General features: G+C 44.2%; 2 protein-coding genes and 2 long non-coding RNA genes across 7 annotated transcripts; 2 read left to right on the top strand and 2 right to left on the bottom strand.

Annotated features, from left to right (window-relative positions):
* Nucleotides 1-140,183: 140,183 nt before the first annotated feature.
* Nucleotides 140,184-215,231, bottom strand: LOC148534618 (uncharacterized). Its single transcript, XR_015877016.1, has 3 exons — nucleotides 215,067-215,231; nucleotides 163,068-163,241; nucleotides 140,184-140,885 (listed from the first exon to the last, which is right to left on the bottom strand). It is a non-coding gene; the product is annotated as an uncharacterized LOC148534618 (long non-coding RNA).
* ARHGAP9 (Rho GTPase activating protein 9) lies at nucleotides 140,795-301,321 on the top strand. 4 transcript variants are annotated; one of them, XM_088465894.1, is made up of 19 exons: nucleotides 140,795-140,873; nucleotides 163,082-163,392; nucleotides 170,162-170,418; nucleotides 218,037-218,264; nucleotides 221,926-221,997; nucleotides 248,697-248,861; nucleotides 250,852-250,962; nucleotides 251,695-251,756; nucleotides 252,631-252,718; nucleotides 254,899-254,994; nucleotides 255,908-256,006; nucleotides 259,890-260,010; nucleotides 264,074-264,193; nucleotides 265,807-265,905; nucleotides 267,303-267,380; nucleotides 268,380-268,433; nucleotides 269,966-270,100; nucleotides 273,620-273,725; nucleotides 300,693-301,321. In XM_088465894.1, exons 2-19 carry the CDS (start codon nucleotides 163,092-163,094, stop codon nucleotides 300,880-300,882), a joined length of 2,382 nt encoding a protein of 793 aa, XP_088322020.1. In that variant the 5' UTR covers nucleotides 140,795-140,873; nucleotides 163,082-163,091; the 3' UTR covers nucleotides 300,883-301,321. The 4 variants fall into 4 exon arrangements, with proteins under 4 accessions (XP_088322020.1, XP_088322018.1, XP_088322021.1 ...); XM_088465892.1 differs by having other exon boundaries at nucleotides 221,923-221,997; XM_088465895.1 differs by lacking the exon at nucleotides 268,380-268,433 and having other exon boundaries at nucleotides 221,923-221,997.
* Nucleotides 301,322-335,387: 34,066 nt separating this feature from the next.
* On the bottom strand, nucleotides 335,388-445,134 carry LOC148534615 (zinc finger E-box-binding homeobox protein zag-1-like). Its single transcript, XM_088466114.1, has 7 exons — nucleotides 445,059-445,134; nucleotides 358,111-358,260; nucleotides 353,813-353,934; nucleotides 346,284-346,389; nucleotides 342,597-343,675; nucleotides 339,396-339,540; nucleotides 335,388-335,686 (listed from the first exon to the last, which is right to left on the bottom strand). Exons 1-7 carry the CDS (start codon nucleotides 445,114-445,116, stop codon nucleotides 335,388-335,390), a joined length of 1,959 nt encoding a protein of 652 aa, XP_088322240.1. The 5' UTR covers nucleotides 445,117-445,134.
* LOC148534616 (uncharacterized) lies at nucleotides 379,605-391,388 on the top strand. The gene is made up of 3 exons (XR_015877222.1): nucleotides 379,605-379,972; nucleotides 384,583-384,658; nucleotides 390,170-391,388. It is a non-coding gene; the product is annotated as an uncharacterized LOC148534616 (long non-coding RNA).
* Nucleotides 445,135-576,716: the final 131,582 nt, after the last annotated feature.

Below are 576,716 nucleotides of genomic sequence, written 5' to 3'. Positions count from 1 at the left end.
ATTCAAATGATCTCCCTAATCTTTAATGCTCATGCGATAAAGGGATATATAGGGAAGCTCAGATGCACTAGATATTTGGGAGGGGAGAAAAGCCTGCAATAAACAGGCAAGCTGACCAAGAGAGCCCCATTACATCAAAGCAGCAGTCAGCTCATAAAATAAAAGTAAAATTCAAGTATGTCATACCATTGTATACTCTCCATATATGAATACATCATCCAATACAAATCATATAAAAACAGTGTAAATAACTCCCAGTTGCCTAGAAAACATTGACAATGATCACCTTAAAAGCCAATTGCCTGGCAACAGCGCTAATGGCTACAAGTTCCCTGGCATCCAATTGCTTGGCAATCGCAATAATGCCTAGCACCCGTCGCCATAGCAACAATCGTCATGGCAACCATCGCCATGACAATGGTCACCATGTTGCCTGGTAACCATCACCATAATAATGGTTGCCATGGCATCCATCGCCATGACAACAATCGCATGGGAAAATGTCGCCATAGTAAACATCGCCATGCCAACCAGTTACCTAGCAACCATCGCCATGGCAACCATTGCCAAGACAACCCATCGCATTGGCAACCAGTTGCCTAGCACCCATCTCTGTGGCAACCATCGCCACCACAATGGTCGCCATGGAAACCAGATGCCTAGCAACTATCGCCATGACAATGGTCACCATGGCAATCATCGTCATGACGACTATCGCATTGGCAACCAGTTGCCTAGCAACCATCACCATTCGCCATGATGACCATCGTCACTGCAACCAGATATGCAGGCATCACCGCCATGACAACCATCACAGCAGCTGCCCATTAATTACGCATTCACCTGCACCTTTAATTTACACTCTAAATAGAGAAAGAATCTTTCTTCTTACAACATAATGCACTATGACACTTCCCAAAAGGGAATAACATCAGTGACTTAGCTACAGAGCAGCCCAAAAGGATCAAACTCACAACCTGACATTGTTTCAAACACCAATACACAACTCTGGGGGGTAGTTTAAACCACACACCAGTACTATTAGGGAGACCCATATTTTTATTTTTTTATGTGTGCATTTCCTCTTTTATATGCTTTTGTTTCCTCTTGCTATGTGCTGATCCTTATTTCTTGGTTCCTGAATATCAGCTGCACAGTGCGAAGTGCAAACATTGCATAAATTGTAACATTGGTGCTTTGTGGGCAAATCATTTCCATATATGCAAATTACCTTGTCATTTGTCCAAAGGGATCATGATTGATATGGTGTTTGTGGTGTATCGTGCATGGTTAAAATATGGCAATCAGTGAATGTAATTTTCATGAGGTGGGTATTGTAGGGGAAGAAATATATTAGAGGGGGGGGGACAAAAAAAAAAAATACAAGCAAAATTCAAATGATCTCCCTAATCTTTAATGCTCATGCGATAAAGGGATATATAGGGAAGCTCAGATGCACTAGATATTTGGGAGGGGAGAAAAGCCTGCAATAAACAGGCAAGCTGACCAAGAGAGCCCCATTACATCAAAGCAGCAGTCAGCTCATAAAATAAAAGTGAAATTCAAGTATGTCATACCATTGTATACTCTCCATATATGAATACATCATCCAATACAAATCATATAAAAACAGTGTAAATAACTCCCAGTTGCCTAGAAAACATTGACAATGATCACCTTAAAAGCCAATTGCCTGGCAACAGCGCTAATGGCTACAAGTTCCCTGGCATCCAATTGCTTGGCAATCGCAATAATGCCTAGCACCCGTCGCCATAGCAACAATCGTCATGGCAACCATCGCCATGACAATGGTCACCATGTTGCCTGGTAACCATCACCATAATAATGGTTGCCATGGCATCCATCGCCATGACAACAATCGCATGGGAAAATGTCGCCATAGTAAACATCGCCATGCCAACCAGTTACCTAGCAACCATCGCCATGGCAACCATTGCCAAGACAACCCATCGCATTGGCAACCAGTTGCCTAGCACCCATCTCTGTGGCAACCATCGCCACCACAATGGTCGCCATGGAAACCAGATGCCTAGCAACTATCGCCATGACAATGGTCACCATGGCAATCATCGTCATGACGACTATCGCATTGGCAACCAGTTGCCTAGCAACCATCACCATTCGCCATGATGACCATCGTCACTGCAACCAGATATGCAGGCATCACCGCCATGACAACCATCACAGCAGCTGCCCATTAATTACGCATTCACCTGCACCTTTAATTTACACTCTAAATAGAGAAAGAATCTTTCTTCTTACAACATAATGCACTATGACACTTCCCAAAAGGGAATAACATCAGTGACTTAGCTACAGAGCAGCCCAAAAGGATCAAACTCACAACCTGACATTGTTTCAAACACCAATACACAACTCTGGGGGGTAGTTTAAACCACACACCAGTACTATTAGGGAGACCCATATTTTTATTTTTTTATGTGTGCATTTCCTCTTTTATATGCTTTTGTTTCCTCTTGCTATGTGCTGATCCTTATTTCTTGGTTCCTGAATATCAGCTGCACAGTGCGAAGTGCAAACATTGCATAAATTGTAACATTGGTGCTTTGTGGGCAAATCATTTCCATATATGCAAATTACCTTGTCATTTGTCCAAAGGGATCATGATTGATATGGTGTTTGTGGTGTATCGTGCATGGTTAAAATATGGCAATCAGTGAATGTAATTTTCATGAGGTGGGTATTGTAGGGGAAGAAATATATTAGAGGGGGGGGGACAAAAAAAAAAAATACAAGCAAAATTCAAATGATCTCCCTAATCTTTAATGCTCATGCGATAAAGGGATATATAGGGAAGCTCAGATGCACTAGATATTTGGGAGGGGAGAAAAGCCTGCAATAAACAGGCAAGCTGACCAAGAGAGCCCCATTACATCAAAGCAGCAGTCAGCTCATAAAATAAAAGTGAAATTCAAGTATGTCATACCATTGTATACTCTCCATATATGAATACATCATCCAATACAAATCATATAAAAACAGTGTAAATAACTCCCAGTTGCCTAGAAAACATTGACAATGATCACCTTAAAAGCCAATTGCCTGGCAACAGCGCTAATGGCTACAAGTTCCCTGGCATCCAATTGCTTGGCAATCGCAATAATGCCTAGCACCCGTCGCCATAGCAACAATCGTCATGGCAACCATCGCCATGACAATGGTCACCATGTTGCCTGGTAACCATCACCATAATAATGGTTGCCATGGCATCCATCGCCATGACAACAATCGCATGGGAAAATGTCGCCATAGTAAACATCGCCATGCCAACCAGTTACCTAGCAACCATCGCCATGGCAACCATTGCCAAGACAACCCATCGCATTGGCAACCAGTTGCCTAGCACCCATCTCTGTGGCAACCATCGCCACCACAATGGTCGCCATGGAAACCAGATGCCTAGCAACTATCGCCATGACAATGGTCACCATGGCAATCATCGTCATGACGACTATCGCATTGGCAACCAGTTGCCTAGCAACCATCACCATTCGCCATGATGACCATCGTCACTGCAACCAGATATGCAGGCATCACCGCCATGACAACCATCACAGCAGCTGCCCATTAATTACGCATTCACCTGCACCTTTAATTTACACTCTAAATAGAGAAAGAATCTTTCTTCTTACAACATAATGCACTATGACACTTTCCAAAAGGGAATAACATCAGTGACTTAGCTACAGAGCAGCCCAAAAGGATCAAACTCACAACCTGACATTGTTTCAAACACCAATACACAACTCTGGGGGGTAGTTTAAACCACACACCAGTACTATTAGGGAGACCCATATTTTTATTTTTTTATGTGTGCATTTCCTCTTTTATATGCTTTTGTTTCCTCTTGCTATGTGCTGATCCTTATTTCTTGGTTCCTGAATATCAGCTGCACAGTGCGAAGTGCAAACATTGCATAAATTGTAACATTGGTGCTTTGTGGGCAAATCATTTCCATATATGCAAATTACCTTGTCATTTGTCCAAAGGGATCATGATTGATATGGTGTTTGTGGTGTATCGTGCATGGTTAAAATATGGCAATCAGTGAATGTAATTTTCATGAGGTGGGTATTGTAGGGGAAGAAATATATTAGAGGGGGGGGGACAAAAAAAAAAAATACAAGCAAAATTCAAATGATCTCCCTAATCTTTAATGCTCATGCGATAAAGGGATATATAGGGAAGCTCAGATGCACTAGATATTTGGGAGGGGAGAAAAGCCTGCAATAAACAGGCAAGCTGACCAAGAGAGCCCCATTACATCAAAGCAGCAGTCAGCTCATAAAATAAAAGTGAAATTCAAGTATGTCATACCATTGTATACTCTCCATATATGAATACATCATCCAATACAAATCATATAAAAACAGTGTAAATAACTCCCAGTTGCCTAGAAAACATTGACAATGATCACCTTAAAAGCCAATTGCCTGGCAACAGCGCTAATGGCTACAAGTTCCCTGGCATCCAATTGCTTGGCAATCGCAATAATGCCTAGCACCCGTCGCCATAGCAACAATCGTCATGGCAACCATCGCCATGACAATGGTCACCATGTTGCCTGGTAACCATCACCATAATAATGGTTGCCATGGCATCCATCGCCATGACAACAATCGCATGGGAAAATGTCGCCATAGTAAACATCGCCATGCCAACCAGTTACCTAGCAACCATCGCCATGGCAACCATTGCCAAGACAACCCATCGCATTGGCAACCAGTTGCCTAGCACCCATCTCTGTGGCAACCATCGCCACCACAATGGTCGCCATGGAAACCAGATGCCTAGCAACTATCGCCATGACAATGGTCACCATGGCAATCATCGTCATGACGACTATCGCATTGGCAACCAGTTGCCTAGCAACCATCACCATTCGCCATGATGACCATCGTCACTGCAACCAGATATGCAGGCATCACCGCCATGACAACCATCACAGCAGCTGCCCATTAATTACGCATTCACCTGCACCTTTAATTTACACTCTAAATAGAGAAAGAATCTTTCTTCTTACAACATAATGCACTATGACACTTCCCAAAAGGGAATAACATCAGTGACTTAGCTACAGAGCAGCCCAAAAGGATCAAACTCACAACCTGACATTGTTTCAAACACCAATACACAACTCTGGGGGGTAGTTTAAACCACACACCAGTACTATTAGGGAGACCCATATTTTTATTTTTTTATGTGTGCATTTCCTCTTTTATATGCTTTTGTTTCCTCTTGCTATGTGCTGATCCTTATTTCTTGGTTCCTGAATATCAGCTGCACAGTGCGAAGTGCAAACATTGCATAAATTGTAACATTGGTGCTTTGTGGGCAAATCATTTCCATATATGCAAATTACCTTGTCATTTGTCCAAAGGGATCATGATTGATATGGTGTTTGTGGTGTATCGTGCATGGTTAAAATATGGCAATCAGTGAATGTAATTTTCATGAGGTGGGTATTGTAGGGGAAGAAATATATTAGAGGGGGGGGACAAAAAAAAAAAATACAAGCAAAATTCAAATGATCTCCCTAATCTTTAATGCTCATGCGATAAAGGGATATATAGGGAAGCTCAGATGCACTAGATATTTGGGAGGGGAGAAAAGCCTGCAATAAACAGGCAAGCTGACCAAGAGAGCCCCATTACATCAAAGCAGCAGTCAGCTCATAAAATAAAAGTAAAATTCAAGTATGTCATACCATTGTATACTCTCCATATATGAATACATCATCCAATACAAATCATATAAAAACAGTGTAAATAACTCCCAGTTGCCTAGAAAACATTGACAATGATCACCTTAAAAGCCAATTGCCTGGCAACAGCGCTAATGGCTACAAGTTCCCTGGCATCCAATTGCTTGGCAATCGCAATAATGCCTAGCACCCGTCGCCATAGCAACAATCGTCATGGCAACCATCGCCATGACAATGGTCACCATGTTGCCTGGTAACCATCACCATAATAATGGTTGCCATGGCATCCATCGCCATGACAACAATCGCATGGGAAAATGTCGCCATAGTAAACATCGCCATGCCAACCAGTTACCTAGCAACCATCGCCATGGCAACCATTGCCAAGACAACCCATCGCATTGGCAACCAGTTGCCTAGCACCCATCTCTGTGGCAACCATCGCCACCACAATGGTCGCCATGGAAACCAGATGCCTAGCAACTATCGCCATGACAATGGTCACCATGGCAATCATCGTCATGACGACTATCGCATTGGCAACCAGTTGCCTAGCAACCATCACCATTCGCCATGATGACCATCGTCACTGCAACCAGATATGCAGGCATCACCGCCATGACAACCATCACAGCAGCTGCCCATTAATTACGCATTCACCTGCACCTTTAATTTACACTCTAAATAGAGAAAGAATCTTTCTTCTTACAACATAATGCACTATGACACTTCCCAAAAGGGAATAACATCAGTGACTTAGCTACAGAGCAGCCCAAAAGGATCAAACTCACAACCTGACATTGTTTCAAACACCAATACACAACTCTGGGGGGTAGTTTAAACCACACACCAGTACTATTAGGGAGACCCATATTTTTATTTTTTTATGTGTGCATTTCCTCTTTTATATGCTTTTGTTTCCTCTTGCTATGTGCTGATCCTTATTTCTTGGTTCCTGAATATCAGCTGCACAGTGCGAAGTGCAAACATTGCATAAATTGTAACATTGGTGCTTTGTGGGCAAATCATTTCCATATATGCAAATTACCTTGTCATTTGTCCAAAGGGATCATGATTGATATGGTGTTTGTGGTGTATCGTGCATGGTTAAAATATGGCAATCAGTGAATGTAATTTTCATGAGGTGGGTATTGTAGGGGAAGAAATATATTAGAGGGGGGGGGACAAAAAAAAAAAATACAAGCAAAATTCAAATGATCTCCCTAATCTTTAATGCTCATGCGATAAAGGGATATATAGGGAAGCTCAGATGCACTAGATATTTGGGAGGGGAGAAAAGCCTGCAATAAACAGGCAAGCTGACCAAGAGAGCCCCATTACATCAAAGCAGCAGTCAGCTCATAAAATAAAAGTGAAATTCAAGTATGTCATACCATTGTATACTCTCCATATATGAATACATCATCCAATACAAATCATATAAAAACAGTGTAAATAACTCCCAGTTGCCTAGAAAACATTGACAATGATCACCTTAAAAGCCAATTGCCTGGCAACAGCGCTAATGGCTACAAGTTCCCTGGCATCCAATTGCTTGGCAATCGCAATAATGCCTAGCACCCGTCGCCATAGCAACAATCGTCATGGCAACCATCGCCATGACAATGGTCACCATGTTGCCTGGTAACCATCACCATAATAATGGTTGCCATGGCATCCATCGCCATGACAACAATCGCATGGGAAAATGTCGCCATAGTAAACATCGCCATGCCAACCAGTTACCTAGCAACCATCGCCATGGCAACCATTGCCAAGACAACCCATCGCATTGGCAACCAGTTGCCTAGCACCCATCTCTGTGGCAACCATCGCCACCACAATGGTCGCCATGGAAACCAGATGCCTAGCAACTATCGCCATGACAATGGTCACCATGGCAATCATCGTCATGACGACTATCGCATTGGCAACCAGTTGCCTAGCAACCATCACCATTCGCCATGATGACCATCGTCACTGCAACCAGATATGCAGGCATCACTGCCATGACAACCATCACAGCAGCTGCCCATTAATTACGCATTCACCTGCACCTTTAATTTACACTCTAAATAGAGAAAGAATCTTTCTTCTTACAACATAATGCACTATGACACTTCCCAAAAGGGAATAACATCAGTGACTTAGCTACAGAGCAGCCCAAAAGGATCAAACTCACAACCTGACATTGTTTCAAACACCAATACACAACTCTGGGGGGTAGTTTAAACCACACACCAGTACTATTAGGGAGACCCATATTTTTATTTTTTTATGTGTGCATTTCCTCTTTTATATGCTTTTGTTTCCTCTTGCTATGTGCTGATCCTTATTTCTTGGTTCCTGAATATCAGCTGCACAGTGCGAAGTGCAAACATTGCATAAATTGTAACATTGGTGCTTTGTGGGCAAATCATTTCCATATATGCAAATTACCTTGTCATTTGTCCAAAGGGATCATGATTGATATGGTGTTTGTGGTGTATCGTGCATGGTTAAAATATGGCAATCAGTGAATGTAATTTTCATGAGGTGGGTATTGTAGGGGAAGAAATATATTAGAGGGGGGGGACAAAAAAAAAAAATACAAGCAAAATTCAAATGATCTCCCTAATCTTTAATGCTCATGCGATAAAGGGATATATAGGGAAGCTCAGATGCACTAGATATTTGGGAGGGGAGAAAAGCCTGCAATAAACAGGCAAGCTGACCAAGAGAGCCCCATTACATCAAAGCAGCAGTCAGCTCATAAAATAAAAGTAAAATTCAAGTATGTCATACCATTGTATACTCTCCATATATGAATACATCATCCAATACAAATCATATAAAAACAGTGTAAATAACTCCCAGTTGCCTAGAAAACATTGACAATGATCACCTTAAAAGCCAATTGCCTGGCAACAGCGCTAATGGCTACAAGTTCCCTGGCATCCAATTGCTTGGCAATCGCAATAATGCCTAGCACCCGTCGCCATAGCAACAATCGTCATGGCAACCATCGCCATGACAATGGTCACCATGTTGCCTGGTAACCATCACCATAATAATGGTTGCCATGGCATCCATCGCCATGACAACAATCGCATGGGAAAATGTCGCCATAGTAAACATCGCCATGCCAACCAGTTACCTAGCAACCATCGCCATGGCAACCATTGCCAAGACAACCCATCGCATTGGCAACCAGTTGCCTAGCACCCATCTCTGTGGCAACCATCGCCACCACAATGGTCGCCATGGAAACCAGATGCCTAGCAACTATCGCCATGACAATGGTCACCATGGCAATCATCGTCATGACGACTATCGCATTGGCAACCAGTTGCCTAGCAACCATCACCATTCGCCATGATGACCATCGTCACTGCAACCAGATATGCAGGCATCACCGCCATGACAACCATCACAGCAGCTGCCCATTAATTACGCATTCACCTGCACCTTTAATTTACACTCTAAATAGAGAAAGAATCTTTCTTCTTACAACATAATGCACTATGACACTTCCCAAAAGGGAATAACATCAGTGACTTAGCTACAGAGCAGCCCAAAAGGATCAAACTCACAACCTGACATTGTTTCAAACACCAATACACAACTCTGGGGGGTAGTTTAAACCACACACCAGTACTATTAGGGAGACCCATATTTTTATTTTTTTATGTGTGCATTTCCTCTTTTATATGCTTTTGTTTCCTCTTGCTATGTGCTGATCCTTATTTCTTGGTTCCTGAATATCAGCTGCACAGTGCGAAGTGCAAACATTGCATAAATTGTAACATTGGTGCTTTGTGGGCAAATCATTTCCATATATGCAAATTACCTTGTCATTTGTCCAAAGGGATCATGATTGATATGGTGTTTGTGGTGTATCGTGCATGGTTAAAATATGGCAATCAGTGAATGTAATTTTCATGAGGTGGGTATTGTAGGGGAAGAAATATATTAGAGGGGGGGGGACAAAAAAAAAAAATACAAGCAAAATTCAAATGATCTCCCTAATCTTTAATGCTCATGCGATAAAGGGATATATAGGGAAGCTCAGATGCACTAGATATTTGGGAGGGGAGAAAAGCCTGCAATAAACAGGCAAGCTGACCAAGAGAGCCCCATTACATCAAAGCAGCAGTCAGCTCATAAAATAAAAGTGAAATTCAAGTATGTCATACCATTGTATACTCTCCATATATGAATACATCATCCAATACAAATCATATAAAAACAGTGTAAATAACTCCCAGTTGCCTAGAAAACATTGACAATGATCACCTTAAAAGCCAATTGCCTGGCAACAGCGCTAATGGCTACAAGTTCCCTGGCATCCAATTGCTTGGCAATCGCAATAATGCCTAGCACCCGTCGCCATAGCAACAATCGTCATGGCAACCATCGCCATGACAATGGTCACCATGTTGCCTGGTAACCATCACCATAATAATGGTTGCCATGGCATCCATCGCCATGACAACAATCGCATGGGAAAATGTCGCCATAGTAAACATCGCCATGCCAACCAGTTACCTAGCAACCATCGCCATGGCAACCATTGCCAAGACAACCCATCGCATTGGCAACCAGTTGCCTAGCACCCATCTCTGTGGCAACCATCGCCACCACAATGGTCGCCATGGAAACCAGATGCCTAGCAACTATCGCCATGACAATGGTCACCATGGCAATCATCGTCATGACGACTATCGCATTGGCAACCAGTTGCCTAGCAACCATCACCATTCGCCATGATGACCATCGTCACTGCAACCAGATATGCAGGCATCACTGCCATGACAACCATCACAGCAGCTGCCCATTAATTACGCATTCACCTGCACCTTTAATTTACACTCTAAATAGAGAAAGAATCTTTCTTCTTACAACATAATGCACTATGACACTTCCCAAAAGGGAATAACATCAGTGACTTAGCTACAGAGCAGCCCAAAAGGATCAAACTCACAACCTGACATTGTTTCAAACACCAATACACAACTCTGGGGGGTAGTTTAAACCACACACCAGTACTATTAGGGAGACCCATATTTTTATTTTTTTATGTGTGCATTTCCTCTTTTATATGCTTTTGTTTCCTCTTGCTATGTGCTGATCCTTATTTCTTGGTTCCTGAATATCAGCTGCACAGTGCGAAGTGCAAACATTGCATAAATTGTAACATTGGTGCTTTGTGGGCAAATCATTTCCATATATGCAAATTACCTTGTCATTTGTCCAAAGGGATCATGATTGATATGGTGTTTGTGGTGTATCGTGCATGGTTAAAATATGGCAATCAGTGAATGTAATTTTCATGAGGTGGGTATTGTAGGGGAAGAAATATATTAGAGGGGGGGGGACAAAAAAAAAAAATACAAGCAAAATTCAAATGATCTCCCTAATCTTTAATGCTCATGCGATAAAGGGATATATAGGGAAGCTCAGATGCACTAGATATTTGGGAGGGGAGAAAAGCCTGCAATAAACAGGCAAGCTGACCAAGAGAGCCCCATTACATCAAAGCAGCAGTCAGCTCATAAAATAAAAGTGAAATTCAAGTATGTCATACCATTGTATACTCTCCATATATGAATACATCATCCAATACAAATCATATAAAAACAGTGTAAATAACTCCCAGTTGCCTAGAAAACATTGACAATGATCACCTTAAAAGCCAATTGCCTGGCAACAGCGCTAATGGCTACAAGTTCCCTGGCATCCAATTGCTTGGCAATCGCAATAATGCCTAGCACCCGTCGCCATAGCAACAATGGTCACCATGTTGCCTGGTAACCATCACCATAATAATGGTTGCCATGGCATCCATCGCCATGACAACAATCGCATGGGAAAATGTCGCCATAGTAAACATCGCCATGCCAACCAGTTACCTAGCAACCATCGCCATGGCAACCATTGCCAAGACAACCCATCGCATTGGCAACCAGTTGCCTAGCACCCATCTCTGTGGCAACCATCGCCACCACAATGGTCGCCATGGAAACCAGATGCCTAGCAACTATCGCCATGACAATGGTCACCATGGCAATCATCGTCATGACGACTATCGCATTGGCAACCAGTTGCCTAGCAACCATCACCATTCGCCATGATGACCATCGTCACTGCAACCAGATATGCAGGCATCACTGCCATGACAACCATCACAGCAGCTGCCCATTAATTACGCATTCACCTGCACCTTTAATTTACACTCTAAATAGAGAAAGAATCTTTCTTCTTACAACATAATGCACTATGACACTTCCCAAAAGGGAATAACATCAGTGACTTAGCTACAGAGCAGCCCAAAAGGATCAAACTCACAACCTGACATTGTTTCAAACACCAATACACAACTCTGGGGGGTAGTTTAAACCACACACCAGTACTATTAGGGAGACCCATATTTTTATTTTTTTATGTGTGCATTTCCTCTTTTATATGCTTTTGTTTCCTCTTGCTATGTGCTGATCCTTATTTCTTGGTTCCTGAATATCAGCTGCACAGTGCGAAGTGCAAACATTGCATAAATTGTAACATTGGTGCTTTGTGGGCAAATCATTTCCATATATGCAAATTACCTTGTCATTTGTCCAAAGGGATCATGATTGATATGGTGTTTGTGGTGTATCGTGCATGGTTAAAATATGGCAATCAGTGAATGTAATTTTCATGAGGTGGGTATTGTAGGGGAAGAAATATATTAGAGGGGGGGGGACAAAAAAAAAAATACAAGCAAAATTCAAATGATCTCCCTAATCTTTAATGCTCATGCGATAAAGGGATATATAGGGAAGCTCAGATGCACTAGATATTTGGGAGGGGAGAAAAGCCTGCAATAAACAGGCAAGCTGACCAAGAGAGCCCCATTACATCAAAGCAGCAGTCAGCTCATAAAATAAAAGTGAAATTCAAGTATGTCATACCATTGTATACTCTCCATATATGAATACATCATCCAATACAAATCATATAAAAACAGTGTAAATAACTCCCAGTTGCCTAGAAAACATTGACAATGATCACCTTAAAAGCCAATTGCCTGGCAACAGCGCTAATGGCTACAAGTTCCCTGGCATCCAATTGCTTGGCAATCGCAATAATGCCTAGCACCCGTCGCCATAGCAACAATCGTCATGGCAACCATCGCCATGACAATGGTCACCATGTTGCCTGGTAACCATCACCATAATAATGGTTGCCATGGCATCCATCGCCATGACAACAATCGCATGGGAAAATGTCGCCATAGTAAACATCGCCATGCCAACCAGTTACCTAGCAACCATCGCCATGGCAACCATTGCCAAGACAACCCATCGCATTGGCAACCAGTTGCCTAGCACCCATCTCTGTGGCAACCATCGCCACCACAATGGTCGCCATGGAAACCAGATGCCTAGCAACTATCGCCATGACAATGGTCACCATGGCAATCATCGTCATGACGACTATCGCATTGGCAACCAGTTGCCTAGCAACCATCACCATTCGCCATGATGACCATCGTCACTGCAACCAGATATGCAGGCATCACCGCCATGACAACCATCACAGCAGCTGCCCATTAATTACGCATTCACCTGCACCTTTAATTTACACTCTAAATAGAGAAAGAATCTTTCTTCTTACAACATAATGCACTATGACACTTCCCAAAAGGGAATAACATCAGTGACTTAGCTACAGAGCAGCCCAAAAGGATCAAACTCACAACCTGACATTGTTTCAAACACCAATACACAACTCTGGGGGGTAGTTTAAACCACACACCAGTACTATTAGGGAGACCCATATTTTTATTTTTTTATGTGTGCATTTCCTCTTTTATATGCTTTTGTTTCCTCTTGCTATGTGCTGATCCTTATTTCTTGGTTCCTGAATATCAGCTGCACAGTGCGAAGTGCAAACATTGCATAAATTGTAACATTGGTGCTTTGTGGGCAAATCATTTCCATATATGCAAATTACCTTGTCATTTGTCCAAAGGGATCATGATTGATATGGTGTTTGTGGTGTATCGTGCATGGTTAAAATATGGCAATCAGTGAATGTAATTTTCATGAGGTGGGTATTGTAGGGGAAGAAATATATTAGAGGGGGGGGGACAAAAAAAAAAAATACAAGCAAAATTCAAATGATCTCCCTAATCTTTAATGCTCATGCGATAAAGGGATATATAGGGAAGCTCAGATGCACTAGATATTTGGGAGGGGAGAAAAGCCTGCAATAAACAGGCAAGCTGACCAAGAGAGCCCCATTACATCAAAGCAGCAGTCAGCTCATAAAATAAAAGTGAAATTCAAGTATGTCATACCATTGTATACTCTCCATATATGAATACATCATCCAATACAAATCATATAAAAACAGTGTAAATAACTCCCAGTTGCCTAGAAAACATTGACAATGATCACCTTAAAAGCCAATTGCCTGGCAACAGCGCTAATGGCTACAAGTTCCCTGGCATCCAATTGCTTGGCAATCGCAATAATGCCTAGCACCCGTCGCCATAGCAACAATCGTCATGGCAACCATCGCCATGACAATGGTCACCATGTTGCCTGGTAACCATCACCATAATAATGGTTGCCATGGCATCCATCGCCATGACAACAATCGCATGGGAAAATGTCGCCATAGTAAACATCGCCATGCCAACCAGTTACCTAGCAACCATCGCCATGGCAACCATTGCCAAGACAACCCATCGCATTGGCAACCAGTTGCCTAGCACCCATCTCTGTGGCAACCATCGCCACCACAATGGTCGCCATGGAAACCAGATGCCTAGCAACTATCGCCATGACAATGGTCACCATGGCAATCATCGTCATGACGACTATCGCATTGGCAACCAGTTGCCTAGCAACCATCACCATTCGCCATGATGACCATCGTCACTGCAACCAGATATGCAGGCATCACCGCCATGACAACCATCACAGCAGCTGCCCATTAATTACGCATTCACCTGCACCTTTAATTTACACTCTAAATAGAGAAAGAATCTTTCTTCTTACAACATAATGCACTATGACACTTTCCAAAAGGGAATAACATCAGTGACTTAGCTACAGAGCAGCCCAAAAGGATCAAACTCACAACCTGACATTGTTTCAAACACCAATACACAACTCTGGGGGGTAGTTTAAACCACACACCAGTACTATTAGGGAGACCCATATTTTTATTTTTTTATGTGTGCATTTCCTCTTTTATATGCTTTTGTTTCCTCTTGCTATGTGCTGATCCTTATTTCTTGGTTCCTGAATATCAGCTGCACAGTGCGAAGTGCAAACATTGCATAAATTGTAACATTGGTGCTTTGTGGGCAAATCATTTCCATATATGCAAATTACCTTGTCATTTGTCCAAAGGGATCATGATTGATATGGTGTTTGTGGTGTATCGTGCATGGTTAAAATATGGCAATCAGTGAATGTAATTTTCATGAGGTGGGTATTGTAGGGGAAGAAATATATTAGAGGGGGGGGGACAAAAAAAAAAAATACAAGCAAAATTCAAATGATCTCCCTAATCTTTAATGCTCATGCGATAAAGGGATATATAGGGAAGCTCAGATGCACTAGATATTTGGGAGGGGAGAAAAGCCTGCAATAAACAGGCAAGCTGACCAAGAGAGCCCCATTACATCAAAGCAGCAGTCAGCTCATAAAATAAAAGTGAAATTCAAGTATGTCATACCATTGTATACTCTCCATATATGAATACATCATCCAATACAAATCATATAAAAACAGTGTAAATAACTCCCAGTTGCCTAGAAAACATTGACAATGATCACCTTAAAAGCCAATTGCCTGGCAACAGCGCTAATGGCTACAAGTTCCCTGGCATCCAATTGCTTGGCAATCGCAATAATGCCTAGCACCCGTCGCCATAGCAACAATCGTCATGGCAACCATCGCCATGACAATGGTCACCATGTTGCCTGGTAACCATCACCATAATAATGGTTGCCATGGCATCCATCGCCATGACAACAATCGCATGGGAAAATGTCGCCATAGTAAACATCGCCATGCCAACCAGTTACCTAGCAACCATCGCCATGGCAACCATTGCCAAGACAACCCATCGCATTGGCAACCAGTTGCCTAGCACCCATCTCTGTGGCAACCATCGCCACCACAATGGTCGCCATGGAAACCAGATGCCTAGCAACTATCGCCATGACAATGGTCACCATGGCAATCATCGTCATGACGACTATCGCATTGGCAACCAGTTGCCTAGCAACCATCACCATTCGCCATGATGACCATCGTCACTGCAACCAGATATGCAGGCATCACCGCCATGACAACCATCACAGCAGCTGCCCATTAATTACGCATTCACCTGCACCTTTAATTTACACTCTAAATAGAGAAAGAATCTTTCTTCTTACAACATAATGCACTATGACACTTTCCAAAAGGGAATAACATCAGTGACTTAGCTACAGAGCAGCCCAAAAGGATCAAACTCACAACCTGACATTGTTTCAAACACCAATACACAACTCTGGGGGGTAGTTTAAACCACACACCAGTACTATTAGGGAGACCCATATTTTTATTTTTTTATGTGTGCATTTCCTCTTTTATATGCTTTTGTTTCCTCTTGCTATGTGCTGATCCTTATTTCTTGGTTCCTGAATATCAGCTGCACAGTGCGAAGTGCAAACATTGCATAAATTGTAACATTGGTGCTTTGTGGGCAAATCATTTCCATATATGCAAATTACCTTGTCATTTGTCCAAAGGGATCATGATTGATATGGTGTTTGTGGTGTATCGTGCATGGTTAAAATATGGCAATCAGTGAATGTAATTTTCATGAGGTGGGTATTGTAGGGGAAGAAATATATTAGAGGGGGGGGACAAAAAAAAAAAATACAAGCAAAATTCAAATGATCTCCCTAATCTTTAATGCTCATGCGATAAAGGGATATATAGGGAAGCTCAGATGCACTAGATATTTGGGAGGGGAGAAAAGCCTGCAATAAACAGGCAAGCTGACCAAGAGAGCCCCATTACATCAAAGCAGCAGTCAGCTCATAAAATAAAAGTAAAATTCAAGTATGTCATACCATTGTATACTCTCCATATATGAATACATCATCCAATACAAATCATATAAAAACAGTGTAAATAACTCCCAGTTGCCTAGAAAACATTGACAATGATCACCTTAAAAGCCAATTGCCTGGCAACAGCGCTAATGGCTACAAGTTCCCTGGCATCTAATTGCTTGGCAATCGCAATAATGCCTAGCACCCGTCGCCATAGCAACAATCGTCATGGCAACCATCGCCATGACAATGGTCACCATGTTGCCTGGTAACCATCACCATAATAATGGTTGCCATGGCATCCATCGCCATGACAACAATCGCATGGGAAAATGTCGCCATAGTAAACATCGCCATGCCAACCAGTTACCTAGCAACCATCGCCATGGCAACCATTGCCAAGACAACCCATCGCATTGGCAACCAGTTGCCTAGCACCCATCTCTGTGGCAACCATCGCCACCACAATGGTCGCCATGGAAACCAGATGCCTAGCAACTATCGCCATGATAATGGTCACCATGGCAATCATCGTCATGACGACTATCGCATTGGCAACCAGTTGCCTAGCAACCATCACCATTCGCCATGATGACCATCGTCACTGCAACCAGATATGCAGGCATCACCGCCATGACAACCATCACAGCAGCTGCCCATTAATTACGCATTCACCTGCACCTTTAATTTACACTCTAAATAGAGAAAGAATCTTTCTTCTTACAACATAATGCACTATGACACTTCCCAAAAGGGAATAACATCAGTGACTTAGCTACAGAGCAGCCCAAAAGGATCAAACTCACAACCTGACATTGTTTCAAACACCAATACACAACTCTGGGGGGTAGTTTAAACCACACACCAGTACTATTAGGGAGACCCTTATTTTTATTTTTATGTGTGCATTTCCTCTGTTATATGCTTTTGTTTCCTCTTGCTATGTGCTGATCCTTATTTCTTGGTTCCTGAATATCAGCTGCACAGTGCGAAGTGCAAACATTGCATAAATTGTAACATTGGTGCTTTGTGGGCAAATCATTTCCATATATGCAAATTACCTTGTCATTTGTCCAAAGGGATCATGATTGATATGGTGTTTGTGGTGTATCGTGCATGGTTAAAATATGGCAATCAGTGAATGTAATTTTCATGAGGTGGGTATTGTAGGGGAAGAAATATATTAGAGGGGGGGGGACAAAAAAAAAAAATACAAGCAAAATTCAAATGATCTCCCTAATCTTTAATGCTCATGCGATAAAGGGATATATAGGGAAGCTCAGATGCACTAGATATTTGGGAGGGGAGAAAAGCCTGCAATAAACAGGCAAGCTGACCAAGAGAGCCCCATTACATCAAAGCAGCAGTCAGCTCATAAAATAAAAGTGAAATTCAAGTATGTCATACCATTGTATACTCTCCATATATGAATACATCATCCAATACAAATCATATAAAAACAGTGTAAATAACTCCCAGTTGCCTAGAAAACATTGACAATGATCACCTTAAAAGCCAATTGCCTGGCAACAGCGCTAATGGCTACAAGTTCCCTGGCATCCAATTGCTTGGCAATCGCAATAATGCCTAGCACCCGTCGCCATAGCAACAATCGTCATGGCAACCATCGCCATGACAATGGTCACCATGTTGCCTGGTAACCATCACCATAATAATGGTTGCCATGGCATCCATCGCCATGACAACAATCGCATGGGAAAATGTCGCCATAGTAAACATCGCCATGCCAACCAGTTACCTAGCAACCATCGCCATGGCAACCATTGCCAAGACAACCCATCGCATTGGCAACCAGTTGCCTAGCACCCATCTCTGTGGCAACCATCGCCACCACAATGGTCGCCATGGAAACCAGATGCCTAGCAACTATCGCCATGACAATGGTCACCATGGCAATCATCGTCATGACGACTATCGCATTGGCAACCAGTTGCCTAGCAACCATCACCATTCGCCATGATGACCATCGTCACTGCAACCAGATATGCAGGCATCACTGCCATGACAACCATCACAGCAGCTGCCCATTAATTACGCATTCACCTGCACCTTTAATTTACACTCTAAATAGAGAAAGAATCTTTCTTCTTACAACATAATGCACTATGACACTTCCCAAAAGGGAATAACATCAGTGACTTAGCTACAGAGCAGCCCAAAAGGATCAAACTCACAACCTGACATTGTTTCAAACACCAATACACAACTCTGGGGGGTAGTTTAAACCACACACCAGTACTATTAGGGAGACCCATATTTTTATTTTTTTATGTGTGCATTTCCTCTTTTATATGCTTTTGTTTCCTCTTGCTATGTGCTGATCCTTATTTCTTGGTTCCTGAATATCAGCTGCACAGTGCGAAGTGCAAACATTGCATAAATTGTAACATTGGTGCTTTGTGGGCAAATCATTTCCATATATGCAAATTACCTTGTCATTTGTCCAAAGGGATCATGATTGATATGGTGTTTGTGGTGTATCGTGCATGGTTAAAATATGGCAATCAGTGAATGTAATTTTCATGAGGTGGGTATTGTAGGGGAAGAAATATATTAGAGGGGGGGGGACAAAAAAAAAAAATACAAGCAAAATTCAAATGATCTCCCTAATCTTTAATGCTCATGCGATAAAGGGATATATAGGGAAGCTCAGATGCACTAGATATTTGGGAGGGGAGAAAAGCCTGCAATAAACAGGCAAGCTGACCAAGAGAGCCCCATTACATCAAAGCAGCAGTCAGCTCATAAAATAAAAGTGAAATTCAAGTATGTCATACCATTGTATACTCTCCATATATGAATACATCATCCAATACAAATCATATAAAAACAGTGTAAATAACTCCCAGTTGCCTAGAAAACATTGACAATGATCACCTTAAAAGCCAATTGCCTGGCAACAGCGCTAATGGCTACAAGTTCCCTGGCATCCAATTGCTTGGCAATCGCAATAATGCCTAGCACCCGTCGCCATAGCAACAATGGTCACCATGTTGCCTGGTAACCATCACCATAATAATGGTTGCCATGGCATCCATCGCCATGACAACAATCGCATGGGAAAATGTCGCCATAGTAAACATCGCCATGCCAACCAGTTACCTAGCAACCATCGCCATGGCAACCATTGCCAAGACAACCCATCGCATTGGCAACCAGTTGCCTAGCACCCATCTCTGTGGCAACCATCGCCACCACAATGGTCGCCATGGAAACCAGATGCCTAGCAACTATCGCCATGACAATGGTCACCATGGCAATCATCGTCATGACGACTATCGCATTGGCAACCAGTTGCCTAGCAACCATCACCATTCGCCATGATGACCATCGTCACTGCAACCAGATATGCAGGCATCACTGCCATGACAACCATCACAGCAGCTGCCCATTAATTACGCATTCACCTGCACCTTTAATTTACACTCTAAATAGAGAAAGAATCTTTCTTCTTACAACATAATGCACTATGACACTTCCCAAAAGGGAATAACATCAGTGACTTAGCTACAGAGCAGCCCAAAAGGATCAAACTCACAACCTGACATTGTTTCAAACACCAATACACAACTCTGGGGGGTAGTTTAAACCACACACCAGTACTATTAGGGAGACCCATATTTTTATTTTTTTATGTGTGCATTTCCTCTTTTATATGCTTTTGTTTCCTCTTGCTATGTGCTGATCCTTATTTCTTGGTTCCTGAATATCAGCTGCACAGTGCGAAGTGCAAACATTGCATAAATTGTAACATTGGTGCTTTGTGGGCAAATCATTTCCATATATGCAAATTACCTTGTCATTTGTCCAAAGGGATCATGATTGATATGGTGTTTGTGGTGTATCGTGCATGGTTAAAATATGGCAATCAGTGAATGTAATTTTCATGAGGTGGGTATTGTAGGGGAAGAAATATATTAGAGGGGGGGGGACAAAAAAAAAAATACAAGCAAAATTCAAATGATCTCCCTAATCTTTAATGCTCATGCGATAAAGGGATATATAGGGAAGCTCAGATGCACTAGATATTTGGGAGGGGAGAAAAGCCTGCAATAAACAGGCAAGCTGACCAAGAGAGCCCCATTACATCAAAGCAGCAGTCAGCTCATAAAATAAAAGTGAAATTCAAGTATGTCATACCATTGTATACTCTCCATATATGAATACATCATCCAATACAAATCATATAAAAACAGTGTAAATAACTCCCAGTTGCCTAGAAAACATTGACAATGATCACCTTAAAAGCCAATTGCCTGGCAACAGCGCTAATGGCTACAAGTTCCCTGGCATCCAATTGCTTGGCAATCGCAATAATGCCTAGCACCCGTCGCCATAGCAACAATCGTCATGGCAACCATCGCCATGACAATGGTCACCATGTTGCCTGGTAACCATCACCATAATAATGGTTGCCATGGCATCCATCGCCATGACAACAATCGCATGGGAAAATGTCGCCATAGTAAACATCGCCATGCCAACCAGTTACCTAGCAACCATCGCCATGGCAACCATTGCCAAGACAACCCATCGCATTGGCAACCAGTTGCCTAGCACCCATCTCTGTGGCAACCATCGCCACCACAATGGTCGCCATGGAAACCAGATGCCTAGCAACTATCGCCATGACAATGGTCACCATGGCAATCATCGTCATGACGACTATCGCATTGGCAACCAGTTGCCTAGCAACCATCACCATTCGCCATGATGACCATCGTCACTGCAACCAGATATGCAGGCATCACCGCCATGACAACCATCACAGCAGCTGCCCATTAATTACGCATTCACCTGCACCTTTAATTTACACTCTAAATAGAGAAAGAATCTTTCTTCTTACAACATAATGCACTATGACACTTCCCAAAAGGGAATAACATCAGTGACTTAGCTACAGAGCAGCCCAAAAGGATCAAACTCACAACCTGACATTGTTTCAAACACCAATACACAACTCTGGGGGGTAGTTTAAACCACACACCAGTACTATTAGGGAGACCCATATTTTTATTTTTTTATGTGTGCATTTCCTCTTTTATATGCTTTTGTTTCCTCTTGCTATGTGCTGATCCTTATTTCTTGGTTCCTGAATATCAGCTGCACAGTGCGAAGTGCAAACATTGCATAAATTGTAACATTGGTGCTTTGTGGGCAAATCATTTCCATATATGCAAATTACCTTGTCATTTGTCCAAAGGGATCATGATTGATATGGTGTTTGTGGTGTATCGTGCATGGTTAAAATATGGCAATCAGTGAATGTAATTTTCATGAGGTGGGTATTGTAGGGGAAGAAATATATTAGAGGGGGGGGGACAAAAAAAAAAAATACAAGCAAAATTCAAATGATCTCCCTAATCTTTAATGCTCATGCGATAAAGGGATATATAGGGAAGCTCAGATGCACTAGATATTTGGGAGGGGAGAAAAGCCTGCAATAAACAGGCAAGCTGACCAAGAGAGCCCCATTACATCAAAGCAGCAGTCAGCTCATAAAATAAAAGTGAAATTCAAGTATGTCATACCATTGTATACTCTCCATATATGAATACATCATCCAATACAAATCATATAAAAACAGTGTAAATAACTCCCAGTTGCCTAGAAAACATTGACAATGATCACCTTAAAAGCCAATTGCCTGGCAACAGCGCTAATGGCTACAAGTTCCCTGGCATCCAATTGCTTGGCAATCGCAATAATGCCTAGCACCCGTCGCCATAGCAACAATCGTCATGGCAACCATCGCCATGACAATGGTCACCATGTTGCCTGGTAACCATCACCATAATAATGGTTGCCATGGCATCCATCGCCATGACAACAATCGCATGGGAAAATGTCGCCATAGTAAACATCGCCATGCCAACCAGTTACCTAGCAACCATCGCCATGGCAACCATTGCCAAGACAACCCATCGCATTGGCAACCAGTTGCCTAGCACCCATCTCTGTGGCAACCATCGCCACCACAATGGTCGCCATGGAAACCAGATGCCTAGCAACTATCGCCATGACAATGGTCACCATGGCAATCATCGTCATGACGACTATCGCATTGGCAACCAGTTGCCTAGCAACCATCACCATTCGCCATGATGACCATCGTCACTGCAACCAGATATGCAGGCATCACCGCCATGACAACCATCACAGCAGCTGCCCATTAATTACGCATTCACCTGCACCTTTAATTTACACTCTAAATAGAGAAAGAATCTTTCTTCTTACAACATAATGCACTATGACACTTTCCAAAAGGGAATAACATCAGTGACTTAGCTACAGAGCAGCCCAAAAGGATCAAACTCACAACCTGACATTGTTTCAAACACCAATACACAACTCTGGGGGGTAGTTTAAACCACACACCAGTACTATTAGGGAGACCCATATTTTTATTTTTTTATGTGTGCATTTCCTCTTTTATATGCTTTTGTTTCCTCTTGCTATGTGCTGATCCTTATTTCTTGGTTCCTGAATATCAGCTGCACAGTGCGAAGTGCAAACATTGCATAAATTGTAACATTGGTGCTTTGTGGGCAAATCATTTCCATATATGCAAATTACCTTGTCATTTGTCCAAAGGGATCATGATTGATATGGTGTTTGTGGTGTATCGTGCATGGTTAAAATATGGCAATCAGTGAATGTAATTTTCATGAGGTGGGTATTGTAGGGGAAGAAATATATTAGAGGGGGGGGGACAAAAAAAAAAAATACAAGCAAAATTCAAATGATCTCCCTAATCTTTAATGCTCATGCGATAAAGGGATATATAGGGAAGCTCAGATGCACTAGATATTTGGGAGGGGAGAAAAGCCTGCAATAAACAGGCAAGCTGACCAAGAGAGCCCCATTACATCAAAGCAGCAGTCAGCTCATAAAATAAAAGTGAAATTCAAGTATGTCATACCATTGTATACTCTCCATATATGAATACATCATCCAATACAAATCATATAAAAACAGTGTAAATAACTCCCAGTTGCCTAGAAAACATTGACAATGATCACCTTAAAAGCCAATTGCCTGGCAACAGCGCTAATGGCTACAAGTTCCCTGGCATCCAATTGCTTGGCAATCGCAATAATGCCTAGCACCCGTCGCCATAGCAACAATCGTCATGGCAACCATCGCCATGACAATGGTCACCATGTTGCCTGGTAACCATCACCATAATAATGGTTGCCATGGCATCCATCGCCATGACAACAATCGCATGGGAAAATGTCGCCATAGTAAACATCGCCATGCCAACCAGTTACCTAGCAACCATCGCCATGGCAACCATTGCCAAGACAACCCATCGCATTGGCAACCAGTTGCCTAGCACCCATCTCTGTGGCAACCATCGCCACCACAATGGTCGCCATGGAAACCAGATGCCTAGCAACTATCGCCATGACAATGGTCACCATGGCAATCATCGTCATGACGACTATCGCATTGGCAACCAGTTGCCTAGCAACCATCACCATTCGCCATGATGACCATCGTCACTGCAACCAGATATGCAGGCATCACCGCCATGACAACCATCACAGCAGCTGCCCATTAATTACGCATTCACCTGCACCTTTAATTTACACTCTAAATAGAGAAAGAATCTTTCTTCTTACAACATAATGCACTATGACACTTTCCAAAAGGGAATAACATCAGTGACTTAGCTACAGAGCAGCCCAAAAGGATCAAACTCACAACCTGACATTGTTTCAAACACCAATACACAACTCTGGGGGGTAGTTTAAACCACACACCAGTACTATTAGGGAGACCCATATTTTTATTTTTTTATGTGTGCATTTCCTCTTTTATATGCTTTTGTTTCCTCTTGCTATGTGCTGATCCTTATTTCTTGGTTCCTGAATATCAGCTGCACAGTGCGAAGTGCAAACATTGCATAAATTGTAACATTGGTGCTTTGTGGGCAAATCATTTCCATATATGCAAATTACCTTGTCATTTGTCCAAAGGGATCATGATTGATATGGTGTTTGTGGTGTATCGTGCATGGTTAAAATATGGCAATCAGTGAATGTAATTTTCATGAGGTGGGTATTGTAGGGGAAGAAATATATTAGAGGGGGGGGACAAAAAAAAAAAATACAAGCAAAATTCAAATGATCTCCCTAATCTTTAATGCTCATGCGATAAAGGGATATATAGGGAAGCTCAGATGCACTAGATATTTGGGAGGGGAGAAAAGCCTGCAATAAACAGGCAAGCTGACCAAGAGAGCCCCATTACATCAAAGCAGCAGTCAGCTCATAAAATAAAAGTAAAATTCAAGTATGTCATACCATTGTATACTCTCCATATATGAATACATCATCCAATACAAATCATATAAAAACAGTGTAAATAACTCCCAGTTGCCTAGAAAACATTGACAATGATCACCTTAAAAGCCAATTGCCTGGCAACAGCGCTAATGGCTACAAGTTCCCTGGCATCTAATTGCTTGGCAATCGCAATAATGCCTAGCACCCGTCGCCATAGCAACAATCGTCATGGCAACCATCGCCATGACAATGGTCACCATGTTGCCTGGTAACCATCACCATAATAATGGTTGCCATGGCATCCATCGCCATGACAACAATCGCATGGGAAAATGTCGCCATAGTAAACATCGCCATGCCAACCAGTTACCTAGCAACCATCGCCATGGCAACCATTGCCAAGACAACCCATCGCATTGGCAACCAGTTGCCTAGCACCCATCTCTGTGGCAACCATCGCCACCACAATGGTCGCCATGGAAACCAGATGCCTAGCAACTATCGCCATGATAATGGTCACCATGGCAATCATCGTCATGACGACTATCGCATTGGCAACCAGTTGCCTAGCAACCATCACCATTCGCCATGATGACCATCGTCACTGCAACCAGATATGCAGGCATCACCGCCATGACAACCATCACAGCAGCTGCCCATTAATTACGCATTCACCTGCACCTTTAATTTACACTCTAAATAGAGAAAGAATCTTTCTTCTTACAACATAATGCACTATGACACTTCCCAAAAGGGAATAACATCAGTGACTTAGCTACAGAGCAGCCCAAAAGGATCAAACTCACAACCTGACATTGTTTCAAACACCAATACACAACTCTGGGGGGTAGTTTAAACCACACACCAGTACTATTAGGGAGACCCTTATTTTTATTTTTATGTGTGCATTTCCTCTGTTATATGCTTTTGTTTCCTCTTGCTATGTGCTGATCCTTATTTCTTGGTTCCTGAATATCAGCTGCACAGTGCGAAGTGCAAACATTGCATAAATTGTAACATTGGTGCTTTCTGGGCAAATCATTTCCATATATGCAAATTACCTTGTCATTTGTCCAAAGGGATCATGATTGATATGGTGTTTGTGGTGTATCGTGCATGGTTAAAATATGGCAATCAGTGAATGTAATTTTCATGAGGTGGGTATTGTAGGGGAAGAAATATATTAGAGGGGGGGGGACAAAAAAAAAAAATACAAGCAAAATTCAAATGATCTCCCTAATCTTTAATGCTCATGCGATAAAGGGATATATAGGGAAGCTCAGATGCACTAGATATTTGGGAGGGGAGAAAAGCCTGCAATAAACAGGCAAGCTGACCAAGAGAGCCCCATTACATCAAAGCAGCAGTCAGCTCATAAAATAAAAGTGAAATTCAAGTATGTCATACCATTGTATACTCTCCATATATGAATACATCATCCAATACAAATCATATAAAAACAGTGTAAATAACTCCCAGTTGCCTAGAAAACATTGACAATGATCACCTTAAAAGCCAATTGCCTGGCAACAGCGCTAATGGCTACAAGTTCCCTGGCATCCAATTGCTTGGCAATCGCAATAATGCCTAGCACCCGTCGCCATAGCAACAATCGTCATGGCAACCATCGCCATGACAATGGTCACCATGTTGCCTGGTAACCATCACCATAATAATGGTTGCCATGGCATCCATCGCCATGACAACAATCGCATGGGAAAATGTCGCCATAGTAAACATCGCCATGCCAACCAGTTACCTAGCAACCATCGCCATGGCAACCATTGCCAAGACAACCCATCGCATTGGCAACCAGTTGCCTAGCACCCATCTCTGTGGCAACCATCGCCACCACAATGGTCGCCATGGAAACCAGATGCCTAGCAACTATCGCCATGACAATGGTCACCATGGCAATCATCGTCATGACGACTATCGCATTGGCAACCAGTTGCCTAGCAACCATCACCATTCGCCATGATGACCATCGTCACTGCAACCAGATATGCAGGCATCACCGCCATGACAACCATCACAGCAGCTGCCCATTAATTACGCATTCACCTGCACCTTTAATTTACACTCTAAATAGAGAAAGAATCTTTCTTCTTACAACATAATGCACTATGACACTTCCCAAAAGGGAATAACATCAGTGACTTAGCTACAGAGCAGCCCAAAAGGATCAAACTCACAACCTGACATTGTTTCAAACAACAATACACAACTCTGGGGGGTAGTTTAAACCACACACCAGTACTATTAGGGAGACCCATATTTTTATTTTTTTATGTGTGCATTTCCTCTTTTATATGCTTTTGTTTCCTCTTGCTATGTGCTGATCCTTATTTCTTGGTTCCTGAATATCAGCTGCACAGTGCGAAGTGCAAACATTGCATAAATTGTAACATTGGTGCTTTGTGGGCAAATCATTTCCATATATGCAAATTACCTTGTCATTTGTCCAAAGGGATCATGATTGATATGGTGTTTGTGGTGTATCGTGCATGGTTAAAATATGGCAATCAGTGAATGTAATTTTCATGAGGTGGGTATTGTAGGGGAAGAAATATATTAGAGGGGGGGGGACAAAAAAAAAAAATACAAGCAAAATTCAAATGATCTCCCTAATCTTTAATGCTCATGCGATAAAGGGATATATAGGGAAGCTCAGATGCACTAGATATTTGGGAGGGGAGAAAAGCCTGCAATAAACAGGCAAGCTGACCAAGAGAGCCCCATTACATCAAAGCAGCAGTCAGCTCATAAAATAAAAGTGAAATTCAAGTATGTCATACCATTGTATACTCTCCATATATGAATACATCATCCAATACAAATCATATAAAAACAGTGTAAATAACTCCCAGTTGCCTAGAAAACATTGACAATGATCACCTTAAAAGCCAATTGCCTGGCAACAGCGCTAATGGCTACAAGTTCCCTGGCATCCAATTGCTTGGCAATCGCAATAATGCCTAGCACCCGTCGCCATAGCAACAATCGTCATGGCAACCATCGCCATGACAATGGTCACCATGTTGCCTGGTAACCATCACCATAATAATGGTTGCCATGGCATCCATCGCCATGACAACAATCGCATGGGAAAATGTCGCCATAGTAAACATCGCCATGCCAACCAGTTACCTAGCAACCATCGCCATGGCAACCATTGCCAAGACAACCCATCGCATTGGCAACCAGTTGCCTAGCACCCATCTCTGTGGCAACCATCGCCACCACAATGGTCGCCATGGAAACCAGATGCCTAGCAACTATCGCCATGACAATGGTCACCATGGCAATCATCGTCATGACGACTATCGCATTGGCAACCAGTTGCCTAGCAACCATCACCATTCGCCATGATGACCATCGTCACTGCAACCAGATATGCAGGCATCACCGCCATGACAACCATCACAGCAGCTGCCCATTAATTACGCATTCACCTGCACCTTTAATTTACACTCTAAATAGAGAAAGAATCTTTCTTCTTACAACATAATGCACTATGACACTTTCCAAAAGGGAATAACATCAGTGACTTAGCTACAGAGCAGCCCAAAAGGATCAAACTCACAACCTGACATTGTTTCAAACACCAATACACAACTCTGGGGGGTAGTTTAAACCACACACCAGTACTATTAGGGAGACCCATATTTTTATTTTTTTATGTGTGCATTTCCTCTTTTATATGCTTTTGTTTCCTCTTGCTATGTGCTGATCCTTATTTCTTGGTTCCTGAATATCAGCTGCACAGTGCGAAGTGCAAACATTGCATAAATTGTAACATTGGTGCTTTGTGGGCAAATCATTTCCATATATGCAAATTACCTTGTCATTTGTCCAAAGGGATCATGATTGATATGGTGTTTGTGGTGTATCGTGCATGGTTAAAATATGGCAATCAGTGAATGTAATTTTCATGAGGTGGGTATTGTAGGGGAAGAAATATATTAGAGGGGGGGGACAAAAAAAAAAAATACAAGCAAAATTCAAATGATCTCCCTAATCTTTAATGCTCATGCGATAAAGGGATATATAGGGAAGCTCAGATGCACTAGATATTTGGGAGGGGAGAAAAGCCTGCAATAAACAGGCAAGCTGACCAAGAGAGCCCCATTACATCAAAGCAGCAGTCAGCTCATAAAATAAAAGTAAAATTCAAGTATGTCATACCATTGTATACTCTCCATATATGAATACATCATCCAATACAAATCATATAAAAACAGTGTAAATAACTCCCAGTTGCCTAGAAAACATTGACAATGATCACCTTAAAAGCCAATTGCCTGGCAACAGCGCTAATGGCTACAAGTTCCCTGGCATCCAATTGCTTGGCAATCGCAATAATGCCTAGCACCCGTCGCCATAGCAACAATCGTCATGGCAACCATCGCCATGACAATGGTCACCATGTTGCCTGGTAACCATCACCATAATAATGGTTGCCATGGCATCCATCGCCATGACAACAATCGCATGGGAAAATGTCGCCATAGTAAACATCGCCATGCCAACCAGTTACCTAGCAACCATCGCCATGGCAACCATTGCCAAGACAACCCATCGCATTGGCAACCAGTTGCCTAGCACCCATCTCTGTGGCAACCATCGCCACCACAATGGTCGCCATGGAAACCAGATGCCTAGCAACTATCGCCATGATAATGGTCACCATGGCAATCATCGTCATGACGACTATCGCATTGGCAACCAGTTGCCTAGCAACCATCACCATTCGCCATGATGACCATCGTCACTGCAACCAGATATGCAGGCATCACCGCCATGACAACCATCACAGCAGCTGCCCATTAATTACGCATTCACCTGCACCTTTAATTTACACTCTAAATAGAGAAAGAATCTTTCTTCTTACAACATAATGCACTATGACACTTCCCAAAAGGGAATAACATCAGTGACTTAGCTACAGAGCAGCCCAAAAGGATCAAACTCACAACCTGACATTGTTTCAAACACCAATACACAACTCTGGGGGGTAGTTTAAACCACACACCAGTACTATTAGGGAGACCCTTATTTTTATTTTTATGTGTGCATTTCCTCTGTTATATGCTTTTGTTTCCTCTTGCTATGTGCTGATCCTTATTTCTTGGTTCCTGAATATCAGCTGCACAGTGCGAAGTGCAAACATTGCATAAATTGTAACATTGGTGCTTTGTGGGCAAATCATTTCCATATATGCAAATTACCTTGTCATTTGTCCAAAGGGATCATGATTGATATGGTGTTTGTGGTGTATCGTGCATGGTTAAAATATGGCAATCAGTGAATGTAATTTTCATGAGGTGGGTATTGTAGGGGAAGAAATATATTAGAGGGGGGGGGACAAAAAAAAAAAATACAAGCAAAATTCAAATGATCTCCCTAATCTTTAATGCTCATGCGATAAAGGGATATATAGGGAAGCTCAGATGCACTAGATATTTGGGAGGGGAGAAAAGCCTGCAATAAACAGGCAAGCTGACCAAGAGAGCCCCATTACATCAAAGCAGCAGTCAGCTCATAAAATAAAAGTGAAATTCAAGTATGTCATACCATTGTATACTCTCCATATATGAATACATCATCCAATACAAATCATATAAAAACAGTGTAAATAACTCCCAGTTGCCTAGAAAACATTGACAATGATCACCTTAAAAGCCAATTGCCTGGCAACAGCGCTAATGGCTACAAGTTCCCTGGCATCCAATTGCTTGGCAATCGCAATAATGCCTAGCACCCGTCGCCATAGCAACAATCGTCATGGCAACCATCGCCATGACAATGGTCACCATGTTGCCTGGTAACCATCACCATAATAATGGTTGCCATGGCATCCATCGCCATGACAACAATCGCATGGGAAAATGTCGCCATAGTAAACATCGCCATGCCAACCAGTTACCTAGCAACCATCGCCATGGCAACCATTGCCAAGACAACCCATCGCATTGGCAACCAGTTGCCTAGCACCCATCTCTGTGGCAACCATCGCCACCACAATGGTCGCCATGGAAACCAGATGCCTAGCAACTATCGCCATGACAATGGTCACCATGGCAATCATCGTCATGACGACTATCGCATTGGCAACCAGTTGCCTAGCAACCATCACCATTCGCCATGATGACCATCGTCACTGCAACCAGATATGCAGGCATCACCGCCATGACAACCATCACAGCAGCTGCCCATTAATTACGCATTCACCTGCACCTTTAATTTACACTCTAAATAGAGAAAGAATCTTTCTTCTTACAACATAATGCACTATGACACTTTCCAAAAGGGAATAACATCAGTGACTTAGCTACAGAGCAGCCCAAAAGGATCAAACTCACAACCTGACATTGTTTCAAACACCAATACACAACTCTGGGGGGTAGTTTAAACCACACACCAGTACTATTAGGGAGACCCATATTTTTATTTTTTTATGTGTGCATTTCCTCTTTTATATGCTTTTGTTTCCTCTTGCTATGTGCTGATCCTTATTTCTTGGTTCCTGAATATCAGCTGCACAGTGCGAAGTGCAAACATTGCATAAATTGTAACATTGGTGCTTTGTGGGCAAATCATTTCCATATATGCAAATTACCTTGTCATTTGTCCAAAGGGATCATGATTGATATGGTGTTTGTGGTGTATCGTGCATGGTTAAAATATGGCAATCAGTGAATGTAATTTTCATGAGGTGGGTATTGTAGGGGAAGAAATATATTAGAGGGGGGGGACAAAAAAAAAAAATACAAGCAAAATTCAAATGATCTCCCTAATCTTTAATGCTCATGCGATAAAGGGATATATAGGGAAGCTCAGATGCACTAGATATTTGGGAGGGGAGAAAAGCCTGCAATAAACAGGCAAGCTGACCAAGAGAGCCCCATTACATCAAAGCAGCAGTCAGCTCATAAAATAAAAGTAAAATTCAAGTATGTCATACCATTGTATACTCTCCATATATGAATACATCATCCAATACAAATCATATAAAAACAGTGTAAATAACTCCCAGTTGCCTAGAAAACATTGACAATGATCACCTTAAAAGCCAATTGCCTGGCAACAGCGCTAATGGCTACAAGTTCCCTGGCATCCAATTGCTTGGCAATCGCAATAATGCCTAGCACCCGTCGCCATAGCAACAATCGTCATGGCAACCATCGCCATGACAATGGTCACCATGTTGCCTGGTAACCATCACCATAATAATGGTTGCCATGGCATCCATCGCCATGACAACAATCGCATGGGAAAATGTCGCCATAGTAAACATCGCCATGCCAACCAGTTACCTAGCAACCATCGCCATGGCAACCATTGCCAAGACAACCCATCGCATTGGCAACCAGTTGCCTAGCACCCATCTCTGTGGCAACCATCGCCACCACAATGGTCGCCATGGAAACCAGATGCCTAGCAACTATCGCCATGATAATGGTCACCATGGCAATCATCGTCATGACGACTATCGCATTGGCAACCAGTTGCCTAGCAACCATCACCATTCGCCATGATGACCATCGTCACTGCAACCAGATATGCAGGCATCACCGCCATGACAACCATCACAGCAGCTGCCCATTAATTACGCATTCACCTGCACCTTTAATTTACACTCTAAATAGAGAAAGAATCTTTCTTCTTACAACATAATGCACTATGACACTTCCCAAAAGGGAATAACATCAGTGACTTAGCTACAGAGCAGCCCAAAAGGATCAAACTCACAACCTGACATTGTTTCAAACACCAATACACAACTCTGGGGGGTAGTTTAAACCACACACCAGTACTATTAGGGAGACCCTTATTTTTATTTTTATGTGTGCATTTCCTCTGTTATATGCTTTTGTTTCCTCTTGCTATGTGCTGATCCTTATTTCTTGGTTCCTGAATATCAGCTGCACAGTGCGAAGTGCAAACATTGCATAAATTGTAACATTGGTGCTTTGTGGGCAAATCATTTCCATATATGCAAATTACCTTGTCATTTGTCCAAAGGGATCATGATTGATATGGTGTTTGTGGTGTATCGTGCATGGTTAAAATATGGCAATCAGTGAATGTAATTTTCATGAGGTGGGTATTGTAGGGGAAGAAATATATTAGAGGGGGGGGGACAAAAAAAAAAAATACAAGCAAAATTCAAATGATCTCCCTAATCTTTAATGCTCATGCGATAAAGGGATATATAGGGAAGCTCAGATGCACTAGATATTTGGGAGGGGAGAAAAGCCTGCAATAAACAGGCAAGCTGACCAAGAGAGCCCCATTACATCAAAGCAGCAGTCAGCTCATAAAATAAAAGTGAAATTCAAGTATGTCATACCATTGTATACTCTCCATATATGAATACATCATCCAATACAAATCATATAAAAACAGTGTAAATAACTCCCAGTTGCCTAGAAAACATTGACAATGATCACCTTAAAAGCCAATTGCCTGGCAACAGCGCTAATGGCTACAAGTTCCCTGGCATCCAATTGCTTGGCAATCGCAATAATGCCTAGCACCCGTCGCCATAGCAACAATCGTCATGGCAACCATCGCCATGACAATGGTCACCATGTTGCCTGGTAACCATCACCATAATAATGGTTGCCATGGCATCCATCGCCATGACAACAATCGCATGGGAAAATGTCGCCATAGTAAACATCGCCATGCCAACCAGTTACCTAGCAACCATCGCCATGGCAACCATTGCCAAGACAACCCATCGCATTGGCAACCAGTTGCCTAGCACCCATCTCTGTGGCAACCATCGCCACCACAATGGTCGCCATGGAAACCAGATGCCTAGCAACTATCGCCATGACAATGGTCACCATGGCAATCATCGTCATGACGACTATCGCATTGGCAACCAGTTGCCTAGCAACCATCACCATTCGCCATGATGACCATCGTCACTGCAACCAGATATGCAGGCATCACCGCCATGACAACCATCACAGCAGCTGCCCATTAATTACGCATTCACCTGCACCTTTAATTTACACTCTAAATAGAGAAAGAATCTTTCTTCTTACAACATAATGCACTATGACACTTCCCAAAAGGGAATAACATCAGTGACTTAGCTACAGAGCAGCCCAAAAGGATCAAACTCACAACCTGACATTGTTTCAAACACCAATACACAACTCTGGGGGGTAGTTTAAACCACACACCAGTACTATTAGGGAGACCCATATTTTTATTTTTTTATGTGTGCATTTCCTCTTTTATATGCTTTTGTTTCCTCTTGCTATGTGCTGATCCTTATTTCTTGGTTCCTGAATATCAGCTGCACAGTGCGAAGTGCAAACATTGCATAAATTGTAACATTGGTGCTTTGTGGGCAAATCATTTCCATATATGCAAATTACCTTGTCATTTGTCCAAAGGGATCATGATTGATATGGTGTTTGTGGTGTATCGTGCATGGTTAAAATATGGCAATCAGTGAATGTAATTTTCATGAGGTGGGTATTGTAGGGGAAGAAATATATTAGAGGGGGGGGGACAAAAAAAAAAAATACAAGCAAAATTCAAATGATCTCCCTAATCTTTAATGCTCATGCGATAAAGGGATATATAGGGAAGCTCAGATGCACTAGATATTTGGGAGGGGAGAAAAGCCTGCAATAAACAGGCAAGCTGACCAAGAGAGCCCCATTACATCAAAGCAGCAGTCAGCTCATAAAATAAAAGTGAAATTCAAGTATGTCATACCATTGTATACTCTCCATATATGAATACATCATCCAATACAAATCATATAAAAACAGTGTAAATAACTCCCAGTTGCCTAGAAAACATTGACAATGATCACCTTAAAAGCCAATTGCCTGGCAACAGCGCTAATGGCTACAAGTTCCCTGGCATCCAATTGCTTGGCAATCGCAATAATGCCTAGCACCCGTCGCCATAGCAACAATCGTCATGGCAACCATCGCCATGACAATGGTCACCATGTTGCCTGGTAACCATCACCATAATAATGGTTGCCATGGCATCCATCGCCATGACAACAATCGCATGGGAAAATGTCGCCATAGTAAACATCACCATGCCAACCAGTTACCTAGCAACCATCGCCATGGCAACCATTGCCAAGACAACCCATCGCATTGGCAACCAGTTGCCTAGCACCCATCTCTGTGGCAACCATCGCCACCACAATGGTCGCCATGGAAACCAGATGCCTAGCAACTATCGCCATGACAATGGTCACCATGGCAATCATCGTCATGACGACTATCGCATTGGCAACCAGTTGCCTAGCAACCATCACCATTCGCCATGATGACCATCGTCACTGCAACCAGATATGCAGGCATCACCGCCATGACAACCATCACAGCAGCTGCCCATTAATTACGCATTCACCTGCACCTTTAATTTACACTCTAAATAGAGAAAGAATCTTTCTTCTTACAACATAATGCACTATGACACTTCCCAAAAGGGAATAACATCAGTGACTTAGCTACAGAGCAGCCCAAAAGGATCAAACTCACAACCTGACATTGTTTCAAACACCAATACACAACTCTGGGGGGTAGTTTAAACCACACACCAGTACTATTAGGGAGACCCATATTTTTATTTTTTTATGTGTGCATTTCCTCTTTTATATGCTTTTGTTTCCTCTTGCTATGTGCTGATCCTTATTTCTTGGTTCCTGAATATCAGCTGCACAGTGCGAAGTGCAAACATTGCATAAATTGTAACATTGGTGCTTTGTGGGCAAATCATTTCCATATATGCAAATTACCTTGTCATTTGTCCAAAGGGATCATGATTGATATGGTGTTTGTGGTGTATCGTGCATGGTTAAAATATGGCAATCAGTGAATGTAATTTTCATGAGGTGGGTATTGTAGGGGAAGAAATATATTAGAGGGGGGGGGACAAAAAAAAAAAATACAAGCAAAATTCAAATGATCTCCCTAATCTTTAATGCTCATGCGATAAAGGGATATATAGGGAAGCTCAGATGCACTAGATATTTGGGAGGGGAGAAAAGCCTGCAATAAACAGGCAAGCTGACCAAGAGAGCCCCATTACATCAAAGCAGCAGTCAGCTCATAAAATAAAAGTGAAATTCAAGTATGTCATACCATTGTATACTCTCCATATATGAATACATCATCCAATACAAATCATATAAAAACAGTGTAAATAACTCCCAGTTGCCTAGAAAACATTGACAATGATCACCTTAAAAGCCAATTGCCTGGCAACAGCGCTAATGGCTACAAGTTCCCTGGCATCCAATTGCTTGGCAATCGCAATAATGCCTAGCACCCGTCGCCATAGCAACAATCGTCATGGCAACCATCGCCATGACAATGGTCACCATGTTGCCTGGTAACCATCACCATAATAATGGTTGCCATGGCATCCATCGCCATGACAACAATCGCATGGGAAAATGTCGCCATAGTAAACATCGCCATGCCAACCAGTTACCTAGCAACCATCGCCATGGCAACCATTGCCAAGACAACCCATCGCATTGGCAACCAGTTGCCTAGCACCCATCTCTGTGGCAACCATCGCCACCACAATGGTCGCCATGGAAACCAGATGCCTAGCAACTATCGCCATGACAATGGTCACCATGGCAATCATCGTCATGACGACTATCGCATTGGCAACCAGTTGCCTAGCAACCATCACCATTCGCCATGATGACCATCGTCACTGCAACCAGATATGCAGGCATCACCGCCATGACAACCATCACAGCAGCTGCCCATTAATTACGCATTCACCTGCACCTTTAATTTACACTCTAAATAGAGAAAGAATCTTTCTTCTTACAACATAATGCACTATGACACTTTCCAAAAGGGAATAACATCAGTGACTTAGCTACAGAGCAGCCCAAAAGGATCAAACTCACAACCTGACATTGTTTCAAACACCAATACACAACTCTGGGGGGTAGTTTAAACCACACACCAGTACTATTAGGGAGACCCATATTTTTATTTTTTTATGTGTGCATTTCCTCTTTTATATGCTTTTGTTTCCTCTTGCTATGTGCTGATCCTTATTTCTTGGTTCCTGAATATCAGCTGCACAGTGCGAAGTGCAAACATTGCATAAATTGTAACATTGGTGCTTTGTGGGCAAATCATTTCCATATATGCAAATTACCTTGTCATTTGTCCAAAGGGATCATGATTGATATGGTGTTTGTGGTGTATCGTGCATGGTTAAAATATGGCAATCAGTGAATGTAATTTTCATGAGGTGGGTATTGTAGGGGAAGAAATATATTAGAGGGGGGGGACAAAAAAAAAAAATACAAGCAAAATTCAAATGATCTCCCTAATCTTTAATGCTCATGCGATAAAGGGATATATAGGGAAGCTCAGATGCACTAGATATTTGGGAGGGGAGAAAAGCCTGCAATAAACAGGCAAGCTGACCAAGAGAGCCCCATTACATCAAAGCAGCAGTCAGCTCATAAAATAAAAGTAAAATTCAAGTATGTCATACCATTGTATACTCTCCATATATGAATACATCATCCAATACAAATCATATAAAAACAGTGTAAATAACTCCCAGTTGCCTAGAAAACATTGACAATGATCACCTTAAAAGCCAATTGCCTGGCAACAGCGCTAATGGCTACAAGTTCCCTGGCATCCAATTGCTTGGCAATCGCAATAATGCCTAGCACCCGTCGCCATAGCAACAATCGTCATGGCAACCATCGCCATGACAATGGTCACCATGTTGCCTGGTAACCATCACCATAATAATGGTTGCCATGGCATCCATCGCCATGACAACAATCGCATGGGAAAATGTCGCCATAGTAAACATCGCCATGCCAACCAGTTACCTAGCAACCATCGCCATGGCAACCATTGCCAAGACAACCCATCGCATTGGCAACCAGTTGCCTAGCACCCATCTCTGTGGCAACCATCGCCACCACAATGGTCGCCATGGAAACCAGATGCCTAGCAACTATCGCCATGATAATGGTCACCATGGCAATCATCGTCATGACGACTATCGCATTGGCAACCAGTTGCCTAGCAACCATCACCATTCGCCATGATGACCATCGTCACTGCAACCAGATATGCAGGCATCACCGCCATGACAACCATCACAGCAGCTGCCCATTAATTACGCATTCACCTGCACCTTTAATTTACACTCTAAATAGAGAAAGAATCTTTCTTCTTACAACATAATGCACTATGACACTTCCCAAAAGGGAATAACATCAGTGACTTAGCTACAGAGCAGCCCAAAAGGATCAAACTCACAACCTGACATTGTTTCAAACACCAATACACAACTCTGGGGGGTAGTTTAAACCACACACCAGTACTATTAGGGAGACCCTTATTTTTATTTTTATGTGTGCATTTCCTCTGTTATATGCTTTTGTTTCCTCTTGCTATGTGCTGATCCTTATTTCTTGGTTCCTGAATATCAGCTGCACAGTGCGAAGTGCAAACATTGCATAAATTGTAACATTGGTGCTTTGTGGGCAAATCATTTCCATATATGCAAATTACCTTGTCATTTGTCCAAAGGGATCATGATTGATATGGTGTTTGTGGTGTATCGTGCATGGTTAAAATATGGCAATCAGTGAATGTAATTTTCATGAGGTGGGTATTGTAGGGGAAGAAATATATTAGAGGGGGGGGGACAAAAAAAAAAAATACAAGCAAAATTCAAATGATCTCCCTAATCTTTAATGCTCATGCGATAAAGGGATATATAGGGAAGCTCAGATGCACTAGATATTTGGGAGGGGAGAAAAGCCTGCAATAAACAGGCAAGCTGACCAAGAGAGCCCCATTACATCAAAGCAGCAGTCAGCTCATAAAATAAAAGTGAAATTCAAGTATGTCATACCATTGTATACTCTCCATATATGAATACATCATCCAATACAAATCATATAAAAACAGTGTAAATAACTCCCAGTTGCCTAGAAAACATTGACAATGATCACCTTAAAAGCCAATTGCCTGGCAACAGCGCTAATGGCTACAAGTTCCCTGGCATCCAATTGCTTGGCAATCGCAATAATGCCTAGCACCCGTCGCCATAGCAACAATCGTCATGGCAACCATCGCCATGACAATGGTCACCATGTTGCCTGGTAACCATCACCATAATAATGGTTGCCATGGCATCCATCGCCATGACAACAATCGCATGGGAAAATGTCGCCATAGTAAACATCGCCATGCCAACCAGTTACCTAGCAACCATCGCCATGGCAACCATTGCCAAGACAACCCATCGCATTGGCAACCAGTTGCCTAGCACCCATCTCTGTGGCAACCATCGCCACCACAATGGTCGCCATGGAAACCAGATGCCTAGCAACTATCGCCATGACAATGGTCACCATGGCAATCATCGTCATGACGACTATCGCATTGGCAACCAGTTGCCTAGCAACCATCACCATTCGCCATGATGACCATCGTCACTGCAACCAGATATGCAGGCATCACCGCCATGACAACCATCACAGCAGCTGCCCATTAATTACGCATTCACCTGCACCTTTAATTTACACTCTAAATAGAGAAAGAATCTTTCTTCTTACAACATAATGCACTATGACACTTCCCAAAAGGGAATAACATCAGTGACTTAGCTACAGAGCAGCCCAAAAGGATCAAACTCACAACCTGACATTGTTTCAAACACCAATACACAACTCTGGGGGGTAGTTTAAACCACACACCAGTACTATTAGGGAGACCCATATTTTTATTTTTTTATGTGTGCATTTCCTCTTTTATATGCTTTTGTTTCCTCTTGCTATGTGCTGATCCTTATTTCTTGGTTCCTGAATATCAGCTGCACAGTGCGAAGTGCAAACATTGCATAAATTGTAACATTGGTGCTTTGTGGGCAAATCATTTCCATATATGCAAATTACCTTGTCATTTGTCCAAAGGGATCATGATTGATATGGTGTTTGTGGTGTATCGTGCATGGTTAAAATATGGCAATCAGTGAATGTAATTTTCATGAGGTGGGTATTGTAGGGGAAGAAATATATTAGAGGGGGGGGGACAAAAAAAAAAAATACAAGCAAAATTCAAATGATCTCCCTAATCTTTAATGCTCATGCGATAAAGGGATATATAGGGAAGCTCAGATGCACTAGATATTTGGGAGGGGAGAAAAGCCTGCAATAAACAGGCAAGCTGACCAAGAGAGCCCCATTACATCAAAGCAGCAGTCAGCTCATAAAATAAAAGTGAAATTCAAGTATGTCATACCATTGTATACTCTCCATATATGAATACATCATCCAATACAAATCATATAAAAACAGTGTAAATAACTCCCAGTTGCCTAGAAAACATTGACAATGATCACCTTAAAAGCCAATTGCCTGGCAACAGCGCTAATGGCTACAAGTTCCCTGGCATCCAATTGCTTGGCAATCGCAATAATGCCTAGCACCCGTCGCCATAGCAACAATCGTCATGGCAACCATCGCCATGACAATGGTCACCATGTTGCCTGGTAACCATCACCATAATAATGGTTGCCATGGCATCCATCGCCATGACAACAATCGCATGGGAAAATGTCGCCATAGTAAACATCACCATGCCAACCAGTTACCTAGCAACCATCGCCATGGCAACCATTGCCAAGACAACCCATCGCATTGGCAACCAGTTGCCTAGCACCCATCTCTGTGGCAACCATCGCCACCACAATGGTCGCCATGGAAACCAGATGCCTAGCAACTATCGCCATGACAATGGTCACCATGGCAATCATCGTCATGACGACTATCGCATTGGCAACCAGTTGCCTAGCAACCATCACCATTCGCCATGATGACCATCGTCACTGCAACCAGATATGCAGGCATCACCGCCATGACAACCATCACAGCAGCTGCCCATTAATTACGCATTCACCTGCACCTTTAATTTACACTCTAAATAGAGAAAGAATCTTTCTTCTTACAACATAATGCACTATGACACTTCCCAAAAGGGAATAACATCAGTGACTTAGCTACAGAGCAGCCCAAAAGGATCAAACTCACAACCTGACATTGTTTCAAACACCAATACACAACTCTGGGGGGTAGTTTAAACCACACACCAGTACTATTAGGGAGACCCATATTTTTATTTTTTTATGTGTGCATTTCCTCTTTTATATGCTTTTGTTTCCTCTTGCTATGTGCTGATCCTTATTTCTTGGTTCCTGAATATCAGCTGCACAGTGCGAAGTGCAAACATTGCATAAATTGTAACATTGGTGCTTTGTGGGCAAATCATTTCCATATATGCAAATTACCTTGTCATTTGTCCAAAGGGATCATGATTGATATGGTGTTTGTGGTGTATCGTGCATGGTTAAAATATGGCAATCAGTGAATGTAATTTTCATGAGGTGGGTATTGTAGGGGAAGAAATATATTAGAGGGGGGGGGACAAAAAAAAAAAATACAAGCAAAATTCAAATGATCTCCCTAATCTTTAATGCTCATGCGATAAAGGGATATATAGGGAAGCTCAGATGCACTAGATATTTGGGAGGGGAGAAAAGCCTGCAATAAACAGGCAAGCTGACCAAGAGAGCCCCATTACATCAAAGCAGCAGTCAGCTCATAAAATAAAAGTGAAATTCAAGTATGTCATACCATTGTATACTCTCCATATATGAATACATCATCCAATACAAATCATATAAAAACAGTGTAAATAACTCCCAGTTGCCTAGAAAACATTGACAATGATCACCTTAAAAGCCAATTGCCTGGCAACAGCGCTAATGGCTACAAGTTCCCTGGCATCCAATTGCTTGGCAATCGCAATAATGCCTAGCACCCGTCGCCATAGCAACAATCGTCATGGCAACCATCGCCATGACAATGGTCACCATGTTGCCTGGTAACCATCACCATAATAATGGTTGCCATGGCATCCATCGCCATGACAACAATCGCATGGGAAAATGTCGCCATAGTAAACATCGCCATGCCAACCAGTTACCTAGCAACCATCGCCATGGCAACCATTGCCAAGACAACCCATCGCATTGGCAACCAGTTGCCTAGCACCCATCTCTGTGGCAACCATCGCCACCACAATGGTCGCCATGGAAACCAGATGCCTAGCAACTATCGCCATGACAATGGTCACCATGGCAATCATCGTCATGACGACTATCGCATTGGCAACCAGTTGCCTAGCAACCATCACCATTCGCCATGATGACCATCGTCACTGCAACCAGATATGCAGGCATCACCGCCATGACAACCATCACAGCAGCTGCCCATTAATTACGCATTCACCTGCACCTTTAATTTACACTCTAAATAGAGAAAGAATCTTTCTTCTTACAACATAATGCACTATGACACTTCCCAAAAGGGAATAACATCAGTGACTTAGCTACAGAGCAGCCCAAAAGGATCAAACTCACAACCTGACATTGTTTCAAACACCAATACACAACTCTGGGGGGTAGTTTAAACCACACACCAGTACTATTAGGGAGACCCATATTTTTATTTTTTTATGTGTGCATTTCCTCTTTTATATGCTTTTGTTTCCTCTTGCTATGTGCTGATCCTTATTTCTTGGTTCCTGAATATCAGCTGCACAGTGCGAAGTGCAAACATTGCATAAATTGTAACATTGGTGCTTTGTGGGCAAATCATTTCCATATATGCAAATTACCTTGTCATTTGTCCAAAGGGATCATGATTGATATGGTGTTTGTGGTGTATCGTGCATGGTTAAAATATGGCAATCAGTGAATGTAATTTTCATGAGGTGGGTATTGTAGGGGAAGAAATATATTAGAGGGGGGGGGACAAAAAAAAAAAATACAAGCAAAATTCAAATGATCTCCCTAATCTTTAATGCTCATGCGATAAAGGGATATATAGGGAAGCTCAGATGCACTAGATATTTGGGAGGGGAGAAAAGCCTGCAATAAACAAGCAAGCTGACCAAGAGAGCCCCATTACATCAAAGCAGCAGTCAGCTCATAAAATAAAAGTGAAATTCAAGTATGTCATACCATTGTATACTCTCCATATATGAATACATCATCCAATACAAATCATATAAAAACAGTGTAAATAACTCCCAGTTGCCTAGAAAACATTGACAATGATCACCTTAAAAGCCAATTGCCTGGCAACAGCGCTAATGGCTACAAGTTCCCTGGCATCCAATTGCTTGGCAATCGCAATAATGCCTAGCACCCGTCGCCATAGCAACAATCGTCATGGCAACCATCGCCATGACAATGGTCACCATGTTGCCTGGTAACCATCACCATAATAATGGTTGCCATGGCATCCATCGCCATGACAACAATCGCATGGGAAAATGTCGCCATAGTAAACATCGCCATGCCAACCAGTTACCTAGCAACCATCGCCATGGCAACCATTGCCAAGACAACCCATCGCATTGGCAACCAGTTGCCTAGCACCCATCTCTGTGGCAACCATCGCCACCACAATGGTCGCCATGGAAACCAGATGCCTAGCAACTATCGCCATGACAATGGTCACCATGGCAATCATCGTCATGACGACTATCGCATTGGCAACCAGTTGCCTAGCAACCATCACCGCCATGACAACCATCACAGCAGCTGCCCATTAATTACGCATTCACCTGCACCTTTTATTTACACTCTAAATAGAGAAAGAATCTTTTTTTTTTTACAACATAATGCACTATGACACTTCCCAAAAGGGAATAATATCAGTGACTTAGGTACAGAGCAGCCCAAAAGGATCAAACTCACAACCTGACATTGTTTCAAACACCAATACACAACTCTGGGGGGTAGTTTAAACCACACACCAGTACTATTAGGGAGACCCATATTTTTATTTTTTTATGTGTGCATTTCCTCTTTTATATGCTTTTGTTTCCTCTTGCTATGTGCTGATCCTTATTTCTTGGTTCCTGAATATCAGCTGCACAGTGCGAAGTGCAAACATTGCATAAATTGTAACATTGGTGCTTTGTGGGCAAATCATTTCCATATATGCAAATTACCTTGTCATTTGTCCAAAGGGATCATGATTGATATGGTGTTTGTGGTGTATCGTGCATGGTTAAAATATGGCAATCAGTGAATGTAATTTTCATGAGGTGGGTATTGTAGGGGAAGAAATATATTAGAGGGGGGGACAAAAAAAAAAAAATACAAGCAAAATTCAAATGATCTCCCTAATCTTTAATGCTCATGCGATAAAGGGATATATAGGGAAGCTCAGATGCACTAGATATTTGGGAGGGGAGAAAAGCCTGCAATAAACAGGCAAGCTGACCAAGAGAGCCCCATTACATCAAAGCAGCAGTCAGCTCATAAAATAAAAGTGAAATTCAAGTATGTCATACCATTGTATACTCTCCATATATGAATACATCATCCAATACAAATCATATAAAAACAGTGTAAATAACTCCCAGTTGCCTAGAAAACATTGACAATGATCACCTTAAAAGCCAATTGCCTGGCAACAGCGCTAATGGCTACAAGTTCCCTGGCATCCAATTGCTTGGCAATCGCAATAATGCCTAGCACCCGTCGCCATAGCAACAATCGTCATGGCAACCATCGCCATGACAATGGTCACCATGTTGCCTGGTAACCATCACCATAATAATGGTTGCCATGGCATCCATCGCCATGACAACAATCGCATGGGAAAATGTCGCCATAGTAAACATCGCCATGCCAACCAGTTACCTAGCAACCATCGCCATGGCAACCATTGCCAAGACAACCCATCGCATTGGCAACCAGTTGCCTAGCACCCATCTCTGTGGCAACCATCGCCACCACAATGGTCGCCATGGAAACCAGATGCCTAGCAACTATCGCCATGACAATGGTCACCATGGCAATCATCGTCATGACGACTATCGCATTGGCAACCAGTTGCCTAGCAACCATCACCATTCGCCATGATGACCATCGTCACTGCAACCAGATATGCAGGCATCACCGCCATGACAACCATCACAGCAGCTGCCCATTAATTACGCATTCACCTGCACCTTTAATTTACACTCTAAATAGAGAAAGAATCTTTCTTCTTACAACATAATGCACTATGACACTTCCCAAAAGGGAATAACATCAGTGACTTAGCTACAGAGCAGCCCAAAAGGATCAAACTCACAACCTGACATTGTTTCAAACACCAATACACAACTCTGGGGGGTAGTTTAAACCACACACCAGTACTATTAGGGAGACCCATATTTTTAATTTTTTATGTGTGCATTTCCTCTTTTATATGCTTTTGTTTCCTCTTGCTATGTGCTGATCCTTATTTCTTGGTTCCTGAATATCAGCTGCACAGTGCGAAGTGCAAACATTGCATAAATTGTAACATTGGTGCTTTGTGGGCAAATCATTTCCATATATGCAAATTACCTTGTCATTTGTCCAAAGGGATCATGATTGATATGGTGTTTGTGGTGTATCGTGCATGGTTAAAATATGGCAATCAGTGAATGTAATTTTCATGAGGTGGGTATTGTAGGGGAAGAAATATATTAGAGGGGGGGGGACAAAAAAAAAAAATACAAGCAAAATTCAAATGATCTCCCTAATCTTTAATGCTCATGCGATAAAGGGATATATAGGGAAGCTCAGATGCACTAGATATTTGGGAGGGGAGAAAAGCCTGCAATAAACAAGCAAGCTGACCAAGAGAGCCCCATTACATCAAAGCAGCAGTCAGCTCATAAAATAAAAGTGAAATTCAAGTATGTCATACCATTGTATACTCTCCATATATGAATACATCATCCAATACAAATCATATAAAAACAGTGTAAATAACTCCCAGTTGCCTAGAAAACATTGACAATGATCACCTTAAAAGCCAATTGCCTGGCAACAGCGCTAATGGCTACAAGTTCCCTGGCATCCAATTGCTTGGCAATCGCAATAATGCCTAGCACCCGTCGCCATAGCAACAATCGTCATGGCAACCATCGCCATGACAATGGTCACCATGTTGCCTGGTAACCATCACCATAATAATGGTTGCCATGGCATCCATCGCCATGACAACAATCGCATGGGAAAATGTCGCCATAGTAAACATCGCCATGCCAACCAGTTACCTAGCAACCATCGCCATGGCAACCATTGCCAAGACAACCCATCGCATTGGCAACCAGTTGCCTAGCACCCATCTCTGTGGCAACCATCGCCACCACAATGGTCGCCATGGAAACCAGATGCCTAGCAACTATCGCCATGACAATGGTCACCATGGCAATCATCGTCATGACGACTATCGCATTGGCAACCAGTTGCCTAGCAACCATCACCATTCGCCATGATGACCATCGTCACTGCAACCAGATATGCAGGCATCACCGCCATGACAACCATCACAGCAGCTGCCCATTAATTACGCATTCACCTGCACCTTTTATTTACACTCTAAATAGAGAAAGAATCTTTTTTTTTTTACAACATAATGCACTATGACACTTCCCAAAAGGGAATAATATCAGTGACTTAGGTACAGAGCAGCCCAAAAGGATCAAACTCACAACCTGACATTGTTTCAAACACCAATACACAACTCTGGGGGGTAGTTTAAACCACACACCAGTACTATTAGGGAGACCCTTATTTTTATTTTTATGTGTGCATTTCCTCTTTTATATGCTTTTGTTTCCTCTTGCTATGTGCTGATCCTTATTTCTTGGTTCCTGAATATCAGCTGCACAGTGCGAAGTGCAAACATTGCATAAATTGTAACATTGGTGCTTTGTGGGCAAATCATTTCCATATATGCAAATTACCTTGTCATTTGTCCAAAGGGATCATGATTGATATGGTGTTTGTGGTGTATCGTGCATGGTTAAAATATGGCAATCAGTGAATGTAATTTTCATGAGGTGGGTATTGTAGGGGAAGAAATATATTAGAGGGGGGGGGACAAAAAAAAAAAATACAAGCAAAATTCAAATGATCTCCCTAATCTTTAATGCTCATGCGATAAAGGGATATATAGGGAAGCTCAGATGCACTAGATATTTGGGAGGGGAGAAAAGCCTGCAATAAACAGGCAAGCTGACCAAGAGAGCCCCATTACATCAAAGCAGCAGTCAGCTCATAAAATAAAAGTGAAATTCAAGTATGTCATACCATTGTATACTCTCCATATATGAATACATCATCCAATACAAATCATATAAAAACAGTGTAAATAACTCCCAGTTGCCTAGAAAACATTGACAATGATCACCTTAAAAGCCAATTGCCTGGCAACAGCGCTAATGGCTACAAGTTCCCTGGCATCCAATTGCTTGGCAATCGCAATAATGCCTAGCACCCGTCGCCATAGCAACAATCGTCATGGCAACCATCGCCATGACAATGGTCACCATGTTGCCTGGTAACCATCACCATAATAATGGTTGCCATGGCATCCATCGCCATGACAACAATCGCATGGGAAAATGTCGCCATAGTAAACATCGCCATGCCAACCAGTTACCTAGCAACCATCGCCATGGCAACCATTGCCAAGACAACCCATCGCATTGGCAACCAGTTGCCTAGCACCCATCTCTGTGGCAACCATCGCCACCACAATGGTCGCCATGGAAACCAGATGCCTAGCAACTATCGCCATGACAATGGTCACCATGGCAATCATCGTCATGACGACTATCGCATTGGCAACCAGTTGCCTAGCAACCATCACCATTCGCCATGATGACCATCGTCACTGCAACCAGATATGCAGGCATCACCGCCATGACAACCATCACAGCAGCTGCCCATTAATTACGCATTCACCTGCACCTTTAATTTACACTCTAAATAGAGAAAGAATCTTTCTTCTTACAACATAATGCACTATGACACTTCCCAAAAGGGAATAACATCAGTGACTTAGCTACAGAGCAGCCCAAAAGGATCAAACTCACAACCTGACATTGTTTCAAACACCAATACACAACTCTGGGGGGTAGTTTAAACCACACACCAGTACTATTAGGGAGACCCTTATTTTTATTTTTATGTGTGCATTTCCTCTTTTATATGCTTTTGTTTCCTCTTGCTATGTGCTGATCCTTATTTCTTGGTTCCTGAATATCAGCTGCACAGTGCGAAGTGCAAACATTGCATAAATTGTAACATTGGTGCTTGTGGGCAAATCATTTCCATATATGCAAATTACCTTGTCATTTGTCCAAAGGGATCATGATTGATATGGTGTTTGTGGTGTATCGTGCATGGTTAAAATATGGCAATCAGTGAATGTAATTTTCATGAGGTGGGTATTGTAGGGGAAGAAATATATTAGAGGGGGGGGGACAAAAAAAAAAAATACAAGCAAAATTCAAATGATCTCCCTAATCTTTAATGCTCATGCGATAAAGGGATATATAGGGAAGCTCAGATGCACTAGATATTTGGGAGGGGAGAAAAGCCTGCAATAAACAGGCAAGCTGACCAAGAGAGCCCCATTACATCAAAGCAGCAGTCAGCTCATAAAATAAAAGTGAAATTCAAGTATGTCATACCATTGTATACTCTCCATATATGAATACATCATCCAATACAAATCATATAAAAACAGTGTAAATAACTCCCAGTTGCCTAGAAAACATTGACAATGATCACCTTAAAAGCCAATTGCCTGGCAACAGCGCTAATGGCTACAAGTTCCCTGGCATCCAATTGCTTGGCAATCGCAATAATGCCTAGCACCCGTCGCCATAGCAACAATCGTCATGGCAACCATCGCCATGACAATGGTCACCATGTTGCCTGGTAACCATCACCATAATAATGGTTGCCATGGCATCCATCGCCATGACAACAATCGCATGGGAAAATGTCGCCATAGTAAACATCGCCATGCCAACCAGTTACCTAGCAACCATCGCCATGGCAACCATTGCCAAGACAACCCATCGCATTGGCAACCAGTTGCCTAGCACCCATCTCTGTGGCAACCATCGCCACCACAATGGTCGCCATGGAAACCAGATGCCTAGCAACTATCGCCATGACAATGGTCACCATGGCAATCATCGTCATGACGACTATCGCATTGGCAACCAGTTGCCTAGCAACCATCACCATTCGCCATGATGACCATCGTCACTGCAACCAGATATGCAGGCATCACCGCCATGACAACCATCACAGCAGCTGCCCATTAATTACGCATTCACCTGCACCTTTAATTTACACTCTAAATAGAGAAAGAATCTTTCTTCTTACAACATAATGCACTATGACACTTCCCAAAAGGGAATAACATCAGTGACTTAGCTACAGAGCAGCCCAAAAGGATCAAACTCACAACCTGACATTGTTTCAAACACCAATACACAACTCTGGGGGGTAGTTTAAACCACACACCAGTACTATTAGGGAGACCCATATTTTTATTTTTTTATGTGTGCATTTCCTCTTTTATATGCTTTTGTTTCCTCTTGCTATGTGCTGATCCTTATTTCTTGGTTCCTGAATATCAGCTGCACAGTGCGAAGTGCAAACATTGCATAAATTGTAACATTGGTGCTTTGTGGGCAAATCATTTCCATATATGCAAATTACCTTGTCATTTGTCCAAAGGGATCATGATTGATATGGTGTTTGTGGTGTATCGTGCATGGTTAAAATATGGCAATCAGTGAATGTAATTTTCATGAGGTGGGTATTGTAGGGGAAGAAATATATTAGAGGGGGGGGGACAAAAAAAAAAAATACAAGCAAAATTCAAATGATCTCCCTAATCTTTAATGCTCATGCGATAAAGGGATATATAGGGAAGCTCAGATGCACTAGATATTTGGGAGGGGAGAAAAGCCTGCAATAAACAGGCAAGCTGACCAAGAGAGCCCCATTACATCAAAGCAGCAGTCAGCTCATAAAATAAAAGTGAAATTCAAGTATGTCATACCATTGTATACTCTCCATATATGAATACATCATCCAATACAAATCATATAAAAACAGTGTAAATAACTCCCAGTTGCCTAGAAAACATTGACAATGATCACCTTAAAAGCCAATTGCCTGGCAACAGCGCTAATGGCTACAAGTTCCCTGGCATCCAATTGCTTGGCAATCGCAATAATGCCTAGCACCCGTCGCCATAGCAACAATCGTCATGGCAACCATCGCCATGACAATGGTCACCATGTTGCCTGGTAACCATCACCATAATAATGGTTGCCATGGCATCCATCGCCATGACAACAATCGCATGGGAAAATGTCGCCATAGTAAACATCGCCATGCCAACCAGTTACCTAGCAACCATCGCCATGGCAACCATTGCCAAGACAACCCATCGCATTGGCAACCAGTTGCCTAGCACCCATCTCTGTGGCAACCATCGCCACCACAATGGTCGCCATGGAAACCAGATGCCTAGCAACTATCGCCATGACAATGGTCACCATGGCAATCATCGTCATGACGACTATCGCATTGGCAACCAGTTGCCTAGCAACCATCACCATTCGCCATGATGACCATCGTCACTGCAACCAGATATGCAGGCATCACCGCCATGACAACCATCACAGCAGCTGCCCATTAATTACGCATTCACCTGCACCTTTTATTTACACTCTAAATAGAGAAAGAATCTTTTTTTTTTTACAACATAATGCACTATGACACTTCCCAAAAGGGAATAATATCAGTGACTTAGGTACAGAGCAGCCCAAAAGGATCAAACTCACAACCTGACATTGTTTCAAACACCAATACACAACTCTGGGGGGTAGTTTAAACCACACACCAGTACTATTAGGGAGACCCTTATTTTTATTTTTATGTGTGCATTTCCTCTTTTATATGCTTTTGTTTCCTCTTGCTATGTGCTGATCCTTATTTCTTGGTTCCTGAATATCAGCTGCACAGTGCGAAGTGCAAACATTGCATAAATTGTAACATTGGTGCTTTGTGGGCAAATCATTTCCATATATGCAAATTACCTTGTCATTTGTCCAAAGGGATCATGATTGATATGGTGTTTGTGGTGTATCGTGCATGGTTAAAATATGGCAATCAGTGAATGTAATTTTCATGAGGTGGGTATTGTAGGGGAAGAAATATATTAGAGGGGGGGGGACAAAAAAAAAAAATACAAGCAAAATTCAAATGATCTCCCTAATCTTTAATGCTCATGCGATAAAGGGATATATAGGGAAGCTCAGATGCACTAGATATTTGGGAGGGGAGAAAAGCCTGCAATAAACAGGCAAGCTGACCAAGAGAGCCCCATTACATCAAAGCAGCAGTCAGCTCATAAAATAAAAGTGAAATTCAAGTATGTCATACCATTGTATACTCTCCATATATGAATACATCATCCAATACAAATCATATAAAAACAGTGTAAATAACTCCCAGTTGCCTAGAAAACATTGACAATGATCACCTTAAAAGCCAATTGCCTGGCAACAGCGCTAATGGCTACAAGTTCCCTGGCATCCAATTGCTTGGCAATCGCAATAATGCCTAGCACCCGTCGCCATAGCAACAATCGTCATGGCAACCATCGCCATGACAATGGTCACCATGTTGCCTGGTAACCATCACCATAATAATGGTTGCCATGGCATCCATCGCCATGACAACAATCGCATGGGAAAATGTCGCCATAGTAAACATCGCCATGCCAACCAGTTACCTAGCAACCATCGCCATGGCAACCATTGCCAAGACAACCCATCGCATTGGCAACCAGTTGCCTAGCACCCATCTCTGTGGCAACCATCGCCACCACAATGGTCGCCATGGAAACCAGATGCCTAGCAACTATCGCCATGACAATGGTCACCATGGCAATCATCGTCATGACGACTATCGCATTGGCAACCAGTTGCCTAGCAACCATCACCATTCGCCATGATGACCATCGTCACTGCAACCAGATATGCAGGCATCACCGCCATGACAACCATCACAGCAGCTGCCCATTAATTACGCATTCACCTGCACCTTTTATTTACACTCTAAATAGAGAAAGAATCTTTTTTTTTTTACAACATAATGCACTATGACACTTCCCAAAAGGGAATAATATCAGTGACTTAGGTACAGAGCAGCCCAAAAGGATCAAACTCACAACCTGACATTGTTTCAAACACCAATACACAACTCTGGGGGGTAGTTTAAACCACACACCAGTACTATTAGGGAGACCCTTATTTTTATTTTTATGTGTGCATTTCCTCTTTTATATGCTTTTGTTTCCTCTTGCTATGTGCTGATCCTTATTTCTTGGTTCCTGAATATCAGCTGCACAGTGCGAAGTGCAAACATTGCATAAATTGTAACATTGGTGCTTTGTGGGCAAATCATTTCCATATATGCAAATTACCTTGTCATTTGTCCAAAGGGATCATGATTGATATGGTGTTTGTGGTGTATCGTGCATGGTTAAAATATGGCAATCAGTGAATGTAATTTTCATGAGGTGGGTATTGTAGGGGAAGAAATATATTAGAGGGGGGGGGACAAAAAAAAAAAATACAAGCAAAATTCAAATGATCTCCCTAATCTTTAATGCTCATGCGATAAAGGGATATATAGGGAAGCTCAGATGCACTAGATATTTGGGAGGGGAGAAAAGCCTGCAATAAACAGGCAAGCTGACCAAGAGAGCCCCATTACATCAAAGCAGCAGTCAGCTCATAAAATAAAAGTGAAATTCAAGTATGTCATACCATTGTATACTCTCCATATATGAATACATCATCCAATACAAATCATATAAAAACAGTGTAAATAACTCCCAGTTGCCTAGAAAACATTGACAATGATCACCTTAAAAGCCAATTGCCTGGCAACAGCGCTAATGGCTACAAGTTCCCTGGCATCCAATTGCTTGGCAATCGCAATAATGCCTAGCACCCGTCGCCATAGCAACAATCGTCATGGCAACCATCGCCATGACAATGGTCACCATGTTGCCTGGTAACCATCACCATAATAATGGTTGCCATGGCATCCATCGCCATGACAACAATCGCATGGGAAAATGTCGCCATAGTAAACATCGCCATGCCAACCAGTTACCTAGCAACCATCGCCATGGCAACCATTGCCAAGACAACCCATCGCATTGGCAACCAGTTGCCTAGCACCCATCTCTGTGGCAACCATCGCCACCACAATGGTCGCCATGGAAACCAGATGCCTAGCAACTATCGCCATGACAATGGTCACCATGGCAATCATCGTCATGACGACTATCGCATTGGCAACCAGTTGCCTAGCAACCATCACCATTCGCCATGATGACCATCGTCACTGCAACCAGATATGCAGGCATCACCGCCATGACAACCATCACAGCAGCTGCCCATTAATTACGCATTCACCTGCACCTTTAATTTACACTCTAAATAGAGAAAGAATCTTTCTTCTTACAACATAATGCACTATGACACTTCCCAAAAGGGAATAACATCAGTGACTTAGCTACAGAGCAGCCCAAAAGGATCAAACTCACAACCTGACATTGTTTCAAACACCAATACACAACTCTGGGGGGTAGTTTAAACCACACACCAGTACTATTAGGGAGACCCTTATTTTTATTTTTATGTGTGCATTTCCTCTTTTATATGCTTTTGTTTCCTCTTGCTATGTGCTGATCCTTATTTCTTGGTTCCTGAATATCAGCTGCACAGTGCGAAGTGCAAACATTGCATAAATTGTAACATTGGTGCTTGTGGGCAAATCATTTCCATATATGCAAATTACCTTGTCATTTGTCCAAAGGGATCATGATTGATATGGTGTTTGTGGTGTATCGTGCATGGTTAAAATATGGCAATCAGTGAATGTAATTTTCATGAGGTGGGTATTGTAGGGGAAGAAATATATTAGAGGGGGGGGGACAAAAAAAAAAAATACAAGCAAAATTCAAATGATCTCCCTAATCTTTAATGCTCATGCGATAAAGGGATATATAGGGAAGCTCAGATGCACTAGATATTTGGGAGGGGAGAAAAGCCTGCAATAAACAGGCAAGCTGACCAAGAGAGCCCCATTACATCAAAGCAGCAGTCAGCTCATAAAATAAAAGTGAAATTCAAGTATGTCATACCATTGTATACTCTCCATATATGAATACATCATCCAATACAAATCATATAAAAACAGTGTAAATAACTCCCAGTTGCCTAGAAAACATTGACAATGATCACCTTAAAAGCCAATTGCCTGGCAACAGCGCTAATGGCTACAAGTTCCCTGGCATCCAATTGCTTGGCAATCGCAATAATGCCTAGCACCCGTCGCCATAGCAACAATCGTCATGGCAACCATCGCCATGACAATGGTCACCATGTTGCCTGGTAACCATCACCATAATAATGGTTGCCATGGCATCCATCGCCATGACAACAATCGCATGGGAAAATGTCGCCATAGTAAACATCGCCATGCCAACCAGTTACCTAGCAACCATCGCCATGGCAACCATTGCCAAGACAACCCATCGCATTGGCAACCAGTTGCCTAGCACCCATCTCTGTGGCAACCATCGCCACCACAATGGTCGCCATGGAAACCAGATGCCTAGCAACTATCGCCATGACAATGGTCACCATGGCAATCATCGTCATGACGACTATCGCATTGGCAACCAGTTGCCTAGCAACCATCACCATTCGCCATGATGACCATCGTCACTGCAACCAGATATGCAGGCATCACCGCCATGACAACCATCACAGCAGCTGCCCATTAATTACGCATTCACCTGCACCTTTAATTTACACTCTAAATAGAGAAAGAATCTTTCTTCTTACAACATAATGCACTATGACACTTCCCAAAAGGGAATAACATCAGTGACTTAGCTACAGAGCAGCCCAAAAGGATCAAACTCACAACCTGACATTGTTTCAAACACCAATACACAACTCTGGGGGGTAGTTTAAACCACACACCAGTACTATTAGGGAGACCCATATTTTTATTTTTTTATGTGTGCATTTCCTCTTTTATATGCTTTTGTTTCCTCTTGCTATGTGCTGATCCTTATTTCTTGGTTCCTGAATATCAGCTGCACAGTGCGAAGTGCAAACATTGCATAAATTGTAACATTGGTGCTTTGTGGGCAAATCATTTCCATATATGCAAATTACCTTGTCATTTGTCCAAAGGGATCATGATTGATATGGTGTTTGTGGTGTATCGTGCATGGTTAAAATATGGCAATCAGTGAATGTAATTTTCATGAGGTGGGTATTGTAGGGGAAGAAATATATTAGAGGGGGGGGGACAAAAAAAAAAAATACAAGCAAAATTCAAATGATCTCCCTAATCTTTAATGCTCATGCGATAAAGGGATATATAGGGAAGCTCAGATGCACTAGATATTTGGGAGGGGAGAAAAGCCTGCAATAAACAGGCAAGCTGACCAAGAGAGCCCCATTACATCAAAGCAGCAGTCAGCTCATAAAATAAAAGTGAAATTCAAGTATGTCATACCATTGTATACTCTCCATATATGAATACATCATCCAATACAAATCATATAAAAACAGTGTAAATAACTCCCAGTTGCCTAGAAAACATTGACAATGATCACCTTAAAAGCCAATTGCCTGGCAACAGCGCTAATGGCTACAAGTTCCCTGGCATCCAATTGCTTGGCAATCGCAATAATGCCTAGCACCCGTCGCCATAGCAACAATCGTCATGGCAACCATCGCCATGACAATGGTCACCATGTTGCCTGGTAACCATCACCATAATAATGGTTGCCATGGCATCCATCGCCATGACAACAATCGCATGGGAAAATGTCGCCATAGTAAACATCGCCATGCCAACCAGTTACCTAGCAACCATCGCCATGGCAACCATTGCCAAGACAACCCATCGCATTGGCAACCAGTTGCCTAGCACCCATCTCTGTGGCAACCATCGCCACCACAATGGTCGCCATGGAAACCAGATGCCTAGCAACTATCGCCATGACAATGGTCACCATGGCAATCATCGTCATGACGACTATCGCATTGGCAACCAGTTGCCTAGCAACCATCACCATTCGCCATGATGACCATCGTCACTGCAACCAGATATGCAGGCATCACCGCCATGACAACCATCACAGCAGCTGCCCATTAATTACGCATTCACCTGCACCTTTAATTTACACTCTAAATAGAGAAAGAATCTTTCTTCTTACAACATAATGCACTATGACACTTCCCAAAAGGGAATAACATCAGTGACTTAGCTACAGAGCAGCCCAAAAGGATCAAACTCACAACCTGACATTGTTTCAAACACCAATACACAACTCTGGGGGGTAGTTTAAACCACACACCAGTACTATTAGGGAGACCCTTATTTTTATTTTTATGTGTGCATTTCCTCTTTTATATGCTTTTGTTTCCTCTTGCTATGTGCTGATCCTTATTTCTTGGTTCCTGAATATCAGCTGCACAGTGCGAAGTGCAAACATTGCATAAATTGTAACATTGGTGCTTGTGGGCAAATCATTTCCATATATGCAAATTACCTTGTCATTTGTCCAAAGGGATCATGATTGATATGGTGTTTGTGGTGTATCGTGCATGGTTAAAATATGGCAATCAGTGAATGTAATTTTCATGAGGTGGGTATTGTAGGGGAAGAAATATATTAGAGGGGGGGGGACAAAAAAAAAAAATACAAGCAAAATTCAAATGATCTCCCTAATCTTTAATGCTCATGCGATAAAGGGATATATAGGGAAGCTCAGATGCACTAGATATTTGGGAGGGGAGAAAAGCCTGCAATAAACAGGCAAGCTGACCAAGAGAGCCCCATTACATCAAAGCAGCAGTCAGCTCATAAAATAAAAGTGAAATTCAAGTATGTCATACCATTGTATACTCTCCATATATGAATACATCATCCAATACAAATCATATAAAAACAGTGTAAATAACTCCCAGTTGCCTAGAAAACATTGACAATGATCACCTTAAAAGCCAATTGCCTGGCAACAGCGCTAATGGCTACAAGTTCCCTGGCATCCAATTGCTTGGCAATCGCAATAATGCCTAGCACCCGTCGCCATAGCAACAATCGTCATGGCAACCATCGCCATGACAATGGTCACCATGTTGCCTGGTAACCATCACCATAATAATGGTTGCCATGGCATCCATCGCCATGACAACAATCGCATGGGAAAATGTCGCCATAGTAAACATCGCCATGCCAACCAGTTACCTAGCAACCATCGCCATGGCAACCATTGCCAAGACAACCCATCGCATTGGCAACCAGTTGCCTAGCACCCATCTCTGTGGCAACCATCGCCACCACAATGGTCGCCATGGAAACCAGATGCCTAGCAACTATCGCCATGACAATGGTCACCATGGCAATCATCGTCATGACGACTATCGCATTGGCAACCAGTTGCCTAGCAACCATCACCATTCGCCATGATGACCATCGTCACTGCAACCAGATATGCAGGCATCACCGCCATGACAACCATCACAGCAGCTGCCCATTAATTACGCATTCACCTGCACCTTTAATTTACACTCTAAATAGAGAAAGAATCTTTCTTCTTACAACATAATGCACTATGACACTTCCCAAAAGGGAATAACATCAGTGACTTAGCTACAGAGCAGCCCAAAAGGATCAAACTCACAACCTGACATTGTTTCAAACACCAATACACAACTCTGGGGGGTAGTTTAAACCACACACCAGTACTATTAGGGAGACCCATATTTTTATTTTTTTATGTGTGCATTTCCTCTTTTATATGCTTTTGTTTCCTCTTGCTATGTGCTGATCCTTATTTCTTGGTTCCTGAATATCAGCTGCACAGTGCGAAGTGCAAACATTGCATAAATTGTAACATTGGTGCTTTGTGGGCAAATCATTTCCATATATGCAAATTACCTTGTCATTTGTCCAAAGGGATCATGATTGATATGGTGTTTGTGGTGTATCGTGCATGGTTAAAATATGGCAATCAGTGAATGTAATTTTCATGAGGTGGGTATTGTAGGGGAAGAAATATATTAGAGGGGGGGGGACAAAAAAAAAAAATACAAGCAAAATTCAAATGATCTCCCTAATCTTTAATGCTCATGCGATAAAGGGATATATAGGGAAGCTCAGATGCACTAGATATTTGGGAGGGGAGAAAAGCCTGCAATAAACAGGCAAGCTGACCAAGAGAGCCCCATTACATCAAAGCAGCAGTCAGCTCATAAAATAAAAGTGAAATTCAAGTATGTCATACCATTGTATACTCTCCATATATGAATACATCATCCAATACAAATCATATAAAAACAGTGTAAATAACTCCCAGTTGCCTAGAAAACATTGACAATGATCACCTTAAAAGCCAATTGCCTGGCAACAGCGCTAATGGCTACAAGTTCCCTGGCATCCAATTGCTTGGCAATCGCAATAATGCCTAGCACCCGTCGCCATAGCAACAATCGTCATGGCAACCATCGCCATGACAATGGTCACCATGTTGCCTGGTAACCATCACCATAATAATGGTTGCCATGGCATCCATCGCCATGACAACAATCGCATGGGAAAATGTCGCCATAGTAAACATCGCCATGCCAACCAGTTACCTAGCAACCATCGCCATGGCAACCATTGCCAAGACAACCCATCGCATTGGCAACCAGTTGCCTAGCACCCATCTCTGTGGCAACCATCGCCACCACAATGGTCGCCATGGAAACCAGATGCCTAGCAACTATCGCCATGACAATGGTCACCATGGCAATCATCGTCATGACGACTATCGCATTGGCAACCAGTTGCCTAGCAACCATCACCATTCGCCATGATGACCATCGTCACTGCAACCAGATATGCAGGCATCACCGCCATGACAACCATCACAGCAGCTGCCCATTAATTACGCATTCACCTGCACCTTTAATTTACACTCTAAATAGAGAAAGAATCTTTCTTCTTACAACATAATGCACTATGACACTTCCCAAAAGGGAATAACATCAGTGACTTAGCTACAGAGCAGCCCAAAAGGATCAAACTCACAACCTGACATTGTTTCAAACACCAATACACAACTCTGGGGGGTAGTTTAAACCACACACCAGTACTATTAGGGAGACCCATATTTTTATTTTTTTATGTGTGCATTTCCTCTTTTATATGCTTTTGTTTCCTCTTGCTATGTGCTGATCCTTATTTCTTGGTTCCTGAATATCAGCTGCACAGTGCGAAGTGCAAACATTGCATAAATTGTAACATTGGTGCTTTGTGGGCAAATCATTTCCATATATGCAAATTACCTTGTCATTTGTCCAAAGGGATCATGATTGATATGGTGTTTGTGGTGTATCGTGCATGGTTAAAATATGGCAATCAGTGAATGTAATTTTCATGAGGTGGGTATTGTAGGGGAAGAAATATATTAGAGGGGGGGGGACAAAAAAAAAAAATACAAGCAAAATTCAAATGATCTCCCTAATCTTTAATGCTCATGCGATAAAGGGATATATAGGGAAGCTCAGATGCACTAGATATTTGGGAGGGGAGAAAAGCCTGCAATAAACAGGCAAGCTGACCAAGAGAGCCCCATTACATCAAAGCAGCAGTCAGCTCATAAAATAAAAGTGAAATTCAAGTATGTCATACCATTGTATACTCTCCATATATGAATACATCATCCAATACAAATCATATAAAAACAGTGTAAATAACTCCCAGTTGCCTAGAAAACATTGACAATGATCACCTTAAAAGCCAATTGCCTGGCAACAGCGCTAATGGCTACAAGTTCCCTGGCATCCAATTGCTTGGCAATCGCAATAATGCCTAGCACCCGTCGCCATAGCAACAATCGTCATGGCAACCATCGCCATGACAATGGTCACCATGTTGCCTGGTAACCATCACCATAATAATGGTTGCCATGGCATCCATCGCCATGACAACAATCGCATGGGAAAATGTCGCCATAGTAAACATCACCATGCCAACCAGTTACCTAGCAACCATCGCCATGGCAACCATTGCCAAGACAACCCATCGCATTGGCAACCAGTTGCCTAGCACCCATCTCTGTGGCAACCATCGCCACCACAATGGTCGCCATGGAAACCAGATGCCTAGCAACTATCGCCATGACAATGGTCACCATGGCAATCATCGTCATGACGACTATCGCATTGGCAACCAGTTGCCTAGCAACCATCACCATTCGCCATGATGACCATCGTCACTGCAACCAGATATGCAGGCATCACCGCCATGACAACCATCACAGCAGCTGCCCATTAATTACGCATTCACCTGCACCTTTAATTTACACTCTAAATAGAGAAAGAATCTTTCTTCTTACAACATAATGCACTATGACACTTCCCAAAAGGGAATAACATCAGTGACTTAGCTACAGAGCAGCCCAAAAGGATCAAACTCACAACCTGACATTGTTTCAAACACCAATACACAACTCTGGGGGGTAGTTTAAACCACACACCAGTACTATTAGGGAGACCCATATTTTTATTTTTTTATGTGTGCATTTCCTCTTTTATATGCTTTTGTTTCCTCTTGCTATGTGCTGATCCTTATTTCTTGGTTCCTGAATATCAGCTGCACAGTGCGAAGTGCAAACATTGCATAAATTGTAACATTGGTGCTTTGTGGGCAAATCATTTCCATATATGCAAATTACCTTGTCATTTGTCCAAAGGGATCATGATTGATATGGTGTTTGTGGTGTATCGTGCATGGTTAAAATATGGCAATCAGTGAATGTAATTTTCATGAGGTGGGTATTGTAGGGGAAGAAATATATTAGAGGGGGGGGGACAAAAAAAAAAAATACAAGCAAAATTCAAATGATCTCCCTAATCTTTAATGCTCATGCGATAAAGGGATATATAGGGAAGCTCAGATGCACTAGATATTTGGGAGGGGAGAAAAGCCTGCAATAAACAGGCAAGCTGACCAAGAGAGCCCCATTACATCAAAGCAGCAGTCAGCTCATAAAATAAAAGTGAAATTCAAGTATGTCATACCATTGTATACTCTCCATATATGAATACATCATCCAATACAAATCATATAAAAACAGTGTAAATAACTCCCAGTTGCCTAGAAAACATTGACAATGATCACCTTAAAAGCCAATTGCCTGGCAACAGCGCTAATGGCTACAAGTTCCCTGGCATCCAATTGCTTGGCAATCGCAATAATGCCTAGCACCCGTCGCCATAGCAACAATCGTCATGGCAACCATCGCCATGACAATGGTCACCATGTTGCCTGGTAACCATCACCATAATAATGGTTGCCATGGCATCCATCGCCATGACAACAATCGCATGGGAAAATGTCGCCATAGTAAACATCGCCATGCCAACCAGTTACCTAGCAACCATCGCCATGGCAACCATTGCCAAGACAACCCATCGCATTGGCAACCAGTTGCCTAGCACCCATCTCTGTGGCAACCATCGCCACCACAATGGTCGCCATGGAAACCAGATGCCTAGCAACTATCGCCATGACAATGGTCACCATGGCAATCATCGTCATGACGACTATCGCATTGGCAACCAGTTGCCTAGCAACCATCACCATTCGCCATGATGACCATCGTCACTGCAACCAGATATGCAGGCATCACCGCCATGACAACCATCACAGCAGCTGCCCATTAATTACGCATTCACCTGCACCTTTAATTTACACTCTAAATAGAGAAAGAATCTTTCTTCTTACAACATAATGCACTATGACACTTCCCAAAAGGGAATAACATCAGTGACTTAGCTACAGAGCAGCCCAAAAGGATCAAACTCACAACCTGACATTGTTTCAAACACCAATACACAACTCTGGGGGGTAGTTTAAACCACACACCAGTACTATTAGGGAGACCCATATTTTTATTTTTTTATGTGTGCATTTCCTCTTTTATATGCTTTTGTTTCCTCTTGCTATGTGCTGATCCTTATTTCTTGGTTCCTGAATATCAGCTGCACAGTGCGAAGTGCAAACATTGCATAAATTGTAACATTGGTGCTTTGTGGGCAAATCATTTCCATATATGCAAATTACCTTGTCATTTGTCCAAAGGGATCATGATTGATATGGTGTTTGTGGTGTATCGTGCATGGTTAAAATATGGCAATCAGTGAATGTAATTTTCATGAGGTGGGTATTGTAGGGGAAGAAATATATTAGAGGGGGGGGGACAAAAAAAAAAAATACAAGCAAAATTCAAATGATCTCCCTAATCTTTAATGCTCATGCGATAAAGGGATATATAGGGAAGCTCAGATGCACTAGATATTTGGGAGGGGAGAAAAGCCTGCAATAAACAAGCAAGCTGACCAAGAGAGCCCCATTACATCAAAGCAGCAGTCAGCTCATAAAATAAAAGTGAAATTCAAGTATGTCATACCATTGTATACTCTCCATATATGAATACATCATCCAATACAAATCATATAAAAACAGTGTAAATAACTCCCAGTTGCCTAGAAAACATTGACAATGATCACCTTAAAAGCCAATTGCCTGGCAACAGCGCTAATGGCTACAAGTTCCCTGGCATCCAATTGCTTGGCAATCGCAATAATGCCTAGCACCCGTCGCCATAGCAACAATCGTCATGGCAACCATCGCCATGACAATGGTCACCATGTTGCCTGGTAACCATCACCATAATAATGGTTGCCATGGCATCCATCGCCATGACAACAATCGCATGGGAAAATGTCGCCATAGTAAACATCGCCATGCCAACCAGTTACCTAGCAACCATCGCCATGGCAACCATTGCCAAGACAACCCATCGCATTGGCAACCAGTTGCCTAGCACCCATCTCTGTGGCAACCATCGCCACCACAATGGTCGCCATGGAAACCAGATGCCTAGCAACTATCGCCATGACAATGGTCACCATGGCAATCATCGTCATGACGACTATCGCATTGGCAACCAGTTGCCTAGCAACCATCACCATTCGCCATGATGACCATCGTCACTGCAACCAGATATGCAGGCATCACCGCCATGACAACCATCACAGCAGCTGCCCATTAATTACGCATTCACCTGCACCTTTAATTTACACTCTAAATAGAGAAAGAATCTTTCTTCTTACAACATAATGCACTATGACACTTCCCAAAAGGGAATAACATCAGTGACTTAGCTACAGAGCAGCCCAAAAGGATCAAACTCACAACCTGACATTGTTTCAAACACCAATACACAACTCTGGGGGGTAGTTTAAACCACACACCAGTACTATTAGGGAGACCCATATTTTTAATTTTTTATGTGTGCATTTCCTCTTTTATATGCTTTTGTTTCCTCTTGCTATGTGCTGATCCTTATTTCTTGGTTCCTGAATATCAGCTGCACAGTGCGAAGTGCAAACATTGCATAAATTGTAACATTGGTGCTTTGTGGGCAAATCATTTCCATATATGCAAATTACCTTGTCATTTGTCCAAAGGGATCATGATTGATATGGTGTTTGTGGTGTATCGTGCATGGTTAAAATATGGCAATCAGTGAATGTAATTTTCATGAGGTGGGTATTGTAGGGGAAGAAATATATTAGAGGGGGGGGGACAAAAAAAAAAAATACAAGCAAAATTCAAATGATCTCCCTAATCTTTAATGCTCATGCGATAAAGGGATATATAGGGAAGCTCAGATGCACTAGATATTTGGGAGGGGAGAAAAGCCTGCAATAAACAAGCAAGCTGACCAAGAGAGCCCCATTACATCAAAGCAGCAGTCAGCTCATAAAATAAAAGTGAAATTCAAGTATGTCATACCATTGTATACTCTCCATATATGAATACATCATCCAATACAAATCATATAAAAACAGTGTAAATAACTCCCAGTTGCCTAGAAAACATTGACAATGATCACCTTAAAAGCCAATTGCCTGGCAACAGCGCTAATGGCTACAAGTTCCCTGGCATCCAATTGCTTGGCAATCGCAATAATGCCTAGCACCCGTCGCCATAGCAACAATCGTCATGGCAACCATCGCCATGACAATGGTCACCATGTTGCCTGGTAACCATCACCATAATAATGGTTGCCATGGCATCCATCGCCATGACAACAATCGCATGGGAAAATGTCGCCATAGTAAACATCGCCATGCCAACCAGTTACCTAGCAACCATCGCCATGGCAACCATTGCCAAGACAACCCATCGCATTGGCAACCAGTTGCCTAGCACCCATCTCTGTGGCAACCATCGCCACCACAATGGTCGCCATGGAAACCAGATGCCTAGCAACTATCGCCATGACAATGGTCACCATGGCAATCATCGTCATGACGACTATCGCATTGGCAACCAGTTGCCTAGCAACCATCACCATTCGCCATGATGACCATCGTCACTGCAACCAGATATGCAGGCATCACCGCCATGACAACCATCACAGCAGCTGCCCATTAATTACGCATTCACCTGCACCTTTAATTTACACTCTAAATAGAGAAAGAATCTTTCTTCTTACAACATAATGCACTATGACACTTCCCAAAAGGGAATAACATCAGTGACTTAGCTACAGAGCAGCCCAAAAGGATCAAACTCACAACCTGACATTGTTTCAAACACCAATACACAACTCTGGGGGGTAGTTTAAACCACACACCAGTACTATTAGGGAGACCCATATTTTTAATTTTTTATGTGTGCATTTCCTCTTTTATATGCTTTTGTTTCCTCTTGCTATGTGCTGATCCTTATTTCTTGGTTCCTGAATATCAGCTGCACAGTGCGAAGTGCAAACATTGCATAAATTGTAACATTGGTGCTTTGTGGGCAAATCATTTCCATATATGCAAATTACCTTGTCATTTGTCCAAAGGGATCATGATTGATATGGTGTTTGTGGTGTATCGTGCATGGTTAAAATATGGCAATCAGTGAATGTAATTTTCATGAGGTGGGTATTGTAGGGGAAGAAATATATTAGAGGGGGGGGGACAAAAAAAAAAAATACAAGCAAAATTCAAATGATCTCCCTAATCTTTAATGCTCATGCGATAAAGGGATATATAGGGAAGCTCAGATGCACTAGATATTTGGGAGGGGAGAAAAGCCTGCAATAAACAAGCAAGCTGACCAAGAGAGCCCCATTACATCAAAGCAGCAGTCAGCTCATAAAATAAAAGTGAAATTCAAGTATGTCATACCATTGTATACTCTCCATATATGAATACATCATCCAATACAAATCATATAAAAACAGTGTAAATAACTCCCAGTTGCCTAGAAAACATTGACAATGATCACCTTAAAAGCCAATTGCCTGGCAACAGCGCTAATGGCTACAAGTTCCCTGGCATCCAATTGCTTGGCAATCGCAATAATGCCTAGCACCCGTCGCCATAGCAACAATCGTCATGGCAACCATCGCCATGACAATGGTCACCATGTTGCCTGGTAACCATCACCATAATAATGGTTGCCATGGCATCCATCGCCATGACAACAATCGCATGGGAAAATGTCGCCATAGTAAACATCGCCATGCCAACCAGTTACCTAGCAACCATCGCCATGGCAACCATTGCCAAGACAACCCATCGCATTGGCAACCAGTTGCCTAGCACCCATCTCTGTGGCAACCATCGCCACCACAATGGTCGCCATGGAAACCAGATGCCTAGCAACTATCGCCATGACAATGGTCACCATGGCAATCATCGTCATGACGACTATCGCATTGGCAACCAGTTGCCTAGCAACCATCACCATTCGCCATGATGACCATCGTCACTGCAACCAGATATGCAGGCATCACCGCCATGACAACCATCACAGCAGCTGCCCATTAATTACGCATTCACCTGCACCTTTTATTTACACTCTAAATAGAGAAAGAATCTTTTTTTTTTTACAACATAATGCACTATGACACTTCCCAAAAGGGAATAATATCAGTGACTTAGGTACAGAGCAGCCCAAAAGGATCAAACTCACAACCTGACATTGTTTCAAACACCAATACACAACTCTGGGGGGTAGTTTAAACCACACACCAGTACTATTAGGGAGACCCTTATTTTTATTTTTATGTGTGCATTTCCTCTTTTATATGCTTTTGTTTCCTCTTGCTATGTGCTGATCCTTATTTCTTGGTTCCTGAATATCAGCTGCACAGTGCGAAGTGCAAACATTGCATAAATTGTAACATTGGTGCTTTGTGGGCAAATCATTTCCATATATGCAAATTACCTTGTCATTTGTCCAAAGGGATCATGATTGATATGGTGTTTGTGGTGTATCGTGCATGGTTAAAATATGGCAATCAGTGAATGTAATTTTCATGAGGTGGGTATTGTAGGGGAAGAAATATATTAGAGGGGGGGGGACAAAAAAAAAAAATACAAGCAAAATTCAAATGATCTCCCTAATCTTTAATGCTCATGCGATAAAGGGATATATAGGGAAGCTCAGATGCACTAGATATTTGGGAGGGGAGAAAAGCCTGCAATAAACAGGCAAGCTGACCAAGAGAGCCCCATTACATCAAAGCAGCAGTCAGCTCATAAAATAAAAGTGAAATTCAAGTATGTCATACCATTGTATACTCTCCATATATGAATACATCATCCAATACAAATCATATAAAAACAGTGTAAATAACTCCCAGTTGCCTAGAAAACATTGACAATGATCACCTTAAAAGCCAATTGCCTGGCAACAGCGCTAATGGCTACAAGTTCCCTGGCATCCAATTGCTTGGCAATCGCAATAATGCCTAGCACCCGTCGCCATAGCAACAATCGTCATGGCAACCATCGCCATGACAATGGTCACCATGTTGCCTGGTAACCATCACCATAATAATGGTTGCCATGGCATCCATCGCCATGACAACAATCGCATGGGAAAATGTCGCCATAGTAAACATCACCATGCCAACCAGTTACCTAGCAACCATCGCCATGGCAACCATTGCCAAGACAACCCATCGCATTGGCAACCAGTTGCCTAGCACCCATCTCTGTGGCAACCATCGCCACCACAATGGTCGCCATGGAAACCAGATGCCTAGCAACTATCGCCATGACAATGGTCACCATGGCAATCATCGTCATGACGACTATCGCATTGGCAACCAGTTGCCTAGCAACCATCACCATTCGCCATGATGACCATCGTCACTGCAACCAGATATGCAGGCATCACCGCCATGACAACCATCACAGCAGCTGCCCATTAATTACGCATTCACCTGCACCTTTAATTTACACTCTAAATAGAGAAAGAATCTTTCTTCTTACAACATAATGCACTATGACACTTCCCAAAAGGGAATAACATCAGTGACTTAGCTACAGAGCAGCCCAAAAGGATCAAACTCACAACCTGACATTGTTTCAAACACCAATACACAACTCTGGGGGGTAGTTTAAACCACACACCAGTACTATTAGGGAGACCCTTATTTTTATTTTTATGTGTGCATTTCCTCTTTTATATGCTTTTGTTTCCTCTTGCTATGTGCTGATCCTTATTTCTTGGTTCCTGAATATCAGCTGCACAGTGCGAAGTGCAAACATTGCATAAATTGTAACATTGGTGCTTGTGGGCAAATCATTTCCATATATGCAAATTACCTTGTCATTTGTCCAAAGGGATCATGATTGATATGGTGTTTGTGGTGTATCGTGCATGGTTAAAATATGGCAATCAGTGAATGTAATTTTCATGAGGTGGGTATTGTAGGGGAAGAAATATATTAGAGGGGGGGGGACAAAAAAAAAAAATACAAGCAAAATTCAAATGATCTCCCTAATCTTTAATGCTCATGCGATAAAGGGATATATAGGGAAGCTCAGATGCACTAGATATTTGGGAGGGGAGAAAAGCCTGCAATAAACAGGCAAGCTGACCAAGAGAGCCCCATTACATCAAAGCAGCAGTCAGCTCATAAAATAAAAGTGAAATTCAAGTATGTCATACCATTGTATACTCTCCATATATGAATACATCATCCAATACAAATCATATAAAAACAGTGTAAATAACTCCCAGTTGCCTAGAAAACATTGACAATGATCACCTTAAAAGCCAATTGCCTGGCAACAGCGCTAATGGCTACAAGTTCCCTGGCATCCAATTGCTTGGCAATCGCAATAATGCCTAGCACCCGTCGCCATAGCAACAATCGTCATGGCAACCATCGCCATGACAATGGTCACCATGTTGCCTGGTAACCATCACCATAATAATGGTTGCCATGGCATCCATCGCCATGACAACAATCGCATGGGAAAATGTCGCCATAGTAAACATCGCCATGCCAACCAGTTACCTAGCAACCATCGCCATGGCAACCATTGCCAAGACAACCCATCGCATTGGCAACCAGTTGCCTAGCACCCATCTCTGTGGCAACCATCGCCACCACAATGGTCGCCATGGAAACCAGATGCCTAGCAACTATCGCCATGACAATGGTCACCATGGCAATCATCGTCATGACGACTATCGCATTGGCAACCAGTTGCCTAGCAACCATCACCATTCGCCATGATGACCATCGTCACTGCAACCAGATATGCAGGCATCACCGCCATGACAACCATCACAGCAGCTGCCCATTAATTACGCATTCACCTGCACCTTTAATTTACACTCTAAATAGAGAAAGAATCTTTCTTCTTACAACATAATGCACTATGACACTTCCCAAAAGGGAATAACATCAGTGACTTAGCTACAGAGCAGCCCAAAAGGATCAAACTCACAACCTGACATTGTTTCAAACACCAATACACAACTCTGGGGGGTAGTTTAAACCACACACCAGTACTATTAGGGAGACCCATATTTTTATTTTTTTATGTGTGCATTTCCTCTTTTATATGCTTTTGTTTCCTCTTGCTATGTGCTGATCCTTATTTCTTGGTTCCTGAATATCAGCTGCACAGTGCGAAGTGCAAACATTGCATAAATTGTAACATTGGTGCTTTGTGGGCAAATCATTTCCATATATGCAAATTACCTTGTCATTTGTCCAAAGGGATCATGATTGATATGGTGTTTGTGGTGTATCGTGCATGGTTAAAATATGGCAATCAGTGAATGTAATTTTCATGAGGTGGGTATTGTAGGGGAAGAAATATATTAGAGGGGGGGGGACAAAAAAAAAAAATACAAGCAAAATTCAAATGATCTCCCTAATCTTTAATGCTCATGCGATAAAGGGATATATAGGGAAGCTCAGATGCACTAGATATTTGGGAGGGGAGAAAAGCCTGCAATAAACAGGCAAGCTGACCAAGAGAGCCCCATTACATCAAAGCAGCAGTCAGCTCATAAAATAAAAGTGAAATTCAAGTATGTCATACCATTGTATACTCTCCATATATGAATACATCATCCAATACAAATCATATAAAAACAGTGTAAATAACTCCCAGTTGCCTAGAAAACATTGACAATGATCACCTTAAAAGCCAATTGCCTGGCAACAGCGCTAATGGCTACAAGTTCCCTGGCATCCAATTGCTTGGCAATCGCAATAATGCCTAGCACCCGTCGCCATAGCAACAATCGTCATGGCAACCATCGCCATGACAATGGTCACCATGTTGCCTGGTAACCATCACCATAATAATGGTTGCCATGGCATCCATCGCCATGACAACAATCGCATGGGAAAATGTCGCCATAGTAAACATCGCCATGCCAACCAGTTACCTAGCAACCATCGCCATGGCAACCATTGCCAAGACAACCCATCGCATTGGCAACCAGTTGCCTAGCACCCATCTCTGTGGCAACCATCGCCACCACAATGGTCGCCATGGAAACCAGATGCCTAGCAACTATCGCCATGACAATGGTCACCATGGCAATCATCGTCATGACGACTATCGCATTGGCAACCAGTTGCCTAGCAACCATCACCATTCGCCATGATGACCATCGTCACTGCAACCAGATATGCAGGCATCACCGCCATGACAACCATCACAGCAGCTGCCCATTAATTACGCATTCACCTGCACCTTTTATTTACACTCTAAATAGAGAAAGAATCTTTTTTTTTTTACAACATAATGCACTATGACACTTCCCAAAAGGGAATAATATCAGTGACTTAGGTACAGAGCAGCCCAAAAGGATCAAACTCACAACCTGACATTGTTTCAAACACCAATACACAACTCTGGGGGGTAGTTTAAACCACACACCAGTACTATTAGGGAGACCCTTATTTTTATTTTTATGTGTGCATTTCCTCTTTTATATGCTTTTGTTTCCTCTTGCTATGTGCTGATCCTTATTTCTTGGTTCCTGAATATCAGCTGCACAGTGCGAAGTGCAAACATTGCATAAATTGTAACATTGGTGCTTTGTGGGCAATCATTTCCATATATGCAAATTACCTTGTCATTTGTCCAAAGGGATCATGATTGATATGGTGTTTGTGGTGTATCGTGCATGGTTAAAATATGGCAATCAGTGAATGTAATTTTCATGAGGTGGGTATTGTAGGGGAAGAAATATATTAGAGGGGGGGGGACAAAAAAAAAAAATACAAGCAAAATTCAAATGATCTCCCTAATCTTTAATGCTCATGCGATAAAGGGATATATAGGGAAGCTCAGATGCACTAGATATTTGGGAGGGGAGAAAAGCCTGCAATAAACAGGCAAGCTGACCAAGAGAGCCCCATTACATCAAAGCAGCAGTCAGCTCATAAAATAAAAGTGAAATTCAAGTATGTCATACCATTGTATACTCTCCATATATGAATACATCATCCAATACAAATCATATAAAAACAGTGTAAATAACTCCCAGTTGCCTAGAAAACATTGACAATGATCACCTTAAAAGCCAATTGCCTGGCAACAGCGCTAATGGCTACAAGTTCCCTGGCATCCAATTGCTTGGCAATCGCAATAATGCCTAGCACCCGTCGCCATAGCAACAATCGTCATGGCAACCATCGCCATGACAATGGTCACCATGTTGCCTGGTAACCATCACCATAATAATGGTTGCCATGGCATCCATCGCCATGACAACAATCGCATGGGAAAATGTCGCCATAGTAAACATCGCCATGCCAACCAGTTACCTAGCAACCATCGCCATGGCAACCATTGCCAAGACAACCCATCGCATTGGCAACCAGTTGCCTAGCACCCATCTCTGTGGCAACCATCGCCACCACAATGGTCGCCATGGAAACCAGATGCCTAGCAACTATCGCCATGACAATGGTCACCATGGCAATCATCGTCATGACGACTATCGCATTGGCAACCAGTTGCCTAGCAACCATCACCATTCGCCATGATGACCATCGTCACTGCAACCAGATATGCAGGCATCACCGCCATGACAACCATCACAGCAGCTGCCCATTAATTACGCATTCACCTGCACCTTTAATTTACACTCTAAATAGAGAAAGAATCTTTCTTCTTACAACATAATGCACTATGACACTTCCCAAAAGGGAATAACATCAGTGACTTAGCTACAGAGCAGCCCAAAAGGATCAAACTCACAACCTGACATTGTTTCAAACACCAATACACAACTCTGGGGGGTAGTTTAAACCACACACCAGTACTATTAGGGAGACCCTTATTTTTATTTTTATGTGTGCATTTCCTCTTTTATATGCTTTTGTTTCCTCTTGCTATGTGCTGATCCTTATTTCTTGGTTCCTGAATATCAGCTGCACAGTGCGAAGTGCAAACATTGCATAAATTGTAACATTGGTGCTTGTGGGCAAATCATTTCCATATATGCAAATTACCTTGTCATTTGTCCAAAGGGATCATGATTGATATGGTGTTTGTGGTGTATCGTGCATGGTTAAAATATGGCAATCAGTGAATGTAATTTTCATGAGGTGGGTATTGTAGGGGAAGAAATATATTAGAGGGGGGGGGACAAAAAAAAAAAATACAAGCAAAATTCAAATGATCTCCCTAATCTTTAATGCTCATGCGATAAAGGGATATATAGGGAAGCTCAGATGCACTAGATATTTGGGAGGGGAGAAAAGCCTGCAATAAACAGGCAAGCTGACCAAGAGAGCCCCATTACATCAAAGCAGCAGTCAGCTCATAAAATAAAAGTGAAATTCAAGTATGTCATACCATTGTATACTCTCCATATATGAATACATCATCCAATACAAATCATATAAAAACAGTGTAAATAACTCCCAGTTGCCTAGAAAACATTGACAATGATCACCTTAAAAGCCAATTGCCTGGCAACAGCGCTAATGGCTACAAGTTCCCTGGCATCCAATTGCTTGGCAATCGCAATAATGCCTAGCACCCGTCGCCATAGCAACAATCGTCATGGCAACCATCGCCATGACAATGGTCACCATGTTGCCTGGTAACCATCACCATAATAATGGTTGCCATGGCATCCATCGCCATGACAACAATCGCATGGGAAAATGTCGCCATAGTAAACATCGCCATGCCAACCAGTTACCTAGCAACCATCGCCATGGCAACCATTGCCAAGACAACCCATCGCATTGGCAACCAGTTGCCTAGCACCCATCTCTGTGGCAACCATCGCCACCACAATGGTCGCCATGGAAACCAGATGCCTAGCAACTATCGCCATGACAATGGTCACCATGGCAATCATCGTCATGACGACTATCGCATTGGCAACCAGTTGCCTAGCAACCATCACCATTCGCCATGATGACCATCGTCACTGCAACCAGATATGCAGGCATCACCGCCATGACAACCATCACAGCAGCTGCCCATTAATTACGCATTCACCTGCACCTTTAATTTACACTCTAAATAGAGAAAGAATCTTTCTTCTTACAACATAATGCACTATGACACTTCCCAAAAGGGAATAACATCAGTGACTTAGCTACAGAGCAGCCCAAAAGGATCAAACTCACAACCTGACATTGTTTCAAACACCAATACACAACTCTGGGGGGTAGTTTAAACCACACACCAGTACTATTAGGGAGACCCATATTTTTATTTTTTTATGTGTGCATTTCCTCTTTTATATGCTTTTGTTTCCTCTTGCTATGTGCTGATCCTTATTTCTTGGTTCCTGAATATCAGCTGCACAGTGCGAAGTGCAAACATTGCATAAATTGTAACATTGGTGCTTTGTGGGCAAATCATTTCCATATATGCAAATTACCTTGTCATTTGTCCAAAGGGATCATGATTGATATGGTGTTTGTGGTGTATCGTGCATGGTTAAAATATGGCAATCAGTGAATGTAATTTTCATGAGGTGGGTATTGTAGGGGAAGAAATATATTAGAGGGGGGGGGACAAAAAAAAAAAATACAAGCAAAATTCAAATGATCTCCCTAATCTTTAATGCTCATGCGATAAAGGGATATATAGGGAAGCTCAGATGCACTAGATATTTGGGAGGGGAGAAAAGCCTGCAATAAACAGGCAAGCTGACCAAGAGAGCCCCATTACATCAAAGCAGCAGTCAGCTCATAAAATAAAAGTGAAATTCAAGTATGTCATACCATTGTATACTCTCCATATATGAATACATCATCCAATACAAATCATATAAAAACAGTGTAAATAACTCCCAGTTGCCTAGAAAACATTGACAATGATCACCTTAAAAGCCAATTGCCTGGCAACAGCGCTAATGGCTACAAGTTCCCTGGCATCCAATTGCTTGGCAATCGCAATAATGCCTAGCACCCGTCGCCATAGCAACAATCGTCATGGCAACCATCGCCATGACAATGGTCACCATGTTGCCTGGTAACCATCACCATAATAATGGTTGCCATGGCATCCATCGCCATGACAACAATCGCATGGGAAAATGTCGCCATAGTAAACATCGCCATGCCAACCAGTTACCTAGCAACCATCGCCATGGCAACCATTGCCAAGACAACCCATCGCATTGGCAACCAGTTGCCTAGCACCCATCTCTGTGGCAACCATCGCCACCACAATGGTCGCCATGGAAACCAGATGCCTAGCAACTATCGCCATGACAATGGTCACCATGGCAATCATCGTCATGACGACTATCGCATTGGCAACCAGTTGCCTAGCAACCATCACCATTCGCCATGATGACCATCGTCACTGCAACCAGATATGCAGGCATCACCGCCATGACAACCATCACAGCAGCTGCCCATTAATTACGCATTCACCTGCACCTTTAATTTACACTCTAAATAGAGAAAGAATCTTTCTTCTTACAACATAATGCACTATGACACTTCCCAAAAGGGAATAACATCAGTGACTTAGCTACAGAGCAGCCCAAAAGGATCAAACTCACAACCTGACATTGTTTCAAACACCAATACACAACTCTGGGGGGTAGTTTAAACCACACACCAGTACTATTAGGGAGACCCTTATTTTTATTTTTATGTGTGCATTTCCTCTTTTATATGCTTTTGTTTCCTCTTGCTATGTGCTGATCCTTATTTCTTGGTTCCTGAATATCAGCTGCACAGTGCGAAGTGCAAACATTGCATAAATTGTAACATTGGTGCTTGTGGGCAAATCATTTCCATATATGCAAATTACCTTGTCATTTGTCCAAAGGGATCATGATTGATATGGTGTTTGTGGTGTATCGTGCATGGTTAAAATATGGCAATCAGTGAATGTAATTTTCATGAGGTGGGTATTGTAGGGGAAGAAATATATTAGAGGGGGGGGGACAAAAAAAAAAAATACAAGCAAAATTCAAATGATCTCCCTAATCTTTAATGCTCATGCGATAAAGGGATATATAGGGAAGCTCAGATGCACTAGATATTTGGGAGGGGAGAAAAGCCTGCAATAAACAGGCAAGCTGACCAAGAGAGCCCCATTACATCAAAGCAGCAGTCAGCTCATAAAATAAAAGTGAAATTCAAGTATGTCATACCATTGTATACTCTCCATATATGAATACATCATCCAATACAAATCATATAAAAACAGTGTAAATAACTCCCAGTTGCCTAGAAAACATTGACAATGATCACCTTAAAAGCCAATTGCCTGGCAACAGCGCTAATGGCTACAAGTTCCCTGGCATCCAATTGCTTGGCAATCGCAATAATGCCTAGCACCCGTCGCCATAGCAACAATCGTCATGGCAACCATCGCCATGACAATGGTCACCATGTTGCCTGGTAACCATCACCATAATAATGGTTGCCATGGCATCCATCGCCATGACAACAATCGCATGGGAAAATGTCGCCATAGTAAACATCGCCATGCCAACCAGTTACCTAGCAACCATCGCCATGGCAACCATTGCCAAGACAACCCATCGCATTGGCAACCAGTTGCCTAGCACCCATCTCTGTGGCAACCATCGCCACCACAATGGTCGCCATGGAAACCAGATGCCTAGCAACTATCGCCATGACAATGGTCACCATGGCAATCATCGTCATGACGACTATCGCATTGGCAACCAGTTGCCTAGCAACCATCACCATTCGCCATGATGACCATCGTCACTGCAACCAGATATGCAGGCATCACCGCCATGACAACCATCACAGCAGCTGCCCATTAATTACGCATTCACCTGCACCTTTAATTTACACTCTAAATAGAGAAAGAATCTTTCTTCTTACAACATAATGCACTATGACACTTCCCAAAAGGGAATAACATCAGTGACTTAGCTACAGAGCAGCCCAAAAGGATCAAACTCACAACCTGACATTGTTTCAAACACCAATACACAACTCTGGGGGGTAGTTTAAACCACACACCAGTACTATTAGGGAGACCCATATTTTTATTTTTTTATGTGTGCATTTCCTCTTTTATATGCTTTTGTTTCCTCTTGCTATGTGCTGATCCTTATTTCTTGGTTCCTGAATATCAGCTGCACAGTGCGAAGTGCAAACATTGCATAAATTGTAACATTGGTGCTTTGTGGGCAAATCATTTCCATATATGCAAATTACCTTGTCATTTGTCCAAAGGGATCATGATTGATATGGTGTTTGTGGTGTATCGTGCATGGTTAAAATATGGCAATCAGTGAATGTAATTTTCATGAGGTGGGTATTGTAGGGGAAGAAATATATTAGAGGGGGGGGGACAAAAAAAAAAAATACAAGCAAAATTCAAATGATCTCCCTAATCTTTAATGCTCATGCGATAAAGGGATATATAGGGAAGCTCAGATGCACTAGATATTTGGGAGGGGAGAAAAGCCTGCAATAAACGGGCAAGCTGACCAAGAGAGCCCCATTACATCAAAGCAGCAGTCAGCTCATAAAATAAAAGTGAAATTCAAGTATGTCATACCATTGTATACTCTCCATATATGAATACATCATCCAATACAAATCATATAAAAACAGTGTAAATAACTCCCAGTTGCCTAGAAAACATTGACAATGATCACCTTAAAAGCCAATTGCCTGGCAACAGCGCTAATGGCTACAAGTTCCCTGGCATCCAATTGCTTGGCAATCGCAATAATGCCTAGCACCCGTCGCCATAGCAACAATCGTCATGGCAACCATCGCCATGACAATGGTCACCATGTTGCCTGGTAACCATCACCATAATAATGGTTGCCATGGCATCCATCGCCATGACAACAATCGCATGGGAAAATGTCGCCATAGTAAACATCGCCATGCCAACCAGTTACCTAGCAACCATCGCCATGGCAACCATTGCCAAGACAACCCATCGCATTGGCAACCAGTTGCCTAGCACCCATCTCTGTGGCAACCATCGCCACCACAATGGTCGCCATGGAAACCAGATGCCTAGCAACTATCGCCATGACAATGGTCACCATGGCAATCATCGTCATGACGACTATCGCATTGGCAACCAGTTGCCTAGCAACCATCACCATTCGCCATGATGACCATCGTCACTGCAACCAGATATGCAGGCATCACCGCCATGACAACCATCACAGCAGCTGCCCATTAATTACGCATTCACCTGCACCTTTAATTTACACTCTAAATAGAGAAAGAATCTTTCTTCTTACAACATAATGCACTATGACACTTCCCAAAAGGGAATAACATCAGTGACTTAGCTACAGAGCAGCCCAAAAGGATCAAACTCACAACCTGACATTGTTTCAAACACCAACACACAACTCTGGGGGGTAGTTTAAACCACACACCAGTACTATTAGGGAGACCCATATTTTTATTTTTTTATGTGTGCATTTCCTCTTTTATATGCTTTTGTTTCCTCTTGCTATGTGCTGATCCTTATTTCTTGGTTCCTGAATATCAGCTGCACAGTGCGAAGTGCAAACATTGCATAAATTGTAACATTGGTGCTTTGTGGGCAAATCATTTCCATATATGCAAATTACCTTGTCATTTGTCCAAAGGGATCATGATTGATATGGTGTTTGTGGTGTATCGTGCATGGTTAAAATATGGCAATCAGTGAATGTAATTTTCATGAGGTGGGTATTGTAGGGGAAGAAATATATTAGAGGGGGGGGGACAAAAAAAAAAAATACAAGCAAAATTCAAATGATCTCCCTAATCTTTAATGCTCATGCGATAAAGGGATATATAGGGAAGCTCAGATGCACTAGATATTTGGGAGGGGAGAAAAGCCTGCAATAAACAGGCAAGCTGACCAAGAGAGCCCCATTACATCAAAGCAGCAGTCAGCTCATAAAATAAAAGTGAAATTCAAGTATGTCATACCATTGTATACTCTCCATATATGAATACATCATCCAATACAAATCATATAAAAACAGTGTAAATAACTCCCAGTTGCCTAGAAAACATTGACAATGATCACCTTAAAAGCCAATTGCCTGGCAACAGCGCTAATGGCTACAAGTTCCCTGGCATCCAATTGCTTGGCAATCGCAATAATGCCTAGCACCCGTCGCCATGTCAACCCGTCGCCATAGCAACAATCGTCATGGCAACCATCGCCATGACAATGGCCACCATGTTGCCTGGTAACCATCACCATAGCAATGGTTGCCATGGCATCCATCGCCATGACAACAATCGCATGGGAAAATGTCGCCATAGTAAACATCGCCATGGCAACCAGTTACCTAGCAACCATCGCCATGGCAACCATTGCCAAGACAACCCATCGCATTGGCAACCAGTTGCCTAGCACCCATCTCTGTGGCAACCATCGCCACCACAATGGTCACCATGGAAACCAGATGCCTAGCACCCATCGTCATGACAATGGTCGCCATGTCAACCCGTCGCCATAGCAACAATCGTCATAGCAACCATCGCCATGACAATGGTCACCATGTTGCCTGGTAACCATCACCATAGCAATGGTTGCCATGGCATCCATCGCCATGACAACAATCGCATGGGAAAATGTCACCATAGTAAACATCGCCATGGCAACCAGTTACCTAGCAACCATCGCCATGGCAACCAGTTGCCTAGCATCCATCTCTGTGGCAACCATCGCCACCACAATGGTCCCCATGGAAACCAGATGCCTAGCAACTATCGCCATGACAACGGTCACCATGGCAATCATCGTCATGACGACTATCGCATTGGCAACCAGTTGCTTAGCAACCATCACCATTCGCCATGATGACCATCATCACTGCAACCACATATGCAGGCATCACTGCCATGGCAACCATCACCATGACAGCAGCTGCCCAATAATTACACATTCACCTGCACCTTTTATTTACAGTCTAAATAGAGAAAGAGTCTTTTTTTTTACAACATAATGCACTATGACACTTCCCAAAAGGGAATAACATCAGTGACTTAGGTACAGAGCAACCCAAAAGGATCAAACTCACAACCTGACATTGTTTCAAATACCAATACACAACTCTGGGGGGTAGTTTAAACCACACACCAGTACTATTAGGGAGACCCATATTTTTATTTTTTATGTGTGCATTTCCTCTTTTATATGCTTTTGTTTCCTCTTGCTATGTGCTGATCCTTATTTCTTGGTTCCTGAATATCAGCTGCACAGTGCGAAGTGCAAACATTGCATAAATTGTAACATTGGTGCTTTGTGGGCAAATCATTTCCATATATACAAATTACCTTGTCATTTGTCCAATGGGATCATGATTGATATGGTGTTTGTGGTGTATCGTGCATGGTTAAAATATGGTAATCAGTGAATGTAATTTTCATGAGGTGGGTATTGTAGGGGAAGAAATATATTAGAGGGGGGGGACAAAAAAAAAAAATACAAGCAAAATTCAAATGATCTCCCTAATCTTTAATGCTCATGCGATAAAGGGATATATAGGGAAGCTCAGATGCACTAGATATTTGGGAGGGGAGAAAAGCCTGCAATAAACAGGCAAGCTGACCAAGAGAGCCCCATTACATCAACATTAAATAAAAGTGAAATTCAAGTATGTCATACCATTGTATACTCTCCATATATGAATACATCATCCAATACAAATCATATAAAAACAGTGTAAATAACTCCCAGTTGCCTAGAAAACATTGACAATGATCACCTTAAAAGCCAATTGCCTGGCAACAGCGCTAATGGCTACAAGTTCCCTGGCATCCAATTGCTTGGCAATCGCAATAATGCCTAGCACCCGTCGCCATAGCAACAATCGTCATGGCAACCATCGCCATGACAATGGTCACCATGTTGCCTGGTAACCATCACCATAGCAATGGTTGCCATGGCATCCATCGTCATGACAACAATCGCATGGGAAAATGTCGCCATAGTAAACATCGCCATGGCAACCAGTTACCTAGCAACCATCGCCATGGCAACCCATCTCTGTGGCAACCAGTTGCCTAGCACCCATCTCTGTGGCAACCATCGCCACCACAATGGTCGCCATGTAAACCAGATGCCTAGCACCCATCGCCATGACAATGGTCGCCATGTCAACCCGTCGCCATAGCAACAATCGTCATGGCAACCATCGCCATGACAATGGTCACCATGTTGCCTGGTAACCATCACCATAGCAATGGTTGCCATGGCATCCATCGCCATGACAACAATCGCATGGGAAAATGTCGCCATAGTAAACATCGCCATGGCAACCAGTTGCCTAGCACCCATCTCTGTGGCAACCATCGCCACCACAATGGTCGCCATGGAAACCAGAGGCCTAGCAACTATCGCCATGTCAACGGTCACCATGGCAATCATCGTCATGACGACTATCGCATTGGCAACCAGTTGCCTAGCAACCATCACCATTCGCCATGATGACCATCGTCACTGCAACCACATATGCAGGCATCACTGCCATGGCAACCATCACCATGACAGCAGCTGCCCATTAATTACACATTCACCTGCACCTTTTATTTACAGTCTAAATAGAGAAAGAGTCTTTTTTTTTACAACATAATGCACTATGACACTTCCCAAAAGGGAATAACATCAGTGACTTAGGTACAGAACAGCCCAAAAGGATCAAACTCACAACCTGACATTGTTTCAAATACCAATACACAACTCTGGGGGGTAGTTTAAACCACACACCAGTACTATTATGGAGACCCATATTTTTATTTTTTATGTGTGCATTTCCTCTTTTATATGCTTTTGTTTCCTCTTGCTATGTGCTGATCCTTATTTCTTGGTTCCTGAATATCAGCTGCACAGTGCGAAGTGCAAACATTGCATAAATTGTAACATTGGTGCTTTGTGGGCAAATCATTTCCATATATACAAATTACCTTGTCATTTGTCCAAAGGGTTCATGATTGATATGGTGTTTGTGGTGTATCGTGCATGGTTAAAATATGGTAATCAGTGAATGTAATTTTCATGAGGTGGGTATTGTAGGGGAAGAAATATATTAGAGGGGGGGGACAAAAAAAAAAATACAAGCAAAATTCAAATGATCTCTCTAATCTTAAATGCTCATGCGATAAAGGGATATATAAGGAAGCTCAGATGCACTAGATATTTGGGAGGGGAGAAAAGCCTGCAATAAACAGGCAAACAGACCATTACATCAAAGCAGCAGTCAGCTCATTCAATAAAAGTGAAATTCAGGTATGTCATACCATTGTATACTCTCCATATATAAATACATCATCCCAATACAAATCACATAAAAACAGTGTAAATAACTGCCAGTTGCCTAGAAAACATTGCCATGACAATGATCACCTTAAAAGCCAATTGCCTGGCAACAGTGCTAATGTCTACAAGTTCCCTGGCAACCAATTGCTTGGCAATCGCAATAATGCCTAGCACCCATCGCCATGTCAACCAGTTGCCTAGCAACCTAGGCATCTGGTTTCCATGGCGACCATTGTTGTGGTGATGGTTGCCATGGTGACGGTTGCCACACAGATGGGTGCGAGGCAACTGGTTGCCAATGCGATGGGTTGTCTTGGCAATGGTTGCCATGGTGATGTTTACTATGGTAACTAGTTGCCATGGCAATGTTTACTATGGTGACGTTTGTCAATGCTATTGTTGTCATGGCGATGGTCGCAATGATGATGGTTGCCAGGCAACATGGTGACCATTGTCATGGCGATGGTTGCTAGGCAATTGGTTGCCATGGCTATGGTCATCATGGCGATGGTTGCTAGGCAACTGGTTGCCATGGTGATGGTTGCTAGGTAACTGGTTGCCATGACGACGGTCGGCATGGTGATGGGTTGTCATGGCAATGTTTGCTATGTAACTGGTTGCCATGGTGACAGTCAGCATGGTGATGGGTTGTCATGGCGATGTTTGCTATGTAACTGGTTGCCATGGCGACAGTCAGCATGGTGATGGGTTGTCATGGCAATGTTTGCTATGTAACTGGTTGCCATGGCAATGGTCGTAATGCCGATGGTTGCTAGGTAACTGGTTGCCATAGTGATAGTTGCTAGCCAACTGGTTGCCATGGCGATGGTCAAATCGCGGCAGCCATTTTCCGGTGTTCTGTAGACTCTGGGCACTAGAGTGTGCCCAGAGTCTACTGCGCATCCACAGAACACCGGAAAAATGTCCGCAGCGGCCATTTTCCAGTGTTCTGAGCAGCGGTGACACACGATGCGAGACCACGGACAGGTAAGTTTAAAGTAATATGGGTGCAGGGTGTGCGGTGCAGGGCATTATAGATACACCACTGACCCTGAGTGATACTGCCTGCATCATCAGTGACAGTGTATATGTGTGTGTCCAATGAAACCCACACAGAGGCTAAAAGGCTTCTCTGCACTTTTCTTAATAGTAAATTATAGTGAAAGAATGTGTAAGGCTTTCAGTCTGTTTTAAGTTTAACAATTAGACCCCTTTGTATGTATGAATGTATGCATGATTATATATGAATATATATTTTGTGTGTATATATATATATATATATATATATATATATAGTGCCTTGCAAAAGTATTCACCCCCTTTGCATTTTTCATGTTTTGTTGCCGCCTCACAACTTGGAATTAAAATGGATTGTTTGAAGGTGATCATCATTTAATTCACAGAACATGCCTACAACTGTGAAGTTGTGTTTTTTTATATTGTGAATCAAACAACATTTAGGACAACGTAACAGATAACTTCAGTGTGCATAACTATTCACCCCCTGAAAGTCAGTACTTTGTCGAGCCACCTTTTGCCGCAATTGCAGCTGCAAGTCGCTTTGGATAAGTCTCTATGAGTTTGCCACATCTTTACCCTGGGATTTCTTCCCATTCCTCAAGGCAAAAACTGCTCCAGCTCCTTCATGTTGGATGGTTTCCACTTGTGAACAGAATCTTCAAGTCTGACCACAGATTCTCAATTGGATTGAGATGTGGGCTTTGACTAAGCCATTCCAACACATTTAAATTTTTCCCCTTAAACCACTCGAGTGTTGCTTTAGCAGTATGCTTCGGGTCATTGTCCTGCTGGAAGGTGAACCTCCGTCCCAGTCTCAAATCACAGGCAGACTGAACCAGGTTTTCCTCAAGAATATCCCTGTATTTAGCACCATCCATCTTTCCCTCGACTCAAATCAGTTTCCCAGTCCCTGCTGCTGAAAAACATCCCCACAGCATGGTGCTACAACCACCATGTTTCACTGTGGGGATGGTGTTTTTGGGGTGATGGGATGTGTTGGGTTTGCGCCAGACATAGTGTTTTCCTTGGTGGCCGAAAATTTACATTTTAGTCTCATCTGACCAGAGCACCTTCCTCCATACATTTGGGGAGTCGCCCACATGCCTTTTGGCAAACTCAAATCATGTCTTCTTATTTTTATCACTAAGTAATGGCTGTTTTCTGGCCACTCTTTCATAAAGCCCAGCTCTATGGAGTGTACAGCTTATTGTGGTCACATGCACAGATACACCAGTCTCTGCTGTGGAACTCTGCAGCTCCTTCAGGGTTACCTTTGGTCTTTTTTTATAACCCAACCCAGAATTGTACTTCTCAAAAACTTTGTCCCTGACTTGTTTGGAGAGCTCATTGGTCTTCATGGTGTGATGCCTCTTGCTTAGTGGTGTTGCAGCCTCTGGGGCCTTTCAGAAAAGGTGTGTTTATACTGACCGATCATGTGACACTTAGATTTCACACAGGTGGACTTCATTTCACTAATTATGTGACTTCTGAAGGTAATTGGTTGCACAAGAACTTTTGAGGGGCTTCATAGCAAAGGGGGTGATTACATATGCACATGCCAATTTTCAGAATTTTATTTATAACGATTCTTTTTTATATATATTTTTCTCATTTTACATCACCAAATTAGACTATTTTGTGCTGATCCATCAAGTAAAATTCAGATTAAAAAAGTAACTAAATTACATGTTGTAATGTAACAAAAAAGGTAAAAAGCCAAGGGGGTGAATACTTTTGCAAGGCACTGTATATATATATATATATATATATATTCACAGGTGGTTGGTTTTTTATAGAAAGCCTGGGCCACTTGCTTGTGTTGTCCCTCAGGCTGAAAGTTGCCAGCCAGCCCCTGGCAATTGCGGTGTGTATTTAGATGCCCACCAGCCTGTGTTAAGACGCCCACTTTTTCTTAGTAATACACATCATCTCCAGGAAGTCTATTCAACAATCGGTAAAATCGAGTAACATCGGACCTATACACAGCACTTGTGGCTGACCATACCCTACCGCAAGCACTGCGAGTGCTGCTGTGTGTAATTCAGCCATGTGACATGTATTATGATGCTGTGTCTTAATTATGCATGACTCTGAAATGGCATTAAGATGCACAGACACGCCTGCGTTCACACCACCACACCCCCCTTTCCATCGACCACCCCCTGTCACCACCCACAAACGGCACGTCCTGTCACTCATGCTAGCTAGACATCTATGAACAGGGTGCGAACACTTCCCGATCTCATGGACTAGTTTGTGTACTGCATCTTATACGCATGCGCACATTGCAAACATCGGCAGGCTACGTGCGAATGCAGCCTAGTGAGCTGGTCTGAATCGGGCCCCAAGATCTAACCTGAGAAGGAAAAAAAAAAACATAGGCTTCCTCTCATCCATTGATGGCAGAGAACCATTAGAACCAATTAGTTAACAGTTAGCCACCATCGATGTTTTGAAAACATTGATGGTCAATGGCCATCCCTACCTGGGATAATTTGAATGGCAGCAAACTATAAGTTATACAATAGGTGAGACAGACTAATTTACACAGTAAAGCAGACTAAATTATACTATATAAGACAGTAAGTGGTGGAACTAGAGAGAAGGCTAAGTAGTAGTAAGAGCAGGGACAGACTGGCCCCCGGGTACAGGGGAAATCCCCGGTGGGCCCCACTCTCTGAGGACCCCTCCTCCTCTAGGGGTCAGTAACTTGGTGGAGCAGGATCATGGATGAACTTAGCCATCCTGCTAATCAATGTAGTTATCCTGACACACCCTGCCCCCTACTATATAAAGGGCCCCTGTTCTTTGCATGTGTGGATGGCCACACCCGTTAAGCTTGGGCCCCTACCACTGCATTTCCCGGTGGGCCCTTCATGCTCCAGTCCGACACTGAGTAAGAGGCAGAAGCATAAATGTAACAATAAAAAGTGCAGTGCATGTGAGGGCATTGACAACAGTGGTGTGTAGCCCAGGGATGACAAGAAGAGACTGTGAAGCTTAACCAGTAGTGGTGACTCCAAAATTGTATTACACAGGATTAGCAGTAATAACCATAGAGATGACAGAAATCACAATAATCACAGTGATAAGATGGCAGTAAAAAGCAGAAAAGCAAAATAGTAATTAGACTGGAGAGGCTGGATTGCTATATCCAAGCAAAGAGCTCAATATAGAGTGTCCAGGCTGTGCACAAAGCAGGCGTATGAGGTGGAGGGGAACCAAATTCACAGATTTCAATATCAGATAACAATTTTCACGTAAGTCATGTCATGTTCATATATGAAGATTTATTACATTTATTTTTTAATAAAATAAATTATAACCCCACAACTACAAGTTGGAGTGGTCCATCCAGTGGTGTAACTAGGGTCTTCGGAGCCCAGGGCAAGATTAAGATTGGCGCCTCCCCCACAATATGGCAAAACATTTTGCATGCCAAAACATGGGCGTGGTCACATACTGGAAGGGGCATGGCTACTGAAAATGGGGCATGCCAACATGACACGCCACCCATTTCTTGTCACTCTGGGAACATTACTTTCCATTCCATATGCACCTTACCTATACAGTTGTTTCTCACAATGTAGAACCTCCTCCCTGGGATGACGGCGTCTTCAGTCGGTATTCAATATTCATGTAGCTCACATCGTTCGGAAGCTGCCTGTTTGTGTAGGAATATTAACAAGGTCATCATCATATGACAGCGCTTCAACCAGACTCGTGCCCCCTGCGTCTCGCAGTCACACCATCATCTCAGTGCATCGTCTTAGCCACACCATCATCTCCATCCCTGCGCCGTCTCTCAGCCACACCATTGCCTCCCCCCCGCATCATCTCTCAGCACACCATCACTGCCCACCCCATCATCTCTCAGCATACCATCATCTCCCTCCCTGCGTTGTCTCTCAGCCACACCATCCTCATCTCTCAGCACACCATCACCACCCCCCCTGCGTCAACTCTCAGCCACACCATCATCTCTCCTCTGCGTTAACTTCAGCCTTTTCATAAAACCCCTGTGAGGGGGGAGAAATACGTCAAAGGAGAATAGAGACCTGCATTTGTTCCTGAGACTTGCTATCCCTCCAGCCGCGATTCACTCACCCACCGCAATACATCCCGTCTGATATAATCAGAGCCAAGAATCTGCCAGAGCGTCCAGATCTCCCGAGGATTATACTTACGGTGAGCGGCTACACAGCTTGAGGATTTGGTTCCCTTACTGCATGGGCTATTGCTGTGCCTTCATCGCCTCAGCCAGCATAGGAAATACACCATACATACTCCACGCTGCGCTATTGTCCTCCTGGTCTATATAAGAGGCATTTGGTATTCACGCTAATACCTATTCATTGCATGAGCACTCTGGGTTCTCTGGATAACTGACCAACAGGGGAGCGGTGAGTGATCTGTGCCTATTAGACATTTTTTGCTGGTTTCCCTCTTGAGAATGGGGAAGTGGGACATTCATTGTACACACATCAACTTGTGACATTCTCCAACAGGAGTTTTTTCAGGCATCTGTTTTTTTTAATAGGAAGGAATTCAATCATCTGTGTACTCACTTCATTTATAAACTCCTTTTTTTGAATCGGGACTATGAATATATTCCTTTTTTTCTACAGTATACATTGGTGAATTGATTTAATATTTTACATTTCGATTGTATATTCACTAATATAGGAACTGCAGTTCTATTTTTATATGTATTTTTTATGAATAAATAATTGGAATTAATACATTTCTGAATATTGAATTGTGTCTTCAGTGAATAATAGTGCAGACATACCTTTTTCTACTTGTGCTATTCTTAGAGAGGATTTGTGGAAGTTTCCTCTGAATGTCAGCTGCTGTGGATTCACTTAAGTTCCCTGATTGAATAAGCCCACCACTGAGTTTTGATTTCCTTACACCATCACCTCCACCTTGCGTCAACTCTCAAAACATCATCATCTCCCCACTGTGTCGTCTCTCAGCACACCATCATCTTCCCACCGTGTCATCTCTCAGCACACCATCTTCTACCCCTGCGTCAACTCTCAGCACACTATCATCTCCCCCTGCCTCAACTCTCAGCACACCATCATGTCCCCCTGTGTTAACTGTCAGCATACCATCTTCTCCCCCCTGCATCAACTCTCAGCACGCCATCACCTTCCCACCGCGTCATCTCTCAGCACACCATCACCTCCCCCCTATGTCAACTCTCAGCACACCATCATCTCCCTACTGCGTTGTCTCTCAGCACACCATCACCTCCCCGCTTGCGTCAACTCTCAGCACACCATCATCTCCCCCTGCGTCAACTCTCAGCACACCATCATCTCCCCCCAAGTCATCTCTCAGCACACTGTCACCTCCCCCCTGCTTCATCTCTCAGTCACACAATCAGCTCCCCCCCTGCTTCCCCCCGTCATGCGCTCAACTCTCCCCTGCGCCGTCTCAGTCATGCGATCCGCCCCCCCCTGCGTCATCTCTCAGTTACCCCATCATCTCCCCCCATGTTGTCTCTCTGCACACAGACACACACTGACATAGATACACATGCACACTGACATATATACACACACACTGACACATACACACTGACACATATATACACACACTGACACATACACAGACACACACTGACACACACACACTGACACATACACACTGACACATATATACACAGACACTGACACATACATTGACATAGATACACACTGACAAATATACACACACTGACACATATACACACACTGACACACACACACTGACACATATACACACTGAAAGCCCATACAGACACACACACTTCTTTCACACAAATGCAGTCAGCAGCCCCCTTCCATCCCTCCTCCCCCTGCACCACACATGAAAAATTAACACATCCCCCTCCCCCCAATAACCCACCTGCAGTGAGCGGCGACAGAGAGTGCCGGGGAAGGAAGAATCACTCTTCACCCGGCGCAGATGGCAGCTCTAGTCTCAGGTCAGAATAGAGCTTTGTAAGAAGACTGCCTGGGAGGGGCTGCGCGCTTGCGCTGCAGCTCCCCCTACTGGCAGCCCAGCCAGCACCAGGCTAACAGGCACACTTGCCTGCTCGTTAAAGAAGTTAGACTCAGGACAAAATGGTGGCGGGGGAGGGCAGGCTTGCCATGGTGCCCAGTGCATGAGCCCCGCTCGACCCCCCGTAGTTACGCCACTGGGTCCATCTCCTTGTATGTGGTACATTCTTCTGCCTATTTGTCACATGCATAGACACCTGTATGTAAATATGTGTGCTGATTATATATTTTCCCTCTACAGTTGGACCACATTGAGTTGGATCCTATTAAAAATAAGTTAGAGGATTGTTAGAAAATGACTCACCCATTGCTGAAGAAACGCCCTCCCAAGTATAAATCTAATGAGAGTGCAGGTATCCACAAGTACAGTAAGTGTCACTGGGCCTTACTCAGAGGTGCATGCAAATCAAACGCAATGCCGATGTTCCTGAGGTTAAGCAATTATTTGCCACAGCGCAGGCGCAAAAAGTTCATAAACCCCTACGAGGCGTGTATTACACAGAGTTTACGCACAAAGATGTAGTTGAGATCGGGACAGACGGTATCAGATATGGAGTGGCAAAGTTATTGGTGTTCCTGGGTGGTGGCCTGAAGTGATCGCAAAAAAAAGTCAGTCTTATGGGCGTGTTATGGAAGTGTCACGGGCATATCAGTGCGTTCTCAGGCGCAGTGCCGCAGCCACAGAGGCCATGTTCAAATGGAGAACCTGTACCTGCCATAGGGCTGGGGCAAGTGTTGATGGTGCACGCTATGGTGTGCCGATGTTGGCGTGTCAAGAATCACCAGCGGTGTTACAGCATGCAGAGACGTTAAAAGTGAGCGTTTCAGTGCTTGCTCATGCAGATGCAGGCTACCCCAGGGGAGGATTGAAACTAGCTGTTGCAAATTATCACAGCTGCGACTCTGGCAACAGATGCAAGATCAGATACAGCAGCGGCCACCTCTGAATCAGGCCTCCGTGTATATGTCTAAGAGGGAATTTGTATTATAAATAAAGCTTTACAGGTAACAGCTACAGTAAAATGCCTTATTAATGTAAATGCTATATTTAACATGTAGTACTCGTAATGTGGATCCTATGTGCTTTCCAGAGCTAGATACAATTAGTTTGTCAGTGAAGCTATATCTGTCCAAAGGTTATAAAATGTAATTTTGGGTAAATTAGCCAGTGGTAGGGAGCCAGCTAGTGTGTGGTCATTCTGCTCTGCCTTAGATGAATTGCATCCTTTCAATTTCTTGCAGAAATTACCATTTGTACAAATATTGCACATAAAAAAAATAGTTGTCACATTACATCCATCACTATAATAGAATCCACTGACCTGCACCTTTGCTTTAAAAAGGTATGTTTGCACTGGTCAACAACATTATGCTGTCCTCGAAAGCCTGTTGTCTGATAGAAACGTCAGTTTGCCACATTAGAATACTGCACATGTGCCCTACATAATTAACTATTTATTTCTATCTATCTATCTATCTATCTATCTATCTATCACAAAAGTCTTAAATAATCTGAATCTGAATCCTGCAAACCTTTTTGCTTGCAGGCATCACAAGTCAAGAACAGAATCCTGAGTAGAACCAGGGACAGCTAGAGACTCAAATATTTGCTGAAAAGACTTGAGATGATGTCTGAAATGTGATTTGACTATTTTGAGACTCTGTTAATGGCAAATCACTAGGTATTACATAATCATGGGGAATTGTTTCTCTGTTTAGCTATTGCTAGGCTGATCGGTCTGAAGGAAACTCATCAAGTGTGATCCATTGTGGCTAAAATAAGACAACCCAAAAAGAGTGACACTAACAGCAGTTACCAGAACACTCTTACATCACTAAGAGCATGAAAAAGTCTCTATCCTGTGTAGATGTGCAAAGCTTCACAATTGACTTACAAGACACTGTTGCTAAGAACCCTACACCCTCTATCAATGAGTCAGCTACTGAGCAGCAAGCGTACTCATCTACAAAGTGCATGGTGAGGTAGAGCTTCTGAACTGTCTTGGAGAGTTCTCCTGTGGACAGTTTTACACTTTGAAGAATCTATCACCTACAGTTATTATTTTATGGCTTACAGGTATAGACCGGTCTTTTTATGGATGCTGGCAGGATGTAGGGTTCATCAACTCAGCCAATGTGGTATTTCTCAGAACCAGCCAGTGAGCAGTAACTACAAGTATATTTGTCAAGCTGCCTATATTTATACATACATACACTTATTTGGGCATGAGACCTCTTACCCACTGAAGCCTTTACTTGTGGAAAGCCTTTGGAACCATTGCCTCTGTGTCACTGAAATCTTTGCTGTTCTCAAAGCTGAGGATGGAGAAGAGGACATAAAATGGCTTATGAAATTGTTGGACAAGTAAACGACATGATCTGAATGAAGATAACAGCATGTTTTGTTGGTTTCTTATAAAAATGGTATTTGTACTGAAAATGCTCATTGGATTTACAATAAAATGTTCTTTACTAGAAAATCGCCTGTCATATTGTAATGATTGGCAGGTCTCAAGCATGCAATGGTCTGCGATTCTTGTAGCAATGCCCTAAAGAGCTCTGAAACAAAAGTGCATTTAGATCTGTTGCTTAGAGAGGTCTTGTGGAATATGATTCCCAAGATAATTCCACATTTTCCATTTTTTTTCTTAATACAAATACTTTGAACACTATTAAAGTGCACATTTCCTCTATCCTACTGTGAGTTTGGGGAAATTACTAAACATGTAACTACAAAAGCTACTTAGCCTTGTTAGCACATCATTGTCAATTCTAATTTATGTAAAAGATTTGTTTTAAAGGGGGCAGCAATTGCAGATCTGCTGATACAGAGAGGAATCAAAATTCTAAAGAGAAACAGTGAAGAAGTTGCCCATAGCAACCAAGCAGCTTTTACTGTAGCTATCTTTTATTGAGTACATTCTAAAAAATTATAGCTAGAAACTGATTGATAGCTATTGGGTCTCTACCCTGTGCCATTTTCTCACAATCTCAGCCCTCCTTTTGAGGTCCAGGATTCAGAATTGTGTTTATGTAACTGGGATTGTTATAACATATGGCAGGCCTTGTCTTGTCTCTGACTTATACCCCTTTTACACCAAAATCCCGGGTCCAACCCTGGAATTTGAACACTGGTCACTCCCGGGTCGAACTCTGCTTCAGACCCCGTTTACACTGCAACTCGACCCGGGTTATTCCCGGGTTTGCCCCGTTTACACTGAACCCGGGTTATCCCTGCTTTTCTCTATAGAAGTCATTAAAAATGTTCTGTTTTAAGGTCTGACAAAGATGGTCACAAAAGGCAACAAAAGAGAGGGGTGGGGACTGCTTACAGTATTGCTACAGGTTGCTGTTCTGGCTGTGGCAGGCTGTGTATCAGCATGCATTTGTGGTTGCTGGTCAGGCTGCAGTTCTGGCTGTGTGCCTGCCTGCTTTTGTGGCTGCTGGTCAGGTTGCTGTGGTGCAGGAGGTTAGGCAGGCAAGCGATGGCTTCATGTGCGTCTCTCTCTGCAAGGCACTGACAAATGACATCATCTGCCGGTGCCCCAGAAGCTCCAATCAGCATCTTTCGGAGCTAGCCGGGTCAAATAATCAGGGTAGCACCCGTTTACACTGTCTCATGATCCGGGAGCAACCCGTTTTCAACCCTGCTCTCAACCCGAGTAAGATTGCCTGGTAAATCGACCAGGGTTATTTTTTTGGGAGCCATTCACATAGAGCCTCAACCCTTATCGACCTGGCAATAACCCGGGTTATTTGGTGTAAAAGGGGTATTAGAGGTCTGGAGAAAGCACAAGAGACATGTAAACACTACCCAACTCGCCAATGCGACGCCGGATGGTACGAAGGCACAATATATCTGGCGGTCTGTACACACTGCACAATCTGGTGTCCGACCACCTGATATATGGTTCACCTGCACCATTCACCCTCCTAGCTTCAGCAGCTGGGTCGCTCCATCTGCCGTACATGCACGGCCAAATGAATAATCCTGATGTCGCCGTGCATACACACTAGACGATCCAGACGATATGCCAGGCCAATTTGTCATTTCACCTTGAAAAAGACATCAGGAGGACGTTGAAACGTGTTGGTGCAAGCTACTCTGATTATGTCCTAGGATATCCTTTGGAAGCTGTCTCTCACGCATGCCAGGGAGGCTGGAAAATACACCTTTTACCAGCCATTGTTACTTCCAGTAATTACAGCAGGAGGAAAAGCAGACACACAATCCCTGCACGAGCACGTTATTTGGGACTGATCGGCATCTCTCGGAACTCTGGAGCGGCTACTTCACACATCTATTGCAGCTCCCCGCTAGTCGGGTCGAGCGTAAGCAGCCATCCATCCGTGAATACGGCCAATTACATCGCCACAGCCGGACCCCTATTCCGTGCTGCACGGGTTAGTTCCCTCGATTAGCAGGTAAAAACATCTATGCTGCTATACAGTGACTCCTTTATTAGGTCTTTTTACCAAACTTATAAAGACTTTTATTGCTGCTAATTAATTGACTTTTCATCTATATTCAGACACTTCCATAAGGACTTATTATTTGCTGTTAATTATTTCAGTGATATGATCCCGGGACTTTGGAAGAAATATATACCTTTTTATTTGTCCCAATCTATTGGGACTTTCTGCCTAATACTATTCAACTATCATGTATAAATGTTTTATTGTGTTCTTTATTATCATTGCCTTTTATTAAATCATTTATTTTTAGTGTAACTGTTCTGAGTGAATTATACTTTAACCTTCAGATACTGCGGTTGCTATTGCCCAATTTGTCATATCGAGTATCCATGGTCCAGCAGGGGTACAAGCAGAGTAATCTCTACATTTAGAGGTCACATTTGACACCAGAAATAGGAGATTGGACATAGGGACAGTTTAAGACCCTTCACAATTTTTGCCCGGTAACTAAAATCTATTTTGGCCATTATTTACATGTATAAGAGGATAGGGGCTATATACCATTTATGCCAGGACAGCTACTGTGATAAGCAGCTGTCCTGGCAAATAATAAAAACTACTCTTTCACTGCTAATCACAGCAAAGTTAATACACAATAGTATGAAATCTTTCATTGTGAACTAGTGGAACTGGATTGATTCCGTGTCTTCTTAGTAATAAGTGAAAGCATTCTTAACTGAAGTAATTATGACTATAGGTTAATCTCCCTGAGCTGCCATGGCAATCACACACTGAATGTCACCCCCTGGTGGTATATGTAGCTGCTGAGCATCACCGCACATACCCCACAGAAGTAAAAAAGCCTGGTGGGTGGCATGAAGGTAATACCCATTTCTTCTTCAGGGTCCATAGGGCTCCACAGGGAGACCTTGGGGTGTAGGTGGTGGTTGAGGACCAGGCACCACACAGTTAAAGCTTTCAGCTCCTAGGATGCACTGGTCCAACCCCGTATACCCCGCCCCCGAGCCAGAGGCGCCTCAGTTTCGTCACTGCCCGGCTTAGGCAGCCCAGAAAGCTTTCATTTAATGATTTATATTTTTTTATGTTTCCTGCTGAGCGCCCTCCAGGTGCCACAACGCCAGCTTCGGCTGGGGATTTTGGCGGGCATCCCGAGATCCTCGCTAGCCGGCCCCATGGAAGGACCTAGACTGCAGCACGGATGAAAGGGGACATGTAATGCGGGTCATCGCTTGCGGTTACCCGTGGATGGCAGTCATACCTCCGGTCTCAAGACAGAGAGCGAACACAGGCTTTGTCCAAAGTGATCCACTAGAACACCAGGGTACCATTCCTCTGAGGTCTCGCTTCCCTGAACTGCTCTCCTCCGACCATGCCCCCTCAGAGGTCTCCAGCGGCCATTTTCTCCAGGCTCAGCCACAGCTCTCTCAGGAAAATGCAGGGTCTAGTCCCCCTACATACCTCTCCCTGGAGTCAGGTTATGTAGTGCTATAGCCGACCAGATGTTGAGTCACTGACCACAGCATCTGTGTAGTTGATTGTAGTACCATTCTGCAGTTATATTGTATTTCTGCATTGTAATTGACTTATGCTAGTGCTGCCTGTCTATTTATTTCTCTATGCTGTCAGTATATATCTTTCCCTTTTTTTCTGACTTTGCCCTAACATACAGGTGTATTCAGGTTTTTTTCCAGTACCTCACATCTCTACAATAAATGTATTGGTGATGGTGGGGACATACAGTTGGTTACTGCACAGTGCCATATTTGTGCTGTGCGCTCCTGCAGCTTGCCCAAGCCTAAGACAGGATCAGTATATTGCATTCCTACTTGTATCCTACATACCCAGTGGTTGCATTATACCCAGTGCCATATTGTGTGCTTCAGCAGAATTCCCTCTATTCTATCGGATCAATTAGCTGAACAAATGGTGGCAGCCTGGCAGTCGCCTGGTAGAGGTTTCAGCCCAAAAATGTTGGGTAGATCTTGTTTGGCCCAGACCTTGACAAGATTGTAACCACATTGGCGGCATCAAAAACTGCATTTCTGTCTTCAGCAACTACTACTGCAAAGCCTCGGACTACATCTTTTAGGTCCTTTTCATCCTCAAGGAAAACCGAAAGGTCAGTCCTTTCCTAGGTTTCCACTAGGGCCGCCCAGCCCAGGACTAAGCAGGCCTGGACCACCCGGGGCCCTGCTTCAAATTCTGAGGATTAGCCCTCAGCATAATGGGACGGGCCTCCCTCTGGGGGATCCCAGAGTGTGAGGCCGACTTCTTCATTTTGCCCATTGCTGGTGTCAAACCACCACGGATGCTTGGGTAAGAGAAGTGGTCTGTCACGGGTGCGCCCTCTCATTTCTTCGATGGCCACCCCACCAGTTTTTCTAGACAGGCCCTCCTTCAGACCCAAGCAAGACCTTACAAATCCAGGAAGCCATAAAGTCCTTGCTGCAAGTAGGGGTAATTGTGCCAGTCCCACTATCTCAGCGGGGGACTGGTTACTATTCTATCTGGTTCAAAAGCCGAATGGGTCTCATCGGCCTATCCTCAACCTCAAATCCCTGAACAAATTCCTCAGGGTACCCAGGTTCAGGATGGAAACCCTACACTCTATCATCCTAGCTATGGAGCCTGGGGACTTTATGGTATCTCTGGATATTCAGGACGCATACCTACATGTACCTATAGTGCCCTCACATCAGCGTTATCTCCGGTTTGCTATACTACAGCAACACTTCCAATTTCAGGCTGTGCCCTTTTTGACTATCCACAGCTCCACGGGTGTTTACCAAAATTACAGACATCTCATCTAACCAAGGGTTGCCCCTTTTGGATCTTGGACTGGGTACTCCTAACAACAGATGCCAGTCTCCGAGGCTGGGGCGAAGTGACCGGTCCACACTTCTTTCAGGGTCGCTGGACATTGGACGAATCAACCCTGCCAATCAACTTCGAGTTGTCTACAGGGCCCTCATACTGGCCAAGAACATACTTCACGGAATACCTGTACAGGTACAGTCCGACAAATGCCACAACAGTGACTTACATCAACCATCAAGGAGACACTCGAAGTTGGGCAGCGATGACAGAAGTGTCACGCATTCTGACATGGGCCGAGGGTCACCTCCCGGCCATCTCTGCGGTGTTCATTCCGGTAGTTCTCTATTGGTTAGCAGACTTCCTCAGCTGTCATGACATGCATCCCGGGGAATGGTCTCTTCACCAAGAGGTTTTTCAACTCCTAGTGAGCAAATGGGGCCACCCAGAGGTGGACCTCATGGCCTCCTGACACAATCACAAACTGCCAGTGTACGGGTCCAGAACAAGAGATGCAGAGGCAACCTTTGTAGATGCATTATCAGTGAAGTGGACCTTCCAGTTTGCATACCTATTCCCTCCAGTCCCCCTTCTTCCTTGAGTTCTTTGGAAGTTCAAACAAGATGGAGGCACTGTCCTGCTGGTGGCTCCAGCTTGGCCCAGACGTCATTGGTACTCAAATCTTCGGAGTCTCTCCATCGACACTCCATTCCTGCTGCCTCAACGTCCGGACATATTGTCTAAGGGTCCTTGCCTTTACCCGGATCTGGGTCATCTGTCTTTCACAGTGTGGCTCTTGAGACATTCCTCCTGAGGTCCAAAGGATTCTCTTGCTCTGTAGTCAAAACTTTGCTCAGAGTGCGCAATCCAGCCTCTGCTCGGATCTACCACAAAGTATGGCATACATATTTCCAATGGTGTCAGAAGCTATGACCCCTAAGTGTTTAGGATATCCAGAGTCCTGGCCTTCCTTCAAGCTGGATTGGACCTTGGACTCTGCCTGGCCTCACTGAAAGTGCATGTCTCTGCTCTATCCATTTGGTTCCAGCGTAGACTTGCTCCACTTCCGGATGTCCACACCTTCCTCCAGGGTGTCCTATACAACCTCCCTTTGTCCCTCCAGTGGATCCATGGGATTTGACAGTAGTGCTTCATGCCCTCCAGGGTCCTCCGTTTGAACCCCTAGATTCTGTGGAACTCAAGTGGCTCACAGTGAAGACTACTTTTCTCCTGGCTGTGGTGCCTGCCAGAAGGGTGTCAGATTTAGGGGTGCTCTCCTATCACTCTCCATTTCTGATATTCCATCAGGAAAGGGCTGTGCTTCAGGCTCGCCCTGGTTTCCTTCCTAAAGTAGTTACTAGTTTCCACATTAATGAGGAAATTGTAGTCCCAGCCTTTCAATCACCAGATCTATCGGCAGGTGAGGCCTCCTTGGATGTGGTCCATACCCTCAGGATTATACGTGGACCGTACCAGTTCCCTTTGAAGATCAGACTCCTTATTTGTGCTGTATGGATTTCACAAGAAGGGATGGCCAGAAAACAAACAGACATTGGCTTGATGGCTTCGCATGACTATCTCACAGGTTTACACGCAGGCAGGCCTTCCTGTACCGGCTACTGTTACTGCTTACTCTACTTGCTCTGTTGGTCCTTCGTGGGCAGCTCGCCTTGGTGCCTCAGCTGAACAGCTTTGTAAGGCGGCCACGTGGTCCTCTGTCCATACATTTTTGAGGTTTTATGCCTTTGATACATTTGCCTCTTAGGATGCTTCATTTGGGCGCCAGATTCTCCTCTCAGCACAGGAGCGTCTCCTCCTTTAAATGACTGCTTTGGGACATCCCCAAGGTCTCCCTGTGGAGCCCTATGGACCCTGAAGAAGAAAATGAGAGTTATGGTAAAACTTGTAATATAATTAATATAAATATTTTAATTGATACATGAACCTTTGTAAAAACACAAAATAACAAATTCAAATATAGGGATAACCTCAACATGAGGGAAAGAGTAGCCTTGAGGAAATTGTCTGACGATCCCTCCATCATGGAACAGATACCAAATACTATCTTTTAATGGATGGGGGAGTCACTGCTAGTCAGAGAAAATTCATTTTGGATGCTATAACTTTTATACTTACACATAATTATTTTATATTTGATCATGTTTTTTATTTGCAGACACTTGGGACAGTGATGGGCACGAGGTTCGCACCGAGCTTCGCCAATGTGTATATGGGGACCTTCGAGGAGGCGCTTGTTTGGGGGGTGGGGCTCGATGCAAACCCCATGCTCTATGGACCCTACATAGATAATTTGTTTTTTATATGGGATGGTGATGCACATTCACTTGAAACCTTCACGGCACAGTTAAATCTCAATAATTATAATTTAACATTCACTAGCACTTATCACCCGTCCACTATTTCTTTCATTGATATAACCCTCTATGTAGAGAGCATGAGTATTCTCTTCAGAAAAGATGTTGATACATACAATTTTCTACATTATAATAGCTTGTACCATAAACCATGGATACAAAATATTCCCTATGGGCAGCTTAGGAGGTTACGTCACAACTGTACAAACTATACCACATTTGAGAGTCAAGCCACAGAAATCCTTGAATCATTTAAAGAAAGGGAGTATCCTGATACCCTCTTAGAGAGAGCACTGGAGAAAACCAGACTACTCGATAAAAAGATTTGTTAGTAGGCAAAGTAAGAGATTCTAACAATTTTTTCTCGGAACATACAAAGTGTATATCCAAATACAACAACTATATAGTATTAAACAACATTAATGAGGTAGATTTTGGCTATCAGTCATCTTTTTAGCTGCCTTTATGACAGAAAATAGTTCTAAATTTGATCTATACACTCTTGTCATACCTCTTCCCCAAACATCCCTATCTATTTCTAATATGTCTCATATTCAAACCATTCTTGATCATAGTGTCCTATTGGTGTTAGATTAGTCTCAACAAGCTCCAGTTGATGGACACTTGGGAACAACAATTTGGGATAAGCTTATGCACATGCACATTCTCATTTGAAGCTATCAAGTATGATGAATGAGAATGGACAATTGTTCAATAGCAGGCTAAAGTGTCGTGAATATATGCCCGTAAGTTTATGACATATTAGCAAACTACACTACCTCCTTATATTAGTTTCATTGATAATGGATTCAAACCTCTAAATGTATAGATATATAGGTTTTTCCATAAAATGTTTAATATACCGATTAGCAGTCTGGTGAAGTATTATATATGTTTTTCTATAGATGACACATCAGGTATAACAACAATGTCTATCCTATATTTATATTGGTACTCTTACTTTCAGCCTATGACAGGGTGATATGAGAGACAAGATAATAAATATTTATATTTATATACAATAAAATAAATATAAAAATAAAAAAACATATGGAAACATTTCTATGTAAATATATTGAATAAGGCTTAACATTGGTTTCCATAAGGTTCAACATTGATAAATGAGATGTGGCATTCTGCCTCTATAATGTTCAACATCGATAAATATTGATTTTAATATATAAGGTCTTAAAGATGAGCCTCATTAGTATATAGTATATATTTTTCACATATGCAATACTGTTACTTTTAAAGGTTCTGGTTTGTCTGGTTTTTGTTCTAATTCACTATAAAATTTTCACTTAGAGATCTAGAGCGATAGAAACTTCTGAAAGCACTATGGTTAAAATGGTATTATATATATATATCTTGTCTGAGACAAATATGCATTTATGTATAAATTCTCTTAGAGTAATTACCAATTATATTGAGTGCATTTAAATTAGTCTGAACGCAATCTAAACATAAAGGACATCACTATAAAAACAAAGAATTATTATAAACCCAACTGCTTTTAAGTCTTATTTTTTGGTTTATTATATATATATATATATATATATATATATGATCCCAATATTCAGCGGCACTCAAGGTCTTAAAACATCACTTCATTTATTGCTCCACCAACGTTTCAGGGCTTCTATGCCCTTTTGTCAAGGTATCAAAAGTTAAACAAACAAACATCTTACCTTTATAGCACCCGTGTGTGTCACTGCTTCCCCGGAGTCGCCCGCGTCTGCACGTTGCATAGCGCGTCTCCCTCAGATGACGTAGTACCAGTCTGCCGGCTACTGCTCCCATGGTAACGGGACGCAGCCCGACTGAACCTCATCGCTGGGGCATACAAAGTTACATCTAAAAATAAGTGTCAAAAACCACCACCAATGAAAACAAATATGCGCTACAGTCAATATGCTCAATGCTAGATACACTATTTAAAGAATACCTACTAACGTTACTGTACATAGTTATACCAACTGCATCCACATCTCTCCCACTACTAAAGGTCACATAACTATACCTTAAATGCTTAAATCAGCATAACTCTTGACTGTAGCAATTCAATGATATCTTATAGAAAAATCTTTTAAAAAGGAACAGAAGAACTAAGAGAACCTAGAACATATAATATAATACATAAGGGATAGTTCCTATTAATGCACCCTCTACCAGGATCATAACGCATTCCAACATATTTTATCATTAAGACCTTTAGGATGGATTGTATTTAATTTCATGATCCATTTCACTTCCATTCGTAATAACTGTCCAGCTCTATCTCCTCTTCTCAATGTGAGCGGGATGTGGTCAATTATTTTATGTTGAAATTGTGCCAAGCTGTGGTGCCTTTCCGCATAATGCCTTGCTACCGGCTGGTCCGTTGAGTTGCCTGCCAATGCCGATCTTATGGCTGAGCGATGCAGGGCCATTCTTTCCCGCATCGTCCTCACCGTTTTCCCCACGTAATAGAATCCGCATGGACAGATTATAATATATATAAATTAAGAGGTGCACGTAAGGATATAATTAATTTTGTATTCTTCACCACTGTGTGGGTTCTTAAACGTTGCACCTGTTATCATATTTCTACAAGTGGTGCATTTCAGGCACTTGTAACATCCAGGAGGTTTTTGAAGAAACCCTATTTTGTGTGACTTCATCTGGTTCAGTCCCGTGATGTCCGTACGGACTACTAGGTCCTTAATGCTTCGGCCTCTCAAATAACATGCCATCGGTCGTTGGCCTTTAAAGCATGTAAGTTCTTTGTCCGATGCAACAATGGGCCAAAGGGCTTTACTAGCATGCTGAATCACTGGACTGGATGTTGAAAATCACTGTATCCCTCTTTCTGGATGTTTTCTGTAGCAAGGATGCTCGTGGTAGTGCCAAGACTTCCTCTTTTTGTTGTTTCAGTAATTTAAGACAATAGCCCCTCTCTCCAAATCTGGCGATTATTTGGTCAATGGCATGTTCAACCTCTGAACGCTCACTCGTTATTCGAGCCACTCTCATCATCTGCGATTTTGGCAGCCCCCGTTTTAAGGACGGAGGATGGTGGCTGTTAGCATGTAAAAGATTATTCTTGTCTGTCGGTTTTGTATAAACATTTGTGATAATCCTGCCACTATGTATTTTAATCTTCACATCCAAATAATTGAGGCTGTCTGAACTGCATTGGTAGGTAAGCCTAATTGGCGACACTCTTAAATTAATGGATGACATTAAGTCCATAAAGGCTTGTTCCCCTCCTGTCCACAGCATAAATAGGTCGTCTATGTATCGGCAGAAGAATAGTATATGTTTCGCTACGTCTGGATCCCCAAAAAACATCTCTTTCTCCTCTTTCAGCATGTATATGTTGGCATATGTCGGAGCCACATTACTGCCCATAGCGCAACCTGTCTGTTGAATATAATATGCACCATCATACAAAAAGTAATTACGATTTAATATTAACTTCAGAAGAGTCAGTAACAAGGTCAAATCCAAGTCCTGTATATCCTCTCTAAGTGCAAAATCCTCTACCGCTTTTATACCCTCACTATGGGATAACGGTATACAGGTTACACACATCCATTACGCATATAATTGTGTTATCAGGAACACTCTTAATGCGTTCAAGACACAGTAAAAACGAGGTAGTATCTTTGAGAAATGTCTCTTGTTTCATTACATAAGGTTGTAAAATACTGTCTAAGAACTGGGAGATAGGTTGGTAAATAGAGTTGCGTGCCGAAATTATAGAGCGACCGGGTGGTTTTACTATGGACTTCTGTACTTTCGGAACGGTGTATAAAATCGGTACTGCCGGGTTGACTTCGGTCAGTGCTATCTTAAGTTTTTCCGATAAGAACCCTTGTTGGTGAGCTGTTAAGAGGATATCTTCCAACTCCCTCTTATAAATATGTTGGATCATAATCCAATTTCCTATAGGTCTAATTGTCCGATAGTTGGCGTGTGATTTCAGCCTTGTACTCGGCGAGGTCTTGTATCACTATAGCGCCCCCTTTGTCAGCCGCTCGTATAATGACATCCTCGTATTTGCTCAGATCCTTAAGTGCCATTCTTTCTGCTTTTGACAAGTTATAATGTGGCACTGGTGCTGCTTCATTGTATTTTTTAACCGCATCATCCATAAGCCTAACGAATGTCTTGATGGATGGATTATTCGATTGTGGATCAAATTTGGAAGTAGATCTTTTTTGAAGAAAATTACTGAATTTATTTTGTGTTTCTGGTTCCTCTGATTTATTGGCAAAAAATTCTTTCAAACATAATTTCCATGAAAATTGATGCAATTCCATCTGCCACTGGAACTCATTATGTGTGTTGGTGGGTACGAATGACAACCCTCTGTTTAACACTTCAATTTCGCTCTCACTAAAATTTCTAGATGACAGGTTATAAATCAATTCTTTTTTCTGCCTCCCCGACCTTTGTTGCCTTTGATTTTGGCCCCCCCTACGCGAGGGCGTCCTATTGGTTCTGTTACGCTGTCGGTATTCTCGCCTAAAGGGAGTGCCGATGTTATATTCCGGCCCTCTACTTCTAGAGCTGGATAATCACTGTCACTGTTGGATGTCGGAAAGTCACTATTACTAGCTTCCCTCCTCCTTCTCCAACTCTGTTTTTGTCTAAAGAAAGGTTGTTTACATCCTTCGCCTCCCATCAACCATCTGTAGACTATATTTTCCTCATAATCTGCCTTCACTGTATGGTATTTGTTTTGCTTAAACTTTGTCAACTCCTTGCGATAGTTATCACATTGATTTTTTAATTTCTGGTGCAATTCCTGGGCTGATGTCTGCTCCAGGATTTGTTTATTCGCCTCTTCAAAAATCATAATTTTTTCTTTCACCAGCTTAAGCTCCCTACCAGCCTCTTCTATCACAAGTAACATTAAGTCCATTCCACATTTGTTCAAAATCCCTATCCAGCGACGACAAAATTCTGGATTATAGCATCCTATTGTAGAGGTGTTCTTCACCCTAAACCCACGTGGTATAAATTTCTCACGATAGTAATTAGACAAGGTGATGCCATGAAGCTGGAAATCTATTTCCCTTTTTTTTTACTTTAACAACTGCCTGAATGCTTCCTCATTCGTATCAAAGATATCTCCCATTCCAGGTTGATCTTTGAATAATATGTTCTCGGCCTCCTCCTCTGTATAGCTGAAATTTTCTCAGTGAACATAGTCCATGCCTCTACACCCCCTTGCATCCCTGGAGGTGGAGGCCGTACCATGTTGTTCCATGATGGTAAAGATAGCGGTAGTTCCACTGCAAATATATTCCGAATTAGTGTTAATCCACACTCAGACACCTCCAATATTCGAGTGTGCCTTGACCCTTCAGGGGCACTACAAGAGTCCCCAAATGTATTACCAATCCCACCTGGTCTGGCACTACTCCATATAAAAACACGCTGCCTCCATGCCCTCTGCAAAAGTTAGTACATGATCCCAATATTCAGCGCACTCAAGGTCTTAAAACATCACTTCATTTATTGCTCCACCAACGTTTCAGGGCTTCTATGCCCTTTTGTCAAGGTATCAAAAGTTAAACAAACAAACATCTTACCTTTATAGCACCCGTGTGTGTCACTGCTTCCCCGGAGTCGCCCGCCCGACTCCGGTTTCTGGAGAACTTGAGGGGGCCCCCAAATTGGATTCCTAATATCTTTGAGTACTCACTAATTTAAATCAAGATCACAGTCTGGCAAAGCAGTAACGGCTTGCTACATATGACCGGTATTTCTCCGCTGAGCTTAGTGGAACTGCTATTTATTTGCACGCATTCAGATATTGTGCATACAATTTATTCAATGGATTGAGAATATAATACAGAAGCAAAAAGCCTGAAGGATCAGCCTGCTTAACGGTTTTGATATCAGCTTGAGGCTAATCCAGCACAAACCTTAATTAGCCACAGTATGTGATCAGATGCAGTGTGAGCACTATTTTTTGCTATTGACCATTTAAAACAACGTTCCAGTACCAAAAATTTTATGTGGCTCTTTTTTAACTTGTGGAGAACCATTATTGATTTGTTATGACATGCCCTCAAACCATCACACGATTTTCAATATATATAGAGCGGTTAATGAGAATTTATCTGTGTGTGAACAGCTGCACACTCAGATAAGATAACAAGTATATCTGCATTGTTAAGTGATTATAGTGACTGGTATTTTACAGGTTGAAGTGTATCAGTGCGACATGTATTGTATTGATATTTGCCTTGATTTTTATCCCATTCCTGTTAAATCATTGAATTATTTTTATCTGTATTTATATTGATTATATTTTAGTATCCATGTATTAATTAAAATATTTATATTAATTATTCCAAACTATATTTGTATGTAGAGGTAGCGCAAACCATTGGGTTTCTTTTGGGTGTCACGAACTGAGGTGGCTCTGTCTCGGGGGTGGGGTATAGGGGGCTGGACCAGTGCATCCTGGAAGCTGAAAGCTTTAACTGTGTGGTGTCTGGTCCTCAACCACCGCCTACACCCCAACCAAGGTAACCCTGTGGACCCTATGGACTTCGCAGAAAGAGTTAACAAAGGTAAGTTTTACCATAACTCTAATTTTTCCCACCAAAAACCCGGGTCTGACCTGGGTTTTCAGACATGGTCCCAACCCAGGTCAGACACCGTTTACACTGCACCTTCAATCCGGGTTATTCCTGGGCAGTGGCGTAACTAGGGGGCAGGGCGAGCGGGGTGAGTGCCCTGGGCGCCGTGGAACCGGTGGCGTGGGGGGGCGCCGCTGGCCACGGTACTGGCCCGCCCTAGCTAGCCAGTGTAGTGCCGACCGCAGTGAGTGCGGTCAGCGCTACACATTTACGCAACACCGGCGCTAGGCTTCCAGTGCCGGTCCTGTGCTGCACAGCTGAGCCCCTTCCCTCCCCCTGAGCGCTTGCCCAATAGTGCCAGGAGGAGGGTGGCAGGCGGGCTCAGACTGTGCATAACACACACATCGCCGCCAGCACTGGCGGTGATGTGTGTGTTAATCAGCAGCCAATGAGAGTCAGACAGACTCTCATTGGCTGCTGCTGCACACACATCACTGCCAAGCGGCAGTGATGTGTGTGTGAATCAGCAGCCAATGAGAGTCAGATAGACTCTCATTGACTGCTGCGCACCCACTGCAAGAGCCGGGCTTCCGTCCGGCTCCTGCAGTGGTAATGGGAGAAACGTCATGATGTCATGACGTCTCTCCCATAATGAAGAGCGGCCCGGCCGGATGGAGGTGCGGACGGCGGCAGGAGCAGGAGTGTGGATACAGGTAAGTATTTTTCTTTTGTTTCATTTTAGTGTGTATTTCGGGGGGGGCGCTCTATTACAAAGAAGGGGACTACTACTGGGGGCACTACTGGGGGGGATACTACTGTGGGCACTGCTTCAGGTGGGGGGGACCAGTACTGGGGACTACTACTGAGTGGGGGATACTACTGGGGGCACTGCTTCGGAGGGGGGACCACCACTGGGTACAACTACTGGCTGTGGAGCAGTGACCTTCCACTTTTTATGCAGACCTGGGTTCAGTGTGAATGTGGCTGACCCAGGAATAGTGGCGTAACTAGGGTATTTGGAGCCCAGGGCAAATTTGAAAATGGAGCCCCCCCCATGTGCGCGCGAGAAATGGGCGAGGCCACTGAAAAATGGGCGTGTCAACATGACACACCCCTTTCTTGTCACTGGGAACATTTCTTTCCATTTGCACCTTAATGCAGGGTCCCTTATACAGTCCCCCCCTATGCAGTGCCCCTAGTAGTGGACCCCCTTATGCACAGACCTATATATATTAGGGATGTGCACCGGCCACTTTTCGTGTTTTGTGTTTTGGATCTGGATCTTTGTTCGTGTTTTGGATCTGGATTGGTTTTGCCAAAACCACCCTTCCGTGTTTTGGGTTCTGGATCTGTATTTTTTTGAAAAAAGCATAAAAACAGCTAAAATCACAGAATTTGTGGGTTTTTCTGCTCCTATGCTATTATTAACCTCAATTAATCTGTCCCTGCACAAACTGGCTCTACATGTGAGGTTCTGGTTTTGTTGTGGACCCGAGGTGGTGACAGGAGCAGACACTGAAGCAGATTTAAATGAAAATGAGGAACTTTTAATAAGTGGCTTAGAAGACATGGGAATGGCAAATGAAAAAGTCCAGTGATAGCACTAAAGTGCACTTGATAACTGTAGTGGGGGTTAATGGGAGAATGTCCAGATAGTGACAGGCAGGAACAGTCCAGTATACAAATATGGTGAGCTGTAACAGAATGCAGGTATGATGACCTATAACTGAATGCAGGTATGGTGAGCTGTAACAAATTTAGGCAGAGGTAATGAAGTCCAGCTGGAAGAGAAGGGAGGCAAGGTGCAGGGAAACAGCAGACACAGGTACAGGCAATGGGAGAGGTAATTGGAGGAGGCAGGGGAATCCAGCAGGGTAAGGAGCAGGTTAGGTGAAACAGGCTTAGGTAGCTTTTCCAAGGAGGCAGGTAACGAGCTCAGGAACTCTCTCTCAGCTGCTGCTGAGAAACATGTTGCACTGGTAATGCAAGGGAGCACTGAACTCCCTTAAATCCCCAGTGCTCAGCCGTGACTGGTCAGAGAGGAGCATGTGACACACCAGGATAGGGCAACTAGGTCACATGATCGGAGGCAAGATGGCGGCGACCATGCCAGCAAGAAACGGAAGCACCACCAGGCCTAACCAGACCAGTATGCCTGCACAAGACTAAGCACAGCCAATGCAACCTGCCAGGCACCAGCGCAACCAACAGACGCCCCTCGCCATAGCATCCTCAGAGGTATCACCCACCGACTGCCATGCTGGGAAACCCTGGTCGTGACACTACAGAGGCAAGATGTCGTCCTCATCCTCCTCATCCTCTTCAGTGTTGTGTACATTCTCATGCCCGCTGGAATCCACCACCACAGGTCCCTCTGTACATTCTGGAGGCTGGACTCCCTGGATGAGTTGATAATTAATTTTTATGAACATCATCTTCTCCACATTTTGTTGAAGCAACCTCCTACACCTTTCGCTGACAAGGTTCCCGGTTGCACTAAACACTCTTTCGGAGTACACACTGGAGGGGGGGCAACTCAGGTAAAATAGAGCCAGTTTGTACAAGGGCCTCCAAATTGCCTCTTTTCCCTGCCAGTACAGGTACAGACTGTCTGACATGCCTACTTGGATGCTGTCACCGATGTAATCCTCCACCATTCTGTCAATGGTGACAGTATCATATGCAGTGACAGTAGACATTGTTGCCAGGTCCTTCAGTCCGGACCATATGTCCAAACTTGGTCCTGCCTGCCCTGCATCACCGTTAGCGGGTTGCTTAGGATACCTAAGTTGTTTACGGGCAGCCCCAGTTGCGGGAGAAAATGAAGAAGGAGCTGTTGATGTGTCACGTTCCGCTTCAGCTGACAGTGTTTTCACCAGCAGGTCTTTACACCTCTGCAGGCTTGTGTCGGCCGGAAAGAGAGACACCACATAGGCTTTAAACCTAAGATCGAGCACGGTGGCCAAAATGTAGTGGTCTGATTTCAACAGATTGACCACCCTGGAATCCTGGCAAAACAAATGAAGGGCTTCATCCACAAGTCCCACATGCCGAGCGGCATCACTGTCTTAGCTCCTCCTTCACTTTCTCCAGCTGCTTCTGCAAAAGCCTGATGAGGGGAATGACCTGACTCAAGCTGGCAGTGTCTGAACTGACTTCACGTGTGGCAAGTTCGAAGGGCTGGAGAACCTTGCACAACATGGAAATCATTCTCCACTGCGCTCGAGTCAGGTGCATACCCCCTCCTTTGCCTATGTCATAGGTGGATGTATAGGCTAGAATGGCCTTTTGCTGCTGCTCCATCCTCTGAAGTATATAGAGGGTTGAGTTCCACCACGTCAAAACCTCTTGCTTCAGGTAATGGCGGGGCCGGTTCAAGAGTGTTTGCTGGCGCTCCAGTCTTCGGCACGCAGTCGCTGAATGGCGAAAGTGGCCAGAAATTTTTCGGGCCACCCAAAGCGTCTCCTGCATGCCCCTGTCGCTTTTCAGAAAATTCTGCACCACCAAATTTATTGTGTGAGCAAAACATGGGACGTGCTGGAATTTGCCCAGATGTAATGCCCGCACAATATTGGTGGCATTGTCAGATATCACAAATCCCCAGGAGAGTCTAAGTGGGGTAAGCCACTGGGCAATGATTTCCCTCAGTTTCTCTAAGAGGTTGTCGGCAGTGTGCCTCTTACTGAAACCAGTGATACACAGCGTAACCTGCCTTGGAACGAGCTGGTGTAGTTTCTGAGATGCTGCTACTGGTGGCGCTGCTGTTGTTGCTGTGTAAGGTGATAAATCTACCCAGTGGGCTGTCACAGTCATATAGTCCTTAGTCTGCCCTGTTCCACTTGTCCACATGTCCGTGGTTAAGTGGAAATTGGGTACAACCGCATTTTTCAGGACACTGAGGACACTTTTTCTGATGTTTCTGTACAGTCTCGGTATTGCCTGCCTAGTGAAGTGGAATCTAGATGGAATTTGGAACCGGGGAGACACTACCTCCATCAATTGTTTAAATCCCATGGCACTAATGGCGGATACCGGACACACGTCTAACACCAACATAGCAGTCAAGGCCTCAATTATCCGTTTTGCTTCAGGATGATTGCTGTCGTACTTCATCCTCCTCGCTAAGGACTGTTGGAGGGTCAATTGTTTAGTAAGAGTAGTGGTGTCCTACTTCCTCTCTGGGATGATGAATGACTCCCAGCAGCAACAGCAGCAGGTGTAGCAATGCAGGATCCTCCGGAGGAATCCCAGATAGGAGACTCAGTCATGCCAGTGACATGGCCTGCAGGACTACTTCCGATCCTGACTAAGGAGGAAATTGACGAGGAGGGAGTTGACGGTGTGGTTTGCAGCCGCTTGGATAAAACAGGAAAAAAGGGATTTAGGTGTCCCTGGACTGCTTACGGTCTTACCCAAAGTTTCTGAACTTGACAGTAACTTTTTATGAACGCGCTGCAGGTGATATATAAGGGAGGATGTTCCTAGGTGGTTATTGTCCCAACCCCTACTTATTTCACCTTTACATATGGTACATATGGCAAGACAGATGTTGTCCGGATTTGGATAGACCAAAGAGACCAAAACCAGACCAAAGAGGTGGAATGTTTGGTTTTCTGCCCAGGCATGACCATGATGGGCTTTTTCATCCCACGGAAAAACAACTGTCTCCCCCGGAGCCTGATTTAAACAAACCACATCACCATCAGAATCCTCCTCGTCAACTTCCTCCTCAGTGCCAGCTACACCAATATCCTTATCCTGTTGTACTTCAACAGTGACATCTTCAATTTGCATATCAGCAAGTGGACTGTGGGTGCTCCTTCCAGCACTTGCAGAGGGCGTGAAAATGGTGGAGCCGCAACCGCCGCCACACTTGGACTCTCCTTGGGGATTTGTGATATCTTCTTAGAATGCACAGTTCTTCGCTGTGCTTTTGCCAGTTTAACTCATTCGATTTTTGTAGCGGGAGGAGGGCTTCCATCATCATGTGAAGCTGAACCACTAGTCATGAACATAGGGGAAGACCTTAGTCGTTCCATGCCACTCCATGTCGTAAATGGCATATTGGCAAGTTTACGTTTCTCCTCAGATGATTTAAATGTTTTTTTTAAGGTCATTTTCCTGAACTTTGTCATTTCGGATTTTATATGCCCTCTACTATGACATTGGGCATCGGCCTTGGCAGACGACGTTGATGGCATGTTATCGTTTATGTCATAACTAGTGGCAGCAGCTTCAGCACTAGGAGGAAGTGGTTCTTGATCTTTCCCTATTTTATTTTTATCAGAGAAAGTTTGGTCCTCCATTTATGTTATATTGATACATATGTGCGCTAAGGCGCACACAGAGAAAATCATTTTTTATTTTTGTTGGATTGCACTTAAGGGGTTACACCACCCTTTAAGAGATGAGCCAGCCGGCCCTTTACTTATGGGACACAGGTGCACGCTTGGCGCTGCTCCTTTGTTGATGCACGTACACCACCCTTTAACACGTGCAGGCCGACCCTTGATTTATGACAAGCGCACACTGATGCACGTGCGGCTACTGCGCACTCAATTCACAAAGACAGAAAATATTTTATTATATTTTTTTGGCGTGCACTATGTTGTTTTTTTTTGCACTTGGGGGGAGCACCCCTGATGGACAGGTCACCTCCTGGACAACACTACAGCACCCCTTTAGGACTGCAGCCTTTATGGGACACTGCACAACACAGCCCAGCCAGCCCCTATAGACTTTTTAGTGGACACAGCCCCTATGGACAACTGACTGCACAACAGAGCCCAGCCAGCCCCTATGGACAACACACTGCACAACACAGCCAGCCCCTATGGACTTTGGAGGAGTGGACACTGCCCCTATGGATAACAGCAGCACAACACAACACAGCCAGCCCCTATGGACTTTGGAGGAGTGGACACAGCCCCTATGGACAACAGCAGCACAGCACAACACAGCCAGCCCCTATGGACTTTGGAGGAGTGGACACAGCCCCTATGGACAACAGCAGCACAGCGCAGCACAGCACAACACTATACAGCCCAGCCAGCCCTAACTCCCATCCTCCCTCTTCACTGTCCACAGCCGAGTGAGAAAATGACGCCGACGTGGGTACCTTTTATAGAATCCAAGACCCGCGAGATCCGACAGCGGGATGATGACATTTTGCCTTGATTTCAGATCCGAGTCAGGCGGGAAAACTCGAGCCTGACTCGGATTGGACTCGAATCGGGAGGGCTCGGGGGGGGTTCGGATTTCAGAACCTGCTCATCCCTAATATAAATACAATGTATCCTATTAGGTGTATGGCTTATGCACTCATAACACTGCTCACCAGAAGATAACCAGTCAGATCTCCATAGATATTGTCCACAGAGCAATGAATATGCTGGATCAGTAGTAATAGGATGTCACTTGAGTAGTATAAAATCACAGCAATTCATGAGATTAGTTAGTGTGATTCTCCACTGAAATATTCCCCAGTGGACAGATTCTGGTGCCGGGCTGTATTCAAATTAAAGGTGTAGTCAATGCATACACAGTTGCTCATATAACAGTTGTAATAAATAAATAATGTGCAGCACTGATGGTTCCGGGCCGGGTCTCACTGTGCCCGATCTTACAGCGCTTCAACCGCAGAAGTAGCGAAGCAGCCGTGGACGGCAGATATCAGCTAGTATGAATGGCAAGCCTGCTTGTACGTCCTATGTGTAGCAAGGACCTCAGCTAACAGCCACACACCCTCCACTGATGCTTGTTTACAGGGAGGGGGGAGCCACCAATCTGCTATAAATTTGAATGATGGCAAGTCTACACCCGGGCAAACAGGAGATCAAGACTGGTGAGCAGTGAGGTGGATGCAGGAGTAGTACAGAAAGGCCCCATGGTCCTGCATGCAGCTTTCATCCCCCAATGCCCTGGTCACATCCTCCATCCCCTGGTGCCCAGCTCCTGGCCGTAGCCTCCATCCCTCAGTGCCCATCTCCTACATGCATCCACCATCCCCTGGCTGCTGTATACAGAATTGAAAATGTCACTCCACAACCTCCACCTGGTTGGGACACAGCATCTCCCCGCCGGGCCACTACCACATCTATGTCCTGCAACCCCAGCTCGTACATGCCTGACTGCTCATAATACCGGCGGCCGCCTCTCAGCACACAAGTGTGGTGTGGAGTCGCTGAGATCCCGGAGAAGCATTCTCTGCTCCAACTCCATCCCTCCAAGTGTCTGTAGGGAGCAGTGCCTCCTAGAAGTCAGCGTGGATGGAGGATCCACTTTGCGGGTCCTGGCATTCCCTGTCCAGTCTGGTCACACTGGACAGGGAATGCCAGGACCCGCAAAGTGGATCCTCCATCCACGCAGCATCTCCTGGTGCCCTCCCTTCACCTCAGGCAGCGCTAGTCAACTAGATTCTGGGTTGCTGGGGTTTAGATAACTGGAGCCCCCGAACACAGCGTGCAGTGTAGACTCCGCACCGAGAAGCAGTCGCAACCAGGTGCCTGGACAAACTCCATACACAACATTCAGGAGTAAGTGGCCGGGCAGGTAGCCAAGCACCCCAGGGTGCACTGTGGGCAGTGAAACAGACCTCACCATCACCTGCACATAAAAGGAGCCGCTCCTTGTGGAGAACCCATAAGGTGTATATAGGAAAGGTTCCTGGACTGCACACCCTGAAAATATATAATGGGAGGTGCTCCCTGATGAGACTAATTGCAGGCACAAAAACAGACAAATCTCAGGTGCACAACTCCAAATTACTGTCATGAGACCATTCATGTGTGGGGTTGCTTCTCAGCCAAGGGAGTGGGAGCATTCACAATTTTGCCTAAGAACACAGCCATGAATAAAGAATGGTACCAAAACATCCTCCAAGAGCAACTTTTCCCAACCATCCAAGAACAGTTTGGTGACAAACAATTCCTTTTCCAGCATGATGGAGCACCTTGCCATAAGGTAAAAGTGATAACTAAGTGGCTCGAGAAACAAAACATCAAAATTTTGAGTCCATGGCCAGGAAAGTCCCCAGACCTTAATCCCATTGAGAACTTGTAGTCAATCCTCAAGAGGCGGGTGGACAAACAAAAACCCACAAATTCTGACAAAGTCCAAGTATTGATTAGGCAAGAATCAGTGGCCCAGAAGTTGATTGACAGCTTGCCAGGGCGAAGTGCAGAAGTCTTGAAAAAGAAGGGTCAACACTGCAATTATTTACTATTTGCATAAACTTAATGTAATTGTCAATAAAAGCCTTTGACACTTATGAAATGCTTGTAATTTTACTTCAGTATACCATAGTAACATCTGACAAAAGGTCTAAACACACTGAAGCAGCAAACTTTGTGAAAACCAATACTTGTGTCATTCTCAAAACTTTTGGTCATCGCTGTACTATCTTATGTCTCTATTTGAAAAATGGGGAAGGGGAGGAGCGCCAATGCTCTTTCTGGCATTGGCACCAAAAAGTCTAGTTACAGCTCTAGTGAACGCTGTCATCATAGTCGGACTGTTTGAATTGTGCTTTCCCATATAAGATCCATGCTGGGTGCAGATGGCTGCTGGAGTATTAGGCTCACCACCTAGTTTCTGTATTCTGAGATACCCACTGTGTTTGTTCCTGTGTACTGTATGATCTCTGGCTTTCTCCTCTGCATAACCCCTGTGGCATATCTGTAAAACTCCTGTGTGCCAGACACTCAGCTTGCTATTAGCGTTATCTACCATCACCTATCGCACTTCTACACAGTGACCTGTGTACTGGGTAAAGCAAACTTCCTGCGGATCCCTCTCCCAGTAACTCTTGCGGAAAATAGCCTATAGGCTACATTGGCTAATGCCATTTTCAGATGGCTTTAGGCGTTAGCTACAGAGGCCAAGTTCCAGAATGCACTACATTCCAGGGTTTGGTAAAATCGTCAAGAAAACAGCTCACATAGGTTTCTATGGGTTCTATGGGGGCTGCTTTTTCCATAAAAAATGGTAGACATCCCCCATACATACATTTGAGGGCTACTTTTTATTTGTGGGTATCCCCCAAAAACTGATGTTTTCAGGGATATCCGGCAAATAATAATTGATTAATAGGACTCTTTGACTTTGCACCCTTGTTACTAGTTGAGAGTGTAGAATCCATAAACTTACTAAAGAACCGTGACTCTGGTAAGCTGCTTAGAGCTGATATATTAGGAAAACACCATATATGAACTTGAGGTTTAGGTTTCTCGGCTGAATCTGCAATCCATGCTGTGACATTAGTGTTACCTGTGGAAGAACACTTTAGAGAAAAATTTAAGAAATGCTCTAAAGCTTATTATTTTTTCTTTTAATAAGCACTCATATATAACTATGCAGCTCTCTGTAGATCTTAGGGGATCTACAATTAAGAAATCTGTTAATTACATTGACATGAAACGGAAGGTAAAGATGTTACTGCCCAAATAGAATCACAAACAAGATATAATAATTACTCTCACCAAGCTCATCAGACCTTATAAAGCACGGGCTCCAACTGATGCAGATGTATTCCTTTGTAAATACCTAAATCTCAGGGAGCCACATACAAAGTATGCCTCAGTGTGAATTGTAGTCTTGCTAATCCCAGAAATGTGTTCCTACTCCTAGGATAGATGGAGAGTGAGTTACATCACCCATAGCTGAATGGGTTTACCAGATTAGGATACAAACAGTAAGACTGACTATCCTGAACTCTGATGGCCACCTCATTTTTTTTATCTCATTGCTTTACCTCTGCTGCCCCCATCTGGCAGTCACTGCACTGGCTGCCTTTCTTATTTAGAATAAAATGATTTCACTCATCTAGAACACCCTCAACAACTCTGCTCCCCCTACATCTCCCGCCTCATATACACTCAAACTGCCTTCCGTTCCCTTCACTCTGCCAATGATTACCACTTCTGCTCCTCCGCTATGCGCTCGCGAGCGGGTCGATGTTTGGCCACTGCGCATGCGGACGCCGGAGCTGGCTCCGACGTGCGCATGAGCGAGACCCGGCTAGCAACGGGTGCTCTGTCGCTACGGGTCTTGCACCAAAGTGGGGCAGCTGTCGATTTTGATTGACAGCTTGCACCCTTTTGGAGGATGGCTAGGGGGGTGGCTGGCCAAACGGAGGCGTTCCCGAAGGAACGCCTGCCGTTTGGGGGTGGCCCCACTGACATCACGAGTAATGTCAGTGGGTGAGCTTCCGGCTCTAATAGAGCCGAAAGCTCACTGGGGCTTGCGGGAACGAGACCCTACCACAAGGGTCTCGTCGCAAGCCCCGATGGTCGAGACCATCACGACCATCACCTGGCCGCTCGCAATAGCTGTGGGTGGTCACCCACAGCTAAGCGAGCGGCCAAGAAGCCACACAAAAAAAAAAAACACCCTGATTCAGAGTGAGCGATCTTTCAGAGCGTCCGGCTCTGAATCAGGCCCTCTGTGTGCAATTTTGCAATCTGAGTCCTGCTATTATGTAGTTTCTATATATGTATATGGTTGTGTTCTTATCTTTGCAATTTTGTACTTAATAACTGTGATGTACCTTATAAACGGTGCCATTGTGATGCTTTATAAACAAAAGATGATAATAATAATAAGTCACAGTGTTTTGTGCATTTGGTAATGTATGTGAGATGGATGATAGAAGAGCAGCTGTTATTAATAAAATATGATTTGTTTTTCTGTAGGCAAAGAAAGTGCTCTGAAATCTCAGCTATTGCCTTAAGAAATTATTTGGATTTAATTAATTTATTTTGACTTAAATATTACTTCTTCAAAATATATCAGTTCTCACCTTTAAATAGGCTTCTATGTTTCAGACAACTGTTCTTCTGAAATTCGTTTTGGATAGTTTAACAGATATTTGTCAATATTATTAATTTAACATTTTTGCTAACTATCTTTATTTCAATTACATAGGAAATTCAAAATCCCATCTGAAACTCACTCAAGGATCTGAGAAATCTCTCCCTTTATTGTATAACATTACTCTGCTCTACTCTCCTCAGGGTGCCAAGTCCACTGGATACATATCAGGTATTGTACTTATGGACATATTTTGTGGAGACATGGAGGTATGAAAGTAGCGGCAATGGCTGTGAGGCAGTAGCATCACTAGGGTGGTGTGTGCCTTACCGGGTGACACCATCCGAGGGGGCGACACTAAAATAGCAGAGCTGCTCTGCTCTTTTGGTATTACCCCCTCGGATGGTGTCACAGAGAGGCTGGGGGCTTTCTAGAAGCTCCCGGAGTGCTGGGCAAGCCCCCAGCATGATGCCAACAGGGGTGTGAAACAGGACAAAACGGGGTGTGGCCTTGCAGGCATGAGGCCACGCAATACTGCCCATTTATGATTATGCCCCACATATATCAGATGTGACCCCACCTACATGAGGCCACTTAATAATTTTTGCTACCTGCAAAGGAAACGAGAAGCTGCTGGGACAGTGGGGTGGGGAAGGTGGGAGACTCAGGCACCTCTATGACAGAGGATGGACTTCAGGCCAGGTGAGGAGCAGGAAGGGGAGGGCTGCCCCTGATCTGCAGTTAGCTGTTTGCAAAAACAAACAAACAAAAACAGGACTCAATCTGTGCAGCAGAGATGTTGTCCTCTTCTGCCAGTATATTAGTTGGCGACAACAATGGTGGCTCTCCAGGCCCTGTCTCCTCATGGTAGTGGGAGGGGCTCTGCGGCAGTGGGGCCCACTGGGGTTCACACTCGGCCCCCTGCCTGGCCAGTCCGACCATGACCAAGTCCGATGGGGAGATTCATAAATATAAATCATGAAAGCATTGGCAGAGTCTCCCATAATGAAGGGATAGTGGACCTCATTCAGAGTCGGTCGTAAGCGACCGCTTGGTAGTACGCCTAACGATCGAGAATCAGAAAAAAAACAATCGCACAGCCGGGCAATCGCAACCAAAGTGACGCCCATACATGAACAAAGCACCTCCTCTAGCTAGCGAGTGATAGCAGTTAGCGATCGAGTCAATCGTTGTCAGTCCTTGTCAGTCGCTGTATGTTAATTTTCTTCTGATGGTTGCGGCCGCTTGTGTTGTGTGCAAATTATACCAAAAATTAACAAAAAACTGCATAGAATAAGCCATCCCCATGAAATTTATTTATTCTTATTATTCGCTAATGCTAATGCAACTGAATCAATTACAAGCCAATTAACAGTGTTATTAGCAACAACAAACGATTATTAGCTGCTTGCATTGTGTGGCACAAAATAGAAACATCAAACATAACATCAGTCACATTCCATAGTATCGATTGTACTCTGGGGCTTGAGAGAGCACATACCCAACCTCAAGCTGTACGATCAGCCAGGCCTCTAACCTGCTCGCAGAGTGACGTTTTACTACTTCCGGCCTTCTATGTCGGTCGTAGCAGGAAATTTATGTACGCCCCTGAAAACGGTGAGGAACGCCTGCGTTTTTAGACCATCGACAGCATTTTGGATCGCAAGGTCTCGTACGCACATGCGCACAACTAACCATACGCATGCGTGGTTTGGAAACATCGGATGCGTACGACCGAGCGGCCGCTTACGACCGACTCTGAATGAGGTCCTGTGTGTGAGTCAAAGTCAGAATTGTTACAGCTTGTACTTCATTTGTGTATTGCATAAAGAGTTGCTGTAGAATAGAGCAGGTTTACACATTCGTTCCCTCTGTGGGGTTCCCACAATCTGCGAGATAAAGAAGTGCATTCAGAAGTCCCAGGGTCTTGCTCTCAGCTTCTGGAAGATCGCACAGAGTGCACCAATCAATAGTTGAGGTCTGAACCAGGCTGTCTAGATGATCCGGGTCTCCTCATATACCTACAGTAGTGCAATAGCAGTCACAGTAGGTTGATACTGAAAACACAAATTCTAATACCCACTTTATGTGCGTCAGTGGTGCGGGAGGAGGATTGGGCCAGCGAAGCATCCCCAGCATCCTTGGTCCTAATGGGAGAGGGGGACATGGGGCATGTACCCCCATTTATTCCAACTCTAAGTCTACAACCTCTCAGTAGCGTCCAGTTGGTGGTGTGAGCTGGGTGCCAATCCATGCCCCATAGCAACAGCACCCCTTGCACCCACTGTGGTTACTTACAACCCTGTGTGATTTATATATATATTAAATAATACTTTGTGTACTTTTTAATTATTTCTACCCCCTTCCCCCCAAACAGCCTTAGGCTCTCCCATATTTTGAAGCTTTGGTCTAAAGTAGCTCGGGGGTGTGTTATGGTGGGTGATGGTTTATTAATGTTATTTAAGGGGTGTGCTGTGTATTGTTAAGTGGGGATGTATCATGTGGGAAGGTGGTTATTAATGTTATTTGAGGGGTGTGCTGTGTATTATTATGTGGGGTGGGGGTGTATTATGTTTCCCACAAGATCACGTCCCTTAATTTTTTTCTGGGCACGTGCATCCGGCTCGTGCATCGGTACCCCTTGGGCGAGGAAAAAAATATTTGCTTACCTAAAAAATTTGCCTCGGGCCGTTCCTGGTTATCCCATAGAGGCAAATATGTTGTGAAATTAGAACTTGCGCCAAGGTGCCTACTAATCAACACCCAAGCTGCATGTGTGTCCTTCAAAAGAAGATTACCATGTGGAAAATGTGGGTGATGTGATTAAGACAGATGCAGAAAGAGCAGATGGGGGTAAAAAATGCTAATTATAAACATTAACTTATGAGATGTTCCTGTTCTGAACACGGTGGCCTGATAGAAGACCAATATGTCAGGTAAAGCCAAGCCGCTTCCAGCTTTAGGTGGAACCAAACAGCTGCAGGCAATTTTATTTTTTTGCCATCCCCAAAGAAATCTGGAGAATGAGGTCATACATAGAAGAGCATTTGATTCCTTAATGTGAAAAGCTAACATTGCCTTGAGTAGGGTAGTTTAAAAAAGATAACACTTTTTATATTAAAATGTGGCCAAGTATGGGAAGGGGAAAATCTTTCCAGTTCTAAAGTTAGGTAATTATTTTGTTAACAGTCAGGTTAAAAGTGAGTTTATAAAGATTTTTAAGGGTGTAGGGACCTGGAACGGATATGAAAGTACCCCTAAGCAATTGAAAGGGGGAGGATTCTGACTTGTTAATATCAATTTTGTATCTTGTGTGATAGGAACACTGGTAAAGTGGTCAGTGGTAGATACATTTGTCCTAGGTTTTTGACCTATGTGTTCTAAAAAACCCCATGAGAAAGGTCTGCAGTGAAGCAGATTTGAGTGTCGGCATTTTGAAAAGCCGGTATGGGTCTTGGGGGTGTGGATGAGAGGAGCGGGAGGGCTCCATCCACAGGCCACTCCAGGTTTTGGCCATTTTGGCCTGTTAGCAGGCTCATTAGGGTCTGCACTTGGAACTGGCTGATATAGGCTGTGTGTGATTGTAAGCTAGGGTCTCATACCTGGGAGAGCAAGCAGACTGGCTGGCTCAGAGACACTTGGTGAAAACTACCTGTAAGTCTTGTGCATACGCTTGTGTTGATGGTGGAGGCAGTAGGCCCCACTATTTCTTTAGAGAGGGAACCTCTTGTCTAGTTAGCGCCCAGATGGGCTAGCGTTTACTTTTATGGTTTGTTTTCCTTTTACGTTGAACAATAAAGACTGGTACCGACCAGCTAGTACGAGACCCCAGACTGGTGTACTATTTTTCCGGCTGCTGTGTGTGTGAAGAGGGAGTCCATCTACCCCAGGAGGGGGACCCCTAATCCGGTCATGTTACAATTGGCGGAGAATGCGGGCAAGCACAAACTGAAAAGTGCAGCAATGAAAATTTGTCCTTTAAAATTTAAAGGGGCAGACACGTGATTATTGAATCCCTGAAGGTGGCGTCAGCCAATGCTCAGAGAGGCAAGGTTCAGCTTCCAACCAGCACCTGGAGGTAAAATGGAGGACTTTGTAAAAGCCCTGCTACAGGCTACGGCAGCTCAGCAGGAGACTAATAAAATTCAGCAGGAAGCTACCCGAGTACAGCAGGAAGCTATCCGGGCTCAGCAGGAAGCTACCAATGTGCAACTGATGGCCTTGAAGGCAGCAACAAGTCACCCTTGAGGAAACCCGCCAGGCTATTAAGGAGGTGGTACAGCACCTGGTCGCCCGGCCTGGAGATGCTAATACTGGTCCTCCCACCACCAGTCACTCCATACGAGCCAGTCACTTCCTACAAAAGATGACTTCGGGTGATGATGTGGAGGCATATCTCACCGCATTTGAGAGAACAGCCGAAAGGGAGAGTTGGCCCAATCAGCAATGGGCAAGTCTGGTGGCACCTTTCCTGTCTGGGGAGCCACAAAAGGTCTATTACGATTTATGCCTGGCCGATGCTAAGGACTGTGCCATACGAGTCCACCGCTGGGAGTTCCAAATGGACAGACCTCCATGCTCACAGATGCACGACCGTGTCCATCTATCCACCAAGTGGCTACTGCCCGAGATGCTGACAGGACCAAAAATCGTCGAACGAGTCGTGATGGACCGGTATCTGCGATCCCTACCTGCATCCTTGCGCAAGTGGGTGAGCCATGCCGACCCTAAGTCCGCAGACCAGTTAGTCGAACTGGTGGAGAGGTACGTGACGGCTGAGGAGCTGATGAGTCTGCCCCACTGAGCCCCGATGGCGCACCGGCGAACTCCCATCAACAATGGTAAGTGTTCCTGGGGAAAAGGGTGCTGGGTGGTGGAATGTGCCTAAGACTGATGGTGGGGAACCTGAAGACAGGCCTGCCAGGCCAGGAAGGTTCCTACCCCGCAAAAGACTAGACATTAATGTGACTCAATGTTTCCGATGTGGTGGCTTCGGCCATATAGCAGCTAATTGTTCACTTACCTCTGAGCCCATGCAATGTGATACTGCTTCTGTCAACCGCAGGGGGTCTTTCTTTGCACAGCCAGCCTGTACTGCTGACCGGCAGGCTGAGACAGATAAACACATGTGTGTATTTACTTTGGAAGGCAACTCAGTAGAGGCTCTGTTAGACTCTGGTAGCCTGGTTACACTTTTGAGAACTGAGCTGGTGAACCCTTTGAAGCATAAGGAAAAAACTATTGGTGTGACATGCATACATGGGGATACTCGGTATTATATTACTGCCGAAGTGAACATCGAGACGCCATGTGGTTCTGCGGTAGTCTCTGTGGGGTTGGTACCGGGCTTAATGTATGATGTGATATTGGGAAGAGACTTTGCTCACATCTGGAAGTTGTGGGAAAGCCGATTTTGCACAGTGGTAAATCACCCTGACTCATCTGAAAGGGTGACTGATGTAGTGGCAGAGTCAGAGATGTTCCCATTGTCAGGACTGCAACTATTTCAGTACATAAAGATAGATTACTTTTTCCAAAGTTCCTTTGTGGTCGTTGGAGGAGCAATCCTGCTTGTTGGTGTTCTTCACATACAGGGAATAGAGAGTTAAAGTGATCATGTTTCCAAGGTGTTTTCAGGTTGTGGGGTTCCTAGAGTGCTCATTATTTCAAACCTGATTCCATTTGGGTCACATGTTCTGAACTTCTTATGGATCACAGACCTCTAGTATAAAGCCTGTTACTAACTGTGTCTCAGTGTCTGTGCAACGTTACTTTCAGGTCTTTCTTGGACTCCTGCCAGATCCCTGCTGTGCCTGTGGGTTGCTGTGGACTTTGCTATATCTCCGCTCATGTTCCAGCTTAACTTCTGATGCCAGTTACCAGCCGCACTACAGAGCTCAGCATAGCCATTGCCTAAGTATTGCCTTCTGCTTTACTGCTGTGGTTTCACCTTTTGCTGCACTATTTACTTTGCCTGTTGCCTCTCACTCCTGTGGACCTCGAACCCATCTTTGTTACAGTTGTCAACTGCACCGTTACAGTTATTATCACCGCAATGTGGGGTTCAACCCCGTTCCGGATTCTAGTCACACCGCAGGGCTCAACCCTGTTCTGGAACCACACCACTTCACAGGGCTCAACCCTGCTTCAGCCTTCATTGCATCGCGGGGCTCAACCCTGCTCCAGATTCTAGTTACATCGCAGGGCTCAGCCCTGTACTGGAACTACACCGCTTCACAGGGCTCAACCCTGCTTCAACCTTCATCGCATCACAGGGCTCAACCCTGCTCCGATATCACTGCATCACAGGGCTCAACCCTGCTCCGACCTCACCGCATCACAGACCTCAACCCTGCTCCAACCTCATCGCATCACAGGGCTCAACCCTGCTCTGACCTCACCGCATCACAGGGCTCAACCCTGCTTCAACCTCACAGCATCACAGGGCTCAACCCTGCTCCATCTTTCACCACATCACAGGGCTCACTCTGCTCCGGATCTCCATCACTACAGGGTTCCACCCAGGTGAAGCTCCTCTATACCATCCTGAGGTGTTAGCCTCATACTGGACTCGGGGTTCCCTACCATATTAACTTTTCTGTGTTAAAGACTATATGGTAGGTTTTCTCCTATACTCGTTATTGCTTATGTGAACCTTAGTGTTATTGAGACTTTATGCGAGACGTTGATATTATATTTCTCCTGTGAATAAATTATATTTACTTTTATTCTGTGCTATCAAGATTTCATGAAAAGGTCATTCCTAAAGCCACCCCAGTTTATTGTGCCTAGTAGGCCTGCCTCTTCCCAGGAGTCTTAAGTGTCGGCAGCCGTGACACCTATTTTCTAGCATGATTGGCGAACTAGAGAATGCAGAGCGTGATGGTGGCTCGCCAAGTGTTGTAGAGCCCGTTGATCATCAGCCAGATTTAGAGGTCAGAAGAGAGGTGTTTGCCGTAGAGCAGTTAAATGACCCTACTCTGGTGAAAGCCAGGCAGAATGTCAAGGTGGTCAATGGTAAACCCATAGATCCCGATAATCCCTAGAAGTATCCTCACATGGTAATATGTCAGGATCTGTTGTATCAGATGACTAAGAAAGGGTAGGAGGTTGTGGAACAATTAATAGTCCCCAAAGCTTACAGGAGAATGGTGTTAGATCTGGCCCATGGTCATATAACGGCAGGCCACCTAGGGGTAGAGAAAACCACTGAGTGAATCATTCAGAGGTGTTTTTGGCCCGGTGTCCATAAAGACGTATCTGACTTATGCGCCTCCTGCCCTGAATGCCAGTATCATGCTCCCAGACCACATTTCAAAAGTCCTCTAGTCCCACTCCCAATTATAGAGGTACCATTTGAAAGAATAGCTATGGATTTGGTGGGACCCTTGTTGAAGTCTGCCCGGGGACATCAATATATTCTGGTAATTCTGGATTACGCTACCAGATACCCGGAAGCGATACCGCTACGCAATACGTCAACCAAGTTCATTGCTAGAGCGCTGGGTCATGTCTTTAGCAGGTTGGGAATACCTAAGGAGATACTAACTGACCAGGGTACCCCGTTCATGTCAAAAGTTATGAAGGAGTTGTGCCGCCTGTTGAAGATTAACCAGTTAAGGACGTCAGTTTATCACCCCCAAACCGATGGTTTGGTCGAGAGGTTTAACAAGACCTTAAAACATATGTTAAGGAAAGTAATCGACAAAGATGGTAAAGATTGGGATTATTTGTTGCCCTATCTGCTGTTGGCCATAATAGAGGTTCCCCAATCCTCCACCGGGTTTTCACCTTTCGACTTGTTATATGGGAGACATCCAAGAGGGTTACTAGATGTTGCCAAGGAGACGTGGGAAGGGCAGTCCAGTCCTTATAAAACAGTGATTGAACATGTTTCCCAGATGCAAGAGAGAATTGTGGCTGTAGTGCCGATAGTTAAGGAGCACTTGGAACAGGCCGAACTAGCACAGCAGAGGGTATATAACTGCAATTCATGGTTAAGAAACTTTGCTCCTGGGGACAGAGTGTTGGTGTTGGTTCCCATGGTAGAAAGTAAACTGTTGGCTAAGTGGCAAGGGCCCTTTGAGATCTTAGAAAGAGTGGGACAGGTCAACTATAAAGTTTGCCAGCCGGGGAAAAGAAAACCAGAACAGATATATCATGTGAACCTGATAAAACCCTGGAAGGATAGAGCAGCACTGTCAGCCGTCCAAGCCCCTCCAGTAAATCCAGGTCCTGTGGTACCCAAAGTGACAGTGGCAAAAACCCTGTCAGCCAGTCAACAGCAGGAGGTCAAGGAATTTTTGATCAGAAATAGGGTACTGTTTTCTGACCTGCCAGGAAAAACCATGGTCATCAAACATGACATAGTCACTGACCCGGGGGTTAAAGTTAACCTAAAGCCCTATAGGTTGCCCGAAGCCCAAAGAGAGTCTGTGTCAAAGGAAATTAAAAAAATTTTTAGAATTGGGGGTAATTGAATTCCAAAGCCCGATGGGAGTGTGCGTTTTTGTAATGACTTCCGAGAAAGCTGAACAGTGTTTCAAAATTCAATGCCTACCCGATGCCAAGGGTGGGTGAACAAATTGAAAGGCTGGGGACAGCAAGATATTTAACCACTCTGGACCTAACCAAAGGGTATTGGCAAGTGCCATTAACCAAAAACGCCAAAGAAAAAACAGCTTTTGCTGCAGGGTTGTTTCATTACAAGATGTTACCCTTTGGGCTACATGGAGCGCCTGCTACCTTTCAAAGAATGATGGACAGGATTCTAAGACCCCATAGACGATATGCTGTGGCTTATCTGGATGATGTGGTCATACATAGTCCTGATTGGCAGTCTCATTTACCCAGAGTACAAGCAGGGTTAGACTCCATCTTTAAGGCAGGTTTGACAGCCAACCCGAAAAAGTGTTGTCTAGGGATGGAGGAAGTAAAATATCTGTGCTACACCATTGGCAGAGGTTTGATAAAACCACAGCTCAATAAGATTGAGGCAATACAGAACTGGCCACGACCCCTCAATAAGAAGCAGATGAGAGCCTTCTTAGGGATCACTTGATACTATAGGAGGTTCATACCCAGTTTTGCCACCATTGCGGTCCCACTTACTGACCTTACTAAAGGCAAACAAAAAATCATGGTGAAATGGGGTCCTGAAGCGGAGAAAGCTTCCAAGACTTAAAAATAGCCTTATGTACCCAACCTGTTCTGGTGACCCCTGATTTTGACAAAGAGTTTGTGGTACAAACCAATGTGTCCGGTGTAGGCATCAGAGCGGTCCTGTCCCAAAGCAAAGAGGGTGAGGAACACCCTATTTTTTACCTAAGCAGGAAATTGAATATACATGAGAAACTATGCCACAGTGGAGTAGGAAGCTTTGGCCATAAAATGGGCATTAGAAACTCTCAGGTACTATTTGGTAGGAAAAAAGTTCAAACTGATTACTGACCATGCCCCTCTGAAATGGATGTCTGAAAACAAGGACAGTAACGCAAGAATAACTAGATGGTTCTTGGCGCTACAAACCTTTACATTTTTGGTAGAACACAGGCCAGGAAGCCAGCTGGCCAATGCAGACGTGTTGTCATGCGTTCATTTCTTGGGGGCTTCAGTTGTTCCACCCCACAGGTTGAAACAAAGAGAGGGGGATATGTGATAGAAACACTGGTAAAGTGGTCAGTGGTAGATACATTTGTCCTAGGTTTTTGACCTATGTGTTCTAAAAAACCCCAGGAAAAGTCTGCAGTGAAGCAGATTTGAGTGTCAGCTTTTTGAAAAGCCGGTTTGGGTCTTGGAACTGGCTGATATAGGCTGTGTGTGAATGTAAGCTAGGGTCTCATACCTGGGAGAGCAAGCAGACTGGCTGGCTCAGAGACACTTGGTGAAAACTACCTGCAAGTCTTGTGCATACGCTTGTGTTGATGGTGGAGGCAGTAGGCCCCACTATTTCTTTAGAGAGGGAACCTCTTGTGTAGTTAGCTCCCAGACAGGAAAGCGTTTACTTTTATGTTTTGTTTTCCTTTTACGTTGCACAATAAAGATTGGTACCGACCAGCTAGTACGAGACCCCAGACTGGTGTACTATTTTTCCGGCTGCTGTGTGTGTGAAGAGGGAGTCCATCTACCCCAGGAGAGGGACCCTTAATCCGGTCATGTTACACTTGCAAATCAACCAATTTTTGTGATATCCAAGAGTATTACGGGCAGGGAGATAGATGGGCGTGACACAAAAGAATATTGTCTATGAACATTGACGACTTTAGGGTCTGCAACCCAATGTGAATGCCAAAGTAAGAAGATATACTCCAGAGAGAAACATCTAAAGGCTTCAAAACTATAGCAAATGACAGTTATGATAGCAGGTAACCCTGTCTATGATCCCTCTGTATACAAAATGGATCAAATACAAAGTCATTGGTCAAAATATGGGAGGGAGGAAGGGTGAGTATATTATTATTATCCTTTATTTATATGGCGCCACAAAGGTTCCGCAGCGCCTTACACAGTACATAAATCAGCACACAAGAAAAACATTAATAGTATTATAATAGTAATATAAAACAATACAGGGCAAGGACATGGTTTATACACATAGCTGCATAACACAAGTAGCAAGGCCTCAGCAACCAAATGTTAGGTGCCAATTGGGGAGTTAGGAGTAAATGATAACATAATTAGGGGGGGAGAAGCATGTGAAGGATGAGGGCCCTGCTCGTGAGAGCTTACATTCTAAAGGGGAGGGGGGACAGACAGGGCGACACATATGGGGTAGATAGTGAGGAAGGAGCATGGAGCAGTGGGTTAGGATATGTGCTGCAGAATGTGTGAGTATAAGATGACCTGATGTTATGTCAAACTTAAATTTTAAAAACTGTAATTTTTGTGTGTTCCATTTTAGCATCTAAATACATCCTGCTAAAAATGCAGCTATAATGGGACTGTCCCACCATCCTAATACATTAGTGAATACTTTAGTCCCAGCTGCTGGGTGCTATGCCATGCTCCTGTAAGTGGGTGCATCTCACATGCTAGACCCACCCAAAAATGGGTGCAGCCATGCCCAACATGCTGTGGTCCCACAGGATGTTGCTGTATCTGGGCCCAGAATTTCTCTTGGCAGCCCTAGAGGTGACAGGCAGAACCAGGAGGGAATGGTGGGGTAGCAAGGCCATGGAGAGTGAGAGAAAGTTGAGACTGGAGGAACAGGAAAGGCAGGGGAAAGAAGCAGAGGGTTGGAAAGCAGACTGATGAGAGAATATAGGGGGAACAGCAAGTGGAGGAGACAAGAGGGGGAGGATAGGGATGGATAAAGTAGAGGATTATGTTGACACTGAATAAGGGGGTGTTTGAATAAAGGGCGTTCATGCTGTGAATGAGGTAATAGGCAAGATGAAAACTGGAGTGGAAGCTGTGTGATGTAGAGACAGTGTGGATAAAAGTTGTGAAATGTTCAAAAATACAGGTAAAAGAACAGTGCTGCTAATGTATGAGCGCAGCTCCAAAAGTGAAATATAAAGAGAGATTTGTTAGTGGGTGCAGGAATTAGTTATTAAAATAAAGAATGTTTAAATGCGATGCGATGCAATGGAAAAAGGCAATACAGTACAAACAGGATGTTCAGTAGTATGAAGGCAAAAATTACAATGTATAGAGCCGATCCAGTCAGAAATGTTTTGAACAACAAAGATCCATCAAAAAGAGCAGCACACAGATAGGAGAGTACTTGCAATGTCCAAGCAGTGAGTGCAGTAAGGAGTTTCCTGGATATGCATACAGCAGCTAATGGTGAATTTTGTAATTCACATAAGTATGTTGCTTGTTCAAAAAGTGTTCTGGATTTGAGGATGTTTTCCCTCAGTTTTCCTCCAGTTTAACTCCTGCGCAACTCCGTCTTAGTTATCAAATTGTAATTACACTTATAATCTAACACTTTGAATCTAATGCAGCCTAAATCTATGCAGCCTTACTGATCACTAATAACTAAGGTTACCAACATGTCTCTGTGTGCTTACTTATTGGGACTCCACCCCCTGTTCTCAACACACACTAAATGGGGATGCAATAAAGTCTAACATAAACAAATTGTGAGAAGGGGGTAGAACACAGATTCACAGTAAATTCCAAACTTCCTTTATAGAAAATGCTCCTAATATAAAAGTGGAGACAATTTACCTAAATCATTTTTTAAAGCTGTGATTATGCATTCAATATAACAGCATCTGATGGGAACAGTGGTGTAATTTACCTAAAATAATTTTTCAAAGCTGTGATTATGCATTCAATATAACAGCATCTGATGGGAGCAGTGGTGCAATTTACCTGCAATGTAGAGAAAGAGAGAAGTCACATCAGTCTTTGCATGGTGTACATATGGCTAATAATATCTCCGGCATAACTCTGTCTTAGTTATCAAATTGTAATTACACTTATAGTCTAACACTTTGAATCTAACATGGACTAATGTAGCCTATGTCTTTGCAGCCTTACTGAGCACTAATAACTAAGGTTTTTATAAATCTAATAATTTTTTATTAAATTCTCCAGAGTACAAAATCAAAACAGTACAGAAACAAAAACCATTACATTTGTTAATAAACACAATCGTATGTAATAAAAGATATTAATATAAATATCAATAAAGGCGTGGACTTATTTTTAGCTACACAAATATCCAACATATCCATCTTACACTACTGTAAATTGGAATATATCAAAAAAAGACAGAGAAAAATAAAGTGTGGCATATATATATATATATATATATACACAGTATATATATATATATATATATATATATATATATATATATTACCATAAAGGGACAGGTATCTGGAAAAATAGTAAATAATATTTCCAGGACAAAAGCATAGACAAGTATATCCTATTCCACTAATAGTATATAGATTATGGTCAGAGATCCCTCTCCCTTGACAATAAGTTGAATCTAACCACCGTGCCCATATGTGAAGACATTTTTTCTCTGATTTCCTAGCCACATATATATACTTCTCATGAGAAGTGACTGCATTAACCAATGAAATCCGCATCGCTAAGTCTGGGCCATTTGTCGTCATCCACAGTCGTGCTATACACACTTTGGCAAGCATGCAGAGATTAATAATGTAACGTTTGGTACATATATCTACTATTTCATCATCTATTACAGCCAGCATACATGTTAGGGGGGTAAATATATCCTGAGGTATGCCTGTGGAAACAGTGATACGGAATACATCTTTCCAAAAAGAATTAACTAAAGGGTAAGTCCATAATAAATGCCAAAAAGTTCCTTCAGATGCATTGCATTTAGGGCAGTTCGAATCCACCCTTCCCCCTATTTTTAGCAACCGTTCAGGTGTCATATATACCCTATGGACTAAAAATAATTAGAATCTGCTGGTATCTGACACAGCTGGTGGCTAACCTGGGACATGCTAAGGCTTCTTTCCATACATCTTCAGCAAACCCCTATATCAGCTTCCCATTTCAACTTAATAGTAAGCAAATCAGTAGAATGATGCGTATTCAACAAATTAGAATAAATCCCTGAAATCAAATGTCTAGAACCAGCAGATTGTAGTAGACCTTTAACAGGGGATTCCGATATAACCAGAGAGGCATCTGCGAATTGGGCACCAATAGCGTGTCTAAGTTGGAGATAGCTATTAAAAAATGTTTTGGGTATATCGAACTCTTACTGGAGATGCTGGAAGGACTTCAGGATCCCTGTATGATACAATTGTCCGAGCGACACCACCCACCTACCCCAAACCTCTCTAACTTGAAGCAAAGAAAGTTCCTTAAGTCCGCGAGCATGAGAAAGGGGAGTATCTGGGTCAAGGCCCTCTGCTTGCATTATACACGAAACCTGCCTCTAAATAAGAATGGCCTGTCTAACCACTGGGATATTAACTACCTGTAAATTATCACTAAACAGTATGTCAAAGAATGCCGGACTCCGGGGTGCACTTACCGGGTCCGGCGACACTGGTCTGTCAGGCAGCGGGCGAGGAGTCCAGGGAGCCCGCTGTCGATGCTTCCGGCTCCCCCCAGCGGCTGTGACAGGTGGCCGCGGCTCTCCTAGGAGCGCGCGCCATCCTGTTCTAGATTTAAAGGGACAGGCGCGCCAAACGCCAATCACGTTTGACGTGAGATTTCAAGTCCTCCCTATAAGAGGGAGTCTCTGGCAGCACATAGGTGCCAGAGTATAGGCACATTTCCCATACTCCAGTGTTCCTGTGATATTCCGTGACCTGTTTCTGACCTTGGCTTCATTTTGTGACCCTGATTTCACCTGACCCCTGGTACTGCATCTGATATCTGGTTTTGACTTTGGCTATTCCCTGTGACCTGTTTACGCCTGCTCCCTAGTCCGTTTGGTTCTGACCCAGCCTGTCAACTAAGCAATACGTCTCCTCCACTGCATCCAGAGTTTACCAGCACCTGTATAAGGGAACCTATCATGAGAGCCGCGACCTGTGTGTCGGACGCAGCGAGGTCCATACCTTCTTGCGAGGGTCCCTGGTGAATACCGCCGGCACATTAGACTCTGTGCCTCAGGCATAGGTCTAGCCAACTCCCCAAATATGGGCCACATCCATAATCCATCCGAGAGTTGTGACAGAATACTCTGGCCTAAAAAATGGATGCTACTAGTAATCTGTCACCACGAGACCTGCTTGAGAACTTAATTGCTAGAGTCGAGAAGCAAGAACAAGACCAGGCTCAGATTATGCAGTGTTTGCAGACCCTGATGCAGCAAGTCAGTGACGCTCAAGCACCTCCTGTACAACCGGGTCCATCTACTACGGCACCAGCCGCAGGGCTTTCCGCACCAATACGGATTACGAATCCAAAAAGTATGATGGGGTTCCAACTGGCTGTCGTGGATACCTGAACCAGTGCTCGATCCAGTTTGAAGTCCATACAGCAAGTTTACCTTCAGATAGGACAAAAGTGGCTTATATGATCTCGCTGTTGTCAGGTCAAGCATTGGCTTGGGCCTCTCCATTGTGGGAAAGGAATGATCCACTCGTCAACAACAGTGCCGAATTTCTGAGAGCCTTCCAGAAGGTTTTCGATGAGCCTGGATGAGTATCCTCCACAGGCTCGCCCATCTTGCAGCTGAAGCAGGGAAACCAATCTGTGGGACAGTATGCTGTGCAGTTTCGAACCCTTGCTTCAGAGTTGGGGTGGAACAAAGAAGCCTTGGTTGCCACATTTATGCAGGGACTGTCGGATCAATGTCCTTGCATCTAGAGAGTTGCCAACTTCCTTGGATGACTTGATCTCCTTGTGTATCCGAGTAGACCTTCGCCGCAGAGAGAGGGCATGAGAAAGGTAACAGTCTCGTCGCTTCACTTTTAAGCTGGCTCCACGATTCACGGCACCTACTGAGTCTCCAGAAGAACCCATGCAGATTGGGAAATCTCGACTCCCTGCCGCAGAAAGAGAAAGGAATTCAAAAATAAGCTTTGTCTGTACTGTGGTGAATCAGGCCATCTTCTCTCTGGCTGTCCAAAGTGTCCAGCAATTGAGAAGGCCTAAACGATCAAGTGGTGGTCAGTTTAGGTGCGTTGAAATACACCCCAAAAAACAAAGTTATTTCTCAGTAACCCTGGCCGTGGGAAACTCCTTTGAAGTAGTCAAGGCCTTCTTCGATTCGGGTGCCGATGGCTATTTCATTATGGCAAAAAAGGTCCAAGAGTTGGGTATTTCCAGTATGCCTCTGGAAAAACTCCTTTGCATCATCGGAGTGGATGGGAACAAACTTCCTATGGCTACCATTCACTCTCATATGACGGAAGTCACCATGCAAATAGGGGCTCTTCATCGAGAGTTGATAACATTTTACATTCTTCCGTCAGCCGAGAGTCCAGTCATTCTAGGTCTCCCCTGGCTCCGCAAGCATGCTCCCGTTTTACATTGGAATGAACCTCAAATACTGTTGTGGGGTTCTCAATGCCGTAGGTTGTTTATCATCGGTTAAGTCGCCTCATCGTGCCGTTCACAGCTCAGTTGTCTCTCCAGAAGACCAACTTCCAGTTCCTTATCAATCCTCTAGAGACGTGTTCAGTAAAAAAGCAGCAAAGATGCTACCCTCTCACCGAGAATGGGATTGTACTATAGACTTACTGCCTGGGAAGGTACCACCCCGTGGAAGAATTTTTCCTCTTTCGCTTCCCGAGTCCCAGGTGGTGACTAAATACGTGAAGAAAAATCGGGAGCGAGGGTTTATCAGAGAGTCTAAATCACCCGCTGGAGCTGGTTTGTTCTTCGTTAAGAAGAAAGACAGAGGTTTGAGGCCATGCGTCGACTACCGGGGCCTGAATGCAATCACCATTAAGGACCTGTATCCCCTACCACGATTTTCTGAACTTTTTGATTGGAAAGAAGGGGCAAATATTTTTACCAAACTGCATCTCTGTGGGGCCTACAACCTAATCAGAATCCGGTCTGGGGACGAATGGATGACGGCATTTAATACTCGTGATGGCCACTACAAGTACTTAGTCATGTCCTTTGGATTAAGCAATGCTCCAGCTGTTTTCCAAAAGTGCATGAACTATATCTTCCGGCATCTGTTATACAAGTATGTGGTGGTACATCTGGTTGATATCTTGATATTTTCAGCGGATCTTGCAAGTCACCGTCAACATGTTTGTGAAGTGCTGTCACGACTCCGGGCTCATCAGCTTTTTTGCAAGCTTGAGAAATGCTCCTTCGAGCAAAGGAACTAACATTTTTAGGATACATCATTTTGGGTTCCTGCCTTAGAATGGATTCAGAAAAGCTTGCCGCCATTGTAAACTAGCCTCATCCAGTCGGCTTGAAGGCTATACAACGCTTCCTGGGGTTTTGCAATTTCTACCGCCAGTTCATCAGGAGCTATTCATCCATCAAAGCCCCCATCACTGCTCTTACCAAAAAGGGTCAAGACACTCGTGTATGGTTGTCTGAGGCAGAGGAAGCATTCACCCAATTGAAACAGTGTTTCCTTTCAGCACCTATTCTGAGGCAACCAAATTGTGATTTACCTTTTTTATTGGAGGTGGACACTTCCACGGTTGGAGTGGGGGCAGTGCTGTCACAGAAAGATAGGGAAAACAAGTGGTACTCCTGTGGGTTCTTCTCGCGAAAGTTCTCTGCGCCAGAAAGGAACTACACGGTCGGAGATAAGGAACTACTGGTAATCAAGTTGGCTCTTCAGGAATGGCGATACTTGTTAGAGGGAGCTACATTTCCGATGACAGTATTTACCGATCATAAGAACTTGACGTATCTCAAGACAGCCCATTGTTTAAATTACCGCCAGTCTAGATGGTTGTTATTTTTTGATCAGTTTAATCTTGTGATTACTTATCGGCTGGGTAATAAGAATGTGAAGGCTGATGCACTATTGCGAGCATTTAGTTCTGATGAGATAGAGGAATTAAAGGAGGACAAGTCCATTCTAAATACTGCTTGCTTCGTGGCTGTTACCAACAAGGTCAAGATTCCACCAGGGAAGACATTTGTAGCACCTGAATCCCGATCCAAGTTGCTGCAATGGGCACAGTATTCACATTTTAGTGGGCATGCAGGAGTCAATAGCACTCTGGAATTAATACTCAGGGGTATTGGTGGCCAGCAGTTCATCAAGATGTTAAGGATTTTGTGGCAGCCTGTGAAATTTGTGCTCAGCACAAGAGTCCTCCGCACTCTCCACCTGGTCCTCTGTTGCCACTACTAGTGCCTGATTGTCCTTGGACTCACATTTCCATGGACTTCGTGACGGATCTACCTTCATGACAAGGGTTCAATACTATCCCGGTGGTAGTGGACAGATTCTCCAAGGCTGCTCACTTTGTGCCATTAAAAGGGCTACCCTCAGCACCTAAGTTAACGGAAGTATTTGAGGAAATCTTTAGATTGCATGGGTTTCCTAAAGATATTGTTTCTGACCGAGGGGTACAATGTACCTCTAGATCCTGGAGAACTTTATGCAGGTGCTTTGGCATCAAGTTAAACTTCTCTTCGGCCTACCATTCACAGAGCAATGGCCAGACGGAACGAATAAACCAAGAATTAGAGAAATTTATTCAAATGTATGTTTCTGCCAATCAAGATGACTGGGTTTCTCTGCTGCCTTGGGCTGAGTTTGCCCACAACAATTTGTATCATGAAGCATCAGGACATTCCCCATTTTTTACTCAGTATGGTCTGCACCCACTATTACCAGGCCTGCAGTCAGTACCACTTCCAGCTGTGCGTGGTACAGTGAATCGGTTTTGTAATATCTGGAAAGAGGTAAAAAAGAATTTGTGCAAAGCCTCTTCAAGGTATAAACTTTTTGCAGACCGGAAAAGAAGGCGGGGTCCGTTGTTAAATCCTGGTGATAAAGTTTGGCTGTCAACCAAGCATCTGAGATTAAAAGTTCCCACTATGAAGTTTGCTCCCAGGTACATCTGTCCTTTCCAGATTCTTCAGGTGATTAATCCAGTGGCATTTCGTTTAAAGTTACCTGGTACACTTAGAATACTTAACGTATTTCATGTATCCCTTCTAAAAACCCTGGTGCTTAATCGTTTCTCAGTGCCTCGCAGTTCCCCTTCAGCAATTTCGGTGGACCATCAGGAGGAGTATGAGGTAAAACTTAGACTCCAGACTGTCAAGGGGATCTGTTCAGTCCTTGGTTGAATGGAAGGGGTATGGTCCTGAGGAATGTTGTTGGGTCAAGGCTTCAGACATTCATGCACCTCAATTACTTCAGACATTTCATCAGAAGTTTCCTGATAAACCATTTGTGGGGTGTTCAGTGCCCACCCCTAGAGGAGGGGGGTAATGTCACAGTGCCCCAGACTCCGGGGTGCACTTACTGGGTCTGGCGACACATCTGTCAGGCAGTGTGCGAGGAGTCCAGGGTGCCCGCTGCTGATGCTTCCAGATCTCCCCAGCGGCTGTGACAGGCAGCCGCGGCTCTCCTAGGAACGCACGCACCATCCTGTTCTAGATTTAATGGGGCAGGAATGCCAAACGCAATTGGGCACCAATAGTGTGTCTAAGTTGGAGATAGCTATTAAAAAATATTTTCGGTATATCGAACCCTTACTGGAGATGCTGGAAGGACTTCAGGATCCCTGTATGATACAATTGTCCAAGCGACACCACCCACCTACCCCAAACCTCTCTAACTTGCAGCAAAGAAAGTTCCTTAAGTCCGCGAGCATGAGAAAGGGGAGTATCTGGGTCAAGGCCCTCTGCTTGCATTATACACGAAACCTGCCTCTAAATAAGAATGGCCTGTCTAACCACTGGGATATTAACCACCTGTAAATTATCACTTAACAGTATGCCACAGAATGCCGGACTCCGGGGTGCACTTACTGGGTCCGGCGACACTGGTCTGTCAGGCAGCGGGCGAAGAGTCCAGGGCGCCCGCTGCCGATGCTTCCGACTCCCCCCAGCAGCTGTGACAGGTGGCCGCGGCTCTCCTAGGAGCGCGCGTGCCATCCTGCTCTACATTTAAAGGGTTAGGCGCGCCAAACGCCAATCATGTTTGGCGTGAAATTTCAAGTCCTCCCTATAAGAGGGAGTCTCTGGCAGCACATAGGTGCCAGAGTATAGGCACATTTCCCATACTCCAGCGTTCCTGTGATATTCCGTGACTTGTTTCTGACCTTGGCTTCATTTTGTGACCCTGATTTTGCCTGACCCCTGGTACTGCATCTGATATCTGGTTTTGACTTCGGCTATTCCCTGTGACCTGTTTACGCCTGCTCCCTGATACCGTCTAGTCCATTTGGTTCTGACCCGGCCTGTCGACTAAGCAATAGTCCTGGGGGCCGCGACCTGTGTGCAGACACAGCCAAGTCCATACCTTCTTGCGAGGGTCCCTGGTGAATACTGCCGGCACATTAGTCTCCGAACCTCAGGCATAGGTCTAGCCAACTCCCTAAATACGGGCCGCATCCATAATCCATCCGAGAGTTGTGACACAGTAATTGACAAGGCGAGAGCCCTGATGAAGATTGCACCAACAAGAGAGCAGGTAATGAATCAGGTGTATTATCACTGACCCATTCCCATAGATGCGCTAATTGTGCAGCATAGTAATAAAACTTGAATAGGGGACGCACCATACCTCCTAAATCACGACACCATGTGAGAGTGTCCAACTTGATTCTAATCCTTTTATTAACCCAGAGCAATGATGACTGTAGTTCATCTATCTGTTTAAATACCTCCTGAGGAATATATACTGGAGAGTGCTGAAGCATATACAAAAGCTTGGGCTGAAAAACCATTTTGACAAGATTAATTTGGCCCGATAAGGACAAAGGTAATTTACCCCATACAGCAACACGAGATCTGAGATAGTCTACCTGTGGAGTAATATTATGCACTATATAATGTTGGGGAGCAATGGATATCCAAACCCCCAAATATTTAAATGAATCCACCCATTTCAACAGAAGAGCCACAAGGGGATTAATAGGGCAGGCTCCTGATGGGAAGAATACACGATTTATCCCAATTGATCAATAATCCTGAATACTGGCCAAATAAATCAATAATATCCAGGACCTTAGTCATAGAGATGTCATATTTTGTAATAAAAAGTAATATGTCGTCAGCATATAGTGCAATTTTATGAATTTGAGAACCCAACCGGAATTAAAAAATATCAGGACTAGATCTAATAAGACACATTAGAGGCTCTAGCAAATAGAATGGGCGAGAGTGGGCAGCCCTGCCGGGTTCCTCTAAATAATGGGAAAGATGAGGAGATAAAGCCATTCACAGCTACCCTTGCCACCGGAGTTGAATATAATAATTTGACCCACTTGACAAAGCTTGGAACAATGCCAAAGCAGTCCATAGTATCCCACAAGAACGCCCATTCCACAGAATCAAACGCCTTGGCGGCATCTAGCGTTACAATAATAGAGGTCTGAGTATCCTCATGGGAGACCTGCAACTGAGTAAACAAACGACGGTGGACTTATCCGGCATGACGCCCGTCTGATCAGTGAATCAACTGGGTTATATGCAGATTAATTCTAGATGCCAGGACTTTTGCAAGTATTTTAATGTCCATGGGAAGAAGGGATATGGGGCGACAAGATTCAGTCCGTGTAGCATCTTTACCTGGTTTCATTAAAACAACTATTAGTGCCTCTGACATGGAACTCGGAAGGGTGTTACTGTCATAAATTTTGTTAAACAGCTCAAGCAGTCGGGGCCCATAAAAGGTTTTATGCTTTTTATGCAACTCCAGAGGAATCCCGTCAACCCCCGGAGCCGTTCCATTGCTTCTCCGAAGCAGAAACTTACAGCAAAAGAACCCACAGGAGTACCATTTGCCTCACTCATCCTTTTGTGGCAGTACAGCCCCAACTCCAACCATGGAGGCGTCTACCTCCAAGAAGAAAGGCAGATCACAGTCAGGTTGTCTTAGAATAGGAGCTGACGTAAAGCACTGTTTTAAAAGAACAAAGGCCTCTTCAGCTGCAGGAGACCATCTCCGGGTATCTTGTCCTTTTTTGGTGAGCGCAGTGATTGGAGCTGCTATGGTCGAGTAGTTTTTGATGACCTGGTGATAGAAATTGCAGAATCCCAGGAAGCGTTGTATTGCTTTTAACCCAACAGGGCAAGGCCAGTTAGTAATGGCAGCTAGTTTTGCCGGATCCATCTGAAGGTAGGTACCAGAAACAATGTATCCCAGAAACATTAGCTCTTTTTGCTCGAATGAACATTTTTTAAGTTTGCAAAACAGCTGGTTGGCCCGAAGTCAAGTCAGCACTTCACATACATGCAGGCGATGACTTATTACATCCTCTGAGAATATCAGGATGTCATCTAGATATACCACAACGTATTTAAAGAGCAAATCCCTGAAGATGTGATTCATATATTTTTGGAAGACAGCCGGAGCATTGCTTAACCCAAAAGGCATGACTAGGTACTCGAAGTGACCATCACGAGTATTGAAGGCTATCTTCCACTCATCTCCAGCCCGAATCCTCATCAAATTATAGGCCCCGTAAAGATCTTGCTTGGTAAAAATCTTGGCACCATTAATTCGGTCAAAAAGTTCAGATATCAGAGGTAATGGAAACCGGTCTTTCATGGTAATAGCATTCAGGCCCCGGTAATCTATGCATGGTCTCAGACCACCGTCCTTCTTTTTGACAAAGAATAGACCGGCACCCGCGGGTGATTTGGACTCCCTGATGAAACCATGCTCCAGATTCTAATGAATATAGTCAGACACTGATTGGGACTCAGGAAGTGAAAGAGGGAAAATTCTCCCACAAGGTGGCTCTTTCCCAGGTAATAGGTCAATAGCGCAATCCCAGTCCCTATGAGTAGGAAGTGTCTCAGCGGCTTTCTTACTAAAGACATCTCGGAAGGACTGGTATGAAGCTGGAAGCTGAACTTCTGAAGAAACGACCGAACTCCGAATGGCTCGCTGGTGAGGTTTGACGGATGACAAACAGGAACCATGGCATTGAGGACCCCACGACTGAATTTGAGGTTCCTCCCAATCTAGCAAAGGAGAATGCTTGCGACAAGATTCAGTCCCAGACCAAGAATAACAGGGCTCTCGGCTGATGGAAGTATATAGAATGCTATCGATTCCTGATGGAGGGCCCCTACTTGCATGATAATCTCTTACGTCCGATAGTGGATGGTCGCTGTAGGAAGTTTATTCCCATCCACTCAAATAACACTGAGGGGTGTTTGAAGTGGCATAATTGGAATTCCTAGCTCTTGAAGTTTCTTAGCCATAATGAAGTTGCCATCGGCACCTGAGTCCAGGAAAGCCCTAATGACTTCAGAGGACTTTCCCAGAACCAGGGTCACATCAATGGAGAACTGGGGCACTACACGGTGTTATGGGGTGTGTTGAATATGTACCTATTCTGACCACCCCTTGATCAATTAGGCCTTCCCGGTTCCCAGATGCTTTGGACAGCTGGAGAGAAGATGACCTGGTTCAGCACAGTTTAAGCAAAGTCTGTTTTTAAACCTCCTTTCTCTCTCTGCGATAGGAAGGCGATATTTCCCAACCTGCATGGGCTCTTCTTCACGTTCCACTGGTGCCATGAAATGTGGAGCGAGCTTGAAGGTAAACCGACGAGACTGTTCCTTTTCTCTTGCTCTCTCCCTATGGCAAAGATCCACCCGAATACACAGGGAGATCAAAGAAGTTGGCAATTCCCTGGATGCGAGTACATCTTTGATCTGATCGGACAGGCCCTGCATGAATGCGGCAACTATGGCTTCGTTGTTCCACCCCAATTCTGAAGCAAGGGTTCGGAACTGCACAGCATGCTGTCCTGCAGACTGATTGCCTTGTTTCAGCTGTAGAATAGCTGATCCCGCAGAGGGTACTCGACCAGGCTCTTCGAATACCCTTCGGAAAACCTTCAGGAACTCTGCGCTATTATTAACCAGAGGATCATTCCTCTCCCATAATGGAGAAGCCCAAGCCAAAGCCTGGCCGGACAGCAACGAGATCACGTAAGCCACCTTTGTCCTTTCTGACGGGAAATTTGCTGCTTGGACCTAAGTTTGAATTGAGCACTGGTTCAGGAATCCTTGACAGTCCTTTGAGTCCCCATCATACTTCGCAGGATTCGGGATGTGTAATGGTGCAGAAGCACTTGCAGCTTGCATAGTCACCGTAGGAGGTGGGACTGATTGTACCGGTGCCGGCTGAGCGGTACTGCCTTGTTGCATTAAGGTCTGCAGACACTGCATAATCTGAGCTTGATCCTGTTCTTGTTTCTCGACTCTAGCAAGTAGGTTCTCGAGCAAGTCTCGGGGTGATTGGTTACCAGCAGCATCCATGTTTTTAAGCCAGAGTATTCTGTCACAAACTCTTGCACGAATAATGGATGCAACCTGTATTCAGGGAATTGGCTAGACCTATTCCTGAGGCGCGGAGTCTAATGTTCCGGCGGTATTCACCAGGGACCCTCGCAAGAAGGTATGGACTTGGCTACGTCCGACACACAGGTCGCGGCCCTCAGGATACAGATGCTGGTGAACTTAGTTGGAGTGCAGGGGACTTTAGAATAGTCGACAAACTGGGTCATAACCAAACGAGACAGTACCAGGGAGCAGGCATAAACGGGTCATAGGGTATAACTGAGGTCAGAAACAGATAGGGGTCAGGCAGAATCGGAGTCACGAACAAGCCAAGATCAGAACCAATAATCAGGATATGCACAGGAACTCTGGAGTATGGTAATGGAGCCTATACTCTGGCACTGAAGTGCTCCCAGGAACTTCCTTATATACTGTAGGTCGGGGTTCAACTCAGCCCCAATCAGCACTCCCTAACCTGTCTCTTTAAATTTACAAGCAGTATGGCACGTGCTCCTAGGGGAGCCGTGGCCGAAAGCACACATCCAACAGTTGGAGCCCGCCGTGGAGATCCCGGCGCCCGCTGCCCGTCAGGGAGCCAGTGCTGCCAGACCTGGCAAGTGATGACCGGTGTCCGGCGCACTGTGACAGGAAGCAAAGAAAGGGGAAGCCTGAGACAAAGCATTTGGTGAGTTCCAGTGGCTAGGGGAACATCTGTGAAATAGCCTGCAGATAGGAGGAAAGGGGCTCAAGATCCAGTACATGGCACAGTGGAAGGCCTGACTCAGACATAATGTATGGTACAGTCAGGATCTGGCAGTAAAAATCACTTACATGAATAAAAACAATCAGCCCTGAAGATCAGGATACAGATGCAGGGGTCCACAAAGTAACGGGATCACCAGTGCTGGAAGAACGGATCCAAGACTTGTTTGAAGGATTTCAGCCTTTTTATTGTCATCTGGACCTTTGAGACAGTCAGTGTCACATTCTCTGGTTTTGGCTACTCCTTATTTAAATCTCCTCTATTCTATTTGCTAGCAAATACAAATGTGTTAAAAAAAAACAGTTTCCCCAGTTAATATGTATAGATGATAAACTTATCAGGCCCCTCTTACCTCTTGTCTGTTTTTTTACTGTTATGGTCCCAATTGTAAAGCGCAATGGAATATGCTGGCGCTATATAAGTGAATGTTAATAAATAAATACATTTTTGCCACTTTTTAAACAAAAGTTAAAACCTGCGCAGCAGTTATTTCTACTTGAGCTTCCGTCACCTATCACACACATAAAGCTGCTTTACAAGATGTAACACTGGGCCTGTAATCACAAGCCATATAGAGGATGCAGGTGAACTGTGCGCAGGGTGTGGATGATGAACTTAAAAGCACATGAAAAGCATAGAGACAATATTACAGACAGGAAGTGGTTATGATTGTCATTTCACAGAACCCTATCGGTCTAACACACAGAGTGTTCTTTCCCCTTCGTGCCTGGTGGTGAGATCTGCTGTGGAAACGCCAGAGACACACAGGCAGTACTGTTCCTCTGCTGCATTTGTGTGGAGTTCTCCAGAAAGGCTGACCATGAGGGCCATCCGTTGTGCTGACAAGTAATATTTCCTCTGTACCCGGCTTTATTTGGTAAGTGATAAACTGCAAGATATAAATAAATACGATGAGGAGGGTATCTTAAGAGCCAGGATCCTATTAATTGACTGTTTACTGTTGCTTCAAAGCAGAACTCAATGTGTCTTTAGATTTATAGGATCAGTATTCTAGAACCCATTGAACATTTATTACACCCCATATTGGTGATTTATTCTATATGCAAGATACCATAGTGTGATTATGCAGCTCTTATTTACAGCACTCTTTTGTTTCCTTCTTTCAAAAGATTTTTAAACTACTATGTATTATGTCATGTTACAGCTGATAACATATTTAGTTATTTAGGGACTAGAGAGATCTTTAAACGGTTATCTAAGAACACAGGAAAAAGAAAGCTTAGCATCTCTATTAATAATGTATTTACTAACAATTCTAATGGCTTGCATGTTTTACTGACATATTTTTATGCTTTAACAAAATGTTTCCAGAACTGAAACTGCTAGCAGCTTCTACAGGAAAGACACATTCAGACATTACCAGCAAGGTTGTTCACACACACAGCCTTACTAAAGCTAAAGTTCTTGGTGTGATACATGTGTGTGTAGAGTGGTAAGGAAAAATGTACTAAGCGGCGCTTTCTGCTGCCGCATCTTCAGATGCTGAATTTAAAGGGGCAATAATGTTAAAAATAAAAACAAGCCTGGTTTTGTGTTTAATATCATTACCCCTTTAAACCTAGCTTTCAATAACCGCAGAAGACACATTAGCTTTGAAAATGTAGACAAATGTGTCAGAAAGGAGACTTTTTTATTTACGTGTTTTTACTTATTATCAGTAAAATGACAATCAATTGTCAATCATCCAGATCAGACATTATCACTGCATTAGATGGAATATTCAGTCAAAGAGTTAACTCAGTGGTATTTTCACATAGCAGTCAACAATGATCTCTATCTCAGTATAAGATTTCATGCTTGAGTCTAGTGTGACACTGCTGTATATAACTATATGCTGTATTCTGGGCTATTTGATGTGAAGGCCTTTGTTGCGCCACAGTTAGAAGTGTGGGAAGTTACTACCATATTTAACACTAAAATGAATCTGGCATTCATAACTAAAACTTTCTATGAACTTAAACCAAATCTAAAATATGAAACTAATTCTAAGAACTGTCCATTTAAAATTTGTAACTAAATACTTTGCTATTATCCAAAAGATCTGAACTAAATATTGTTTAAAGAAAATTCCATATTTATATGTACCCAAGCCTGTGCTTTCCTTGCCTCAGGCAATAAAACATAGTGGACACCCATTAGTGATACCTTTTCATGTTTGTATATAAAGATATGACTGAGAAGTTCAATACTGTTTATCTCATTTTAACAAACTGTTTCAGATTTTCATTGATAGTGTAACTGCAAATTGCCCATACATGCAGCAATTTTGGAAGCATGGAGAAAGACATAATTATAAATACACAGTACTTAATAAAAATAAAATATTTTTTATTCTACTAACAGTTTCTTATATAGCGCAGCATATTCCGTTGCGCTTTACAATTGTAAGCATTAATAGAACAAAACTGGGTAATAACAGACAGATATATAGGTAGAGATCAGTGATAGAGAGATCAGGTTGGTAACTGTTATTGGCCGGTGGAAATATAATTAATTCTGTTTTAGAAATATTAAGTTTCAGGTGGCGAGATGACATCCAAGATGAAATGGCAGAAAGACATTCAGTGACACGGACCAATACAGATGGTGATAAATCTGGGGAGGATAGGTAGATTTGAGTATCATCTGCATACAGATGGTACTGAAATCCAAAAGAGCTGATTAGTTTGCCAAGAGAGGTGGTATAGATTGAGAATAACAGAGGCCCTAAGACAGAGGCTTGCGGTACTCCAACTGATAGAGGTAGCGAAGAGGAGGCAGAGTCAGAAAAACGAACAGTAAAAGAGCGATCAGATAGGTAGGAAGAAAACCAAGAAAGAGCCTGCACCCCTAAACCCCAATTCTGCACTTTTTTTCGACACCTATTCAATGGTGAAAAGTTATCCCCGTTTTTTATTAAAGATTTTTCAAAACTGTGATAAGTCTTTGTAATTGAATACGGTGTAAAAGTCAAACCTGCGATAATGACGTCAAAAGTGCGATATTAACGCAAAAACGATGTTATCGCTCCCATATTGAATACCCCTAATAATGTAGTAAAATAGATATGGCTAGTATAGTATTATGCAGTAGTTCAGACAGGATTTAACTACAGAAAATTAAGTTTTTGATTTAACCCTCTTTTAATAATGTAATATATTCTTAGAACTCTGTTTTCTGGCTTACTTATGGATGTTTAATAAATTAGAATTGCACAAAAAGGTCCTTCTTAATGACTCACTCCGTGTAATCAGGAAGCTGGGAGAGGAACAGTTCGTTAATCATATGGTTTAATAGGGAAGTGCACTAAGACTGGATTTAGTGATTACATTTATATGTTTGAAGTAACCGATCACATGTGGTAATTTAGTTTTGCTACAATGATCGTGGGGGGAAATTGGAATATCTGCTGTGTTTGCCTCTGTAGAAACCATCAGTCTTAAACCTAATTTCAGCTGTTGGGAGTACTCTGATCATGGCATTCCTACTTTCTGTGTAAAATGTTCATATATGACTTTAATGCTTTACAACTACATACTGCTCATGTGTACTGCAGCCCATGGTAGTAATGCATTAATTTACTTGTATTAGTCTAGCTTGCCAATTTGACATTAATTGAATGCTATTGGAGGAATTCATTTACATGTGGTACTTTACCGCCATTAGGTAGTCTCGGGCTATAATTCCCAGTGCTATTCAATTAGCCTTCCTAATTTGCCTGATAGCTGTGTTAACACCCGTTACAAGAACGTGTTAACGGGTGTTAAGACTTATTTTTGGGCGTTAACACACTGAATTCGTGAAAAGTATCACCCGATAACAGCACAGTTATCGGGGATTTCTATTCGGGTCTCATGAGACCCGAAAATAAATTCCTGTTAAGTGGGGCTAATGAAAAGCCCTCAGCGATCTATAACCCTGCAGTAACTTACCGCAGCTAATTGAATCTCCCCCTATGTGTTGCAGCACATACATAATACTACAATTTTTTATGGCCCTATTGGTCCTCAGAGAGGATATCTATTGAAGTAGATATTATAATATAATATTTGGTCATTTTCCTGATTTAGACCAAATGATCATGATTATTGTATTAGTATTGAGCAGAACATGAGTGGTATAGATCAGCGTTTTTCAACCACTGTGCCGTGGCACACCAGTGTGCCGCCGGAGGTTGTTTAGTGTGCCGCCGCCGAAGCCCGCTGTCAGAGGCTCTCAGAGCCGCCGATCAGATTATTCTTGTGTGAGCCAATGTGACTTGTGGTTTTTTATTTTTTTGGGGGGGGGGGGCAATGTGGGTTTTTTTCTGTAGTGGTCAGCCAGTGTTTTTTATGTGTGGGGAGCGATGTGGTTTATAATTATTCTGTGTGGCCAGCCAATGTAATTGTTTTTCTTGTGGGGGCATGTTTTTATTTTTTCTGTGGGGGCCTACCAATGTTATATTTTTCTGTGGGGGGCAATGTATGTGTTTTATTCCTGAGGGGGCCAATGTATGTGTGTTTTTTCTTATGTGGGAGCCAATGTGCATATTTTTTCATCGGTCGCGAACGCCGCATCGCCGGATGGTGTGCCTTGGCAATTTTAAAATCTTGCGCTGTGCAGTAGAAATGTGATTATGTAGGCTGCGCTAAGTATGAGGAGCAGCTCTTATGGATTTTGATAAGTTTAAGTATAAAAAAGAGCGCTTGTATAATGAGTAAAATGTAACGACTATGGATCTGAGAAAATAAAAAATAAGAAAATGATAAAATAGAGTAAAAGTAATAAAAAGTTAAATTAAGATAAAAAGTAAAGGATAAAAATAATAACAATAATAAAATAATATGATCTCCGGGCAATGCTGTGAAGAAAAAATAAAATTAGAGATTGTGGTATTAACCACTATGTCTTTATAGCTTTTTTGCGGGTATTTGTGTGGAGCCGGGCTGTGGGGGTTGTTGATGTTGCGGGCTTTGAGGGTGGTGTCACTTGCTCAATGTTTTGGAGACACTGGCAGGTTCTAACTCCTACCTTTGCCTCCTGGCAACAGTCACCTCTTCCTCCTCGCAGCAATGTGGCAATGTCCGGGTCCCAGTCAGCGTCTTACGTCCATCGGAAATGGTCACGTTCGCACTTCCGGTTTGGCATCTTTCGGCTATCCCACCATCCAACACGTTTCATGCAGTAATGCACTTTGTCAAGGATGGTTTATCTTGTGGGTAGTCCCTTTTAATACCAGGGAGATTGGGTCTGTTTAAAAAAAGGAAGTCCTCTGCCAGGTCTTCTGTTTAAAGAAGTGGCAAGCACATGTTTGGGTGCTTGTATTCTAGATATCCAGCTGTGTTCCTCAAGTTGAAAAAGGTTGAAAATCACTGGTATAGATTAAAGAATGCTTTTACTGCTGCATTTTAAGAATTGTATGGGTCCCACTGGTTGGATCATGTTCCCCTATTCTACCAGCCAGAGATAAAAGTGATATGAAAATCAGGATTTAGCTTGTCTATTTTTCTACTAACACTAAAGTATATCAGTTTTGAGGTGGCATGGAATTGACAAAATTGTATACAGAGTATAGCTGTTACCTTTATCTCCTGATTACATGATGTAGTTGTACTTGATAAGTTCTGAGGTTTTCTTCACATTTTGTAAATGTAAAACAATTCCAACAAAATAAAGAATTGAAATTGCACAGCAATGACCAAGAGGTCTCAGCCTTCACTGTGATCCCAGTGGAATGCAATAGGACACAGGTTCTCAAACTCGGTCCTCAGGACCCCACACATTGCATATTTTCCAGGTCTCTTCACAGAATCAAAAGTGAAATAATTATAACCACATGTGCATCTTTTAAAATGTGTCAGTAAGTAATGAACACACCTGTGCACCTGCTGAGTGACCTGGAAAACGTGACCCGCGTGGGGTCCTGAGAACCGAGTTTGAGAACCACTGCAATAGGGCAAAAAAAGGTAGTTGTACCAAATTTAAATCTATGGGCCTGATTCAACATGGGACAGTAATGCAACCGCAACTGCGATTTTGCACGAAAATATGCTAATGCCTGCCAAAGCTCAACTGGCATAAAGACGCCCACTGCTGCTTTCTCATATCCGTCCAATGTCGCTCTTCTGCGCAAACATTGGTACCATCGATGCACATTGTTACAAGCATGGGTGCCAAGAGGGGGGGGATGGGGCGGGTACAGTTTATCCGGGCCTGGGCTTGCTAGAGGGACCCATCGGGGCCCGGATACGGCATCGCCCCCCCCTTCCCTACAGCAGCTCAGAACACAGCTTGTGCTGGGCTGCAGTGCGAGACTGCTCGAGCAGTCTCCTAAGGCTGTAGGGGGGAGCGACCACACTCATCGCGCCCCCCCCGCTTATCGCCAGGCTGGGGGGCTTACAGTGCCCCCTCCCCAGCGCAGTGCTGCAAAACAGATTAAAAAAAAAATTGTCAAGTGGACGTGGCCATGCCTCCCGCGATTAGGCCACGCACCCCCCTGTACCTGGGCCCGGACGGGCTCTCTACGGCCATGGTTACAAGAAGTCTGACCAGCCACATACACTTCAAATGGACAGACGACATTGCAGTGGGCACTTCTGGGGTCTAATTACAGGGGGCACTACTGGGGGTTTACTACTGGGGCATTACAGGGGGCTAACTGCAGGGGGCCCTTACTACTGGGGCATCATATAGGTGCATTACAGGGGCCTTACTACTGGGGGCATCATATAGGGGCACTATGGGGTCCCTTACTACTGGGGGCACTACAGGGGCCTTACTATTGGGGGCAATATTGAGAGCACTACAACAGGGGGCATTGCAGGGAGCATTACTACTGGGGGCACTACAAGGGCATTACAACTGGGGGCACTGCATAGGGGGACCACTACTGGAGGTACTGCATAGTGGGACCACTACTGGAGGCACTGCAAAGGGGGACCATTACTGGGGGGCACTACATAGGCGGGCACTGCCTACGGGGACCTCTACTGTGGGAACTGTATAAAAGGAACTGCATAGGGGGGCGGCGGCAGCTGGGGCTGGCATAGGTGCTGGGGGAGTGGTAAATTTAAATTTGGGGGGTGGGAGGGGAGGAGGCACCAACATTTATCTTGCCTCCTGGCACCTGGGATGAAGTTGCGCCACTGGTAATCGCAATGTGATAGCTGCACACGCGCAATGCAGCTTATATGCATTCGCGTTGGCAGACAATCGCTCGATCTGCGTCTGTAATCGCTATTGCGTACAATGCTGAATCAGGCCCTATGTTCTATGTGAACAGCAGAAGCTGCTAGGCATTGTGGCCCTGATTCAGAGGCGCTCGCTATTTGCGAGCACTCGCTCTGAATCATGGCGGGACTTTTTTTTTTTACCCCAGCCTCCAGGCTAGAGCAGGAAGTTCACTACTGACATCACGTGTGATGTCAGTAGGGCCGCCCACAAACGGCAGGCGATCCTTCGGGAACACTTCCGTTTGTGCAGCCATCCCCCCGACCAGCCAACAAAACGGGGCGAGCTGTCGATCAACATCGACAGCCACCCTGTCTTGTAGCGAGCCCCGGAGCGAGTGATTTCTCACTCGCTCTGGGGCTCGCGTGTGCACACTGCCCGGCCATCGACCCGCTTGCGAGCACTATGCGCTCGCGAGCGGGTCTGACTCAGGCCCTGTGATCACTAGTTTGCTCAAGTTTTCTCTTGCACCATCCCATATAACAAATGCATGGGGAGAAACCTCCTGTTCGTTAGATCACGGTGTGCCTTAGGAGACTTTTTGCTGCATAAATATGCTGCAGAAAAATTTGGATCAAGTCTTATAGATTCAGTGATAGTCCTTTAGAAAACGCAAAGTTTGGATCCGTAAGAGTACATCGTTGTTAGAGCATTTCTAGGTGTTTAGTGATTTACCGGTTTGCAGATACAACTAAATATCTGCATAGTGGAAACAGTAAAACGTTACATCAAAGCAGAGCCGGATTTAGATCTCATCCCTATGCAAGATACCAGTTTTGGGGCCCTCCTCCCTCAAACATTCCAAAGCACTATATTTTAATTTCTGATTCTCAGCACAAGACCCCCCTCCTCTTCTCACAGCACAAACCCGCTCTTTCACTGACCCCTCTCCCATCTCAGCATAGACCCCCCCTCATGCAATGCCCCTGTACTAGTGCCCCTTATGCAATGCCCCCTGTAGCAGTGCCCTTTATGCAATGCCCCCTGTAGCATTGCCCGTTATGCAATGCCCCCTGTAGCAGCGCCCCTTATGCAATGCCCCCTGTGGCAGTGCCCTTTATGCAATGCCCCCTGTAGCACTGCCCATTATGCAATGCCCCCTGTAGCAGTGCCCATTAAGAAGGGCCCCTTATGCAATGCCCCCTGTAGCAGTGCCCATTATGTAATGCCCCCTGTAGCAGCACCCCCATGCAGGGCCCATATGCAGTGCCCCCTGTCGTTGGGCCCATATGTATTGCCCCTGTAGTAGTAGTGCCCCTGTAGTTGTGCCCATATGTATTGCCCCTGTAGTAGTAGTAGTGCCCCTGTAGTTGTGCCCTTTAAGGTTGTACCCCTGTAGTAGTAGTAGTGCCCCTTTAGTTGTGCCCTTTGCCCCTGTAGTAGTGGTCCCCCACCCCCCATCCCCTACTTACCTGACTCCACGTGGCCGTCGTCCGGGCTGATGCTCCCACCGCCGATCTAACTTGATCCAGCAATCGCAGCCGCACAGGCTCCTCACGTCGCGGGCGACGTCATGACGTCTCCCGCGCAGTGCATCACTGGGAACGCTAGCTCTGAAGCAATCGGAGGCTTCCTTATCCTCCGATCACTTCAGAGGCCAGCGTTCACTGACCCTGTACTGAAACTCCACCTCCTCCTTCCCTGTCCTGGTAGGAGCAGGGCTCTGGACATGGTGCTGCTGCCTCCGGCCGGTGAGAGGAGACACAACAGCAGCACGTCCAGAGCCCTGCTCCTACCAGGACAGGGAAGGAGGAGGTGGGGTTAAAATGCAAGCTCTCTCTAGGGCCGGATTCCGGGAGGGCCCTTTGTCGGGCCCTAGGCATCCACCTAGGATGGCTAGCAGTAAATCCGGCTCTGCATCAAAGTCTGATGCCGTCCATGATAATTATATTGTTGATACCCGGGGATGGAATGGGGCTGTAGTAAAGCTCTGGCATCCCTCTGTGCACTAAAGGGGCATGGCCATGCCTCACGGAAGTGTATCACGAGTCACAGGGCATGGCCTTGCTGCACGCCCTGTTTCTCTGCATGCTGGCTGCGCAGAGAGCCTGAAAGCGGAGCTACTCGGCCAGGCTTTCGGGTTGGACCGGCCCATCAGGCCATCTGCCCTTCTCATAGGCAAACGCAGGGGGGGTTTCCGGTTGCCTGGAAACCCCCTCCCTAGCCCACATCATGATACCCACAATTGAAATAGCATATAATACAAAAGTTGCATGTTTTTAAGATGCCCTCAGTGTCACAAATGAAATTATTAGCTCGACCTGTTGATCTTTTAAAATATGTCAGTAAGTAATGAATATACTTGAGCACCAACTAGGAGATCTGGAAAACATGCACTGTTAAGGGTGCACGGATATAAACCATCTATAGGATCAATTATTAATACTGTATAATAACACACTATCCAGTACATAAGGAGACCAATCTGTACATATATGTCCAGGGCAGTGCAAGGTTCTTTTTCTGCCCCTCCAGATTCCCAAACTTGCTCAAATGATCTGCAATGGAGCCCATGTCTGAAATAAAAACATTTAGCTCAGACAGGATGGGCCTACCTCCGCATATAATGGCTTAATGTTATTGCTGGTCCTGTATATGTCAGAATTATTACATACTGTACACTACTGTAAACTGTACTTCATATGCCGTATATTATAGCTGGTTAAGCGCTGATTATGCCCTTTTCGTGGACTGGCCACACTTGCTTTAAAATCAAGCATTTGGAAACCCCTCTCTAGAAATCCTGCATTTGCCACTGCTTCTGCCATTTGTCAGAAGTGCCAGATAGCCAGTCCAGCCCTGATGATACCTGATTTCCAACCTATGTCATTTTGAGGTTAAAAAAGGGCTGTATAGCATATTGCAAAACAGGGAACACCATACTTACTAAGTTAATTTTCCTCCTTCCGGGATTGTTCACAGAGGGGAGATGTAGATGGTGACTGTGGGGAGCGGGGCACTTTATGACTTTCGGCACCACCGCCTGGAGCACAATGTTGCGCTCAAAGGATTACAATAAGAGGACGGAGCTATCTATTTAACAGTATTTATATCTGCTGGTTTGACCAGTACTTAATGACAATTGTAACAACTATTTTCTAATTAACTAATAATAGGAATTAGTATTTTGTGCCCATGTGTGCTTAACCTGTGGAAAATATCTATTGTATTAGATAATAGGCTCAACACAATCTGAATTAGACAGTCATTTAGGTTTAACAATTTGCCGGTTAAAATAAAGTTTGCATGTACAAACACACACATGTAATAGAGGTAATATATATATATTGTGACACAGTTAGGTTAGGGGGTCCCTCTCCTGGGTAGAGGACTCCTTCCTTACACACACACACAGCAGCAGGGAAGCAGCACACCAGTCTGGATGCAAGTACAAGCTGGTCGGCGCCAGTCTTTATTGTACAATGTCAGAAATATAAAGAAAACATAAACATAAATCCTAGCCCTGTCGGGGCACTAACTTCACAGATAGTTCCCTCACTACCAGAACCTGGCAGGGCCTAATGCCCTCGCCAGCAACAAAGCACAGCACAGTACTTACAGATAGGTTTTCCAAGTGTCTCTGAGCAAACTCCCTGTCTGCTCTCCCAGGTGAGACAATCAGCCCTCAACACACTAGGCTTATATTGGCCACTCTCAGGTGGAAACCCTAACAACCTGTTACCAGGCTGCGAGAACCAAAACCTGGAGTGGCCGTGGGTGGAGCCCTCCCTCTCCTCTTACCCACAACCCCCAGGTCCCAAACCGGCTTTTCAAAAAGCCGAAACTCAAGCCTGCTACACTGCAGACTTTCTCCTGGGGATTTTAAACACATAGGACAGGAATCAGGGATAAATGTCCCTGCCACAGACCACTTTACCAGTGATCCTATCACATATCCCCCCCCTTTGTTTCGACCTATGGGGCGGAACAACTGAAGCCCCCAAACAATGAACGCGTGACAACGCGTCTGCTTTAAACAACAGGCCCCCTGGCCTGTGTTCCACTGAAAATTTAAAAGTTTGTAACACCAAGAACCATCTCGTAATTCTCGCATTACTGTCCTTATTTTCGGACATCCACTTCAAAGGGGCATGGTCAGTGATCAATTTGAACTTTCTACCAACCAAGTAGTACCTGAGAGCCTCTAACGCCCACTTTATGGCCAACGCCTCCTTCTCCACTGTGGCATCGGGTAGGCATCGAATTTTGAAACACTGTTCAACTTTCGGAAATCATTGCAGAAACGCACACTCCCGTCGGGCTTTGGAATCAACCCAATGGGACTTGACCATTCCCTATGTGATTCTTCAATAACCCTTAACTCTAGCATATTTTTAATTTCTTTCGACACCGATTCTCTTTCTGCGACTGGTAACCTATAGGGCTTTAGATTTACTGGAGGGGCTCGGTCGGCCGACAGTACCGTTCTATCTTTCCAGGGCTTTAACAGATTTATATGGTATATCTGTTCCGGCTTTCTTTTCCCCGGCTGGTAAACTTTGTAATTGACCTGTCCCACTCTTTCTAAGATTTCAAAGGGCCCTTGCCATTTAGCCAAAAGTTTATTTTCCACAGTAGGAACCAACACTAACACTCTGTCCCCAGGAGCAAAGCTGCGTAACCGAGCATTGCGGTTGTATACCCTCTGCTGTGCCTGTTGAGCCTGTTCCAGGTGCTCTCTCACTATCAGCACCTCTATAATAGGCAATGGAACTAGTGGACCCTTAAAATGTGGTCTGGGAGCATGATACGGACACTCAGGGCAGGATGCGCAGAAGTCAGACACCTCTTTATGAAGCCTGGGCCAGAAAAACCTCTGCATTATTCGCCCAGTGGTTTTCTCTACCCCTAGATGGCCTGCCGTTATATGACCATGGGCCAGATCCAACACTGTTCTTCTGTAGGCTTTGGGAACTATTAGTTGTTCCCCAATATCTTCCCCCTTCTTAGTCACCTGATATAACAAACCCTGACACATTGCCATGTGGGGATAGGACAAAGGACTATCAGGGTCTACGGGTTTACCATCAACTACTTTTACATTCTCCCTGGCTTTTACCAAAGTAGGGTCTTTCAACTGCTCCACGGCAAAGACCTCTCTTCTGACCTCTAAATCAGGCAGATGATCAACTGACCCAACAACACTTCCCACCTCAATGGGAGGCACATCAGTTGGCGGGCCATCATCACGCTCCGCATTCTCTAGTTCGCCAGTCATAGTAGAAAAAAGGGAATAACTCTGACTCAGAAGAAACTCCCTCCTCCACTACATTGACAACCTTCTCATAAGGATCGGGGTTGTTCACTTCTGGAACAAAGCGGCTTTCCCACAACTTCCAGAAGTGAGCAAAGTCTCTCCCCAATATTGCATCGTACATCAGACCATGCACCAAACCCACAGAAACTATAGCAGAACCACATGGTGTCTCGATGTTCACCTCGGCAGTAACATAATATCGAGTATCCCCATGTATGCAGGTCACACCAACAGTTTTCCCTGTATCCCTCAAGGGGTTCACCAGCTCAGCTTTTATAAGTGTCACCAAGCTACCAGAGTCTAACAGTGCCTTTACTCGGTTGCCACCTACAGTGAGTACACACATGTGCTTATCAGTCTCAGCCTGCCGGTCAGCCGTACAGGCTGTCTGTGCAAAGAAAGACCCCCTGCGGTAGACATGAGCAGTATCACATTGCATAGGTTCAGTTGTAAGTGAACAATTAGCGGAAATATGGCCGAAGTCACCACACCGGAAACACTGAATCATATTAATGTCTAGTTGTTTACGGGGCAAGAACCTTCCTGGCCTGGCAGGCCTGTCTCCAGGTTCTACACCCTCAGTCTTAGGTACATCCCACTGCCCAGCACCCTTCTCCCCTGGAACAGTCTTACCGGTGTCTGTGGGAGTTCGCCGGTGTGCCATCGGGGCTCGCTGGGGCATACTCCTCAGCTCCTCAGCCGCCACGTACCTCTCCACCAGCTCGACCAACTGGTCCGCGGACTTAGGGTCTGCATGGCTCACCCACTTGCGCAGAGTCGCGGGTAACGATCGCAGGTACCGGTCCATCACGACGCTTTCCACGATCTGTGGTCCCGTCAGCATCTCGGGCTGCAGCCATTTTGAGGACATATGGACGAGGTCATGCATCTGTGAACGTGGAGGCTTGTCCATATGGAACTCCCAGCGGTGGACCCGTTGGGCACGAACAAAGGTGGTGACTCCCAAGCGAGTTAGGATCTCCTGTTTTAGTTTTTTATAGTCCTTGGCATCAGCCAGGCATAAGTCGAAATAGGCCTTTTGTGGCTCCCCAGACAAAAAAGGTGCCACCAGACTTGCCCACTGCTCCTGGGGCCAACTCTCCCTTTCGGCCGTTATTTCAAATGCGGCGAGATAGGCCTCCACATCATCGCCCGAAGTCATCTTTTGGAGGAAGTGACTGGCTCGTACGGAGTGAGTGGTGGTGGGAGGACCAGTAGTAACATCTCTGGGCCGGGCGACCAGGTGCTGTACCACCTCTCTTAAGGACTGGCGGGTTTCCTCGATGGCGACCTGTTGTTGCCTCTGGGCTGTCTCCAAGGCCAACAGTTGCACCCTGGTGGATTCCTGCTGAGCCCTGGTAGATTCCTGCTGAGCCCTGGTAGATTCCAGCTGAAGTTGGTTCGTCTCCTGCTGAAGTTTGTTCGTCTTCTGCTGAGCTCCTGTAGCTTGGAGCAAGGCCTTAATAATTTCCTCCATTTTGTTCTGGAGTGTAGGTTGGAAGCTGAACCTTGCCTCTCTGAGCATTGGCTGACGCCTCCTCTATGGGACTCCAAGGACACAGTGTTATTTCGACACTCACAAATTGGGCGTCTGTCCCTTTAATTTTTAATGGAAAGTTTTCCTCTCGCTGCAACTTCAGTGTGTGTGGCTGCCCGCATTCTCCACCATATTGTGACACAGTTAGGTTAGGGGGTCCCTCTCCTGGGTAGAGGACTCCTTACACACACACACACACACACACACACACACACACACACACACACACACACACACACACACACACACAGCAGCGAAGCAGCACACCAGTCTGGATGCAAGTACAAGCTGGTCGGTGCCAGTCTTTATTGTACAATGTCAGATATATTAAGAAAACATAAACATAAATCCTAGCCCTGTCGGGGCACTAACTTCACAGGTAGTTCCCTCACTACCAGAACCTGGCAGGGCCTAATGCCCTCGCCAGCAACAAAGCACAGCACAGTACTTACAGATAGGTTTTCCAAGTGTCTCTGAGCAAACTCCCTGTCTGCTCTCCCAGGTGAGACAATCAGCCCTCAACACACTAGGCTTATATTGGCCACTCTCAGGTGGAAACCCTAACAACCTGTTACCAGGCTGCGAGAACCAAAACCTGGAGTGGCCGTGGGTGGAGCCCTCCCTCTCCTCTCACCCACAACCCCCAGGTCCCAAACCGGCTTTTCAAAAAGCCGAAACTCAAGCCTGCTACACTGCAGACTTTCTCCTGGGGATTTTAAACACATAGGACAGGAATCTGGGATAAATGTCCCTGCCACAGACCACTTTACCAGTGATCCTATCACAATATATACATATAGAATTGACCTTGTTTTTATATATATTTTTAATTCTTTTCACATTAATAATATTTTCTTGTCTATCACTCTGTACTTGTTTGTAATAAGAAAATAAAAATATTTTTATTTATATTTCGCTTTAGAAGGCCCTATTTCAGAGCATGCTGATAAAAATGGTGTACTATTGAAATTTTTTGCGCAATAGTCAGCACTTTATATAGTCTATTAACTGACAACTTGAAGAGGCAATATATAACCTCCTTCATTATATACCTACCAGCCAGAGTATTAAAAACAATTTTTTTTAAAAGCATATCCAATAAAAATTAATATATTTTATTTATCAGAAGGGGTTTGAGTGCACCCTTATTTAAATTGATTTAGCCCTGATGATACCTGATTTCCAACCTATGTCCTTTTGAGGTAAAAAAATGGCTGTATGGCATATTGCAAAACAGGGAACACCATACTTACTAAGTTCATTTTCCTCTTTCCGGGATTGTTCACAGAGGGGATGTGAGGTTCTGATTTTGTTGTGGACCCGGGGTGGTGATAAGAGCAGACACAGAAGCAGATTTAAATGAAAGAGTGGAGTTTTTAATAAGTGACTTAGAGGACATGGGAATGGCAAACGAAAAAGTCCAGGTATAGCAGTAAAGTGCACTTGATAACTGTAGTGGGGTAAATGGGAGAATGTCCAGATAGTGACAGGCATGAACAGTCCAGTATGCAAGTATGGTGAGCTGTAACAGAATGCAGGCAGACGTAATGAAGTCCAGCTGGGTGTAAGTGGAAGCAAGGTGCAGGGAAACAGCAGGTTCAGGTACTCAGGCAGGGGAAAAGGTAAATGGAGGGTGCAGGGTAAGTCTAGCTGACACAGGTGCTCAGGCAATAGGGAAGGTAATTGGAGGAGGCAGGGGAATCCAGCAGGGTTGGAGCAGGTCAGCTGAAACAGGCTTAGGCAATTAATCCAACAGACAGGTGAAAGCACAGGAACTCTCTCTCTCAGCTCTCGCTGAGTAACACAATGCACTGGCAATGCAAGGGAGCTCTGAACTCCCTTAAATCCCAGTGCTCAGCCGTGACTGGTCAGAGAAAAGCACGTGACACACCAGGATAGGGCAACCAGGTCACATGTCCGGAGGCAAGATGGCGGCGCCCATGCCAGAACAGAACGGAAGCACCACCAGGCCTAACCAGACCAGAGTGACAGCGCCACCGCCAGATGCCCCTCGCTATAGCGTGCTCACAGGTATCACCCGCCAACCGCCATGCCGAGAAACCCTGGTCGTGACAGTAACCCCCCCCCCCTTTATGGGTGGCCTCAGGACACCTTCTAAGCTTTTCAGGGTGAGCCAAGTGGACTTTGTTGACAGGACTGGAAGCGTGGACATCCTCAGCTTGGGCCCAACAGGAACAGGAACTGGAAACCGAAAACCCCTCCTGGGGAACGAGACCTGAAATCCCCTCCTGGGGTACGAGACTTGAGATATCCTCTCGAGGTATGGGGCAGAAAATCCCATCCTGGGGCTGGACATTCAGAAATCCCCTATGGGGCTGAGGCTCTGGAGTCGCCCCTCCTGGGGCTACCAAAGACTTCCCAACAGGCGGTTGCATCGCTGTCAAAACTTTTGCCCCAAGCACGGGTGTATTCCGTAGTGTTTCTAGACCACTAACAGGGGATAATGACCGTGATAAGGCATCAGTCTTCGGAAAGGCAAGACACTTGACATTCACCACTCCATGACTGAACCTGCATAGTGTTCCAATCAATTCTGGGGTTGTGCTTACACAGCCACGGGTATCCGAGTATGACTTCATGGGAAGTCTTGGGTATGATGAAAAAACTGGAATGTTGTACATGGAGGGCTCCAACACAAACTAAAACAGGTTGAGTTTTCTTAGACGCAGTTCCATTACAAAGAGATTTACCATCAATAGAGGTTCAGGAGACAGTATGATCCAAGGTGCTGCAGGGAATTTGAAATTTATCTGCCAACCGAGACGACATGAAATTCCCTGCTGCCCCTGAATCCAAAAGGACAGAAACAAACACAGGGCTAGAATTAATGTCTAAGGCTATGGATAAGACAGAGTCAATACATTTAGAGGATGGAAGAATTGCTCCTAACCGAGTGCACCCAGAACTAGCTAGAAACGGGATGCTCCCCGGCTTGCACCGGAAGCCACCAGGTGACCCGCGTCTCCACAGTATAGACAAAGGTTCTCTTTAATGCGTCTCTGTCGTTCTTCGTTAGAGAGACGGGTATGATTTACCTGCATGGGTTCTTCCTCGGAAACGGAGGGAGTGGGACGGGTAGGGGAAGGGAAACGCTTAGCTCTGTGCTTTTCATCTTGGCGCTCTCTAAAACGTATATCAACTTTATTACAAAGGGAAATGAGATCACTAAGACTAGAGGGTAAATCATGAGTCACCAGGTCATCCTTTAAATGATCTGATAGACCTTGCCAAAAGGCCAATGTTAAAGCTTCTTCGTTCCACTTGAGTTCAGATGCCAACATCTGAAACTGAATGACGTACTGGCTGACAAGACGGGTCCCTTGTTTTAACTTCATAATACTGGAGGAAGCAGAGGAAGTTCTTCCAGGCTCGTCAAAAATCCTCCTGAATGTTGCTAGAAACTCTGGGTAATTATCCAGAAGCGGATCTGAATGCTCCCAGAGCAGAGAAACCCATTCCAGGGCAGAGCCGGATAACAAGGACACAATGTAAGCCACGTTGGTTTTAGGAGCAGGGAAATTAGAGGGTTGCAAAGTAAAGTGCACATCGCACTGACTGAGAAATCCACGACACAGTTTTGGAGTACCATCAAACTTATCAGGTGTGGGAAGATACAAACGAGGAGTAGATCCATAGGAAGAAATCACAGGGGTGGAGATAGGAGTAGCTGCAAGCACACTAGGATCCGTTGAAGTAGCTTGTACAGTATCCAGACGGTGTGCAATGTCTTGCACAAACTGTGCCATCTGCCGCTGTATAGTTTCCACACTCTCCATGCGAGTTGCTATGCTTTGAATTAAGGGGCTGATTCAGACCCGCTCGCAAGCGCAGGACGCTCGCAAGCGGGTCGATGGTGCCGAATTGCGCATGCGCACGACGGAGGGAGCTCCGTCGTGCGCATGCGTGAGACCCGAATAACGACGGCCAAGCCGTCGTTATGGGTCTCGCACCAAAGGGGGCATGCTGTCGATGGTGACTGACAGCACGCCCCGTTTGGTGGGCGTGCCGGGGGAGTGGCTGCCAGACGGAGGCGTTCCCATGGGAACGCCTACCGTCTGAGTCCGGCCCCACTGACATCACTAGTGATGTCAGTGGGAGTGATTTTGGCTCTGATAGAGCCAAAATCACTCCAGGGCTTGCAGTCACCGAGACCCTACTGCAGGGTCTCGTCGCAAGCCCGATGGTCGCGACGGTCTTGACCATCGCGACCATCATCATGGACGCTCGCTATAGCTGTGAGTGGTAACCCACAGCTATGTGAGCGTCCATGAGGCCACTCCAAGTTGAGGGAGGAGGGCCCTGATTCAGAGCTAGCGCTCTGGTCAGAGCGTTCGGCTCTGAATCAGGACCTAAATTCTGTTGTTTAGTTATTTCTTGCATGAACTGAGCCACTTGGTGCTGCATAGCTTCCAGGCTTTCCAAACGGCCTGCAATACTTCGGAAAAAATCCGCTCCAGACTCCTGTCCCGTGGCCGGATCCATGGGGCCAGTGCAAACTGTGAGGTTCTGATTTTGTTGTGGACCTGGGGTGGTGATAAGAGCAGACACAGAAGCAGATTTAAATGAAAAAGTGAAGTTTTTAATAAGTGACTTAGAGGACATGGCAATGGCAAACGAAAAAGTCCAGGTATAGCAGTAAAGTGCACTTGATAACTGTAGTGGGGTAAATGGGAGAATGTCCAGATAGTGACAGGCAGGAACAGTCCAGTGTGCAAGTATGGTGAGCTGTAACAGAATGCAGGCAGACGTAATGAAGTCCAGCTGGGTGTAAGTGGAAGCAAGGTGCAGGGAAACAGCAGGTTCAGTTACTCAGGCAGGGGAAAAGGTAAATGGAGGGTGCAGGGTAAGTCTAGCTGACACAGGTGCTCAGGCAAAAGGGAAGGTAATTGGAGGAGGCAGGGGAATCCAGCAGGGTTGGAGCAGGTCAGGTGAAGAAGGCTTAGGCAATGAATCCAACAGACAGGTGAAAGCACAGGAACTCACTCTCTCAGCTCTCGCTGAGTAACACAATGCACTGGCAATGCAAGGGAGCTCTGAACTCCCTTAAATCCCCAGTGCTCAGCCATGACTGGTCAGAGAGGAGCACGTGACAGACCAGGATAGGGCAACTAGGTCACATGTCCGGAAGCAAGATGGCGGCGCCCATGCCAGAACGTAACGGAAGCACCACCAGGCCTAACCAGACCAGAGTGACAGTATGCCCACACAGAACCACGCACAGCCAATGCTCCCCGCCAGGCACCAGCGCCACCGCCAGATGCCCCTCGCCATAGCGTCCTCACCGGTATCACCCGCCGACCGCCATGCCGAGAAACCCTGGTCGTGACAGGGGAGATGTAGATGGTGATTGTGGGGGGCGGGGCACTTTATGACTTTAGGCACCACCGCCTGGAGCACAATGTTGCGCTCAAAGGATTACAATAAAGAGGACGGAGCTAAGTTGAAACAATTATCTGAAAATCTTGTTACGTCCATTTTACTAGGAAGTAGGCAGGATGAAGGAGGGTGATATACTCTTCTTTGAGTCCAAGGGGAGTCCCCAAATTTATGGAGTCCCCCAGATATCCAGGAGAGCAAACAAGTATAGGGAAAACCCTTTCAAATTTGCCCTCCCCACATCTTTTCATCGTCTATCTCATTTAAAACCATGTCATTGTGACCATGGGTAGGTACATGATGTCACAAAAGAAGCAGTAGCACAGTTTTTTCCTTGTTTGTGCTTTTTAAATGCCACTTACGCTATCTGGTCCTGATTTCATTATGAAAAAAGGTGATGAGTACTTATATTGCGCCTATATAGAGTAGTACACTATGTAGTTATAATGAATCTCCATAGAAATGTACTATATAATGAAAAACGTAGCAACTATATTCCTTCTGTAGCTATATATTATATTGCTGTTAGTAACAAGTATCTTCACTTATAAGAATCTTATTTACCTATTAATACAAGTCAAAGGCACCATTAATAGTGCAAGATCAAAACTGATTTTATTCTGCCCCCAAAAAATCATGCAGTATAAAAGTACCTTATCTATCACCCTTTAAAGTCTTTACATGATTGGTACTTCTGTGGGCTGAAGTGGGCATTGACCACTGCTCAACTGGCAGGTAGTGGGAACTTTTTCAGTAGAGTCCCAGCAGTTGTATGAAATGGGAATACAATTTCTATTAAGTCTCCAACATGTTCCGTCTGAGTGACTTTGTCAGGGGCAAATTACTCTTTCAGGTTATATGGGGTGATTCAGCAAGGATCGCAATTGCAAAGCTGCACGCAGGCTATAGATATATATGATGTATGCACGCAGGCAGCTTTGCAATTACGTCCTTGCTATTATGCAAATGCAGCAGGAGGTGTAAGACACCCCCTGCTGCGTTTGCGATCCCAGCACTGCGACAGAGGTCGCATGCTGGGATCACCATCGCGACCATCGGTGGTCGATGGTCACGATGGTGGACAGTGCCGGGCCGCCAGCCAGCTGAGTAAGCCTCAGCTTACTCAGGCTGGCTGGTTTGCAAGACCAAGACAATACGTTGATCGACACAGTCCCTGGGCTTGCCACTCCTGGAAAACAAGGCAGATGCCCCGTTTCCAGGAACGCCGGCCACACCCGCACCACCCCTTAAATGTCTCTGCATGTCAATCAGGCAGAGGCATAGAGGCGAACTACGCAGGACCTATTCTGCACAATCACACTTGTGTGCATTGCTGAATCAGGCCCATAGTACTTCAAAATTCTGGGTATATGGACTACTGACTCGGCATGTCCTGGAGACTCCTGAATTTCAGCTAGTTCCCCCAGGTCACCTAGAGATTAGCCCACCTTCCAAAGTGGATGGGATGGAGGAATGACACCATTTGCAGAAAACTGTGGGCCCCATTCAGACCTGCTCGCTAGGCTGCGTTTGCACGTATTTGCCGATGTTTTGCAATGTGTGCATGCGTATGCATCACAGTGCGCGTGCACGAACTAGTCCATGCAATCTGGAAGCATTCACTCGCTGCGCATAGCCAGCTCTCTAGAGTGAGTAACAGCACAAGCCGTTTATGGGTGGTGACGGGATGGTCCATGAAAACGGGGGTGTGGTGGTGCGAACGCAGGAGTGTCTGAACGTCTTAACACCGTTTCAGAGGCGTGCATAATTAAGACGCAGCGTCATAGTACACATCACATGGTTGTTTTACACAGTGAAGCACTCGTAGTGCTTGCGGTAGGGTATGGTAGACTACAAGTGCTGTGTTCGCTTCCGATGGTATTCGATGGTACCGATTGTTGCATACATTTCCAGGAGATGACGTGGGACAGTGGGCGTCTTATAACAGGCTGGTGGGTGTCTAAATACACACGATCGCACGCTAAGACATATTAGGCGTGCTAATGCCTTTCCGTGCGATCGCGGGATTTGCATACTTTGGCTGCGTGCGAACGAATCTAGCGAGCGGGCCTTAATCAAGCCCTGTGTTCAAATAGCCCTTGCTGCTTGATGCCACAATCATATCTCCACATCCACAAAATCTGCTAACTGGACTTTTTGTGCCAGGATCTCCTGGAGGTGAGCAGTAAGAAGTAGGTAAATATCATGCATGGAAAGGCAATTGTGCCCATACAAAATTGAAAAAAAAACGTATATATGTATTTATATTTATTTACTTATTTCTGTGCATGTCTGTGCATGTCTGTGGATTGAATGCCTTCACTTGTTAAAATGTGTTTGTTAACACTGATTTAAGGTATGAGAAGGTATTCTTCTTGCAGTATTAAAGGTAATCTTATGGGGGGTATCCACTTAGCGATTTAGCCAAGCGATTGCACGATAACGACATTGTTATCATGCAATCGCTTGCAAATCGCGCATGCATCGTGCATGTTTTGGTTGGAAGCGACCAGCGATGCGTGTACCCGCTGGTCGCTTCTGACATCCGACATCGCCCATACATCCTGGTCAACCTGACGATCTCGTCAGGTTCAGCATGTGCGGGGATGAGGGATGTGCCGGGACTGAACGAGTGAACGTTCAGTCTAGGCACATCACAAGCTATACAAACGAGAGCACGATTGCAATGTCGTAATCGTGCTCTTGTTTGTATATCTACAAGTGGATACCCGCCTTTAGTTCTGAATACATACTATCACTTTATTTCACCTAGATTCATTATGATTTTTTTAAAGGGACAGTATGTCTTTCATTTTCTAATCCAATAATCCTTTGAAGTATTAGGTGGCAATACTGATGTCATATAGCACTTTGGACCTCATTCAGACCCGTTGGCTAGCGATGTGCACTCGCAAGCGGGCCGATGATTTGCGAACGCGCACGCTTGGTTCTGCACGTGCAGAACTACTCTGTGCGATCGCAGCCCGCTCGCCCAGCAAAGACAGCCCAGTGAAATGAGTGACAGGAGAGGCCGTTTGTGGGTGGTAACAGGAGCAGGACACTAATAACTGGGGTGTGGAGGTGCGAACGCAGGCGTGCCTCGGTGTTCAATGCCGTTTTTAAGGTATGCAAAATTAACCTGCAGCGTCATAGTACACGTCACATGCCTGTTTTTTACACTGAAGTCCTCGCAGTGCTTGCGGCAGGGTAAGGCAACCACAAGCGCTGCGATTGCTACCAATGGTGCTCGATGTACCAATGTTTTAATACACTTCCTGGAGATGACGTGTGCTAGTGGGCATCTCAAAATACGCTAATGGGTGTCTGCGTACACAGAGCGATCGCTCACACAGCCAAAGTGGGTGTGCTTATGCCTTGGCGAGCGATCGCTTCCCATGCCGTCACTTTGACAAATATGCATACGCTGGATGCGATCGATCGCATCTACCAAGCGGGTCTGAATGAGTTCCTTTGTGTGGCCTTCTTTTACAGTTTAAGAAATATAGTGTTCGCAGTCTTTAAAGTGCAAGTACTTTGTTGTTGAAGTGCCTGATGCCTCAGTGATGTCATGAATATTGAGTCAGCTCACAAAATTACTTACTCGGTAACAGTAATGTGTTTTTTTTAACCAACCAATCAGATTGTGCAAATTAACTAAATATTGACTTTACCTGATCTTTGCTAGGTTGCCTGAGATGTTCTCTGGGCTTTGGACACTGGATGGACGCAGCTGGAAAAGGTTGCACCCAACAACAAAGCCAGTGATCTTGAAAGTTCTCAGTAGCCATATGTTCAAGGTTCCTGATGGGAGCAGTGTTTGTCTGAGAGAAGGCGACATCCTTCTGCTGTTGAACAAGGTTGACAAAGATTGGTGGCAGGTCAGAAAAATCGGAGATTGTGAAAGCACCAAACCATTCCATGTGCCCACCTCTTATATCAATGACCTTATCACTCACAGAAATGTGGGATACAGAAGCGGAGACAAGAAGAGTTTAGGTAATGCACTGGTTTTGTTACATAGTACAAGCTTTTATCAATGTTTTTTATTTTATAGTAATCTTTCTGTATCCCTTAACTTTCCACTTATCATTATTATTATACTTTATATGGTACCACATGGGATCCACAGTGCCTTACAACATACAAGAACACAGAAACAGTATGAACAAAACAAGGAAAAAGCATCTTACATTACAGAACATTGCAGGACATGGTTTATAAACATTGCTGTATTGGCAGCCAAAATGCTCAAATACGCAGTAGGGCCGTAGAACCCAAAGATTTGTTGGAATTGTAGGAAGTGGGGGGGAGATGATGGTAAAAGCGAGGGAAGGAAAACACATGAGGGAAGAGAGCCCTGCTGGTTAAAGCTTACAGTCTAAAGGGGAAAGGCAGTCAGACAGGGGTGACACAGAGGAAAGAGACATGCGCAAGGAGCATGTAGTAGTGAGGGAGTTAGGGTGAGAGCTGAATAGCTTTGGTAAAGAAGTGGGTCTTGAGGGTCCGTTTGAAGTTTTGGAGAATCTGATAGGGAAGGGGAAGAGTTCCAGAGGTAAGGAGCAGCATGTGCAAAATTTTGGAGGTAGGAGTGGGAGGAAGTAATCAGTTGGGAGGAGGGGTGGTATTCATGTGTGGAGCAAAGTGGGCAGACAGGAGGGAGATATGGTCAGAGATGTAAATAGGAGGGGATTGGGTGAAGGCTTTGTAAGTGAGTGTGGGACTGGAAACAGGCAGCAGGAGAGAGAGCGCAGAGGAGGCGGGAGGGGATAGGGTCAATGGGAGAGGTGGAAGGGGGGTGGGGGCAGATTAGGGCCATGACTTCATCTCCAGATACTTTAGATAAATAAGTCAGTGATGGTAAAATGGATGGGAACAGGCAGTGTGGGGAAAAAGGGGGTGGGGTGCTGAGGGCCTGGTGGGATTTGATGTCCTGACTTATGGATTCAATTTCAGATGTGAAGTGGGTTAAAAAGTCAAGTGCAGAGAGTTAAAAGAGGAGATTAGGATGGGGGGCAGAGAAGGGAGTTGAAAGTGGTGAAGAAACGACAGGGGTTGGAGGACATAGAGGAGATAATGGTCTTGAAATAAGACTGTTTAGAGAGGAAAAGAGCAGCACTGTAGGTTGAGAGCATACATTTGAAATATAGGAAGTCTGCATATGAGTGCGATTTACTCCAACTGAATAATTATGGAGGTGCATTTGGAATGCCAAGGTTTAGGCGTGGATCTGTGATGGTAGTGACTGCCAGAGCAACAGAGACAAGAGCAAAAGTAAGGGAATCATTGTATAGGCAAACTGCTTGGTCCGGACAGGAGGGAGAGTCAATGGTGGAGAGAAATAAGTCAATCAGGGAGGATAAGGATACGGTGTCAATAGCTTCAAGGTTGTGCTTAGTGATGGTAGCCTTGGGAGGCAGAGGTGGAGAGAGATGAGGGATAAGTTAATGTGAGTAGGACAAAAGTGAAAGTCAAAAGCTTAAGACAAATGGCTGTGAATAGCAACTCGGTGAAGTTCACAGTGGCTAATCTGACTAACCAGAGCTACCAGTCAAGGCATTTTAAAGTGATGATGCTACTAATAAAGGAAGTTACTATATTTTATTATTAGAAGGTTAATGCAGACATGCGCCAGCGGGTACAGAGTGCCTTGCCTGTGAGAGCTTACAGTCTAGAGGGAGGGGGTACTGCTGATAGTGCACCCAGAGAGAGTGGTATCAGGTGGGGTAAGTGAATGTACCGTAGATAGATGGGTGAGGGGAATGCCAGATAGAATGTGTTTGCAGCACTTAAGGTGAATGAATGACCCAGAAGTAGAGACACTGCAGGAAAGTTTAGAAAGCTAAGGGTTGAAATGTGGGAGGTATGAGAGAATTGTGCCTCTATGGCAAAAGGAGAAGAGGATAGTCAGCTGAATAGAAAGCAGCAGAGAGGTAATGAAAGATGAGTAGGAAGAATTAAGCCTTGGAGTTAAATGTGATTAGGTTGTTAGGTCACTTTAATGGAGTTAGTATCAGTGGGGTGTAGAGGGTGGAAGCCGAACTGCGGAGAGTTGAGGAGGGAATATTAGTTGGTTGTATATAAGGTGCTCAAGTAGTTTGGAAGCAAAAGAGTAGAGAAACAGGATTGAGAACTGGTTTCTTAAGGATAAGAGAAATGAGTACATTTTTGAAAAAGAAGAAAAAGTGAAAGTGGAGAGAAACTGGGTGCAGCCAAGTATTAGGAATAGGGAGCAGAAAGTTGGGAGTGAACAAGACCAAGGGGAGAGGTTGAAGGGAAAGAAAGGAGTGGAAGATGATCTTATTCTTGGTAGGCTAGTGTAGGGAAATGGAGAAAAAGTTGTGTATGGGATACTGTGTCTGATGAGCGGCGATTTCACTGATAGTGTAGATTTTGCCTTTAGCTGGAGATGAATTTGTGAAAAGTGAGGGAAGAAAGGGTTGTGGGGGTGATCAGCAAACTCATGGCTAATGGACTTGGCAGATGTTAGGTACTTTAAAGCAGGTTTCCTTCATGTTGAATGTCACCAGCAGCTAGGAGGAGGAGGTGGTTTACGATTACCAGGGAGAGTGTTATGCAGATATAGGGGCAACTCCAGTTTGTGTAAGCTGGGGAGTGAATTGGGTGTGAAGCATTTTGAAGATGCAGGCAAGCAAAAAGGGACTAATGTAAAGTAATGAAGGGAAGGTTAGACCCATGATGTTAGAGTAGTAGAAGAGTGGAGGGAAGAAGAAAGTGCATACATTGAAGGTGGTTTGAAGAAACAACACATATGTTATGGTAAAGGATAGTTGAATTAAGCAGTACAGGAAAGTGGAGAGCAAAGGAAGACCTCCGCTAATGAGGAGTGACAGAAGTTGTACATAGAAATTCACTAGAAAGCGCAAGGGTTCTAAGAGATCCATATGTAAACAGAAAGTACACCCCTGGGAGATGGAGTTTGAGGTATGGAGCTACAATAGGATGAAAGTGATGTCACAACTGCATATTCCATCCCCAGATGATTGGAGTAAGAAAGAGCAAAATGGCCAAAGTACTGTCTCCCTTTTTATATCAGATGGCCAAATGTGTACAATGTGAAACTGCAGAAGAAATGAGGATGGCATACGGAAAGCACATTAAATAAATGTATTGTTATAATTTAAATATATGTATTTAATCAGATCATATACTGTATATCGAAATAGCCTAATAAAAGGTCTCCATATGCAACACCACATAAGAACCTCTCCTACACTCATCAGAAAGATACCAGTAAAGAAAGCTCACAAAGCAATGTAATGGTGAGACATTCACGGATGACAACTGCTTCATCACAGCAGGGAGTCACGCTCTTACAGAAATAATATCATTATGAATTTCATTAGCTGAAGTGCAAAGAATTGGTTATAAATAACAAGCAGGACTGACATACAAACTGCACCCATATGTAGCACCATAGGATAATACAGGATCCACACAGCAGAAAAGAAGGCTAGCAGAATAGCAGTTCACAAACACGTGTGAACCAATGAGCATTGAAACTCCAGAAAGGAAGAAAGAATCTCTCTCCTTCAATTAACAGTTTAGATACACAATAGTCTACCTGCTTCACGTGAAGGATATAGAACCATATAGAAACTAAAAGTATTATCTTGCTCACATAAGCAACAACTTTAGCAAGATGTACATGCAGATAATGTATACAGCCAGCCTGGAGTGGCAAGATGATTTTTTTCCTAACAAGATGTACAGATAAGCAATGTTTGCATTGTTGTACAGTATGTGGCAACAACTACGTCTGGATGTTGTAGTTACAATGTGAATTATCTGTAGACATGTGAGAGAGCCTCACCAAAGGCATTTAAATGAAGTCACATTAGTCATGCAATACCTTAAACAGCCACCAGACATGAATATGACGGTATCAGCAAAATATGACCTTAAATGTATAGCTATGTGAATATGGTTTGGGCTGAAGATACCTGTGATTGCAGGTCAACAAGTGGCTAGTCGATTAAATTAGGGCAAAAATATATCTCCAGGTCCAGCAGAAAGCTAGTATTAGTTGAGCTATCACCAATAGAGGAAGAATATGTTTTAGGGGTCTATTTACTAAGCAGTGTTAGGAGACAGAGTGAAAAGTGATAAAAAGTGATAAGGTGCCAGCCAATGAGCTCACAACTGTCATTTTTCAAACACAGCCTGTGAGATGACAGTTGGGAGCTGATTGGCTGGCACCTTATCACTTTCTTATAACTTTTCACTCTGTCTCCTAACACTGCTTAGTAAAGAGACCTCTTAGGCACTTGTACAAGACAAGAGATGATTTGGTTGTAGCAGGGTGGAAATGCAACCTGGTCTGGCCCTCGTCTCTTGCACAGGTAATGAAATAAGAGGGGACCAGCAATCTGAGCTCCTGATACATCCTAAGGTCAGACAGAGTGGCTTCCTGCTGGGTCTTCAAGCCAACTACAGGTGCCAGTGGGCAGCAGCACCACTTACACATAATTAATTACAGGTCTGGATAAGAGTACCAAAATTTCAGCAAGCTGTGAAATATAAAGACTACAAAGGTATATTAAACTTGCATGTGATTGTGTTTGTATACTGTGAAAATGCCACAATGATAACTGAAGCTTAAAGCCGTTATCAATCAAGACCCAATCAGAGGATCTCAGAGCAAAGATGGGGCTAACATGATAAGTAGTTGAAAAGTGAGGGTGCTAGAAAAATTATTATTATCGTGACATCTACTGTACTCTATTGCTTTCTGTTGCATTGGTAATAAAGGGAACTGGAAACTGACAGTTGGCTGAGATGTGTATTACACAGTTTAAGAAGCAGCATAGAAAATTATTAAATAAAAATATATTCTAGAACTTCAACATGCCTAGACAATGCTGGAATTATCTGTTTCGCATACATGAGGGCAGTATAATTGTACTGGTGGAAGCAGTTTAAGTAGGCTGTGCATCTGTTATATTATTAAAGTGTCATAAATCCTTTGGACGGGTAATATGATTTTTTTTAGTTTATACTGTATGTTTTAATCTCAGCAAATTGAGAGCAACTTGAATTTCACAAATGATGGTGTGAGTATATTTTCTTTTGTTGTGTTAATGAAATATGCTTAATAGTTTATTCATGTTATATTTAACATTTAGACTTTGATAAAGTAACCTCTTGGTCCTATTTAAATACTTTTAAATATCAGCATCTTATATATAAAATTCATTGGTCAGTTTGTTTGTGTCTGTCCGGTTATGCATTTGGACACCCCTACACCAATTGGGATTAAACTAATGCGAAGTGGTCCCGTTGGAATCTGGACAGGTTTTAGGGGGGTTAGAGTGCTGGTCAGACTTCTCATTGATGTGTACTGGCCAGAACTATTACCCGGGTAGCCTATTCTGGGCTTTCTACTGGACGGATTTGGACAAAAACTTCACAAAGTGGTAACATTTGATCCCAGGAGACATACTAGGGTGTTGAGGTCCCGATTGGACCTGCCGTTGGTGTACGCTGGGCAGAGCTTTGACCCGGGAATGCTGGGGAGCCTGTTTGGGTCTTCCACTGGATGGATTTGGATGAAAACTTTACAGAGGGGTGGAAATTGGAATGTTTCATTTATTTAATGAAAGTGATCTATCTAACGGGCATTTTTATTAGTTATTATGTCCTAGACCCTATAATTATAATTTATTATTGCCGCTATGCGCAGCAATAAGAAAATTAGATTCGTGCTTACCTATTAAATGCACACGTAGGGACAGGGGCTCTAAAAGAAGCCTGTCCCTGCAGTGTGTAAGAAGCAAAGGGACTGCATTAGCAATCCCTTTACTTCTTCTTCAGGAGCGTGAACTACTGCAGAGAGTGCTGGGGCGGGATCCTACGGACTGTGATCTGTAGTCTATAGGCTAGAATGACTAACACCATCTTCAGATGGCTTTAGCTATCGGGGCCCAAGCTCTGGAATGCAAAAAAGCAGAATTAATAGAAACCTATGGGGGCGGCTTTTGTATCCAAAAACGGGAGACTGCAGCATATATCTCCTATTTCTGCTGCAGTTTCCTATGCATACATTCGGGGGATACTTATAATTTGTGGGTTCCTCTGAAAACAGCATAATGTGCTGATCAATGTAATGTACTAAATGTTTTTATCGTTCCATTTAAATACATACTGCATGTAATACATTTCATTTCCGCTATATAAATTGGGCACTAAATAAATTTTTGGAAAAACCTGCTTCCATTATACGAGTTGTTTAAAAAGACATAGGGCCAAATTAGCGGGAACCAGTGCGATTTTAGAGAGATAGTCACTAGATTTAAAGTGGAAATTACTTTAAAGGCAAAACCAACCTGGTCACTTTAAATCTAATGACCAGGGCCGTAGCTAGGGTAGTGCGGCCGGTGCCATCGCACAGGGCACCACAGGGCAGGGCGCACTGTTTGGGCCTGTTAAATTTCTGTTTATTATCATTCTCACTTATAACTTCCTCTTATTTCATCCCCAGCATCTCCTGGCCTCTCCTATCTCTTCCCTGGCCCTTCCACATGAAGCCATTCCCCTTTTTTGGGTGCATCATGTCCCTTTGAAAAATGAGGGGGGCGCCAATGCTCTTTCTGGCACAGGGCACCAAAAAGTCTAGCTATGGCTCTGCTAATGACTATCTAACCAGATTCACACTGGTTCCTGCATATCGTGGACTACTACATTTGGCCCTTGATCTGTTCTGTTTTCCAGATATTTAATAGTTATTTTGTCTTCTATTCTTAAACAGGATCCAAACTGTTTCATAGATCCCAGGATAACCTGCTGGCTTCCCCTATTGCCCCCTCTATTATGGAACAACAATACTTAATGAGCCGGAATGGTGAAGATTCTCCACAGAAAGAATCTGACAGGAAGATTTTAGCAGCAAGTATGACAAGAGCACATAAAAAGTCTGCCAGCTTCTCCCTCAGTTCTTCTTGGCACGGACAGTTCCCTAAAAGTGAAAAACAGAAAAGCACATTCCAAAAGTGTGTTTCTGAAAAGGTGAGTGTGGAACATCCTTAATTATTGTTTTTATTTTATCTCTTTGCAATTATTGTATATTTGACTAAATAGCATTTGATATATATTAATGTGAAATGGTAGCTTTATTTGCTCTTTAAGGGCCTGATGCAGAGTAGACTCAAATTTCTCCGCAACTGTGACTTTTTGAGTTAGTATGCATATGCTAGTTTCAACTTCCCCTTGTGTACTAGCGTGCACCAGAATGTGCAAGTCTTGAGACGCCCACTTTGAATGCCAGTGAATAGTGAAACACTGTTGGTGGTTCCAAACACTCCTCCATCGGCGCATCATTGCGTTCACCGTCAACACTTGCACCAGTCTATGGCAGACACAGTGTCTCCTTCTGAGATTCTGAACATGGCATCTGTGGCTGTGGCTCTGTGTCTGGGAACACAGCTGCATTCACTGACACACCCGTGACACTCCATAACACGCCCCCGAGAAAGTTTTTTTTGCGTTCACTTCAGGCCACCTCCCAGCCACCGTACAGGAATGCCCATGGTATTGCCCAGCTGTGTCTGATGCCTGCGACTCCAGATGCAACAGTGTACGGAGCTGCACACTCAGGGTGACGAACATGCCATAGGAATTTTCAGGACTTTTTGCGCATGCACAGTAGCAAATAATGCCTCAACTGTGCACGCTTTGACACTACATCACCTCTGAATCAGGCCTTAGAAGTCTTAGGAGTAGGACCATATAAAATGTACTTTGACTGTACAACAGGCATCACATGGAAATAATATATGGTATCTCCCATTGCTGCCACCTCAGAGGAATTTTTTTGATCAAGTCAAAAGCTTTTGCACATACCTGCAAAACTAGGACCCTTTTCCACAATGCACCTTGAAGTTGATTAAAATGTTAGAGATGAGCGGGTTCGGATCTCAGAGATCCAAACCCACCCGAATTTTGCATATCCGAGTCGGATCCAAGCCGGCTCAGGTTTTCCCGCCTGACTCAGATCTCAAAGCGAGGCAAAACGTAATCATCCCGCTGTCAGATTCTCGCAGTTTTTGGATTGTATAAAAGGTTCCGTGCTCACCACCATTTTCATTCCGTCTGTGAACAGTGAAGAGGAAGCAAGGGAGAGACTGTGCTCTTGTTGTCCATAGCGGCTGTGCTGTTGCTGACTTGCTGTGCATAGGGGCTGGCTGCTGTTGTCACTTGTCATAGGGGCTGGCTGTATTCCATAGGGGCTGGCTGGCTGTATTCCATAGGGGCTGGCTGTTGTCCAGGGCTGTGCTGTGCTGTTGTCATTAAGGGCTGTATTGTTGTCCACTCTATACTCTATAGGAGCTGTGCTGCAGACAGAAGAGGGGGGCTCCAGTGGTTCCTGTGTCACTGCAGTCCATAAAGGGGTGCTGCTGTGTTGTCCAGGGGTGCTCTGTCCATCAGGGGTGCTCTCCCCCCCAGTGTAAAAAAAAAATTTCAAAATTAATCAAAGTGTTTTTTTTTGTGTGTGTGTGTTTGTGTGTGTGTTTGTGTGTGTGTGTGTGCGCGTTAGCTGCACTTATCAACGTAACTGTAAAAAAAAATAAGAAAATATGAATCAAAGTGTTTTTGTTCTGTGTGTGTGTGCGCATTAGCCGAACTTATCAACAACTTAGCTGCGCAGGGGTGCTGCCTGTGTCGTTTAGCAAGGGGCTGCTGCCTCATTCAGGGATGCTCTCCCCCCAGTGTAAAAAAAAACCCCAAAAATTAATCTAAGTGTTTTTTTCTGTGTGTATGCGCATTAGCCGCAATTATCAACAACATAGCTGCAAAGGGGTGCTGCCTGTGTCATTTATCAAGGGGCTGCTGCCTCATTCAGGGGTGCTCTCCCCCCCCCCAAAAAAAATTATCAAAGTGTTTTTTTTCTGTGTGCGCGTTAGCCGCACTTATCAACAACGTAGCTGCGAAGGGGTGCTCTCCCCCCAGTGTAAGCCCCCAACCAAAACTTAATCAAAGTGTTTTTTTTCTGTGTGTGCGCGTTAGCCGCACTTAACAACGTAGCTGCGAAGGGGTGCTGCCTGTGTCATTTATCAAGGGGCTGCTGCCTCGTTCAGGGGTGCTCTCCCCCCAGTGTAAAAAAAAAATAAAAAAATAATTAATTAATCAAAGTGTGTTTTTTTCTTTGTGTGTGTTTGTGTGCGCGTTAGCCGCACTAATCAACAACGTAGTTGCGCAGGGGTGCTGACTGTGGCTGCACCAAAGATCAAGTATCAACTCTTCTTACTTCAGCCAGTGGCTTCACCAATTATCAACTAGCAATTCTTACTCAAGCCAGTGGCTGCACCAATTATCAACTATCAACTATTCTTTCTTCAGTCAGTGGCTGCGCCAACTATTAATTCTTACTTCAGCCAGTGGCTGCACCAATTATCAACTACCAACTATTTTTTCTTCAGTCAGTGGCTGCGCCAACTATCAACTATCAATTTTTACTTCAGCCAGTGGCTGCACCAATTATCATGTGTCAACTATTCTTACTTCAGCCAGTGGCTGTGCCAACTATCAATTCTTACTTCAGCCAGTGGCTGCATCAATTATTTTCTGTGTGTGTACACGTTAGCCGCACTTATCAAATACGTAGCTGTGCAGGGGTGCTGCCTGTGTCGTTTATCAAGGGACTGCTGCCTCGTTCAGGGGTGCTCTCCCCCTCAGTGTAAAAAAAAAAAATTAATCAAAGTGTTTTTATTTTCTGTGTGTGTGTGCGTTAGCCGCACTTATCAACAACGTAGTTGCGCTGGTGTGCTGTCTGTGGCTGCACCAATTATCAAGTATCAACTATTGTTAATTCAGCCAGTGGCTGCGCCAACTATCAATTCTTACTTCAGCCAGTGGCTGCACCAATTTTCAACTATCAACTATTCTTTCTTCAGCCATGGCTGCGCCAACTATCAATGTTTACTTCAGTCAGTGGCTGCACCAATTATCATGTGTCAACTATTCTTACTTCAGCCAGTGGCTGCGCTAACTATCAACTATCATTTCTTACTTCAGCCAGTGGCTGCACCAATTATCAAGTGTCAACTATTTTTACTTCAGCCAGTGGCTGCGCTAACTATCAATTTTTACTTCAGCCAGTGGCTGCACCAATTATCATGTGTCAACTATACTTACTTCAGCCAGTGGCTGCGCCAACTATCAACTATCAATTCTTACTTCAGCCAGTGGCTGCATCAATTATTTTCTGTGTGTGTGTACGCGTTAGCCGCACTTATCAACAACGTAGCTGTGCAGGGGTGCTGCCTGTGTCGTTTATCAAGGGGCTGCTGCCTCGTTCAAGGGTGCTCTCCCCCCCAGTGTAAAAAAAAAAAATTCATCAAAGTGTTTTTTTTTTCTGTGTGTATGTGCACATTCGTCACACTTATCAACAACGTAGTTGTGCAGGGGTGCTGCCTGTGGCTGCAACAATTATCAAGTATCAACTATTCTTACTTCAGTCAGTGGCTGCGCCAACTATCAATTCTTACTTCAGCCAGTGGCTGCACCAATTATCAAGTGTCAACTATTCTTACTTTAGGCAGTGACTGCGCCAACTATTAACTATCAGTTCTTACTTCAGCCAGTGGCTGCACCAATTATCAAGTTATCAACTATTCTTACTTCAGCCAGTAGCTGCGCCAACTATCAATTCTTACTTCCGCCAGTGGCTGCACCAATTATCAAGTGTCAACTATTCTTACTTCAGCCAGTGGCTGCACCAATTATCAAGTATCAACTATTCTTACTTTAGGCAGTGACTGCGCCAACTATTAACTATCAGTTCTTACTTCAGCCAGTGGCTGCACCAATTATCAAGTTATCAACTATTCTTACTTCAGCCAGTAGCTGCGCCAACTATCAATTCTTACTTCCGCCAGTGGCTGCACCAATTATCAAGTGTCAACTATTCTTAATTTAGCCAGTGGCTGCGCAAACTATAAATGATCAATTCTTACTTCAGCCAGTGGCTGCACCAATTATCATGTGTCAACTATTCTTACGTCAGCCAGTTACTGCGCCAACTATCAATTCTTACTTCAGCCAGTGGCTGCACCAATTATCAACTATCAATTCCTCCTTCAGTCAGTGACTGTATCAATTATCGACTATCAATTTTTCAATCCTCAAGGGGTACCACACCCAACATCTTTGCACAGTCCTCAACTCTATCACTCAGTTTTGATTCCACCTAGGAATCGTGAAAGCCAGCTAGCTGGATGCAACCTTTTGGCCCTTAACTAGATGAAAAGATCAATATTGTGAGCTGTGAGGTGGTCAAAATTGACTGGAAATAAATGTTATTGAGGTTAATAATACTGTAGGAACAAAAACAGGACAATTTTATGTGATTTTAGCTGTTTTTATGATTTTTTTAGAAAAAAAATCCAGATCCAAAACCAAAAAAACAAAACACGGAAGGGTGGTTTTGGCAAAAGCAATCCAGATCCAAAACCAGAGGAGATACAGATCCAAAACCAAAACACGGGGGTCGGCACACATCTATAAAATATATCTTCCTGTGAAATTAAAACTAATATTGCACTTGGATGTAGTATCACGGGGGACAAATTGGCCACTTTTATATAATGTACACATTTTGTAAAAGAAGAAGAAAGCAGTTGTTCTTATTGGCTCCCACCCTGACCTACTGTATATAAGTGGCTCCAGTGGTGAGAATGCAATGACAAGCAGCCTCACAGCAAATCAGAATGAGAAAGCTGCATTGTGATTAGCTGTTGGGCTGTTTCACTGTTTAGTCCTGGCTGTGGGGCTCTAAGGGGTGTGTGTGTGTGTGGGGGGGGGGGGATTTCTCAAACAGTTTAAAGAGGACAAAGGGATGTGTTGCCAATACAGCCACTTACATTCTAGCTATCAATTATCTAGTACATTCTATAAAGTGATAGCAAGACGCTAATTAGTAGCTATGGGCAACACCTCCACCGGTCCTCTTTAGAATGTTTAATAAATCTCCCCTTAGTGAGGCTAACAGAGGCATAAGCCACATGTATAGTATGGGCAGTATCAATTCAGGGAGGCGTGATATAGGGAGATTTTATACAGTTGGCTCGAGGTGGGAAGCCTCAATACAGGTGGGACCTGATATGGGGGAGCATTATTACGGACAGGGACAGTTTAAGAGAGAAGAGGGTTAGTGTGCAGCCTCTGTGTGGGCTCCCTCCTCTCTAGCAGTGCAGTAGACTCTGATTTGGTGCCAGAGTCTACTGCGCATGTGCACCCATTATAGATTACGAGGGTTCATGATTTAGGGAGAATCACTAAATGGGAAGATCATCATCAAAGCTGGGGGTTGGGGAAATCAATATATAAGGAGCTTTGCTGTTATAGATAAAAATATGGGGATTATAATATGGGGAGAAACAATGTTGGGATTACATGGCAGCATCAATTCAGGCTGTTATTTGGGAGAGATATAAGGGAGAAATAATGTAGCTTTGTAATTAGATAATGAGAAACAATAGAGAGAACCATGATGTGACAGAGAATAAATACAGAGGTAGCCATGATTTGGGGGAAATAATTATGAGGGGAAAATATATGGGACAGAATCAATACATATCAGGAGGTTTGATATAAAGAAGTAGTAATGCATGGAGGCTTCATGGGGCTATTCAAATGATCTCTGTGCACGGATGCAACCAGCAAGTGTTTGCATACAGCACATGTGCAGATGTCCATTCTATTGTGAGTTCAGCGGATCTTGGCCGGATCTGTCTTTCCATAAAATTTTACATCTCAGGGTGGAAACTAATATGATCACTCCAAACCGCCCTGTCTTGTGGTTGTGTTAGCTAGTGTTGTTGGCGTGTATCTAAAGCTCTATGGGGTCTATTTACTAAGCAGTGTTAGGAGACAGAGTGAAAAGTGATAAGAAAGTGATAAGGTGCCAGCCAATCAGCTCCCAACTGTCATCTCAGAGGCTGTGTTTGAAAAATGACAGTTGGGAGCTGATTGGCTGGCACCTTACCACTTTCTTATCACTTTTCACTCTGTCTCCTAACACTGCTTAGTAAATAGACCCCTAATAGATTAATATATTGCCAGGTTACAGTTCAGGGCAGAATGAAAGGATAGGGGGACGCAAGCAGGAGAATCCCCATTCAGACATGCAGCCACTGTTTGCCTAATGGGGCACAGCTCTTCCTGTGCTTAAGCTGCGGAGATTCAGGGGTTATGGTTGGTATGCACTTGCAGCCTAAGGAGATATAAGGGTTTCCCCAGCCCTTGGGGTACAAATTCAATACAAGAGGACTCTCCGATGCTGGGAAGGTAAAAACATAAAACATGTATCTATGAGACAGATCTGTAAAGGCCTCTACACACAGAACGATATTGCGAATAATCCAACGCATCAGAGCGACCAAACTGCAATATTGTTCCCTGTGTATACACGATATAGTGCAGTGCGCGCTCCCGTGGGTTGTCAGTTGCTTCGCCTGAGCTTTTTGCATGTTCAAAAGATCAGGCGAAGTGTCAGACGATTCAATGCATCGCTGCGCAGAGGGGGGCGGCAGCATATCGGGTGGTCAGGCACTGGTTTGTCCCGTGTGTAGGGACTGCCCAATATGTTGGTCGCATAGGTGCCTACACATCGTGCCTTACTCACCCATCCATGGAGAGCACATATGCATGTATCTGGGAGGAGCCCCAAGGATGTCACAGATTAGCAATTGGAATAAATAACTAGATGTTTATAGCATAGGAATAACCCAAACAGGTTTAAAAATTAATTAATTATTTATTTATAAATGTCATTGTACATTACTGATCTGTCCTGGACAAACGTGTTAATATAATAAAACCTAGTTTTCACTATAACAGTCAGTATTTAGCTAAGTATAAAAATGGGGTGTGACCACTGAAAAATGGGAGTGTGTCAACATGACACGCCACCCTTTTCTCATCACTCTGGGAACATTCTTTTCCATTCCATATACACTCCAGCCCCATCCTCTCCTCCAACACCCTACTCTTTCCCTCATACTCAAGCCCCATCTTCTCCTCCAACACCCTGCTCCTTCCCTTACACTCCAGCCCCATCCTCTCCTCCAACACCCTGCTTCTTCCCTCATACTCCAGCTCCATCCACTCCTCCAACATCCTGCTTCTTCCCTCATACTCCTTCCCCATCCTCTCCTCCAACACCCTGCTTCTTCCCTCATACTCCAGCCCCATCCTCTCCTCCAACACCCTGCTCCTTCCCTCATACTCAAGCCAATCTTCTCCTCCAACACCCTGCTCCATCCCTACCCTCCAGCCCCATCCTCTCCTAAAACACCCTACTCCTTCCCTTACACTCCAGCCCCATCCTCTCCTCCAACATCCTGCTTCTTCCCTCATACTTCAGCCCCATTCTCTCCTCCAACACCCTGCTCCTTCCCTTACACTCCAGCCCCTTCCTCTCCTCCAAAACCCTGCTCCTTCCCTTACACTCCAACCCCATCCTCTCCTCCAACACCCTGCTTATTCCCTCACACTCCAGCCCCATCCTCTCCTCCAACACCCTGCACCTTCCCTCATACTCAAGCCCAATCTTCTCCTCCAACACCATGCTCCTTCCCTTACACTCCAGCCCCATCCTCTCCTCCAACACCCTGATTCTTCCCTCATACTCCAGCCCCATTCTCTTCTCCAACACCCTGCTTCTTCCCTTACACTCCAGCCCCATCCTCTTCTCCAAAACCCTGCTCCTTCCCTTACACTCCTGCCCAATCCTCTCCTCCAACACCCTGCTCCTTCCCTTACACTCCTGCCCCATCCTCTCCTCCAACACCCTGCTTCTTCCCTCATACTCCAGCCCTATTCACTCCTCCAACACCCTGCTCCTTCCCTTACACTCCAGCCCCATCCTCTTCTCCAACACCCTGCTCCTTCCCTCTCACTCCAGCCCCATCCTCTCCTCCAACACCCTGCTCCTTCCCTTACACTCCAGCCCCATCCTCTCCTCCAACACCCGGCTCCTTCCCTTAAACTCCAGCCCCATCCTCTCCTCCAACACCCTGCTCCTTCCCTTAAACTCCAGCCCCATCCTCTCCTCCAACACCTTGCTCCTTCCCTTGCACTCTAGCTCCATCCTCTCCTCCAACACCCTGCTTCTTCCCTCATACTCCAGCCCTATTCACTCCTCCAACACCCTGCTCCTTCCCTTGCACTCTAGCCCCATCCTCTCCTCCAACACCCTGCTCCTTCCCTTACACTCCAGCCCCATCCTCTCCTCCAACACCCTGCTCCTTCCCTTAAACTCCAGCCCCATCCTGTCCTCCAACACCCTGCTCCTTCCCTTAAACTCCAGCCCCATCCTCTCCTCCAACACCCTGCTCCTTCCCTTGCACTCTAGCCCCATCCTCTCCTCCAACACCCTGCTTCTTCCCTCATACTCCAGCCCTATTCACTCCTCCAACACCCTGCTCCTTCCCTTACACTCCAACCCCATCCTCTCCTCCAACACCTTGCTTCTTCCCTCATACTCCAGCCCCATCCTCTCCTCCAACACCCTGCTCCTTCCCTCATACTCAAGCTCAATCTTCTCCTCCAACACCCTGCTCCTTCCCTTACACTCCAGCCCCATCCTCTCCTCCAACACCCTGCTCCTTCCCTCTCACTCCAGCCCCATCCTCTCCTCCAACACCCTGCTCCTTCCCTTACACTCCAGCCCCATCCTCTCCTCTAACACCCTGATTCTTCCCTCATACTCCAGGCCATCCTCTCCTCCAACACCCTGATTCTTCACTCATACTCCAGCCCCATTAACTCCTCCAACACCCTGCTCCTTCCCTTACACTCCAGCCCCATCCTCTTCTCCAAAACCCTGCTCCTTCCCTTACACTCCTGCCCAATCCTCTCCTCCAACACCCTTCTCCTTCCCTTACACTCCTGCCCCATCCTCTCCTCGAACACCCTGCTTCTTCCCCTACACTCTAGCCCCATTCTCTCCTCCAACACACTGCTCCTTCCCTCACACTCCAGCCCCATCCTCTCCTCCAACACCCTGCTCCTTCCCTCACACTCCAGCCCAGTGCTCGAAGTGTGCCGGTACACAATGGTATGGCATACCGGCACTTTTTTTTTTACTTGAAAGGACGGCAGAACTTGGAGGCGTGGCTTCAGCGCTGAACTGGAAAGCTACATGCCTCCACTATACTGACACTGCTCACAGGTTGTCAGTGTAGGACAGTTCCTAAAGCTGATGTGTGGGAAGTTCGGTCAGGGAACTATTAGTAAGTGCTCTTTCATGGTTGCCTACCCTTCCGGTACAATGGGACATCTCACGATACTAGAGATGGCTACTGAGTGAGTGTCTCAACACAATGACTTGAATCATTCACATGTTCGAATGATTCGAGTCACTCAACGATTGGTGTGTTGAGACAACCACCTCTCTAGCCTCTGAGTCAATGGCAGCTCCGCCCCCTACAATGCTGATCCGACCTGATCCTACTTCTGCGCTGAGTCAATGCAGAAGTAGGTCAGATCAGCAGTGTAGAGGGCGGAGCTGTCAGCGACTCACTCGGAGTCAACCTGTTACTGCCAAGGTTCGGGGGTGTGCTGTGCACTGACTCAGGAAAGTCAGTGCAGAAGCATGATCTGCACTGCTGGGCAGTGGGGGGTGGAGCTGTCAGTGACTCACTCAGAGTCACCAACACCTCTGCTTCCTACAGCTCTAAAGAGCCGTGTCCTGAGACACTCCACTGAGTTGAGCTGAGTTGAGTTGAGAATTCGCTCTGAATTAGGGCGGGCGCTGTTTTTTTTAGGAGCGGCCTCCTGGCCGCTTGCATAGCTGTGGGTGACCACCCACAGCTATAGTGAGTGGCCATGATGATGGTCGCGATGGTCAAGACCATCGCGACCATCGGGCTTGCGACGAGACCATTGTGGTAGGGTCTCGTTCATCGCAAGCCCCAGAGAGCTTTCGGCTCTAACAGAGCCGGAAGCTCTCCACTGACATCAATCGTGATGTCAATGGGGCCACCCCCAAACGGCAAGCGTTCCCTCGGGAACGCCTCTGTTTGGGCAGCCACCCCCCGACCCGCCCACCAAATGGGGCGAGCTGTCACTCAACATCGACAGCTCACCCCCTTTGGTGCGAGACCCGGAGCGACGGATTGCCCATCGTTAGCCGAGTCCGTCGTGCGCATGCGCTGTGGGCCACCATCGACCCAGTTGCGAGCTCCCTCAACATGTTAAGGTTTTTTTTTTCAGACTTCGACCACTACTCCAGCTCCATCCTCTCCTTTAACACCCTGCTCCTTCCCTCACACTCCAGCCGCGGGATGTAGTCAACCCTGACAGCAGAATGCTGGCTAGGGAGTTATGATAATTGTCAAAATACAGACGCCTATCATAATCCCGAAGCCAGAACGCAGAGAACGACATCCTGAATGAAGTTAAGTCCAGGGCGCCCTTAGCGTTAGCCGCAGGGAGGGAGGGTTAGGATTAGGGAGTTTAGCGGGGTTTGGGGGGGGGGGATTAGGGTTAGGCACTAGGGCGGAGGTAAGAGTTAGGCACCACTAAGAGAGGGTTAGGGTGGGACAGGGGAGGTTAGGGTACTTACCTGCCTCTGTCAGGATCTTGATCCTGCTGGGAAGCCACTGTCGGGATTTGAACCGGCGGCATTTCAATCCAATTCCCAAGCCACATCTTCTACTTAAACACCCTGCTCCTTCCCTCACACTGGTCCCTCCTCTCCATTCTCATTACTTTAGTCACCGCACTCAGTAAACATCAGAGAGAGTGGGTCTGCAATGTTGCAGCCTGCTCCTGTGAGTCAGTAATATCCTGACACTGGTGATCAGGGCTGCAACAGGTTTGAGGGAAGACTGGTGGCCAGACAATAAATGCATGGGCTCATCTGCAGACTGGCCACACATGGCTGCTACTAAGCTCCCTTTATTATACCTATTTGGAGGATCTGCAGCATCTGAGAGTCCTATAGACCCTATTGATACCTAATTAAAACCTCTATGCAATCCTGCCTATAACCTCTATGGAATCCTGCCTATAACCTCTAAACCATAGATGACGCCAATTAGCGTTATGAACAGTCGCACACAGCAATAAATACTTTGAGACCTTGGTTGTGGTTCCAACAAACAAAATGTTATTATTTAGCATAAAAGAAAAAGGTACTTTACGCACTATGATCTAGACAATTGAGTGCAAAGGTTACAATCAATATGGTACAGTCAATATACATACGCCAGCGCACCGGTCCCAGTTACAGCCATCAATCCAGAAGCCTGCGGTCATCCAAGAAGAAGAAGAAGAATGGCCCCTAACTGGGGTCGGGACGAGGCTATATACCTTACAGATCATGATAACAACAATGTAGACAGACAAACATAATTTCATTGGTTCTTGCTCGTGGGTGATTTTCTTATTGGGCAGTTCTAGGGGTATGTCCAATCTTCTCCAGATTGCATTGTCTTTCATTAATTGATTTAAATTAACCACAGGCTCAGCATACAGAGTTTTATATTTCAACCAATAATTCACTATGGTCCATAACTCCCGAACGCATGATCCGATTCCCTTGCCGATATAACCAGAGATCTGCAAATAAACAGCGGATCAGAATGGCGCCAAAACATGGTCTGCTTATAATGTATTAAACCATAGATATCATATAAAATGCACTTCACAACATTGCTGATATAAATAAAACCTTGATTAACCTAAAATACTGCGGAACCTTTTAATGTAATTGTGTGTATATTTATGATTATATGTAAGTATGCGTTGTGTGTCTGAGCACAAAAAAGTGCGCTGTGTGTATGTTTACATCTGAAATAGCAACTGTATATATATATATATATATATATATATATATACACGCACGCATTGTGGATACACATGCGATTGTCTATGTGCATGCATGTATTTATCATGAAAAAGAGATGTATATATATATATACACACCTCTCTCTGCATTACTTGGTTTTGATATTACTGGGCTACAACAATTACAGGCAATGTATTTACACATGTGATCAAACGAGGCTTGATGAGATCACACAGGTAAGGCTAATTTGTTTAAGCATCAGACTCAAAGACAATGGCTTACCCAGAATACAATTCATTTCTCCTTAACCACATGACATTAGATACAAGGCCTACAATGGCTAACGATAGCTTAAATGCCTAACAATTGTTTTCAAATTCATTCTGTCTGAGTATATCAGTGTTTTTGTGTATTCTCAATTTTCATAGGCATACTGTTCTGTGTGCAGAGCAAACGATCACCATACCTTTGTGTATTCTTAATTATTTATTACAGACAAATCTAAAAAAACCTGTCATCACTGAATATTTAATGTAAGGAGTATTTTAGTTGTAGCTAAAATGGCGTTTTGCGACCAGTCGCAAAATGGCGTCTTGCAGATCTTGATTTTAAACAGATTCTGTCTTAGCCAATCATCCGGCTTCGACAACCCAGAACATGTAACATCAGCAATACAGTCTGTTGTGTGCAACACATGCATGGTGCCAGAGTAATTACCAGTTCTGCAAGCCAACCAGCCCCAGGGTGATCACATGGGGTACATCCAGCTGCATGAGCCAGGTCCACGATGCATCAACATCACTCCTCCCGGATACCCAGCTCCATGCTGCAGACATGTGAGGTCCAGGTGGTGGCAGCAGCACTTCCAGGGCGAGGGGAGGACTAGGTCAGGCCCAGGGGGAGCCGCGCCCTGTGCAGGACGGTACCTTGTCGCCCTTTAACCACACGCGATCGGAAATGGAGGTGTGGCCTAATTACCATAGTCCACACCCCCTAAATGACGTTATTTGGGGGCATGCCGTTAACGTCAAGCTGGGGGCGAGCCCAGCACTTCGTCAGTAGCTGGGCTTCCCCCAGCCCTCTTCCTGCACTGTATGAATGCCGTACACATGCACGGGGCATCCATTCCTCTTCTCCGGGGCCGGAAACAGCAGGGTAGTGCCCGAAAAACGGGACTGTCCCGCTGAAATCAGGAATGGTTGGGAGGGGTGCAGCCTCTATGGGGCGGCGCCCCTGGTTCGACGGCACTGGTCGAACATGCCTTGAGCCGGCCCTGGGCCCAGCTAGAGTAGAGGGCATATATATAATCTCAAAAAGCTTGTACTATATTCATGTGTCATAGTGTAAGGTGCACATATAATGTTGCTGTGTGTTTGTATCAAAATTTAAAATTCTCTGAGGTAATTAAGAAATATAATTTTTTACAAATGAGGGGGAAAAAAAGAAAGAAAAAGTGGTATAAAATACATTCCTAATTATGTAGACGTGATGCCAAATCAATATTCCAAGTAATAAACACAGCCGTGGAACATTTGCAAAACTGATACAAAGAAACCAATATTTGCTTTAATTTTCCTAAATGCTGAAATCTTGATAGGTTGATACAGATTAGAGCACCTGTTAGTGGGGGAGATGTATTAACCAGTGATATGGGGGAGAAATGGTTTCAGCGCACGTTATGTGCGCTGATACCTCTTCTCCCCGTGCATTATTGAGAGGTCTAGTGTTCAATGACAGGCCTGTAGATAGGGCAATGTATGAACGGTCAGTGGCTTTGACCATCCGACAGCTGCAGCTATCGATATTGACAGCTGCAGCTGTCGTTGCCCTATCACCACAGCAGGGACTGCACTGTCCTTGCTGTGGCTAATACCGACCTGCACGCAAGATCTCGCTTGCAGGATCCCATGCACAGCCATTGCAATCGGCCGGGAGGTGAGACACAGCGCATCAGCACTAGGCTGATGCACTGTGTGCTAAGACAGGGATCGCCTAAGGGGTTGTTTTCACTCCCCCACTCTGGCAGATGAGATGTTTATACATCTCATAGGTAGTGCTTCCTGCTTCGCCTCTTTACCGATCTGTGCCGCTATAATACATCTTTCTCTGTATCAAATAGTTTTCATAATAGTTTTGACAGTGGTGTCACCGGGTCTGGCGACACTGACTATCCCAGTGTACCTGCACGCCAGAGGCCCGCCCATACCCGAAAAGGTAACATGGCCTCAAATAAAGTGGGCGTGGCCTCACAGGAACCCCAATGACGTCACTCCGGGGGCAGCCCAGCATCGCTGGAGAAGCTGGGCTGCCCCCGGAGACTGGGTTGTTGGCTCCTCTTCTGTGACAAGAGCCGGGTGCTGCAGGAGAATGTCACACTGCAGCACCCGGCTCCTGTCACTGCAGAGGAGCCGGCATTTTGGTGTCACCCCCTCCAAGGGCCCTGTGACCGGACGCCTTTTGCCTAGGCCGTCCCTGGTCACGGGTTAGCGCTTTTGGACTCCCACTCACCGTCAGTGACCGCCTGTCACTGACTCCGCCCACTGCGCGTGGGCGTTTAACGATGCTGCCACCACCAAACTCTACCATCGGCGTTTGGAACCGCTTATTAGGTACACTCAGGCTCCTGTCTCGGAACCTGGAACCTCTTCTGCTGCGTATGCATTTGACTAACTGCGGACACACCTCCTGTTTGGTGTCGGCTGTTCCCACCTGATCCCTCGCAATGGACCAGGTCTGCACTGTAGCTTGGCAGAGAGCTTGAACTTGGAGACACGGAGCTCTTACCCAGAATAGCAGGAGAACGGAATAGCGTTTTGGCGCAATTCTGTTGGTCGCAGGATTGAGTCAATTGGTAAAGGCAAACGGTGTTTATTTGCTCAATGTCTTAAAGAAGACCTTCCCTTCCGACTGAATATCACATAGAAATCAAACAGCAATTCTCCACAAAGGATTTTCAAAGATGTACCACATACAGGAATCTTATCAGCAGCTCTTCTCCTCACAGAAGTTACAGGGTTGTACACATACAGGGCTCACAGTCCCTCTTTTTATGTCATTCTAACACACACTTCCACAGGGAGCAAGTCTGCCCTGTGGTTTCCAACCAATCACCTTAAGTGCATGACCTGTGCATGTGCTGGCCACATGCACATTTAACATTGTCCCCTATGGACAGTGGGGAGTGGTCACTCCCCTGAGCCTGAGACTACCTGGTGTTTTGGTCACCACCCAGGAATCAGCTCGTCTAGGGCCGGGGGAGGTTTTCCCAAAAAACCATACTTCCAGGAATCTGCTAAGGGATCAGCCCAGCCACCTTTGCCTGAATCTGAGCTCCAGAGGTGGGAAAGCTGGGTCCCCGGGCACGCTTTCCTGGCCATGGAAGGGAAGCTATTTTGAAGCTCCCTGAAATGGTTAGCTGGCTGCCTTAGCCACCTCCCTATGCACCCCCTCATACCACTTCCAGGCATGAGGCTGCATAGGGGAACATTTTATTTCCTCTGGAAGGGGCTGGGGGTTCCAGCAGCCCACCGAGGACTCTGGATCCCCTGGCTTTCCAGAGCATCACAGTTAAGTGCACTTTACTTAAATTATACATTTAAACACTTTAAATACATTCACCGTTTGTGCCTGTGCCCAGCATCAGCCCAGGACCTCCTGTTCTGGCTCAGTGCTGCACATACATTTTAAATACATTTTGTGTTATAACCACATGTACAGCTGTGCTATTTATACTGTGCCCAGCGCACAGCGCTGGGCTCCCTTATTCCTGCAGTCCTGGACTGCTGGGGCTCCACCAGGGGTTAATCCTCCTGAGCGCCGCAGCACAGAACTCTGGCTGCGAGTGTTCCATACTGCCCTCTCTCAGCACTGCGCACCAGGGGTTAAAACCTGCCATCGCCGCTCGGCCGGAGCTCAACTCCGGCAGCATGCAGTGCTTCAGACAGTCCCCCCACACACCTGGCGCCTAGCGCCGGTAATACATTTTAACATGGCGCCTAGCGCCCCTTTGTCCATTTAAAAATGGCGCTGCAGCACAGGGGTTAACCCCTTCCGTGTCGCGGCAGCCATTACCCCTGTGTGGCTGGCCTCCGGCCACAGGCCCGCACCCCTCTTATGATGTCACTGAGTTAACATTAGACACCCTGAAATATCTTACTAATGTGCAAATTAAACTTGCTATAATTTTCAACTTTTGCAAGTGTTTATACAGTATCACTCCTTCATGATCCATATTTACAAAAGTCAAAGAGAAAAACTTAAAACTATTCTTCTTTAGAACAGGTAGACAGGATTCTTAAAAAAAAAAAAAGAGCTGGTTTAGAGTACATGGCCAGGGAGGGTAGAGGCCAGGCCAGGGAGGGGGGGAAGTGAGCCGGTGATCCAGGCCAGGCATACAGGATGCAGAGGCTGCAAGCGTTGCAGTGCAGGCCGGAAGCTCCTCCTCACATCACGTGAATCTATGCCAGGCTGCGGCCTCCAGTGTGTTTATGTGTGTAGTACACACACTGAGCCGGCGCAAACTGCCTGTCACTGTAGCGCAGCCGCAACGCTGTCACTGTGACAGGCTGACAGCAGCTGACAATCATATATGTGGCAGGGAGTCCCAGGGCACTGATGATTGAAGACCGAGATGGTCCGGCCCAATCCACCCTGGCCGATGGCGCCCCCCTCTGCTGGGCCTGCCACGGTGCTCAGGGCACGTGCCCTGCTCTGCCCACCCACATTACGCCACTGGTGCTCAGTTCTCCTCCACCTGCCCCCCACATTCTGCAACTGTTTAATTAAATGTAGCCTTTCATTGCCGACAATGCTGCATGCTTCCATTACTTCCAACATGTCTTTCTGTCTTCTCTTTATGGCCCTGATTCCGAGCCGGACGCTCTGACAGAGCGCTCGCTCTGAATCAGGGCCGTCCCTCTGAATTTAAGAGCGGCCTCCTGGCTGCTCGCATAGCTGTGGGTAACCACCCACAGCTATAGCAAGCGGCCAAAATGATGGTCGCGATGGTCAAGACCATCATGATCATTGGGCTTGCGACAAGACCCTTGCGGTAGGGTCTGGTTGCCGCAAGCCCTGGAGTGCTTTCGGCTCTATCAGAGCCAAAAGCACTCCCACTGACATCACTTGTGATGTCAGTGGGGCCGGCCCCAGATGGTAGGCGTTCCCATGGGAACGCCTCCGTCTGGGCAGCCACACCCCCGGCACGCCCACCAAAGGGGGCGTGCTGTCACTCACCATCGACAGCACGCCCCCTTTGGTGCGAGACCCATAACGACGGCTTGGCCGTCGCTATTCGGGTCTCGCGCATGCGCACGACGAAGCCGCCTCCGACGTGCGCATGCGCACTTGGCCAACATCGAAGAGAAGACTGAGGGGCCTATTCATCATCGGAGGCCGTATGGCCCCTGATGATTAAGTAATGGTCTCGCTGCAAAGGACACTTAAGTATCCAACTCGCAGCAGGGGAAACTTGACACCAGAGCAATTCATCATCGCTTCGGTGCGGGGACAGCTGCTCTGAAAAAAGCATCTGTCCCCTCAGTTAGTATTGCAGCTACAGAAGTAGCTGTGTTACTTACCTCCTCGCCGTCAGCGCGGCTCTGAATGCGTGACCTGAGGTAACGCATGCGCAAAGTCGCAGGGTGGTAGTGAGGAGGCGGCGGAGGGATCCCTCTTCGCATCTCCGGAACTCCTTCCCATAGGAAGGAACGGGGATCCGAGAAGTGCCGTCTGAAGATGGCGCTTGTTCTCACAAGCAAACTCCGAAAACATTCAATTTTTAGAGTTTGTTGAATGTCAGGTGGTCCATTTGGGACCCCTGATGATGAATGGCCCTGTGACTAAAATATGCGGAAACTAGTGTTGCCGCATGGTTAAAGGGCCAATTATCGATGATGAATAGGCCCCTAAGAGACATGATTGGCACTAAAGAGCCAACAAACAGGTTTGCCTGCATTGATTGTAATATTAATGTAAATTAACCAATGTCTGTGTTTGTTTTATGCCATTCCAGCAGCAGGAAACAAGATATACCCTATGCTCTCCCCCTTTCTCTCATAGACAATAGTGCATAATTTATATTTGCGTGTTTCTGTAACTGAAGCTCCTGTTTGTTTGTCTTTATCCATAAGAATGTCACATCAGTGCCAATGCCATGCAGCACCACACCGATATTCAGTGAATAGTCTAAAGCTATGGTTAGGAGAGGCAGATAACAGACTCTGGGGCCTATTAATCAAAACATAGTTATCACAAGTTCAAACACAGTTTAGGAGGCATTCATCGTGTCTCCTGTTCTAAACTATCACCTCCGAAAAACTGCTGTTTCCACAAAGCAGTTTTTCATAAGTGAGAAACTTTTCACTGCCTATCTTCCGGCAATTTACCAAGATTGCTGACATTTGGTCTTCTGCACATACATCCTGTCACTGTGCTAGAGCGCCACAGTGGAACACGGACTTGTTCCACTTAGCTCCGGGGACCCTGCATATTCCTGCACCGCTATCATCATTCAGTACATGACCCGCTCAAGCTCCATCAAGATCCACTGAGTGTGTAACTGTGCGTGCGGCTGTACAAAAACCTCTACTACACTTCTATAAACCAAACACTTGGTGAAGCACTAGGATGACAATCAGGTGACCAAGCCGCTGAGACGAAACACGCGTCCACTCGTTGGGTCTGCTTGTGATAGCAGCCCAGCTGACATGCTACCCACAGCCTACTATTAGAATTCTACTGACCGGAGGTATATTTCCTTTTATTTACTTTCCTTAGTGCTCTCTCATCCCAGCGTGACTGATGCTCTCCACCTGCAATGCCAGCAGGTAACAAGGGAGAGAATAAGTCTTGAGCAGGGACAGCAGAAGCGTTCGATCTGTTGTTTCCCTGGGGTATAGTGGGGACCACTCTCTCATCACTGGTTCAATGTTTGCAGACCAGAGAAAGCAGAAGTGGTGAGACATAACTCACTCCCTGGGCTATTCTACATTTCCTTTACATACAAACGTCTGTGGTTATGCATACAAGGGGTTCTCTATACAATTGCTTATTTGAACTCCAGGATCTATCCTTTTATTTTTAATTAATAGAAGCAAGAGAAGAGAATCAAGGCTTAATATATACTAAATATATTTTGATAGACCCTGTTTTTGGTTAGAAATTGAGAACCTTTGTAGTGATTATGCCATGATTTATGTTGTAGACTGCTCAGGTCTCTGAGGAGATAATTATCAGAGAATAACCATTTAGAGTACTGTTAATTAAATTTTACTTAATTATTGTGTGTCAGATTACACAGATATATAACTTGTCGCAATTTTAAGACTATATTGGTTTTTCGGAAACTTAAAACTAAATGTCTTTGTGAATACTCTGTGTGCTGGCTACTAATTGTTATATTGTATTTGTCTAACTTTACCTCTGAAACTTAATTACACATGTAATATTGAACATGTTTAAAGGCTGTTTAATGATTTGCATACTTATGAGATATTGTAGCACATCCCTAATGCTGGCCATACGCTCTACAATTATCGAGGCGATCCGCCCGATATCTGCGGATCACCCCGATGATTGTAGCATGTGTGCGGGCGACCGAGGGTTAAATATTGCTCGGTTGGGCATGCCGGATTGTCCAGCATGCCCGTCCGATGCAATGTTTAACAGGTAAACTGTCGGCTGCAATGGGCAATTCATGCCCAGCCGTGGCTGTCAGACAGACATTTGCTGTGTTCCTTCTCATGGAAGGAACAGGGAAATGTCTCCTCCCCCGGGGGGCGGGGCGCAGATGTTGGGCTAATACACTGTGAGAAATCTCACAGTGTATGCCGCGGATATCTGCGGCTGGCAGGCTGCCAGATAAAATGTATGTCGGCTTGACAGGCATTTTATCTGAACGTGTATGCCCAGCTTAACAGATGTATTTTGGAAATTGCATACATTATGAATTGAATTTAGGTGGATTTCAAGCTTTTTCTCCCTTCTTTTCATTAAAATAATATTGAAATTGATTAATTAGGGAATATTATTATTGTTTACATTTTCGCCGCAACTATATTGTTATACAAATTTATTCTGTGATTTTATATTTATCTTGATTTTGTCTTTTTAAGTGTGTACTTCTATGACACTCTTGTTTTATGGGTTGTCTTATTAAAAGTTAAGTTTATTTTTTCATAAATTTACATACACAAATAATTTCAGGAAGCACCACCAACCGAGTGTCAGGTTAATTTATCCAATAATAGACCTTAATGTTGTTGTTTTTTATATATACTATATATATTTTTTCTAATCTTATATTATGTGAAAACTAGTGCGGACTCCATCTACCTTTCAAATGAAGCACTAAGGCTGCCTGCTGTATCTGGATTCTGCTGGTGTCTACTATTATCACCTGCATTCCACCACAAATAGTACATACATAACAGTAATGGGGAGTGCTACTGTAGGCTTTTTGTATGAAGGGTGCGTAAAAAATTGCAAGCCATGTACAGACGGATGTCTTACAGAGGGGATAGGGCTGTTACAAGTCTGCACTGATAATGGTGACTGCTAGGAAACCAAATATATGGATAGGGTAGTGTGGTTGCACATATACGTACAATTATGCGTTCTGGCAAACAGGGCCAGCAACAGAAATCTTGGGGCCCAGTGCACTCTTATTTTTGGGTCTCCGTCATCCCTTAGTGGTAGAGAGGATAAACAATGAGGGAAGCATGATACATTGTAGATGCTTTTTTAAACACTCCTGCCACCAGCTGAGACTCAAATGTAAGGCATACTTGCCTACTTTTACATTTCTGTTCCCGGGAGATGCCCGGGTAACCAATCAGGAGGGTGTGGACAGGGGGCGGGACCTGACGATTCACATAATAAAGCCCCGCCCCCTCGCTGCAAAGTGCCGCGATTGGATCAAATTTAAATATGGGGAGGGGCCAAATGACGTGAACCATGAAGATTTGCGTCATTAAGCCCCACCCCCTGAACGGAGACCCGCGATCGCCGCGGAAATTCTCCCCATTCTGCTCACTTCACTAGGAATTGGGCAGAATGTGTGAGAAGTGCCTATCCTTCCGGGAGTGTGTGTGTGTGTGGGGGGGGGGGTTACCTGAAAAATCGGGAGCCTCCTGCGAAAACCGGAAGGGTAGGCAAGTATGATGTAAGGCCCCTTAAAATGTTTACATTGTATTCCCCAAAGTGCCCCCAATTCACATGATATGCCTAACAAAGCCCCCATTTTAACTTACATGCTGCATTGTGCCCTCACATCACATGCTGCACATTACCCCCAATTCACATTATATGGACCACTGAACCTCCAATTCAGATTATATGCCTCACTGTGCCCCCAAATCACTTTATGTGCAGCACTGTGCCCCCAAATCACTTTATGTGCAGCACTGTGCCCCCAAATCACATCATATGCTGCACTGTGCCCCTAAACACATCGTATGCCCCACTGTGACCCCAGATTACATCACATGAAACCAGGGCCAGCTCGAGCCCAAGTTTTAGGTAAGCAAAGATTTTTTCGGCACCCCCAGGGATACTATTGCGCGCCTCGGAGTAGAGTGGCCGAAAAAAAGGGGGGCGTGGGACCTCATGGGAAAAGCAGTATATATATTTTGTACAAATATGCTAATGTTACCATGGGTATGACGTTTCTATCAATTGAATATCAATGTATATTGATTTGTTATTATGGAATCATGTTTTGTTAATACTGTATGGTGATGGTGTACACGGGTAACTATGATTACCAGGTCCTTTACCCCCCCCGTGGGCCGCCGGGACGCATGACGTCACTGTGGTGCGCCCCTTGGCGTGCGTGGGGTGGACAGAGCTTTTGGACTTCCCTGGGTTCTATATATGAAGTAAGTTGTGTATGTAATCTTGTGATTAAAGAAGGCATCTGAAATGTTGACTTAGTTAATACTAACAAGTGTAGGAGTGTTTTGTTGAAAGCAGCGGAGTGCCGCCTACTTGCTGCAAATATATATATATCTCAGAAACAAATAATTCTGTCAAGGTTTTGGCTAAAGAGAGACCAGTCTAACCGCATATTGGCCCTGATTCAGAGCCGGACGCTCTGACCAGAGCGCTCGCTCTGAATCAGGGCCCTCCTCCATTAATATGGAGCGTCCTCCTGGACGCTCGTATAGCTGTGGGTCACCACCCACAGCATATACGAGCGTGCAAAATGATGGTCGCGATGGTCTTGACCATCGCGACCATCGGAACTGCGAGTAAAAGCCTGCTGTTGAGTTTCTCAACCGCAAGGCCAGGAGTGATTTTGGCTCCATCAGAGCCAAAATCACTCCCACTGACATCACTTGTGATGTCAGTGGGTCCGGCTTCAGACGGTAGGCGTTCCCTTGGGTACGCCTCCGTCTGGCAGGCACGCCCCCAGTACGCCCACCAAAGGGGGCGTGCTGTCAGTCACCATCGACAGCACGCCCCCTTTGATGAGACACTCCGAGCGAAGGAAAGTCCTTCGCTCGTCGGGTCTCGCGCATGCGCACGACTTAGCTCCCTCCGTCGTGCGCATGCGCAGTGGGGAACATCGACCCACTTGCGAGCGTACTGCCGCTCGCGAGTGGGTCTGAATGACTCCCATTCTGAGGTGTTGCAGTGGCAATGTAGCATCACAGAAATGAAAGCTCCTGCTGTCAGTCACTGACAGGTCCCCTTTCCTCAGTCTCTGAGCCCAGGGTCCGCCTCCACACGTATGGCCGCCTCCCACGATCCTCAGCTCCTTGATATGCTGTCAGTGTCAGTTGCAGGGGACGCAGCTAGATGCCTGTCCCAGAGGTTGCTCCATCTGGCCACTGGGATTAGAAACTTCCGCCCTTACATTGTGCTGCTGCGGCTGCCTCCGACCAGCACAGTCACAGTCCAACCCTGCCCATTTGGGAAGACGCGCCTCAGACCTGCCTCCTTCCACACAAGGGCACCAAGGGGAGGACGGCACTTTGAGTAACAGCTCCGCCGGGTCCGCCTCCACTGTTAACTGGTGCACGGAGGTCCAGTACTTACAGCTGCGTTCCAGCTCCCAAAGCCGGCTATAGTGCCCACTGTCACCAATGTAATTATAGACAGATTTGCAGTTAGGGACTGCCCTCCCCCTTCTTATAACAGAATGGTGCAGTGCAGGCAGCTGTACAGTCTGACTGCCACCCGCCCATCTGAGCTGCATGTTGCTGCCCGCGTCTGGGTCAGGGCGCCTTCCTCTATGTGGAGTCCTACTCAGCTTCGTAACCAGCGTATCTGTAGAACCGTCTCTGTACTGTATGCAACACATCATATGCTGCACTGTGCCCCCAAATCACATCATAGGTTACACTGGGCCCCAAAATCATATGTTGCACTGTGCCCCAAAATCACATCATATGCTGCAGTGAGCTCCCAAATTACCTCATGTGCCTCACTACCCCAATTCCCATAATATGCTACACTGTGCCCCCAAATCATACGTTCCTACTTTTAATTTTTCGGTGGGCGATGATGGGGACGGGGCCTGATGCTGAGCCTGATGGTTTATGTCATTAAGCCCTATCTCTTGTTGTAAATTGTCACGACTAGCGCATATTTAAATAAAGAATGGACCAAATGTTGAGATTATCGAAGAATCACATCATTAACCCCGCCCCCTACTCGGGAACCCCTGATCTTTGTGAAAATTGTCCCCATTCTGCCCATTTCACCAGGAAGTGGGCAGGAATGCGGGAGAAGTGCCTGCTCTGCTGGGGGTGCAGGTGGTCACCCGAAAAATCAGGAGCTTCCTGCGACTTCCGGAAGAGTAGGCTTGTATGCCCCAAATAATATGCCGCACTGTGCCTGAAAATCACATATGCCCCACTATGCCCCAAAATCACTTCATATGCCTCACTTTTACACCCAAATCACATAATATGCTCCACTATGCCCCCAAATCACAGCATATGCCACGATGTGCCCTGAATTCTATTATGCTAATACTGTAGTACTACCCCACAATATGCAAATATTTAATGAGTTCAATATTTAAATGACCTACCTGTGCTGGTTCATTTATCCATAAGATCTGACCACCGAGGTCCTGGGGAATTGGAATGGAGCTTTATGCTGCTTAAAAGTCCATGGGAGAAGCAGCTTATCATACACAGCTCAATTTCTTTAAACTGGGGGTGGGGGGATTATGACCGGGCCTCTTAGAAGCTCGGGGCACAGTACATGTGTCTCTCAAGTTGTCACAAGTCTCGGATGGATTATGGATGCGGCCCGTATTTAGGGAGTTGGCTAGACCTATGCCTGAGGTGCGGAGTCTAATGTGCCGGCGGTATTCACCAGGGACCCTCGCAAGAAGGTATGGACTTGTCTGCGTCCGAAACACAGGTTGCGGCCCTCAGGATAGGTTCCCTTATACAGGTGCTGGCAAACTCTAGATGGAGCGGAGAAGACGTATTGCTTAGTCGACAGGCCGGGTCAGAACCAAACGGACTAGACAGTACCAGGGAGCAGGCGAAAACAGGTCACGTGGATTATCAAAAGTCAAAACCAGATATCAGATGCAGTACCAAGGGTCAGGCGAATTCAGGGTCACAAACGAAGCCAAGGTCAGAAACAGGTAATGGAACAACACAGGAATGCTGGAGTATGGTAAATGAGCCTATACTCTGGCACAGAACTGCTGCCAGGAACTTCCTTAAATAGGCAGAGCTTGAATTTGGCGCCTACAGTGACGTCACCTAATTAGTGTGCATGACCCTTTAAATTTAACACAGGTCGGCGCGCGCGCCCGTAGGGAGCCGTGGCCGCCTGCATCAGACTGAGGAGGGAGAGACATAGACTAGCGGGGGATGGCGGTGACGCAGACCAGCGCCGTTGGACCCGGTAAGCGGGTGCCGGGGTCCGGTGCACTGTGACACAAGTACTCCCCTGTCGCCAGGCCTGCTGGCAAATATCCGCAATTTTCTCACTGCAGGCAATGTGGGTGCAACTGTGAATTTGCCCCATGATTAGGAGCCAGGCATGCCTGAGCGTCTCAACGTGTCATAGTACACGTCACCTGGCTGGATTTTACACTGAAGTGCTCGTAGTGCTTGCGGCAGGGTTAGGTCAAGCACAAGTGCTGCGATTGCATCCGATGGTACTCGAATGGTTGCATACACTTCCTGGAGATGACGTGCGCAAGTGGGCGTCTTAAGACTGGCTGGTGGGCGTTTGCATAAACAAAGCGATCGCACGCCAAGACGTAGTGGGCGCGCTAATGCCTTGCCGTACGCTGGGTGCGAGTGTACGCATCTAGCAAGCAGGTCTGAATCGGGTCCTGAGGTCCACAAAATGTTCTCTCACAGTATGCTTCACAGCAAGGGTTCTTTTCCTCCCTTATTCTTTATATATGCTGGCCAAAGCTTCCACTTATGTATTTTATTTATATGCCTGCCCAGGGCTCACACTTATGTATATTTATATGCTAGTCCAGAGCCCCCCTTATGTATTTATATGCTAGTCCACAGCCCCCACTAATGTATTTATATGCTAGTCCAGAGCCCCCACATATTTTTATATGCCAGCTCAGAGCCCCCTTATTCATGTTTATGCCAGCCCAGAACCCCCACTTATGTATTTATATGCCAGCAGAGCCCCCCATATGTATTTTTATGCCAACCAAGAGCCCCACTTATGTATTTATATGCCAGTCCAAAACTCCTTTATGTATTTATATGCCAGCCCAGAGCACCAGCTATGTATTTATATGCCAGCCCAGAGCACAAGCTATGTATTTATATGCCAGCCCAGAGCACCAGCTATGTATTTATATGCTAGTCCAGAGCCCCCACATATTTTTATATGCCAGCTCAGAGCCCCCTTATTCATGTTTATGCCAGCCCAGAACCCCCACTTATGTATTTATATGCCAGCAGAGCCCCCCATATGTATTTTTATGCCAACCAAGAGCCCCACTTATGTATTTATATGCCAGTCCAAAGCTCCTTTATGTATTTATATGCCAGCCCAGAGCACCAGCTATGTATTTATATGCCAGCCCAGAGCACCAGCTATGTATTTATATGCCAGCCCAGAGCCCCCTTATGTATTTATATGCCAGGCCAGAGTCCCCTTATGTATTTATATGCCAGCCCAGAGCCCCCACTTATGTATTTGTCAGCCCAGAGCAATCTTATGTATGTTTATGCCTGCCCAGAGTCCCCACTTGTGTATTTATATGCCAGCTCAGAAGGAATCGGTATGATTTACCGCCAGACCCATGCCCAGCGGTTGGAATCCTGACAGCGGCATCCCGGCAGAGGAGGAAATCCCAATCGTCCAAGGTAAGTATTCTCTAACCTAATTCTACCCCCTAACTATAACCCTCCCTTAGGGGTGCCTAACCCTAACCTCCCCCCCCCAGTGCCTAACCCTAATCCTCTCTCTAAGTTCCATAAACCTAAACCCCCCTTCCCCGCCGCCTAAACCTAAGTCCCCCGGGGGGGTGCCCAACCCTAAGTCCCCCCTGGGGGTGCCTAACCCTAACCCTCCTTCCCCTAGCCTAAACCTAACCTCCCGGGGGGGTGCGTAACCCTAACTCCCACCCCGGGAAACCTAAACCTAACGATCGGGATGCCGGTCGCCGGTCTCCCGGCGTCAGTAAAATTACAGGTGTCTAGATTTAGACGCCTGTCATTTAACCCTCGCCGGGATTAAGCAGTCGGGAAACCGGCTGTCGGGATTAGGTCCGCCGGCTTCCCGACTGCATACCGCCCAGAGTCCCCACTTGTGTATTTATATGCCAGCCCAGAGACCCCCTTATGTATTTATATGCCAGCCCAAAGCCCATACTAATGTATGCCAGTACACATACTGTAGCTATATGTCAAGCCAGTACACATACTAATGTAGTTAAATGCCAGTCCAGAACCCCTTTTATGTATTTATGCCAGCCCAGAGCCCATACTAATGTGTTTATATGCCAGCCTATAGTCCCCTTATGTATTTAGATGCCAGCCCAATCTCTTTATATATTTTTTTCAATCTCTTTATATATTTATATGCAGTATGTATTTATATGAAAGCCAAGAGCCACCCTTATGTATTTATATGCCAACCCAGAACCATACTAATGTTTTTATATGCCAACCCGGAACTCCACCTATGTATTTATATGCCAACCAAGAGCCACACTTACATTTTAAAGCCAGCACAGAGCCACCCATATGTAAGTATATGCCAACCCAGAGCCCCACCTATGTATTTATATGCTAGTCCAGAGCCCCCCCTATGTATTTATATGCCAGCCCAGAGCCCCACCTATGTATTTATATGCCAATAAAGAGCCCAATTTATGTATTTATATGACAGCGTAGAACCACTTAATGTATGTATGTATTAATGTATGTTTACCACCCACAGCTATAGCGAGCGTCCATGATGATGGTCGCGATGGTCTTGACCATCGCGACCATCGGGCTTGCGACGGAGACCCTGCGGTAGGGTCTCGCTGCCGCAAGCCCTGGAGTGATTTTGGCTCTATCAGAGCCAAAATCACTTCCACTGACATCATTAGTGATGTCAGTGGGGCCAGCTTGAGACGGTAGGCGTTCCCATGGGAACGCCTCTGTCTGGCAGGCACGCCCCCGGCACGCCCACCAAAGGGGGCATGCTGTCAATCAACATCGACAGCACGCCCCCTTTGGTGCGAGACCCAGAGCGATGGAGAGCCCGTCGCTCTCCGGGTCTCGCGCATGCGCACGACGGAGCTCCCTCCGTCGTGCGCATGCGCAGTGGGGGACATCGACCCGCTTGCGAGCGTACTGCCGCTCACGAGCGGGTCTGAATGACCCCCATAGTGCGCATACCCCTGTTATATACTTTATAATTAATACCACGTTTATCAAAGTTCCTAGGGCCCCATTTACAAACGAACGGAAATACCATCAGCAATTTTCGTTTAGTATCACTGTGATACAAACGAAAATTCCACTGGTATTTAGTAATACTTAACCCTCTGGCGAGGTCCCGCGGAATTCACAGCGAGGTCCTCAGCTGGGCTGCTGGCAGCCTAATGCTGCCAGCGACTGGGCTACAGTGTCATGCGCATGCGCGACAGTCCGTCTTCGCATGTGCATGACAAGGAGACCCGGCAGTATTTGGAAGGCTTCGCTGGAGCCGGAAAGGCACCGCCGGATCTCCATTGCCGGCAATGGGGCCCGCATCGCTCTCACCATCTAAAAGATGGCGAGAGCGATGCTGTACAAACAGCCGTAATCTAAATTTACCGCTGTTTACTAAATACAGAAAAGCGGCATAACCTCTTTAGTGAGCGCTAAAGGGGTTACTTTTCGTTTGTAAATGGGGCCCCTAATCTCTTAAAATAATTTAAAGTTTTAAGTTGAGGTAGGGCTTGTAACCAGAATGCAGTCTCAGCACACCTCAATGCACCTACATGCCATGTTTACCAATTCTGATTATAATATAAAAAAAATTCTTTTTAAATACTTATCTTCCATAAATATTAACTTTAAAGCCTAAAGAATAAGAATACTTGGTAAACAATTGCTTCTAGTGTGCAGAAAAACAGGTCTTTATTATGCAGTTGGGCAATATGCTGATAAATAGAAAGGGACTTTTCCAGGAACAAAAATTTCTCAGGGCACACCCTTAAAAACTGGGACTGTCCTTGAAAATCAGGATTGTTGGCTACTATGGTTTCTGTGGACAAAGGCAAATATGAAGGAAAAGGCAGCATATTTGCACATTTTGCTCACTTGGTCACTTTGCTCGACCATCTACTTCTTGTACCTAATATGGAGTTGGTGTAAGTGCTGATGATAATGACTGATATCAAGGATAGAAAAAGTGGGACAGTGCGATGCGTATGCATTATCCACTTAACTAGTGTGGTCGCATGGGATGTGCCGCAGCCAGCTGGGCTTTAGCTGACACAGTTGCCTCCCATGCTACCGTGCCGTTCCGCTGCGTATCCTCGGCTTTTAAGGAGGAAATGTGTTCTGCACTCATGCAAAGCAGTTTTCAACCTGCTCGTCTGTCCCACTTGCATTGATGTGCTGGTCCATGACTGCCCGAATCGTCCCCCTGAATGCAGAGTGAGCAGCATTCTGAAGCGCATTCGCTGGGGACAAAAGTGCAAGGAGGAGAACTTAGTGCAGAGACCAGCTGTAGTAGAGTGGACTGATCACTAGTCCCCCAGACCCACGGGCTGTTGTGCACTGCATGTGGGGAAGAGGTAATACCCCATGGGGGGTAATACAATGGGGGAGAGGGGAGTAGGGTCTATTGGCACTAGGGGTTGGAGGTGGGTGTGTGATGCCCCATTATAAAAACATTACACTGGGGCATGGAGGGTTTTTAAAACATTTAAAAATAACACTGGTCACTGGTAGTGGACAGGGTGGGGTGCAAAAATAGGGATTACACTTGGGGCAGGGCCAGGTTTACATATACGCTGGTTACACAGCAGAGTAGGATGCCACCTAGAGACAGCAAAGTGGCCTCTGGGCAGACTGTGTCACTGTGACACAGCTGCCTGCGCAGGCGCGCCACAGCACTCAGGAGGGCGTCTGCCGACATCTCAGCCAGACCAGTCCCCCGCTGCCAGTCCTCTGCTGCCGCTGTTAAGGACAGCCTGGAGTCAGCAGGTAAGTCCGAGTGGGGGGCTGTATTGTAGGGGGCTGTGATGAGGGGCTGTGATGAGGGGGAGTGAAAGGGACTGTGATGTAGGGGCTGTGAAGAGGGGATATGGAGAACTGCGATGAGGGAGATATGGGGGCTGTGATGAGGAGATATGAGGGGCTGTGATGAGGAGGGAGTGGTGAGGGATGCTGTGAGGGGCTGTGATGAGGGGGGCTGTGGTAACGGGAGCTGTGATGGGGGTGCTGTGATGGGGATGTGATAAGGGGTGCTGGGCTGTGAGGGGCCCCATGGGAGGGGGAGGAATAAGTGAGCTGAGATAAAGGTCCACTGAGGGGCGCCAAAATCTATATCCGCTTAATACTAATGGAGAGCAATTGCCATCGGAGAGTCTATTGCCAGTGGGAGTGGGAGGTAATTTAAAAATGGGAGCCTATTGACAAAGGGCGGTGCAAGACACCCCATAATCATATTTTTCAAGTAAATATTTAATTCATTTAAAGAAACAATTGTTTTTACTTAATGAAATAAAAAGATAAACCAATTTTGGGGCCATTTCTTAAAAAAAATCATCAGTTAAGTGGTTAAGACAACATAAGTATAATCACATTAGCATTCTGTTTGTAATTAATCTGCATTCGTTCCTGCTGGTAACTCAGAATCAGGCCCTTTAACACATAAGTATCGGATATTAAAATATATTTCCTTGCACAATTGTGCACAGCAAGGTTCCTCTTTTTAGAAGGGGAACAGGATATAGCAAGGCGGTGATAGGCCAGTAGTGGAAAGGGTAAATCATAAGTGAAAGCTGCACTCCGGACATTATACAAAACATTCGTGACTCAACAATGTAATGCCTGCTTACTGGTATCAACCTGATGACTGTCTGCACTTTACAGGTAAAAACAAAATCACAAAACATTGTAAAGCTTACATATTTAAGAATGTAATTGTTCCATGAATTGTTCTCCCCCAGATAATATCAAGAACTGCTGTATATTGTATAAAAGGAGGGATTTGTGCACATACAGTATGTGCCAGGAGTCATAACTGTAAAACTTATATGCAGGAAGCTGGTGCCATTTTTTCCCCCGATGAGATTGTGGTCAGGTGACTGTCTGTAAAACCACAGGGTGCAGCACCCTGGTTGCTTAGCAAAAGGCACCCGGGATGTTGCATTCATATGACTAAATTCAATCAACTCTCGTAAGGAGATTTCTGATTGAATCTTGCGATTTTAAATATCAAGGTGTGCAGAGCCTCCATGTCGGCGATAGCGTTCTTATCCAGCCCTGCCACTGCATGCTGTGCAAACATTTCCTAGTAAATTGCTGTTGGATTTTTGCCTTGCCTACTGCCTGCTACCAGTACTGACTTTTGGCTACATTTACTGGGAAAGGCTGTTTGCTACCTGTCCTGATGTTTGACTATATATACTGGAATATGATGTCTGCTTCTTCTTACTAATCTTTGTGTACTTTTACTGGTATAGACTTATGCTGGGTACACACTTGGCGATATATCGCTAGTGTATCGGCAGGTGTGTACATCTGATATGTCTGCGAACAAAGGTGTTCACAGACATATCAGGTCAGCCCAGTAGCACAGCAATGCCGATATGTCTGAAAGATATATTGGTGTATCTACATGTGTGTACAGTCTGCAATACTTTGCAAGTCTGCGAAAGCATCTGTAACACTGAGTACAATCGGAGCCTCACGCACACTTGCACAAGGTCTGACCTTACTCAGAAATTGCTAACCTCAGCGCACGGAGCGAAAGCCCAAGCTGTGTATGGCAACGCAGTGGGTAATCTATACACGCCCCTGTAACGGCGTTCAAATGCACTGGATCGCCTGCCTTTCGGCAACCAACCCCCCCTCGTCACCACCCTCAGTCTGATCGCAGTGGAATCTATGCGCACTGCGATGCATACACATGCACAGAGCACAACAATTGGCTGATTGCATGCTTAATCGCAGTTACGATCGGTAATGATTCAGGCCCTAAATGTGTGTCCAGCATTACTTGCTGTCTGCCAGACCTTTGACCTGTTGCTGGTTATTTTATTTTTGACTGTCACTCCTCATTGACCTGAAGCTGGTCGCTGCACTGTGATGTTACTGTGCTGCGCCCGGCTCCTAGTCATGGTGAAGTCACCGGTAGTGCAAGGAGAGTCTCTGGAGGCAGCCTGGTATTTTCGGGAGTGCTGGGCACGCCCCTAGAGTGATAAAAATTAGTGGGCATGTCTCAAGGCCACACCTCTCCTCAGCGAGGTCAGGGGCTATTTGATGCACCGAGTGTCACCGAACCCAGTAACGCCACTTCAGTCTGCACTCAGTCTAGTTCGTTGCTATACAGTAGCTAAGCTGACACTCAGGTGAGTCCTCAAAACTCTGAGCTCAAAGCATACTTGACTACTTTTGAAAATGCATTTCAGGGAGATTGTGAAAAGCAACACCTATGAGCGTGCGTTAAAGTGGGCGTGTACTACTACATCTGAGAGGTGTGCCAAATGTAAATGAGCCCCAAAGCAGTTACTAAGATCTACTTGTTGATGAAAACACACTAATACTGATCCCATTTTAATGTATATATATATTTTTTTTGTTTTCATATATAACAGTTGCATAATGGTGGTAAGGTGCAATCAGGGAGATTGCTAGACTCTTCAGGGAGTCAGGGAGATTGCTACTATTTCAGGTAATCTCCCTGACAATCAGGAAAAGTTTACAGGTATGGCTCAAAAACCTGTGGGCATCCAAATACCTGTGTGCATAATGTGCTCTGCTGGAATGGTGGCTTACTATAGGAGAAGACCTCATTACATATTGGGGGAGATACAGTATATGAAGGGGTTCTAAATGTTAGCTTGCTAACGACATGACCCTGATTCACCCATTACCAAGGCAAAGCAGGGCCAAATACAGTCAACATGCATGTATTAAAAAATACTTTTTCCGAAGAGGGAGAGTTTTCACAAGGGTTTTATTCTGGTTCTTTGCAGGTAAAAACAAAACACTCTCACTCTTCCTCCTCCAATTATAAAACCAGTAGATGAATCCTCCTAATTTCCTCACTCATGAGTTTGGGGGGAAAATAGAAAACAGACCAGTAGTGCAGAGACCTTATCTATACATAGTAGATGTCTGTTTGTTCAGAATAATCTCGAGAACCACTGGATGTATTTTGTTGCAGTTTTTACTATTCTATAGAGCAGTTGTTGAGGAAAGTGTAGGTGTATTAAACATTAATGTATGACAAAAGGGAGCCGAGCAGTGATGATTTTACTGATGCAAGTCAATGAAAAAGCGGACATCTGAGCGCTTTCTTGGCTTATGCTGCCTAAACCATTAAAGATATATTACAACAATGGAGTTTATTTTATACCATGTAGAGAATGATATGTATTATCCAGTTACTCTACAAAAATTGATGTAAGCCCTGTTTACTGATACTAATTTTTAATTTTTCCCTTTTTTACCGTTCCTATTTCATTTATGTGAAATATGATTCTTTAATTTTAAACGAGTCCAATTCCCGGAAAGAGTTTGCTCTGGCATGGCAATAAATAAAGCACAGGGAGAGACACCTAACATGTCTGGGGGTGACCTCAGTGGAGACTGTTTTGCTCATAGACAACTTTATGTGGCCCTTTTGTAGGTCACGTCAAAACTAAGGGGGTCAGTCAGACCCGGTCGCAAGCACCGATGTGCTCGCAATCGGGTCGATGGGTAGCCCTGCGCATGCGCAGCAGCCGCACTGCGCGTGTGCAAGCCCCAGAGCGAGAGAGAAACTCTCTCGCTCCGGAGCTCGCTACAAAAGGGGCGGCTGTCGATGCTGATCGACAGCTCGCCCCATTTTGTAGGCGGGCCGGTGGGGGGGGGGGTGGTTTCCAAAATGGTACCGTTTTGTGGGTGGCCGCACTGACATCATCAGTGATGTCCGTAGGGAGCTTCCTGCTCCATTAGAGCAGGAAGTTCCCAGGGGCTTGCGAGTGCCCAGACCCAACCTTAGGGTCTGGTCGCAAGCCCCGATGGTCGCGATGGTGATCACCATTGCGACCATCACCCTGGCCACTAGCTAAGGTGTGGGTGGTAACCCTCACCTTAGCTTGCGACCAGGAGGCTGCACCAAAAAAAAGCAGCACCCGCCCTCATTCAGAGAGAGCGATCGCTTCTTGCGACCGCCTCTGAATGAGGTCCTAAATCTTTTCGTGTTGACGTCAGGAGGCAATCTTATGAGACCACGTTTAAAAAAGACTATCACCGTGAATACGAAGACAGGGAGGGTCGCTAGTGATCTGATAAACAATTTAATTATAAAAATGCACTCACAATTTAAAATCATTAAAAAGTATAAGACAATTGTGCTAGTTGCTCTTATGTTATGGATACTCCTACTAGGTGCCCCACAGTGTAATATAGCACATCAAACACAGGGCCGGGCGATTTTTTTTTTGTTTGTTTCAGCCTCCAGGCCGCTCGCATAGCTGTGGGTGACCACCCACAGCTTGTGCGAGCGGCCTGGCGATGGTCGCGATTATCGCGACCATCGGGCTTGCAAAGAGACCCTGTGGTAGGGTCTCGGATCATGAGTGGTGTCAGTACGGCCGCCCACAAACGGCAGGCGTTCCTAAGGGAACTTCTCCATTTGTTCAGCCACTCCCCCTACCCGCCTACAAAACGGGGCGAGCTATCGATCAACATCGACAGCAGCCCTGTTTTATTGTGAGCCCCGGAGCGAGTGAAGTTCTCACTTGCTCCGGAGCTCGCGCACCCGCCAATGGCCTACCATCGACCCACTTGCGAGCGCAATGCGCTTGCGAGCGGGTCTGAATCAGGCCCAGTTACGGATACAGAGCTTGGCCACAGGAAAGGTAACCAGACGGTAAGTCACCAGAGATAGCCAGCAGAAGTCCACAAGTTGCCACCTCTTAACGTGTTTCGGATACCCTCCTTTGGCATTGGAATACACACATCACATATTAGAGGACACTTCTTGGAAGTAAGGTGAAGCTTCCTTTTTGGTATTCCTACTGGCTGATTTGTTGGACTTACTGCACATATTTGATACCTATTTGTATTTGTGTGATGAGTGTTAATTCCCCTCTCCAGCGAATCGCACTTTCCCTCTTTTGGCTTCTGACAGTTAATCGGTATATGTGCTTGTCAGAAATATCCAGCGGCACCTGCGGCTTTAATGCAAAAAAAAAAAAAACGTTATTGTTTTTTGCAAGCTCAGGGCCTGATTCAGAGCAGGACGCTCTGACAAGAGCGCTCGCTCTGAATCAGGGCCAAAAGCACTCCCACTGACATCACTAGTGAGGTCAGTGGGGCCGGCCCCAGACGGTAGGCGTTCCCATGGGAACGCCTCTGCCTGGGCAGCAACGCCCCCGGCACGCCCACCAAAGGGGGCGTGCTGTCAATCAACATCGACAGCACGCCCCCTTTGGTGCGAGACCCATAGTGACGGCTTGGCCGTTGCTATTCGGGTCTCGCGCATGCGCACGACGGAGCTCCCTCCGTCGTGTGCATGCGCAGTAGGGCACCATCGACCCGCTTGCGAGCGCTCAGCGCTTGCGAGCGGGTCAGAATCAGGCCCTCAGTCCCTGACTGCATATTCTGACAGGGAGGGACTGTGCTATCAGGGCCGGTGCTAGGTTTCTCGGCACCCAGCACCGTCCTGTGCTGCCCTGTTGACACTAGGACAGCATGCATTTGATGGTCCAGGACCAGAAATGTGCACAGCAAGATACTGTAATTGTATACAGATAGTGGGACAGAACTGGAGACTTCTCATTATCTAGAAGTTTACTTCTGTACACAACTAATGGATCATAGTTGCACACAGTTATTGAACCAGAGTGGTATAAAGCTAATGACTCAGGACGGTATGCAGGTGTTTGGCCAGCTTGGTAGTCCAGCGATTGATCAGAATTTTACTGCATGCAAATAATAGGCTGGAATGACACAAAACTAATGGACCAGATGATATTATGATATCAGACATAGCTAACTAGCCGAGGAGGAGCACAGATAATGGACAAACACAGGGCCTGATTCACTACGGATCGCAACTGCTATTGCTATTATGCACGCTGTTCCACTGAGAAAGTATGCTAATCCATTGTGATCACAATGCCCTCACAGCACTACCTAAGGACGCCCACTTTACTTTACACACATCCGCAATACTTAGCAGAATAGTGAAACCATCGGTACAATTGAGTACCATCGCAGCCTCACGCACACTTGCACAAGGTCAGACCTCACTCAGAAATTGCTAACTGCAGCGCTCGCTATGAAACCTCAGGCTGCGTATGGCATTGCAGTGGATAATTTATGCACGCCCATGCAACGGCGTTCAAACGCACTGGCACGCCTGCGTTCGGCCGACCAACCCCCCGTCATCACCCACAAACAGTACTTCCTGTCAATCACTCTGCAATGGGTCTTTGTAGCCCCTGCAATCGCAGTCCTGATCGCAGTGGCTGGTTCCCCCACTGCGATGCGTACGCATGCGCAGAACACAACAATCGGCCGACTGCGTGCGTATTAGCAACTGCGATCCAAGCTGAATCAGGTCCACAGTATATATATGAGTGATCATGGTGGTATGGGGGTTCATTTATCAACTCATTTTATCATAAGCAACAAGTTTTTAAACTCACTGCGTATGATAATTGTTCTACAGCCAATCAGCTCCTGTCATCTGGTGATTGGCTGCAGCAGCATTTATCATACACGAGTTTAAAAACAGCTGACTGACCAGTTATTGGGGGCAAGAAGACAAGTCTACATATTACCCATAGCAACCAATCAGCTTCTAACTATAATTGTATAGAATGGACAAGATAAATGATAACAAGATTCTAATTAGTTGTATGCTGATTATGACACATACTCTGTGGTACATAGAGAAATATGCAGTCCGTGGAACAGAATGGGACACAGCTGAAATTGCAGCCTGTATTAGTTTATGTAAAAAATATTGCAACATGAATATTTCATAATTCATGAAACTTCCATACAAGGTCCGGCATACAGATAATGTTGTAACATGATTGTCATTTGATACACTTTGTATTCCTATTTTCTTTGCATATACAGTATTTCATGCTGCACCTTACGGGGCACTGCGAGTGATCTGGCAGACACTGATCGGCACATTCGCAGTACAGAGCCATCGGAGTTGTGAACAAACCATTGGGTTTGCGTACAACTCTCAATCATTCCTCATATGGACTAAATAGTTTGGTAGCTCCTGCTTTGTTAGGAAAGGGAATATGTTTATGTTGGACAATGCTGTATGTCTTTTTTATCTAACCACAAGTAGAAGGATTTACCATTATTTTGGAATAGATATAATAACAGCATGAAGATTTTGTCTAAGCACATTTGTCTATTCAATTAACCTTGAGGGGGCGAGTTGCCATAAAGATGTGGAAACGCCAGCAATAGCACATCATCATGTCCCAATCTCAGCCCGGACTCCCGGATTTGGGACTGCAAACAAAAATCATCAAGTCCAGAGCTACCGTAAGCGTGGCCTATAGCCACACTTACTTGCACAGGCTTTTGGGGTGAGTCTAATTGAATCAACCCCTTGATGTACTTATGCCCATTTCACTAGAACTGATGTATGAACCCTTTGGGTTATATTTACGAAGCGACAGCTTTTATAAGCCGCCACTTCTTGCCGAGCTTCAGAGGAAAATTTAAAGCGGCGCTAGCTTTCAGACTTTTAAACTGAATGTTAGTAACGCTCTAGATTTTCCCTGAAAGTTGAAACCCACAAAGAAGTGTAAGCTTATAAAAACGGCCGCTTCGTAAAAGAGCCCTTTGCAAGAAGGTAAGCGACATACAAATTGTCTCGAGAACAGTCAACTGTAGGCTTTATTGTTAACTTTAATGACGTAAATTTATGTTGTGCAAACGGTGCTGAAATGCTGTACAGGTAACAGCAGCAATGGAACTGGTAATTATGGTTTCTGGTATCAGATGTCAGTACGTGTTAAAACATATTTTAAAACCATGAGTGTGTATGAGCTTTAAGATTTACAGTGGTGCTTGAAAGTTTATGAACCCATCAGAATTTTCTATATTTCTGCTGAAATTTGGCCTAAATCTACCTCAGATTTTCACACAAGTCCTAAAAGCAGCTAAAGAGAACCTAATGAGACAAACAATATTAGACATGCTAATTTTTTGTTTGAGGAAAATGATCCAATATCACATATCTGTGAGTGGCAAAAGTATGTGAACCTTTAGGCCTAGCAGATATTTTGAAGGTGAAATTAGAGTCAGGTATTTTCAGTCTATGGGATGACAATCAGGTGTGAGTGGACAACCTGTCTTTTTAAAAGAACAGGGATCTATCGAAGTCTGATGTTCACAACACATGTTTGTGGTATTTTATTTATTTTATATATTTGTATCATGCCGCGAACAAAGGAGATTTCTGAGGACCTCATAAGAAGAGTTGTTGATGCTCATTAAGCTGGAAAAGGTTACATAACCATCTCTAAAGAGTTTGGACTCCACCAATCAACATTCAGACATATTGTGTACAAATGAAGGAAATTCCAGACCATTATTACCCTCCCCAGGAGTGGTCGACCAACAAAGATCACACCAAGAGTCTAATAGTTCGCAAGGTCACAAAGGAAGGTAACCTCTAAGCAACTGAGGGTCTTTCTCACATTAGCTAATGTTAATGTACATGAGTCCACCATCAGAAGGACACTGAACAACAATGGTGTGCATGTCAGACCATCAGCTGCCACCGTCTATCTTTGGCCTATCCCCCTCATTGGTGTCGCTGCTCCTCAGCAGCTTCTTATGTCAGTGTGACACGTCTGGCGCCAGCTCACCCACAACTCTCCATCTAACTCCTCCCTGGAGGCAGCCCTAGCCTCAGATATGTGCAGCAGTCCCGGAGCACCCACAACTCCCCGTCCCATTCCTTCCAGGCAACAGCCCAAGCAGCGGACCCATACAGCAGTCCCGGCGCCCCCCTCACCCACAATTCCCTATCCAACTCCTCCCTTGCGGCAGCCCTAGCTACAGACCCAAGCAATAGTCACTGTGAGACCCTTCACTCACAACTCCCCATCCCACTCCTCCCTGGCAGCAGCTCTAACCGCGGAGCCGTGCAGCAGAGTCCTGAGTGTATGGCCCGAGCATAAGTGCAGCTTCAGATCTTCTTCCAGGAGCTGGATGTCAACAAGGATTAACTGGATTGAGCTGTGGGTAAGAGGGCATGAGAGGCAGGGGCCTGGGGCACCAGTGAGTGAGTCTGGAGGACAGATTTTTGGTGGAGCAACTTCCCGGCATGTAATGCAGTCGACGGTAGACTGAGCATTTTGTGATTTGTAGTCCCACCACAGTAGCAGTTTTACAGTATTTTGACTTAAATTCAGACCTCAAAGCCACCACATCAGATGGTTTACCCCTCCATCAGGGGTTTCAGGAGGGCTACCCACCCCACATCAGGTGGCTATTGCCAGGAGGTCTCTGAGCCTCATGCTAATTGCTCCATACAGGTCACTATCTTATCTGTGACTAATGCATACAAATGTGTCCCCATACATCTATCCTCTGTGCACTACAAGTCACATTACACATAACGTGTGAGCGCAGAGTGACTTCAAAATGCGTCTTATTCGCACAGTGATGTGAATAGGACGCACAAGCAGCTTCTGCTGATTAAAATGATATGCAGAATGCCTATATTCTGTGTGCAACTGCGGGTGTATTTGCATGCAAAATGCTACATTACAGTGTCAGCGGCTGTGGTGGGGGAGGGGGGGGGGCACCAAATTATAACTTGCCTCCGGGCGTCTGGGATGAATTTATGCCACTGGTGTTATGCATAATAAATTCACCACTGGTAAAACGTCTGAGTGGCCCATTTGGTAAACTATACACACTTACAAATCGGCCGCTTTGTATGTCTGGACTGACATCACAACTGGGCGGGCAAATTCGTGATGTCTGTGATGGCGGTCCCTGCAACAAGTGTACTGATGGTCGCCGGTACACACCTGCACCGATATATCTTTCACATGTATCGGCTTCGGCTGTGCTGCAGGGTCGACCCTATATGTCTGTGAACGACGTTGTTCACAGACATACTGTATCGGGTGTACACACCTGCCGATGCACTCGCGATATATATATCTTGTCAATAGAAGGAGCGATATATCGCCAAGTGTGTACCCAGCATTATTCAGTCCTGTTGTTCCCAGGATACAGTGGGTAAGTATCTGCACAAGCAGACTTATGGGGTAATTCTGAGTCAGACACAGCAGTGTCCATGTCTGCGTCTATTGCTGGTCGGATGTCTGTGACTTTATGCAAATGCCACTATATAGTCCCTTCCCTGGTGTACAAGCATGCATATGAACGTGCAAGGACTTTGACCGTCTTTACTTTCACAGTCTTGCATTCCAGGCTAATTTAAAAGTTGGGATAACAGTACTGTACCTAGCTCAGATTACCTTCTGAGTTCTAACCACAGGAGCCTCCTTCTCTGAATTCAAGCACCAAACAATGAGTTTAAACCTGAAGATTAGCTTATTGACCACAAACTGAGGAAGGAGTTGCAGTCCATGATTTATTCTGAGACTAGGGGGCATATTCATCAAGTGTTTTTTCATATCATTATGTCGCAGGCAGTTTCTGCCTATTTGCATGGATCTTTGTTATGTACTAAAAGCCTAAGTAAGCCCGAAGGCTGACAATTAGGCATGAGGGACATTAAACCACGATTGTTTTGAGTATTGCCAGTTTAATACGGTGTTGGTTAGTGCCCTTTTAAGTTTAGATGGTCTTAGACAGCTAATGAATACTCATGGGGGGTTGGCCTAGATGTATTTAAGGGAGAACTTCATGTAAATCTGTTTCTTTGTTCCAGTTTTTCCCGCCCTCCCTCCCTCTTTGTTGTTTGATTGTATGTTTGAGGTTTGTTGAATGCTGCGGAAAAGAACGGTACTTGGTTAGTTATGTTAATAGTTAGGCTTAGTGGGTGCGTTCTCCTTGAAAGTAGAGTAAGATGCCAGCCAATTGTCCTGGACGGCATACATGCCTACTCTCCCGATTTGGCCGGGAGCCTCCCGAAAATCGGGTGCCGCTCCCAGCCCCCGGAAATGTAGGCAGGTCTCCCGACTTCTCCAGTCCCCCGCAATGTAGCGCTAAACCCCCGCTTCGGAGGGACTGATGACGCGATTCGCGTCCTCATAACCCCGCCCCCTGCCTTGCAATGCCAGAAATATCGGCTTGTGTGTGTGTGTTTGCTTGATCTGTTTGTTGTTATTGTCATATGCGTTCTTTTTGTGCCGTCACCCATATTAGTCTAATTTCTAATCAAAAATTCTAGTGTTTGTCAAAAATAAAATTGACAAAGATTTTAAAATCCCAACATTGTTGTCTGTGTATTTATTTTAGTAGTTAAATTGTATTATTTATAAGGTATTATAAGGGTACAGGAATAATATGGGATCGATATGAATGACTGCCGGCGCGGTCCCCCCTGGGAGCCCCTAACCTAACCCTCCCCCCTGCAGCTGTCCACGCCCGCCACCCAGCTTACCTTCGTTCTGTATGCCGGGCATCGGGCTCCCAGCGTAGGGATGATAGGCGTCGGGATTTTGACGCCTACCATTAGTCCCATGTCGGGATTGCACAGTCGAGAAGCCGTTGGTCAGCATTTTGTCTGTTGGCTTCCTGACTGAATACTGAAAAATACATGTTAGTGAGTTTATGCAGGAGATTATTGCTACCACTGTCCCTACAGGTTCAGTTTAGTACATAGCTGGGATATTTTAATTCAAAATGGAATTATCGCCTGCAACACAAGTTGTTAATAATGGCGGCAGTGCCACATTTATTAATACATAGGCCCCTAAGACAATTGCAAAACTTTCGGCTTGCAGTATGTTACTATTAGACACTACATGTAACAGGACAAAACGTTAGTACAAATGTAGAGGGAGGGAGTGGGTGTGTGGGAATGTGTAGAAGACAGGGACAACTGTGATAAGTGTTGGGGTAAGGGGGGATATGATGACATATCCTATTTGTATTGTCCTGATCAAAGGGTTGATAGTTGATGTATCCAGAAATGGTCCTTCGATAATGTAATGGGGAGCTTTCTGTTAGGGGGTGTCTTTGTGGCTGCTTAAACCGTCAGTGGGGTATTGGGAAAGATGATATGTTCTGGGCGCGTGAGACCCATGGGTACTTACCCTTCCTGGCTGGGCGTGATGCCAGTCTCTCTGTACTGGGGTCATGCGGCGGTTCCTTTCTGGTGTTTCTCCGATGGTTCGCAGTGGTGTCTTTCTGCACTGCCCGCATGTGCTCTGATCTTGGGTGATATCGGAATTGGCTGTGGGCTGACGCTGCACATGCGGTGGTGTCTTCCTGCAATGCCTGGTGGCTGCGTCTCCTCCGTGCACCAGGCATTGCAGGAAGACATTGGCCTAATGTACTTCAATGCAGAAAAAATATACACTTTTAAAAAAGTTTCCGGTGCATATCATCGTTGAAGCTGAGATCATGAAAGATGTTATATTCCTATGCATAATAGTGTTTTTTAAAGGTGAACGCCACCTATTGTATTAATGTGATTCAGTTGTAGTATGCCCTAATGTTAATTCATTACATTCTGGAAACTAATATATAAATTTGCTTAGGAATGCAATGTAAAGCAATAAGCCCCAATGTGTCCGTCTTTGTAGAATTCTGCTTTTTATACAACAAAAAGGGTTGGATCTAGTAACAAGTGGTTATTTTTTTAACGTCCATATTAGAAAGTTTAGAAAGCTGGACTTCAGTTTTGATTAAGGAGTGATTGTTCTATTGATTTATCACATGAGTTGTGAGGCATACAGTATAATGGGGTAGATGTACGAATGCCTAGAAGCGGTACCAGCGCACGTTATGTGCGCTGATACCGCTTCTCCCCGATGTATGATCGGGGGTCTGGGCGGTAAATTACAGGAGATAGCAGCGCCGAGCGGCAGGGCCATGTACGAACGGTCATACCGCATGACCGTTCGGCCGGCTGTAGCTGTCGTTATTGACAGCTACAGCCTGTCGCTAGCCTATCGCCACAGCAGGTCTCTAGCGGGTAGCGCCGGAGGGGGGAGTTAACGCTCCCCCTCTCCGGCCGATGAGATGTTCTTACATCTCATCAGTAGTGTTCCTGCTTCACCTCGGTAAAGAGGCGAAGCAGGAAGCGGTATAGCGGCACGTTAAGTGCCGCTATCATACATCTACCCCAATGTGCCGTAGCAGGAATTACAATATTCATTGACAGCATTGTTTGTTATATTTATATATGTGTGCACTTCCTTTTTACTTTTACACTTCTATAAAAAATACTTTTCAGTCTTTATGGTTTTTACCTTCCTAGCACTGTTCATGTCACAAATGGTAAATTTACACAGCCATGACTTACAGCAGTTCTTGTGCAGGTCTCTAAGCCAATATATGTATATATATTTTTTAATTCTTACACAACATTATTCATTGTGTCATTAGCTTACAAGTAGCATGCATTAACTTTAATTAGGATACCCGACTGTTGCCTGGTGCAGAGTTTTATCAGTGGGTCTATCGTGAAGCCTGAATTGACTTCTTCAGTGTTAACTATATTTCAAATATTTGAAATCCTGAAAGGCAGGAGAATTTAGCAATTGTTTTTAAATCAATTTTGTCCATATAACTCCTTGCACATAAGCGCCTGTGAGGAGGAGTATAACCTGTGGGTGCTTGACCTCTGGTGTGATGATAATGACAATCCTCAGCCACTTCTGCTGTTTGAGGGCCTGATTCAGAGTTGTGCACAAACCCAATTGTTTGAGTCCAACTCCGATATTTAATGATCATGTGCCGATCACTGACTGACCCCCCCTGACATGCTGCGAACGTTTGAGGGCGGGGCAGGGCGGTGCTGCCTGCCTTCCCAGAACACAGAGACGTGTGGGAGTGCCGAGGTCAGTGTCTGCATCTGCCAAAGCAGATTTACTGGCCTTGCAAGCAGATATGAGGTGGCCATTCTGAGCAAGCTGAGGCTTAGTGAGATGGGATGTAGTTGGCATCCGGACAGTCAGGATGCCAACGGTCACAATACCAACAGCAGCATCCCAACTCTCAGAATCCAGACAGATTGCAGAGGTAAGTATTAGGGCATACATAACGACTTTGTATAAGTGCTTTCCGTGAGCAGCCTGGAAGCCGGTGCTATAGGCCGGTTGGCGGGGCATGGCCGGACTGTTGCCGTAATTAGGCCCCGCCCATTTACCGGGAAAGTGCGTGTTTCGGGGTCCGTGAGGAGGGGGCGGTGCTAATGACACAAATTGCAACATTTAGCCCCCCCTCCTCACGGATCCACAAATTCCCCATCAAATCTTCCCAACCTACCCGCTTTACTAGGAAGTGGGCAGGATACAGGAGATCTGCCTACACTTCCGGCGGTGGGTTAGAGTTAGGCTGTGACAGGGGTGGGTTAGGCTTAGTAAGAGCAGTGGCGGATCTAGACTTTACTTTTAGGGGGGGCGGTTAAGAATAATACTAACTCCCCCCTGGATCCCCTCACAATAATATGCTCCACAAGCAGGCTCCTCCAGTCCCACATGTCCAGCAGAAACTTTAGTAAATATACCCCATGGTGGCAAATCTACTGTGAGGGGGCTGGAGGTAGACACAGCCAGGCTGCAGGCCCATAGCTGTCACTCGGGCCCTTCCCCATGATTAATATAATAAGGATATATACATTTTTCCTACAAATTTATACTCCTTTGAATAAACAGCAGCCACCAGCAAAATCATTTAGGTTAGGGGTGTAAGGATACAGTATTGGGTGCAGGTTTAGGGCATAAGGATACAGTATTGGGTGCAGACTATTGTTAGGAAATAAGGCTACAATACTGAATGCAGGGTTAGGGTGTAAGGATACAGTATTTGGTATAGGGTTAAGGGTAAAGTAGTGGGTGCAGGTTTAAGGACTCAGTAGTGGGTGTAGGGTTAGGTGGATGAGTATTGAGTGTAGGGTTGGGTGGTAAGGAAACAGTATAGAGAGCAGGGTTAGGGCTAAGGCTGAATAGGGAGGGTCGGGGTAGCATAGTGCTGTAACAATAGTATGTGGGTGCAATTCTGAGACGTTTACAGAACTGGGGGGGAGAGAGAGTGAGATGAAAACAAAACAAACAAACACTTACCTGGCTCTGTTGCCTCGTGGGTGTATGCAGGGAGCTGATCATGCTTGAGGCTTGTGCCCGGCAGTTAAGCTGCATATTCTAACTTTCTGCTCCTCGCCAGCCTCTTAGGTGGACCGAGCCAGGCAGGTACCGAGGACAGACTCTATGAGCAGGACACCTATTGGGTGATAGACACCGCCGGCTGTGATTGGTTGACGAATGCTGCCGGCAGTGATTGGCTGCTGTGTGTGCGCAGCAGCAGGCTGTCACCGCCGGCGCCATCTCCCCAACCAATCACCGATGATTGTCTGTTCTGGGATTTTTAAACACTGGTGCTACGCCATGGCAACCTGCGCGCCTGCACTGTACATGACAGGCAGCAGTCGGCTGCCCGGCTGAGCCTGTGAATCGGGGCTTTGTGTACGGCGCCCCCCCCCCCCCCTGGATCCGCCACTAGGTAAGAGGGTTAGGGCAGTGGCGTCATGAGGTGGTGTGGACCACACCCAGGTGATCCTCGGCGGGGGTGGCACCAAAATGCCGGCTCCTCTGCAGTGACAGGAGCTGAGTGCTGCAGTGTGACATTCTCCTGCAGCACCCGGCTCCTATCATAGAAGAGGAGCAGACAGTGATGACAGCCTAGTCTCCAGGGGCAGCCCAACAGCTCCGATGATGCTGGGCTGCCCTCGGAGTTACGTTATTGGGATCCCCCACGAGGCCACACCCATTTATTTAGGCCACATCCCCTTTTCGGCCAGACGCTTCTCTGGCATGCAGGTGTTATCCAGAGTGTGCATCGGTTGTCACCAGATCCGGTGACGCCTCCAGGTAAGACTTATAAAAATCTGTTGGGATTCTGACTCTTGTGATGCCACTGTCAGTATTCTTAATGTCGGCATCCAGACCATCAGGATCCTGTACCCGTACCCACTCAGGTGGCCGCAAGCATCAGATCTAGACGCCTGGAGGCGTCTTTTTCCTTCAGGCACCTCCTGCAGGCAGCATTAGCGTATATGCGCACAACAGACGCAGCTGCTGTGTACAACTCTGACTCAGGCCCTGAGTGCGCTTAGACTCCCCACACTGATACTATTGGTATGATTAGCTTAGATTTGCATTCTGCATCAGGAAAGCAGATTCCACTTTTAGGTTTTACTGATGAACACAGCGGATGTTTATACTTAATTAAACGTAATTATTGCTCTGTATTTGCATCTGTACTTAATTGTTTCCTATTTACTTTACCAACTTTAAATGGCAGCACTGGGGGAGGAAGGAGGAACGATATACCAATCACAAGCCACAATAATAATGATTGTGATTGGTCCTCCCGCCTGCACTGTTGCATTTCCCTTACTTCTAAGCTTCAGCTACGTCACAAGTTACAGTACTCTCTAGATGTTATGAACTTTGACTGGTGATCAAGCTTAGTCATAAACCCTTCACATTACAAATTGTGATAACTGTCCTTGGACTTTCTAAATAATTATTGTTAATGAGTGACATACAGCATGCCAGGAACATTGGAGCTTTGCATAATTAAATGGGATATAGGGGCCTATTTATCAAATTATATTTGTGAACTATCCCCTGAAAACACCCATTTTCGGGGGTACCCACAAATATTAAGGATCTCCTAGATGGACCATAGTGGGACCATAGTATATATCAGCTACAGTATATCTGCTGAGGTCCCTCCGTCTCCAACAGCAGAAGCAGCCCTCATAGGTTTCTATGGGAGCTGATAGGCTGTCGGATTTACCAAAGCTTGGTCCTGGCAGCCTATGGGCTACATGACGCAAAAAATACAGAGAGAGGACCTGGCAATGGCCGACGCACATACGCAGTCTACAGACCATGCATGCGTAGTAATGCTGCGGGGTCCTAATATAGACGTGAAATAATTGCATTAGCGATCATTTCACTCCTTACACATCGCAGGGACGGGCTCCTGCGTATGTATATGACTACTTCTTGGCGAATCTTCATTTCTTATTGCCCAATTATGCCCCATAGTATGACTTTGTCATTGATTTTCCTGTCATCTGCATTTGTTACTAGCAAAAGTTAATATTTGTATACATTCTTAATATTTTGTATAGGGCAGTCGTCTGCTGTGGCACTGGTCAAAGCAGCAGGGGTTACTAAAGGTAATCACGTCACCCAAAAAAGTGGTGAGAATTTGTTGTGCCACTGAGTAATAATCCATTGTAAGGACATAAGTTATGACGAATGGGGATCAGTCCTGGCTTGTGTGTTACTGTCCTTTCTACAACACCATTAGCACAAGCTGAGTGCATGTTATATAAAAGCCATCAGCCTGTGGCCTGATGCAGGAAATCCCAATGGACTTCAGCTATAGCATATTTCACAACAGCTGACAACAACATTGATCATGTTCAATGCTACTTTTTAACTTGTGACATTTAATTCCAGCTCTGGGTAAATACGAATGCACAAACACTGCTTTATATTGAGTTGTTTTCTTATATTTCCTCTGGACCTTGCGTGTCAGCCTCACTGCTAATGAAGCTGGGTTTGTAAGCAATTTATTTGTGTTATTTGATTTTCTTTTACAGTAAGCTTAGAAAAGTATTTTTCTGTCTAACCTTAGTTTGATAATATGTACATAGCAAATCTCTTTAGTATCATGGTCAGACAATCTGAGGAAGTGCAAAATATAAATAATTAATACAAGTGAATATGAAACTACTGACTGTCCAAAGGGAATGTAAACCAGCTCGGTTCTCTGCATTATTTTGTAGTGGAAACTTCTAGAAATAACCTGCACTTTGTTTCATCTCGATCCGTCAAGTTAAAGCTAAGCAATAACAAAAACAAAGTTTATTGATATCATCAACACAAGAGATAGGTGTGGCACCATGCGTGCAGCCAGTAAGGGGTGGGAGCAGTGGGGGCTCACGTTCACTTGAATAGGATAGGCTACATAGCAGTCATATTTAACAGTAATTGTGTATTTTTTGCTCTATTAAGATGAGTTTGGCGAACACAATGCAGGAGACTCCAGTTTACTGTAATCTGGAGGAGATGAAGAAGAGGAAGGGCGCTCCTCCTAGTCCTACATGTCCTCCTGTCCACGTTCTGAAAAACTGGGAATGCCATGTGGACCCCACAACAGGCAGGAACTTCTTCATTAATATAGAAACCAAGGAGAAAACATGGAAGCCTCCAAGGAATTCTAAGGACAGGACCTCGGGCTGTGTGAGTTAACTTGTTGTTACTTTCTTGCAACACTTTTAAAGGGGGCAACTAAATCAGCAGGCTATTTGGGTACGAATTATTCTTCTTATTATTCTTATTATTATTATTATTATCCTTTTTATATGAAGCACTGACATATTAGACACTGTTTTACAGTGAGGGGATCATGACATTAGTAAATTAGATAGATGGACTTGAAGCTAGAGATGGCCTGTCCAAATTATCTTATGGTCTAAAGGGGGAAGTCAATTCCCAGCACGAGAATGTAGCTCTCGGGATGAGTACCAGAGCTATTCAATTGCCTGCATCGCATCCTGCATTTAAGTCTGGCGATGCAGTTTACCGTGACTAATGCCCGGGCTAAACTGCATTTTCTGAGTGCTGGGCATGATGCTGTTACCGCACGCGATGCTGCGCCAAGGCACTAGTTAAGTCGGATTTGTGCTCACACCTCATGGGGGTACGAGCAGAAATTTTCTAATCCCGGTTTTACAGCGCAAACAATTGAATAGCTCCGGGCACTCATTCCGGTAGCTACATCGTCGCGCTGGGAATTGAATTGCCCCCATCGAGGTATGGGTAACAATTGATATACTGTGTAAGGTAGCAGAATAACAATTGTATCTGGGTGTGGGGAAAGTGTGTGGGTCTACTCTAACGCAGAAGCATTACCAGACTCCAGTATTAAAGCCACCAGCAGAGACTGGCATTTCTGTACAACTTCTAGTGGTATGTCACAACTGGAATGAGGAGAGAGATAGTGGAAGGTGGAGGCAGAAGAAGCCTTTGTAGAAATCTAAGATGTTCATCTGCTGGCAACCATGACTGTCCTTCACTATTAATTTCATCTGAACCTTCGTCCTCTTCTGGTGGACACCTGTCTTTGGTATGATGATACTCCCCAGTACTAGTCTTTTTCTTCCAAGTGCCTTCACAAATGTTCAATGGTTTCATATTTGTGAACAGATGATTATGAGGGAGGTAGGACACAGAGCTGATCTACAGCGCAGCCATCTCTGACTACCGTACGCTCTTAGGACTAGGGGCGGGAGGGTCGTGAGTTAGTTAGACAGAACCTCTGAGTTTTCCTGGGCTGATTATGTGTAAAAGAGATAAATATTTTTGTTCTCCCTTTTGCTGGAAACTACTAGCCTTGCTTTGAGTGGCCCATGCACTCATTAAATTGATTACAGATGTTTACCAGTTTAAACTGTCTGGTTCGAGGACTATTCTATGCCACAAATCCTATTTTTATAACATTATATTTATACACATTTTTACTTTGGATGTGTCTATTATTAGTATTTTGTGCCTCTAGAACACAGGTTCTCAAACTCGGTCCTCAGGACCCCAAACAGTGCATGTTTTCCCGGTCTCCTCACAGAACCACAAGTGAAATAATTAGTTCCACTTGTGAATCTTTAAAAATGTGTCAGTGAGTAATTACTACACCTGTGCAGCTGCCGGGTGTCCTGGGAAATGTATCAGTGAGTAAGGAATAAACCTGTGCACCTGCTGGGTGACCTGGAAAACGTGACCTGCGTGGGGTCCTGAAGACCAAGTTTGAGAACCACTGCTCTAGAAGAAAAGGTTGATTTATCCAACTATTTTGGCTGTATGTGTGTGGACAGAGAGGACATATTTAAGTTTCACACTTGCAGCCATATGACTCAGAAATGTCCCCCTCTGTCAAAATGACAAAGTAGGTACAATCAGCAGTTACCAATTGTGAATGTGAGCAGAACACATCCAATTAGTGTAATTCAAAGTAATAAATTACTACTGTGTGTCTAACTACTGAGTTCAACTACTGTTCAGTACTCAAATTAGTTGACAAAATTAAATGGTGTTTAATCAAATTGAGGCTTAACAGCAGATGACTCCTCTGGATGATACTTGTTTACTAATAAAACTGCATAGTTTTCCATTTGTGGCCACTTGAGGCCTGACACAGATTTGGTCGAAAATTGGGCTTAACGGCATTGCGTGCACGGAATTATTGGGTGTATTTGCCTGTATGAGGACTTGTGCCCTTTTGAGCAACATTCCCTAACTGACCTTTAGCTACATGAGATCTCCCCATTACAGCCCAGTTATACCTTTTCAAATGTTATTGTAAATGCGCTAGAAACGCATATGACTCTGCATTACACATGCTTGCTGGTCAAGGGCATGCGCAGTGCAAAAACCATGCAAGATACGCTCTGCAAACTGGTGTACATTCAAGTCTGCATTAGCTCTCTGAGTTATTTATTTAGTTAAGGGTAATACTAATAACAATGGACCCGATTCTGATTCGGAAGCAAAAGCCATCTCAGCTGCGATCTCTTACGAATCGCAATTACGAAAATATGCTAATGATTCACTCCCCATCCAGTGCTTAGACACGCCCACTGAAAGCATCTCACATCCGTGAAATATTGGAAATATCGAACACAGATCAGGTGGCCATCAACCTTCGGAGTAAGTCTAAGCTGTCGTAGACATAACGGGTCTCCGGATATGCTAGTTATGGATGCCCAGAAAACTGTGTTTAAACGTTCCCGACACGTCTGCATTTACCTCCCCTAACTGCTGACTACCTGTCACTCACCTTGTGAGTGAATCCTCTGTGTGAGCATGATCGCAAATTAATTCGCTACGAGTGCGCAGTACGTCTACATACATACGCAATGGCTAACAATTCGCTCAACCTGCAAAAATATAAATTTGCGTCCGGATCGGTTACAGGACCATGTTCTGTAAGACCTCAAAAGAAATTATGGCAGCACTAAATTACAACTTTCAACCTTCCCATTGTGTACTAACATGCGAGAAGCCCACTTTCAGTGTCCGTGGACAGTGCAAATGTGCTGGTGTACTCAAGCACTCCACCAACGGGGCATCATGACGACCACCATTGACACTTACAACGCCCTATAGCTGGTGTCATGTCTCTCCTGTGGCTGCGTCTCTGCTTTTGAGAACGCAGCCATGTTCGCTGACATGTGGTGACACTCCCATAACACGCCCATGAGATGGCCTTTGTTGTGTTCACTATAAGCCGCCTCTCAGTCACCTCTCAGCAAAGCCCATGGATTTCCACCGCCAGCTGAAATGGGAGTGATCGTGTATGCAACAGCGGTCTCTACGTACACTCAGTGGTTCGAATGCGCCGTGGCGGTTTCAAGGACTTTTCATGAATGCACAGTAGCAAATAATCGTTCAACTACGCAAACATCAACACTGCGCCCAACTCTGAATATCCCTCAGTGTCAGGAACAGAGCCGAAGCTAGACTTTTTGGTGCCCTGTGCCATGAAAGAGCATTGGCGCCCCCCTCATTTTTCAAAGGGACATAATGCACCCAAAAAAGGCCCATGGCTTCATGGTAAAGGGCCAGGGAAGAGATCGGAGAGGCCAGGAGATTCTGGGGATGAAATAAGAGAAAGCTACAAGCAGGAATGATAATAAACAGAAATTTCACAGGCCCAAACAGCGCACCCTGACCTGTGGTGCCCTGTGCGATGGCACCGGCCGCACTACCCTAGCTACGGCCCTGGTCAGGAAAACCGATAGCTTTGAATTGAGAATCCTACTTGCTGATAAAATGTGACGTTTGTGAAATATTTACATTATGTGACTTGCATTTGTAATTATACGAGTATACTCTATTTAAGCAGGCCGTAACTCCGCCAGCAGAATTGGAATCATCCGAGGAAAATGAGGACCCAGGATCCGCATTACATCAAGAGGTAATGACTGATAATGGACACTATGTATTCAGGCTATTGTGGCTTTTTGTAAACATATGTAATTAAATCATCCTGTCATTGTGCTTACAATGTGGCATACTTGTTCAGCTTGTAATTCTATCTACTTCCTTCCCCTTATTATTGTTTCTCTCTCCAAGTCATGCTGTCCTCATTCTGTACTGAACGCAAATGTTTATTGTTGGAAAGACAAAAAGCACCAAAGAAATATTGAGTAGAGAATGAGACCGATGCCGGTTGGCTCCATACTCATGGGCATATTTATGCCAGTTGCTTTGTCACTGTGCCATATACAGTAGAGAGACCATCTGTGGGGTCAACCATCAGGGTCAGTGAATCCATTTTTGTTGTTGTTCCACCAATTGGGTCAATTTAAGTAAATCAACCAAATTAGGGGGGAATTCAATTCAGTGCGATGTTGAATAGCGACGGGAGGGAGCTCCCGCAGCTATTCAATTCACCGCGCTGTTTGGGCGGGCTAAGGATTTCTTCTCGCACCCCCTGGGGATGCGAGGAGAAATCCAACCAAAGTGCCGGTCGCGCAGCTGTTTTTATGCATAGCGCGGCGCTAACAGCCACGGGCCCGGCACTTTGGTCAGAGAATGCCGGTTACCGCGCCTTAACAAGGGTTAAGGCGCGATAACCGGCATTCTCCGACCACACAGCGCACTGAATTGAATAGCTTCGAGAGCTCGATCCCCGGCCAGCTGATGCTGTAATCTGAGATGCCGGTTTGCAGCATAGCTGACCGGGGTCACAGTGCAGTGCAGGAGCCCGAACACCAGCTGACCGGAGTCCCAGAGGACCTCACCGGAGCACCGAACTCCGGTCCCTGGAATCAGTTAAGTGTTTGTTTTTTTAACAATTTTTTTGTTTCCAGTGATCAGCTTGTAGTCTAATTACATTGCACAGCTGATCACAGGGGCCGCCTCTGCTCTGCCTGTCAGAGCGGAGCAGGAGTCGGGGGACCGGGGAGTGTCCTGATAACGCCATCTGAAGATGGCATTATTATCAAAGGGCTTTCCCACTTATTTTTTTTACAATTTATTCTTAGTAGATCTCAGGAAAATCACATTTCCCATTACAAGTATTGGAAATGCGATCTGCATACTAAAATATGCAAATTAAAGGGCATAGAGTAGTTTTTCATGAAAACTACTCTAATTACCCGTTAATAAATTTATGTGATTCTAAAATAATGTAAAAAGAGTGTAAAAATAATATTGATAAATAGGCCCCTAAGTCACTGATTTCTTGTTCGCTCATTTATTCATGTTCTATGTAAGGCGCTGCAGAACCCTTGTGGCGCCATATAAAGGATAATAATAATAATATAATCCCTACTACATGCTATCTAAAATTCATCCAATCCACATCCGAAACCATTGCATACCTTTGAATTGTTAAATCCCATTCACCCTCCTTTCTTCCAGAATGTTCATCTTTTGACTCTAAAATATAGATCTGTATGGAGAAACTGAATCCATAGCTCCAAAAGTACCATTGTCATACCCCTTGTGCAAGCAGAAACATATTGGGGATCCCTTTTTTTCCAGTCTGTTGTCATTTTTTATTTTTTTTGCTCTTGCAGTATAGTGCAAAATCAGCAATTGTATTGTTGTTGTATGTGATACTGACCATTTGGTGACATGTGATTATAAAAGGTACAGGCCTTATTTGGAGTTGAATATGATGGTGTATAGAGATATATTTTCTATGGGCTAGCATATTAGCTATATGAGAATAGGAGAAGATATATGGGTTTACACAGGGAACTATTCAGAGTTGGACCTAAACGCAACTTGTGACTTCTTTTGGCCGCAACTTGCACATTTTTATGAGTATACATGTCTCTTTACACTTTGTGTCTTATTTCAGTCATAAAAGTGGCTTACAACTGTGTATGACTAGGGGACTAGGAATTGGGCTGTAATGAGTTGCAGACGTGGGCAGTTCAGGTGCAGATTCGGACATGTTGGGTGAATAAAATATTCGCTAAACTTAATTAGGGATGGACATCAGAAGCCAGGCATCGAATAGTTGGCAGGCTGCCAATATCAAATCATGTGATGCGATGGATACACTTCTGGGTGTCTGCAGCTGAAAAAGAACAGCCAACCATAGGATGGGCATCGGAAAGCTGCATCCGATAGCTGGCACCCATCGAATTGCTGCAAATCGATGGAAAAAGTACTTCCGTTAGATTGGGAACATTGATGGTTGCTAATCATCGGCTTCCAATGTCCATCTCTAAGCAAAAGTATTTGCCAGGGGGCTGACTAATGAATGCTAAAAAACTGGTGTAAATTGCACACTAATGATGATACCTGAAGCAGCCTTCATCTGATTAGACGATAACGTTTTAAGCACACCCATTTATGCAAATACAATAAAACTGCTGTAACTGTTTAAAAAGTACAAATTCAAAGCACTGAACACTCGTATTCCACAAATAAAGTATGCAGCATACTCTTGGGGAAGGAGCGAACATTTACATATGTAGTGATACCATTATTAAAAGATTTTCCACATAAGTGCAATAAACTTAATCAAATGGTAAAGAAGAGCCTTCAGGAGTTTACTATCTAAGTGAAGACTTAAGAGTTTGCTATATACATTCTCTTGAAATATCCAAAAGGTATGAAAGGTAATGCCAATTGCTTTGCACCACATACTATACAATATTTTTTTTACAGTCATACCATTTAATGCATGTAATGTAAAAGATATGCAATTTTCTATCAACAAAACAAAACAAGTTTCTGACTCAAATGAGATCTACTGCTGATATGAGGCCACTTGTACTGTAATACAATAGAACTTTGGTTTTGTATTCGTTTGACCATAGAAGTGAATCTCTAGTGAGATAGAATCAATATAATCTTCTGATTATCCAGGAAGTGATAAATCGTCTCATGGTTGTGCTCTGGTGGGACATAGACAATGATTCTTCCCCTGTAATTGCAGATAACTTGTGCCCACGCCTGTTCTCATAACTGACAAGTTTCCTTTCATTACTTTTCTATACATACATGTATGTAGATATTATTAGTGTGAATGTTTCTTCATTGTCAATAATACTCATTGTTTAGAAGATATGTTCTGTGTAACTGATCTTCTGCATAATTTTGTATTTACTAACCACATTATAACATAAGCAGCTAAACTGTCAGATGGATGGATAAGAACAGTAACCCTATATTCTAGAAATTATAATTATATTACCCAATGCAGCAACTCTGGATGAATGTTATGTAATAGAAAATGTAATAGAATATGCCGTTAATTTAACTCATGCATTGGAAATTGCAAAATCAGAGAACCTCATCTGTGATGTACACTTGGCTGTCCATCCAGTAACATAGTCTCCGCTGTTGGTTTGGCTTTACAAATTAAAAATACACCCAGGTCTTCTAGGAAGTGAAAAAATATCACTTCAGAACCACCCCTGTCATTCAATAAAATGCTTTGGTTATTTCCAAAGATACTATGGGGCCTATTCATTATGTTAATTATGGGGGTCCGAATGGAGCAATTCAGCATTGCTCCGGCGTGGTGGCAGCTGACGTGAAATCAGCTTCCCCCGCGAGCGGCTTCACTGCTCCTTTCGGAGCAGTGAATCTTTTCACTGCTCCTGTCGGAGCAGAAACGGCGGTGCGCATGCGCGACCTACAGGTCACGCATGCACACAAGAGCCCCGATGTCCGGCTCCCTCCGAAAGGATCCCTTCTCGCAACCCGGACCTTCTTCCCATAGGGAAGAGCGGGTAGCGATCCACAAGCGGGGGTATTCGCCATCTGAAGATGGCGAATGCTCCCGCAATCAAGCTCCGAAAATATAATATTTTCGGAGCTTGATGAATTCTGTCCCCATACTAGTGTATGGGGACAGCGGGCCATTCCGCAAATGGAAGGTAAGTAGGAGATATCTGTGATATATCCTGCTTTACCTTCTTAATGAATGGCCCAAATACTTAATTTTCACAATTGTAGGTGAAACTTTGCTTTTTCACCTGCTTTTGTGAAAATTAAGTGATGATGAATAGGCCCATAAGGGGCCTATGGAGCTCATTCAGAGTCAGTCGTGAGCGCTGAGTGCTCACAACCGATTCGATGTTGCCCCACAGCGAATGCGCACGACGGAGCCGGCTCCGTCGTGCGCATGCGCGAGACCCGGCTAATGACTGGCGCTCCGCCATTAGGGGTCTCGTAGCAGACGGGGCGAGCTGTTGATGTTGAGTGACACCTCGCCCCGTTTGCAGGGTGGGCCGGGGGCGTGCCCGGCCAAACTGTGGCGTTCCTGTCGGAACGCTTGCGTTTGGGGGCGGCCCCACTGACATCATTGCTGATGTCAGTGGGGAACTTCCTGCTCGAACAGCTCCCTGGGGCTTACGAGTGCCCAGACCCTACCCTAGGGTCTGGTCATAAGCCCCGATAGTCGCGATGGTCTTGACCATCGCAACCATCACCCATGTCGGTCGTTCGAGCTGTGGGTGTTAACCCACAGCTTAACGATCGCCAAGGAGGCGGCTGTTCAGGATGCAAGTGGCCGCCCTGATTCAGAGCGACCGCTTGCATCTAACGACCGCCTCTGAATGAGGCCCTATGTATCAAGCTGTCTGTTACATAAAATTATGCAGAAACTGCAGTTTCTGCATAATTTTAATGTATTATTCCGATGTACTAATAGCACAATGCAGGAGATTTTACAGAAATCTCCGGCAGAGTGCTAATTATCACTTCAGATCGCAGTCCCCATTACTATCAATGGGGACTATGATCTGACCCCTATGTACTAATTTCCAAAAAAGCGAAGCTTTTTGGAGTTTAGCCCTCGTAGTATACACCATCTTCAGGTGGTATAAACAACTGTAAGCCTATGGAAGCTCCAGGGTCGGCCCCAGAAGCTGGCACTGTGCGCATACACAGTTTCAGCTAAGCCCCAGAGAAGTCCTACAGTTCTGTGAAAGACTTCTCCAATTTGCTGGGGTTTCCGCAACCGTTGTCCCTGCAGTTCCCCTTTGTACATAGCGGGGATATTTTCATTAAAAAAGGAAAATATCCCCTGCAAGTTGGATACATAATAATCACGGCAGTACCGCGATTATTAGTACATAGACCCGTTAAACTTCATAATACATTTTTATTTCATGTCACTTTTGTTTAACGTTTTTGTTAAATATTGTTTTATTGAAGCATTGCATAAAAAAAATAAAATAATAATACATATTACATTTTAAATTACTGTACATGTAGAGGTTTATAATAAACAAATAACAAATTCATGTACAATATGACATAAAATCTAAATAAAAGATAATATTTATAGACATTGAATGAGTCTGCATTCACAACTGTTGTATTTTTATAATCAGCAAATTATTACAATAAAAGCTCTATTAATTCATAAGAAATTACAATTCAACTCGTTTGCCTGGGGACCCGGAGAGATGAAGCCATCCGACCCCACATCATATTAGGGCGATCGGAGGATCCTGTACTGCTAAACTCGTAAGGTACCATGTAGTGTTTTTTAGGCTAAAGTGTAATTGTTTTCTAGTTGAGAGTGGAAGGGTATCAATGTACGGCTCCCATATTATAAAGAAACGTTCCACTCTTTTTTCTTTTTGTAAAAGTGTTTCCACCCAATCCATTTTAAATATAAAGTGAAACTTAAGGTGCCCATACACAGTGCGATAAAGCAGCCGATCCGACGGATTGGTTCGATTTGGCTGGTCTATCATACCGTGTATAGGCATGACATCGGACAGAGCGCGCACCCGTGGGGTCGTACATCGCACCCCCAGATCTTACTGCAGGTTCAGTCAATCAGGGAATGCAGTTTGTGATACCATGTAGTGCTATGCGGGTGGGGGTGAGGGAGCCGGCATATCGGGCGGCTGTCCACACTATCACACCGTGTGTGGGGACCGCCCGATGTCGGACGACAGATCCCCCATTGCGTCGCACGGTGCATATTGCACCGTGTATGGCCAGCTTTATTCAAAAATAAAGGCAACTGAGGGTGCGAGCTATACAGCCAGCCTTGCAGTATTGTTTTTCAACCTGCTGCACTCAGCTAGTAAAATTTTCTTGTTGAACATTTTTATTAAAGTATGGAAATAGCTGTGTATCCCTCTGTGCAGCAAGCAATGTCCCTTAAACTATGCCCTACCCACTCCTTTATCTCATTTCAATTATCACCCTGCACAAGATTAAATCTAATGTTTGCACTGTTCTGCAAAAATAGTGCCCCTACTCTAAGCTTTGGACTGTGCCATCTTCTGCTTTCCCGCTAATTTCTACCAGCAACATCTGGACCATCGCACTTTGCTGTCAGTCTCGGAGCATCTGTGTAAATCAAGTCTCACGGCAGGACCAAAGCTAATTTCACAGTGTGCCTTGTCCACTTTATGCTTCATAATTGTTCTCTTCATTGATGGCAGGGCCCAAAAAATATACAGTACATAGAACCTGTCTTGTATGCCTTTAAACTCTCAGGAATAATTCCCTCTCATACCTCTTTCATGACTGCACCTTTTCACTGTTCTGTTTCTATATATGGTACTTGTATGATTAGTTGTAGTAACTGTCCGGTGTCGCAGACTTTAGTAAATAAATGCTGATGTTGAAGACTCGTAAAGTGCTCCTAAATGCAAGCTCTGTGTACAGTTGCAGCCACTTAGTGGTCTATTTAGCCTCGTGAACCTTACCATTGTTTTCATGCTGGGATAGTGAATGGTAGAACCTGTTTTTTCCGCTGCTGTTTGCAGCAAGATATTAGACTAGGCAGGGTCTATATAATATGTTGGTAGCAGGGGTTGTATAATGTGTTGGTCCTTTGTGTTATGTAAAATGTTGGTTACTAGGAGAATGGATGGGGGCACATAGTAGTTGCAAAGCCAATTTTGACTTTGTACCAGAGCACAGGGCCTGTAACATTACTGTAAATGGGTGTGTCTTTGTGCAGGTGAAAAACCTTTTGCCCAGGCAGCAAAATAGTTAGATAAATTCTACGGCAATTGTGGGATGGCGTCATGCCCAAGAGTCATATCTGCTGTGACACCAGGCAATTGGAAGGTTGCCGTTGTATGGCTGCATAGTGCCAGCTCTGTCACAGCTTTTATATATTTAGAATACTTCTTCCTCATTCTAACTTTGAGCAGTTCTTGCCCTTCCCTTTCTGTTCAGAGCTGAGCCACTAATACAGCTCCAAGTTCTGCACTTCCTCATTACACTGAAAACATGGAGCAAGTTGTGCATAGATTAGGATCAGAAGAGGATCCCGGAGATGAAGAATACTTACAAGTATTTTTTGATATGGGCTACGGATTTGTAAGTTATCTTACAGCTAATCTGATCTTTTTCTTGCTTACCTGTACTGTGCTACTGTATGTACATCTGCATTTAATATCATTTATATCCTGACTATTTGCTTTTAAGGAATGAATACATTTTGTAAGTGACATATGGTTTACTTAAATCATTTAAAATGAGGTGGGCTTGTAGAAAGTGTACAGTGCAGTATATAATATATCCATTGTCTATCATTGATGTCAATAGGTTTGTGACTTGTTGATAACTACATTCTTAAGTCAATAATATATAGTGGGAACATTCTAGACACATCGCAAGTACTATATTAGTATTACAAACTCTAGCTTATGACAGGGTGACTTAGCAACGTTTAGTAAAGGTCCACGTACCAAGCTTTGTTGTCAGGTGGAGATCTGAGCTAAACACTGAAAGTAAAGGTGTCGTCCAGCTCACAAACATTGCAGAACTATTTACATTTAATAAACGTATTTGCTCTGCAAACAGAAAACAAGACTGGAACGTTTAAAAAACAAAAAAAACAAATTGATCTATAAGCAGAAAATTAATGTTACTAATTCATTCAAATGACAGGTGTACCAATGCAGAATGTATGTGCATGCATTAGAAAACACGCTATCCTAGTTAGACTACAAATGAATACTAGTCCGTTTGTAGTGGTAGCTCATTGTGGGAGATCCCTTGATGTCCAGGAGGGGGGGGGGGGTGTTGCAATGGAGGCGCAGTGTCATTGTCATTTGTGAGGTGCTGGAGGCATGACAACGTAAATGTTTGGAGGTAGAGAAATATGTGTGAGTCATGAAGGAATATGTGTATATTGGTCTAAAGCATTTCTCTGTCTGTGACTGTGCTAAGTACATTTACATTTAATGTATATAGCTATCACAGCTCTTCTGCATTTTCTGACTTAAACTTTCTCTTCTAATGATACATATGTACCTGCAAAATGGTATACCTTCAGTGCAAATGACATTTTATTATTTGTGTAAAAGTGGCATTATTTGTGGATGAAGAATGTTGTTCTGGGGTTCACAGGGGATAGGGGAAGAGGGGGGTAGTGTGGCTGGATCTTTTTGTCATTTTGGGCCTCCTTGACAGAATTGCACCACCTAAGGGGGCCTGGTCACCCCATTTTCAGATTGTGGCTGCGCCTTTTTGGCAGGACTGTGCCTTGATACTTTGTACATGCTCCCGTTCCCCTCTCAGCACCTCTGATAATAATAGCATCTGCAAGGCTTGCAGAATTGTTTTGACAGTCTGAGCCTGGAAGGAGCAGAGGACCTAGGGCCTGATTCAGAGATGTGCTCTAATCTCGCAGCTACTGGGTGCTTGTACGCAGTGGCTGTGCCATAATGTGCTAATGCCGTAGAAGGTGTCTTGTGTAAATAGATGCCTCCTGTTGGCTTCTCTAATCCGCTACTGCGTCCGAAGACTCAGCATCGGATCATCTGCGTGAGCATCGGTCATCTGAGAAACCCTCAGGTTACTCAGAATGACCAAGAATTCACACTGCTGAAGCCAGTGAAGCTTCGTCCAAGGAAAACTAGCTTCAGCATGCCCAGAATACGGGGGCAACACATCCCCGTTTTCTGCAACGCTGCCTGTCACTGCCCCCACTCCGCCCCCAAATGGCTGCAGCTTGTCAATCAGGCTGCGGTGTCCAGGGCACACCTCCTGCATCTGCAATCCAAGCGAGGTTGCAACCTTGGATCACCAACGCAACCATCGCGACCAATGGTCATGATAGTTGCTCCTTTGAGCAGGATGCGGAGGCTGAAGCCTACTGCAGTCTTCCCAGGTCCTGGCAATCTGCAGGGCAAGAAGTCTGTCCATGGACGCAGGCCCTGGCCTCGCCAGAGAAGACATGACCCTGTTTCCGGGAATACAGGCCGTCCCTGCTCCCGCATCTCCCCACAAATGCCCATAGCCGGACCCGCGTGCAATCTTGCAGGACAGGTTCTGCACATAAACAGAACAGGTCCTGCGCATGTGCAGAGTCCTGATATTCGTGAATCTGCGTGATACTAAAGATCTGGGTCCTCTGCTGAATCAGGCCCTTAGTGCACTCTTATATCTCGTATTGATGACCCCATGCAAAAATTAGATTCCTTTAGCAAGATGGAATATTTCAACTAATTTACAGGTGTTAATGTTGCACATTTACAGAAGAGCATTATATATGTAGTTCAGAAACCAGTTTCCAGATTGTAAATAGCCTGTTTATTGGGGCATATTCCCTATAACATCATCAGCTTGACAAGCTAACATTTTGTAATCTCTTTGGGGATCACGCTGTGTTCGATTTAACAACATAATGGGGCAGATTCCTAGTCACACGCACAGTGGCTGTAGCTGTAGACGCAGGCAGCTGTAGGAACCTGTTTTGTTACTTTATGCTAATGCAAGGATCCATTCATCTAACATGGAGGATCGTGCACGTGCAAGCAGAAACCTGCGTCGCCTATTGATGTTACAGCGGCTGCTGCAGCTGTCATCATTTGTATCAGCAATTTCATCAGCATCAAACACAGGCTTCCCTGTACGCATATCTCAGAGTCTCACGTAACATTAGATACATGCCTATGACACTTCCACAAGACAGGGCAGTTGATGCGATCAATTTTCCACCGCCGAGTTCACACTCCAAAAAGCTGTATATCACGAAAAGACAGGTCCGGCCAAGAAGCGTCCAACACAGAATAGGATGGGCATATACAAAAATGCGTTAGTTGCTTTTGGGCATGTGCTGTATGCAAACACTCTCCATTGGTGTCCATGAAGTGAGATTCGTGCTACTCAGTTTTAGCCGCTGGGCACCTGTTCTCGGCAATTGAGGGGTTATACCGGCCTTGTGTGTAGGCCCCCTGCGTGTGGGTGCCACAGGGTGACCGCCCCTGTCACCCATCTTAATCCAGCTCTGCATACTGATATGATCTATTACCCACACTCCAGTTTCACCCTCACAGCCACAGCTGAGCTAAGCAGTGAGCCAGGCACTGTTGGAGAGACAATCCATTTTCAGTGAGCGGTGTGTGTAGTGGATGTTGTAATGGTAAGGGTGGTGTGTGTAGTGGATGTTGTAATGGTAAGGGCGGTGTGTCTAGTGGATGTTGTAATGGTAAGGGTGGTGTGTGTAGTGGATGTTGTAATGGTAAGGGTGGTGTGTGTGGTGGATGTTGTAATGGTAAGGGTGGTGTGTGTGGTGGATGTTGTAATGGTAAGGGTGGTGTGTGTAGTGGATGTTGTAATGGTAAGGGTGGTGTGTGTGGTGGATGTTGTAATGGTAAGGGTGGTGTGTGTAGTGGATGTTGTAATGGTAAGGGTGGTGTGTGTAGTGGATGTTGTAATGGTAAGGGTGGTGTGCGTAGTGGATGTTATAATGGTAAGGGTGGTGTGTGTAGTGGATGTTGTAATGGTAAGGGTGGTGTGTGGTGGATGTTGTAATGGTAAGGGTGGTGTGTGTAGTGGATGTTGTAATGGTAAGGGTGGTGTGTGTAGTGGATGTTGTAATGGTAAGGGTGGTGTGTGTAGTGGATGTTGTAATGGTAAGGGTGGTGTATGTAGTGGATGTTGTAATGGTAAGGGCGATATGTGTAGTGGATGTTGTAATGGTAAGGGTGGTGTGTGTATTGGATGTTGTAATGGTAAGGGTGGTGTGTGTAGTGGATGTTGTAATGGTAAGGGTGGTGTGTGTAGTGGATGTTATAATGGTAAGGGTGGTGTGTGTAGTGGATGTTGTAATGGTAAGGGTGGTGTGTGTAGTGGATGTTATAATGTACTGGGTGGCACTGTAATGTGCTTAATCTGAACTGGAGGGCACTGTAATGTATATAAGATGAACTGGGGCACTGTAATGTGGCACAATTTGAGCTGGAGGCACTAGAGTGTGGCATAAAAAATTGGAATATGAAATGATTACACACATGACAAAACAAACAGTAAAAATATATTCATAAAATAGTATACTGATTAATGATCTTCAGAAAGAGATGTATGTCTATTTCAAGGAATTCATCTTATTAAATGTATAAATATAACATAAGGTGTTTCTATAATTCCTAGTACAGTGTCAGTGACTGAATTATCAAACTGAGGTGCCTATTCATCAACACTAAAAAAATCGATGGAGGTTTACAACTAGCATGGAGTTCTACCTAATTACTTGAAGAATTCATCATTCCTCCTCTCCATCAGTATCTATTCCGAAAAGCTGTTATTTTTGCGATGACAGATTTTCAGAAAATAGATACTTTTCCCAATCTACTCAAACAATAATTAATATAGATCCTCTGTGTAACTAATGTCTCACACAAGTGAAGTGCTTGATGGTATTCCACTCAGATATATTAATGCACAAACTTCTATTAGGGAAACCCCAATAAATGGCAATAATAAAAGTTGATACTCAGGGCTTCCATCAGAAATTGTGGGGCCCAGTACTGACAATTAGGTAGGGCCCCCCAGTGGTGGGCGGATCTCTGGATGTGGGTGGAGCTACTTTGGGAGCAGGACATCAACCAGTTTAAAATTCTCAAAGTTTAGTCTGTGGGGGCAGTTGGACTAGGGGAGGCCAAGGGCTGGAAAGGCCGGCTGGACTGGACAAGGGGGACGCGGGAAAGGCTGGCTGGACTAGGGGGATGCGGGGAAGGCTGGCTGGACTATTGGGACGCGGGGAAGGCTGGCTGGACTAGGGAGACGCGGGGAAGGCTGGCTGGACTAGGGGGACGCGGGGAAGGCTGGCTGGACTAGGGGGACGCAGGGAAGGCTGGCTGGACTAGGGGGACGCAGGGAAGGCTGGCTGGACAAGGGGAACGCAGGGAAGGCTGGCTGGACTGGGGGAGAGGCAGGGAAGGCTGGCTGGACTAGGGGGACGCAGGGAAGGCTGGCTGGACTAGGGGGAGGCAGGGAGGGCTGGCTGGACTAGCGGGACGCAGGGAAGGCTGGCTGGACTAGGGGGAGGCAGGGAAGGCTGGCTGGACTAGGGGGACGCAGGGAAGGCTGGCTGGACTAGGGGGATGCAGGGAAGGCTGGCTGGACTAGGGGGACGCAGGGAAGGCTGGCTGGACTAGGGGGACGCAGGGAAGGCTGGCTGGACAAGGGGAACGCAGGGAAGGCTGGCTGGACTGGGGGACGCGGGGAAGGCTGGCTGGACTAGGGGGACGCAGGGAAGGCTGGCTGGACTAGGGGGACGCAGGGAAGGCTGGCTGGACTAGGGGGACGCAGGGAAGGCTGGCTGGACAAGGGGAACGCAGGGAAGGCTGGCTGGACTGGGGGAGAGGCAGGGAAGGCTGGCTGGACTAGGGGGACGCAGGGAAGGCTGGCTGGACTAGGGGGAGGCAGGGAGGGCTGGCTGGACTAGCGGGACACAGGGAAGGCTGGCTGGACTAGGGGGAGGCAGGGAAGGCTGGCTTGACTAGGGGAGAGGCAGGGAAGGCTGGCTGGACTAGGGGGACGCAGGGAAGGCTGGCTGGACTAGGGGGAGGCAGGGAGGGCTGGCTGGACTAGCGGGACGCAGGGAAGGCTGGCTGGACTAGGGGGAGGCAGGGAAGGCTGGCTGGACTAGGGGGATGCAGGGAAGGCTGGCTGGACTAGGGGGATGCAGGGAAGGCTGGCTGGACTAGGGGGACGCAGGGAAGGCTGGCTGGACTGGGGGAAAGACAGGGAAGGCTGGCTGGACTAGGTGGACACAGGGAAGGCTGGCTGGACTGGATGAGGGGCAGGGTAGGCATGCAGGACTAGGGGGGCTCAGGGAAAGCTGGCTGGACTGGGGCAGGGAAGGCAGGCTGGCTGGACTAGGGGGGAGGGTTGCAGAAAGGCTGCCTAGACTGAGGCAGGGCAGGAAATACAGGCTGGCTGGTCTAGGGGGACGCGGGGAAGGCTGGCTGGACTAGGGGGACGCAGGGAAGGCTGGCTGGACTAGGGGGATGCAGGGAAGGCTGGCTGGACTAGGGGGATGCAGGGAAGGCTGGCTGGACTACGGGGACGCAGGGAAGGCTGGCTGGACTAGGGGGACGCAGGGAAGGCTGGCTGGACTAGGGGGATGCAGGGAAGGCTGGCTGGACTAGGGGGACGCAGGGAAGGCTGGCTAGACTAGAGGGACGCAGGGAAGGCTGGCTGGACTGGGGGAGAGGCAGGGAAGGCTGGCTGGACTAGGGGGACACAGGGAAGGCTGGCTGGACTAGGGGGAGGCAGGGAAGGCTGGCTGGACTAGGGGGACGCAGGGAAGGCTGGCTAGACTACGGGGACGCAGGGAAGGCTGGCTGGACTAGGGGGACGCAGGGAAGGCTGGCTGGACTAGGGATGCAGGGAAGGCTGGCTGGACTAGGGGGACGCAGGGAAGGCTTAGAATGTAAGCTCTCATGAGCAGGGACCTCTTCCCTCATGTGCTTCTCTTTACATTTTCTTCTACTCTCTACTCCCCATTAGGGCACCTATCACGGGACCGCCAACTCCCGGCAGCTTATTGTGAGTGCTTTAATCACTATTTCAGCAATGTATTTAAGTTGTGTCCTTGTCCTGCACTGTAATGTACTGTAAGTTACTTGTTTCTTGTTCACTTATTAGTTCTATGTACTATGTAAGGCGCTGCGGAACACTTGTGGCGCCATATAAATAAAGGATAATAATAATAATAATAATAATAATAATAAAGGCTGGCTGGACTAGAGGGATGCAGGGAAGGCTGGCTGGACTGGGGGTGAGGCTGGCTGGACTAGGGGGAGGCAGGGAAGGCTGGCTGGACTGGGGGAGAGGCAGGGAAGGCAGACTGGCCTTCACTATAAGGCTTGCTGGACTGGGAGGTGCAGACAGGGGAAGGCAGTTAAGCTGTCTGGACTGGGCTAGCGCATGAAATACTGGCTGGACAATAACAGGGTAGACAGGCCAGGGGCAGATTACCTCATGTCTCAATAACGAACACATGCTCCGGCACCAGCGGCATTTCCTGATGGAGAGGGGGCCAGAATGGCAGCAACGAGAAATACACGCCGGCAGGCACAGGCAGGGAGAATAAACGTCAATTCGGCAGCGGCATTTGAAATAAGGAAATCAGGAGCGGTACGGAACAGCCACGAGCCAATCACAGCTCCCGGAACGGCAGCCGCTACTGATTGGCTGCCATTCCATGAGCTGTGATTGGCTCCTGGCCAGCTCCATATGTCAAATGCAGCTGCCGTGCTACACCGATGCCCCTTTTCCCTGTAGCCCATGTATTATACCCCAATGCCTTCCGGGCCCCCTCTCTCTACGGGCCCGGGACTGGAGTCCCGACAGTCTCCCCCTGATGGCGACCCTGCTGATACTTATCATGCCTCTCAACACTAGTGATCCTTACAGTACATATGTACTTGTCGTAATAGAACATTCATATAATATTAAAAGGAAAATCCCATTTATAAGTTACATATGAGTCTTTTCATCATCACTTAATTTTTACAAAAGCAGGTGAAAATTAACATTTTTACCTGCAATTGTAAAACATTAAGTATTCGGCCATTCATCAAGGAGGTAAAGCAGGAGATATCACAGATATCTCCTACTTACCTTCCTCTTGCGGAATGGCTGCTGGTATGGGGACAGAATTCAAGCTCCGAAAATACAATATTTTTGGAGCTTGAGTGCGGGAGCATTCATCATATTCAGATGGCGAATGATCCCGCTTGTGGATTGCAACCTATGGGAAGGAGGTCCGGGTTGCGAAGAGGGATCCTTTCGGATCCCTCCGCCACTGTCTGGCTCCTTCCGCCGTATTTCGGGGCTCTTGTGCGCATGCGTGACCTGTAGGTCACACGTGCGCACTAGCGTCACTGTTCCACTAAAGGAGCAGTAAAGCCACTGATTCACTGCTCAGAAAAGAGCAGTAAAGCCACTCGGGGGACAGCTGGTTTTCGCATCAGCTGTCACCACGCCGGAGCATTGCTACGGATTCTGTGGCGAGTTAGAATGTTCATTCTCTGCCCAAAGGAGACTCTAGCTTCATTAAGGTGTGCACTGCTGGAGGGGCATGTCTATCACCTACTATAGGGGGTCTAGTAACACCCATTGGGCGTGTCTAGTCTTTAATTCCCCTTCTCATAATGTACCACCCAATAAACTAAATATCATTCAAATGTTTTACCCAATCTACCCAGATTTCATCATATCCCCCATCACATGTAGAGTACAAAACTGTCTGGGGGGAATGGGAGGGAAGAGTGTAGAAAAAAATAGATATATGTGGCCATCATACCTGGAGGGTACAATTCTAATGCAATAACTAACGATTGAGTGGTGGGGGATGTATTTAGGTTTTGTATATTCTGGAATCTTGGTGTGTCCCACAGGGTCCTCATCACAAGATCCCTGTGGTACCCACCGACATTACTAAATATATAAAACCTAAACACCTCCTCCACCATTACATTACAATTTATACAAATAGACAGCAGTGAATGCTTGCAGCAGATACACATGGGTCGGCATTTCTCAGGACAAAAACTTACCTTAGGGCTGTTGTTCTCATGGCTTCCAGCGTCTTCAGCATGCACCTTAGAATATTTTTCCATCTTGGCTGGTTCCTCTTCCTGGCTCCTCTCCATTGACAACATTGACATACGGATTACAACTCATCAGAGAGCAGGGGAGCCGGCCAGGCTGTGCTGTGCGGAGTAGGATCCCTAGGCTGCAGCATTGGCTCTGCTGCTGCAGCTGCAGGCCGGCAATCTATTAGGTAGCCCAATATCTATGCCACCAGCCCAGGGGGCAGATGTATTTCAGTCCAGCTCACCCCTGCAATAGAGGAAGGAGCGAAGTGGGACAGTGCTGCCTGTGTACTACTACTAGATTCTAGCTATTATTTTCTAGAAGGTGCTAGATAAATGGTAAGTAGAATCTGATTGGTTGCTATGGGCAACATCTTCACTTCTAAAAAGCAACACTTTAGTAAATATACCCCCTACATACCACAGTTCACATGAGGGCAGAGCTCTCCACAAGCCCTCCTCTCCCTTAACTGACAGTCAGTCAGCATCTCCATACCACCGTGGTGGCTGCACTATTGAAAAAAATCACCAGTGGTGGGTGCCAAGATTAGGATGTTCCTGAGCACAGTTGGCACCCACTCTGAGCATGCCTATGCTGCTGGTCAGGTGGCGAGGCAGCCACCGCTACACACAACTTGTGGTGGCCGGCAGCTACTATCCAGATCCAGACATCGCGCATCTTGATGTCCTCTCATCCAGTTCCTATCTCATCCGGACTAGTGCATGCGCAGAACGGATTCCCTAAAGGACAGTGGGGAATCCAGGGTGTTGTTAAACATGGAGTAGCAGTAGACTCTGCAGTAATGCAGGGGAGTGGGTGTGGTACCCCAGATTCTGGGAGTACCACCTGTACTAGTGTGCCCTTGCATATGTTTAAATACAGTACATATGTTAAAATTGTTTAATTACTTTAATATAGATATAGTATAGTGGCTGTTATTGTTTATTCTTTATATTATTGAGCATTGATCCCGTAATGTGCCCCCTTCATGTGTGCATTCCACTTCCCCCGAAGGGGTTAATGATATTCCCCAGCCAGCCAGACTATTCAATGTTAATGGGGCTTGTGGCAGGGACTCTCCCACCGGAATCAAGATGGGGAGCCCTGCTTGCCGTTAGTTTGGCTGGAGGACAGACCATTAGAGGAGAGGGGCAGTGGCATGTGAGATGTGGGTCAGGTGGAAATACAGCAGACACACCTGGGGGCTGAGGGGAGACCAGAAAAGGGACTGCATTGGGGACCGTTAGGGCATCCTGAGTGAACATTTGGAGAGGGGAGACCTGCATTGAGGGACTGACTGCTGCGGCCGTCAGCGCTGTGTTTTCAGAGGCAGCAGCAGAGCAGTGTGAGGGACCTCCGGAATTTGAGTTACAGGCAGCGGCCGGTGAAGGAGGAGCTGGGGCAGACCAGCGCTGCCCATTCCTGCAGCACATATGTTGGAAGCAGGCAGTCTGGAGGCGGGTGTGGGGGCGGATCAAGGCAAGACCGGAGGAGACAAGCGCCAGCCTTCACTGCATACTCCTAGGTGCTAGTGGGATGTCCGGAGACAGGAGCGGAGGCTGATCTAGGTGGGCTTCTCTCAGGAGGTGAGGCTGGGTTTTGTTAAACATTCCGGGGTAGCGGGAGACTGCAGTGAAGCGGGAGTCTCCCGCTGGATGTGGGAGGGTAGGCAAGTATGCGATCTATGTATGAATAAGCCTACTAAAAGTACAATATCTTGGTGGTATTTTGGAAATATTTTTAGACTTGTATACTATTAATATGTAATATTCAACTATATGTATAAAAAAACCTATGATTAAGAAAGTGAAAGTGAAATCCTTTACTGATTAACAGCGCTATGTATCACCTATTTTTTTTTTATTTTTTTTTACTAAAAAAAATTTGAAAAAGCGTGTTTACAGTCACACACCCTATTCACATTATTTTAGTTTCACTTAAATGTATTAAAGGGCTTTTGGAGCAGTTTTTGGAAAAAAATTTACCACATTTTTAGTGAACAAATCACATTTCCCATACTTGTAATGGGAAATGTGATCTGCTCAGATTTACTAAAAATGAATTGTTAAAAAATACCGGGGAAAGCCCTGTGAAAATAACGCCATCTTCTAGATAGCCGGCGCGCATGTGCAGTCACACTGAAAAGTGTGCGGTGAGGATTCCTGAGACAGAGCTTTCTCACAAGCTCTACATACAGTATTTGATTCATCCTTGTGATGTATTCAAATATCGCAATGCTAATTTGTCTGATATTATCACAACACATCCACATCTTAGATGCAGATTGTGATAAATACAGCCCTAAGGGGCCCATTTACCATTAAAAATTTCCCACTTATTCCCCGTAAACGCTAGTTTTTTGGGAGGAACTGCAAATATTTAGACATCTGCGATACCTGCTGCGACCCCTACATAGCCGACTGCATCTGCAGCTGCCATAGGTTTCTATGGGGGATGCGATACTGCCAGATTTACCAAACTCCGAAATGCAAAGCATTCCGGAGATTGGCCCCGCAGGTAATGCCCTCTGAAGATGGCATTAGCCTGTTGATAAGCTATGGGTTACCCTCCCTGGCAATGGTGGCCGTGCATGTGCAGTCAGCAGCAGTGGCGTAAGTTCATTCCAGTCGCCCGGAGGCAATTTAGAGTTTGGCGCCCCCACCCCCACAAAGCAAATATACCCACGCAATCACACCTGGAAAGAATATATGAAGATGATTCAATGGGGCCTAGAGGTGTATGATAATTTATATATCAGGTATAAATTAATAAGAGAGTCTGTGCCTGATTTAGTGCTACCAAGCCCCAGGTTCTTGCAGTGTCAAGACCCAGGTATAGTTCTCCTAACATTAGTTCATAGGTACAAACATATATGTAGAATTCACAATTTGTACATGAGGCATGGGATATACAGCAGGACACCGACATGCGTTTCGCGATGCATAATCAGCGGTTACCAGTCTGTGTATCTCTGTACTGGTGGTCCCTGGGATAGGTTTCGCAGGTCCCAGCACACTGTCCAGCCGCAGTGACGGGTGCACTGTCGCTTTCTGCAGCACAGGCTGAGGGGTATCAGATGGGATCCTTCCTGTCCCCTTTTGCAGGTGTTAGCAGGGCTCCCAGGACATCAATGCTGCAGCAGCAGCGGGTACGTCGCTGCAGAGCTACAATGGAAGATCAGCGGTCACACTCGTTTTCCTCTGTGAATCACACTCTTGCTGCTGCACATGCTATAGATGGAGGAGCCCCTTCAGGGCTAGGCGCCTGGAGGCAGGCGCCTCCATTGTCTCTGGGAGTTACGCCCCTGGTCAGCAGTAGTGCGCATGCACAGTAGCCCTGGCAGCACTCTGGGCACATTGCAGGGACAGGCTTCTTTCAGACCCTTAGCGAGTGCTAAAGGGGTTATGCATCATTGTTAAATGGGGCCCTATATCTTGTTAATTAGCCATTAAATTATATCATATTCATGTCAATTCAATAATGACAAACAATATCATTCCTTATAAGAAAATTGCTAACAGATAAAGCATTACTTTATTTTAAAAAGTAGCATTAAAAATCCTCTGGGAAGTATCTGTGCAATTTGCAGATGAATAGTCCGGTATGTGATGCAGATCATGGGCTCCAGGTGCTTTATCTCCTAGCCTGCCCTTAGCCATAGAAGTTATTCTGACCTTCAGTGGCTTTTCGGTGTCTCTAGTATCTCTAACATCGTTGTAGCTTCTAATGTATGACATTGCTCTTTAAGACCACAATATAGATTTTCTTAGTACTGCACAGATCAGTGGTATTTAACAGGAAATCATCTGTCAAACACACATTCACAGATAAATACTCGCAGTACTGTAACACACATTCACAGATAAATACTCGCAGTACTGTAACACACATTCACAGATAAATACTTGCAGTACTGTAACACACATTCACAGATAAATACTTGCAGTACTGTAACACACATTCACAGATAAATACTCGCAGTACTGTAACACACATTCACAGATAAATACTCGCAGTACTGTAACACACATTCACAGATAAATACTTGCAGTACTGTAACACACATTCACAGATAAATATTTGCAGTACTGTAACACACATTCACAGATAAATACTCGCAGTACTGTAACACACATTCACAGATAAATACTTGCAGTACTGTAACACACATTCACAGATAAATACTTGCAGTACTGTAACACACATTCACAGATAAATACTTCCAGTACTGTAACACACATTCACAGATAAATACTTGCAGTACTGTAACACACATTCACAGATAAATATTTGCAGTACTGTAACACACATTCACAGATAAATACTTGCAGTACTGTAACACACATTCACAGATAAATATTTGCAGTACTGTAACACACATTCACAGATAAATACTTGCAGTACTGTAACACACATTCACAGATAAATACTTCCAGTACTGTAACACACATTCACAGATAAATACTTGCAGTACTGTAACACACATTCACAGATAAATACTTGCAGTACTGTAACACACATTCACAGATAAATACTCGCAGTACTGTAACACACATTCACAGATAAATACTTGCAGTACTGTAACACACATTCACAGATAAATACTTGCAGTACTGTAACACACATTCACAGATAAATACTTGCAGTACTGTAACACACATTCACAGATAAATACTTGCAGTACTGTAACACACATTCAAAGATAAATACTTGCAGTACTGTAACACACATTCAAAGATAAACACTTGCAGTACTGTTCCATTTTTACTTTTACTTGTGATGTGTTTTGCAACCTGTAGCTTTGAAAGTCTAATCCAATGTTATATACCAGTTTCTTTGCCATTATATTTATACTAAAAAGTAGATATTAAAGTAAGCAAACTTTATAAAGTAGTATATTTTAAACAAAGTTTAATACAAATCAAAACATAAAGACAACTCTTGTAGGGGTTATTGACTTTTCCCAAATAGTTAAAGAGTTTAAGAGCTACCCCTTGGTATGTGAGAGGTTTTTGCATTATTATTGGGATATCATAGGGGTCTATTGATCATGGCTTAATTTTTAGAAAAACAGGTGAAAATTATCATTTTCACCTGCAAATGTAAAAATTTAATTATCGGGCCGTTCATCAAGAAGGTAAAGATAGCTTCATCAAGATAGCACAGATATGGCCCGCTCTCCCCAGTGTATGGGGACAGAATTCATAAAGCTCCGAAAATACAATATTTTTGGAGCTTGAGTGCAGGAGCATTTGGCATCATCAGATGGTCCCGCTTGTGGATTGCAACTCATTCCTTCCCTATGGAAAGGAGATCCGGGTTGCAGACGTTGGGGCTCTTGTGCGCATGCGTGAGCTGTAGGCCATGCATGCGCACTACCGTCACTTCTCCGAAAGGAGCAGTGAAGCCACTCCCGGGACAGATGATTTTCACATCAGCTGTCACCGTGCCGGAGCAATGATGAATTGCTCTGGATTCCGCGGCGAGTTAAAATGTTAATTATCGGGGTCCGAACGGACCTCGATAATTAACATCATGAATAGTGGGGTTATTATTATGCAGTGTAGGACTACCTCAGCAGAGACACCTTAACATGTCTGGTGGCTTACCATATATTTCAATTTTTAGATCATTTTCTGGAGGGAATACTGATCCCAGTTATAGTTTTTATGGGATCATGGGATCAGTTGCTGGAGGGAATGCTGATCCCAGTTATTCTTTTTATGGGGTCAGTTGCTGGAGGGAATGCTGATCGTTGTATTTCCATATGGGAGGATCTTGGGGTGCCTCCAGGTGAGTTGGCTTTCAATTTAGAAGCACCTGTTTATATGACCCATAGTGGGGCTATTACTATTTAGTGTAGGACTGCCTGAGCTGAGACGCCTTGAAGCAGCTGGTGGCTTATCATATATGTACAAATGTGTGTCTGATTCAGAGGTGCACACAATCCTGTTCTCAGTGGGTGTGCTAAAATATGCAAATATCACAGCTGTCGGGATTTGTATTGATGCCCTCTAGATGTGCCTCAATACTGACAGCTTGTGTATAAAAAGATGCAGCATCTGTCTCACATCGATCGCACCATCGATCTTCTGGGAAACCCTATGGTCACTCAGAATTCTCATCACAACTAAGCCACTGGAGCCTTAACCACTGTGTACGAATTTGCAGACGCAGGCACAGACACGCCCCATTCCAATTTCACTTCAGCGTGTCACTACTGGTGTGATGAAGATCTGTGAATGCTATCACTCTTACTTATACCCCTTTTACACCAGAGCATAAACCTGGGTTTTGCTTGGTCTACCAGGGTCGCAGCCTAGTATAAAAGGGTCCCTGAAAAATAACCCAGGTCAAGTAACCCGGCAATCCAACCCAGGTACTTTAGCTACCAAGGCTGGACCCAGAATGGACCTGGGTAATGGTGCAGTGTAAACGGCGCAACCCGGGTTATCCGACCTGGGTCATGTCTAAAATGAGCTGATTGGTGGTTGTGGAGCAGTCATCTCCCACTTTTTATGACCTCACAAGTTTAGCAGGGCAGACCCAGGTTCAGTGTGAACGGGGTTCACCTAAGAATAACCCAGATCGATGGTGCTGTGTAAATGGTCTCTGACCTGGGTTGGAACCATGTCTGAAAACCCAGGTCGGACCCAGGTTTTTGGTGGAAAAGAGGTATAAGATGCACACATGACTGCATCCATGTGATGAAAAGCACTCGTTCCGGGACTCACTACAAAAGGGGCGGCTGTCGATGTTGATAGACAGCTCGCCCCATTTTGTAGGCGTGGCGGGGGGTGGCTCAGCAAACGGAGGCGTTCCTGCAGGAACCCCTGCCGTTTGTGGGCGGCCCTACTGACATCACTAGTGATGTCCGTAGGTGGACTTCCTGCTCTAATAGTGCAGGAAGTCCACTGGGGCTTGCGGCAACGGGACCCTATCGCAAGGGTCTCGTCGCAAGCCCGATGGTCTTGACCATCACGACCATCATCATGGCCGCTCACATAAGCTGTGGGTGGTAACCCACAGCTATGCTAGCGGCCAAGAGGCCGCAACAAAAAAAAAGCACACGCCCTGATTCAGAGCGAGCGCACGCTTTTTGCAAGCGGCTCTGAATCAGGCATTAAATCCCTACGGTAATATAGCTATACAATGTGTGCAGATAATTTGGGAAAATGCTGTATACTGTTATATACTGGTAATTGGGGATACTCTGTACCCTGGACATGATGACATTCCTATCCTAACATGGAAAGCCTTGTATTTGATCTTTAGAACTGTTGGTAGATATACAGTAGATACCTAGTTTACTATTATTTTTAATAACAATAAGTAAGTAAATTCACTTTGTGGCCATTTTATTAAGTAATTCTCTTCGCTACTCTCAAATATCTAATCAGCCAATCACATGGCAGCAACTCAATGCATAAAAGCATGCAAACATGGTCAAAAGGTTCAGTTGTTTTTCAGGCAAACCACCAGAATGTGGAAGAAATGTAATCTAAGTACCTATGGAATAATTGTTGGTGCCAGATTGTATATCTACAGATTATATGGGAATTTCACAAACAACAATTTGTACAGTGTACAGAGAATGGTGTGAAAAATTATCTCTCAACACACAGCATCATGAACCTTGAAGTGGATGGATTATAGCAGCAGAACAGAAGGCAACACCGGGTTCTGCTCCTGCCAGCTAAGAACACGAGACTGAGGCTATATTTTATCTCCTATCTTAGGGCCTTTTTCCATATTGTAATTAAATAGACCCTTTGAGTTCTTGATGTCACCTTGGTCTCTGTATAAACCTGCCCACCCCTTTAGCTCCTGTCTTGTTATTCTGACTAACTCCCTGTTGACCAATCTGAAATTTTCTAAACTTATTTGCATGCTTGGGACCACCAAACTTGGGGGTCTATGTACTAAGTCTTGGAGAGATAAAGTGGATGGAGATAAAGTACCAACCAATCAGCTCCTAACTTTCACTTTACAGGTTTTGTTTGAAAAATGACAGGTAGGAGTTAATTGGCTGGTACTTTATCTCTCTCCAAGGGTTAGTACATAGACCCTTGGTTTTATAGCTGTTTATGTAACGGAAGTTTTCTGCCCTGACTTTAATCTGCCTTCTCCATATTTCTGTTTAGTCAGTAACTACCTAGCACAGTGATTTTCAACCTTTTCAACACGAGGCACACTACGCAAGATTTTAAAATCGCCAAGGCATACTGTCCGGTGATGCAGCGTGTGCAACCTATGAAAAAACATACACATTGGCCCCCACATAAAAAAACACACTACGTTGGCCTCCACATTAATAAAACACACTACATTGGCTTCCACAGGAATAATACACACAACATTGGCCTCCTCATGAATAATACACACTACATTTGCCTCCTCAGGAATAAAACACATTGGCCTCCTCAGGAATAATACACACTACATTGGCCTCCACAGAAATAATACACACTACACTGGCCTCCACAGGAATAAAACACACATACATTTGCCTCCTCAGGAATAAAACACACATACATTTGCCTCCTCAGGAATAATACACACTACATTGGCCTCCGCAGGAATAAAATGCACATACATTGGCCTCCACAGGAATAAAATACACATACATTGGCCCCCACAGGAATAAAATACACTACATTGGCCCTAGAGAAATTAAACACAAATACATTGTCCCCGACAGGAATTAAATGCACATACATTGGCCCTCACAAAAAAAAAAAATAACATTGGCTGGCCCCCACAGAAAAGGAAAAAAACACATTGCTCCCCTCAGGAAAAACAATCACACTGACAGGCCACACAAACCACATTCCCACAAAAAAAAAAAAACATTGGCTGCCCTCACAGAAAAATATCAACCACATTGATTCCCACATACCTACCTGTCAGTGCAGAGCTGTCAGCAGCATGAGAGCGTGCGTGCGGGTATGCAGGCGGACGGGAAAGCAGTCTGGCTGTCTTGCGGAGCGGCCATGGCGGGCTGGATGGCTACGCAGCATGCTGACCTGTGATGTTACGCCGCGTCTAGGCAGGACATGGCCCAGGCGCGCCTGAGCCTCCCAGAGGAGCTCAGCGGCAGCGCTGCCCAGTCCGCAGATCTGTAATGCAGTCCGCAGCTCTGACCACCGCAATACAATTCCCAATGGAGTATCTACTGAGCTTGGTTATAATAATATATTTTATTTGCATTTTATATACTCCTCATCATCAGTAAATCTAAACCCATGCTTTTTTTTGTATTGAAATTTTGTCATACAAAATAACAGTGCATACAATGCTCATCAATGCAAAAGCATTGTAAAATGACAGACGTATGAAAGAGTAAAAATTAACATATATTAATGACATCATACATCACGAGTGTCCATATGTAAAGAAATGAAGGTATCCATGGAACACATAAAAGTAAACATGGAATTGGATACTTAAGATCATTGAATTTGTTATATACAGTAAGAGGATTAAATTGTGTGATGAGTCACGATTGATTATAGTGACATTTCCAGATGCAAAACAATTCAGGGACTTTTAGAATAGGAAACTGTTACTGCAAAATAGGTATAGTTAGTAACTATTATTATTATTATTAATATATTTTTAAGGTTCCACAAAGTTTCCACAGCACTGAACAAGGAATATAATAGTAACAGTGTATCTTGAATTATCATAAATGCAATATAGTGTACATTGGCATATCTAGGAACAACATACAACATTAAAACAGACTAGGTAGTACAAGGACATGGGGTGAGAGTTGACAAACTCACTATCTTGTAGTCAGGGGTGCCAAGTATATTGGTACTAATTACCCAGTCCTGTTGGAGGAGCCTGTCAGGGGCTCATGCCAGCTGTTGTGCCGCTCTCTTCGCAGCACACCACATAGTGTTTTACATGCATTTTGTTTGGAGGGGTGTCACTTGAATCTGACCGTGCCCCCTCAGTATAGTTAAAAGAGGAGTTGTGTTACTGTGCAGACTCCAGGCTTCCTGTTATCCAGGGGCGCTTCATGCCCTTTCTAAGGGCACTACTGAGCATGTGTAGTGGCCATCTTGTCTTTACTGGGTAGAGTGACATGGTGGGAGACAGAAATTCTATAGAGAACCTGGTTGGTACCTGCTATAAACCTGTTCCAGCAATCCTGCACCACTACCTGTAAGCAGCATACACTCACCAGCTGCTCAGCTCAAGCTCTGCTCCATCACCAGTGTGCATGTAACAGTGAGTACGTCTGTACCTGCTATATCTATCAATAACTGCTTACTGGGCTGTTCATAGTTTGAGTCATCCTCTGGTGTGTGCCTACATATCTCTGCAATATTAACACCTGCACACATATTATGTCTCAGTGGCCCTGCTTATAGGGTAAGAGGTGGTAAGTTGCAGGGAGGGGAGGCAGTTAGGCATTCGATTAGCTGTACACAAGGTAAGGGTGCAGTCTCAATGTGGTTCATCGGACTCGGAGACAAATGACAAGTATGACAGATGGCATGGATAGTTTGTCAAAGGCAGAGAGGTAAGTAAAGATTAAGAGGAGGGCTGATAGGCTTTATAAAAAGGCGTTTTTGAGTGCATATTTAAAGCTAGCAAGACTGGTAGAAACTATACAGTTTCTTCTTCATATACCTCTAATATAAACTTCCATACACAATGGAAAAGTCAACATTTACAGATTTTGTGAAGCTGTTAGAGCCACAAATTCATACATACATACATGCATACATACATACAGTATGAGTATGTGGTCCTATTATCAACAAAGTTTCCATATTACCTTGCATTATATTTTCTACACCCCATTGTTTCCAGATCTGTGACTCGTGTGAAGAGCAGAACACGTCCTCCGTCAGCAGTTTGTCGTCTTCCTGCAGCAGCCTGTACAGCCTGAGCTGTGATGTACCAAAACCTGAGCACCAGTTACCGAAGCTCTCCTACACCAGATCTATGATCCTCTCCCACTCACAAAGGCCGAGGGTAAAGTTTCAAGTCTTTGCTAAATTGAACGTTTATCATGCAATGTAATATTGTGTAAACCAAATTATTAAGTTATGTGATATTCATATCTGATTGGGGAGAAATAGTAGACAACTGGTGCCCTGGACATAGGTTTTTATTACTATTATTTGATATGCAATACCGTGATATGAACAGACCAAGGCCAGAGCTCCTTATTGTTTTGCTTCGACTAAAGGTGCAGGCCATATTGCACTTTATGGAAAGCACAATCAATGCATTTAACCAGTAAGAGGTATTTACTGTACCAATGGGCCAAATTTACATGAAAATATAATATCAAGGTCAGAAAGTATTTTTTCCACTATACTACTTAAATCAAAAGGAGGACATTTTATAGAGCAGACATATTTCCTATGCAATTTTAGTAAGGGAAGGAAATTGATGTACTTAATACAGAGGCAAAAAAATGCTACAATATAAATGCACTGTTTACTGTAACTCTACATTATTTTCTCATTAAGAGTCCAGTTTAAATGTTTTATTGTCAGATCCCATTCGTTGCTGAATGATAAACTCAGATACACAATTACCTATGTCAGTAATTGCATTGTAATACATTTTATCTATTCTATAATCTGCTACTGTGTTTGTGTAGTGCAAGTACAATGAGAGGACCACCCTCACAGCTCTCACTGGCTGTCTGATGGTCAGGCACAGCCTCTGTTCTCTTCCCAGTCCTGTATGAATGTACTGGACTGTACTTTCCTGATAGCGACATCTGCGTGCATGTAACGGGGAGGGGGCAGGGTCAGAGATGCGTGAGATTGAGATGAGAAGGGGAAAGAGTTGAAAAAGAGAGACAGATCGAGGAAAGGGAGTACATACAGCAGATGAGACAGTGGGGCTGAGATGAGAGATAGATAAGGGAAGGTGGGACAGAAATGAAAGAAAGACAGATGTGGGAAGGGGGTACAGAGATGAGAGAGAAATGGGGGAGAGGGGCACAGATGAGAGAGGCAAAGGGGATGGAGAGACGGGAGAGGGGCAGTAGATTAGAGAGATGGGTAGGAGGGGGACAATGATGAGAGAGATAAATGATTGGCGATGGGGCACAAAAATGAGAGAGAGAGAGCGCGAAAGACATGGGGAATGGGGACAGAGATGAGATGTAGGCAGAGATGACAGAGACAAACAGATATAAATAGAGAGACAGATGTAGGGAATGGAGACAGAGGAGAGAGAAAACCAAAAAAAGTAAATCTAATCAGGCTCTTGTAAATAGAAATGGGATGTACTACCCCTTCTCCAGCTTTCAGCCTTAGATGCTCCACAAATTGAAACTCAGTCCTCGATATGCAAAGATCACTTACTCCCTGATCACAAATGTCAGATGCTCAGCAGAAATACAAAGGATGATGTGTTTGTACCTGGTTGTCTGGAAAGAACGGGCAACAGACAGTTCTTAAAGTGCAGGCGACCTCCTTGCTCCGCCTCTGTCTTATGTCAGGCCGTCCACAGTCACCATCCATCTGTTCCCTCCAATACACCAAAAATGACCCGCTGCTGGGATCTTTTTCTAGGCAAGATTGTGAAGAGAGAGCTACAGATGTGGAGGGGAGATGAGAGAGAGACAGACATGGGGACAGAGATGAGAAAGAGACAGACATGGCCACGGAGATGAAAAAGTGAGACAGACAGACAGGGAGAGGTGTTACAGGAGAGAGAGAGAGATAGAGAGAGAGGATTGAAGACAGAGATGGAAAGGTGGGGGAAAACAGGTAAAAAATAAATAAATAATAAATAACTAGGCATAATAGCTAGCAACCTTGAAAATAACATGTCCAAAATATTAAAACAGGCCTGGCCAACCTCTGGCTCTCTAGCTGTTGTGATCCTATAAGTCCCAGCATGCTTTACCAGCTGGAGAGCCACTGGTCGGCCAGGCCTATACTAGAATATCTTTAAATTGCTTACATCTGTTTAAATGAATCCTCTTATTTCTTTGCAGTCGAACCACAGGAGGAACCTCTCACATCATCTGGTTGAAAGTTATAATAGTTCAAACACAAATGCAGATCTCAATAAGAACACACTGGTCACTGTCCTGGATGTGCCCCATGTAAGCCAGATTCCTCGACAAGTTGTAGATTATCATGACTTTGTGACAAACTATTAAAGCTCTACAGTACATTCCCTACTCCCATATCACCACACATTAAATTATTTTGAACCTGTAATGCCCAGAGTAGATAAAGATTGAAAGATAAAAATAAATGAGCCAAGATTATCATGTACTGTAGATATACATCCATAGTTAAAGTGACCATTTCCAGTTGGCAAAATGTTACCTTTTATTTGAAAATGATAAAGCTAGGTTATTAAAGTATACCAACTGAAGGTCTGTGACCCATTGCTGCCACGACTGGTCATCTTCGTACCACAAGCTGTATACACCATGTAACAATAAGGTAGAGATCTCTACTGGGATCACCACAAGTCTGGGTGAGACTGCTCGCCTTTAGGTGATGAAGGAGTTGGACATTCCCTTAGAACTCACCCACACAGTTTTCTGTACTTTCCTAAAAACATTTTTCTTTTTTAATATGAGGAAGTTACCAAATACACGAGATTGCCTAAGTCTAATTATTTTTCCACAATATATTTTTTCTAATAAATACATATAAAGTATTATTGTAAAATAAAATAGTTTTATTGTGCTATTTGTTATTTTATATGTTATAGCTTTATTATGATTTTATTCATAACAAATAAGAACAATAGTGAAAGCTTTATTATTTGACAAGTTAAAGGTAAATGTTTATTTCTAATGTTTGTACCTTCATTTTTTCAGGAGATGGAAAAGTCAGGTCAGTTAAACAAGACAAAGATAGCGGAAGGTGGAAGGAAGCTGAAGTAAGAGCCAAAGTTTAACAAATGGCATATTATCCAGTATACAGTAGCAATACATTTACACGTCACATTTTCTAGTATTCGCAGAGGGGCTAATTCAGCATTGCATACTAATGCAATGCTGAGCGCAGATTCCCGATTATCACACATGAGCAGAACGGATCCTGTGTGATCGCATGCAGCCCCTGCTACGCCTCTGCCTGATTGGCAGGCAGAGGCATTTAAGGGGAGGTGCGGGGTAGCCAACGTTCCCGGAAACGGGGGTGGTAAGGCCAGGGGCTACGGCAACGGATGAAGTTTCCTGGCCTCACAAGCCAGCTGGCTTACTCAGCTGGTCGGCGGTCCAGCACCATCCACCATTGTGATCGATGGTTGCAATGGTTATCCCAGCTCACGACCTCGGTTACAGTGCTGGGATCGCAGGTGCATCAGGGGGTGTCAGACACCTCTTGCTACATTTGCATCTTTGCAATTCTGCCCACTACTGAATCATCCCCAGACACTGAAAGGACACCTCACACAACTTGTTCTTGTATCCTTGTAAAAACCTGTTATGTTTAGTCTAATTATTTTTGTCCACCTCCATTGACTAACAGAAGTGCTGCCTTTATGGAAATACCATCTGCTGAAGAATGCATGTTGCTGGCATCAGTTCTATAGGGATTATCAAGGAGTGAGTGACAGTCTTGTAGCACTGCAGAACTCAATTGTTACAGCGGAAATTTTCCAGACATTTCACCACATTAATCTGTATTGTTAGGCACATTCATGCCTAATTCAAGTCACATAGAGCAAATGTACTAAATAGCTATAAATACAAATAAATATTTATATAAACTTGTTAATTTGTCAAAATTATATTTTAATTCCATTGCAGGAAGAATTGGACTACATCATGGGTAGTTCTGACTGGAAATAGTTTAGTGTTCTTCAAGGACCCAAAAGTTCAGGTTCCACCTGGCTGGGTAAGTCCTTTCTCTTCTAGTTGGTAATTGCTAAGTTTTGAAGAACTTTTATATTTTGCTGAATGAAGTATTACAATAATTTAGCAACACTTCCCGAATTCTGTTGTTTTATACCACATTAGCGTAGCCTTGCCTAGTTTGCGGTCTAATATAAACAGATATGCAGATCAAATTATTTGTCCAGGTCCATATTTGGTCTATTTGTGGACACATTACAATTATCTGCAGCCTGTGGGCCTGATGCACAGATGGACACTAAATGTACATCAGCTGCGTCTTTGGACTGGTCTTGGTGAAACTATGTAAAAGCAGAGGGAGTCGACTGTAGTAGAAAGACGCTTACTGATGGCTTTTGTGATCTGCCACTGCGTCAGAAGTCACAGCGTCGGATCATCTGCGTGAACATTGGTCATCGAAGTAACCCTCAGATTACTCAGGCTGGCCATGTATTTCATGCTTCGGGGGGTCAGTGAAGTTGCGTCCAAGGACGCAGCCACTGGCCTCTGCATGCACAGAAAAGGTGGCAGAGAAGCTGGCCTTTGATGCCCCATCCCCACATGGACACATCATGTCAATCATGCTGCGGCTAAGGGGGCACTGCGACCATTGGCGCATCTCTGATAAGTGCAGGGTGTGCTGTGCACATGGGTCACTGGGTCTAGGTGGGCCCACACAGTACACCCTGCACCCATATAATATTATACTTACCTGTCCAGAGTTCTGTGTCGGCCGGTGCTGTAGACAGAAGTCACTGGGAAAATGGCACAGCGGCCATTTTCCCGGAGATTTGTGCAGGACCAGGCGCCTGCACACAAAGCCAGGCTCTACTGCGCTGCCTCTCTTAAACTGCCCAAATGCGTCCATAGTTACCAGCAGTACAGATCCTGCGCATGCGTATATCAACAAACATTGCATCGGGTTTGCATACATGTCTGAAGTAGGCCCTGTATTCCTGTAATCTCCGATGATTTGATCATGCAGTTTGGTCTTTCGTATGTCGTAATTTGTTGGTAGTTTCACCACCTGGATGGCTTTATGGATTTGCTGATTATCTAATAATCAGAGCAACGATGCTTTGTCAAGAAATGTAAATAAAGAAAAGAATAAAATATTTGTCACTAGTTTAGATGCAGGGTATGCAGTCGGGAAGCCGGCTTCCCGACTGTCATAACCCGGCAAGGGTTTAAAGACAGGTGTCGATATTCCGACACCTGTCATTAGACATACGCCGGGAGCCCGACGCCTGGCATCCCAATCGAAGGGACACCGGGCGCAGAGCGCGGATAGCTGCCGGGGGGAGGGTTAGGTTTAGGGTTCCCGGGGGAAGGTGGGGAGTCAGCGTTAGGTACCCCCGGGGGGGAGTTAGGGTTAGGCACCCCCCCCGGGGGACTTAGGTTTAGGCGACGGGGAAGGGGGGGTTAGGTTTAGGCACTTAGAGGGGGGATTAGGGTTAGGCACTTGGGGGGGCGATTTTAGGGTTAGGCACCCCTAAGGGAGGGTTAGGGTTAGGGGGTAGAAATAGGTTAATATATACTTACCTTTGATGATCGGGATTTCCTCCTCTGCCGGGATGCTGCTGTCAGGATTCCAACCGCCGGGCATGGGTCCGGCGGTAAATCATACCGATTCCGGATGCAGTACCCTCTATCCTACAATATTTGTTCTCTCTTTGGTAATTATTTTGCTATCATGATAATTGCCCTACATTATTAAAGAGAATGGCATTGCCATAAAGAAATAAATCTAGCAAAATCCAAGTTATTTTATCAAAATAGAATCAGTGGAAACATTCGGTTATATTTGAGTTCATACAACTTTTTGCTCAGCTGACAAACGGGTCCCATTTTATGGCTGTACTGTACTTTCCATACATTGTTACCAAGGATGAAAGTCCCTTCAGTGCTAAAAATAAATGAATGAGTCATTAATGACAGAGCTGGGAATTTTATGTAGTATCTTGTTGCAAAATATGTACAGAAATATGTAGAATACTATAGCAATATCTGGTGAGATATATAGCTACGTATGTATGTACTATCAAATAGGTAATTTTTTTTTCCAAGCAAATAAATAGCCAGGAATATGTATTTACATAAAGATCCCGCTCTACCAATCAGTCGTCATATTAACATGAGAGATTTTGCCCATTGTACAAGTTTTGTGCTATGTTTGTCTCCCAGACCCCATCCAATAGCAAGCCTGAAAGCAGCGTGGACCTGAGAGGAGCCTGTATTGGCTGGGCCCAGGATATGTCCAGTAAAAAGAATGTGATTCATGTAAGTTACCACACACTGCAACAACCGTCTAATTGTCACCCTACAAGGATGAGCTATACAGTAACTCATCTGATCCACTGATCTCCAGCACATTAATGCCCGTTAAGATAAAAATGTAAGTTATCTTAAAAAAAAAAACAACTGAGAACTTCACAAATGCATATGTATTTAAAGATTTTAAATGCTCATTGCAACTGAAGATATTTGAGATGCATCATAGCTCATGTGATAATTGGCAATTTAAATATTGGACCAAAACTGTTGTAAGTTTTCAGCAACCAGCAGCAAAAGGCATGGATTAATAAAAATGTATTTCTTAGCTGGAACTCCAGTGTGCTAGTCACAGTGATCAGTATTTGTGTGTGGTTTTCCGCTCACCACGCATATAGATTTGGCTGTTAGGCTTGGCCATGGACATCTGGATTTGCGTTAACTTGCTACATGAATCAAGCAGGACAGACTACTAGATCTTAACGTGTGTGACCAGCTTAAAGTCTGTTGAAAGTCATTGCTGGAAGCCTCCTAGAGAATTTGCAATAACAACTATCATCTCATGCCCGTTTTTGACATATGGGAACTTTTAAATATATTTCAGAATATTACATATTGCATTACATACACAATCAATATATTTCCGGTGTAATGCATCACACTGTACATTGTATGTTATCAACTTTTAGATGTCTTAACTCAAAATTATTTGGACATCCAGTGTAGAGAACGACTGTTTTGGCATATTAATGAAGCTGTCTGTCAGTACTGAAACTAGCATCCTGATTGCCCTGCTGAAAAGAGTACTCTGCTGTCTCTTGAGTGTAACTTGTGGTCACACACTACGGGAATAGCTTTTGAATCCAACCCAAAAATTGGCTTTAACCCAACATAATGCACATGTGATGTGTGCCCTCTGCAGCTCCGCATGGTAACAGGCAACGAGTTTCTTCTGCAATCTGACAAGGAGACTGTTGTCCAGGAATGGTATGATGCCCTGCAGAGAGTCATTGAGAGACTGGTAAGTTAGGTCATGGCATCCTACTATAATTATTAGTAAACTGAAGTGCATTACCTGATTGTTCTGTATTCTGATAAGTTACCTGTATAGATAAGATATATGAATGTCAGGTATTACTTTTACAGCATGCATTGCCAATATGCTCTAAATAACAATAGAAATGACAAGTTGTTAACGGGACACTTTTGAATCCCACTTCAAGAGCATACTTTTTATTATTACATGTAATGTATTATGCCCCTTGATCTTATACATAGGTAGATTGTGCTATGAATTTATATGCAAACATCATTACTCAGAGCCAGCCGAGGTTGTAAATCTAATTAGATGGTCAGTTTATGTGGTTAATATTGATGGCAAGTAAATACTGCATACTTAATACTGCTGCCTAATCAATGTTTATAGATGGACTCTGCAAATCTTATTTCATAAAGAAAAGCTCTTTCCAAAACAGTAATATTATGTGGCTTTTGAAGTGTGAATAAGTGTTTCTTTCTGAAAACAACCCTTATATATTACATTTGTAATATAAGCAACCAGGTAGTTTTAAAATATATATTTGTTCATCCAATAACTGAAACAAATATTTTGAAAATGTAACGTTAAAGCTAAATAATAATTAATTTGAGATCATGTTTTTATCTTAAACACACCGTAAGTGCTATTATTGGTTGTATTAAATTATTCAGTACATTCTTACTGAGGGCAGAAGCACAAGATGAATATTTAGTTTATACAATATGGCATGTATGTTAGGTGCTATAAACACCAACCACAGACAAACCTAACAGGAGGTGACCCCGCTTACATGTTGATCTGACCTCATGCTAACTGTCCCCTTGATCACCATCCCCATATAGCATTTGCCAGCATTACCCCACCAATGTAATGTGGTTATATGTCACAACTAGTTTTCAACACAGAGAACCAGTTAAACTGCAATAAGGTGGGGCTGATAGCTACACCATGGAGATGGAATGGTATGGCATAGCTGGTGATCATGGAAATGCTTCAGGGCTGGCTGACCTCACCTTATAATATATGAACTAGTTGTTGCCTGTCCTGTAAATTTCATTATTACATACACTGCAGTTATTTAGTTATGGGTATAAGTACATAAATAACATTTATTTTTGTACATTTCTGAATGATAAGGTATTGTAATTTATAATGATTAAAGCTCACGTGGATAATTCATAATTCCTTATGTTGTCTATTACTGATAAGCAATTGATATGATTGATGGTGAGAACTAAAATACTTAAATTGGCTCTGGGTAAATCCTGCCTAGAACGCAGTCCCCATACATATGGAGATAAGCTGGTGTGTATGAACGTAGCAGGATTGTTTGCAACTGGAGAAGTGTGATGAGGAGGCAAAGGGTATACTAACATAGGCCAACTATGGTAATGCCATGATTGTGTAACAACACAGACCAACACAGAGATGCATATAAGCCTGTAAAAGCTATAGGTGCCTCAAGGCAGGTGGAAATAAAGGTTGATGATGATGGCAGTTACCAGCTCTCTCAAGTCACTTCTGATTAAGTGTCTGAGGATTCACAGCTAACAAGTGCTTTTTTTGCATCGTTTGTGCATTTATAATTTTTGTTAATTTTCATTACCAACACAAATATTTTATGAAAATAATTGCAAACTTCTCTTAGATAAGGAGTGTGATCCACTTAGATATTAATCAGTTATAAAGTTTATAGTGGCTCATGATTAAGCTTAGAGCAAATATCTGCAAGCCACATACAGGGCTCCCTCACTGTAGTAGCAGCAGGGAAATATAGACAATCACAGTCCTGAGCGCTCCTTATATGAAATAGCCCATAAAAGAGGATGTTAACATCAATAATTATCTGGACATGTCTATAAGCCACGTGTGCGGCATTCACCTCACTTCACTTGAGAGAGCGGTTCCCTGTGTGGTGGGGAACACAGCCGCCTGTAGTCTGTCGCAGGAGTCAGTACATGTAAGAAGTGCTGTTGTCTCCAGCAACATTATGTCAGTGGGCAAGTTAGTGCAGAGCTTGTCCAAATACCGGTGTAAATTCAGTATGCACCACACATTGAGGGGTGAGAAGTGTTTAAGGCAGGGGTGGGCAATAAGTAGTCATTCAGCTGTTGTGGAACTACAAATACCAGCATACGCTGCCACAAATCTGCTATCAGGGCAGGCTAATACTGTGGCAGGTCATGCTGGGATATGTAGTTCAACAGCAGCTGGAGGGCCGCTTATTGCCCACCCCTGGCTTAAGGCATCCTTTTAGTACAAAACAGCATGGGCATACTTATATGTTACATATGCTGGACATAAATCTGGTGCATATGCCATGGGCACTGATCTGTACGCATTTTGTGCCTGCTTACTGCACGCGCACTTTTTCACAGTTTGTTTTATTGAACACATTTTATGAATGCGATATTAGATGTTATTGTGTTCAATTCAGCATCAGGAACATAGTATATGTACATAAAGCTCATAGTGTCAACAACAATACCAGAACCAAATCATGTGTTAGTAATATTAACAAAATGAATAATGTCTTCCACACTTTTCGTTCTACTATTGTGAATAAACTGAGCACTTTACCAATAATTAAAAAACAGTTTGCAAACCTTCTTCTCAAGTACATCTCTGGGGCCTGTGTGAGGATACCAGGGTAATGTTTAGCTCTCTTCATCCTCTCAGCCATTACGTTTGCCTGTAAACCAGCCTTATGCATTACAACTGGGTTTCTCCATACCTCTATGTGGGTTAAATAAATTACCCAGGCAAATAATGGGTGAAAGACACACCCATATATTATATGTAAATATTTGCAGCACACAATATTACCAGATGACCCACCTAGCAAATTACACACTCCTATTCCTAATAAGTGTCCACTTTGATACACTATTCCATGCTTAGTACTTCTCTACACATCTGGTATGAACTTTCCTTAATGCCTTCCTGCTATTGGTGGGTACATACAGCAGCAAAGTCTGTGGAGGCTTCAAAATCCACTTACGGCGAAACCATTGCTTCACTACAACCAGTATCGTCATGTTTTTAAACCCCATCGACATTTCCACTTACCAGTGACTGCATATAGACATTTCCTAGCTCACTGGCAGGCACTCTGCGGTGTGTGGCTCCAGCATATCTGCTAAAGCAGAATGTGACTCAGTGGGATGCCTGTTATCTGCATATAAATGCAACAGTCAGTAGCCACATTACTGTACACAAACAAAAGGCATGTTTACACTTTAGTGGCAGCTCCACCTGGCAGCATTTAAGAATTTTACAATGAACATAGAATACATACATACCATACTTGCTGACTTCTCAGAAGGGGGTCTCCGGGAGGATACAGGGGAGGGAATAACCTAGACCACCCTCTTCATGAGGCAGCAGAATTTATTTATTTATTAACAGTTTCTTATATAGCGTAGCATATTCCGTTGCACTTTACAATTTGAAATATTAATAGAACAAAACTGGGTAATAACAGACAGATATATAGGTAGAAAGGCCTTGCTCGCAAGCTTACAATCTATAGCAGAAGCAGATTCCTGGAGACTTACCTGGTTTTCCCGTTCAGGAAAGCCACCCGAGATTCGTGAGTCTCGCAGACTTTTCCGGGAGATAAGGCAAGCATGGGTGAGAAGGGATGTCCAGCATGCTAAACCCCTATTTTCAAGGTCCTGACACACCCGTTTTGTTACAGTCAGAGTCATAGGTTTTCCTAGACTACACACATGTGAGTTAAATAATGGTATATGAGAATTATATGTAATGTTCTCAAAACTAAAAATCATTGAAATAAGATCTGTTTGGTGGAGTCATCTAGAGAGGGTACTGTAGTCTAAACAATCTCCTTTTCTTCACGTAGGAGCGAGAAAATCCCCTGGATGAGATCATTTTAAGAAGAGCAAACAGTATGGAGGTCCTAGATGGGAGTGGTGGAGAAGAGGACCACCCTTTAAAGTCTAAAGATAGCTGGAAATTCTCATGTATGATGTAGAGATGAATAATTACTGTTAATGCTAAAAAATTTGAAATTTACATTATTCTTGCTTTGGAATCGGCCTGTAATTGTATGTATCAATATATCATATATGCAAGTTTTAGTTTGGCAAAAATGAGAACTGTAATTCTCCAAACTGTATATATGGAAGAAAATAACAAGCGGTGCTGAGTAGCGTCGATGTAAGAAAATATCTTCCTTATCTTACTGGATCCAGTAAATGGATGAAAGACACTCAGTTCTGCTGAAGAGTGCTCCACTTACGCATACAGTGCTGGATTAATACCATAATTTATATATTTGTGACTAAGAAGTTCCAGCCTAAAGTTATTGCGACCTGGTGTTTATTTAGAGACTTAAATTATTCCTTGATATCCTTGTACTGTTTAAGAGACTCATTTACCATATTAGACTATGGCCCTCATTCAGAGCCGTACGCTCTGAGCAGAGCGCACGCTCTGAATGAGGGCCGCCCTCCATAAAAATGGTGCGTCCTCCTGGACGCTCGTATAGCTGTGGGTCACCACCCACAGCCTATACGAGCGTGCAGTTTGATGGTCGCGATGGTCGTGACCATCGCGACCATCGAAACTGCGAGCCGGAGCCTGCGGTTGAGGTTTTCAACTGCAAGCCCCGGAGTGATTTTGGCTCTATCAGAGCCAAAATCACTCCCACTGACATCACTAGTGATGTCAGTGGGCCAGCTTCTGACGGGAGGCGTTCCCGTGGGAACGCCCCCGTCAGGGAGGCACGCCCACCAAAGGGGGCGTGCTGTCAATCAACATCGACAGCACGCCCCCTTTGATCAGACACAACGAGCGAAGGAAAGTCCTTCGCTCGTCGCGTCTGGCGCATGCGCACGACGGAGCTCCCGCCGTCGTGCGCATGCGCAGAGCACAACATCGACCCACTTGCGAGCGGACAGCCGCTTGCGAGTGGGTCTGAATCAGGCCCTATATGCGGTATTTTTATTCATAGATCATCATTCAACTTCCAGCCTCAAGTTATTGCCCACCTGGCTGATATTCAGTTTATCTTTTTCCTTCTGTAATCTTGGAATTTTTTTTTCTGTGACATAACAGTATTGACCAAGTATAATTTGGGTTTACCAAACACCACAGAGCGCTACTTCCTCCCCTCCCCCTCTTTTTCTTATTAGCACCATTATCCCTAAACTTTAATCCTAAACTTTAATCCTCATTACAGGGAACAGAGCTGCAGAGAAATCAGTAGCAATTCCTCCTGCCATGTGTAGGTAGCTTTCTATTTCCTGTCTGTCAGAGTCAGCTCAACTGAGAGAACCTCATTGGATCTCGCACCTGGCAGCTTAGTGATGGGGTTCTATTCCAGGGTCATTCCAGAGCCCACCTCTAGTTAAAAGAGGAATACGGTAAAAGTTTCTTTTAAGTAATAAATGTTATCTGTGGATACAATTGCAGCTAATCAGGATGATTGTTTCAGTGAGCTGAATAGTGAGGAATGTGGCTTTACCTGGGCCCGCTTGAAACTGCATTTCCACACATTGAAGTAATAGTAAAGAGACACTTACATCCAACTCTAGAGATATGTCCACATACACCTAACCTCAAATTGTGCCACGCGCATCACTAATGTGACAAAAGTATAACGCAGGAGTACCCTGAATACTGACACTGGCAATTCATGTAGCTTCTGTGAGTGACCCACTTGCTATTCTGAGTAAAAAGACAGAGGTTCAACATTACAAATTTCCTTTGTGATAAAAATACTAAAGTCCCTAATGCACTATAAGCAAAGTTGTATGTGGCTACGATGTGAAAAGATGCAAATATCAGCAAAAGGTACAAAAGTACAGGAATCGCTACCCATGGTGGAGCATATGTTGTGCCATGCATCTCGCGCCAAAGAGGATAGGTGCATGAGGACACATCTGTATACGATGCCCATGATCTCTGCCATCTCATAGCTGGCTTAATTATTAACAGGGCCGCAACTAGGGGGGTATTGGAGGTGCACGTGCACCGGCTGCGTTGCTGCACCTGCCGCCAGTATCCTCCAGCTCGGCTCCACAGGGACGCTGGCTGAGATTTTATTACAGCGGGCGTCCGGCTTGTTCCCTGCAGCGCTTCAGTAGCCGGATGCTGGAGTTCTCTCCAGCTTCCGGCTTCCATATGGGCACTATGGGAGAGACGCCATTACGTCTCTCACACAGTTCCCAGGAGCAGCCGAGTGGACCGGACGGCAGCGGATGCAGGAGCGGGGTTTGAGGTAAGTATTGTTTTTTTTGTGTAAACGGCACTACAGGGGCATTACTACGAGGGCATTACCATATGGGCACTACTACAGGGGTATTACTAGGGGCGGATTACCATATGGGCACTACTACAGGGGCATTACTATATGGGCACTACTACAGGGGCATTACTATGGGAGCATTACCATATGGGCACTGCTACAGGGGCATTACTATGGGGGAATTACCAGGGGGGGCGCCAAATTACTGTCTTGCCCCAGGTGACAAAAATCCTAGTTTTGGCCCTGCTATTAAGTCCTTTTTTCATGTTCCCAATAGCTGTTTGCACATCTACGCAAGATGGACAGCCCTTGAAACTGTCCCTTCCTTACCATTATCTCATTTAAATAATATTGCTCCACGAGATCAAAACTTGTTTTTTGCACTGCTCCACAAAGCTAGGCGCACTGGTGTGCCCACTTCATACTTCCATACCTTTCAAAAAGTGCCCTTGGTACTCCTCTTTGTTGTGCTCTTCCACACACTTTGCCATCACACTACATAAATCTTTGCAAATCCCGGTACCAAGGAGCACAACAGTCCCAAAAGTATTTTTGCCCATTTTGTGCTTCGTAAAAGAGGACCAGTGCCCTTTGACAGGGTTGTCTTAACAGCAGTGTAGGCCCTGGGCAAGGCAATGCATTGGAGCCCCTACACACCCATTCACGGGAAAAAATGTAAATGGTCACTAAAATTAAACCCTCCTGCATGCCCATCAGACCTCCCACATATGCAGAGAGACTCTGTCTGACTGGTCTGAAGCCGGCGGATGAAGTGAAACTGGGACTGAGATGAGTACTCGTCACTGGGGGGGGGGAGATGGGGTGGCAGAGGTTAGATCAGAATACAGTGCACCGGCAGCCGGCTTATAAAAATATCACAAATTTACCAACTGGCTGCAGGGGGGGCGGGTGGGCGGGCCCCTACAAGCTTCGGGCCCTTGGGCAACTGCCCTACAAGCCCAATGGAAGAGATGGCCCTGCCCTTTGAATAAAAGCAATAAATCTACATATTTCTATTCAACCTTTCACCCTGGAGTGAGGCCATAAAGGAAGTGCTGCTTTACACTGAGCGCTGCTCCCGGGCTGGCTTCCTCTGTACTCAAAGGCTGATTGAGAGGTGAACGCTATTTTGATTATTTTTGCAGTTGGCCAATGGTTGTTGATCTGCGCACATGCAGGAGTGCACTGCGCATGTGCAAATCTGGGGAAGCCGCTGCATGATTGTCCGATGTTCACGCAGTTGATCCAATGCTGATTCTACAGACGCAGCAGCAGATCACAGACTCCTGCATTTGACATCTTTTTCCTAAAGACACCTCCTGCGGCTTTTGCATAATTTCGCACAGTCAGTGTGTACATAGACGCAGCGGCTGTGCTATAGCGTCTCCACCTCTGCATCAGCCTCTCAGCCAGCACTTGAAAGACAGAAGAGCTGTTTGGAGAAAGCAGGCCAGAGAGAGCATAACTAAAGCTCCAAATGGAAACCTGTCCCTGCTTGCTAACAGCTCTCTCTTGTGGCCATTTATAAGTGTTGAATGAAAATGTTCCCCATAGTAAATAAAGACTTATTTAAATAGAATAAAGGAAATGCTTTAAATTATAAGCTCATATGGGCAATTGGCAACATTTGCAGTTTCACATTATGTTCTGTGATGTTGTGCTTTATGAATACTGCTTAATTTTAATATTATTATGAAAAAATACTTTCAATGTATTTACCTGCATCCTTTTTATTATCCATTCCATCTTCATTCTTCTTTCTTTGTCATACACAGTATCCTGGGTGAGCACTAATGTGGGAGGTGTGGATAAGATGAAGGTGAGACATAGGCTGAAGAAGATGCTCATGAAGAGACCTCCTCTACAGACCCTACAGGAGAAAGGGCTAATTAAAGGTTGGTTCGTTTGTTATTTGGATAGTTAGTAAGTAAGCCATCTCACATTGAACTAGATGGCTTAAAACAGACTAAGGGGCATATTTGTGAAGGTACTACTTACAAAAACTAAACATTGGCATGACATATGAAAGGGTGACCGCAGCCGATATCCCTCCATGTTTGATTGCAAAATCAGCCCCCCTTAATTGTGAAATTTACAAAGCTTCTTATTCCAGAGCTTGACCCCAGTAGCTAACTGGCATTAGCTCATAGCGGCCTATGGGCGATGATATTGCCTTTTTTTTCTGCGAGGGATCCACTATATCTCTCCCTGCTGGGCTGTACTGGTGCTTACGCAGCCCGACGGTCACGCAGTATTATTATGCTCGCCGAGTAAGTACACAAGATGATAGTGGTGGCTGTAACTTTTCTTCTTTTATGGGACAGAGTTTTCTCTGAAAGCTCTGTCCTGTCTCCAACAATAATAAATGCAAGAGAATACATTAATTTCCGCTTTGCAAGGTGAGGCAAAATTTTCACATCACAACCTCATTAAAATGATATATACTGTATGCCCCTAAGTTATTGTAATAATGATGCCTATAAACAGCTCTATTTGAACTGTTCTATTTTATTTCTTTCATAATACTACACATTACTTTTATTATGTCATTATATTAATTGACTGACAACACTGAGTAACTATTTTATTAGAAGGTGTTTATTATTTGGGTAGAAGACACCATTTGTTATTGTAAAAATAAATGTAGGGGCAGCGCCAAAGGGTGCCCAATCTCTGCAACCTAAGGAGAACTAGTGAGTTTCTCAATTTAACCCAAAATAATTAGAATACCCAAACATGAAATCTGGGCTGCAATTGGCAAAGGGATGATCCAACAAAAAATAGATAAACAATAATCAAGTGATTTATTAGCTAGCTAAATGGTGACAACTCACTATTGTCAAGGATAAATTAAATGTAAAAAAACCCCAATAATTTTCACTATTGTAGACAACAATGGTTAGATGAATAATTAATCATACAAATAATTTAAAAACACAGTATCACAGATTAAAAATCAGGCATTAAAATAAAGCATAAAAGAAAAATTAAAACTGCAACGTGTTTCACGGCACTAGGCCACTTCCTTAGGTAGTGGCTGCAGTCAACGCCTATCTGAGTAAGTCTAGTGCCTCCCGAAGAAAAGTGTAAGGGCGGACCTCAGGGGCAAAGACCTGCAACACTCCAAAGCTGGACCCCTGGGTGCAGGATGATCTACACTTGCCGAGGTGAGTATTCAACAGGGACAGGAGGAATTTTTAATCTTAGGGCCAACATAGGAGGCGCCACACTCCGAGTTAGGTTAAAAAGCGTCCATACCAGATGCACCGCCTACCGGAAGCATCCATATCAGATGTACCGCCTACCGGAAGCCTGTGAGAACATTTTAAAAGTAAATTTTAATATTGTCAGAGTGGAAAATGTCAATGAGCTCTTTTCAGTGGTCAAATTTTGTGTCTCTGCAAAACAGTTTTATACAGAAAATATATCTGTGTTTTGTCAACACTATGTTCAATAAATATAAAAATCTGGTTTTAAATTGTTTAATAATCTTTCTTTTACTTCATAGATCAAGTATTCGGCTGCCGACTGGATGCTCTTTGTTATCGAGAACACAGTACAGTCCCAAAGTTTGTGCGACTTTGTACAGAAGCTGTAAATGAAAAAGGTACAAAGTATCATTTATACATATTATTTTCTTTCAGTTTAGTAGAATAGTGGAGGACTCACTATAGAGGTCTACATGAATTCTGTAGAATTCTGCGGAGGTGTACAGTATATAAAGATAGATTTTAGAATTAGTTTTAAAAGTTACATACATATATTTTGATTATTATTATTACTATTTTATGTTCTGCCCTGCAGCATTCCCCTCTGCTACTGGTATATATTTAACCAGTGCCACACAAAACAGACATTGTTAATATAAATACTATAGCAACAGCACATCAGTATATTTACTAATTTACTATCTATGAAGATTGCGGCTCAGTGTCTTCTAAACCATGGTGACATCCCTGCAGGCGGCTGCCAGCGCATGGCATGGCAGCCATTTTCCTAGCGATTTCCCTACTGCGCATGTGCAAGAAGCCGGGAAAATGGCCACGTTTTCCAGGCGTTTTGTGTAGTGCAACTGCAGCCGACATGAGACTTCAGAGAGGTAAGTATAAAAAAGTATGGGCGCGGTGTGTGCCCCCCTGGACCTTGGGACCTGTGTGCTACTATTATAGATACGTCCCTGGGCAGCCGGGCAGAAGCTGCGGCTGCGGGGAGAGATGAGATTAGTGTGCAGCACTGCCGATGATCACTGTCACAGTGAGTGACAGTGGTTGCTGCGGCTGGCTAAACCAACACAGCGGCCGCCGCTAGACCATCACCACAGACACACCACACAATGTTATGCATGTTACATCTATCGGGGGCGTGGGGTGCCCTCCAGTGGCCGGCGCGGCACCACTAGGCAGCTGCCTAATGGTAGAGCCGGCCCTGGATGGATAGATAGATAGATAGATAGATAGATAGATAGATAGATAGATGATATATAACAAAGACTGCTCACTCACCAATTTCAGCAAATAATTATACACACAAATATATATACAGAACTCATGGCTGAACACATCACATCTGACTCATTGCCCAGAAATACGAAATGTAGTGGTAATTAGCATTGCCACTATGCACGAGCTAACTTACAGCACATTAACCAACATGCTGGTGGAACCATAATTCCCATCAAGTGAATGCTTAATAATAACTCACATTATCTGCATTGCATTATATGTATCATAAATTAACACCACCAGGTGCTACAGGTAGTATTCATCAACTGTAGAAATGGTTTGGACTCAGTTCAGAACAAAGGTTTGTTAATTCAGATAAAAAAACAATGTTTCTGGCATATCCAAAGCCCTTTCCCCAGTGAATAACTCTTACCCATTATATATACATGTAGCAGTGGGTAACACCTCTCTTTCTGATAATATTGCACACCCCGAAATGATGTTTGTTAACTGCTACAGCGTATTCATCCTTCTAAAACTTGTTCTGTTCTGTCTATCCTAGGGCTGGATGTAGATGGGATTTACAGGGTAAATGGAAACTTGTCCATCATCCAGAAACTCAGGTTCATTGTAGACAGAGGTAAGTAGTTTTATATGGGAGACTGGCAGTTCATACTTGTATGAGAGACTATAGGGAGATATACTAAGCCTTGGAGAGTGATAAAGTTCCGACCAATCAACTCCTAACTGTCATGTTACAGGCTGTGGGCCCGATTCAGACCCACTCGCTAGGATGCGCTCGCTCGTAGCTGCCGATGTTTTGCAATGTGCGCATGCGTATGCATCACAGTGCATGCGCAAACTAGTCCATGCGATCGGGAAGTGTTCGCTCGCTGCGCATAGCCAGCCCGGCAGAATGAGTGACAGCACAAGCTGTTTATGGGTGGTAACGGGTTGGTCGATGAAAATGGGGGAGTGGTGATGCGAACGCAGGCGTGTCTTGAGCGTCCTAACTCCGTTTCAGAGGCGTGCATAATCAAGACGGAGCGTCATAGTACACGTCACATGGCAGTGCTTGCGGTAGGGTATGGTCAGCCACAAGTGCTGCGTTCGCTTCCGATGGTACACAATGGTACCGATGGTTGCATACACATCCTGGAGATGACGTGCATAAGTGGGCGTCTTAAGACACACCACGATCACACGCCAAGACATAGTGGGCGTGCTAATGCCTTGCCATTTGACCGCCTGCCTTGCTGTGGGTGCGCCGGCTTTGCATACGCTGGGTGCGAGTGTACACATCTAGCGAGCGGGTCTGAATCGAGCCCTGTGTTTGGAAAATGTCAGTTAGGAGCTGATTGGTTTATCTCTCTCCAAGACTTAGTACATCTACCCCCTATGAATATGGCTTATGAGTTGGTAATATAAGTCTATTTCCAGTGATTACAATGTAAAAAAAAAACCCTGATTGGTAGCTGTCCCTCTTATGTGTCAGATTACTGTTCTATTCCACCAGTATTAATTTAATACAAGATTAACTATATTGTAACATTTATACTTCTCCCAAGCACAAAAACAGGATGCACTCTACTTCTTTAATCCTTTTAATTGATTAGAAGGCTGACCTGTTATTTTACAGAGAGGGCAGTAACAACGGATGGACGCTACCTTTTTCCGGAACAGCTCACCCAAGGTAGCCCTTTGTGTTGTGGCCACATGGCTGTGTATGCTCCAGCTTATGTGTCCACGCATGTTGCCATATCTGCCATAGCCGTCCGTGTCTGCCAGTAATGTGTCTGAAGTTGCCGTGCTGTTATTGACTTCTGCTGCTCGATAATAGCTTTTCATATGTGTTTGTGTGTCAGTGGTTCTGACTAACCTCATTGGTCCAAAGGATACTGCTATGTATGGTTAGATAATTAGCTTGGACGGAAACAAATGGGCTTTGTTCAACAAAGTGATTTATGGAGTCCGAGGTATAATCATTGCCATTACCAACCAGAATCAGAAGCCAGCGCCTCTGAACAGCACCAGCTTTCTCTGGTTATCAAACTGGACCCACTGATGCTAAATCTACAACATGAATTATTTTCATATATAAGGAGAAGAGATATAGGATTCCATGGAGGATGTTGCCAATGTGTAGTAGAAAATGCTGCATTGTTTAAGGACTTTTGTAAACTGTACCCATCACTTCCCAAAAATATTCTAAACCAATAGTTATGGTGTGTGATATCGCTGGTCCCCTTCTTGCATTGATAGCCTTCTTCTTCCTGAATATTTATATATGTGAGTGATGGGTGTACTTCAAGGAACCAGTGATATTGTGAATGAGAACAACATCGAATTTGTTTTTATTATGTTTATTTTAAAGTTATGTTTATATGTTAATTATATAATATGGCTTTGGTTTGACTTTATTATCCTAACAAATTCTTCTGTTTTGTCTTTCTCTGCATTCTCTTTGCTCTGTTATTATGTATATGTCCAGGATAGAATTCTATTTGATTGATTACAGCTCAGTGTATTCCTTCATAATGTATGTGTGGCTTTGTGAAGTAATTGCAGTACTGTCCCTATTGTTGTTATTGTTCATTTAGTGTTATGTTGAATTCTTGGCAATCATGGATCACACAAACCATTAAACTAAAGCGTGACACTGTCAGCTACTGTTTATAGCAAACAACCATTGGTCCGCTCAGTTCATGGTCCTGTAAGGGGTGCTAAGACGATTAAGAGAACTAAAAGATGCAGCGATAAGTACCTGATTCAGAGATGGACGAAGTAGCAGAGCAGCTTATGTACTCAGTGGCTGTGCTAGAATATGCAAACGGCACAATATAGACATTATGCCCCGTATTTGTAAATTTATAGTCTATAAAGAAAAAAAAGCTGTGGCTACTATGCGCTGAACAAATATGATATTGGTAAAAATTAAAACCATAAAGGCGCTGGCATGTTGCGATCATTTAGGGGACGTGTTGCAGCCAGCAACTGGCCCCGATGCTGCATCTTTGGATGTAAGCGGTGGATCTGAGAAGCCGGCAGTGGGCGTCTTTTTACAAAAGACACAGACGGCCTTTGCGTCTATCTCTGAATCAGGCCCAATGTATATTGTTAATAACATTAAAATATTTTTAGTTAACAGAAAATAAAACAATGCACATTATTTACCCTACACGTTGTCTGTAAGATGTTTATAATGGGATACCGTGTATTGTGCAGAGGAGAAGTTGGACCTGAACAGCAGTGAGTGGGAAGATATTCACGTCATCACAGGTGCTCTGAAGATGTTCTTCCGTGAACTTCCTGAGCCTCTCATTCCTTTCAGCATGTTTGATGAATTTGTGTCCGCTGTTCGTAAGTAGATCCTACATTATAATAGAAAGGTCATAAACCCATACATTACATAGATGAAATGAGATACCAAACAACTTTGATAACATTCTGGCTATGTTGATTCAGCTGCACATACTAGTCCACAGCAATGTTCCTTCTAATGATTATATCTGTCTATGTTTAACTGAGACAGATACACAAAAATGAGTATAATTCATGCAATATAAAACTGATAATTATATTTGTAAGAATAATAATCACCACAACATTAAAATAAAAATCAATATATATCCCATAAGTCTTACAAATACAAAGTAGTGGTGCCCAGCAGCCAGATCAGACATAGGACGAGATGTAATAGAGTCCGAGTATTTGGTGTGAGACAAACTCAGACCCTGTCGCACATTTAAAGGTCCAAGTTTGTCTCAAAACTCGGCAAATGTAGTAGCCTACAAACTTGGTATTATATATTATGCGAGTCTGGGAGAGTTTGTTCCTATTAAAACTCTGACCTCTTGATGCGACCAGCATTAAAAGGTCTGAGTTATACAGAAGCCTTCACAGATCCGTGAGATCCGTGAAAGCTTCTGGGTATAAAAAAAGTAGTAACATTAAAAACAAAAAAATTAAATTGTTACAGGCGCGATGAATAAATTGCAGCCATTTATAAAAGCATTAGCTCCGTACCAGTTACAATGAAGAAGACACACTGTTAAAAAATTTTTACATTTTGTATCTCATACCTGCTCCTCAAACATATGTTACAAAGTGAGCTTAATGATAAAAGAGCAGAGTATCTCTAACACTTGTCACTACTGAAAATGATGTGATTTCTGAGCAAAAGACATACTGAATGATAGGTTAGTATCGGTATGGTGGAAGGGAGACATACACTGGTGGCCAAAATTGCGGACACTTTTTGAATTTTGAATGTTTTTCAACTTCGAATGCTTATAAAAACTGTTACATTTCATGCAGTGCAATGATTCATATATCAAAAGAAAGGAAATTCAATGCTGAATTCAACACAATAAACAAAGCTCAAATATTTGTAATACAAGGGAAGTTATGCAGTGAAAACAACACTTAGGGTGAAAATCCCTGTGTACTTATGATGTTACTGTCCTATCAGTATTTTGTTGGGTATCCTTTATTTTTCAAGACAGCAGCACAGCGACATGGCATTGAGCCAAGTAATGTTTGGAGCTCTTCCTTCTTTTTTATGTGGTGCCATGAGACAATTATAGCCTCAATTAATTGTCTTTTATTGGATGGACGCCTCAGATATACCAGTTTTTTCAAACAGAACCACAAATGTTCTATGGTCTTCAAGTGTGGGCTGTTTCCTGGCCATCCCAGCACCTGTATGTCATTCTCCGTGAACCCCTTTGTGTATGTCCGTGCAGTATGACAGGGAGCTGAATCCTGCTGGAAAAAGAATGGGGCATTATATGGAAAAAGATCCCTGATAGAAGGTAGAAGTTTTGGTTGTAGGATGGTGTCAATGTACTTTCTGCTGTTCAGTGTGCCATCTATGACATAAAGGTGGCCTACAGCATCTGCTGTCATACATGCCCAGATCATAACACTTGTAGGATTCTTTGTTGTCACTTGAATAAAATCTGGATGTACCTCTTCCCCGATGCGACGTCTCACACATTTCTCCCATCACTACCAAATATCGATATCTTAGTTTTGTCACTCTATATCACTTGTTTCCACTGACCTTCTGTTCATGAAATGTATTATTTTTCCCACTTTATTCGTTCTGCCGCTGCTTTTTATTCAGCAATGGCTTTTTTCTGGGAATCCTACCTTTTAGGCCAACCTCCGTTAGTCTTCTCCGTACCGTTCTTGCACTGACAAAAACACCAGTTGCACTCAGTTCACTGCTAATGGCCGCAGATGACATCCATCTGTCCCTGACGCAAATTTGTTTTATTCTCCTATCAACAGCTGTTGTGCACTTTTTCCGGCCTTTTCCTTCTTTGTTTTGTATAGATTCTGTTTCCTGATAGCATAAACAAAACTTTTGTACTCCTGATGATGTCACATCCCCACCAACTTTTCTCGCAATTGCTGCATATGAAAGACCATTTTCACGTAACACCACAATCCTGGATCTCTTCCTGGGTGACCAGTCACCACTTTGCCTGGACGACATTGTTGTATTTATTTTTTACACCGTCGTTAGCACTAAACAATACACACAAACATCCAACCGTAATTGCACTTCAGTAACCAACTTTATTCTGCAAAATGAAACAGCCAAACTGACCTTTCCCACCTTTGAACAAGACCTTGCACCTGCTCATAAATGATAGCTGATTGGTCCTCAGAATGATGATTCCGATTGACTGGTAGTAGCTGTTACTGCAATCCGCTTCTTGAATCTCACGCATCTGTACTTTTTTGTCTGACTGAAAGTAGCATAACTTCCCTTGTAATGCAAATATTTGACCTCTGTTTATTGTGTTGAATTCAGCATTAAATTTCCTTTCATTTGATATATGAATAATTGCACTGCGTGATGTGAAGCAGTTTTTATAAGCATTCCAAGTAGAAAAACATTCAAATTTGAAAATGTGTCCGCAATTTTGGCCACCAGTGTATATAAGTGGTGGTTATTGTAAAACCGCGGGATAATGTATAACGGTTGTGTAATAAAGCTCTAGCTCTCCATTTACTGTATGAAGGATACACTGTTAATGGTATTAGTAACCTTTGTGTCTCATACTTTAAAAGTAAATTTATATCATTGCTACTAATTACATAAGTAATAATGCCATAAAGTGAACTCAGTGGTATATGAGCAGAGGAAATCTCAGACCAATACTAGTCAGGAACAATAACTGAGGACATTACATAAACATTCGGTCAAGCACAATAAATAATGTGATGTCATATGACCAGCGGTGAAAGGAATTTTAATCACCTTTTCTGTATATTCTGTCACACTTTATCTATAGTAAATTTAGATTTTATGACTATTTTGCTAGATTTCAAACATATTTTAATAAAATAATTAATAAAGAGTCAACTTTTTACTATTCTTCCAGAGAATAAGATATAATTGATAGAATAACCTAATAAGTGCACAGGACCAAACTATTTTTCTAGCTTTTTTCTTTGGGAATTGAATAGTACATCTTCAAGAATTTCCGGGAGCACCTCTATGAAAAGTTATTAACGACAAATACATTGTAAACTAAATACATATACTGAATATAGTTTAGAGTTTAGGTCATTAATAATAATTTCTCTGGATAAGAAATGTAACTTACATCCTTACCGGTACTGGACCACAATTGGTTGGTTGAGATGGAGTGAGAGGTTTGCTGGATATATTACAAGTTGCAACATGAATTGAGGGGCACAATGTGTGCTGTTAAGAAATTGGCAATTCAAATCGATTAATAAGTGAATAATTAAGGATCAAGACTGTTTCAGAGGTTAACAAGGCAGAAGAAATATAGATGAGGTTCTGTGCTACCTGTAATATGCCTCCCCTATAAATAATCCTAATTTTTCTCTTAACAGAAATTCCAGACATAGCAGAGAGGGTGGAGACCATGAAAGAGCTAGTGAGCAACCTCCCTGAACCAAACCATGACACCTTGAAATACATAATATGCCACCTGAACAGGTATGATGTCTGTGGGATTACTGGCATACATGGAAAAGATGAGGCTAGTAACGACATTTGTTATAGGAGAAGACACAAAAATAGGAGCGCTATCCCTGAAAACCTCAATATTGAAAGCGTATAGGTGTAAATTGACACAGCATATACCGGTACTTAAAATATTAATAAATGCTGATAATGATATTCCAAAGACAGGTAAATAAAAAAATCTTTATATAGGAAGAGAAAGATAAACCAAGAGTATAAGGATAAATTAAAAACACAGAAAAATAAAATTAAAAATTAAAACCCAATGGAGAATAAAATACACATGAATTACAATAATAATAATATAAACATCTATTAACATAAAACCACCTATTTGATGATGTAGCAAAAATGTAGTAACAATAGCGTGCTGAATTAGCTTGAAGGATGAACCTGTAACCCTAGTTTGTACATCAGCCGTAATCAGCAACTAAATTGCCAAATCTTCAGTTAAATGCAACTGTGTTGCCAGTCAATGTCAATAGGATGCTGAAGTAAAAGTTCTCCTGTATGTATGTATGTATTTAATATGCACTGACAACTGTATTTGACAGGTTGCATATGGTTGCCACCAGTAATGGAGGGATTTTAAAAAACAGGTACAACCTAATGCACAGATTGATCATAAAGACGAGATTCAATACAAATCCCTATAAAGCACCGCTATTATAGTCCCCTTTGGGAATTAAGCCTGCAGAAATTAGGGTCCCAAATTATGGTGTAGGGACAGTACAAGATACAGTGTTTGTGCAAATGGACACACTGAGACCAACGATTGATTGTACCGCTGTGGAGAATGGTATGATACCTCAGAGTCCTTTTTTTTTATTTACCCGCATTTGGAATCGCTTATCATTATCAGCATTTATTAATATTTTGAGTATATGCTGTGTCAATTTACACCTATACGCTTTCAATATTGAGGTTTTCAGGGATAGCGCTCCTATTTTTGTGTCTTTTCTGTTGTATAAGAGGGTCAGCTCCTCTATTGGTAGCGGCAATCCTCTGAGACCTATTCCATCTGCCCTTTGTATTGTCTCTTTCTATTTATTTGGGTCCCTAATATTGCTGCTGTTATTAGTAACATTAATATTCCATAACTAACTTCATCCTTGACAGTTCAGCGCTCCGATTTTGTGTTTTCCTTTGTTATAGGAGAAAATAAAGTGAAATGACTGAGAAAACTAATCAAACTATAAACATTTTTCCCCTTCCTCCTACTCGCCGATCATATACAATATGAACTGAGTTAGGTAAAAGGTGAAATTAACATTATTACAACTTATTTATACAGGGCCAGTAATAAAACCAGACTGGCTAATAACAGACAGAGAGGTAATAGGGCCCTGCTCTCAAGCTTACATTCTATAAGGAGTTTGATACATGAGGATAAGTGCCACTGTACATATAGAAAGTGCTACTGTATGTAATCTGTGTGAGCCAGTTATACAGCAATGTTATCAGCAGCTGTCATGGGATTTCTCTATATATTGGGCAGTTTTGCCCATACTGCCTTTGCCGATATGAGCAGAAAGGTTTAACCTCTACAACACTTTCTTCATATAACATAAACAGGCTTTATTCAATCACAAATTTTGGGGTTAATTTACTAAGCCTTGGATTTAGATAAAATGAACAGACATAAAGTACCAGCCAATCAGCTCCTAAATGTCATTTTTCAAAAACATCTTGTAACATGGCAGTTAGGAGTTGATTGGCTGGTACTTTATCTCAGTTCACTTTATCTCCATTTAAGGCTTAGTAAATAGACCCCTAAGTCATCTAAAGTGAGGTATTTAAGACAATTAGAGCACACATGTAACCTATTCCTCTGAAAGATGGGGAACCATCTTGCTTTTATATAGCACATTACTTTATTCTGAAACACATGGGAACAGCACATTGGAGAATCTCTGGATCAGCAGGGGGTAGTCACTTATTCAGCAATATATAGCCAAAGTGTTAATATCATTATTAACCACTTGCCTGGCTTGGTCACACTGGACCAGGCTGGACGTTCCCTGACATGGTCGCTTCTGATGCGAACAGTTAGAAATGCAGAGTGGGCCCCTCTGCATCCTTCCAACCATCCCCAGTGTCTGCCAAGCAGCCGATCACTGCCGTTCAGCCAGCCCAGCCGCACCCCCACCCGATGGCTGCAGAGAGGAGCAGCCACCGGGAAATGTAAGTCAAGCAGCCCCCAGCCCCCCCCCAGTGTATAACTGAAGACTGCAGAGAGTAGACACTGACTGGGAAATGTAAAATTGCAATGTTCCGATGACCATTGGGCCAATATATCAGTGGTCAATACTTGAAAAAAAATATTAGCCAGTTAAGTGGTTAAAGAATGTGTGTACAACATATATACCAGATAGTGCATGGTTCATACTGCACATCACCTACCTCCCAACCTCTGATTTGTTTTGGAGGAACTGTGGAAACACTGGGATGTCTCTGTACAGTTGGTGGGACTGTCTCATCCTCAATATGCCATGCAGCACGATATGCCTGGGGTGAGTGAGCCATCAGGTCCCATGTAACTCTGGTAAAATCGGGCATCTTTTTTTTACGGAAATCTATTTAAGTGCTCTATTCATTATGTTAATTATTGCGGTACAAATGGACCCCGATAATTAACATTCCAACTCGCTGCGAGCGCCGAAGCAATTCATCGATCTGAAAATCAGCTGTCTCCACAAGTTTCTTCACTACTCCTTTCGGAGCAGTGAGCCAAGTGCGCATGCGTGACCTACAGGTAATGCATGAGCACAAGAGCCCCGACATCAGGCGGAAGGAGCAGAGTGAGCGGCGAGTGCTGGAGCATTAGCCATCTGAAGATGGCGAATGCTCCCACAGTCAAGCTCCAAAAATATTATATTTTCGGAGCTTGATTAATTCTGTCCCCATACTAGTGTCTGCCAGAGGAAGGTAAGCTTTAACCCTTGATTAATGGCTCACAGAGCCGGTCCTAGGCATAGGTAAACTAGGCAAATGCCTTGGGGCATGCATTCCAAGCTCAGCTTGATAGCGGGCAACAACGGTACCGGGAAGGGCAGACTACGCCTCTGCGCTTGTTGTCCTACCGTGATTGGAGCTCTCAGCTCAGCTCTGATCAGGTGGCAGTTCTTACAGCTGGCAGCAGCAGGGACAGGGACCAGAGAGAGTGGGGGCAGCGGGCAGTAACAAAGATGGCCGCTGGAGGAGGGCTGCTGGGCATGCCCAGCTGCAGCAGCTCCTCCTTCCATGGACCTTTGCAGAGTCCAGCAGGCACACAGGGGTGGGGGTGCCAATGCTCTTGCTGGCACAGGGCACCAAAATGTCTAGTTACAGCTCTGTGGATGAGGGTTGCAATGGGTGAGGGGTGATGGATGTTGCTAGCTGCTGCTGTGATCTGTACTGCTGGTTGATGGGTGCTGTGCTGGGAGAGGGGTGCTGGGTCAGAGGTGTACGACGGTGCTAGGTGGCACCACCCAAAATCTTGCCTAGGGCATCAAACTGGTTAGGGCTGGCTCTGATGGCCCGAATAGTTAATTTCTACAATTGCAGTTGAAAATGGGCATGTTTACCTGCTTATGTAGAAATTAAGTGATGATGAATAGACCCCCAAGTAACAATGCGATGTGACTAGGACGAACCAGCAGATTGTACCGATTAATTTCATATGTAATATTTGTATATCCATGTGCGGCTGAGACTGTGGGCCTGATTCAGACCCGCTCGCTATCTGCGTACGCTCGCTGGATGCATCTGCAAATTTGTCAAAGTGACGCCACGGGAAGCGAACGCTCGCCAAGGCATAAGCACGCCCACCATGTCTTAGCGAGAAGCCACTTTGTCTGAGCGTATGCCCAATCACACAGGCAGAGCCGCCCACCAGCACACGTCATCTCCAGGAAGTGTATTAAAACATTGGTACATCAAGCACCATCGGATGCTAACGCAGTGCTTGCGGTTGCTTTACACTACTGCAAGCATTGCGAGGAAATAAAAAAAAGGCAAGTGACGAGTACGTTGAGTCTGCCAGTTAATTATGCACGCCTCTAAAACGGCGTTGAAACACTCAGGCACGCCTACGTTCGCATCTCCAACCCCCTGTTATTAGTGTCCTGCCCCTGTTACCACCCACAAACGGCCTCTCCTGTCACTCATTACCCTGGGCTGCCTTTGCTGAGCGAGCGAGAGGGTTGCGATCACAGTGTGTAGTTCGCGCACGCTCGGAACAAAGCGTGTGCATGCACGTACGCAGAACATTGGGCCGCTTGCGAACGCACAGCGCGACCGATCGGCTCTGAATCAGGCCCTGTATATGGAACTTAATGTGGAAGAAGCTGCAGCCACTGCATCATAGCATTTAGCATGCTGTTTGGGAGACTCAGTCACACACAGATATACAAGTGTCACATATCAAATTTATCAGTCTGCGGTGCGTCCTAGTCACATTGCATTGCGATTTTGACACGTTAATGCCTGGCACTACAAGTATCGCGGGACCAGGCGTACCGAGAGGCAGTGGGGTGTGGGCTGCACCCTGATGTCACCCACTGTGGGATGACATCAAAGTGCCGACTCCTCGTCAGTGACAGGAGCCGGGTGCGGCACTGTAGCACTTCGTGCAGCACTCAGCTCCTGACACAGTGATGGAACCGGCACTGCACACAGAGGAGTAACTAAAATGGGGGTTTGGGCCACGGCCTCTGCTCGCGATGCCACACCTTCTTTATTGCCAACACGTGGCTTTGCTGCCAACACTACAATCCTCCCCGAGAGGGGCTGTTTGACGCGACTGCAGCAAAGGACACATCTGTGATGAATTGACATTTTCACTTAAATAACAAGTGTAGCTGATATTCAGATCCCCCAGGGCCCACGTACAGTTTCTCTATACAAACCCATAACAGCACTCAGTATTGCCATGGATAAACTGATTCGCCACATATGCAGTGCAACTAAGTTTTAACTAGCTGAGGGCTGGAAGAAACCAGTACAACTCTTTAAAAATGCGGTCGCCAACACAATCTGGTATGAATGTAGCCTCTACGGATTACATCTCTAGCCTACTGAATGATACATATAAATCCTCCTGGGCGGCCTTGGTACTCATACAACAATTGTACCCCAGCGGGAGGTGTTTACAATATGCATTGTATATGTGGCTCTTAGATATACAGTATGCACAAACAACCCAGTCTAGCTCTGGTTATCCATGGTATCTATGTATGAGTACTTGCTGCTTCCTTAACCCCTTGTTCCAGAATAGTTTTGTGTTTGTACTCTTTGCTTCATCAAAGTTGTTATTTAGCTTTTGGCAAGTCTTTATTGTATTTGTACCCCTGCTCTTGTGTTACACTTGTTTTTGTATCTTCACCTTGCTTTTATAAATAGCTATAACTAATAAAATGAATATATTAATGAAGCTGTTATTAGTCAGAATATAAAGGTACCATACTAATACAATAGCTTTCAAATATCATTATAGTACTTTTTGTGATGGTCAGTTTACTAAAAATACTGCTTTTAAATGAAATTCATTTGTCAGATCACTTTCTGTTTTCAGCCTGTAGGTGGCACCAGAGTAGAACAGCAACATATGAAGTACGGTATCACTTGGGACAAACTGTACAACATTATATATTATTTAACTTTTATCTTACTAATAATTTGTTTTTTTTAAGGATCGATTGATAGATATTGATTATAGTATGTTTAATGAACCCGCTCAACTGCATTTTTAAACACACATTTTTCATTTCATGTCCCTCCCCAGTATGCTTCACATTCCGGAACTTCGTAAATCTTGCAAAATGTGTTTAATAAATATGCCCCTATATCTGCATAATGCGCTCTTCAGCTGGACACTACCTGACTGCACAGGAAAAACTTCTCAGATCCCTTCCACCGTGTACACAGGACCTCATTCAGAGCCGCTCGCAAAATGCGAGTGCTCGCTGTGAATGAGGGCGGCCGCTTCTAAGTTCAGAGCCGGCCTCCTGGCCGCTGGCTAGGCTGTGGGTGACCACCCACAGCTTTAGCGAGCGGCCAGGTTGATGGTTGCGATGGTCAAGACCATCGCGACCATCGGGGCTTGCGACGAGACCCTTGTGGTAGGGTCTCATCTACCGCAAGCCCCAGTGAGCTTTCAGCTCTCTAAAGCCGGAAGCTCACCACTGACATCACGAGTGATCAGTGGTGTAACTAGGATATTTGGAGCCCAGGGCAAATGTAAAAATGGAGCCCCCACCCATGTGTGCGCGCCGAAGGCGCGTTCAGCAAAAAATGGGTGTGGCCACTTAAAAATGGGGCGTGTCAACATGACACATCCCTTTATCGTCACTCTGAACATTCCTTTCCATATGTACCTTAACCCCAGTAGTGTCCCTTATACAGTACCCCCAGTATGCAATGTCCCCAGATGTGGTCCTTGTTATGCAGGCCCATAGTAGTGCCCCTTATACAGTACCCCCAATAGTGGTCCCCTTTATGCAGCTCCCAAATAGTTCCCCTTATACAGTACCCCCAGTATGCAATGCCCCCAGTAGTGGTCCCCCTTATGCAGCCCCTCATTAGTTCTCCTTATTCAGTACCCCAGTAGTGGTCTCCCTTATGCAGTGCCCCCAGTAGTGGTCCCCCTTATGCAGTGCTCCTTTATATAGTGCCCCCAGCAGTAGTCCCCCCCCATTATTCAGGCCCCCAGCAGTGATCCACCCTATCCAGTGCCCCTTATACAGTGCCCCCTGTAGTTTTCCTCCCTATTTAGTGCCCCTAGTGGTCCCCCCAATGCAGTGCCCCTAGTAGTAAGCCCCTTATATAGTGCCCCCAGTAGTAGTCCCCCCCTTATGCAGTGCCCCCAGTAGTGATCTCCCTTATGCAGGCCCCCAGCAGTGATCCCCCCTATCCAGTGCCCCTTATACAGTGCCTCCTGTAGTTTTCCTCCCTATTTAGTGCCCCCAGTAGTAGTCCCCTAGTAGTAAGCCTCTTATATAGTGCCCCCAGTAGTAGTTCCCCCCCTCCCGATGCAGTGCCCCCAATAGTAGTCCCCCCCCAGTTGTAGTCCCCAGTAGTGCCCCACCCCCAGTAATGGTCCCCCCCAGTAATGGTGCCCCCAGTAGTGCTCCCCCCCTGTAATGGTGCCCCCAGTAGTGCTCCCCCCCTGTAATGGTGCCCCCAGTAGTGCTCCCCCCCTGTAATGGTGCCCCCAGTAGTGCTCCCCCCTGTAATGGTGCCCCCAGTAGTGCTCCCCCCTGTAATGGTGCCCCCAGTAGTGCTCCCCCCCCCTGTAATGGTGCCCCCAGTAGTGCTCCCCCCCTGTAATGGTGCCCCCTCGATGTGCAAACACACAACACAAGTAATAAAAACATTTTAAAAATACACTTACCTGAATCCACTCTCCGGCTCCAGCCACTGCTCCCGGCGCCGCACGTCAGTACTCCTGTGCTGGCGCGCTCTGCATTATGGGAGAGACGTCATGACATCATGACGTCTCTCCATTACCCACTGCAGGAGCCGGAAGGGAGCCGGCACTTGCAGTGGGAGCTCAGCAGTCAATGAGAGTCTGTCTGGCTCTCATTGGCTGCTGGTTAACACATATATCGCTGCGCACTGGCGGCGATGTGTGTGTTACTGCACAGCCTGAGACTGTCCGCCTCCCACCCTCCTCCTGGCGCTATTGGGTAAGCGCTCAAGGGGAGGGAAGGTCTCGCCTGTGTAGCAAAGGACCGACGCTGGGTGCAGGGAAGCCTAGCGCCGGTCCTTTGTAAATGTATAGCGCTGACCGCACACACTGCGGTCAGCGCTACACTGCCTGACTAGGGCGGGTCGGTACCGTGGCCGGCGGTGCCCCCACGCACTACCAGTCCTACGGTGCCCAGGGCACACACCCTTCTCGACCCCCCTTAGTTACGCCACTGCGAGTGATGTCAGTGGGGCTACCCCAAACGGCAGGTGTTCCGTCGGGAACACCTCTGTTTGTGTAGCCACCCCCAGCCCTGCCTACAAAACGGGGCGAGCTGTCGATCACCATCGACAGCCGCCCCTTTTGTAGTGAGTCCCAAAGCGAGAGAATTTCTCTCTCGCTCTGGGGCTTGCATGCGCAGTGCGGCCACTGTGCGTGTGCAGGGCCTCAACATCGACCCGCTTGCGAGCGCATAGGTGCTTGCGAGCGGGTCTGAATGAGACCCACAGTGCGCTGCTCCCATACTTCCAATGACTATGGCAGTTATGTGCAGGTCCGTAGATTACAAGGGGGACACTTGTACCGGTCCCTCAGGATTGTTGGGAGTCCAGTTCATGTGCTTCCCTTGTCTGTGCCACTGCCGTATTTAGTAGGGTACAGGCAGAAAGAAGGTGCCTGGCAGCCGTGCAATAAAGGTTTTGTTTGCTGGAGCAGCGCATGTGACGTCATGATGTTGCTGGTTTGAAAAATAGTGGAGCTGCAAAGAGGAGCAGCAGGCAGCAGAAGGGAAGCGTAATCTGGAAATGATGGGACATGGGTCGTCTGGAAATTTAGTGATAGGGTGGAATAGTGCTGAAGGTATAGGGAAACACAAGACTATGGGGGAGAGAGACATAGGAGGGTTGATGCTAAGAGGCACAGGGGAGGTTAGGCTGAGAGACACAGGGTGGGGAGGAGGTTGAGAGACATGGGGTGAGGGAGGCTGAGAGACACGAGGTGGGTGAGACTGAGACACGGGGTGGGTGAGACTGAGACACGGGGTGGGTGAGGCTGAGAGACATGGGGGGATGAGGCTGAGAGACAGTTGGTGATGAAGCTGAGAGACATGGGGTAGGGTGAGGCTGAAGGACACAAGTGGGAATGAGGTTGCGAGGCAGGTGAGAATGAGGCACAGGTGGAGATAAACCAATGGCTGCAGATGGAGAGACATAGGCGGATGAGGCTGAGAGACATAGGTGGGGATGAGGCTGAGTGACACAAGTGCAGATAAGGCTGAGATACACAAGTGGGGATAAGGCTGAGAGACACGGCAGGGATGGTGCTGGAGAGATGGAGGATGAGGCTGGAGAGAAACAGTGGGGAGGGGAGCATGGGGATGAGACAATGGCTGATTGGTCTGTCCTATTGGGGAGGGATGGGGGGGCCCCAAAACCCTGACTTTACAGGCCCCAAGATTTCAGTTGCCTGGAATACCTGGTTACCGGGGATGAGTTCATACATTTCTTCAAAAAATGTGTTTTTCAAATGGCAATGGATAAAATGTTTTACAGCTGAGCATTTCATCCTGGGTAGAAGTCGGACGCAACAGCATCTGTTTTTGCGTTTTTTGTCGCAGTTGCGCCTGCTACTTTATACTAATACTAGTATAATCCCTTGCATCTGAATGTGCTGATATGCCCACTCTGTGCGTCTTTAGGCACAATAATCCTGCAGCTAACGGATGCACCATGGAAGCTTGCAGCGACCCTATGCCGTACAACTTATCCTATAGAATGTAAGCTTGCTAGCAGGGCCTTTGTACCTCTGTGTTTGTCTGTTATCATTCAGTCTATTTCTATTACTGTTTGTTCCCAATTGTAAAGCTCAATAAATATGCTGGAGCTAAATAAGCACCTGATAATAAATAAATTATGATAATATACCGCATCGACCATGGCATCATCCCATCTGATGTGCAGCACATTCGATGGAAAGATGCAACCACACACTCCATTGTACGATAAATTGGAGTACACACTATACGATGGTCGTGCTGATCTGCCGCGGAAGATAATTTGGATGATATATCATATATAGCATGTACTCTTTAGACACGTGCACTTGAAAATTACTGACCATTTGCATGAATATCGGTGTTGTGTCCCACTCAGAATCAGGCCGTTAATGTTTGTCCACAATTAAATTGTTAAAAAGGGCTTGTTTAAGGAGGTTTTAATTGTAGTCAGAATCACATCAACCCAAAGTGCCTATACATGAACAGAACAATGGAAATACCCACAGAGACCCCACAAGAGTTAGAGATAGAATGCAAATTAACCGGAATCTGGACAGTTAAATTGTGACAGTCCTTTAAGAGAGTTGTTAGGCATAAAGTAGAAATTCTAGATCTATAGAACTGTGCTCATGGTCATCATTCTAAAAGCGATACCATTAGGTGTACACATTGTCTTGGAACTTGTGGGGCTGCAGCCTAGGGTGCGGAACAGTGGTGTATACCATATCCCACTATCAGGACTGCCATCAGAAATTGTGGGACCCGGTACTGACTAAATAGGCAGGACCCTCTCCCTATTCCCACACAGTACAGAAACAGTGAGTCAGAGGAGGGTGCAGGCTGCAGTCGACTACATGTACGGTTAGTACCACCCCCAGGCGATCCCGCCCTGTGCGGCCGCACACGCCCCTCCTTATGGCCCAACTGCATCTGCACATGCAGCCTGTGCCTGGTTTGCTGCTGCTAGGTACCAATAATATGCCTCCAAACAGATTATATATATATATATATATATTTTATATATATATATATATATATACAGACATCTATATAGTGAGTATACACAGCTATACTCCGTCTCTCCAGACTTCTTGTGCCTCACTCTCTGTTAACAAGACTGCTGCTATCTGTTCACTTCCATAGTTCACTGCGGCTCCTCTCTCTCTCCTTCAGTGCCGCTGTCTGCCGTGAAAGAGGTGCCTGTCGGTCCCCCGGCCCCTCTGCCTCGTTCAGTCATGCACCGGATAATAAGCTTTATTATACCGAGGCAGAGGAGCCGGGGGACCGACAGGCATCTCTTTCACGGTGGACGGAGGGCTCTAGTAGCTGCAGCGGCGGTTTGGGGGTGGATCGTCTGGGGGCTCCATTCATTTGCAGTGGCAGTAGCGGCAGTGGACAGTGGCCCCTTTCTTCACTTGCACTGGTAGTAGCGGCGGTGGCGGCGGCGGGCTTGTGGTAGGAGCGGGCCGGGCCCACCTTCTCTATCGGAGTGTCCGGGCCCGGGACAGAAGTCCCGTTTGTCCTCCTCTGATGGATAGTGGGTGCCACCTGTTATCAGAGCTGCTGCTGATACTTTTTCTGTGTAGCAGCGCCGGTGGGGAGATGAGGGAGGGGTGATCGCGGGTGGCAGATTGTGTGTGTGGAGAGGTTGGGGCTGGGTCCTGGAGGACAACCGAGGCAGCATTAGGGTATACTTGTCTACCTTTAGGCTCCCGGGAGGGGACAGCCTGGTCGGCTCTTTGAACACAGCAGGTGGAGACGGTAATACAGGCACTGTGCAGTGGGGGGCGGGGCTTCGATGACGCGATTTAAGGCGAATCACGTCATCTGATCCCCCGGACTGCATAGTAAGTGGCCGGCAACGGGGGGTGCGGGCTGGCTGCGGCCGGTTCCGGGAGACTTGCCTAGTCTTCCGGTTGGTCGGGAGCGCAACCCGATTTTCGGGAGGCTCCCGACCATTTCGGGAGAGTAGGTAAGTATGCATTAGTGTCCACCTCTGAATCAGGCCCACAGTATAGAAATGCTCCTGAAAGTGGGCGTATCAGTTGTTTGAAAATCAGACGTGGCATTAGCATAAATATGCAGATGCGACTGCCACAAAAGACTCACCTCTGATTACGGCCCATTTTGTCTGAGATGGAATAGTGTGTTTATGTTAATTGTTTGTGTCCAGATATTACTAGTAATGCCTTAGTTTTTACCTTATGTAATTTCATATATAATTATGTGTAAAAAAAAAAGCCCCTGCACAATAGCTAGCGACCCTGCAAATGACGAGTCCACAATAATATGTTTGTAGTAATGTGCAGTATGCATGGCACCTTGTTTTTTACCTAAAGTAGGTTCCGTGGCACCCTGGGGTGTCACAGGGCTCTTTCAAGGGTGCCATGAGTTGGTGGTCCAGGACCAAATCAAATTATTACTGGTCAATGTGCTAGGCTAAACCAGTGCATTTTGCTGCCAGTCATAAAATATGTGGACAAACAGAGCACAACCCTGTCCCCCACCACATACCTGACCCTAAGGATGACATATAAGCACAATTTACTAATGATACTTGAATCTAGGGCGCCATGATTCAAAACAGTTTGGGAACCACTGCCTTATATAATATAATCTATAGTTATTAGGTTTCACTCTGTACAGTGCTGCTATTCCAGTTACTGATTGCTGCCACAATCCATGTGGGAAAGCCAGTAATTACCAGAAAATTGCAACACAGCTGATATACGGGATATGGGATATCTTTCATGACAAACCCACCCTACTAAGAAACATGCAGCGTGCACATATATCAGTAAGCATATGGCTTATATTTTTCTATGTTAATATACACTATCTCTGTATCAGTGCATGATTTTCTGAAGAATGACTCAGCCGGATTGTGGTATTTCTAAATAAACTCGTCTAAAGGCAGGCCGCCCACCATAGTCCCACAGGTATTCTAGAAATGAGAAGCCATTACACAAATGACCAGGTGATATTAATTTACAGTGAAAGGCCGGTTTCTCCCCCAGCTGCAGTATAACTCAGATGTCTTCTCATGCTGACAGAATGCATCCTGTGCCACAATCCGGAAATGACATTCTCTGTTTAATACTTATGATAACTGTTATGTTTTCAGAATAGAATTCCCCTTGGCAGCTTGTATACTGTACTTCTAAAAGGGAGGGAAATAGCTTTTGTTAAATCTGCCATAAATGAGAGGTAATGAGGTGAGAATTACTAATAGTTCTTCAAATTTGACCTAATTCAGACAGTTATAATTCCTTGGACCTGTCAGATATCTAACAAAGAAATCAGAAACAGAGTTTTCCCACTCAGTCACCTGGCTGTTATGTAGGAGATCAGACATGTTCTGCAATGCCAGTTACCAGAGAATGCCACCTCCCCCCTGGGAGTAGAATGAGTACAGTGTACACAGGTCTGAGCCAAGGATGGCAGAAAGTAGAGTGACCTGCCCTTGTAATGTGTTAGCGTCTATCAGAGCTAATGCCATATTCCCAGACTCATAGGCAACTTCTGGTAATGTAGTTGTGTCACAATGGATAAAAGTAGCAGCTTCATTCTATTGAGCTTGGTTGCTTACTTTCATATAAATTAGGGGAGGTTTGAGCACATGCCTCTTTCATCCATGTTTGTGTTCTCATACATCTAGCCTCAACACGCCATGGAACACAAGATGCCTGATGAGAGTGAGCCGCCAGGTCCCACACGACTCAACTAGCGCCGGGCATCTGTTTTTTGCTGACAATGCGATGTACTAGGACGCACCAGGAGGCTGTGCTGATTAATTTGATATGCAACACTTATATAGCTGTGTGCACCTGAGTCTGTATACGTTGCACAACGGAACTTGGCGTTAAAAAAAGCCACAGCCGCTGAATCCTAGCACCTCCGTACATAGATTCAGATACTCAGTCGCACACAGATATGCAAATTTCACATGTCAAATTATCAGTGCAATCTCCTGGTACATCTTAGGGCCTGATTCAGACCAGCTTGCGAGCTCTATGCGCTCGCAAGCGGGTCGATGGTGGGGCATTGCACACGTGCAGCATGCGCAATGTGCGTGCGCAAGCCCCGGAGCGAGAGAGAAATTCTCTCGCTCCAGGGCTCACTACAAACGGGGCGGCTGTCGATGTTGATCGACAGCTCGCCCCGTTTTGCAGGCGGGGTGGGGGGTGGCCGGACAAACTGAGGCTTTCCTGAAGGAACGCCTGCCGTTTGTGGGCAGCCCTACTGACATCACGAGGGATGTCAGTAGTGAGCTCTCGGCTCTATTACCACAAGGGTCTCGTCGCAAGCCTGATGGTGCCGATGGTCGAGACCATCACGACCATCACCTGGCCTCTCGCTAAAGCTGTGGGTGGTCACTCACAGCTTAATGAGCGGCCAGAAGGCCGGACAAAAAAAATAAAAAAAAAACGCCCTTCAGACCTGCGAGCTGCCTCCGGCCGCGAGCGGGTCTGAATCAGGGCCTTAGTCGCATCGCATTACAACAGATGCATGTAAAAATAAGACGCAAAAAAGATGCCCGGCTCTAGCAGAGTCGCATGGGACCTGGCGCGCCGAGTGGGGCTGTTTGGCATGACTACAGCGATTATGTATGAGGACACATTGGTATTTGAGATACTGGGGGTGATTCTCAGTCAGATGCATATGTGAAATTATGCAGTTGAGCCAACTGCATCTGAGTCGTGAAACATGGTGTGCGCATGAGGCGCATGCTGCATCCAAAGTTACAAGTAGTTGCGTTCGTGTCACATCATGAGCAAAGGGAAACTTAAATGAAATAAGTATTTCTGGCAGGCAATTGGGCGGCAAGGGATCAGATGATGGAAGTGCCTTGAGAGTGTCATGTATCGTGACTTTTGTGCTTCATTTAGGGGAGCGGACTCAGGGCCTGACTCAGACCCGGTCACAAGCGCTGAGCGCTCGCAACCGGGTCGATGGTGGCTCACAGCACATGCGCACGACGGAGCCGGCTCCGTCGTGGGCATGCGCGAGACCCGGCTAGCGACGGGCAATCCGGTATAGGACCTCATTCAGAGGCGGTCGTTAGATGCAAGTGGTCGCTCTGAATGAGGGCGGCCGCTTGTAGTGCCGCCTCTTGGTCGATCGCTAAGCTGTGGTTTACCACCCACAGCTCTAGCGAACCATCAGGGCTTGCGATGAGACCCTAAGGTTGGGTCTCGGCACTCGCAAGCCCCAGGGAGCTTCCTGCTTTGATCGAGCAGGAAGCTCCCCACTGACATCACTGCTGATGTCAGTGGGGCCGCCCCCAAACGGCAAGTGTTCCTTCGGGAACTCCTCCATTTGGCCGGCCACGCCCCCTGCCCGACTCCCAAATGAGGCAAGCTGTCACTCACCATCGACAGCTCGCCCCCTTTGGTGCGAGACCCCTAGCAACAGAGCGCCCGTCACTAGCCGGGTCTCGCGCATGCGCACGTCGGAGCCAGCTCCGACGTGCGCATGCCCAGTGAGGATCATTGACCCGGTTGCGAGCGCTCAGCGCTTGCGACCGGGTCTGAATGACCCCCATATTTACCAAAGGTCGATTTTAATCTATTTAAAATCGATCAAAATCGATGTTTTGTTTCTGGGGTTAAATCACACATTTAGTAATACTTAAAAAAATAATTGAAAAGTTGACTGTTAGTAGCCCCAGAAACACAACATCGATTTTGATAAATTTTTACATCGATTAAAATCGTCCTTTAGTAAATATACCCCTAAGAGTGGTCAGTAGTAACAGATAATCATATAAACACACAGACAGAAGCAGTGTCAAAGTGGGACATGAAACGCCCATTGTGGGAATGTGAAATTAGGGGCCCATAACATAGTTTAAAGGACCATGGGCTGCACTGAGAGGGGGTATCACCAGTTACCAGAGAGGCAAGGCTAGCCAATAGAGGGTTTATGGTCAGCCCGCGGAATAAAGATTATGGACCTGATTCAGACCCACTCGCGAGCGGCTGTCCGCTCGCAAGTGGGTCGATGTTATGGACTGAGCATGCGCACGACGGAGGGAGCTCCGTCGTGCGCATGCGCCAGACGCGACGAGCGAAGGAAAGTCCTTCGCTCGTTGTGTCCGATCAAAGGGGGCGTGCTGTCAATGTTGATTGACAGCACGCCCCCTTTGGTGGGCGTGCCGGGGGCGTGCCTCCCTGACGGGGCCGTTCCCACGGGAACGCCTCCCGTCAGAAGCCGGCCCACTGACATCACTAGTGATGTCAGTGGGAGTGATTTTGGCTCTGATAGAGCCAAAATCACTCCGGAGCTTGCGGTTGAAAACCTCAACCGCAGGCTCCGGCTCGCAATTTCGATGGTCGCGATGGTCTCGACCATCGCGGCCATCACAATGCACGCTCGTATAGCCTGTGGGTGGTGACCCACAGCTATACGAGCGTCCAGGAGGACGCTCCATGAAAATGGAGCCCGGCCCTCATTCAGAGCGTGCGCTCTGCTCAGAGCGTACGGCTCTGAATGAGGGCCTATATTTTCATTTTGGTACTTGTTAATCATGAGGACAGCACTATGCTGTTTTTTCCATTTGAAACACTTCAACCAGGTAGATGGAGGTTTTAAAACAATGTTGGGCAGCGCTGACAGGCTTATGTTGGCGTTTATATAATTAACATGTACTAATAGAAACAAAAAAAACTTTATTCACTTAAAAAAATGAAAACAACATTTTATTCATGATATTTATTATCTAGATTTTAAATATTTGCTCCTGAAAGGCTATTTTTAATTCTAAAAAAATAAACCAAATTATACAGTATTTATAGAAATACATAAAAATGTTGAATATGCACTTACCTCAGTGTTAATGAATATAGGACCTCATTCAGAGCCGGACGCTATTTGCGCTCGCTCGTTCAGGAAAAAGGGGTGGCTATTCAAATGAACCGTTCGCTCTTTGCGGTCTGTTCACGCCTCTAGGTCTGAACGAGCGAACAAAACATGCGGTAGTTTTTTGGAAATCTACGCCCCCTGTCCGCTCGCATCCTACGTCATGTCCGCTATTTATCAGATTAATCGAGTACATCGACCAGCGTATGAACTGCTCGCTATTCTGGTTGGTTTTTCCTACCACAATCTTGCGAGCAGTTCTGACTATAAAATAACCCAGTGACGTGGTCAGTGACGCTGCTGTATTAATTATGCACACCCTTAAAACGCCCGTTTTGACCTTTAAGCACCCCTGCGTTCGGATCTCCACTCCCCGTTTTCAAGCACCTTCCCCCGTTACCATACGCCTCCTCCTGTCACTCAAAATAGCAGGCATTCGCTATTTAGCGAACAAACGATTTTCGGCCGCACTGACTGGTTCACGCATGCGTATTACGATCCGTACGCATGCGCAGTTGTGCAAACATCGCTCGGAACGAACGAGCGGCCGCTTACGAGCGGCTCTGAATCAGGCCCATAATCTTTTGTTTTTTCTTTCTTTCTTTTTCCCTTTCGTCTTTTTTCTTTTAAGGGTGTCTGGCAGTTGGGGGGAGTAGTGTGACAGGTGGAGTGTCTGACAACATGGACGGAAAGTGTGGCAGGTGAGGTGTCTGACAGAAGTGTGGTAGGTGTGGTGTATGACAGCAGGAAGGGAGAGTGTGGCAGGTGTGGTGCCTGAAAGTAGGGAGGGGCAGTATGGCAGTATTGGGGGAGTTTTATCAGGTCTGACTGTAGTGAGGGAGGAGGGGGATTAACAGGTGGGGTGTCTGGCTGTAGTGAGGGATGGGGGTTGGGGATAGCAGATGGGGTGTCCGGCAAGAGTGATGCTGACTCCCCCTGGCTGCTTGATCCTCAGCTTGACTCCTCGATGTAGGATCTGTTCCCTCCAGTATAGAGCACCCAAGCAGCAAGATGCACCAGGGATTTTTCCAGTTCCCCAATGGGCTAGTCCTACACTGGACTCATTATAGAAAAGCAAAATTACCTGTTGATAAGACACAATGTTGTGCATTGATCACATTTAAATTCAGCACCTGCTGACATAGCAGGAGCAAAGCTATAATACAATGCCATGCAGAGGCACATGGATATGCCAGCAGACTAGGTGGCGCTGCTGTGTGCGATGTTATACATGGAACTATAGATTCTGTAGATTTAATTAAGCCAATGGGTATTTGCCTAAATGTAATGGGGACTGTACATCTCAATACTTTTATATATAAAGTCAAACATCTGTTTCCTATTGAGAATATACCAATATTAATTCAATGTTTTGTGTCCCGCTGTTACTGCAATTCTCTGTAAAAAGGGCTCATAGGAAAGGAGGTGCTGCAGATGTTTCAGATGCTGACTCACTTTGTTATTGCCACATTACGCCAACACTTTATTCATACACTGTCTGCCTATAAATTGGTCGCTTTAAGATTGTACTGCTCTGGAAGTATTGGAAAACATGAACAAGACACATCTGTTCACTCAGGTCTTGGTTTCAATTGATTTAATTTCATAATTTTGTGTTTTATGTAATTGCTTGTATAAGTCTTTAAAGCCTGTTACAAAAATCTAAGTATTGGGATATACTGGTTGGTTTGAATCCTTATGCCATGCTACACACTAGAAAAGTATGAGGCAATTTCAATACAGTCAGGAACATGGAGGATCAGGTCTGGATATCCTGAATTCATTACTGGTGATTACTCTTTATGGCATTTGTGCGATCATGGTCACAGGGCCAGGATCCGTTTTGTCTATATGGTCTTGAAGAAGAGTAATAAGAGACTACAGGGGTGAACCTAGACTTTCACCCAAGGCAAAGACTCAGCTCTGTGTCCCCCAGTAGATAGTAGTCACCCTCTACCTATATGACTGCCATATAATGCAGAAAGCTTTAGTGGACATCATATAATACAGAGAAGAACATCACAATGACTACCATATAATACAGAGCGCATCAGTGGCCACCATATAATACAGAGAGCACCAATGACTTCCATATAATACAGAGAACATCATAGTGACTGCCATATAATACAGAAAGCATCAGCGACAACCATATAATACAGAGAACATCATAGTCTCCTCCCCCTAGTTGCACCCTTGAGACAACACACTAGAAAAGATAAAATGATTGTGGGGAAGAGAAGACAACAATGACTACTGTGCTTATTATTGAGCTCTGTAAGCAGACTCAGTAGCAGCATCATTTCACCGTCATAGAAACTATGTTAAGCTCTATAACAAGAATTTATTATTATACATCCATCCCTTAATATTTATATAAGACAATTTATATAAATTTAAAATGGAGATAGGAATATAGAGACAATAGGCAAACTACCAGTGATGTCTGTGAAGTACCATTGGAACACCAGCACCTTATTGCCCCAAACATTATACTACCATAATTCTCGGAGACATTTGCAGCTGGATATTACCGAAAAATTTGGTGAGTACAATTCTTGCGCAGTGAACCAAACCACCTGCAGCACTACACACACCTGGGGAGCAACACAAATACTTCCTATACAAATAATAAAAGAGCAGAGTAGGTGTGTGTGATAGAGCGCTAGGTCTGGACTATGGATTCAATATACATAAAAATAAATGTACTAGTGGCTATGGTTAGCAACAAAATGATGTACATTTATTAGATGAGTGAGACATAAATACATAAAAAACATATAGCAAATCCTGGAAAAAAAAGGTCCATAAACTCCCTAGCGGGCAATGGTGGAAAGATGTCCTCACCCTTTGTGGTGGTTGCGGTGGGCTAGCTTCCTATGGCTGTAGGTCCCGGGCTTAATAGCTCGGCACCACCGCAACACGTGAATATGGGGAGCCCAAACGGGAATGGTAGTTGGTCCAAGTCAGTCCAGGTGGTCGTAAGTAATCGGCACAACGCATTTCGGAATAATCCTTCATCAGGATTATTTTTATGTATATTGCATCCATAATCCAGACCTAGCGCTCTATCACACACACCTACTCTGTTCTTTTATTAGCTGGATATTACCAAAAATTTCATTCCTACCATAGAATCTCTTTGTGTCAGATGAATGATTTTCTTTATGAGGATTTAATATACTTTACTACAGCTCTGTGATATTTAGTGATTTCTTCTAAACAGCATATTTATATGTATTGTTGATGTACCATCATTTTTCTCTTTGACTAAGATTTTAGGATGACTATCGCTCACCCACTCCCCTGTAGCTTACTCTTAGACTTGGTGCCTTGATTTATTCAGGCAATGGAGAGGACATTTTTTTCAAAATAGATGATTCCTCTCTAGCAATGAGCCTAAGCCACCTTTAATAGAAACACAGAAGAAGTATGGCAACATCTCCACATATAAAAACCAGCACTTTAGTAAATATACCTAAATGTTGACATTTTGACTGCATCCCCTTTCCACTAGTTTTGTTTTTAGTCTCTGGCAGCCCATAGTGTTTTGGCAAGTTTCACTGTGACATTTCATGTTTTCCCCCTGTATTAATTTAAACCATATAAGAAGGAAATTGCACGGAATTGTTATAGTTATCTACTTTAATCGGCCAATATCCTAATGTTACATTATGTCCATTTTCTTCCTGAGAGCAGTTATTTGCATGCTGAGCACCTTGGTAGATAGTTTAGATTAGATTAAGCGAGTGAAGAAATAGTTACATTCTCGGTATTCTGATTAATTTTTTGCATTGAGTCATTTTAGTCCACTTCCTGCCTGCCCATGTACAAATCTCATTTCTCTAGGGTTAAGAAAAGCAGCTGCACATATGCTTCTCGGCTGGCCAGGTTAGCCTGTATGATTCAGGATCTGTGTGCCTGACAAATCCACGGAGGAAGTGACTGAGCTTCTTACAAGAGCTTCAACCTTTTACAATCAACCACTTTATTCTGTGATATTCAGAGGAAATTCTTATAATGCCTTACTAACAGAGGGGCTGATTCAGACCCGCTCGCGAGCGGGTCGATGGTGCCGAATTGCGCATGCGCACGACGGAGGGAGCTGCGTCGTGGGCATGCGCGAGACCCGAATAACGAGGCCAAGCCGTCGTTATGGGTCTCGCACCAAAGGGGGCGTGCTGTCGATGGTGAGTGACAGCACGCCCCCTTTGGAGGGCGTGCCGGAGGCGTGGCTGCCAGACGGAGGCGTTCCCATGGGAACGCCTACCGTCTGAGTCCGGCCCCACTGACATCACTAGTGATGTCAGTGGGAGTGATTTTAGCTCTGATAGAGCCAAAATCACTCCAGGGCTTGCGGTCACCGAGACCCTACCGCAGGGTCTCGTCGCAAGCCCGATGGTCGCGATGGTCTTGACCATCGCGACCATCATCATGGACGCTCGCTATAGCTGTGGGTGGTAACCCACAGCTATGCGAGCGTCCATGAGGGCGCTCCAAGTTGAGGGAGGAGGGCCCTGATTCTGAGCGAGCGCTCTGGTCAGAGCGTTCGGCTCTGAATCAGGCCCAGTATTCCTACACCAACTGTTATAGTAACTATTAGATGTATGAACTTGGACAGTGTAATGTTAATTACATATGTCATAAAGGGCCTGAATCTGTGACGCAATCTGCAGGCATTGCTGATATTCACGTAGTTGAGTGATTATGCGCAGCTGCGCATGCTCGGAAATTTCTGCCATATCTACGGTGTATTCATTACACAGAGTTTACGCACACAGGTGCAGTTGCAATTGATTCATATAGTATCAAAAAAGTGGTGGTAAAGTGATGGGAATTCCTAGGCAGCAACTGGGAGGTGACTAGTAGTGCACGCAAACATGGTCTATTCAGTGGCCGTATTATGGGAGTGTGTTGGCGTGTCAATACAAATGACTGCTGCATTTACAGCCGCACAGCTACAGGCATTGGAGGCCATGGTCAGACTGAAAAACTGCACCTGCCATAGGGTTGGTGCAAATTTTGATGGTGCAACCGATGGTGCACTGGAACTGAAAGGGTGAGTACATGCCGTTGCACATTTGGCTGCACTGATGTACACAAGGGAAGGCGTTCGTAGACAATTTGCATAAACTCGAAGATGGACGACCGCCACTAGCCGTTGCTATGTGCACATTTGCATGTGACTCATAATCAGGCCCAAAGTGTAAAAGTTAAGATATGTTGTTCCTTTTTATTTTAATTACAGCCCCAGTCTCCCTGCTTCCATACATTTTTATAATTAAGTGCCCCACCACAATCATGGACACCAGCATCTGGGCTGGTCAGCGTGGTTTAGTTGTTTTTATTAGAGCAAGAAACCAATAAAAACATACAGTATGGTCCACCCAAAGCACGACAAGGTTATCTCTGCCCACATCTTTTCTTAATGTCATCTGTGTTTTGCTCTCTTGTTTTTTCTGTGCCACTTACACAAGGCCCCAGGCACAGAACAGGTTTATTGAACAGTAATTAGTGAGTGAGATGGCAGGAGTGAGACTCTATTTTATTACTATATAATCATTTTTGAAAAAAAAGTTTTTCTGATTTTTATTTTTTTTTCTTCTGCTTGTTTGGATTTAAGGGGATCGCTTGAATACTTTCACCAGTTTAGATTATATAATGTCTTTGTTTTAGATAGGGGAACTGTTTGAAGTATGTAATGGTTAGTACTGTACAGAAAACAGTTGATGTGGAACAGTCAAGGTGCTCAGACCTTCCCAGATAAATAACAGGAATAGAGGGAACAAACTTCACAAGGTCTCAGGAGATGCGATTCAGGAATCCTCAACACCATGAAAAAGGGAATGTGGACATTAGTGTAATACAGTAATCAAAGGGCATAAATGTTAATAAATGTCCATAATTTGGTAATTCAGGGTGTTTTCCCCTTTGGTATTGTGCTTACAGTGTGTAAAGGTGCATACACACGTAACGATTTTTTGAACGATTTGTCAATAACGACATCGTTATTGTTAAATCGTTCAAAAAAATCGTTCAGTTTATGAGTTATAATGATGAACGATAATCACAAATGTGCACTCCCGTTTGTAGTTATCGTTCATCGTCCATTTCAGACTGTCCAACATGAAGATTTTCATTAAAGGAAGGAACATTACTCGTTCATCGTTCAAAAAATCATTCATTACACTTCAAAAAATCGTTCACTTTTTCAAGGGAAAATCTGACAGAAAAATCGTTACATGTGTATGAACCTTTAGAGTTCACTGTACAATATATCTCTCCAATCTGAGCAAAAATCTGTATCATATGTTGCATAACGAGTTATGTTCCTCAGGGTTTATTATCATTATTATCCTTTATTTATATGGCACCACAAGGGATCCGCAGCACCTTACATAGTACAAAAACAGAAACTGTGAACAAAAATGAGAATGAAAGTGACTTACAATACAGAACATTGCAGAACATGGACATTGTTTATAAACATTGCTGCATCAGCGGTCATGATATTGAAATAAGCAGCAGGGTGGCAGAGCCCAAAGGTTGGGTGCCGTTGTAGGCAGTGGGGAGGATATGTTGGTAGAAGTGAGGGAAGGAAAAGCTTATGAGGGAATAGAGGTCCTGCTCGTGAGAGTTTACAGTCTAAAGGGGGGGGGGAGACAGTCAGGTGTTACACAGAGTAGAGAGACAGTGAGCAAAGATTCTGGGCCAGTGGGTTAGGATGAGAGCTGGTTGGCTTTGATGAAGAAGTGGGTCTTGAGAGTCCATTTGAAGCAAAGTGGATAGTCTGATAGGAAGAGGGAGAGAGTTCCTGAGATGGGGAGCAGTCCAGGCAAAATTTTGTAGGCGATAGTGGGAGGAAGTAATGAGCTGGTAGGAGAGTCGGCATTCATGGGTAGAGTGAGGTGGGCAGGCTGGAGTTTGAAGAGTGATGAGATCAGCATTGTAAACAGGAGAGTATTGGCTAAGGGTTTATGATACAGTAATGATGTCCTCGGATATCAGCCAATAGAAAACAAGAAATCAAACCATAGTGTGATACTGTAAGAACAAATGGAGTGACAATGGGGCTAACAGTGCTCAATAATTCATATTTGTTATCCATCTTGGAAGGTCTGAGCGTCTTGAAGGTTCCACATCATCTATTTTCTATATTGCTCTAAGGTTGTTGTTTTGGCTACAACCAGAATTCACTCAGGCTGTACAATACCTTAGAGGAGTGCCATTATGCACCTCATACTCCACATTCACTGTAATGATGTTACTGTAGTTATCCATTGACCACTTGCCTCTTCTTGAGTCACTATAAAACAGTTGAGACTCTAGTACTTGGTAATTATCCTCAAGAAGATACAACAACATTTACTCAGAGAACTACCGGGCTTTGTTCAATAAAATAACCTCTGCTTTACAGAGTGGCATGCATTGTTAATTAATGGACAGCCAAATGAATATGGTTGAAGTTATTGCTCTGCTGAGACTGTATGTATTTCAGACTTAAGCTAGGTACAAGATATGTCGGTAAACGTCGGCGTCGTGAACGTCGGACCTGCGGGCAGACACAGATGATGGTTGTTCAGTGTGTACAAACAACCATCATCTGCAGATATATCTGTATAGTGTGTACCCCCCTTAATCAAATTGAGATCCCATCAAAAGCTCTTTGGTCTCTTCAGCATTAAATTTCTCAGTTCACTTGAGTCATCTGGGCTTGAGATTAGGCCTCTGATAGTCTGCTAAGGAGGGAGACAATAGAGCCCCCAAACTACAATTTTACTTCTTTGCTTCCCACCTGTCTCACTGAGTACTGTGGCACAAAATCTGCATTTCTATTGAATCCTGCTTAGCTAATACCATTTTGCTTTCTTACTTTGGTTTCACTCTAGAGTAGAGGCTCTGAATTAAAGTGGTTCCCACTGTGGCATTCTCACTGAAGTCTGGAACAAAATTAAAAAATGTAATCTCCTTTCCAAACTTCCTGCCCTTGTACCACTATAAGACAACCCAGCATTTCACCCTGAATCTGATCACTCTTGATTATCCGTATGGCTTAAACTGCCCTCTTTTTTTCTTATGGATGTTTTTCCCAAAGGGGGATTTTCTTGATTTACAGAAATTCAGAACAAATACCAGATCCTGAACACAGACTTTTGTAGCAGAAGCATATTCAATTCTCTTGTGTTCAGTACACAGTCAGATAATTCCCTGAATCAACGGAAGTTTATTTTTTTCCTTTTTGCTGGCATGTATCTTATGAATTATCTAAAAAAATTAGATAGAGGGGGAGTAGAGGAAAGAAGAAAGAAAGCACCACAGATAATAAACTAACATTTAACAATCTTGAATTCCCACACTGATAAGTATCAAAATGTGAAAATAGCTTATCTAACTTAGCGGACATTCTGACTGTGCTGGTACCCAGTCATTGTGGACTCATGTCCTCCACTGTCCCACAGACAAACCTCTCCTGTATAGAATGAGCAGTGGGACAGAAGAAGGTGTAGTATGATGCATTGTTAGATTGCTCTTCAACGCGTTTTGTCACAACAACTGCACCAGGGTAAGGGTCTATTATGTTGGAAAGATACGTGCATAATCAACACCATTAAGTGATTAATGAATCTAATTATCACCAATATATAGGTTAGCAGTCTTGGTGTACAATGGACTTTGCTCATAGTATAATTAACAGTATTCCTCAATATTAGGATGTTGTAGGCTAAAAAGTTTCTGCACCATACACTGCTATTATGCAGTAAGCATTAACAATGATACGTGTATCAAACTCCTGTTTCTAGCATTGTAACTATGTAGCAATAGTAACCTCAAAATGACGAATCTGTTTCTTAATCCATTTCATTTACAATATCGTGTCTAACATAATTATATCATCTGGTTTACTTTTCTTTGTTTTATATTTATTTGTATAACATGACTCATAAGATCATAGGATGGCTTTAATCAAGTAATTCACTTTAAAGAAAAAAAGTTTTTTCTCTCGGCATCAGATGGCTGAGATAAAGCTTTATTAGGAGCTCATCTGTCTATGCTCCATTACATGGAAGTCTAGTTGTGCCCTCCTTTTCCTCTGTTAGTATCAGCTGTCATAGATACCACTGGCCTGCCTCCAACACTCAGCAGGTCCCTATTAGAATTGTAACAGAACCCAGGTGAGTTCAGCCTCAGGCTAGAGATGACATCACCTCTCTCAGGTGTTACCACTAACCTCCAGAAACAGATGACTCATGCGGGGAATCATCCATTTGCCAGCCACTATAAGAACCTGCTTAGTGCACTATCAATTGTGTTCTATATAGCTGCTCACGCCTACAGAATTATACTCTCCAGTATACTTTTCTATGAGTGTTGTTTAAACTCCGGTGTTTGGTTTCCTCGACATCAGCACATCTGCGGTGTTTCCAGGCCTCATACCAGCTAAGTATTCTGTTGCTTTCACGGTGGGTACTAACCACACTGGGCCCTCCCTGAGTAAAGTTCGTATGCTCTTGTTGGGATTCCTGGTGAAGTCCTGTGGGGGTCTTAGCATTCTCGTAAAAGTATTTGGCTGTGCCAATTCCACCTGTTTGCATTATCATCTTTGTGGGTGTGTGTGATTATGATAGTTTATAAACAAAAGTCGCAGTAATTATACACTTATTATTATACACTTGCTGCCTGCTTTGAGCTCCAGGATTATTGCAATATACTGTACTCTGTGTATCTCATTGCATGATACGCAGTGTTGCCACAGTGCCAATACGTATATGTCTTTCATTGCACGCTACCTGCTGTTTCCACAGTGCCAACAAATCTGTGCCTTTCATTACACGCGACGCACTGTTCCATACATGTATCTGCTCTGTCCAAGCAGTGCCGACACATCCGTATACTCTATTGCACGCCGTGCACTGTTCAAACAGTGCCAACACTTCTGTGTACTTTGTGGCATGCTACCAAAATCCCACACTTTGTGTACCTTTGGCATTTGTGCCTACTGTGTTAAACACCTCAGGGTATTCCGTGGCTACCACCTCTCGGAGTATCGCAGCTATACCTCTTTTGGTGTGTTGCCCCGTAGAAGCAGGATACTTCACATCCTGGTGGGACAAAAACCAATCCCCATATTCCCCTGGATCAGGTTGTCTGATCACATGATTGTGGCCCAATCTACTCCATTCCAGTTGCATGCTCTCCTGTTTATAATATTTATGATTTTGTACAGAATAATGTTAAATAGGGGACATGTATCGTTCCCCTGGGTCTCCCCCTCCTGTCCTCACCCCCCGAGGGATTTTGCATGCAAACAAAATTGCAATCATTTTTTTTTTTATTGGATCCCGCGGATATTGGGAGCTCACATACCGTCTGTAATCCAAACTTGGGCGCAAAATTTGTTGGAGTGCAAAATCCCACTCTCAATTGAATATGCCCCCTAGAGTATATACTGTGCTATCTAATGATGGGAAATCCTGATTCTATGATAATTGGTAATATTGCATTATGATAGTGTATAAAGAAAGGTCACAGTAATTTACTAACGCCATTATCTCCATACAATCACCTGCAGATAACGTAATAAATGCATTATACTGTGGTATACCTTTTGCCATTAATTCCCATCTTCTGCTCGCAGAGTCAAAGAACACTCCGAGATGAATCGCATGACCACTCAGAACGTCGGCATTGTCTTTGGGCCAACACTGATGAGGCCGGAGAAAGAACAGTTTGCAAACATTGCTGCCAATATGGTTTATCAGAACCAAGTGGTGGAACATTTTCTCACTCACTACGAGGAGATCTTTCCAAGTGGTCCAGAGGAATAGAGACATCTGTTCTAAGCAGAAGCTATGAAGAAACTAAGTTGGTTATTTTTAAAACCATTATACTGCACTTTGCAGTGGTATTCTTGTTCTACAATGAGCAGGCAAGACCCAGAACTTATCTATTATATTCCAGTCCGTCAGCATCAGACACACGTGACCCTTTATCATGGAGTCTTACAAAGTGCATTATATAAAATATAAAGTTACTACACTGGCAGATAAAGAAAAAACATATTAGTGAAATAATGGACAAAGGAATGAAGATCAGATAATGATATTGGCAGAGACATTTCCACCTTGGACTCCTAATGCATCTTTTTTGGCTCCCATTGGATGTGTTTCAAGGTCAATCGTATGAAGTTTTAAAAGCAGATGTTCAGATTTATTGCTGATTCTTTGTTGTTGTTGTTTTTTACCATGTGCTTAAAGACTGAATTATGCCAAATCCAGTGTGGGCTCTTTCTTTAGATGTTTTCTGAAGGACATATTAGAGACTGGAAAAAGCACTGAACAAGGGTAATATAAACATGGTGTCTAACAGGAACTGTTGCATTATAGATGGATAACAAACTTAAGATAACAAATAAGGGTGACAGCAAAAGGTAAATTCCAAAAGAGTAATGCAATTGCGCACATGGAAAGTTTGCGCCTCCTGATGCTTTGGCCCAAGAGTGTGCTTAGTTTTATTCTTAAGTGTAAATATTGGATTTTATTTTATGGGATTGGTTTATGTAACTACAACTCAGCGCGGGCACACCAGTCTGTAATGTAAGCTGCTTCCACATTTATTTACTCCCTGGCGGATCACACAGTTTCACACACTGCACTAGGGTGCCCGCTGGCTACTACGGCATAGGCTCTGCTTATCATTTCCTGAGATAAGCACAGGCTGCCTAGTTTATACCATGTCACCGAGTACTGTATACCTCTGCATCACAAACTCAGTAGATTGATAAATCTGTCTACTTATATTTTGCCAATAAATAATGTTTCCTGTTCTACATAGTGAGTGATTGCCAAGTGTTCCACTAACATGGTAAATAATGCAAGGTGCTATGGGATTGGTGAAAACAAAATATATCACCCAGTTCCCCCCTCCCTCCAATCTCATCCAATGTGTGGGCCACATCCTTAATGGTTGGCCTATAGAAATGGGCATTATGAAGATTTCAGTAACTCCTTCCTTTGCTATTTTGGTGTACACAGTGACAGAAAAGCATCGTATTGATGATGTTATTATTACTGCACTATACTGCCTTTGATCAGTTCTAGCCCAGTGCTAAGAAGACAAACTGAGGGAGCAAGGGTCAGAGCCAAGGGTGGAGTGGAATAACCCTGTATATTTCCAACTCTAAATTACTATGTGAATATAAACATAGTATTTGTGTAATATATACAAAACCATGCAGCACAGAAACTGCTTTCATATCCTTTATGTATAGTTTTCCAGGTGTAAGCCTGTGCGCATTATATACTGTAGATTTGCTTTAGCCTGTAGTTATTTGTAGAAATAGCTAACTGCAAGCTCATCCATAAAGGATTAGCAGGGAATGTGTTTTAATAGCAGTACTGTCTGCAGGCATAAGTAATTTCATTGTATTTATAGAAAAAACCATTCTATTGTTTGTCTTTCAAGATACAGGGACTCATGCAGAAATGGACATAAATGCATACTTGTCAACTCTCCCTGATTGTCAGGGAGACTCCCTGAAATAGTAGCAATCTCCCTGACTCTCTGTCCAGCAATCTCCCTCATTGCACCTTAGCTGTTATTTAAAAAAAGCATAGATATATACATTCCAATGGAGTCAATAGTATAATTTCCTTCCATTGGTATACGGCACAATGGTCCCTATGGCTACATGCATTTTCTGAAAGTATCAGTGTGTTTTCATCAACAAGTAGATCTTACTAACTGCTTTGGGGCTCATTTACATTTGGATTTAAATCAATTTTATGGCACGCCTCTCATATGCAGCAGTACACGCCCACTTTACAGCCGTGCTCATAGGTGTTGTTTTCATAATCTCCATTAAATGCTTTTTCAAAAGTAGGCAAGTGTACGTAAATGGATTACTACCCACAAAATAATTTTTTTTTACACCCAAAATGTAAGGTATCTCTTACAAGTCTGCACTTAGAGGACATGTTAACGCTCCTTACACTCTGCAGAGCTGAAGAAGCTGCAGATACTCCTATTAAGAGGTATATATGTTGGGGTTAAACACACAACTGTCAGTTTGTGCTGATGATGGTGATCACCAGTACAGATCTTGCCTTTGCTGTTAAAAAACATCCTCCTCCTCCTAAAAGTACAACCAGAATTAGTACTGCTTGTGTCAAAATTGGGGGAGAGTACCCCTAAAAAACAAACATGTCGCTACCAGCTCCTTCTAGGTCTAGGAGCAGTGTAGCATTGTTCATGTGGTTATAATAATTTGCAAGCCTTAAAAAGGAAGAGATGCCCCATGTAATCGAGGTGAGAAATTAAGGGGAGCAAGAGAGACTGTGTCAGAGTGAGTGAGTTTTATTTGGAATAATGTGTATAAGGGGCACAACTGTGTGGCATAATGTGTAAGGATCACTACTGTGTGGTATACCATGTATAAGAGGTACTACTGTGTGGCGTAACATTAATAAGGGGTTCTACTGTGTGGATAACGTGAATAAGTGACACTACTGTGGCATAATATGAATAAGGGGCACTACTGTGTGATCTAATGTGAATAAGGGGCACTATTGTATGATGTAACATGAATAAGGGACACTACTGTGTGGTGTAATGTGAATAAGGGGCATTATTGTGTGGTGTAACTTAAATAAGGGGCACTACTGTGTGGTGTAATGTGAAAAAGGGGCACAACTGTGCGGAGTAATGTGAATAAGGTTGAACTACTGTGTGGCGTAATTTGAATTGGGGGTACTATTATATGACCAAGCACCTTTCTCGAGAGACCATACCCCTTATTTGGTGCAATGTCCCTATTTCAAATATGGGGGGGGACACCAATGCTTTTTTTGGCTCAGGGCATCAAAATGTCTAGTTACGACTTTGCATATAATGCCGTACAGTTCAACATGTACGATAACAAACAATACCACTAAGTCACTATCAGAAGTACGTTTCCAGATTGCTTTACTCTTATTTTATGTGTGTGTGTTTTATTATGTGTGCATGTGTCTGCATAACAGAGTAATGTATAAGCAGGGCCGGTGCTAAGGTGTTCGGCGAACCCCTGCCTACTATAAATTTGCACCCACCCATTTTTTATAAAGGGACAGCGTGCACCGAAAAAGGGGCGTGATCTCACAAGAAAGGGATGTGGCCACCCAATAGTACCCTCAATTCAAATTATGCCACACAGTAGCACAATATTATTCACATTACGCCGCACATAGGGCCTGATTCAGAGCCGGATGCTCTGACCAGAGCGCTCGCTCTGAATCAGGGCCCTCCTACATGAAAATGGAGCGTCCTCCTGGACGCTCGCATAGCTGTGGGTGACTACCCACAGCTTATGCGAGCGTCCATGATGATGGTCGCGATGGTTTTGACCATCGCGACCATCGGGCTTGCAACGGAGACCCTGCGGTAGGGTCTCGCTGCCGCAAGCCCTGGAGTGATTTTGGCTCTATCAGATCCAAAATCACTCCCACTGACATCACTACTGATGTCACTGGTGCCAGCTTCAGACGGTAGGTGTTCCCATGGGAACGCCTCCGTCTGGCAGCCACGCCCCCGGCATGCCCACCAAAGGGGGCGTGCTGTCAACATTGAAAAGCACGCCCCCTTTGGTGCGAGACCCGGAGCGACGGCTATCCCGTCGCTAGCCGGGTCTCGCGCATGCGCACGACGGAGCTCCCTCTGTCGGGTGCATGCGCAGTGGGGTAACATCGACCCGCTTGCGAGCATCCTGCGCTTTCGAGCGGGTCTGAATGACCCCCATAGTGCCCCTGATTCACATTACACCACATAGCAGTGTCTCTTATTCATGTTATGACACACAGTAGTGCCCCTTACGTACAGTGCCACTGCCCACAGTACTGCCCCTTATATACATAATGCCCACAGTATTATTGCCCATTATACACATAATGCCCACATTAGTAGTGCCACTTACACATAATTTCCACAGTAGTACTGCCCCTTACATGCCATGCCCACAGTAGTAGTGCCCCTTACACATAATGCCCACAGTAGTAGTGCCCCATACATATAATGATCACAGTATTAGTGACCCTTATGCAATACCCTCAGTAGTAGTGCCCCTATGCAATGCCCACAGTAGTAGTGCCCCTATAAAATGCACACAGTAATAGTGCCCCCTATACAATGCCCACAGTAGTAGTGCCCCTTAACCAATGCCCACAGTAGTAGTGCCCCTTATACAATAGTAGTGTCCCCTATTCAATGCCTACAGTACTAGGGCCCCTATACAATGCCCACAGTAGTAGTGTCCCCTATACAGTGCCCACAGTAGTAGTACCCTTGATACAATGCGCACAGTAATAGTGCCCCTTACATATAAAGACACACAACACTGTACTTACCTGAATCCCTGCTCCTGCACCCGCCTCCATCTCACAGCTCCTTGCCGTTGGCACTGTGGGAGAGACGTCATGACGTTTCTCCCAACACCCACTTCAGGAGCAGGAAGGTGGCAAATAAAGAAGGTGGCAGTGGCAGCTCCTTGCTGTGCAGGGCCAGCTGAGCGTCCTGTGTGTAAGAACTAAGTAGAATTGTTGATGGTAAAGGTTTACAGAAAAGGATTTTTTCATGATATACTGTATATGGGATGGCAAACAGTTAAAGGTAAAAAAGAGTAGCAAGAAGGAAGAACAAACAGGGGAGGGTAGTGAAAGTGGGAGAGTGAAAGACAGAACTAAATAGAGAGCCGAACGCAGTCAGACAGGAGGGAAGGACTAAAGAAAAAGGGACAGGTAGGAAGATCAGACTATGGCATTGTTTTATTATTTTATATGTTTAAATGTAGAAACAATATGTGGGCTGCTATGTATTAAGTCAACTCAGCAACATGCTAATTAATTATTTTATTCACGAGAGGAGGAATAAAAATTCTGTGTAGTTATTTATTTGAAATATATTGTTGACGAAACACATCAGCTGAAAGCTGTGAATGAGGAGAAGGCTCTCTGCAATTATCTTCTTCTATCTTGACACTCTTTCTAGCGGTGTTTAGGAAAGATATGACAGCTTTCACAGAGTTTCAAGCTTCATAAGTAAGATGGCCATTATGTTAATACCTTATCTGTATTTGGGCTTTATATATATCGTATAGACCTAGAGACATAACCATGAATCCATGTATACAGGGGAATCCAAAAACTGGACTTTTATAGCTGTCTAATGAAGGGGCCCATTTATCAATAATCACATGCTTCAATGCTATCTAGGTGCGATATTAGCACCCATCATCGCATTGCAGCATGCGATAGCACACAAAGGGACAGGGGCTCAGAAAGGAGCCTGTCCCTGCAATATGGTCAGAGTGAAGTGAAAGCGTCAGTGGTCTCTTCACTTCTTCACTATTAGGACTACTGAGCATGAGCTGTCTACAGATCATACAAGTCTAGCCCATAGGCTACAGCAGCACTACACCATCTTCAGATGGTGTAAGCTGCGGGGACCAAACTCTAGAAGGCTTTGCATACCAGAGTTTGGTACATCTGACAGCTTTGCAACCCCCATAGAAACCTATGAGCGATGCAGATGCAGTCAGTAATGAAAGGACTGCATATCTGCTGCGGTACCATCCTGGTAACTTTTTCCGCAAATATTAGGTGTCCCCTTTACAGTATGTAAAGGGGACACCTAATATTTGCGGAAAAAATTTATTTTCGGGGAATATGCTGCAAATATTTAATGATAAATAGGACCCATAGTGAGCTGTATCTTGCTGTAGGATAAAATATTATTGTTTATTTACAGCCATGGCCAAAAGTTTTGAGAATGACACAAGTATTGGTTTTCACAAAGTTTGCTGCTTCAGTGTTTTTAGACCTTTTTGTCAGATGTTATTATGGTATACTGAAGTAAAATTACAAGCATTTCATAAGTGTCAAAGGCTTTTATTGACAATTACATTAAGTTTATGCACAGCGTCAATATTTTCAGTGTTGACCCTTCTTTTTCAAGACCTCTGCAATTCGCCCTGGCATGCTGTCAATCAACTTCTGGGCCACATACTGACTGATGGCCGCCCATTCTTGTCTAATAAATGCTTGGAGTTTGTCAGAATTCGTGGTTTTGGTTTGTCCACCCACCTCTTGAGGATTCACCACAAGTTCTCAATGGGATTAAGGTCTGGGGAGTTTCCTGGCCATGGACCCAAAATTTTGATGTATTGTTCCCTGAACCACTTATTATCAATTTTGCCTTATGGCAAGGTGCTCCATCATGCTGGAAAAGGCATTGTTCATCACCAAATTGTTCTTGGATGGTTGGGAGAAGTTGCTCTTGGAGGATGTTTTGGTACCATTCTTTATTCATGGCTGTGTTTTCTTAGGTAAAATTGTGAGTGAGCTCACTCCCTTGGCTGAGAAGCAAATCCACACATGAATGGTCTCAGGATGCTTTACTGTTTGCATGACACAGGACTGATGGTAGCGCTCACCTTTCCTTCTCCAGACAAGCATTTTTTCAGATGTCCCAAACAATCTGAAAGAGTATTCATCAGAGAAAATAACTTTACTCTGGTCCTCAGCAGTCCAATCCCTGTACCTTTTGCAGAATATCAGTCTGTCCCTGATGTTTTTCCTGGAGAGAAGTGGCTTCTTTGCTGCCCTTCTTGACACCAGAGGAAGAACAATGATTTCAAGCTCCACCCTCCTTTTAAAGCTTCCAGTCTGCTATTCTATCTCAATCAGCATGACAGAGTGATCTCCAGCCTTGTCCTCGTCAACACGCTCACCTGTGTTAACGAGAGAATCAATGACATGATGTCAGCTGGTACTTTTGTGGCAGGGCTGAAATGCAGTGGAAATTTTGTTTTTGGGATTGAGTTCATTGTCATGGAAAAGAGGGACTTTGCAATTAATTGCAATTCATCTGATCACTCTTCATGACATTCTGGAGTATATGTAATTGCCATAATAAAAACTAAAGCAGCAGTCTTTGTGAAAACCAATACTTGTGTCATTCTCAAAACTTTTGGCCATGGCTGTATATAGTATACTTACTGGGACTGCTGTAGAGTCGGGATTAAAATGGGTATGCTAGGAATATACAGGGACAGGGCTGGACTGGCCACCTTAGGGCCAGCTCGAGGAGCGAGGAAGGAAGTGTTTCCCGCCCTCCACCCCACTGCTCTGGATTCACTATGATCTCAGGGAGACGGAAGGGGTGGAGGCATTGATGGGTCAGCGATGTGATGTGCTGGGCCGGGAAGAGCCGAGGGAGCGTGCCGCGAGGCCAGGTCCCCGTGACTTGCGGCACGTCTCCTTGAAATAACCACGCCCCCTTCACTAACTAGTGCACCTAAGGCGCGCAGGGCAGAGTGCCATGGCTGATATACAGCCCCAGTCCGTCCCTGTACAGGGAGGTGATGAATTCCATATGGTGAGTGCTAGTTTAGCACTGTGTATCTCGGAGGTGCACAGTCTAACAAGGTGCAAATTTTCACCCTGGACACCTGCAACAGTGACATGTTTTCTAAGTGTTAGGATATGCCAGATTGAAGGTAAATAGGAAGATATATTAGTAGGGTTTTTTTTATAAAAATAAGGCAAAAAGCTATGCACATTTATGCAGAAACTCCTGGGTGCTGCAAGTGCTATAAAGATACATTTAACTACTAACTGAGATGGGTTAAAAAGGTAATAAATGGACAGACAAGATAGAGTAGTGGAGGCAATGAGTGGTTTGGAGATTTGCAGGTAAAGGTGATAAGAACAATACAGGTAAGTTGTGTAGGAAGGAAGAGGGGAAGAGGGCTTCATTAATTTATAGTGGGCCTCACCATTTCTGATAGCAGCCCTACAAGCCATCATCATCAGCTGTACTGAATTTTCAAATGCCCTTTACTAAGTGTCAAAGCCTCCTAACAGGCATACAATGCTTACATCCCTTTCCTCCCCCGTTCTGCCTGTGGTTGTAACCAAGGTTTGCAAGGGGAAAAATACATGCGTGTCTGCACAACTGTGTATATGTGCATTTGTTTTGTGACCAGTGCGTATTAACACAAGATATGCTATGCAAACTGGGATACCTTCAACCCTACATCAGCCACACTGTGTATACGTGTCTCTCACTCTATCTTTATATAGACAGAGATGTGTCCTCTTGCATCTTTTCCCGGTAACGCTGCAAACATGCGCACACATCGCGCCAAGTGATTAGCTACGCCTTGCCGTGCTCTGCGTTCGCACCATGCAATCCTATAGTCGGTTGCGCAACTTGTAGCGAGTTGCCTCACAAGCGGCAAATATGCAAGAGGACATATCTGTAGATAGATAGATATATAGAAATGCCGACGACCGGGAAGCCGTCTGACAAAATCTCGATGCTGCAAGCCTCAATGCTGAAAATCCCGACTGGGGCTGGTAAGTACCATAACCCTCCCCTCTCCCCCCCTAATCCTAAAATTCCCTTAGTGGTGCCTAACCCTAACCTCTCCACGGGGGTGCCTAAACCTAACCCCCCCTCCCTGACCCTAAACCTAACCCTCCCAGGGTGGTGCCTAACCCTAACCTCCCCCCAGGGGTTCCTAAATCTAACCCCCCCTCCCCGCACCCTAAACCTATCCCTCCCGGGGTGGTGCCTAACCCTAAGTCCCCCCAGGGATCTCTAAACCTAACCCTCCCCCCCTGTGGTTAAGCTCTAATACTGCCCAGCTTACCTTCATTCGGGAAGCCATCTGTCTAGATTCCGGCGTCGGGATTTAGACGGACGTCAGGATTTCGACACCTGTCTTTAGTCCCGCATTGGTATTTAGACGCCGGGATTTAGACAGAAGGTCTCCCGGCCATCTGCATTTTGACGATAGATAGATAGATAGATAGATAGATAGATAGATAGACGCCTTACCACTTTTCTTTCCTCCCACTCCCTCCTTGACCCTTTTCAGTCCTGCTTCCGTTCTCTCCACTCCACTGAAACTGCCCTCACGAAAGTCAGCAACGACCTCCTTGCTGCCAGATCCAAAGGCCACTACTCTCTTCTTATTCTCCTTTATTTCTCTGCTGCTTTTAACACTGTGGACCACCCTCTCCTGCTGCATATCCTTCACTCCCTTGGTCTACGTGACACTGCCTTCTCCTGGCTGTCATCCTACCTCTCTGACCGATCTTTCTCAGTTTTCTCTCATGACTCCTCTCCCCACCCACAGCCTCTTACAGTAGGTATTCCCCAAGGTTCTGTTCTTGCACCTCTCCTATTCTCCCTCTATACTTCCTCTCTAGGTGAACTCATCAGCTCTTTTGACCTCCATTATCAACTCTATGCTGATGATACTCAAATCTACCTTTCCTCCACTGATCTCTCCCCCTCTCTTCTGACTCATATCTCCAACTGTCTCTCTGCTATCTCTTACTGGATGTCCCAGCGATTTTTTAAACTTAATATGTCTAAGACAGAGCTGATCGTCTTCCCACCCTCCCACATAACCTCACTTCCCACTATTTCTTTATCAATTGATGGAATAACTATCTCATCTAGTCCCAAGGTGCGCTGTCTTGGAGTTATTCTGGACTAATCCCTCTCCTTCAAACCACATATCCAGAACCTTTCACAGTCCTGTCGTTTCCATCTCAAAAATATTCAGATCAGACCCTATCTCACCCAGGATGCTACTAAAATACTCATACACTCACTGGTCATCTCCAGATTGGACTACTGTAACCTCCTCCTATCTGGCCTCCCCAAATCCCATCTCTCTCCTCTCCAGTCTATCCTTAATGCTGCTGCACAGCTTATCTTCCTCTCCAAACGCTCTACATCTGCCTCCCCTCTCCTACAAGCCCTCCACTGGCTCCCCTTCCCTTTTAGAACCCAATTTAAGGTTCTCACGCTCACTTACAAAGCCCTCACCCAATCTTCTCCCATATATATCTCTGATCTCATCTCCCTTCACTCTCCTCTTCGCTCTCTTCGTTCAACTAATGCACACCGCCTTTCATGCCAGCTGATTACTTCCTTCCACTCCTGCCTCCAAGACTTTGCCCGCGCTGCTCCCCACCTCTGGAACTCTCTCCCACTCCCCATCAGACTCTCCACCTCTTTACACTCCTTCAAACGGGCTCTTAAGACCCACTACTTCATCAAAGCCTTCCAGCTATCATTCTAACTCCCTGCTACATGCTCCTTCCTCCCCATCTGTGTCACCCCTGTTTGTCGTCCCCTCCTTTAGAATGTAAGCTCTTATGAGCAGGGCCCTCTACCCTCTTGTGCTTCTCCCTACTTTAGTTTCATCTACTTCTTACTCACCACTAGGGCACATAACGCTTGGTTGCTTATGCTCTGTTGCTTATCTGTGTGTTATGGTCACTAATGTTGCAATATATATTATCCATGTCCTTGTCCTGTAGTGTATTGTTCTGTAAGTCGCTTGTGTACAACTTGTTTAAGGAACTTTGTAAGGCGCTGCGGGACATTTGTGGTGCCATATACATAAATGATAATAATAATAATAGATAGATAGAGGATGTAGTCATGAAGCCGACAGTCTAAATGCCGACCACCGGCTTCCTGACTCTCTAATCCCGGCAAGGTACTAATGACAGGCATCGAAAACGCCTAAACGGGGGGTTAGGTTTAGGCACTATGGCGGGGATTAGGGTTAGGCACCCCTAAGGGAGGGTTAGGGTTAGGGGGGAAAATAGGGTTAGTGATATCCTCCCTTTTTAACGATCGGGACCTTCACCCTTGCCCGGGCTGCCGCTGTCAAGAATTGAACCGTTGGCCATGTGGCCTGCGGTAATACCTACTAAACCCATAGATAGATAGATAATCTTTGTCATCTTTTTGAATTTTGTTATTAAAGTATTTAATTTATCAAATAGGCCAGTTCTTAGATAGATAGATAGATAGATAGATAGATAGATAGATAGATAGATAATCTTTGTAATCTTTTTGAAATTTTTTATTAAAGTATTTAATTGATCAAACAGTTCTTTGATATGACTTAAATTCTGCAATATAAGTTTTATATCTTTGTACATTTGTATTATGTTTAGGTTATTTAGTGTAATCACCTTGTGCATTTTGCTCAGCATTATTTATATCCTAAAGTAATCATGAGAGTGAGGGGACATAAGGATTTTTTTACATGTTCCTTCTTTTGTGTTATGTAATGTTTTTATTGCATGTAGCATCTTTTATGGGCCTATTCATCATCACTAATGGGCCCATTATATGCGGAAACGCTAGTTTCAGCATGTTTTATGTAACAGGACCATTCTTTATGAGGGCCACCTAATATTCAGCAAACTCCAAAAACTGTTGATAGTGATAGTGCTGATTCCCAATGCCCTATTTCTTCTTATGGTAAGGAGTTTCGGCATTGCAAAGAGGGATCCGAGCTTTCTCCACACAGAGTAACATTTGGCTGTGCGCATGCTTTTCGGAGCAGCTGTCCCGGCACCGGAACAATACTGAATTGGTCTGGTAATTATGTACCCGCTGTCTCAACTTGCGGCGTGTTGGATACTTAATTATCGGGTGCCGGATATCGTGTGTTTTTGTGTGATGGAACATTTTTATTACATGTCCTATTTATTGGTGTAATGGAATGTTTTTATTGCATATGCTCAGAAATATCTACATTTTTAAAAACTAGCATATGTAATAAATAAACCCATCCACTCGGGAGCCTCTGATACAGGGATACCGAATATTGAACATGAGTTACAATTTAAAAAAAAGAAACAGACAAAAATACTGTAACATAATCAAAGCAAGTCTGTTTTGAAAATATTACATTTATATTAGAAATGTAAACATTTTTTCTAATCAATGCTCAATTAACATTTTAAAAAAGTTTTAATGATCTTTTCATATTTTCACTAAACTCTAATTCACAGAAAATATCAAATTAAACACTTGAAATGCTGTCAATTTATTCATTGTATGGAGTTGGTAGCACAGCTTTATCAGTGAGAGTTCTGTAAAATAGGAAGAACAATTTGTTTATTGAAAACTAGAATGCAACAATATGTTATATGGGTCATATATATGGAGTTAAATTTATATATATATATATATACACTCACATACTGCATAAATTTGTATTGTCAGGTTAACATGTTATATTGATAATTAATCTGAAAATTTATTAGTACATAATATATAAAAAATAGATAAAATGTGCATTCTTTTTCAAGCCAACATGTTAAATACAAAAAAATTGTCATTAAAAGTTATTCACAAACTAGTAAAAATATTGCCTCTCAATAGATTTGTATTTGTACAGCATGCTCCTTTATTCTTAGCCTGCATTTAGCTAGGAACACCCTAATTCACCGAGCGCCATCCATCAGAAGATGCACCGCATGCAGATACCACTGTCTTCTTCAGAATCATGAGCATCCCACAAAAACCGGCTCAGCGCTCTCTCACAAACAATAGGCTGATAATCTCACATAGCAGCATATATTCACGCAGCAAGGGCACATGCTTATAATACATTTCAAGATATCTGTTCTTTATATGTTCTGTGATAAGGTTAAGATGATTAAAACTAATTTATCTTTATATTCAGGAATTAAATATATAAAGATTGTATATACATAAGAAGTATTTTGTGCTTTAAATAATATTTTGAAAGGAATAACATATACATGAGGCATAGGTATTGTTTATGTATTTTTATTATTCATGATCCTTCATGCTCTGGGCCAAACACAACCAAAGAAAATGTCTGTGTTGGCCTCAAGATGCCTATGTCTGCTGCAGAGTAAGATGTGTCTCCAATCCTTCAAGCGTTCCCTGAAAACTCACCTCTTCAGGCAAGCTTATCAGATTCCAGAACCACCCACATAACCTTCATAGCTTCCATATGTAACTACATCCCCTTTCACAGTCCACACATAACCTCACACATTGTCTTTCTTTCACATCCTCATGTGTCGACATTTGGCCGACCTTCCGGTGTGACTGGATCATGCAGCCCCCCAAGAAACTCTGCATTCTGGCTGGACCAAAATGCAATATATAGCACCTATCTTTGTGTATCAATGCCTATTTCCTTATAGATTGTAAGCTTGCGAGCAGGGCCCTCCTACCTACAGTACCAGTCAAAAGTTTAGACACACCTTCTCATTCAATGGTTATTGTTTATTTAAATTATTTTCAACGTAGTAGATTAATACTGAAGACCTCAAAACTATGAAAGAACACATATGGAATTATTTTGTAAACAAAAAAGTGTTAACTCAAAATATGTTTTATATTTTATATTCCTCAAAGTAGCCCCATATTGCTTGGATGCTTTGCACACTCTTGGCATTCTCTCCCAACAGCTTCATGAGGTAGTCTCCTGGAATGGTTTTCCAACAGTCTTGAAGGAGTTCCCAGAGGTGCTGAGCACTTGTTGGCTGCTTTTCCTTCACTCTGCGGTCCAACTCATCCCAAACCAGCTCAATTGGGTTTATGCAGATTCAATCTACGCCAATACGCTATGCAAACTGACGTGCGCTCAAACCTGCATCAGCCCAACACGTCAATTTTATATGTACTGGATGTAACAACAAGGTGTGCCCATTTAGATTTTGTAGCACAAATTTATGAATCAGTGATAATTTCCCTACATTTTTTCTGTCCCTGAGATAGTTTGTACTACGTGCTTCCATTCATGGAGAATTGATTGGCTAGATTTTTGAAGGCTGAACTGTGTGTAGGTTCCAAGTACACTTCTATGATCTTTTGTATAACACAATGTAATGTATTATTATGTAGTGATATTGCATGTACTGTGCTATGTGTTTCAAAATGCATATTTAAATGATGTGAATTATAGGATGGTCCATGACCAATCACAGCGAGACTCATAGATGTGTCTATAATAACTTAAGCTATATTGTTGCCAGGGTCATGGTGTTGGAGTCAGAGATAATTTAGAGTGGAGTGGGAATCGGTAGACTTATAAAATTATATACAGTATATATCAACGGAATGGGATTGAAATGCCGACAGCGGATGCCCGACAGGATGAAGATCCTGACAGAGGCAGGTAAGTACCCTAACTTCCCATGTCTCCCCCCTAACCCTCCCTTAGTGGTGCCTAACCCTAATCCCCCTTACCGCTTCCTAAACCTTACCCTCCCGGGGGGGTGCCTAGCCCTACTCCCTGGGGGTGCCTAACCCTCCTCCCTACGGGTGCCTAACCCTAATCTCCCCCCCACAAACCTAACCCCGCTAGACTCCCTAATCCTAACCCTCCCCCCCCCCGTGTTTAACGCTAAGGGCGCCCCGGATTTACCTTTGTTCGGGATGTTGTCCTCAGCGTTCCGGTGTCGGGATTATGATAGGTATTTTGACGCCTATCATAAATCCCTAGCTGGCATTCCGTTGTCGGGATTGTGCAATGCCGCCGGTCACATGACTACATGGGATGTAGTTTGAAAGCCGACGGTCTAAATCCCGACCGCCGCCTTCCAGACGTTCTAATCCTGGCGTGGTACTAATGACAGGAGTCTAAATCTAGATGCCTGTCATTTTACCGACGCCGGAAGACCAACGCCTGGCATCGCGACCGAAGTTATGCCTGGCGCGGGCGCGGACAGCTGCGGGGGGGGTAGGTTTAGGGCTCCCGGGGGGGACTTAAGGTTAGGCACCCCCTGGGAGGGTAAGGGTCAGGTCAGGGGAAGGGAGGGTTAGTGTTAGGCACCCCCCCGGGAGACTTAGGTTTAGGAGGGGTTAGGTTTAGGCACTTAGAGGGGGGATTAGGGTTAGGCACTTGGGGGGAGGTTAGGGTTAGGCACCCCTAAGGAGGGTTATGGTTACGGGGTAGAATTAGGTTACAACATACTTACCTTTTGACGATCTGGATTTTCACCCTTGCCGGGCTGCCGCTGTCGGGATTTGAACATGCGTCCGGCGGTAATACCTACTACACCCGACTACATCCCATATCAAACACACTACAGGCGTCTATGCCTCATCATTCCTCATATCCCACACATTATCCTGTTCATTTAAGTAACACATAATGAGCCTGATTCTGATGCTGCTCCTGCTGTGGATGCTTCTCGCTATTATCTGCACACTGCGTATGCGCTGCAAAAAACAATTGCAGGCTACACATGCGCTGCACATTGCATTCGCACCTTTATAGAAGATATGAGAGCATCTGGTTCGCTCTGTGCAAGGCTGGATCTTTCCGTCCATCAAACCAGTGTTTCTTGGTGGCTACTGTGCTGATGCACAGAACAGATCTCCTAGGGGGGAAGCAATCGGGAAGCCGACTGCCTAAATACCGGCAGCCAGCTTCCCGACTGTCTTATCCCGGCAAGGGTGAAATGCCTCAAAGATGTAGACGCCCGCATTTTCCCGACGCCGGGGCGCTGCGAGCGGACTGCCGCTGGGGGGGGGGGTTAGGTTTAGGGCTCCTGGGGGGGGGACTTAGGGTTAGGCACTCCCCCGGGAGGGTTAGGGTTAGGCTAGGGGGAAGGAGGGTTAGGGTTAGGCACCCCCGGGGGGACTTAGGTTTAGGCAGCGGGGAAGGGGGTGGTTAGGGTTAGGCACTTAGAGGGGGGATTAGGGTTAGGCACTTGGGGGAGAAGTTAGGGTTAGGCACCCCTAAGGAGGGTTAGGGTTAGGGGGGTTAGGTTAGTGTATACTTACCTCTCCACGATCGGGATTTCCAGCGCTGTCGGGCTTCCGCTGCTTCGCACTCTGCTCCTGTCGGGCCGCTGCTGACGGGAATCGAACCGCCGGCCATGCGGCCGGCGGTATATCATACCCATTCCTCCTAGGGGTATCATGGGAATGTCATGGGCATGCAGCCAGAGTTCTGTGCTTGTTTGTGGTGTGTGGAAGGAGATTAGATGCCTGTTTTAGACACATCTTTTGTACCCTGCAATGTGGTGAGTGTAAATGCTGATACTAAAGATGTCGGTTGCTACTGCAGACGGAGAAACAGTGGGCGGTGAGGTGCTCTACTTGAAGATGAACATACAGTATACTCGCACTAGCATGATGCTGTAAATCTGGCTGCTGCAGATGTCCGCACTTGTGGCCACTTTTCGACCGACTCAGAATCAGGCCCCATATAATACTAATAATGTTGGTATTGGTACAGTACAGGGGATTGGTGATGAGTACTAATAATGTTGGTACAGCAGGGCTGAGGATTAGCAGAACTGTGCATTAGTTACTGGAAAATATATGATGATGATATTCTCTTAGTATTTTTTAAATTTACAGTATATATTCTTTAGTTTTAAGGTATAGACTAATTTTTTAATTATTAAATACATAGGGGGAATTCAATTAGATGTGAAAAAGCGAAAACTTAGGCCCTCATTCAGAGCCGCACGTTAACAACAGTACGCTCGTTGCGTTCCGATGTTGACTAACCGCGCATGCGTCGGTGTTACACTGCGCATGTGCGTACGGCAGATTGCGTTTTTTTTTTCTCTCGTTCCTAAAATAGCGTACAGGAAGTGACATGTCAAATGTGATTGACAGAACAGGGCGTTTTTGGGTGTTGACGGGGGTGGAGATGAAAAAACGCAGGCGTGGCGAGGCGTTTTTGGGGCGTACATACATTAGCAGATGCGAACGTCAAATGTGTTCGGACCGTCTCATACGTCACTGAAACATCCGCTTTCCCTTCAAAATGCTCGCACAGCTTAGGGTCAGGATTACTCGACCACATTGGCGATGGCCTTCTCCTCCGTCCCGGGACTCCACGATGGTGCTGCGATTAATCGCGGCTGGTCAGTAAAGTAATTAGTGTTGGATTGAAATCCGGCTTGGTATGTGTTTGGAAAGCAGTTTATTGGGATAGCACAAAAGCGTACGCAGGTGGAAATCAGAGCTGCTAATGTCATGATTACACAATCAATTAGCGTACATTTTTGGGGTTTTATTTTGGCCACAATTTGTTGGTTATGGCCTATTGTAACAATAATGTCATCATCTTTTAATTAGCTCCCCTTTTTTTTGGTTTACTGTGGAATTTGCATCGCTATGTGATTTTTTAAACGTTCCTTAAAGAGGCCTTTTTTTGGTTTTAAGAGGGTCAGTTTTTACCTTTAGGGCCAGGATTAAATGTAACCCATTTGTACAATAATGTCACAATACAATCTCATTTTTTTGTTTTTAATTTATTGTTTAAACACAAACAAATTGGCCTAATATTTTGTTGCCTTTTTTTGTGGCAAAGATATTTGTTCAAAAAAAAAAAAAACCATAACTGCTAACATAAGCGTAAATACAAAATTTAAAAACATTTCACAAGAAAGGAGAGGGAAGTTTTGACCAGAAAGGAATATGAGCCAAGCACAGAAGGAGTGTGGGAAAAGTCGCCATTGCTGTCACCGTTTTCTCGCCCGTTTGGCTGGGTGAGGGTGGGCGCCAGACCGGGTCCGGGATGCCATCGGGCTGGCCTGTCCAGAGGCAGATGTTGTGGCCTCTGGACTAGGCACAGGGCTAGGCACATTTGGAGGATTGGCTGATGTTGTGCCAGAGGTGGAGGATCCGGATGTTCCGGCAGGAAGGGAGGTCGGCTCCACCATGTGCTGGCGAACGAGCTGCTCCAGGGCATCGGCGATGCGGATGTTGGCCCTGGTATTTTCCGCCAGGGCCTGAGCAATGGTCACGTTGGCCGCAGCATTTTGCTCCAGGGCCTCAGCCACCCGTATCAGACTGGCGTCCATCCTCTGCAGAATCTCCGTATGGCAATCCAATTTAAAATTGAGTTCTGTGAGGAGGCCCACTGCCTGCGAGGGGGCACGCCCTGGACTGGCTTCTGCAGTGTCCTCAGCCGGATGTACTGGTTCCTCCCCTGCAGAGCCAGCAGAAATTCTGCGGCCAAGGCTCCCCTCTGGAGCAGACTCATCCGCCTCAGTCTCTGTTAGGAAATTTGCGAAAAGACTCACATTAGAATCTACATATTGGCACAATAGCATTTCAGAGTTGGTGACATCACAAGACTTACCTTGGCCAACATGAGGAGCCGCAAAGTCTGGCATGTCCGTATCCATGTTGGACACGCCAAACACCTCCACAGCCTGCACACACCCCTGTGCCATCTCTTCTAAGTCTGTCAACTCCAATGACACAGGGGTGGGACCCCCACCTGTCCCCCTTGCATGCCTAGCCCTGTCGGCAAGTTTTTGTTTGAGACGATATTTGAAGTCTGCCCATCTGTGGAATGAAATTGGAACCATTATCCTTTTTTTCACAATGGGGTTTGTTTATAGGATGGGAAAGTGTTTACTTACCGCCGTTTGACATCCCGGGCTAGACGGACATAATCACCCACCCTATTGACAGCAACGGCGACCTCCTCCCACATTCTCCACTTCTGGCTTTGGCTCATATTCCTGGCTGCCTGGGGCAGGATGTCAACGCACTTCTGGATCAAAACCTCCATCTCCTTGCTTGTGAAATGTGGCTGCCTTTTTTTTTTGGCAGCTTTGGCGGGTTGACTGGGGCCAGCAGTCTCTTCCATGTCATCCTCCTCACCTATTTGGGTAAATATGCAGATTTAGCCACTTCACAACTTGACCAATATATTTGTTTTAAAATAATCATGGAGACAAAATGCATGAAGGCCTTACCGCCGGATTTTTGGCCATTGTTTCCCTGGTCTGAAGCCATGTTTCTGCTTCCAGAATGAAATCAACCAGAAATTCAATGTGATTTCGTGACGTATTTATACATGCGTCCTTTGTTTGCGGCCGCATCATTGATTGTGCGTCCCTATGATTCATCCTTAATTTGGGCGGGAAAATAAACACTATTTATGGCTTGGTGTGTGTGGAGTCGAGGTGGGGTTGTTGGATTGTTGGCGGTTAAGTTGTTTGGATTTGGTTGTTTGCGGTTGGAGGATTTGGCAGAGTTGGTTTTTTGTTTGTTTTTGCTACAGTTCTTTTGTTTTTCCGTTCGCATTTTTTTCCTTTTTTCCACATCCTTTCCTGATTTGGTAAGTTTTGTGCAGTCAAATTTGTGGCCAATTGGTGTCTTCTTCTGTTTGTTGGTTAGTTAATTTTTTTAACACTAATTTCATCTTTTTTAGTTTTTTTTGGCTTTCGGACCCAAAGACCTTTTTTTTGGAAATCTTATATATTCGAGTTGGGTAAGTCCATTTTTTGTCTTGCATTTGCGAACTAATTACCGCATTTTTGACTGTTGGTGTAGTGACTTGCATTTGCGAATTAATTACAGCATTTTTGACTGTTGTTGTAGTGACTTGCATTTGCAAATTAATTACCGCATTTTTGACTGTTGGTGTAGTGACATGCATTTGCGAATTAATTACCGCATTTTTGACTGTTGGTGTAGTGACTTGCATTTGCGAATTAATTACCGCATTTTTGACTGTTGGTGTAGTGACATGCATTTGCGAATTAATTACCGCATTTTTGACTGTTGGTGTAGTGACATGCATTTGCGAATTAATTACCGCATTTTTGACTGTTGGTGTAGTGACTTGCATTTGCGAATTAATTACCGCATTTTTGACTGTTGGTGTAGTGACATGCATTTGCGAATTAATTACCGCATTTTTGACTGTTGGTGTAGTGACATGCATTTGCGAATTAATTACCGCATTTTTGACTGTTGGTGTAGTGACTTGCATTTGCGAACTAATTAACGCATTTTTGGCGGCTTATTCATCATGTAAACCAGTTTTGCTTTTCCCTTTTCCATTTTTGGGGTCCATTTGAACCCTATTTGACGTACGGTGTGCAATGTCGTGTTCATCGATGGCCAAATGTGTGTTTCGGCTATTTTCTGTGTTGGCTTGCAACAATTTGAAAAATAAAAAAACACCCTCTAAATTTTTGAAGTCTCATTTTTGGCTTTTTTACAGTTTATACGTATCATGACAATACCCCGGCATGTAAGCAGCTATGGATGGTATCAGAAAGCTAAGTTGTTTTTTCTTACTTTTGGGGTGGCTCAAAAGCCTTACATTGTAAACTTTGAATTTCAGGTAGATCTGGGGCGAATTGTTCTGGCCCTGCTCCCGGAAGACGACCAACCTCAAACTCGTCCCAGGCGTAGGCATCGTAGGCATGCAAGGCCCCAGATATTTCGAACACGTGTCACCCTTTTTGGAATGCCCGATGATGAGGTTTTAAGACGCTACCGTCTACCTCCCAAAATCATCATAGACACTCTCTCATTAATAGAAAGTGATCTTGAGCGGCAAATTGACAGTCCAACAGCAATACCACCACTGACGCAATTTATGGCGGTGTTACATTTCTGTGCCTCAGGATCGTTTCAAACAACGGTGGGAATAGTGGCGGGCATCTCCCAATCCTCCTTTTCCCGGATCCTGAGGGCAGTGATGGAGGCACTTTTCAAGCACCTCCATCATTTTATTAAAATGCCTTTGGATATGGGTGCCCTTAGTGTGGCCAAGGCCAATTTTTACCAAATAGCTGGCTTCCCACACATCATAGGGGTTGTGGATGGTACTCACATACCACTTCAGCCTCCAGCACGGCTGGAGGCAATATTTAGAAACAGGAAACACTATCACTCCCTGAATGTAATGGTGGTATGTGATGCCTCCCTCCAGATCCTGTCCCTGAATGCTAAATTACCCGGAAGTGCTCATGACTCCTTCGTCATCCGGCAATCAGGGATATGGCAGAAATTAACCAACCTACAAGCTGGTGATGCGTGGCTTCTGGGTAAGTGGAGACCTTTAGTACATAACAATGTTAAGCTTGATACACAGTGTTCCTGATGTGGTCTATTTTTGTTCACAGGAGACAGTGGATACCCTTGCATGTCCTGGCTGCTCACTCCTTATTTGGCTCCCACACCAGGGCCACAAAGTGCGTATAATTCCGCACTTACAGCCACCAGGCAAGTGGTGGAGCGCTGTATCGGCCTTTTAAAAGGCCGATTCAGATGCCTCCACCGCTCTGGTGGCGAACTCATGTATTTGCCGGATATGGTGTCTAAAATTGTGGTCCTGTGTGGGATATTTCACAACATTGCCATAAGGAGTGGTGTCCCAATGCAGCCAGAGGATGCCTTACCTGAGGATGGCCCCCCCGAGGTTGGTCGAAGGTCAGTATGTGGGGGGGCCATACACGATGATGTGGTGGCCAGATTTTTTAGGTAAGTTTGAACAAAACTCCAGTGTTTATACCTAATGTGTTTGTGTTTGTTTGCGAACATCTAATTTATTTTTATTTTTCTCACCATCTTCTGTTTGTTCACATAATCTTTGGCACTCCAACGCTCACTACTTCCTGCTACCCTTACCAAACCTGGATCTGGTCCTTTTGGGCATATATTCTGGAACCCATATCGCAACGCCATGTTTGTGGAATCATGTTGGCATGGTCCTTCGTCAACCAGTTCTTGATTTTGTGTTTTTATTTAATTATTTCTTGGTATGTGTTGTATTTGAATTTATCACTGTGTTTTTTTTTTGGGAGTGACCACTTTGTTTTCTCTGTTATGTTGTGAATAAATGTTTGGAGAGTGAAATGGTCTTCCTTTTTTGGGACGTTAACAGCAAGTGTAACCAGGTTAACACAAGTTACATTTGACTAAGGGGTAAACCAGTACTGACGCCAGTTGAGCTAAACTGAAAAATGTTTTCAGCTTCCCAATCCACACCAAAAGGAAGCCTGGCCCAACCTTGGGATTTGTAAGATTGGCCTAAGCAGCTTGCGCACCAAGTAGGAACCTGGAAAATGTAGAAATATGTAATTGACACTACACCCAAAAAGGGAAATGACATTGTTACTGTTATGTGTTTCTTGTGTCTGTTTGACATACAAAGACAAAACACAATCTAACTTTTAAAAAAGGGAAATCCTTGCAGGAACAGTCTACTTATGTCATGCTAAACTATCTTGGTTTTGGTTTTTAAAAATGAGCCACAACGTATATTTGTCTTAATAAATTTAATTGGAAAATATAACAAAAATAAAAAAACTACTGCCGAAGGAGGCCAGACAGCCGGTCGAGGGCCACCAGAATGCCGATGACATGTTGGCGCATCTGCCCCACAACATCCGCCACCTCTTGCCGACGCCTCTGTTCCTCTGTGGGTGAGAAAAGTGTGTGGGTTAATACAACAATAGGGAATCCACATAAAAAAAAAAAAACACAACCAAATCACTCCTAAACCCAAAACAAAAAAAAAAAAGGGGGGGCTGGCAAAAATACAAGGCCTAGGTACAAATTCCCACAGGTATGATATGTGTATGTTTAAATCACCAGGAAGAGGTAAAGGCAAACCTTCACAATCACCAAAAGTCAAGCCACAAAAACACGAAGAAAGGCACGACACATGATTACATACAAACAGTTTGTGCTTTAAAAAAAAAAAAAAAAAAAACATACCGGGAGACAAAACGGGAGCTCCGGGCAAACCTCCATGATCCTCCTCGGAGGATCCGTCATTACCCAAAGAATGGGGCGGAGTTATGATGGACTCCGGGGAGGGGGTAATTGGAAGAGGGGTGGGTGGAGGAGAGGGGGAAGTGGGACGGAGGGGAAGGAGGCCCGACATTTCCGGGAGAGGGTCTGGGAAGGATGGGGAGGAGTGGGGAATAGGGGAAAGATTTGGGGTGGAGTGTTGGCTGGGGGTTGGGGATAGTGGCCGGGAACGCCGTCTGGACGGACGGTGACGGCGGAGTCTTGGCTGTCCCCCTAAAATATGTCAAAGAAATTGCGTTTAGTTTATGGACAAATCCGGGCAACCAAACTAAAAAAAAAAAAAAAAGCCAAATAGCAGTAGAATTAATAAATCAGAAATAGAGGGGAAACATGCACACGCAGATATGAGTACAAATAATAAATAGAACAGACAGGAAAACATGCACACGCAGATATGAGTACAAATAATAAATAGAACAGACAGGAAAACATGCACACGCAGATATGAGTACAAATAATAAATAGAACAGACAGGAAAACATGCACACGCAGATATGAGTACAAATAATAAATAGAACAGACAGGAAAACATGCACACGCAGATATGAGTACAAATAATAAATAGAACAGACAGGAAAACATGCACACGCAGATATGAGTACAAATAATAAATAGAACAGACAGGAAAACATGCACACGCAGATATGAGTACAAATAATAAATAGAACAGACAGGAAAACATGCACACGCAGTTTGCCCCACAAACACAAACATTAAAACCACAATACATAACACTTACTTGCCAGGATCTGCATGCGAAAGCATGCCAGCAAGCGGGGCGTTCGCCGTTGCAGGTCGGACCACCTGCGCTCCAGCTGCCCGATGTTGCGGCGTGAGCCGAAGGACCGCAGGCGGGACCGTGCCTCCGCATACGCGGAGCGCTTCTGCCGGTTGGTCATGGGTTGAGGCTGGCTGGTGATCCGGCGATCCATGACCTCCGTAAGCACCAGCAGCTCGCGCCTGGTGAATGCGGAGGCTCTCATGATGGCAATGGTGTTTTTCTTAAAAATCATTTTTGATAAAGTGTGTAAAAATTTTCTGATTGGCTAATGTATTTTGGAAATTAACAGGAGCAATTTTATTGGTTAGTGTATGAGTCATGTGTTCGACAGGGCCAGAAATCTCTGGAGAGTTAGGATAGGCTTGATGCAGTGACATGCGTAAGCAAATTTAAATAAAGAAATAAACCCAGGGAAATATGCGGGGATCCACAGCAATAGTACAATTGTTTAATTGTGGTTCACATGTTTTTTGAACAATAAAAACGAATGTTTCATCCGTACGTATTCTGCGGGTAAACACAAACACGGACAAGAGTAAAGTTTCTTGCATTGTGTTGAAAAAAACAAACAATTAAGCTAATTGATACATTGATTGGCATGATACGATTGATGGAGGTAGGCAGAATAAAGGAGCAGGTAATCGACATCTGACAAGGCCACTTCCTGTTTATACTTGTGCGTGCGTTCCTTTCAAGCCATTTCGGGGATGTACGCTCGCTATTTCGTACGCTCGTTAGTTAGAGGAGGGGTCGTCAGAGTTTTGGGAGGAATTTTAGATGCGAACGAAAATACGAGCGAGCAATTGAATTTAAATATTTTTGTACGTACGCCTAACGTACGTGCGCCCGCTTGCGAGTGGGTCTGAATGAGGGCCTTAATGTCGGAGAAGTTTTCACACAATCCGTGTGTTTTGGTGCGATATTTTCGCATCTTTTGTCTATGCGCGCTCCGGTTTCTTGCACTATCCAATTACAAAAGACGCAAAAACGCATTTGCACTAAAACTATTCTTGGAGTAACCTGTTAAAAGTACAGGTGAATTTGGGGAAATCTATCTGTACCCCTTAAAATAGGTAACTGACATAGGAAATCAATTTAGAAGTGTATCAATGGACCTAATAAACGTATTTGGGGTTCTTAAATTGTGTTAAATGGCTGTTTCGTGTATATTTGCATAAGTGTGAAAATGAAAAAAATAAAAAAAGCTTGGACAAAAGAAATACTGTAGTTAAATTGGGGATAGATTAAAATTGGTGCAAGTATATTTTGAGTCAAAAAGGTGTACTTTTAAAACATTTTAAAAATACACCAGGTGCAGCCACTTGCAATGTTTACAACACATGTCCCATCCATACAGACCTCCAAAATACCAGACCCACTACTTTAAACTAGGGGTGTGCACCGGCCACTTTTCGTGTTTTGTGTTTTGGTTTTGGATCTGGATCTTTCTTCGTGTTTTGGATCTGGATTGGTTTTGCCAAAACCACCCTTCCGTGTTTTGGGTTCTGGGTTTTGTGTTTTGGATCTGTATTTTTTTTTAAAAAAGCATAAAAACAGCTAAAATCACAGAATTTGTTGGTTTCTCTGCTCCTATGCTATTATTAACCTCAATAACCTTAATTTCCACTCATTTCCAGTCTATTCTGAACACCTCACACCTCACAATAGTGTTTTCATGTCCAAAAGGTTGCACCGAGGTAGCTGGATGACTATGCTAAGCGACACGAGTGGGCGGCACAAACACGTGACCCATCTAGGAGTGACACTGCAGTGGCAGACAGGATGGCAGTTAGAAAAACTAGGCCCCAAACTGTACATAATGCAAAGAAAAAAAAGAAGTGCAAGATGGAATTGTCCTTGGGCCCTCCCACCCACCCTTATGTTGTATAAACAGGACATGCACACTTTAACAAATCAATCATTTCAGCGCCAGGGTCTGCCACACAACTGTGGCTGAAATGATTGGTTCATTTGGGCCCCCACAAAACAAGCTGGCAATTAATGTGTCCCTGCACAAACTGGCTCTACGGAGGCAAGATGTCATCCTCATCCTCCTCATCCACCGATTCCTCACCCTCTTCAGTGTGTACATCCTCATCCTCACAGAGTATTAATTCGTCCCTGCTGGAACCACAGGTCCCTCTGTACGTTCTGGAGGCTGGTCTCCCTGGAAGAGTTGATAATTCATTTTATGAACATCATCTTCTCCACATTTTGTGGAAGCAACCTCCTACGCCTTTCGCTGACAAGGTTCCCGGCTGCACTAAACACTCTTTCGGAGTACACACTGGAGGGGGGGCAACTCAGGTAAAATAGAGCCAGTTTGTACAGGGACCTCCAAATTGCTTCTTTTTCCTGCCAGTACAGGTACGGACTGTCTGACATGCCTACTTGGATGCTGTCACCGATGTAATCCTTTAACAGACAGACGCACGCTTGTCGCTGCTGCTTTGAGGATTCAAGTGCGGCTACAGCCCACACAATTCACAAAGACAGAAAAAAAAAAAGAATATTTTTATTGTTTGTGGAGCACACTTTGAGGGTTACACCACCCTTTAACAGACAGACGCACGCTTGTCGCTGCTGCTTTAAGGATGCAGGTGCGGCTACAGCCCACACAATTCACATAGACAGAAAAAAAAAGAACAATATTTTAATTGTTTCTGTAGCACACTTTGAGGGTGTCACCACCCTTTAACAGACAGACGCACGCTTGTCGCTGCTGCTTTGAGGATGCAAGTGTGGCTACATCGCACACAAGTCACAAACACATTAAAAAAATAGTTTTTTATTTTTTGGAACACTTTGAGAGTTACACCACCCTTTAACAGACAGACGCACGCTTGTCGCTGCTGCTTTAAGGATGCAGGTGCGGCTACAGCCCACACATTTCACAAAGACCGAAAAAAAAAGAACAATATTTTAATTGTTTGTGTAGAACACTTTGAGGGTGTCACCACCCTTTAACAGACAGACGCACGCTTGTCGCTGCTGCTTTAAGGATGCAGGTGCGGCTACAGCCCACACATTTCACAAAGACCAAAAAAAAAAGAACAATATTTTAATTGTTTGTGTAGCACACTTTGAGGGTGTCACCACCCTTTAACAGACAGACGCACGCTTGTCGCTGCTGCTTTAAGGATGCAGGTGCGGCTACAGCCCACACAATTCACAAAGACAGAAAAAAGAACAATATTTTAATTGTTTGTGTAGCACACTTTGAGGGTGTCACCACCCTTTAACAGACAGACGCACGCTTGTCGCTGCTGCTTTAAGGATGCAGGTGCGGCTACAGCCCACACAATTCACAAAGACAGAAAAAAAAAGAACAATATTTTAATTGTTTGTGTAGCACACTTTGAGGGTGTCACCACCCTTTAACAGACAGACGCACGCTTGTCGCTGCTGCTTTAAGGATGCAGGTGCGGCTACAGCCCACACAATTCACAAAGACAGAAAAAAAAAGAACAATATTTTAATTGTTTGTGTAGCACACTTTGAGGGTGTCACCACCCTTTAACAGACAGACGCACGCTTGTCGCTGCTGCTTTGAGGATGCAGGTGGAATCTAGACGGGATTTGGAACCGAGGACACACTACCTCCATCAATTGTCTAAATCCCACTGCACTAATGTCGGATACCGGACGCACGTCTAACACCAACATAGCAGTCAAGGCCTCAGTTATACGTTTTGCTTCAGGATGACTGCTGTCGTACTTCATCCTCATCGCTAGGGACTGTTGGAGGGTCAATTGTTTAGTAAAAGTAGTGATGTTCCTACTTCCTCTCTGGGATGATGAACAACTCCCAGCAGCAGCAACAGCACTAGGAGGAAGAGGTTCTTGATCTTTCCCTATTTTATTTTTATCGGAGAAAGTTTGGTCCTCCATTTATGTTATATTGATATATATACATGCGGCTAAAGCGCACACAAACACAGAAAATATTATTTTATTTTTGCTGGAGAGTAGTGCACTTTGTGGGTTACACCACCCTTTAAGAAATGAGCCAGCCGGCTCTTTACTTATGGGACACAGGCGCACGCTTGGCGCTGCTCCTTTGTTGATGCACGTGCAGCCACAGTGCACACAATTCACAAACACAGAAAATAATTTTTTTTTTGGTTTGGACTGGAGTGTACTTTCGGGGGTTACAGCACCCTTAACGGTCAAGCCAGCCGGCCCTTTACTTATGACACAGGCGCACGCTTGGCACTACTTTGTTGATGCACGTGCGGCTACTGCGCACACAATTCACAAACACAGAAAATATTTTTTTTTTAGGTTTGGACTGGAGTGTACTTTCGGGGGTTACAGCACCCTTAACGGTCAAGCCAGCCGGCCCTTTACTTATGACACAGGCGCACGCTTGGCACTACTTTGTTGATGCACGTGCGGCTACTGCGCACACAATTCACAAACACAGAAAATAATTTTTTTTTTGGTTTGGACTGGAGTGTACTTTCGGGGGTTACAGCACCCTTTAACGGTCAAGCCAGCCGGCCCTTTACTTATGACACAGGCGCACGCTTTGCACTACTTTGTTGATGCACGTGCGGCTACTGCGCACACAATTCACAAACACAGAAAATAATTTTTTTTTAGGTTTGGACTGGAGTGTACTTTCGGGGGTTACAGCACCCTTAACGGTCAAGCCAGCCGGCCCTTTACTTATGACACAGGCGCACGCTTGGCACTACTTTGTTGATGCACGTGCGGCTACTGCGCACACAATTCACAAACACAGAAAATATTTTTTTTTTTGGTTTGGACTGGAGTGTACTTTCGGGGGTTACAGCACCCTTAACGGTCAAGCCAGCCGGCCCTTTACTTATGACACAGGCGCACGCTTGGCACTACTTTGTTGATGCACGTGCGGCTACTGCGCACACAATTCACAAACACAGAAAATAATTTTTTTTTTGGTTTGGACTGGAGTGTACTTTCGGGGGTTACAGCACCCTTAACGGTCAAGCCAGCCGGCCCTTTACTTATGACACAGGCGCACGCTTGGCACTACTTTGTTGATGCATGTGCGGCTACTGCGCACACAATTCACAAACACAGAAAATAATTTTTTTTTTGGTTTGGACTGGAGTGTACTTTCGGGGGTTACAGCACCCTTAACGGTCAAGCCAGCCGGCCCTTTACTTATGACACAGGCGCACGCTTGGCACTACTTTGTTGATGCACGTGCGGCTACTGCGCACACAATTCACAAACACAGAAAATAATTTTTTTTTTGGTTTGGACTGGAGTGTACTTTCGGGGGTTACAGCACCCTTAACGGTCAAGCCAGCCGGCCCTTTACTTATGACACAGGCGCACGCTTGGCACTACTTTGTTGATGCACGTGCGGCTACTGCGCACACAATTCACAAACACAGAAAATAATTTTTTTTTTGGTTTGGACTGGAGTGTACTTTCGGGGGTTACAGCACCCTTAACGGTCAAGCCAGCCGGCCCTTTACTTATGACACAGGCGCACGCTTGGCACTACTTTGTTGATGCACGTGCGGCTACTGCGCACACAATTCACAAACACAGAAAATAATTTTTTTTTGGTTTGGACTGGAGTGTACTTTCGGGGGTTACAGCACCCTTTAACGGTCAAGCCAGCCGGCCCTTTACTTATGACACAGGCGCACGCTTGGCACTACTTTGTTGATGCACGTGCGGCTACTGCGCACACAATTCACAAACACAGAAAATATATTATTTTTTTAGCACTTGGGGGGAGCACCCCTGATGGACAGAGCACCCCCTGGACAACACTACAGCACTCCTTTAGGACTGGGACACTGCACAGGACTTTGGAGTGGACACAGCCCCTATGGAGAACTGACTGCACAACACAGTCCAGCCAGCCCCTATGGACTTTGAAGTAGTGGACACAGCCCCTATTAACAACAGCAGCACAGCACAACACAGCCAGCCCCTATGGACTTTGAAGTAGTGGACAACAGCAGCACTACACTACACTACACTACACAGCCCTAACTCCCACCCTCCCTCTTCACTGTCCACAGCCGAGTGAGAAAATGGCGCCGACGCGGGTACCTTATATAGGATCCAAAACCCGCGAGACTCGGAAGGCGGGATGATGACGTTTTGCCTCGATTTCAGATCCGAGTCAGGCGGGAAAAGTCGAGCCTGACTCGGATCGGACTCGGATCGGGGGGGCTCGGGGGGGTTCGGATTTCAGAAATCCGAACCCGCTCACCCCTACTTTAAACCCATTTTCCACTATTTTTAATTTTCTCACCCCAAAACTGAACTGTCATTATTGGCCAAATGAAGCTAATTAAAAAGTTATTTTTGTCTAATTTGTCATTAGGTGGGTGTCCAAGGGGTTCTGAACTACATCCCAACATTTTTAAGCAAAAATATGGACTTTGCACTTTTCGCCTGCTCTGAGATGGTGAAAACAGTTTGCCGGTTTTTGTCTGTGGAGAATTCGCACATGGGAAACTTCAACAATACGCATTTTTGTGGGAAAAGTTTCCACGTGCAAAACTTTTCTCCAAACCGCGGCTTTTCGTGGCTAATTGAATCCTGCCCATAGTTGTATATTTACTTTCATTGAAATTTAGCACAGTTTTCTTATTTAAGAAAATGTAATAAAATATATTTTATGTTCAATCAATCTAAATCCTGATGATTTACGTTTTGGTGATGAAAATGCTTGTGCTACCATTTTATTATAGCACATCAAATTTGTTATTACTAACTCGCTGGGATACCCGGCATTGTCTGGGTTGAAGAATGGACCTTGAAGTACATCTGCAGCCTTTATTTATTACATTGCAGACCAGCATTGGAGACAATGACATATGAAAAAGTGCTTGGAGGAAATTAGTAACTGTCAGTGCAGGTGCAGTGTGACAGTTGATCCTCCGACTCACTGCTCTTGCGTTGGAGCTCTGCCTGCCCCCCACTGGTACAGGTCAGTCTGTGCCTTCAGATCAGTGCAGTTTTACTCACGGGAAGACATCCTGAGCTAACTTGCTTAAACCAAACCTTCAAAACAGAGACTCCACGGCCTACTTGGTGGGCACCATGTAGACACCATGGCCCTGACGAACTTCAAAAATAGTCAAAAAACATAATCCTGGTCAAACTATACCACCATGCCAAATTTGGTGGAGCTAGGTACAAAACTCTGGCCATTCATAAAGGACAAACACACACACACACTTTCTTGCTTATTATATAGATTAATAAACATGAATATACAGTACATTTGCCATTTATGAAGGAGTTGGTCAGTAGTAAAATAGAGGAATTTGGGGTAGCCGCTCCAGTGCCCTGTGCATCACAACATTGTACTCAACTTCCAGTTAAATTAAGTATGTCTAACCGGGAACAATCATTTAAGAGGGCCTTTTTGTTACATTTATGGGGCCACTGGTCCTCAATATGTCCTCATCTAGACTACAATCATGCTAAGCTGTGGATAACATTAACACACTGGATATCTTTCACTGCAGAATGCTGGTAATAGGATATTTATTACCTACAATAATTGTGGTCCAAGTTGCCAGGGATACTAATATTCTTCTAGTTAATTTGAAGACTTTTACTTAAAATGACGAAATCATGAAGTTTCAGTCATACTTGTGGGGTGCAAAATTCCTTGTATATACTTGTTAATAAAATATATAATATACATTATATTGGAAACACATTTTATGTTAATGGACATATGATATATGCTGTATTAGTTGATCTAGTAAATATACTATCTTTGATATAGTTTTAGTTGAACAAGTCTTATTGTTATCATGTATACAGTATTTGTGTATAATATTAATACTTTACAGTACATGAACATCTCTTTATTGTATTATTTACCTGCTCATATAAATGTTACCATAGATCTTAGGTGATTTCTTTTTGATCTACTGTATATTAAGGGTGGGGAACCTTTTTTCTGCCGAGGGCCATTGTGATACATATAACATTATTTGTGGGCCTGGTGCAGGCCATGGCCCCTCCGTGTCATGTCACACGGTGACGGAGCCACAATCACCGGTGATTACACCAATGCCCGGAGCATCCTGAGGATGCTCCGGGAGCTGTAAGAGCAGCGGTGTGACCGTCTGAAGAGACCTACGGACGCTCCAGGCGGCACTGCTGCATAGATTCTGGCTGCAGGGTGCCATTCTAGGCTAGATGAGGCTAGCAAAAAGAAGCTCAGAGGGATAGACAAAATGATTCCGGGGGACTAATACGGCCCCCGGGCCTGAGGTTCCCCATCCCTGCTCTATATGATATTTTAAACCACATGATAGCGAGTCTCTTCACCATCGATGGGAGACAACCGATGGTGAAACATTGGTGGTTGTCCCCTGATGGTGACTGCCAGCCCCACTATGTGCATGTGCAGGGCTCAGTCTGTGCATATGCACAGCTCAACCACCGATAGCTCACCATCGATATTTAATTCTAGATGGTGTAGTCGTCGAAAGCCATCAGTAATTTAAACTTCTTACGATTATAGATAACATTTGGAAATAAGTAATGGCTGTTGTACCCAAGGTAATGAATGGATTTAATTGAAAAATAACTAGGATAAATTATTTATATATTTAATCATACTTTGCACCATTCAGGGAAACCATATAAAATGGGGCATTTTTAATAGATTATGCAGATCATTTGCTAAAGTACAGTGCACTAAGAGCCCAGAGCAGTGTTATATAATCTCTAGTGATGTGATTATAGACAGACATCCAGAGAGAGAGAAATGGGGGGCTATTCTTCCATATGGGCGATACGGGGAAGGCGTGACCAGTATACTGTGCCTGTGATTATGGAGAGGACCACACACATATATATATATATATAATCCCTTTCTTGTGCTGCTTATGCTTATCTTTTACTTTATATTTAATTTTATAGGTTTAAAACAATACTCTATAAAAGTACTATGAAAGGGATTTATAAAAATGTACTTGATAGACAACTATAAATTTTTATACTATACAATTATTAATTATCTATTTTATAATTAAAAGTCATTTTCTTTGAGTGCTTTCTTAAGACATTGATGATTTCATAGACATCTCTATTCAGACAGAATCATTTCTGACTTTTCTAATATGGAATGACGAATCATTTGGGGAAAAATGTGTTTAAAATGACCGTGTTACATGTAGTCTATAAAGATGACGTTTTCTAGTGACATAAACTAAACAACATCTACGATATACTCAGTAGTGCAACAAGGGGTGGAAGTTGTGTAAAATAAGTCATAGAACCTTATAAGAGATGGAGTACAACAAAGCAAGAAAGTCTTAAATACAAGTTAAAGCAGCCCTGTCACTGGAATGGGATTGTTTTGCCGGCAGCTGTACAGCCCAACAGCGGCTGGCCGAAGGGAGGAAATCCCGCGCGGGCCTGCGTCGATCTGCATTCCGGCATCGGGATTATGACAGGCGTCAGTATTTTATACGCCTGTCATAAATACCTAGTCGGCATTCCGGCATCGGGATTGTGACTGGCGGTCCCTTAACTACATCCCCTGTCACTTGCACACAATGGAAGCAGACATTATGTATACTGAAATAATCATTATTAGACCCAATAATAGAAGAATATTAATCAGGGAATATCTCAGTGATGTCACTGGTTCTGAACAAATTTCCGTGCTACATACTGATTTCCTCCACTGTGGGTAGGTGGCAGGTCCACTTTACGGCAAAATTTCCATCCTCTATTACAGAATATCCTTCTTAGTGCTTGTTATTTTTATTTACAGATCATCTAATACTCAGTTAGTATTTTATAGTGATCACCTATATGTTCCCTCATTATTACGAGGACGTGTTGGTCATTTTACACTTACTGGACTGAGACAAACTTTATTTACAGGGGTGTTTTAAAGGGGATGTAGACATTTTAGTTTTGTTAATTTATGTGCTGAAATTGAGCATAAGATCATTGATCTGAACTTTTCTGACATTTTCTGGTAAAGATAAATAAGCAAATTTTAAAGATGTGTCTATCCTATCTGCTTGTGAGCCTATCCTATCTGCTTATGAGCCCGAGATTTAAGGGACGTACCAATTCAGTGTCCTTCCTTCTGGCTCTTTCCTTCCCCAGTCACTATAATAAAACCTTTATGGCAGCAAAGATTACTGTTACATTATTTATTGTTGTTCCTATGCTCAAACTCCCTGCAAACATTCAACATTGCGGCAGAGAAGCTGATATTTCTACATTTTACAATGAGTAGGAAAACTAATATAATTGTTTGCACAATCTCATTGTGAATCTTAGGGAAACAATTTAATAAAAAAAAAAAACATTGAATGGACACCTTTTCTTATTTCTCATTTTAAATGATTATTTGTATCCTATTGTGTTCTTTATATAAATTCTGTCTAGTATGAGCAAATACAATCTCAATAGGAATAGTACATAAAGCCACCGGCAAGTGAGGACTTTTTACATAGGGAAAAACCGCTCCACCACCACAATTCTAGGCTATGGCTTTTATCTTCCTATATCTGCACTTTACAACTTATATATCCAGTACACCTAACAACTGAATTATTTGGAATTTGTTTTGGCACATATACTTTTGTACGACTGCACGTATATCACATTTCTTACATAGCCTGCACAATCCTTCATTTACCCATGTTAGACAGACTCCCTTCATATAAACCTAAGGGGGAGATTTATCAAATCTTGGTGAGAGATAAAGTGGAGAAGTTGCCCATAGCAACTAATCAGTTTCTAACTGTCATATTAAAGCATGTGCTAGAAAAGTAATAGATGCTAGGGGCAACTTCTCCACTTTATCTCTCTCCAACATTTGATAAATCTCCCCCTATGTGTATAAGCAGTGGAAGAACTACTTTAGCATCTATTCTAAATGACCCCCAGAGACACTTTCACAATTGTGCATTGAAGATAAAAAAATTCAGACATTTAAATACAAAACCTATAACTTTCTAGCAGTATAAATTATGATCATGTTGTGTCTCTAATTTCCGCTGTCTAAAATGAAACAATGGTGATTATTATTCAAGTGTTCAGATTCCATCCGATTCTTCTCTGTAAATGTGGTCAGTGCCTGGTATGTGTGTGCGCTGTGGATCTGGGAGCTTATCATAGCTGCACCTCATTCCCCGGAGCTTCAGTAGGATGCAGCTCTGAGTAGCTTTTCCTCTGGCTGGGCTGGTCCCCCCATACCATCTCACCATTTTCAGAAAGAGCTGTAGTGTCCCTATGACAGTAGGAGTAGCGATGGTTCATGTGCTGAGAGAAGGAGCCAGAGTGGGAGAATCTCTTGCCGCACTTGTCACAGCGATATGGCTTTTCTCCTGAGTGTAGGCGAACGTGCTCAATGAGGTGATGTTTGTGCTTGAAGGCCTTATTGCAGACGTCACACTGATGGGGTCTATTTCCTGTATAAAACACATGCACATAGATTGTTGAATATAACAAAATCAAATAAACATTCTTGAAATGATGGAGTTGCACAGCAGATATATTTAGATCTGCACTGTACAAATATTTTATCTGTAGACCCGTTTCCCAAAAAGTTCCAAACCAAAAAGAAAAAACTGTAATAATTGTTGTTGCTGGGTGGAAATATAGAACACACAGACATGATGACCCAGTCCCTCTTCCTTCAATCACTCTGAGGAACATTGCTGTCCAAGACCGTGCTGCTTTCATTTATTCATAAGAACTGCAGTTGAGGTTACCACCAGGGCTGTACCTAAGGGTGTGCGAGCAGTGACGCCCTACAGTGGGCCTGATTCAGACCCGGTCGCAAGCGCTGAGCGCTCGCAACCAGGTCGATGGTGGCCCACAGCGCATGCACACGACGGAGCTGGGTCCGGGGAGCGCATGCGCGAGACCTGGCTAGCGATGGGCAATCCGTCGCTACGGGTCTCGCACCAAAGGGGGCGAGCTGTCGATGTTGAGTGACAGCTCGCCCCATTTGGTGGGCGGGCCTGGGGGGTGGCTGCCCAAACGGAGGCGAGGGAACGCTTGCCGTTTGGGGGCGGCCCCACTGACATCACGAGTGAAGTCAGTGGAGAGCTTCCGGCTCTGTAATACTGTTTACCACAAGGGTCTCGTCGCAAGCCCGATGGTCGCGATGGTCTTGACCATCGCGACCATCATCATGGCCGTTCGCTATAGCTGTGGGTGGTCACCCACTGCTATGCGAGCGGCCAGGAGGCCGCTCAAAAAAAACCAAAACGCCCTGATTCAGAGCGAGCGCTCTGTCAGAGCGTCCGGCTCTGAATCAGGCCCAGTGGGCAGGGCTCTGGTTGGGCACCATGGCCCTTGCTTCTGGCTAGTATAACTACGTTGTTAGAAAGAAAAATTATCTTGGAACTAGGAATAAAACTAAGACCAATTTTATAAGTCACACCTGACAGTGTTCAATATAGACAGGCCAGGATCTGAGGATAAGCCTGGGGTGGGAGTATGGCAGTAGCATCAAATTTATCCTTATACCATTATATTATCACATCTTTTTTATCTTATATATGTCTGCCAGCATAATAAGAAGTAATGAATAATTGTATAAATAGTGATTTGATTTATTTTATACATATGGTATATGTACATATTATACATTGTTTTATACATATGGTATATGGGATGTAGCAGAGGTTCTGGCCATGATTAGATTTATATTATACATATGGTATATGTACATATTATACATGGTTTTATACATATGGTATATGGTATATGTAGCAGAGGTTCGGTGCCATGTAACCCTGTTCCCTGGAGAAGGGGATGACATAATTTATTATAAATCACCTCTGCTACTGTCCCTAAACCCAGCATGAGTCTCAATGGTGGCCATTCAAAAGATAAGCATTTACCCATCCATACAGCGTTTGCTGGAGAGACTATAGTCATGCGATGTACTGTAATGTCCAACAATGATCATCATCATTTATGTAGAAGGTGCCACAAGACTTAGCAACATTGGTATAACAGGTCATGCAAACAAAACATATCTTATACAGAAACAAAACATGGACATGAGCTTGATGAAGAAGATGGAGACATCAGACAGAGAGGGAATTGGTATGTAATACTGGCTGTCGGGATGCCTCCTGTCAAAATACCGACAGCGGCACCCCGATGGTTGGTATCCCAACAGGGGTCGGGTAAGTACCCTCCCCCCTATTCACCCTAACCTTAACCCTCTCTTCTAATAGCCTAACCCTAACCCTCCCCACCCCACGCCCTAACCCTCTCCGTTAGTGCCTAAACCTAAGTCTCCCCCATTCATGCCTAAACCTAACCCTCCCCCCCTTAGTGACTAACCCTACCCCCCCCAGTGGTGCCTAACCCCCCCCAAACCTAACCACGCTACGCTGCCTAAACCTAACACTCCTACCCCCCCCCCCTGCTGCTAACAGCTCAGGGCACCCCGGACTTACCTCGTTCGGGCTGGCGTCCTGCTGGATTCCGGCGTTGGGATTAAGTTATGTATTTTGATGCCTATCTTAACTCCCGTGTTGGACTTTCAGCGTCAGAATTCAGACCGGCTGTATGCCATCCGCTGGTCTGATTACATCCCGACAGGGAGCTTACAATCTAGAGAGAGTGGGTAAAAGCTGAGACAAAAGGAGCTATACGAACAGGATAGTAGAGTGCAGAGGGATTGGTGTCAGGTGGGTTATGAAGAAGAGGTGTTTTTTTTAAAGAGTTCTTGAAAGATTGAAGGTTGGGGGAGCATCTGGTCATGTGTCAGATGGAGTAGTGAGTAACTAAAGATTGGAGCAGCACAGGAGACGTCTTTGAGGTGGGAGTGAAATGTGATAATCAAATTTAGAGTACTTGCAGGTTTAATGTATACTGCGGAATTAGTGTGTGAGGTTTAATTTTGTGCATAGGGGTGATTTCCCCTTTGCACTGATGATGCCTATTACACAAAATTGGTACAGTACCAGCTAAACCTGGCAAGGCAAATACAAACTATATAGCATAAGCTGTGGCTCTATCACTGGCTTTCAGATGCTGTTCTGATTCTTACATAGCCAGTGGTATAAGCTTGTTTACAACTGCATCCCATTTAATAAATGTACCGGCAACTCATCAGCCCTGATTAGCTTCATAAAATCTAGCAAATGTGTCTGGAAAGCCCTGAATGTGTCTGGAAAGCTGCACCTTCCCACTAAGGACCGGATTCAATTAGAGGCGAAAAAGTGCCGCTTGGAGAAAAGTTTCCACAGATTCGGACTTTCCTTCTGTTTTCAAAGTATCTTCATAATCAATTCCAGGATGATTTTGCCTAAGCAGAAACTCAATGCAATGTAATAGGCGGAAAATTATCTCCTATGAATAGCAGGTGAAAAAAAGTGCAAAATCATTATTTTGGGGTGCAAACGTGGGGAAATGACTCAGACCCCTTAGGACAGCCCCCCAAAGGACAAATCAACAAAAAAATTACCTCAGAACACCCCAAAAAAGTACTTTTGTTTTGGGGGTGTAAAAGTAAAAGTGGGGGGACAAGCATAAAAACTAGTGAAATAGACTTCTTGGAGGTCTGCAAGGATGGGTCAGATGATTTTGGGATTGCAGGTGCATGACGCAGGTGTGTTTTTGAAGTTTTTTAAAAGTTCACTTTAGAGACATAAAAATATGCTAGCACCCATTTTCAAGTACCACTTTTGCAAAGACACTAATAAGAAACAATTTACACAACTTAATTACCCCAAGCACTTTTATTAGGACTATTAGTACACATCTACATTGATTCCCTATGTAAGTGCATCTTTTTGGGGGTACAGACTGATTTCCCCAATTCTGACAGTACTTTCCGCCTGTTCTGCATTCGCCGCTTTCCGTTTTCACCTGTTTAGGAATTGAATATGGAGAAAAGCGGGGACGCGCATGGAAAGGTCCTGCCCCTGAAACAGGCGAAGGAGGCGGAAAGTCGGACAGGCAAAACTTTTTAGACTTTTTGCCTCTAATTGAATACGGGCCTAAGCTTCCCTTCCTCCTTTTCTCGCAGCAGCCCCCTATTCCCCTGACATAACCAGGGTCACATATTATATGGAACCTCACGTTTTTCTAACTGCCATTTTTTAAGTTTAGCTTTGTGGATAAAAACGGTGTGAATGAAAACAGTATTACCTGTATGCTCATATTTGTGCCGTAAAAGAGAGCTACTTTTCTGGAAGTTTTTATTGCACTGGTCACAGACATATAATCCATTTTCTGACTTCTTTGACTTTTTACGGGGAGAATTGGTGAGTTCTTTCTCATCTTCTGGAATATTCTTGAAAATAACAAAAATGGTGGGTTACTATTGGGTTACTAATCACACCTGAGTGCATGTATGCCAAATAACGTAGTTGTGTAGCTATGTGTGCTTTCTGTTTCTGGAAAGGATTATATGGAAGATGATCTGGCTGTACAGGTAATAAGATAAGCTGACTAGAGGATGCTACTATGGGGCCTATTTATCAGAAGATATTTGTGGGATATGCCTCTGATATAATCCCCTATTTTCATTAGCAAAAGTAGATCACATAGGTTACTATGGGGGCTGCTTAATTGACATATTTACTAAGCTTCAGAATGTGAAGCATTCCAGAGCTTTTCCCCAGTAGCTAATGCTATCAGCGTTGTGGCCTATGACCTACACTTTGCAATAATTTAACTTGACAGGGATCCATATGACAAAGGCTGCTCACACATGTGTAATGTGATGAGCATGCATGTGGCTGGGTCTAAAACTGAAAGTTACGTAACTGCATTAGTGGTCCATGGATGTAAATTTTGTTACATTTGGGCAATCTTTAATCCTTAGGAGCCTATTCATTATGTTCATTATCGGGGGACGGGTGACACAGGATAATTAAGTATCTAATTCGCTGTGAGCACCGGAGCAATTCAACATTGCTCCGGTGCTGAGTCAGCTGATCTGAAGAATCCTTAACAACCGCCGTGTCTGACTCGGCAGTGCTACTGCGCATGCGTGAACTTCCTGCGGAAGGAACCGATCAGTGGCAGACGGATATGAATTTTAGATTTTTGGAGTTTGACAAATTTAGGTCTCGACTGAAAGGTAACCAGGATATATCAGTAATATCTCCTGCATTACCTTTATAATGAATGACCAAGATATTTAATTTCTACAAAAGTAGGTGAAAATGTTAATTTTCACCTGCTTTTGTAGAAATTAAGTGATGATGATGAATGGACCCCTTGAGAAGATTCTTTATGCATACGTTTTGCATGGCCAATAATGGATTACTGGTCTTAGCTCCTTTCAGGATGTGTAAATAAATCAAGTATTTTGATGCCTCAACCAATCTCAGAACCAGAGAAAGATTATGGCAATCAGATGCCAATTTCCTATATCTGCTTTAACCTGGATGTAGGAGCATTTTGGCTTGAAACCAGAATGGGAACCAGGGCTGGCTCAGTGCACTGGGCTGGAGAAGTGCTGCCACCTCCATTTGCCGGGCACCCACTGACATTGTTTTGCCAGCGGGCACCCGTCAGCTCCTTCCCTGCAGCGGCAGCCGGAGGTTTGAGCTCACTCCTGAGCTCCGCTTTTCGGCTCCTGCAGTGGGTGAAAAGAGAGACGTCATAACGTCTCTCCCATAGTGCTGAGCGTGAGGAGCAGTCGGACGGTGTCGGACACAGTAGCAGGGTTTCAGGTAGGTATAGTGTTCTGTGTGTGTCATTTTGTACAAGGGGCACTACTAGTGTGGGCATCGCAAAAGGGGCACTGCTAATGTAGGAACTGCATAAGTGGGCATTGCATAAGGGGCACTACTACTGTGGGCATTCAATAAGGGGCACTACTATAGTGGGGATTTCATAAGGGGCACTACTACAGAAGGAATTACTACAGTGGATATTGTGTAAGGGGCACTACTACTGTGGGCATTATGTGTATAAGGGGCACTACTACTGTGGGCATTGTTTATAAGGGGCACTACTGTGGGCATTGGGTATACGGGGCACTACTGTGTGTCGTAACATGAATAAGAGACACTATATGTGGTGTAATGTGAATAAGATTGTGATACTGTGTGGCAAAATTTAAATTGGGGATACTATTGTGTGCCCACGCCCATTCCTTGTGAGACCATACCCCTTTCTGCAGCGGTCCCTTTATAGAAAAATTGGAGGGCACAAATTTATAGTTTGCAGAGTACACCTTATTACCGGCCCTGATGGGAACATTTCTAAAGTTCAGGTATACTGCAGTATACCATGTACAAAAATACAGTAATAGCTTTAAATAAATTACATCAGTTTTATCAACACGCATCATAATTACACATAAACATAGAGTACCGCCCCTTATATAGGAGAAACAGATCGTATAGTCATCTAGTAATACTGAATTGCAACTCCTAAAAATACATATAATAACCTTCTACTGTGTTTGGTAAAAGATCCAGAATAAACACAGAATTTTTTAAGCTGCAAAATGGCTGATCTGCACCAGCTAAGTCACGGAACATCCATACATTACATGACATTTTACATGCAGGGGCAAACGCAGGATTGCTTCAAATCCCTGCATAGAGAATCCTATTTAACAGGTATCACAGTGGTCATTTCCTGTTCTGCTCTATGCACTGACAGAGTGTAGTATACACTCTCCTGGGCTAATACGACAATTATGTAGTAAAACTAGAGATAACATCATAGGACCCGGTGACAGATCCATTTTAATATAGGAATCCAGATTTAACTTTCAAATTGATTTTAAACTATTTTAAATATATACTTATTTATTTTAAAATCCTGTTTTTGATCAAGGATCTCATATTTGACTGTGTTTCTATGGCAGTCTTCCCTATGAATGAAATGTTTAAATATAAAAGCAGGATCTGTAGGGTGCAGACATGGGTAGAGGAGTTAGGGGAAGAGTAATGCAGGTAGCAGGTATGATGGAAAACACCTGAGTAAAGGGTTGTCTGTGTTCTGCAAAACAAATGGCCCACAGATTGCCTTCGCTATGGCAGCGTGTGGCCCACTGAGGAAAGGGAGGGCCCGCCGCAGCCTGTTAGAAGGCAGAACCGTGTACTGAAGTGTTCCTGCATTTACAACAGTGAAAGAAGGGGGACCATTCCTGATAAGATATGGTGATTCTAGCAATGGTGGGTTTCTGGGCAACTAGAACCCCACCAAAGTGTGCCCATGACATGAAAAATTATCAAAAAGTTTATTCTTGTCCTAGTCAAATGCAAAGCTCAGTGCATGGTATTGGCACATTTTCCCTTGTGAACCATATAATTACTTGCATCATGTATGGAGAAAAAATATACGAGCAAAAGAAAAGTTAAACAGCACAAACTACTGACTTACCATCGGTCTACAGTCTTCGCTTTGTCTTGGTATATTTGTTGGCTTGTTTCCATAAATGCAGTTTATACAGGGGCAACATTGGAGGCCACTAAAACTATGGTTCATATGCAGAAGTGGATAGCGACTCTGCAAGAAGCTTTGTAACACATCAGGCAAGAAGCATGACAAATTGAGGGACTCAATCTGTGGGTCAGTATAGTTTAACATTGGGAGTGACTCTGGCCGGAGACTTGTAAATGTGTAAGTTACGTCTTTCAGGGGTTCTTCACTTAAAGTTGTCTTCACTTGTGAAATGCTACTGATTTTTGGAACAGACAAGTCCAATGGCTCAAGTTGTGGCTCTTGTAGGACAGTGAAAGTTGGTGTGTGAAGAAATAATTTGGCATTTGACTTGATTTGTTCTTCTAAATCGCAATGCTCAGGTGAAAAGCAGCACTCTGGGGCTTCAAGCCTGTAGTCAGAGCCTTCTAACTTTGTTATATACTTCTTAGACATCTCTTTATGGTATGGGACTGAAGTCATTGTGTTGCCCCTTGTCACAACACTTTGATAGTGCTGATTAAGGAGCAATGTTTCTGGGTGGCACCTTCTGGACTGAGAGGCATCGGTACGCTGGTGTTCAACTCCTTGTTTCTTTAGAGACGCCCATTCTATCTGTCTGAGTTCACCTTCTGGCCATCCACTGGTACCAATCTGAAGGCGAAGGAAATTGTTCCACCAATCACTGCTAAAATGGTAAAGAGCTGGAGGATCTTTCAAAAATGGACTAAGAGCCATGTCAGCAGATATGTTCTCAGCTGATCTAGGGGGCACATTAAAATCATGACTACAACGAGCAACATGTGGCACTGTGAAAGATTCAGCTACTGGACTGTATATTAGCCAATCTTTGCTGAGGGGATCAAGTTTGACTGGATCACCATATTTTTCTCTGTAGCCGCTTCCTCCTGCGAAAGAGCAGGAATGCACAAATGAGGCGTCTTTAGAGGGAAAGCATTTTCTGTTGTTTAGGTGAGAGCTGTATGATCCTGAGTGGGAGAATCTTCTTTTGCACTTGGAACATTCGTATGGTTTCTCACCTGCATAGACGGAAGGCATAAATTAATCATATACTGTAATTCTGACTTGCGTGTGCTCATTGTGCTTAGGCATAGTTTGGTTCACTTGTTTATGTAAAAAATAAATAATGGATGCGTTTTATGTGATGCTGTTCTAGAAATGTAAAATAAACCAATGTTAAATTGGTTTTACCATATACGGCTGAGTTGGAGAGATTGGATGCAAAGAGCATGTTTTGGCATACAGCACAGGGCTGGCTCCATGGGTCGGAGCACCCTGTGCCGGCTCTCTAAAGTGCGCCCTAACATTGCGCGTGGCTTCGCCACCGCGCGCGCCCAAAAATGGTGCGTGGTCTAATTACCATAGACCATGCCCCTACGTGATGCTATTTGGAGGTGTGCCCACGTTGCACGCCTACAAATAACATCAGGCTGGGGGGAGCCTAACTAGCTGGGCTTTCCCCAGCCCTCTCCCATCACTGAATGGATGCCATTCGCATGCGCGCAGCATCCATTCAGACTCCGGGGTCCGGGAACCGCCACACAGCTGCGGTGGTGGGGGTCCCCAACCTCCCGATTTGACCACCCGCGGGCCCCCTCGGCCCACGGGAGGAACAGCGGGATGTTGGGGAGGGGTACGCCCTCTATGGGTGACGCCCCTGTTCGACCGCACTGGTCGAACACCTCTAGAGCTGGCCCTGATACAGCGTATGCGCAGATGCGAATTTATGTAATTTTGCTTATCTCCATCTGGGTCAGTTGGAACTTTGCTGGATCTGTCTTTCTGTGAAAGTGGCATGTTGGATCATGAACTGGGTGGTCTCAATGTGATCGTGGGCGTGTAGCTTGGGTTCCATGCTATTTTGAGTCTTGCCTGTTTCAGACGGATCTCTTGCACCTAACATGAGGCTGATGCATGTGTGTATATACTAATGATGACAGTTGCAGCTGTGGATGTAAAAACAGAGAGCGAAGTGGCCCCCCGCTTCAAGCTGCACAAATCCTTGCATTAGCCATAAGGAAACTAGCATTAGTATAACATTGTAACAGGCTTCTGTGGCAGCCACTTTGAGTCTGACTAACAATCAGCCTCATAATGCCCAAAATGCACCAAACATGCAGGTAAACTGAATAGGATATAAATTACATGGAAAAGATACTCAAACTCTTTAGTGGGACACCCATAGGATTAGCTATATGTGTGCAACACAGCAGCTCCTTGCAGAATCAGGTTTTGAATCTCTTTGAAAACAATGATGCATCATTCTCAACAAAGCAGATCTTTTAGGTGTTACTATATTTTATTTTTCCTCTAAAGATAGTTTGCTAAATTCCATTATTAAGTTAAATATCTCTTTTTTTCTTACAGTATGAATGACTAGAAGGTATTTGTGTATGTATTGTTTGGCACTTGCAGATGCTGCGAAAATTGTGCCAATTTTAGGTTTGTAGCGTGAATTCCAGGAGTCGCCATGAAGAATTCTGGGTCCCAAGTACTTAAGGGAGTGTGATCACACCCTGCAGAGCACATTGGGCCCCAATGGAGGTGCTAAGGTGCTGTAATGTGGCAATGAGATGCTGGAGGGAGAGAGATGCATGCCCACGCATTATTGGGGTCATATCTGTGCCTTCTTGGCTGTAAATCCCCCATCCCTCATGTGCCTGTTGTGAATCCAGCAGAATGACAAGTAAAATCATATACTTGTTCTATTATCTTGCTAGTCATTTTGCATGCATGAGAGTTTTGGGGGGAGGGGTTGTCTAACATTTTGTTAAATTGTCATGGTGTGTTATGATAAATATAACAAACTATTTGTACCTTAACAGCTTCTGTATTGATTTGAGGTAGTTGGGTGTAAAATAATGATGGCACTAGGGCTGGCTAGAACATACATCAGACCTAGTCAGACTTTGAGTATTGTTGTATATTTGTGAAGGGGAAATGATCTATAATTGACTGTTTCTGATCATCGCTAATCTTCCACCCCAAACAATAATTCTCCATTTGGCTCCTCTCTATTTCATTTTGGCCATGCTCCATCTTTGGACACAGAAGTAATGGAGTCTTGATTGAAATTTGTGACACTGCTTCTTATTGTTTGTACGGTACACTAATAATTTACAGTGATGACAGTTGTTAGGTTATAGATGTCATACCAGAGCCGTAACTAGACTTTTTGGTACTCTGGGCCAGAAAGAGCATTCCCCCCACACCTCATGTTTTTCAAATAGGGACATAAGATGCGAACCCAAAATTTCCACAATTTCTGATAGCAGAAATTGTGGGTCAGATAGCTCCATGTATAAGGTGTCTGACTGCCATGTGAGAGGTGATGGGTTTGAGTCCCGGGTATGACAGTATTTTGAAATGTGTATAAATAAAAGAGGATGTGACTGAAGGTGCTTGGGGAGGTGGCCAGGTGGAGTGGGAGTCAGCCAGGAAGGAGAAAGGGGTGGCCAGGAAATGCGGGGGATAAAAGTAGAGGAAGCTACAAGTGAGAAAATTGAAAGACCCGAACACGCCCCCTGGCCTGAGGTGCCCTGTGCCATGGCACATGTCGCACCACCCTAGTTACAGCACTGTGTCATACATAACATTATGCCTTTCCAGAGCACAATATTTACTTACCACTGTGTATGCGAATGTGCTCTTTCAAATGATGTTTAAACTTAAAAGCTTTTCCACACTCCACACACTTAAATTTTCTGTTTTCCGTTGTGTTCTTAACTGTTGTCTAAAACAGAGATCAGTCCCAAGTTAAAATTGTCACCAGTACAAATGTAGTTATTTTGATATCTACATATTATTAGCACATCTTGCTCCTTATACACAGTATGTGTGTTAGTCATATTTGAATCCACTAAAGAGTTTCATGACACATCTCCCAACTGTCCCAATTTCAGCGGGACAGTCACCATTTAAGGTCTGTGTTGTGTCCTACTGTCCCGATCAGCATTGCATTGTCCAGATCACCGCGGGTTTGGCATATATGTTTGTCCACTGCTGCAACAGTGATTGGGTGTCATATGCACTTCTCACTTGTTTTTGCGGCAGTTAAAGACTTACAGGAGGGGGACTGGTACTAGACAAGGGCTGATATACAGCAAGAGATTCCTTTGTGGGGCACTCTTTTAATGACAGATGTGCGATTAATGAAATAAGTTGAAATATAACATTTAATTAATTATTTTTTAAAAGATTGGGGTATAGAGACTTTGATTTAACAAATATGACAGTCACCCCTCAATAAACATAAATATACATATATATTATAACAATGGGTCACTTTTACCACTGACATGCAATGATTGCTAGTTTCTATGAACTAATTTGATCCTCCTATCCTGTGCGGGATATTACTATTTTTTTTAGCAAACTAGACCAGGGACCGTCTGGCAAGTATGCCTTTGCAAGTTCTTATTTGGAATCTAGACCTGGGGAGTACTTCAATGTTTTAAAATCTATGCAGCTAATACACAGCATGTGCGTTTCATCTAAAGGCAATGTGTGGCATCATTACGACAAAGCTTTTAGAAAAAAACAAGAAGGGCAGTTGATCTTTAAATTTGGTTTTAAAGATGTAGAGGTATGGCTGGAAGTAACACAACATGCTAGGCCTCCTTTACACTCTGGCACGGATAAAAAGCAGCCTTTTCCTGCTCGTCCCGGATTCCCCAATGCCGGGAAGGGGAAATGCTACGCGTTTAACAATGCCCAGTGCAATAGAGGGTTAGACTCTAGATACAGGCACATATGCATGCTTTGTGGGGGAAGTCATCCCGCAAAAGAGTGTAACCATTACAGCAGTTCATCAATGGGCCATGGGTAACAGAGAGGAGGTGCTAAATAAGGCTCATTCTCCGGTTAATTTGCATGTTATTAAAGGTTGGGTAGACCGTTATCCTCTTAAGGAGGAAGCAATCTTTTTTTGTTAAATGGTTTCTGTGATGGTTTTTGTTTGCCTTTAGCTCATGAAGTTTATGTTGTGGCGAAGCAGAATTTAAAGTCAACGAGGGAGTTGCCTGAGGTAGTTAGGTCAAAAATGATGGGTGAAGTAAGTTTAGGCCACATGTGCAGCCCATTTTCTTCACCGCCACTACAGAGTTTGTGTGTTTCTCCTTTAGGTGTAGTACTGTGGAAGGCTGTGCTGGGATCACGTGTTTGATCCCAGCATCAGCTGAGGTGCAGGGGCAGGCAGAGGGGATGTGTCCTCTGCGGGACACATCCGTTGCCGGCGCTGGGACAGTAATGTCCCTAGCGTCAGTGCAGATACCGCCGCGGGCACCTGGTGAAGGGACCGCCTGGTCCCTTTCACCAGTGCCAGCGGTACTTTGGCGCCGGGAGAAGCTTGGCTCCGGGCGCAAACTCAGCGGAGCTTGGCGCCCGGCAGCCAAGAAGTGGCGGGTAGCCGGCGCTGGGACAGAGTACCTGCTCCCAGCGCCGGTCAGGCGTTGGGCGCGGCAGTCAGTGCGGCGGGCATTTGGCTCTGGCCGCGAGCCAAACCTGGCTCGCGAGCCAGCAGCCAATCAGAGGCGGACGCGACGAGCCAATCGCGGCTCGACGCGTCATAGCCCCGCCCAATCGTGCCGTCTTGTATTAGACGGCGCCGAGCGGGAAAAGTTACTTCGGCGGCGGAGAGGGAGGAGAGAAGACCTCCCGAAGAGCGGAAGATCGGCGCGGCAACAGGGGCGGAGTCCGCGGAAGAGGCCAGAAGACGCCGCTGTCAAGAAAGAAGACAGGCGGCGCCGGCTGGAAGAAAGGAAGAAGAGGCGGCGCCGCTGGCCAGGACGGGCCAGCGGCCGAAGAATGCGGCTGAGGACCGGAGAGGACTGCGGGGGAGGGAAGTAAAAGAGCGTCACGAAGTTCCCCCCCGCAGCCTCTTCCAACGTAGCAGGTAGGCCCTCCGTGAGGCCCACCATATACCCCCCTCCCTAGACTGCCAGGGTTGTCGGGCGCTAGGCCGAGCATTGTCGGGCATTGTGGAGCATTGTCGGGCACTAGGCCCGTGGGCAATTAGTCGGGCACAAGGCCCGGGGCACAGTAGCGGGCATTAGGCCCCATAAAAGGATCCCCTCTTAATCAGGTATAAGTGGCCTGGGTACTAGGCCCAGGTCACTACTCAATAAAGTAGGCGGGCACCAGGCCCGTGGCCATAAATCAGGCATAGGCCTGTACCCATACAGGAGGGCACTAGGCCCTATATATGAGCCCCACCGATAGGCAGGCAAATAGGCCTGAGCCCCATAATAAGTGGTCTGGGCATTAGGCCCAGACCACTACCAGAGCCCACCGTTTGGCAGGCACCTAGGCCTGAGCCGCAGGTAAGACCCTGGGCGTTAGGCCCAGGGCCCTGAGCCCATTAGCTGCAGCGCTAAATGAGAGGCGGATGAGAGGTGTGAGCAGTGGTGGAGAGCTGTACGGCTTCCACCCATGAGGTAGTGGTTTCCCCAGTCACCGAGAAGAGGAGCTGGCCAGCTCCGGATAGGTAGGTAGCAGACATTTAAAGAGACAGTACTGTGTTTGACTCTTGTATATTTAGTCTGTGATTGGTGTTCCGTGCAGGGCAAATGTTTAGTTGTAGTTATATCTGTCGCACTACACACACCATAGGTTGAGGGTGATGCCGTTTTAGTATGTGTAGTTGCTTGACATAGGTTTAGGCCCTGCACGGCTGTGTTGTGTATCTCCTTACAGGGACCTGTAGGTGAGTGAGCGGACGAAGAGCAAGTGTGGACACGGTGAGGAATATCTGTGTGTACTGTCTCTCTTTGTTTGTTTGTCACTATCTATCTCTCCTTCCTTCTGGTCGGACGGTGAACCTTGCAACCCGGTGCAAGGACGGATCTTCACCTGGAGCGTGAGTATCGATAGGTGAAAATTCGGCATCTGAGGACAAAAGTGCCAATGATGATCTTCACTTAAAACCTGAATTTATTCCCCGGTTCGGTAGGGCGCGTTGGTCGACATGAGGAAGGACGGTACTCATCTCGTCTCCTTCCCCCTAGGTCCGTGTTCTATTTGGAGGTTCCAGGACCGTCTGCTCAACACACGGCCTGAAGGTGAGAGGGTGCGACGCAAGGTAAGTAACAGACGTACACCTGCATGGCAACAGGCATTGCACCGCACCCACCCCTCACAGTACCAAAGAAGTATCTGGGTAAATTTAGGTTAATACAACATTTATCTTAATCGGAGGGGGGCTAGGTGAACGATTCCTTAGATCCTTTGGATTGCCAGGTTGTTTACCAGTCTTTTGAGCAGGCTTTGGGTATAGTACAGGACTTCGGGAGGGGAGCTTTATTGGCCAAGGTGGATATTGAATCGGCCTTTAGGCTGCTGCCTCTTCATCCTGAGTCTTTAAGTATATGGGTTTTCAAGTTGAGGGCCTTTATTTTGTGGACAAATGTCTATCTATGGGTTGCTCAATTTCCTGTTCCTTCTATGAATGTTTCAGTTCATTTTTACAGTGGTACATTCAGGCTGGTATGCGGCAATCAGGCATTGCGCATTACCTAGATGATTTTTTGTTGGTTGGGCCAGCTGATGTGCAATTTGTAAAGAATTGTTATTTTCTGTTCAAGCCCTTTTTTCCGTTATGGGTGTGCCAATTGCTAAAGAAGAGACTGAAGGACCCACAACTTGTTTATCTTATATGAAAGCTCTGTGGATCCACCAGTTGAATGTGACGGATCTATAATCTTGAACCCTCTTGGCTAGTATATTAGCCCTATCTGCCAATTGACAATCACCACATCTATCACTGAAAAGCCATTGAAAGCTTGGTCCCTTATGCTTTCCAGAGCTTATTAGAGAAATGGGCTTCCCTGAAGACCTCCTGTGGTCTTTACTGATTACTAAATCAGGTCTCTTTATGTTGGGGCTACTGGGCCCAATCAGATAGGTCATGGTGGTCATTACAACTCACAACTGTAACTTGTGTCCTAGTAGTCACAGGAGCATCCGCTAAACAGACCTAACATATTAGGAACATCAGGTAACTGATATAAGGTTATTTTGATGCTCATTGCTGGTGCTGCTTTGTTGCACTCTCTGTATTTTTATTCTGAGGCATTGAAATTGATACCTCATTAGGTTTATGTAGATTGCCTATGGTTTAAGTCCGTCGCTTGGAAGAGTTGAGTGGTATTTTTCTGTTGGCATAAAAGGTTACTGTAAAGCAAATGCAATCTTTGCTTGGGTTACTAAATTTTACTTGTAGAGTTATTCCGTGAGGGAAAGTGTGCTGTCGTTGGTTGGAAAGGGCTACATCTGGGGTGAGACAGCTGCATCATTTGATCCACGTTTCTAGGGACTTGAAAGAGGATTTATTCATTTGGAAGGAATTATTGAGCAAGTTTAATGGGATTAGGATCTGGTTGTCCCCGTCGGTAGTGATTCTGAGCTGCAATTGTTTATGGATGCTTCGGGTTACATAGGTTTTGGCGCCTTATTTGAGGGAGAATGTTGTGCGGAGGCATGGCCTGAGCAATGGAGGGTTCAGGGTTTGACTACCAACATGCTATTTTTGGAGCTTTTCCCGAACGTGGTGTCAGTTGAGCTTTAAGTGGTCAGATTTAGTAATCACAGGATTATTATCTGGTGTGATAATTTAGTTGTTGTGCATTCCATCAATAAACAGACGTCTGAGTCAGCGCCAGCGTTGCAGTTGTTGAGGCACTTACCTTTGCTATGTTTGTGGGAGAATACTGAATTTCAGGCTAGGCATGTTCCAGGCATTGATAATGAGAGAATGGATGCTTTATCTCGTTTTCAATGGGACAGGTTCAGGCTGCTGGTGCCTAATGCTAGTCTTGTAGGTTTAACCTTTCCTGTGCATGTATGGCAGATTATCAACTCGGCATTGAAAGGCTCTCACTGATGTCTTTGGCCCCTAGCACGCTGAAGGATTATTCAGCGACTTGGAGTGATTGGCAGGGCTTCTTTGCATCAGGAGAACAGGGAGGTAAGATGGTAGGTGATTGTATGTTAAATTATGTTTGCCAGTGTTATGAATCAGGGCACTCTAAGGACACAATGTCAACGGCTCTAGTGGGCATTTCCTTCTTTTCTTGACTGCATGGTTTAGTTGACCCAACCAGATAATTTTTACTCTTGAAAGTTCTTAAGGGTTGAGCTAAGGAGCAGGTAGGACAAGGTGACACCTGCAGGCCTATTGATTTGGAGCTCTTATATAATCTTATTATTGCTGTCTCTGGGTGGCGCTAGATGAGTATGAGGCTGTTCTTTGTAGTTTAGCTTTTTCTTTAGCATTTTTTGGTGCCTTTAGGATACTTGAGTTAGTGGCATCTAGCAAAACTTTGAAGTCATCTGGCTTATTATTTAATATCGTGATTGTTCAGAAAGATGTCGTCTTATGTAAAATTCACAAATCTAAAACTGATCAAGTAGCGAGGGGCAAGTGGATATAAATTAAGAGGAATTAAGAACATTTGTTCTGTGGCTTTGGCTGAATGTTTTGCTAAGGTGCGTCCGAAGGGAGGAGACCAGTGGCTGATTCATGCTAACTTGTCGTCTCTGTCAAGGTTTCAATTCAATAGCATTCTAAATAAGTGTTTGACAGCATTAGGTTTACCGTTAGAGCTCTATGGCACCCACTCCTTTAGAATTGGTGCGGCTACTAGCACAGCGGCAACAGGTTTTTCCATTGACGCAATAAAGCATTTAGGCTGTTGGAAGTCTTCAGCTTATAAGTGTTATTTGCATGGAGATAAGCCCCCTTCCTAGCTGCGCTCCTTTCATGTTTGTTGGCAAAACCTGGGGCCTTATGCCCCCCGCCGCCTTGGGGGTCTGAAGTTCTTTTCAGTTTTGCCCTCAAAGTGGTTTTATGTTTTTCACCTTCATTCTGGGTTGCCCGACTCACCTTGTTTCCCCTCCTTGGCTACAGTAGGTTTCCTTTAGGCAAGTTACTGTTTAATTTGAATTCAATATTAATTATGGTTTCAACACCTTTCATTTTCAGGCTCGGTGCGAAATTTGGATAGTATGGTGTGGTTTGTCAGCCATTCATATATCCATTGGGCAGGTGTTCATCCTTTAGCTTTAGCTTATGAAGCCCAGTTAAGTTTAAAGGTTAAGGAGGTTTGTTGGTTAGGCTTACGGGGTATGAGGTGGACAGGTTTGCTGGATACACTGTGGTCTTCTGAGGCTAAATTCGGTCTCCCGGACTGGGTGGTGATTCACTTAGGGGGAAATGATTTAGGTACTTACAAGGGCATTGAGTTGATAAATGCAATTAAAAGAGACTTGCAAGTTTTGGAGATGTGTTGGCCTAGTGTTAAAGAGGCTTGGTTGGAGATAGTTCCTTGTTGCTTCTGGAGATGTGCTCAAGGGGGTGCGGCATTGGACAGGGTCCGTAGGAAAGTTAATGCAGCTATGAGGCTGTTATTGTCTAAGGACGGGCGTTTTTATTAAGCACCCCCAATTGAGATTTGAGAAAAAAAGATTTTAAAGATCAGATGGTGTTCATCTTTCAGACAAGGGTTTGGCCATTTTTATCAAGGATCTATGCTCTTTTCTAGACTAGGTGGACTTTATGGTGGCGGGCCAGCCTCTGTGAGCCGGCTGTGGTGGAGAGCAGTTCTCCTTGGCGGTCTATTTGGGCGCAAGAGTGGTTCGGTGACATTTCCCCTCTGAGAGCGATGAGTTGGTCACTACGTCAGGGGGGACCTGGTCTCCATCTTATGGAGGGGCCATTGCTAGGCCAATTGGGGGAGGTGGTACTGCCTAACCCAGTTTGTGCTAGGACTGGGATCCGTCCACATTATTTAGAATTATCTATTGGGTTGTGGCCGAGGTAGCGCTGCCTTTTTCTGTCACCATAATAATTAATTCTGATCTGATCAATAAATTCATTGGCTGCGACCCCTTTAATCCAATTTACTGTCTCTGTGTCCTTATTTCTAATGTTTGCAGGTTTAGTGTCAAGGTGTATTAATAAAACCAATAGATGACTTAATAGACAACCCTGGTGTAACATGTGTCAATGTCACTGTATCATAGCAACAATATTGCTACACTCAAAATAACAATAATAATGATTTCTTCTGACATATTATTGGATCAGCAAATAAAAAGTAGTCAGTACAAATCTGGTTATTTTGGTAGGATTATGAAGTAAGTACAAGTAAGTTGCATACCTGCAGTTCCTCCTGGTAAATTGCTGAGCAATGACAAACATTCACAGCGAGGCCAGTCTGCAGACCACCATCAGATGAGCTGCAATCCTGTCCACAGAGACCACAGGTTGTCCTGGCAGTTCCTTAAACATGAAAACAGTAACATCGAATAACTAACTTACAAAGACTAAAGAATCTCAGAAGAATTAAGATGAAGTGGTTTAGCGTCCATGTGTCTTTGGGTTCCTACGCAAATGCACTAAGCCCCTTATTCATGCAGATTCCTGACCCGTACTGCGCATGTCAGTGATGGACAGTCTGCTGCCATTTGTGGGCGGGAGGGGGTGGCGACGGCCTCCATTCCCGAAACGGAGGCATGTCACCACAGTTGGGGGGGAGGGAAGAGGTCAGGATCTCCATCAGCGGACCCGATGGGTCACTTAACCGGCCGATGTTTCCACAGATTATCCAATGCTGTGTTGTACAAGGCAGCTCGGATAAGTAATGCAGCAGGAGGCGTGATGCCTCCTGTGCATTACCATATCTGCAAAGACAGCTTTACAATTCCGTTCAGTACTGAATCAGGATTTACAATTCCACGCTAAGAACATGTACAGTATGCAAGACAATTTCCAATTTACCATACTGTATGTATTTCCTGGAATGTACATCTATCTACAATATTTTTTTTAAAATGTAAAGCTATGCAAACATTTATGAACATAAACAAAACAGTGTTGCAGCCAATCAAGAAATAGTTCAGGCAAGAAACAAAACTATTTATAATACACACCAAAAGGGACAAATTAACATATGCTGCTTATTTCATCAAAAGGTATATAAATGTAAGGGATGGAAACAGTAAACATCTGTTTTGGAGTCTGAACTGAGGGGCCGATTCATACCCGGAAGTTAAGCCATGTTCACTTGCAATGGGCGATTGTCACCCATCTGCGCAGGCGTATGCAGCAAAATACGCATGCGCGAACCAGTCTGTACGATGGGGAAGTGCTCGCTCGAAGCCTTCAGACGGGCTGCACCTTTGAGTGACAGATAGTGCTTGTGGGTGGTAACGGGAAGGTCCAGGAAACAGGGGAGAGGATGTGCGAACGCAGGCGTGTCTGAGCGTCAATATGGCGTTCTTTGGGTGTGCATAATTGGCATGTCAGCATCATTGTACGCGTCACCTGGTTGTATTTCAGCCTGCAGTGATCGCACTGTTTGCGGCGGGCTAGGGTCTACCTTAAGGGCTGCGAGCAGCTCCGATGGCTCTCGATGTTACTGAATAATCATACACTTCCTGGAGATGACGTGTGCTTAGAAACAAAAGTGGGCGTCATTACACTGGCGAGCGCTCACTCTGCCATCGGTCTCTAAGACATAGAGGGCGTCCTTTAGCCTGGCTGTGCGATCATGGCATTTGCATATCCGCCCCCTGACGGTTGCGAGAGAGCGCAGCTTAGGGTTCAGGTCTGAATCGCTCCCTGAGTTGGTGACATTAAATAGGCACTGGCACATCTCCTCTGTCATCTTTTAGGACCAATACATTAATACACACATTTTCACCCCATGAATTAAAATCTGTTATTGGTGCTATTCCAGCGATAACAAGTGTCTTAGGAAAATATACCACTGAAGTGAACTCAGGACATCGTGTCCAATAGGAGGCTGTCCTGATGATGACTTTGCCCCTTTGACAGCTCTTTCAGCTATTGCTTATTACAGCAGTGAAGCTGCAGCCACACATGCACACAGTCCAGGCTGCCAAAGAGGAATTCGATGTTCCCTCTCCAGCTAAACTGTAGCCCAAAGAAGGTGTTTGCTATAAGAACCAAGCTCAGGAAAGCTAAGGTTTTTATGGAGTTTGGTAAATTAGTCAGACCGCAGTCCCCCTTGAGAATAAAGGGGACTACGGTCTTTAGCATTAGTTTTGCAGAAGGCAAGAAATATCTGTAATATCTACTGTGCTAGGATTTTCTTAAGTAGGCATGATACTTGGGGAGAGGGAAAAAAGAGGGGCTGAGAGAAAGAGTGAGATATAGATGAGAGAGTGAGAGACAGGGAAAAGGGGGACAGAAAGAGAGAGAGAGACAGGGAGCTCTGGGTATGCAGACACCCACAAGCCTGTTTTAAGATGCCCACTTGTGCGTGACATCTCCAGGAAGTGTATGCAACCATCGGTACATTGGGTAACATGGATGCGATCGCAGTGCTTGTGGTTGACCATACCCTACCGCAAGCACTGCGAGCACTTCAGTGTAAAATCCAGACAGGTGACGTGTACTATGACGCTGCCTCTTAATTATGCACGCCTCTGAAACGGCGTTGAAAAGCTCAGGCACGCCTGCGTTTGCACCTCCACTCCCCCATTTTTAATAGTCAGCCCCTGTCACAACCCACAAATGGCTCCTCCTGTCACTCATTCTACTGGGCAGTCTATGCGCAGCGAGCGAACGCTTCCCGATCTCTCACACTGGTTCGCGCACGCGCACTGCGATGCGTCAGCATGCGCACAAAGCGACATCCTAGAGTGCGAGTCTGAATCAGGTCCAGAGTCCCTAGACAGATTGTCTACCTCGGGTCCTCCTCATCGGATTTTGTTCCTTATGGCCTAGTAAGACTTACTCCATTATTTATTATATGTATTTTTGTGATGTATATTGCTTATGTATGTATATGTACCTGCTGTTGTCTCCCCCTTCATGAGATATTCCAGTCAGCCGTGGGTATTATTTATTTAAATGAAAAAAAAAAGTTTGTTTTTATAATGTTTTTACATTTAAAAAAAAAAATGCTCAAATCAGTCATTTTAAACATTTTAAAAGCTCAAAATATTTTTCTTATGGACAGTAACAGACATCTATTCTGTTACCCAATATTTATTTGTAGTTTTTTGGGATACAGGGTGATTTCACCATTTTTCAAAAACTTTTGTGCCGGTTTTTGTTGTAAAAATCGTCACAGCCAATTTTTTTCATTTGGAAAAAAATTGAATTGGGAGCGCGCAAATCTACAGTAATGAAAAATTGGGCGTGATACCCGCAGGAAAAACCTTGCTTTCAATTGAATAGTGCCCTTAGTATTTCATTTGTGTCTATGTGTTTCTGTACCGAATTATTTTTATTTTGTGCTTACACACCTTGAGGTCTATTTATCATTGAATATTTGCTGCATATCCCCTGAAGACACCTGCAATAAGAAATTTTAAGTATCTATTTAGGAAGCTGATAATTAGCAAATATGCCCCCTATAGGTTGTCTGCATGGCTTTCTGCACTAGAAGGAAAAGTTTCTTTGAAACTATTCTTTTATTGTGTCAGCTATTTGACATGTTTGTAGGGATGCATTAGATCCAGCATTGGAGACACCTAAAACACATCAGAAATAATAACAACCTTTGTACAGAAATGTTTCCCTACAAATGTTTTGATTAATAGTATTAACTAAATAAACAATGGGTATGGTATAGAAGATTGTCACTGTCTACTCTAGATAGACACTCAATAGATTGACAACAGATGACAATAGGTCGATAGGGACAAAAGTTCGACAGGTGCAAATGGTCCACACACATATGATTGACACAAAAATGGTTGACACATAATTTTGTAATTTAAGCCTAATCTTCACCTTAATCTTAACCCTCCCCCTACTGCCTAACCCTAACCCCCCCCCCTGGTGCCTGAACCTAACCCTAACCTAACCCTATCCCCTAGTACCTATCCCCTAGTACCTATCCCTAACCATCCCCTTACACAGCCTAACCCTAAACGTCCTCCTCCGCAGCCTAACCTTAACCCTCCAGCAAGTGCCTAACCCGCACCCTAGCCTTAAAAATGTTGAAAAAAAGTGTGTCGACCATTTGTGTGTAGACCATTTGTCTTTGTTGACCTTTTGTCCTTTGCGACATTCTGGTGTCAACATATTGTGCGTCTATCTCGATCTTTATTCCGGATACATTAAACAATGGCTTATTAGCTCCACTGTGAGACATGATTTTAAGAAAATACAAAAGTCTTTGCAGCATTGTCACCCCACCATGAATATAATATAGATGTGATTTAAACCTATATTCTCTGTGCTATACCCCAGTGTCTGCAATGTGTGGGCTCTGGGAAGAAATGTGTGGGAACCACTGCAACCCGTTACATTATTTCCATTATTGATGTATCATTGTGATCTACTACATTCCGTAACTGCTGTTATACCCACAAAATGCATATTTCCGATTACAAAACACAAATGACGATAATAATAAACGAACAAGACAAAGCAGCATATCTGCTTATATCCCTGAGATGATAAATGACAGAAACTCACTCTCAGCAGGTTTTATAAATCCTTTGCTTTCAGTTTGTGGTGTTGTTGGGAATTCCAGTGACAGAGCGGTCTCTGATGTTGTCTCTTTGTTACCTGCTGAAGCTTTAGCTGGACATTCCATCTCCTCTGGAAGCTGCTCATGATAAGCTCCTGAAACAGGAACATAATCAAAATTTGCATACCATTATACATATAAAAGATTCCACAGAGGGCGATGGCTCCACAATATTAGTGAATGTTATGAAATGCAGATTTCTGTACATCTAATTATATATATTTTGTACTTTTGCCATTTTAAACATCTTCCTAAACATCACCATTTATGTTATGGCACACTTACTGTATGATGATAATGATCAGCAACGGTTTATCGGCATGATTATCAGCAAGGTGGCTGGTTGTGTCTGGACTGCTAGCACTTCAAGTATATTATTTATTAGTGTGGCTGTTTTATAGAATATTTCTATTTGATTTGGGTGAAGACTATGGATGTTTGTACTTTGTATTTTGTGTTTCCGTCTGTATTCAGTTATATTTTAAATGGTGAATACGATTTTTGCATTTTGTAACAACACTGCTGCCCGGACACTATTCTATGTTATAAATACACTATTTCATTACAGTATTGTATTGTGTGGGGGTTTGGTACGGGATGCCGGCACTCGGGATCACAGCGGTCAGAATCCCAGTGCCGGCATCCTGACAGGGTTAGGATACCGACACTTGTCGGTCAGTATCCTAACCCTCACCTTCTCTCTACCCTAACCCTCCCTCCCTGGTACCTAAACCTAACCTCCCCCTCCCCGCACCCTAAACCTAACCCTCCCCCCTTAGTGCATAACCCTAGCCCTCCCCCTAGTACCTAACCCTAACCCCTAACCCCACTACTTAGCGTCGGGATGCCGGCACTGGGATTCTGACAGGTACTGGGATACCGACGCTGGCATTCTAAATGCCAACATCCTGTCGTGATTTTGACCGGATACCCTGTTGTGCACATCTCTAGATTTGTATTACTCCTGGCATAAACCTGATGCAAATGCTCCAATTTTCTCCTGACGTACTGTAAATTTGGCATATTTACTGCTGTAGTAGAGTTAGACTCATTTTGAGGTGCATTCGGCTCAGAATACACATGACGTGCATCTTTCCGTAGACGTATTTTACACCTGTGGTTCTTACATAACATGCACCAACTCTAAATGAGCTCCACAATGCTTATTTTCCCCTAATTTACACATGTTGTATCTAAATGACCAAGATGAGTGGAATAGGTGTCCAACTGTTTATCTCACAGGTTATAAATAGAGAGTTGGTAAATTTACCCATTTCACAATTATGGAAGTCTCTCTCTCTCTCTCTCTCTCTCTCTCTCTCCCCACTCTCTCTCTCTCTCCACTCTCTCTCAGTCTCTCTCTCTCTCTCTCTCTCTCTCTCTCTCTCTCTCTCTCTCTCTCTCCACTCTCTCTCAGTCTCTCTCTCCCCACTCTCTCCACTCTCAGTCTCTCTCTCTCCACTCTCTCTCTCTCTCTCTCTCTCTCTCTCTCTCTCTCTCTCTCCACTCTCAGTCTCTCTCTCTCCACTCTCTCTTTCTCTCTCTTTCTCTCATAAAATATAAAGAAAAAATAATTCTACGTTCTGCTCCAAATAAAACTTTTTTTTCAGTATATTTGTGAATATCTCACCAATCTCTCGGACGATCAGACCACATCACAGGCAGTGCAGACTAGACCAGTTATATAAGCTCTTGCTTTATGTGCACTAATGGCTGCTAATGCTATATATACACCCTATTAATAGCTTATAGAATGGCTACTCACATAAAATCTGAATATTTGCTAAAAGGCAGAGTTGGAATCCCCCTATTTAAATATTGCACTTTTCTCTCTACTTGTGGTTAATAGACAGTCCTCACCGACTTCCTCAGTATAACAAATTTCAAGAATGGAGATACTTAATATTATAGACAAAGTTTTTGTCTTTAAATTGAATTAGAATAATAATTTCACAGATTAATTGGGGAGCTCAATAAAATGTATATGAGGAGCTATTTATCTAGCCACTTTTAGCTTAAAATCATGTGGAAGTGGCAGCTTGAATTAGGTTACAGAGCTACTTAAAAAAAACTGTTGGAGCTATTTGATAACAATTCTCAAAGGAGGCTGTGGTCTCACCCTATTTACCAAGCTCTCATTAATTTATCTTTTCAGAACTTGGCCCCATAATTAGATGGTGTTAGCCATGATAGCTATAGGCTGCCTTTCCACAGAAATTTTCTCCAAGAGGAACCCCGGACTGATAAATAGCATAAAAAGCACATTCCAAATCGCTATGATATGTGATTTAATTTTCAGGGGCCATTGCTAATTTGAAGTAATAAACGACAGCGGTAGCACATTTTTACTAGGGATGAGCGGGTTTGGTTCTCAGAGAACCGAGCCCATCCAAATTTTGCAGATTCGGATCCAAGCAGACTCAGAGTTTCCTGCCTGACTTGGATCTTGAAACCAAGGCAAAACCATAGAGTCGGAAATCTTGCGGTTCGCGAGCTTACATCTCTATGATCAATGTAGTATATAGGGACCAAGTGTGTGGAGACTGAACAAGGAGGGTGGGTAGTGTAGGACTGGGAGAGTGGTGCTGTGCTGTCTGCTGTGTCCTGGGCTGGTGCACTGCTGATCCATTCTGGGCTGGTGCTGCTGAGTGCTGATCCATTCTCGGCTGTGCTCTGCTGTCTGCTGTGTCCTAGGGGTGCTGCAGTGCTGATCCATTCTGGAGTGGTGCACTGCTGTCTGCTGTGTCCATCTGGGCTGGTGCAGAATACATCTGGGCTGGTGCTGTGTTAATCTGGGCCCAAGTTCTGGACTCCCCAAAATAAAGTATATATATATATATATATATATATAGTAAAAAAAATAAAACATAAAAGTGTTAGTGTAATATTTTTCTGTGTCTGTGCGTGTTAGGCTTAACCGCACAAGATCCAGCCAGCAATGCAACTTGCAACCTAGTTCTGCCCGACTCCAGTCGTGATCAATCGCTGCTCTGGGCCCAAGTTCTGGAGCATTAAATTTTTTTAAATAATTGTCTTTTTTTGATCTTTTACTGTCTGTGTGTGTGCATGTTAGGCTTAACTGCACAAGATCCAGCCAGCAATGCAAGTTGCAACCTAGTGATGCCCGACTCCAGTCGTGATCACTCTGTGCTCTGGGCCCAAGTTCTGGAGCTGAAAAATATAAAAATATATTGTCTTTTTTTGTCAAATTTTTTTTATGTGAGTGTCAGCCACACCTGGCTGTCACTGTCATCGGTGTAGGTGCGCAGGGGTGCTGTGCTCCTGTCTGTCGAGGGGCTGCTGCCCAAAATAATAAATAAACAATTTTTATTGTGTGCATGTTAGCCACATCTGTCATCGGCGTAGCTGCGCAGGGGTGCTGTGCTGCTGCCTGTCAAGGGACTGCATGAATATTGCAATGAAAACCTTTTTTTTTAAGTTATTGGGATAAAAAATTTTTTTATTCTTAATCTTAAACATAGCAGAAATGTTATCCTAACAGCTTATAAAGTTATATGCTCTAAAAAACGAAAGCCTATATTTATTTACAAACCTATATAGAGTAGACATCCTAAATTCTAAAACTGTTCTATTCAAAAACGTAAACAAAAGCAAAGATTATAAGTCTAGTGTGTTATAGTGTGTTATCAGAACAAGCGGAACAGAGCATTAAATGCAACATTTCATTTTAAGGTTTAAGTTTTACGTTGTGTCTGGAGATCATTTAGAAAGCAGAAAAAGAGCTCCACCACAAGCGGCAGATGACTAAACTCACACACAAAGGTTTAATAGAAATAGATACAACACCAGATCAGATGTTTACCCTGGAGGATCTGTCTGATTCATCATGGTGCCCCCAAGACGAAGATTGTGCAAATTCTGCCAAAAGAGAGACTGACACCATGGCTAAACATAAGAGTCACCTTCTGGATGTGAATTGTCTCATTTGCATGGGGAAAACCTAACCCTCAGATGAGATGGATCTCAGTCAGTGGACAACATTCACCATTAAAAAGTCACAATGGAAGACTACAGTGTGGAGAATCTTTCTTCACAGTCAGGAGAGGCCTCAGAGAACATGAAAAAAAGATGCTCTAGGTGCTGAACTTCAAGGGATTTCTCCATCATGTTCTGCAGTGTGGAAAGGTTTCATTCACATGTTTTCTATAAAGCAGTTCAAAGTTACAACCTTCAAAGTGTCTGGCTATAAAACCCACCTTTGCAAGGAATTACCAAAGATTATTACAAGCAAAGGATTCATCTGTCTGGGAATTCATGGATCGTATTTGGCCTGCATGTACAGCCAGTGATTCTGTCACTGTGTTTTGTAGCTGACTTTATTCCTACCTGAATCGCAAACTGAAATACGGAATAGTAAGCACAGACAACATGAAGGCCTTTGTTATTCCGCTGCCTGCATGCCAACCAATACCTCCCAGACCACACCCACTGGGGAGACCAGGTCTTGATAATGACCATCCCCATCTGTTGCTAGCCTTCTTCTTCCAAGCCATCCATCCTGGACTTCCTGTCCAAAAAGGGTGAGCAGGGTACAGAAAGAGGAGCTAGATGTCCCCGATGACATTTTTTTTCCATCTATAATAGATGATGTGGAGAGATAAGAGCTTCAGATGTTGGAACAGGGGCTCCCACCTATTTGGCTTCCCTCCAGAGAACAGAGCTCAGTTCCTCAGGACGTCACTATGCCTGAGCTGATAGGTAGGTAGTCTCTGCCTGTTGGTAAACACCCTTCAGGAGATGGCAACCCAAAATAACAACAACTATAATAATAATAATAATGTGTCCACTGATAAATTATAATGATGACCAGCCTGATCCCTTAACAGCAACATACCCCATATGGCCTACTCATAACATGACACCCAGTTTGCAGCCTCCTCTTCCTTATGACACTAATCCAGTCACCATGGTTGATCAATCAGCCATGGCCTTCTACATTCTAACATCATATTCACATATCTAAGAAGTGGACAGTGGGAACAATGGCAATTTGAAGGCCACTAACTAACTCTTTTTTTAATGTCCCTGTACAGGCTGGGAAATTCCTTTACAGAATAGAAGGTTTGCAAATGATTATTTAAGTCAATTGTTTATTTATTTTTGGAGAGCACACTTCCTGGTCCCCTTCTGGGATGAAAAAATCCACTCCCAGCAAGCAGGCATGGCGCTCAAGAAAGAATTCCCAAGAAAGACACAACGTAAGACTTAAACCTTAAATCTGAAATGTTGCTTTTAATGCTCTGTTCCGCTTGTTCACATATCTCATATGGTTAAGTGGACAGTGGGAACAACGGCAGTTTGAAGGCCACTAACTAAATCTGTTTTTTTTAATGTCCTTGTACAGGTTGTAAAATGCCTTTACAGAAGGTTTGCAAAGGATTATTTAAGTCAATTGCTTTTTGGAAGCACTCTTCATGGTCCCTTCTGGGATGAAAATCCACTCCTAGCCACAGAAGCAGGTACAAGGATTCTCAAGAAAGACACAACGTAAGGCCTTAAATCAGGGGTAGCCAACCTCGGTCCTCGAGAGCTCACATTTTCCAGTCGACCAAGCTGGTGCACAGGTGTATTCTTTACTCACCAAACCTTTTAGAAAGATCCACAGGTGGAGTTAATTATTATAGTTTTGATTCTGTGAGGAGACCTGGAAAACATGCACTGTTGGTAGCTCTCGAGGACCAGGGTTGGCTACCCCTGCCCTTAAATCATAGATCTTATGCTTGTCCACATATCTGTGCTGGTTAAGTGGCACTTTGAGGCCACTAACTAACTATGTTTTTTTTATGTAAATGTACAGGTTGGGAAATGCCTTTATAGAAGGTTTGCAAAGCATTATTTAAGTCAATTGTTTAGGTTTTTTTTGGAAAGCACTCTTCCTGGTCCCCTTCTGGAATGAGAAAATCAACTCCCAGCAGCAGTAGCCATGCTCAAGGATTCTTCTGTGGCAAGGACTGATGTAAATGTACTGTATCACATTTTTTTTGTAAATGCCTTTTCCCCTCCCCTTCTCCCTCATAAATTTTCTTTGGAATCAAAAAACAAAATAAAATTTACTACCAATCAACCCTTCCTGTCCCTGCCCTACCTTCAACTACATACATACTCCAACTCCCTCAGGCCTCTCTTGAGTAATAAAAGTGTTTCCTGATGTGCCATGTTTGAAGTTGAACTGCCATGTGTTTGTGTCGCCCACTGCTGCAGCTTAGCTTAGTCAGCCAGCTATCTTGGTGCAAATTTTGGGCCTAAACTAGATGAACAAATCAATATTGTGAGCTATGAGGTGGTCAAAATTGACTGGAAATGAGTGGAAATAAATGTTATTGAGGTTATTAATACTGTAGGAACACAAAAAGGTCAATTTTATGTGATTTAAGCTGTTTTTTTTTTAAAGAAAAAATCCAGATCCAAAACCAAAACTCGGAAACAAAACACGGAGGTGAGGTTTTGGCAAAACCAATCTAGATCCCAAACCAGGGGAGATCCAGATCCAAAACCAAAACACGGGGGTCGGAGCACATCTCTAATTTTCACCTTTGTGTATCTTATTAATAAATTGCAGGAAGTGAAAGAGTGTATGGCTTTCATATCTCACAATGGGGGAGATGTACTAAGCTCAGAAAAGTGATAAACTGGAGAGTGATAAATGAGCGGCCACTCAGCTCAAAACTGTCATGTTACAGGCTGTGTTTGAAATATGACAGTTGGGAGCTGATTGGCTGGTGGTTTATCACTCTCCAGCTTATCACTTTTCAGAGATTAGTACATCTGGCCCATTACCTCAGACCTGTGTTTCCCAAAACCAATCCTCAGGGCATCCTAAGTGCATGTTTTCCATATCTTCTTGCTAAAGCACAGGTACATTTATTATGCACTTACACATTTTATAAGATCCACAGCTCTGTAGGCATGCCATGGGCGTGTAGCCAGACTTGCACAGTGCATGCAATTTTCAGTATTATCTTCTGTACCTCTCATAGATTAGGTATAACTGATGTTGATAGTGATGACGGCTGCTTTCATGGCTGCACAGCCTGTTGTGTTGCAGTGGCATAAATAACAGAATAGAGGTGTATAGTCATATAGGACTTAATGATCGATGTAGACATACTTATTTGGACCGAATTAATGGCCTGATTCAGACCGAATCAGATTTAACCCGATGGTTAGCACACATCTCCGATGTCTTTGCGCATGTGCAGAACGGACCTGCGATCTCACTCGCAGACCGCCACCCCTCCCCCCCAAGCTGTGGCATGATTGACATGCTGAGGCATTTAGGGGGTGTGGCTGGCCACTATTATTGGAACTGGGGGCGTGTCACCACGTTTTCCAGGAAGCGCTTATGTGTGGCTCTGCAATTCCGTCCATCTCTGAATCAGGCCATAAGTGCAACTCAGATTCAGGCTCTTTAATTCACAGGTTTCTCAAGATACATCCAACTCACAACTCAACAGTATTTCTATGTCAGACGTACGTCAGGCGTATAGTCATATCGACAGGTGCGGATTGATAGTGTCAGTTATAAATCTAAAAGTTGCTTTACCCTATTTGCGCACAATATACTGTAATGAAGTGTTATACCCACAAGAATAGTATCTTGACAGTGATAGTAATAAATATGCAAGTCATATATTTAATTTTAAATGTAACTAAATACAAATACTTCATAATTTGCCATGTTAAAAATTCAAAGGGAATCTTTTTTCCTGCAGTCGTCAAAATGGAAAGGAGTAATAGGCCACAACAAGACATGATAAATCTCTAATGACTCAAGTACTGTCAGCTGGAGGGATGAATACGCAAACATCCAATCAGAAGCATACAGATAGCCCTGGCGGTGACATCACCATCACATCAGCAAGTAAAGGAGGAAGTTCATAGTGATCACAATATTTAATCCCCTCGAGCAGCTCTTTGCCTCTTCTCCTAATAGAAGTGATACCAATGAATGCGAATGCACTTTACCTCTTGCTGGATTAAGTGGTAGATTTACTAAAGCATTTAAAAAGGGAAGATTGTAGATAATTTCTAGAATCTATTAATTAAATAATAGTTACAATCTAATTGGTTGCTATAGTAAATGCCTCCACTCTTTCTTTATAGAAGCATTAATCATTTTAACCTTAAATATGTTTGATTTGGATTTAGACCTTTCCTGTTGGAGTCACAGAGGGTGTAGAGGCTGACCAACTGTGCTCCATCTACCAGTCCTGCACATGGAGCCAGCATCTCTTGTATCAGATAACTCCAACTTATCTAAACCTCTGGATATACAATCACAGTTAGACAGTCAGGATATGAAATAGTCACCATCCTATATCTGTATAAAACATCATTGTACATTTTCACTTGTTAAAATGTACATTATTGGTATATATTGTATTGTGATACAATTACTGTATATGTATTTATTAAGATGGGTAACTTTAGAATTATATATTTTTTATATCATCTTCTGTAATTTCTTAATATGTACTGTGCATATATTGATATCTAACATTTGAATTTCAACACATGCATTATGTGCAGTCCATATAAGTAAGAATTGCATTGGATCTGTGTGTTTTACTAGTAGTATGGTACAGTCTAGCGCAGAGGTTCCCAAACGCGGTCCTCAAGGCTCCCTAATAGTACAGGTTTTAGAGGAATCCATGGTTGAGCACAGGTGGTTAAGTCAAATTGACTGTGTTACTAATTAAGTCAAACATGGATATCCTTAAAACCTGGACTGTTAGGGTGCCTTGAGGACTGCATTTGGGAAGCTTTGGTTTAGCGTATTTGTCTGCACTGAAACTCTCATATATACTGTAGCAAATTTCTATAATACATGTATTATTATGCTCTTAATTGTAAGCACTGCCATATTTCTCCTACCTATTTCTGTAGAAATATGTGATACTTTACGTGTCAAAAAGGACACATTCATTTCTAAAATGGGTACATGTGAACTATAGAAACCAAAGTGTCAAACAAAAGCTTAAGATTGTTAGTTCTGAATGGTACTATAAGTCCAAAATATTCTATGGCTCCGATTAATACAATAAATATATAAGAATGTATAAAATAGATATTCCTGTATAATTAATCATTGATAAAAGATAAGGTTCTTCCACAAGGACTTAAGCTGGGTACACACTTGTTGATATATCGCTCGGTCGATCGGCTAACGATATATCGCAAGTGCATCGCGGGTGTATGCCACCTCATCCATCGTGCCGAAGACGGAGCGCACACTGCACAGCAGTTTGTCTATTTAAGACACAAGCACTGGGGAGAGAACCGAAGCAGTTGCAGAAGTACCAGCTATACTACTAACGGAGGCCAGAAGGCATCTATTAGGGTAAGGTAGGGAGTCTCCTGAGGCATTGCACTACAGCAGCAGGAATCTTGCCACCCTGCAAAAAGAGCTATAACATTATATACCTATGGTACATTTCCTAGGAATCAAATTGCCGGTTTTTTTTTACTTGTTTTACAACTTATATATTTTGTTTTCAGATTGTATTTTTGATGATTACCATTTCACTCATTATTTTACACACACATCTTTTTACATGCATGATATATATCACATATATACATTCTTTCAATCATTTTTTCAACCAGTTTGCGACATACTATTACTATACGTTCACATCAAACACACAGCGCTTCCCTATTGCCTATATTGTTCACTTCTTATTAATTATAAGGAAGTAGCTAAAGACATTAAAAGTGTGCTATTACTATTTCTATTTACGTTACTTCAAGCACTGAACATTTTTTTTTACCCGCCTGCTGAGCTGAAAATGGAGGCGTGGCTTGAGTCTCACTCAAGCACGCTCCGGAACTCTGCTGTGCTGCCCCCCCCCCCCACTACCCTGATAGCCTGTCAGTGACTGGACAGAACCTTGTACCCCAATCCACCCCCACGTTCCCACCCAACTCTGTTGTTTCCAAATTGTTATTGTTTGCCACACTGCAGTATTATCACCCTCACCTTCTGTCTCTCCCTGTCACTTTCGGTTCATCTGCCTCTGCCCATCATCTTCTGCCTTTCCCAGTCACTATCTGTCCATCACTATCTCCTCATCACCATCTGCCCCTATCCGTCACCCTGTGCCTCATCCCATCACCCTCTGACTCAAACAGTTACCCTCTGTTCATCACACCCTGGCTCTCAACGTTAACCTCTGTTCATCATCCTCTGCCACTGGCCGTTAACCTCTGCCCATCTGCCTCTGCCTATCATCCCCTGCTTCTGTCCATCACCCTCTGCTCTTTACCCTGTGCCTCTCTCATCAACCTCTGCTCAAGATATTCTGCTTATCACCCTCGGCCTCTGACCATTACCCTCTGCCCATCATACTCTGCCTCTCCCCATCACCCTCTGCCTGTCACCCTCTGCCTCTGGCCATTACACTCTGCCTGTCAACCTCTAACTCTGCCCATCACCTTCTGCCTCACCCTGTCACCCTCTGCATCTGCCCATCACCCTCTGCCAGCAAACCCATCTGTGGAGACTCCGAGCATAACTGCTGAAAATAGGATACTGTTGAGTTTAAAGGGGGACATATTACAGATTAATGGGTGCATAGATTATTATTATTTGATTAAAGAAGGTACACATTATAGACACTGGAATGTTGTCTGTATTGTTTGGCAGTCACATGGTGCACTACCATATAAATTTAGCATGTTGCCTAGAAGGGAGAGGCCCAAATAATTTTTTTGCACCTGGGCCCACCACAGGCCGCAGTGACTGTGTGTGCGGCTGGCTAAACTATAACTCAGTCTCACTTAGCCATGCTGCTGAGCCCTGTAGTGTGCCACCGCCCACCTGTGTCTGACCTTACTGACGCCCATCCCCCACCGCTAGTGCTGCCCTGACAGCCTGTCAGTGACAGGACAGCCCCTTATACTGGCCATCAAGGTGACTGCGTTTGCGGCTGGCTAAGCCCTGGAGCTCATTCCTGCTGCTGGGGCCTCTTAATTGCTGGGGCTTTCCCCCCTCCCTAGTTCCGCATTTGCTGCCACTGGCTACCACTTTGCTTCTCTCCTCATCTCCATTTCTCATCACTCCTCTAGATGGATCCCTCTCCACTCTACCTTTACAACCCTCAATCAGAGTCAGGCAGCCTCCTTCTCAACTCTGTTACAGAAGCAACTGGTGAGTAATACCAGATTCCACAGTTATTATTCCTGTGAAGAGTGTACCCCACCTCCCCTGTGTCCCGCACCTCCTATATGTGCCACACCACCCCAGTGTCCCTCACCACCTCTGTGTGCCTCACCACCTCTGTGTAGCCCACCACCTTTGTGTACCCCTATTGTGTACCCCTGTGATGCGTGGCCACACTCATATTAATACTGAGAGATTGTTTATACTTGCACCACTACCACGACTTCTATATTTTCCATACCCCCCACTTCAAAATTCCCACTTCGACCACTGAGTAGTAGTAGTAGTAATAATAATCATAATAATAATAATTAACCTGACCCATCACTGACTGAGGAATATGACTTAAGCATAGTTTCACAGTAAGAGTTAAAACAGTATTTGAATAGAACATTAGTGTGGGAATCAAAAGTTTCTCAAATTTCTCACATTCTCTTGGGAGGCTGTGGCAAGTGAGATGATGACTCCGTGTATAGGGCATGTAAAAAACACTGTTACATCAAGGAACTTCCCTGCTGCATGACACAATCTTTCAGGGTTCACACATCTGCATAGATCATTGCAAATGTGTATCAGTTGCAGTCTTGTTATTTCAATACACCAACCCAAGTGTTTCTCTTTAACGACTGTTCCTCTCTGCTTCCAAATTTTCCTTCTTTGCAGTCTGATGTATAGTCCTATGTGGAAAACTCAGTAATTATATAAATTTCTGCTTTTTGGATGCTAAAAACAAAATAATAGCATTATTGTTGTTAATTTTAGTTTCTGTGCTTCTTTTAGCTGTGTGTGATAAGTTGGTTCATACAATAATTAAGAGTCTCTCTTTTCATCAATTGAAATATTGGTTATCTATAGTATAAACTATCTTTGCTAGCCTTGTAAACATTTGCATTAATTAGTCTGCACATATATACTGTGCAATTTTTGAGTTAACCATACAAATTAGAATTTGGAGCAATCTAACAGCTACTATATAGGACATCTAACAGCTGCTATTTAGAACATCTAACAGCTGCTATATAGAATATAGAACAGATCTGCTAGATATGGATGTTAAGTAAAAGTGTTTGGGTCCATATTTCTGAGAAAAACCATCCAACATTCCAAATCAGTAGCATCCCAAAACAATGACCAAAAAAACTACAGCACAGTAAGAGGTCAATTCAATTCATGGATTTGTGGTATCTTGCGCTCCCAATATTTGTGTAAGCAGCTGTCTATTAGTTTGATCAGAAACACTGACTAAAATACATGGTAATCGCAATTTGATAGACGTGATGGTATTTAACTAAATGAAATCTATATGGTGCTTAGCTGGCCAATGTATCTAAGATGAAGATCATGTGCAATAAATATCTATAGATATGGGTATGGAAATGTCAGAACTGATATCAAAAGAAATAATATATAAACATAAATAAATACAATGAAAACGATTAAAAATGATTATTGAAAATGTGTCTCGGACCGGCAATGTCTGACTATACAGTGGACTCAATATATAACATGAAATAAGGGTGTTTATAGCTCTTTTTGTGAAAATATGCATGTTAGTCCAGGTTTCCTGTAACTGACAATGGGGCTATGTCCGGAGCACCGGCTGATTAACTCACCCTACCTTTCCCTAGCGGCAGAATGAGCTGATGGTTGCTGGAGTCTTGCAGCAGTCGGAACGGACTCAATCTGCTGTGTAAATGGCCCATCAGACTTCCGCTTTCACTTGTCCAGACTGTGTCCTCTCCCAGGCTCTAAGAAGAGAGCCGCTGTTTAAGTTGGGAGTTCTTGCTGCCTCGTGTGCTCGCGTCCACTCTGTGTTGACGTCAGTATGAGGTTTCTGGAAACTTTCTCGGATAAATAATCAAGGCAAAGCGTCATCATCCCAGTAATGATGATGTTTTGCCTTGATTAGGTATCCGAATAAGTTTCCAGAAACCCCATACTGACGTCAACACAGAGTGGACGCGAGCACACGAGGCAGCATGAACTCACAACTTAAACAGCGTCTCTCTGCTTAGAGCCTGGGAGAGGACACAGTCTGGACGAGTGAAAGCGGAAGTCTGACGGGCCATTTACACAGCAGACTGATCCCGTTCCGACTGCTGCAAGACTCCCATCAGCTCATACCACCGCTAGGGAAAGGTAGGGTGAGTTAATCAGCCGGTGCTCCGGACACAGTCCCATTGTCAGGTACGGGGGAGACCTGGACTAACGTATATTTTCACAAAAAGAGCTATAACCACCCTTATTTCATGTAATATATTGAGTCTACTGTATAGTCAGACATTGCCGGTCCGAGACACATTTTCAATAAGCATATTTAATTATTTTCATTGTATTTATTTATGTTAATATATTATTTCTTTTGATATCAGTTCTGACATTTCCATACCCATATCTATAGATATTTATTGCACATGATCTTCATCTTAGATGCATTGGCCAGCTAAGCACCATATGGATTCTATTTAGTTAAACACAAGCACGTCTATCAATTCAATTCATAATGATGACGATATTGCAATGCACACATCCTAGCGCCTATGTACTAAAATGGGCAATTTACGGCAAAATTGGTGCAAATTAGGGGCGATGAAGGGTTCCTATGGCACAACCTTGCCCCTAATTGAATTGACCCCTAAGTAGACCCCTAAGTATATAATCATCAACCTAACACAACTGCCTGAAGGTTATACTGACTGTTTTTATTTTATTTTTGTCAGGTTCATAGGTAATTCATGAATGCACTAGATCATTTTTTTTGCCCAGGACTCCCTGTATTGCTTGGCCTTATAATAGTGGTCTGGGCTACTTTACTGTTGTTACACCTTGGTTCAAGCTGAGTTTAGAAATGCATGATCACCTCCTGCAACAGATAAAAAGAAAAGGTGTCAATAAGTATTGCCGTATTTTGTGGCCACACTACCTTTCTGTAGAATCATCTGGTTCCTTAAATCGGAGCGGTAACACACTTTGAGCAATGTTCTCATGAGGGTGGAGGGCCCTGTGCTCAACCACAAATCGTCAAGCATTTAAAGTGTGCAAATAATAATGTCACTTATGCAAAATGCCCTTATTGTGGTAAAATATAACACTGAAGATGTATGTCCAGAGTGGCATCTCTTCATGTGGTAAGAAAAAAATAAGTCCATTAAATGAAGCTCAACACTTGGTAACAAAGAGAAATGAAGTCTGACAAGTCAGTTACAAGAAGGGTTACTATAATACTTGCTATAAGTCTGGACGTACATAATACACTTACAGTAATGCAGAGTTGCAATGTAACTAATCCACATGTATTCTGTTTTCCAGTATAACTATTATTATAACAGGTGGTCTAATTTATCGGACTTCTTACTGTATAATATGAGTTTATTTCCAGTACTCTAATCACCCTCCTTTAGGGCCAACGCATTACTGTCTGATGGATATTTTCTTCTCTTGTCAACCTCCGGCCTAGATCTAAATGTGACTGAAAGGTAATGTATTAATCTGTCTGTGGCACTAATCTCTAGGTGTGACAGCATGCGTGTGGCTGTTAAGGGGTGGGGGGCAATGTGCTTTGGGCCCACGTTCACTTGAATTTGGATAGGCTACATAGCAGTCTGTGCACAGGGCACACAGTGACATTAGTGTGAGCGGTGGGTGAAGGAGCTGCTGCCACCAGTCTGTATAGAGCTGTTGGTTACCTGGGCCACTCCCGCGACAGGGCTCCTAGTACAACTAGAACACCTCAAAAAAAAATGTTGGCTGAACCGATTTCATCATGGATGAAGACACAGGCAACAGCTAGTAACATTTTTTTATTAGAAGTGAAGATATTGATTGTAAAGCTGCGATCAGAGGGAAGATTTTTGTACTATGCACAGCAGGCTTTTTTTTTTAAAGTCATTATGAAGATTTGTTCTGGGAAACTATTCCGGGGATAAAACTATGTATGGAAAATGTACTGTTTTTTTTCTTTTTATCTCCTAAATTCAATCACAACAGTAAAATATAGAATTTTTTTTTTTTATTATTATTATTATTATTATTGGAATAAAACACTCCCTTGTACACCACTTTCTTATAACTTTTCTTTGTTCCTGATTCATCGCAATCCAGTGGAAATTTCTCGCTACAGGCACCCGCCATTGCTTTACTATGACCAATAGTGACCATGAGTCCCTTTTAGCCGGTCAGCCCATCAGTGTTTTCCACTGCTTGTGATTGTCTGCTAGTGACTGACTAGCCCTGGTCAATTCAGGTCATATTTCTTAGTTCAATTAATGCAACTCTCTGTAGCAGTAGTTAAGGTAAAAGCAGCTGAGGAATCAGTGATAGCAGCAAAACTTTGAGTTTCACATCTATCTATGCTGCTGTACACATTTTTTCCGTTTATAAACAACGTCTAAAATATCTTAAGTTTTAAGGCTATTATTGCGTGACTTATGGGCTGGAATGTCTGTCTATGACATCAGAGAGTAAGTCGTGGAAAGTTAGCACAAGATATGCCTGTAAAAGTTAATAAAAAAATTAACAGTATGAAAAAGCTAAACAGAAAAATAATGATGACAGTTTAGAAAAAAAAAACCTTTGCGAAGAAAAATATTTAATACATTCAGAACATGCATCAAAAGTCCAACTCAATGCAAATATTTGGTTAATCCTTTTTAACCTCTTCAGGTACGAATTTTTATAAGTTAGAGATATATAATATTTTTTTAATGCATTTTTATGAACAGATCATAAATAAAGAGATAACAATTTTTTATCTGATATAAGCGGTGAAAAGCCGGAAAAATGAACTGGCCACATACTGTATGTGTACATTGGTCTTAGGTGGTTGTTAACTATGAAATGATTCCATACATTCTGGACACACTGAATCTTTGCATTTTCCACAAATGTAGGGAATGCGCCTGGTAGTTTTTGTCCTGGCATCGTGTAGGTTTTTTAAGATCAATTTTTTGGGATAATGCCCAACTCTATCCAATATTATATCAGGTACAACCTTCTGCCAACTTTTTGCTTTTTTTGGTGGTGTTTCCACCTTAGAGTTAGAAGGCCTTTCCCTTTTTTCACCCATTTAATTAATGATGCTGCAATTCCTGCTTTGAATTCTAGTAAACTCATGTTTGATTTCTCGCCAAAATTGAATGCAATATTAAGGTAAAATTTTAGATTTTTGATTGAATGAGGGTAGTGAGCAATCATCCTATCGCACATATCTACTCCCCCCATAACTTGTTGTATTGGTTGACAGCAAATGGCCTTGTTACTTGGGTACTTCTTTCGGTTTCTGTCCCATCTGGAGATGACTTCTTGCGGTTCTAATACTATTCTTTTATATGTAGAGATCATTCCATAGCCGGCCGTGCTGCAGGGGTATTGCGCATACATAAACAGGGTTTTTCGCACATACGCAAATCCTATGAATACTTTATTCCATCAAATTTTTTTTTGCGATAGTTACCATTGCATCAAAAGTTTCAATGGTGGAAGCCCAGCCATCATTTGATGGTGGACTTCCGATGTCCATCCGTGGCAAGAATCTGGGAGAAGCTGAGACTCGTGGCACGGAGTGGGAGTGATGTCATCAACATAAGCCGATAGAAAGACACACTGCACTGGCACAAGAAATACATATAGAATATACACTGAAACAAAAATACCCATGAGCGCTAAAGTCCACAAATGTGGACATTTACTATTTACGTTGAATTGTATAGACACAATACAAAAAAATCTGCTAGTATGAATACAATCACAATTCCTAAACATATCTAGAGTATATACCTGTTTTTTATTTCACAAAATATTAATTATATTATATTGAAAAAATACACCACTTTACTGTTGCAAATTGTTGAATATTTGTGATGTGTCCCTATCGAATGCGCAGAAATTATAATGGCGTTTTCTGTAAATAGATTTTAATATTCATTATATCGGCTGATATAGTTATAAATATTTATTCAAACTTCAAAAAGTTTTGCAATTAAAAATAATCTTTATTTTTAAATAAAATTAAATGTACACATACGTGCCAATATCCTTGAAAAGGTTCACTTGGGCAAACAGCTGATCATCTTTGTGAGCAACTTACAACAACCACACAAAAAAATTTTTGCTAACATTAACCAGACTTACTACTGTTCATTTTAGATTAACACTACAATTAAATTGATCCTCTAGTTTCCCAAACTCATTCCACAGGGAGCACTAACAGTGCATGGTTTCCATTTTTCCTAGCGCATGTGTATTCAACGCTGGCTAAAACATTTTAGAAGATCCACAGGTGGAGCTAACAATTTCACTTGTGATTCTGTGAGTAGACCTGGAAAACATGCACTGTTAGTGCTTCCTGAGGAACAAGTTTAGGAAACACTGCCATAGTTTATACTGGCTCTATACTTTTTAACCTATGCATGAAGCATTTGTTTGACCATAACGCTGCCATTTCACACATGGTCTTTGACTTCTCATGCCAGACACTGCCCAATCTTTTCTATGAAGAAGATCAATAGAGCTAGTAAGGCGTCTATTAGTTTAATGTCATTTAACCAATAATAACCCTTTACTTAACCTAAATAGAAATAAAGACACTGACAACCATAGCTTTGGAAAAACTGATTGACCTATTTTTTAAGTAACCTAACGAGTGTCTAAGAAGGCGCTACAAACTCTAAGATCTAGTCGAATTCTTCACAAATGGGGTACAACTAAGACACCCCTGCCCCCTAGGCCCACTTGCACTGTGAAGACTCACCCTGCCCTCTTGAGCACAGTCTGAGTGATTCCGCAAAAAAGTGCCCAGGCCCCCCGCCTAGGTAGGACAAACTCGCCACCAAATCAAAGGTAAGTGTCCCACAATGACTTTTGTGTGACAATTGGCCGCTGAGTTGTAACGCCTGGCAGCCTAGCTGCACCTCCCCTGAATTGAAAAAATGTTAAGTTATAAGACAACATAAACAGCAAGATTTTGGGCAGGAGGATGGGACATCCAAACCAAAAAGAACAATCCAGAAGTACATACTGCCTATTTATAAACTACTCAGAAAAATACTCCCCTCAAACTTTACTGGATAACACCACCAACTGTTTAAAAATCTAGCTAGCCAAAATTCTACCCGGCAACAGGGCTATATTATATAGCCAATAATCAGAAAAACAGGAATTTTACATATCCTTAAGCTTATGCAGTTTTCGTCTATTTTTGTCTATAGTGAACCTACCATTCACATGGTTCTTTATTCTTTACATTTTTATTGCATTGTTTAGTCTATGTATTACATTAGTAATGTAATAAGTTTCCTTATTTGAGCAATCATTTTCTTTTTTATTATGTTGTTGAAAATGGTTACTACACCTTTCCCATTTTTAGTTGTCTGTATTCCCTGTAGTTTTTTTGCTTTGTGTTCACAATCAACATCTGACTTTATACCAATTGGAAAGTTAAAGATTCCATTTATACAGCACTACCCTGAAAAAAATATCAGTTGATGATGCAGATAACACTTTGTTATTAAACAAGTGAAATTCGAATTTCAGAATGTGAAATTCTGAGGAAGCTGTGGGTACTTACCATAGCAAAATGCATCAATCACCCGACCTGACTTGGACTCTGTTGACCCTGTGAATTTTTTGGACCACTCCATATCCAGAATTACACCAATTTATGTTGCAGAGCTTATTATGCCAGTGGGAGACACTGACAACTATTAATCAGTTGTAAGACTCACCTTCAGGGCCGTAACTAGGGTCGTGCCACCAGTGCCAGTTCACCACAGGGCAGGGGGCGCTGTTTGTGCCTGTCAACTTTTCTTGTTTATTATCATTCTCACTTTTAGCTTCCTCTTATTTTATCCCCAGCATCTACTTGCCTCCCCTATCTTTTCCCTGGCCCTTCCCTATTTGGCCACGGGCCATTTTTCAGGTGCACTCTCTTATGTCCCTATTTAAAAAATGGGGGAGGGGGCGCCAATGCTCTCTCTGGAACAGGGCACCAAAGAGTCTAGCTATGGCTCTACTCACCTTGCTAAAGAACTGTACGGAAATGCACTCCATCATACTGGTAACTTGTCCTTCTGCTAATTGGAATCTATTAGATAGTTCATATGTATAGAGTTTCATGTTTCTCCATTTCCCATGCATGAGTATTTTTCAATTACAGGTCACTAAGACTCTTTATCCTCCTTTGGTAGTCCATGTGCTTACTTATTTATTTGCTAGTATGCCCGTGGCAAACATTTTGCCAATTTGAACCCAGAACATACGTACGGAAAATGCTTCGCTAGATAATGGCTAGATCATATGTTAATACGATGGAATCGGGTAATAAAAGATGTGTGTGAAACATACCCAGCTAAGCCACGGCCTTTTATGTTTTTTGATGATTTTTTTATTGTAACATTTCACCAATTTGTAAGTGCGATGATATATTTGGCCATGGACTCTGAAGCAAAATGGACTGTTTCCAGGGAGTCAGTGATCGCACTGAGCAAAAAAATTGTTGGTCCCAGGGACCCCTCACCTTAAAATATTGGGGTCCTACTCCATTTTTTTGGGGTCCCATCACATGTTATGGGTGGTGAGGGCAGACATCAGTTGGGACAGTGCTGGGGGCAGGTAGCAGTGAGGTAGAGAAGGTTAAGGGCAAGGAGCAGTTGGAGTAGAGATGGGGGTAAAGGCAGGGAAAAGTTGGGGTAGTGAGAAGTAAGGGCAGGCAGTGCTGGGGGTAAGGGTAAATAACTACTTAAAGTAGTAGTCGTAGTAGCAGCCACCCCCCCACTTCTATTGTTTGCCAAAGGGTAATACCCCCTTCTGGCCGCTCGCCACTCTTCATTGTTAGCAGCAACCAAGGGAAGCTACCCTCAGCTATCGCAACACAAGACAGCAACCCCGCAGCACCAAACCTCGACCCACTACCCGCTGTGACCTACTGGAATCCCCCTGTCAGTGCAGCCATGCCAGATAACTCAGTCTTCTGCAGCTTCCCGGAAACTGTAGTACGCCATATGCAGGGGCCGTCTTCACGCCGGGTCAGGGAGCCACATCATATCCTTGTAGCCAGAGGAGCAGCGTAAAGCCATGGCACCTGGAGCAGGAGGGTCCTACACCCCCTTCCCTAGTATCTACCTACCTATTTCCGGGTCTACTGTGTCTGTAGCTAGATTCAGCCTGAAACAGCAACCAATGCCCATACATGAGTATAGCAGCACTCCCTTTACATGAGTTATGGCGCACATCCACTACCCGATTATACTGTATGATTGCTCGATTACGACATCATAATCGTGTAATCGCTCAGTATTTGGCTGCAAATCGTGCAACACAATGTCGGAAATGACCAGCGATGCGCGCTTCCGCTGGTCAGTTCCGACATCAATCATCTTTTGAACATGCTGGTCAATCTGCCAATAACGACAGATTGCCCATATTCAAAGATGATGCAGGGTGCCTACACTGAACGATCAAATCTTGTAGGCACAGCACAGACTGTGTAATGACTACACGATTATGTCGTAATCGTGCAGTCATTTCTGTGTCTGCTAGTCAATGTGCCCCATAAGTGTTCACTCTAGGTTCGGCGCCGGGCAGGGCTCCGGAGTTAGAGAAAGGGCACATCTGCATATTGCAGCAGTGTCTATTACAACCCCTAAGTCCAATCAGTGAGTATAAACATGATAAAGTATAAAGATGAATTACAAGTGAGATGATTGATTATTATTAATGCAAGCCAGTTTTTGAAACATATATTAAAGATAAAGCATTACCCTGTTTACTCTTTGAGTGCTATAAGGGATAACTAGGGGTATTTCAATGTTTTAGTTTTAAGCTGAGCATTATTTACAACCAATAAAATGGAGACCACCGACTAAGAGACACATATTTAAATAGACATATTGGAATCAACCAAAAAGATGGCCGCCGTTTGTTATGTCTTTATACATATTAAACTAATTGCAGATATAGTGGCCACCTGAGTGTGTGAAGGTAACAACCTCATGTAATAGAGAGACCCCTTAGCTTGCTACAGCGCCACATTATGAACCATCATTAGCAGGCACTGATACAGTTTATCAGGATCCCATAGAATATCCCTGGCAAAATGGCCGCCGGAGACCATGCACACACTATGCACAAGAAGGGACAACAATAGACACTCTAGAGTCAGCAGCACACAGAGCAATGACTGGCTGATATGCGGTCACATGTGCAACCAGGAAGTGTAGACAGCACTCACACCAGCCCCCAAGACAGCATAATGAGACACCCTATATAAAGGACACACTGCAAAGGGTGGGCACCCTTGACAAAGTCCAGCTATTGGATGAAACGCGTTGGGCCATGCCCCGTCAGTGATAGGATCCAGCAGGAGATTATATCTGCTAGCAGCACAATTTGGAACTTTGTTTAGACTATCTATATCCTGTAATAGGATGTTGTTTTAAACTACCCAGACTCTTTTGAGTCATAGTGTTCAGTGCATTGCAGCAATAAAAGCTTATTAGACTACAGTTGGAGTATATTCCATTTATGACACCGCAGCACCACCTTGCCACACATTCATTCACCAAACCTTTCTCACCATCTGTACAAGCACCGGGACTGGGAGAACCAGCAGGATCTGCACACCGCATGGGGTAAGTAACAGTTTTCCTTACCTACCTGCAACATAGTGTTCACCAAGTCCCTGATACTGTGCCCATGTGTTGTATTTGAGGTGGAGAGGAGAGCAAGGAGGTGCGTATTACGGTCAAGTAACGCCATAAAGAACACCCATCCTACAGATAATATGAGGTTAACCCATTAAGACTATAAAAACTTTTGGGACCATTAACACGATTCTTTACATACAAGAAACTTATGCGTTTTTGGACATTGGACATTTAAGAACACCCAACCTACAGAGTCGGGACGTTTTTTACCCATTTGGAACATTAGGAACATATAGGTTTTTTCATAATTATATGGTCACATCCCTTAGTCAGCACACACTAAGATTGCCCCAAAGCGCACCACTACTATCTCTACTCATTGTATTAATTAGAGGTTGGGATACCTCTACAAGTGGAGCAGCTAGGGACGACCTTGAGATAAGACCAAGAGCGCTGGATACCCATAACCTTATAATATTGTGCATATTATCCCAATTTCTCAGCTGCCTGGTCTACCTACGAGCAACCATATATGGGCCTACTAGATGCGAGAACCACAAGAAATGATAGGGCCAGCACCTTATTCCTAGAAATAGAACAAAGAGAAAAATTAGAACCAGATAATGACACTTTCTGTCACTCCTTCTTACAGCTAGAAAAACTCCTAGCGAAAGAGACTAGGCTCTGGTGGGATTTCAATACATTGAAATGGTATCAGGAACAGAACATCATCCCCAAAGGATTAAAAATAAAGAAAGCACCGGCACACAATCATGACAATAAAGATTTTATTAAGAAGTGGGAAGGTATTCTAAAGGAATGTTCACATAAACTTATAGAACTAATTATTGCTACGAGACAAACTGAATTAGATACAATAAACACAGAGATAGATATATTGGATCACCAATTAGGTCCCCACAAAGCAGATGAAGAATATAAGACCTTAGAAACACTAATCTCTAATAGGTTAAATAAAAGAGAGGACGATATCGTTGAGACAAAAAAATCCAAGATACTTAGGGACAAATTCGGCATTCATAGAGCATCACGCACAAGATTTGGGGTCAAGCCGACTCAAACTAAGTTTAATAAAAAAAAGAAACCATTACAGCAAAATAACAGCAAAAGAAGTGATGACAGTACTCCCATCTATAAAAAATTAAAATTAACATAGCAGCAATATATGACCAAATTACATGCTAAACCAGTGATAGAACCAGCAGAGATAAATATACTGAACCTCACGGCAGATAGTGAAGATGAAGAAGACGAAGCAGATAATTTCTCTGTCTACACTATAGAAGATTTGGGCGACAATAATAACGAGTATACTAATATAGCTAGATGCTCATTTGGACAGGGTTGGAGGGCTCTCACTATCACCAATACCATAACAGAGGTCTGTAATCAGAAGGACAATATAACACTACTTGCAAATGACATTCCAGAAACAAGAACCATAGATACTACACAAACCCTTCTCACATCTGTACAGGAAGCTTTCAATACAGCCACAAAATGGGCGGATCATTTTTTAGAATTAGGGACCAACATATTCACTCTGGACCAAAAAACAATAACGCCAAACAAAAGGAAACTAGAAGACACAGAAGTTGATGTAGGGGAGGGGAAAAAAAGCAAATTAGAAACCCAAGATCAGTGGAAAACAATCAACCAATAGGGATTTTTAATCTTAGCAATAAAATACTAACACCGCCACAGATCACATTACTCAACAAAGGATTGAAATTTGCTCCCAACAATTGCTTAGATAAATGCGAAACTTACTTAGATGTTAAAAAATTCACACGTAAGTTAGCCATAAAAAAATACTTTATGGATCGGAATACAGCCATTATCAATAATCACCAAACCAGTAAATAACAGCATACCAACCTGAGACCACAATCAAAATTCAACCCAGGTCACTTAAAAGGTAATTTCGTACAGACATTCAAGCAAGCAGTGATAAAAGATATACGCGAATTGAATGACAAACAAGTGGGAATACATAAGAATCTAACAAGAAAGGAAAATGATGCATCACAGGAACTAGAAAAGGATAAAACAATAGTGGTCAAACCTGCAGACAAAGGGGGGGGGTATTGTGATATTGAATAAAGAGGATTACATGAAAGAGGCTTATAACATCCTTAATGATACGGATACATACCTAAAATTGAAGGGAGACCCAACAAAAAAATTCCAGAAAGAATTAGGTATATTATTACAGGAAGGCAAGTCAATAGGCATTCTGGATAAACATGAGTTTGAATTTATCAATAACCAACAACCAGTCATCCCTGTATTTTATTACTTGCCGAAAATACACAAGAATAGTAGCAACCCCCCCGGTAGACCCATTACATAAGGGATAAATTCATTAACATCATCACTTTCGCAATATATTTATCATTTCCTACAAAAATATTTAAAAGAACAAAAATCATACATCAGGGATACTACCCAAATCCTTAACATCCTACAAGATGTAGAATGGAAAGCGGACTATTGGTTGGTCACGAGTGACGTTACATCTTTGTACACGGTGATCGACCACAAACAGGGTCTAGAAAGTGTAAGATACTTTTTGGAATAAGACCCAGATCATGACCATGCACAGATTGATTTTTTATTACAAGGGATTGAGTTCATACTCACCCATAATTATATGGTGTTCAAGGAAGAGTTCTACCTACAACACCGAGGCACCGCGATGGGGACCAAGTTTGCACCGAGCTACGCAAACCTGTTCATGAGCCTATGGGAGATCAGGAACATTTGGGGTGTTGGCGAGCTTGGTGCAAACTTGGTCCTTTGGAAACGATACATAGATGATGTATTATTCATCTGGCAAGGAGATGAGGATTCCCTTAGAGAATTCACACAATATATCAATCAGAATAATCAAAATTTTATATTCACTACTAAGTATGATAAAGAACAAGTGGAATTCCTCAATCTAGTCATTTACATTGAAGAACTCACCATTAAGACCAAAACACATTACAAAAAAGTGGATGTCAATAGTTATATCTTGGCAGAAAGTAATCACCACCCGAATTGGATTCGTAGTATTCCCCAAAGTCAATTTACACGCATACGAAGAAATTGTACAGATATTAAGGAATATAAGATACAGGGACAAAAGTTGAAAGAACCACCCACAGCTTATGTGAGTGGCCAGGTGATGGTCGCGATGGTCTAGACCAGCACGACCATTGGGCTTACGACAAGACCCTTGTGGTAGGAAGCAGGAAGTCCACCTACTGACATCACGAGTGATGTCAGTAGGGCCGCTCACAAACGGCAGGTGTTCCTGCAGGAATGCCTCCGTTTGCCCAGCCACCCCCCCTTCCCGCCTAAAAAATGGGACGAGCTGTCGATCAACATCGACAGCCAACCCGTTTGTTGCAAGCACCGGAGCGAGTACTTTTTGCGCTCACTCCGGGGCTCACGCACGCTGTGTGTGCGCACTGGCCCACTATCGACCCGATTGCGAGCGCAATGCGCTTGCGAGCGGGTCTGAATCAGGCCCAGTGTTCAGACTCAGAGCAGGATTCAGGTACGCAGCGCCCCTGCCTGTAGTGGTGCTGCATGGCTCCATCTCTGCTTTTTATAGCCTGCAGCTGGGCCAGTAAACATCAGTGTTAATTGACAGCCAGGGATTGGCTGCAGCGGAGCGCATCCCTGTGGACCCACCCATTTTGGAAAAGTGAGTCCTTGGTCCTAAAAAAGGGTAAAATACGCGCTATAGCTATAGCGTGTATTTGCGAACACTGGGAGTATTGCAAGCTTATACCCTATAGATGCAAATAATAATGCACTGTTACACCCACTCACCATCTCCCACCAATCAGCGGCTGCCTCAGCTCTTGTGGGAAGCAGAGAAAAGAGGCGTTGCTTTCAAGACACAAACACGCTGCTGATTGGTTGGGAATTGCGAGCCTGGAATTGACGTTTTGGAGAAAGTAGGTGAGGGAAGATTGCCCCCTATGGCAGCAGCCTCACGTGTTGTGCCACCCGTGCATGCGCCCTCCCTCATTATGTAATAGCTACGTCACGCAGCCAGGCAGCCAATCAGTAGCCAAAGTGGGCAGAACGTAAACATTGTCCGCACATGGCTAGGGTGCCAGGTCCATGTGAGAGCACAGACCACCAGTAGTGTGTTAGAAAAGCAGCTGGGGGCGGTCACCCTTATCCCGCTTCCCCTGAGTCACTGTGTCGGCTCTGTGTTTTGGTAGTTTTCTTGACATTTTAAGGTTAGCTATACTAAAGCATTTATTAGGGTTTTTGTCTAGTTTTATTTTCATCAATTTTTATACAGTTTATTCTAAACTCTGTAATTTATTGCTCATTGAAATCCGTCGCAAAAGAACAAAAGGGACAAAGGGACTAAGCAAATTATATATATAAGATTCCTTCCAGATTGGAATATTCTTTTATCACTTGATATGTGTTAATAACGTGTTTGTGTATTTATTCAATAATGATTAATTTTTTACCCTATCAAACCATAATCTATACATGTATCCTCATTTTGGATTTATTTAGATTGATTTAGCACTGTTTTCTTTTTTACCTATTCATAGGAAAACAATACGACACAGGAAGGATAGGATAGATGGGTTGGAGAACATCTACATTTTGGCACGTTTCTTAGTCAAGGTAACAAATAGTGTGTAGCTTACTGTATGTTTAACAAAATATGTGTGCGCTATACGGTTATTTAGTTGAAAAATATAAAATGAATACTTTTTCAGTATTAGTCATACTTCCCCTTTAAATTAATATAGAAATACAAAGTATTTTTAAGAGCTGAGATGTAAGACTGAGAAGGTAAAACAAGTATGGTACATCCATTTCTGGAATGACCCCATCATTTCAGAGGGACTGTAAATTGTGTCATAATATTATGATGTGGCACTGGGCTCATGTGAACATGAAAATTAGGGAACACTATTACTAGTTTCTGAATTTTGTAATGTAAATTTTAATTCAGGGTTAGGCTGCAGGGCTAGGGTCAGGGTTATTGTCAGGATACTTACCTGCAGGTGTCTGCATTCTCACCTAGTCAGGATTCCGGCGTCGGCATTCTGAGTGCCGGGATCCTATGCGCCGGCAACCCGTACCCATGCATCTTATCAATAATAAGAATTAACAAAAATTCCTAACAACAGTAGAATTACATTAGAAAAAATAATAAGAAACCAGTGAGTTCCAAAATTGTGAATGAGCTCCCAGCTAATCACTAAGACACACCTACCCACGGTAACATCCAAAAACAAGATAATCACTATTTTAAAGACACACATCCCCACGTTAACATCCAAAAACAAGCTAATCACTATTTTAAAGACACACCTTCCCACGGTAACATCCAAAAACAAGCTAATCACTATTTTAAAGACACACATCCCCACGGCAACATCTAAAAAGAAGCTAATCACTATTTTAAAGACACACGTTAACATCCAAAAACAATCAATCAGTGAATGTCTAAAGAACACAACATGTGGCCCATAGCAACTGAGGGGTTGGGTACAGGTTGGGACTCTTTCTTATTATTTTTTTTAATGTGATTCTGCAGTTGTTTGGAATTGTTGTTAATTCTTATTATTGATAAGATGCAGGGTGTGGTTTAAAAAAAAAAAGAAAAAGAATTATGGTACACAATATTTCCACTGTGTACACTGGTTATCAAGGCATGTTATTTCATTTCTATATAAAATACAGCAACCATAATAAATGAGTGTTCAGAACAATGAATGAATCTGCATTCTCTCTGACATGTGCTTGTAGGTACATACACTTTGTGCATACAGACTTCTGGGGGTAGTCCCTACAAGTCATTTAACAGTCTGAGTGGTGGATTGGAGCTGCACTATTCATTGCTTGCAGAGTAGAAATGAGAACATTGAAACTTAATAAAGAGATGGCACAGTTGTAACTAGGGTGGTGTGGCCGGTGCACTCACAGTGTGCACATGTCCTGTGGGTGCAACTGGCCACCACCACACATGTATGCGCCACCACCACTGACTGCCCGCCGAAATGTATAATAGTAGGGGTGCCGGGGGGGGGGGGGGGAGAGGAGGAGCCGGGTGCACCGGGAGCCATCAAAATGTACCAGTGGTAATGAAAGCATTTGATGGTGCACATGTAAATTAGGAACCATAAGCGTAAATTGCATTCAGAAACATGAAACAATTTGCAAACCATGATGAGTTGGCAAAATCACAGGCAGCTCTTCATGACTAGAATTAGTACCTTTGTTACTCCACAAAATATATCAGTAGTATATGCATCTGTGTTACAGCTGTTCACATCGGTAGTATATGCCCCTGTGTTGCTAGAGTACACCTCAGTATTATATGCGCATGTGTTATGGCCGGACGCAGTAGCAGTATACGCACTTTTATTACGGCAGAACACATCAGAAGTATATGCATCTGTGCTTCGTCAGATCACATTAGCACAGGGTAATAGGGAGGGTGTGCAATAGCGCCGTCTCCAAGGGTGTTGGGCTAGGGATGGCCATTGACTATCGATGATTCATAATCATCGATGGTTTATGGCTGATGTCTAATGCTTTTGCCATCGATGGGAGAGAACAAAATGGTTTCCCTCCATCGATGTCTAAGCATAACCAAATATTTATATTTTACAAGGTGCCTAGACATGGAGCATAGCCCTGCCCCCCGGCAACCGCAAAGCTCTGCCACAGGTTCTGATTGGCCCACAAGCCAGTTAGTCAAAAAACAGGGATGATCATCGGTTGGTGAAACCTTCGATGGTCATCCATTGCACAGTTGGTAGCCATGGAAGGCTACTTGCTATTTTGCCATCGATGGTAACCATCGATTTGTAATCACACCGATGGCCATTCCTACACTGGGCCCTGGCGATGTCCGGGCTTCTCTCCACTATTTACTGCTGGTGGGCCCACCCCTTTGTGTGATGTCATAGGTACGATGGCGGGACCGGTACAGAGAGCCCTGTTCCACCTCTGCATCAGCATTATATGCAGTGGCGGATTAAATAAGGTTGCCAGGGCTTGGGCTCCCGGGTCATTTTTCTAAGAAGCAGAAGCAGAATGGCCCTAGAGCTTAGCAGGATATTTCCTGTTAAACAGATGAAATGCGTACCCTAGGCCTGATGTCTATACGTGTTTTCAGCTGGCCATGTAGTAACTAATAAGGCTGTGGTCTCTGCCATTCAATCACTGACACACAATTGGAAGTTTTGTAAGTTCAATGTTTTCTTGTGGGCCAAAACCAGGATACACAGTATGGGTGCCTGCCCACCGTGCTCTATGTCATTTAACTATAGCACAGTTCAGAGCATCTGTAAGTCATAATCAACAATGCTGAGTACTGTGAACAAGAGTTGATTTATCACTGTAGACATTGTCCTAGAAAGTAAAAGGTTTAACATTGAAATATATTTCCTTACAGAAGTATACTTTATTTATAGCCAGTTGGGCCACTTTGAATGCATTGATCTGGGTCCCCAATGATCTAAAAGTCAGTGTAATTTTGTATGTGTGTACAGTAAATTCTGTTTTCCATTGATTCCCTCCATCTCCACTGCAGTGTATATTTATGTTTGGTACATTGTGCACATTATATTGTTTGGTTCTCTTCTTCTGTACTCAACCCAACCTATTCAAAAACTGGCTAACGTACTGCTACAGCTCTCTCTTTGGCAGGGTACAGTGGTTGTTGAAGGCTGATCCCATTGTGCTTTGCACGGTAAACCAAAATGGTGAAGGTCTGTGACCAAGCTGTGCAATTTGCCCTATTTATGTAACCCATAGCTATCACTGGCAGCAGTGTTGTAACCAGAGTTGAACCAGTTTAAGAACCACTTTGACCCAAACTCAGAACTTTCTAATGATTTTACTGCTCAATTTAAATATAATAAAAAGAGCTATCAACATCCTAAGCCGATATAGCTTGAAAAAATGCTAAACATACTTGTGTTCTATGATACAGGTACTATAGTTATTGATGTAAGTTTCCATACTGAGCGTTATTCTGCTTTCTGGAGAAATACAATGAGCTATCTTACCTACTGTATGTTACTGTAATATCTAAAGCTGGAAATTATTTATTAGTAAGTTAATGTATTAGCACATAGTATACAAAGAAAATATCTTAACAAATCTTTGGTACTTGTTACATAAAGTTAGTAATTATGTTAGAAAAATAAGGCGTTTGAAGTTCCTGTTTTGAGTCATTTTTGCCACATCTGAGAGCCACCACTGTAACAAAGTCATCTAGAGGTAACAATGCCATTTATTTATTACTTTGTGTCTTAGGTCAAAACACCACTAATTATATGTAGTGCCCAAAAACTCATATGCTTCTATTGGTGAAATAATATTTATGTACTTCATTCTGTGTTTAAAAGACTATATACTATATAGACTATATAAGCTGTAATTCCCATACAGTATATGACAAATATAGGCAAAAAACCTGACTTTTCACAGCAGCTGTATTAAATAGTAACATATCATGCCCCTGCTCCAATACAGACCACTTTCTAACAACTTTCACACCTACCACATCTTTTGGACTACAAGATGTGATGCTGGTTAGAACTTAAGGTGCATACACACACAACGATTGAGTTAATGAACGATTTTAGTAAACGATTTTCTACCTTGAAAAAATGAACTAAAATCGTTTACTAAAGTTGTTCATTTACTATGTTCATTTAAATGTAATGAACGATTTTTATGAACTACAAACGATTTTTGCATATTAACTTAATGAAAATCGTTGAGTTGACAAGTCTGACTGAACTACAAACGTGAACGCGCATGAACAATAATCGTTCATCGTTTGACTCAGAAAGTGAACAATTTTTTCAAACGATTATCGTTCAAAAAATCGTTGTGTGTGTATGCACCTTTAGAAATCAGGCAGATGTGACATCACTAACCCAGCTCCTGTGTAAGAATCAAGCAATCCACATAGTACTGCACACCTCTGCACATTAAGGGGCTGATTCAATTGACATTAAAGCTCTGTAGCATAGTTACCGATTTTCTCCTTGAGGATCCAGCCAGGTCGGCACAGCAGGGGGCATTTGTGGCATAGGGGTCTGTGCGGGAGATGTTTAGGTGCGAGCACATTATTGTGGCCATAACCCCGGTTTACAATGGCGAGATTACCAGGCTTGTAGCTACGATGGCGCGATTCATTGCGTATCGTGCCATTGGACCGCCCACTTTACTCGGAAAGTGGGCAGCATCAGGTGGACCCGGCAGGGGACACTGCAGCTTCTGGGACACTTGAATGTTCTTCTGGCCGGCACGGGAGCAGCACTCAAGATTCGGGAGTCTCACGACCATTCTGGTAGAGTAGACTTTCAAATTGTATACAGGGTAAAAGCAAAGCAGGCGAAAATGACATCATCGGCAAAAAAGTATCGTGGATCCGGACATTTCACCTCACATTGAGTACGGGCCTTAGACTTCCTCCCTGGAATTGATTTTCCAGTTCTGTATGTGAATAATGGTTGCAGGGAGCAGTCCCCAGGCCTCCAGCTAGGGGAGGGACACATTAAAAATATCGTACAGCGGTATCGCAGCTTTAGAGGTTTTCAATTTTTATTTCTTTATTCAGGTCACAACCAATAATGTTTAATTTCCGTCAGTCAATCTTACATCCACAGAATTGGTTATACGATATATATTTTTGTGTCAATTATATTTGAAGTAAATTTATAATATCATTCTTGTTGCACATAAGCTAATACAGTTTATTTCATCTTATTATATAAAAAGCAAAGTCCCAATGGATACCCAGAAAAGTTCCAATGGAGAGGTGTAGTAACATTCATACTTTATAAAAGTTTCTCATACCATATTCGTAGAAAGATTATGGTGGTAAATATTAAGGATGTCACGTGACCTTTTATCTTTTATATCAGAGTCTCACATAGTTATCTTGAAACACCTAGTTTATACCTTCTTGGCATGTTTTGTTTCCTGTTTATACAACACATGTGCAAGTGCAGGGTTGCTTAATATCACCGCTATATACCACAAAATTCATTTCAGAAAGCATCACATGTATGTTGTGGCTCAGAATATATTCAAAATAGTTAATGTCTTTCTTTTCATGCAGTCTTACAACATTTACTTATTTATTTTATCCTGTTACAGGTACAGCGTGGCAGGATATTGATTTTGCAAAGAAGCTGAAGACAAACAGCTAAAGCAGATGACACATAACAAAGGCTGTCTAATTGGCATTGAGATTAGACAGAGGAAACACAGTTGTACGCTAATTACTGTACATTGCTGCTGCGTCTGGGCGCAGCTCAGATGCTAAACTATACTAATGCTGCAGGAGGCGTCATGTCTGTATAGACGCCTCCTGCATACTTGTGTGATCCGCATCTGCGAAGACATTGGCCATCTGAGTTACCCTCAGGTTACGTTAGCATGCGTGGGGGTCCCTCTATTTTTCAATACCACCCCCACATTGTAAAAAAATATATATTATTTAACTAATTAATTTTAATATTTCCAAAGCCACAGGGGTCCTGAGAAGAGCCTTGGGCTGACAAGTTTGAGACTGGTTGCCATTATGGTAGGGGACTCCATGCTGTGAGCGTTAACTGCCCTGGCTGGTTCAGCCTGGTGCTGGTTATTGGAAAATAGGGAGGAACCCATGCCGTTATTGTTGAAGCCAGAGACCGCTGCTGCGCATACTCCATATTATCTCCTTTAGGGAGGCTTCAATCCCTAACCAAGATGGCCACCATCTGTACTTCTGCACATGTTTGGCACCATATCACTGTGTTAGAGTGACACAGTGGGACACGGACATTTCCCAGTTAGCTCCAGATAGACCCTGATATTACCACATGCTCAAATCCTGCTACAACCGCTGATAATCCTTGCATCGTGCACAGCTACCCACATTCAGCCACCGGCTGGTGACCGTATACAGTAGCACACGCAGGGGGGGGTTTCTGAGTACCTAGAAACCCCCCCTGTGCACATACATACAGCCCGGACCTTCCTCCACACGGGCTGTCAAAAAACCTAGCACCTCTGTTAACTGTAGCTATCGCTGAGGCAGGACAGGGAACCTTCTCTCTGCACTCAGGTTTCTGAACCCTCCCCCTCTACACACGCTGGCTGCTGTACAGAGCTTACTCCACAACCCGGACAGCCACAATGGTGAGTTAACTCTTTGAAAACCTTAATGTTTTCTAGAGTCATTGCTTATGAATAGTATTTCTACATGGATGCTCCTCCAATACATCAGTAGCCCTGGCATTATTACAAATAAAGGAAATTTTTATTTTATATATTCAATGTTGTTTTTTTTTTCCAGTGCTATCTATATACATGTATTATACTAATCATATTACTGCTGAATAAACCACCACACTGGTTAAGTCCGGACTGTTCACTGACTCTAAACCCAACGCATAGTAAATCCGGGGTTTCTATTCTTGTAACTAAAAAAAATACATTCATAGTGAGCTGATGTCCTATCTGTCATATGGTCGGTTTCATGACGGTTTGTCTTTTAGTAAATAAACTATTGGTAAACTGACAGAAAAAATGCCTTTAGTAAATATACCCCCTGGCCTCATCCTACAGTTGTTATAAGACTCAGGACCTGATTCAGGCCCGTTCGCTAGATGCGGCCGCTCGCCCCAGCGTATGCAAATTCAGCTAAGTGACGTCAAGGCAGGCGTTCGCACCGCAAGGCATAAGCACGCCCACTATGTCTTGGCGAGCGATCACTTTGTGTTTATAGATGCCCACCAGCCTGTCTTTAGCCATCCACTAGCGCACGTCATCTCCAGGAAGTATATACAAGCATCGGTACATCGGGTTCCCGATCGCTCGAACTAGTTCCCGTGCGCCCACTGCGATGCATACGCTTGCGCAAATGCAAAACATCAGCTGCGTACAAGCGAGCTCCCACTTGTGAGAAGGTCTGAATCAGGCCCTCAGTTTGCAGCTTCCAAAATGTCTGTATTTTGCGGTGGCCCCCCTAAGAATGGAGAACACACCTGCACACTGTAATTGTTAAGACAGAATAATGTCCATGACTGTGATTACTGAGGTGCTTTTGCATTTGGACTAGGAAATTAATCCTTATGCTATATACAGTTCATGAGTATGGAAGATAAGCATATTATAATACTAATATCACAACTGAACAAATACAAATAAAACATAAAAATACTGTATAATATGTATCATAACAGGGAATAGCACAGATCATGCAAACTATGGTAACAGCGACCTGTATGAAATTTAATATGAGGAAAACTTGTCTTTATACATTCATGGCACCTTCAAAGTGGGAATACCTCATATACAGTATCTGCATCAAATGTAATGATAATATAACATAATGTCACTTTAATACAGATATGGCAGACACGCTTACAATCAGCACAGATAATACCTCAGACATCCAAGTAAATAATTTTTCCGCTAACACCACCCACTTGGGCCTGCAATATCTAGGACACGTCTCTTGCTGACTAGTGTTCTATGCTTCCTGCTGACACTACATACTTGTGGCTTCTTGTTTAGACATCACCTGAGTTCAAAATAGTAGATAACAGCCTCCTGGCCGTGTTATACAGAGATAACAATAGCATTGTTGTCAGCAGAGTGTGCCAATCGTCATCAGTAATCCTACAAATTACAATGAGTGCACGAGTATTGTTCCAACTAAACTCAAGTATATAGCTAGATTAGCTTGTTAAATACCTTTTTATTATTATTATTATTATTATTGATGATGATAATAATAATAATAATAATAATAATAATAATAATAATAATAATGTTTTTTTAATTATTTCATTTTTATTTATATTTTACAATTTTTGGGTGAAACTGCTACTGGAAACCCTGGTCTGGGCTTCCAATGCTATGTGTGACTCGGCAATGCTGGGTCAAGCATGCTCAGAGCGAGGGGACTTGTACCGGCTGGCGAAGCAGTAAGTGTCTTATCGCTGTTAGTATCGCTATGAAGCTGATCTTCGCTCAGTAGCGACAACTTTTTTTTTGTTAACTTGTGGTGAAAGTAGTTTTCCTATTGCTGTTAAATGTGGCAATAAAAAATATTTTCTATCAACCCATATAGATAATTATTCCCGTTTCTGTTAGTAATACAGTTGAACCTAATGCAAAATTATCTACATGATAGAACATTCTTTTCCTAAATTTTCCTACAAAGCGTTTCAGTCACCCAGGAAGTTCAGATTTTACTAATACCTTGGAGTCTAATGTAATACTCCCACTAATTTCAAATACACTCGAAATATAAAGCATTAACTTAATTGTGCACATGTAAAACACTGGTCCTCATTTTGTAAGTGCTACGCAGCCGAAATGCTCAGTAAAATTGTGTTTGGTGGTAGTGGCAGATTGGGACAGAAAACCATCCCGGGAAATTTATGGAAGCAGCCCTAATGGGGGCGGGGTCTGTTGAGGTGAGGGTCTGTCGAGGGGGCGGGAAAAAGTACAGTTTTTAGCTGATTGGTTGGGATTTATCTTTCTCCACTTTATATCTCTCCAATGATTAGTGAGTAGACCCCTAAGACTTTAGACACCACCATCGGTTGCACCATTGGAACTTTCAACAGCCCTTTGCTAGGTGCAGATCATCCGACTAAGTATGGCCTCCAATGTGAGCAATTCAGCATCTCTATAGCCAACCCCCTGTAACCACCTAGAAACACCCAACACATTTCTAATACACTACTTGGTGCATCTGCAGTGCAACTCAGACACATGCCCAGATGAAAAACAATGCACAAGAAAAAAATAAAACACTTTGGCCACTACAGAAAATAAAACACATTATCCCCCACAGGAAAAAATAAAACACATTGGCCCCCACAATAAAAAGAAACACATTGACCCCCACAGTAAAAAAAATATACACAATGACTCCCGACAGAAAAAAATAACACATTAGCCTTCACAGAAAAGAATAAAACACATTGGCCCCCGCATGAAAAAAATAAAACACATTAGCATCAACAGGAAAAAAATAAAACACACACCGGACCCACAGAAAAAAAAAAATACATTGGCCCCTACAGAAAACAAATATATTACACCCCACAGGTAAAAATACAAACACCTTGTCCTCCACAAGAATATAAAGAAAAAATTTGTGCAGTGTACGTCCCCACCAGAACTGGCACCAGGAGCACAAACTTCATAAACTCCACCATTGCTTGGGTTAGAATGGGAGTAGCAGTAGTGGGAAGCAGGATGGGAGTAGTAATAGTAGTGTGACAGGATGGGAGTAGTAATAGTAGTGGGACACGATGTGAGTAGTTATAGTAGTGGGACACATGGGACAGGATGGGAGCAGTAATAGTAGTGGGACACATGGGACAGGATGGGAGTAGTAATAGTAGTGGGACACGATGGAAGTAGTAATAGTAGGGGGACACATGGGACAGGATGGGAGTAGTGATAGTAATGGGAGAGGATGGGAGTAGTAATAGTAGTGGGACACATGGGACAAGATGGGAGTAGTAATAGTAGTGGGACACATGGGACAGGATGGGAGTAGTAATAGTAGTGGGACAGGATGGGAGTTGTAATAGTAGTGGGACACATGGGACAAGATGGGAGTAGTAATAGTAGTGGGACACATGGCACAGGATGGGAGTAGTAATAGTAATGGGACGGGATGGGAGTAGTAATAGTAGTGGGACACATGGGACATGATGGGAGTAGTAATAGTAGTGGGACACATGGGACAGGATGGGAGTAGTAATAGTAGTGGGACAGGATGGGAGTTGTAATAGTAGTGGGACACATGGGACAAGATGGGAGTAGTAATAGCAGTGGGACACATGGCACAGGATGGGAGTAGTAATAGTAGTGGGACACATGGCACAGGATGGGAGTAGTAATAGTAGTGGGACAGGATGGGAGTAGTAATAGTAGTGTGACAGGATGGGAGTAGTAATAGTAGTGGGACACGATGCGAGTAGTAACAGTAGTGGGACACATGGGACAGGATGGGAGCAGTAATAGTAGTGGGACACATGGGACAGGATGGGAGTAGTAATAGTAGTGGGACACGATGGGAGTAGTAATAGTAGTGGGACACGATGGGAGTAGTAATAGTAGGGGGACACATGGGACAGGATGGGAGTAGTGATAGTAATGGGACAGGATGGGAGTAGTAATAGTAGTGGGACACATGGGACAAGATGGGAGTAGTAATAGTAGTGGGACACATGGGACAGGATGGGAGTAGTAATAGTAGTGGGACAGGATGGGAGTTGTAATAGTAGTGGGACACATGGGACAAGATGGGAGTAGTAATAGTAGTGGGACACATGGCACAGGATGGGAGTAGTAATAGTAATGGGACAGGATGGGAGTAGTAATAGTAGTGGGACACATGGGACAAGATGGGAGTAGTAATAGTAGTGGGACACATGGCACAGGATGGGAGTAGTAATAGTAGTGGGACACATGGCACAGGATGGGAGTAGTAATAGTAGTGGGACAGGATGGGAGTAGTAATAGTAGTGTGACAGGATGGGAGTAGTAATAGTAGTGGGACACGATGCGAGTAGTAATAGTAGTGGGACACATGGGACAGGATGGGAGCAGTAATAGCAGTGGGACACATGGGACACGATGGGAGTAGTAATAGTAGTGGGACACATGGGACAGGATGGGAGTAGTAATAGTAGAGGGACAGGATGGGAGTAGTAATAGTAATGGGACAGGATGGGAGTAGTAATAGTAGTGGGACACATGGGACAAGATGGGAGTAGTAATAGTAGTGGGACACATGGGACAGGATGGGAGTAGTGATAGTAATGGGACAGGATGGGAGTAGTAATAGTAGTGGGACACATGGGACAAGATGGGAGTAGTAATAGTAGTGGGACACATGGGACAGGATGGGAGTAGTAATAGTAGTGGGACAGGATGGGAGTTGTAATAGTAGTGGGACAAGATGGGAGTAGTAATAGTAGTGGGACACATGGCACAGGATGGGAGTAGTAATAGTAATGGGACAGGATGGGAGTAGTAATAGTAGTGGGACACATGGGACAAGATGGGAGTAGTAATAGTAGTGGGACACATGGGACAGGATGGGAGTAGTAATAGTAGTGGGACAGGATGGGAGTTGTAATAGTAGTGGGACACATGGGACAAGATGGGAGTAGTAATAGTAGAGGGACACATGGCACAGGATGGGAGTTAATAGTAGTGGGACACATGGCACATGATGGGAGTAGTAATAGTAGTGGGACAGGATGGGAGTAGTAATAGTAGTGGGACACATGGCACAGGATGGGAGTAGTAATAGTAATGGGACAGGATGGGAGTAGTAATAGTAGTGGGACACATGGCACAGGATGGGAGTAGTAATAGTAATGGGACAGGATGGGAGTAGTAATAGTAGTGGGACACATGGGACAAGATGGGAGTAGTAATAGTAGTGGGACACATGGGACAGGATGGGAGTAGTAATAGTAGTGGGACAGGATGGGAGTTGTAATAGTAGTGGGACACATGGGACAAGATGGGAGTAGTAATAGTAGTGGGACACATGGCACAGGATGGGAGTAGTAATAGTAGTGGGACAGGATGGGAGTAGTAATAGTAGTGGGACACATGGGACAAGATGGGAGTAGTAATAGTAGTGGGACACATGGGACAGGATGGGAGTAGTAATAGTAGTGGGACAGGATGGGAGTTGTAATAGTAGTGGGACACATGGGACAAGATGGGAGTAGTAATAGTAGTGGGACACATGTCACAGGATGGGAGTAGTAATAGTAGTGGGACACATGGCAGGATGGGAGTAGTAATAGTAGTGGGACAGGATGGTAGTAGTAATAGTAGTGTGACAGGATGGGAGTAGTAATAGTAGTGGGACACGATGTGAGTAGTAATAGTAGTGGGACACATGGGACAGGATGGGAGTAGTAATAGTAGTGGGACACGATGGGAGTAGTAATAGTAGTGGGACACAATGGGAGTAGTAATAGTAGGGGGACACATGGGACAGGATGGGAGTAGTGATAGTAATGGGACAGGATGGGAGTAGTAATAATAGTGGGACACATGGGACAAGATGGGAGTAGTAATAGTAGTGGGACACATGAGACATGATGGGAGTAGTAATAGTAGTGGGACAGGATGGGAGTTGTAATAGTAGTGGGACAAGATGGGAGTAGTAATAGTAGTGGGACACATGGGACAAGATGGGAGTAGTAATAGTAGTGGGACACATGGGACAGGATGGGAGTAGTAATAGTAGTGGGACAGGATGGGAGTAGTAATAGTAGTGGGACACATGGCACAGGATGTGAGTAGTAATAGTAGTGGGACACATGGCACAGGATGGGAGTAGTAATAGTAATGGGACAGGATGGGAGTAGTAATAGTAGTGGGACACATGGCACAGGATTTGAGTAGTAATAGTAATGGGACAGGATGGGAGTAGTAATAGTAGTGGGACACATGGGACAAGATGGGAGTAGTAATAGTAGTGGGACACATGGGACAGGATGGGAGTAGTGATAGTAGTGGGACAGGATGGGAGTAGTAATAGTAGAGGGACACATGGCACAGGATGGGAGTAGTAATAGTAGTGGGACACATGGCACAGGATGGGAGTAGTAATAGTAGTGGGACAGGATGGGAGTAGTAATAGTAGTGGGACACATGGCACAGGATGGGAGTAGTAATAGTAGTGGGACAGGATGGGAGTAGTAATAGTAGTGAGACACATGGCACAGGATGGGAGTAGTAATAGTAGTGGGACAGGATGGGAGTAGTAATAGTAGTGAGACACATGGCACAGGATGGGAGTAGTAATAGTAGTGTAATGGCAGAGCAGGTGCAGGCTTGGAGTAGTAATAGTGTGCGGCAAGCTCAGAAGAGGGGGCAGGGTACGAGTAATAGTGGAAAGCAGGGGCAGGATGGCAGTAGTAGTGCTTGGGGGTGCGGGTGGGACTAGACGTCGGAGACCCTCTGTCCGGAGGGATCTGCGGGCACTTGTCTTGTAATTTTTTGCAAAAGCTAAGCTCTGATCGCAGCTGCGTGATGGGGGAGGGCGGATAGTCATTGAAGGATGCGGGGTGGGGTGGGCTGGGCGGCCGCTGGCCACCAAGGGGACCGGCCCAGTGGGAACTGGCCTGGCGTCCCGGTGGCCCAATCCTCCCATGGGTGGTACAGAAGGCCAAGAGTTCTACCCAAGCTCATGTGTTTCCAGAGCAAGATGGTGGTATAACAGGTGTCTACATCAGCCAATGGGAGGGGTTGGGCAGAGATAATAGGAACTTGATAAGCAACCAGCCTAGTTTTGTGGAGTGATGCAAAAAATTAGATTTCATTTTTGCACAGCACAATTCATCATAATGACTGCAAAGGGCACATTTGTAGGGCTGAAGAGTGCATGCCTGTAGTCTGCAAAAGGACTTTATCTGAGACCTTGTTCTGGGCTGGTGGAGAATGGGAGATTGATTCAGAGCTATACACAGGTCCGTTTTGCAGACGGATCTCGCTATTTTTCGTACTCTGCAGGCTCTATAGCAGCTGCAGGCAATTCAGTGTTGTATGCATCTTAATCACACTTGTCTTGCAGTAGAGTGAGTGTGACTGGGTGCAGTTAAGTGAGGGGTGAACTAGGTGTGAACACGTAGAATAAGTGTCCTGACTGAGGGCGTGTTATGGGAGAGTACATGTAAATACAACGATTCAGAGGTGACCGCACACAGAGATCCATATGAATTCAGAATGATCTCTTGCACAAAGTAAAAGGGAATGAGACAGAAGGCTGGCAGTGATGATGACTACTTTCAGGCGCAGTGAGGCCCCAATGATGGCGCAAGCTATAATTATAGGCGGAGAGCCACATTTGTTATGGTGTCTGTTCCTGATCCCGACTTGCTCACAACTCTGTCGATGCGATGGGATGCGCATCGTGATCGGGAACTCACGATTTACTCACGATTTGGGCATATTTTACACGATCTGTCGTTCCAATGCGTCGGAATTGGCCAGATCGTGTAAAATATGTGTGTAGGCACCGTTACGCTCTTACACAGTCTTGGGATGCTTCCACCTCTCCACGAACCTGTTTGCACTTTTCGTCTCCCAGGAGAAGAGAGCATGGGTGCACCTTGGGATTCTATGATGGACCTCCTCTGCACAGTGCAAACCCTTGGCATATGCAGTGCACGGGATACATTTAAGATGCTCAGGCGAATCCCGACACCCACATAATGCCAAAGCCGCAATGCCAAACAAAGAAGGATATCAAAGTCCGGGACCCCGACCGCGTAGCATCCCAAACGTAAGGCTGTGGATAAGTATTACACTTAGCCCGGGGATGGGGGGTTGGGTTTAGGAACCTCCCCGGGTGGGTTAGGGTTAGGCACCCCCTGGGAAGGGTTAGGCTGCGAGGAAGGAGGGTTAGGGTTAGGCACCATCGGGGGGAGGTTAGGGTTAGGCAACCCTCCGGGGAGGATTAGGTTTAGGGTGCGGGAAGGGGGGGTTAAGGTTATGTACCACCAGGGCTAGGTTAGGGTTTGGCACCACCAAAGAAGAGGGGGAGGCTTAGGGTACTTACTTGACTCTGTCAGGATTCTAAACGATCGAGATGCCAGCTTCGGTATTTCAACCGCCGGCATCTCATACACCGGAATATCATACCCAACCCCAGTGCACATTGTAAATTATGTCCAATGTACTTCAGTTCACATATTATTATTAAAAAAAAGATCATACTGTACTTTCAAGAATTGCAGAGTAGGTTACATAGGTTAAAAACAAACACCCAGCGGAAGAATAAAGGAAATATTACAATAAATGGCGTGCATAGGCAAATGTGATAGTAGCAATGCTTTCAGCTGACATTTTCACTTTTGTACACTGTGGTTTTTAATCATGATTTAAAAATTCTGCAATGAACATATAAAGCCTCTGCGCAGATTGACACTGAGATTGCTCTTTGAGACGTTAGGTTTCTATGACATGGGTAACGATAGATAATAAATTATTCAGAAGTGGCCGCTACTGCGAATTTATGCGAATGCAGCAGCTGATGGGTTGTTTACTGAGAAGCCCACCGGCTATAACTGAGATCAGATGTGGTGTGCAAACAAATAGTCACACCATTGGCCGCACCATCGGACATTAGAGAAACCTTGCCCAGAATGTCTGACGGAACATGGCTGCCGGTGCAAGTAGAATTGCGTCTTCCAACGCAGCCTCAGACATCTGCATACCCCCGACACACCCTCGACACACCCGCTGACGAAAGTCAACCCCCAGTCACCGCCCAGGAACAACTATCGAAATGGCATGGATCTCCACGCAATTCCGATTGCGTTCCTTGGCAGCAACCATCGGGATACATGTGCTGTGCATCTAGGACGCATGCACAGATTTAAAACATTGGGAGCTTGTGTTCTCCTCTGAATTAGGTCCTTTTGTCTAAATGACCGATAGTGGCTCACACTATTGTGTTCATACATACTGTATCACCAGTATAATTCAGTTAAGGGCTGCTTTGAGGAATTGGTGGCCCTAATATAAAGTTGGCCGCACACTAGTTAATATGTCTAAAGAATATTTTTTTTTTTTTCTGGTGAGGTTTTGAGGTTTCTAACCTGTTTATAATTTGGGGAGGATAAATGAGGGCTCTTGGCCTAATTCAGACCCACTCGCGAGCGCTCGCAAGCGGGTCGATGTTGGCCCAGTGCGCATGCACACGACGGACCTGGCTCCGCATGCGCGAGACCCGGATAGCGATGGGCAAGCCTTCGCTATGGGTCTCGCTACAATGGAGGCGTGCTGTCGCTGGTGAGTGATAGCACGCCCCCTTTGGTGGGCGTGCCGGGGGCGTGGCTGGCCAGATAGAGGCGTTCCCATGGGAACGTGATGGGAGTTCTGATAGAGCCGAAAGCACTCCAGGGCTTGCGGCAACGAGACCCTACCACAAGGGTCACGTCGCAAGCCCGATGGTCGTGATGGTCTTGACCACCGAGACCATCTTCCTGGCTGCTCACTGTAGCTGTGGGTGGTCACCCATAGCTATACGAGCGGCCAGGAGGCCGCTCTAAAATGAAGAAGGACGGCCCTGATTCAGAGCGAGTGCTCTGTCAGAGCATCCGGCTCTGAATCAGGGCCTCTGTGTGGAGTTAAGATTTTATGTAATGTTTTATTAGAAACCTTTTTGAATTTTTAGTCATGAAGCATCAAAAAAATAACCCACAAAGTGGGAAGAGAGAAGAGAAGAAAGGGGGCAGGGTGTTGCTCAGTTATATTGCAGTGCAACACATCACCATAACAGAAACCTAAAGGTATGTTTTATAAATAAGCCAGAAAAACTATTTAACCAGTTATTGCCATAGCATTTATGTAAAACAGGATATTAACCGTTTGGAGTGAGTCTATCCAAGGACATGACAATTACTATAGCTGAGATTGTAGAGCTTAATTAGGTTTATGGTTAGAACACAAGCTTGTGTTTTATGTTAGATTTGGGGATAAAGAGTTGTGGAGAGAGGGCCTGATTCAGGGCCACTCGTTCGCTCTGAGCGATGTTTGCACAACTGCGCATGCGTATGGGTTGTAATACGCATGCGCGAACCAGTCATTGCGGTCGGAAATTGTGTGCTCGCAAAATAGCGAATGCCTGCTAATTTGAGTGACATTTGTGGGTGGTAACAGGGGAAGGTGCTTGAAAATGGGGAGTGGAGATCCGAACGCAGGAGTGCCAAACGGTCAAAACGGGCGTTTTAAGGGTGTGCATAATTAACAAAGCAGCGTCATCGACCACGTCACTTGGTTGTCTTTTAGCCTGAATTGCTCGCATGATTGCGGTAGGAATATGCTACCACAAGCACTGCGAGCAGTTCATCCGCCTTTCGATGTACTCGATTAATCTAATAAATAGCGGAGATGACGTAGGATGCGAGCGGCCAGGGAGTGTTTTTTAAAAAATAGCAAGCGCATGTTTCGTTCGCTCGTTCAGACATAGAGGCGTCAACAGACCGCAAAGAGCGAGCGCTCAATTTAAATAGCCGGCCTCTTTTTCTGAACGAGCGAGCGCAAATAGCGTCCGGCTCTGAATCAGGCCCAGAATCCGATTTATGAACTGTGCTAATGACACAACTATCTAAGGGACAACACTTATCTTATTGTTGGAATTAGTTTTTTATTTTAAATGAATTATATATACGGATTACAGTACATTGGTCTATACTGTCCCTCATTATGTCTAAGCAGCCCTGGTATGTCTGAAACCTGAGTATTAATCATCTAGCCACTGACACTTGTTACCACATGAAAGGGCATTTTAAGGGCCGTTACTTTCCATTAGGGAAGCCCACAAGTAGGGGTGTGCACCGGCCACTTTTCGTGTTTTGTGTTTTGGTTTTGGATCTGGATCTTTCTTCGTGTTTTGGATCTGGATTGGTTTTGCCAAAACCACCCTTCCATGTTTTGGGTTCTGGGTTTTGTGTTTTGGATCTGTATTTTTTTTAAAAAAAGCATAAAAACAGCTAAAATCACAGAATTTGTGGGTTTTTCTGCTCCTATGCTATTATTAACCTCAATAACCTTAATTTCCACTGATTTCCAGTCTATTCTGAACACCTCACACCTCACAATAGTGTTTTTATATCCAAAAGGTTGCACCGAGGTAGCTGGATGACTAGGAGTGACACTGCAGTGGCAGACAGGATGGCAGTTTGAAAAACTAGGCCCCAAACTGTACATAATTCAAAGAAAAAAAAGAGGTGCAAGATGGAATTGTCCTTGGGCCCTCCCACCCACCCTTATGTTGTATAAACAGGACATGCACACTTTAACAAACCTTTAACACACGACTGTGGCTGAAATGATTGGTTCGTTTGGGCCCCCACAAAACAAGCTGGCAATTAATCTGTCCCTGCACAAACTGGCTCTACGGAGGCAAGATGTCGTCCTCATCCTCCTCATCCACCGATTCCTCACCCTCTTCAGTGTTGTGTACATCCTCATCCTCACAGAGTATTAATTCGTCCCCGCTGGAATCCACAACCACAGGTCCCTCTGTACGTTCTGGAGGCTGGTCTCCCTGGAAGAGTTGATAATTCATTTTATGAACATCATCTTCTCCACATTTTGTGGAAGCAACCTCCTACGCCTTTCGCTGACAAGGTTCCCGGCTGCACTAAACACTCTTTCGGAGTACACACTGGAGGGAGGGCAACTCAGGCAAAATAGAGCCAGTTTGTACAGGGACCTCCAAATTGCTTCTTTTTCCTGCCAGTACAGGTACGGACTGTCTGACATGCCTACTTGGATGCTGTCACCGATGTAATCCTTTAACAGACAGACGCACGCTTGTCGCTGCTGCTTTAAGGATGCAGGTGCAGCTACAGCCCACACATTTCACAAAGACAGAAAAAAAAGAAGAATTTTTTTATTGTTTGTGGAGCGCACTTTGAGGGTTACACCACCCTTTAACAGACAGATGCACGCTTGTCGCTGCTGCTTTGAGGATGCAAGTGCGGCTACAGCCCACACAATTCACAAAGACAGAAAAAAAAAAGAAGACTTTTTTATTGTTTGTGGAGCGCACTTTGAGGGTTACACCACCCTTTAACAGACAGACGCACGCTTGTCGCTGCTGCATTAAGGATGCAGGTGCAGCTACAGCCCACACATTTCCCAAAGACAGAAAAAAAAAGAAGAATATTTTTATTGTTTGTGGAGCACACTTTGAGGGTGTCACCACCCTTTAACAGACAGACGCACGCTTGTCGCTGCTGCTTTGAGGATGCAAGTGTGGCTGCAGCCCACACAATTTACAAAGACAGAAAAAAAAAGAAGAATTTTTTTATTGTTTGTGGAGCGCACTTTGAGGGTTACACCACCCTTTAACAGACAGACGCACGCTTGTCGCTGCTGCTTTAAGGATGCAGGTGTGGCTACAGCCCACACATTTCACAAAGACAGAAAAAAAAAGAAGAATATTTTTATTGTTTGTGGAGTGCACTTTGAGGGTTACACCACCCTTTAACAGACAGACGCACGCTTGTCGCTGCTGCTTTAAGGATGCAGGTGCGGCTACAGCCCACACATTTCACAAAGACAGAAAAAAAAGAAGAATATTTTTATTGTTTGTGGAGCGCACTTTGAGGGTTACACCACCCTTTAACAGACAGACGCACGCTTGTCGCTGCTGCTTTGAGGACAGTATCATATGCAGTGACAGTAGACTTGTCAGAAATTGTTGGCATGTCCTTCAGTCCGGACCAGATGTCCAAACCGGCCCTTGACTTATGACACAGGCGCACGCTTGGCGCTGCTACTGTGTTGATGCACGTGCGGCTACATCGCACACAAGTCACAAACACATAAAAAAATAGGTTTTTATTTTTTGGAGCACTTCGAGGGTTACACCACCCTTTAACAGACAGATGCACGCTTGTCGCTGCTGCTTTGAGGATGCAAGTGCGGCTACAGCCCACACAATTCACAAAGAGAAAAAAAAAGAATTTTTTTATTGTTTGTGGAGCGCACTTTGAGGGTGTCACCACCCTTTAACAGACAGACACACGCTTGTCGCTGCTGCTTTGAGGATGCAAGTGCGGCTACAGCCCACACAATTCACAAAGACAGAAAAAAAAAGAAGAATTTTTTTATTGTTTGTGGAGCGCACTTTGAGGGTGTCACCACCCTTTAACAGACAGACGCACGCTTGTTGCTGCTGCTTTGAGGATGCAGGTGCGGCTACAGCCCACACATTTCACAAAGACAGAAAAAAAAGAAGAATATTTTTATTGTTTGTGGAGCGCACTTTGAGGGTTACACCACCCTTTAACAGACAGACGCACGCTTGTCGCTGCTGCTTTGAGGACAGTATCATATGCAGTGACAGTAGACTTGTCAGAAATTGTTGGCATGTCCTTCAGTCCGGACCAGATGTCCAAACCGGCCCTTGACTTATGACACAGGCGCACGCTTGGCGCTGCTACTGTGTTGATGCACGTGCGGCTACATCGCACACAAGTCACAAACACATAAAAAAATAGGTTTTTATTTTTTGGAGCACTTCGAGGGTTACACCACCCTTTAACAGACAGACGCACGCTTGTCGCTGCTGCTTTGAGGATGCAAGTGCGGCTACAGCCCACACAATTCACAAAGACAGAAAAAAAAAGAAGAATTTTTTTATTGTTTGTGGAGCGCACTTTGAGGGTGTCACCACCCTTTAACAGACAGACGCACGCTTGTTGCTGCTGCTTTGAGGATGCAGGTGCGGCTACAGCCCACACATTTCACAAAGACAGAAAAAAAAAGAAGAATATTTTTATTGTTTGTGGAGCGCACTTTGAGGGTTACACCACCCTTTAACAGACAGACGCACGCTTGTCACTGCTGCTTTGAGGATGCAAGTGCAGCTACAGCCCACACAATTCACAAAGACAGAAAAAAAAAGAAGAATTTTTTTATTGTTTGTGGAGCGCACTTTGAGGGTTACACCACCCTTTAACAGACAGACGCACGCTTGTCGCTGCTGCTTTGAGGATGCAGGTGGAATCTAGACGGGATTTGGAACCGGGGACACACTACCTCCATCAATTGTCTAAATCCCACTGCACTAATGGCGGATACCGGACGCACGTCTAACACCAACATAGCAGTCAAGGCCTCAGTTATACGTTTTGCTTCAGGATGACTGCTGTCGTACTTCATCCTCATCGCTAGGGACTGTTGGAGGGTCAATTGTTTAGTAAAAGTAGTGGTGTTCCTACTTCCTCTCTGGGATGATGAACAACTCCCAGCAGCAGCAACAGCACTAGGAGGAAGTGGTTCTTGATCTTTCCCTATTTAATTTTATCTGAGAAAGTTTGGTCCTCCATTTATGTTATATTGATATATACGTGCGGCTAAGGCGCACACAAACACAGAAAATATTTTTTTTATTTTTGCTGGAGAGTAGTGCACTTTGTGGGTTACACCACCCTTTAAGAAATGAGCCAGCCGGCTCTTTACTTATGGGATACAGGCGCACGCTTGGCGCTGCTCCTTTGTTGATGCACGTGCAGCCACAGTGCACACAATTCACAAACACAGAAAATATTTTTTATTTGGTTTGGAGTGTTCTTTGGGGGTTACAGCACCCTTTAACGGTCAAGCCAGCCGGCCCTTTACTTATGACACAGGCGCACGCTTGGCACTACTTTGTTGATGCACTTGCGGCTACTGCGCACGCAATTCACAAACACAGAAAATATTTTTTTATTTGGTTTGGACTGGAGTGTACTTTGGGGGTTACAGCACCCTTTAACGGTCAAGCCAGCCGGCCCTTTACTTATGACACAGGCGCACGCTTGGCACTACTTTGTTGATGCACGTGCGGCTACTGCGCACACAATTCACAAACACAGAAAAAATATGTTTTTTTTTTAGCACTTGGGGGGAGCACCCTTGATGGACAGAGCACCCCCTGGACAACACTACAGCACCCCTTTAGGACTGGGACACTGCACAGGACTTTGGAGTGGACACAGCCCCTATGGAGAACTGACTGCACAACACAGTCCAGCCAGCCCCTATGGACTTTGAAGTAGTGGACACAGCCCCTTTTAACAACAGCAGCACAGCACAACACAGCCAGCCCCTATAGACTTTGAAGTAGGGGACACAGCCCTTATGGACAACAGCAGCACAGCGCAGCACAGCACAGCACAACACTACTCTGCACTACACTACACTACACTACACAGCCCAGCCAGCCCTAACTCCCACCCTCCCTCTTCACTGTCCACAGCCGAGTGAAAAAATGGCGCCGACGCGGGTACCTTATATAGGATCCAAAACCCGCGAGACCCGGAAGGTGGGATGATGACGTTTTGCCTCGATTTCAGATCCGAGTCAGGCGGGAAAAGTCGAGCCTGACTCGGATCGGGGGGGCTCGGGGGGGTTCGGATTTCAGAAATCCGAACCCGCTCACCCCTACCCACAAGTAAATATTGATTTATTTAAAATCAGTGATAGGGGCTGATTCTGAATTGGGAACAAAGCAAAAAAAAAAAGCAAGTAACTTTGTACCTGGCAGAATCCGTCAAAAAAAGTCAGTCTCAGGGATGTTATAGGAGTGCTGTGGGCATATCTATGCAACCGCCTTTGTTCTCAGTCGCAGAGGCGCAGTCACAGAGGACATGGTTATACAGAGTGAGCAGGAGACACTATGGGGGGTATTCAATATGGGAGCGAAAAATCCGTGCTGGACTTGTCGCTCCATATCGGAGGTCTTGCATGGATAAAGTATCGGGAGCGCCCGCTTTATCCCCGCATTCAATTAGAAAGCAGCGAAAACGGGACCCAGTGGAAAGGTAAGTATCGGAAAAAATAGGGAATTTTTTGAAGAGCATCCAGGGACCCCCCTAATGATGTCCTGACATGGAGGATCACTGTGGGTACCCCCGTTTTGGCCTGCGGAAGGTAAGTATGGTTTTAAATAGCCGCGACAGGAGTTTTTTTCCGCCTGGGAAGAAGGGGTGAAGAAGAGCACTTAGGTTTTATTTTTACAAAAAAAACTAGATGCATCAAATTTAGGGTACATGAAAATGGGTGCAAGCACATATATTTTGAAGTCCCTAAAGTGCATTTTTAAAATTCTTCAAAAATGCACCTGCCGCTACCACCCGCATTTTTAAAACACCTGCCGCATACTTGGAAACCCCCCTGAATTAATTTCGTTAGTTTAAAACTTTGTTCCCCATCATTTTATTTTTAACTCCAAAATTCAACAAATTTTTTTGGGGTGTCCCATTTTTTATTTTTTTTTTACTTTTTTTGACACAGATAATTTTTAGGGGCCATTCCCAGGGGTGCAGGCTATTTTTTTAAGCCTGCACCCCTAAACCCCAATTCTGCCCTTTTTTTCGCCACCTATTGTGTGGTGTAAAGTTATCCCCGTTTTTTTTCGCACCGGCAGAAAGTCTCTGAAATTGAATACGGGGATAATTCAAACATGCGAAAATGACGTAAATATATCGCCGATTCCGACTTTTCGCAACCTGATTGAATATGGGCCTATGTCTACCAAAGGCTGGTGCAAGGGTCGATGGTGGACGGGATGGTGCACTGATAGTGGAGTGTTTGAAACCACCGGTGGAGTATCACCATCCACGGGCATTGAAAGTGGGCATCTCAGGACTTGCACTCTCCGGCACTGATAAATACACAAGGAAAGGCTGAAACTTGTATTTGCCTATTACCAGCTGCAATGGCATCCATCTCTGAATGAGGCCCTGTATGTGCTACATTTAAGGTCACTTAAGTTAGAGGAGTTTTATCTGAGGTTGCTGGGTGATTCAGGTAAAGAGGAAAGTGTGGTTCTTACATCTAAAATGTGTTTCCTTTATTAATCTCCAGACTTATCAACCATCTTTCAAGAACATCACTTTTCTATTTTTGTCTTCTTTAACTTATGTCTAAGGGCTCTATTTACTACAATCCACATATTGAATGCAGATTGTAGTGTGATATTATTGCGAATTCAGGCAATATCACAGGGATTTACTACAAATCCCTTGCAGGGACAGAGCTTGCAAGAAAGCTCTGTCCCTGTGAATCCCCTCCGCACACTAGTCACGGAATTTTTGCAAAAAATACCGTGACAAAGTGCCCGCGCAAGTGCCAACCGGCCGCTGCTACCCCCCAGCACTAAGCTCCGCCCCCAGCACTACACCCCACCCCCTGCAATCGCAGACCCCCCGCGACCCCCCTCCTCCCACCCAACGACCCCCCCTCTCCCTAAATTACACTTACCTGCATGATCCAGACCTCCGGTGATGTCCTCCATGCCTCCGGTCAGGTGATCTCCCATACTGCACTGGGATCCGATCACCTGATGACCGTGCCACAGAGCACTATGGGAGACCAGCTGACCGGAGGGGAGATATCACCGGAGGCCCGATCACAGGTCCCTGGAATCAGGAAAGTAAGAAAAAATTTTGACAAATTTTTTTTTTTACATTAATCAGCTTGCGGTCGGTTTAGACCACACAGCTGATTAATGGGACCGACTCCCAGCTCTGCTCTCCCCATTAGAGCAGAGTAGAGGGCCGGTAACCGGAGAAGACCCTCAAGGTGGCGTTATTATCACAGGGCTTTCCCCGATATTTTTTACAATTTATTTTTAGTAACTTTGGTCGGATCACATTTCCCATTACATTTATGGGAAATGTGATCTGCTTACTAAAAATAAGTGATACTTAGGGGTTGGAGTAGAATTTTACAAATTCTACTCCAATTGCCCTGTAATAACTATAGGTGATACTAAAATAATGTGAAAAGGGTGTGAAAACACCCCTTTTCACTTTATTTTAGTCAAAATAAGGTTAATAAATAGAGCCCTAAGAAATAAAGATTTACCAGCCAGAAAAATTTAATTTTAATTCATTAAGCTTCTAGTCATCAGAACAGTCCTAGGGTGAAAGGAAAGTTTTTATTGTCTCACCCACGGTGTGGCTGGTGCATTTATTGTTAATATAACAGCTTCCTAAAATTAGTGAAAGCCTTAAAAATTTTTCTTAAAGTCTGAAAATTAAATTGATTGTATAAAGATAAGTTTACAAAGAAGAAATAATAAGATACACGAAAAGACAAACTAAAAATGCAGAAATATAATAGGACACTAAAACAAGAATGGGTACCACAGCCATATGTAATATTTCCTGCAAGTAGTGGGGCAAGTCTGGCCAAAGGAACTGCACAGGTAACCAATGGGATGTACTCGGCATCCCGGCGTGCAGGAAGCGTGGGGGATGCTTAACCCTAAGTCCCCCTCGGGAGCCCTAAACCTAACCCTCCCCCCCACACGCAGCTATCCGTGCTTGGCGCCCGGTCCCTTCGATCGGGGTGCCAGGCGTCGGTCTCCCGGCGTATGTCTAATGACAGGCATCGGCATATCGACGCCTGTTTTTAGACCCTTGCCAGGATATGACAGTCGGGAAGCCGGCTGTCGGGATTAGGTCCGCCGGCTTCCCGACTGCCTACCAACGGGATGGTGGGAGCTGTGCTGCTGTTGTCGGCAATTGACCCTCCAACAGTCCATAGGGGCTGTGTCCACTCCAAAGTCCATAGGGGCTGGCTGGGCTGTGTTGTGCAGTGTCCCATTAAGGCTGTAGTCCTAAAGGGGTGGTGTAGTGTTGTCCAAGGGGTGCTCTGTCCATCAGGGGTGCTCCCCCCAAGTGCAAAAAAAAAAATGTTTCTGTGTTTGTGACTTGTATGTGCTGTAGCCGCACGTGCATCTACAAAGTCGCACCAAGCGTGTGTCTGTGTCATAAGTAAAGGGCTGGCTGGCTCGTCTGTTGAAGGGTGGTGTAACCCCCAAAGTGCGCTCCAAAAAAAATAAAAAAATATTTTTCTGTGTTTGTGACTTGTGTGTGCTATAGCCACATGTGCATCAGCACAGTAGAGCCAAGTGTGCGCCTGTGTCACAAGTCAAGGGCCAGCTGGCTCATCTGTTGAAGGGTGGTGTAAAGCCCAAAGTGCCCGGGAAAAAAAAAAGACTTTTTCTGTGTTAGTGTGCGCCTTAGCCACACGTATATCAATATCACATAAATGGAGGACAAAAATGTGTCCAATATAAAAATAAAATAGGGAAAGATCAAGAACCACTTCCTCCTAGTGCTGAAGCTGTTGTCACTAGTCATGACAATGACGATAAAATGCCATCAACGTCGTCTGCCAAGGCCGATGCCCAATGTCATAGTAGAGGGCATATAAAATCCCAAATGGCAAAGTTCAGGAAAATTACCTTAAAAAATAAATTGAAATCGTCTGAGGAGAAACGTAAACTTGCCAATATGCCATTTACGACACGGAGTGGCAAGGAACGGCTAAGGTCCTCCCCTATGTTCATGACTAGTGGTTCAGCTTCACATGACGATGGAAGCCCTCCTCCCACTACAAAAATCAAACGAGTTAAGCTGGCAAAAGCACAGCAAAGAACTGTGCGTTCTAATTCTAAGAAGATATCACAAATCCCCATGGAGAGTCCAAATGTGGTGACAGTTTGCAATGCCTGACCTTCCCAACATTGGAGGGGAAGAGGTGGCTCCTTCCACCATTTGCATGCACTCTACAAGTGCTGGAAGGAGTACCCACAGTGCACTTGCTGATATTCAAATTGAAGATGTCACTGTTGAAGTACAACAGGATGAGGATATTGGGCCTGATTCAGAGCCGTTCGCTATTTGTGGTCGTTCGTTCAAAAACAAGGGGTGGCTATTCAAATGATCCGTTCGCAAATTGCAGTCTGTTCCCACCTCTAAGTCTGAACGAGCGAGCAAAACATATGCTCGTTTTTTTTATAAAAACGCCCCCTGGCCGCACGCACCATACGTCATGTCCGCTATTTATTAGATTAATCGAGTACATCGTACAGCGTATGAACTGCTCGCTATTCTTGTGGTTGGTGTTTTCAACCGCTATTTTGCGAGCAGTTCTGAGTTAAAAAAAACCAAGTGACGTGGTCAATGACGCTGCTGTATTAATTATGCACTCCCTTAAAACGCCCGTTTTGACCTTTAAGCACGCCTGCGTTCGGATCTCCACTCCCCGTTTTCAAGCACCTTCCCCTGTTACCACCCACATATGCCTCATTCTGTCACTCAAAATAGCAGGCTCTCGCTATATTGCGTACCAACGATTTTCGGCCGCACTTACTGGTTCGCGCATGCGTACTAAAAACCGTACGCATGCGCAGATGTGCGAACATCGCTCGGAACTAGCGTACTGCCGCTAGCGAGTGGCTCTGAATGAGGGCCATTGGTGTAACTGGCGCTGAGGAGGAAGTTGACGAGGAGGATTCTGATGGTGAGGTGGTTTGTTTAAATCAGGCACCGGGGGAGACAGTTGTTGTCCGTGGGATAAAAAAGCCCATCACGGCCATGCCTGGGCAGAGGACCAAACATTCCACCTCTTTGGTATGGAAATATTTCTATCCAATTCGGACATCAACTGTCTTGCCATATGTAAAGGTGGAATAAGTAGGGGTAGGGACATTAACCACCTAGGAACATCCTCCCATATTCGTCACCTGCAGCGCGTTCATAAAACGTTACTGTCAAGTTCAGAAACTGAGCAGTCCAGGGACACCTAAATCCCTTTATCCTGTTGTATTCAAGTGCCTGCAAACCACACCGTCAACTCCCTCCTTGTCAATTTCCTCCTCAGTCAGGATCGGAAGTAGTCCTGCAGGCCATGTCACTGGCATGACTGACTCTCCTATCCGGGATTCCTCCAGAGGATCCTGCATTGCTACGCCTACTGCTGCCACTGCTGCTGTTGCTGCTGGGAGTCGTTCATCATCCCAGAGAGGAAGTAGGAACACCACTACTTCTTTTACTAAGCAATTGACCCTCCAACAGTCCTTAGCGAGGAGGATGAAGTACGACAGCAGTCATCCTGAAGCAAAGCGTATAACTGAGGCCTTGACAGCTATGTTGGTGTTAGACGTGTGTCCGGTATCCGCCATTGGTGCAGTGGGATTTAGACAATTGATGGAGGTAGTGTGTCCCCGGTACCAAATCCCATCTAGATTCCACTTCACTAGGCAGGCGATACCCAGAATGTACAGAAACGTCAGAAAAAGTGTCCTCAGCGTCCTAAAAAATGCGGTTGTACCCAATGTCCACTTAACCATGGACATTTGACTGTGACAGCCCACTGGGTAGATGTATCGCCTTATGCAGCAACAACAGCAGCATCACCAGTAGCAGCATCTCCGAAACGCCAGCTCGTTCCAAGGCAGGATACGCTGTGTATCACCGGTTTCAGTAAGAGGCACACCGCCGACAACCTCTTAGAGAAACTGAGGGAAATCATCGCCCAATGGCTTAGCCCACTTAGACTCTCCTGGGGATTTGTGATATCTGACAATGCCACCAATATTGTGCGGGCATTACATCTGGGCAAATTCCAGCACGTCCCATGTTCTGCTCACACAATAAATTTGTTGGTGCAGAATTGTCTGAAAAACGACAGGGGATGTTATGGGTGGCCCGAAAAATTTCTGCCCACTTTCACCATTCAGCGACTGCGTGCCAAAGACTGGAGCATCAGCAAACACTCTTGAACCTGCCCTGCCATCACCCAAAGCAAGAGGTTGTGAAGTGGTGGAAATCAACCCTCTATATGCTTCAGAGGATGGAGGAGCAGCAAAAGGGCATTCAAGCCTATACATCCACCTATGACATAGGCAAAGGAGTGGGTATGCAGTGCACCTGACTCAAACGCAGTGGAAAATGATATCCGTGTTGTGCAAGGTTCTCCAGCCCTTCGATCTTGCCACACATGAAGTCAGTTCAGACACTGCCAGCTTGAGTCAGGTCATTCCCCTCAACAGGCTTTTGCAGAAGCAGCTGGAGAAAGTGAAGGAGGAGCTAAGACGGAGTGATTCCGCTCAGTATGGGGGACTTGCGGATGAAGCCCTTCATTCGTTTTGCCAGGATTCGAGGGTGGTCAATCTGTTGAAATCAGACGACTACATTTTGGCCACCGTGCTCGATCCTAGGTTTAAAGCCTACGTGGTGTCTCTCTTTCTGGCCGACACAAGCCTGCAGAGGTACAGAGACCTGCTGGTGAAAACACTGTCAGCTGAAGCGGAACGTGCAACCCGCTGGCAGTGATGCAGGGCAGACAGGACCAAGTTTGGACATCTGGTTTGGACTGAAGGACCTGGCAACAATTTCTGACATGTTTACTGTCACTGCATATGATACTGTCACCATTGACAGAATGGTGGAGGATTACATCGGTGACAGCATCCAAGTAGGCATGTCAGACAGTCCGTACCTGTACTGGCAGGAAAAAGAGGCCCCTGTGCCCCTCCTCCAGTGTGTACTCCAAAAGAGTGTTTAGGGCAGCCGGGAACCTTGTCAGCGAAAGGCGTAGGAGGTTGCTTCCACAAAATGTGGAGAAGATGATGTTCATCAAAATTAATTATCAATTTTTCCAGGGAGACCAGCCTCCAGAAAGTACAGAGGGACCTGTGATGGTGGATTCCAGTGGGGACAAATTAATACTCTGTGAGGATGAGGATGTACACAACACTGAAGAGGGTGAGAAATCAGTGGATGAGGAGGATGAGGACGACATCTTGCCTCCGTAGAGCCAGTTTGTGCAGGGACAGATTAATTGCCAACTTGATTTGTGGGGGCCCAAACAAACCAATCATTTCAGCCACAGTCATGTGGCAGACCCTGGCGCTGAAATTTTTGGTTTGTTAAAGTGTGCATGTCCTGTTTATACAGCATAAGGGTGGGTGGGAGGGCCCAAGGACAATTCCATCTTGCACCTCTTTTTTTTCTTTGCATTATGCACTGTTTGGGACCTAGTTTTTCAAACTGCCATCCTGTCTGCCACTGCAGTGTCACTCCTAAATGGGCCACGTGTTTGTGCCGCCCACTTGTGTCCCTTAGCATAGTCATCCAGCTACCTTGGTGCAAACTTTTGGCCTAAAAACCATCTTGTGAGGTGTTCAGAATAGACTGGAAATGAGTGGAAATTAATGTTATTAAGGTTAATAATAGCATAGGAACAGAAAAACCTATACATTCTGTGATTTTAGCTGTTTTTATGCTTTTTTCCAAAAAAATACAGAGCCAAAACACGAAACCCAGAACCCAAAAAACGGAAGGGTGGTTTTGGCAAAACCAATCCAGATCCAAACACAAAGAAAGATCCAGATCCAAAACCAAAACACATAACACGAAAAGTGGCCGGTGCACACCCCTATTATAAACCACTTACTTATTATAAACCACTTATTGTATGTGAGCTAATCAGGCATAAAGTAGCTAAAATAAGTTATTAATGATGCTCTGTTTCAGCTAAATATAAACCTATACACAAAGCCACAAGCACTACAAAGCTATAATACAATATACTAGAATATATATCAGGGGTTCCCAAACTCTGCTTTTACAGTCCAGGTTTTAAGGATATCCATTCTTGAGCACAAGTGCCATAATTAGGGCCTCAGTCAATTTTATTTAACCATCTGGACTCAAGCGTGGATATCTTTAGAACCTGGACTGAGTTTGGGAAACTCTTATATAATGCCATAAAATCATTTAACAATTTTACTGTCATCCTGACAGGTATTAGAACTTCACACATACATTTTCTTTCCTACCAATCTCCTATCTTAAGCTTGTTATGACTGACAGACACTGGAGTTATTGTGATTATTGTAGAGAGGGTCATGCATAGTAACCAGACAAAATCCATCTCACCTGTGACATGTCCTGGCGGTGGCTTCAGACTGATGCTGCCTGTAAACAGTATATTCCTTTAACATCATGCTAACACTAAAGCTGCATACACACACAACGATTTTTTTAATGAACGATTTGAGTAAATGATTTTTTCCCTTGAAAAAATTTACTAAAATCGTTTACTAAAGTTGTTCATTTACTAAATGTCATGAACGATTTTTATGAACTACAAATTAAAATCGTTGAGTTGATAAGTCTGACTGAACGACAAACTACAAACGACAAACTACAAACGTGAACGCGCATGAACGATAATCGTCCATCGTTTGACTCAGAAAGTGAACGATTTTTGCCATCAATTATCGTTAAACGATATCGTTTAACGATAATCATTAAAAAAATCGTTGTGTGTGTATGCAGCTTAAGGCTTTAAGCTTTGTATAGTATGAGGATATATTCTGCATGCAAGACCACTTACTATTAGCACAAATAAACAATTTGCAGACAATAATCCTTTGTTAAAAGTTTAACCTTCCCAATAACCTCTGTCTTAGAAGCCTCAGTTTTACCAGATAATAGTCAAGATTTTACGTTTTCCTAATTTTTAAGAGATAATTTTCTATTTGAATAGTAGTTTATGTTTATGATGATCATTCATGCTAATTATTATTACTATTATTATTAGTAGTAGTATTAAAGCATGTGAGCTGTAATGCCCTAATTTAGAGAAGGAATGGGATTGAAATGCTGGTGGCTGCTTGCTAGGGATGGCCAGACTCACTGCGATCGGTCCGGCGTCCTTCGGTACTCCGGCGTCAGGATGAAGATAGGTGTCGGTATTTCGATGCCTATCTTCTGTCCCTCGCCGGTCTTCTGGTGTCAGGATATAGACTGGTGGCATTTAGTCCGCCGGTCTATTAACTACATCCCTTAGAGACACAGCACAACAGAATAAATGTAACACTAAGGGGTATATTTACTAAAGTGAGAGTCTTTATAAGTAAAGATGTTGCCCATAGCAACCAATCATATACTAGCTATTATCTTCTAGAAGGTGCTAGTTAAATGTTAAGTAGAATCGGATTGGTTGCTATGGGCAACATCTCCACTTCTAAAAACTCTCACTTTAGTAAATACTGTATACCCCTAGTAGACTGAGATTGAAAATGTAGGCTGTATTATGTTGAGGGAAAATAGATGAGGATGAGTTTTAAACAATAATCCTCTCTTATTATAATCAGTGAATATTTAGTAGTGTGACGTCTGTATGGGATAGAAAACTATGCAGCAGAACTATTTTAAGATACTGTATATATTTATAAATAATTCTACAACATAGGAATTATAGGAAATTAAAAGGGTCTTAGAGTACATAAATAATACAATTGGGAAACAATATGTATCCTCTATTCTGTTACTTTCTAGTATACAAGTTAATAAATACAAACTAAAAAATAAAACCTCTTTCTTGAGCTGACTCACACACTATGATCATTTTGTATCTTTAAGTTGACTCTCCGCCTTCATGACATTTGTATAAGTATAATAGTACATATACTATGACACATTGATTAAGGCTAGCCACCTTTGTTCTGGAATGAGACTGATTGATTTTAAAACATTGCAAGAATATGTGTCCATAGCTGCTTTGTGCAGGGATTTTATGTATGGGCAGTCCCTTACCACAAGTGGTTTTCATAGAAGTCCTTTCTATCACTCATACACCACGTTCAGCCTCCCTCAGGCTCACAATGACAACGTTTCAGCCACAGTTACTGTCTGACCTGGGAGTTTCTAACTTTTCTCTTGAAGGCTCTCGCTGCAACTATTGTCCTTAATCTTTCTTTATAATGTAACATAGGGAGGCGTTTTACTAGGAATGGGTATGCACAGACGGTGTAATGGTTAGCATTACTGCTTCACAGCACTGAGGTCGTGGATTCTATACCTACTACGGTCCTACCTGTGTGGAGTTTGTATATTCTCCCTGTGCTTGCGTGGGTTTACTCCGGGTGCTCCGGTTTCCTCCCACACTCCAAAAATTTACTGGTAGGTTAATTGGCTCCCAACAAAATTACCCCTAGTGTGTATGTTTGTGTGAGCATGTGATAGAGAACATAGATTGTAAGCTCCACTGGGGCAGGGATGGATGTGAATGGCCAAATATTCTCTGTAAAGCGCTGCGGAATATGTGTGCATTATATAAATAACTGGTAATAAATAAATAAATAAATAAATGTAATGCCGGCTGTCGGGATGCCTCCTGTCGGAATACCGACAGCGGCATCCCGATGCTTGGTATCCCGACAGGGGTCGGGTAAGTATACTTACCTTCTCCCCCTAACTCTCCCATCTTGTAGTCTAACCCTAACCATCCCCACCCCGCACCCTAACCCTTCCCGTTAGTGTCTATGCCTAAATTTCCCCCTTCGTGCCTAACCCCCCCCCCTCCCCAGTGGTGCCTGACTCTATCTCTCCCCCCTATGGGTGCCTAACCCTAACCTCCCCCCCAATACCTAACACTAACCCCGTTATCTTACCTAAACCTAAACCTCCCCCCGCGGCTAACACTAAGGGTGGCCCGGCTTACCTTCGTTCGGGCTGGCGTCCTCCTGGATTCCGGCGTCGGGATTAAGATAGGCGTCGGTATTTCTACGCCTATCTTCACTCCCTTGTTGGGGTTCCAGCGTCGGGATTGAGACCGGTAGCTGCACCCGTTTTACTGTTATCAAAGACTAATTCCAATTTTTAGGCCGGCTACACACTTGTACGACCAGCAATCGTGCTGATGGGCGATTTCCCTTCACCACGCTCCAAAGGAGATTGCCGGTACACACTTAAAATGAATGATCACAGTTCCGTCCTTCATTAATATGTACAGCCTCACATGAGATATTGTGTGATTTGACGTGCAGCAAGGCCAATCACACAACATCATGGAGTGCGCAGACGGGCATACACACAAGTTCTCGTTCTGATTTTCCCAAATTGGCCAAATCAGGTTGAAATTGTACAAGTGTGTACCCACCCTTAGAAATAGCATTTAGCCCTGCCTTATTGTATTATAGAGCTGTCATTACAGATGCTATATATATCTATATATATATAGATATATATATACAGTATATATATACTGTGTGTTCATATATATATATATATATATATATACTTATTTGCTGTCAATATATAATATATTTATACTGTAGATAAATAAATAGATACACAGAATAGGCCATTTTTGTTTCAGCATTCCATGCGCTGTATTTGTAAAGTATTATATCGTAGAGTTTATAGTCTAAGAACAGACTTGGGATAGATATATGTATAGACTAATGGTACAGGTGGCAGTGGCACAGTGCTTACCACTAGAGCTATGGGTTAAATTATGACCATGGCACTATCTGTGTGGAGTTTGTATGCTGCCCCAGTGTTTGCACAGGTATCCTTGAGGTGCTCTGCCTTCCTTCCACAACCCATGTCTGGCTGGCATGTTATTTGGCTTCTAAAAAATGAAATAAGCCTAATGTGATTGTGTGATAGGTAGTATAGGTTGCTAGCTCTATTGGGCCAGGGAACGATGTGAAAGATTCAATGGGGCAGATGTACTAAGCCTTGGACAGAGATAAAGTGGAGAGAGATAAAGTTCCAACCAGTTAGCTACTAACTGTCACTGTTTGAAAAATGACAGTTAGGAGCTGATTGGTTGGTACTTTATCTCCATCCGCTTTATCTCTCTCCAAGACACTAATGATGATAGATAGATAGATAGATAGATAGATAGATAGAGAGTGAGAGTGTGTGTGTGTGTGTGTGTGTGTGTGTGTGTGTGTGTGTGTGTGTGTGTGTGTGTGTGAGTGAGTGAGTGAGAGAGAGAGAGAGAGAGAGAGAGAGAGAGAGAGAGAGATGGGATAGATAGATAGATAGACAGATAGATGGTATGCAGTCAGGAAGCCGGCAGACCTAATACCGACAGCCGGCTTCCCAACTGCTTAATCCCGGCGAGGGTTAAATGACAGGCGTCTAAATCTAGACGCCTGTCATTTTACTGACGCCGGGAGACCGGGGCCCGGCATCCAGATTGAAGGGATGCCGGGCGCGGACAGGGGGGGGTTATGTTTAGGGCTCCCGGGAGGAAGCTTAGGGTTAGGCACCCGCCCAGGAGGTTAGGGTTAGGCTAGGGGGAGGGAGGGTTAGGGTTAGGCACCCACGGGGGGGACTTAGGTTTAGGTGGCGAGGAAGGGGGGTTGGGTTTAGGCACTTAAATGGGGGATTAGGGTTAGGCATTGGGGGGAAGGTTAGGGTTAGGCACCCCTAAGGTAGGGTTAGGGTTAGGGGAGGGAATTAGGTTAGTCTATACTTACCTTAGGGACGATCGGGATTTTCACCCATGTCGGGCAGCCGGCGGTAAATCATACCGATTCTAGATAGATAGATAGATCTCAGATAGATATCTAGACAGATAGATATCAGATAGATAGACATGAGATAGATAGATAGATAGATAGATAGATATGAAGATGAAAAATAGATAGATATGAGATAGATATGATATAGATATCAGATAGACAGATTGATATGAGATAGATAGATAGATAGATAGATAGATAGATAGATAGATAGATAGATAGATAGATAGATAGATAGATATGAGATAGACTCTTGTTTATGGCTCTTTGACATCAATGGTAATCCTTGCACTTGTATAACTGACTGTCTCACCCCTTCCACATACTTTATATAGCTCATACATAATATAAGAGAATATCATTGTAGCATTGTAGAGTGCTTCACAGCTATCCCTTTCTCTCTTGTACCTCTTTCCCTCAAGGCCATTGCAGCTGTGTGACAGAATATCTTATCTACCCAAAATTGACAAAGGGCCCAGTCTTCTGGATCCTGCTATGAAATGCTCTCATTGCATAGTTATTATCAGATTCTCCACCACAACTCGTAAGCAATGGGAACAATTTAGTGTAAGTGTTATTTATAACAAACTTCTGAAGGGCTTTCCTGCTAGAACATCACCAGCCAGCGAGCATGCATCAGAAAGGGGTCTTTTATAGATGGATGTTGCATTGGGAAGTGAGAATGAATGATGCACTTACTGCCACCTTTGTGCTCACTAGACAGCATGAGCCATACTCATATGGGTGCGGTTGGCTCTTTAGAAGAAGATAAAAAACAAAAATGAAATGATGCTCATTTCAGAGTAATCACAGAAATGCAATTGGCAATACATTTTCTATCTCTTCTGTTAGACTTCTGTTTACTTATTGCCTCTAGCTGAATATTTATATTAAAGATCACAAGACACATTAATTTTAATGTAAAATAAAGTATAGTGCATGCCCATTGGGTGACTGTGGATATTCTCATGGCTTTTGCTAAGAAAAACAAGTATGAAAATGCATTAAAATCATAAGGTGTAGCATTATTATTATTATTATTAATATTATTATTAATATTATTGTTATTATAGTATTCATTTATAATTTTCAGTGCTACTTTTTAGAAGGAACTCAGTTCCAGAACCTTTCATTAACTATGACATAATGTCCTGAGCCAAAATATATTTTCCATAATATAAGTTTTAATTTTAAGAACCCTTTTGAGTTCCTTCTTTTCTAAATACTATATATATTTTTATATAATATATATAATTGTTTTTCTATAGCTCCACCACCAGTAGCTCCACCCACAGTCCCTGAACCTATTTTTCCAGGAAAATAGCCCTGATTATGTTCCTATTCATACAAATGAACGACTCAGCACCCATCATACCCTCTTCTCACTTGAGGGGAGATGTATCAAACTTTCAAGGGAGATAAAGAAGAGAAGTTGTTCATAACAACCAATCAGCTATAACAACCAACACAGTCTATAAAATGACAGTTTGATGCTGCTTGGTTGCTATGGGCAACGTCTCCACTTTATCTCTCTCGAAGGTTTGATCCATCTCCCCCTTGAGCTGTTATAGACGAACACTTGTATACCATGTGTTATCCACTGTTGACTCTACATGTTTTACTAGAAGTTTATCCTAAAATATATTTCTTGTTTTTTCTTTCTGTAAATACCCTTTTTACCTGACACAGGTAGAAGCTCACACAACAAGAATGGACTGCATCAATGCATGAATAGAGGGAGGACAGCAAAGTAATTCTACAGATCATAGTGATGATGGCGAGTCACACAAGCAGCGTTTCCCCACAAATAATAAGCCAGTTAAGGGCACTCTATGATACTTAAATTTAGTCATCCTGGGTGCAGTGACTGAGAGCATTTGAACAGTTGAAAGCATGCTGGAGTTTGGCCCCGATAACTAATGTCATATGAAGATGGCCCTCGTCATTATAGCCTATAGGCTACACTTTGCAGAACATACCAGAAGAGGGATCTGTAATGATCACTTTACTTTTACACATCGCAGGTGAATATGGTACATACCGGCGGTACTTAGGGCCTGATTCAGAGCCAGACGCTATTTGCGCTCGCTCGGTCAGAAAATGGGGCCGGGTATTTAAATTGAGCGCTCGCTCTTTGTGGTCTGTTGATGCCTCTATGTCTGAGCGAGCGAACGAAACATGCGCTCGCTATTTTGTAAAGACGCCCCCTGGCCGCTCGCATCCTGCGTCATCTCCGCTATTTATTAGATTAATCGAGTACATCGAAAGGCGTCTGAACTGCTCGCAGTGCGTGTGGTAGGATTTTCCTACCGCAATCATGCTGAGCAGTTCAGGCTGAGACAACCAGGTGACGTGGTTGATGACGCTGCTTTGTTAATTATGCACACCCTTAAAACGCCCGTTTTGACCGTTTGGCACGCCTGCGTTCGGATCTCCACTCCCCGTTTTCAAGCACCTTCCACTGTTACTACCCACAAACGCCTCATCCTGTCACTCAAATTAGCAGGCACTCGCTATTTGGCGAGCGCTCGATTTCCGATCGCACTGACTGGTTGGCGCATGCGCATTACGACCCATATGCATGCGCAGTTGTGCGAACATCGCTCTGAGCGAACGAGCAGCCGCTTACGGGCAGCTCTGAATCAGGCCCTTAATTTCTTATTGCCACAAATAGCAGCAATAAATATAGTTCTTAGGTCTAGGACCTGATAATTAGTAAATATGCCCCTTTATATTATATCTTAATAAGTACAAAACAATGTACTATCACAAAATACATTGGGTGAGATGTACTAAGCCTTGGAAAGAGATAAAGTACCAACCAATCATATTCTGTCATTTTACAGCTAGAAAAATTACAGAAACTGATTGGTTGGTACTTTATCTCTCGCCACTTTATATCTCTCCAAGATTTGGTAAATCTCCCCCATTATAAGGGTCTATGCTAGTGGTTCCCAAACTTCCTTGAATCACGGCGCCCTAGCGTAGCAGCATTCTTCCCACAGCACCCCTAGGCCAAGTTTCTTATTGAGATATTCAACAAAATATTAAATTACGTAAACAGTGCTTATCTGTTACAATTAGGGCCAGGTATGTGATGGTGGACAGGTTTGCGCTTCTGTTTGTCCACATATTTTAAGATTGGTAGCGACCACCTCCGGTTTTGCTTATCACATTGACCATAAATAATTTGATTTGGTCCTGGACCACCAACACGTGGCACCCCTGCAAATGCCCTGCAGAACCCATCTTGGGAACCACTGGTCTATGCTATATAATGTTTTGTGAACAAACATGTGTTATGACCAAATGGACATAGGTGACAGAATTGCTAGACCATGAAATCTTCTTGCTTACTTTTAATTCTGCTAAATCAATGGAGACAATAATGGCAGCTCTCACTTACTTTCGTACAAGTAGAGAAGACATATCCCTTATCATATGCTTTAACACACATTTAATTAATAAGACCTTTGAAGGCAGCACTTCAGGAGTATAGGTGATAAACCCAGTATTCTTATTTTTATTAAATGGATAGCAGAGTACTAGCAGGCAACATTGTTCAAACCGTCACAAACACCTGTGACATGCCGTCACAAACACCTGTGACATACCATAACAAACACCTGTGACATACCATAACAAACAGCTGTGACATACCATAACAAACACCTGTGACATACAGTCACAAACACCTGTGACATACCGTAACAAACACCTGTGACGTTCCATAACAAGCACCTGTGACATACCGTAACAAACACCTGTGACATACCATAACAAACACCTGTGACATACCGTAACAAACACCTGTGACATACCATAACAAACAGCTGTGACATACCGTAACAAACACCTGTGACATACCATAACAAACACCTGTGACATACCGTAACAAACACCTGTGACATACCATAACAAACAGCTGTGACATACCGTAACAAACACCTGTGACATACCATAACAAACACCTGTGACATACCGTAACAAACACCTGTGACATACCGTAACAAACAGCTGTGACATACCGTAACAAACACCTGTGACATACCGTAACAAACACCTGTGACATACCGTAACAAACACCTGTGACATACTGTAACAAACAGCTGTGACATACCGTAACAAACACCTGTGACATACCATAACAAACACCTGTGACATACCGTAACAAACACCTGTGACATACCGTAACAAACACCTGTGACATACCGTAACAAACACCTGTGACATACCGTAACAAACACCTGTGACATACCGTAACAAACACCTGTGACATACCGTAACAAACACCTGTGACATACCGTAACAAACACCTGTGACATACCGTAACAAACACCTGTGACATGCCGTAACAAACACCTGTGACATACCGTAACAAACACCTGTGACATACCATAACAAACACCTGTGACATACCATAACAAACACCTGTGACATACCGTAACAAACACCTGTGACATGCCGTAACAAACACCTGTGACATGCCATAACAAACACCTGTGACATACCATAACAAACACCTGTGACGTTCCATAACAAGCACCTGTGACATACCGTAACAAACACCTGTGACATACCGTAACAAACACCTGTGACATACCGTAACAAACAGCTGTGACATACCGTAACAAACAGCTGTGACATACCGTAACAAACAGCTGTGACATACCGTAACAAACACCTGTGACATACCGTAACAAACACCTGTGACATGCCGTAACAAACACCTGTGACATACCGTAACAAACACCTGTGACATACCGTAACAAACAGCTGTGACATACCGTAACAAACACCTGTGACATACCATAACAAACAGCTGTGACATACCGTAACAAACACCTGTGACATACCGTAACAAACACCTGTGACATACCGTAACAAACACCTGTGACATGCCGTAACAAACAGCTGTGACATACCGTAACAAACACCTGTGACATACCGTAACAAACACCTGTGACATACCATAACAAACAGCTGTGACATACCATAACAAACACCTGTGACATACAGTCACAAACACCTGTGACATACCGTAACAAACACCTGTGACGTTCCATAACAAGCACCTGTGACATACCGTAACAAACACCTGTGAAATGCCATAACAAACACCTGTGACATACCGTAACAAACACCTGTGACATACCATAACAAACAGCTGTGACATACCATAACAAACACCTGTGACATACCGTAACAAACACCTGTGACATACCGTAACAAACACCTGTGACATACCGTAACAAACAGCTGTGACATACCGTAACAAACACCTGTGACATACCGTAACAAACACCTGTGACATACCGTAACAAACACCTGTGACATACCGTAACAAACACCTGTGACGTTCCATAACAAGCACCTGTGACATACCGTAACAAACACCTGTGACATACCGTAACAAACACCTGTGACATACCGTAACAAACAGCTGTGACATACCATAACAAACAGCTGTGACATACCGTAACAAACAGCTGTGACATACCATAACAAACACCTGTGACATACCGTAACAAACAGCTGTGACATACCGTAACAAACAGCTGTGACATACCGTAACAAACACCTGTGACATACCGTAACAAACACCTGTGACATACCGTAACAAACACCTGTGACATACCGTAACAAACACTTGTGACATACCGTAACAAACACCTGTGACATACCATAACAAACAGCTGTGACATACCGTAACAAACACCTGTGACATACCATAACAAACACCTGTGACATACCGTAACAAACACCTGTGACATACCATAACAAACAGCTGTGACATACCGTAACAAACACCTGTGACATACCGTAACAAACACCTGTGACATGCTGTAACAAACACCTGTGACATACCATAACAAACACCTGTGACATACCATAACAAACAGCTGTGACATACCGTAACAAACACCTGTGACATACCGTAACAAACACCTGTGACATGCCGTAACAAACACCTGTGACATACCATAACAAACACCTGTGACATACCGTAACAAACACCTGTGACATACCGTAACAAACACCTGTGACATACCGTAACAAACACCTGTGACATGCTGTAACAAACACCTGTGACATACCATAACAAACACCTGTGATATACCATAACAAACACCTGTGACGTACCATAACAAACATCTGTGACATACCATAACAAACACCTGTGACATACCGTAACAAACACCTGCGACATACCATAACAAACACCTGTGACATACCATAACAAAAACCTGTGATGTACCATAAGTAGGTGTGGCCAGTCCTTGTTGCGCCGCGTGCTCCGCAGGAGCAAATCCAGGAGGAGACTGCCACTGCTGCTGATCAGTGGCAGCAGTCTCCCTGATCCCACTTCAGCCCAGCACACAGCAGTGTATGCTGGGCTGAGGAGACACAGGCTGCTGCTGCTGACAGCTAAGGAGTGGGGAGGCGGGAAGCAGACCCAGGCCCCTGCTGGGCCCTTGTATCTAGCCCGGGATTGGGTAATTAGTACCTCCCCCCATCTCGCCGCCCCTGCACAGGACAGCTGCTTTTCAGAGGAGCTGCCCCGCAACCGCAGCAATTCTAAATTGCTTCGGCACATTAGTATTCACCGCTGCTACTTATGGTAAATTGAATACTTTGGGTGCAAATCATCCACAGATAATGAATAGGCCCCTTTGTCGCTAGCACAGTGTTAGGCAACCTGATACACTTCAGGGGGTGACCCTCTAACCTTCAAAAGGACATTACTCATAATCTCAGCAATACATTAAACAATATATTTAATTAAATAAAGAGACATATATCTCTAATAAGATATCAGCAGACATTATAAAAAGTGTTACAAGCTATGACAAACACATTTGACAATAAAGCAGGAAGGACAGGTTGATAGATCAAAGGGCCGTCTGTTGCCCATCAATTCTCTACCACAGGGGTAGCCAACCTCGGTCCTCGTGAGCTACCAACAGTTCACGTTTTCCAGGTCACCCAGCACTTGCACAGGTGTATTCATTACTAACTAACACATTTGAAAAGATCCACAGGTGGAGCTAATTATATCACTCGTGATTCTGTGAGGAGACCTGCAAAACATGCACTGTTGGTAGCTCTTGAGGACCAGGGTTGGCTACCACTGCTCTAGCACATCCTCAGGATGCTCCTCGGGCATTGCTGCTATCACTAGTGATTGTGGCCCCGCCCCCGTGTGATGTCACGCAGAGGGGTGTGGCCTGCACGAGGCCCGCAAATAATGTTAAATATATCAAAATGGCCCTAGGGCAGAAAAAAGGTTCCCTACCCCTGCTCTAGCACATGGTTGATGTATCAGTGTTATATAATTATTATTCCGTAGCTCTGTATTACAGTATGGATTCAAATATGTCTTTCTTTACTACATCCTGATATACAGAATTATTTACTACTATCCTGATATACAGAATTCTTTTTCTGTAATTTATATATATTTACACTTATGATATAAAAGTAAGGTTGCTCTCACTAACTTTGCCTGTAAATTCTCCTCTGTCCATTTACTAAAAATGTGAAGTGTGTTCGTCACCGCTACGCCTTGAGAGCTGCCACTTTTGTTTATACATAACTGTAATTGGTTACAGGTTACCTACGATAATGATACTAGCACCCACATTACATATATTACTCAGTGTGGCTGCAGTATCTAGGTTTATGATTGATGATAAAATTGAAATAAATACTTTTCATAAATATGACACACCGCCCCCTTTATCTGGCTGAGAAATGCCTTTGCAACAAATCCACCAGCACTTTTCTAGAAGTTGATTCTTTGAACATAATTAAGCAACATTGTGTAGCCATCCATTTGGAACATAGGAACATGGACACAGATAAAATAGGTGAGTTGGGTGTAGGAGGGCCAGGTATGCTTACATGTGTAAGAAGGGATCTATCAGTGCCTGTGTTGGGGAGGAGACGGTTCTAGGATGTACCTGCACATTCACTGATAAAGTCTGTAATGAAAGCTCTATAATTCTATAATACAATAAAGCAGATCTAAATGTTATTTCTAAAAGTCAGAATTAAAAAGGCAAAACTAATTTGTATACTGTATATCAGTGCTGTGCAAAAGTTTTAGGCAGATGTGTAAAAAATGCTGCAAAGCAAGATTGTTTTCAAAAATAGAAGTGTTAATAGTTTATTTTTATCAATTAACAAAATGCAAAGTGAATGAGCAGAAGAGAAATCTAAATCAAATCAATATTTGGTTGATCACCCTTTGCCTTCAAAACAGCATCAATTCTTCTAGGTACACTTGCACAAAGTCAGGGATTTTGTAGGATAATAGGGCCTGATCCAGCAAGGATCGCTATTGCTATAGCGATTACGCACGCAGTCTCACTGTGAAGATATGCTAATGATTGTAATCGCAATGCCATATGCAGCCTAACATAAGGACGCCCCCTTTACCTTGCACACATTCGTAATGTTTAGCAAGACTGCAAATCCATCGGTAACATCATGTACCATCGGAGCCTCACGTACACTTGCACAAGGTCTGACTTTACTCAGAAATTTCTAACCTCATAGCACGCAATGGCTTATTTATGCACGCCCCTGTAACGGCGTTCAAACGCCCTGGCACACCTGCGTTTCGCCCACCCCCCCCGTCACCACCCCGAAATGGTACTTCCTGTCAATCACTCTGCGATGGGTCTGCGTAGTCACTGCAATCTCATTCCTGATGCACAAATACTCCACTGCGATTCATATGTAAAACGCAACAATCGGCCGATTGTGTGATCCTTGCTGAATCAGGTCCATAGTCAGATGTATTAAATAGCCAATCATACCAAATAGGTAATAATGATCATCATTTTCATATGTAAGTTGAAACACTGTCATTAACTGAAACAGAAAACAGCTGTGTAGGAGGCTTAAAACTGGGTGAGGAACAGTTAAACTTTGCTACAAAGGTGAGGTTTTGGAAGACAGTTTCATGTCACAAGTCATACACCATGGCAAGACTGAGCACAGCAGCAAGAAACAAGGCAGTTATACAGCATCAGCAAGATCTCTGCCAGGCAAAGATTTCAAAGCAGACTGAGGTTTCAAGATGTTCTGTTCAAGCTCTTTTGACAAAGCACAAAGAAACGGGCAACGTTGAGTACTGTAGACACAGTCGTGGTGATGACTAGTCTCCTTCGAGCAATTTATCCAGTCAGGGGTTACTCCAGTTTCTCCTGTCACTAGGCGATCAGCACGCCTCAGTAATTGACAATTGATGTGTCATCCACAGTGCAGCGTGATTGGTGCTTCCTTGGATTTGTACACACTGGACTTTTGCCGCCTTGCTGACTATAGCGTATCTGTGAGTTCCATCAGCTTGGCTGCATGGTCAGTGTTCTATTCCTCCTCGTAGTGCAGATTTTGGCCTTCCCAAAGTGGCTTCTGTGCTACCTCCGGCTCTCCAAATTCCCTACGGCTTCTTAGCAGCACCTACACCACCGTGCTGCTAAGAAGCTACAGCACCGACTACTCAATCTTCTACCATCGGCTACCATCGTAGTGCAGATTTTGGCCTTCCCAAAGTGGCTTCTGTGCTACCTCCGGCTCTCCAAATTCCCTACGGCTTCTTAGCAGCACCTACACCACCGTGCTCCCCAAGCTACAGCACCGACTACTCAATCTTCTACCATCGGCTCTTGCTGCACCTTCGGCACATTTGCTGCATCAACAGCTTCCGTGCTGTTCCTGGCTCTCCAGCTTCTTCTATGGCTTCGAAGCCGCACCTGCACCTCCGTGCTGCCATCGGCTCTCCAAGCTGCAGCATTTACTTTTAACTATCTACCACCGGCTACTGCCGCACCATCGGCACACAAGCTGCATCATCGGCATATTTGCCACACCATTGGCTCCCAAAGCCACAGCATTACCATTGACTGTCTACCAATGGCTATTGCCGCACCATCGGCACACAAGCCGCACCATCAGCACATTTGCCGCATCATCAGCACATTTTCTGCACCATCGGCTCCCAAAGCCACAGCATTACCATTGACTGTCTACCACCGGCTATTGCCGCACCATCGGCACAGTTGCCGCACCATTGGCATACTTCACACCATCAGATCCCATGCTACATCTCTCCAACTGTATTATCTGCTCTTCCTATACAAGACTCCTTCTCTTCATCTGAGGATTACAGTTGACACTCCTGTAAGCTGCTACTACTTCGAGCAGTAAGTCCAGTCGGCCGCCTAAGTACCGGTGAGCGATTTATCGCTAAGGGAGCAATGGGCGGTTGTTAGTGGTGGAAGACCTCGTAGCCTGAATTCTAGACAGCTTACAAGGAGTGGTCACTGGTAAACGTAACATTATAGTCGACCCAAAATATAGTGAAAGAAAGAGTTGTATTGGACTGATAGCTTCTGCTAATATGGTACAGGGGCAGAATTCTGCCCAGGTGCTTGCAGCTCAAATTCGCCCAGAAGGTCCAGGAACTCTCATTATGTGTTGTAGAGAACCATTCTCCTGTGCTTCTAGTTCCTCTCCAAGAACCGAAAATTAACTTGCCAGATCGGTTTTCTGGGGATTGCCGACAATTTTTAAACTTCCGCGAGAGTTGCAAGCTTTATTTCAGACTTCATCCAGTCTCTTCAGGGATGCAGTTGCAACGAGTGGAACTGCTAATCTCTCTCCTTCAGGGGGACCCACAGACTTGGGCCTTCGGATTGCCTTCAACCCATGCTGCTTTACAGACCGTTGACGCCTTCTTCACGGTCTTGTGCCTATTGTATGATGACCCGTAACGAACTGTTCTGGCATAGTCTAAATTGCATTCAATCAAACAGGGTCAGAAGGAGGCAGAGGATTACTCCTCAGAGTTCCGCAGATGGGCAACGGACTCGGGTTGGAACAAACCGGCTCTACGCAGCCAATACCGTCTCGATCTTTCTGAGGCCATCAAGGACATCCTCGTTCAACATTCACCTTCTGAGTCCTTGGATGATCTCATGCAACAGGCCATTAGGATATATATATATATATATATATATATATATATACATACAGTGGTGTCCAACTTGGGCCCTTCAGCTTTTGTGGGACTACATATTCCAACATGCCCTGCCACACTTTTAGCATGTCCTAATAGCAAAACTGAGGCACTGCATGCTGGGATGTGTAGTTCCACTGCAGCTGGAGGGCCTGAGTTTGACACAACTGTTTTAGACAAACCTTATATACAGGGAGACCTTATTATACCTTAAGGCTGCACCTGTAGCCACTAACTCAAATATATATATTTATTTATTTATGTATATAATTATTTCAGTTAGGGGCTACAGGAGCAGCCTAAAGGTATAATAAGGTTTCCCTCCTTAAATTGAAATGTGGTAGTATTGGAACAATGGGCCTGATTCAGAGTTGGGAATAGAGGCCCTGATTCAGAGCCGGACGCTCTGAAAGAGCGCTCGCTCTGAATCTGGCCGTTTTGTTTTTCTTTTTGTGCGGCCTCCTGGCCGCTCGCATAGCTGTGGGTGACCACCCACAGCTATAGCGAGCGGCCATGATGATGGTCGTGATGGTCAATACCATCGCAACCATTGGGCTTGCGACGAGACCCTTGTGGTAGGGTCTCGTTCATCGCAAGCCCCTGAGAGCTTTCGGCTCTAACAGCCGGCTCCGTCGTGCGCATGCGCTGTGGGCCACCATCGACCCGTTTACGAGCGCTCAACGCTTCCGACCAGGTCTGAATCAGGCCCAGAGAGAGATATTTCTCTTAACTGATCATCTTGGTGAAACCATGCTGCACTGCAGGTGGGGCAGATTTAAAATGTGCAGAGAGATTTAGATTTGGGAGGAGTGTTTCCAAACTGACATCTAAATTGTAAAGTAATAATAAAGCTGTGCAGTATTTGTGGGCTACATGCAAAAGCAGCCAGTATTTACCCCACATGCAAAATTTTTTATATATTTACACCCCTTGCATTGCAATATGGTTTGTTCAGGTTCACAGTTGAGAGAGATATCTGTCTCTGGGCCTGATTCAGACCCGCTCGCGAGCGCTTAGCGCTCGCAAGCGGGTCGATGGTGCCCCAGTGCGCATGTGCACGACGGAGGCGGCTCCGTCGCGCACATGTGCGAGACCCGAATAACGACAGCCAAGCCGTCGTTATGGGTCTCGCACCAAAGGGGGCGTGCTGTCGATGTTGATTGACAGCACGCCCCCTTTGGTGGGCGTGCCGGGGGCGTGGCTGCCCAGACGGAGGCGTTCCCATGGGAACGCCTACCGTCTGGGTCCGGCCCCACTGACATCACTAGTGATGTCAGTGGGAGTGCTTTTGGCTCTGATAGAGCCAAAAGCACTACTGGGCTTGCGGCAGCGAGACCCTACCTCAGGGTCTCGCCGCAAGCCCGATGGTCGCGATGGTCTTGATCATCGCGACCATCATTTTGGCCGCTCACTATAGCTGTGGGTGGTCACCCACAGCTTTGCGAGCGGCCAGGAGGCCGCTCCAAAATGAAGGTGGGACGGCCCTGATTCAGAGCGAGCGCTCTGTCAGAGTGTCCGGCTCTGAATCAGGGCCACTGTTCCCAAGTCTGAATCAGGCCCAATATCCTTTGGCCCTTCTATCTATGCTGCAATATATAGTGAGAATGTGAATACATACTGATATAAAAGATAACCAACAATAAATAACATAAATAATAATAAATATAGAAATTGAGATAAAAAATAATAATATAAAGATAAAAAATTACAAATAGAAATCCTAAATAAAATAAAGACAACCCCATAAGGATAACAAAGATTACAAATGTAAAGTAAAGGCATTGTTGGTGCAGCTCCTTAGAGTTGAGGAATGATACTAACCTACAGGGTCGGACTAAGGCTTGCGGGGGGCCCGGGGCAACTGAGTTGTGGGGGTCCCCTCCATTAAAATTGACACCCCACTGCCATTATGGCCCTTACATTGCCCCACCCCTGTATGCCCCACAGTGCCTGCCCCCCAATATGCCCCACAGTGTGTCCGTTTGCTACACAATGCCACCACCACCACCACCCTCACGCTTGTCCACCTCCCGTGGCAGGTGCGGCTCCACTTGAAGCCTTCCGACTTTTCTGAGTTTGCATGCACAGTCACTTTGCACACAGCTCAGAGCGGCTCCGAAGTGAGTCCCATCGTCAGCATCACAGACGTTATATGTCACATGACGCTGATGAGAGGACTTGGGAGCCGCTCTGCACTGTATGCAGCACAGTCAGTGCATGCAGAACACAGAGCTGGGCACCTGTTTGCAGCTATTGCAGGGTCAGACTGAGCTTTTGTGGGGTCTCCTCTGTGTGTGGGGGCCCTGGGGGTCGCCCCTCCTTAATCCTGGCCTGCTAACCCTAGCTGCATATGATGGGGGGGAGTAACTTTAAAACTGAATCTTTTTCGGTTTAAATGTTATTTTTGTTGAATGTGGTTTAGGGATAACCATGCATAACATTAAAAACTGCATTCAAAGCATCTCAAATGGACAAAATAATAATAATACGTATAATCAATATAATTCTCGAGTGGTCTTCTATTAAAAAGGTGGGGTCTTAGGCCCTATTAACAAATGTTAAGTCCACCTGGGACCTTCTTTCATGTGGTAGAGTTAATGTCCCATTGTTCTTAATGCCCTGTAAAGGCCAGAATGTAATAGACTTATAAGTTGACCAGATCATCGCAGCCCGATCTCTGTGGAATAATGTTGTTAATGTGATTCACTGCATTACACAGTAGGGGCCAGGGATATGGCCAGGGACGGCTGTTGGGGCATTCGACCAGTGCGATCGATCAAGGGAGCCATCCCATAGAGGGTGCAGTCCTTCCAATTGTCCCAATTTCAGAAGGACAGTCCCGTTCTTTGGGCACTGTTCCGCTGTTCCACCCATGACCCAAAGTGTCCTTCGGGAGGTTGGGGATACGCAGTGCCGCTGCTCTGCTTTGCCAAGCAGAGAGCAGCGATGGCAGTGAATATGAATGGAAGCCGCGCTCATGTGCTTAGCATCCAATCAGTGCAGGGAGATGGCTGGGGGCAGCCCGCTGCTGACGTAGTGCTGGGCCTGCCCCCAACATGACGTAATACAGGAGGCGTGCATATGGGCACGCCCCCAAATTACTTCATATAGAGGGTCTGGTCTATGGAAATTAGGCCACGCCCCCTTTCGGCACAGGGCGCAGCTCCACGGAACCAGCCCTGGATATGGTGATGTGATTTACAGTGAATCATGTCATCATGGTTCCACATTGCCTGCTTCTCCAGTGAGTCCAGTGAGCTCGGAAGTATAGTCAGCTATGCCTGCATTTGCGTAGTTTGTCCAGATTTATACTACAGGTAATTTTGGTGTAAGAATCAATAAGCACTTATCCAATGATCTGTACAGTACAGTCACTGTGTGTGCACAATGACTCATTACATCATCTACTGTATACTGTGATAAGGATATGAGAAATAACACATAGAAGTGCATAGAAAACAAGTTTTTCGACTATTCATTGTATTACGTATAATGTTGAGTTGCATAGGTTACGGACATGTCATTTTATTTTACTCCACAGGTTACAGGGATTTTCCATTAGTACATATTTTGGTGTGTGAATGTTACGCCTTTATGGAGGAGTTTCTTTGAGAGCAGGTGTGAGAGATTTATAGCGTTCCACAGGTACAGATATTACTCTGTGTACCTGTCTCGTCCAGGTACTGTACCTCTCGTCTGTCTCACAAACAGTTATTTCAATCTTCAAAGAGGCTGCTTGTTAAGTGAAATCACCGGCACTTCAAAGGCTACTCTGCACACACATAGGAAGCTGGGGAGATCCTGGGCACCCACACGTCACCCTAAACCTAAAGCATCACATAAAGCTGTCATCATTTCCAAAGATTATGCTTTGAACAACAAATAGACAATTAGGAAAAAAATAACATTTGTAAATGTATATTTTAAAATGTATTACAGCTTCAGTTTACTACAGTAACATTTACCTTATAAATGCAAGACTAGAACACTGTTTGGAAGTACAGTATAAAGTAGGGTTGCTCATTTTCATCTCAAGCCTTTACAATTAAGTACTACTTGCTTTTCTTTCCTTACCGTATTAATGGTAAAGTACACTACATTTTGCTGCAAAGCCATGTTTGAGACAGGCTGCTTTTAAATGGCTCATCCTGTATATGCTTCATACTAAGCACAGCTTAGGTGGCAGACTTGGGAAGACAATAAGAATTGTGTTACCCAGCAACACTTAACTACACTGGAGATTAAAGAGCCTCTAGATTCATTTCAGATTTACTAGTTTCATATGGGATCGGTTGTTAATAAAAAATTTCAAGCGATAAAATCCAATCTTACCCATGCTCACAAGTAAAACATTGCAGGGCAAATTCACCCAAATTGACATGTAGTATGTACCTTAGTCTATTTCAGGGCTAGGCAACCTGTGACAGCTGCTGAGAAACTACACCACCCAGCATGCTCTCCCACAGTTTTAGCATGCCCTAACAGTAAAACTGTGGCATAGCATGCTGGAAGATATAGTTCTACTACAGCTAGCGTGTCACGTTTTCCCTACCCCCTGGTCTATTTTATGATTACATTGATGTGGGTTGAATTAAGTAATTGTTGTTAAAACACATGTAATAACATTTCACTAATTCAGCATTGAATCATTCAACGGGTTAAATGGTGAAATTAATGGGGAATAATAATTAATTATTATGATGTTGCCCGGCATGCTAGTATTACTAGGACACTCTCGCTACATAACTTTTAGAAAACATGACCAAAAGCAAAGTATAATCAAAACATATTTTCTTGTATTTAATCATTGGGCTTACAAATCTCATTACAAACATATCTGAATATTGCATACATAGTCAAATCAACCAGAAACATATTGCAGTGCTAAAGTACTGCAGCTATAAAATATATTATAACTATATAACTAAGTATCTATAAGTTAGATCAGTGTTTCTCAAATTCGGTCCTCAGGACCCCTAACATTTTCCAGATTTTCTTACTGGTGCACAGGTGTATTCATTACTAAGGGTGGGTACACACTAGGATGGTATCTGCACAATTTGTTGTTTCCTGGCAAATTGGAACAACAAATCATGCATTTTGTGCAGTGTGTATGTGTATGCGCAATTGCATGCTCCCATGGGTTGTACACAATATGTTTTGGGTGGTTGTGTTGCACGACCAATCAGCAGATATCGTGTACGAGAAACTGCAGTTTAATGAAGGACGGAACGAGATATTGTTCCGTCGTTTATTAAATTGCACTGTGTGTACGGGCACTCACGGATGGTCTGGGATGAAGGAAATTTCCTGACTATCGTCCCAATTGCCCGTCGTTCTGATGTGTACCCATCCTAACTCTGTCACATTTTAAAAGATCCATAGGCGGTATGGAAAACTTGTACTGATAGGGGTCCTGAGGACAGAGTTTGAGAAACACTGCAGCTAGAGCATAGCCACAAAGCTAAGAAAACCACACCCATTGAAAATCATATCTATTTTTTATTTCTGCAAAGTTAATAGAAGTACTTATTTCTAAGAAGATTAATTATTGAAAACCAATAAGTTGAGCACAATTAAAAATGTTTCTACATTCATCAAAATTGTGAGACAACAGTGTTTACAGTTGAGAAATATCTTCTCTAATTAGGAACACCAAAACATTCTGAAACATAAGAACAGAAGTGGTTCAAGAGAGGAGGAGGCCCGTGTGCAGTCTCTATGCGGACCCCCATCCCTCTAGACAACTGATCCGCCAAGCAGACTTTGGCACTGCACCTACTGCGCATGAACAATACTCCGAGAACATGGTGCCAGCGCCATTTTCCCAGTGATTTCTGCGGTACTGGGAGGAGAGATAAATTGTAAATGTAATCTATGTGTGTATGGCGTGCGGTGCACACAGGCTCCTGGGTCCAGGGGGGCCCATGTGCATATTATGAATAATATCAATCCCATAAATCCAGGATCATTACAAATAGGCTACATACAGTTATTCTAAACAGACAGGTAGCCACAAGAGTGCCTGACAGCACAACAGTATTAAGGAGCATAACGCTGCACTTTGCCCACCAATTGTTATTCCACGACCTTCTGTGTCATGTGTTCCCTTCATCTCTTAGATCGTACGCTCATTCGGGCAGGGTCTTGTTTTACTTCTGTTTTATGTCATCGTTTGACATTTGTTTGTGCCATGTCATGATCTCCTCAATGTTCAGCTCAGCATAATACGTTTGAGCTTTATAAATAAAAGCATCATAATAAATAAAAATCATGCACCGTGCCACAGTGGGGTCATTATGGTTCGTGATATCCAGTGCGACATCTAGGGACTGTTCATGCGGGTGATGAAGGTGCGCATGCGAAAGGGTGCTTGGTTAGTGCCCATGCGGTCACGCCCTCTAATATGTGACGTTTTGAGGGAGTGACCGCTTGTCATGCCCCTGTTCTCGTCTGCTGGGTAGCACCCAGGCTCTCCCAGCACAGTGGATGATGATACACATCATCCATCACCGCTGCAGCACTGCTCAGTAACAGCATCTGAAACGCTGACACCAAAATAGCAGAAAAGCTAAAAAAAATCATGGTAAGGACAATACAGTTGCTGTATCTGACCGATGCAAGGTGCAACAATGCGGCCTTTTGTGGTAGCAAGTCCGTAAAAAAGACCAAGCCATCTATCAGAAAGTTGGTGCACATAAAGTGTTTTCAAGGGAGCTGTTAAGGTGATATGGCCACGGTCCTATCACTGTCTATCACTATTAATAATAGTAATAATAATAAATAATAATAACAATAAAAAAGCTAATAGATAATTGAAACCAAGAATTCTCCAATGTACCTTACTTTCTGCTGTTTTTCTAAAGTGTATATACATTTTTACATTATGTCTATACTGTCTACTGTATATTCTAATTATAGTTTATCTTTATACATACATATGTAATCACATATAAACTTTTACTGAGTAAGACAAGTTTTCAGCATAGGTATGGCAAGATTGTCCCTCTGGTAAATATAATATGGGCCTGTGACCTAAAGGGCCAAGCCTATAATGTGATGCATTGCCAGTTGGCACTGTTGGCCATGGCTGACATAATTTGGAGTGGAGCTGATTGTCCAGAATTTGACCTTGGCAAATGTATTTTTTATTTTTTTAAATCTTTTATTTATGTGGTGCCACAAAGGTTCCATGGTGCCCTACATAGTGGAAAGCATACCACATTACGTAAGTACATTAGACAATTATTTTATTTGCCTTCTTTAATGTCCTTTGGGAAATCACTGTTATCAGGCAATCACTTTACATGGGGAGATAGTAAGATCAATTGGCCAATCAGGGTACACACAGGGGGCCCTTAGAAATCTCTAAATGGACCAAGGTGTAGAGAGCATGACCATTCTGATTAATTAAGTCTTCACCCCTAAGCACAATCTATGTGGGATAACAGCTTACATTTTTATTAAAGCCATTGAAATGAAAGTACAAATTTGGGCTTTCAGTACTATAGGACAAGCGTTGGAATAACGTCTGCAGGTACTTGCGTGTAACAGGGTCACAAATAAATTGATACACGGGGATTATAATGTTTTTTTATTACAGCTGTATGCAGGGCCGTAACTAGGATAGTGCGACCAGTGCCATGGCACAGGGCACCGCAGGGCATAGGGCGCTGTTTGGGCCTGTCAATATTACTGTTTATTATCATTCTCACTTGTAGCTTCCTCTTCTCCTGGCCTCCCCTATCTCTTCCTTGGCCCTTCCCCATGAAGCCATGACCCTTTTTCATGTGTATTATCTTATGTGCCTATCTAAAAAATGGGGGAGGGGGCGCCAATGCTCTCTCTGGCACAGGGCACCAAAAAGTCTAGTTACGGCTCTGGCTGTATGTATAGTTGTCCCATTGCAATAACTGTTTTAGCACAGTGACTGATAGATAAGCCCCTCTTCCCTATAGGCTTTTCCATCATGCAGAAATATTTGACATAGAGCCAACAGCAGATGGCCCTGTGTGATTTTAATTCAAGGGGTGATTTTTAGTCCCATGCTGGCCCTGAGCACTTCAGTACCTATGTAGAACATATATTATCTACATCTAATCAAAGACACTGGACAAAGGAAATAAATGGCTCAAACAAATGGGTTTAATAAGTGTATTATTTGTCTCTGTGTGCATCTCCAGCACATGTGCTACACCACTTACAGAACTCAATGTACACCTAGTACCAACCAACCACATTCCACCTCTCGGGTTGTATGGTCTTGCAAGTCTAAAATACTCTAAATCTAAATACTAAATTATATTGGTACGCATGTGAAGTATGGAAATGAATGTATTATGCCCCACAAATGGACTTATGTCCAACTGTAAATGAGACCCTTAATGTTATTGTGGTCACATGCATAGACTTTATTAAACAGAAATGATTAAACCATTTCCAGTATATTTCATCAGCTCACCCACCCAACACATCACAAGATTCATGCTAATCCCCTTATCTGCTAGGGATTGGATGATGAGGAAATAAAGTGTTCCCTGGAGTGTTGAGTATCCTGTTCTGAATAGAGTTTAGGCCAAGCCAAGGATCAGAAATTATTCTTGGATACAAAGAAGAAAATCCCATGATCTGATGTAACAAAGGCATCTAAATTCCCAGCACAGAATGAAATGTTTTAAATGTAGCAATAATCGCCCCTGGCACAAAATTTGTCATGATGCTGGAATATGACTGTATGTAAAGTTATTTTAGGATAGATAGACACATAGGGCCTCATCAGATATGGGCTCAGTGCCGACATTTATGCATATTGTTAGCCATTGCTTGTAAGCCGCACTGCGCAAGTAGAATTGTGACTATGGTCACTCAGAGGATTCACTCGCAAAGTGACTGACAGGTAGTCAGCGTTTGGGGGAGGTGACGGGTGGTGGTTAGAAAAAGGCAGGCATGTTGGACCATTTCAATGCGTTACATGGGTATGCATAAATTAGCCACTGCGTTCTAGGCCACAGCAGGAGAGCCCTCTGTGTGTCTAGGGACCAGCAATGTCTATGGCAGGTTAGACTTAATCAGAAGGCCAATGGCCGTCTGATCGGCATTCCATGTTTCCGATGTTTCCGGTTTCGTGCATGAGCGGCGGATGTTAGATGCTTTCAGTGGGCGTCTCTATGCACTGGACAGCGAGTGAGTCATTAGCATATTTTAGCAATTGCAATTCGTGAGAAATTGCAGCTGCAATGGCATTTGCATCCACATCTGAATCAGGACCATAGATATTGAGAAACACAAATAAACATTTGTAATGCATTATTTCATGAAAGGAAACATAATGTATTGAAAGTACAGTGGTTGGGGTCTATTTAGAAAGCCCTAAAATCCTGTAAAAAGAAGAGTTTTTGCTGAATGCAGAGTTTCTGCCTATTTATCAGAGCTCCCCCACTGGTAATGACTATTGCCTATATATCAGAACTACCCCGCTGGTAAAGACTGCCGCCTATTTATCAGAGCTCCCCCGCTGGTAAAGACTTTCGCCTATTTATCAGAGCTCCCCTGCTGGTAAAGACTATCGCTTAGTTATCAGAGCTCCCCCACTGGTAAAGACTATCGCTTATTTATCAGAGCTCCCCCACAGGTAAAGACTATCGCCTATTTATCAGAGCTTCCCGCTGGTAAAGACTGTCGCCTATTTTACACTAGCTCCCCCGCTGGTAACGACTATCGCCTATTTATCACAGCTCCCCCGCTGGTAAAGACTATCGCCTATTTATCAGAGCTCCCCCCCAGGTAAAGACCATCGCCTACTGTATTTATTAGAGCTCTCCCGCTGGTAAAGACTGTCGCCTATTTATCATAGCTCCCCCGCTGGTAAAGACTATCGCCTGTTTATCAGAGCTCCCCCGCTGGTAAAGACTATCGTCTATTTATCAGAGCTACCCCGCTGGTAAAGACTGTCGCCTATTTATCAGAGCTCCCCTGCTGGTAAAGACTTTCGCCTATTTATCAGAGCTCCCCCGATGGTAAAGACTATTGCTTATTTATCAGAGCTCCCCCACAGGTAAAGACTATCGCCTATTTATCAGAGCTTCCCGCTGGTAAAGACTATCGCCTATTTTACACTAGCTCCCCCGCTGGTAAAGACTATCGCCTATTTATCAGAGCTCAACCGCTGGTAAAGACTGCTATTTATCAGAGCTCCCCCACAGGTAAAGACCATCGCCTACTGTATTTATCAGAGCTCCCCCACTGGTAAAGACTATCGCCTGTTTATCAGAGCTTCCCCGCTGGTAAAGACTATCGTCTATTTATCAGAGCTCCCCCGCTGGTAAAGACTATCGCCTATTTATCAGAGCTCCCCTGCTGGTAAAGACTATCGCCAATTTATCAGGGACAGATGTGGTTCAAGTACAGCTGTTGCTCTCCTCCTATCGCAAGCACCAGCTCAGGATTACATTAACCAAGATGCTACATTAGCCAAGGAACATAGGGTAGGATGTACTAAAGGTAAAAATGCGGTAAAACCCCCGAAAATTACGTTTTCGGGGGTTTTACTGCATCCCCCAACTGTACTAAGCACTTAGAATGCGATGCAGAAGCCTATGGGCTTCAGGTGGTGTTATCCAATAGAAGCCTATGGGCTTCTTATTGGGATGCTCCATCACCCTCCCTGGCCCATGGTCTTCTACACATGCGCGTCCTGCCAGAGGGACTTCTGGGTGTTAAACCTGCAATACCTCTGCCCATAATGAACCACGGTATGTACCCGAAATCAGGAAGGATGTACCGCATCACTAATGTGATGCTTAGTACATCCACGCATGTGCAGAAGGACGCCGACCGTGGGGCTTAATGGGAGGGATCTTATCGGATCCTTCCCATCCTGTAGCGTCCTGTTAAGAAGCCCATAGGCTTCTATTGGGTAACTACCCATCTGGACGAAGCACCGGAATGCATCGCATTCCTGGTGCTTAGTACATTCGAGGAATGCCGTAAACCCCCCGAAAATGCAGTTTACCGAAATTTTACCTTTAGTACATCTCGGCCATAAACTGCTATTTTTATTAAAAAATAGAGCATTTTTCAGGTTTTTTTAAAGTAGTTCCCCTTTTATTTCTACTTTTTTTTTTCTTATATCTGAATTTACATTTACATTTTTTCAGCACATTGCTCAGCTGACTCGGTGACTTTTATTTACTTGTTACATTGCAGAAAAGGAGTGTTTGCTACGATAAACTGTAATGAAAAACAAAAATTATATTTTTTGGGAGGATTCTTAATAGACTCATATGTCACTAAAATAAGGCAGAATCCATTATATCTAAAAACTGTATGACCTAAAAGGTTTCCACTACCTGTTTTAGATACATAAATTACAGGTATTTATGTTTTGCACGTGGCCAAGCATTTCTGATCAGTATTGGTCAAAATTGCAAGTTACATGCTGTGATGAGGAGGGGAAACCCCATGGAAGAAATTATTGCCAGGAAGACTCCAGCTATATTCTGAACTGACAGAGGTGCAGTGGACTCTGTGAGTCACAGGACTCCGGGGACCTTTTACTGTGAGGAGGAGTGTAAGAACTGTGTACGCAGAAATCTTGTAAGGTATATACTGTAATGCAGTGACCACACAATCGAAACTTGCACAACTTGCTGTATTAACCCCTCATATCCCTCTAAAAGTTGGAAATCTGTTAAAGTGCTTTTTTTTTGTTTGTGGGTTTTCTCCTTTTGGGCATTTTAAAAATGTCTCTTCCATACTGTAAATAATTCCTTCTAAATCCACAAAAATATGAACTGATGGTGACACCTGCGTAAAATATACAGAATAAAGTAGAATTATACAGTACTATGCTGTTAGTCAATGTAAAAAGATATGGACAACATTTTCTAGGGACACTGTCCCTGGAAATAAGTATCAGTTGCCAACTATGGTCAAGGTACAGCTGTTCTTTATTTAAAAACAAAAACTCCATAGACATTTTGAAAACACAAGCTGCAGGTGCAGTAGAATGTATTTTCTCATTTTATTAATGAAGTGTAAGAGGACTTTTGTCTATCAAAATGGAAATGCCAGGAGCAAATAAGAATGGACATCTATGAAATGGAGGAACAGCCCAAATCTCCCCAAGGTGATTCTGTTACATTACAAATGTTGGCTTGTGTCTCTGCACTTATTTCTATCAAACTTTGCATGGATGGCGGCGACAAAATAAAGTATATATTATATTATTACAAGGGACAATGGTTAGACCTGTTCATAGTACTTCATAGCATTACAGCTTGTCTCCCATATCCAAATATTCCGAAATACGGAATATTCCGAAATACGGAATCATTTTGGCATGACTGAGATAATGAAACCTTTGATTTTTGATGGTTCAATGTACACAAACTTTGTCTAAGGCACAAATTATTAGAAATATTGTATAACATTACCTTTAGGCTGTGCGTATAAGGTGTATATAAAACATAAATGAATTTCATCTATGTACTCAAACTTTGCGTGAACCACAAAATTATTAAAACTATAGTATAAAATGACCTGCAGGCTGTGTGTATAAGGTATATATAACACAGAAATGCGTTCTGTGAGTATATCGGGGTCCTATTCCCAAGATATTTCATTATGAAATGCAAGTATTCCAAAATACAGAATATTCCGTTATCCAAAATACCCCTGGTCCCAAGCATTTTGGATATGGGAGACTCAACCTGTACTACAAAAACCTTCTGTTTAATTCCACGTTTAATCTGACAAATCATCATTTCATGCTTCCGTCACACATAATAATCCCTATTTGCGTCCTAACTCCCTGTGTGATAAATAATGGAGTATACTGCCATCCAGCTATGAGTTATGCTGCTGCTAATGCTCTGTGACTGTACTGGTGACAGCAGAATCACTCTATACATGGTATCAAGCAGGAATGCAATCATAACCCCCTCACTCAAATTAGCATTGCTTATAGTTCAAACTGTGAGACATTTTATTTTCCAAATTCTCTTTTGCCCAAGGTGGGAAATGACCTATGACTATTAGGGGCACACGTGAAGCATCAGTCACCTGTTGCCTACACTGCAGAATTATATAGGATTTATTAAAGACGAGAATTTATGTTACATAATTTTTCCTATATATTTATGGCATTTGAAACTCAACTAATAATAGGATCTGGCTGTATTAATGGTAAATTGCTTGGATGTAGTTACCAAGTCGCCAATTATAAGGTCGACAATGACTATAGAAACCGTGGTAGGATGCCAAAATACTACTTATCTATAATAATATTACCTCAAAACCAATTGTAATTGGGATTTTTTTTTTTAAATACCAGCCATAGGGTGATACTTCACTAAGCATAATTATATCTAAGTACATTTTAAAATGAGCACAATAGTATTGGTCAAACGTAAACTACCGTATGTAAAAGCAGTACAGCTATTTGCAAAATGACGTACCTTTTTGGACAATGATTTCTGACGTTATGAAAAAAAAGTAATTTTTTTTTTAAAAATATGGGCCCCTGTCTGTTACATCACGTAGACATTTTTTTTGAGCATGTTGAAAAGATTGTTTGGGCCGAGATCTCTGAACCTCGGTACAAGATATGTCTTTGTGGTCAGGCCAAATGCTTTGCAGCAGCGGTGCACATAAATCCTTACATTTTAATAGTAACATCAATAGCAGATTTACAGGGTGCTACTGCCTTAGTCTGTAAAGCTGGGCATCCACTATACAATTATCTGTCAGATATCTGTCCAATCTGGCTCGTTGGAATGAAAACCTTGTAATGTATGGGAGCAAATGACAGTCGATCATATGGTTTTAAACACTGAAAAAGGACAAAAAACAATTGTTCAAATTGGTTACATTTGTGTGTTTTAACCAGTTTGTCTGAACAACCATTTTTGGTTATTTTCCAGTGTTTGTGAGCAAATGGACGACTGTCATTTCACTGACATTACCAGGTTTTCATTCCAACCAGCCAGATTGGACAGATATCTGACAGATAATTGTATAATGGATGCCCTGCTTCAGAGTACTGCTAAAACACACACTGTGATCCCCAGAATGGAATTAATCGCATATAAGTATCAGATCAACTTTATTTTCTTAAATAAACACATATGCTTAGAAAAACCTGACACGTCTATTTTTAAAGAATGGTGATGATAGATAACAACAAATATACACAATCACAAGGCCTGTTAACCACTTCAGTATTACAACAACTAATCTGTGTAAAACAACTGTTTCACTTTGTAGTTGTTTTTTGCATCTAGTGCAGAGTGTCTCCAGTCCTGTGGTCATGAGTGTGGTACACGGGTGTTACAGCTCACCTTGCGTTCTCTTAGGGTCTGCCTGCTTTCTGCGCTTCTCTTTGAATTCCTCTGACATGGTACATGTACATGTGTTTGGACCGTGACCATTCCAATCTGTGCTGATGTTCCTGCAGCTTTCTCTTTCTGTCTCTGACACATAGACTCACATGCTGGGGAGTACCCCACAGCTCCCTCTGTGACGTCATATGTGGAGGGGCTGTCCTCGGGTGATTCAAAACCCAATATGAACTTCTGCCCAGTAATCATTAACCCTTTTCACAGTGAGTGACAAACGTTACACTATAGAGTATAACAATACTGTGATAACATGTACTAATATTTTCTATTTATTGATACACACTCTCTTTTCCTGGAAAGAAACACTACAATGCACTTGTAGTTATAATTATAATTATGTAATTATATTTACAAGATTGAAGATAGAATTAATATATTATTGTCTATGGGCCTGATTGTACTTTATGCCGATATTTTCTACAGTTCGGCGATATTTTTATTACAGTGAGTGAATGCATCTAATTTGCACGAGGCATGAGTCCCAGGGCCTCTGCCATGTCACTCGCAGAGTGGATTTAGACGCAGAGTGATTGACAGTTAGGGACCATTTGTACTGTAGGTCAGCGGTTTTCAACCGGTGTGCCACGGCACACTAGTGTGCCGTGGCCGGTTGTGAAGTGTGCCGCAGGGCTGTCAGAGCCACCGGGCACATTTTACTGTACTTCAGCATCCCGGGCCGCTGAGCTCCTCTGGGAGACTCAGGCGCGACCGGGTAGTGACCTGCAAAGATGTGGCGGCGTGACATCACAGGTCACGCATGCCGCATTGTCCACTGCTCTCCAGCCCGCTCTGCCAGCCAACGCCCTGCGCCAATCAGCCAGCCCGCGCTCTGTCCAGGCAGGCTCTGCAGCCTGCCTGGAAGCCCGCCCGCACGCGATCCTGCTGCAGTGTGAGTGACAAGGGGGGAAGAAATGTGGGTTTTGTGGGGACCAGACATTTTTTTCTTCTTTGTGGGTACTAGCCATAGTTTATTTTTTCGTGGGAACCAGTCATGTCATTTTTTTTAGTGAGAACCAGCCATATGTTATCCAGCCATATATTTGCCTATTTAGTGGGGAACAATGTGTTTTGTTTTGTTTTTTGTTTCTGTGGGGCCAGCCATAGGTTTCTTTTTCTGTGGGGAGCAATTCTGTGGGGCGCAATGTGGTATGGTTGTTTTTTTTGTGGGGAGCAATGTGGTTTTTTTTTTCTGTTAGGCCAGCCAATGGGATTGTTTTATTCTTGTGGGGGCCAATGTAGTGCGTTTTGTTCCTGTGGGAACTAATGTAGTGTGTTTTGTTCCTGTGGGAACACCGCATCGCCTGATAGTGTGCCTTGGCAATTTTAAAATCTTGTGTAGTGTGCCGCGAGTTGAAAAAGGTTGAAAATCAGTGCTGTAGGTGGTTACCGAGGGTGGGTTAGAATAACGCGGGCTTGACGCAACCATTTTATAGGAGTGTCAGATCCAGCAACTGCGTCTTTGTATGCAGCTTCACTGGTGCTAGTGTCTTAGGCCCTGATTCAGACCCACTCGCAAGCGGCTGTCCGCTCGCAAGTGGGTCGATGTTGTGTACTGCGCATGCGCACGACGGCGGGAGCTCTGATCAAAGGGGGCGTGCTGTCGATGTTGATTGACAGCACGCCCCCTTTGGTGGGCGTGCCTCCCTGACGGAGGCGTTCCCAAGGGAACGCCTACCGTCAGAAGCCGGCACACTGACATCACTAGTGATGTCAGTGGGAGTGATTTTGGCTCTGATAGAGCCAAAATCACTCCGGGCCTTGCGGTTGAAAACCTCAACCGCAGGCTCCGGCTCGCAGTGGCGATAGTCGCGATGGTCAAGACCATCGCGGCCATCAAACTGCACGCTCGTATAGGCTGTGGGTGGTGACCCACAGCTATACGAGCGTCCAGGAGGACGCTCCATAGTTATGGAGGTGGGCCCTGATTCAGAGCGTGCGCTCTGCTCAGAGCATACGGCTCTGAATGAGGGCCTTAGTTCCTCAGGCCATTCTGAGAAGCCATAGGTTTACTCAGATCTGCTACTGGTGCTGCGACTTTTTGCGCAGCTGCTTGGGTTTGCAAAGTCACCGGCAGGTGTCTCAATACATATCCCAGGGGCTGCAGCATTTGTATATTATCTCACAGTATCTGAATAAAAAAGATGAATAAAGAATCAGGCCCTATATTCTCAAAGGGGTTCCCTATCATATGATTGTTTTCACCCACTTAAAGTGCCGTTTCCCTTTGTGTAATGGTAACTGGTACTTTTTGAGTATATTATGTCAGCATACAGGCTATAAAATTGCACATGGAAATATAAAATGCCTGTGTAACTTTCAGGGCCACCATCAGGGGACTATGGGAGAACACTAGTTTGGGGACTAGACAGACATGGGGCAGGGCCGTAACTAGGGTAGTGCGACCAGTGCCATGGCACAGGGCACCACAGGGCAGGGGGCGCTGTTTGGGCCTGTCAATTTTCTGTTTATTATCATTCTCACTTGTAGCTTCCTCTTCTTTTATCCCCAGCATCTCGTGGCCTACCCTATCTCTTCCCTGGACCCTCCAATGAAGCCATGGCCCTTTTTTCAGATGTACTATTTTATGTCTATTTAAAAATGGAGGGGGCCGCCAATGCTCTCTCTGGCACAGAGCACCAAAAAATCTAGTCATGGCTCTGACATGGGGCCCTGGCCTCTATAGCCACTCTGCCACCTCTTACTGTGATTGACTGGTCCTCAACTCCCAGCTGGATAAGGAATGGGAAGACCATGTACTTAGCGGCATTGACCCACGTGCTGGGTATCACTTTAGCTGTAGTGATAAGCAGGGCTATTTTTCGGGAAAAATAGGTTCAGGAACTGTGGGTGGAGCTACAGGGGGTGGAGCTATAGAAAAAACAATTATATATGTATTATATATACATATACACATTTTATATATATATATATATATATATATATATATATACAGTCAGGTGCATAAATATTGGGACATTGACAGAATTTTCATATTTTGGCCTCTATTCACCACCACAATGGCTTTGAAATGAAACAAACAAGATGTGCTTTAACTGCAGACTTTTAGATTTAATTTGAGGGTAATTACATCCAAATCAGGTGAACGGTGTAGGAATTACAACGGTTTCTATATGTGCCTCCCACTTTTTAAGGGGCCAAAAGTGATGGGACAAACTAAACAATCCTAAATCTAACTTTCACTTTTTAATACTTTGTTGCAAATCCTTTGCAGGCAATTACAGCCTGAAGTCTGGAATGCATAGACATCACCAGACGCTGGGTTTCATCCCTGGTGATGCTCTGCCAGGCCTCTACTGCAAATGTCTTCAGTTCCTGCTTGTTCTTGGGGCATTTTCCCTTCAGTTTTGTCTTCATCAAGTGAAATGCATGCTCAATCGGATTCAGGTCAGGGGATTGACTTGGCCATTGCATAACATTCCACTTTTTAGCCTTAAAAAACTCTTTGGTTGCTTTTGCAGTATGCCTCGGGTCATTGTCCATCTGCACTGTGAAGCTCCGTCCAATGAGTTCTGAAGCATTTGACTGAATATGAGCATATAACATTGCCCGAAACACTTCAGAATTCATTCTGCTGCTTTTGTCAGCAGTCACATCATCAATAAATACAAGGGAACCAGTTCCATTGGTAGCCATACATGCCCACGCTATGACACTACCACCACCTTCACTGATGAGGTGGTATAGTTTGGATCATGAGCAGTTCCTTTCCTTCCCCATACTCTTCTCTTCCCATCACTCTGGTACAAGTTGATCTTTGTCTCATCTGTCCATAGGATGTTGTTCCAGAGCTGTAATGGCTTTTTTAGATGTTGTTTGGCAAACTCTAATCTGGTCTTCCTGTTTTTGTGGCTCACCAATGGTTTATATCTTGTGGTGAACCCTCTATATTCACTCTTGTGACGTCTTCTCTTGATTGTTGACTTTGACACTTATACACCTACCTCCTGGAGAGTGTTCTTGATTTGGCCAACTGTTGTGAAGGGGTTTTTCTTCACCAGGGAAATAATTCTTCTGTCATCCACCACAGTTGTTTTCCGTGGTCTTCCGGGTCTTTTGGTGTTGCTGAGCTCTCCGGTGCGTTCTTTCTTTTTAAAAATGTTCCAAACAGTTGATTTGGCCACACCTAATGTTTTTGCTATCTCTCTGATGGGGTTGTTTTGATTTTTCAGCCTAATGATGGCTTGCTTCACTGATAGTGACAGCTCTTTGGATCTCATATTGAGAGTCAACAGGAACTGATTCCAAATGCAAATGTCACACCTAGAATCAACTCCAGACCTTTTACCTGCTTAATCGATAATGAAATAATGAGGGAATAGCCCACACCTGTCCATGAAATAGCTTTTGAGTTGATAGTCCCATTACTTTTGGCCCCTTAAAAAGTGGGAGGCACATATATAAACCGTTGTAATTCCTACACCGTTCACCTGATTTGGATGTAATTACCCTCATATTAAATCTGAAAGTCTGCAGTTAAAGCACATCTTGTTTGTTTCATTTCAAAGCCATTGTGGTGGTGAATAGAGGCCAAAATATGAAAATTCTGTCAATGTCCCAATATTTATGTACATCTGTTCGGCTAAGTAGTTTTTTTTTTTTTTAACATGATCGTGGATGCTACGGAGAGCAGCGCCAGGATGTACTGTAGGTGAGTACAGGATCTTTTGTACAGGGCCATGCACACGGATTTCTACTTGGGACAAGTGGACCGACCGGCTGCTACAGGTAAGCAGGGCCCGGACTGGCCATCGGGCCCTTCTGGCAAATGCCAGAAGGGCCGATGGCCAAATGGGCCGCTTTGGCTGAGCACAGGCTCACCCGGCAGTACAACCTCCCGGGCGGCGCCTTGCTCAGTAAATAGATTGCACGAATGCGCGGCCGCGTCATGGCGCAGTGACGTCATCACGCTGCATCATGACGCGGCTGCGCGTTCCTGAAATCTTCTTACTGAGCAAGGCGAGTACCTTGCCTTGCCGCGACCAGCACAGCCGCACTGAAGAGTCCAGACGCCGGCTGAGGCTGGCCTCCGCGTCTTGCTGCTGGCTGCACTTAAAGCACATCTTGTTTGTTTCATTTCAAAGCCATTGTGCTGGTGCATAGAGGCCAAAATATGAAAATTCTGTCAATGTCCCAATATTTATGAACCTGACTGTATATATATATATATATATATATATATATATGTATGTATTTAGAAAATAAGGCTCTCAAAAGGCACTTTAGAAAAAAAAACTTATCTTATGGAATATAAATTTTGGCTCAGGACATTATGCCATAGTTAACAATAGGTTCAGGAACTGAGTTCCTGCTTGTTCCTGCTGAAAAATAGCACTGGTTATAAGAGACTAGTTGCGCAAATGAATGAACTTACACTATTTTGTAAGTCACATCATCTTCTGAACTATTTAATAAATCCACACCTTAAGGTTGACCATACCCTCTCTTAAGCACTACGATTAAGTCAGTGTAAAAACCTCCCATGTCACATGTGCCATGGGACACTACTTAGTTAATTATGCACTCCCATAAAACGCCGTTTGCATAGTCAGGCACGCCTGCGTTCGGATCTCCACTCCCCCGTTCACAAGCACCTTCCCCTATTACCACCCACAAACGCCTCATCCTGTCACTCAAACTAACGACCTGGCCAAGTTGAAGGAGAGGGCAATTTCTGATTGTAATAGCTAGTTTGCGCACGCGCATTGCAAATTTTACGCATGCGCAGTTTAGCGAACATCGGTGGCGTAGGACCGTGCGGCCGCAACGAACGACTCTGAATGAGGTCCACTGAGCCTGCAGTCAAACACTCAGTTGCCTCCCAATTTCACCAATTCAGCTACAAAAGGAGATGCAGCTATGATGAGTATGACTCTAAATCGCCCAGAATTGCCCAAAGCTGCGTATACTCAGCTTGGAGGTATGCGCAATGTGAAAAATAGCAAGGTCCGCTCACAAAAACAAACTTGGTGTAACTCTGAATCAGACCCTTTGTGTTTTGAAGCCTGGAGACAAGTAACCCTAAGTAATCATTAAATTTTTTTTTAAATCGTATCATTTTATTATATTTACAGGATATAATGAAAGAAAAAGTAAGCAATGGAAAATGACAAGAATCACTAAAATAGCAAAAGATGAACAGAAGAGAGCAAGAGTGAGTGAGAAGAGTAGGAAAGTCATAAAGAAAAAATATAGAAAGAGATGGATGAAAGGAAAATAAGGAGAAAAAAGAGGAGTTGAATGGAGGGATGGGAGAGAAGTGTGAACTGAGCCGAGGGGGGAAGTGGAAATGGTCATAGATATATAGGTATAAAGTACTGGGTGGACCAATCAAGTGAAAATTGTCCATGATATTGTTTCGAAGATTAGTGATGTATTCCATCTGTGCTATAAACCATATCCTGTTCAACAATCCCTGCTGGGAAGGACGATCAGGTTTCTTGCAGTGGTGAGCCACTTGATATTTAGTGGCATCTAAAATATGTAGAATCAGCTTATTGGTGCACATAGCAATTGGGTTTTTTAGGAATGACCACCAAATATGAATAAATGAACCTCTGTGGATGCAGAGTTTCCAACACTGGTCAGAGGCATTAGGGTAAATTTCGGAAACTAAGTACCATCCGGTGAGTACTTTGTAGGAATTCTCCATTAAGGTTACACTAATAGAGCTTCTAGAGACATTAGAGTGAATAATGGCTCAAAGTTCATCTCAGAGGGGAGTCCCAAGTCCGACTTCCAGGCGACGTCGTGCGTGGGTGGTGGAAAGTCAGTTATGGTCAATATAGAGTGGTAAAGGTAGGAAATGGTAATTTATTATTGGTGTTGTATATGCAGAGCCATTCAAGTAATGACTGAGGAAGGGAGGGAATGGATGAGAGTGAGGACATCACAAAATGGTGAATCTGGATATACTGATAAAAGTAGGAGTGGGGTATAGGATAGCTCACCTGGAGTTCCGCTATACCTACTATGAGGGTTGATTAGCCAGATGGGTATTGGGGGTGATTTTGCAATGGGGTCTGAGGGGATGGGTATTCAGAAAGAGAGAACTTACAGTTAACAGTATCCCAATTGGGGGAATCAAAAGGGCGGTTCGGGGGCCTGTGTGGGAGGCTACAGCAGGTAGGAAATTGAGTCCACTCCCGCTAAGTGTCCCAAAAGGTCTACCCAATGTTTTGTGAAACTCAACAAGTGCCAAGCCACCATCTGACTTGAACGGGAAGCGTTATAGTAACCAAGGGGTAAGGGCAACCTTAAACAATTTGAGAAGGACATTCATCTTAAGAGCAGTTAAGAGAGAAGATACTGTCACAACCGGCTGTATGGAATCCCCTACTGAGGGGTGCAAGCTGAGGTTCAGGGCTAGAGGAAGCCTGAGAAATGGGGCCTGTACACAAGGTCTCCTCATCCACTAGTACCAGTCGTTGACAAGACCTGACCAAAGGTGCGGAGTGCGGGCGGCCGGCTGGTGGAGCAAGCGGGCAGGCAGGCTGGTAGAGCAGGCAGGATGACTGGCTAAGTGAGCGGGCGGGCATGACCTCTGATGTCACGCCGCCGCGTATATAGAGGCCCGGGCCTCACTGACTGCATTACTTATCAGCGGATCTGACTGCTGGCTCCGACGGCAGTGCGGCACACTGAACATCCGCCCACGGTACAGCGGTTGAAAAACGCCGCCCAAGAAGATACTTCTTACAAAGATTATGCTATACCCTTGTATCATACTTGCCTACCCTCCCGATTTGGTCTGGAGCCTCCCGAAAATCGGGTGCGGCTCCCAACCTCCAGGGAAGGTAGAGAATCCTCCTGGCTGCCGCCCACCCCTCCTATCCCCCCCGCATTTACCTTAGAAACCCCCGCAGCTGGGGGGGTGACGCTGAGTCGCGTCATTTTGGCTCCGCCCCCTGCTTCACAATGCCTGTAATATTGGCATTGTGTAGCGGGGGTGGGGTGAAAATGACACAATCACATAGCCCCGCCCCCCCACTCCACCCACAAACACATGTCGCCCGACGATGGCTACGCCCCCCTGTAATGCCGATCTGGCTGCTCCCTCCCGGAAGGGGCAGCCAGAAAGTCAGCAAGCCTGCCTTGTGTGGTACCCCACTATTCTGTTGGGTAGACTTAGGTTGCCCATACTATATAATAAGAATTCATGTATTGTATGAAAGGGGGCTGTTTGCATTTAAGGTGAAATATTGGACTCTGCACTAATGCTAACTATATGGGGGTAATGGAAAATGTATTGCCACCCCACTTCAGTGGCCAGCATCTAAAGACTCTTTATAGGATGCGGTTTGCAGTGCCAGAAATTTCTGGATGCCTGGCATTCTGCGCATGGGCCAGGTGGGCAGGAGCCGGCATGTGCAGCAGAGAGGACAGTTAAACTGCCACAGACTGTCTGACTGTAGTGCTGACTGGGGCATGAATAAAGTGGGGAGATGCAGCACACTATCCTGAGACAGAGAGGTGTTCCCGGTGACCAGAGATCATCAGAGCGGCTCTTGGACAGCAGTGGTGATTAGTAGCAGCGGGTCCTGAGTGAAGCTGGTCCCAGTGACATCTTCCAGCCAAGCAAGCAGCTTCTTCCCTCCCAGTGGAGGCAGGCAGAGAGGTGCTCCCTTCATCAGTACAGCTTCTGGTGAGCAATATATAGTAATGCAGGGACACTTCTTCCTACATGATCGGCTACCACCAGAGGGAGGAACATCAGATCATTGGGCAGATCCTGCCAGCTCAGGGGGTAAAGCAAACGCCTAGATGGAGGTTAGTAAGCCCAAGTTAACTGACTACACCTTCCTGCATCACTAAACAGTGAGAGCCCCAGCGATTAGCAACAGACTGTGCTACAGACATCTTATTGCAGGATCTGAGGACTAGTATACCAGCATACAGGAGTGAACTCTTTAAAACTGTATTATATTATAAGGCAGCCAGCCATCTTACTACCAGCATTGACTGTGAAGTTAATATTTGCTAATGACGAGGAGTAGACACACCCCCAGTATAGGCTCAGTCAGCCTGCTAGACATTGACAGCAGCTCTCCTCAGTCTCTGCCAGTACGCTGTAGCACAATATAGTACAACAAAGCCTCAGCCTCTTATGGGATATAAAAGACTTGTGTGGCAGAGAGCTGCAACTCTTTCTTTTCAGGAGAGCAAAACATTAACAACTGCAAGAGTGAAAGTTATCCAGTTCTTAAACATTGATGACTGGATTGATAATTCAGAGATTTAACCCCGAAAAGCTCTCAGCTTTATAACGTGCACCACCGTGGCCAATTCTTTATAACGTGCACCACCATGGCCAATTCAGCTGAACTGAGTTATACAGTATATCTTTATGGGGACCCGTGTTAGCCAATATATGTGATTTAATTTATATATGTATGAACCTGGTAATGAATAAACATTGTTAAAGTGTTACATTTGCAGTTTATTACCTAAGGTGATGTTCCTTGCAATTTTATGCTATTGTAACTGAAAGTGTTTTGTGAGACTTTCAAAACAACTTTAAATATCCTGCTAAATGGAAGTGTCAATAAAGTTGAGTTCTCAATGGTAAAGTCCAATTGTAACTGTTTCTGAGTTAAAGTAGACCTCTTACTATTCAACTGGAAAATAAAAGAATTTGTGTCGGAAGTAAAGGCCACCAAGTCCTGGGTATCACACTTGTATAGCTTCCAATATATACAGCAGAGGATCTTAAAAGCTCAATGGCACTGAGGACTAGATGCTGTAGTAACAGCCAGTGGCGTAAGTTCATCCCAGGTGCCCGGAGGCAAGTTATCATTTAGTACCCCCCCTATCCCCCATATTTACAGCCCTAAGTGGGGTGAATATATTGTGGGTGATGGAGGAAGTGCCCCTTCAGTGCTGGTGCCCGGCGGCAGGCGCCTCCATTGTCTCCCATACTTCTGCCCCTGGTAACAGCGGTACTGAGGCTGGACACTGTAGTGACAGCAGTACTGAGTCTGGATGCTGTGGTGACAGTGGTACTGAGGCTGGACACTGTGGTGACAGCGGTACAGAGGCTGGATGCTGTAGTGACAGCAGTACTGAGACTGGATGCTGTGGTGACAGCGGTACTGGATGCTGTAATCACAGCAGAACTGAGGCCGGACACTGTAGCACAATGCTTGGGAACTTCCTGCAACACAGGATAGATATTCTGAACAGACTGGAGCACAGTGATTTGGTAATTGCTGCAACACAGGAGAGATCATTTGAACACACTGGAGTACAATGATTTGGTGATTGCTGCAAGCACAGGAGAGATATTCTGAACACACTGGAGCATAAGAGTCAGGACTGGTAATCACAGGAGGTACACAAAGACAGACCTGGAACGAAGTAGAATCAGCAGACACTGGTAAACAAAAACATTGCTCAGGCAACTTCCTGTGGTCCGCAGTCTGGCTTTATCCTCTGCAGTAGCAGATCATTGGTGGACAGCGTCAGCTGATCACCGTCATACAACCATTGGGTATGGAGTCGTCAGATGAAGCAAACTGTCATGGTCGCATCCATGATGGCAACCGCAGAAACCAGGCATGGAGCAGTTCAAGGCAGTTCACATGGCACTAAGTATAATGCTCAGTGATTTACACTCCGCCGCCCCTGACGTCTGACCCCACGGGAGATCAGGTGAGCAACGGCCGTTCCTAGGCCGCAACCTGACAAATACTTTCTCCACTGCATCAAGTCAAGATGATCATCTTTAAAATGCAGAGCAGTTGACCTTGTAAAGGCGGTCGCAGGTTTTGATAATGTAAACCCCTAGATAATGCAAGGAATCCTTCTGGCAGGTAAAATCAAAATGTAACTTGAGTAACTTGACTTGATGCTCCAAGAGGTGAAAAGGCAAACAGGACAATTCTCAGAAGAGATCAGGGAGCAAAATGAGAGGCTTAGTCAGGTTGAGGTGGATGTCGTCAGCAAACAGGGAACGTTTGTATTGGGAACTGCCAACAATAATGCCTGAGATATCCAGATTAGCTTGAATCCTACAAGTGAGAGGTTCAGTGATATGAGCAAATATAAAGTGGGAGAGGGGGCAACCCTGTTTGGCGTCATTGGTGATATTAAAGGAATCCAAGAGTAGACCACCGGCTAGGACTGAAGTGGAAGGTTTATGATAAAGGGCACTGATCGCCTGCAAGACTTTTCCCCGGAAACCAAATGTAGAAAGAGATTGAATCATGAATGCCCAGAAGACTCTGTCAAAGTCCTTCTCTGCATTTAGGGCAAGAACTAATGAAAGGAGCTTTTTCACATTGATGTGATGAAAAAGGTCAACAGTGAACCTTGTATTATCAAGTGCCTGCCTGGATGAGACAAAGCCCACCTGATCAGGGTTTATTAAGTCAGGAAGTTAAGTCTTTTTGCAAGGATTTGGGCAAAAAGTTTTAGGTTGGAGTTTAGTTGCGAAATTAGGCTGTAGTTGGTAACGAGAAGATGGTCTTTTTCCAGGCTTTGTAATAACAGTCACCATCAAGTATACGGTTAAAATTTTCTGTTAAATGCGGGACCAGGGAGACTTGAAAGGTTTTATAGTAAGAATTAGAATAACCATTGGGGCCCGGTGCTTTAGAAGGGCTAAAGAGATTTAAGGGCATTAAGGTTTTCCTCTTTGGAAATAAGGAGCCCAAGTCCGAAGGAGGCAGAGGGGTCCAGATAGGTCACGCCGCAAGAAGAGAGATAGTCCCTAGTGCGAGAAGGGGAATCGCCGCTAATCAGGGCCTGCTTTGAAACATTATATACTGTAAGTGATCGTTATACACTTTAAAGACACTGTTCAATTTGGCCGGATTATACTGGCAGGCCCCAGTCACGTCCAAAATAGAGGAAATAGCAGACACAGCTTTGCAGGGTATTAAAATATTCGCAAGCATGATATCTGCCATTTGGCTCTTTTCATAAAAGCGGTGACCTGAGCCAGCTAAGAGAGAGAAAAGCGGTTAGTTCATCCCTGGCCAAGATTAAGTTATTATAATGTTTTCTAGTGGGATTACGTTTGTGAATCTGAGAGACCTGGGGAGTGCAACCCACATTGAAAGAGAATGAGCAAGGGAGATTGCAATCGGCATTACATGATGGTCTAAGTTAGTGGTAAAACTTTTACACTGAGAGCCCTGGGGCGCTATTATATGAGACCTTCCCTGAACTCACCTAAATGTTAGCCCCTTACTGATCCCCCCCATCCCGCTATGGTGAGATGAAAACCCTGAAATTACTTTTACCGTAAAGGGCTAACATTTAGATGAGTTCAGGGAAGGTCTCATATAATAGCGCCCCAGGGTTTTCAGTGTAACAGTGTAATAATAAACATGGGTAGCGTAACAAATTAATGTGAAATTAGCAAACTGGGAACTTACTAGAGAAGAGTTGGGAGAGAACTGAAAGCATTACGAGGAGGAACCAGCCAATGAGCGGCCGCTACAAGTAAAGTGGCTTCTGATTGGCTAGCAGCCCGTGAGACATTACAGATGATTTTGATCATCTGTCATTTCGTGAGGTGTAAGTATATGTAACAGCATATACTTACAGTCAGGTGCATAAATATTGGGACATTGACAGAATTTTCATATTTTGGCCTCTATTCATCACCATAATGGCTTTGAACTGAAACAAACAAGATGTGCTTTAACTGCAGACTTTCAGATTTAATTTGAGGGTAATTACATCCAAATCAGGTGAATGGTGTAGTAATTACAACGGTTTCTATATGTGCCTCCAAATATGAAAATTCTGTCAATGTCCCAATATTTATGCACCTGACTGTACATCTGTTCGGCTTTGTTCGGGTAATTAGTTTTTTTTTTTAACAAGATCGTGGATGCTACAGAGAGCAGCGCCAGGATGTACTGTAGGTGAGTATAGGATCTTTTGTACAGGGCCATGCACACGGATTTCTACTTGGGACAAGTGGACCAACCGGCTGGTACAGGTAAGCAGGGCCGGACTGGCCATCGGGCACTTCTGGCAAATGCCATGTGCAGCATGTGCTATGTCAGTTGGGGTGTGTGCAGTGTGTGCTATGTCAGTTGGGGGGTGTACAGCGGCTGATATTCTATCTTCTTTAGAGACCATGCTCCCTTACTGTGATACCACACTCCCTCACGATGAGGCCATGCCCACTCCGCAATATTACCTCTTCTTGGGAGGGGGGGGCATATTTTGACTGCTCTGGGAGCCTCAAACCCTAGAAACTGCCCTGGCCGCGACCAAGCCCCATGGGATTGGGGTCAGTGGGAAGGAATCTGGGGCAGCGCTATGCAGACAGTCTGCTGCCCGGGATGCGGAGCCGCACGAGGAGTACATGCCATTCAGAGGAGCCGCACTTCCGGGTTTCCAGGCATCAGCTACAGTACAGCAGGACGCTGCTTCACGGGGGACTGCATATGGTGAGTAGGTAAAACCTCTGCACACCAAAACTACATCAGGTATCTCTGCCATCTCCGCCATCAATTTCCTTCTGTCTCTCTCTCATCTCACCTTATTCCTCCTCCTCTTATTCCCTCTTCTATCTTCCCTGATTTCTTCTCTCTCTTTTTTTTGTTTCTGCCTATTCCCTTCTCATCTCCCCCTATTCGTAAACTCTGCTGCCTGCCCTTATTCCTCCTGTCTCCATTCTCCCCATATTCCTACCCTCTATCTCCCATCTCCCCCTATTCCTCCTCTCTCGCCCAGCTCCCCCTCTTTGTCCCATGGGCTCAATTCAATTCTGTGTGTTGTTAGGTTGGAGAATGCCCTTCTCCTGTGCCTCGCGCCTTAAACAACGTATTTAGTCGCGAGAACAGGCATTCTCTGACTAAACTTCCCGGCACGATGCTGTTTCTGCTGTGCTAAGGGCAGAAAACAGCATTGCGCCTGGACTTTTGTTGGATTTTTGCTTGCATCCCAGGAGGGATGCGAGAAGAAATCCTTAGTCGGGCTTAGTAGCGCAATGGATTAAATATTTCTGGTGCTATTGAATTTGCGTTGAATTGAATCGAGCCCAATGTCTCTCCTGTCTCCCCCTATTCCTTCTCTCTCTTTCCCAGGTTCCCCTTTTTCTCCTATGTATGACCCTCCCGTCTCCCTCTCCCCCTCCCTCTCCCTCTCCCCCTCTCCTATCTCTGACTCCCTCTCCCCCTCCCCCTCTCCTATCTCTGTACCCCTCTCCTATCTGTCTCCCTCTCCCCCTCCCCCTCACTCTCCCCCTCTAGTATCTCTGTCTCCCTCTCCCCCTTCCATCTCCCCCTCCCTTCTCCGTCTCCCTCTCCCATTTCCCTCTCCGCCTCTCCCCCCCTTCCGTCTCTGTCTCCCCTTCTCCCATCTCTGTCTCCCCCTCTCCCATTTCCCCCTCTCCTGTCTCCCCCTCTTCCATCTCCCGTCTCACTCTCCCCCTCCCCCCTCCCCCCCCCTTTCCTCTCCCTCCTTCCTCTCCCCCCCTTCCTCTACCCCATCCCATCTCTGTCTCCCCCTTTCCCTCTCTCCCTCTTCCCCTCTCCCGTCTGTCTCCATCTCCATCTCTCCCGTCTCCCTCTCCTCCTCCATCTCTCCCGTCTCCCGCTCTCCTATGTCTCCCCCTATTCCTCTTCTCTCTCCCAGCTTCCCCTTTCTTCTATGTCTCTCTCATCTCCCCCTATTCCTCTTCTCTCTCCCAGCTTCCCCTTTCTTCTATGTCTCTCCTGTCTTCCCCCTATTCCTCTTCTCTCTCCCACCTTCCCCTTTCTTCTATGTCTCTCCTGTCTTCCCCCTATTCCTCTTCTCTCTCTCGTCTTCCCATATTCCTTCCTACTCTCACCCAGCTCCCTTCTCCTATGTCTTTCCCGGCCTCCCCAATTCCTTCTCTCTCTCTCCCAGGTTCCCCTTTTCCTTCTCTCTCCCAGCTCACCCTATTTCTCCTAGTTTCCCCAGTTCCTCCTCCCTTTCTCTCGACTCAGCCTGTTCCTTCACTCTCTCGCGGCTCTCCCTATTTCTTCTCTCTGTTCCTACTCCCCATATTTCTCCTATGTCTCTCCTGGCTCCCCATATTCTCTCTCCCTACCCCAGTTCCTCCTATTCCTCCTCTCTCTCTCCTGGCTTTCCCTAATTCTCCTATGTTGGGTCCCCTCTTTCCTTCTCTCTCCCTAGCTGCCCAAATTCCTCCTCTCTTTTTCTCTTGGCTCCCCCTTTTCCTCCTCTCTTTTTCTCCTGGCTCCCCCCTTTCCTCCTCTCTTTTTCTCCTCGCTCCCCCTTTTCCTCCTTTCTTTTTCCTGTCTCTCTATTCCTTTTAGTATGTTGCTATTTCAAACCTGCAGATCCATGTAGTATTAATATTGTATACAATATATTGTTTATTATATTTCTATTTTATAATATGTGCAAATATTCATATATGTGTATGTGAATAAGGGACACTATTGTGTGACATAACGTGAAAAAGGGACACTACTGTGTGATGTAACGTGAAATATTAGGTGGCTACGCCCCATCCCAGCAAAACTACGCACAAAATTTTTTTGTGCGTGCCTTCGGCACGCGCTATCCCTGCTTCCGCTATGGTTGGTGGCACAAACGCTCTTTTGTTAAAATGTGTAGTTGTGGCTCTGCTTTGGTGTGCACCCCTGCCCTAAAAAAAGTCCTACAGTGAACACTATCTAATCTTCTATAACTGCTAAACTATCACTTGGGAAAATACTTTCCCATTTCTTGTATATGACCTACACCAGTGAAGTGCCAGCTTTACCTATAGATATCTGTCCAATCTGTCTGGTGGGAAAGAAAATCTGGTCCATTTTCCAGCATCTAGGAGCAAATTTCTATTGTTATTTGCTCCCACACATTCCCAGATTTTCTGTCCCACCACACGAATTGGACAGATATATCTATAGGTGTCTGCACAACTTAACAGAACCAACACAATATCAAATGTTTGACTCCCATGCAGGATGTGCTCTGTTGTATGTATTTTAATAGATAATGATGTGTACTTGTCTGTTGTTCTAATATTAATTACATTTGTAAGAGCATAGACTAAAGTGGGAGGGGTCAGGAATAGTTAGGGGAGGAGTCTATGCCAGGAGACAGATGCTGACGCGAGGTGGGCCTGTGTGCTCTTTAAATGCCAGGGCCTATATTTAGTCCCAGTCCGGTCCTGCAGGTAAGTATGTGTGATTGAGGTATGTGTGTATTAAACTTGTACTATCTAAGGTGTGTGTGTGTTATGTCTTTATTTAACTATTTATTTTACAGTGGAGGTACGGGTGACAGACGCCTGCTGGCACTTGTAGTTCCACACGTGCAAAGGGCAGGCATGCTGGCACCTGTAGTCCCACTGTAAAATACAATAGTTTTACATTATTACCCCCGTAACCATAGCCCAGGGGTGCGGGGAAGAGCCCCGGGTTTCAGACCAAGCCTGGGGTTTCGGGAGAGGGGGGACCACTTTTTTAGGGAGTCCCCATCTCCCCTGAGATCCCTGGCTTGGCCTGACTGACTTGGGGTGATAGATGATAATGCTTTGGCCCAGGAGACCCGGTAAAAGGGTTTTAAATATAGGGGGACCCCTACACAATTTTTTCCCCCCTATATTTAAAACCAGGACTGGCCCTGCAGCCTGGTGCTGGTATCTTAATTATGGTGGAACCCTACTCATTTTGTTCCCCGTAATTTTAGGTACCAGGACAGGCTGACAAGTCCAGGACTGGTTATGCTTTTGGGGGGGGACCCCATGTCATTTTTTTTTTCTTATAATATAACTCATTTTTAACTAATTAAAGGCATAAACATACACAAATCAAAATGATTTGTGTATGTTTCAGGCTAACTCGCAGCTCAGGAGGTGGAGAGTTTGAAAAGTTATTTGGGCAGAGAGTTTGCTGTCATCTCACCCAAGCTTGTCTTCCCGATTCTTGGCAAATTTGAGAGATGTATATTTTAGGTGAAAAGTATTTCTGATTTGCCCTATGGTGAGTTGATTCGAGTTGGCTATCTCCCCCGAGTTTTACAAGTGAGAAGAGAGAAATCTCTCTCTATCTCACCTGACTTTACTTTTAGTAAATTTGAGAGATGAAAATCAACCCTAAAATCGCCCGAGATTGACATCTCGACCAATCTTGATTGTTAGTAAATTTACCCCTTGCTGTGCATTTGCTCCATTACTTTGTAACTGAGAAATCTCATAATGACATCTCTAGGAGGCATATTCAATTGGGCACGAGGTTTAGCAAGATAAAAAACCTTGCGTCCTTCGCTCCCAATTTTGGATTATCACGGGTATGCGCTTTCCCGATACCTGTAGTATCCAATAAAAAAATAGTGGTCAGAGGGTTTTCAGCTCTGAAAACCCTGCGCCGTATAAAAAAAAAAAGAATTCTGCACTTGCCTGCCCGTGGGTCTCTGGTGGTCTCCGCTGCTCCCGGTGGCCTCCCCTCTAACTTCTGGAGAGGGGGCTGCTGGGAGGCTCCAGGGGCTGGTGGGAGGGGCAAGGGCTGTTGGGAGATGTAGTTCTCCCAGCACACACAGACACTGGGGGACCACACAAACCGGGGGTCACACACACACTCATGCATACACACACTCACTCATACACACTTACAAACAGTAACAAACACTCATACACACTGATATACTCACCCTGCTGCAGAAGACCCAGCTTCCGACGCTGGATGAAAAAGACCGCTGCAGAATGTAAGTAATTAAGGATTAATTAAGCTAATTGGAAACTTTCAATTGCTTAATTAGTCGTCAAGGGGGTACGGCCAGTGTGCCAGAGCAAGTCCCGCTGATTTTTCATAAAATTAACCACTGTAGGAAAAATCACACTTGCTCTGGAGGTGCGTGAATTAAAATCTCCCGGTGCGTAAAAAAAGACAAAATCTGCACCTATTAGAATAGCAAAAAACCAGCACCTGCAGGAAAAACTTTGCAGGTGCAGGAGTTTTGCTATTCTCGCACCCAATTGGATATGCCCCTAGGTGGTTTATTGTCACAAAGTTTTGGTCTGAGGGCCCGTTGAGCTCGTTCCAGAGACAGGGAGCGTGTACCAAGGTCTGGAACCAGGATGGAAGAGAGTGCTTGCAAATAGGACTCCAAAGCATCAGGAGTGATGGATTCCGGAATATTGCAGATGCAGATATTATTCTGCCGATTTCCTGGTTCTCATGTTTAGTGTAAAGGTTTGAGAGTTCATTGATAATGTGGTCCAATTGTCAGTCTAATTTTGAACCTTCTGAAGGGAGTACTGACAGAACTCTAGAGGTTCTAGCTTCAAGAGAGGAAATATCAGATTTGATGGAAGCAATAGCTAATTCTTCGCTCGTCTGTGGTTCTCCCGTCTAACACCAAAGTGTTTCAACCCGACTGGGGTCTTTTTCAAGGTGGGTATGAAGCACACGTCCCTTCCTAACCTAATAAACCCCCCTCCTCCAATCGCGTGATCGTGGGCGCAGCTGATCCCTAGACAATGATCAGACTACAAGTCCCATGATCCTTAGCTGCGCTCAACCAATCACGTGCCGTTGGAGTCCCATTACTTCCGATCAGATTTTCAACAGAGAGCCAAATGCGTAACGTCACTTCCGTTTTGTTGCCAAGGGAATGTAAATAAACAGCGCTGTAATGTGGTCTGATTGCTGGCTGGCTCCGAATGGATTGATTGTCATTTTCCCACATATAAATAGGGTTTTTGATGCACTATTTTCTTGTTTCTTCAATATCTTTTGCATTCATATTATGTGACATTGATAGTCACAAAACCTCGATAAATAAAAACCATAATTAATAATTCAATAAAACTCCATAAATATAATACATATTAAAATATTTAAAAAGCATATGTAAATGAAGAAAGTGTCAAACGTGCAATAAAGTGCATAAACATGATAAATATTGAAGGCAAACATTTCCATTATAAGAACCATTTGATCTCGAAATCGAGATTCAGTCCTCCTGGTTTCAATGTGCCCAAATTAAAGATACGTTTCATTTCTGCCTGGGCTAATTGCTGGGCTAAATCTCTCCTGCGCCAGTTGCCCTTTATATTTTGAAGTCCTACAAAGCGTTTAAGGCCTGATGTATTGCTATTGTGAAATAATTTAAAATGATTCGATAATGCGTGAGTCTCCAGACCCCTTTTGATATTCCTAAGGTGTTCACCAATTTGCACCTTAAGGGCCTGGAGGTTCTACCAATGTAATACAAGTTGCAACTACATTCTATCGCGTAAATCACGCTTTTAGTGTTGCATGTAACAAAATCTTTTATTTTACAAATATGTCCATTGATCGTTACTTCCGTAATTTTACTTTGGCCATCACTTTTTATTTCTTTGCAACGTGGGCACATTCCACATCGAAAAAAGCCCTGAGTCTTAATCCTCAGTGCAGATTCTGTTCAGGGAGGAGCACTTCTAACTAGACTAGTGCCAATATTTGGGGCCTTTCTATAAACACACTTTGGTCTGGACGGTAAGTAAGAGCCTATCAGGGGGTCTCTTTGTAAAATTTTCCAGTGCTTACATAGGACTTTTTCTATATTTTTGTGCTGACTATTATTTGAAGTCACAAATGCCCATTCCATTGAGGGGCACTCCTCTTTTTATTTTTATTCTCCAATAGGTTTTCCCTTGGGATTTCTTTTACTTCCTCTAGAGCTTTATTTAAAACGTCTTCCGTGTAGCCTGATGCTATAAATTTTGTACACATCTCTCTCGCCTGAATATCATACATATTTTGATCTGTACAGTTTCTCTTAAGTCTTCTTAGCTGTCCACCAGGAATTTACTTCAACCAAGTCAAATAAGCGTTCGAATCCGTTGGTTTATTAAAATGTTTTGTATGGATTAAATTATTTTCAATAAAAATTGTGATATCCAAAAAATTAACTGTAGTGGTACTGCTAGTAAATGTAAACTCTATATTTAGAGGATTCACATTTAAATAAGTAAAAAATTCTCCCAAACTAACATTATCACCTCTCCAAATAAAAAAGATGTTGTCTATGTATCTAGACCAGGACACCAGGCTCGCTCCGAAGGGGTTGTTGTTCCAAACATAGTCCATCTCCCATTGCCCCTTAAATATATTTGCATAACTCGGAGCGAACCTGGTGCCCATCGCGGTCCTGACCTTCTGTACATAGAACACGTCTTTAAAAGTGAAATAATTATTTGTTAAAATGAAATTCACTCCTTCAATAATAAAATTCTTTAAACTTTGGTTCATAGTGCTAGTGTCTAGGCTCTTAGTTACTGCATTAATACCATCTCTATGATCAATGATGGTATAAAGAGACCGGACTTCAGCTGTGACCATTACTAGACCCTCTTCCCATTTTATGGTGGTGAGTAGATTTAAAAAGTCTTTTGTATCCTTTAGGTGGGAACGATTTTTTAAAGTTAGAGGCTGTAGGTGGTAATCAATAAATTCCAACAAATTTGCTGTCGCTGAATCAATCCCCAAAACAATCGGCCTCCCTGGTGGATGTATTGCATTTTTATGTATTTTAGGCAACACGTAAATAACCGGAATAACTGGTTCTGAATTAAACAGTAAAAGCTGTTCTTGCTCTTCTAATGCTCCTTCCTTGGTATATTTATCTATCAAACATTTTAATTTTTCCAAGATTCCAGCAGTAGGATCTGTTCTAAGTTTGTGATAGATACTTCTATCCTCTAGTTGTTTGAGGACTTCACCTTCATACATTTCTTTATCTAAAACCACCACCCCGCCGCCTTTATCGGCGGGCTTAATCACTATATCTGTATTTGATTTCAATCCTTTTAGGGCTTGACGTTCCTTGAAAGTTAAATTTTGTCTTATGCCTTTCGTCTCTATTTTATTTAAATCATCACACACCATATTATAAAAGGTATCAACAAAATTTCCTTTCATATACGTGGGGTTGAAAATTGACTTTGGCTTAAAGGGTGATTTTCCTGTTTCTATTTCAGAATTCAAATTACTTTCCTCTTTGGATAAGAAGAACCTCCTAATGGATAATTTTCTTACGAATTTGTTTAAATCCACAAATAGCATGAATTTGTTTAGTGGTATAGGGGGGCATATTTTAACCCTTTATCAAGTACTTTTGTTTCATCAATTGTGAGTAGGTGACTACTAAGGTTAAAAATCTTAACCTTCCCTTTATTGGAATCTCTATTTTCCATTTCAACTGTGCTTTCAGTTAATATATTTTTCTTGTTTTTAATCTTTTTCTTACGTTTTGAGATCTTTTTTCTTTCAACTTTCTTTTTTGTTCCTCCCCTACATCCTCTTCTTTTTATCTCATTGGGTATTTCTCCCTTTCCCGAAAAAAAGGTGAGGGTTCACCATCATCAGACAGAGGTTGGTATCGATTTTTTAAGGTAATGAGTCTTTCCTTTAAATGCCTATGATTTTGTTGAAATCTAATACCATTTTTTGGTTGTCTCCTTATTGTATCGCTATCTTTCCCATTTTTGTATCTTTCATCTAGTTTCTTCCATTCCTGGGACTCCATTTGAATAGTATTTGATTCAAGATGGGGTCTGTTGTCCCACATCATCTCTCTATCAGGACGGAGATCTTCCTTTATACCTTCATATGTATCTTTCCTATAATAATTCCTTCTTTTCATTCTTTCCCTCCAATTAACATTCTTATATTGAGGTTTTTCAACCCTATACCTAATCGGAGTGTTATTTATGTTTTGATTTTGCCATCCAGTTTTGTTATTTTCACTATTTGACAACGGTTCATCCCTTGTACTAATATTATTCCTGTCTCTGTTAAATTTTTTAATTTTGCGGTCAACTAGAATTTTCTCATTTCTTCTTATACTTATCCCTATTCTATTTTCTAGTTCTTTATATTCAGATGTGTCTGAGAATAGTGGGATCATTTTTTTATATGTGGAGATTTCCTTTTCTAATGAGATGAGATCCCTTCTTATTCTTCCTCTATTATGAGATTCATTAGGGAAAACGAACATGTGTGTAAAATGTAGGGGTGTGCACCGGCCACTTTTCGTGTTTTGTGTTTTGGTTTTGGATCTGGATCTTTCTTCATGTTTTGGATCTGGATTGGTTTTGCCAAAACCACCCTTCCGTGTTTTGGGTTCTGGGTTTTGTGTTTTGGATCTGTATTTTTTTTTAAACAAGCATATTTTGTGTGTTTTTCTGCTCCTATGCTATTATTAACCTCAATAACCTTAATTTCCACTCATTTCCAGTCTATTCTGAACACCTCACACCTCACAATAGTGTTTTTATGTCCAAAAGGTTGCACCGAGGTAGCTGGATGACTATGCTAAGAGATACGAGTGGGCGGCACAAACACATGGTCCATCTAGGAGTGACACTGCAGTGGCAGACAGGATGGCAGTTTGAAAAACTAGGCCCCAAACAGTACATAATTCAAAGAAAAAAAAGAGGTGCAAGATGGAATTGTCCTTGGGCCCTCCCACCCACCCTTATGTTGTATAAACAGGACATTCACACTTTAACAAACCAAACATTTTAGCGCCAGGGTCTGCCACACGACTGTGGCTGAAATGATTGGTTCGTTTGGACCCCCACAAAACAAGCTGGCAATTAATCTGTCCCTGCACAAACTGGCTCTACGGAGGCAAGATGTCATCCTCATCCTCCTCATCCACCGATTCCTCACCCTCTTCAGTGTTGTGTACATCCTCATCCTCACAGAGTACTAATTCTTCCCAGCTGGAATCCACAACCACAGGTCCCTCTGTACGTTCTGGAGGCTGGTCTCCCTGGAAGAGTTGATAATTCATTTTATGAACATCATCTTCTCCACATTTTGTGGAAGCAACCTCCTACGCCTTTCGCTGACAAGGTTCCCGGCTGCACTAAACACTCTTTCGGAGTACACACTGGAAGGGGGCAACTCAGGTAAAATAGAGCCAGTTTGTACAGGGACCTCCAAATTGCCTCTTTTTCCTGCCAGTACAGGTACGGACTACATGCCTACTTGGATGCTGTCACCGATGTAATCCTTTAACAGACAGACGCACGCTTGGCGCTGCTGCTTTGAGGATGCAGGTGTGGCTACTGCCCACACAATTCACAAAGACAGAAAAAAAAGAAGAATTTTTTATTTTTTGTGGAGCGCACTTTGAGGGTTACACCACCCTTTAACAGACAGACGCATGCTTGTCGCTGCTGCTTTGAGGATGCAAGTGCAGCTACTGCGCATACATTTCACACACAAACACAGAAAAAAAGAAGATTATTTTATTTTGTTGGAGCGCACTTTGGGGGTAACACCACCCTTTAACAGACAGATGCATGCTTGTCGCTGCTGCTTTGAGGATGCTGGTGCAGCTACAGCCCACACAATTCACAAAGACAGAAAAAAAAGAAGAATTTTTTATTTTTTGTGGAGCACGCTTTGAGGGTTACACCACCCTTTAACAGACAGACGCACGCTTGTCGCTGCTGCTTTAAGGATGCAGGTGTGGCTACAGCCCACACATTTCACAAAGACAGAAAAAAAAGAAGAATTTTTTTATTGTTTGTGGAGTGCACTTTGAGGGTTACACCACCCTTTAACAGACAGATGCACGCTTGTCGCTGCTGCTTTAAGGATGCAGGTGTTGCTACAGCCCACACATTTCACAAAGAGAAAAAAAAGAAGAATTTTTTTATTGTTTGTGGAGCGCACTTTGAGGGTTACACCACCCTTTAACAGACAGACGCACGCTTGTCGCTGCTGCTTTGAGGATGCAGGTGCGGCTACTGCGCATACATTTCACACACAAACACAGAAATAAAGATTATTTTATTTTGTTGGAGTGCACTTTGGGGGTAACACCACCCTTTAACAGACAGACGCACGCTTGTCGCTGCTGCTTTGAGGATGCTGGTGCGGCTACAGCCCACACAATTCACAAAGACAGAAAAAAAAAGAAGAATTTTTTATTTTTTGTGGAGCACACTTTGAGGGTTACACCACCCTTTAACAGACAGATGCACGCTTGTCACTGCTGCTTTAAGGATGCAGGTGCGGCTACAGCCCACACATTTCACAAAGACAGAAAAAAAAAGAAGAATTTTTTTATTGTTTGTGGAGCGCACGTTGAGGGTTACACCACCCTTTAACAGACAGATGCACACTTGTCGCTGCTGCTTTGAGGATGCAGGTGCGGCTACAGCCCACACAATTCACAAAGACAGAAAAAAAAGGATTTTTTTTATTGTTTGTGGAGCGCACTTTGAGGGTTACACCACACTTTAACAGACAGACGCATGCTTGTCGCTGCTGCTTTAAGGATGCAGGTGCGGCTACAGCCCACACATTTCACAAAGACAGAAAAAAAAGAAGAATTTTTTTATTGTTTGTGGAGCGCACTTTGATGGTTACACCACCCTTTAACAGACAGACGCACGCTTGTCGCTGCTGCTTTAAGGATGCAGGTGTGGCTACAGCCCACACATTTCACAAAGACAGAAAAAAAAAGAAGAATTTTTTTATTGTTTGTGGAGCGCACTTTGAGGGTTACACCACCCTTTAACAGACAGACGCACGCTTGTCGCTGCTGCTTTGAGGATGCAGGTGGAATCTAGACGGGATTTGGAACTGGGGACACACTACCTCCATCAATTGTCTAAATCCCACTGCACTAATGGCATATACCGGACGCACGTCTAACACCAACATAGCAGTCAAGGCCTCAGTTATATGTTTTGCTTCAGGATGACTGCTGTTGTACTTCATCCTCCTCGCTAGGGACTGTTGGAGGGTCAATTGTTTAGTAAAAGTAGTGGTGTTCCTACTTCCTCTCTGGGATGATGAACAACTCCCAGCAGCAGCAACAGCACTAGGAGGAAGTGGTTCTTGATCTTTCCCTATTTTATTTTTAACTGAGAAAATTTGGTCCTCCATTTATGTTATATTGATATATATGTGCGGCTAAGGCACACACAAACGCAGAAAATATTTTTTTCTTTTTGCTGGAGAGTAGTGCACTTTGTGGGTACACCACCCTTTAAGAAATGAGCCAGCCAGCCCTTTACTTATGGGACACAGGCGCATGCTTGGCGCTGCTCCTTTGTTGATGCACGTGCAGCCACAGTGCACAAAATTCACAAACACAGAAAAAAAAAATTTATTTTGTTTGGAGTGCCCTTTGGCACTACTTTGTTGATGCACGCGCGGCTACTGCGCACACAATTCACAAACACAAAAAAATATATTTTTTTATTTTGTTTGGAGTGCCCTGGGGGGGTTACAGCACCCTTTAGCGGTCAATCCAGCTGGCCCTTTATTTATGGGACACAGGCGCACGCTTGGCACTACTTTGTTGATGCACGTGCGGCTACTGCGCACACAATTCACAAACACAGAAAATATTTTTTTATTTTGTTTGGAGTGTACTTTGGGGGTTACAGCACCCTTTAACGGTCAAGCCAGCCGGCCCTTTACTTATGACACAGGCGCACGCTTGGCACTACTTTGTTGATGCACGTGCGGCTACTGCGCACACAATTCACAAACACAGAAAATATTTTATTTTTTTTTGCACTTGGGGGGAGCACCCCTGATGGACAGAGCACCCCCTGGACAACACTACAGCACCCCTTTAGGACTGGGACTCTGCACAGGACTTTGGAGTGGACACAGCCCCTGTGGACAACTGACTGCACAACACAGTCCAGCCAGCCACTATGGACTTTGGAGGAGTGGACACAGCCCCTATGGACAACAGCAGCACAGCACAACACAGCCAGCCCCTATGGACTTTGGAGGAGTGGACACAGCCCCTATGGACAACAGCAGCACAGCACAACACAGCCAGCCCCTATGGACTTTGGAGGAGTGGACACAGCCCTTATGGACAACAGCAGCACAGCGCAGCGCAGCACAGCACAACACTACACTGCACTACACTACACTACACAGCCCAGCCAGCCCTAACTCCCACCCTCCCTCTTCACTGTCCACAGCTGAGTGAGAAAATGGTGCCGACGCGGGTACCTTATATAGGATCCAAAACCCGCGAGACCCGGAAGGCGGGATGATGACGTTTTGCCTCGATTTTAGATCCGAGTCAGGCGGGAAAAGTCGAGTCTGACTCGGATCTGCCTCAGATCGGGGGGGGCTCGGGGGGGTTCGGATTTCAGAAATCCGAACCCGCTCACCCCTAGTAAAATGGCATCCCATTTTGCTTTAAAACTTTCTCTAGCTCCAATCCGGTAATTGTTACCCCCCAGCCATATGTGGATACCCGTATTTGTCCAGTCCATTCATATTGGGACTTATCAGAAGTTTTCTATGGGTGCTCTGTATGCACATTTTTAGCTTTGTGTGGAATCAAATACCCTAAAGATTTGCTTCCAATTATTGTGGATGTACCATGTATGTCTAGTGTATGTGTCATTTGTATTAAATTGTACTTCACTATACATGTTTTTTCCCCTTATTTTTGGGTATCAATCCTGGGGATACGTGGACATCATGTACCATATATGAAAGAAAATCCAATATCAGGTTAAGGTCTGTGATTTCATTTCATATTCATAGCGCAGACAACGAGGTTCCTCAATTATTTATATATATCATTTGGTGTTGAAGGAGGTGTGAGGATACCTTCCAAGTTTTTGAGTTACCTCCTATCTGCAGCTTTTGTCAGTCAGCGCACTGGTTCACCTATCATTTTCTCCTGTAGCTAATTCTTCGATGAGTGAGCAAAGTGCTAAGATATCCTCCATTGTAGAGGGGGTAGAGAGCTGGAGAGAGGGTTAAAACAGGAGAAAGAAGGTTCTGGACATGAGAGGACTTCCTATCCCTGAGGAAATGCTGAGCGATGTCACCAAACATCTGCTTCTTAGATTCAGCGCCGGACCTATGTATGGTGAGTAGAGGTAAAGGGCAGAACAGGTATAGATTTCACAGGGGTGCAAGGAGGGGAGACAGGGTGGAACCTCTGGGGAGAGAGGCCAGGGGGTTAGTGATAAACAAAGACAAGGGGAAAGGGGTTCCCGAATACACTCAGGGAATATGCATAGTGTGCTTAAGCCTCCATGGTGAGGGAGAGGTGGGAGGAGTACAAACCCTTAAAAAACTGAAAAGATGAGAGGAACTTTGCTTCAACAGTAACTAGTGAAGGGAGAAGGAGACTCAGGCACAAATAGGGGATGGGAGACTGAGTTATGGGGCAGAGGGAGCTTTAATCTCTAACAAGAGGTGCTGGGGACCCTTGCTAGAATGCAGTTCACAAAATACAGAGTTTGGGTCCACAGAGGGAAGGCAGACAGGAAGTCAGGAGGTTTGAATGCAGTCTTGTGTAATACAATGCAGTGCCTGGCAGATGTATAGGCTTACCCATTCACAGGGCTTGCATGGGGAGGATACTTCATTGGTAGAGATCACAAAGATGGGCCTGTAGCAGTGAGCCCACTCCAGGGTGGTCACAAGGTCCTGGTGTGGGCACCTCCGCAGACAAGAGCCTAGCCTCATCCAACTGAAACCAGAGGCTTGGAAACAAACAGCTGGGTAACACAGCTGGCAGCGGGAGTTAAAAAGGAAGGAGCGAAGCCCTCAGATGAAAGACAGTCCTACCTGATATATGGGAAGCTGAAGGATGGACCGTGGCTGGAGCCAGTCAATTAGTGTGGTGGGAGCCCTCCAAGGCTACAGGAAACAGCCGGTCAAAGTGGGCTCATAGAGAAGGCTGGGTGGCTGAATGCAGAGAAAGCTACATGGTAGGCCCCTTGCTGGCAGAGTTGTAAACAGCCCATAGCAGAGTAGTATGTACAGACTATACCCACCCAAGGGTGAGGGGGTATCATCAGGTGATGTGGCACCAGAGCGAGTGGGGACTCTGTAGTGTCAGCAGGAAAGGCCTATCTCCCATCATTGATGATGCCACAATCGGGACCACTACACATGCCAAAAGGGGGTGTGACATCAACCTGATAGGTCATGCCCCTGGAATATGATGTTTCAGGGCATGACTCATGCTCCCTTATTGCATCATACTGGGGGCGAGCCCAGCACTCCAGCAGTAGCTGGGCTGCCCCAGCCTCCTCCCTGCACTTAATACATGCAGCATACATTCACTTTCACCGGCACTGTTGCTCTCTGCATAGCAGAGCAGTGTAGCGGGGTGACAGTGTCCCCCAACCTCCCGTCCATCTGCAGGACACTGTAGTTCGCAGGTGGGACAGCGGAACAGTGCCGGAAAAGTGGGACTGTCCTGCTGAAATTGGTACAGTTGGTAGGTATGGGAAAGGTGGTAAATGCCGATAGGGTCCAGGAGCTCCCTCATGTGTCCAGGCCAAGCCCCCATTAACGTTTTACGTTTATTTGCAAAGATAGTGTTCTGTTAAAATATTTATTGTCCATTGCAGCATCATCATTTTAACTTGTAGAGTAGGTTGTTTTTTTTATATTTATATTTTGCTAGTTACATTTAGAGATTATTTACAGAATGTAAAGACATATATCTGTATTTAATTTAACCGATCATAACTTGTTGGCATTCCACAGTTTGGTTCTTGATTTAGTTTGCTGCACTTTTTTATATTTATATTTTACAGGTAAAATATATTTTATATGTAATTCCACGAACCTAGTCCAACACTTCCTTGGGTGCTGAAAACTACACAGGAGGAGCAGAACGAGAAGGAAAAAACACCAGGCACCACCAGATGCGGGGAGCTTCGTGCAAAAGGAAGCACGAGAGTGCGGACAGAAAAGAGGTAGATGTTATGAATAACACCATTTAAATATTTAGAACCAGATCTTTACTTACTTCAGCTGTCATTTTCTTAAAACTTTTTCTGCTTACAGGTAATCGGATGCCGCCAGGAATTCTGAATAGATTGTGAGGATTTATCACGGATTGGTATTATTGAGAGATAAAAGAGAACACTAATCAGTTCTATAATAATATCCCAAATGTACAGGAAGGGGCCTTTGTGCAGTCTCTGTGCTAGCCCCCTCCTTTTGCCAAAGCATTCCTGAGTAGACTCTACTGTAGCCCAGTCAGACTCGACAGTGCTAATTTTCACTGCTATAGAAGTAGCAGTTAAGGGGATCGCAGAGTCAGCTGATTTTGGATCAGCTATCTCCGCACTGGAGCAATGTTGAATTTCTCCAGTGAATTTGTATTCACTGCCGCTACTCACAGCGAGTTGGATACTTATCAGGTGCGCCCAGCCCCCAGTAATTAGCATGATAAATGGACCCCTAAAAGAGCTAGCACAGTTATCACATTGCTCACTAAATTGTCTTATGGAGAGTCTTGCTGATTCTGCTGATTCTGCTTATTTAACAAAGTTGTAGCTAATTATTTCACTGCATTTATTTTTTACCAGTTATTTATATAGTGCACAAATATTCCACAGCACTTTACAGGGAATATTTGGACAGTCACATCAGCCCCTGCCCCAGCAGAGCTTACATACTGGTAGGTTAATTGGGAGCCAGTTAACCTACCAGTATATTTTTGGAGTGTGGAAGGAAACTGGAGCACCTGGAGGAAACCAAAGCAGGCACGGGGAGAATATACAAAATCCACACAGTTAGGGCCATAGTGGGAATCGAACCCACAACCTCAGTGCTGTGAGGCACTGGCACGCCTGCGTTCGGCCGACCCCCCCCAGTCCCGTCACCACCCTCAATGGCACTTCCTGTCAATCACTCTGCCTTGTGTCTATGTATACTCTTTGATCGCTGTCCCGATTGCAGTGGCTAGTTCGTGTACGCGCATTGCGATACATGCGCAGAACACAACAATTGACCGATTGTGTGCTAAAATTGACTGATTCCATGCTGAATCAGGCACAACAACTGATGATTAACCAAATCTAAATTTGCAGCACTACCTACATTATGTGCACCAAAATTAATTGGCCAAATAATGTAAGGTTTACAGACTGCAGAATAGCTGAATTTTATCATATTATTGGGTTACTGGGACCAGTATCGATACTGTCTAAGGTTATATTTTGGGGTGTTGCCAGTGCGAGTGTAATGAGAATGTGCAGTAAGTAATATAAGGATAAGTTATATTAACGTGTTGGGGAGAGACAGGAATGGTATGAAAAGAAGAAAACCTTAACTTTAGGATTATTAACTGGAATACAGAGTTTAATAAACTGATATACTGACTAATCTTAATATGTGGTAAATGGTGACACGTATGTGACAGAACTGAAACTACTGTCACAACTTGTGATTTTTGGTACCTAAGGGATTCTCTCATTTGAGTGTGGAACATACTTGTAAGCTACTTGAGGTACAGAAACTTAGACCAAAAAATATAGAGGCATAGTTTAATTTGACAGGATAACAAAGGAAATAGCAATATACTGTATGATTATATTATATATATCTATAGCATTGTTCACCATAAACTCTAGTCTTTCTGGGGCCTATTCATCAAACCTAAACTTTATCTGGAGGTAATTAGGTTTAGAACTCGCATGGAGTTCTACCTAATTACAGGAGGAATTCATCATTCCTCCTCCCTATAACTTTCTATTCCGAAAATCTGTCATTTTTGCGATGACAGCTTTTCTGGAAATAGATAGTTATCCTTCTCTACTCTTACTTACCGCAGCTGGAATCTGTGCTGCACATGCGCTGTTACATTCGTAAAACCAGCACATGCGCAGCACTACCTACAGCTGCAGTAAATTTGTGTGCCCCCCCCCTCCCCTTCCCCCCTCTGCTCACCCCCCCTGTCCCCAACTTACTACACAGAGGGCTAAGGCCCACGGAGTCATGGTGCTTGTATACACAGAGGGGTAAGGCCGGAGTCATGGTGCTTGTATTTTATACACAGAGGGCTAAGGCCCACAAAGTCACGGTGCTTGTATTTTTTATACACAGAGGGCTATGGTCCACGGAGTCATGCTGCTTGTATTTTTTATACACAGAGGGCTATGGCCGACAGAGTCACGGTGCTTGTGCCCACAAAGTCACGGTGCTTGTATTTTGTATACACAGAGGGCTATGGCCCACGGAGTCATGGTGCTTGTATTTTTTATACACAGAGGGCTATGGCCCACAAAGTCACGGTGCTTGTATTTTTTATACACAGGTGGGCTATGGCCCACAAAGTCACGGTGCTTGTATTTTTTATACACAGAGGGCTATGGCCCAAAAGTCACAGTGCTTGTATTTTTTATACATAGAGGGCTATGGCCCACGGAGTCACAGTGCTTGTATTTTTTATACACAGAGGGCTATGGCCCACGGAGTCACGGTGCTTGTATTTTTTATACACAGAGAGCTATGGCCCCCAAAGTCACGGTGCCTGTATACACACTTACACAGTGGGGTACAGCACCAAAAAATAAGTTTTATTTTTTAAAATTTTTTTACTTTTTAAAATTTTTTTTTTTTTATACACAGCCATTTCTTGCAGTCAGTGTGCTCTCTGGACACACACTTAATCAGCAGATTACACAGTCACTTTTGCCAGCGCAGCCACTCAGCAGAATATAGCGCAGCATCAGCATGCAGTGTATCCCCCTATACAGCCACCCAGCCAGCCAGTGATCAGCGTGCCCCCTCTCAGCCCAGTTGCAGAGTAGCGCGCAGTCCAGAGCATGCAGGACAAATAGCACTGAGTTGCGGGACTCGGTGCCTTATGTAGAGACAAACTCTCACCTCTCGTGAGAGTTCGTCACTCTTGCGAGATCCAATGTCAGGACGCAGATGTCAGGCTCGCAGTGGGGATCCGAGTTGGCTCAGTGGACCTGGATCCCCACTGTTCTGAGCGGTTTGCATTCCACACAATCCGAACCGCCCATCTCTAATGTATATATGTGTGTATATCATATATGCAGGGGTTAAAGTGGGCCGGAACGGGGCGGAACTGCGTTCCGTCTCTTCAAATGGGAGGCGGAACCAATTCCGCCTCCGTCCGCCCACTTAGCTTTGCTTTGGAAACTGTCATCTGCCGGCTGCAGGCCTGTGGCTGTCAGTCTGAATGTGGGGTGACTCGGGATAATGCCGGGATCTAATTAAGAGAGAAGACTGAGGCAGCCAGTGAGACTGACAGAAATTAGGACACAGACAGTGACAGCACAAAGGTCAGCAATATCTGCATTACATGGTGTGCTTAAAAGACCTGCGTTGCCTGCGCAGCACCAAAATGTAAGGGTGTTTTTTTTTACTGTAGTGTATGATCGTCTTCGCGTCATGCTTGTCCCGGCCGGCTCTGTGCTACACACCAGCGCTGCCCAGCCCACCCATATAATAATCAATTATAAATCAGTTATGGCAGCGGGCGGGGCTACTAGAGTCAGTCAATCATCTCCTGATTGACATTTGGCCTACTGCCTGCCCTGCCTCCTCTCCTCTGGCGGGAATGAGACAGACAGCGCGATTACATCACCACGCGCCTGTCTATCCCCGTGTGCAGGTACTTTTTTTTTATTATTGTTTTGTGTGTATGGGGGCCTGCTAATGCTAATGGGGGGGCTACTACTTCCGGGGGGGCCTGCTAATGGGGGGCATACTAATGGGGGCATACTACTGGGGGCCTGCTAATGGGGGGCATACTACTGGGGGCCTGCTAATGGGGGGCATACTACTGCGGGGGCATACTACTGGGAGCCTGCTAATGGGGGGCATACTACTGGGGGCATACTACTGGGGGGCATACTACTGGGTGCTTGCTAATGGGGGGCATACTACTGGGGTCCTGCTTAAGGGGGCATACTACTGGGGGTCGGCTAATGGGGGGCATACTACTGGGAGCATACTACTGGGGGCCTGCTAATGGGGGCATACTACTGGGGGCATACTACTGGGGGCACTGCATAGGGGGCCCTACTACTAAGGGGATTGCATAGGGGGCACCACTACTGGGGGCATTATGTAAGGGACACTATTGCTGTGGGCATTGTATAAGTGGCACTATTACTGTGGGCATTGTATAAGGGGCATTACTACTGTGGTCATTGTGTAAAAGGGTCACTACTGTGGGCATTGTGTGGAAAGGGGCACTACTGTGGGCATTGTGCAAAAAGTGCACTGCTGTGTGTCATACATGAATAAGGGCCACTACTATGTGGTGTAATGTGAATCGGGTGAATCAAGATTGTGCTACTGAGTGGTGTAATTTGAATTGGGAATATAATTGTGTGACCACGCCCATTTATTTTGTGGCCATGCCCCTTTCTTTTTGGAGCCACACCCCTTTTTTCGGCACGCATTGTCATTTTTTGGGAGACAAGGAGGTTGAGTTCCCCCACTTCTCTAGGACCACTTTAAGCACTGCACATATGTGTATACAAATATGTGTATACAAATATATATATATATATATATATATAGATATATATACAGTGTGTTCTATGTGTATATATAGAACCCCCCCCCCCCATGAAAATCCTTCTTTTGCCCCTGTAGGGCATTGCAGTGGCTAATTTATGCACTTCTCTGCAACGGCGTTCAAACGGCTGACCACCCCCCGGTTCCACCCACAAACGGCACTCCCTGTCAATCACTCTGTGAAGGGTCTGCGTAGTTACTACGATCGCCGTCCCATTCGCAGTGACTAGTTCGTGCACGTGTAATGTGATGCATATGCATGCACAGGACGCAACAATCAGCCGATTGTGTGTGTATTAGCAATTGCATTCCTTGCTGACTCAGGCCCACTGATAGGTCCTCCTGCTTTATAGACTCCTTTTCACAATCAGTTTAAGGTGGTGTAAGGAAAGGAAATGTTGTCCATGTTACATAATAATGCAGCTTACAAACAGTGTATGACTTCCTCTGCAAATACTTTTAAGATTCTGTTGGAGAATAACTAATATAAATTCTCATACAGGGAAATAAATACTCTTATGTTTTAGGGCTCATTCTCACTAGTTTGCTTTCAATATCAATTTTGTGAGGGTGAATACAGGGGGAGCATGTTCCGTTGGGCAGGGCATCTGGAAATATTGAGTTTTGTGATGGGAACGCCATTTTCGCAGTTGTATGAAGTTCAGTCTTTAAGTTCCTCTTTGCCTGGCCATTCTGAGCTGTGTATCTACATTTAGAATGTGCAGGGTTTATAGTTTATGAATAGTGCTGGCATGTTGGTCAGTTCTTTTTGCTGTGTGGTTGGGGAAGTAATGGCAACACATACAGCAAAATTCTGCTAGCGAAATGTGTAAAATGTTGTACCCACATGCGGAACAAGGTGAATCATTAGAAGACCAGGTCTGGGAGTTTGATGCATTACTATATAATATCGTAGCATGGTACTTGGTCACCACCTAGTGGTTGAGCTGAAGAAGTTATGTATGAGTGACAATACAATGAAGAATCAGGGAATAAGTGAATGTTCAAAAGGGTTTCACTCAAAGGGGCTCATTCTGACTTGGATGCAATGCCGATGCAAGTTGGCAATTTTTTACAACTGCGAATGCATCTAAATCCCTAAAATGTTGCATGCGTCCCGCTGTGTTTGTCTACCACAGTCTATCAGATGACAGAAACTGATTGGTTGCTTTGAGCAACTTCTTCACTTTATCTTTCTCCAAGTCTTCATACATCTCACTGTCAGAAAAGGCATCTAGGAGGAACAATGCTGTTGATACCAGACGGTGGGAAGAAATGGACTGACAGATCTGAGGATATCCGAATCACCTCTCTGTCTTTAACATCAATGCCCAAAACTTTCTACTCTCTGATAAAGCAGCTATCTGGCAATTTAAGCCTTTTTGGAAATACACTTGATTGTATTGTCAGTGTGATATATACATGGCCTCATGGGCGCACTTATGAAAATATTTTATGTGCTGTTTTATATGTCAATAAATAGTATATGCTTTTACTATATTTCTTGGATGGGTATATGTAAGTTACCAAACACATGTATTTAAACCCTATACAAGATAACAATTTTTCACATAGTATCATCAGTGTGATCAAGGTAACGCTTTTATAACTGTTTTCTAATTTATATAACCATCTCCCTGTTAGACTCTTATACGCATGCATTGGAGGCCATACACTGAAAGAGAATCTGCTCCTAGCAAGGGCTGGTGCAAGTCCTGTTGATGCTTCTAATGGTTGCCTGTCCCTAACCCCCTCCTTGCCCCCAGTACTGTCCTAGCTGCATTCTACCTTTACCCCCTCCCTACCCCCAATACTGCCCCAGCTGTTATCCTGACCCCCTCCCTAACCCAAGCACTGCCCCCAGTATTGCCTGCCCCTAACCCCCTCCTTGCCCCCCAGTACTGTCCTAGCTGCTATCTACTCTTACCCCCTCCCTACCTAAAGGGTGTAGCCGGCGGTTCAAATCCCGACTGCGGCAGCCCGACAAGGGTGAAGATCCCGATCGTCCTTAAGGTAAGTATCGCTATCCTAATTCTCCACTAAACCTAACTCTCCCTTAGGGGTACCTAACCCTAACCTCCCCCTAAGTGTCTAACCCTAATCCCCCCTCTAAGTGCCTAAACCTAACCCCACCTTCCCCGCAGCCTAAACCTAAGTCCCCCGGGAGGGTGCCTAACCCTAATCTTCTCCCAGGGGTGCCTAACCCTAACCCACCCTTCCCCTAGCCAAAACCTAACCCTCCCGGGGGGTGCCTAACCCTAAGTCCCCATGGAAGCCCTAAACCTAACCCTCCCTCCTCCGCAGGTGTCCGTGCCCGGCGCCCGGCTTACCTTCGTTTGATATGCTGGGTGTCGGTCTTCCGGCGTACGGTTAATGACAGGCGTCAAGTTTTCCACGCCTGTCATTAGTACCATGCCGGGATTAGAAAGACTGGAAGCCGGCGGTCGGCATTTAGACTGTCAGCTTCCAGACTACATCCCCTACCTAAAGTACTGCCCCAGCTGCTATCTTGACCCCTCCCTAACCCCAGCACTGCCCCCAGGATTGCCTGCCCCTAACCCCCTCCTTGTCCCCCAGTACTGTCCTAGCTGCTTTCTACTCTTACCCCCTCCTTACCTCCAGTACTGCCCCTGCTGCTTTCATGACTCCCTCCCTATCCCCAGCACTATCCCAGAATTGCCTGCCCCTAACTCCCTCCTTGTCCCTGAGTACTGTCCTAGTTGCTATTTATCCTTAACCCCTCCCTACCCCCAGTACTTCCCGAGCTGCTATCCTGACCCCCTCCCTACCTCCAGCACTGCACCTGTATTGTCTGCTCCTAACCCCCTCCCTACCTCCAGCGCTGCCCCTAGCAGGGCGGATTGAGGTGGGAAACCAGCCCAGGAAACTAGGTACAGGCCAGTCAGTTTGAAAGTCTTTTCTTACCTATATTATGGTTTTTCTGCAATGGGGAACCTCTGAACAATTTGAGACGCACTGGGCAGTGTCTTCAGTCAGTATTCACTATTCATCTAAGAGATCACATTGTCTGGAAAATGCCAGTTTACTTAGATACATAACCAATGTCATCATCATAACCTGATAATATGTAGTAACAGAAGTTTTTGTGCAGGGCAAAATGTGAATTTCCCCAATCAAACAATTTCTGTGTCTCTCCAGGCCTCCGTCAGTCCTCCATACGTCTCTCCATCCCCAGGCCCCCCCTGTGCTTCTCCGAGACCCCTGTGGCTCTTCAGGCTCCCTGTGTCTCTTCACCTCTACAGGCTTCCATGTCTCTCCACCTCCAGGTTCCCTTGTCTCTCTCCAGGACCCCCTATGTCTCTCTATCCCTAGGACCCCCTGCATCTCTCCATACCCAAGCCCACCTGTGGCTCTCAGCCTCATTCCCCCAACCCCTATGTGTCTCAGCCCCATTCCCTCAGCCCCAGTGTGCGTCACAGCCCTCGTGTGCGTCACAGTCGCCGTGTGCGTCTCTCAACCCCCATGTGCATCTATCAGCCCCCGTGTGCGTCTCTCAGTCCCAGTACAGCCCTATTCCCCCCAGGCCCACCTCTCAGCTTCATTCCCCCAACACCAGTGTGCATCTCTCAGCCCCATTCCCTCAGCCCCAGTGTGCGTCACAGCCCCATTCCCCCGGCCCCAGTGTGCGTCTCTCATCCCCATTTCTCCAGCCCCTGTGTGCATCTCTCAGCCCCAGTGCAGCCCTATTCCACCCCGACCCCAGCATGCATCTCTCATCCCCCAGGCCCCAGTATGCGTCTCTCAGCCCAATTGCCCTGGCCCCACTGTGTGTCTCTCAGCCCCATTCCCCCGGCCCTAGTGTGTGTCTCTCAACCCCATTCCCCAGTGTGCGTCTCTCAGCCCTAGTGCAGCCCTATTCCCCTCAGCCCCGGTGTGTCTCTCAGCCTCATTCCCCCCTGCCCCAGTGTGCATCTCTCAGTCCTCAGCATCAGTCCCCAGCCACCAGCCTCATTCCTCAGCATCAGCCACCAGCCGCAGTCCTCAGCATCAGCCCCCAGCCACCAGCCGCAGTCCTCAGCATCAGCCCCCAGCATCAGTTTCCAGCTGCCAGCCCTAAGCCTCAGTCCTCAGCCACCAGCACCAGTCCTCAGCCACCAGCCCCAATCCTCAGCATTAGTCCCCAGCCACCAGCCCCAGTCCTGAGCAATCAGTCTCGGGCCCCAGCTCTCAGCCACCAGCGTGTTCTTCAGCCCCAGTGTCCACCCGCCTGCCATCTCACCTGCTCTGTTTGGTTGTCAGCTGCTTATCTGTAGCATGGCTGGCATCCCATGCCGACTGCTGCCCCGCTTGTTGAGTTTGTCGTGGAGGTTTGGTCAGGCTGCTGTGGGGCTGGAGGCGGAGCCATCAATGGTGACTAACAGGCTCCACAAAGGCTTGTGGGGGAGCTGTTATGGCTGGCGACGCGCAGCAGCTACCTCATATCCATTAAGCTACTGCAGTGTAGAGCTGCCTGATCGGAGCTCAGCTCCATTCACGGCTGTAGCCGTTGGCTTGTGGAGGACGGCCACTGGCCACTGTAGGGACCGGCCCAGCGGGAACCGGCCCGGTGTCCCGGTGCCCCAATCTGCCTCTGGCACCCAGTATTACACCAGTAGCTCCCTCCCTAACTCCAGTACTGCCCCAGCTGCCATCAACCCTCCCCTACCCCCAGTACTGCCTGTTCCAACCTCTTCCTTGCCCCCCTGTACTGCCCCAGCTGCTATCTATCCTCATGACCTTCCTACCCCCAGTATTGCCTGCCCTAGCCCCTTTCTTGCCCCCCAGCACTGTCCCAACTGCTGTCTGCACTTACCCCCTTCCTACCTTGAGCACTCCATGCCCTTACCCGCCTTTATTCCCCAGCTCTACCCATATTTCTCCCTGCCTCAACCCCCAACTGCTACCTTTGACTTTCCATAGTGTACAGTATGTGTAGTGCATGTGGGGAGGTCTCATGGCATATGGGGAGCTCAAAAGTTCAAATTGTGCTGGAATCCAGAAACTGTGGAATAGGACCCCAATTGTTTTAAAGTGAAGGGCCCCTGGGAACAACACTTTTTTTTGCTCAGCGAGATCACTGCCTCCCCCAACCCCACTTATTCTAAAGTCTCGCACTGGGGGTTACTCCCCAACACCCCTATGGGCATATACCCCCCACACACATGCAAAGCACAGTGTGTGTCAGGAGTGTGTCAGGGTGGAATGATGATCAGTACCCTCTTCTGCATCTGATCTCTGCACTTTCCAAGTGATTTTATTGTCAGAAACCAAGAGCTCTGGATGGTTTGATATGGAGACACCACTGATGATCTATGGTTCATTCTATAAGCTAAACTCAATGTACTAGTTGTGTTGTTACATCTGTCATATGGATGCTAGAAGAAAACTCCATGATGTGATTGTGGGAGTCATACCAAGTGGAGCACACATGCCTAGTAACTCTACATCAGAAGCTGTTAAAATATACAATAAGTAGTAAATGTAAATGAACACAGCATCTCCCAGGTGACCTCACCCGCCCCTTTCCCATCCCCACCCTCTCCTGTCCCATTATACTTACCTCCTGTTCCTGTCCTCTTCTGTCCCATTATACTTACCTCCCATTCCTTTCCTCTTCTGTCCCGTTATACTTACCTCCCATTCCTGTCCTCTTCTGTCCCATTATACTTACCTCCCATTACTGTCCTCTTCTGTCCCATTATACTTATCTCCTTTTCCTGCCATCTTCTGTCCCATTATACTTACCTCCCATTCCTGTCCTCTTCTGTCCCATTATACTTACCTCCTTTTCCTGTCTTATTCTGTCCCATTATACTTACCTCCTGTTCCTGTCCTCTTCTGTCCCATTATACTTACCTCCTTTTCCTGTCCTCTTCTGTCCCATTATACTTACCTCCTGTCCTCTTCTGTCCCATTATACTTACCTCCTGTTCCTGTTTTCTTCTGTCATATTATACTTACCTCCCATTCCTGTCCTCTTCTGTCCCATTATACTTACCTCCTTTTCCTGTTTTCTTCTGTCACATTATACTTACCTCCCATTCCTGTCCTCTTCTGTCCCATTATACTTACCTCCTTTTCCTGTCTTCTTCTGTCACATTATACTTACCTCCTCTTCCTGTCCTCTTCTGTCCCATTATACTTACATCCTGTCCTCTTCTGTACCATTATACTTACCTCCTTTTCCTGTCTTCTTCTGTCACATTATACTTACCTCCTGGTCCTGTCCTCTTCTGTCCCATTATACTTACCTCCTGTCCAATTCTGTCCCATTATATCTACCTCCTGTCCTCTTCTGTCACATGATACTTACCTCCTGTCCTCTTCTGTCACAGTATACTTACCTCCTGTTCCTGTCCTCTTCTGTCCCATTATACTTACCTCCTGTGCTCTTCTGTCCGATTATACTTACCTCCTTTTCCTGTCTTCTTCTGTCCCATTATACTTACCTCCTGTCTTCTTCTGTCCCATTATACTTACCTCCTGTCCCCTTCTGTCACATTATACTTACCTCCTGTTCCTGTCCACTTTGGTCCCATTATACTTACCTCCTGTCCTCTTCTGTCCCATTATACTTACCTCCTGGCCTCTTCTGTCCCATTATACTTACCTCCTGTCCTCTTCTGTCCCATTATACTTACCTCCTTTTCCTGTCTTCTTCTGTCCCATTATACTTACCTCCTGTCCTCTTCTGTCCCATTATACTTACCTCCTGTCCTCTTCTGTCCCATTATACTTACCTCCTGTTCCTGTTTTCTTCTGTCATATTATACTTACCTCCCATTCCTGTCCTCTTCTGTCCCATTATACTTACCTCCTTTTCCTGTTTTCTTCTGTCACATTATACTTACCTCCCATTCCTGTCCTCTTCTGTCCCATTATACTTACCTCCTTTTCCTGTCTTCTTCTGTCACATTATACTTACCTCCTCTTCCTGTCCTCTTCTGTCCCATTATACTTACATCCTGTCCTCTTCTGTCCCATTATACTTACCTCCTTTTCCTGTCTTCTTCTGTCACATTATACTTACCTCCTGTTCCTGTCCTCTTCTGTCCCATTATACTTACCTCCTGTCCAATTCTGTCCCATTATATCTACCTCCTGTCCTCTTCTGTCACATTATACTTACCTCCTGTCCTCTTCTGTCACAGTATACTTACCTCCTGTTCCTGTCCTCTTCTGTCCCATTATACTTACCTCCTGTGCTCTTCTGTCCCATTATACTTACCTCCTTTTCCTGTCTTCTTCTGTCCCATTATACTTACCTCCTGTCCTCTTCTGTCCCATTATACTTACCTCCTGTCCCCTTCTGTCACATTATACTTACCTCCTGTTCCTGTCCACTTTGGTCCCATTATACTTACCTCCTGTCCTCTTCTGTCCCATTATACTTACCTCCTGTCCTCTTCTGTCCCATTATACTTACCTCCTGTCCTCTTCTGTCCCATTATACTTACCTCCTTTTCCTGTCTTCTTCTGTCCCATTATACTTACCTCCTGTCCTCTTCTGTCCCATTATACTTACCTCCTGTCCTCTTCTGTCACATTATACTTACCCCCTGCTCCTGTCCTCTTCTGTCCCATTATACTTACCTCCTGTCCTCTTCTGTCCCATTATACTTACCTCCTGTTCCTGTCTTCTTCTGTCCCATTATACTTACCTTCTGTCCTCTTCTGTCCCATTATACTTATCTCATGCTCCTGTCCTCTTCTGTCCCATTATACTTACCTCCTGTCCTCTCCTGTCCCATTATACTTACCTTCTTTTCCTGTCTTCTTCTGTCCAATTATACTTACCTCCTGTCCTCTTCTGTCACATTATACTTACCTCCCATTCCTGTACTCTTTTCTCCCATTATACTTACCACCCGTTCCTGTACTCTTCTGCCCCGCTATACTTGTGTCCTATTGCTGTCATCTTTTTTAACTCGTTATACTTACATCCTGTTCCTGTACTCTTCTGTCCCATTATACTTACCTCCCATTCCTGTCCTCTTCTGTCCCATTATACTTACCTCCTGTTCCTGTCCTCTTCTGTCCCATTATACTTACCTCCCATTACTGTCCTCTTCTGTTCCATTATACTTACCTCCTGTTCCTTTCCTCTTCTGTCCCATTCTACTTACCTCCCATTCCTGTCCTCTTCTGTCCCATTATACTTACCTCGCATTCCTGTCCTCTTCAGTCCCATTATACTTAGCACCTTTTCCTGTCTTCTTCTGTCCCATTATACTTACCTCCCATTGCTGTCCTCTTCTGTCCCATTATACTTACCTCACATTCCTGACCTCTTCTGTCAAATTATACTTACCTCCTTTTCCTGTCCTCTTCTGTCCCATTATACTTACCTCCTGTCCACTTCTGTCCCATTATACTTGCCTCCTGTTCCTGTCCTCTTCTGTCCCATTATACTTACCTCCTTTTCCTGTCCTCTTCTGTCCCATTATACTTACCTCCTGTCCTCTTCTGTCCCATTATACTTACCTCCTTTTCCTGTCTTCTTCTGTCACATTATACTTACCTCCTGTTCCTGTCCTCTTCTGTCCCATTATACTTACCTCCTGTCCAATTCTGTCCCATTATATCTACCTCCTGTCCTCTTCTGTCACATTATACTTACCTCCTGTCCTCTTCTGTCACAGTATACTTACCTCCTGTTCCTGTCCTCTTCTGTCCCATTATACTTATCTCCTGTGCTCTTCTGTCCCATTATACTTTCCTCCTTTTCCTGTCTTCTTCTGTCCCATTATACTTACCTCCTGTCCTCTTCTGTCCCATTATACTTACCTCCTGTCCCCTTCTGTCACATTATACTTACCTCCTGTTCCTGTCCACTTTGGTCCCATTATACTTACCTCCTGTCCTCTTCTGTCCCATTATACTTACCTCCTTTTCCTGTCTTCTTCTGTCCCTTTATACTTACCTCCTGTCCTGTTCTGTCCCATTATACTTACCTCCTGTCCTCTTCTGTCACATTATACTTACCCCTGCTCCTGTCCTCTTCTGTCCCATTATACTTACCTCCTGTCCTCTTCTGTCCCATTATACTTACCTCCTGTTCCTGTCTTCTTCTGTCCCATTATACTTACCTCCTGTCCTCTTCTGTCCCATTATACTTATCTCATGCTCCTGTCCTCTTCTGTCCCATTATACTTACCTCCTGTCCTCTCCTGTCCCATTATACTTACCTTCTTTTCCTGTCTTCTTCTGTCCAATTATACTTACCTCCTGTCCTCTTCTGTCACATTATACTTACCTCCCATTCCTGTACTCTTTTCTCCCATTATACTTACCACCCGTTCCTGTACTCTTCTGCCCCGCTATACTTGTGTCCTATTGCTGTCATCTTTTTTAACTCGTTATACTTACATCCTGTTCCTGTACTCTTCTGTCCCATTATACTTACCTCCCATTCCTGTCCTCTTCTGTCCCATTATACTTACCTCCTGTTCCTGTCCTCTTCTGTCCCATTATACTTACCTCCTGTCCTCTTCTGTCCCATTATACTTACCTCCTGTCCTCTTCTGTCCCATTATACTTACCTCCTGTCCTCTTCTGTCCCATTATACTTACCTCCTGTTCCTGTTTTCTTCTGTCATATTATACTTACCTCCCATTCCTGTCCTCTTCTGTCCCATTATACTTACCTCCTTTTCCTGTTTTCTTCTGTCACATTATACTTACCTCCCATTCCTGTCCTCTTCTGTCCCATTATACTTACCTCCTTTTCCTGTCTTCTTCTGTCACATTATACTTACCTCCTCTTCCTGTCCTCTTCTGTCCCATTATACTTACATCCTGTCCTCTTCTGTCCCATTATACTTACCTCCTTTTCCTGTCTTCTTCTGTCACATTATACTTACCTCCTGTTCCTGTCCTCTTCTGTCCCATTATACTTACCTCCTGTCCAATTCTGTCCCATTATATCTACCTCCTGTCCTCTTCTGTCACATTATACTTACCTCCTGTCCTCTTCTGTCACAGTATACTTACCTCCTGTTCCTGTCCTCTTCTGTCCCATTATACTTACCTCCTGTGCTCTTCTGTCCCATTATACTTACCTCCTTTTCCTTTCTTCTGTCCCATTATACTTACCTCCTGTCCTCTTCTGTCCCATTATACTTACCTCCTGTCCCCTTCTGTCACATTATACTTACCTCCTGTTCCTGTCCACTTTGGTCCCATTATACTTACCTCCTGTCCTCTTCTGTCCCATTATACTTACCTCCTGTCCTCTTCTGTCCCATTATACTTACCTCCTGTCCTCTTCTGTCCCATTATACTTACCTCCTTTTCCTGTCTTCTTCTGTCCCATTATACTTACCTCCTGTCCTCTTCTGTCCCATTATACTTACCTCCTGTCCTCTTCTGTCACATTATACTTACCCCCTGCTCCTGTCCTCTTCTGTCCCATTATACTTACCTCCTGTCCTCTTCTGTCCCATTATACTTACCTCCTGTTCCTGTCTTCTTCTGTCCCATTATACTTACCTCCTGTCCTCTTCTGTCCCATTATACTTATCTCATGCTCCTGTCCTCTTCTGTCCCATTATACTTACCTCCTGTCCTCTCCTGTCCCATTATACTTACCTTCTTTTCCTGTCTTCTTCTGTCCAATTATACTTACCTCCTGTCCTCTTCTGTCACATTATACTTACCTCCCATTCCTGTACTCTTTTCTCCCATTATACTTACCACCCGTTCCTGTACTCTTCTGCCCCGCTATACTTGTGTCCTATTGCTGTCATCTTTTTTAACTCGTTATACTTACATCCTGTTCCTGTACTCTTCTGTCCCATTATACTTACCTCCCATTCCTGTCCTCTTCTGTCCCATTATACTTACCTCCTGTTCCTGTCCTCTTCTGTCCCATTATTCTTACCTCCCATTACTGTCCTCTTCTGTTCCATTATACTTACCTCCTGTTCCTTTCCTCTTCTGTCCCATTCTACTTACCTCCCATTCCTGTCCTCTTCTGTCACATTATACTTACCTCCCATTCCTGTCCTCTTCTGTCCCATTATACTTATCTCACATTCCTGTCCTCTTCAGTCCCATTATACTTAGCACCTTTTCCTGTCTTCTTCTGTCCCATTATACTTACCTCCCATTGCTGTCCTCTTCTGTCCCATTATACTTACCTCACATTCCTGACCTCTTCTGTCAAATTATACTTACCTCCTTTTCCTGTCCTCTTCTGTCCCATTATACTTACCTCCTGTCCACTTCTGTCCCATTATACTTGCCTCCTGTTCCTGTCCTCTTCTGTCCCATTATACTTACCTCCTTTTCCTGTCCTCTTCTGTCCCATTATACTTACCTCCTGTCCTCTTCTGTCCCATTATACTTACCTCCTTTTCCTGTCTTCTTCTGTCACATTATACTTACCTCCTGTTCCTGTCCTCTTCTGTCCCATTATACTTACCTCCTGTCCAATTCTGTCCCATTATATCTACCTCCTGTCCTCTTCTGTCACATTATACTTACCTCCTGTCCTCTTCTGTCACAGTATACTTACCTCCTGTTCCTGTCCTCTTCTGTCCCATTATACTTATCTCCTGTGCTCTTCTGTCCCATTATACTTACCTCCTTTTCCTGTCTTCTTCTGTCCCATTATACTTACCTCCTGTCCTCTTCTGTCCCATTATACTTACCTCCTGTCCCCTTCTGTCACATTATACTTACCTCCTGTTCCTGTCCACTTTGGTCCCATTATACTTACCTCCTGTCCTCTTCTGTCCCATTATACTTACCTCCTGTCCTCTTCTGTCCCATTATACTTACCTCCTTTTCCTGTCTTCTTCTGTCCCTTTATACTTACCTCCTGTCCTCTTCTGTCCCATTATACTTACCTCCTGTCCTCTTCTGTCACATTATACTTACCCCTGCTCCTGTCCTCTTCTGTCCCATTATACTTACCTCCTGTCCTCTTCTGTCCCATTATACTTACCTCCTGTTCCTGTCTTCTTCTGTCCCATTATACTTACCTCCTGTCCTCTTCTGTCCCATTATACTTATCTCATGCTCCTGTCCTCTTCTGTCCCATTATACTTACCTCCTGTCCTCTCCTGTCCCATTATACTTACCTTCTTTTCCTGTCTTCTTCTGTCCAATTATACTTACCTCCTGTCCTCTTCTGTCACATTATACTTACCTCCCATTCCTGTACTCTTTTCTCCCATTATACTTACCACCCGTTCCTGTACTCTTCTGCCCCGCTATACTTGTGTCCTATTGCTGTCATCTTTTTTAACTCGTTATACTTACATCCTGTTCCTGTACTCTTCTGTCCCATTATACTTACCTCCCATTCCTGTCCTCTTCTGTCCCATTATACTTACCTCCTGTTCCTGTCCTCTTCTGTTCCATTATACTTACCTCCAGTTCCTTTCCTCTTCTGTCCCATTCTACTTACCTCCCATTCCTGTCCTCTTCTGTCACATTATACTTACCTCCCATTCCTGTCCTCTTCTGTCCCATTATACTTACCTCGCATTCCTGTCCTCTTCAGTCCCATTATACTTACCACCTTTTCCTGTCTTCTTCTGTCCCATTATACTTACCTCCCATTGCTGTCCTCTTCTGTCCCATTATACTTACCTCACATTCCTGTCCTCTTCTGTCAAATTATACTTACCTCCTGTTCCTGTCCTCTTCTGTCCCATTATACTTACCTCCTGTCCACTTCTGTCCCATTATACTTACCTCCTGTTACTGTCCTCTTCTGTCCCATTATACTTACCTCCCATTCCTGTCCTCTTCTGTCCCATTATACTTACCTCCTGTTCCTGTCCTCTTCTGTCCCATTATACTTACCTCCCATTTCTGTCCTCTTCTGTTCCATAATACTTACCTCCTGTTCCTTTCCTCTTCTGTCCCATTCTACTTACCTCCCATTCCTGTCCTCTTCTGTCACATTATACTTACCTCCCATTCCTGTCCTCTTCTGTCCCATTATACTTACCTCGCATTCCTGTCCTCTTCAGTCGCATTATACTTACCACCTTTTCCTGTCTTCTTCTGTCCCATTATACTTACCTCCCATTGCTGTCCTCTTCTGTCCCATTATACTTACCTCACATTCCTGTCCTCTTCTGTCAAATTATACTTACCTCCTGTTCCTGTCCTCTTCTGTCCCATTATACTTACCTCCTGTCCACTTCTGTCCCATTATACTTACCTCCTGTTACTGTCCTCTTCTGTCCCATTATACTTACCTCCCATTCCTGTCCTCTTCTGTCCCATTATACTTACCTCCTTTTCCTGTCCTCTTCTGTCCCATTATACTTACCTCCCATTGCTGTCCTCGTCTGTCCCATTATACTTACCTCCCATTCCTGTCCTCTTCTGTCCCATTATACTTACCTCCCATTCCTGTCCTCTTCTGTCCCATTATACTTACCTCCCGTTCCTGTCCTCTTCTGTCCCATTATATTTACCTCCCATTCCTGTCTTCATCTGTCCCATTATACTTACCTCCCATTCTGGCCTCTTCTGTCCTATTATACTTACCTCCTGTTCCTGTCCTCTTCTGTCCCATTATACTTACCTCTCATTCCTGTCCTCTTCTGTCCCATTATACTTACCTCCTGTCCTCTTCAGTCCAATTAAACTTACCTCCTTTTCCTGTCTTCTTCTGTCAAATTATACTTACTTCCTGTTCCTGTCCTCTTCTGTCCCATTATACTTACCTCCTGTCCTCTTCTGTCCAATTAAACTTACCTCCTTTTCCTGTCTTCTTCTGTCACATTATACTTCCTTCCTGTTCCTGTCCTCTTCTGTCCCATTATACTTACCTCCTGTCCTCTTCTGTCCCATTATACTTACCTCCTGTCCTCTTCTGTCCCATTATACTTATCTCATGCTCCTGTCCTCTTCTGTCCCATTATACTTACCTCCTGTCCTCTCCTGTCCCATTATACTTACCTTCTTTTCCTGTCTTCTTCTTCTGTCCAATTATACTTACCTCCTGTCCTCTTCTGTCACATTATACTTACCTCCCATTCCTGTACTCTTTTCTCCCATTATACTTACCACCCGTTCCTGTACTCTTCTGCCCCGCTATACTTGTGTCCTATTGCTGTCATCTTTTTTAACTCGTTATACTTACATCCTGTTCCTGTACTCTTCTGTCCCATTATACTTACCTCCCATTCCTGTCCTCTTCTGTCCCATTATACTTACCTCCTGTTCCTGTCCTCTTCTGTCCCATTATACTTACCTCCCATTACTGTCCTCTTCTGTTCCATTATACTTACCTCCTGTTCCTTTCCTCTTCTGTCCCATTCTACTTACCTCCCATTCCTGTCCTCTTCTGTCACATTATACTTACCTCCCATTCCTGTCCTCTTCTGTCCCATTATACTTACCTCGCATTCCTGTCCTCTTCAGTCCCATTATACTTAGCACCTTTTCCTGTCTTCTTCTGTCCCATTATACTTACCTCCCATTGCTGCCCTCTTCTGTCCCATTATACTTACCTCACATTTCTGACCTCTTCTGTCAAATTATACTTACCTCCTTTTCCTGTCCTCTTCTGTCCCATTATACTTACCTCCTGTCCACTTCTGTCCCATTATACTTACCTCCTGTTCCTGTCCTCTTCTGTCCCATTATACTTACCTCCTTTTCCTGTCCTCTTCTGTCCCATTATACTTACCTCCTGTCCTCTTCTGTCCCATTATACTTACCTCCTTTTCCTGTCTTCTTCTGTCACATTATACTTACCTCCTGTTCCTGTCCTCTTCTGTCCCATTATACTTACCTCCTGTCCAATTCTGTCCCATTATATCTACCTCCTGTCCTCTTCTGTCACATTATACTTACCATCTGTCCTCTTCTGTCACAGTATACTTACCTCCTGTTCCTGTCCTCTTCTGTCCCATTATACTTATCTCCTGTGCTCTTCTGTCCCATTATACTTACCTCCTTTTCCTGTCTTCTTCTGTCCCATTATACTTACCTCCTGTCCTCTTCTGTCCCATTATACTTACCTCCTGTCCCCTTCTGTCACATTATACTTACCTCCTGTTCCTGTCCACTTTGGTCCCATTATACTTACCTCCTGTCCTCTTCTGTCCCATTATACTTACCTCCTGTCCTCTTCTGTCCCATTATACTTACCTCCTTTTCCTGTCTTCTTCTGTCCCTTTATACTTACCTCCTGTCCTCTTCTGTCCCATTATACTTACCTCCTGTCCTCTTCTGTCACATTATACTTACCCCTGCTCCTGTCCTCTTCTGTCCCATTATACTTACCTCCTGTCCTCTTCTGTCCCATTATACTTACCTCCTGTTCCTGTCTTCTTCTGTCCCATTATACTTACCTCCTGTCCTCTTCTGTCCCATTATACTTATCTCATGCTCCTGTCCTCTTCTGTCCCATTATACTTACCTCCTGTCCTCTCCTGTCCCATTATACTTACCTTCTTTTCCTGTCTTCTTCTGTCCAATTATACTTACCTCCTGTCCTCTTCTGTCACATTATACTTACCTCCCATTCCTGTACTCTTTTCTCCCATTATACTTACCACCCGTTCCTGTACTCTTCTGCCCCGCTATACTTGTGTCCTATTGCTGTCATCTTTTTTAACTCGTTATACTTACATCCTGTTCCTGTACTCTTCTGTCCCATTATACTTACCTCCCATTCCTGTCCTCTTCTGTCCCATTATACTTACCTCCTGTTCCTGTCCTCTTCTGTTCCATTATACTTACCTCCAGTTCCTTTCCTCTTCTGTCCCATTCTACTTACCTCCCATTCCTGTCCTCTTCTGTCACATTATACTTACCTCCCATTCCTGTCCTCTTCTGTCCCATTATACTTACCTCGCATTCCTGTCCTCTTCAGTCCCATTATACTTACCACCTTTTCCTGTCTTCTTCTGTCCCATTATACTTACCTCCCATTGCTGTCCTCTTCTGTCCCATTATACTTACCTCACATTCCTGTCCTCTTCTGTCAAATTATACTTACCTCCTGTTCCTGTCCTCTTCTGTCCCATTATACTTACCTCCTGTCCACTTCTGTCCCAGTATACTTACCTCCTGTTACTGTCCTCTTCTGTCCCATTATACTTACCTCCCATTCCTGTCCTCTTCTGTCCCATTATACTTACCTCCTGTTCCTGTCCTCTTCTGTCCCATTATACTTACCTCCCATTTCTGTCCTCTTCTGTTCCATAATACTTACCTCCTGTTCCTTTCCTCTTCTGTCCCATTCTACTTACCTCCCATTCCTGTCCTCTTCTGTCACATTATACTTACCTCCCATTCCTGTCCTCTTCTGTCCCATTATACTTACCTCGCATTCCTGTCCTCTTCAGTCGCATTATACTTACCACCTTTTCCTGTCTTCTTCTGTCCCATTATACTTACCTCCCATTGCTGTCCTCTTCTGTCCCATTATACTTACCTCACATTCCTGTCCTCTTCTGTCAAATTATACTTACCTCCTGTTCCTGTCCTCTTCTGTCCCATTATACTTACCTCCTGTCCACTTCTGTCCCATTATACTTACCTCCTGTTACTGTCCTCTTCTGTCCCATTATACTTACCTCCCATTCCTGTCCTCCTCTGTCCCATTATACTTACCTCCTTTTCCTGTCCTCTTCTGTCCCATTATACTTACCTCCCATTGCTGTCCTCGTCTGTCCCATTATACTTACCTCCCATTCCTGTCCTCTTCTGTCCCATTATACTTACCTCCCATTCCTGTCCTCTTCTGTCCCATTATACTTACCTCCCGTTCCTGTCCTCTTCTGTCCCATTATATTTACCTCCCATTCCTGTCTTCATCTGTCCCATTATACTTACCTCCCATTCTGGCCTCTTCTGTCCTATTATACTTACCTCCTGTTCCTGTCCTCTTCTGTCCCATTATACTTACCTCTCATTCCTGTCCTCTTCTGTCCCATTATACTTACCTCCTGTCCTCTTCAGTCCAATTAAACTTACCTCCTTTTCCTGTCTTCTTCTGTCAAATTATACTTACTTCCTGTTCCTGTCCTCTTCTGTCCCATTATACTTACCTCCTGTCCTCTTCTGTCCAATTAAACTTACCTCCTTTTCCTGTCTTCTTCTGTCACATTATACTTCCTTCCTGTTCCTGTCCTCTTCTGTCCCATTATACTTACCTCCTGTCCTCTTCTGTCCCATTATACTTACCTCCTGTCCTCTTCTGTCCCATTATACTTATCTCATGCTCCTGTCCTCTTCTGTCCCATTATACTTACCTCCTGTCCTCTCCTGTCCCATTATACTTACCTTCTTTTCCTGTCTTCTTCTTCTGTCCAATTATACTTACCTCCTGTCCTCTTCTGTCACATTATACTTACCTCCCATTCCTGTACTCTTTTCTCCCATTATACTTACCACCCGTTCCTGTACTCTTCTGCCCCGCTATACTTGTGTCCTATTGCTGTCATCTTTTTTAACTCGTTATACTTACATCCTGTTCCTGTACTCTTCTGTCCCATTATACTTACCTCCCATTCCTGTCCTCTTCTGTCCCATTATACTTACCTCCTGTTCCTGTCCTCTTCTGTCCCATTATACTTACCTCCCATTACTGTCCTCTTCTGTTCCATTACACTTACCTCCTGTTCCTTTCCTCTTCTGTCCCATTCTACTTACCTCCCATTCCTGTCCTCTTCTGTCACATTATACTTACCTCCCATTCCTGTCCTCTTCTGTCCCATTATACTTACCTCGCATTCCTGTCCTCTTCAGTCCCATTATACTTAGCACCTTTTCCTGTCTTCTTCTGTCCCATTATACTTACCTCCCATTGCTGCCCTCTTCTGTCCCATTATACTTACCTCACATTCCTGACCTCTTCTGTCAAATTATACTTACCTCCTTTTCCTGTCCTCTTCTGTCCCATTATACTTACCTCCTGTCCACTTCTGTCCCATTATACTTACCTCCTGTTCCTGTCCTCTTCTGTCCCATTATACTTACCTCCTTTTCCTGTCCTCTTCTGTCCCATTATACTTACCTCCTGTCCTCTTCTGTCCCATTATACTTACCTCCTGTTCCTGTTTTCTTCTGTCATATTATACTTACCTCCCATTCCTGTCCTCTTCTGTCCCATTATACTTACCTCCTTTTCCTGTTTTCTTCTGTCACATTATACTTACCTCTCATTCCTGTCCTCTTCTGTCCCATTATACTTACCTCCTTTACCTGTCTTCTTCTGTCACATTATACTTACCTCCTCTTCCTGTCCTCTTCTGTCCCATTATACTTACATCCTGTCCTCTTCTGTCCCATTATACTTACCTCCTTTTCCTGTCTTCTTCTGTCACATTATACTTACCTCCTGTTCCTGTCCTCTTCTGTCCCATTATACTTACCTCCTGTCCATATCTGTCCCATTATATCTACCTCCTGTCCTCTTCTGTCACATTATACTTACCTCCTGTCCTCTTCTGTCACAGTATACTTACCTCCTGTTCCTATCCTCTTCTGTCCCATTATACTTATCTCCTGTGCTCTTCTGTCCCATTATACTTACCTCCTTTTCCTGTCTTCTTCTGTCCCATTATACTTACCTCCTGTCCTCTTCTGTCCCATTATACTTACCTCCTGTCCCCTTCTGTCACATTATACTTACCTCCTGTTCCTGTCCACTTTGGTCCCATTATACTTACCTCCTGTCCTCTTCTGTCCCATTATACTTACCTCCTGTCCTCTTCTGTCCCATTATACTTACCTCCTTTTCCTGTCTTCTTCTGTCCCTTTATACTTACCTCCTGTCCTCTTCTGTCCCATTATACTTACCTCCTGTCCTCTTCTGTCACATTATACTTACCCCTGCTCCTGTCCTCTTCTGTCCCATTATACTTACCTCCTTTCCTCTTCTGTCCCATTATACTTACCTCCTGTTCCTGTCTTCTTCTGTCCCATTATACTTACCTCCTGTCCTCTTCTGTCCCATTATACTTATCTCATGCTCCTGTCCTCTTCTGTCCCATTATACTTACCTCCTGTCCTCTCCTGTCCCATTATACTTACCTTCTTTTCCTGTCTTCTTCTGTCCAATTATACTTACGTCCTGTCCTCTTCTGTCACATTATACTTACCTCCCATTCCTGTACTCTTTTCTCCCATTATACTTACCACCCGTTCCTGTACTCTTCTGCCCCGCTATACTTGTGTCCTATTGCTGTCATCTTTTTTAACTCGTTATACTTACATCCTGTTCCTGTACTCTTCTGTCCCATTATACTTACCTTCCATTCCTGTCCTCTTCTGTCCCATTATACTTACCTCCTGTTCCTGTCCTCTTCTGTTCCATTATACTTACCTCCAGTTCCTTTCCTCTTCTGTCCCATTCTACTTACCTCCCATTCCTGTCCTCTTCTGTCACATTATACTTACCTCCCATTCCTGTCCTCTTCTGTCCCATTATACTTACCTCGCATTCCTGTCCTCTTCAGTCCCATTATACTTACCACCTTTTCCTGTCTCCTTCTGTCCCATTATACTTACCTCCCATTGCTGTCCTCTTCTGTCCCATTATACTTACCTCACATTCCTGTCCTCTTCTGTCAAATTATACTTACCTCCTGTTCCTGTCCTCTTCTGTCCCATTATACTTACCTCCTGTCCACTTCTGTCCCATTATACTTACCTCCTTTTCCTGTCTTCTGTCACATTATACTTACCTCCTGTTCCTGTCCTCTTCTGTCCCATTATACTTACCTCCTGTCCATATCTGTCCCATTATATCTACCTCCTGTCCTCTTCTGTCACATTATACTTACCTCCTGTCCTCTTCTGTCACAGTATACTTACCTCCTGTTCCTATCCTCTTCTGTCCCATTATACTTATCTCCTGTGCTCTTCTGTCCCATTATACTTACCTCCTTTTCCTGTCTTCTTCTGTCCCATTATACTTACCTCCTGTCCTCTTCTGTCCCATTATACTTACCTCCTGTCCCCTTCTGTCACATTATACTTACCTCCTGTTCCTGTCCACTTTGGTCCCATTATACTTACCTCCTGTCCTCTTCTGTCCCATTATACTTACCTCCTGTCCTCTTCTGTCCCATTATACTTACCTCCTTTTCCTGTCTTCTTCTGTCCCTTTATACTTACCTCCTGTCCTCTTCTGTCCCATTATACTTACCTCCTGTCCTCTTCTGTCACATTATACTTACCCCTGCTCCTGTCCTCTTCTGTCCCATTATACTTACCTCCTGTCCTCTTCTGTCCCATTATACTTACCTCCTGTTCCTGTCTTCTTCTGTCCCATTATACTTACCTCCTGTCCTCTTCTGTCCCATTATACTTATCTCATGCTCCTGTCCTCTTCTGTCCCATTATACTTACCTCCTGTCCTCTCCTGTCCCATTATACTTACCTTCTTTTCCTGTCTTCTTCTGTCCAATTATACTTACGTCCTGTCCTCTTCTGTCACATTATACTTACCTCCCATTCCTGTACTCTTTTCTCCCATTATACTTACCACCCGTTCCTGTACTCTTCTGCCCCGCTATACTTGTGTCCTATTGCTGTCATCTTTTTTAACTCGTTATACTTACATCCTGTTCCTGTACTCTTCTGTCCCATTATACTTACCTTCCATTCCTGTCCTCTTCTGTCCCATTATACTTACCTCCTGTTCCTGTCCTCTTCTGTTCCATTATACTTACCTCCAGTTCCTTTCCTCTTCTGTCCCATTCTACTTACCTCCCATTCCTGTCCTCTTCTGTCACATTATACTTACCTCCCATTCCTGTCCTCTTCTGTCCCATTATACTTACCTCGCATTCCTGTCCTCTTCAGTCCCATTATACTTACCACCTTTTCCTGTCTCCTTCTGTCCCATTATACTTACCTCCCATTGCTGTCCTCTTCTGTCCCATTATACTTACCTCACATTCCTGTCCTCTTCTGTCAAATTATACTTACCTCCTGTTCCTGTCCTCTTCTGTCCCATTATACTTACCTCCTGTCCACTTCTGTCCCATTATACTTACCTCCTGTTACTGTCCTCTTCTGTCCCATTATACTTACCTCCCATTCCTGTCCTCTTCTGTCCCATTATACTTACCTCCTGTTCCTGTCCTCTTCTGTCCCATTCTACTTACCTCCCATTCCTGTCCTCATCTGTCACATTATACTTACCTCCCATTCCTGTCCTCTTCTGTCCCATTATACTTACCTCGCATTCCTGTCCTCTTCAGTCGCATTATACTTACCACCTTTTCCTGTCTTCTTCTGTCCCATTATACTTACCTCCCATTGCTGTCCTCTTCTGTCCCATTATACTTACCTCACATTCCTGTCCTCTTCTGTCAAATTATACTTACCTCCTGTTCCTGTCCTCTTCTGTCCCATTATACTTACCTCCTGTCCACTTCTGTCCCATTATACTTACCTCCTGTTACTGTCCTCTTCTGTCCCATTATACTTACCTCCCATTCCTGTCCTCTTCTGTCCCATTATACTTACCTCCTTTTCCTGTCCTCTTCTGTCCCATTATACTTACCTCCCATTGCTGTCCTCGTCTGTCCCATTATACTTACCTCCCATTCCTGTCCTCTTCTGTCCCATTATACTTACCTCCCATTCCTGTCCTCTTCTGTCCCATTATACTTACCTCCCGTTCCTGTCCTCTTCTGTCCCATTATATTTACCTCCCATTCCTGTCTTCATCTGTCCCATTATACTTACCTCCCATTCTGGCCTCTTCTGTCCTATTATACTTACCTCCTGTTCCTGTCCTCTTCTGTCCCATTATACTTACCTCTCATTCCTGTCCTCTTCTGTCCCATTATACTAACCTCCTGTCCTCTTCAGTCCAATTAAACTTACCTCCTTTTCCTGTCTTCTTCTGTCAAATTATACTTACTTCCTGTTCCTGTCCTCTTCTGTCCCATTATACTTACCTCCTGTCCTCTTCTGTCCAATTAAACTTACCTCCTTTTCCTGTCTTCTTCTGTCACATTATACTTCCTTCCTGTTCCTGTCCTCTTCTGTCCCATTATACTTACCTCCTGTCCTCTTCTGTCCCATTATACTTACCTCCTGTCCTCTTCTGTCACATTATACTTACCTCCTGTCCTCTTCTGTCATATTATACTTACCTCCTGTTCCTGTCCTCTTCTGTCCCATTATTCTTACCTCCTGTGCTCTTCTGTCCCATTATACTTACCTCCTTTTCCTGTCTTCTTCTGTCCCATTATACTTACCTCCTGTCATCTTCTGTCCCATTATACTTACCTCCTGTCCTCTACTGTCACATTATACTTACCTCCTGTCCTCTTCTGTCACATTATACTTTCCTCCTGTTCCTGTCCTCTTCTGTCCCATTATACTTACATCCTGTCCTCTTCAGTCCCATTATACTTACCTCCTTTTCCTGTCTTCTTCTGTCCCATTATACTTACCTCCTGTCCTCTTCTATCCCATTCTACTTACCTCCTGTCCTCTTCTTTCACATTATACTTACCTCCTGTCCTCTTCTGTCACATTATACTTACCTCCTGTTCCTGTCCTCTTCTGTCCCATTATACTTACCTCCTGTCCTCTTCTGTCCCATTATACTTACCTCCCATTCCTGAACTCTTTTCTCCCATTATCCTTACCACCCGTTCCTTTCCTCTTCTGTCCTGTTATACTTACCTCCCATTCCTCAATCACTATATGTAACTCCTGTTCCTGTCCTCTTCTGCCCCGCTATACTTGTGTCCTATTGCTGTTATCTTTTTTAACTCGTTATACTTACATCCTGTTCCTGTACTCTTCTGTCCCATTATACTTACCTCCCTTTCCTGTCCTCTTCTGTCCCATTATACTTACCTCCTGTTCCTGTCCTCTTCTGTCCAATTATACTTACCTCCTGTTCCTTTCCTCTTCTGTCCTGTTATACTTACCTCCAATTCCTTTCCTCTTCTGTCCTGTTATACTTACCTCCCATTTCTGTCCTCTCCTGTCCCATTATACTTACCTCCCATTCCAGTCCTCTTCTGTCCCATTATACTTACCTCCCATTCCTGTCCTCTTCTGTCCCATTATACTTACCTCCCATTTCTATCCTCTTCTGTCCCATTATACTTACCTCCTTTTCCTGCCTTCTTCTGTCCCATTATACTTACCTCCTGTTCCTGTCCTCTTCTGTCCCATTATACTTACCTCCCATTTCTGTCCTCTTCTGTCGCATTATACTTACCTCCCATTACTGTCCTCTTCTGTTCCATTATACTTAGCTCCTGTTCCTGTCCTCTTCTGTCCCATTCTACTTACCTCCCATTCCTGTCCTCTTCTGTCACATTATACTTACCTCCCATTCCTGTCCTCTTCTGCCCCATTATACTTACCTCCCATTCCTGTCCTCTTCTGTCCCATTATACTTACCACCTTTTCGTTTCTTCTTCTGTCCCATTATACTTACCTCCCATTGCTGTCCTCTTCTGTCCCATTATACTTACCTCACAATCCTGTCCTCTTCTGTCCCATTATACTTACCTCCTGTTCCTGTCCTCTTCTGACCCATTATACTTACCTCCTGTCCTCTTCTGTCCCATTATACTTACCTCCTGTTCCTGTCCTCTTCTGTCCCATTATACTTACCTCCCATTCCTGTCCTCTTCTGTCCCATTATACTTACCTCCTGTTCCTGTCCTCTTCTGTCCCATTATACTTACGTCCCATTGCTGTCCTCTTCTGTCCCATTATACTTACCTCCCATTCCTGTCCTCTTCTGTCCCATTATACTTACCTCCCATTCCTGTCCTCTTCTGTCCCATTATACTTACCTCCCGTTCCTGTCCTCTTCTATCCCAGTATACTTACCTCCCATTCCTATCCTCTTCTGTCCTATTATACTTACCCCCTGTTCCTGTCCTCTTCTGTCCCATTATACTTACCTCCCATTCTGGCCTCTTCTGTCCCATTATACTTACCTCCTTTTCCTGTCTTCTTCTGTCACATTATACTTACCTCCTGTTCCTGTCCTCTTCTGTCCCATTATACTTACCTCCCATTCCTGTCCTCATCTGTCACATTATACTTACCTCCCATTCCTGTCCTCTTCTGTCCCATTATACTTACCTCGCATTCCTGTCCTCTTCAGTCGCATTATACTTACCACCTTTTCCTGTCTTCTTCTGTCCCATTATACTTACCTCCCATTGCTGTCCTCTTCTGTCCCATTATACTTACCTCACATTCCTGTCCTCTTCTGTCAAATTATACTTACCTCCTGTTCCTGTCCTCTTCTGTCCCATTATACTTACCTCCTGTCCACTTCTGTCCCATTATACTTACCTCCTGTTACTGTCCTCTTCTGTCCCATTATACTTACCTCCCATTCCTGTCCTCTTCTGTCCCATTATACTTACCTCCTTTTCCTGTCCTCTTCTGTCCCATTATACTTACCTCCCATTGCTGTCCTCGTCTGTCCCATTATTCTTACCTCCCATTCCTGTCCTCTTCTGTCCCATTATACTTACCTCCCATTCCTGTCCTCTTCTGTCACATTATACTTACCTCCCGTTCCTGTCCTCTTCTTTCCCATTATATTTACCTCCCATTCCTGTCTTCATCTGTCCCATTATACTTACCTCCCATTCTGGCCTCTTCTGTCCTATTATACTTACCTCCTGTTCCTGTCCTCTTCTGTCCCATTATACTTACCTCTCATTCCTGTCCTCTTCTGTCCCATTATACTTACCTCCTGTCCTCTTCAGTCCAATTAAACTTACCTCCTTTTCCTGTCTTCTTCTGTCAAATTATACTTACTTCCTGTTCCTGTCCTCTTCTGTCCCATTATACTTACCTCCTGTCCTCTTCTGTCCAATTAAACTTACCTCCTTTTCCTGTCTTCTTCTGTCACATTATACTTCCTTCCTGTTCCTGTCCTCTTCTGTCCCATTATACTTACCTCCTGTCCTCTTCTGTCCCATTATACTTACCTCCTGTCCTCTTCTGTCACATTATACTTACCTCCTGTCCTCTTCTGTCATATTATACTTACCTCCTGTTCCTGTCCTCTTCTGTCCCATTATTCTTACCTCCTGTGCTCTTCTGTCCCATTATACTTACCTCCTTTTCTTGTCTTCTTCTGTCCCATTATACTTACCTCCTGTCATCTTCTGTCCCATTATACTTACCTCCTGTCCTCTACTGTCACATTATACTTACCTCCTGTCCTCTTCTGTCACATTATACTTTCCTCCTGTTCCTGTCCTCTTCTGTCCCATTATACTTACATCCTGTCCTCTTCAGTCCCATTATACTTACCTCCTTTTCCTGTCTTCTTCTGTCCCATTATACTTACCTCCTGTCCTCTTCTATCCCATTCTACTTACCTCCTGTCCTCTTCTTTCACATTATACTTACCTCCTGTCCTCTTCTGTCACATTATACTTACCTCCTGTTCCTGTCCTCTTCTGTCCCATTATACTTACCTCCTGTCCTCTTCTGTCCCATTATACTTACCTCCCATTCCTGAACTCTTTTCTCCCATTATCCTTACCACCCGTTCCTTTCCTCTTCTGTCCTGTTATACTTACCTCCCATTCCTCAATCACTATATGTAACTCCTGTTCCTGTCCTCTTCTGCCCCGCTATACTTGTGTCCTATTGCTGTCATCTTTTTTAACTCGTTATACTTACATCCTGTTCCTGTACTCTTCTGTCCCATTATACTTACCTCCCTTTCCTGTCCTCTTCTGTCCCATTATACTTACCTCCTGTTCCTGTCCTCTTCTGTCCCATTATACTTACCTCCTGTTCCTTTCCTCTTCTGTCCTGTTATACTTACCTCCAATTCCTTTCCTCTTCTGTCCTGTTATACTTACCTCCCATTTCTGTCCTCTCCTGTCCCATTATACTTACCTCCCATTCCAGTCCTCTTCTGTCCCATTATACTAACCTCCCATTCCTGTCCTCTTCTGTCCCATTATACTTACCTCCCATTTCTATCCTCTTCTGTCCCATTATACTTACCTCCTTTTGCTGCCTTCTTCTGTCCCATTATACTTACCTCCTGTTCCTGTCCTCTTCTGTCCCATTATACTTACCTCCCATTTCTGTCCTCTTCTGTCCCATTATACTTACCTCCCATTACTGTCCTCTTCTGTTCCATTATACTTAGCTCCTGTTCCTGTCCTCTTCTGTCCCATTCTACTTACCTCCCATTCCTGTCCTCTTCTGTCACATTATACTTACCTCCCATTCCTGTCCTCTTCTGCCCCATTATACTTACCTCCCATTCCTGTCCTCTTCTGTCCCATTATACTTACCACCTTTTCGTTTCTTCTTCTGTCCCATTATACTTACCTCCCATTGCTGTCCTCTTCTGTCCCATTATACTTACCTCACAATCCTGTCCTCTTCTGTCCCATTATACTTACCTCCTGTTCCTGTCCTCTTCTGTCCCATTATACTTACCTCCTGTCCTCTTCTGTCCCATTATACTTACCTCCTGTTCCTGTCCTCTTCTGTCCCATTATACTTACCTCCCATTCCTGTCCTCTTCTGTCCCATTATACTTACCTCCTGTTCCTGTCCTCTTCTGTCCCATTATACTTACGTCCCATTGCTGTCCTCTTCTGTCCCATTATACTTACCTCCCATTCCTGTCCTCTTCTGTCCCATTATACTTACCTCCCATTCCTGTCCTCTTCTGTCCCATTATACTTACCTCCCGTTCCTGTCCTCTTCTATCCCATTATACTTACCTCCCATTCCTATCCTCTTCTGTCCTATTATACTTACCCCCTGTTCCTGTCCTCTTCTGTCCCATTATACTTACCTCCCATTCTGGCCTCTTCTGTCCCATTATACTTACCTCCTGTTCCTGTCCTCTTCTGTCCCATTATACTTACCTCCCATTCCTGTCCTCTTCTGTCCCATTATACTTACCTCCCATTCCTGTCCTCTTCTGTCCCATTATTCTTACTTCCCATTCCTGTCCTCTTCTGTCCCATTATACTTACCTCCTTTTCCTGTCTTCTTCTGTCACATTATACTTACCTCCTGTTCCTGTCCTCTTCTGTCCCATTATACTTACCTCCTGTCCTCTTTTGTCCCATTATACTTACCTCCTGTTCCTTTTTTCTTCTGTCACATTATACTTACCTCCCATTCCTGTCCTCTTCTGTCCCATTATACTTACCTCCTTTTCCTGTTTTCTTCTGTCACATTATACTTACCTCCCATTTCTGTCCTCTTCTGTACCATTATTATTACCTCCTGTTCCTGTCTTCTTCTGTCCCATTATACTTACCTCCCATTCCTGTCCTCTTCTGTCCCATTATACTTACCTCCCATTACTGTCCTCTTCTGTCCCATTATACTTACCTCCCATTCCTGTCCTCTTCTGTCCCATTATACTTACCTCCTTTTCCTGTCTTCTTCTGTCACATTATACTTACCTCCAGTTCCTGTCCTCTTCTGTCCCATTATACTTACCTCCTGTCCTCTTCTGTCCCATTATACTTACCTCCTGTTCCTGTCCTCTTCTGTCCCATTATACTTACCTCCCATTCCTGTCCTCTTCTGTCCCATTATACTTACCTCCCATTCCTGTCCTCTTCTGTCCCATTATTCTTACCTCCCATTTCTATCCTCTTCTGTCCCATTATACTTATCTCCTTTTCCTGCCTTCTTCTGTCCCATTATACTTACCTCCTGTTCCTGTCCTCTTCTGTCCCATTATACTTACCTCCCATTTCTGTCCTCTTCTGTCCCATTATACTTACCTCCCATTACTGTCCTCTTCTGTTCCATTATACTTACCTCCTGTTCCTGTCCTCTTCTGTCCCATTCTACTTACCTCCCATTCCTGTCCTCTTCTGTCCCATTATACTTACCACCTTTTCGTTTCTTCTTCTGTCCCATTATACTTACCTCCCATTGCTGTCCTCTTCTGTCCCATTATACTTACCTCCTGTTCCTGAACTCTTCTGTCCCATTATACTTACCTCCCATTCCTGTCCTCTTCTGCCCCATTATACTTACCTCCCATTCCTGTCCTCTTCTGTCCCATTATACTTACCACCTTTTCGTTTCTTCTTCTGTCCCATTATACTTACCTCCCATTGCTGTCCTCTTCTGTCCCATTATACTTACATCCTGTTCCTGAACTCTTCTGTCCCATTATACTTACCTCCCATTCCTGTCCTCTTCTGTCCCATTATACTTACCTCCTGTTCCTGTCCTCTTCTGTCTGATTATACTTACCTCCTGTTCCTTTCCTCTTCTGTACTGTTATACTTACCTCCCATTCCTTTACTCTTCTGTCCTGTTATACTTACCTCCCATTGCTGTCCTCTTCTGTCCCATTATACTTACCTCCCATTCCTCTCCTCTTCTGTCCCATTATACTTACCTCCCATTCCTGTCCTCTTCTGTCCCATTATACTTACCTCCCATTCCTATCCTCTTCTGTCCTATTATACGTACCCCCTGTTCCTGTCCTCTTCTGTCCCATTATACTTACCTCCCATTCTGGCCTCTTCTGTCCCATTATACGTACCTCCTGTTCCTGTCCTCTTCTGTCCCATTATACTTACCTCCCATTCCGGTCCTCTTCTGTCCCATTATACTTACCTCCCATTCCTGTCCTCTTCTGTCCCATTATACTTACCTCCCATTACTGTCCTCTTCTGTTCCATTATACTTACCTCCTGTTCCTGTCCTCTTCTGTCCCATTATACTTACCTCCTGTCCTCTTCTGTCCCATTATACTTACCTCCTGTTCCTGTCCTCTTCTGTCCCATTATACTTACCTCCCATTCCTGTCCTCTTCTGTCCAATTATACTAATCTCCTGTTCCTGTCCTCTTCTGTCCCATTATACTTACCTCCCATGTCTTTCCTCTTCTGTCCCATTGTACTTACCTCCCATTGCAGTCCTCTTCTGTCCCATTATACTTACCTCCCATTCCTGTCCTCTTCTGTCCCATTATACTTACCTCCCATTCCTGTCCTCTTCTGTCCCATTATACTTACCTCCCGTTCCTGTCCTCTTCTGTCCCATTATACTTAACTCCCATTCCTATCCTCTTCTGTCCCATTATACTTACCCCTTTTTCCTGTCCTCTTCTGTCCCATTATACTTACCTACCATTCTGGCCTCTTCTGTCCCATTATACTTACCTCCCATTCCTGTCCTCTTCTGACCATTATACTTACCTCCCATTCCTGTCCTCTTCTGTCCCATTATACTTACCTCCCATTCCTGTCCTCTTCTGTCCCATTATACTTACCTCCCATTCCTGTCCTCTTCTGTCCCATTATACTTACATCCTTTTCCTGTCTTCTTCTGTCACATTATACTTACCTCCTGTTCCTGTCCTCTTCTGTCCCATTATACTTACCTCCTGTCCTCTTCTGTCCCATTATACTTACCTCCTGTTCCTGTTTTCTTCTGTCACATTATACTTACCTCCCATTCCTGTCCTCTTCTGTCCCATTATACTTACCTCCCATTACTGTCCTCTTCTGTTCCATTATACTTACCTCCTGTTCCTGTCCTCTTCTGTCCCATTCTACTTACCTCCTATTCCTGTCCTCTTCTGTCACATTGTACTTACCTCCCATTCCTGTCCTCTTCTGCCCCATTATACTTACCTCCCATTCCTGTCCTCTTCTGTCCCATTATACTTACCACCTTTTCGTTTCTTCTTCTGTCCCATTATACTTACCTCCCATTGCTGTCCTCTTCTGTCCCATTATACTTACCTCCTGTTCCTGAACTCTTCTGTCCCATTATACTTACCTCCCATTCCTGTCCTCTTCTGCCCCATTATACTTACCTCCCATTCCTGTCCTCTTCTGTCCCATTATACTTACCACCTTTTCGTTTCTTCTTCTGTCCCATTATACTTACCTCCCATTGCTGTCCTCTTCTGTCCCATTATACTTACATACTGGTCCTGAACTCTTCTGTCCCATTATACTTACCTCCCATTCCTGTCCTCTTCTGTCCCATTATACTTACCTCCTGTTCCTGTCCTCTTCTGTCCGATTATACTTACCTCCTGTTCCTTTCCTCTTCTGTACTGTTATACTTACCTCCCATTCCTTTACTCTTCTGTCCTGTTATACTTACCTCCCATTGCTGTCCTCTTCTGTCCCTTTATACTTACCTCCCATTCCTGTCCTCTTCTGTCCCATTATACTTACCTCCCATTCCTGTCCTCTTCTGTCCCATTATACTTACCTCCCATTCCTATCCTCTTCTGTCCTATTATACTTACCCCCTGTTCCTGTCCTCTTCTGTCCCATTATACTTACCTCCCATTCTGGCCTCTTCTGTCCCATTATACTTACCTCCTGTTCCTTTCCTCTTCTGTACTGTTATACTTACCTCCCATTCCTTTACTCTTCTGTCCTGTTATACTTACCTCCCATTGCTGTCCTCTTCTGTCCCTTTATACTTACCTCCCATTCCTGTCCTCTTCTGTCCCATTATACTTACCTCCCATTCCTGTCCTCTTCTGTCCCATTATACTTACCTCCCATTCCTATCCTCTTCTGTCCTATTATACTTACCCCCTGTTCCTGTCCTCTTCTGTCCCATTATACTTACCTCCCATTCCGGTCCTCTTATGTCCCATTATACTTACCTCCCATTCCTGTCCTCTTCTGTCCCATTATACTTACCTCCCATTACTGTCCTCTTCTGTTCCATTATACTTACCTCCTGTTCCTGTCCTATTCTGTCCCATTATACTTACCTCCTGTCCTCTTCTGTCCAATTATACTTACCTCCTGTTCCTGTCCTCTTCTGTCCCATTATACTTACCTCCCATTCCTGTCCTCTTCTGTCCAATTATACTTATCTCCTGTTCCTGTCCTCTTCTGTCCCATTATACTTACCTCCCATTCCTGTCCTCTTCTGTCCCATTATACTTACCTCCCATTGCAGTCCTCTTCTGTCCCATTATACTTACCTCCCATTCCTGTCCTCTTCTGTCCCATTATACTTACCTCCCATTCCTGTCCTCTTCTGTCCCATTATACTAACCTCCCGTTCCTGTACTCTTCTGTCCCATTATACTTAACTCCCATTCCTATCCTCTTCTGTCCCATTATACTTACCCCTTTTTCCTGTCCTCTTCTGTCCCATTATACTTACCTACCATTCTGGCCTCTTCTGTCCCATTATACTTACCTCCCATTCCTGTCCTCTTCTGTCCCATTATACTTACCTCCCATTCCTGTCCTCTTCTGTCCCATTATACTTACCTCCCATTCCTGTCCTCTTCTGTCCCATTATACTTACCTCCTTTTCCTGTCTTCTTCTGTCACATTATACTTACCTCCTGTTCCTGTCCTCTTGTGTCCCATTATACTTACCTCCTGTCCTCTTCTGTCCCATTATACTTTCCTCCCATTCCTGTCCTCTTCTGTCCCATTATACTTACCTCCCGTTCCTGTCCTCTTCTATCCCATTATACTTACCTCCCATTCCTATCCTCTTCTGTCCTATTATACTTACCCCCTGTTCCTGTCCTCTTCTGTCCCATTATACTTACCTCCCATTCTGGCCTCTTCTGTCCCATTATACTTACCTCCTGTTCCTGTCCTCTTCTGTCCCATTATACTTACCTCCCATTCCTGTCCTCTTCTGTCCCATTATACTTACCTCCCATTCCAGTCCTCTTCTGTCCCATTATTCTTACCTCCCATTCCTGTCCTCTTCTGTCCCATTATACTTACCTCCTTTTCCTGTCTTCTTCTGTCACATTATACTTACCTCCTGTTCCTGTCCTCTTCTGTCCCATTATACTTACCTCCTGTCCTCTTTTGTCCCATTATACTTACCTCCTGTTCCTGTTTTTTTCTGTCACATTATACTTACCTCCCTTTCCTGTCCTCTTCTGTCCCATTATACTTACCTCCTTTTCCTGTTTTCTTCTGTCACATTATACTTACCTCCCATTTGTGTCCTCTTCTGTACCATTATTATTACCTCCTTTTCCTTCTTCTGTCCCATTATACTTACCTCCCATTCCAGTCCTCTTCTGTCCCATTATACTTACCTCCCATTACTGTCCTCTTCTGTCCCATTATACTTACCTCCCATTCCTGTCCTCTTCTGTCCCATTATACTTACCTCCTTTTCCTGTCTTCTTCTGTCACATTATACTTACCTCCAGTTCCTGTCCTCTTCTGTCCCATTATACTTACCTCCTGTCCTCTTCTGTCCCATTATACTTACCTCCTGTTCCTGTCCTCTTCTGTCCCATTATACTTACCTCCCATTCCTGTCCTCTTCTGTCCCATTATACTTACCTCCCATTCTTGTCCTCTTCTGTCCCATTATACTTACCTCCCATTTCTATCCTCTTCTGTCCCATTATACTTATCTCCTTTTCCTGCCTTCTTCTGTCCCATTGTACTTACCTACTGTTCCTGTCCTCTTCTGTCCCATTATACTTACCTCCCATTTCTGTCCTCTTCTGTCCCATTATACTTACCTCCCATTACTGTCCTCTTCTGTTCCATTATACTTACCTCCTGTTCCTGTCCTCTTCTGTCCCATTCAACTTACCTCCCATTCCTGTCCTCTTCTGTCACATTATACTTACCTCCCCTTCCTGTCCTCTTCTGCCCCATTATACTTACTTCCCATTCCTGTCCTCTTCTGTCCCATTATACTTACCACCTTTTCGTTTCTTCTTCTGTCCCATTATACTTACCTCCCATTGCTGTCCTCTTCTGTCCCATTATACTTACCTCCTGTTCCTGAACTCTTCTGTCCCATTATACTTACCTCCCATTCCTGTCCTCTTCTGCCCCATTATACTTACCTCCCATTCCTGTCCTCTTCTGTCCCATTATACTTACAGCCTTTTCGTTTCTTCTTCTGTCCCATTATACTTACCTCCCATTGCTGTCCTCTTCTGTCCCATTATACTTACATCCTGTTCCTGAACTCTTCTGTCCCATTATACTTACCTCCCATTCCTGTCCTCTTCTGTCCCATTATACTTACCTCCTGTTCCTGTCCTTTTCTGTCCGATTATACTTACCTCCTGTTCCTTTCCTCTTCTTTACTGTTATACTTACCTCCAATTCCTTTACTCTTCTGTCCTGTTATACTTACCTCCCATTGCTGTACTCTTCTGTCCCATTATACTTACCTCCCATTCCTCTCCTCTTCTGTCCCATTATACTTACCTCCCATTCCTGTCCTCTTCTGTCCCATTATACTTACCTCCCGTTCCTATCCTCTTCTGTCCTATTATACTTACCCCCTGTTCCTGTCCTCTTCTGTCCCATTATACTTACCTCCCATTCTGGCCTCTTCTGTCCCATTATACTTACCTCCTGTTCCTGTCCTCTTCTGTCCCATTATACTTACCTCCCATTCCGGTCCTCTTCTGTCCCATTATACTTACCTCCCATTAATGTCCTCTTCTGTCCCATTATACTTACCTCCCATTACTGTCCTCTTCTGTTCCATTATACTTACCTCCTGTTCCTGTCCTCTTCTGTCCCATTATACTTACCTCCTGTCCTCTTCTGTCCCATTATACTTACCTCCTGTTCCTGTCCTCTTCTGTCCCATTATACTTACCTCCCATTCCTGTCCTCTTCTGTCCAATTATACTAATCTCCTGTTCCTGTCCTCTTCTGTCCCATTATACTTACCTCCCATTTCTTTCCTCTTCTGTCCCATTATACTTACCTCCCATTGCAGTCCTCTTCTGTCCCATTATACTTTCCTCCCATTCCTGTCCTCTTCTGTCCCATTATACTTACCTCCCATTCCTGTCCTCTTCTGTCCCATTATACTTACCTCCCGTTCCTGTCCTCTTCTGTCCCATTATACTTAACTCCCATTCCTATCCTCTTCTGTCCCATTATACTTACCCCTTTTTCCTGTCCTCTTCTGTCCCATTATACTTACCTACCATTCTGGCCTCTTCTGTCCCATTATACTTACCTCCCATTCCTGTCCTCTTCTGACCATTATACTTACCTCCCATTCCTGTCCTCTTCTGTCCCATTATACTTACCTCCCATTCCTGTCCTCTTCTGTCCCATTATACTTACCTCCCATTCCTGTCCTCTTCTGTCCCATTATACTTACATCCTTTTCCTGTCTTCTTCTGTCACATTATACTTACCTCCTGTTCCTGTCCTCTTCTGTCCCATTATACTTACCTCCTGTCCTCTTCTGTCCCATTATACTTACCTCCTGTTCCTGTTTTCTTCTGTCACATTATACTTACCTCCCATTCCTGTCCTCTTCTGTCCCATTATACTTACCTCCCATTACTGTCCTCTTCTGTTCCACCATACTTACCTCCTGTTCCTGTCCTCTTCTGTCCCATTCTACTTACCTCCCATTCCTGTCCTCTTCTGTCACATTATACTTACCTCCCATTCCTGTCCTCTTCTGCCCCATTATACTTACCTCCCATTCCTGTCCTCTTCTGTCCCATTATACTTACCACCTTTTCGTTTCTTCTTCTGTCCCATTATACTTACCTCCCATTGCTGTCCTCTTCTGTCCCATTATACTTACCTCCTGTTCCTGAACTCTTCTGTCCCATTATACTTACCTCCCATTCCTGTCCTCTTCTGCCCCAGTATACTTACCTCCCATTCCTGTCCTCTTCTGTCCCATTATACTTACCACCTTTTCGTTTCTTCTTCTGTCCCATTATACTTACCTCCCATTGCTGTCCTCTTCTGTCCGATTATACTTACATCCTGGTCCTGAACTCTTCTGTCCCATTATACTTACCTCCCATTCCTGTCCTCTTCTGTCCCATTATACTTACCTCCTGTTCCTGTCCTCTTCTGTCCGATTATACTTACCTCCTGTTCCTTTCCTCTTCTGTACTGTTATACTTACCTCCCATTCCTTTACTCTTCTGTCCTGTTATACTTACCTCCCATTGCTGTCCTCTTCTGTCCCTTTATACTTACCTCCCATTCCTGTCCTCTTCTGTCCCATTATACTTACCTCCCATTCCTGTCCTCTTCTGTCCCATTATACTTACCTCCCATTCCTATCCTCTTCAGTCCTATTATACTTACCCCCTGTTCCTGTCCTCTTCTGTCCCATTATACTTACCTCCCATTCTGGCCTCTTCTGTCCCATTATACTTACCTCCTGTTCCTGTCCTCTTCTGTCCCATTATACTTACCTCCCACTCCGGTCCTCTTATGTCCCATTATACTTACCTCCCATTCCTGTCCTCTTCTGTCCCATTATACTTACCTCCCATTACTGTCCTCTTCTGTTCCATTATACTTACCTCCTGTTCCTGTCCTATTCTGTCTCATTATACTTACCTTCTGTCCTCTTCTGTCCAATTATACTTACCTCCTGTTCCTGTCCTCTTCTGTCCCATTATACTTACCTCCCATTCCTGTCCTCTTCTGTCCAATTATACTTATCTCCTGTTCCTGTCCTCTTCTGTCCCATTATACTTACCTCCCATTCCTGTCCTCTTCTGTCCCATTATACTTACCTCCCATTGCAGTCCTCTTCTGTCCCATTATACTTACCTCCCATTCCTGTCCTCTTCTGTCCCATTATACTTACCTCCCATTCCTGTCCTCTTCTGTCCCATTATACTTACCTCCCGTTCCTGTCCTCTTCTGTCCCATTATACTTAACTCCCATTCCTATCCTCTTCTGTCCCATTATACTTACCTCCCATTCCTGTCCTCTTCTGTCCCATTATACTTACCTCCCATTCCTGTCCTCTTCTGTCCCATTATACTTACATCCTGTCCTCTTCAGTCCCATTATACTTACCTCCTTTTCCTGTCTTCTTCTGTCCCATTATACTTACCTCCTGTCCTCTTCTATCCCATTCTACTTACCTCCTGTCCTCTTCTTTGACATTATACTTACCTCCTGTCCTCTTCTGTCACATTATACTTACCTCCTGTTCCTGTCCTCTTCTGTCTCATTATACTTACCTCCTGTCCTCTTCTGTCCCATTATACTTACCTCCCATTCCTGAACTCTTTTCTCCCATTATCCTTACCACCCGTTCCTTTCCTCTTCTGTCCTGTTATACTTACCTCCCATTCCTCAATCACTATATGTAACTCCTGTTCCTGTCCTCTTCTGCCCCGCTATACTTGTGTCCTATTGCTGTCATCTTTTTTAACTCGTTATACTTACATCCTGTTCCAGTACTCTTCTGTCCCATTATACTTACCTCCCATTCCTGTCCTCTTCTGTCCCATTATACTTACCTCCTGTTACTGTCCTCTTCTGTCCCATTATACTTACCTCCTGTTCCTTTCCTCTTCTGTCCTGTTATACTTACCTCCAATTCCTTTCCTCTTCTGTCCTGTTATACTTACCTCCCATTTCTGTCCTCTCCTGTCCCATTATACTTACCTCCCATTCCAGTCCTCTTCTGTCCCATTATACTTACCTCCCATTCCTGTCCTCTTCTGTCCCATTATACTTACCTCCCATTTCTATCCTCTTCTGTCCCATTATACTTACCTCCTTTTCCTGCCTTCTTCTGTCCCATTATACTTACCTCCTGTTCCTGTCCTCTTCTGTCCCATTATACTTACCTCCCATTTCTGTCCTCTTCTGTCCCATTATACTTACCTCCCATTACTGTCCTCTTCTGTTCCATTATACTTAGCTCCTGTTCCTGTCCTCTTCTGTCCCATTCTACTTACCTCCCATTCCTGTCCTCTTCTGTCACATTATACTTACCTCCCATTCCTGTCCTCTTCTGCCCCATTATACTTACCTCCCATTCCTGTCCTCTTCTGTCCCATTATACTTACCACCTTTTCGTTTCTTCTTCTGTCCCATTATACTTATCTCCCATTGCTGTCCTCTTCTGTCCCATTATACTTACCTCACAATCCTGTCCTCTTCTGTCCCATTATACTTACCTCCTGTTCCTGTCCTCTTCTGTCCCATTATACTTACCTCCTGTCCTCTTCTGTCCCATTATACTTACCTCCTGTTCCTGTCCTCTTCTGTCCCATTATACTTACCTCCCATTTCTGTCCTGTTCTGTCCCATTATACTTACCTCCCATTACTGTCCTCTTCTGTTCCATTATACTTAGCTCCTGTTCCTGTCCTCTTCTGTCCCATTCTACTTACCTCCCATTCCTGTCCTCTTCTGTCACATTATACTTACCTCCCATTCCTGTCCTCTTCTGCCCCATTATACTTACCTCCTGTTCCTGTCCTCTTCTGTCCCATTATACTTACCTCCCATTGCTGTCCTCTTCTGTCCCATTATACTTACCTCCCATTCCTGTCCTCTTCTGTCCCATTATACTTTCCTCCCATTCCTGTCCTCTTCTGTCCCATTATACTTACCTCCCGTTCCTGTCCTCTTCTATCCCATTATACTTACCTCCCATTCCTATCCTCTTCTGTCCTATTATACTTACCCCCTGTTCCTGTCCTCTTCTGTCCCATTATACTTACCTCCCATTCTGGCCTCTTCTGTCCCATTATACTTACCTCCTGTTCCTGTCCTCTTCTGTCCCATTATACTTACCTCCCATTCCTGTCCTCTTCTGTCCCATTATACTTACCTCCCATTCCAGTCCTCTTCTGTCCCATTATTCTTACCTCCCATTCCTGTCCTCTTCTGTCCCATTATACTTACCTCCTTTTCCTGTCTTCTTCTGTCACATTATACTTACCTCCTGTTCCTGTCCTCTTCTGTCCCATTATACTTACCTCCTGTCCTCTTCTGTCCCATTATACTTACCTCCTGTTCCTGTTTTTTTCTGTCACATTATACTTACCTCCCTTTCCTGTCCTCTTCTGTCCCATTATACTTACCTCCTTTTCCTGTTTTCTTCTGTCACATTATACTTACCTCCCATTTGTGTCCTCTTCTGTACCATTATTATTACCTCCTTTTCCTGTCTTCTTCTGTCCCATTATACTTACCTCCCATTCCAGTCCTCTTCTGTCCCATTATACTTACCTCCCATTACTGTCCTCTTCTGTCCCATTATACTTACCTCCCATTCCTGTCCTCTTCTGTCCCATTATACTTACCTCCTTTTCCTGTCTTCTTCTGTCACATTATACTTACCTCCAGTTCCTGTCCTCTTCTGTCCCATTATACTTACCTCCTGTCCTCTTCTGTCCCATTATACTTACCTCTTGTTCCTGTCCTCTTCTGTCCCATTATACTTACCTCCCATTCCTGTCCTCGTCTGTCCCATTATACTTACCTCCCATTCTTGTCCTCTTCTGTCCCATTATACTTACCTCCCATTTCTATCCTCTTCTGTCCCATTATACTTATCTCCTTTTCCTGCCTTCTTCTGTCCCATTGTACTTACCTACTGTTCCTGTCCTCTTCTGTCCCATTATACTTACCTCCCATTTCTGTCCTCTTCTGTCCCATTATACTTACCTCCCATTACTGTCCTCTTCTGTTCCATTATACTTACCTCCTGTTCCTGTCCTCTTCTGTCCCATTCAACTTACCTCCCATTCCTGTCCTCTTCTGTCACATTATACTTACCTCCCCTTCCTGTCCTCTTCTGCCCCATTATACTTACTTCCCATTCCTGTCCTCTTCTGTCCCATTATACTTACCACCTTTTCGTTTCTTCTTCTGTCCCATTATACTTACCTCCCTTTGCTGTCCTCTTCTGTCCCATTATACTTACCTCCTGTTCCTGAACTCTTCTGTCCCATTATACTTACCTCCCATTCCTGTCCTCTTCTGCCCCATTATACTTACCTCCCATTCCTGTCCTCTTCTGTCCCATTATACTTACCACCTTTTCGTTTCTTCTTCTGTCCCATTATACTTACCTCCCATTGCTGTCCTCTTCTGTCCCATTATACTTACATCCTGTTCCTGAACTCTTCTGTCCCATTATACTTACCTCCCATTCCTGTCCTCTTCTGTCCCATTATACTTACCTCCTGTTCCTGTCCTTTTCTGTCCGATTATACTTACCTCCTGTTCCTTTCCTCTTCTTTACTGTTATACTTACCTCCAATTCCTTTACTCTTCTGTCCTGTTATACTTACCTCCCATTGCTGTCCTCTTCTGTCCCATTATACTTACCTCCCATTCCTCTCCTCTTCTGTCCCATTATACTTACCTCCCATTCCTGTCCTCTTCTGTCCCATTATACTTACCTACCATTCCTATCCTCTTCTGTCCTATTATACTTACCCCCTGTTCCTGTCCTCTTCTGTCCCATTATACTTACCTCCCATTCTGGCCTCTTCTGTCCCATTATACTTACCTCCTGTTCCTGTCCTCTTCTGTCCCATTATACTTACCTCCCATTCCGGTCCTCTTCTGTCCCATTATACTTACCTCCCATTAATGTCCTCTTCTGTCCCATTATACTTACCTCCCATTACTGTCCTCTTCTGTTCCATTATACTTACCTCCTGTTCCTGTCCTCTTCTGTCCCATTATACTTACCTCCTGTCCTCTTCTGTCCCTTTATACTTACCTCCTGTTCCTGTCCTCTTCTGTCCCATTATACTTACCTCCCATTCCTGTCCTCTTCTGTCCAATTATACTAATCTCCTGTTCCTGTCCTCTTCTGTCCCATTATACTTACCTCCCATTACTTTCCTCTTCTGTCCCATTATACTTACCTCCCATTGCAGTCCTCTTCTGTCCCATTATACTTACCTCCCATTCCTGTCCTCTTCTGTCCCATTATACTTACCTCCCATTCCTGTCCTCTTCTGTCCCATTATACTTACCTCCCGTTCCTGTCCTCTTCTGTCCCATTATACTTAACTCCCATTCCTATCCTCTTCTGTCCCATTATACTTACCCCTTTTTCCTGTCCTCTTCTGTCCCATTATACTTACCTACCATTCTGGCCTCTTCTGTCCCATTATACTTACCTCCCATTCCTGTCCTCTTCTGACCATTATACTTACCTCCCATTCCTGTCCTCTTCTGTCCCATTATACTTACCTCCCATTCCTGTCCTCTTCTGTCCCATTATACTTACCTCCCATTCCTGTCCTCTTCTATCCCATTATACTTACATCCTTTTCCTGTCTTCTTCTGTCACATTATACTTACCTCCTGTTCCTGTCCTCTTCTGTCCCATTATACTTACCTCCTGTCCTCTTCTGTCCCATTATACTTACCTCCTGTTCCTGTTTTCTTCTGTCACATTATACTTACCTCCCATTCCTGTCCTCTTCTGTCCCATTATACTTACCTCCCATTACTGTCCTCTTCTGTTCCATTATACTTACCTCCTGTTCCTGTCCTCTTCTGTCCCATTCTACTTACCTCCCATTCCTGTCCTCTTCTGTCACATTATACTTACCTCCCATTCCTGTCCTCTTCTGCCCCATTATACTTACCTCCCATTCCTGTCCTCTTCTGTTCCATTATACTTACCACCTTTTCGTTTCTTCTTCTGTCCCATTATACTTACCTCCCATTGCTGTCCTCTTCTGTCCCATTATACTTACCTCCTGTTCCTGAACTCTTCTGTCCCATTATACTTACCTCCCATTCCTGTCCTCTTCTGCCCCATTATACTTACCTCCCATTCCTGTCCTCTTCTGTCCCATTATACTTACCACCTTTTCGTTTCTTCTTCTGTCCCATTATACTTACCTCCCATTGCTGTCCTCTTCTGTCCCATTATACTTACATCCTGGTCCTGAACTCTTCTGTCCCATTATACTTACCTCCCATTCCTGTCCTCTTCTATCCCATTATACTTACCTCCTGTTCCTGTCCTCTTCTGTCTGATTATACTTACCTCCTGTTCCTTTCCTCTTCTGTACTGTTATACTTACCTCCCATTCCTTTACTCTTCTGTCCTGTTATACTTACCTCCCATTGCTGTCCTCTTCTGTCCCTTTATACCTACCTCCCATTCCTGTCCTCTTCTGTCCCATTATACTTACCTCCCATTCCTGTCCTCTTCTGTCCCATTATACTTACCTCCCATTCCTATCCTCTTCAGTCCTATTATACTTACCCCCTGTTCCTGTCCTCTTCTGTCCCATTATACTTACCTCCCATTCTGGCCTCTTCTGTCCCATTATACTTACCTCCTGTTCCTGTCCTCTTCTGTCCCATTATACTTACCTCCCATTCCGGTCCTCTTATGTCCCATTATACTTACCTCCCATTCCTGTCCTCTTCTGTCCCATTATACTTACCTCCCATTACTGTCCTCTTCTGTTCCATTATACTTACCTCCTGTTCCTGTCCTATTCTGTCCCATTATACTTACCTCCTGTCCTCTTCTGTCCAATTATACTTACCTCCTGTTCCTGTCCTCTTCTGTCCCATTATACTTACCTCCCATTCCTGTTCTCTTCTGTCCAATTATACTTATCTCCTGTTCCTGTCCTCTTCTGTCCCATTATACTTACCTCCCATTCCTGTCCTCTTCTGTCCCATTATACTTACCTCCCATTGCAGTCCTCTTCTGTCCCATTATACTTACCTCCCATTCCTGTCCTCTTCTGTCCCATTATACTTACCTCCCATTCCTGTCCTCTTCTGTCCCATTATACTTACCTCCCATTCCTGTCCTCTTCTGTCCCATTATACTTAACTCCCATTCCTATCCTCTTCTGTCCCATTATACTTACCCCTTTTTCCTGTCCTCTTCTGTCCCATTATACTTACCTTCCATTCTGGCCTCTTCTGTCCCATTATACTTACCTCCCATTCCTGTCCTCTTCTGTCCCATTATACTTACCTCCCATTCCTGTCCTCTTCTGTCCCATTATACTTACCTCCCATTCCTGTCCTCTTCTGTCCCATTATACTTACCTCCCATTCCTGTCCTCTGCTGTCCCATTATACTTACCTCCTTTTCCTGTCTTCTTCTGTCACATTATACTTACCTCCTGTTCCTGTCCTCTTCTGTCCCATTATACTTACCTCCTGTCCTCTTCTGTCCCATTGTACTTACCTCCTGTTCCTGTTTTCTTCTGTCACATTATACTTACCTCCCATTCCTGTCCTCTTCTGTCCCATTATACTTACCTCCTTTTCCTGTCCTCTTCTGTCCCATTATACTTACCTCCCATTGCTGTCCTCGTCTGTCCCATTATACTTACCTCCCATTCCTGTCCTCTTCTGTCCCATTATACTTACCTCCCATTCCTGTCCTCTTCTGTCCCATTATACTTACCTCCTGTCCTCTTCTGTCCCATTATACTTACCTCCTGTTCCTGTTTTCTTCTGTCACATTATACTTACCTCCCATTCCTGTCCTCTTCTGTCCCATTATACTTACCTCCTTTTCCTGTCCTCTTCTGTCCCATTATATTTACCTCCCATTCCTGTCCTCATCTGTCCCATTATACTTACCTCCCATTCTGGCCTCTTCTGTCCCATTATACTTACCTGCTGTTCCTGTCCTCTTCTGTCCCATTATACTTACCTCTCATTCCTGTCCTCTTCTGTCCCATTATACTTACCTCCTGTCCTCTTCAGTCCAATTAAACTTACCTCCTTTTCCTGTCTTCTGTCAAATTATACTTACTTCCTCTTCCTGTCCTCTTCTGTCCCATTATACTTACCTCCTGTCCTCTTCTGTCCAATTAAACTTACCTCCTTTTCCTGTCTTCTTCTGTCCCATTATACTTACCTCCCATTACTGTCCTCTTCTGTTCCATTATACTTACCTCCTGTTCCTGTCCTATTCTGTCCCATTATACTTACCTTCTGTCCTCTTCTGTCCAATTATACTTACCTCCTGTTCCTGTCCTCTTCTGTCCCATTATACTTACCTCCCATTCCTGTCCTCTTCTGTCCAATTATACTTATCTCCTGTTCCTGTCCTCTTCTGTCCCATTATACTTACCTCCCATTTCTTTCCTCTTCTGTCCCATTATACTTACCTCCCATTGCAGTCCTCTTCTGTCCCATTATACTTACCTCCCATTCCTGTCCTCTTCTGTCCCATTATACTTACCTCCCATTCCTGTCCTCTTCTGTCCCATTATACTTACCTCCCGTTCCTGTCCTCTTCTGTCCCATTATACTTAACTCCCATTCCTATCCTCTTCTGTCCCATTATACTTACCCCTTTTTCCTGTCCTCTTCTGTCCCATTATACTTACCTACCATTCTGGCCTCTTCTGTCCCATTATACTTACCTCCCATTCCTGTCCTCTTCTGACCATTATACTTACCTCCCATTCCTGTCCTCTTCTGTCCCATTATACTTACCTCCCATTCCTGTCCTCTTCTGTCCCATTATACTTACCTCCCATTCCTGTCCTCTTCTATCCCATTATACTTACATCCTTTTCCTGTCTTCTTCTGTCACATTATACTTACCTCCTGTTCCTGTCCTCTTCTGTCCCATTATACTTACCTCCCATTCCTGTCCTCTTCTGTCCCATTATACTTACCTCCCATTGCAGTCCTCTTCTGTCCCATTATACTTACCTCCCATTCCTGTCCTCTTCTGTCCCATTATACTTACCTCCCATTACTGTCCTCTTCTGTTCCATTATACTTACCTCCTGTTCCTGTCCTCTTCTGTCCCATTCTACTTACCTCCCATTCCTGTCCTCTTCTGTCACATTATACTTACCTCCCATTCCTGTCCTCTTCTGCCCCATTATACTTACCTCCCATTCCTGTCCTCTTCTGTTCCATTATACTTACCACCTTTTCGTTTCTTCTTCTGTCCCATTATACTTACCTCCCATTGCTGTCCTCTTCTGTCCCATTATACTTACCTCCTGTTCCTGAACTCTTCTGTCCCATTATACTTACCTCCCATTCCTGTCCTCTTCTGCCCCATTATACTTACCTCCCATTCCTGTCCTCTTCTGTCCCATTATACTTACCACCTTTTCGTTTCTTCTTCTGTCCCATTATACTTACCTCCCATTGCTGTCCTCTTCTGTCCCATTATACTTACATCCTGGTCCTGAACTCTTCTGTCCCATTATACTTACCTCCCATTCCTGTCCTCTTCTGTCCCATTATACTTACCTCCTGTTCCTGTCCTCTTCTGTCCGATTATACTTACCTCCTGTTCCTTTCCTCTTCTGTACTGTTATACTTACCTCCCATTCCTTTACTCTTCTGTCCTGTTATACTTACCTCCCATTGCTGTCCTCTTCTGTCCCTTTATACTTACCTCCCATTCCTGTCCTCTTCTGTCCCATTATAGTTACCTCCCATTCCTGTCCTCTTCTGTCCCATTATACTTACCTCCCATTCCTATCCTCTTCAGTCCTATTATACTTACCCCCTGTTCCTGTCCTCTTCTGTCCCATTATACTTACCTCCCATTCTGGCCTCTTCTGTCCCATTATACTTACCTCCTGTTCCTGTCCTCTTCTGTCCCATTATACTTACCTCCCATTCCGGTCCTCTTATGTCCCATTATACTTACCTCCCATTCCTGTCCTCTTCTGTCCCATTATACTTACCTCCCATTACTGTCCTCTTCTGTTCCATTATACTTACCTCCTGTTCCTGTCCGATTCTGTCCCATTATACTTACCTCCTGTCCTCTTCTGTCCAATTATACTTACCTCCTGTTCCTGTCCTCTTCTGTCCCATTATACTTACCTCCCATTCCTGTCCTCTTCTGTCCAATTATACTTATCTCCTGTTCCTGTCCTCTTCTGTCCCATTATACTTACCTCCCATTCCTGTCCTCTTCTGTCCCATTATACTTACCTCCCATTGCAGTCCTCTTCTGTCCCATTATACTTACCTCCCATTCCTGTCCTCTTCTGTCCCATTATACTTACCTCCCATTCCTGTCCTCTTCTGTCCCATTATACTTACCTCCCATTCCTGTCCTCTTCTGTCCCATTATACTTAACTCCCATTCCTATCCTCTTCTGTCCCATTATACTTACCCCTTTTTCCTGTCCTCTTCTGTCCCATTATACTTACCTTCCATTCTGGCCTCTTCTGTCCCATTATACTTACCTCCCATTCTTGTCCTCTTCTGTCCCATTATACTTACCTCCCATTCCTGTCCTCTTCTGTCCCATTATACTTACCTCCCATTCCTGTCCTCTTCTGTCCCATTATACTTACCTCCCATTCCTGTCCTCTGCTGTCCCATTATACTTACCTCCTTTTCCTGTCTTCTTCTGTCACATTATACTTACCTCCTGTTCCTGTCCTCTTCTGTCCCATTATACTTACCTCCTGTCCTCTTCTGTCCCATTGTACTTACCTCCTGTTCCTGTTTTCTTCTGTCACATTATACTTACCTCCCATTCCTGTCCTCTTCTGTCCCATTATACTTACCTCCTTTTCCTGTCCTCTTCTGTCCCATTATACTTACCTCCCATTGCTGTCCTCGTCTGTCCCATTATACTTACCTCCCATTCCTGTCCTCTTCTGTCCCATTATACTTACCTCCCATTCCTGTCCTCTTCTGTCCCTTTATACTTACCTCCTGTCCTCTTCTGTCCCATTATACTTACCTCCTGTTCCTGTTTTCTTCTGTCACATTATACTTACCTCCCATTCCTGTCCTCTTCTGTCCCATTATACTTACCTCCTTTTCCTGTCCTCTTCTGTCCCATTATATTTACCTCCCATTCCTGTCCTCATCTGTCCCATTATACTTACCTCCCATTCTGGCCTCTTCTGTCCCATTATACTTACCTGCTGTTCCTGTCCTCTTCTGTCCCATTATACTTACCTCTCATTCCTGTCCTCTTCTGTCCCATTATACTTACCTCCTGTCCTCTTCAGTCCAATTAAACTTACCTCCTTTTCCTGTCTTCTTCTGTCAAATTATACTTACTTCCTGTTCCTGTCCTCTTCTGTCCCATTATACTTACCTCCTGTCCTCTTCTGTCCAATTAAACTTACCTCCTTTTCCTGTCTTCTTCTGTCACATTATACTTACTTCCTGTTCCTGTCCTCTTCTGTCCCATTATACTTACCTCCTGTCCTCTTCTGTCACATTATACTTACCTCCTGTCCTCTTCTGTCATATTATACTTACCTCCAGTTCCTGTCCTCTTCTGTCCCATTATTCTTACCTCCTGTGCTCTTCTGTCCCATTATACTTACCTCCTTTTCCTGTCTTCTTCTGTCCCATTATACTTACCTCCTGTCCTCTTCTGTCCCATTATACTTACCTCCTGTCCTCTACTGTCACATTATACTTACCTCCTGTCCTCTTCTGTCACATTATACTTACCTCCTGTTCCTGTCCTCTTCTGTCCCATTATACTTACATCCTGTTCCTGTTTTCTTCTGTCACATTATACTTACCTCCCATTCCTGTCCTCTTCTGTCCCATTATACTTACCTCCCATTACTGTCCTCTTCTGTTCCATTATACTTACCTCCTGTTCCTGTCCTCTTCTGTCCCATTCTACTTACCTCCCATTCCTGTCCTCTTCTGTCACATTATACTTACCTCCCATTCCTGTCCTCTTCTGCCCCATTATACTTACCTCCCATTCCTGTCCTCTTCTGTTCCATTATACTTACCACCTTTTCGTTTCTTCTTCTGTCCCATTATACTTACCTCCCATTGCTGTCCTCTTCTGTCCCATTATACTTACCTCCTGTTCCTGAACTCTTCTGTCCCATTATACTTACCTCCCATTCCTGTCCTCTTCTGCCCCATTATACTTACCTCCCATTCCTGTCCTCTTCTGTCCCATTATACTTACCACCTTTTCGTTTCTTCTTCTGTCCCATTATACTTACCTCCCATTGCTGTCCTCTTCTGTCCCATTATACTTACATCCTGGTCCTGAACTCTTCTGTCCCATTATACTTACCTCCCATTCCTGTCCTCTTCTATCCCATTATACTTACCTCCTGTTCCTGTCCTCTTCTGTCTGATTATACTTACCTCCTGTTCCTTTCCTCTTCTGTACTGTTATACTTACCTCCCATTCCTTTACTCTTCTGTCCTGTTATACTTACCTCCCATTGCTGTCCTCTTCTGTCCCTTTATACCTACCTCCCATTCCTGTCCTCTTCTGTCCCATTATACTTACCTCCCATTCCTGTCCTCTTCTGTCCCATTATACTTACCTCCCATTCCTATCCTCTTCAGTCCTATTATACTTACCCCCTGTTCCTGTCCTCTTCTGTCCCATTATACTTACCTCCCATTCTGGCCTCTTCTGTCCCATTATACTTACCTCCTGTTCCTGTCCTCTTCTGTCCCATTATACTTACCTCCCATTCCGGTCCTCTTATGTCCCATTATACTTACCTCCCATTCCTGTCCTCTTCTGTCCCATTATACTTACCTCCCATTACTGTCCTCTTCTGTTCCATTATACTTACCTCCTGTTCCTGTCCTATTCTGTCCCATTATACTTACCTCCTGTCCTCTTCTGTCCAATTATACTTACCTCCTGTTCCTGTCCTCTTCTGTCCCATTATACTTACCTCCCATTCCTGTTCTCTTCTGTCCAATTATACTTATCTCCTGTTCCTGTCCTCTTCTGTCCCATTATACTTACCTCCCATTCCTGTCCTCTTCTGTCCCATTATACTTACCTCCCATTGCAGTCCTCTTCTGTCCCATTATACTTACCTCCCATTCCTGTCCTCTTCTGTCCCATTATACTTACCTCCCATTCCTGTCCTCTTCTGTCCCATTATACTTACCTCCCATTCCTGTCCTCTTCTGTCCCATTATACTTAACTCCCATTCCTATCCTCTTCTGTCCCATTATACTTACCCCTTTTTCCTGTCCTCTTCTGTCCCATTATACTTACCTTCCATTCTGGCCTCTTCTGTCCCATTATACTTACCTCCCATTCCTGTCCTCTTCTGTCCCATTATACTTACCTCCCATTCCTGTCCTCTTCTGTCCCATTATACTTACCTCCCATTCCTGTCCTCTTCTGTCCCATTATACTTACCTCCCATTCCTGTCCTCTGCTGTCCCATTATACTTACCTCCTTTTCCTGTCTTCTTCTGTCACATTATACTTACCTCCTGTTCCTGTCCTCTTCTGTCCCATTATACTTACCTCCTGTCCTCTTCTGTCCCATTGTACTTACCTCCTGTTCCTGTTTTCTTCTGTCACATTATACTTACCTCCCATTCCTGTCCTCTTCTGTCCCATTATACTTACCTCCTTTTCCTGTCCTCTTCTGTCCCATTATACTTACCTCCCATTGCTGTCCTCGTCTGTCCCATTATACTTACCTCCCATTCCTGTCCTCTTCTGTCCCATTATACTTACCTCCCATTCCTGTCCTCTTCTGTCCCATTATACTTACCTCCTGTCCTCTTCTGTCCCATTATACTTACCTCCTGTTCCTGTTTTCTTCTGTCACATTATACTTACCTCCCATTCCTGTCCTCTTCTGTCCCATTATACTTACCTCCTTTTCCTGTCCTCTTCTGTCCCATTATATTTACCTCCCATTCCTGTCCTCATCTGTCCCATTATACTTACCTCCCATTCTGGCCTCTTCTGTCCCATTATACTTACCTGCTGTTCCTGTCCTCTTCTGTCCCATTATACTTACCTCTCATTCCTGTCCTCTTCTGTCCCATTATACTTACCTCCTGTCCTCTTCAGTCCAATTAAACTTACCTCCTTTTCCTGTCTTCTGTCAAATTATACTTACTTCCTCTTCCTGTCCTCTTCTGTCCCATTATACTTACCTCCTGTCCTCTTCTGTCCAATTAAACTTACCTCCTTTTCCTGTCTTCTTCTGTCCCATTATACTTACCTCCCATTACTGTCCTCTTCTGTTCCATTATACTTACCTCCTGTTCCTGTCCTATTCTGTCCCATTATACTTACCTTCTGTCCTCTTCTGTCCAATTATACTTACCTCCTGTTCCTGTCCTCTTCTGTCCCATTATACTTACCTCCCATTCCTGTACTCTTCTGTCCAATTATACTTATCTCCTGTTCCTGTCCTCTTCTGTCCCATTATACTTACCTCCCATTTCTTTCCTCTTCTGTCCCATTATACTTACCTCCCATTGCAGTCCTCTTCTGTCCCATTATACTTACCTCCCATTCCTGTCCTCTTCTGTCCCATTATACTTACCTCCCATTCCTGTCCTCTTCTGTCCCATTATACTTACCTCCCGTTCCTGTCCTCTTCTGTCCCATTATACTTAACTCCCATTCCTATCCTCTTCTGTCCCATTATACTTACCCCTTTTTCCTGTCCTCTTCTGTCCCATTATACTTACCTACCATTCTGGCCTCTTCTGTCCCATTATACTTACCTCCCATTCCTGTCCTCTTCTGACCATTATACTTACCTCCCATTCCTGTCCTCTTCTGTCCCATTATACTTACCTCCCATTCCTGTCCTCTTCTGTCCCATTATACTTACCTCCCATTCCTGTCCTCTTCTATCCCATTATACTTACATCCTTTTCCTGTCTTCTTCTGTCACATTATACTTACCTCCTGTTCCTGTCCTCTTCTGTCCCATTATACTTACCTCCCATTCCTGTCCTCTTCTGTCCCATTATACTTACCTCCCATTGCAGTCCTCTTCTGTCCCATTATACTTACCTCCCATTCCTGTCCTCTTCTGTCCCATTATACTTACCTCCCATTACTGTCCTCTTCTGTTCCATTATACTTACCTCCTGTTCCTGTCCTCTTCTGTCCCATTCTACTTACCTCCCATTCCTGTCCTCTTCTGTCACATTATACTTACCTCCCATTCCTGTCCTCTTCTGCCCCATTATACTTACCTCCCATTCCTGTCCTCTTCTGTTCCATTATACTTACCACCTTTTCGTTTCTTCTTCTGTCCCATTATACTTACCTCCCATTGCTGTCCTCTTCTGTCCCATTATACTTACCTCCTGTTCCTGAACTCTTCTGTCCCATTATACTTACCTCCCATTCCTGTCCTCTTCTGCCCCATTATACTTACCTCCCATTCCTGTCCTCTTCTGTCCCATTATACTTACCACCTTTTCGTTTCTTCTTCTGTCCCATTATACTTACCTCCCATTGCTGTCCTCTTCTGTCCCATTATACTTACATCCTGGTCCTGAACTCTTCTGTCCCATTATACTTACCTCCCATTCCTGTCCTCTTCTGTCCCATTATACTTACCTCCTGTTCCTGTCCTCTTCTGTCCGATTATACTTACCTCCTGTTCCTTTCCTCTTCTGTACTGTTATACTTACCTCCCATTCCTTTACTCTTCTGTCCTGTTATACTTACCTCCCATTGCTGTCCTCTTCTGTCCCTTTATACTTACCTCCCATTCCTGTCCTCTTCTGTCCCATTATAGTTACCTCCCATTCCTGTCCTCTTCTGTCCCATTATACTTACCTCCCATTCCTATCCTCTTCAGTCCTATTATACTTACCCCCTGTTCCTGTCCTCTTCTGTCCCATTATACTTACCTCCCATTCTGGCCTCTTCTGTCCCATTATACTTACCTCCTGTTCCTGTCCTCTTCTGTCCCATTATACTTACCTCCCATTCCGGTCCTCTTATGTCCCATTATACTTACCTCCCATTCCTGTCCTCTTCTGTCCCATTATACTTACCTCCCATTACTGTCCTCTTCTGTTCCATTATACTTACCTCCTGTTCCTGTCCGATTCTGTCCCATTATACTTACCTCCTGTCCTCTTCTGTCCAATTATACTTACCTCCTGTTCCTGTCCTCTTCTGTCCCATTATACTTACCTCCCATTCCTGTCCTCTTCTGTCCAATTATACTTATCTCCTGTTCCTGTCCTCTTCTGTCCCATTATACTTACCTCCCATTCCTGTCCTCTTCTGTCCCATTATACTTACCTCCCATTGCAGTCCTCTTCTGTCCCATTATACTTACCTCCCATTCCTGTCCTCTTCTGTCCCATTATACTTACCTCCCATTCCTGTCCTCTTCTGTCCCATTATACTTACCTCCCATTCCTGTCCTCTTCTGTCCCATTATACTTAACTCCCATTCCTATCCTCTTCTGTCCCATTATACTTACCCCTTTTTCCTGTCCTCTTCTGTCCCATTATACTTACCTTCCATTCTGGCCTCTTCTGTCCCATTATACTTACCTCCCATTCTTGTCCTCTTCTGTCCCATTATACTTACCTCCCATTCCTGTCCTCTTCTGTCCCATTATACTTACCTCCCATTCCTGTCCTCTTCTGTCCCATTATACTTACCTCCCATTCCTGTCCTCTGCTGTCCCATTATACTTACCTCCTTTTCCTGTCTTCTTCTGTCACATTATACTTACCTCCTGTTCCTGTCCTCTTCTGTCCCATTATACTTACCTCCTGTCCTCTTCTGTCCCATTGTACTTACCTCCTGTTCCTGTTTTCTTCTGTCACATTATACTTACCTCCCATTCCTGTCCTCTTCTGTCCCATTATACTTACCTCCTTTTCCTGTCCTCTTCTGTCCCATTATACTTACCTCCCATTGCTGTCCTCGTCTGTCCCATTATACTTACCTCCCATTCCTGTCCTCTTCTGTCCCATTATACTTACCTCCCATTCCTGTCCTCTTCTGTCCCTTTATACTTACCTCCTGTCCTCTTCTGTCCCATTATACTTACCTCCTGTTCCTGTTTTCTTCTGTCACATTATACTTACCTCCCATTCCTGTCCTCTTCTGTCCCATTATACTTACCTCCTTTTCCTGTCCTCTTCTGTCCCATTATATTTACCTCCCATTCCTGTCCTCATCTGTCCCATTATACTTACCTCCCATTCTGGCCTCTTCTGTCCCATTATACTTACCTGCTGTTCCTGTCCTCTTCTGTCCCATTATACTTACCTCTCATTCCTGTCCTCTTCTGTCCCATTATACTTACCTCCTGTCCTCTTCAGTCCAATTAAACTTACCTCCTTTTCCTGTCTTCTTCTGTCAAATTATACTTACTTCCTGTTCCTGTCCTCTTCTGTCCCATTATACTTACCTCCTGTCCTCTTCTGTCCAATTAAACTTACCTCCTTTTCCTGTCTTCTTCTGTCACATTATACTTACTTCCTGTTCCTGTCCTCTTCTGTCCCATTATACTTACCTCCTGTCCTCTTCTGTCACATTATACTTACCTCCTGTCCTCTTCTGTCATATTATACTTACCTCCAGTTCCTGTCCTCTTCTGTCCCATTATTCTTACCTCCTGTGCTCTTCTGTCCCATTATACTTACCTCCTTTTCCTGTCTTCTTCTGTCCCATTATACTTACCTCCTGTCCTCTTCTGTCCCATTATACTTACCTCCTGTCCTCTACTGTCACATTATACTTACCTCCTGTCCTCTTCTGTCACATTATACTTACCTCCTGTTCCTGTCCTCTTCTGTCCCATTATACTTACATCCTGTCCTCTTCAGTCCCATTATACTTACCTCCTTTTCCTGTCTTCTTCTGTCCCATTATACTTACCTCCTGTCCTCTTCTATCCCATTCTACTTACCTCCTGTCCTCTTCTTTCACATTATACTTACCTCCTGTCCTCTTCTGTCACATTATACTTACCTCCTGTTCCTGTCCTCTTCTGTCCCATTATACTTACCTCCTGTCCTCTTCTGTCCCATTATACTTACCTCCCATTCCTGAACTCTTTTCTCCCATTATCCTTACCACCCGTTCCTTTCCTCTTCTGTCCTGTTATACTTACCTCCCATTCCTCAATCACTATATGAAACTCCTGTTCCTGTCCTCTTCTGCCCGCTATACTTGTGTCCTATTGCTGTCATCTTTTTTAACTCGTTATACTTACATCCTGTTCCAGTACTCTTCTGTCCCATTATACTTACCTCCCATTCCTGTCCTCTTCTGTCCCATTATACTTACCTCCTGTTCCTGTCCTCTTCTGTCCCATTATACTTACCTCCTGTTCCTTTCCTCTTCTGTCCTGTTATACTTACCTCCAATTCCTTTCCTCTTCTGTCCTGTTATACTTACCTCCCATTTCTGTCCTCTTCTGTCCCATTATACTTACCTCCCGTTCCTGTTTTCTTCTGTCACATTATACTTACCTCCCATTCCTGTCCTCTTCTGTCCCATTATACTTACCTCCTTTTCCTGTCCTCTTCTGTCCCATTATATTTACCTCCCATTCCTGTCCTCATCTGTCCCATTATACTTACCTCCCATTCTGGCCTCTTCTGTCCCATTATACTTACCTGCTGTTCCTGTCCTCTTCTGTCCCATTATACTTACCTCTCATTCCTGTCCTCTTCTGTCCCATTATACTTACCTCCTGTCCTCTTCAGTCCAATTAAACTTACCTCCTTTTCCTGTCTTCTTCTGTCAAATTATACTTACTTCCTGTTCCTGTCCTCTTCTGTCCCATTATACTTACCTCCTGTCCTCTTCTGTCCAATTAAACTTACCTCCTTTTCCTGTCTTCTTCTGTCACATTATACTTACTTCCTGTTCCTGTCCTCTTCTGTCCCATTATACTTACCTCCTGTCCTCTACTGTCACATTATACTTACCTCCTGTCCTCTTCTGTCACATTATACTTACCTCCTGTTCCTGTCCTCTTCTGTCCCATTATACTTACATCCTGTCCTCTTCAGTCCCATTATACTTACCTCCTTTTCCTGTCTTCTTCTGTCCCATTATACTTACCTCCTGTCCTCTTCTATCCCATTCTACTTACCTCCTGTCCTCTTCTTTCACATTATACTTACCTCCTGTCCTCTTCTGTCACATTATACTTACCTCCTGTTCCTGTCCTCTTCTGTCCCATTATACTTACCTCCTGTCCTCTTCTGTCCCATTATACTTACCTCCCATTCCTGAACTCTTTTCTCCCATTATCCTTACCACCCGTTCCTTTCCTCTTCTGTCCTGTTATACTTACCTCCCATTCCTCAATCACTATATGAAACTCCTGTTCCTGTCCTCTTCTGCCCGCTATACTTGTGTCCTATTGCTGTCATCTTTTTTAACTCGTTATACTTACATCCTGTTCCAGTACTCTTCTGTCCCATTATACTTACCTCCCATTCCTGTCCTCTTCTGTCCCATTATACTTACCTCCTGTTCCTGTCCTCTTCTGTCCCATTATACTTACCTCCTGTTCCTTTCCTCTTCTGTCCTGTTATACTTACCTCCAATTCCTCTCCTCTTCTGTCCTGTTATACTTACCTCCCATTTCTGTCCTCTCCTGTCCCATTATACTTACCTCCCATTCCAGTCCTCTTCTGTCCCATTATACTTACCTCCCATTCCTGTCCTCTTCTGTCCCATTATACTTACCTCCCATTTCTATCCTCTTCTGTCCCATTATACTTACCTCCTTTTCCTGCCTTCTTCTGTCCCATTATACTTACCTCCTGTTCCTGTCCTCTTCTGTCCCATTATACTTACCTCCCATTTCTGTCCTCTTCTGTCCCATTATACTTACCTCCCATTACTGTCCTCTTCTGTTCCATTATACTTAGCTCCTGTTCCTGTCCTCTTCTGTCCCATTCTACTTACCTCCCATTCCTGTCCTCTTCTGTCACATTATACTTACCTCCCATTCCTGTGCTCTTCTGCCCCATTATACTTACCTCCCATTCCTGTCCTCTTCTGTCCCATTATACTTACCACCTTTTCGTTTCTTCTTCTGTCCCATTATACTTATCTCCCATTGCTGTCCTCTTCTGTCCCATTATACTTACCTCACAATCCTGTCCTCTTCTGTCCCATTATACTTACCTCCTGTTCCTGTCCTCTTCTGTCCCATTATACTTACCTCCTGTCCTCTTCTGTCCCATTATACTTACCTCCTGTTCCTGTCCTCTTCTGTCCCATTATACTTACCTCCCATTCCTGTCCTCTTCTGTCCCATTATACTTACCTCCTGTTCCTGTCCTCTTCTGTCCCATTATACTTACCTCCCATTGCTGTCCTCTTCTGTCCCATTATACTTACCTCCCATTCCTGTCCTCTTCTGTCCCATTATAATTTCCTCCCATTCCTGTCCTCTTCTGTCCCATTATACTTACCTCCCGTTCCTGTCCTTTTCTATCCCATTATACTTACCTCCCATTCCTATCCTCTTCTGTCCTATTATACTTACCCCCTGTTCCTGTCCTCTTCTGTCCCATTATACTTTCCTCCCATTCTGGCCTCTTCTGTCCCATTATACTTACCTCCTGTTCCTGTCCTCTTCTGTCCCATTATACTTACCTCCCATTCCTGTCCTCTTCTGTCCCATTATACTTACCTCCCATTCCAGTCCTCTTCTGTCCCATTATTCTTACCTCCCATTCCTGTCCTCTTCTGTCCCATTATACTTACCTCCTTTTCCTGTCTTCTTCTGTCACATTATACTTACCTCCTGTTCCTGTCCTCTTCTGTCCAATTATACTTACCTCCTGTCCTCTTCTGTCCCATTATACTTACCTCCTGTTCCTGTTTTTTTCTGTCACATTATACTTACCTCCCATTCCTGTCCTCTTCTGTGCTATTATACTTACCTCCTTTTCCTGTTTTCTTCTGTCACATTATACTTACCTCCCATTTCTGTCCTCTTCTGTACCATTATTATTACCTCCTTTTCCTGTCTTCTTCTGTCCCATTATACTTACCTCCCATTCCAGTCCTCTTCTGTCCCATTATACTTACCTCCCATTACTGTCCTCTTCTGTCCCATTATACTTACCTCCCATTCCTGTCCTCTTCTGTCCCATTATACTTACCTCCTTTTCCTGTCTTCTTCTGTCACATTATACTTACCTCCAGTTCCTGTCCTCTTCTGTCCCATTATACTTACCTCCTGTCCTCTTCTGTCCCATTATACTTACCTCCTGTTCCTGTCCTCTTCTGTCCCATTATACTTACCTCCCATTCCTGTCCTCTTCTGTCCCATTATACTTACCTCCCATTCATGTCCTCTTCTGTCCCATTATACTTACCTCCCATTTCTATCCTCTTCTGTCCCATTATACTTATCTCCTTTTCCTGCCTTCTTCTGTCCCATTATACTTACCTACTGTTCCTGTCCTCTTCTGTCCCATTATACTTACCTCCCATTTCTGTCCTCTTCTGTCCCATTATACTTACCTCCCATTACTGTCCTCTTCTGTTCCATTATACTTACCTCCTGTTCCTGTCCTCTTCTGTCCAATTCTACTTACCTCCCATTCCTGTCCTCTTCTGTCACATTATACTTACCTCCCCTTCCTGTCCTCTTCTGCACCATTATACTTACTTCCCATTCCTGTCCTCTTCTGTCCCATTATACTTACCACCTTTTCGTTTCTTCTTCTGTCCCATTATACTTACCTCCCATTGCTGTCCTCTTCTGTCCCATTATACTTACCTCCTGTTCCTGAACTCTTCTGTCCCATTATACTTACCTCCCATTCCTGTCCTCTTCTGTCCCATTATACTTACCTCCCATTGCAGTCCTCTTCTGTCCCATTATACTTACCTCCCATTCCTGTCCTCTTCTGTCCCATTATACTTACCTCCCATTCCTGTCCTCTTCTGTCCCATTATACTTACCTCCCTTTCCTGTCCTCTTCTGTCCCATTATACTTAACTCCCATTCCTATCCTCTTCTGTCCCATTATACTTCCCCTTTTTCCTGTCCTCTTCTGTCCCATTATACTTACCTACCATTCTGGCCTCTTCTGTCCCATTATACTTACCTCCTGTTCCTGTCCTCTTCTGTCCCATTATACTTACCTCCCATTCCTGTCCTCTTCTGTCCCATTATACTTACCTCCCATTCCTGTCCTCTTCTGTCCCATTATTCTTACCTCCCTTTCCTGTCCTCTTCTGTCCCATTATACTTACCTCCTTTTCCTGTCTTCTTCTGTCACATTATACTTACCTCCTGTTCCTGTCCTCTTCTGTCCCATTATACTTACCTCCTGTCCTCTTCTGTCCCATTATACTTACCTCCTGTTCCTGTTTTCTTCTGTCAGATTATACTTACCTCCCATTCCTGTCCTCTTCTGTCCCATTATACTTACCTCCTTTTCCTGTTTTCTTCTGTCACATTATACTTACCTCCCATTTCTGTCCTCTTCTGTACCATTATTATTACCTCCTTTTCCTGTCTTCTTCTGTCCCATTATACTTACCTCCCATTCCTGTCCTCTTCTGTCCCATTATACTTACCTCCCATTCCTGTCCTCTTCTGTCACATAATACGTACCTCCCATTCCTGTCCTCTTCTGTCCCTTTATACTTACCTCCTTTTCCTGTCTTCTTCTGTCACATTATACTTACCTCCTGTTCCTGTCCTCTTCTGTCCCATTATACTTACCTCCTGTCCTCTTCTTTCCCATTATACTTACCTGCTGTTCCTGTTTTCTTCTGTCACATTATACTTCCCTCCCATTCCTGTCCTCTCCTGTCCCATTACACTTACCTCCTTTTCCTGTTTTCTTCTGTCACATTATACTTACCTCCCATTTCTGTCCTCTTCTGTACCATTATTATTACCTCCTTTTCCTGTCTTCTTCTGTCCCATTATACTTACCTCCCATTCCTGTCCTCTTCTGTCCCATTATACTTACCTCCCATTCCTGTCCTCTTCTGTCACATTATACTTACCTCCCATTCCTGTCCTCTTCTGTCCCATTATACTTACCTCCTTTTCCTGTCTTCTTCTGTCACATTATACTTACCTCCTGTTCCTGTCCTCTTCTGTCCCATTATACTTACCTCCTGTCCTCTTCTTTCCCATTATACTTACCTCCTGTTCCTGTTTTCTTCTGTCACATTATACTTCCCTCCCATCCTGTCCTCTTCTGTCCCATTATACTTACCTCCTTTTCCTGTTTTCTTCTGTCACATTATACTTACCTCCCATTTCTGTCCTCTTCTGTACCATTATACTTACCTCCTTTTCCTGTCTTCTTCTGTCCCATTATACTTACCTCCCATTCCTGTCCTCTTCTGTCCCATTATACTTACCTCCCATTACTGTCCTCTTCTGTCCCATTATACTTACCTCCCATTCCTGTCCTCTTCTGTCCCATTTTACTTACCTCCTTTTCCTGTCTTCTTCTGTCACATTATACTTACCTCCTGTTCCTGTCCTCTTCTGTCCCATTATACTTACCTCCTGTCCTCTTCTGTCCCATTATACTTACCTCCTGTTCCTGTCCTTTTATGTCCCATTATACTTACCTCCCATTCCAGTCCTCTTCTGTCCCATTATACTTATCTCCTGTTCCTGTCCTCTTCTGTCCCATTAAACTTACCTCCCATTCCTGTCCTCTTCTGTCCCATTATACTTACCTCCCATTCCTGTCCTCTTCTGTCCCATTATACTTACCTCCCATTCCTGTCCTCTTCTGTCCCATTATACTTACCTAATTTTCCTGTCCTCTTCTGTCCCATTATACTTACCTCCTGTCCTCTTTTGTCCCATTATACTTACCTCCTGTTCCTGTTTCCTTCTGTCACATTATACTTACCTCCTGTCCTCTTCTGTCCCATTATACTTACATCCCATTCCTGTCCTCTTCTGTCCCATTATACTTACCTCCATTTCCTGTTTTCTTCTGTCACATTATACTTACCTCCTGTTCCTGTCCTCTTCTGTCCCATTATACTTACCTCCTGTCCTCTTCTGTACCATTATACTTACCTCCTCTTCCTGTCCTCTTCTGTCCCATTATACTTACCTCCCATTCCTGTCCTCTTCTGTCCCATTATACTTACCTACTGTTCCTGTCCTCTTCTGTCCCATTATACTTACCTCCCATTCCTGTCCTCTTCTGTCCCATTATACTTACCTCCCATTCCTGTTCTCTTCTGTCCCATTACACTTACCTCCCATTCCTGCCCTCTTCTGTCCCATTATGCTTACCTCCTTTTCCTGTCCTCTTCTGTCCCATTATACTTACCTCCTGTCCTCTTCTATCCCATTATCCTTCCCTCCTGTTCCTGTTTTCCTCTGTCACATTATACTTACCTCCCATTCCTGTCCTCTTCTGTCCCATTATACTTACCTCCTTTTCCTGTTTTCTTCTGTCACATTATACTTAACTCCCATTCCTGTCCTCTTCTGTTCCATTATACTTACCTCCTGTTCCTGTCCTCTTCTGTCACATTACACTTACCACCTGTCCTCTTCTGTCCCATTATACTTACCTCCTGTCCTCTTATGTCCCATTATACTTACCTCCTTTTCCTGTCTTCTTCTGTCAAATTATACTAACCTCATGTTCCTGTCCTCTTCTGTCCCATTATACTTACCTCCTGTCCTCTTTTGTCCAATTAAACTTACCTCCTTTTCCTGTCTTCTTCTGTCACATTATACTTACTTCCTGTTCCTGTCCTCTTCTGTCCCATTATACTTACCTCCTGTCCTCTTCTGTCCCATTATACTTACCTCTTGTCCTCTTCTGTCACATAATACTTACCTCCTGTCCTCTTCTGTCATATTATACTTACCTCCTGTTCCTGTCCTCTTCTGTCCCATTATTCTTACCTCCTGTGCTCTTCTGTCCCATTATACTTACCTCCTTTTCCTGTCTTCTTCTGTCCCATTATACTTACCTCCTGTCCTCTTCTGTCCCATTATACTTACCTCCTGTCCTCTACTGTCACATTATACTTACCTCATGTCTTCTTCTGTCACATTATACTTACCTCCTGTTCCTGTCCTTTTCTGTCCCATTATACTTACATCCTGTCCTCTTCAGTCCCATTATACTTACCTCCTTTTCCTGTCTTCTTCTGTCCCATTATACTTACCTCCTGTCCTCTTCTATCCCATTCTACTTACCTCCTGTCCTCTTCTTTCACATTATACTTACCTCCTGTCCTCTTCTGTCACATTATACTTACCTCCTGTTCCTGTCCTCTTCTGTCCCATTATACTTACCTCCTGTCCTCTTCTGTCCCATTATACTTACCTCCCATTCCTGTCCTCTTCTGTTCCATTATACTTACCTCCTGTTCCTGTCCTCTTCTGTCACATTACACTTTCCTCCTGTCCTCTTCTGTCCCATTATACTTACCTCCTGTCCTCTTATGTCCCATTATACTTACCTCCTTTTCCTGTCTTCTTCTGTCAAATTATACTAACCTCATGTTCCTGTCCTCTTCTGTCCCATTATACTTACCTCCTGTCCTCTTTTGTCCAATTAAAATTACCTCCTTTTCCTGTCCTCTACTGTCCCATTATACTTACCTCCTGTCCTCTTCTGTCCCATTATACTTCCCTCCTGTTCCTGTTTTCCTCTGTCACATTATACTTACCTCCCATTCCTGTCATCTTCTGTCCCATTATACTTACCTCCTTTTCCTGTTTTCTTCTGTCACATTATACTTACCTCCCATTCCTGTCCTCTTCTGTTCCATTATACTTACCTCCTGTTCCTGTCCTCTTCTGTCACATTACACTTACCTCCTGTCCTCTTCTGTCCCATTATACTTACCTCCTGTCCTCTTATGTCCCATTATACTTACCTCCTTTTCATATCTTCTTCTGTCAAATTATACTAACCTCATGTTCCTGTCCTCTTCTGTTCCATTATACTTACCTCCTGTCCTCTTTTGTCCAATTAAACTTACCTCCTTTTCCTGTCTTCATCTGTCACATTATACTTACTTCATGTTCCTGTCCTCTTCTGTCCCATTATACTTACCTCCTGTCCTCTTCAGTCCCATTTTACTTACCTCCTGTCCTCTTCTGTCACATTATACTTACCTCCTGTCCTCTTCTGTCATATTATACTTACCTCCTGTTCCTGTCCTCTTCTGTCCCATTATTCTTACCTCCTGTGCTCTTCTGTCCCATTATACTTACCTCCTGTCCTCTACTGTCACATTATACTTACCTCCTGTCCTCTTCTGTCACATTATACTTACCTCCTGTTCCTGTCCTCTTCTGTCCCATTATACTTACATCCTGTCCTCTTCAGTCCCATTATAATTACCTCCTTTTCCTGTGTTCTTCTGTCCCATTATACTTACCTCCTGTCCTCTTCTATCCCATTCTACTTTCCTCCTGTCCTCTTCTTTCACATTATACTTACCTCCTGTCCTCTTCTGTCACATTATACTTACCTCCTGTTCCTGTCCTCTTCTGTCCCATTATACTTACCTCCTGTCCACTTCTGTCCCATTATACTTACCTCCCATTCCTGAACTCTTTTCTCCCATTATACTTACCACCCGTTCCTTTCCTCTTCTGTCCTGTTATACTTACCTCCCATTCCTCAATCACTATATGTACCTCCTGTTCCTGTCCTCTTCTGCCCCGCTATACTTGTGTCCTATTGCTGTCATCTTTTTTAACTCGTTATACTTACATCCTGTTCCTGAACTCTTCTGTCCCATTATACTTACCTCCCATTCCTGTCCTATTCTGTCCCATTATACTTACCTCCTGTTCCTGTCCTCTTCTGTCCGATTATACTTACCTCCTGTTCCTTTCCTCTTCTGTACAGTTATACTTACCTCCCATTCCTTTCCTCTTCTGTCCTGTTATACTTACCTCCCATTTCTGTCCTATCCTGTCCCATTATACTTACCTCCCATTCCAGTCCTCTTCTGTCCCATTATACTTACCTCCCATTCCTGTCCTCTTCTGTCCCATTATACTTACCTCCCATTTCTATCCTCTTCTGTCCCATTATACTTACCTCCTTTTCAAGCCTTATTCTGTCCCATTATACTTACCTCCTGTTCCTGTCCTCTTCTGTCCCATTATACTTACCTCCCATTTCTGTCCTCTTCTGTCCCATTATTCTTACCTCCCATTACTGTCCTCTTCTGTCCCATTATACTTACCTCCCATTCCTGTCCTCTTCTGTCCCATTATACTTACCTCCCATTTCTATCCTCTTCTGTCCCATTATACTTACCTCCTTTTCAAGCCTTCTTCTGTCCCATTATACTTACCTCCTGTTCCTGTCCTCTTCTGTCCCATTATACTTACCTCCCATTTCTGTCCTCTTCTGTCCCATTATTCTTACCTCCCATTACTGTCCTCTTCTGTTCCATTATACTTACCTCCTGTTCCTGTCCTCTTCTTTCCCATTCTACTTAACTCCCATTCCTGTCCTCTTCTGTCACATTATACTTACCTCCCATTCCTGTCCTCTTCTGCTCCATTATACTTACCTCCCATTCCTGTCCTCTTCTGTCCCATTATACTTACCACCTTTTCGTTTCTTCTTCTGTCCCATTATACTTACTTCCCATTGCTGTCCTCTTCTGTCCCATTATACTTACCTCACATTCCTGTCCTCTTCTGTCCCATTATACTTACCTCCTGTTCCTGTCCTCTTCTGTCCCATTATACTTACCTCCTGTCCTCTTCTGTCCCATTATACTTACCTCCTGTTCCTGTCCTCTTCTGTCCCATTATACTTACCTCCCATTCCTGTCCTCTTCTGTCCCATTATACTTTCCTCCTGTTCCTGTCCTCTTCTGTCCCATTATACTTACCTCCCATTGCTGTCCTCTTCTGTCCCATTATACTTACCTCCCATTCCTGTCCTCTTCTGTCCCATTATACATACCTCCCATTCCTGTCCTCTTCTGTCCCATTATACTTACCTCCCGTTCCTGTCCTCTTCTGTCCCATTATACTTACCTCCCATTGCTATCCTCTTCTGTCCTATTATACTTACCCCCTGTTCCTGTCCTCTTCTGTCCCATTATACTTACCTCCCATTCTGGCCTCTTCTGTCCCATTATACTTACCTCCTGTTCCTGTCCTCTTCTGTTCCATTATACTTACCTCCCATTCCTGTCCTCTTCTGTCCCATTATACTTACCTCCCATTCCTGTCCTCTTCTGTCCCATTATACTTACCTCCCATTCCTGTACTCTTCTGTCCCATTATACTAACCTCCTTTTCCAGTCTTCTTCTGTCACATTATACTTACCTTCTGTTCCTGTCCTCTTCTGTCCCATTATACTTACCTCCTGTCCTCTTCTGTCATATTATACTTACCTCCTGTTCCTGTCCTCTTCTGTCCCATTATATTTACATCCTGTCCTCTTCAGTCCCATTATACTTACCTCCTTTTCCTGTCTTCTTCTGTCCCATTATACTTACCTCCTGTCCTCTTCTATCCCATTCTACTTACCTCCTGTCCTCTTCTTTCACATTATACTTACCTCCTGTCCTCTTCTGTCACATTATACTTACCTCCTGTTCCTGTCCTCTTCTGTCCCATTATACTTACCTCCTGTCCTCTTCTGTCCCATTATACTTACCTCCCATTCCTGTCATCTTCTGTTCCATTATACTTACCTCCTGTTCCTGTCCTCTTCTGTCACATTACACTTTCCTCCTGTCCTCTTCTGTCCCATTATACTTACCTCCTGTCCTCTTATGTCCCATTATACTTACCTCCTTTTCCTGTCTTCTTCTGTCAAATTATACTAACCTCATGTTCCTGTCCTCTTCTGTCCCATTATACTTACCTCCTGTCCTCTTTTGTCCAATTAAAATTACCTCATTTTCCTGTCCTCTACTGTCCCATTATACTTACCTCCTGTCCTCTTCTGTCCCATTATACTTCCCTCCTGTTCCTGTTTTCCTCTGTCACATTATACTTACCTCCCATTCCTGTCATCTTCTGTCCCATTATACTTACCTCCTTTTCCTGTTTTCTTCTGTCACATTATACTTACCTCCCATTCCTGTCCTCTTCTGTTCCATTATACTTACCTCCTGTTCCTGTCCTCTTCTGTCACAATACACTTACCTCCTGTCCTCTTCTGTCCCATTATACTTACCTCCTGTCCTCTTATGTCCCATTATACTTACCTCCTTTTCATATCTTCTTCTGTCAAATTATACTAACCTCATGTTCCTGTCCTCTTCTGTTCCATTATACTTACCTCCTGTCCTCTTTTGTCCAATTAAACTTACCTCCTTTTCCTGTCTTCATCTGTCACATTATACTTACTTCATGTTCCTGTCCTCTTCTGTCCCATTATACTTACCTCCTGTCCTCTTCAGTCCCATTTTACTTACCTCCTGTCCTCTTCTGTCACATTATACTTACCTCCTGTCCTCTTCTGTCATATTATACTTACCTCCTGTTCCTGTCCTCTTCTGTCCCATTATTCTTACCTCCTGTGCTCTTCTGTCCCATTATATTTACCTCCTGTCCTCTACTGTCACATTATACTTACCTCCTGTCCTCTTCTGTCACATTATACTTACCTCCTGTTCCTGTCCTCTTCTGTCCCATTATACTTACATCCTGTCCTCTTCAGTCCCATTATAATTACCTCCTTTTTCTGTGTTCTTCTGTCCCATTATACTTACCTCCTGTCCTCTTCTATCCCATTCTACTTTCCTCCTGTCCTCTTCTTTCACATTATACTTACCTCCTGTCCTCTTCTGTCACATTTTACTTACCTCCTGTTCCTGTCCTCTTCTGTCCCATTATACTTACCTCCTGTCCACTTCTGTCCCATTATACTTACCTCCCATTCCTGAACTCTTTTCTCCCATTATACTTACCACCCGTTCCTTTCCTCTTCTGTCCTGTTATACTTACCTCCCATTCCTCAATCACTATATGTACCTCCTGTTCCTGTCCTCTTCTGCCCCGCTATACTTGTGTCCTATTGCTGTCATCTTTTTTAACTCGTTATACTTACATCCTGTTCCTGAACTCTTCTGTCCCATTATAGTTACCTCCCATTCCTGTCCTATTCTGTCCCATTATACTTACCTCCTGTTCCTGTCCTCTTCTGTCTGATTATACTTACCTCCTGTTCCTTTCCTCTTCTGTACAGTTATACTTACCTCCCATTCCTTTCCTCTTCTGTCCTGTTATACTTACCTCCCATTTCTGTCCTATCCTGTCCCATTATACTTACCTCCCATTCCAGTCCTCTTCTGTCCCATTATACTTACCTCCCATTCCTGTCCTCTTCTGTCCCATTATACTTACCTCCCATTTCTATCCTCTTCTGTCCCATTATACTTACCTCCTTTTCAAGCCTTCTTCTGTCCCATTATACTTACCTCCTGTTCCTGTCCTCTTCTGTCCCATTATACTTACCTCCCATTTCTGTCCTCTTCTGTCCCATTATTCTTACCTCCCATTACTGTCCTCTTCTGTCCCATTATACTTACCTCCCATTCCTGTCCTCTTCTGTCCCATTATACTTACCTCCCATTTCTATCCTCTTCTGTCCCATTATACTTACCTCCTTTTCAAGCCTTCTTCTGTCCCATTATACTTACCTCCTGTTCCTGTCCTCTTCTGTCCCATTATACTTACCTCCCATTTCTGTCCTCTTCTGTCCCATTATTCTTACCTCCCATTACTGTCCTCTTCTGTTCCATTATACTTACCTCCTGTTCCTGTCCTCTTCTTTCCCATTCTACTTAACTCCCATTCCTGTCCTCTTCTGTCACATTATACTTACCTCCCATTCCTGTCCTCTTCTGCCCCATTATACTTACCTCCCATTCCTGTCCTCTTCTGTCCCATTATACTTACCACCTTTTCGTTTCTTCTTCTGTCCCATTATACTTACTTCCCATTGCTGTCCTCTTCTGTCCCATTATACTTACCTCACATTCCTGTCCTCTTCTGTCCCATTATACTTACCTCCTGTTCCTGTCCTCTTCTGTCCCATTATACTTACCTCCTGTCCTCTTCTGTCCCATTATACTTACCTCCTGTTCCTGTCCTCTTCTGTCCCATTATACTTACCTCCCATTCCTGTCCTCTTCTGTCCCATTATACTTTCCTCCTGTTCCTGTCCTCTTCTGTCCCATTATACTTACCTCCCATTGCTGTCCTCTTCTGTCCCATTATACTTACCTCCCATTCCTGTCCTCTTCTGTCCCATTATACATACCTCCCATTCCTGTCCTCTTCTGTCCCATTATACTTACCTCCCATTCCTGTCCTCTTCTGTCCCATTATACTTACCTCCCATTCCTATCCTCTTCTGTCCTATTATACTTACCCCCTGTTCCTGTCCTCTTCTGTCCCATTATACTTACTTCCCATTCTGGCCTCTTCTGTCCCATTATACTTACCTCCTGTTCCTGTCCTCTTCTGTTCCATTATACTTACCTCCCATTCCTGTCCTCTTCTGTCCCATTATACTTACCTCCCATTCCTGTCCTCTTCTGTCCCATTATACTTACCTCCCATTCCTGTACTCTTCTGTCCCATTATACTAACCTCCTTTTCCAGTCTTCTTCTGTCACATTATACTTACCTTCTGTTCCTGTCCTCTTCTGTCCCATTATACTTACCTCCTGTCCTCTTCTGTCCCATTATACTTACCTCCTGTTCCTGTTTTCTTCTGTCACATTATACTTACCTCCCATTCCTGTCCTCTTCTGTCCCATTATACTTACCTCCTTTTCCGGTTTTCTTCTGTCACATTATACTTACCTCCCATTCCTGTCCTCTTCTGCTCCATTATACTTACCTCCCATTCCTGTCCTCTTCTGTCCCATTATACTTACCACCTTTTCGTTTCTTCTTCTGTCCCATTATACTTACTTCCCATTGCTGTCCTCTTCTGTCCCATTATACTTACCTCACATTCCTGTCCTCTTCTGTCCCATTATACTTACCTCCTGTTCCTGTCCTCTTCTGTCCCATTATACTTACCTCCTGTCCTCTTCTGTCCCATTATACTTACCTCCCATTCCTATCCTCTTCTGTCCTATTATACTTACCCCCTGTTCCTGTCCTCTTCTGTCCCATTATACTTACCTCCCATTCTGGCCTCTTCTGTCCCATTATACTTACCTCCTGTTCCTGTCCTCTTCTGTTCCATTATACTTACCTCCCATTCCTGTCCTCTTCTGTCCCATTATACTTACCTCCCATTCCTGTCCTCTTCTGTCCCATTATACTTACCTCCCATTCCTGTACTCTTCTGTCCCATTATACTAACCTCCTTTTCCAGTCTTCTTCTGTCACATTATACTTACCTTCTGTTCCTGTCCTCTTCTGTCCCATTATACTTACCTCCTGTCCTCTTCTGTCATATTATACTTACCTCCTGTTCCTGTCCTCTGCTGTCCCATTATTCTTACCTCCTGTGCTCTTCTGTCCCATTATACTTACCTCCTTTTCCTGTCTTCTTCTGTCCCATTATACTTACCTCCTGTTCCTGTCCTCTTCAGTCCCATTATTCTTACCTCCTGTGCTCTTCTGTCCCATTATACTTACCTCCTTTTCCTGTCTTCTTCTGTCCCATTATACTTACCTCCTGTCCTCTTCTGTCCCATTATACTTACCTCCTGTCCTCTACTGTCACATTATACTTACCTCATGTCTTCTTCTGTCACATTATACTTACCTCCTGTTCCTGTCCTCTTCTGTCCCATTATATTTACATCCTGTCCTCTTCAGTCCCATTATACTTACCTCCTTTTCCTGTCTTCTTCTGTCCCATTATACTTACCTCCTGTCCTCTTCTATCCCATTCTACTTACCTCCTGTCCTCTTCTTTCACATTATACTTACCTCCTGTCCTCTTCTGTCACATTATACTTACCTCCTGTTCCTGTCCTCTTCTGTCCCATTATACTTACCTCCTGTCCTCTTCTGTCCCATTATACTTACCTCCCATTCCTGTCCTCTTCTGTTCCATTATACTTACCTCCTGTTCCTGTCCTCTTCTGTCACATTACACTTTCCTCCTGTCCTCTTCTGTCCCATTATACTTACCTCCTGTCCTCTTATGTCCCATTATACTTACCTCCTTTTCCTGTCTTCTTCTGTTAAATTATACTAACCTCATGTTCCTGTCCTCTTCTGTCCCATTATACTTACCTCCTGTCCTCTTTTGTCCAATTAAAATTACCTCATTTTCCTGTCCTCTACTGTCCCATTATACTTACCTCCTGTCCTCTTCTGTCCCATTATACTTCCCTCCTGTTCCTGTTTTCCTCTGTCACATTATACTTACCTCCCATTCCTGTCATCTTCTGTCCCATTATACTTACCTCCTTTTCCTGTTTTCTTCTGTCACATTATACTTAACTCCCATTCCTGTCCTCTTCTGTTCCATTATACTTACCTCCTGTTCCTGTCCTCTTCTGTCACATTACACTTACCTCCTGTCCTCTTCTGTCCCATTATACTTACCTCCTGTCCTCTTATGTCCCATTATACTTACCTCCTTTTCATATCTTCTTCTGTCAAATTATACTAACCTCATGTTCCTGTCCTCTTCTGTTCCATTATACTTACCTCCTGTCCTCTTTTGTCCAATTAAACTTACCTCCTTTTCCTGTCTTCATCTGTCACATTATACTTACTTCATGTTCCTGTCCTCTTCTGTCCCATTATACTTACCTCCTGTCCTCTTCAGTCCCATTTTACTTACCTCCTGTCCTCTTCTGTCACATTATACTTACCTCCTGTCCTCTTCTGTCATATTATACTTACCTCCTGTTCCTGTCCTCTTCTGTCCCATTATTCTTACCTCCTGTGCTCTTCTGTCCCATTATATTTACCTCCTGTCCTCTACTGTCACATTATACTTACCTCCTGTCCTCTTCTGTCACATTATACTTACCTCCTGTTCCTGTCCTCTTCTGTCCCATTATACTTACATCCTGTCCTCTTCAGTCCCATTATAATTACCTCCTTTTTCTGTGTTCTTCTGTCCCATTATACTTACCTCCTGTCCTCTTCTATCCCATTCTACTTTCCTCCTGTCCTCTTCTTTCACATTATACTTACCTCCTGTCCTCTTCTGTCACATTTTACTTACCTCCTGTTCCTGTCCTCTTCTGTCCCATTATACTTACCTCCTGTCCACTTCTGTCCCATTATACTTACCTCCCATTCCTGAACTCTTTTCTCCCATTATACTTACCACCCGTTCCTTTCCTCTTCTGTCCTGTTATACTTACCTCCCATTCCTCAATCACTATATGTACCTCCTGTTCCTGTCCTCTTCTGCCCCGCTATACTTGTGTCCTATTGCTGTCATCTTTTTTAACTCGTTATACTTACATCCTGTTCCTGAACTCTTCTGTCCCATTATAGTTACCTCCCATTCCTGTCCTATTCTGTCCCATTATACTTACCTCCTGTTCCTGTCCTCTTCTGTCTGATTATACTTACCTCCTGTTCCTTTCCTCTTCTGTACAGTTATACTTACCTCCCATTCCTTTCCTCTTCTGTCCTGTTATACTTACCTCCCATTTCTGTCCTATCCTGTCCCATTATACTTACCTCCCATTCCAGTCCTCTTCTGTCCCATTATACTTACCTCCCATTCCTGTCCTCTTCTGTCCCATTATACTTACCTCCCATTTCTATCCTCTTCTGTCCCATTATACTTACCTCCTTTTCAAGCCTTCTTCTGTCCCATTATACTTACCTCCTGTTCCTGTCCTCTTCTGTCCCATTATACTTACCTCCCATTTCTGTCCTCTTCTGTCCCATTATTCTTACCTCCCATTACTGTCCTCTTCTGTCCCATTATACTTACCTCCCATTCCTGTCCTCTTCTGTCCCATTATACTTACCTCCCATTTCTATCCTCTTCTGTCCCATTATACTTACCTCCTTTTCAAGCCTTCTTCTGTCCCATTATACTTACCTCCTGTTCCTGTCCTCTTCTGTCCCATTATACTTACCTCCCATTTCTGTCCTCTTCTGTCCCATTATTCTTACCTCCCATTACTGTCCTCTTCTGTTCCATTATACTTACCTCCTGTTCCTGTCCTCTTCTTTCCCATTCTACTTAACTCCCATTCCTGTCCTCTTCTGTCACATTATACTTACCTCCCATTCCTGTCCTCTTCTGCCCCATTATACTTACCTCCCATTCCTGTCCTCTTCTGTCCCATTATACTTACCACCTTTTCGTTTCTTCTTCTGTCCCATTATACTTACTTCCCATTGCTGTCCTCTTCTGTCCCATTATACTTACCTCACATTCCTGTCCTCTTCTGTCCCATTATACTTACCTCCTGTTCCTGTCCTCTTCTGTCCCATTATACTTACCTCCTGTCCTCTTCTGTCCCATTATACTTACCTCCTGTTCCTGTCCTCTTCTGTCCCATTATACTTACCTCCCATTCCTGTCCTCTTCTGTCCCATTATACTTTCCTCCTGTTCCTGTCCTCTTCTGTCCCATTATACTTACCTCCCATTGCTGTCCTCTTCTGTCCCATTATACTTACCTCCCATTCCTGTCCTCTTCTGTCCCATTATACATACCTCCCATTCCTGTCCTCTTCTGTCCCATTATACTTACCTCCCGTTCCTGTCCTCTTCTGTCCCATTATACTTACCTCCCATTCCTATCCTCTTCTGTCCTATTATACTTACCCCCTGTTCCTGTCCTCTTCTGTCCCATTATACTTACCTCCCATTCTGGCCTCTTCTGTCCCATTATACTTACCTCCTGTTCCTGTCCTCTTCTGTTCCATTATACTTACCTCCCATTCCTGTCCTCTTCTGTCCCATTATACTTACCTCCCATTCCTGTCCTCTTCTGTCCCATTATACTTACCTCCCATTCCTGTACTCTTCTGTCCCATTATACTAACCTCCTTTTCCAGTCTTCTTCTGTCACATTATACTTACCTTCTGTTCCTGTCCTCTTCTGTCCCATTATACTTACCTCCTGTCCTCTTCTGTCCCATTATACTTACCTCCTGTTCCTGTTTTCTTCTGTCACATTATACTTACCTCCCATTCCTGTCCTCTTCTGTCCCATTATACTTACCTCCTTTTCCGGTTTTCTTCTGTCACATTATACTTACCTCCCATTTCTGTCCTCTTCTGTACCATTATTATTACCTCCTTTTCCTGTCTTCTTCTGTCCCATTATACTTACCTCCCATTCCTGTCCTCTTCTTTCCCATTATACTTACCTCCCATTACTGTCCTCTTCTGTCCCATTATACTTACCTCCCATTCCTGTCCTCTTCTGTCCCATTACATTACCTCCTTTTCATGTCTTCTTCTGTCACATTATACTTACCTCCAGTTCCTGTCCTCTTCATTCCCATTACACTTACCTCCTGTCCTCTTCTGTCCCATTATACTTACCTCCTGTTCCTGTCCTCTTCTGTCCCATGATACTTACCTCCCATTCCTGTCCTCTTCTGTCCAATTATACTTATCTCCTGTTCCTGTCCTCTTCTGTCCCATTATACTTACCTCCCATTCCTGTCCTCTTCTGTCCCATTATACTTACCTCCCATTCCTGTCCTCTTCTGTCCCATTATACTTACCTCCCGTTCCTGTCCTCTTCTGTCCCATTATACTTACCCCTTTTTCCTGTCCTCTTCTGTCCCAGTAGACTTACCTCCCATTCTGGTCTCTTCTGTCCCATTATACTTACCTCCTGTTCCTGTCCTCTTCTGTCCCATTATACTTACCTCCCATTCCTGTCCTCTTCTGTCCCATTATACTTACCTCCCATTCCTGTCCTCTTCTGTCCTATTATACTTACCTCCCATTCCTGTCCTCTTCTGTCCCATTATACTTACCTCCTTTTCCTGTCTTCTTCTGTCACATTATACTTACCTCCTGTTCCTGTCCTCTTCTGTCCCATTATACTTACCTCCTGTCCTCTTCTGTCCCATTATACTTACCTCCTGTTCGTGTTTTCTTCTGTCACATTATACTTACCTCCCATTCCTGTCCTCTTCTGTCCCATTATACTTACCTCCTTTTCCTGTTTTCTTCTGTCACATTATACTTACCTCCCATTTCTGTCCTCTTCTGTACCATTATTATTACCTCCTTTTCCTGTCTTCTTCTGTCCCATTATACTTACCTCCCATTCCTATCCTCTTCTGTCCCATTATACTTACCTCCCATTACTGTCCTCTTCTGTCACATTATACTTACCTCCCATTCCTGTCCTCTTCTGTCCCATTATACTTACCTCCTTTTCCTGTCTTCTTCTGTCACATTATACTTACCTCCAGTTCCTGTCCTCTTCTGTCCCATTATACTTACCTCCTGTCCTCTTCTGTCCCATTATACTTACCTCCTGTTCCTGTCCTCTTCTGTCCCATTATACTTAACTCCCATTCCTGTCCTCTTCTGTCCAATTATACTTATCTCCTGATCCTGTCCTCTTCTGTCCCATTATACTTACCTCCCATTCCTGTCCTCTTCTGTGCCATTATACTTACCTCCCATTGCAGTCCTCTTCTGTCCCATTATTCTTACCTCCCATTCCTGTCCTCTTCTGTCCCATTATACTTACCTCCCATTCCTGTCCTCTTCTGTCCCATTATACTTACCTCCCGTTCAGGTCCTCTTCTGTCCTATTATACTTAACTCCCATTCCTATCCTCTTCTGTCTTATTATACTTACCCCTTTTTCCTGTCCTCTTCTGTCCCATTATACTTACCTCCCATTCTGGCCTCTTCTGTCCCATTATACTTACCTCCTGTTCCTGTCCTCTTCTGTCCCATTATACTTACCTCCCATTCCTGTCCTCTTCTGTCCCATTATACTTACCTCCCATTCCTGTCCTCTTCTGTCCCATTATACTTACCTCCCATTCCTGTCCTCTTCTGTCACATTATACTTACCTCCTTTTCCTGTCTTCTTCTGTCACATTATACTTACCTCCTGTTCCCTTCCTCTTCTGTCCCATTATACTTACCTCCTGTCCTCTTCTGTCCCATTATACTTACCTCCTGTTCCTGTTTTCTTCTGTCCCATTATACTTACCTCCCATTCCTGTCCTCTTCTGTCCCATTATACTTACCTCCTTTTCCTGTTTTCTTCTGTCACATTATACTTACATCCCATTTCTGTCCTCTTCTGTACCATTATACTTACCTCCTTTTCCTGTCTTCTTCTGTCCCATTATACTTACCTCCCATTCCTGTCCTCTTCTGTCCCATTATACTTACCTCCCATTTCTGTCCTCTTCTGTCCCATTATACTTACCTCACGTTCCTGTCCTCTTCTGTCCCATTATACTTACCTCCTGTTCCTGTCCTCTTCTGTCCCATTATACTTACCTCCTGTCCTCTTCTGTCCCATTATACTTACCTCCTGTTCCTGTCCTCTTCTGTCCCATTATACTTACCTCCCATTCCTGTCCTCTTCTGTCCCATTATACTTTCCTCCTGTTCCTGTCCTCTTCTGTCCCATTATACTTACCTCCCATTGCTGTCCTCTTCTGTCCCATTATACTTACCTCCCATTCCTGTCCTCTTCTGTCCAATTATACATACCTCCCATTCCTGTCCTCTTCTGTCCCATTATACTTACCTCCCGTTCCTGTCCTCTTCTGTCCCATTATACTTACCTCCCATTCCTATCCTCTTCTGTCCTATTATACTTACCCCCTGTTCCTGTCCTCTTCTGTCCCATTATACTTACCTCCCATTCTGGCCTCTTCTGTCCCATTATACTTACCTCCTGTTCCTGTCCTCTTCTGTTCCATTATACTTACCTCCCATTCCTGTCCTCTTCTGTCCCATTATACTTACCTCCCATTCCTGTCCTCTTCTGTCCCATTATACTTACCTCCCATTCCTGTACTCTTCTGTCCCATTATACTAACCTCCTTTTCCAGTCTTCTTCTGTCACATTATACTTACCTTCTGTTCCTGTCCTCTTCTGTCCCATTATACTTACCTCCTGTCCTCTTCTGTCCCATTATACATACCTCCTGTTCCTGTTTTCTTCTGTCACATTATACTTACCTCCCATTCCTGTCCTCTTCTGTCCCATTATACTTACCTCCTTTTCCGGTTTTCTTCTGTCACATTATACTTACCTCCCATTTCTGTCCTCTTCTGTACCATTATTATTACCTCCTTTTCCTGTCTTCTTCTGTCCCATTATACTTACCTCCCATTCCTGTCCTCTTCTGTCCCATTATACTTACCTCCCATTACTGTCCTCTTCTGTCCCATTATACTTACCTCCCATTCCTGTCCTCTTCTGTCCCATTACATTACCTCCTTTTCATGTCTTCTTCTGTCACATTATACTTACCTCCAGTTCCTGTCCTCTTCATTCCCATTATACTTACCTCCTGTCCTCTTCTGTCCCATTATACTTACCTCCTGTTCCTGTCCTCTTCTGTCCCATGATACTTACCTCCCATTCCTGTCCTCTTCTGTCCAATTATACTTATCTCCTGTTCCTGTCCTCTTCTGTCCCATTATACTTACCTCCCATTCCTGTCCTCTTCTGTCCCATTATACTTACCTCCCATTGCAGTCCTCTTCTGTCCCCTTATACTTACCTCCCATTCCTGTCCTCTTCTGTCCCATTATACTTACCTCCCATTCCTGTCCTCTTCTGTCCCATTATACTTACCTCCCGTTCCTGTCCTCTTCTATCCCATTATACTTAACTCCCATTCCTATCCTCTTCTGTCCCATTATACTTACCCCTTTTTCCTGTCCTCTTCTGTCCCAGTAGACTTACCTCCCATTCAGGTCTCTTCTGTCCCATTATACTTACCTCCTGTTCCTGTCCTCTTCTGTCCCATTATACTTACCTCCCATTCCTGTCCTCTTCTGTCCCATTATACTTACCTCCCATTCCTGTCCTCTTCTGTCCTATTATACTTACCTCCCATTCCTGTCCTCTTCTGTCCCATTATACTTACCTCCTTTTCCTGTCTTCTTCTGTCACATTATACTTACCTCCTGTTCCTGTCCTCTTCTGTCCCATTATACTTACCTCCTGTCCTCTTCTGTCCCATTATACTTACCTCCTGTTCGTGTTTTCTTCTGTCACATTATACTTACCTCCCATTCCTGTCCTCTTCTGTCCCATTATACTTACCTCCTTTTCCTGTTTTCTTCTGTCACATTATACTTACCTCCCATTTCTGTCCTCTTCTGTACCATTATTATTACCTCCTTTTCCTGTCTTCTTCTGTCCCATTATACTTACCTCCCATTCCTATCCTCTTCTGTCCCATTATACTTACCTCCCATTACTGTCCTCTTCTGTCACATTATACTTACCTCCCATTCCTGTCCTCTTCTGTCCCATTATACTTACCTCCTTTTCCTGTCTTCTTCTGTCACATTATACTTACCTCCAGTTCCTGTCCTCTTCTGTCCCATTATACTTACCTCCTGTCCTCTTCTGTCCCATTATACTTACCTCCTGTTCCTGTCCTCTTCTGTCCCATTATACTTAACTCCCATTCCTGTCCTCTTCTGTCCAATTATACTTATCTCCTGATCCTGTCCTCTTCTGTCCCATTATACTTACCTCCCATTCCTGTCCTCTTCTGTGCCATTATACTTACCTCCCATTGCAGTCCTCTTCTGTCCCATTATTCTTACCTCCCATTCCTGTCCTCTTCTGTCCCATTATACTTACCTCCCATTCCTGTCCTCTTCTGTCCCATTATACTTACCTCCCGTTCCTGTCCTCTTCTGTCCTATTATACTTAACTCCCATTCCTATCCTCTTCTGTCTTATTATACTTACCCCTTTTTCCTGTCCTCTTCTGTCCCATTATACTTACCTCCCATTCTGGCCTCTTCTGTCCCATTATACTTACCTCCTGTTCCTGTCCTCTTCTGTCCCATTATACTTACCTCCCATTCCTGTCCTCTTCTGTCCCATTATACTTACCTCCCATTCCTGTCCTCTTCTGTCCCATTATACTTACCTCCCATTCCTGTCCTCTTCTGTCACATTATACTTACCTCCTTTTCCTGTCTTCTTCTGTCACATTATACTTACCTCCTGTTCCCTTCCTCTTCTGTCCCATTATACTTACCTCCTGTCCTCTTCTGTCCCATTATACTTACCTCCTGTTCCTGTTTTCTTCTGTCCCATTATACTTACCTCCCATTCCTGTCCTCTTCTGTCCCATTATACTTACCTCCTTTTCCTGTTTTCTTCTGTCACATTATACTTACATCCCATTTCTGTCCTCTTCTGTACCATTATACTTACCTCCTTTTCCTGTCTTCTTCTGTCCCATTATACTTACCTCCCATTCCTGTCCTCTTCTGTCCCATTATACTTACCTCCCATTACTGTCCTCTTCTGTCCCATTATACTTACCTCCCATTCCTGTCCTCTTCTGTCCCATTATACTTACCTCCTTTTCCTGTCTTCTTCTGTCACATTATACTTACCTCCAGTTCCTGTCCTCTTCTGTCCCATTATACTTACGTCCTGTTCCTGTCCTCTTCTGTCCCATTATACTTACCTCCCATTCCTGTCCTCTTCTGTCCCATTATACTTACCTCCCATTCCTGTCCTCTTCTGTCCCATTATACTTACCTCCCATTCCTGTCCTCTTCTGTCCCATTATACTTACCTCCCGTTCCTGTCCTCTTCTGTCCTATTATACTTAACTCCCATTCCTATCCTCTTCTGTCTTATTATACTTACCCCTTTTTCCTGTCCTCTTCTGTCCCATTATACTTACCTCCCATTCTGGCCTCTTCTGTCCCATTATACTTACCTCCTGTTCCTGTCCTCTTCTGTCCCATTATACTTACCTCCCATTCCTGTCCTCTTCTGTCCCATTATACTTACCTCCCATTCCTGTCCTCTTCTGTCCCATTATACTTACCTCCCATTCCTGTCCTCTTCTGTCACATTATACTTACCTCCTTTTCCTGTCTTCTTCTGTCACATTATACTTACCTCCTGTTCCCTTCCTCTTCTGTCCCATTATACTTACCTCCTGTCCTCTTCTGTCCCATTATACTTACCTCCTGTTCCTGTTTTCTTCTGTCCCATTATACTTACCTCCCATTCCTGTCCTCTTCTGTCCCATTATACTTACCTCCTTTTCCTGTTTTCTTCTGTCACATTATACTTACATCCCATTTCTGTCTTCTTCTGTACCATTATACTTACCTCCTTTTCCTGTCTTCTTCTGTCCCATTATACTTACCTCCCATTCCTGTCCTCTTCTGTCCCATTATACTTACCTCCCATTACTGTCCTCTTCTGTCCCATTATACTTACCTCCCATTCCTGTCCTCTTCTGTCCCATTATACTTACCTCCTATTCCTGTCTTCTTCTGTCACATTATACTTACCTCCAGTTCCTGTCCTCTTCTGTCCCATTATACTTACCTCCTGTCCTCTTCTGTCCCATTATACTTACCTCCTGTTCCTGTCCTCTTCTGTCCCATTATACTTACCTCCCATTCCTGTCCTCTTCTGTCCCATTATACATATCTCCTGTTCCTGTCCTCTCCTGTCCCATTATACTTACCTCCCATTCCTGTCCTCTTCTGTCCCATTATACTTACCTCCCATTCCTGTCCTCTTCTGTCCCATTATACTTACCTCCCATTCCCGTCCTCTTCTGTCCCATTATACTTACCTAATTTTCCTGTCCTCTTCTGTCCCATTATACTTACCTCCTGTCCTCTTCTGTCCCATTATACTTTCCTCCTGTTCCTGTTTTCTTCTGTCACATTATACTTACCTCCTGTCGTCTTCTGTCCCATTATACTTACATCCCATTCCTGTCCTCTTCTGTCCCATTATACTTACCTCCTTTTCCTGTTTTCTTCTGTCACATTATACTTACCTCCCATTCCTGTCCTCTTCTGTTCCATTATACTTCCCTCCTTTTCCTGTCTTCTTCTGTCACATTATACTTACCTCCTGTTCCTGTCCTCTTCTGTCACATTACACTTACCTCATGTCCTCTTCTGTCCCATTATACTTACCTCCTGTCCTCTTATGTCCCATTATGCTTACCTCCTTTTCCTGTCTTCTTCTGTCACATTATACTAACCTCATGTTCCTGTCCTCTTCTGTCCCATTAGACTTACCTCCTGTCCTCTTCTGTCCCATTATACTTACCTCCTTTTCCAGTCTTCTTCTGTCACATTACACTTACCTTCTGTTCCTGTCCTCTTCTGTCCCATAATACTTACCTCCTGTCCTCTTCTGTCCCATTATACTTACCTTCTGTCCTCTTCTGTCACATTATACTTACCTCCTGTCCCCTTCTGTCATATTATACTTACCTCCGGTTCCTGTCCTCTTCTGTCCCATTATACGTACCTCCTGTGCTCTTCTGTCCCATTATACTTACCTCCTTTTCCTGTCCTCTTCTGTCCCATTATACTTACCTTCCATTCCTGTCCTCTTCTGTCCCATTATACTTACCTCCCATTCCTGTCCTCTTCTTTCCCATTATATTTACCTCCTTTTCCTGTCCTCTTCTGTCCCATTATGCTTACCTCCTGTCCTCTTCTGTCCCATTATACTTACCTCCTGTTCCTGTTTTCTTCTGTCCCATTATACTTACCTCCTGCCCTCTTCTGTCCCATTATACTTACCTCCCATTCCTGTCCTCTTCTGTCCCATTATACTTACCTCCTTTTCCTGTTTTCTTCTGTCACATTATACTTACCTCCCACTCCTGTCCTCCTCTGTTCCATTATACTTACCTCGTTTTCCTGTCTTCTTCTGTCACATTATACTTACCTCCTGTTCCTGTCCTCTTCTGTCACATTACACTTACCTCCTGTCCTCTTCTGTCCCATTATACTTACCTCCTGTCCTCTTATGTCCCATTATACTTACCTCCTTTCCCTGTCTTCTTCTGTCACATTATACTAACCTCATGTTCCTGTCCTCTTCTGTCCCATTATACTTACCCCCTGTCCTCTTCTGTCCCATTATACTTACCTCCTTTTCCTGTCTTCTTCTGTCACATTATACTTACCTCCTGTTCGTGTCCTCTTCTGTCCCATTATACTTACCTCCTTTTCCTGTTTTCTTCTGTCACATTATACTTACCTCCCATTTCTGTCCTCTTCTGTCCTATTATACTTACCTCCTGTTCCTATCCTCTTCTGTCCCATTATACTTACCTCCTGTCCTCTTCTGTCCCATTATACTTACCTCCTGATCTCTTCTGTCAAATTATACTTACCTCCTGTCCTCTTCTGTCATATTATACTTACCTCCTGTTAATGTCCTCTTCTGTCCCATTATACTTACCTCCTGTGCTCTTCTGTCCCATTATACTTACCTCCTTTTCCTGTCTTCTTCTGTCCCATTATACTTACCTCCTGTCCTCTTCTGTCCCATTATACTTACCTCCTGTCCTCTACTGTCAAATTATACTAACCTCCTGTCCTCTTCTGTCACATTATACTTACCTCCTGTTCCTGTCCTCTTCTGTCCCATTATACTTACCTCCTGTCCTCTTTGCTTACCTCCTGTCCTCTTCTGTCCCATTATACTTACCTCCTGTCCTCTTCTGTCACATTATACTTACCCCCTGTTCCTGTCCTCTTCTGTCCCATTATACTTACCTCCTGTCCTCTTCTGTCCCATTATACTTACCTCCTTTTCCTGTCTTCTTCTGTCCCAATATACTTACCTCCTGTCCTCTTCTGTCCCATTATACTTACCTCCTGTTCCTGTCCTCTTCTGTCCCATTATACTTACCTCCTGTCCTCTTCTGTCCCATTATACTTACCTCCTGTCCCTTTCTGTCACATTATACTTACCTCCCATTCCTGTACTCTTTTCTCCCATTATATGTACCACCCGTTCCTTTCCTCTTCTGTCCTGTTATACTTACCTCCCATTCCTCAATCACTATATATACCTCCTGTTCCTGTCCTCTTCTTCCCCACTATACTTGTGCCCTATTGCTGTCCTCTTTTTTATTTCGTTATACTTACCTCCCATTCCTGTCCACTTCTGTCCCATTATCCTTACCTCCCATTCCTGTCCTCTTCTGTCCCATTATACTTACCTCCCTTTCCTGTCCTCTTCTGTCCCATTATACTTACCTCCTGTCCTCTTCTGTCCCATTATACTTACCTCGAATTCCTGTCCTCTTCTGTCCCATTATACTTACCTGCTGTTCCTGTGTTCTTCTGTCCCATTAAACTTACCTCCCATTCCAGTCCTCTTCTGTCCCATTATACTTACCTCCTGTTCCTGTCCTCTTCTGTCCCATTATACTTACCTCCCATTCCTGTCCTCTTCTGTCCCATTATACTTACCTCCTGTTCCTGTCCTCTTCTGTCCCATTATACTTACCTCCTGTCCTCTTCTGTCCCATTAAACTTACCTCCTGTTCCTGTTTTCTTCTGTCACATTATACTTACCTCCCATAACTGTCCTCTTCTGTCCCATTATACTTACCTCCTTTTCCTGTTTTCATCTGTCACATTATACTTACCTCCCATTCCTGTCCTCTTCTGTCCCATTATACTTACCTCCTTTTCCTGTCTTCTTCTGTCACATTATACTTACCTCCTGTTCCTGTCCTCTTCTGTCCCATTATACTTACCTCCTGTCCTCTTCTGTCCCATTATGCTTACCTCCTTTTCCTGTCTTCTTCTGTCACACTATACTTACCTCCTGTTCCTGTCCTCTTCTGTCCCATTATACTTACCTCCTGTCCTCTTCTGTCCCATTATACTTACCTCCTTTTCCTGTCTTCTTCTGTCACCTTATACTTACCTCCTGTTCCTGTCCTCTTCTGTCCCATTATACTTACTTCCTGTCCTCTTCTGTCCCATTACACTTACCTCCTTTTTCTGTCTTCTTCTGTCCCATTATACTTGCCTCCTGTCCTCTTCTGTCCCATTATACTTACCTCCTGTCCTCTTCTGTCACATTATACTTACCTCCTGTCCTCTTCTGTCACAATGTACTTACCTCCTTTTCCTGTCTTCTTCTGTCACATTATACTTACCTCCTGTTCCTGTCCTCTTCTGTCCCATTATACTTACCTCCTGTCCTCTTCTGTCCCATTATACTTACATCCTTTTCCTGTCTTCTTCTGTCCCATTATACTTTCCTCTTGTTCCTGTCCTCTTCTGTCCCATTATACTTACCTCCTGTCCTCTTCTGTCCCATTATACTTACCTCCTTTTCCTGTCTTCTTCTGTCCGATTATACTTACCTCCTGTCCTCTTCTGTCCCATTATACTTACCTCCTGTCCTCTTCTGTCCCTTTATACTTACCAACTTTTCCTGTCTTCTTCTGTCCCATTATGCTTACCTCATGTCCTCTTCTGTCCCATTATACTTACCTCCTGTCCTCTTCTGTCACATTATACTTACACCCTGTTCCTGTCCTCTTCTGTCCCATTATACTTACCTCCTGTCCTCTTCTGTCCCATTATTCTTACCTCCTGTTCCTGTCCTCTTCTGTCCCATTATACTTACCTCCTGTTCCTGTGTTCTTCTGTCACATTAAACTTACCTCCCATTCCTGTCCTCTTCTGTCCCATTATATTTACCTCCTGTTCCTGTCCTCTTCTGTCCCATTATACTTAGCTCCTGTCCTCTTCTGTCCCATTTTACTTACCTCCTGTCCCCTTCTGTCACATTATACTTACCTCCCATTCCTGTACTCTTTTCTCCCATTGTATGTACCACCCATTCCTTTCCTCTTCTGTCCTGTTATACTTACCTCCCATTCCTCAATCACTATATATACCTCCTGTTCCTGTCCTCTTCTGCCCCACTAAACTTGCCCTATTGCTGTCCTCTTTTTTTTTTCGTTATACTTACCTCCTGTTCCTGTCCTCTTCTGTCCCATTATACTTACCTCCTGTCCTCTTCTGTCCCATTATACTTACCTCCTTTTCCTGTCTTCTTCTGTCACCTTATACTTACCTCCTGTTCCTATCCTCTTCTGTCACATTATACTTACCTCCTGTTCTCTTCTGTCCCATTTTACTTACCTCCTTTTTCTGTCTTCTTCTGTCCCATTATACTTGCCTCCTGTCCTCTTCTGTCCCATTATACTTGCCTCCTGTCCTCTTCTGTCCCATTATACTTACCTCCTTTTCCTGTATTCTTCTGTCCGATTATACTTACCTCCTGTCCTCTTCTGTCCCATTATACTTATCTCCTGTCCTCTTCTGTCCCTTTATACTTACCTCCTTTTCCTGTCTTCTTCTGTCCCATTATGCTTACCTCCTGTCCTCTTCTGTCCCATTATACTTACCTCCTGTCCTCTTCTGTCACATTATACTTACCCCCTGTTCCTGTCCTCTTCTGTCCCATTATACTTACCTCCTGTCCTCTTCTGTCCCATTATACTTACCTCCTTTTCCTGTCTTCTTCTGTCCCATTATACTTACCTCCTGTTCCTGTGTTCTTCTGTCCCATTAAACTTACCTCCCATTCCTGTCCTCTTCTGTCCCATTATACTTACCTCCTGTTCCTGTCCTCTTCTGTCCCATTATACTTACCTCCCGTTCCTGTCCTCTTCTGTCCCATTATACTTACCTCGAATTCCTGTCCTCTTCTGTCACATTATACTTACCTCCTGTCCTCTTCTGTCCCATTATACTTACCTCCTGTTCCTGTTTTCTTCTGTCACATTATACTTACCTCCCATTCCTGTCCTCTTCTATCCCATTATACCTACCTCCTTTTCCTGTTTTCTTCTGTCACATTATACTTACCTCCCATTCCTGTCCTCTTCTGTCCCATTATACTTACCTCCTTTTCCTGTCTTCTTCTGTCACATTATACTTACCTCCTGTTCCTGTCCTCTTCTGTCCCATTATACTTACCTCCTGTCCTCTTCTGTTCCATTATACTTACCTCCTTTTCCTGTCTTCTTCTGTCACATTATACTTACCTCCTGTTCCTGTCCTCTTCTGTCCCATTATACTTACCTCCTGTCCTCTTCTGTCCCATTATACTTACCTCCTTTTCCTGTCTTCTTCTGTCACCTTATACTTACCTCCTGTTCCTGTCCTCTTCTGTCCCATTATACTTACCTCATGTCCTCTTCTGTCCCATTATACTTACCTCCATTTTCTGTCTTCTTCTGTCCCATTATACTTGCCTCCTGTCCTCTTCTGTCCCATTATACTTACCTCCTGTCCTCTTCTGTCACATTATACTTACCTCCTGTCCTCTTCTGTCACAATGTACTTACCTCCTTTTCCTGTCTTCTTCTGTCCCATTATACTTTCCTCTTGTTCCTGTCCTCTTCTGTCCCTTTATACTTACCTACTGTCCTCTTCTGTCCCATTATACTTACGTCCTTTTCCTGTCTTCTTCTGTCTGATTATACTTACCTCCTGTCCTCTTCTGTCCCATTATACTTACATCCTGTCCTCTTCTGTCCCTTTATACTTACCTCCTTTTCCTGTCTTCTTCTGTCCCATTATGCTTACCTCCTGTCCTCTTCTGTCCCATTATACTTACCTCCTGTCCTCTTCTGTCACATTATACTTACCCCCTGTTCCTGTCCTCTTCTGTCCCATTATTCTTACCTCCTGTCCTCTGCTGTCCCATTATACTTACCTCCTTTTCCTGTCTTCTTCTGTCCCATTATACTTACCTCCTGTCCTCTTCTGTCCCATTATACTTACCTCCTGTTCCTGTCCTCTTCTGTCCCATTATACTTACCTCCTGTCCTCTTCTGTCCCATTATACTTACCTCCTGTCCCCTTCTGTCACATTATACTTACCTCCCATTCCTGTACTCTTTTCTCCCATTATACGTACCACCCGTTCCTTTCCTCTTCTGTCCTGTTATACTTAACTCCCTTTCCTCAATCACTATATATACCTCCTGTTCCTGTCCTCTTCTGCCCCACTATACTTGTGCCCTATTGCTGTCCTCTTTTTTATTTCGTTATACTTACCTCCTGTTCCTCTACTCTTCTGTCCCATTATACTTACCTCCCATTCCTATCCTCTTCTCTCCCATTATGCTTATCTCACGTTCCAGTCCTCTTCTGTCCCATTATACTTACCTCCCATTTCTGTACTCTTCTGTCCCATTATACTTACCTCCCATTCCTTTCCTCTTCTGTCCCATTATACTTACCTCCCATTCCTGGACCGCTATATGTACCTCTTGTTCATGTTCTCTTCTGTCCCATTATACTTACCTCCTTTTTCTGTCTTCTTCTGTCCTATTATACTTGCCTCCTGTCATCTTCTGTCCCATTATACTTACCTCCTGTCCTCTTCTGTCACATTATACTTACCTTCTGTCCTCTTCTGTCACAATGTACTTACCTCCTTTTCCTCTCTTCTTCTGTCACATTATACTTACCTCCTGTTCCTGTCCTCTTCTGTCCCATTATACTTACCTCCTGTCCTCTTCTGTCCCATTATACTTACCTCCTTTTCCTGTCTTCTTCTGTCTGATTATACTTACCTCCTGTCCTCTTCTGTCCCATTATACTTACCTCCTGTCCTCTTCTGTCCCTTTATACTTACCTCCTTTTCCTGTCTTCTTCTGTCCCATTATGCTTACCTCCTGTCCTCTTCTGTCCCATTATACTTACCTCCTGTCTTCTTCTGTCACATTATACTTACCCCCTGTTCCTGTCCTCTTCTGTCCCATTATACTTACCTCCTGTCCTCTGCTGTCCCATTGTACTTACCTCCTTTTCCTGTCTTCTTCTGTCCCATTATACTTACTTCCTGTCCTCTTCTGTCCCATTATACTTACCTCCTGTTCCTGTCCTCTTCTGTCCCATTATACTTACCTCCTGTCCTCTTCTGTTCCATTATACTTACCTCCTGTCCCCTTCTGTCACATTATACTTACCTCCCATTCCTGTACTCTTTTCTCCCATTATACGTACCACCCGTTCCTTTCCTCTTCTGTCCTGTTATACTTACCTCCCATTCCTCAATCCCTATATATACCTCCTGTTCCTGTCCTCTTCTGCCCCACTATACTTGTGCCCTATTGCTGTCCTCTTTTTTATTTCGTTATACTTACCTCCTGTTCCTGTACTCTTCTGTCCCATTATACTTACCTCCCATTCCTATCCTCTTCTCTCCCATTATGCTTATCTCACGTTCCTGTCCTCTTCTGTCCCATTATACTTGCCTCCCATTTCTGTACTCTTCTGTCCCATTATACTTACCTCCCATTCCTTTCCTCTTCTGTCCCATTATACTTACCTCCCATTCCTGGACCGCTATATGTACCTCTTGTTCATGTTCTCTTCTGTCCCATTATACTTACCTCCTTGTTCTGTCTTCTTCTGTCCCATTAATCTTGCCTCCTGTCCTCTTCTGTCCCATTATACTTACCTCCTGTCCTCTTCTTTCACATTATACTTACCTTCTGTCCTCTTCTGTCACAATGTACTTACCTCCTTTTCCTCTCTTCTTCTGTCACATTATACTTACCTCCTGTTCCTGTCCTCTTCTGTCCCATTATACTTACCTCCTGTCCTCTTCTGTCCCATTATACTTACCTCCTTTTCCTGTCTTCTTCTGTCCCATTATACTTTCCTCTTGTTCCTGTCCTCTTCTGTCCCTTTATACTTACCTACTGTCCTCTTCTGTCCCATTATACTTACATCCTTTTCCTGTCTTCTTCTGTCCGATTATACTTACCTCCTGTCCTCTTCTGTCCCATTATACTTACATCCTGTCCTCTTCTGTCCCTTTATACCGACCTCCTTTTCCTGTCTTCTTCTGTCCCATTATGCTTACCTCCTGTCCTCTTCTGTCCCATTATACTTACCTCCTGTCCTCTTCTGTCACATTATACTTACCCCCTGTTCCTGTCCTCTTCTGTCCCATTATTCTTACCTCCTGTCCTCTGCTGTCCCATTATACTTACCTCCTTTTCCTGTCTTCTTCTGTCCCATTATACTTACCTCCTGTCCTCTTCTGTCCCATTATACTTACCTCCTGTTCCTGTCCTCTTCTGTCCCATTATACTTACCTCCTGTCCTCTTCTGTCCCATTATACTTACCTCCTGTCCCCTTCTGTCACATTATACTTACCTCCCATTCCTGTACTCTTTTCTCCCATTATACGTACCACCCGTTCCTTTCCTCTTCTGTCCTGTTATACTTACCTCCCTTTCCTCAATCACTATATATACCTCCTGTTCCTGTCCTCTTCTGCCCCACTATACTTGTGCCCTATTGCTGTCCTCTTTTTTATTTCGTTATACTTACCTCCTGTTCCTCTACTCTTCTGTCCCATTATACTTACCTCCCATTCCTATCCTCTTCTCTCCCATTATGCTTATCTCACGTTCCAGTCCTCTTCTGTCCCATTATACTTACCTCCCATTTCTGTACTCTTCTGTCCCATTATACTTACCTCCCATTCCTTTCCTCTTCTGTCCCATTATACTTACCTCCCATTCCTGGACCGCTATATGTACCTCTTGTTCATGTTCTCTTCTGTCCCATTATACTTACCTCCTTTTTCTGTCTTCTTCTGTCCTATTATACTTGCCTCCTGTCCTCTTCTGTCCCATTATACTTACCTCCTGTCCTCTTCTGTCACATTATACTTACCTTCTGTCCTCTTCTGTCACAATGTACTTACCTCCTTTTCCTCTCTTCTTCTGTCACATTATACTTACCTCCTGTTCCTGTCCTCTTCTGTCCCATTATACTTACCTCCTGTCCTCTTCTGTCCCATTATACTTACCTCCTTTTCCTGTCTTCTTCTGTCTGATTATACTTACCTCCTGTCCTCTTCTGTCCCATTATACTTACCTCCTGTCCTCTTCTGTCCCTTTATACTTACCTCCTTTTCCTGTCTTCTTCTGTCCCATTATGCTTACCTCCTGTCCTCTTCTGTCCCATTATACTTACCTCCTGTCTTCTTCTGTCACATTATACTTACCCCCTGTTCCTGTCCTCTTCTGTCCCATTATACTTACCTCCTGTCCTCTGCTGTCCCATTATACTTACCTCCTTTTCCTGTCTTCTTCTGTCCCATTATACTTACTTCCTGTCCTCTTCTGTCCCATTATACTTACCTCCTGTTCCTGTCCTCTTCTGTCCCATTATACTTACCTCCTGTCCTCTTCTGTTCCATTATACTTACCTCCTGTCCCCTTCTGTCACATTATACTTACCTCCCATTCCTGTACTCTTTTCTCCCATTATACGTACCACCCGTTCCTTTCCTCTTCTGTCCTGTTATACTTACCTCCCATTCCTCAATCCCTATATATACCTCCTGTTCCTGTCCTCTTCTGCCCCACTATACTTGTGCCCTATTGCTGTCCTCTTTTTTATTTCGTTATACTTACCTCCTGTTCCTGTACTCTTCTGTCCCATTATACTTACCTCCCATTCCTATCCTCTTCTCTCCCATTATGCTTATCTCACGTTCCTGTCCTCTTCTGTCCCATTATACTTGCCTCCCATTTCTGTACTCTTCTGTCCCATTATACTTACCTCCCATTCCTTTCCTCTTCTGTCCCATTATACTTACCTCCCATTCCTGGACCGCTATATGTACCTCTTGTTCATGTTCTCTTCTGTCCCATTATACTTACCTCCTTTTTCTGTCTTCTTCTGTCCCATTAATCTTGCCTCCTGTCCTCTTCTGTCCCATTATACTTACCTCCTGTCCTCTTCTTTCACATTATACTTACCTTCTGTCCTCTTCTGTCACAATGTACTTACCTCCTTTTCCTCTCTTCTTCTGTCACATTATACTTACCTCCTGTTCCTGTCCTCTTCTGTCCCATTATACTTACCTCCTGTCCTCTTCTGTCCCATTATACTTACCTCCTTTTCCTGTCTTCTTCTGTCCCATTATACTTTCCTCTTGTTCCTGTCCTCTTCTGTCCCATTATACTTACCTCCTGTCCTCTTCTGTCCCATTATACTTATCTCCTTTTCCTGTCTTCTTCTGTCCGATTATACTTACCTCCTGTCCTCTTCTGTCCCATTATACTTACCTCCTGTCCTCTTCTGTCCCTTTATACTTACCTCCTTTTCCTGTCTTCTTCTGTCCCATTATGCTTACCTCCTGTCCTCTTCTGTCCCATTATACTTACCTCCTGTCCTCTTCTGTAACATTATACTTACCCCCTGTTCCTGTCCTCTTCTGTCCCATTATACTTACCTCCTGTCCTCTTCTGTCCCATTATACTTACCTCCTTTTCCTGTCTTCTTCTGTCCCATTATACTTACCTCCTGTCCTCTTCTGTGACATTATACTTACCTCCCATTCCTGTACTCTTTTCTCCCATTATACGTACCACCCGTTCCTTTCCTCTTCTGTCCTGTTATACTTACCTCCCATTCCTCAATCTCTATATATACCTCCTGTTCCTGTCCTCTTCTGCCCCACTATACTTGTGCCCTATTGCTGTCCTCTTTTTTATTTCGTTATACTTACCTCCTGTTCCTGTACTCTTCTGTCCCATTATGCTTACCTCCCTTTCCTATCCTCTTCTCTCCCATTATGCTTATCTCACATTCCTGTCCTCTTCTGTCCCATTATACTTACCTCCCATTTCTGTACTCTTCTGTCCCATTATACTTACCTCCCATTCCTTTCCTCTTCTGTCCCATTATACTTACCTCCCATTCCTGGGCCGCTATATGTACCTCTTGTTCATGTTCTCTTCTGTCCTGTTATACTTACCACCCATGCATGTTATGTGTGGCATGCACACATGTCGCAGATTCAATTTGGTCATCATGCAAACATTATGATCTAATCTTCATGAGGCTCCAATTTTATATATATTCATGAACAATATTAATAAGAATTGCAAAAGTTGACACCAAAATTTCACAGTATTGCCAGGAAGGGTGGGGAAAGGGGGGGTGTCTGGGAGAGCTGAGCATAAGTTTTGGTAGTTGGTTGGTTACCTTTGGGAGGTGCGGAACCACAAAGGGGTGGTTACAGAAGTTACAATCCTCTAGGCAGTTCAGAATGGTGATGTGCTGACAAACTGGTACAGCAAGATTGTGGTGTTAAATAAACTTTTATATGAAACAAAGTTGAATATTACTTGAGGCTACAAAATGTGTAAATGGCAGGTACACTTTAACACAGGGTCCCTGCAGGGAAAACACACACACACACACACACACACACACACACATTGGCCAACACTGGGAAAAAAACACACACATTGCCCCCTCAGAAAAATAATACAGTAGATATTCATTGCCCCAAAGAAGACTGACCTGATAAAAAGACAGTCTGTCAGAGTTGTCGTGTATCAGAACTTGCAGTGGAGGTTGGCTCCTCGCCTAGGGCCCTAGAGAGCAGGCCCAGGCCCAGGTACTGTATGGGGTGTTGTCTAATCTTGGAGGCATGACCAGTGGCAAACACAGGATTTCTAGAGGGGGGTTTCCAAATGCTTGATTTTAGAGTGAGTGTTGCCAGTCCATGAAGAGGGTAGAATTAGCACTTATCCATCTTTAATATGCGTCATACAAAGTGTATTGTGTGTCATAATCCCAGCATATATAGAGGACCAGCAATCACAGTAAGCCATTACATGTGGCAGTAAGGCCATCCTGCCTGAGCTTAATGTATTTATTTTAGATGTGGGCACCATTCCAGAGTATTAGAGCAAGTTTGGGAGTCTGGAGGAGCAGCAGAGGAACATAGCACTGCCCTGGACATATATGTACATATTGTGCTCTATAGCGGCACATCCCTAACAGTGAAAGTTTTCCAGATATCCTATTTGGTGCACAGGTTATTACTGGCTGATACATGGTAGACGAACTACAGGTTGTGCTGATTATTTCATTTGTGATACTGAGAAGAACATGCAGCACTAGTAAAATTCTATTATAGCACTATTTCTATTGTGGTCATGGTGTGGGCTGGGGAGGGGGGTTTCCAGGCAGACAGAAACCCCCACTGCGTTTGCCTATGATGACCATGCTCTTTACAAAACAAGCACAGGGGCAGATTCAAAGGTGCAGACGTGGGAGGGACAGGGTCCATAAACAAGTTCAGACTCGGGTAATTAGTCCCCAGCCCCCTCTGCACCTCTGTCCTTGTCCCTTCCCTTGCCCTAACCAGCAGCCGAAGTGTGAGATGTATCAAAGCTTGAAACATCTACCCCTTTTTCATTATTATCATTTTGAAGATGGTTTTCCTTATTGCTATAATGGAGTGCTGTGGAGTTTTCATATTAGTTGTTTTTCTGGGTTGGCAACCTATGCACAACTGCCTAATATTGGTAACTGAAATCTCCTATCTCTCAGAGATAGATTATTATTAGTCATCGATGCTACCTTTGTGTTTAACCTTGATGGTATGAAACCATCAACTGAGAACCTTAAATTTTTCATCCACCGATGGTCATCCTTACTTTAATACTTGCCAAGCAGTGGGCCATTCAGAGAGTGGGCGGGTCATTGCAAGTCATGTCGGGGGCAGAGCTAGAATCCGTGTCCCAGCACATAGGGAAAAAAAACATTGCATGATTCTGTATAATCGATGGTGGAGAACCATTGGCCAAACCATCAGCCATAGGTGTTTAACAATCAATGGTTGTCCCTAGTTCTGTCTCTTTTTCTGATAACTCTCTCGCAATGAATTAACAATGCCTGGGCACTGGGATTGTATATTGGGCCAGATTCAGAGCCGCTCGTGAGCGCACATCGCTCGCAAGTGGCTCGATGTTTGGCCGCTGCGCATGCGCCGCGTACGGCATGCGCATGCATGAGCCCCGTCGAGCGGCTGTCGATGGTGAGTGACAGCTCGCCCCATTTTGTAGGCGGGTAGGGGGAGTGGCTGCACAAACGCAGGCGTTCCCTTAGTAATGCCTGGCATTTGTGGGAGGACCTACTGACATCACTACTGATGTCAGTAGTGGACTTCCTGCTCTATTAAAGCAGGGAGTCCATTCGAGCTTGCGGCAGCCGAGACCCTACCCCAGGGTCTTGTCTCCAGCCCGATGGTCGCGATAACCGCGACGGTCTCCAGCCCGCTAGCACAAGCTGTGGGTGGACACCCACAGCTTTGCGAGCGGCCTGGAGACAAAAAAAAAATGCCCACAGACCCTGCGAGCGTGTTTGAATCAGGGCTTGTGGACCTGATTCAGAGCCACTCGCAAGCGCTGTGCGCTTGCAAGTGGGCCGATGGTATGCGAACACGCATGCGCACGCTTCGTTCTGCGCGTGCATGAACTACTTTGTGCAATCGCAAGCCGCTCGCTTGCCAAGCAAAGACAGCCCAGTGAAATGAGTGACAGGAGAGGCTGTTTGTGGGTGGTAACAGGGGGCGAACGCAGGCGTGCCTGAGTGTTCCATCGCCGTTTCAAAGGCGTGCATAATTAACAGGCAGCGTCATAGTATACATCACATGCCTGTTTTTTACACTGAAGTCCTCGCAGTGCTTGCGGTAGGGTAAGGCAACCACAAGCGCTGCGATCACTTCTGATGGTCCTCGATGTACCAATGTTTTAAAACAATTCCTGGAGATGACGTGCACTAGTGGACGTCTGCATACACAGAGCGATCACTCACACAGACAAAGGTGCTAACGCCTTTCCGAGCAAGCGCCTGCAATGGCGTCACTTTGCCGACTGTACATACGCTGGATGCGAGCGGCTCTGAATCAGGTCCTTTGTTTGTTGCTCTTGGTGCTTATTTTTTCCACTCTTCTTCTCATTTCTCTCTTTCTTGTTATATTCTCTCCTTGCCCTATATACTAGGGGTGAGCGGGTTCGGATTTCTGAAAACCGAACCCCCCCGAGCCCCCCCGATCCAAGTCCGATCCGAGTCAGGCTCGACTTTTCCCGCCTGACTCGGATCTGAAATCGAGGCAAAACGTCATCATCCCGCCTTCCGAGTCTCGCGGGTTTTGGATCCTATATAAGGTACCCGCATCGGCGCCATTTTCTCACTCGGCTGTGGACAGTGAAGAGGGAGGGTGGGAGTTAGGGCTGGCTGGGCTGTGTAGTGTAGTGTAGTGCTGCTGTTGTCCACTACTTGAAAGTCCATAGGGGCTGGCTGTGTTGTGCTGTGCTGCTGTTGTTAATAGGGGCTGTGTCCACTACTTCAAAGTCCATAGGGGCTGGCTGGACTGTGTTGTGCAGTCAGTTCTCCATAGGGGCTGTGTCCTCTCCAAAGTCCTGTGCAGTGTCCCAGTCCTAAAGGGGTGCTGTAGTGTTGTCCAGGGGGTGCTCTGTCCATCAGGGGTGCTCCCCACAAGTGCTAAAAAAATTATATTTTTTGTGTGTTTGTGAATTGTGTGCGCAGTAGCCGCACGTGCATCAACAAAGTAGTGCCAAGCGTACGCCTGTGTCATAAGTAAAGGGCCGGCTGGCTTGACCGTTAAAGGGTGCTGTAACCCCCAAAGTACACTCCAGTCCAAACCAAAAAAAAAATTATTTTCTGTGTTTGTGAATTGTGTGCGCAGTAGCCGCACGTGCATCAACAAAGTAGTGCCAAGCGTGCGCCTGTGTCATAAGTAAAGGGCCGGCTGGCTTGACCGTTAAAGGGTGCTGTAACCCCCAAAGTACACTCCAGTCCAAACCAAAAAAAAAAATATTTTCTGTGTTTGTGAATTGTGTGCGCAGTAGCCGCACGTGCATCAACAAAGTAGTGCCAAGCGTGCGCCTGTGTCATAAGTAAAGGGCCGGCTGGCTTGACCGTTAAAGGGTGCTGTAACCCCCAAAGTACACTCCAGTCCAAACCAAAAAAATATATATTTTCTGTGTTTGTGAATTGTGTGCGCAGTAGCCGCACGTGCATCAACAAAGTAGTGCCAAGCGTGCGCCTGTGTCATAAGTAAAGGGACGGCTGGCTTGGCTGTTAAAGGGTGCTGTAACCCCCAAAGTACACTCCAGTCCAAACCAAAAAAAAAATTATTTTCTGTGTTTGTGAATTGTGTGCGCAGTAGCCGCACGTGCATCAACAAAGTAGTGCCAAGCGTGCGCCTGTGTCATAAGTAAAGGGCCGGCTGGCTTGACCGTTAAAGGGTGCTGTAACCCCCAAAGTACACTCCAGTCCAAACCAAAAAAAAAATTATTTTCTGTGTTTGTGAATTGTGTGCGCAGTAGCCGCACGTGCATCAACAAAGTAGTGCCAAGCGTGCGCCTGTGTCATAAGTAAAGGGCCGGCTGGCTTGACCGTTAAAGGGTGCTGTAACCCCCAAAGTACACTCCAGTCCAAACCAAAAAAATATATATTTTCTGTGTTTGTGAATTGTGTGCGCAGTAGCCGCACGTGCATCAACAAAGTAGTGCCAAGCGTGCGCCTGTGTCATAAGTAAAGGGCCGGCTGGCTTGGCTGTTAAAGGGTGCTGTAACCCCCAAAGTACACTCCAGTCCAAACCAAAAAAATAATTATTTTCTGTGTTTGTGAATTGTGTGCGCAGTAGCCGCACGTGCATCAACAAAGTAGTGCCAAGCGTGCGCCTGTGTCATAAGTAAAGGGCCGGCTGGCTTGACCGTTAAAGGGTGCTGTAACCCCCAAAGTACACTCCAGTCCAAACCAAAAAAAAATATATTTTCTGTGTTTGTGAATTGTGTGCGCAGTAGCCGCACGTGCATCAACAAAGTAGTGCCAAGCGTGCGCCTGTGTCATAAGTAAAGGGCCGGCTGGCTTGGCTGTTAAAGGGTGCTGTAACCCCCAAAGTACACTCCAGTCCAAACCAAAAAAAAAATTATTTTCTGTGTTTGTGAATTGTGTGCGCAGTAGCCGCACGTGCATCAACAAAGTAGTGCCAAGCGTGCGCCTGTGTCATAAGTAAAGGGCCGGCTGGCTTGACCGTTAAAGGGTGCTGTAACCCCCAAAGTACACTCCAGTCCAAACCAAAAAAAAAATTATTTTCTGTGTTTGTGAATTGTGTGCGCAGTAGCCGCACGTGCATCAACAAAGTAGTGCCAAGCGTGCGCCTGTGTCATAAGTAAAAGGCCGGCTGGCTTGACCGTTAAAGGGTGCTGTAACCCCCAAAGTACACTCCAGTCCAAACCAAAAAAAAAATTATTTTCTGTGTTTGTGAATTGTGTGCGCAGTAGCCGCACGTGCATCAACAAAGTAGTGCCAAGCGTGCGCCTGTGTCATAAGTAAAGGGCCGGCTGGCTTGACCGTTAAAGGGTGCTGTAACCCCCAAAGTACACTCCAGTCCAAACCAAAAAAATATATATTTTCTGTGTTTGTGAATTGTGTGCGCAGTAGCCGCACGTGCATCAACAAAGGAGCAGCGCCAAGCGTGCGCCTGTGTCCCATAAGTAAAGAGCCTGCTGGCTCATATCTTAAAGGCTGGTGTAACCCACAAAGTGCACTACTCTCCAGCAAAAATAAAGAAATATTTTCTGTGTTTAGCCGCACGTATATATCAAATCGATATAACATAAATGGAGGACCAAACTTTCTCCGATAAAAATAAAATAGAGGAAGATCAAGAACCACTTCCTCCTAGTGCTGAAGCTGCTGCCACTAGTCATGACATAGACGATAACATGCCATCAACGTCGTCTGCCAAGGCCGATGCCCAATGTCATAATAGAGGGCACATACAATCCCAAATGACAAAGTTCAGGAAAATGACCTTAAAAAAAACATTTAAATCAGCTGAAGAGAAATGTAAACTTGCCAATATGCCATTTACGACACGGAGTGGCAAGGAACGGCTAAGGTCGATCCCTAGTATGTTCATGACTAGTGGTTCAGCATCACATGACGATGGAAGCCCTCCTCCCACTAAAAATCAAAAGAGTTAAGCTGGCAAAAGCACAGCGAAGAACTGTGCTTTCTAAGAAGATATCACAAATCCCCAAAGAGAGTCCAAGTGTGGTGGTGGTTGCGATGCCTGACCTTCCCAGCACTGGACGGGAAGAGGTGGCTCTTTCCACCATTTGCACGCCCTCTGCAAGTGCTGAAAGGAGCACCCACAGTCCACTTGCTGATATGCAAATTGAAGATGTCACTGTTGAAGTACAACAGGATGAGGATACTGGTGTAGCTGGCGCTGAGGAGGAAGTTGGCGAGGAGGATTCTGATGGTGATGTGGTTTGTTTAAATCAGGCTCCGGGGGAGACAGTTGTTGTCCGTGGGATGAAAAAGCCCATCACGGTCATGCCTGGGCAGAAGACCAAACATTCCACCTCTTTGGTCTGGCAATATTTCTATCCAAATCCGGACAACAACTGTCTTGCCATATGTACCTTATGTAAAGGTGGAATAAGTAGGGGTAGGGACGTTAACCACCTAGGAACATCCTCCCTTATACAGCACCAGCAGCGCGTTCATAATAAGTTACTGTCAAGTTCAGAAACTTTGGCTAAGACCGTAAGCAGTCCAGGGACACCTAAATCCCGTTGTCCTGTTGTATCCAGGCGCCTGCAAACCACACCGTCAACTCCCTCCTCGTCAATTTCCTCCTTAGTCAGGATCAGAAGTAGTCCTGCAGACCTTAGCGAGGAGGATGAAGTACGACAGCAGTCATCCTGAAGCAAAACGTATAACTGAGGCCTTGACTGCTATGTTGGTGTTAAACGTGCGTCCGGTATCCGCCATTAGTGCAGTGGGATTTAGACAATTGCTGGAGGTAGTGTGTCCCCGGTTCCAAATCCCGTCTAGATTCCACTTCACTAGGCAGGCGATACCGAGACTGTACAGAAACGTCAGAAAAAGTGTCCTCAGTGTCCTGAAAAATGCCGTTGTACCCAATGTCCACTTAACCACGGACATGTGGACAAGTGGAACAGGGCAGACTAAGGACTATATGACTGTGACAGCCCACTGGGTAGATGTATCACCTTACGCAGCAACAGCAGCAGCGTCACCAGTCGCAGCATCTCAGAAACGCCAGCTCATTCCAAGGCAGACTACGCTGTGTATCACCAGTTTCAGTAAGAGGCACACCGCCGACAACCTCTTAGAGAAACTGAGGGAAATCATCGCCCAGTGGCTTACCCCACTTAGACTCTCCTGGGGATTTGTGATATCTGACAACGCCACCAATATTGTGCGGGCATTACATCTGGGCAAATTCCAGCATGTCCCATGTTTTGCTCACACAATAAACTTGGTGGTGCAGAATTTTCTGAAAAGCGACAGGGCGTGCAGGAGACGCTTTGGGTGGCCCAAAAAATTTCAGGCCACTTTCGCCATTCAGCGACTGCGTGCCGAAGACTGGAGCGCCAGCAAACACTCTTGAACCTGCCCCGCCATCACCTGAAGCAAGAGGTTGTGACGCGGTGGAACTCAACCCTATATATGCTTCAGAGGATGGAGGAGCAGCAAAAGGCCATTCAAGCCTATACATCCACCTATGACATAGGCAAAGGAGGGGGTATGCACCTGACTCAAGCGCAGTGGAGAATGATTTCCGTGTTGTGCAAGGTTCTCCAGCCCTTCGAACTTGCCACACGTGAAGTCAGTTCAGACACTGCCAGCTTGAGTCAGGTCATTCCCCTCATCAGGCTTTTGCAGAAGCAGCTGGAGAAAGTGAAGGAGGAGCTAAGACGGAGCGATTCCGCTCGGCATGTGGGACTTGTGGATGAAGCCCTTCATTTGCTTTGCCAGGATTCCAGGGTGGTCAATCTGTTGAAATCAGACCACTACATTTTGGCCACCGTGCTCGATCCTAGGTTTAAAGCCTATGTGGTGTCTCTCTTTCCGGCCGACACAAGCCTGCAGAGGTGCAAAGATCTGCTGGTGAACACACTGTCAGCTGAAGTAGAACGTGACACGTCAACAGCTCCTTCTTCATTTTCTCCCGCAACTGGGGCTGCCAGGAAAAAACGTAGGTATCCTAAGCAACCCGCTGGCGGTGATGCAGGGCAGGCAGGACCAAGTTTGGACATCTGGTCCGGACTGAAGGACCTGGCAACAATTTCTGACATGTCTACTGTCACTGCATATGATACTGTCACCATTGACAGAATGGTGGAGGATTACATCGGTGACAGCATCCAAGTAGGCATGTCAGACAGTCCATACCTGTACTGGCAGGAAAAAGAGGCAATTTGGAGGCCCCTGTACAAATTGGCTCTATTTTACCTGAGTTGCCCCCCCTCCAGTGTGTACTCCGAAAGAGTGTTTAGTGCAGCCGGGAACCTTGTCAGCAAAAGGCGTAGGATGTTGCTTTCACAGAATGTGGAGAAGATGATGTTCATCAAAATGAATTATCAACACTTCCAGGGAGACCAGCCTCCAGAACGTACAGAGGGACCTGTGGTGGTGGATTCAAGTGGGGACGAGTTAATACTTTGTGAGGATGAGGATGTACACACTGAAGAGGGTGAGGAATTGGTGGATGAGGAGGATGAGGATGACATCTTGCCTCCGTAGAGCCAGTTTGTGCAGGGACACATTAATTGCCAGCTTGTTTTGTGGGGGCCCAAACGAACCAATCATTTCAGCCACAGTTGTGTGGCAGACCCTGGCGCTGAAATGATTGGTTTGTTAAAGTGTGCATGTCCTGTTTATACAACATAAGGGTGGGTGGGAGGGCCCAAGGACAATTCCATCTTGCACCTCTTTTTTTTCTTTGCACTATGTACAGTTTGGGGCCTAGTTTTTCAAACTGCCATCCTGTCTGCCACTGCAGTATCACGCCTAGATGGGTCACGTGTTTGTGCCGCCAACTCGTGTCACTTAGCATAGTCATCCAGCTACCTCGGTGCAACCTTTTGGACATAAAAACACTATTGTGAGGTGTGAGGTGTTCAGAATAGACTGGAAATGAGTGGAAATTAAGGTTATTGAGGTTAATAATAGCATAGGGGCAGAAAAACCTACAAATTCTGTGATTTTAGCTGTTTTTATGCTTTTTTTCAAAAAAATACAGATCCAAAACACAAAACCCAGAACCCAAAACACGGAAGGGTGGTTTTGGCAAAACCAATCCAGATCCAAAACACGAAGAAAGATCCAGATCCAAAACCAAAACACAAAACACGAAAAGTGGCCGGTGCACACCCCTACTATATACCATTTCTTTCCTTGCTTTTTTCCTTCTTTCTCTGCCTTTTGTACCCCCCTCCTCCTCTGGGAGCTCTTTAGAGGTCTCTTCTATAATAATGATAAACTAAGTGGACTTCTGTAATCAGGTTTTCAAAATGCTATATAAATCTTTCTGTATGTAATATATATTAACTTAAGGGTCATACACACTAGACCACAGGTTCTCAAACTTGGGGGTCGATTCAGACCCGGACGCTAAGCTGCACTCTCTCGCTGCCAAAAGGGGACGGGTATGCAAATTCCGCAATCGCACTGTCTGGTGTAAGGACGCCCTCTATGTCTTAGAGAGCGACGGCAGAGTGAGCGCACGCCGGAATAAAGACGCCCACTTTTCTTTCTTAACACACATCATCTCCAGAAAGTATATGATTAATCAGAACCATCGAGAGCCATCGGAGCAGCACGGAGCGCTTGAGGTAGACCCTACCCCGCCACAAGCACTGTGATCACTGCAAGCTGAAATAGAACCAAGTGATGTGTACAATGACGCTTCCATGCTAATTATGCACACCCATAAAACTCAGTTTTGACAGCCAGACACGCCTGCGTTCGCAGCACCACTCCCCCGTTCACAAGCACCTTTCCCTGTTACCACCCACAAATGGCACATTCTGTCACGTAAAGTAGCGTCCAGTCTGTGTACTACAAGCACACAATTCCTGGACGCAGTGACTGGTTCGCACATACGTATTTTGCCACATACGCATGCACAGACGGGTGACAACCGCCCATAGTGTGCGTTCGCGGCTTAGCGTGCGGGTCTGAATTGGGCCCTTGGTCCTCAGGACCCCCAACAGTGCATGCTTACCAGGTCTCCTCACAGAATCACAAGTGGATCTTTTAAAATGTGTCAGTGAGTAATGAATGCACCTGTGCACCTGCTGGGTGACCTGGGAA

Source organism: Taudactylus pleione, unplaced genomic scaffold (assembly GCF_031769625.1).
Source record: "Taudactylus pleione unplaced genomic scaffold, aTauple2 ptg000065l, whole genome shotgun sequence".
Lineage (NCBI taxonomy): Eukaryota > Metazoa > Chordata > Amphibia > Anura > Myobatrachidae > Taudactylus > Taudactylus pleione.
The sequence above is the reverse complement of the archived record's forward strand: the minus strand, read 5'-3'. Positions and strand labels throughout refer to the sequence as shown.

What these genes read in the sequence shown, in the direction of transcription:
- ARHGAP9 (XM_088465892.1), top strand. Translation starts at nt 163,092, where the DNA reads ATGTTCTCTGGGCTTTGGACACTGGATGGACGCAGCTGGAAAAGGTTG. An exon ending in CGGAGACAAGAAGAGTTTAG is followed by an intron (nt 163,393 to 170,161) that starts GTAATGCACTGG and finishes ATTCTTAAACAG; the next exon opens with GATCCAAACTGTTTCATAGA. An exon ending in GATCCGCATTACATCAAGAG is followed by an intron (nt 221,998 to 248,696) that starts GTAATGACTGAT and finishes CATTGTTTCCAG; the next exon opens with ATCTGTGACTCGTGTGAAGA.
- LOC148534615 (XM_088466114.1), bottom strand. Translation starts at nt 445,116, where the DNA reads ATGTCAGAGGAATTCAAAGAGAAGCGCAGAAAGCAGGCAGACCCTAAG. An exon ending in AGACCCTAAGAGAACGCAAG is followed by an intron (nt 358,261 to 445,058) that starts GTGAGCTGTAAC and finishes TTCCTGTTTCAG; the next exon opens with GAGCTTATCATGAGCAGCTT. An exon ending in TTTACCAGGAGGAACTGCAG is followed by an intron (nt 346,390 to 353,812) that starts GTATGCAACTTA and finishes TCTCTGTTTTAG; the next exon opens with ACAACAGTTAAGAACACAAC.